We start from the raw sequence: 557,138 nt of genomic DNA, 5'->3' as shown, positions 1-557,138 counted from the left end.
CGGGTCGCTCTTCTTCTCCCCCCCCCCCCCCCCCATCATGCCGGGTCGCTCTTCTTCTCCCCCCCCCCCCCATCATGCCGGGTCGCTCTTCTTCTCCCCCCCCCCCCCCCCCCCCATCATGCCGGGTCGCTCTTCTTCTCCCCCCCCCCCATCATGCCGGGTCGCTCTTCTTCTCCCCCCCCCCCCCCATCATGCCGGGTCGCTCTTCTTCTCCCCCCCCCCCCCCCCCCCCCATCATGCCGGGTCGCTCTTCTTCCCCCCCCCCCCCATCATTCTGGGTCGCTCTTCTTCTCCCCCCCCCCCCCCATGCTGGGTCGCTCTTATTCTCCCCCCCCACCCCCGTGCGGGGTCGCTCTTCTTCTCCCCCCCCCCATGCCGGGTCGCTCTTCTTCCCCCCCCCCCATGCCGGGTCGCTCTTCTTCTCTCCCCCCCCATCATGCCGGGTCGCTCTTCTCCCCCCCCCCCCCCTGCCGGGTCCCCCTTCTCCCCCCCCCCCCCCCATGCCGGGTCGCTCTTCTCCCCCCCCCCCCCCCCCCCCATGCCGGGTCGCTCTTCTTCCCCCACCCCACTGGGTCTCTCTCTCTCCCCACCACACAAACGCCGGGACTCGCCACTTCCGCAGCTGGTGAAACTGACGCCTATCACGTCAGTCCGCTGCTGGCCCTTCCGGGAACGGAGATTGCCAGCTTAAAAGAAGGCCCGGACGCCGGAGTCATGCGCACCGCTTTTTTCCGCCGGAAATTGGCGTCACGTCGGTCCGCGGAGAATTTCGCCCCCCATTTGCTGGTTCATTCCTCATCCCCTTTGCTGGTTCACCTCCCAGGCCCTTCGTCAGTACTTCACCTGAGGCCTCTGCCACTTTTCCCTTACCCTTACCAGTGCCCTCTCCCCTCTGAGTCAGCAGTGCCTTGTGATGAGCTGCGCACTTATCTTCAAACTCCCCTCGGAAGTGACTTGTCATATCCCTGTCTTTTGAAAGCTGTCACAAATCGCGCGGTCGTGAGCTGTTGAGTGTTGGGGTGAAGATTGTTGCGGGGAGGCCTGACAATGATATGTTGCTGGAAAAGGCAACTCATTGAGAGTGCTCCTGAATGCCACATCACATTCACATCTCTCAGCCTAGCTGAGATCATAGTCAATATTCTCTTCACAACCCTCACCCACTCTTAGACAAACTTCGGAGTGAGTTTGAACACTTTATTCCAGAGTTTCCAACAATTGTAGCAGCGGACGATACATCTACAGATGTCGGGCGAACACTCGGTTTACCAGCTTAAGAAATTGTCCTTTTAGCTTATCCATGGCCACGTCGTATTCCTTTACTTCCCCTATCATCGCGTAGGCCACCATGCCCACGCTGGAATGGAGAATATGGAGTTTCTGTGCCATGGTGGGGGGGCTGCTTGCGGTCGCCAGATAGCTATCGAAACACGCCAGCCAATGCTTGAAGATTTCCGATGCGTTCGGAGTTTGCGGGCTGATGCGGAGGCATTCGGGCTTGATCCGGAGCTCCATCTTCAAATTTCTAGTAGATTAAATTGATGTACCATCAATTGAACGCGAGAAGAGTTGCTGAACAAAAGTATGGCTTTAATCTACTAGATGTTAGCCCTGCGGTCGATTACAGTATAAGGACCACCGCCGAGAGTACTGGGTATTTATACCCCGCCTTGGAGGCGGAGTTAACTCAGCCTCTCGACCAATCGGGGAGCCGTCACATGACTCGTCTCAACCAACTGGTCGAGAGGCACATGACCGACCAGGGCCAATGGTAAGCCGGTGTTCTGCACCAATGGCAGGCAGCTATGCTAATCATACCACCACAGTGCGCAGTGCACAGCTGGCAGCAACCTTTCCTACCAGGCCATGGGAGCACCTGGGAATGGATTTATTTGAATTTAAAGGCAAGTTTTCAACATTGTCATTGATCACTGCTCCTCACGATGGACAAAGTCAGTCATTACATCACTGGGAAGGTCTTCACGACACATGGCATCCCAGATGTGGCATCAGACCTCAGTTTGCTTGTGAACTTGTTCTATATCGTTATGCAGAAATATGGTTTCATGCTTGTGACTAGTTCACCTTGATGCCCTCAGTCGAATGGACAAGTAGAAAGAAGTTAAAACAATCAAGAAATCGATGAAAAAGAACAAAGATACTAACTTATCCCTTATAGAACAGTACAGCACAGAACAGGCCCTTCGGCCCTCGATGTTGTGCCGAGCAATGATCACCCTACCCAAGCCAACGTATCCACCCTATACCAGTAACCCCCCACCCTTAACCTTATTTTTTAGGACACTAAGGGCAATTTATCATGGCCAATCCACCTAACCCGCACATCTTTGGACTGTGGGAGGAAACCGGAGCACCCGGAGGAAACCCACGCACACAGGGGGAGGACGTGCAGACTCCGCACAGACAGTGACCCAGCCGGGAATCGAACCTGGGACCCTGGAGCTGTGAAGCATTTATGCTAACCACCATGCTACCGTGCTGCCGTAAACTCCAGATCCTCAAAGGTGCTCACCATCAGAACCCTTGATGGGAAAATGGCTGAAAACACAACTTCCAGCACTACAACACACACTACGATTTCATCTAACCTCCCCTTCAGGGGGGTGGAGCATAATGGGAATGTCAGTGGACTAGTAATCCAGAGGCCCAATCTCAATCTGGGGACATGGGTTTAAAACCCACTATGGCAGCTGGTGGAATTCAAATTCAGATAATAAAGCTGGGATATAAAGCTAGCCTCTAGTAATGGTGACCATTAAACTATCGCCCATTATTGTAAAAACCCATCTGATTCACTAATGTCCTTCAGGGAGGGAAATCTGCCACCCTTTCCTGGTCTGGCCTACATGTGACTCCAGACCCACAGAAATGCGGGTGACTCTTAACTGCCCTCTGAAATAGCCGAGCAAGCCACTCAGTTCAGGGGCAATTAGCAATGGGAACAAATGCTGGTCTTGACATGACGCCCACATTGCATTGAGGAATTTTTAAAAATACCTTGAATGATCTGAGAGTTGGGAAGTGTGAGGAGCAACAAGTGGCTTCAGAATGTCCCAAAGCTCTTCACAGCCAATGAAGTGCTCTCTGAAGTACAGTTACTGTTGTGATGTGGAAAGTCAGCAGTTCAACCTGGATTGAATGTTGTTGTCCTTTTTCTTTCAGCTTCACAGCAGTGAGAGCAGGTGTATTTGTCAACTTCCTACTTACGCCCTTGCTCAAATATTATTGATAATGCACATTGTTAACTCTGAGACTAACACCAGTCTGACTCCATGTTTATACAACATATGAAAACGGGATAAAATGCAGATTCAAGATGATATATATTTTACTGAATTCTATATATAAACGTTGGTGTGTTTTGGCACTGGCTTACAATTTCCTGGCCCCGATGGGCTACACCCTAGAGTTCTGAGAGAGGTGGCTGAAGAAATAGCGGAAGCGTTGGTTGAGATCTTTCAAAAATCACTGGAGTCAGGGAAAGTCCCGGACGATTGGAAGATCGCTGTTGTAACCCCCTTGTTCAAGAAAGGATCAAGACAAAAGATGGAAAATTATAGGCCAATTAGCCTAACCTCGGTTGTTGGTAAAATTCTAGAATCGATCGTTAAGGATGAGGTTTCTAAATTCTTGGAAGAGCAGGGTCGGATTAGAACAAGTCAACATGGATTTAGTAAGGGGAGGTCGTGCCTGACGAACCTGTTAGAATTCTTTGAGGAGGTGACAAGTAGGTTAGACCAGGGAAACCCAGTGGATGTGGTCTATCTGGATTTCCAAAAGGCCTTTGATAAGGTGCCACACAGGAGGCTGCTGAGTAAGGTGAGGGCCCATGGTGTTCGAGGTGAGCTACTGGCATGGGTTGAGGATTGGCTGTCTGACAGAAGGTAGAGAGTTGGGATAAAAGGTTCTTTTTCGGAATGGCAGCCGGTGACCAGCGGTGTCCCACAGGGTTCAGTGTTGGGGCCGCAGCTGTTCACCATATATATTAATGATCTGGATGAAGGGACTGGGGGCATTCTAGCAAAGTTTGCCGATGATACGAAGTTAGGTGGTCAGGCAGGTAGTGCTGAGGAAGTGGGGAGGCTGCAGAAGGATCTAGACAGTTTGGGAGAGTGGTGCAGGAAATGGCTGATGCAATTCAACGTGAGAAAATGTGAGGTCTTGCACTTTGGAAAAAAGAATCCAAGCATAGACTACTTTCTAAACGGTGAGAAAATTCATAATGCGAAAGTACAAAGGGATCTGGGAGTGCTAGTCGAGGATTCCCTAAAGGTAAACATGCAGGTTGAATCCGTGATTAAGAAAGCGAATGCACTTCCTACGAAAGGAGACAAGGACGTACCCACAACCGCCACGACAGACACTACTGGAAGACCTACTGGACGCAAGTATCCTAGAGAAAGGGAACTGTAGTGACATGTATGACCGACTGGTAGATAGGGACGACACCGTACTGGACGCAACAAGAAGGAAATGGGAGGACGACCTGGGGATGGAGATAGGGTGGGGACTCTGGAGCAAAGCACTGCATAGGGTCAACTCCACCTCCACGTGCGCAAGGCTCAGCCTGACGCAACTAAAAGTGGTACATAGAGCCCACTTAACAAGAACCCGTATGAGTAGGTTCTTCCCGGAGGTGGAAGACAGATGTGAACGGTGCCAAAGAGGCCCGGCCAACCACGCCCACATGTTCTGGTCTTGCCCCAGACTCGTGGAGTACTGGACAGCCTTCTTCGAGGTTATGTCCAAAGTGGTGGGAGTGAGGGTGGAGCCATGCCCGATAGTGGCGGTCTTCGGGGTTTCAGAACAGCCAGATCTATTCCTGGGGAGGAGGGCGGACGCCCTTGCCTTTGCCTCCCTGATCGCCCGCCGTAGAATCCTGTTTGGCTGGCGGTCAGCAGCACCGCCCAGAGCTGCGGACTGGCTGTCCGACCTCTCGGAATCTCTCCAAATGGAGAAAATCAAATTTGCCATCCGAGGGTCGGACGATGGCTTCCACAGAACGTGGGAGCCATTCATGCAACTGTTCCGGGACCTATTTGTGGCCAATGTACAAGAGGAAGAATAGTCGGGGGAAGGTAGCGGGAGGGGGGGGGCTACAGGTTCGTTACGGGGGTTCGATGGCTAGCTAAGGCCCAAAACCAAACTAAATAAACATGTTGAAGGGGGGGGGGGGGGGGGGTGCAGTTACTACTACGAAGATGCTTACCTGTAAATATGTATGTTAATTTTTGCGTGTTTGTTTTTTTTCTTTTTTCTTTCTCCTAACAATTTGTAATTTGTTCAATATAAAATATGAAAACTGAATAAAAACATTTATAAAAAAAAAAAAGAAAGCAAATGCAATGTTGTCATTTATCTCAAGAGGGTTGGAATATAAAAGCAGCGATGTGCTACTGAGCCTTTATAAGGCTCTGGTTAGGCCCCATTTGGAGTACTTTGTCCAGTTTTGGGCCCCACATCTCAGGAAGGACATACTGGCACTGGAGCGTGTCCAGCGGAGATTCACACGGATGATCCCTGGAATGGCGGGTCTAACATATGATGAACGGCTGAGGATCCTGGGATTGTATTCATTGGAGTTTAGAAGGTTAAGGGGAGATCTAATAGAAACTTACAAGATAATACATGGCTTAGAAAGGGTGGACGCAAAGAAACTGTTTCCGTTAGTCGAGGAGACGAGGACCCGTGGGCACAGCCTTAGAATTAGAGGGGGTAAATTCAGAACAGAAATGCGGAGACATTTCTTCAGCCAGAGAGTGGTGGACCTGTGGAATTCATTGCCGCGGAGTGCAGTGGAGGCCGGGACGCTAAATGGCTTCAAGGCAGAGATAGATAAATTCTTGATGTCGCGAGGAATTAAGGGCTACGGGGAGAATGCTGGTAGGTGGAGTTGAAATGCCCATCAGCCATGATTGAATGGCGGAGTGGACTCGATGGGCCGAATGGCCTTACTTCCACTCCTATGTCTTATGGTCTTAATTTCCACCATATGGTGAGTGAGGTGTTTATAGGACAGAAACATCAAAATGATTTTTCCTTTGTTTTAACACATACACATTGCAGTCTTTTTCTAGTATCCTTGTAATATTTTAATGATTTGACACTTAAGCGCAAAGTATCTTTGTGGGATATAATTCAGGTCCTCTGTAAATAGATCGTAGAGTTTAGAACATAGAACATAGAACATAGAACACTACAGCGCAGTACGGGCCCTTCGGCCCTCGATGTTGTGCCGACCTGTGAAACCATCTGAAGCCTATCTGACCTACACTATTCCATTTTCATCCATATGTCTATCCAGTGACCACTTAAATGCCCTTAAAGTTGGCGAGTCTACTCTACAGGGCGTTCCACACCCCTACTACTCTCTGAGTAAAGAAACTGCCTCTGACATCTGTCCTATATCTATCACCCCTCAATTTAAAGCTATGTCCCCTCGTGTTGGTCATCACCATCCGAGGAAAATGACTCTCACTGTCCACCCTATCTAACCCTCTGACTATCTTATATGTCTCTATTAAGTCACCTCTCAGCCTTCTCCTCTCTAACGAAAACAACCTCAAGTCCCTGAGCCTTTCCTCGTAAGACCTTCCCTCCATACCAGGCAACATCCTAGTAAATCTCCTCTGAACCCTTTCCAAAGCTTCCACATCCTTCCTATAATGTGGTGACCAGAACTGCACGCAGTACTCCAGGTGCGGCCGCACCAGAGTTATGTACAGCTGCAGCATGACCTTGTGGCTCCAAAACTCAATCCCCCTACTGATAAAGGCTAGCACACCATATGCCTTCTTAACAGCCCTATTAACCTGGGTGGCAACTTTCAGGGATTTATGTACCTGGATGCCGAGATCTCTCTGTTCATCTACACTACCAAGAATCTTGCCATTAGCCAAGTACTCTGCATTCCTGTTACTCCTTCCAAAGTGAACCACCTCACACTTTTCGGATTTAAACTCCATCTGCCACCTCTCAGCCCAGCTCTGCAGCTTATCTATGTCCCTCTGTATCCTATAACATCCTTCAGCACTATCCACAACTCCACCGACCTTCGTGTCATCTGCAAATTTACTAACCCATCCTTCTACACCCTCTTCCAGGTCATTTATAAAAATTACAAACAGCAGTGGCCCCAAAACAGATCCTTGCGGTACACCACTAGTAACTGAACTCCAGGATGAACATTTGCCATCAACCACCACCCTCTGTCTTCTTTCAGCTAGCCAATTACTGATCCAAACCGCTAAATCACCTTCAATCCCATACTTCCTTATTTTCTGCAATAGCCTACCGTGTGGAACCTTATCAAACGCCTTACTGAAATCCATATACACCACATCAACCGCTTTACCCTCATCCACCTGTTTGGTCACCTTCTCAAAAAACTCAATAAGGTTTGTGAGGCATGACCTACCCTTCACAAAACCGTGTTGACTATCGCTAATCAACTTGTTCTTTTCAAGATGATTATAAACCCTATCTCTTATAACCTTTTCCAACATTTTACCCACAATCGAAGTAAGGCTCACAGGTCTATAATTACCAGGGTTGTCTCTACTCCCCTTCTTGAACAAGGAGACAACATTTGCTATCCTCCAGTCTTCCGGCACTATTTCTGTCGACAAAGACGACATAAAGATCAAGGACAAAGGCTCTGCAATCTCCTCCCTGGCTTCCCAGAGAATCCTAGGATAAATCCCATCTGGCCCAGGGGACTTATCTATTTTGACATTTTCCAAAATTGCTAACACCTCCTCCTTTTGAACCTCAATTCCATCTAGCCTGGTCGACTGAACCTGAGTGTTCTCCTCGACAACATTGTCTTTCTCCAGTGTAAACACTGACGAAAAATATCCATTTAACGCTTCCCCTATCTCCTCTGATTCCACACACAACTTTCCACTACTATCCTTGATTGGCCCTAATCTTACTCTAGTCATTCTTTTGTTCCTGATATACCTATAGAAAGCCTTAGGGTTTTCCTTGATCCTATCCGCCAACGACTTTTTGTGTCCTCTCCTCGCTCTTCTTAACTCTCCCTTTAGGTCCTTCCTGGCTAACTTGTAACTCTCAAGTGCCCTAACTGAGCCTTCATGTCTCATCCTAACATAAGCCTTCTTCTTCCTCTTGACAAGTGCTTCAACTTCCTTAGTAAACCACGGTTCCCTTGCTCGACAACTTCCTCCCTGCCTGACAGGTACATACTTATCAAGGACACGCAGTAGCTGTTCCTTGAAAAAGCTCCACATTTCGATTGTACCCATCCCCTGCAGTTTCCTTCCCCATCCTATACATCCTAAATCTTGCCGAATAGCATCATAATTGCCTTTCCCCCAGCTTTAATTCTTGCCTTGCGGTATATACCTATCCCTGCCCATTGCTAAAGTAAACATAACCGAGTTGTGATCACTATCACCAAAGTGCTCACCTACATCTAAATCTAACACCTGGCCGGGTTCATTACCCAGTACCAAATCCAATGTGGCCTCGCCCCTTGTTGGCCTGTCTACATACTGTGTCAGAAAACCCTCCTGCACACACTGCACAAAAACTGACCCATCTATAGTACTCGAACTAGAGTATTTCTAGTCAATATTTGGAAAGTTAAAGTCCCCCATAACAACTACCCTGTTACTCTCGCTCCTGTCGAGAATCATCTTTGCAATCCTTTCCTCTACATCTCTGGAACTATTCGGAGTTCTATAGACAACTCCCAACAGGGTGACCTCTCCTCTACTGTTCCTAACCTCAGCCCATACTACCTCAGTAGACGAGTCCTCAAGCGTCCTTTCTACCGCCGTAATACTTTCCTTGATTAACAATGCCACACCCCCCCCCCCCCCCCCTCTTTTACCATCTTCTCTGTTCTTACAGAAACATCTAAATCCTGGAACCTGCAACAACCATTCCTGTCCCTGCTCTACCCATGTCTCCGAAATCACCACAACATCGAGATCCCAGGTACCAACCCATGCTGCAAGCTCACCCACCTTATTCCGGATGCTCCTGGCGTTGAAGTAGACACACTTCAAACCAGCGTCTTGCTTGCCGGTGCCCTCTTTCGAACTTTTTAACCCTATCCCTGACCTCACTACTCTCAACATCCTGTACACTGGGACTACAATTTAGGTTCCCATCCCCCTGCTGAATTAGTTTACAGTGCAGAAGGAGGCCATTTGGCCCATCGAGTCTGCACCAGCCCTTACAAAGAGCACCCTACTCAAGCCCACATATCTACCCTATCCCCGTAACACCCACTTAACCTTTTTGGACACTAAGAGCAATTCAGCATGGCCAATCCACCTAACCCGCATATCTTTGGATTGTGGGAGGAAACCGGAGCACCCGGAGGAAACCCATGCAGACACGGGGAGAACGTGCAGACTCTGCACAGACAGTGACCCAGCCGGGAATTGAACCTGGGACCCTAGAGCTGTGAAGCAACTGAGCTAACTACTATGCTACCGTGCTGCACACAGTGGTGGTAAATAGTTGCAGTAATTGTTTTACACCGTTTACTGTCAACTTTCTGGAGATTGAATTCTTGATTTTCTTCAGTTCTATAGCGTCTTTCTGCCTTCTGGGATAACCGCATGGCATCACTAGAAGGGAAGTCTGTCATGTGATCCAATCTTAGTTTCACTTTTTCCTTAGAGCAAAGCACACACATACAGCCTTGCTGCTGATATCTTCAAGCTTTCTACCTGTGTAGAAATGTTTCCACATGCCTAGTCTAAGTAAATTAATCCACAATGTGTTTACCCAATCCTTTGTGAGCCATTGCCATTTTTATCAGTATAACAACACAACAGTTTCCTCCAATGATTGTCATGCTTATTAGCTTGAAACAAACCAGTTAAGTTTTTTCACATTTTCCAATGCTATCAGTAATATTTGCTTTTTTTCTCCCTCTCCTTTAGGTTAACAAGTGCCACAGACATATTCTGATCAACAGGCACGCAGTCTTGCTCCAGAATGTTTTTGAGATGATTGCTATTCAGCTCATTCAGTTGCAAGCTGTTTGATGCCTCACCTTGATAGACTGGCATTAGGAAATCACTGGAGGAGATCTTGACTTTGCGTGATGGCAAAGAAGGGTCAGCAAAAGTTCTCCTAATTTTCCTTTCCGTTATCTTCACTATGACACAAAGTTAAGGGACGGGATTCTCCGTGTCTGGTGCGGCACGCCCCCACTGGCAGTGGGATTCTCTGTCCCGCCAGCCGGCCGATGTGGTTTCCCATTGTGGGCAGCCCCACGCGGTTGGGAATTCTCCGTATGTGGCTGCGCTGCCGGCTGAACAGAGAATCCGAACAGCGGAGAATCCAGCCCAAGATTTATTTCACTGTGTGGTAAATGCAACTCTTGCTTTGTTTACTTCATGACAACTCTCACTTTAAAAAAAGGCATTTTATCACTTACCCCTTCTTCGCTTTTAGCTTTCTCAGCTGCTCAAGTGACGGGAGACTAACATCCAGACTTCTAGAATCAAATTCACAAAAATAAATTTGTCCCACTTCCATATTAAGGCATTTAACTGTTACCTAGTGCCTTCCTGAAGTGGCACAACTGAGAAAAGGAACGAACTAAACCATCTCCGACCAGTCCAAAACAGTCTATCTTGTCCAATTTCCTATTCTACTGCTCTTACTTCTCAAGTTTATAGTTGAGGTATATTTATATGAAAATAATCGTTAAGTGTTGAACATATCTAGCTAGAGAAAAACAGAACTGAAATTTAGATTCCTGTCAGCCCAAATTTGCATAAGCAGAGACTTTGGCAAAATGTGGGCCTGATCTCTTGGCAAAATGATGTGTAGTGGTATAAGGTAAATCACCAATAAACTAACTAAGTTACAAAAGGATGGTCTTCTCAGGGGCACTGGACATGAAGCTTTCTCCGAAGATGCAAGCTCGTGTTATCAAAAGTGGTAAAATGTCTCAACACAAGCACCTTTCAGGGATGCCTTCTTGACTATATCCCTCATTCACCAACAACCTACGATACCATCAAGAAATATTGGTCTTCCTGTCGCTCACACCTCTAGTTAACTGTATTTTATAGCAGTGACCATCACTGATTATCTGACTGACATTGTCAATTTAATAGAATTTTGAGACACTTTTATGCAGTAGAGTAGGAGCCCGCTTGAAATTATCCAATTTGTTTCACGTGGAATTTTTTCAAGCCTAAAGACACAGGCCACAAATTTTGGCTCAGTAATTCCTTTTTGTTTGGGTGTTAGAGATGTCCTTTTACAAGTTTCAACTACAGCTACAGGTTTGCTGACGACGCGACCATAGTGGGTCGGATCTCGAACAACGACGAGTCAGAATACAGAAGGGAGATAGAGAAACTAGTGGAGTGGTGTAATGACAACAATCTATCCCTCAATGCCAGCAAAACTAAAGAGCTGGTCATTGACTTCAGGAAGCAAAATACTGTACACACCTCTGTCTGCATCAACGGGGCTGAGGTGGAGATGGTTGACAGCTTCAAATTTCTAGGAGAGCACATCACCAAAAATCTGACCTGGTCCACCCACGTCGACATTACCACCAAGAAAGCACAACAGCACCTATACTTCCTCAGGAAACTAAGGAAATTCAGCATGTCCACACTGACTCTTGCCAATTTTACAGATGCACCATAGAAAGCATCCTATCTGATTGCATCGCAACCTGGTATGGCAACTGCTCGGCCCAAGACCGCAAGAAACCTCAGGGAGTTGTGAATACCGCCTAGTCCATCACACGAACCCGCCTCCCATTCATTGACTCCATCTACACCTCCCGCTGCCTTGGGAAAGCGGGCAGCATAATCAAAGACCCCTCCCACCCGGCTTACTCACTCTTCCAACGGACAGGAGATACAAAAGTCTGGGAACACGCACAAACAGATTCAAAAATAGCTTCTTCCCCTCTGTTACTAGACTCCTAAATGACCCTCTTATGGACTGACCTGATTAATACTACACTTCTGTATGCTTCACCTGATGTTGGTGTCTAGTTATTTATATTGTGTACCTTGTGTTGCCCTATTATATATTTTCTTTTCTTTTCAAGTACTAAATGATCTGTTTGAGCTGCTCGCAGGAAAATATTTTGCACTGCACCTCGGTACACATGACAATTAACGATTCCAAATCCAAATTTTGGTTCCAAAATGACATATGTAAATGCACATATCCAGTGTACTGGATGACATCTTGATGTGATGTTAGCGTGGACACAGGAAGCACACAGATCACGATGTTAATATGTCAATCAGCATGTAACTTTTATTTGATACCAGGATTGGTATTTTGGAGCTCAGGCCCGAGCTAACACCTTCTTCTTCAACAAGCACAACTGAAAATTCAGCCTCCCTAAATAATTTAATAATTTTAATTATTAAATAATTAATAATTTAATTATTAATAAAATAATTAGCTTTATTTAAAGGGATGATCAACTGTGTTCATAGAACATAGAACAGTACAGCACAGAACAGGCCCTTCGGCCCTCAATGTTGTGCCGAGCCATGATCACCCTACTCAAACCCACGTATCCACCCTATACCCGTAACCCAACAACCCCCCCTTAACCTTACTTTTATTAGGACACTACGGGCAATTTAGCATGGCCAATCCACCTAACCCGCACATCTTTGGACTGTGGGAGGAAACCGGAGCACCCGGAGGAAACCCACGCACACAGGGGGAGGACGTGCAGACTCCACACAGACAGTGACCCAGCCGGGAATCGAACCTGGGACCCTGGAGCTGTGAAGCATTTATGCTAACCACCATGCTACCCTGCTGCCCCTGTTCAGGTTAGATTCTGATTGATTTCCACTGGCTGAAGCTGAGTTAGTAAAAGTGTTTGGTTATTTAAAATTGCTGATGTCGCCTGGGAATGGCAAGCTCATTGGGTTCAGAAGCTCATTGTCCTTCTGCACAAAACACTTGTACCTGGGTTTGGGTGCAGTAATCTGCACTCCCCATGGCCTACAGCATGACATGAAGAATCAGCAGAGGTAACACAGATCAGGATAAGCTGCTGGAAGTAAGAGGAGGGGGCGACGGACTCTGAACAGGAGGCTATTTGCACCCAAAGTGTTCAGGCAGCCATTTTCCCCAGTGACAAACAGTGTGCCAGATATCGCAGCTTCACTAATCGGGTCCTCACTGAAATCTGCCACATACTGCAGCCACAGCTACAACCTCAGAGGAGGACAATGATAATAAATTGGCAATGACCGTGACTGTGGTCTTGAACTGGACTTTCCAGGCAAGAGCAGGTGACATTTCCTTATGTCGTGTTTGTTGTTGTGTGAGGGAAGTCACTGTGCTCTTTGTGAAAAGAGAGCTGCTCTTGCCGGAGAGAAGCAGAAGACGGAGCGAGCTTGAGGTTTTGCAAGGATTGCAGACTTCCCCATGGCATTGGGTGACATTGCTGTAAATACATTCTAGTCACTGTCGCCAGCACCCGCGCCTCTAAATCACAAGGTTCCAGTTTCTGTATCTTGAAAATATTTTTATTCTATTTTTATCATTTCAAACATGCAACCTAACAAAACAAACCCAACAACAAAAACCCCCGACCCCCAATAACCCTCAACAAAAGGCCCCCTTCCCCACCTCCTCCTCAAAGTAAACTTCTCCAAATACAGGAACTCCATCAAATCCTCCAGCCACACTGAGGCACAGGGTGGAGAAGCTGACCTCCATGGCAACAGGACCCACCTGTGAGCAATCAGCAAGACACAGGCTAAAACATCTGCCCCCGCTTCCGTCTGCAGCTCCTGCAATTCCGACACCCCATTCATAGCCCAAGGGGACTGGGCTCTATGTCCACATGCAAGATCGCTGACATGATGTTGAAAAACATATGTACCTGATTGGCTGGACCCCTCCCACACCGCTCACAAGTGTCTTCCAAGTGTCAAACAACCGGCTCATCCTCGACTGCGCCAGTTGGCCCTTTGCACCACTATTAGCTGCACCAGCCCGGGCCTCGCACACGAGGTTGAGGCATTCACCCTCTGCAGCACCTCACACCCAACCTCTCCTCCAGCGCCATCCCCACATCACTTCTTTCTGTGCATGAAATGGGATCTCACAATGAGACAGAGGCACAGGAATAACAGATGTGCCGATATGCAGTTTTACCTGCATTCTGTTCAACTTGGAAACTAACTGGAAAAAGCATTGCCTATAGAGATGCTGCTGATGAAGGAAATATAAAGGGTGGGTGTGCTTGAATAAATCGGCAGGCCACGTCAGTGGTTAGACTCACCTTTCACAACAAGCACATCTGCTGACACAGCTAGCTCATTGGTCTCAGTGGAAGTAAATTGTTTCTAAGCACTGTTTGTATGAATTGGGAGCAATTTGATCAGTTTGCGGTGGAACATGACTTGAGATTCCAAACCAGCATCAACAGATTCGTAGATAATACTACTTAGGCTTGACTTGAATCAGTGCGCCTTGAAAATGTACTATTGTCGGGCAGCACGGTGGCGCAGTGGTTAGCACTGCAGCCTCATGGCACTGGGGTCCCAGGTTCGCTCCCGGCTCTGGGTCACCGCCCGTGTGGAGTTTACACATTCTTCCCGTGGTTGCGTGGGTTTCGCCCTCACAACCCAAAGATGTGCAGGGTAGGTGGATTGACCACGCTAAATTGCCCCTTAATTGGAAAAAATGAATTGGTTACTCTAAATTTAAAATAAAGAAGAAAATGCACTATTGTGCTCGGCCCTTTGCTCACTGTGTTGCTTTCATCTGGTAAACGAACATGCTTCATTTTCTCGAGAGCTGTGCACGGCAAGGGCTAATTCACTGGCTTATTGCACACTGTACTGTTCAGATAGATAATCTTCTATGTCTTTGGCCCATTTTGCTTCATTGATTGTTTTTTTGAAAAATGTAACTATTGGGTGACTGACTAGCGTGTTATTCTGTTAGCAGTTGGCATCCCTCCAGTCGACAAAGACTTTAGTTTAGTTTCCATTCACACTGCATCACATTCAGTTGGATCAAGTCACCACCAGTTCGAACAGAGGATTCTCCCAGGCTCAGCAATGCAGAATTTCAGCGGAACATCTTTCTTTAATCCGTGACCTCTGACCGATATTAGTGAAGTTAACACTGAGAATGTAAACGTGTGCAAGAAGTATTTACTGATTTTGTTTTATACTATGTTACGCAATTAAATATAATGGCTTCATGTCATGTATTTTATTAAGGAGTGAAATTATTATGTTTAGATTTCTTATGATGATCTACATAATTTCCAGTATCACACAGAGCTGAATATGCCTTCCAATTTCTCCCCCGTAATGCAAAACTAAAGCTCCCCGTTGTATAATATTAATGAGATCTAAACCACAAAACACATGATAGAGGAAATATGTCATTTGTATATGTCAACAGGGGATATAAAAGGAAATTCTGAGGTCGCATTATTATTAGAATAGTATAACTACTCTGATATGGGCCGGCATGCATTGGCTTCCAGCTAATGTCCACACGGAGCTAATTAATCATGTTCACGCCTTGAACTCTTCCTAATTCTACAGTTATCCAATAAGGCTCTCATTAAAATTCATGAACAGCCTTTTAAATCACTGCTTTTGCCTCAGAGATTCTGCCTCCCTACAAGTAAACTCCCAAAAAGAGTACGGACAGGAGGGGGTGTACATACATAATTTTAGGGGCCAAATGAGAAGTTATATTGGAGTCATCCGTTCCAGTGTGGACTATTCATGCCCCACTAAGCTTTTGCTTTTTCAATCCTGTATCACAAGTATATATTTTATATGCAATGTTAGTAAATATGGCCCAACTTGAGAATTGTGGGAAAAAAGACATTTTGTCAAAGCTTTTCATCTTGCACTCATCAGGACAATTGCAAGGATACTGCAAAGAAGGGGCCCATTTTTTAATATATGTAGCTTCCAGTATAAGCAAATGTGCCACACTGTGAGCCTGACTGACAATTTTAAATTGGTTGTTTGCATAATGTTGTTTCGTACACTAAGGATTATTTAAACAAATGCAAAATTGGACACTTTGTTTTGCAAGCACTGGTTGGTTGGAAGCGGTCTGTAACTTGCCTGTTGCGAATAGCAGAAGGCGATATGCTATTTGACATGACCCACCAGTCTCTGGGTACCTAGCATCACACTGGCACTGTAATTTCTATACCACATTACTGATTCCTGTGAAAGGCAGAATTCTTTTTGACTTGCCGAATTCTGTTAGTGGTGAACACAGCAGAGTAGCAGCGTGAAACTGGTAGCTTCACTTATCGCTTAAGCGTTTGACACACCTTGCACTTCAAAGGTAATCTGAGCTAGACTGGGCACTTCTGAGGGCCGAAAAAGTTTGCGAGATATAGTGTGAAACCAGCATGGTGGCACAGTGATTAGCACTGCTGCCTCACAGCACCAGGGACCCGTGTTCAATTCCAGCCTCCGGTCACTGTCTGTATGGAGTTTGTACATCTGTAAGGCCCCCCCAGTGAAGGATCCCCCCCCCCCCCCACCCCCAGGATGGCTGCGGACTCAGTCCGTGACTGCCACCCGAGGTTACCGACGGCCGATAGGTAGTTAGAACCAAGCCGTCGGGAACTCGGCCAGCCGAACTCGGAGATTCGTGGGGAGAATCTGTCAATGGCCCCCTACCCGTGCGCGTAGACCGCACGTGCGCGATTCGCGGCGATTCTCGCATAAGCGGCGCCGGCCACGATTCCCGCGCGAACGCCCATTCTCTGCCCCCGTGCCGAACGTGGAGGCTCGGAGAATTCTCTCGGGAGCACCTGCAGCTTCTGGATCTGATAAAGTTCCATCTAGTGGTTGAATGACGCAACTCCAGACATGAATACAAGTCATAAACGGTGATGCCCAACCCCCCAAAAATGGTATCTTAGCGTCATCAGCAAATTTGGCAACTACCCCATCCACCTCTTTATTCAAAGTCATTTGCATAATTGGTAAATGGTTGAGGTCCCCATCACTGATACCTGTGGTACATCACCCATTAGATCTTGGCAACCATAAAAGATCCATTTATGCCTACTCTCTGCTTCCTGTTAGCCAGCCAATCTTCTATCCACGCCAATATGTATGTGATGGAGAAATTGAAGGACAAGGCAGGGAAGCCTTGGGACACATTTGCAAAGTAGCTGAAATCATCAGGTAGCTCAAGGACTGCTGGTTATGTGGCATCTTAGAATTAAGGTGCAAGGAATGGAGACTATCTAAATAGGAACTTGATCAATTTCTCGGAGCATCTGCAGGGTGATTGTAAAAACAGAAATGAAATTATTTGAAAAATGCCTTGACGTTCGAAGACCGTGAAGGACAGAACAGCGAAGCTGGCCACAGATATAAGCAGCCAGCATGCTGAGGATATAAATTCAGCTCCAGTGTGAACAAGTATTTTCCAGTAGGAATTTCATTATAAAAAATGCAAGTTGTGAAGCCAGCTAAATGCTGAAAGTTTGCATACCTGCTTTAAGGTGAAAGCAACAGCATACTGACCAGATATCGAACAATTCTCCAAACAAATCCCCTAGCAGAAATCACATTAAAGTAAGAGTTTGTTTAATGTAAGGAAGAAATTGAAATTCATTAAATTGTTTGTTGTGTTGTTATAAATGCATTTAATACAATTTTCCTAAAAGCACTATTTTCAACTTCTAGTTTAAATCTTTGACATGTTGCTAATCAAATGTCTTCTTTCATTGATGTTAATACATGTCTTTTTATCTTTGACGGTTCCTCAGGATTGGGGATGACACGCTTGCACACTGATTGATACATTTAGAACCGTCAATAGCACGGTGCTGGAATCCATAATAGCTTTTCTGTCTTGTTCTTTTTTTATTATTGGCACTCGAGTAACAACTTTGCGGCTCATTTTCAACGGCATTTAATAAAATGGCTCTTCTTGTCAGCAAGGTTGCAGACCCCCCTGCCATAAGCACTGCCATTGGTTCCTGAGTGAGTTGCAGCGGCGAGAAGGACACAAAAAATCTCAAATCCTAACCACAGCGCCCTCTGCTGAACCAAGTGATATTTACAGATCGGGGCACCGTGCACTGGGGAAGACTCAGAAACAGTTTAGAGACATGTCCCATCATTACAACTCCCCCAAAGATGAAGAATGATAGTTTACAGAATGAAATAAAATGCAACTAGGTTAATTTTCACCTTCCTAGTCCTGAAATTCTGTTTCACTTCAAGTCATTTAATGTCTTGCACATGTTGATAGAAAACAGCAACGTTACCCAGTATTGTTGTAAATAATCACAAATTAAATATACAGTTCTACCTTAAGGTATTTAGCAAGCACATTTTCAGAATCCAGTTGGTGCCTGAATATTGGGATTACTCGATCCTATAATAAGGACAAATTAAATTTCCCTTAGACTGTTTGGGAGTTACAGTGCTGAGCATCTGCAGCTTCTGGATCTTATAAAGTTCCATCTAGTGGTTGAATGATGCAACTCCAGGCATGAATACGAGTCATAAACGGTGATGCCCCTACCCTCAAAAAAGGGTCCTGTTAGATCGGAGGTAAGAAGCCACGCATAAACCATAGGTTAGAGCACAAAGAGGTTTATTATTGCTTACAATCAAACCACCATCATCATCATCATCACCACCACCACTCCCCGGAGAGTCTCCTTCCTCGACCTGCACGCGGGTCGTGGTTTTTATACCACAAGGGCTACACCTGTTAAGGGAAAGCCCCGCCCCTTTACCAGGGCAGCATATTCCCCAGAGGGCACTGGAAACCTGATGGTCCCTATCCCGTGACCTCCCCTGGGGCCCCTCCGCCCCTTCCCCCGCAAAGTCTGGAGATGTGTCCATGTCTGTTGGAACCTGTCCCTGGAGCTCTGGTCCATTTAGATTGGGGTTGACACTCTGATGTGGTCTGTGTCGGCCTGGGAGGCATGTACCATGCTTGCAGGGTGACCGTCACGTTGGTGGCGGAGTTGTCGGCGCAGCGGCCGGTGTTGGTGCAGGTGCTTCAGGCGGTGGGCAATGTGTCCATTTTGGTCTCTGAGTCACAGCTGAGTGGATCCTCGTCCAACACTTTGTCATCCTCAGTTGGGGGGCTGTCTGCGGCTACAACCAGGAGCAGGGCCGGTGGTGATGGCTGTAGGGCGTTAGGGCCTGCAGCGAGCCTGTTGGAGCTGGAACCACAGGAGGGTGGGAGGGGGGCTGCTCTGACCTTACAGGACACCGTCCTAGTGGCCGGAAAGATGACACCTGGGATCCAAAAGTCTCCATTGTCGAAGGTTCGGACATGCACGGAGCTGCTGGGGGCGAACGTGCGGCTTGCGGACGATGACCAGCATTGATCTTGGACTGGTCCTGGTTCTGGTGGACCCTCCTGCCTAGATCAGGGATGACAAAACTCAGGAGGGTCTCAAGGGCTCCGCTGGTGCGACGCTCATCATGGCTTGTGGTGTCATGCGATAAAAGAAAAGCAAACATTCCAGGCGAGTGTCCGAGGATCCAGCCGTCATGCCCAGCTTAAATGTTTGATGCCGGGTGGTAGGGAGCAGTCCTCACATGTTGATTCCCATTGGCAGAGGCGAACACAATGCTTGTGATGCCGTGCCATTATCAGACACCAGTACCTCGGGGATTCCATGTGTATTGAAAATCTGCCATAGTTTGTCCACGGTGGCCAGAGTTGTTATCGCCTGCATCCGCACCACTTTCAGCCACTTAGAGTGGGCGTCGAACAAGGGTCTGCAAAGTCGATATGAACCCGGACCCAAGGCTTTCCGGGCCATTCCCAAGGGTAGAGTGCAGCTACCGGGGGTAATCCTTGGTGCGCCTGACAGTGGAGGCATTGCTGGGCGTTGAATGTCTGCGTCGATGCTGGGCGGGCACCTTCATTTTAGACACTCCCAGGTATCCATTATGGAGGTCTGGTCACAGCGCTGCACGTTCACCCTCGGGGACCACCACATGGGTGCCCCATAAGAGCGCACTGTGTTCGATGCTCAGTTCTTGCATCTTCCCCATGTGAGCCTCCAGGTTCTCGGGCAGAGCTCGGTGTTAGGCCCCGTACCGCACCAAGTGCTGACGCGGGAGAGCTGTGGGTTGGTTTGGGTCCAGCCGTGGATGTAAGATGCCGTGACTAGCAGTGAGTCCATGAAATGGAGGGCAGCTATTACCTCATTGGCCGTGGTGGGAATAAGTGGCTTAGTGGGCAGCGGTAGGCGGCTCAAAACATCCGCATGGGGCATGTGGGCTCTGCAGTGATGCTCCAATATGTAATCATACGCTGCCAGTAATAGCGGCCAGCGCTGGAAGAGGGTGGAGGTTTTGGGAGGAATTGCATGGCCCTCCTTGAAGTGTTCCAGAAGGGGCTTGTAGTCCACCAGGATGGTGAAGTGGTGCCCGAAGACATACTGGTGCAATTTTCTTACGATGAATACCACAGCCAGCCCTTCTTTTCCCACTTGTGCATACCATTTCACCACGGCGACCAATGTCCTAGATGCAAATGCGATAGTTGCTCAGGTCCATCTTCCATTACGTGGGCTAGCACGGCCCCGACACTATCAGGGGATGCGGCTTGATGAGTAAGCAGTCTTGAAGGGGAAAGTTGCTGTTTTACTCTGGCAAAAGCTGCCTGTTGCCCGGTGCACCACACCCAGAGTTGTCCTTTCTTTAGTAGTCTATGGAGGGGAGCCAATGTCACGGCTAATGCCGGGAGGATCTTTCCATAATAATTGACCAATTGCAGGAAAGCCCAAAGTTCCGATGGCCCCCCGGCACTGGAGCTTGGCGGATGGCCTGGACCTTCACCCCATGGGGTGCAGACCGTGGCGGTCCACGCGGTACCCGAGGTACACCACCTCGGCTGTGTTGAAGATGCATTTCTCTCGGTCGAGGTGGACTCCAGCCGCCTCAAAGTGTTGCAGCACTTCTGCCAAGTTGTGGAGATCTCCTTGTCGGACAAACAGATTAACAATAAGTCATTTAAATAGACCGGCACACATGGTAATCCGTGCAATATGTTCGCCATTATACTCTTAAATATTGCACACGCTGAGGAGGTAGCCGGGCAGACTCATAAAGACCCCATGTTGATGGTGACGGATCCTCTTGACTCGGAGGGCCAGGTCCAGCTAGAGATACGCATGGCTCATATTTAGCTCGGTGATTGTAAGGCCCACCGTTGAGCCTGATTACAGATCCACGCTCCTAGCGACTGGATAATGGTCTAAGCATGATACCAGGTTTACTGTCATTTTATAATCCCCGCAGAGACGTACAGACCCATCGGGCTTCATGACCGGTATGACCGGTACGACCGGCGCCGCCCAGTCATAAAATTGTACTGGTCTTATGATCCCCGGTTCTCCATGCGGTCCAACTTCTTATCTACCTTTCGACGCAAGCCGTATAGAGCGGGGCGGGCATGGAAATAGCGTGGCTGGGCTATGGGGTCCACGCTTATTTGGGCTTCAACCCCACTGATGGTCCCCAGAACTTCGTGGAATACGGTCGTAAATCTGGCCAATATGCCTTCGGGGCCATGTGGGTGCATTTGGCAAACCCTCTGTCAGTCTAAGCGAAGGTGCCAGAGCAGTCCCACCCCAACAGGCTCAAGCCATTCCCATGCGCAACAACCAGTGTTAAATTTGCTGACTGGCTGCCGTATTCAATGGGGACAGTGGACGTGCTCACAATCGCGAGAGACGCCCCCGTGTAGGTGGCTAACCTTATGTTGGCATCCTGGTGAGTCAGCGGACAAGCCCCGGATCATATGCGGTTGAAGGTGTGTTGACTAATGACAGACACGGCAGCCTGCGCCATGCGGGTCGTGTGGCCGTTCACCGAGAGCGGGATTTGGTCAGGTGCAATTCTTGGTGCTGCCACACAATGTATTTGTTGGTACTGGTTGTTATCATCCTCCACGTAGTGGGTCCTGTCACGGGTGGGGCAGACACACCTGGCGGCGCAGTGGATGAGTAGCTCCGCACGGGGCCTTCTGTGGCCCAGATCCTTGCGTCCCGCTGTAACCGCTGCAATTCTGTAATTATACTTCCTGTGCTCCTGGCCCTGAGTTTGTGCGGAAGACGAGTTGCATCCTCTCTATGTACTGTCCCCAGTCATTTATACCTGCATTGAATGGCTCCAACCTCCCAATATGCAGCACAGTGATGGTTCCCACTGGGGCCTGAACGAGGTAGACTGGGCACATAGCAACCGGTGTCAATGGCAGCTCCATTGAATCCTCGTCGCCAGTGTTAGATCTGAGGTAAGCATTAAATTAGCACCTAAAACCATGAATAAATCAACGAACCAATAAACCAATAATCTATCATATGCATAAGCCGTAGGTTAGAGCACAAATAGTTTATTCTTACTTATAATCAAATCATTGTTCCCCGGAGGGTTTCCTTCATCGGGGCTTTTATATTCGAGGGGCTATATCTAAAGGGAAGTTCATATTTGGAGGACACGGAAAACCTGATGGTTCCTATCCTGTGACCTTCGCTGAGGTTGTAACAGGAACATGAAATACTTAATAAATTTTACACACTAAGTTGCACCCTTGATAGCTGTTCCTGATGGACACTCTGAATGGCAAGTGTCACAACCCCCTGGGCTAGTCCACAGTCAATTCCAGCCCCACTTGACCCAGAGTTGCAACGCAAGTAAAGTTAGATATTATTTTGAGGACCTTAGCTGAGCCAAATAAAGTAATCATCAGGGCCGGGATTCTCCCCTACCCAGCGGGGTGGGGGTTCCCGGCGTACCGGAGTGGCGAGAACCACTCCAGCGTCGGGCCTCCCCAAAGTTGCGGAATTCTCTGCACCTTTAGGGGCTAGGCCCGCACCTGAGTGGTTGGCGCACCGCCGGCCGGCGCGAACGGCTGGCCTAAAGGCCTTCGCCGGCCGGCGTGAGTCCGCGCATGCGCCGGAGCATCAGCGGCCACTGACTTCACCCCGGCGCATGCGCGGTGGAGGGGGTCTCTTCTGCCTCCGCCATGGTGGAGGCCATGGCAGCGGTGGAAGAAAAAGAGTGCCCCAACGGCACAGGTCCGCCTGCCGATTGGTGGGCCCTGATCACAGGCCAGGCCCCCGTGGGGCCAGGCCCCCCCCAGGACCCCGGGGCCCGCTCGTGCCACCTGCTCCCGCCGGCACCAGAGGTGCTCTGATTCCTGCCGGCGGGATTGGCCTGTAAGCGGCGGGACTTTGGCCCATCGCGGGCTGGAGAATCGCTGCGGGGGGCCCGCCGACCGGCGCGGGGGTCGGAGAATTCTGCCCCAGGTTTGTAACTTTAACACAAGAAACCTTTTATTATGTATGATATTAAACGTAAAGTCGCCACAGTCCCAGATGACTATAGGCTGCTTCCCCCTATGAGGGGGAGAGCTGACTGGTGGTGATTTAACCTGACTATCACCACACCTCAAGTGAGAGACAAGGTTTAGAAGGCAGGGCCTTCATGAATAACCTCAGCCGGTACGGGAATTGAACTCGTGCTGCTAACCTTGTTCTGCATCACGATCCAGCCAGATGGGAAGGTGTGCTTGAGAGATAGGAAAATATCAATAAAATAAAAGGATAAAGGATCTTTGATGCACTAGGATGACTTCTAGTTAATGTCTTTCTGAAGGTTAGGCCTTCAGTTGGGTTCGTACTTTTGCTTCAGCTTGAAATGATCTTCGCTGCAGACTCACGGAGACAGCAGACAGGGGGAGAAAGCACAGCTCCCCTTCCTTCGAGAGTCTAGCGGCTTCTGGCCGGATTGTCTACCTTTTCTATAGATTCAGGATCATTTTAAGTTCACAGCAAGGATGTGCCAGTCACTTACTCATTTTAGAATAGTTGAGCAGTTCTTTCTACGAGAGAACGTGAGAGGGAGAGAGAGCCTTCTCCTTCCAAAGTCTAATCACTTCTGCCAAGCCCTCTCAGAAAGCATCAAGCAGGAACCGATCTCTGAGAGTTGTGAGGCAGAACACAGCACCCCCCCCCCCTCCCCCCCCCCCCCCCCCCCCCCCCCCCCCCCCCCCAGGCCCTTCCCCTCCCGGGCCAACCCCCAGGTTGCCAGCCAACCAATCAAACCACCTTCCTCCAAAACCGGTTCCTAAGTGCCACTCAATGCCGAAATATCTGATTTCTCCTCTCCAACATACAAAACCTGGGAACACAATGTCCTGACAAGCAGTTTGCTTCAGCTTGAGTCGTCTGCTTAAAGGCACATTCTGATTATGGGTTCATGGACAAAAATAATAAAATAAAATAAAAGAAAGTATGGACAAAAAGAAATAAACACAAATGACTCTTACACAAGCAGTGTTCCTCTTGCTGGAGGAATCAACTTCAATAAGCAAAGAGAATCTAATGGAATGAGGGAATGTGCATTGCTTGCTATGCCTGAGCCCTGTGAGTGTGCTTTCTTGAACTTAACAGCACGTGAAGTGGCAAAGCACTTGAGATAAACTAGTTCCGCCTTCAGCCCAGTGTGAGAAGCCACTGAAGCACACTCAGGGGTTTGAGGGAATACTGTCCTTAAACTGAACTCTCCTTGGGTCCATACATTCTGGGTCCTCACTCAGTCCATTTTGACTGCACTTTAGTCCAATGAACAGACACCAGTGCCAGAAAAATGTTTGTGATATCCAATCAATTAGAAAAAAAGATCATAAGTATTATTACCCTGCGGACATCAGCACTGGACACATTACAGTACTTTCTGGGTTGGATCATAACAACAGGATTTTTTTAGTAGCCGATTTTTGCTATCCTACATGATTTTGTTTGTAGTTTGTGGGCCACGAGCTGGTTTGGCGACGCAGATTGTATCTTACATTGCATTAGAAAGGAAAGATAGGGGGCAGCACGGTGGCACAGTGGTTAGCATTGCTGCCTACGGCGCTGAGGACCCGGGTTCGAATCCCGGCCCTGGGTCACTGTCTGTGTGGAGTTTGCACATTCTCCCCGTGTCTGCGTGGGTTTCGCCCCCACAACCCAAAAGATGTGCAGGTTAGGTGAATTGGCCACGCTAAATTGCCCCTTAATTGGAAAAAATAATTGGGTACTCTAAATTTATTTTAAAAAAAAGGAAAGATAGTTTTCTTAATGCCTCGACTCCCTCAATTTCTTCTTGAACAGTGGACCACGGAATTGGGTCCCAGTGTAAATACATTGGAGAGCCTATTGCCACTGAGGCAGAAACACATTCTGTGCATGCACAGTTCCATTTACATTGATGGTATTAGATAGCATCCTTCCCTGGCAGACACACCTGCTCCTGTTCAAGTTTGCACAATTTGGCTGGAGATCTGGCCTATGTACAGTTCCAATCATGCGTACATACCTTCACTGACTTGACATCACCATTAGACCCACATTGATGTCCACTGATGGCCCACGTCAGTTTCCATTGCAGCAGAAACAGAAGCTGCACAATGTCTGAGTGCTGGGGTGGAAACCCACGCTGAGCTCAGGATATCTCAGTTTACTGTCATGCAGGCTCAGACTGTCGTCATGGCTCCAGCTTTCAGAGTGTCACAACCCATTACTCTGTCAGATGACTTTTGGCGCTGGAAGTGTGCTGCCATTTTGTTTCTACACAGGCACCCATGGTGCTACGGAGTCAGATTTTGCAGCCAGAGTATTGAGCAATAACCCTGATGGAGTCACAGCTGTTGACTTGATCGTAAGTGTGAGCTCTGAGTATTAATCCATCTCGTGCAAGCGGAGCCTATCATGGAACTTTCCACAATGGCGGTGGAGTTGTGTGGCGCAGATGGGAGGAAGCTCCGAGGGAAGCACCAGAGATGCTACTGCCTTGCTGGTGATAAAAAGTATCCCATCACACAGTGGCTGCCACCCATTAACCAGACCCCTCCACAACACCACTGTTATTGACCAAACGAGGCAACACAAAGGCAGTGAATGGATTGATTATTCCAGCCCACACAACGGTCCCGCCCCAAGGATACAAGGCAGAGGGCACTCTGAACACTCTTCGTTTGGGAGGCAGTGAAAACCTCCCCTAAGCGACAGGCCTGCGTCTCACTTAAATACACACCTCGGCATCGGTTGGGAGGCCATCATCACAGTGACCTTGGATAAAAGCAATTCAATGTGGATGCTGGAATCGGAAACGAAAGATAAAATGCTGGGAAATCTCAGCAAGTCTGGCAGCATCTGTAGGGAGAGAAAAGCGCTACGTTTCGAGTCCGATGACTCTTTGTCTAAGCTAACAGACAGAGAAAGTGGGAAATATTTATACTGTGGAGTGAGAATGAAAGATGAGTCATAGCCGCAGAAACCCAGGGAAACCGGGTGCTAATGGCCACAGAAACCAAGGGGAAGGAGTGCTAATGGCAGTCCCCAGAGAGGACAAAAGATGTGAAAGGTCAAACAGCAGGGAAACTAACATCAGAGGATGAACTGTAGGTGTGGGGGGAGGGGAAGGGGGAAGCAAAGAGGAGAAAGGTGCAGGAAAGGTGGGTAAGGAAAGGGGGAGGAAATTAAATGTATATTAAAATGTATATTAAAAAAGAAAGAAACGGAAGATGATATGTTCCTCCAGTTTGCGTTGAACTTCACTGGAACATTGCAGCAGGCCAAGAACAGACATGTGGGCATGGGAGCAGGGACTTTTGTTAAAATGGCAAGCAACACGAAGGTCAGGGTCCTGAATGAGCACAGGCTGAAGATGCTTAGCAAAACAATCACCCAGTCTCTGTTTGGTCTCTCCGATATAGAGGAGACCACTTTGGGAGCAGCGAATGCAGTAGATCAAATTGGAAGAGATGCAAGTGAAACGCTGCTTAACCTGGCCCACACCTACAGTTCATTCTCTGATGTTAGTTTCCCTGCTGTTTGACCTTTCACATCTTTTGTCCTCTCAGGGGACTGCCATTAGCACTCTTTCCCCTTGGTTTCTGTGGCCATTAGCACCCGGTCTCCTTGGGTTTCTGTGGCTATGACTCATCTTTCATTCTCACTCCACAGTATCAATATTTCCCACTTTCTTTGTCTGTAAGCTTTGACAAAGAGTAATTGGATTCGAAACGTTAGCTCTTTCCTCTCCCTACAGATGCTGCCAGACTTGCTGAGACTTTCCAGCATTTACTCTTTCATCACAGTGACCTTTGTTGTGACCCGAGAACAAGCTGTGCGCTCACACCAGCTGGTACATACCCACCAGCTCCAGAGTAAAGAATATTTACACTTCCATGACTGATGAGGATGTCTCAACCATGACGAGATGCAGTAAGTGAAAAGGTTGGTTTAAGCTTTTCATTCGGAGACACGAAGAAGGAAGAGTTTTTATTTATATTTCAGAACTCAGGACATCTCAAAACACCTCAGAGACAATTGAGTCCCAGCATAGTCACTATTGCAATGCAGAGTATTTGCGTGTATTTTATTACTACTGTATTGTCATGGAAGGAGTGAATCTCTCTGCTGGATGGTTGTAATCAAATGAAAACTTGGCAACACATTCTCAGAATATTTACAGCTACATCGCTGTTCCTGAGCTTATATAAATGCAGGAGAAAGTTTTACATTTATATCTCCACTGTGAAACAAGTCTTATACGAGCTGCTAAGTCAAAATCAAATGAGCATTTTCTCACTAGGGCTTTGGTACCTCAGCAGTTACCTTGTTTGGCTGCACATCTCAGTGTTTGGTGCTACATAATTATGTTTTCAGCTGGTAAAGCGCTGTGGAAGAATAGAGTTTTCTCAGTGAGTCACTGTCTGTGTTGAGCTTTGGAAAATAAAATGTGATGAGCTCCATTTTCTTTCTGCTGTGTTTTAGGATGTTTTGAGCTTTTGGCAATGCTGGAGTGATGGCGGAATATGACGCGCCTTTTCTGAAGGCACAGCTGTGGTCTGCAAATTGCATTTCCAGCTCATTGGCAGGACTTACTCAGAAAATAAAACCTTTGGCATTAGCACCTCTCGTTGCGCATGGATACCAGGTCGAAGTATTCCAATGAATAATATTGCCGGCTCAACTCAAGATTAACTGCAAAATTGTGCTGTCCAACAGTCTGTTAATGTGATAGTTGGCTGTTTGCACGCCAGAGGCTACGCTCTGACAGATAGAGTCACAGTTTGTTGCTAATGAAAAGCTTCTCTCGCATTCTTTTAGACAATTTCTTCCCTATCACCCATAAAATCTATTTTATTTGAAGCATTTGATTCAAAACCTTTCCTCCTTCGAAAGAGTCAATTTGCTTCGGAGCTCTGAATGTATTAAGTGTAAAAGCTATGAATTTCTGTTGACTGTTCGGTTGTTGAGCTATATATTTCTGGGGAAGGAGAAGCGCTCAGATTAAAATTCAAGGGGAGTGTAATATATAACTTTATCGTGGACATGACTTACCTTAATTTCTTTATCTGTAGACTTTGTCCCCTGCCCATATTGGCAGAAGTGGCCCCTTCTCAGACATCATCGGCCAATGCCAAAATCGGGAAAGGCGATTGGGCGATTGGATTGACTATGGACGCCGGGTTCACGCCAAATCACAATACTTTGGTGCCTCGACAACGGCGTCAATGCGTTTCACTCTGCACGTACATTAAATGACGTTTGCATAGCGGGCCTAACCCAATAATCTGCGGGGCCTCCGCGAATCCCCGCCTCCCCTGGGGGGGGATTCCTGATGGCAAGGTTCACTTGCGCTTTTAAAAATTGTGAAACAGGAGCTTTGGCTGCTGACGGAGAGAGAAGGAGTACAGAAAGTGGCCAACATCGCCATAGTGTGCTGACAATTGTGCCGCTGGGCACGGGGCTTTGACCAGGGCTGGGGGGACTAGTGGGTGGGCTGTGGGGCCGGGGTAAACGGGCATGGAACACCATTGCCGCAGCCATGCAGCTACGCATGTGACTTAAACTGCGAACTTAGTGCCACGGGTAGTATGGATGGTCTCACAGGCCACCCCTCCTAGGTATCCTCTGGCCCCAGCCAACCTATCAACAGGGTGGGCATGCTCCAGCACAACCAGTGCCATCTTGTTGGCAGGGATGAGTGTGTGTGGGGAGTGGAGTGCTAATATGCGGCTGCAGCTTGTCAGCCCCTTGAGTGTCAATCCCGACCCCGGCGAATCCAACACCATTTTCCATTGGATTTGGCACCGGTGCTAGCCCCTCCACAGTCGCTGAAACGGTCCAGGTGCTGCGCCAGCTTTGCTGCAGTAAAACTCCACAAATCCTGCCTGGCGTCAACACTTAGTCTCAGGAACGGAGAATCTGGCCATAATGACTTATATCCAGAGTCTAGGATGGCTAACTTGCTTCGTGTCTTCCCCATTCTGCTGTGGCCAATCCCAGAAGACCATGCTGAGAGGCTCTTGTCAATCCCTTGATATGCCAACTCACTGCACCAATTACAACCTAGCCACTGATAAAATTAGACACATAAATATCCTAGGTTGAGACAATGTGAATGAACATACAGACTATGGGATGGGTTATATATATTTTGCCATTTACTAGATGGAAACTTGTAATTGTGAACGTCTTGTCCAGCGACCTTGACCATTAAATGTGCAGAGTCTCGTTTGCTTACATTTCATCCTTGCATAGGTCTTCCCTATAAGATGGGGGATGGAAGTTGATGCAGCCGCTGAAGTGTGTCTCTTGCCAGCACTGAGCGAGAAGGATTCCTGATAGTGGGAGAAAGTGGCTGGATTAAACTGCAGCAAAAAGGCAGCGAGGTGGCACAGCTGCATCAACGTGGCAGGAAGCCAATTGAGACAGATAATTTGCAGGCTGGTAACCTGGATTAATCTTATCTTTGGTGATTAGGTGAGTGGTCAGTGTGAATCATGAAGGGGGGAGCAATAGAATAGAATGAGGGCACAGTTTTTGATGGGGGGACTGATGAACAGTCAACATCCTGGTAAATCTCTTCTGCGCCCTCTCTAAAGCCACCCCACATCCTTCTGGTAGTGTGGCGACCAGAATTGAACACTATACTCGAAGTGTGGCCGAACTAAGGTTCTATACAGCTGCAACATGACTTGCCAATTCTTATACTCAATGCCCCGGCCAATGAAGGCAAGCATGCCGTATGCCTTCTTGACTACCTTCTCCACCTGTGTTGCCCCTTTCAGTGATCTGTGGACCTGTACACCTAGTTCTCTCTGACTTTCAATACTCTTGAGGGTTCTATCATTCACTGTATATTCCCTACCTGCATTAGACCTTCCAAAATGCCTTACCTCACATTCGTCCGGATTAAACTCCATCTGCCATCTCTCCGCCCAAGTCTCCAAATGATCTCAATCCTGCTATATCCTCTGACAGTCCTCATCGCTATCCGCAATTCCACCAACCTTTCTGTCGTCTGCAAACTTACTAATCAGACCAGTTACATTTTCCTCCAAATCATTTATGTATACTACGAACAGGAAAGGCCCCAGCACTGATCCCTGTGGAACACAACAGAAAAGCAGCCTTCTATGACCTAGCTAGTTCTGTATCCATCTTGTCAGCTCACCCCTGATCCCGTGTGACTTTACCTTTTGTACCAGTCTGCCATGAGCGACCTTATCAAAGGCCTTATTGAAGTCCATATAGACAACATCCACTGCCCTACCTGCATCAATCATCTTTGTGACCTCTTCGAAAAACTCGAACAAGTTAGTAAGACACGACCACCCCTTCACAAAACCATGCTGCCTCTCACTAATACGTCCATTCGCTTCCAAATGGGAGTAGATCCTGTCTCGAAGAATTCTCTCCAGTAATTTCCCTACCACTGATGTAACGCTCACCGGCCTGTAGTTCCCTGGATTATCCTTGCTACCCTTCTGAAACAAAGGAACAACATTGGCTATTCTCCAGTCTTCCGGGACATCACCTGAAGACAGTGAGGATCCAAAGATTTCTGTCAAGGCCTCAGCAATTTCCTCTCTAGCCTCCTTCAGTATTCTGGGGTAGATCCCATCAGGCCCTGGGGATTTATCTACCTTAATATCGTTCAAGACGTCCAACTCCTCGTCTTTTTGGATCTCAATGTGACCCAGGCTATCTACACACCCTTCTCCAGACTCAACATCCACCAATTCCTTCTCTTTGGTGAATACTGCTGCAAAGTAATCATTTAGTACCTCGCCCATTTCCTCTGGCTCCACTCATAGATTCCCTTGCCTATCCTTCAGTGGGCCAACCCTTTCCCTGGCTACCTTCTTGCTTTTTATGTATGTGTAAAACGTCTTGGGATTTTCCTTAACCCTATTTGCCAATTACTTTTCGTGACCCCTTCTAGCCCTCCTGACTCCTTGCTTAAGTTCCTTCCTACTTTCCTTATATTCCACACAGGCTTTGTCTGTACCCAGCCTTCTAGCCCTGTCAAATGCCTCATTTTTCTTTTTGACGCGACCTACAATATCTCTCGTTATCAAAGGTTCCCGAAATTTCCCGTATTTATCCTTCTTCTGCGCAGGAACATGCCGGTCCTGAATTCCTTTCAACTGACACTTAAAAGCCTCCCACATGTCAGAGGTTGATTTACCCTCAAACATCCGCCCCCAATCTAGGTTCTTCAATTCCTGCCTAATATTGTTATAATTAGTCTTCCCCCAATTTAGCACATTCACCCTAGGACCACTCTTATCCTTGTCCACCAGCACTTTAAAACTTACTGAATTGTGGTCACTGTTCCACAATTCACTGTTCCCGAAATGCTCCCCCACTGAAACTTCTACTACCAGGCCGGGCTCATTCCCCAAAAAACAGGTCCAGTACAGCCTCTTCCCTAGTTCGACTGTCTACATATTGTTTTAAGAAGCTCTCCTGGATGCTCCTTACAAACTCTGCCCCATCTAAGCCCCTAGCACTAAATGAGTCCCAGTCAATAATGGGGAAGTTGAAGTCTCCCATCACAACAACCCTGTTGTTTTTACTCTTTTCCAAAATCTGTCTACCTATCTGCTCCTCTATCTCCTGCTGGCTGTTGGGAGGCCTGCAGTAGACCCCCAACATTGTGACTGCACCCTTCTTAGTCCTGATCTCTACCCATAATAGCCTCGTTGTCCTCTGAGGTGTCCTCCCATAGTACAGCTGTGATATTCTCCCTAACCAATAGCGCAACTCCACCACCCCTTTTATATCCCCCTCTATCCCGCCTGAAACATCTAAATCCTGGAACGTTTAGCTGCCAATCCTGTTCTTCCCTCAACCAGGTCTCTGAAATGGCAACAACATCATAGTTCCAAGTTACTAATCCAAGCTCTAAGATCATCTGCCTTACCCGTAATACTTCTTACATTAAAACATATGCACTTCAAGCCACCAGTCCCGCTGTTTTCAGCAACATCTCCCTGTCTGCTCTTCCTCAAGAGCCATAGTGGCCCTATTCCCTAGTTCTCCCTCAATGCTTTCACCTTCTGACCTATTGCTCCAGTACCCACCCCCCTGCCATACTAGTTTAAACCCTCCCGTGTGACAGTAGCAAACCTCGCAGCCAGGATATTTATGCCTCTCCAGTTTAGATGCAACCCATCCCTCATACAGGTCATACCTGCCCCGGAAGAGCTCCCAGTGATCCAGATAATTGAAACCCTCCCTCCTACACCAGCTGTTTCGACACGTGTTTAGCTGTTCTATCTTCCTATTTCTAGCCTCACTGGCATGTGGCACAGGGAGTAATCCTGAGATTACAACCCTAGAAGTCCTGTCTTTTAACTTTCTGCCTAGCTCCCTGAACTCCTGCTGCAGGACCTCATGCCCCTTTCTGTCGTTAGTACCAATATGTACAACAACCTCTGCCTGTTTACCCTCCCCCTTCAGGATGCCCGCTACCCATTCGGAGACATCCTGGACCCTGGCACCAGGGAGGCAACATACCTTCCCGGAGTCTCTTTCACGTCCTCAGAAGCGTCTATCTGTGCCCCTGACTATAAAGTCCCATATGACTATTGCTCTTCTGCGCTTTGACCCTCCCTTCTGAACACCAGAGCCAGCCGTGGTGCCACTGCTCTGGCTGCTGCTGTTTTCCCCTGATAGGCTATCCCCCCGACAGTATCCAAAGGGGTATACCTGTTCGAGAGGTGGGACAACCATAAGGGATTCTTGCACTGACTGCCTGCCTGCCCTTTCTGGTGGTCACCCATTTCTCTGCCTGCACCTTGGGTGTGACCACATTTATATAACTGCTATCTATGACGCTTTCCGCCACCTGCAAGCTCCAACCGAACCATGCGGTCGGTGAGGAGCCCCAGTTGGGTGCACTTTCTGCAGATAAACCCATCCGGGACGCAGGAAGCCTCCCGGACCTGCCACATCTCACAGTCAGAGCACTGCACCCCTCTAATTGACATTGCGTCTGCACCATTGCGTCATGTCTGCCTTCACCACCCTCGTGGGCAGTGAGTTCCGGGTCATGACGATCCGTTGCTTAAAGCAGTTCTTCCTCACCTTTGCCATGTATCTCTTGCCCAGAATCTTCTATCTGTGTTGCCTTGACCTTGTGTTATCAGAATGGGAACAACTTTCTTAGTCTACCTTTTCCAACCTGTCATAATCCTGCACAACTCACAATCACCTTGTGTCCACGGAGAACAAGCCCAGGTTCTCCAACGTAACCCTGTGGCTAAAATCCCTGTTCACTTTATTCAATGAGAAATAATTTGCGATATGTTGCCCAGTTATTGTCCGGTTGGCGCACATGCTCACCCTGCTCTTCACTGGAGACAGCAGTGAATTGGAATTTGATCAGCCGATTCTTATTGCGTCGCAGCTGCTCAGACAATAATTTTGTGAGTAGCTGGCACAGTTCCATCCTTCGCAGCAAATTAAATGCAGGATAAAGCTGACATACATTGTCTGATCAAAGGTACAGAGACTCCTGCGAGCTGCACCTCTCTGCATGCTGTCATCCATTCTCCTGTGTAGAAAGGGCAGCAACCATCTCGGGCCCAATGAGAGGTACCACAATGATCCCAACTGCAGGACAGTCCTCCAGGCAGCTAACCTGACTTCTTAGTACAGATACTGTGATCAAACCCTTTTCCCCAAAGCAGGTACGAAAGCAGTGGCGAGCACTGGGTATTCATTGGCATATTTCCCTAAGATTACTTCAACGCTGCAAACCCTCCCCCCTCCCCATCCCTGTTGTATATTCATCTTGCTTTTACTGGTTAGTTTCAGGGAACCCAAGAAGCAGGTGGTCCTGAAATTAAGGCCAATTATCTGTCTCAACATTGCACAAATTGAGGAATGAACAATTGCTTTCTCCCAAGCGGGCCTTGTACTAGCATCCAAAGACATTGGAGTCAAATGTGCAAGTTGACAGGTTGGAACCAGCTTCTCAATGTGCACTGGTTTAAACCCCCCCCCCCCCCCCCCACACACACACACACCACCCGCCCAATTGCACACACCTGCACAGATTAACCTTCAGACCCTTATTCTTCCTTTCATGTGTTCCAGTTTGAACACTCGAAGGCAGGCAGAGTTGGAAGATAGTAAGCAACATGATGAGATAGAGATGGAGCATTCCATTCACCGCTTTCAACATTCACTCCCTCCACCACTGACCCAGAGTGGCAGCAGAATGTACCACCTTCAAGATGCACTGCAGCAACTCACCAAGGCTCCTTCAACAGCACCTTCTAAACCCGCGACCTCGGCCACTTAGGACAAGAGCAGCAGATGCATGGGAACACAACCACCTGAAAGTTCCCCTTCAAGCCACTCACCATCCTGACTTGGAAATATACCGGCCATTCCTTCACTGTCACTGGGTCAAAATTCTAGAACTGTCTCCCTAACAGCACTGAGGGTGTACCTACACCACATGGACTACAGCAATTCAAGAAGGCGGCTCACCTTCTCGAGGGCAGTTAGGGATGGGCAATTAACACAGCCAGTGACGCCCACAACCCATGAATAAAGGGGATCACCACACTGCCCAGATGCAGCCCTGCTCATGCCATTGGTAGACAAAGATGGTACGAGTCACTGTTGCTGATACTGTAGGTGGCGCACTGTGTTTCATGGGGGTGAAAGGCAATTGTAGACAATGGAAGACATGTTCTTGCACACACACTGTGACTCATGATCCACCGTTCTATCCATCAGTGCCGCCTTGTTGCTTCAGGTCCAGTCCCGATTATGTCATTAATATCAGACTTTTTTTGGTAGAGGATATACTTGCCAATTCAGTGACATATTTGTGTTTCTGTGCTGTGTCGATGAAATAACCAATGGAATGGGTTTCCTTAAGATTAACAAAGGAGGTAATTTTATTACACTTAAACCAATCTAAGTAAAAGAATGAAAGACGCGCTGACTTTCACACAAGCCACGCAAAGTCTACACACACACACACACACACACAAACTGCTGTTGGAGAGAGAGTTCCAGGATTTTGACCCAGTGACAGTGAAGGAACAGCAATATACTTCTAAGTCAGTGTGGTGAGTATCAGGGCCGGCTCAAGGCACCGGCAACTCGGGCTGTTGCCCGGGGCGCCATGTGCTAGGGGGCGCCAGACTCGGGTCCCGCGCATGCGCAGTTGGGCCGGCGCCAACCAGCGCATGCGCGGTGGCCGCACTCCCCCAGTGTGGCCGCACTCCCCCAGGGCGGCCCCCCCCCCGGTCCGTCCCCTCGGTCCGCCCCCCCGCTCGGTCCGCTCGCCCGCTCGGTCCGCTCCCCCACCCCGCCTCGGGTCTGCCCGCCCCGCCCCCCCCCCTCGGGTCCGCCCGCCCCGCCCCCCCCTCGGGTCCGCCCGCCCCGCCCCCCCCCTCGGGTCCGCCCGCCCCCCCCCCTCGGGTCCGCCCGCCCCGCCCCCCCCCTCGGGCCCGCCCCCCTCTCGGGCCCCCCCCCCCCAAGGGCGCCGAAGTTCAGCTTGCCCGGGGCGCCAGCAACCCTAGGGCCGGCGCTGGTGAGTATCTTGGAGGGGAACTTCCAAGTGGTGGTATTCCCATATGCCTGCTGCCATTGTTCATTGGCTTGGAAGTTACTGTGTAAGGAGTCTTGCAGTGCATCTTGTAGATGGTACACACTGCTGTCACTGTGCCTTGGTGGTGCAGGGTGTGAATGTTTGTGGATGGGCTGCCAAATAAGTGTTTAGCCTTGTCCTGGATGGTGTCAAGTTTCTTGAGTGTTGTTGGACCAGCACTCATCTAAGCTAGTGGAGAGCATTCCATCATATTCCTGATTTGTGTCTTGGCTTTGACAGGCTTTGTTGAATCAGGAAGTGAGTTACTGACCATAGGTTCCTCACCTCTTGCCTGCTCTTGCAGCCACTATATTTATACAGCAAGTCCAGTTCAGTCGCTGGTCAATGATAACCCCCAGGATGTTGTTAGTGGGGGATTCGGTGATGATAATGCTATTGAATATAATAGTAATAGCTCATTGTCACAAGTAGGCTTCAATGAAGTTACTGTGAAAAGCCCCTAGTTGCCACATTCCGGTGCCTGTTCGCGGAGGCCAGTACGGGAATTGAACCCACGCTGCTGACCTTGTTCTGCATTACAAGCCAGCTGTTTTTCCCACTGTGCTAAACCAGCCCCTTATATCAAGGGGTGAGATAGTTAGATCCTCTCTTATTGGAGATGGTCAATGCCTGGCACTTGTGTGGTGTGAATGTTTCTTGCATTTTGTCAGCCCATGCCTGGATATTGTCCAGATCTTCCTGCATTTGGACATGAACTGCTTCTGTATCTGAGGAGTTGGAAATGGTATTGAAGATGGTGCAGTCATCAGCAAACATCCTCATGTCTAATGTTAGGATGGAAAGAAAGTAATTGAGATGATTGGGCCTAGGATACTACCCTGAGGAACTCCTGCAGTGATGACTTGGAGCTGAGATGATTGACCTCCAACCGTCACAACCATCTTCCTTTGTTCCAGGTATGACTCCAACCAGTGGAGAGAGTTTTCCCCTGATACCCATTGACTCCTTTGCTAGGGCTCCTTGATATCATACTCGGTCAAATTCTACCTTGGTGGCTTGGCTTGCTTCAGACTGAATCCGGTGGTCTTCTGCTTTCAGCATTGACTTTAGATGGATGACCATGTTTCTTCTGGAGATCCAGCTATGAAATTCAGTTCTTGCTTTAAAATCCCTGTGTGCTGCCCATGAAGAAAGTAAAACAACAGCAGATAGGCCCAGAGGTGTGCAAGTTGTGTTGAGTTCTGCGTACAAAGGGTTGGCTTGCCATGTGACCACACTCTCTAACTGACCTGTAGTTCAAACATGATCATGTATTTCAATTGTAACTTGATTACACAGGTCTGCAAATTCACCCTCCTAGCCAGGGTCCCTTTGTTTACGTAATTAGGTTTGACAGTTGAATAAAATGTTATGCTAATGGGATAGGAAATACGGTTAATTCACATGCTTCTAAAGTCATCCTCCTTGATAGATTTTTGTCTCCACCTCAGTGGTGTTGAAATGTGCAATGCAAATTAGTTAGCCATCTTGGCTGTGAATTCAAGTCATTTTTGTCTGCGATTTTAAAAACATCTGTTTTTAAAAGTTCAATTAATGCTTCCAGCTGCTGGATTAAGATCATTATTTGGCATAAAGCACATCTTCCCGACAATCTTTATAGTATAAGTCAACACAATTAAGTATCGAGTCAACCGGAGTTTATTTCATCTGAAAAGTTATGAAAACTGTATTTGAATAGATGTTTTGTAACATTAGTCACTAAGAATAAACTGAAAATAAAATTGATGTGTGTATATATAACAAAACCATTTTCTATCATTACAGACTATTTGCTACTTTGACATTGACTCTGAGGAGCTGTTTATATGATTAATCTGGTTCTGGGCTTATGTCAGTCGAGAAGGTTGCAATGCAGGGTAAATGTAACAGAATGAATATTAACTGCATTTAACTTTATTTATATCTGACTGGAGTCATTGAGGCTGAAATTCTATAGAACAGACTGAACATAAGGAAGAAGTCTTGCTGGCTTCCCATGACCCTCTGCCTATAGATCTATCCAAAGCTCTGTGAGTCGTGATCTGTTCTACATTGTTTGCCCATCCTCCTAGCTTACAACATATCAGATTTAAACTCATCCTTATCCATAAATCTATCTCCAACCTTGTTTCCCCTCCAAAGTCCTCGAACAGGTAGCTTCACAATCCCCCTTTCCTGGAACTCCACATTTCAATCCCTCCAATCAGGTTTCTGCCCTTGCCACAGTACCGAGATGACTCTTATCAAAGTCTACAAACGACATCCTACGTGACTGTGACAAATGTAAACCATGCTTACTCATCCTTCTTTTGGGCAGTTAGGTATCTTCCTTCAGAACCTTTTTCGAAAACCTGTCTCTGCGGCAGCTTTCATGATGTCTCTCAGCAGCTTTTCAAATCCTCTCCCTACCTGTTCAAAACTGGATTCTTTCTCCCTCTATCTCTGAGCTCCACCCAGCCCCTCAAACAAAGGTTCCTTGCTGGGGCACCCAGACTTGAAACCATCAGCTTTATCTGGCAGTTTGATTTTCCACTCCCGTTTATACAAAAGAATAGGGCCACGCTATTGATATGCAACTAACTTCCCATTGACGGACAAAGAGGCCATCGGACTCTGTAATGGGTTAACGGCTGGTCAGACACCTGAAAGACAATGGATCTTGAGTAACTCAGCCTTGCTGAATTCCCACTAAGTCTGAATGGGACAATGTAACAGGCCAGGTGTGGCCGTACCCCTCTGACTCTGTGCTAGCATTTTTTCCCCCTCAGTCTGTTTAACCCCTGAATTGCCTGCTGCAGCTTTGATCCCATTTCTGGACCCACTTTCCCAATATCTCCCTCTCGTAACAGTTCAAGGCTCATGTAATTTTAAGCTTGCTGTGCACCATTGAGCGGATATTATATTTTTGGAGGTGTTGTCTTTTGGATGATTAACTAAACCAAAGGAGCCCTTAGCTTGATGTAAAATATTTCCGGGCACTATTTGAGAAAGAACATGGGAAGTCTCCCACTGGCCAGGCCAATATGTATCCCTCAGCTGTACCGTAAGAATATATTGCTCTGGAAAAATAAATCCTAGAGATAACAGCACATGGTGCTTTGCTGTGATTGAACACAAAAAAATCATATCCTATTGTGTGCAGTGTTATTATTTAATTACCTAAAACTATTTTGAAATTAACCTAGTGTTTCCTTGTTGGATTCAGCAGTATCGACAGAATACAATGATTGAGCCTAGACTGCAACATCTGGAGTTATTTTATCCACACTGTATTTTTGTGAACACTGCTCAGACAATTCCAACGACATGAGACGTGTCATTCTTGTCTGGACTCCGGGGCTTAAGATTTCAATCCTTGCTGTTGCGTTTTTATGTTCCAAAGTGCCATTTCATGGATTGTGGACAATGATTTCATGGGAGGAAGTTCCAATGCCACCACATAAGGACACAAAATATACACATGCTTTTCAACATAAGTACGAAAAACATCTGGCATCATATTTTTAAGATGTAAATAACAAACTATCCTGCGTAAACATTTTTGCAATATGTTAACTTGCTTTGGATGGGTAAATTGGGGAAGGTTCTCCGAGGCGATTAGTTCATGAACCACAATGGGACCTCGGGGTGCAAGGCCACACCGGAGCTAGACTCAACAACATTTTGAAAGCTGACACGAGAACTTGAGACAAGCTATTCTGACGTCAGCGCTGAATGATTAGATACACAGTTGGAACAGAATGCTGCAGTTCACTTCAGTTTGAAGGATTTTAGAAAGGGCACCGGTGAACATCAGTACTGAGCACTGAGATCTTAGCAAACTGCTGGAAAATTTCAGCTTGACTGAGGAATTTAACGGAAAGGCAGTAGACTAGTCACAAAGGCCATTCAGCAGGGAATGAATGCTGCAGGTATGTTACAGGAGGTCATTTTGTTTTAACAAATTGAACTACACAAACAGTTTGTGCACTCCATGTAATGGATGACTCGTGACAGCATTGGCAATTGTTAGCTCCTTTAACACTTACCTCTTTGATTGAACTTTTGGTCATTTTCCCTAATATCATCTTATTTGAAATGAAATGAAAATTGCTTATTGTCACGAGTAGGCTTCAATGAAGTTACTGTGAAAAGCCCCTAGTCGCCACATTCCGGCGCCTGTCCGGGGAGGCTGGTACGGGAATTGAACCGTGCTGCTGGCTTGCTTGGTCTGCTTTAAAAGCCAGCGATTTAGCCTGGTGAGCTAAACCAGCCCCTTTGGCCTTGTTTCTAATTTTACTTTTTAATTCTCATACTTGGCTCAGGAGTAGCATATTGGTTTCCATTACAGACGCCCGGTCGGCTCTCAACAGTGGCTAAGAGATTGGACCATAGCCTTTTTAAGCTTTTAAGGCGGTGCAAAAAGATTAATTTGTTCCAGGAGTGATATGAAAAATCAGGTTTGGTTATTTAATAAACAATTTTTATTAAAAAAGAAAAACATTTTTTAAACTGTAAAATTCCAATCCTAACAACAACAGATTACATGTATTTTTTAACTTCAGCACATGAGTTCCCATTAAACATCACTTCAAATGAACATACAGGTCTCATTCCACTTACAGAGGCATGCAAAGATGATAGTTGCATTTAAGAAGCAATTTTCTGCAGTGAGGCATCTTCCTTTAGAACCCTTTTTGAAAGCCTGTCTCTGGGACAGCTTTCATGATCTCTCTCAGCAGGGTTTCAAATCCTCTCCCTACCTGTTCAAAACTGGATTCTTTCTCCCTCTTTCTCTGAGCTCTACCCAGCCCCTCAAACAAAGGTTCTTTCCTGGGGCACCCAGACTTGAAACCATCAGCTTTATCTGACTTCAAGCCTCATTCAATTTTAAGCTACCTGTGCACCATTGAGAGGATATTATATTGTTGGAGGTGTTGTCTTTTGGATGATTAACTAAACCAAAGAAGCTGATAGCTGGATGTAAAATATTCCAGGGCACTATTGAGAAAGAATGTGAGAAGTCTCCCACTGGGTTCCCAAGACTTTCTTCACGTACTACATTACGTTAAAGGAATCTTTGAAACACTTATCACCTGACTTTTGCTTTTTCTAAAATGCTCCTATTGGCATAAAGTGTAGGAGATTTCCATTGTTGGATGGGAAAGCCAAAGTTCACAGTGTGAATATAATAATAATCTGTATTGTCACAAGTAGGCTTACATTATTAACGCTGCAATGAAGTTACTGTGAAAAGCCCCCAGTCGCCACATTCCAGCGCTTATTCGGGTACGCCAAGGGGAATTCAGAATGTCCAAATGACCTAATAATACGTCTTTTCTGGGAGGAAACCAGAGTGCCCGGAGGAAACCCACGCAGACACAGGGAGAATGTGCAGACTCCGCACAGACAGTGACCCAAGCTGGGAATCGAACCTGGGAACCTGGCACGGTGGAGCAACAGTGCTAACCACTGTGCTATAGTTAACAATGCACAATGCTGATAAGTGCCTAAAACACCAACATGGTTTAAATGGAAGACCCTCAAAATGTACCTTAACAGCAGCAGCTTGTTCCGAGGATACATTCATATCACACAAGACTAAGTGGAATAGGCCAAGTGCCCTCTCCACACCTCAGGACACTCATTGCCAGAGGGGTCTTAAAACAAGCGATAAGCCCATTATTTACATGTTTTTACTTATTATTTCACAGGACATGGGTGCTGCTGGGTAGACCACCATTTATTGTCCATCCCTAATTGCCCTTGAGAAGGTGGCGGTGATTCGCCTTCTCGAACCACTGCAGTCCATCTGACATAGGTATACCCACAGGGCTGTAAGGGAGGGAGTTGCAAGATTTAGAGGTCATGGGTTTAGAAAATACTGTCAAAGAGGCCTTAGTAAATTGCTGCAGTGCATCTTGTAGAAGGTACACACTGTGCATCAGTGGTGGAGGCGGTGAATGTTTAAGGTGGTGGATGATGTGCCAATCAAGTGGGATGCTTTGTCCTGCATGGTGTCAAGTTCCTTGAATGTTGTCGGAGCTGCACTCATCCAGGCAAGTGGAGAGTTTTTCATTACAGTCTTGACTTCTGCCTTGCACATGGTAGACAGGCTTTGGGGATTCAGGAGGTGCAGAATTTCTAGCCGCTGACCTGCTCTGGTAGCCACAGTATTTATATGGCTGGTGCAGTTCTGTGTCTGGTCAACAGTAATCCCCAGGATATTGATAGTGATGGAATTCAGTGATGGTAATGTCATTGAATGTCGAGTGGAGATGGTTAGATTCACTTTTGTTGGAGATGGTCATTGTCTGGTACTTGTGTGGCGTGAATTTAACTTACCATTTATCAGCCCAAATTCAACATCCCCCAGGTCTTGCTGCATTTGGACATGAACTGCTTCAGGATCTGAGGAGTTGTGAATGGTGCTGAAAATTGATGGTGAACATCCCTATTTCTGACGTTAAATAGAGGAGAAATCATTGATACAGCAGCTGAAGATGGTTGGGCTGAGGGAACGACCCTGAGGAACTCTTGCAGTGATATCCTGGGATAGAGATAATTGGCCTGCAACAACCACAACCATCTTCCATTGTTTTGGATTTGACTCCAACCAGTGGAGAGCTGAGTCCCATCAACTCCAGTTTTTCTGGAGATCCTTGATGCCACATTAGATCAAATGCAGCCTTGATGTCATCTCATTTTTTTAGTTCGGGGCTGGATTCTCTGCACCCCGACGCCGAAATCGCCGGGGCGGTGAATCCATTTCCGTGCATGGAATCGGGACCGGCGCCGGTTCCCTGATTCTCTGGGCCCCGATCACGCCGCGTATCCCTTACCTGCGGCCATTGCTTGAGGCCCTCCCCACCATTCTCCGTTCCTGACTGCCAAAAGTCCCGACGGTGTGGATCTAACATAGTCCTGCCAGTCGGGATACTAGGGTGGCGGCTGCGGACTCAGTCTGTGGCCACCATGGTCAGGGGTGGGCCGATCGGAGGGCATGGGGGGGCCTCATACGGCACTGGACTAATTTTGGGCGGGCGGTCAGGGTCGGGTGCGCGGCCAATCGGGGGCACTATTTGGGAGGTAACATTCCACGGTCTGAGTCCACCATGGAGCACAGCGTGGCCGCTGGAGGTGCGGCCTCTGACCCGGAAGTGCGGGGGCCCATATCTGCAGCAAAAGCTGCTAGATTCACGACGGGTCCTTGCTCGCCCCCTGCAGGGCTATGAATATGTGACCTTTTCACGCCAGTTTTTCTGTCGTGAAAGGCCACAGTTTTTACGATGGTGTGGGGACATAGTTCCTGAAACGGAAAATCCAGCCCCAGCTCTTTTGTCCATATGTGAACCAAGGCTGTAATGAGGTCAGGAGCTGAGTGGCCTTAGTGGAACCCAAACTGAGCATCAGTGAGCAGATTATTTTTGAGTTAGTGGATCTTAATAACACTTTGGATAACTCCTTCCATCATATTTCTGATGAATGAAAGTAGACTGATGGGGCCGCAATTGGCTGGGCTAGATTTGTCCTACGTTTCGCAGACAGGACATGCCTGGGCAGTATTCCGACATTGCCAGCTAAATGCCAGTGTTGCAGCTGTACCGACATAGTTTGGCTCTGGGCATAGGTAGTTCTGGAGCACGTGTTTAGTACTATTGCTGGAATCTTCTCAGGATCTAGACCCTTTGCAGTATCCAGTGACTTTGGCTGTTTCTTTTTTTTTTTAAATAATTTTTATTGAAAGAGTTTTTCCATACAAACATTTACCCCTACTAATTTTTAAATTATTTACAACACAATCCCTCTAGGCAAATGTCCCTCCCTCGCCCGCCCTCTCGCGCGCACCAGTCCTCCCCCCCCCCCCCCCCCCCCCAGGCAACCTTAACAAATAAGGCAGCCTACAGTTTCAGACATGAGCAGCGAGCAGACTTGCCCGCGTTACAGTCGTGCATGTCCCCCCCACGACCCTTGCTGCCCCCCCCTCCCCTCCCTCCCTCCCCCCCCTCCCCCCCGGGTTGCTGCTGCCACGACCCCGAACGTCTATCTCTGATCTAAAAAGTCAAGGAAAGGTTGCCACCGCCTGGAGAATCCCTGTACCGACCCTCTCAGGGCAAATTTGATCCTTTCTAGCTGAATATAGCTAGCCATATCGTTAATCCAAGTTTCAACGCTTGGAGGCCTCGCGTCCTTCCATTGAATTAATATCCTTCGTCGAGCCACTAGGGACGCAAAGGCCAGTATTCCGGCCTCCCTAGCCTCCTGTACCCCCGGTTCTACCCCGACCCCAAAGATCGCAAGCCCCCATCCTGGTTTGACCCTGGACCCCACCACCTTCGACACCGTCCTTGCCACCCCCTTCCAGAACCTTTCCAGCACCGGACATGCCCAGAACATATGCACATGGTTCGCTGGGCTTCCCAGACATCTGACACACCTGTCCTCACCCCCAAAGAACCGGCTCATCCTTGTCCCCGTCATGTGAGCTCTATGCAGCACCTTAAATTGAATGAGGCTCAGCCTCGCACACGAGGAGGAAGAATTGACCTTCTCCAGTGCATCCGCCCACGTCCCGTCTTCTATCTGTTCTCCCAGCTCCCCTTCCCACTTGGCTTTCAGCTCCTCCCCTGATGCTTCTTCCGCCTCCTGCATTATCTTGTAGATGTCTGATATCTTCCCCCCTCCGACCCAGACCCCCGAGAGCACCCTATCACTCGCCCCCTTACTGGGGAGCAGGGGGAACCCCTCCACCTGCCGTCTAGCAAATGCCTTCACTTGTAAATATCTGAACATGTTTCCCGGGGGGAGCTCAAACTTCTCCTCCAGCCCTCCCAGGCTCGCAAACCTCCCCTCTATAAACAGGTCCTTCAGCTGCCGTATGCCCACCCTGTACCAGCTCTGAAATCCCCCGTCGATGTTCCCTGGGATGAATCTATGGTTCCCTCTTATTGGCGCCGCCAACAGACCTCCCATTTCCCCCCTGTGTCGCCTCCACTGCCCCCATATCTTGAGGGTGGCCGCCACCACCGGGCACGTGGTGTACCTCGTGGGGGGGAGCGGCCATGGCGCCGTTACTAGGGCCCCCAGGCTTGTGTTGCCACAGGACGCCCTCTCCATTCGTTTCCAAGCTGCCCCCTCCCCTTCCATCATCCACTTGCGCACCATTGACACATTTGCCGCCCAGTAATACCCCGAGAGATTGGGTAGTGCCAGCCCTCCACTGTCCCTACTCCGCTCCAAAAAGACCCTCCTCACCCTTGGGGTGCCGCGCGCCCACACGTAGCTCATGATGCTACTCGTCACCTTTTTGAAGAAGGCCCTAGGGAGGAAGATGGGCAAGCACTGAAATAAAAACAGGAACCTTGGGAGGACCGTCATTTTGATTGACTGCACCCTCCCCGCCAGCGACAGCGGTACCATGTCCCACCTCTTAAATTCCTCCTCCATCTGTTCCACCAGCCTGGAAAAGTTCAACTTGTGGAGGGTCCCCCAGTTCCTTGCCACCTGCACCCCTAAGTACCTAAAGCTCTTTCCTGCTCGCTTGAAGGGGAGTCTCCCAATACCCTCTCCCTGGTCCCCCGGGTGTATCACAAAAACCTCGCTTTTGCCCAAATTTAGTTTGTACCCCGAAAAGTCCCCAAACTCTGCTAATAGTTCCATTATCTCCGGCATTCCCCCTTCTGGGTCTGCCACGTACAGCAGTAGATCATCCGCATACAGCGATACTCGATGTTCCTCCCCTCCCCTAGTCAGTCCTCTCCACCCCCCTGAACCCCTCAGTGCCATCGCCAACGGTTCAATCGCCAGTGCGAAAAGTAGGGGGGATAGGGGACATCCCTGCCTGGTCCCTCGGTGGAGCCCGAAATACTCCGACCTCCTCCCGTTTGTCACTACACTCGCCATCGGGGCCGAGTAGAGCAACTTCACCCACTTAATAAACCCTTCCCCAAACCCAAACCGTTCCAACGTCTCCCACAGGTACTCCCACTCCACCCTATCGAATGCCTTCTCCGCGTCCAGCGCTACCACTATCTCAGCCTCCCCCTCCACTGCCGGCATCATAATTACATTCAGCAATCTCCGCACGTTCGTGTTGAGCTGCCGCCCCTTCACGAACCCCGTCTGGTCCTCATGGATTACCCCTGGCACACAATCCTCTATTCTAGCTGCCAGGATCTTTGCCAGCAACTTGGCATCCACGTTCAGAAGCGAGATAGGCCTGTAGGACCCGCACTGCACGGGGTCTTTATCCCGCTTCAGTATCAGGGAGATCAGAGCCTGCGACATTGTCGGGGGCAGAACCCCCCCCTCTCGCGCCTCATTAAAGGCTCGTACCAGTACCGGCCCCACCAAGTCCACATTTTTCTTGTAGAATTCCACCGGGAACCCATCTGGCCCCGGCGCCTTCCCCGCCTGCATCTGACCTATTCCCTTGACTAACTCCTCTAGCCCTATTGGCGCCCCCAGCCCTTCTACCAACCCCTCCTGGACCCTTGGGAACCTCAATTTGTTTAGGAAGTCCTCCATTCCCCCTCTCCTCGTCGGCGGCTCAGACCGATACAACTCCTTGTAAAAATCCCTGAAGACCCCGTTCACTTCTTGCCCCTTCTGTACTACCTTCCCGCCCCTCTCCTTCACTCCCCCAATCTCCCTAGCCGCATCTCGTTTGCGAAGCTGGTGTGCCAGCATCCTGCTCGCCTTTTCCCCATACTCATAGACCGCGCCCTGTGCCCTTCTCCACTGCGTCTCTGCCTTCCTGGTGGTCAGCAGGTCGAACTTGACCTGCAGGCTGCGCCGTTCTCCCAGCAGCCCCTCCTCTGGTGCCTCCGCATATCTCCTATCCACTTCCAATATCTCCCCCACCAGCCTCTCCCTCTCCTGCCTCTCCTTTCTTTCTCTGTGTGCCCTTATGGAGATCAGCTCTCCCCTGATCACTGCCTTCAGGGCCTCCCAGACCATCCCCACCTGCACCTCCCCCGTGTCATTCAAGTCCAGATAGCTCTCAATGCTCTTCCGGACCCTTTTACACACCTCGTCGTCCGCTAACAGCCCCACATCCAGCCGCCACAGCGGGCGCTGGTCCCGCGCCTCCCCCATTTCCACATCCACCCAATGTGGTGCATGATCAGAGATCGCAATGGCCGAGTACTCAGCTTCCCGTACCCTCGGGATCAGCCCCCTGCTCAACACGAAGAAATCGATTCTGGAGTACACTCTATGGACGTGGGAGAAAAAGGAATACTCCCTCGCCCTCGGCCTACCAAACCTCCATGGGTCCACTCCTCCCATCTGCTCCATGTACCCCCTCAGCACTTCTGCCGCTGCCGGCCTCCTATTGGTCCTTGAGCTCGATCTGTCTAGCCCGGGGTCCAGCACTGTGTTGAAGTCCCCCCCCCCATGATCAAGCCCCCTGCCTCCAGTCCCGGAATGAGGCCCAATAGGCGCCTCATAAAACCCGCGTCATCCCAGTTCGGGGCATATACGTTGACCATCACCACTTTCTCCCCCTGCAGCTTACCCTTCACCATCACATACCTACCCTCCTTATCCGCCACCACCTCCTCCGCCACGAACGACACCCTCTTTCCCACCAGAATCGCCACCCCCCGGTTCTTTGCGTCCAATCCAGAGTGGAACACCTGTCCCACCCACCCCCTTCTCAGGCGAACCTGGTCCACTACCTTCAAATGGGTCTCCTGTAACATTGCTACATCAGCCTTCAGTCCCTTCAGGTGTGAAAATACCCTTGATCTCTTGACCGGCCCATTCAGCCCCCTCACGTTCCAAGTGATCAGCCGGGTCGCGGAACGACCCGCCCCCTTCCCCTGCCAATTAGCCATGTCCCGTTCCCTGCTCGCCCCGAGTCAGCCCTCCCCCTCTGACCCGCTCCCCAAGGCGATGGCCCCCTCCCCCCACCTCCCCAGTCCTCCACTTCCCGTTTCTGGTCTTTTCAGCAGCAACCCGGTGTCCCTCCCTAACCCCCCCCCCCAGGCTAGGACCCCTCCTAGCCGCGATGTACCCTCCATCGTACTCCCGTAAGTCAGCTGGTTCACGCTGACCCGGCTGCTCCTGCCCCACTCCGACTCCCCCCGGCTCGGGGGGAGGGCCTCCCCCCCCCTTGCCACTCCTCCCTGGCCCCGCTCCAGCGCGGGAAAGGTCGCCATTGCTAGCCACGCCCCGCACTCCTCCCCTCCCCCCTCCTCTGCCCCGCGCGCGGGAAAACAGAGGAAAGCCCGCGCTTTCGCCCTGCCACACCCCACCCCGCCATCTTCAGTTCCACCCCCGTCCCCGTCCATGCCTGTAAAGAACCCCCCCTAGGAGCCCATATCCCCGATCTGCTCTCCCCCCCGTCCCGCCTCCCCAACTTAACATTATAAATAACAGATAGATAGCAAATAACAATGTACTTAACAGTCGCCCTCTACCAAACAGCATAAATAACCCTACATAACCATGAATAACCACAATAACTATAACTAAGGGAAGTTGGCAAAGGGGGAAAAAACATCAGAAGAAAAACCACAGCAAGAGTTCAAAATCCAAACAAAGAATTCAGCTGAAAGTACCCGAGCGGCTACGGCTGCCAAGTATCCCCTGGGTCTAATTCGAGTCCAGTTTCTCTTCCTGCACAAAGGCCCACGCCTCCTCTGGGGACTCAAAATAGTGGTGCTGGTTCCTGTAGGTGACCCACAAGCGCGCTGGCTGCAGCATTCCGAACCTGATCCGTTTTGCATGTAGCACCGCCTTCGTCCGGTTGTACCGGGCCCGCCGCTTTGCCATCTCCGCACTCCAGTCCTGGTAGACCCTCACCGTCGAATTCTCCCACTTGCTGCTCCTTTCCCTCTTGGCCCACTCCAGCACCCTCTCACGGTCGCTGAGTCGCTGGAACCGCACCAGCACCGCCCTCGGGGGCTCATTTGCTCTTGGCCTCCTAGCCATGACCCTGTAGGCCTCTTCCAGCTCCAGGGGCGAAGGGACGGCCCCTGCCCCCATCAGGGAGCTCAGCATTTCTGCTACATATCCCGGGAGGTCTGACCCCTCCAGGCCTTCTGCCAGGCCCAAGATCCTCAGGTTCTTCCGCCTCATTCGGGTATCCAGCTCCTCAAAACGGCTCTGCCATTTCAGGTGGAGTGCCTCGTGCACCTCTACCTTTCCCACGAGGACCGTGGCCTCCTCCTCCCTCACAGTCATCTCCTGTTGCAGATCCCGAATCGACGCCTCTTGGGTCGCCTGGGCTCCCATCAGCCTGGTGGTCGTCGCATTCATTGACTCCAAGAGCTCCATTTTCAGCTCCGTAAAGAAGCGCAGGAGAGCGGCCTGCTGCTCCTCCGCCCATTTCCTCCATTCCTCGGGTGCGCCACCGGCCGCCATTTTGGTCTTCTTCCCCCGCTTTTTTTTGGGAGCTGCTGTTGCTTTCTTTACCACCCCACTCCGGGTACCGACCATAAAGTTGGTCTGGTTCTCTTCAGGGAGCCTTCCCCCACCGGGATTTGTCCTTACAGCGCCGTTGGGGCCCTCCAATCGGCCCAAAAACACCTTTGTAGCAGGAGCAGCCAAACGTGCGACTTAGCTGGTCATAGCCGCAACCGGAAGTCACTTTGGCTGTTTCTTGATATCACGTGGAGTGAATCAAATTGGTTGAAGCCTGGCATCTGCGATACTGGGGACCTCTGGAGGCGGCTGAGATGGATCATCCACTTGGTACATCTGGCTGAAGATTGCTGCAAATGTTTCAGCCGTATCTTTTGCACTGATGTTCTGGGCTCCCCCATCATTGAAGATCGGGATTTTTATGAAGCCTGCTTCTCCTGTTAGTAGTTTAATTATCTGCCACTATTCATGACTGCATGTGGCAGCACAGCAGAGCTTAGATCTGACTGGTTTGGTGTTGAGTTGCTTCACTGTTTCTATTGTATGTTGCTTATGTTGTTTGGAATGCAAACTGTCCTGTGTTGTAGTCTCACTAGGTTGACACCTCAATTTTAGGTGTTCCTGGTGTTGTTCCTGGCATGCCCTCCTGCTCTCTTCAGTGACCGAGGTTCATGGAAATGGTGGGGTATATGCCAGCCATGAAGTTACCCATTGTGTTTGATATAATTCTGCTGCTATTTGGCAAACAGCAACTCATGGATGCCCAGTTTTGAGTTGCTTGATCTATTCAAAATCTATCCCATGTAGCACAATGGTAGTGTTAAAGAACACGGTGGAAGGTGTCCACAAGGAGTCTATGGTGGTCCCACCTACGGATACTGTCATGGACAGATGCATTTAAAGCAGGTGATTGGCTAAGACAAGATATTGAAGGTTTTCCCCCTTGTTGGTTCCCTCAAGACCAGTAACAGACCCAGTCTAGTAGCTTTCTTCTTTAAGACTCAGCCATCGAGGCCAGTACTGGTGTGACCAAGCCACTTATGAGAGGCATTATACTCCCTACCCAGAGTATATTCTCTGTCATGGCCATCTCAGTACTTCTCCCAAATCATGTTCAATATGGAGCAGTACTGATTCATCAGCTGAGGTGGGGAGGTGGGGTGGTATATGGTAATAGAACATACAGTGCAGAAGGAGGCCATTCGGCTCATCGAGTCTGCACTGACCCACTTAAGCCCTCACTTCCACCCGATCCCCGTAACCCAATAACCACTCCTAACCTTTTTGGTCACTAAGGGCAATTTATCACGGCCAATCCACCTAACCTGCAGGTATTTGGACTGTGGGAGGAAACTGGAGCACCCGGAGGAAACCGACGCAGACACGGGGAGAACGTGCAGACTTCGCACAGACAGTGTATCACTGGGGAATTGAACCTGGGACCCTGGTGCTGTGAAGCAACAGTGCTATTCACTTGTGCTACCATGCTGCCCGGTATACAATCAGCAGGCTGTTTCTTTGCCCCATTTGACCTGATGGCATGAGAATTTACAGGGTCGAGTTGATGTTGAGAATTCCCAGGGCAACCTCTTCCTGATTGTATATCACTGTGCCGCCATCTGTGCTGATGGTGTGTGGTACATTGAATGGTATGATCCGATGAGTATGACTATGTCACGCTGTTGCTTGACTAGTCTGTGGAACAGCTCTTCTAATTTACTTACATCAAGCCCCAAGATGTCAGCAAGGAGGACTTTGCAGGCTTGACAGGGTTGGGTTTACTGTTGTCATTTCTGGTGCCGAAGATGATCTCAGGTGCCCCCCCCCCCCCCCCCCCCCCCCCCCGTTACAACTGAGTGGCTTGCTCGGCCGTTTCAGAGGGCATTTCAGAGTCAACCACATTGCTGTGGATGGGGAGTCACATGTCAGCCAGACCAGGTAAGGACAGCAGATTTCCTTCCTTAAAGAATATGCGTGAACCAGATGGGTTTTTACAATGGTTTCATTGTCAATATTATTGAGACTAGCCTTTTTGTGATGAATGTAGGATTTTCAGATATATTGTATTATTTATATTTGGTGCCGTAAGGGTTGAAAGCCTGGGTTAGTGCGTATGACTGCTGCAGTAGTGTTTTTAAAAATCCTGGCTTGCAAGACAACTAGGCTTGTCGGGAGCCAGAGAGGCAATTTGAGCATTGTATAAGTTTGGGCTAATGGATTTTTGTTTATATTAAGAGAGTTCCCAGTGGAATAGTTAATTAGAGACCTTGGGTGGAATTCTCCATCCCGCCGTACCAGTTTGTTGGCAAACTGAGAAATTTCTGAAGAAATACAACCAGAGATTCTGCATTACTCTGACAGGGTTCAGGTCGACCTTTTCAAACAGTCTCTAAAGACATCTCTTTACAGCAGGTATTCGTGAGTGCTCACTGTATTTGAAAGTGGATTGGATCAGTGATTGCTTATTTTGTTTGAATGGAAGTAAAGATAGCAGTTAAGGGCTATTGTGTCACTGTATTGTTTCAGGGGTAATTGTAAGATTTTTTTTGTGTGATGTTAAAGATATTTTAATCTGGTGTTAACAATAAATTTTGAATGAGGGCTAATTTCTACCTCAATGTTGTTGCATCATCTTAAGAAGGAAATGGGGGCGGGATTCGACAGCCGTGTCTTGCGCCTTGGTGCACCGTTCGCTGGCGATGGGATTCCCCATTGAAGCCACTCCACGGCAAATCCACGGGCAGGGGTGTGCTGCCAGCGGGAAAAGAGAATCCCGCCGACTGGAGAATTCCTCCTCTGGTCTTGTTACATTAACTGTATTGGGAGGTATTTTGCTCTGGTGAAATGCCATGACAAAACAAATCACTGGAAATATGCTTCTTGGCGGAATGTGATTCAACTGTGCACAATCACATAAAATATGAGATTGAACGTTTTGGTACTTCTCAGCACACCATGAATAGAGTTCAAGTTCTGTCCATTGCCTCACCAAGTGGCATTTTGGAAGGCTGTCTGCAGATTTCATTTGGCAAATTATCAAAAATGTTTTCATGCATAAGGAGTCTCCTTCCATCCTATGTTCAATTACCTAACTTTTGAAAGAAATAAGTAACTGTAACTTAGCAGCCAAGAGAACTTTAGCTCAAACATGAGGAATTACAAGGATCATTTGTTGGTAAATACTACGAAGCTCAGACTGGTTGACTTTACAACAAACAGTTGGAAGATTTCATCCCTCATCAAAAGGGAAACAAAACCTAAACCAATTGGTGATGGAAAACAGTTTTCTTGCCAAAGTACTTGTTCCAGGAATAGCTGAATCATCTTTGGACAGATGTAAGGGATTCCTTCTACACAGCGGATAGCTGAATCATTTTGACTTTTGGAAGCAAAAGCAAGGACAAAGTCCTCAATGACCACTTGTAGGGACTCATGTATAATTAAGGCACAAATGATCCTAGCCAAGGAGCAAATGCTTGTACCGTGGTTCATGGCACATGTTCGACTGGATAAAATAACAGCTGCAGTTTGAATAACTATCCTGTGGTCACTCTTACCATACATGTGGCAGGTAGCTGACAAAGCTCATTAAGAGCCACTTAAGACCAATTAAAGAAGGCCAACTGGGACATTTCATGCTTGTTAGGTGACTTGGACATTCTGAATTCTCCCTCAGTGTACCCAAACAGGCGCTGGAGTGTGGCGACTAGGGGATTTTCACAGTAACTTTATTGCAGTGTTAATGTAAGCCTACTTGTGACAATAATAAACATTATTAATGATTATTAAATTGCTGAGGTACTCCAGAGTGTGGCCCAGTCACTGAGGGCCGTCGCTGAGGGCATTGGCACTATAGTGCAGATAATGGTGGGCCTTCAGGACTGGCAGAACCAGATGACTCAGAGCTCACTCCAGATGCCCCTACATCACATAGAGTCCCTCAGAGCCCTAAGGGCACTCTCAGGAAGGAGGAAGTGCTGGCGTCCAATCCGGAGCCTGCCACCAAGGAGACTACGGCAGTCTTCAGTTCTTCTGATTCACCGGTGCATCTCAACAGTAGCGGGCAAAACAGGGTGGCATGACGACACTAGTGACAACGGTAAGTCAGCCGGGACCCACTGATTCCAGGTCCAGGAGGACATCTGCCAAGGGTGTCAAAGGTCACTGCCTGTAGCTAGGGGGAATAGAAATTGTTCACTGTTAAAACTTGTGACACCTGAAACATGTGAAGTCTCTGTCAGGTTAATCTGCACAGTGGACTTACCTGCCCCCCCCCCCCTCACCCGGCACAGTGGTCCAAGATGTAAAGCCTCCGATGCAGAATCTTTTCAGAGGATGGGTTAAATACGCTGTCAGCAGGAAGGCAGGAGTCAGACTTTAGCAGAAACTGAGGAGCACCTGAGCTTTCCCCAGAGCGATTATCATCACTCTCCTGCCTTTTATAGTGACCCGCTGACAGTGTCAACACAGGCCCATCACCCTGGAGTGATGTTACACAGACTCTTGGAGGGGGAACAGGATGGTCAGGAAGGGGGCAATGCGATGGTGGTCTGGGGGGGGAGGGGAATGTGGGGGAGGGAAATGGAGAGGCGGGGTTGAGCTGATGGACGCAGCCTAGTCCTAGGAGAAGCTGGAGTCTTCGAGGGCCTCCCTGGTTCTCCTCACCTGTTAGACCCTCGCCGTAGCTGGTCCTCCATCCTCCCTCTCTTCCTGCACAGATGAGACCGAATGTCCCTCCACCTCTTCCAGCATGTCCTCTGGCTGCTGTGCCAGATTGTAGAGAGCACAGCAGACCACCACAAAGCGGGAGACCTTCTTGGGTGGGGGTGGGGCGGGGGGCTGCATTGCAGGGCATCGCCAGAGCGGATGAGGTTTCGGAATCGCATCTTGGGCAGCCTAACGCACCGCTTAATGACAGCACGGGTGGCAATATGCACTTCATTATATCGGGTCTTCACCATGGTCTCGGACCCAGTGGCGGACTGGGTCTAAAAATATTGGTTGCCAGGAGACAAAGGGGGCCCACCCACAACTACAATGCTATCATTTAATTTTCATAACGAATAAATAAAATTTTCAAAAAATACATATGGAAAAAGGTACAATTAAAATTTTTGTGGAAAAAATGTGAATTTTTTAGTAATTACAGTGTACATGTACTGTACATATTACTGGCAGTAGATACCAAATGTGAATACAGAATGTTATAATTGAATTTTTTATTTATTTTTAAAAATTTTAAGTAATTGGTTGATATTTTTAAATAGTTTACTGCACAATTTACACATTAACAGATAGTTCAAAAGCACAATAGAGCATTGCATGCAGTCCACTATATTGAGAGCAATTGTTTGTGTTCGCTAGATGATTGTGCGAATCTGCCAATAATTGCTTCTGCATCCAATTCATCTAACAATTCCTTTTCAATGGATAGCAACATGTATGATTCCAAATTCTCCTCAGATAGCGAATTTCTTAACCTTGTCTTTATGATCTTTAGCTTTGAAAATGTCCTCTCACATTGGACTTGAGTAACTGATAGTGTGCAGATGACTTTATAAAGTTCATATTGGTTATCATATGTCTTGTCATGAAGTCTGTTGGATGCCAGAATTTTTAGTACACGCGATGGGCAAGTGCTGCAAATTTTACAATTGTTGCAACAGGAATCCATATTCTCACCATCATTAAGCAATAGCTTTAATACATCAAAGTTTGAAGCAAAAGAAAACAATTCCAATATGACTTGATCTTTGCTGATTTGTGGAAACTGTTTAATAATACCTTCCAATGCTTTTCTTCAAGGCCCTTCTCTGCAATAGTTTTAAACTTTGCTGGGTCCAAGCAGGACAAATCTTTATACAACTGTTTGTGTTGTACAAAGCGTGATTCTAGTGACTGGACAATGCGATCCATTATTAGGTTAAACACATTTACTCAAAAATCAGCTAGAGAATCGGAGGAATTTCTTTCATCATCAATAACCTCATCTGCCATTCTTTTCTTCTTCCTCTGCCTCTTAACTGGCAATGTTGTTTCCAACGCTTCAATTTCCAATGTTTGATTTTCATCCATGTTCATCTGTGAAATCCTGTCATTACATTTATTTACAAATTCCAAGGCCTTGCTGTGAACGTTATCAAATGTTCTTGTCTGTTCCTTCAACTTTGTTGTAGCTGAATCTACCAAACTCCATGCAGTAAACATATCTAAACCACTTGTCTGTAGATAACTTGATAACGGGGTTGTAGTTTCAAATATATAAAAGTAAGTAAATGCTGTCAATATGGTTTCACTTCAGAAGACTTTGAAGTAAAACATTTGGTTCATGTTTTGTTTTTGCATCAAACTTTTCTGAATCTTGTATCATTGATAAGCATGTCAATAGATTTACGAAAGTACTGGCAGCGGCATCGTCAAAACGTCCAAATATAGTTGTTGCTGCATTGTATTTTCCTGAGCATCTGGTCTCACCAATTAGCTTTAATCGTTTCATTTTTTCTTGTGCTAGATGTTTTCCAACAACTTCTATCCATACAGCCATTCTCTTGTATGATGCTTTCACAAAAGTTGCTATATTCTGGAGCAAATTGAAAAAAGAAACTGCAGGCACACAATATTTTGATGTTCCAGTTATCACCAAATTCAAGACATGGGCATAGCACCATAAATGAACATGTTGATCAGCCACATCAGCAATTTTACTTTGTAAACCATTATACTGGCCATGGTAGCTTGCAGCGCCATCTGTGCTATCAGATAAACATTTTGGGGGTCAATTTTAAGATGCTGTAATGTTTCAATCAATAGATCAAAAAGTCGCTGTCCTGTACCATCATTACTTGGCACAACTGAAAGTAGTCGCTCACAGATAATACCTTTAAGCACATACCGAATAATAATGCTAAACTGATCGATGGATGACTTATCATGTGTTGAATCAACCTGAATAGAATAGTATTTTGCTTGATAAACATCATGACTAATTCTTTCTTGTATCATATTCTTCATAATTTTGATTAACATGTTTATAGTTGTTTTACTCAGGTATGTAACAAGTCCACCACGGCCTTTACTTTGAGCCTTTCCTTGTTGCTCTAATCGTTTGATTCTTTGTTTAGACTTGTTTTGCACTGCAGAAACATGAGCTGCCATAATGGGATCATATTTTGCCATCAACTGCACTGTAGCTAAAAAATTGCCATGATTCAGAACCTCATTATCTAGGGTGTAGGACGATTCATTTCTGTGACCTCGAAAAGGAAGTGCTTGCTTGCCTAACATCTTTATGATGGCTATAATCCTCAAGACAATACTTCTCTGCTTCAATACTTCTTCTTTCCTTTTAATTAGTGATGCTGCAAAAAATTTATCTAAGGTGCCATCATTAACCACACTGATATATTGCTGAGCATTTCTGACATGTGTTGTTGTCGATTCATGTAAAGTCAAGCTCTGGCTAATACACCTGTAGTCACTAAAGCCACGTACAAAGGGTGATGGATTAGAAGTGTTGGGAAACTCAAAGGCTAAGCAGTATGAACAATATAAGCATCTATTTTCTTTGTTATATGTTAGCCATTTTCTTGGGACTGAGTCATTCATAATTTTCCTCTTATACAAATGAGCGTAGGTTCATTTACAGGATGTGCTTCAGAAACCAAGTCATTTATGCTTGAAGGAATATCTGATTCCCTGTCACTAGTTGAAGTTATGTGTTCAGATGTTGCAACTACAGGCAGTACAGATACCGGAACAAGGACGCCAGAAGGAATATTGGGCCTGGGTTGATTAGTAATGGATGCACTTGTATTTGTCTCTACATTCAAAGTAGCTCTTCTCTGTTCTTGTAACTCGCATGTCATTGCATCATCACCATGAGCATTGTTTCTTGCTTCTTGATTATTTGTTGCAGAACTGGATATTGATGTGGATTGTGCTTGTGGTATTATAAACTTTGTAATAGGCCTGCATCGCTTGGCTGATTCCTTCCTTTCTGCTTCTTTTTGTTCTTTGCATTTTAGTGACCCAGATTTATGCTTTTTCTTTTCCATGCTGGTAGGGGTAATATTCCTGAAATAAAAACTTAAATAAAAATAGCCCACATTGGGAAAAATGAATATTGATGATTGCAAGAATAACTTGAAGGAACGCCAGATAAACCCCTACTTGATAAAAAATATAAAATAACTTACTTACACTTCAATAGGCTATGTTCATTAGTCAATACTACTGTGGCCTATGCAGCTTCAGAAGAGGAGACAATCCACTGTCCAGTGTTCACACCAGCAAGCAACTGAGACAACTGTTGAAACATAGAAGTTTGGTCCGACTATAGTAAGACATTAAGAATGGTCCCACAACCAAAGTTAACATGTCCAGTTTGATACCAGTGTAGTGTTACAAGTTGCAACCCTTTGAGTTTACCGATCATGGCTTATCACTTCAATATCTTTGACCTCATGATTCACGGTCAAAGGTACCGCTTCTCCTTTTCGGTGACCTCATGACCCTATGTGCTGATTGATATCCTTTCAAGTTGCCGACCATCTCAAATTACAAACTGTAACTTTATCTTTAAATTCACACACTCTTGCTGAAAACGTGGATTTCCAACTATGTCCGACCCGGGTGAACCAGCCCCCCCCCCCCCCCCCCCCCCCACCCCCCCTACTCACTCCTTTTCACATCCGTTTAACACTGCTTCGTTCCTTCATACACTGAGTGATTATTTGTTTGTTTCTTTATTGCATTTTTATTTGGTATGGCTCTTTTTAAAAACAATTATATTTTATTAAGTTAGAATACAAATCTCAGGAAAGAAGTTGGAGATTTATTTATCTAATTAATTATAATTTTTAAGGGCCCTTCAGAGATTCACGGGCCCCTTCTTGGCTCTCCGGGCCCTGGACCGATGTACCGGCTGAACCAAGACTACTGCTTGATATCCTTTGAAGTTGCCGACCATCTCAAATCACGAATTGTAACTTTATCTTTAAATTCACACACTCTGCTGAAAACATGGAATTTCCTTAATTATGCCCAACCCGGCCCCCCATTCCACATCCTTCCACTACCTCCCCGATTCGTTCCTTTTCATGCACTGCTTATTTGTGTCCTGTTCTCTTTTTTTTCTTATTCCTTTTTATTACTAAAACAGTTGTCTGTGTTTGTTTCTTATTGCATTTTTATTTGATATAGGGGGTCCACTTCATCAGGGGCCCACTTGCCATCGGGCAAGCTGACACCCTGGCCAGTCCGCCACTGCTCGGACCTCAGCACCAGCGGCATCAGCCAAGACCTCAGCGGTTATCCCTCGTCCCCCATGAGTCAACCCATCATCCTAGAATGGTCCTCGAAGACACCGGGGATCTGAGCACCCCAAGATGTAGCTGTCATGCCGCTCTAGCGGTCACACACATGTACGATTCTGAGATGGTGTTCGCACATGATCTGAACATTCAGGGAGTGGAACCCCTTCCTGTTAATATAGGGCACTTCCTGATGCCCTGGTGCTTTCTGGGTGGCATGGGTGCCATCGATTGCCCCCTAGACCTGGGGTATCCTGGCAAAGGTGGTGAATCCTGCAGCCCAGGCAGCTTAGTGGGCCTGCTCCAAGGTAAAGGTGATACAGTCTGTTACCTTGGTATACAGACCATTTGTGACCTCCGCATTGCACCTGTGAGTGGAAGATTGGCAAGGCCACACAGGTGCTGACAGGGCACTCGAGCCCTGGAATGACCTGATGGTGTAAAAGTTTAGGACTGCAGTGACCTTCACGGCCACTGGGAAGTGTCCTCCCCCCCCTCCACGGGTGCCATGTCTGCGATGACATGGTGTGGGAGTCACCACTGTTGTATTATATTGTATATATTGGTATTACCTTAAGGCCCCTGTACTACAGGTACGGGGGTAGATCCCTGCCTGCTGGCTCCGCCCAGTAGGTGGAGTATAAATGTGTGTGCTCTCTGAACAGCAGCCATTTCGCCAGCTGCTGTAGGAGGCCACACATCTCTGTGTAATAAAGCCTCGATTACATTCTACTCTCGTCTCGTCGTAATTAATAGTGCATCACATGGCACAGGTGCTGCACTGTCCCTCTGCTGAGACGCAGTCTCCTGCGTCATATACTGCCCGTCAACACATGGAATGACCAATGACGCCTGTACACCTTGGACCGCCACTGGCCCCGCCTTCTGGGTCCCTCCTTAGCCTGATGGGTGGCCGGGTCTTCAGAGTGTGCTGCGGCCCCCTGCAAATGGAGTACCACCTCCGGCCTGTGTTGCCGTTGCTGCCGTCTACGGCAGCTGTCCCCTTTGGCTGCCACAGCGAGGGCAGCCTCAGTGGGATTCACACCAGCAAACATTTTATCTGGAAGGAGTTGGAGCAGAGGGACCGATAATCTGTTAGGGATTGCACCCTGGGACCCTCAAATCCCCCAAGCTTCCCCCATCCTTACCATGACTCTCAGAGTGCCGCCCAATGAGCTAGTAGTGCTGGCAAACCTCGCTCTGCACACTCATCCCGGCCACATCAGGAGCCTCTACACCCCAGATCTCTGCTGGGAACATTAGGGAGACCGTGCTCAGCCCTTCGCTCACCCTTTGGCCTTGAGAGAGTCCACAGTGGTGAAGCCTGCTCTTTAGTGTTTGATTGTTCGCAGCTCCTCAAATACAGGCACACAGCCTCACAGTGCTGAGGTCCCAGGTTCGATCGCGGCTCTGTGTCACTGTCCGTGTGGAGTTTTCACATTCTCCCCGTTTCACTCCCACAGCCCAAAAGATGTGCAGGGTAGGTGAATTGGCCGCACTAAATTGCCTCCTTAATTGGAAAAAATTGAATTGGGTATTCTAAATTTATTTTTTAAAAAGTACAGGCACACTGTTCAGGCATCAAAGTTTGCTGGACAAGCAGTACACTAACCATCCCCGATCGCGGGCCAGGCCACCGTGGGGGCACCGCCCGGGGTCAGATAGCCCTACGCCCCCCCCCCCCCAGGATCCCAGAGCCCGCCCGCGCCGTCAATCCCGCCGGTCAGGTAGGTGTTTTGATTCCCGCCGGTGGGTGAGAGGCCTGTCAGCGGCGGGACTTCGGCCCATCACGGGCCGGAGAATCGCCGCGGGGGGCCCGCCGACCAGCGCGGTACGATTCCCACCCCCGCCGAATCTCAGGGCGCGGAGAATTCGGGACAGGGCGGGAGGGGGGGGGGGGGGGGGGGGAGGATTGACGCCGGCCCCGGGCGATTCTCTGACCCCCCGGGGTTCGGAGAATTTCGCCCAATATGTTTATGTGCCTGCTCACCCCCATCGGCGCCTAAAGGTTCTGGCCCCGACCTCAACTTTCCATGTCCTCATTGAGATTGAAAGCTTGTGGAAAGGTGTTGGTTAATGCACCATTTCATAGTGTTCGAGCTTCCACCTTCTCTGACAGCATTCCAAAGCATTCAGTAACACTGGGAATTGTGCATTCTTGCAGATTGTTTCCATGATATCCAATGACTGAATACTGACTGAATAGGAATCTTTATGAAAGGTCGACGTTATTCGTTCAGCTGTCAGCGGCAGATATTTCACCTGTACATCTTAGGAAACCAGTAATAGTGTAATAATATTTCACTGGCTCCACAGAATGTTACACACTTTTGTAAGGGGGGGGGGGGGGGGGTAGGAATAATTTACGAGCTTTTCAGAACACTCCAATATTCAAATCAAGAATACAAGTGCTTTGTACAGTGCTACCCCCAGCAACCTATTTATGTGACTGCTGTCACTTTTAGTCACAGTTGTTGCTGAAGCATAAATTCAGCGAATTGGGTTTGCATCAATGCACAGCTCAGTTGCGTTTCTAAGTCCACTGGGGTAGATCATTTAGCTCACATTAAAAACATTGAAATTTGGAAATTGGTGTAATTACTGTGCAAAAACTTTGACATCGTGCTGCTATTTCCAGCATGGCTGAAATGAGCGTGCAATTATTAAAGTCCAAATATATTATTGTATCTATTATTTTTCTGTGCAGTAATCCTTTTTAAAGATTAGTTTACTCACCTCCATTCTTCAATAATATCAGCATCCCCACTTCTGTATTGAGGCCACTTAAGGCCCTCATCCCACTGCTGCTATTAACCCAGCGATGGGCAGGGGGCCAGCAGGCGGGGAACCATAAGCAAACCTGTGTGGGGTTTGCTTGCTGGCTTCTGGGAGGAGAGAGGTTCCGCACTCAGGATCGAAGGACCAAGAATCGGAGTGAGAGTGAGGGAACCGCTGAACGCCACGTCCCTGCCTTTGTTACCAACCTGCCTCCCACCATCACCTACATGTGGTGTGGGATTTAACCCGATGATGATGCTAGGCTTTGTGTAGGTATGATACTGGCAATGGCCACTAGCTCCCCATTAGCTATCCTATAGAGCTGTTGATCTCTGATTGGCACATTGAGCTGGATTTAATGTAATAATCTTTACATAATCATCTTCAATGCCACAAGTGGGCTTACGTTAACACTGCAACAAAGTTGCTGTGAAAAGCCCCGAGTCGCCACATTCCGGCACCTGTTCGGGTACACAGAGGGAGAATTCAGAATGTCCAAATAACCTGACAGCACGTTTTTCGAGTCTTGTGATAGGAAACCGGAGCATCCGGAGGAAACCCACGCAGGCACATAAGAACGTGCATACTCCACACAGATAGTGACCCAAGCCGCAAATCAAATCTGGGATTCTGGCGCTGTGAAGCAACAGTGCTAAGCACTGCACTACCCTGATGCCCAAAATGAAGGTGATAGAAGGAGGTGGGGGGTTTGCGGTCTTGCTGGGAACTTGGCAGAAGGCCCTATAGTGTCTTTTAGGGATGGCATGTCAAATGAAGTGCCACTCAAACACTTAACTAGATAGTGGCGGGTCTTCCCCAGGATCAAGGACTCTGAGGGTCACAAGTAGGCTTACATTAACACTGCAATGAAGATACTGTGAAAATCCCCTAGCCACAATACTATGGGTACACTGAGGAGAATTCAGAATGTCCAATTCACCTAACAAGCACATCTTTCGGGACTTGTGGGAGGAAACCAGAGCACCCGGAGGAAACCCACGCAGTCACGGGGAGATCGTGCAGACTCCGCACAGCGTAACCCAAGCTGGGAATCGGACCCGGGTTCCTGTTGTTGTGAATCAACAGTGCTAGCCACTGTGCTGCTGTACCACCGTTACTGTATGACTGCATTACTGTATTAGAGGAAACAGAATAATTAATTAAATTAAACATGCATGCTTCCTGAATCTTAGGAGCAGCATTAAGAGGCCCTTAATCTCACGTTCATCTCTGGTTGGCACCTTTTTACAGCCTTTTTCTAACTGAAAATCCTTTAAAAGCACATCAAGTAAATCACTAGGTACAATATAAACTTAAGTTAATGCCCCGATAAGCAGCCTGTTGTAATGAATGATGGGACATATTGCTATTCACTTGTGTTTGAAGGAGAACCAGTAGCTCTTGAATGATGATGTAGCATCTTAAACTGCACTGCAAATTCAAAGGTCAGTGGGGGGTGGTGGTGGGGAGGGGCGCGGGGGGCTGCGGGTGGACTACTTTAAAACTGAAATACTGATGTCCAATATATACTTTAGAATTTTTCTACAGCCCAGCTTAAACCCTGATCAGCGGTGGCCCCATATCCAATTCACACAGTGAGGTTTTAATTTGAACCAGCCCCGTCCACAATGAGTAGGGCAGGGGTGGACAAACTTTCCCGTGCAAGGGCCACATTCAGAAATTCACAATTTTAAAGGGCCGCATAGTATATTAATTAATAGTCCCGGTTGTAACCAATTAGCGTGCGGCATATACCTCAGCGCTTCCCCTGGCGGCATCCTGCCTTTAGCCCTCTTTTTCTCTACTTTTCAAAAATGGCGCTACACCCGGTTATGATTCTGGGCGCCTCATGCAGAACATAGAACAGTACAGCACAGAACAGGCCCTTCGGCCCTCGATGTTGTGCCGAGCAATGATCACCCTACTCAAGTCAACGTATCCACCCTATACCAGTAACCCAACAGCCCCCCCCATTAACCTTATTAAAAAAAAAGAATTTTTTTTTTTTTATGACTTGATCTTGGTGGGCCGCATAAAGACCTTTGGTGGGCCTTAGTTTGCCCACCCCTGGAGTAGGGGATTACATAACTCCAACCTGCCTGTTTCTTTTCATGGCAGTAGGTTTTCATGTCTTGTGTGTGTCACACTATGAAGAGGCAGATCACCTCACCAACATATTAGCAGCAGGCTTTCACAGTGTAATTGGAAGCCTGATTTAACTTAACAATTGTCGTATGGGTTTCCCAGGGCACCTAAAACTGTATAGTGAACTGGAGGCAGGAACTGCTAAACCAAGACGGTAAGTGCCCTTTATAGTTCTTCTTGAAGAAATGGTGGAGCCGAGGTGCTTGCACGGTCTCTCAAGGTAGACGTTGCCCTTCAGTTTGTTGATCAGGCCTCTCTGTCCACCTTAACACCAACTGGATACCTTTTCTCCTCTCTAATTACTCCCCCCCCCCGATCTCTCACTCCCTCTCGGCCATCACCCCCAAGCTACAATATCTCGCTGCCTTCCTCTGGCATGTGGGAAAAATGAAAAAAATTAATGCGGGGGCTTCCCCTGTGCGACCGTGAACACCCCTCCTGAGATCAATAAATATACCATTTAAGGCTGCATCTCTCCAAAAACTTAAAGTCACTCATACGTTTCTGTCCCCGCTTTTATTTTATCTTCAGGCTCGCATCGCTCTCACTGGAATTCAACCGTATGTATGTAAGTATTCATGGTGTTGTGACTTGCTGCTCTAATGCAATCCTTTGGTTTAAGTGGTCATAATTTGCTGCATTGATCGCCATTCCATTACATCACAGCAAGGAAACTCTAAATGGTGTTACATATATCATGTAGACATAATTGGTAAAGTCGACATCTTATGATCCAAATGAGAATACTTTTCCCCGAACAAAATGGCTTTGAAGAGCAATAAATGTTAGCGTCTTAAATTATTACCTTCCATATGTCAGAGAGCAGATGGCGTAATTGTTCTACTTAAGCTCAGTTTTGTGAGCCATGTGTTTCAAGTGAAACATACCACCCATAGCCATGTAGCAGTTGTATTTTGGCACGGTCACAAGAGCTTGGCAATCTCCCTGTAACAATGCCACCCCCCCCCCCCCCCTCCACACCCACCCACCCTCCCAAACACACACACACAAAATATATGTAGTGCTTTCTTTAATTGTCACTGGGCATTGCCCGTTTGAAAAAAAACTCTTTGCTGTTATGTTTCAGACTCTACATCATGGGTGAGATCTATCAGCCTCACCGTGTCCGTCTCAGTATCTCGCGATCTACCGCCCTGTCACGGCTCGCAAGATCTAACGAGATCTCACCAGGCATTGTGATCTGCATCGCATCCATTGAGGTCGGGAACTGGATTTGCATATTCAGGTGCGGTTATGTCTCTGCTGGATCTACCCAGTGCCCGGGACCTCACAGCCTGACTGAGCGGGTAACCTTTAGCACCGGTTTCCACAAACGTGGAGCAGGCGTACGGGCACTTGTGCAGGTCTCCCAGGCGATCGGGGAGACCTTGGATGGTCGGGCTCTGGCCAGACTGGCACCCTTGATGCCACCCGGGCAGTGCCGCCTGGGTACCACCCTGGCACTGTCAGGGCACCCAGGTGGCACTGCCAGGGTGCCAGGCAGGCATCGTGCCAGGGATCGGGCCTGGGGGTGCCCTGCTCTTATGAGGTGGGGTGCGAAGGGGGGCTCTATGACTCCCCTCCCGATGGGGCATTGTGGGAGGGGCCCGGCAGCCTGTTCTCTTCCTGAACCCATGAGCAGATCTCGTTAGTGCAGGAAACGGGACTAAGTGCGGCGTTTATGGCGGGTTCCTCGTCAAGGCCCAGAAATGAAGTAGAGTCCTGTTTAATCGTGGGGTCGTTGTCGACGCTGCCAGCGCCGGGAGACAACCTACTAAACATGCCCGACACAGGGCTCTGCATCATTTCCCTTAAATCGCATCCCTTGTCGCAATATTAGTTCTTCCATGATATTATGGACCTTTTAAAAGTTAAATGCATTATATAAATACAGTAGGTTGGAACTTGCAATATATTTTCTCATTTATGGAACAGTCCTGCACCCGCCTAACAAGCGGTGATAGCTTGTCCATCATCATTGTGTAGTAAATTTAGAGGGGAATTGGTTTTGGAATGACTCTGACAGAAGAGCCATAATGGGCCACAAATCCCCAATTGCATTGTAAACCTGAGTGGCTGACAAGAGAAAAAATACTAAGCTCATCACAGGTACTGAAAGATATTCTTTATAAATAACATTTGCAGGGCAATTTAATCTATTATTTTGGAATGTTTGCTTCAGATTAAAATAATGTTTTTTCCCCATTCCACTCTCCGAAACCTTTTGCTCTACTTAGATCACAGAGCACATTTTATTTTCCTTCCTCGGGGTGTATTTGCAGCATATTTAAAGTAGCTACTCGTGTCTTACAGCAGAGGTCAGCAAACAGTTTACATCAGTGTTCTTCAAAGTCGGGGGGCGACCTGCGGGTGGGTCGTGTGCAGGTGTTGGGAGGGTCACAGAGCCGTTATGCACGGTGCTCCCGATCGCGCAAATCCCTGCGCAAGCGGTCACGAACATGTCAAAAAAAAAATTTGGCTGTATTGCGCCTGCACGCACGATGAACATGTAAAAAAAACTTGGCCGCAGCGCGTGCGTACGATGATCGGCGCGCATGCGCATTCCACGAACATGTTAAAAAAGATTCGGCCGCATTGCGCACGATGATGGGCGCGCATGCGCAAATCAGGCACGCATGTGCAGTGCGGCCGCTATTTTTGTAAACGGTTGCAGCTTTTTGTTTTACAAGTTCTGTAGTGGTTTTTATTCATTTATCTTATTCATTTAATTTTAATTTTTTCATTTATTTTATTCATTTTATTTTTTTTACAAGTTCGAGGGGGGGTTATATTCATTTTTTTCCATTTATTTTACTCATTTTATTTTTTATTTTTTCTTTACAAGTTCCGGAGGGGGGTTATTTGGTAAAATTTTACCGGAAAACATTTTAGAACTTTGGACAGATGGAGACTCCATACTTTCCGACACTGGAAGACTTCACCTTCATCCAACAGGTTCCATTGGAGGAGCGTGTACGAGGGCCAAAGGGACCCAAAACCATTTCCTCCATTTTTGTCAGCAGCAAACAAGGCAAGAGGGAATGGTGGGTCGCGCAGGTCGGCCAGCATGTGTCGCGAAGGTCGGCCGGTGTGGGTCGCGAAGGCCGGCCGGCATGGGTCGCAAAGGTCCGCTGGCGGTGGGTCGCGAAGGTCGGCCGGCGTGGGTCGCGAAGTTCGGCCGGCGTGGGTCGCGAAGGTCGACCGGGTTGGGTCTCGAAGGTTGACCTGTTGGTAAAAATGGGTCCCCGGAAAAAAAGTTGAAGAACACTGGTTTGCATTGTGCACCTTGACGCTCAGTTCCTTAGATGCTTTAGCCTCCGGTTCCTGTCATCTTTACAAATACTGTTAATGTTAACAGTGGTTAAGTTCTCAGCAAATCACTCTACAATAAATAAAGTGCATGCAGAAATTGAAGAAACGAGCACAAAGCGGTTTTACCCAAACTGAATACTATTAGGAATCATTTACTTATATGTATTCTTTTAAGACGTGGGTGACACTGGCAATGCCAGCATTTTTTGTTATTGTCACAAGTAGGCTTACATTAACACTGCAATGAAGTTACTGTGAAAAGCCCCGAGTCACCACACTCTGGCGCCTGTTCAGTTACACAGAGGGAGAATTCAGAATATCCCATTCACCTAACAGCACGTCTTTCGGGGCTTGTGGGAGGAAACCGGAGCACCCGGAGGAAACCCACGCAGAAACGGGGAGAACGTGCAGACTCCACACATTCAGTGACCCAAGCTGGGAATCGAACCTGGAACCCTCGTGCTGTGAAACAACAGTGCCAACCACTGAGCTACCGTGCCGCCCTATTAAAATGTCCAATTGCCCTAGAATGGCTTGCTGGGCCATTTCAGACATTGCTGTGGATGTGGTGGGGGGGGGGGGGGGGGGGGGGAAGAGGTCCAATTGCCCTCATGGGTGCGTTTCATGTAGGTGTGACCTGTTATTCCGTGGTTGGGGGGGAGCTAGAAGAGAACCCGCCGCCAGATCTCAGTATTGAGCTGCCCAGCCAAAAGGGAGGCCCGATACTGGGATTCTGACGGAGTCTGGAGAGCTCTCCCTCAAATTAGCATGGTAAAGGCGAGGCACTTGCATCCAGACCCTGCTCCCAGCTGCAGCAGAGAACAGTAGCGATTCTCCCCTGGCAAGAGCACCGGGTCCAGAATGGAGAATCCCGCCCATTGTCTTAATTGCATCAGCAGCTTAACTGAAAGTAAGGATGCATTTATTCAGACCAAAGCTACTACACTGGTCAAATGGCTGAAAGGTTATTAAATGCTACATTTTACACCTCCGGCTTTCAAAGCAAAACAATGTTGCACCACTTTTCGCCTAGAACAAAATCTAGAATGTTATCCAAGTTTCACTGTAAAAAGCAATATGAAGAGACACCCAAAATCAGGAGTTCTGAAAATCCAGAAATAATGTGAACAACTGTATTTAGACATATAATCATTTTGAATTTACAGATCAAAGATACAGTACTTTCTTCTTTCAATTCAAATGTACCTGTTTTTATTTGACTAAAAACAACTGATTTTAATCTAGTAACAGCAGCGTGTGTTTTTTTTGGACATAAGTTACTAAGAATGAAGAGCAGTCAGAGAAGACAGAAGCCATGGTCCTCAGAACCATTGTAAACCAGAGGGAAAGGATGAAAGTGTAATTCCCTGAAAAAAAGCTGTAACCTTTGGATACCATAATCGACCAATATTATTAATACAGAACAAATGGCAGTAATCGTTCTATTGGAAAACATATAAACTTGCACTGATACAAAAAGTGACAACTACATCTTTCATTTAAGAATTATTACAAACAGGAAATGCGCTCGTCTAAAACAGACCTTCTGACATTAATAACAAATGACAGTATGGTGGAAAAGTTTACCACAATTTTCATTCTGACAGTTTCAAAACAAAACTTCATGTACCATTTTCCCTCAAGGTTAACTTGGTATTTTGTATTTATTTGTTAAATTGGATGTTTCCTGCCTTTGTTGAGAATTAAGACCTCAGAAAATCAGTATTATTAAATGGCAGATCTCACGGAACATCGGCATTTGGCTTTAACCATTTAATAGTTTAACATAATTTGTTTTTGCACCCAAGGTGCATAAATGCAGATGTAAATTAAATACATAAAGAATATGAGTAAAATGCAGAAAAGGGAGAGTAAGATCAAATCAGGTAGGATGTAATGTGAAATGCACTGTGCCACTCTTATGCATATCATTACTTTAGTAATGATGGATAAATTAAACCTTATCCAATTAAATAAGCTGGATCTCTGCACTGTTGGCAGATAGTGAGCCAAACCATTTAACATGCTAAACTACTGTGAGCCAAACTATTTAACATGATAAACTATAGTGAGCCAAACTATTTAACATGATAAACTATAGCGAGCCAAACTATTTAACATGATTAACTATAGTGAGCCAAACTATTTAACATGATAAACTATTACTTGATAACAATGATAACAAGTGACATCATTTCTAAATTGTTTTCAGCGGCAAAATAATTTATTTGGATCAAATAGCAAACGGGTGCGTTTTTCTGGCTCATCCTGCAATTAAATCAAAAAATAAATAGGGTTTTCAAAGTCCTACACAGAAAAATACAAACTATGCTCCTTCCTTAATTATTTTTGGTCCTAGTGTACAATTTCTTTCTACTGCTACTATTGCTAACTTCAAATCTTACCTTCAAATAGATGACCAATAATCTGCCAATTAGCAAACCAAAAAGAATGCCTACCCTCATAACACTATCAAAATCATTGGGCTTTTACAAAGCAAACCTGGAGGCAAACATGACCAGGATGCAAACAATGGACTTCATTGAAAACCCTTCGGCTAAACAGATCCTCTATTTAAAGAACTTAGAAATGGATTTTGTACCTGGAATTGTTAACTACAGTATGTTTTCAAAAAAACACAACAGAACTTAGCTTCAGCTGATGTTTATTCGAAAGTACTCATTTCAAGTAAAGAAAATATCTGCCAAGTAAACATTTCGATGTGATGTCAATAAAGAGCGGAAATAGAATTTTCTATCTTCTATTTTAATTTTTACTAATGAAAGTTGTAAATTCCTGTTAAGCGAATGTGAACACTTCAATTATTTAACTTTACAACTCAATTACCTGTAGTGAAGTGAAACATTACTCGATAATTCTAAAATTTACAGCAAATTTAAAAGAACAGAGAACCGTTCCAATTTCCGAAAATTTCCCATTGTGATGACATTATGCAGGGGATTTGGTCAAGAGAAAATTCTTACTAAGCTTTAATGTGAGCTTCCGCTAACGGAATACAATTCTGTCACATGATCATTCAATTAACAGGAATTGACTGTACACTAATTATATTTTGTCAGACATGTTTATTGACATTAAATGTTCACATTGGTAGATTTAACCCTTACACCACATCCCACTACACCTTTATAAATGTCAATAAAACATTTTTGCTAATACACTTCATTCTTTGGACTTTGGTAACAATTGAATAATTGTAAAATTACTTGAATTATACTTAAGGGTCAGGGAAAATAAATGTGCCCAGATCAGAAGTGACATAAACTTCTGGGTTATTAGCTCCAACTTTAACACTACCTTGTAATTCCGTACATGCAATTATTCCTCTAAAAGGTAGCACGATTTTTCAACATGTCCTCCTCCTGCTGTGTAGCGCTTTCCATTAGTGCAAATACTCCTCCTTGTTAGAGAAGCTTTAGCTGCAAAACCTCCGAGTGGTGACAAAATGCTTATTACGTAAAACCAAATGGGCATCATAGGATCCCTACAGTGCAGAAAGATGCCATTCAGCTCATCGAGTCTGCTGCGAAAGGGCACCCTACGTAGGCCTATATACCTAGGCCCAATCCCCGCCCTATCCCCATACCCCCACCTAACTAAGGCGCAATTAAGCATGGCCATTCCACCTAACCTGCACATCTTTGGACTGTGGGAGGAAACCCACGCAGACACGGGGAGAACGTGCAGACTCAGCGCAGACAGTCACCCAAGGTCGGAATTGAACCCGGGACCTTGGCGCAGTGAGGCAGCAGTGCTAACCACTGATCCACAGTGCCGCCCATGGGGCATTGTTGAAGCTGCAAGACATTCTTGACGTTCTGTGGAACTTAGTCACTGAACATTATGAGAATACTTTAAATTTCAGGACACTTTGATCCAAATGTTTTTCTAGCCACAACACACCCACCATGGTAGATGGGTGGTGGGGTGGGGAGGGAGGGGGGGGGGGGGGGGGGGATAGTGTGCATTTTGGAGGCTGCGAGGGCCTGCAACTCCTTTGCAAATTAGTTTATTTTCTTTCTAATTCTCATTAACCTTTATAATCATCATCCAACATCAGTCTAAATCTATGCCAATAACAGTCATCAGTCGAACCACTAAGAGCATTCCCCCCCCCCCCCCCCCCCCCCCCCTCAAAGAGACAACCGTTCCTTCTTCTCTATCACTACAATATGTTTAGGATTGGGGAGCCACAACAGCAACATTTCAAATTACCAATACACTTCTACAACATGACTATTATGCTAATGCTCCAGTGCACAAGCTACCAAACCTACCTATTTTTGTTTAATTCTATGAGACTAGTTTCATATAGATCATAGCGCACAACTCGTGCCACATGATGTTTATCCCAACTAAGTTGAATGACATGTTTGAGTGGTGTAAGGGTTCAACCCGGATTTACTTTTAATCATGTCAAAAGTAAGTTATATGAATTTTCCCCTCAAATTTGCATTTTCACATTGAAAACCCTATTGAAGTTGACAAGGGATAACTTGTGCGTGCTATGGAAAGCTCCTTACAAACTGTAAAATACATTCGCTCTGATTAAAATGTCACTCACAAAGAAATCATAGGAAACATGCACTTGTCAAATAAAATTTTAAAAAGCAATACAAATGAAAGAGATATTTAATAAAATTTCAGGGTATGACAATCTACAAAAAATATAAAATGACTGCAGATATGGCAAAAGAATGTGAAAAAAACCGTTCTATTGCAGATTTAAAAAGTTCTCTTTCACTGTTAAATGCGGAGGAAGTCTTAAATCACAATTCATAAAAATACATAAGATGTTCATTGTGGAATTAGCACATGGCTTTACAGCTGCTGGGCAGAAAATATACATCCTGATTCTCACTTACTTTAAATACAAATGTACAAAATGTAAACCGAGACAGTTATAGAGAAATTTACAAAACCTCCTTTTTTTTAATAAAGACAAAATACAGTTCTAGTATAATGCTATATTTAAATACGTGCAAGTAGCCATTTTCATTGATTTGCTATTGCAATATTCTAAGGAAACACCACCTTGCTTCAAATGTCATGATCCCAACCTGCAAGACAGACCTGAGAGGAAGTGAGGCAGCTAGACCAACAGAAATGGAGTGGCTCTGTCGTGTGGAATGGATACCCTACCAGGAACTGGTGCTTTCCCGCTAAATAGTTCCAGAAAATGGGAAAAGCTGAAGAATACAAAGAATCACCACACGAACGATGAGCTGAGGACTAGCTGTTTCCTCCAGAGTTTGAATTAGCTTGATGGCAATTCACATGATGGTTGGAATGGGTCTTCACATTTGTAGTGCTGTTGGAATGACTATGATGATTCTGCAAAAGAGAACACAGCCCGTGACCTATGCAAACGTAGGCGACAAATAGAACCTCATTTTAAGAAAACAACTGAACTGTGACTGAAAGTTCCCATCCTAGACAAGCCTAGCAATGTTTGGGAAATGAAAAGGGAAAACTTAATCTCTCTCATTATGGCAAAGCACATTTACTTCATAGATCCCCATTTTCCTATTTCACTGGTCTTACTTGAAGTTCTTTCCTCTTTTCACATTTCACTCAATGGCATTTTTACAGTTTGGACTTAGGTTTGGGCTTATTTTCATGTGAGGTCCTGTTCTGATTGATATGAAAATATATAGCACCCTGTCAGAAAGCAATAGTTTATGAGTTTTAGTATTTTGTTGTTTGTAACCATTTTTCTTAACTCTAGTTTGGAGCCTCCCTGCTAACCTAAGAGTTAGCTAACGGGAGTGGTGCTGAAGTGTTGGTTGCAGCTCATTATAGTAGTTTTTTTTAGATAATGAGCTTTGAGGTCTTGTTTTGCTTAGATTTGATAGAAGTAGATTTTAGTTGTTCGTATTTGCCTTGCTTCTATTTGTACGCTTATTTGGGTGTCGTAGTATCTGAGGGCAGAGACGGTTTGCTAACAGCAGTTGCAGATTTTTCTTTGCTTAGTCTTGGGATTTAGTTTGGTTGCCACTATGGGTAGGTCTGGTTGCTGTACCTTTCATGTATCTTTTGGGTAATCTCACTTGATGGAAATGGCTGACTCCAGATTGAGGATAGAGGGGAGACCCCCAATTCATTTGTTCACCTGGAGCATCAAGGGGTTGAATGGCCCAGTTTAAATTCTGATGTGGTGTTTTTGCAAGAGACTCATTTGCGGGTTAGGGACCAGACAAAGTTGCAAAAGGGATGGCTGGACAAGTCTTTCATTTGGGCTTTGATGGTAGGATTCCCATCAGGGGACCTAAAATGTGTTCTGAACCCTAGTCCGAAATGGTTTACCCTGTATCCTTAGACTATGAACCCGGTTCTGGACTCCCCCACTATCGGGAACATCCTTCCTGTGTCTACTCTGTCTAGTCGTGTTATAACTTTACAGGGTTCTACGATGATTCCTCCTCATTCTTCTAAACTTCAGTAACATAATCCTAACTGACTCAATCTCTCCTCAGTTCCACAATCCCAGGAATCAGTCTGGTAAACCTTCGATCCACTCCCTCTATACCAAGTACACCTTTCTGCTGATAAAGAGACCAAAATTACATGCAATATTCCAGTTATGGTCTCACCAAGACCCTGAATAATTGCAGCAAGACATCCCTGCCCTTGTACTCGAATTATCTCGCTACTAAGGGTGACGAATGTAGGAAATGTTTATATATATTGTGGTTTTTTTTTGCAATAATGTTATTAAAAACCTAGGTTCAGGTTATATGTCTGCTAAAGCTGTGATTAAGGTGTTAACAGTTGGACAGGGGGTAATGTCACTCATGGCAGGCGCTAGGTGTATTTTCTGTTTAGTTTTTCAGCCCTGTCCTGTGTTACGTTGTTTTTAGTTTCATTTTTGAGTTCTGCTTTGGTTTCTGAGGAAAGGAGGTGTTTTTCGCAGACTGACTTCTGAAAGCTTCTCGTGAAAGGACTTTGTGAATAAATCAGTAAGCCATTGAGTGGTAACTGTATGAACAAGTGGCATTTGACCTGTGTGCGGATTTTGCTGAATTGATCTTTTAGAAGTAGATGGAAAGAAAGCTTAAAGACCTTTCTTTACTTTTTAGTAAGAACTGTTGAACTGTTAATTGAAAGCTGTTGTTTCCTAGGATGTTGATGGGGTTAATCCTGTGTTAATAATAAAGTTTGTTTTAATATAAAAGATCTCTGGTTGTCAGTGGAACCAGTCCTAGAGCAAAGTATCCTTTCCTCACAATTTACAAATTGACAGATTGTTGGGGTCTTGTCTGGTTTCGTAATATAAATTGGGGCCTCGTCCGGGCATCTTAACACAATGCCCATATACCATTTGCCTTCTTTACTGCCTGCTGATTCTCCATGCTTACTTTCAGCGACTGGTGTACAAAGAATCCCAGGACTCGTTGCACATTCCTCTCTCTCAATCTACATCCGTTCAGCTAATAGTCTGCCTACCTGTTTTTGCTACCAAAGTGGTATCTACACATTATCCACATTATACTGCGTTTTCCCACTCACTCAGCTTGTCCAAATCAATTGAAACTATTTCTAGGCCACTCCCTGAAGGACTCTGGGATGTAGATTATCTGGCACTGGAGATTTATTGGCCTTCAATCCCATCAATTTCCCAACACCATTTCTCTACTAATACTGATTTTCTTCAGTTCCTCCCTGTCACTAAAGTTGGTGTTCTCCAACTTGTATTGTTTGTTACTTGTATCATCTTTTGTGAAGATAGAATCAAAGTATGTATTTAGTTGGTCAGCCATTTCTTTGTTCCCATTATAAATTCCCATGCGCTCTTTGAATGTTTGCCATTGCCTAGCTACCATCATCCCTTAAAGTAACGTTCCCCAATCCATCATGGCCAAATCACACCTCAAACCATCGTAGTTTCCTTTATTTAGGTTCAGGACCTAGTTTCAGAATCAAAAACACCACTCTCCACCTTAATGAAGAATTCTATCATATTATGGTTGCTTATGGTCTGGCACAACTAGATTACCAATTATTCCTTTCTCATTACACAATACCCAATGTAGGGTGGCCTGTTCTCTAGTTGGCTGCTCAACGTATTGGCCCAGAAAACCATTCTGTATACACTCCAGGAATTCTTCCTCTATGGGATTGTTGCACTAATTTGATTTCCCAAATCTATATATTTTTTAACCTATTTTATTACAAACCTGTATCAAAGCAGGTTACAGCAAGTAAACACCCCGGGGAACATACTTGCTAAAAATCAACTATACAGTCTGTACTGATGTTTCCCCTTTTTCACGCCTCCCCCATTACTCACCCCGCCCCGCCCCTAACGTCACGTTAACGTTTCTTGCCCTTTGCTGTTTCTCAGCTTGACCCATACAGATTCCACATTGTCGGGAGCTAATATCTTTCCTTACTATTGCGTTAATTTCCTCTTTAATCACAATACAACCCACCACTGTTTCCTTTTTGTCTATCTTTCCTAAATACTGAATACCGCTGGATGTTCAATTCCCATCCCTGGTCACCCTGCAGCCATGACTCCAAAATCCCAAATATACAATAACCGTTTACATCTATTTGCGTGATTAATTCATCCACTTTATTGTGAATTTTAAAATTTATTCATTTACAGAATGTGGTCGTCGCTGGTTAGGCCAGCATTTATTGCCCATCCCTAGTTGCCCTTCAGAAGCTGGTAGTGATGAGTTGCCTTCTTGAACCGCTGCAGTCCTTCAGCTGTAGGTACACCCGCAATGGGGCTGGTTTAGCACAGTGGGCTAAATAGCTGCCGTGTAATGCAGAACAAGGCAGCAGCCCGGATTCAATTCCTGTACCGGCCTCCCCAAACAGGCGCCAGAATGTGGCGACTAGGGGCTTTTCACAGTAACTTAATTGAAGCCTACTTATGGCAATAAGCTATATTATTATTATATTATTATCATTAAAAAAATCATTGTTATTTATTATTATTTTTTATTATTATTCTGTTAGGGAGGGAGTTATAGGATTTTGTCCCAGCGACAGTGAAAGAACGGCGATATATTTCCAAATCGAGGTTGTGAATGACTTGGAGGAGAATCTCCAGGTGGTGGGGTTCCCAGGTATCTGCTGCTTTTGTCCTTCCAGATGGTAGTGGACCTGGATTTGGAAAGTGCTGTCTAAGGAACTTTGGTGAGTTGGTGCATCTTCTGGTTGGTACACAAGGCTGCCACTGTTCAGTTGGTGGTGGAGGGTTTGAATGTTTGTGGAACGAGGAGAAATCAAGCGGGCTGCTTTGTCCTGGATAGTGTCGAGCTTGAGTGTTGTTGGAGCTGCACTCATCCAGGCAAATGAAGAGTATTCAATTACACTCCTGGATTCCTAGCCTTTGACCTGCCCTGGTGGCCACAGTATTAATGTGGCTAGTCTAATTCAGCTTCTGATCAATGGTAACCCCCAGGATGTTGATTGTGGGGCATTCAGCGATCGTAATGCCATTGAATGTCAAGGGGCAATGGTTAGATCTTTTCTTGAAGGAGATTGCCTGGCACCTGTGTGGCACAAATGTAACTTGCCACTTATCAGCCCAAGCTTGGATATTGTCCAGGTCTTGCTGCATTTGGACATGGCGCATTTTTGGACACTAAGGGGCATTTGGACATGGCACAAAACCTTAGGCTTGTCTTTTTTTAAATTAGAGTTGTTTTTTCAATTAAGGGGCAATTTAGCAAGGACAAATTGCAAGGACACCTACCCTGGATTGTGGGGATGAAACCCACGCAGGCACGGGGAGAATGTGCAAACTCCACACAGTGGACAGTGACCCAGGGCCAGGATCAAACCCAGGTCCTCGGCACAGTGAGGCAGCAGAATTAGCCACTGCATCAATCTGCTGCCCGAACATAGAGCATAGAAAAATACAGCACAGAACAGGCCCTTCGGCCCACGATGTTGTGTCGAACCTTCGTCCTAGATTAATCATAGATTATCATAGAATTTACAGTGCAGAAGGAGGCCATTCGGCCCATCGAGTCCGCACCGCCTCTTGGAAAGAGCACCCTACCCAAGGTCAAAGGCATGTCTTTAGAATGTTCCTCGTCCCGTTCCCATTATTTTTCACTGTGACCCTGTTTGAGTCTGGCCCTTGATTTCTCTATCACTTTTCTTATTTCCTTTTTTGTCTTTTGTTCTTGTCTGCGTTTCCTCCTCCAACTTCTTGCATAGGTTCCCATCCCTCTGTCATTTTAGTTTCAATCTTCTCCAACCACTATCTTCAATTCCGAATTGGGAAATATATTATTGGTTCACGATTTAAGGTTCTATTCTGTACAAGAACCAAAGAGCGAACTGTTGAGATTGCATGATCATTTTGAAGGTGGAATCCAACGCTAGGAAGGTAAGTGCTCGATCCCGACGTTGGCCGACCGTCTGTGTGGAGTTTACACATTCTCCCCGTGTCTGCATGGGTTTCCTCCGGGTTCTCCTGTTTCCTCCCACAGACCAAAGATGTGCTGGTTAGGCAGATTGGCCATGCTAAATTGTGCCTTAGTGTCAAAGATGTGCAGGTTAGGTGGGGCTATGGGGATAGGGTGGGTGCGGGGTGCCTAGGTAGGGAGATCATCGTAGGGATGATGCAGGCTCGATGGGCTGAATGCCCTCCTTCTGTACTGTAGGGCATGGATGGATTCTATGAACATTTGCACATTTCATCCTGATCTGTGCACAACATTGCCGATAGCCCAGAGTTTATTGCATAGAAATACGTCATTACATTCGTTTTGGATTAAATTCCTTTGCCTCATGCAAATTTTCATAGGCAAATAAATGTAAAATAATCAGTAATGATGTGTTTAAAGGAACGTTCACAATGTGTGGATCTGAATATGGTCAAACTATAATTGTGAATGTGCATTCTCTGAGCATGTTGGGCAGCAGGAAATATTCCCTACTTACATTCTTGGTGGGCTCCCATTTTAAGAGTGAGAGAGATAAAAAGGTGTTTCAACTAAAAAAAAAAAATCTCCTCTGATTAGAGCACAAAGGAAGGAGTTCCTGCAAGCTCATTCCCACCATTCAATGAGATTATCGGGAAATCAATCCCATTTACCTGCCTTCGCTCCACTTCTCTGATCACCTTACCGAACAAAAACCCATTGATTTTAGTCTTAAAAAGTTTCAACTGACCCATCATTCACATTCTTGTTTCTGGGTGGGCATGCGGGGGAGGTGAGCTCAAAATATTTACTGCCATTTGTGTGAAACATTTAAAGTTTACATCGTTTTTCCCCCCCTTTATTTCATTCTTCAGTACAATGGTGCCATACAAAGATTCAATCTTTCCGTTGTCAGTGGATAATTCATAGAATCATAGAATCCATACCCTGCAGAGTGTGGTGGATGCTGGGACAGTGAGTACATTTAAGGAGGAGTAAGACAGATTTTTAATCAGCAATGGGTTGAAAGGTTACGGAGAACAGGAAGGACGGTGGCGATGAGGCCATGATGAGATCAGTCATGATCGTATTGAACGGTGGAGCAGGCTCGAGAGGCTAAATTGCCTACTCCTGCTCCTAGTTCTGATGTTGTAAGAAAAAACTATTCCGTCTATTTCCATTTACCAGCTCTTGGTCTGTAGCCCTCGAGCACAAATCTGGTGTTCTTGATTAATATGGAGATCGGGGGTTATGGGGAAAAGGCTGGAGAATGGGGATGAGGAACCTATCAGCCATGATCGAGTGGCAGAGCAGACTCAATGGGCTGAATGGCCTAATTCTGCTCCTACATATTATGGTCTTATGGTTGAATAACAAGCCCATTCATATTTGTCTTGTAATACTCAAAAATAACCAGTTGTTTGCAGGCTAATCAGATTGGGACCAGTTTATGCCCGTATAGCCCAATGTGGTGCAGAACTGGTTTCTAACTGGTTGGAGCTGGTTTTTCCCTCTGGGTGATCACAGCTCATCACATGGAGAATGATCTGCGATTACATCAAGCAGTAATTTGAAACTCTGATATCCACTGACAACTTTAATCAGGCATAGATAGGAGCTGATCTACCCAAGACCTGTTAATGGCACACCTTAGCTCTTCATTTCTAACTTCTAGCTTATCGTTTGAAAGTTGATGAAACAAATTGTATTTTTCAGAAATTAATCAGTTATAAAATAAAAGAATCCTTAAAAAAAATATTTTTCTTAAAACACCAGATGTTCCCCTACGTGTCATCCAATTGGAGAACATTGCAGGTTTATTTATAAATACAGAGTAAGCGCCACAAGATGGCACTAACATACATCATGTTAAAAATGTGGGCTTGGATTCTCCAGTCATCCAGTCGCGTGTTTCTCTGCGGCGCGCTGTTTGCTGGTGGCGCGGCCCTCTGCCCCTGCCATTTATCAACGGGATTTTCCATTGAAGCCACACCACGCCGCCGGCAAACCCGGGGGCCGGAGTGCACTGCCGGCAGGAACAGAGAATCCCAACGTGATCTCAGCTCTCTTATTTATGGACAAATGGGACATTGTCATGACATGTAACAAATATCAGCCATTAGCTTACAGTCGATTAGAAGGTTCAGAGTTCATGATCTTAACGGATGCTAATTATTCCGGGCCACGATAAATCACCAACAACAACAACATTCACGGTAGTCGGTATAAGATAGACATCAAGCAGTAGAATATTTAAAGCATCGCGAGCTTATTGACTCTCACCTGCCGCCGGAAAAGTCTTTGAAGCAGACTTTTTTTGGGTGGTTCAGGGGTGTAGCTCCTGTCAAGGTCCTGGGATAAGCTTCCATTCGGACCAAATACATTTAGTTCCTTAAAGCATTCCGTTTCGATCATCTGCAGTGACAGCAATAGAGGAATAGTACTCTGTGCACCACAAATGCCAGCAACTAATCTTACAATTTCCTGTTCATAAAATTACCAAATATTTCTCGAGTAGAGTCGGCAGTTCATGTAAACAATGTGTATTTGTATTTCCCACCCACGGCATTCCTCTCATCGCCTTTTTTGCAACAGATGGATCATGAAGCTGGCTACTACTTGCCAAGGAGGCACATGCTACTGCAGAGCACATGTTCCATCCCAGCTAATGTTAGAACTGGACGGAAAGATTGCAGAATGGAACCCTGGCCGGATTCTCTGATCCTGAGGCTGTGTTGATGCCGTTGTAAACATAGCCTCAGGATCAGTAATTCTGGCCCTCACAGGGGTGCATGCGCACCGGTGCCAATGTGCACATGCGCAGTGGCTCCCTTCTCCGCGCCGGCCCTGACGCAACATGGCTACAGGGGCCGGCGTGGGAGAAAGGAGGCCCCCAGCCCGAGAGGCCAGCCTGCCGATCGGTGGGCCCCAATCGCGGGCCAGGCTGCAGCGGAGGCACCCTCGGGGTCGGACCACCCCCCCTATAGGCCACACCTGGACCCTTCAATGCCGAGGTCCCGCCAGGTAAGACCTGGTTAGAACGGCGCCGGCGGGACTCAGGTTTTTAGTTACGGCCGCTCGGCCCACCCCGGGCTGTGAATCGCCGGGCGGGGCCCCGGTAGAGCGGCCCCCAACTGGCGGCGCGCCAACCATGCCAGTGGCAATGGCACCGATTCTCCGCTCTGCGGAGAATCGCGCCGGGGTGGCATGGCGTGATATGCGTTGGTCGCGGTGATTCTCTGGCCTGGCCCCAGGCTGAGAGAATCCCGTCCCATGTCTCAGAGGCTGCAGCTTTTACTTTATTAAATAAAATGTGGAGGAACTTATTAGAGTGGAATCTTACCATATTTTTTTCAAAGTGTCAGTTCTGGTGAGTAAACCGAGAGAATCCTATTGCCGCCAGGAAATCGCTCAGAGTGTTGAGCCTCTTTTAGAAAATGTTCGACCCACATGAATCATGCGCCGCTCATGACAGTCTGCCGCTGACTCTTCACCCCGGGACAACTTAATCTCTGCAATCAGCGGGGCACTCCATGTAAATGCACTCGTTCCAGATCCAGTTGGGGGAATAGCTGTCAGGAAGCTAGTACCAAGATTCTCAGGAGGCCTCACCCAACTCCTGGATGGTGTGCAGCAGAGGTGGGACCTTCAGTGTCCTTCCACCAAGTTCACCACTGGGAGGCAATGGCAGCCTTATTGAGTGCCAACTCGCTGCAGAGGAATTCGGGGCAACAGTGCTGCAAGAAGATAACCTTCTTTGCACGACCAGTGTAAGTCTGCCTCAATTCGCCCACTGCATCCCTTCACACCTCCAAGGCCATCTCTCATCCAGCCAGCTCAAGGGTTTCCAACAGCAATCATTCGCCTTCTCCCCACCCCGAATCCCCATATTCCCTCCAGTCGCTAATCTGTCCTTCACGTTCCGGCTCCCACTCAACTTCTATGCATGCCAGACTTCATCACCATCTGAACTGGCAAGACGCCCACCTACATTCTCCTCATCTGTCTCATTGAAGGATAAGCCCAAGCAGAACCAGTGTGAGTGGGCAAGCCAGCTCAGATGCCTCACGCCCTTTGAGGAAAGTGTCCTTGAGCTGGGAGGAGAGGAGCAGGACTCCACCTACTCATTTGTACTGGTGCTGTCTGAAGCTGGAGAGTTTTGGGGTTCATTCTTCAGCACTATGTTGCCGATCTTGCACTTGGACCTGAAGCCCTATCCCATGGGTGTCATATCTGTGGTGTCAGACTTGCCAAAGCTGCATACGGGGCGGGGCAGATATTTTAGCCTTTGCCTTGCTGACTGTTCGCAAGCGGGACCTGTTGGGGTGGAGGTCAGCTTCTCCCCCCTGTGCCTCAGTGTGGCTGGGGCACGTGATGGTGTTTCTATGTCTTGAGAAGATTAAGTTCACCTTGATGGGGGTGATTGAGGGGGTTTCCATAACAGCTGGGGTTTGTTTATTCTTCATTTTAAAGATTTGGTCACCATTATTTGCTAAGGAGTGGGGTAGTTATTCTTCGAGTCATGTGTTGGTGGTGGAGTGGGGCGGGATCCTTCTGTTATTCTTTTTCTTTTGTGTTGTTTTGTTTTGTTTTAAGTATAAAATTTAAAAAAACAAATAAATCCCTGTGCCTGTGTGGATATCACCCCAACAACTCAAAGATGTGCAGGGTTGGTGGATTTGTCCTAAATTGGTAAAGTAACTGTGTTTCTTTAAAAACCAAATAAAAATATTCAAAAAAGATACCTTGGGCTTGATTCTCCCATACCTGAAGGAGGAGGGGTGTGGGGGGTGGGGGACAGAGTAGCGTGAGCCACTCCGTCATTGGCCTGCCCCAAAGGTGCGGAACCCTCCACACCTGCAGGGGCTGGGCCGGCGCCGGAGTGGTTTGCGTCCCGCTGGCTGGCGTAGATGCCGCGCCAGCTGAGGCCGAAGGGACTCTGCCGGCCAGCGAGATCCCGCGCATGAGCGGGTGCATCAGCGGCTGCTGACGTTATCCCCGCGCATGCGCAGGGCGGAGGTCACCTACGCGTCGGCCATCACGGAGGCTGACATGGCTGACGCGTAGGAAAAGAGTGCCCCCACGGCACAGGCCCGCCTGCGGATTGGTTGGCCCCGATCACGGGCCAGGCCACCGTGGGGACACCCCCGGGGCCAGATTGCCCTGTGCCCCCCCCCCCCCCCCCCCCCAGGTCCCGGAGCCCTCCCACGCCACCAGGTCCCGCCGGTAAGGGACCTAGTCTGATCCACGCCGGCGGGACCGGCAAAAAACCAGCGGGACTTCGGCCGGAGAATTCGGGCAGCCTCGGGGCCCTTTTCAGTCTCACCGGTTCCAGCCATTCTCCGAGGCGGATGGTGCGACTCACGCCTCGCCGTCTTTTGGAGGGTCGGAGAATTCGGAGGACGGCGGGGGCGGGATTCACGCAGGCCCCCCGGCGATCCTCCGACCCGGCAAATCTGAGCTTCATACCTCCCAATGGAGTACAGAGAAAACAGGAGATCACTCCAGTTCACTAATGTCTGTGCCGCCGATGTGACAGGGAAAGGAGGGGTTGGGCTCCGGAAGGCAGCAGTTGGCCAGCACTGGATTATGCAGCTCTGGAAATGGATGAAAATTCCTGAATTCTCTTTAAATACTTTGCCGTATTGAGGAGTATTTATGCTGAACTCCATATTTCTGCATTTAATTTCTGGCAAGATAATGAACACGCCTCGAGAATATGCTAAATTATGTACTGACTGAAACCCTTTCGGGTGTCATTGTGAAAAAGAATCTGGAGAAGAACTCAGCTAGAAGCTGTTCTGCGATGGTGTTTGGGAACAAGTATAAGAAGTTGGCTTGACACCATTCTGAGCGATGCCACATAAGGGGATACGATGACCTCTGAATAAAACACCTTGCTTATCGCCAATCATAGGCAATATGGTGGTCTGAGTAGAGGCTGAGAAAAATGGCTTGAAATGACCTAAACTCATTTCATTCATGAACCTTATAATCATCAGCTTACAGTAGGTTCATGTCCCGACCATCGAGTAGAAAGGAGAGCGCTCTGCCCTCCAATATGCACTTTTGCATCAAATTAACACTAACACGTTATTGAAGCATGTTTACTGTGTGCTTTTGTGTGGGCACACTAAGCCTGTGTACTAGGGAGGAAATAGCATCACACAGTGCAGGAAGCTTAACGGTACCATTTCCTACAGAAAATAAAATAATCATGGAAAACAGATCTCACGCTGTTGGTAACCCTAGACTGACTTGGGTTGGTGATGTCACGGGGGACGTAGCGAGGAAGTTGGAGTCTGCAAATGTATTTGCAAAACTTTATCAATGAGATTGCAAGTAGCTGCACTCCCTAAAACACTGCTGGCCAACAATACTGATAACTAGTTGAGGGGAGATAGCAAGCATAAAGATACACAAATAACAGAGGTGAAAATTCATAAACCCTGCTTCACTCTTGACACTGAAAATCGACGGCAAATAAAATAGGCCATGTTAAAGGAGTACTATTCATGCTTTGCATTCTTGGACTGCAGCACTAGTACCGGTGTAAATTCAATAAGACCAGGATTGTGAGTTTAGACACAGAAACACTTGTTCTTGATTAATCTGTAATGTCCTGATGAGTTCCAATTTCAACTGGAGAATTCCGCCACCTTCCACCCTTTATAAACTGGCTCTTTAGATATAATATTTAGGCAGTACCGTAGATTGTATGTTTTTTTTACAAGCCGTAATAATATATTACACGTTTAATATACATTTTCATCCCATTGTTCCTCTGGGAACCAAAATGATGAAAGAAAGACAGCCTCAGTCAGTCTAACGAATAAGTTAACATGGGGGATGCAATCTTCCTTTCATGTACCCAAACTCAAAAGGTGATAAGTCTTCTGCTCACCTCATTCTGCCATGGAATAGAAACACAGCCGGTAGAAAACTTTGAATAGAAATCATCATCTGTCTGGTCCAGGTTCACTCCTTTCACAGTGGAGAACTGTTCAATATCCAGCACATCTTTGCAATAGACTGCGCGTGGCTGTGAAGAGGAGCAAGGAGTTAGGATCCGAGCTGCTACCTTCTACTAAATACAGAATTAATTTCAAAGCACTGTATGCATGCAAATAGGGGCGGCACAATGGCATTTTGTTTCTTTGCTCCCCTCCATCACTACCCCATTTTTTCTGAATGATAAATGCTCATCAAGTTGGACCTCTTGTGAACAATTAATATCCAGGGAATATTAGCAATGAACGTGCCAGACTGTCGCAATCAAGCATTTGCACCCTAATAAAATCCACCACGTGGCTTCACAAAGTGAAAATTACTTATTCAATTAGTCGGGGCTGAATATGCATGCCTACTTGGTTCAAATAGTTAAAAAGATATCTGAATGGATGTATTTTCTTCCTCTGCAGGATTCTGCCTGGCTTCTAGTGATGAAGGCAGGATTGCAGAACAATGTTTCATTGTACTGTGCAACCAAGCCAACAAATTATGAATGATGTATGAATATAAATCTTTAATCACTTCCCTTTCAGAATAGCCAGTGTACAATTCCCCGAAGCAGCTGCAAATGGTTTCTAATAGATTTTTTTTTAATATAAAAAAAACTTCCATCATAAATTACATTAGCATTTGAAGCATTACATCAGTGGAAATTACAGCAAGGTCTCTGGTTAGAATAATTTGAGATTTTATGAGACTCTTATTTGCATTACAGATAATGGCACTGCACTGAGTTCATGTAAAGGCTGAGAATTGGAGAGGATGTATATGATACATGATCCATGAGGAAGCTAAACAAACAAGTACATTGTTGAGTTGAAATAGGACTTCTGCATATTATATCTGTTAGAATAGATAATAGCAATATTGTTCACAGTTGTCATCTTAGTCTTTACATTTTTTCCAGTTAGCACAATGACAATATAGACAAATCATTGATATATTAAAATTAATATTTTTCTTCCTTCCTGATCCTTCCCTTGAGATCCATAAATACAATGCAGGCAAAATGAACGATTGGAATTTATTATAACTGAAGAACATGTCACTTTATAATCATTGTGCTCACAGCAGTAAACAATGCTTTCAATGTATTTGCAACTGGCTCCTTCCAATATTGTTTCATTACTCACATCAGGTACAAATGGAGGCTCCATTATGCCCGCTTCTAATCGTTTGAAATTGATATTCCTGAAGAATGGGTTTTTCTTCACATCTGAAGCACCTCCTCCTGTACAGCCCAATCTTTGCTTGGGGTCTTTGGTTAGCAACTGTTGAGAAAAGATTTAGGGATGTTACAATGCTGGGTAGATGTGCAGCTACCAATTTTTCAAACCGTGGTAAAGGATTTACCTATGCAACGATGTGCATCGATCATTTATAATCACACACGCAATGCAGAAATAAGAGCAGTGGGGCTCATTTCCAGACTTAGTATTAATTTGTACTTCTTTTTTATCTACGTAATAATGACTACACAGTGTAGTTGGCTTTGGTAACACAGCGCATGCGATAGCCTGTACTTAGACTGGGATAAGAACAGCATAAAAGACAAAGAAGGAGAAGAGTTCTAAGGTGTGTGCAGGAGAATTTTCTAGATCAGTATGTTTCTTGTCCAACGAAGAAGGAACATGACTTCAGTAGAGAAACGTTTAGGAGACAGTGATCATAGTATCTTAGGTTTAGGTTAGCTGTGGATAAGAACAAGGAGCAATTAAGAGCAAACAACTAGAGCATTTCAGTGGGGTAAGAGCAGATCTGTCCGCTGAAAAGTGGAATAAAAGATTGACAGACAGAAACTGTAACAGAAGAACGGTCTGCCTTTAATGAGGAGATGAGTTGGGTATAGTTGAGGCACAGTCCCACCATGGCGAAATGTAGGGCCCACAAATCAGAGCTCCCTGAATTATGAAAGATCTAGAGAGTAAGGTGAAGCAGGAAGGTAACACATATGAAAGAGTTCAGGTTGGTAATACAAGAAAGAACCATAGAAAAGTCAGAGGGGAGAACGGTGCCGCAGTGGTTAGCACTGCTGCTCACGGCGCTGAGGCCCTAGGTTCGATCCCAGCTCTGGGTCACTGTCTGTGTGGAGTTTGCACATTCTCCCCATGTCTCCGTGGGTCTCACCCCCACAACCGAAAAGATGCAGGGTAGTTGGATTGGCCACACTAAAATGCCCTGTAATTGGAAAAATGAATTGGGTACTCTAAATTTATTTTTAAAAAATGTTAATAAAAAAAGTCAGAGGGGAAGTCAAAAAAGAAATGAGAAAATCAAAGAGAGTATGAGAAGAGTCCGACAGCAAACATAAAAAGGAATCCAAAAGTGTTCTATTAATATGTAAACAGTAAAAGAGTGCTAAGAGGAGGAGGAGAGCCAATTAGCAACTAAAATGAAGATTTATGCATGGATGCAGACGACAAAGTTGATGTACTAAATAAATATTTTGCATCTGTCTTTACCAAGGAAGAAGATATCAAGGCCATAGTGAAAGAAGGGGTAACTGAGTCAATGAATGGGCTCACAATTCAGAGCGGGGGGGGGGGGGGGGGGGGGGGGGGGAGGGGGAGAGAGAGAGAGAGAGAGAGAGAGAGAGAGAAAGAGTTTGAGACACAAAAAACTTGGACAAAATTAACAGCCATTGAATCAATGTGGATTAATTAAGCAAAGTCAGCATGGATTTCCTCAGGGGAAAATCATATTTAACCACCAAGTTTTTTGATTAGGTAACAGAGGCGGTATTTCAATTATCATAGAATTTACAGTGCAGAAGGAGTATTGATTTGGAATGTGGTGGAGGTAGTTTCCACTGTGGCTTTCAAAAGGCAATTGGATAATTAGCTGAAGTGGGAAAATTTTCAGGGTTACAGGAAAAGACTGGGATTTGAACCATCTGAGTTGCTCTTGCAGAGAGCTAGCATGGACAAGACATGTTGAATAGTCTCTTCCTGTGCTGTGACCATTGTATGATTGGTGCTCTACTTATACAAATTATTTCCTTTCAATCTATGGAATTCTAAGTATCAATATTTATAAAATGTCCTTTCTCTTATTTTTGTGTTAACCGTTGTGTTTACCAGATATACCGGTTATGTTCCATGGGGCGGAATCTTAAACCTGCGAGCCATGTAGAAGTGATCGACACCAACTGGTGGGACTGGTTAATTCCACCAAAGGGTTGTAAAATTCCACCAATGGTATTTTATTCTATTTTGTTGTATGTTCTGGGAAAAATAGACACAATTTGGTTTCATCACTTCAGAATCATAGAATCCTATAGTGCAGACGGAAACCATTCGGCCCATCGAGTCAGCATCGACCTAGGCCCACTCCCCCGTAACCCCATCTAATCATTGAACACTAAGGGGCAAGTTAGCATGATCAATTCACTTAACCTGCACATCTTTAGATTGTGGGAGGAAATCGGAGCACCCGGAGGAAACCCACGCAGACACAGGGAGAACGTGCAAACTCCACACAAATCCCCAAGGTTGGAATTGAACCCGGGTCCTGGCGCTGTGAGGCACTGTGTCTTTAATATTTGTATTTCTACTGAAGTATTTATTTTGTTAAATTTGCATTACCCTTCAGTCGGCACTGAGAAAATAGAATGAATTTATGATGCTGCCTTTATCACACTCACTACTTAGGCTAATTGGCGCCTATGCAATTGCATAAAAACTCTGACACTTATTCAAACATTGTTCTTCACCTTGAAAATCAGCTTTCCTGGATAATTTCCTGAATTACAGTCACAAATTGTTTTATATTCATGGTTCAGTCCTGCATGTAAATAAATTCACCTGAGACTGGCAATATCATTGGAATATGATAGAAAAATAAGAACTAGCAGCAGGAATGGGCCATCTGGCCCCTTGAGACTGCTCCACCATTCAATAAGATCATGGCTGATCTTTTTGTGGACTCAGCTCCACTTATCCATCGACTCATCATAGCCCTTAATTCCTTTACTGTTCAAAAATCTATCTATCTTTGCCTTAAAAACATTTAACGAGGCACCCTCAATTGCTTCGCTGGGCAGATTCACAACATTTTGGGTGAAGAAGTTCTGCCTCACCTCAGTCCTAAATCTGTTTCCCCTTATTTTGAGGCTATACCCCCTCGTTCTAGTTTCACCCACCAGTGGAAACAACCTCCTTGCTTCTATCTTAACTATTCCTTCATAATTTTATATGTTTCTATAAGATCCCCCCTCATTCCTCTAAATTCCAACGAGTATAGTCCCAGTCTATTCAGTCTCTCGTCATAAGACAATCCTCTCAACTCTGGAATCAATCTAGTGAATACACCCTTTTGCAAGTAAGGAGACCAAAACTGTACACAGTACTCCAGGTGGGGCCTCAGCAGCACCCTATACAGCTGCAACATAACCTCCCTGTTTTTAAACTCCATCCCTCTAGCAACAAAGACAAAATTCCATTTGCCTTCCTAATTACCTGCTGCACCGGCAAACCAACTTTCTGCGATTCATGCACAAGGACACCCAGGTCTCTCTGCACAGCAGCATGCTGCAACTTTTTACCATTTAAATAATAGTCCATTTTCCTGTTCTTCCTACCAAAACAGATGACCGCACATTTACCAACATTGTACTCCATCTGCCAGACCATTGCTTGCTCACTTAAACTATCCAAATCCCTTTTCAGACTTTCTGCACACTTTGCCACTTATCTTAGTGCCATCTGCGAACTTTGACACATTACACTTGGTCCCCAACTCTGGAAAATCAGCGAGAAGATTAAATTTAAAGAAGAACCATTCCTTTGTGCGGTTGAAATATCCTTTGTTTTGTACCCTCTGCTCCTAGTATCTCGGGCAACATAGTACTGCTCGCTACACCACAGTGTCATTCTGACAAAGAAGAAAAGTAACAATCCAAGGGCTACCAAGAAAATTGCAGAACGAGATCTGTAAATGTTGGAAAAGGAAATAAAAAAACAGAAAACAGCAGGAATAATGAGAAGTTCCTATAATGAGAAAGATTCTGCCAAGCATCAATTCACCTCTTCTCTCTGCAGATAGTAATAGATTTCCTTGTAAGTAAACCGTATACAGGTAAATCTCAAATTTATGTAATACCAATTTACCAGAAATGCCGGCTTTACTGAATGAAAGTGACTGGGTTGTAAATAATTGCAACAGGCTTGTCTGTTTGGGATGTGCGTTATTTTGGTTTATTTTTTCGGTCAATTAGGCTCAAGTGCTCCCTCGCGGAAATTATTTAATTTAATCGTTTACCGATTCCTCTTTGTTCTTGTTGACATAAATCCATCTTGTTGTTTGACCGTATTGCTGTTCTCTGATTATTTTATTATAATTCTAAGGGTGAACTACACAATACCGGAAAATCCTTTGTTTTTTTAAACAAATGTACTCGACCCCTACCCATTTCGCAAGAACAGAATTTACCTCTTCATAACATAGCACAATGGAAGATTTTCTATTTCAAAGCTTTCCAACCTTATCCTGGGATGGGAGTATTGTCCTATGATGAGAGGTTGAGTAGAATTGGTCTAAATACTCTGGAATTTAGAAGGATGAGAGGCGATCTCATCGAAACGTAAAAGATTCCGAGGGAGCTTGACAGAACAGATTCTGAGAGATTTTCCTTGTCTGGGGCATTTAGAAATAAGGACAAAGGTCCAATCATTAAGACTGGGATAAGAAGAAATATCTTCACTCAAGAGCGTGGTAAATTTTTGATAATCTATACCCCAGACAGTTGAGGATCCTTCACCACTGAGTATATTCAAAGCTGAGATAGACAAATTGATATATGAGGGTCAGGCAGAAAGATGGAGCTCAGGTCAAAGATCAACCATCATTGTACTGAATATTGCGGCAGATTCGAAGGGCCGAATGGTCCACTCCTGCTCCTATTTCTTATGTTTATGTTCCTGTGCTTATGTCTGCTGAAAATGACTTCTGGGAAGTTCATTGCTTAGGTCATAATGTTCTCTTTCCCAATTGTCTATTTATTAAGTTTGTTGTTTACCAATCTTACTGCACAAGATATTTCTCACCAGTCTCAATTTTCTCTTCAATAGCATTCCAGCAAGACGTTATTATGCAAGATGCAGTGTCCACAAGAGTTCTCACCAACACAGTCTAAACTCCTAAAAATAACATTTATCACAAATATGCAATAACAAAAAAAGGTTATGCGCTTGCCCAACATACTTAACCCTTCCACAAAAGCACTATGCAGCCTGCCAGGACTTGTATTTCTCTAGTTGTAGATTTCCATCTTTCAGCATGTTTCTCCGTTGGTGTTCCCAGGAGCTACTGAGACTTTCTTTAGCAGTACAGCCCCCTCAGGGACCAGGCTGCGGCTATCCAGCAGGATGGGAGTCCATCTGTCTCCTGCCCTTGACACCAAGGACATCCCCCATGGCTTCTGTGGCTACATCCTCACAATCTCTCCATGCTTTCTCATGCTGCCTCTGTAGCCACCCCTCGGAACAAGAAGGATAGAATGAGAAGAAAAGCATGATAACCAAGCAGAGAGGGGAAATGGGAGAACAGGGAAGAGAAGTGAAGAAGATTGCATGAAAAAGTGATGGCAAGGAGTTCCACTCCAGTAAGGAAATTCTTTACTTTATTTTAGCAGAACAGCAGCCTAGGAAATCGGAAGGATGCAGATAGCCAAGTGGGTGGGTAGGGAAAGAGAAGAAAGTGGCTCTACTTAAAAGAAGAATGGGTGGTGTAGGGCAAAAGACAGAGAGAGGAAAAACACTTTTGACAGCCGTCAGAATTTAGCAATTCCATGATATCGGAACCTTAGTAATAATCAATAACACTAATTAGAAGCCAAACAAGAGTAATTAAATTCACAGTATAAACACATGCATGGGGAGTCCTTAACCAGGAGCCGGTTATATAAAGAAAGGTGCCCATGTTGCATATCATTTTCAAGAACGTACCAACTTGCAGATGGATTTTGCCTCTTCAGAGAACTTGTCTGTGTAAGTTTCTTCTGTTTCCAATACTCGTCTGTCTACTTCTTCCCTTTTCACCTTCTCTTTCCGCCCTCTAAATGGAGACTGTCCAGCAATCATTTCATAGATTAAGCATCCCAGACCCCAGTGGTCAGGGCTTAATGTATATCGCTGATTATTTAGCACTTCTGGAGCTGCAAAAGAGAATTACCAAAATGAAAGGCAGAACTCAGGTCAGCAAATTCAATAAAAAAAAAAAAATTTTTAATTGAAATTTTTGAAAAATGTATAACAGAACAACAACAATAACAACAATAAACACCCCCCGGACCCGTAACAACGCACACAACGAGCCCCCCCACCCCCCAAACCCGATGAACAACAGAATAAATTAAAAATAAATTAAATTAACATAAACAATACCCCCCTGAAACCCCCTTCCCCCTCCTCCTCCCCTTCCCCCTTCCCCTTCCGCCCTCCCTTCCCCCTTCCCTCCTCCCCTTCCGCCCTCTCCCCTTCCCCCTCCCTCCTCTCCCCTTCCCCCTCTCCCCCTCCCCCTGCCCCCTCTCCCCTCTCCTCCCCCCGCTCTCCTCCCCCCTCCCCTCCCTCCCCCTCTCCTCCCCCCTCCCCCTCTCCCCCCTCCCCCTGCCCCCTCTCCCCTCTCCTCCCCCCGCTCTCCTCCCCCTCCCCTCCCTCCCCCTCTCCTCCCCCTGCCCCCTCTCCCCTCTCCTCCCCCCGCTCTCCTCCCCCTCCCCTCCCTCCCCCTCTCCTCCCCCCTCCCCCTCTCCTCCCCCCTCTCCTCCCCCCTCCCTCCCCCTCTCCTCCCCCCCTCCCTCCCCCTCTCCTCCTGCCCCCTCCCCCCTCCCTCCCCCCCTCCTCCCCCCCTTCCCCCCTCCCCCCTCCCCCCCTCCCCCCTCCCCCTCTCCTCCCCCACTCCCCCCCCCTTCTTGAGGGTAGCCGCCACCACCGGGCTCATAGTGTACCTCGTTGGAGGGAACGGCAATTGCGCCGTTACCAGTGCCTTCAGGCTCGTGCCTCCACAGGACGCCATCTCCATCCGTTTCCATGCTGCCCCCCTCCCCATCCATTACCCACTTGCGTACCATCGAGACATTAGCCGCCCAATAGTACCCAGAGAGGTTGGGCAGCGCCAGCCCCCCTCTATCCCGGCCCCACTCCAAAAAGACCCTCCTCACCCTCGGAGTCCCGTGCACCCAAACAAATCCCGTGATGCTGCTGTTCACCCTCCTAAAAAAGCCCCTCGGAATAGGAATGGGGAGGCACTGAAACATAAACAAAAACCTCGGGAGCACCGTCATTTTAACAGACTGTACTCTACCCGCCAACGACAGCGGCAGCATGTCCCACCTTTTAAACTCCTCTTCCATCTGCTCCACCAACCTAGTAAAATTAAGCTTATGCAAAGTCCCCCAACTCCTAACCACCTGAACCCCCAGGTACCTAAAACTCCTCACTGCCCTTTTTAGCGGGAGCCTACCAATCCCCTCCTCCTGATCTCCCGGGTGTACAACAAACAGCTCGCTCTTGCCCAGGTTCAACTTGTAGCCCGAGAAACTCCCAAACTCAGCAAGAATCTCCATCACTTCCGGCATTCCCCCCACTGGGTCTGCTACATACAGCAACAAGTCATCTGCACTGTTCTAAATTCTAAATTCTGCATAAAGTGACACTCGGTGCTCCTCCCCACCCCGCACCAGACCCCTCCACCTCCCCGACTCCCTTAGCGCCATGGCCAGAGGCTCAATTGCCAACGAAAAAAGCAAGGGGGACAGGGGGCACCCCTGCCTCGTCCCACGGTGGAGCCTGAAGTACTCGGACCTCCTCCCATTTGTCGCTACACTCGCCATCGGGGCCTCGCACAGCAACCTCATCCATTTAATAAACCCCTCCCCAAACCCGAACCTCTCTAACACCTCCCACAAGCACCCCCACTCAACCCTATCAAAGGCCTTCTCTGCATCTAATGCCACCACAATCTCCGCCTCTTCTTCTGCTGCCGGCATCATTATCACATTTAGCAGCCTTCGCACGTTAGCGTTCAGCTGCCTCCCCTTCACAAAACCCGTCTGATCTTCATGTATCACCCCCGGCACACAGTCCTCTATTCTAGTGGCCAAGATCTTCGCCAGCAACTTGGCGTCCACGTTCAACAGTGAAATTGGCCTATATGATCCACACGGCAAGGGGTCCTTATCTCGCTTCAGGATAAGGAAAATCAGTGCCCGTGACATCGTCGGGGGCAGAACACCCCCCTCCCATGCCTCGTTAAAGGTCCGAACCAGCAGGGGGCCCAACAGGTCCGCATATTTTTTATAAAATTCAACCGGGAACCCATCCGGTCCCGGCGCCTTTCCCGACTGCATGTGGCCAATCCCTCTAACCAGCTCCTCCAACTCGATCGGTGCCCCCCAGTCCCTCCACCTGCTCCTCCTGCACCCTTGGTAATCGCAGCCTGTTCAAAAAGCTCTCCATTCCACCCGCCCCCCCCCGCCCCCACCACCGGTGGCTCCGACCGGTACAGTTCCCTGTAGAAGTCCCTGAAGACCCCATTGACCTCTACCCCCTTCCGCACCACATTCCCACCCCTATCCTTCACTCCACCAATCTCCCTAGCCGCGTCCGGTTTGCGGAGCTGATGCGCCAGCATCCTGCTCGCCTTCTCTCCATATTCGTAGACCGCTCCCTGCTCCTTCCTCCACTTTGTCTCCGCCTTTCTGGTGGTCAGTAAATCAAACTTAGCCTGCAGGCTATGCCGCTCCCCCAACAATCCCTCCTCTGGGGCCTCCGCATACCTCCTATCTACACTCAGCAGCTCCCCCACCAGTCTCTCCCTCTCCCTCCTCTCCCCCCTCTCCATATGGGCTCGGATGGAAATCAGCTCCCCCCTAATCACTGCCTTCAGAGCCTCCCACACCATCCCCACCCGGACCTCCCCAGTATCATTGGCCTCGAGGTACCTCTCAATACATCCCCGGACCCTCCTACACACCTCCTCATCAGCCAACAACCCCACGTCCAGACGCCAAAGCGGGCGCTGGTCCCGCACCTCCCCCATCTCCAGATCCACCCAATGTGGAGCATGGTCCGAAATCGCTATAGCCGAATATTCGGCATCCTCCACCCTCGGGACCAGCCCCCTACTCAGGACAAAAAAATCAATACGGAATAAACCCTGTGCACGTGGGAGAAAAAAAGAGTACTCCCGAGCCCTCGGCCTCCCAAACCTCCAGGGATCCACCCCTCCCATCTGGTCCATAAACCCCCTCAACACCTTGGCCGCTGCCGGCCTCCTGCCTGTCCCAGAACTAGAACGATCCAGTGGGGGATCCAGCACCGTATTGAAGTCCCCCCCCATGATCAGGCCCCCTGCCTCCAGGTCAGGAATGCGGCCCAACATACGCCTCATGAAACCAGCATCATCCCAATTTGGGGCATATACATTTACCAACACCACCCTCTCTCCCTGCAGCTTACCGCTCACCATCACATATCTGCCGCCACTATCAGCCACCACCTCAGACGCCTCAAACGCCACCCTCTTCCCTACCAGGATCGCCAACCCCAGGTTCTTCGCGTCGAGCCCTGAATGGAAAACTTGCCCCACCCACCCCTTCCTCAGACGAACCTGGTCCGCCACCTTCAGGTGAGTCTCCTGAAGCATGGCCACGTCCGCCTTCAGCCCCTTCAGATCCGAAAACACCCGGGCCCGCTTAACCGGCCCATTCAACCCCCTCACGTTCCACGTGATCAGCCGGATCAGGGGGCACCCCGCCCCCCTCCCCCGCCGACTAGCCATAGCCCATCGACTGCTCGCCCCTGGCCAGCACCCCCCACTCGGCCCGTTTCCCATGGCGATAGAACCTCACCCTGACCCCCCCGACCCGCACCAGCTCCTCCCTGGCCAATCCAGCAGCAACCCGGTATCCGCCCCCCCCCCCCCCCCCCCCCCCAGGCTAGGACCCCTCCTAGCCGCGACACTCCCTCTATAGTACTCCCGTGAGCCAGCTGACTTTGCTGACCCCGGCAGCTCCCGCCCTAACTCCGACCCCTCCCGATATGGGGTCACCCCTCCTGCAGCAGCTCCTTGGCACCGCTCCGGCGTGGGAAAATGGAACTGATATCCACGCCCCTTACCTCCAGCTCCACCCCCCTCGTCCCGCAGCGCGGGAAACCAGAGGAAAGCCCGCGCTTTCACACTGCCCCACCCCACCCCCTCAACGCAGCTCCCAAATAGCAGTCCCAACCCATCCACCAACCCCGTACAAAAAAAACAGACTCCCAACACCCCCCTTAAAAAACAAAACCATAACCAACACCATCCGAAAGCAGAAAAAAAACCCAGAATAGCCAGCAACAGCATAAACAGTGATACAAAAAACCCCCACAGTCCCCAATCCCTAGTTCGAGTCCAACTTTTCAGCTTGCACAAAAGGCCCACGCCTCCTCCGGGGACTCAAAATAGTGATGCCGGTCCTTGTAGGTGACCCACAAGCGCGCAGGCGGCAGTATGCTGAATTTCACCTGCCTGCTGTGGAGCACCGCCTTCGTCCGGTTGAACCCGGCCCTCCGCTTAGCCACCGCACTCCAGTCTTGGTAGATGCGCACTACCGAATTCTCCCACTTGCTGCTCCTCACCTTCTTGGCCCATCGCAGCACACATTTCCGGTCACTGAACCGATGGAACCGCACCAGCACCGCCCGCGGGGGTTCATTCGCCTTAGGCCTCCTGGCCAGTACTCTGTGGGCCCCCTCCAGCTCCAGGGGCAGATGGAAAGATCCTGCCCCCACCAGCGAGTTCAGCATCACGCCCACATAAGCCGGCAGGTCCGATCCCTCCAGCCCCTCCGCGAGGCCCAGGATCCGCAAGTTCTTCCTCCTTGACTGAAACTCCATCTCCTCAAAACGATCTTGCCACTTTTTGTGGACCGCCTCGTGCATCTCCACCTTCCCCACGAGGGCCGAAACCTCATCCTCGCGCTCAGAGGCCTGCTGCTGCAACTCAAGGATCGCTGCACCCTGGGTTGTCTGGGTCTCCAGCAGCTTACTTGTAGTAACCTTCAAAGAGTCCTGCAACTCCACTTTCAGCTCCGTAAAGTAGCGCAGAAAGGCCGCCTGCTGCTCCTGTGCCCACTGCCTCCACTCCTCGGGGGCTCCACCGGCTGCCATTATGTCCACCTTCCCCCGCTTTTCCAGGGGAGCTGCTGCCATTTTTTCCTCGCCCCACTCCGGGTCCGCACCATAAATCCCGGGGGATATTACTCCAGACCCCTTCACACACCGGGAATCGTTGAATCAGCGCCATTTGAGGCCCTTAAAAGAGCCCACAAGTCCTACGAAAGCGGGAGCTGCCGAACGTGCGGCTTAGTTCCGCATTGCCGCCACCGGACGCAAATTCAATTTTTTAATATCAAACTGATCGGACTCTCGAATGGTTTTGATTCTTATGAGTAGCAGTCAAATATCCACATGGAAATTAAGTACCTCATAAGACCATTTAACATAGGAGCAGAATTAGGCCACTGGGCTCATTGAGTCTGCTCCGCCATTCAATCATGGCTGATATTTGCCTCATCCCCACAGAGTGTTTAGGCTTTTAAACAGACATTCATACTGTTCTTTAGCTTTAGTTTTCCCTGATTTGAACCAAGGGCATTAAAACATTTTGGACCATCAAACCACCACATGAGGATATAGTTCATGTAGGAACGCAGGCTTCTGTTGCTGCAGTTGCTGTTTGATGCTGAATGTTTCCAAAATTTTACTGTTTATATTTCAAATGTCCACTACCCATTGTAGTTTATGCTAATTTTATCAATCAAAGTCAAGTGCATAAAGGCAAAGGGCATTAGTTTGGGTGGTTACTTGAGCACATGCAAAAAAGGTGCTTACTGACACAGGAATAGAGTGGATTCAGGAGATGTATACCTGTAATATTTTGTTCCGTGAATAAATCAATTCCAAGTAAAGTCTAGGTCTGGTTTCTTTCTTCACTAACTGGCTATCAGGAGTTTAACATGTTGCATTTTCTACTTGCTCTGTTTTGTTCCTGTGACATTGAGAACTGCGCACAGCCAACTGTGAATCGGATATTTTCAAAGTACTTGTTTCCAAGAGTAATAGCAAATATTTTAGAATTCTAAGTTGCATTGTTAGAACCCCAAGCAGGAACTTGCTAAGTCAGCCTCTCTCTTAAAATTATATTTCAGACTGAATGTATATTTCAAATAATGTGTTATAAAAGCAGGTCAGACGTCCATCAGGATTAGGAGTAATTATTTAAAAAAAATTCAATTCCAAATTGGATCCTATGATAACATAGCAAGATAAAGGTGCATGCTAATTAATAGTCTGCAAATAAACTGCCAGGTAAATGCAAATATGCTGTCCTCATTGATTACTGTCAGAGTCCCATCACATTCACACTAGACTACCACCCTTGCCAATGCTGCCTTGACAAATGTATAGCTTGTTCTGACTTTGTTCAGCCTCCAATTAAAAAAATGAACCGTAAGTCGTTAAACTACCCTGATTATAATCAAGAGGTTAGGGAGGAGGAAATAAAAAGCAGAATAATTCAGTCGTGTTATGTAAACTGTATGGAAGGGTCCTTCCTGTTTGAACCTGTTTATTCCCTAATCATTCACTTATTTCCTCTTTCTTTTATTTACGCCATGTTTGATGTGTGCATGTGTCTTTAACACAGCCTGTCCCTTTAATTCACACAGAAAGAACCAGAAGGCTGTGCTGTTTTAAACTGGCTGACATCAGTGATGACTCAGTTTGATTGATTCGGCTGGTGACCCATAAATTGGCCCAAAAGGCTGTGCTCTGCCTGGTAACAGGCGGTGATTGGATCTGATCCCACTGGTTCAGAGATTCAAGGGTTGGGTTTCGGTTTCAGTTTGACTCCTGCCAGACCCGAGGAAGGTATGCTGTCCTCTCCCATCTCCATCTCCAGAAAGGCAGTGTTTCTGAACTGGTAGGGAGTCCGGATGAATCTATGTACAGGAGAACCATTACAGGCTCTGCAGGCAGGGGTGAACCAACTAACCCTCTCTGCAGAAAAGGCTAATATGTGCCAACCAAGTCTTTCTCAAGAAAAGACAGAGGCTTGGTAATACACTACAAAATGAAAGCAGAATTTGATCTGAAGCAACGGGGCCTCTCCAGGAAAAACTGTGACTAATACATTTCTACACTACAAAGATCATTAGAGGCTGCAAACCATGGACTTTGATCAACCAAAGGGTTGCTGTGAGGAAAGGGGCCTAAAGAACTGCCATTGAACACAAAGATTCTAATCCTTTGAATCTCATTATTTTCACCTCTTTCCCCCTCTGTGTTTGTCTGTCTTGTGTATATGTGGGAGTAGAGGATAGTTCATTTAAAGGGGGTAGCAGATTAGTTTGTTGTTATCACATTGTATTTACTTCAAATTTCATCATTATTCCTGATATAAATAAACAGTAATTGTGTTTCAACTTACAAACCTGGTGACTGTAATTATTGGGCAGCTAAGGGCCAAAGACTTTGGGCACTTTTTGTAAGATGTATTTTTTAATTCACTTGCGTTGTGACTCTGGGGCATGTGGTGCTGGAATTGACCGCACAGTTGCCCAGGGTGACGGAACATGTAAAATGTTGATTTTCTTTAAAAACAGGAGATATTCATCTCATAGTTTAGGGTTAGGCTGAAGGTACACATTACTCAGTTGCCAACGTTCCCAATACTGGCAAGGAATTCCAGTGGGAATGCCAGTGACAGGGTGAACTGCAGCTGTACCTTTCAGAACTTCCCTGAAGAATTATATTTATTTCAATTATAGGAAAATAATTCTCACAAAATACTTTCACCATGAGTTTTGGCAGAAATATTAGCAATGCTATTAAGTTATACAAATACAGATTGATGTCCAAGAGATTTCACAAATCGCAAGAAGAAAACTTTCCTGTGGTACTTGTCATGTGAGAGTACCTTTGATAAATGGGTGTTTACGAAATGGACCTTTAAGAAATGGAGCTGCTCATGTTACTGGAGTGATGTCAGAGTGTGAGTGGAGCTGAGCTCTACTTCTGCTTTTTAGTTTCAGTTTGAGAAAAAGCTTGGATGTGTCTGCTTTTCAGTGAGCTGCATCTGAGGTCTGCCATTCAAAGACTATCTATTAATCATTTGGTGAATTCAGAATTCAGTATTGAATGTAAACCCTGATGTGCTTCTGTTTGGAGGTTTGTTAAGTCTTTTGGATGTTAAAAGAACAGCATACAGATTACTTAGTGTTGTATTCTTTGGGGGGTGTTTTTGAATTAATGGTTGCTAAGATATTCACTGTTTGTTTTAAAAAGGTTAACTTGAGTTCATAGAATAAACATTGTTTTGTTTTAAAAAATGCTCGTCCATTTCTGCTGTACCATACCTGTCGAGTGAGCAGTGTGCTCCCCATACCATAATCTATTAAAAGTTGTGGGTCAGGTGAACTCCACGATACACTTTGGGATTCTCTAAACCCTGACCCATAACATACTGTAGTTGGGTTGTAATGCATGTTTTAAAAGATGATTGTATTATTACTAAGACAGCATACATACAGATCTACTATTACAGACTATAACTAAAGCAATTCAAGGGCAGCATGGTGGCGCAGTGGTTAGCCCTGTTGCCTCACAATGCCGAGGACTCGTTTCGATCCCAGCCCTCAATCACCGTCCTTGTGGAGTTTGCACATTCTCCCCGTGTCTGCGTGGGTCTCACCCCCACAATGCAAAAAGATGTGCAGAGTAGATGGATTGGCCACACTAAATTGCCCCTTAATTGGGGAAAAAAATGAATTGCGTACTCCAAATTTTTTTTTTTTTACAAAGTAAAAGCAATTCAGATGGAAGAAAGCTGAAATGTTTGAGACGGATTAATGATTTGCTTGTTTAGCAGTTCGTATACCTATATCGTGAAGCCAAATTCAATAAAAGGCACAGATAAGACAGCTGTCGAAGTGTTCTGCTGTGGCTACACTTTCTGTTCATGCAAGTGCATCAGATGGCTCACCATTCCAAAATATCATGCTGGGCCTACACAGAGATGCACTTCCTATACTCAGCATGGTCATTCACAGAATCAGGCCATTGGACCAAAAACAGACTGAATAACCCAACTGCACGGCATCCATGTGGGAATATACTCCAACTGTTTATTTATAGGGAAATGGCATTTCAAACAAAAAATACTTTTTCTTGTAACTTTTAGAACCAAACAGAAGGCAGTGGAAAATTTCACATCAGTGCGCTCAAACACGTGGTTTGGGATGTTTACAATGCCTCAACGATTGTGACAGATTCTAATTAGAACCACTGGAATAAAATAGCCAGCAGGAAAATAATTTTTCAGCAATCCACGAAACCACCTGTCAGTAATTTCTGATGTAATACATATACAAGCAGAAGTAAACAGCCACGAGGATAGTTAAATTGGCATATCAGGAGATGAAAAAAATATTCGGTGATAGCTGTTGCTTGCCTTGATACCGAGTCAGGAATCCATCTAGCTGAATCGATGAATTTTGTTTCATGTGTGAACGGAAGAAATACGAAATAGGCCATTTGATCCCTCAAGCCTGCTCTGCCATTCAGTACGATTATGGCTAATCTAATTGTAGCCTTTGACTCCGCTTTTCTGCCTCCCCCCTCCCCCACAATCATTCATTCCCTTATAGATCAAAAGATTATCTAACTCCACCGTGCATATATTTATGACCCAACCCCTTCTGCTCCGTGGGTTAGAGAATTCCAAAGATCAACAAATTTCCCACAGAAATTCATCTTCACCTTTGTGTTAAATGGGTGACCCCTTATTTTGAAAACGCGCCTGCCTGGTTCTAGATTTCCTCCCATAAGAGGAAACATCCTCTTAGTTTCTAACCTATCAAGCCCCTCAGAATGTTCTAGATTTCAATAGGATCACCTGTCATTCCTCAACTCCAATAAGGATAGGCCCAACCTGCTCAATTTTTCCTCATTAAACAACATCTGAAGTATATGAATCAGTTTAAAGAATCTTCACTGAACTGCCTCCAATGCAAGTATATTCTTCTTTAAATCTGGAGACCAAAACTGATGTAGCTCTCTAGGTGTGATCTCACCAGTGCCCTGTACAGTTATAGCAAGGGTCTCCTCATGTTATATTCAATCCCCCGCCCTTAAATCCAACATTCCATATTCCTTTTTTTTTAACAAACAATTTTATTGAGGTATTTTTTGGCGTTGTAAACAGTTACAGATTACATAAATGAGCAAACATCAACAGAAAACCAACACTTCAACCAAACCATAGTGCACATAACCGGTCCTCTCCCATAAACACTACCTGCTTACTTATCCTTCCTACTCTACTCTAATCCACCCCCCCTGCTGCCGTTCAATCTCCCGCGAATAAGTCGATGAATGGTTGCCACTTTCGGGCAAACCCATACAGATCCACTCAAGGCAAACTTGATTTTTTTCCAGACCCAGAAAACCCGACATGTCCGAAAGCCATAGTTGGGTCTTCGGGGGTTTTGAGTCCCTCCATGCAAGCAGTATTCATCGCCAGGCTATCAGGGAAGCAAAGGCCAGAACGTTGGCCTCTTTCTCCTCCTAGACTCCCGGGTCTTCCGAAACCCTGAAAATTGCCACCCCTGGACTCATCACCACCCTTGTTTTCAGTACCCGGGCCATGACACCTGCAAATCCCTCCCAGTACCCCCTAAGCTTAGGTCATGCACAAAACATGTGACCGTGGCTCGCTGGTCCTCCCGCGCATCTAGCGGACTTGTCCTCTACCCCAAAGAATCTGCACATTCGAGCTACCGTCATGTCGGCCCAGTGAACGACCTTAAACTGAATCAGGCTGAGGCTGGCACATGTTGCGGTTGAATTTACCCTACTCAGGGCTTCCGACCATACCCCGTCCTCCATCTCCCCGGCAAGTTCCTCCTCCCATTTGAGTTTCAGTTCCTCCGTCTGGGACTCTTCCCCCTTCATGAGCACCTTGTAAATATCCAAGACTCTACCCTCTCCTCCTTCTCCTCCAGAGACTATTCTGGCCTGGATCCCTATTGGCGGGAGGCGTGGGAAGGATGGGACCTGTCTGCGTATAAAGTCCCGCACCTGTAAGTACCTGAAGTCATTTCCCCCTACCAGCCCAAATTTATCCTCCAAAGCCCTCATGCTCGCAAAGCTCCCCTCCAGGAACATATCGCCCACCCTCCTCACACCCACCCACTGCCATGTTCGAAACCCACCATCCATGTTCCCGGGGACGAATCGATGGTTATCACATATTGGAGCCCAGACCGACGCACCCACCTCCCCTACATGTTTTCTCCACTGGCCCCATAACCACAGGGCCGCCCCCACTACCGGGCTGGTGGAGTACCTGGCTGGCGAAAGCGGTAGGGGAGCCGTGACCAGGGCTGCCAAACTGGTGCCCCTGCACGAAGCCGCCTCCACCCGCTCCCAGATAGACCCCATACCCACCATCCATTTCCTTTTCATGGCTATGTTAGCTGCCCAGTAATAGTTGATCAGACTCGGCAATGCCAGCCCTCCCTCGCTGCGGTTCCTTTCAAGCATCGCCTTCTTCACCCGCGGGGATTTTCTCGCCCAGACAAAGCTCATAATGATTTTGCTGGTCCTTTTGAAGAAGGACCGCGGGATAAAGATTGGGAGGCACTGAAAAATGAACAGGAACCTTGGGAGGATTGTCATCTTTACCGTCTGCACCTTCCCCGCAAGTGATAGCGGGAGTGCATCCCAGCTCCGAAACTCCCTCTTCATTTGTTCCACCATCTAGTCAAATTTAACTTACGTAACCTGCCCCAGGCTCATGCCACCTGTATCCCCAAGTATCGGAAACTTTCCCCAACCAGCCTAAATGGCAGCTCCTTCAGCCTATTCACCTGGTCCCTTGCCTGCACTACAAACATCTCACTCTTGGTCATATTTAATTTGTACCCTGAGAACCGGCCAAACTTTCTCAATGTTTCCAGTATATTGTTCATCCTGGCCAGTGGGTCCGACATGTACAGGAGCAGGTCGTCCGCATAGAGAGACCTTGTGCTCCACAACCCCCAGTCATTCCCTTCCACCCTTTGCAGCTCTCAGGGCAATCGCCACGGCTCTATGGCCAGCGCGAACAGCAACGGGGAGAGTGGGCATCCCTGTCTGGTCCCGCGATGTAGTCTGAAATAGCCTGACGTTGTTCTGCCCGTCCTTAGGCTAGCTTTTGGGGCCTGGTACAGTAGTCTGACCCAATTAACCAGTCCCTCCCGAACCCGAACCATCCGAGTACCTCCCACAAATAGTCCCACTCCATCCGGTCAAAGGCCTTCTCAGCGTCCATTGCCACCACTACCTCCACCTCCTTGCCCGTCGGGGGCATCATAATCACATTAAGCAATCTTCTCAAGTTGGCTGTCAGCTGTCTGCCTTTAACAAACCCTGCTTGGTCGTCCCCAATCACCTCCGGTACACAGTCCTCAATTCTAATCGGCGGCCTGTGACATCGTCGGAGGTAGGGTCCCTCTGTCCCTCGCCTCATTAAAAACCCTGGTCAACACCGGCCCCACTATCTCCGAGAACGTTTTGCAGAACTCTACCGGGTATCCATCCGGTCCCGGGGCTTTACCCGACTGCATGGCTTTTAGGCCCCCCAGTACCTCCTCCACTCTAATGGGGGCCCCCAGTCCATCCACTAGTCCCCTGCCCACTCTTGGGAAGGTTAGTCCATCCAGGAACCGTTTCATCTCCTCCGGGGGTTCTGAAGTGTAGAGCTTACTATAAAAGTCCTGAAATACCTTATTCAGTCCTGGTGGGTCCTCCACTCTGTTCCCCTGCCCGTTCACCACCCTACTTATTTCCCTGGCCGCTTCCCTCCTCCTGAGTTACTGCACTAGCAATCTGCTAGCCTTCTCCCCATGCTCATACACCACTCCCCTCGCCTTCCTAAGTTGTTCCACGGCTCTACTCGTGGATAGCACTCCCAGTTCCGCCTGCAGTCTCCGCATGTTCTTTGTCTATCCAGTGGATCTCCTTAACTAATCTATCCATTTCTGCTCTGTCCGTCCTATCCCTGTGAGCCCGAATTGAGATCAGCTCCCCCCTCACTACCTCCTTCAGCGCCTCCCACAGGGTCGCTGCTGAAACCTCCCCCTTATCGTTCACCTGCAGGTAATTTTGAATACACTTCCGCAATCTCTCACATATCTCCTCCTCCGACAGCAAACCTACGTCTAACCTTCATTGCGGCGTTGATAATTCTCCCCGCAGATCTGCAGGTCCACCCAATGTGGGACATGGTCCGAAATAGTGATCGCCGAGTATTCCGTATTTTCTACCTCCCTTACACAGTCCCTGCTCATGATAAAGAAATCGATCCTGGAGTATACTCCGTGGACATGCGAGTAAAACGAATATCCCTTTCTATCGGCCGTCTGGCTCTCCATGGGTCTACTGGCCCCATTTGCTCCATTATCCCTTTCAGCTCCGTTGCCATTGCTGGGAGCCTACCCATTCTGGGACATGACCAGTCTAGACCTGGGTCGAGGACCGTATTGAAGACCCCCCCCCCATAATCAACTTGCGTGAGTCTAGGTCTGGGATTTTCCCCAGCACTTAATAAAGTCAGCGTCGTCCCAATTTGGAGCATATAGATTCACCAGCACCACTCTCCTCCCCTCCAGCTTGCCCCTTACCATAAGGAATCTGCCCCCACCATCTACGACTACGCACTCCGCCTCAAATTGAACCCGCTTATTGATCATAATTGCTACACCCCTGGACTTAGAGTCCAAGCCCGAGTGGAAGACCTGGCTGATCCAGCCCTTCCTTAGCCTAGTCTGGTCAGACACTTTCAAATGTGTCTCCTGCAGCATAATTACATCCGCCTTTAGAGCCCGCAAGTGCGCGAACACACGGGCCCTTTTGACTGGCCCGTTTAGTCCTCTAACATTCCAGGTGATCAGCCTGGTTGGAGGGCAGCCCCCCCCCCTCCCCCCCGCCCGCGCTGGTCAATCATAACCCTTCTTGGGCCCGCCCCCGGCACATGTGCCGCGCCTCTCTTGGTTCGCCTCTTGGCAGTTTCCACCCCCAACCTCCTCTCCATTACCTACTTCAGACCCCCCCCCATGTCAGCAGAATAAGTTCCCCCCTTCGCCCCCCGAGTAACATCTCCCTATAACCCCACCCCTGCCATCTACTGGCTGTATGCACCCCCCCCACGTGACTCCCTTGACTAGCCAATCTGCTAGCCCGATGACTCATCCCTCCGGCGCCCACTTGTCTCACTCCCATTGTTTCCCCAACCTTATCCCCCCACTCATCAACACACCACCCCCCGATCTGACCGACTGGAGCAGTCTCACTAAAATGGGAAAGATCAAACGAGATGGGGGACATCAAACAGCAAAGTGAGGCTGCTCCAGGTGTAATACAGTTCCAGCTGTGTAAACAGATGAGTGTTAACAAACGTCCCTTTCTGAGCATTAATAAAGTAACAACGCAGTACACAGTACCTGTATAACACCCACCCCAAAACAAACATAAAAACCCACAACCAAAAACTTTAATCCCCATTGCTTCCCGGCCACCTTTATATGTTACAGTAAAGGCTCCAACAAACAAAAAGAACACGATAAAAGGTAAAAGAAAGCGAGAGGGGGATCACAAAGCTGCCAAAAATACAACACAAAGCACCTTTAAAGCAGTAAACAGTCGACCGTCAGTCCAGGCACAGTAGGCATCCCCCTAGACAATAACTCTTGGACTCTAGCTGGAGCCCGTGGGTCCTTTTTGCGAGACCAGCGCCTGATCCCTCGCTAAGTCCATCGCTTCTTCAGGCTCGGAGAAGTAGTGGTGTTGGCCCTACTGCTTGACCCAAAGACGAGCCGGGAAGAGCAGAGCAAACTTCACGTGCCTTTTAAATAAAACCTCCTTAATTTGTTTAAAGGCTGCTCGACGCCTGGCCACCTCCAGGCTTAGGTCCTGATAAATGCGAAGAACACTGTTATTCCAGGTGCTGCTCTTTGCCCGCTGCAGCACCCGCTCCTTATCCGTGAACCTGTGGAACCTGATGACCATTGGACCGGGGTTGGGGGGGGGGCATCTGCTTCGCCTGTACTCTATGTGACCCCTCCAGCTCCGGAGGTCGCGGAAAGGCATCAGCTGCAGCAACAGGTCAGCCACAAAAGCTGTGGCATCTGCTCCCTCAGCCCCCTCCGGGAGGCCGATGATCCTCATATTTCGTCTGCGGGCTCTATTTTCCAGCCCCTCTACTCTGTTCAGCAGTCTCCTCTGTTTCTCCTTCAACCCGTCGACTTTGAGCGCAGCAACCGTCTGCGTGTCCGCCTGCTCCTCCACCCGCTTCCCCCAGCTCCTTAACTTTTTTGTCCTGGGCATCCAATCTCTGGTTCAATTGATCCACTGCCTTCTGATGTGGGTCCAAGTTATCCCGCTTCAACGTTTCAAAACTGCTCTTAATCACCTGCAGCATATTTTCCAGCGTTAACTGGATCGCCAGGTCCGAGGTCCGTAGGTCCACCATCTTTGCTTCCGGGTCAGCTTCCACTGCACCTTGCCTTTGTCCTTTCCTTTCCCGTTTTTGCTGCTTTCTGCTCTCCTGCGGTTCCATGCAGCTCTGCCCCTTACTCAACACCTCCGTGCCCATCTATCCCAACGCTCAACAGTCCCGAAAAAACAGGAAACCAGGCCCACAAATCCTGACGGAGTGAGAACCACCGAATGCGCGGCTTACTCGCTCATCGCCGCCACCGGAAGTCCAACATGCCATATTCCTAATGACTTGCTGCACCTGTATGTTAACTTTCTGTGATTCATGTACAAGGGCACCCAGATCCCTCTGTACCACTGCATTCTGCAACCTCTTTCTCCTTGTATGTCTTCATTTGAAAATCTATACATCACGTAATCTGAAAATATATGTATGATTCAGCAGTCTGCACCATCAAGTGTCACAATTACAGGTTACGAGGTTTATAAATGGGAGATAAACAGCTAATTCCCAAGACAACATTGAAAAAAAATCAATATCAAATTTTAATCAAAGACTCACCCATATATCCTACCGTCCCCACTCTGCCACGAATCGTTTCCCCTTCAGGAATTTTCACAGCTAAACCCAGATCAGATATCCTAATGTGACCTGTATAACGTAACACAATGGAATTGGTTATTTAAATGCATCCTCTCATTTTACAGCAAATACCCTCCAATAGAACAAGAGGGCACTACTTGCACCCACTAAAATAAACTTTGTGTAGAATATAGAAGGTAGAAGGTTCTCTTGCTCATGTATGTGCTTTGTTTGGCCCCTTGTTCCACACTGTAACCAATCACTGTTTTGTCGATGCACCATTGGTCAATGTTCTCTGTTGATTAATCTTGTGTCTACTATGTGCGTACTGTGTACGTTTCTCGGCCACAGAAAAATACTTTTCACTGTACTTCGGTACATGTGACAATAAATTAATCGATCAATTACTATGGCAATAGTGAACAGATTTTGCATTATAAGCTACCTCACCTTTCTTTGGGCTCTTCATTTTGCACTACCAAACATAAGAACTTTCCGTGTGCAATTAGATTTGACCCTGTTGTTATATTCAGAAACATAATAATTTCTGGTGCCCGCCGAGGCTATATTTGACATGAAAGGAATTACACAAAAGGTTGATCTGTTTAAAAAAAAAAGTTATTCTAAGATCAGCAATAGTTTTATGAATGCGATGTCCATTCCATGACATGACTAGTTGCCATCTCCCGATCTCCAGTGGCTGAAAAACTGAGCCAATATTACTCCAACCTCCAAAGTTGATAAGGGGACAAAAAAAAGTTTTTAAAAATTGAGATAGATCAAAGCTGGGATTCTCCGATCCAGGTTTGTCCAGCCACCGGCGGGAACGGATAATTTGGCGCTGACCCAGAACTCCATTCCACGCAGCCTGACCGGAGAATCCTGGCGGCGTATACGGAGAGAGAGTTCCGGTCTGTGTATTTTTGTTATAGTTACTATTACAGTAATCGATAGTCCTGACATTTAATAGCTTTGTTACTGTGATATTAAGATTTGTTTCAGCAACAGCAAGACTGCTAAATAATGAGCACTGGATATTCTACCCACCTACCGATAATCAAATAATATTTTATTATCAAATATATATACAGTTATTCACAAAACAGAAGTTTTGCATATTCCAACATAAAACAACTGAAACAGTAATACATTTGATCTCCCAATGTTTTGATTGCAAAAAGTGAATTTGGTTTTCATAGATTAATCAGTTTGCTTTAGATATTAATCTGCTAATGGGAATGGTTCCAGCAATCATATTTTCACTGGTATGAATTTTAAAATGTGTACTTGAATTCCTTCTTAACGTGTTACTCTTGTGCCTCTCCTTTGGTCAGAATTTCCCTCTTCTTTTTCTTCGCTTGGCAGATAAAATTATACTACACACATCTCCAGCAGATTGCCAGTGAGTAGAAAAACGTATGCCAGGGGGAGTCTCTCACAGCTCTTTTCAATAACACATATCTATTTCGGTTTGCAAAAGTGATTCATGAAACTTCCTAATCTGGCATTCTGCAACAGCACAAATCCTGTAAAGCTAGAGCTTTATATATCTGCAAATTTCTGTGCATAAAATGCATGTAATATGATCATTATTTAATAATAAATACAAGACAACTAACAAGATATATTGTACACATGTTGACATACATGGTGGCACAGTGGGTAGCACTGTTGTCTCAGTGCCAGGGACCTGGGTTCATTTCTGGCCTCGAGTGCCTGACTGTGTGGAGTTTGCACATTCTCTCCTCGTCTCCGTGGGTTTCCTCCGGGTGCTCCGGTTTCCTCCCACAGTCCACAGATGTTCAGGTTATGTGGATTGACTGTGCTAAATTGCCCCTAAAATCCAATATTGTGCAGATTAGGTGGGATTATAGGGATGGGGCAGGGGAGTGGTCTTGGCTAGGGTGCTCTTTCAGAGGGGCGGTGCAGGCTCGATGGGCTGAATGGTCTCCTTCTGCACTGTACGTATTCTATTCCATGGATATATTCATAATTAAGATGTAATAAACTGGTGTCTGGGCCAAATATTTTCCAAATTTTTGGATTATACATTTTCATTACAACACAACTGAAAATTGAGTTAAGGAGTAAAGAAGAAATTCTGTTGCCAGAAAAACAGTAAACTTGACCCTGAATCAAAGTAAACTGAATTACACAATAATTGCCACATTTGCAGAACTGGATTACTTACCATAGTCATCTAACAATATGTTTTCAGGTTTCAAATCTCTGATAAAATATAAAATCAAACAAATATAAAAAGTTTACACATGTAGTTATGTTATACAAAAAATATTAATACCTTACATTTCAGCTAAAAAATGAACTGTTATTCTGAATTGCAAAGTATTTGTATTTATTGCACAGAAAATACAGCACAGGCCATTCGGCCCTACAGATCCATGCCAGAGTATATGTTCCACAGGAGCCTCCTCCCACCCTTCTTCATCTCATGCCATTGGCAAATCCTTTTATTCCTTTCTCCCTCATTTGTTTTTCTCCTGAACGGGACCAAATATTAGCCCTAATTAGTACTGGCTCCAGTCGATCAAAACAGTTTTTCCTTCCTCCTTCAGTCACTAATGGTTAATATTTAGCGCATATTTCTGTCGATGATGGTGTTTTTACTCGGAACAGATGTAAAATCAGATCATCAGCGTCTAATTGCCCTTTTAGGTAACACCATAATACAACCCAATACAGGCCTTAAGGTTTAACTTAGCATTTATGCTTCTGAAAACACATGCAGTAATCATGTAAAGTAGGACAGATTTTAGCCCAGCATCTGTCAGGATGATAAGTGAGTGAATGAGTACCCTTTTGTGTCTAACACCGACGAAATGAAGCACTGAAACACACACATAAAACTGCCTCCATTTCCTGATGGTGTGGGAGTCAGTGAGACTTTAAAAAAATCACTATCTCAGTCATTCAAATTTAGCTTGGTGGAATCCCACTGAAAATTTTAAAAAATCGCTCCGAATATATTGCTTGATAAGGTGCAGTATTTCTCAAATAATTATGATTCCCTCCTAATTGTGAATTTTTTTCAAAATGGATATAGCATTTCTGGTTGTTCTTAAATAATTGTCATAGTGGTTAATCTCCGACAGCATAATAATACAAATTAGGTACCAATCAGGAAGCTTCTTAAAACTTAACAAAGCTATCAAAACTATAAAAGACCTGGGGCTGGATTCTCCGATTTTGAGGCTATGTCCGGAGCGTGTGTCGAGTCTTACCACCAAAACGTCAGCGCTGACCCTGCACCAATGCTCCACCCAGAGGGGGCCTAGCTGGCACGCCACATAAAGACCCGTCTTTACATGCAGATACGGACGGTGAATTACCGGGTCCGTGGCCACGCAAGTGCGCAGCGGAAAACTGCGACGGTCGTGCTGTACATCATGGTGTCGGCCGCGCGTGGACCCGACCTGCCAGATAGTGCCCCACGTAGCTCCCTTGCCAATCCCGGGCCACCCCCTACTAGTCCCCCCAGCCCCCACCGAAGCCCCCCAGACCAGCGGAATGGCATCACCCCTTCCCCCCCCCCCCCAACTGTGGAGGCGCTGGACACAGTCCGCAGCCGCCACGCGATGTTGACAAAACTTCAGAGCACATGCGCCCCGCGGAGCATCGAGAGAGGGCCTTCTGGTGACGTCCTGAGGTCGTCCCAATAGCTTGTGGCATACTCACCGATGATGCCGTTTTGGAGGGGGCGGAGCATCTGAAAAATGGCACCGCCCCCGATTTCGACATCAAAACGGATTCTCCGGCCAATCGCCGAATGCGATTTTGCCATTGGCAATCGGAGAATCCAGCCCCTAGTATCTTTCAGGTAAATACCAAGTTTTAATGCTTTAGATGAAAATTCCTATTTAATTAGTTAAAATGCACAAGTACTTAGACTGACAAGATAACGATTAATTATCTTTGATCATCTAAATGTGTGCCCTTCGCGATTTGGGATTGAGAAGAAATGCAAAGCAACATCAAAGCATATTTTACTTGTTGGTTCATTAGGTATAAACACAATCTTGCAGGCAGATATCAAGACCAGCACTGAATATAAAACCATCCAGAGACTATCAACCAAGTCTTCCTGGACTAATAACATATCAGAGATGCAAACCAATATCGATGCACAAATTGCCAGTACAATTCAAAGATGCAACAGGAGTTGCAATTTCCCAGAATTTGATGGTTGAGTTACCACTGGTCCACCGTTTGCTGTGCAGAATGGCATCACAACCAGTAGCCTCCCTGTTATTTTACAAGAACTTGCACATTAATGCTGTGATGAATGTAGACATTTCAGATGTATTGTATTATAGGTATTTGGTGCAGTAAGGGTTAAAATACCTGGGTTAGAGTCTGTTTAACTGCTGCAGTCATGTTTTAAAAGAAATCCTAGTTTGAAGGCAAGTATATTTTGGCAGCCGGGGTGCAATTAATGTATCGTAAAAAGCCTGGGCTAATGGAATTTTGTTTTGACTAAGGGAGTTAACTCCCTCTGGAGTTAATTAGATTCTAACTTCCTAAGATGATGTCACTGCTGGGTGGAGCTAAGGTATCAGGCATTTTGTTGGAAAAACAGGTCAGTGCAGTTCTGGGTGACGCTGTGACTATAAGTCAGGTTTTTCTCTCCACACTTAAGTTAAAAAGAGATGAACAGTCTTTAAAGCAGTACAGACCTGTCTGAGAACAAGGGGGAGCTGAAACATCTTCTGAAGATATACTGCCAGAGTTTCTGCATGGGTCTGACAGGAGTCAGATCTTGTATTTAAAGCAGTGTCAAAAGGTCTCTCACTCTCATAGAACACCTCTGTAAAGCAGGTATTCCTATATCCCATTGGTAGTTACTGTGGATTGAGAGCTGAGATGTGTTTTTTTCATGTTGTTCAATTGGAACTAAGATAGCAATTAAAGGTATTGTATTCACTGTATTGAGTAGTATTGTTTAAGGGGTAACTAGAAGTTATTTTCTGATGCAATGTCAAAGATTTTAATACCGTGTTAGTAATAAAGTTTGCTTTAATATACCATATCCCTATTTCTTCATATAATCACTGCTGGAGTGAGGTATCATTTCCTCAGATTCTTACAACATTAAAATAAAATATTGGGGTTTCTGTCCAGTATCCTAGCCACAGTTAGGGTTTGGTCTCTGATTGTAATAATGCTCAATAAACTCCCAGCAGAAAGATAGGGCTCGTAATTAATAGCGCATGTTCCCTTTTTAATGAAGTGATAATTGTTAATGCAATGCTAATCACTCGCTCTGGCCCAGAAATGGAACAATTTGAACGGTGAGTCTCAATCATGCAATGTTGTTAGAGAGTTATAAAACTAAAGAGCTGGTCATTGACTTCAGGAAGCAAAGTACTGTACACACCCCTGTCAGCATCAACGGGGCCGAGTTGGAGATGGTTAGCAATTTCAAATTCCTAGGGGTGCACATCTCCAAAAATCTGTCCTGGCCCTCCCACGTCGACGCTACCAGAATGTAGTGTGTATTTGACCACAGTCATCTTGTGTGCTTAAAAGGGACTTTGTGTCAATGAGATCATTGTAGTTTAAGATGTACTTTGTAATCCATGTTAATCCGAAAACCTGTGTTTAATTGTTAAGATAAGGAGGGGGCATAAATGAGTATTGTATCATTATCCAATTTTTCACGTTGAATAAATGTTTTTTTCCTTGTTAAAACTAATTAGTGGTCGTGTTAATCCCTTCCTCCATGTTTTATAAAAATACACAAATAAATGTTATATTCTTTTGGACCAGGGTTCCATTCAATTTAAGTAGAGGTTTTGATTGTGTCAGGATTCAGTTATGATCTATTGGCAGAGCCTGTGTCTGATTACCTAGTGGGACAGGACATTGCCTTCAGAATTCAATAAATGCTCCCCCCTTTTTATGCACTGGTCTTTCTTTTCATGAGATTATTTATTAGTTCCACATCATACCACAACAAATGGTTATCTGTTTGATATGTTATTCTTTCATGTCTGTCAAGACAGTTAGTTTTTCCATGTCCCCACCTGATTTTGTTTTCATGTCAAGCAGCACAGCAGAGTCTGCAATTATTACTCAAAAGGCACAACAGGTCAAGGTTTCATGTTGCATGACACGGAATAAATGAGCACGGAAAGTTTCTATTGGAGATTGTCCATATGTTGCTAACACATACCATTATGATAAAGGAGTTCATTCATGCACAACTGTTGGAAATGACTTCAAAGCTACATATCGCAGGTGACGGTGCTCATGTAGTCAGTATTTCAGTGATCAGTTTAAAATAGCGATGAAATAAATCTTTCCATCCTCGGTAAAGTATTGTTTTCACTTTTGTTATAAGCTTTCTGCCCTCCAAAGCAAAGGTGGACTGGGGAGAGAGGCATTGTGAACTCAAGGAAAGTCAGTGACTACATATCACCCTCACTGCAGATTGTACAAAGTAAATTACCAGTCTTTATTTGCTAGTGTGACTTGATTGCTTGATACATTGTGGATGAGCTTTGATGAAGGAAAGCTCTGAATAAATGATGTGCGATACAAAATTAACAAAAGACCGACAGCAATTTATTCAATGGCCTTATGAAAAAAAGTAACGGAACTAGCCATCGTTCACTATGTCAGATCAAAGGTTCTACCACCTCTCTAATCACAGTAGAAAGATAAGGGCCTGAATGCCACACTCCTCCGTCAGTGGGGGTTCGCAGGAGGGGATGTGTGGGGAGGGAACGTGAAATCCTAGCAACAGGAATTCAAATTGGGGCCAGGCACTTAAAACATACTGCCACGCTGGAACATATTCTCTGCCAATCTCAGACCAGGAACTGCAGTGTAAATTTATCCTCATTTTAATAAAACCAGCTGTAAAACCATGTTGACTTTTAGACTTAGAGGGGAGGTAATGTTTTTGCCCTGTCTGTTAATCTGTAGATAATATGGGCATGGTTTTCTGGTCATGTCCCGTTGGAATTGGGACGGGACGCAGCCTCTCCTGAGATTCCCGACGGCTGTTACGTCTCGCCAGATCTAACGAGATCCAAAATAGGCAGGGCCCAAACTTGCATAGTTAAAAGAGTTTAATAGCTCACTTAGCTATGCTGTCACCGGATCTAACCAGCACCCAACATCTATCAGCTTCACCGAGGAGACCCCAGCTGGCTGCTGTTTAGCACTGGTCCCCACAAACAGGGACCACGTGGAATGGCACTTGGGATGGTCTCCCAGGTGATCGGAGGCTCCCGGGTGGTCGGCCTCTGGCCAGGCTCGCACCCTGAGATTAACGGTGCCACCTGGGTACCCTGGCAGTGCCACCCAGATGCCAATCAGGCTGACAGGGGGGCTCGAGGACCACTCAACAGGTGAGTTGGGACATTGGGGAGGAGGTCCACATGGGAAGATCGAGAGATCTGGGCGCCGATCATTTCCTACACTGAGGAGCTCCAGCGAGTGGGGTTGTTGGGGGCCGGAAATCAAACAGAGTACCTTTCAATAGCTGGGTCATTCCCTGCGCTTGAACAGACAGTTTTTTTAGTTGAATCAGGTCCAATATATCTCAAAAAGTAATGGAAGGATTTCAATGAAACTTTGGATGTAGATGGGAGGTGTCCCAATTAAAACCTTGGGCGCGATCAACTGGCCTCATTGCCCCCGACTTGGTGACGTAGAGGTCTCCCGTGGGATCGGAGGCCCCTAGGTGCCTACCCTCTTGGCAGGGTGGCACCCTGGCACTGCTGGTATCACCCAGGCACTCTGGCACTGCTAGCCTGGCACCGCCACCTGGGTGCCAGCTTAGCACTGCCAAGCAGCCCAGGTGGCGTTGACGGCTGGCAGGGGCACTGTCAGGCTGGTAGTGCCAAGGTGCCAAGCTGGCATTTTACACGCGGTGGTGATCAGGCCAGAGGGGTGCACTGTACGGGTGTTGGGGTGTGTGTGTGTTGGGGGGGACCCCTTATAGTGAGTTGGGCTTAGTGGTATTCAGGGATGCGCCGGGTGCTTGAGATATAGGATGCCATCTCTCGCTGCACTGAGGAGTTCCAGCGAGTGGAGCTACTCAATGCACAAAGTGGGCCCGAGTGTGGCCTCGAGCGCATTCCCAGCTGAGTCCCCGTATGTAACTGGATAGACGTTAGATAGTGGGGTGTTTATCGGGGCAAGAGCGCTCGGAAATACGTGGCTAAATGCACTCGCCGTGGATGCGGATTCCTTCTGGTGTCCACCAGCGTGGCCATGTCATGGTAGGCCTTGCAGTGGGCCTCAGGATAACGCCTTAGGGGAGTTGGCGTCAAAGTCAACCCATCCCCCCACAATGTACTGCCAGCCCACCCCTCCTCCAACAGACCCCCTTCCCCCCCTGGACACCTGCAGTAGGGAGAGCCCTCCCCACAGGGACCCCTGCAATAAGACCCCCCACCCAATGGACCCCTGTAATAGGGAGACGCCCCCAGGGACAACTGCAATAGGGAGACCATCTCCCAGTTCAACTGCAATAGGGAAAGCCCCCCTAAATAAAGGGACCCCCCACAGAAACCCCCAACCTAAAGGGACCCCTCACAGTGACCCTGTAGCCTTCGCTATTGGACCACCTGCTCAAAATGGTGGCCCGATAGCGGAATTCCCCTGGGAATCCCTTGTATTCCACGCCATGCATAAATTTACATTGTAATGGATACGGAATTGCATCCTGATTTGCGCCTAGGGATTGTAAAACAGGTGCAATTCTCATCTGACAGGAGAATCCCCAAACAGAGAATTTCGCCCAGTGTTTTGGCCTCAACTACTTACTGTGGTAGTGAATTCCACAGGCTCACCACTCTCTGGGTGAAAAGGTTCTCTTCATCCCATCCCTAAATGGTCTACCCTGTGTCCTCAGACTATGGCCCTGGTTCTGAACACCCCCACCATCCGGGAAATCCTTTCCTGCATCTATCCTGTCTAGACTTGGTAGAATTTTATAGGTTTCTACAAGATCCCCTCATTCTTCTGAACTCCAGTGAATGTAATCTAACCGACTCAATCTCTCCTCATACAATAGTCCTGCCATCCCAGGAGTCAGTCTGTTAAACCTTTGCTGCACTCCCTCTATAGCAAGGACATCCTTCTCCAAAATAGGAGGCCAAATCGGCCCACAATATTCCAGGTGTGGCCTCAATAAGGCCCCGTATAACTGCAGCGAGACGTCCCAGCTCCTGTGCTCAAATCCTCTCGCAATGAAGGCCAACATACCATTTGCCTTCTTTACCGCCTACTGCACCTGCATGCTTACCTTCAGCGACTGGTGTACAAGGACACCCAGGTCTCATTGCACATTCCCCTCTCTTAATTTACAGTGATTCTGATAATAATCAGCTATATCCTGTTTTTGCTACAAAAGCGGATAACCTCACATTTATCCACATTATACTGTATTTGCCATGCCCACTCACTCAACTTGTCCAAATCACACTTAAGCACCTCTGTGTCCTCCTCACAGCTCACCTCCCATTCAGCTTTGTGTCATCTGCAAATTTGAAGACATTACATTTAGCTCCCTGATCTAAATCATTACCATATATTGTGAATAGCTGGGGTCCTAGTACTGATCCCTGCGGTACCACTGGCTGCCATTTGGAAAAAGACCCGTTTATTCTTACTCTTGGATTCCCATCTTTCAGTTCTCTATCCACCTCAATACACTACTTCCAATCCCATGCGCTTTAATTTTACACACTAATCTCTTACATGGGATTTTGTCAAAAGCCTTCTGAAAGTCCAAATACACCACATCCACTGGCTTCCCTTCATCAACTCTGCTGGTTACATCCTTGAAGAATTCCGGTAGATTTGTCAAGCATAATTTCCCTTTCGTAAATCCGTGTTGACTCTGTCAAATTCTACCACTGTTTTCCAAGTGCTCTGCTGTAAAATCTTTGATAATGGACTCTAGAATTTTCCCCATCACTGACGTCAGGCTCACTGGTCTATAATTCCATTTTCTCTCTACCTCCCTTTTTAAATAGCGGGGTTACATTATCTACCCTCCCATTTGTAGGAACTGTTCCAGAGTTTATAGTATCTTGGAAGATGACCACCAATGGCTGGTGTAGCACAGTGGGCTAAATAGCTGGCTTGTAAAGCAGACCAAGGCCAGCAGCGTGGGTTCAATTCCCGTACCAGCCTCCCCGAACAGGCGCCGGAATGTGGCGACTAGGGGCTTTTCACAGTCACTTCATTTGAAGCCTACTTGTGTCAATAAGCGATTTTCATTTCATTTCATTTCCAATGCATCCACTATTTCCATGACCACTTCCTTATGGACTCTGCCATGTATATTATCAGGTCCCGGGGAATTATCAGCCTTCAACCACATCAACTCCCCCAACACCATGGGCGGGATTCTTCTCTACCTGGCAGGGGGGGGGGGGCCATACCGGCGCCGAGGAATGGTGTGAACCACTCCGGCTTCGGGCCGCCCGGAAGGTGCAGAATCCTTCGCACCTTCAGGGGCTAGGCCAGCGCCGGTGGGGTTGGTGCCATTCCAACCAGCGGCGAAGGGCCTCCGCCAGCCGGCGCGAGTTGGCGTTTGTGCGGGAGCACCAGCGTCTGCTGGCGTCATCCCAGCACATGCGCAGGGGGGTTCTTCTCCGTGCCGGCCATGGCGGACCGTTACACCAGCCGGCGCGGAGGGAAAGTGTGCCCCTACGGCACAGGCACACCCGTGGATCGATGGGCCCTGATCGCGGGCCAGGCCACCGCGGCGCCCAGGGACAGATACCCCCCCCCAGGACTCTGCAGGCCGCCCGCACAGCCAGGGCCCGCCGAAAATGGGCAGCCACTCGGCCCATTGCAGGCCGGAGAATCGGCAGGGGGAGACGACACCCCACTGCCAACAGCCCCCGACCGGCGCGATTCCCGCCCTTGCCGAAAAACCGGCGCCGGAGAATCCGGCAGCTGGCATCAGGGCTGGATTCACACCGCCCCCCCCGGCAATCCTCCAGCCCGGCGGGCAGATGAGAATCCCGCCCCATTTCTCTCCTAAGACTGATTTCCTTTGGTTCCTCCCTCTCATTAAACTCTGTGTTCGCCAACAATTCTGGTATGTTATTTGTGTCCTCCTTTGTGAAGACAGAATGAAAGTATGTATTTAGTTGGTCAGCCATTTCTTTGTTCCCCATTATAAATTCCTGTTTCTGACATTTGTCTTCACCAATCATTTTCTCTTCACATACCTATCGAAACATTTACCGTCAGTTTTTATGTTCCCCGCAAGCTAAACGGCATATTCTATTTCCCCTTTCGTTTTTAAAATAAATTTAAAGTACCCAATTCATTTTTTCCAATTGAGGGACAATTTAGTATGGCCAATCCACCTACCCTGCACACCTTTGGGTTGTGGGGGTGAAACCCATGCAAACACGGGGAGAATGTGCAAACTCCACACGGACAGTGATCCAAAGCCTGGATCCAACCTGGGACCTCAGCGCCGTGAGACAGCAGTGCTAACCACTGCCCCACCGTGCTGCCCACTATTTCCCCTTTCTTGATCAATCCCTTGGTTTTCGTTTGCTGAATTCTAGACTGCTCCCAATCCTCAGGTCTGTTGCTTTTCCTGGTCAATTTGTATGCCTCTTCCTTGGATCTAATACTATCTGTAATTTCCCTTGTAAGCCATGGTATGGACACCACTCCGATTTTAATTTTCCTATTGACAGGGTTAATAGTTGTTTTTTAGTAACAAGTAGTTTCAGTTAAATCTAGTGATCTGCTTATTCCGAGAGTTTGAACGATCTTGGCAAGGTCAATGAACACTCTTCATTTTCAGGTCACTGATGCTCTTGACTAGTGCTTCTGCACAGATTCTGAATGAATCTGAGCAAGAGGAAGGAATTAAATAGTCCAGTCATTTATTGCCTGTGGTGAGATTCTCTAACTGGAAATGGACAGGATCTCTCGTCGCATCTTAAGACAAGAAGAAAGCAGGTCAAGGTTTCATATGCAAACCCTTTCAAAAAGGTTGGCAGTTGGATGGATAAACATTAACCTGACTTCTCGGCAGGGATTTTCAGTTCCCCAGCCCAGGGGTCAGGGCGCTTTGAAAACAGTGCTCGCAAAGGGTATGTCAGTGTCCCAATGCAGCCAGTGAGGGTTTGGGTGGGGAAGGAATCAGGAACATGCGTGCCTCCAATCAATGGTCTGTAAAGTTCCGCCAGGAGCTTGTTAAGGAAAGGTGTTGATTTCAAATTGGAAATTGCCAAAGCTGAGCAGTCTGGCGCACAGCTGTTAAGACTCCATGCAGGCAGAAATTGATGGGTTCTTATAGGCTGAAAATTTGGGACCTGGAGGACCTTGCTCTGCATCAGCGTAGTACATTTCAATTTTCTGTTTATGCCACCAATGTGCATGTTGAGGCTGTTGGCCCTTTACTGTTTTGCCTCGTGGCCGGTGCAAGGCAGCAGCAGGCCCCATCATGGCTGCCATATGCATTTGCTGATCAACTGTGCAGAAAGCCCTTGCTAATGATCCATGCCATTAACTGGGCACTGAACCGGATTCCAGACCAGTTAGGGAGTTTAACGATTGCTTTGCATTCGTGGCTTGGTGCAGCCTGGCATCAGGATTCAGAAAGGATCTGGTCTTCGGGTTTCCAACCCCAAATTGACATAGTCCCATTTTTCAGATACTGAAGGACCTGCTGGGTATTGAAAGCAACTTGGTTTTGGCAACTGTTGGACTCCCAACAATTAGTGGGCAAAGGGGTGTTAATTTAACCAATTATTTTTGCTGTCCAGAATGGCCATTACACCAAACCCCCAAGTGATAACACCCTGCTGAGGCCCTCTGCCTACACCCCCTTTTGGGCCCCCATTTCCAGGACCCCCAACCTTCAGCCTTCACCCCCCCCAAACCTCCGAAGGCCACTCCATACCTGCCCTTCACCCCAACTCTCCCCCTGCCCCCCCCATTTCATACTCGCCTCAACCCTCCTGTCCTCAGTGTGGCCCCCTCAGGCCCTGAGCCTTGGCAGTGCCACCCTGGCCATGCCCCTGCCAGGCTGGCAGTGACACCCGGGCACTTTAGCAGTGATAGTGGCAGTACCAAAGTGCCAGCCTGCAGTGCCAAGATGCCCAGGTGTCAAGAGGGCAAGCCCGGTGCCACTCTGCCCCTGACCAGCCAGGGATCTCCCATGGCCTGGGAGGCCCCACAGGTGCTGTGACGCCTGGCCCACATTTGTGTTGACCAGTCCTAATCGACGCCCGGATGATCACTGACTGGGTGGTTGATAAGATTGCGGGAGGTTGTTTGATATGAGGTCCTTCCCATTAACGAGATGGAGTTTGGCTTTTATTGGTGATTATTGGTTTCTCACCACATCGCGGCAGGTTCCTGATCTCGCCAACGGGAGTGGGCCGGTTAGATTGGATCCCGATTTTGGCCCCTCCTGCGTTCTAACCGGCTTGTGCAGTTTCACGTCCGGAACGACAGCGGCCGTTAGATTGTGCCCAAAGTCTTACGTACATTCCACCCATTGAGCTTGCTCCACCATTTGATAAGATCATGGCTGCCCTGACACTTTCCTCTCTACCCACTTATGTTTTGACTGCCTTGTCAATCAGTAATCTATCTAACTCAGCCTTAAAAACATTCAATGATGCTTACTCCATTGATCTCTAACGAAGGGAATTCACAAATTAACAACTCTGAAAAAATATCTCCTCATCTCCATTTTAAATGGGAAACCCCATTTTTAAACTGTGTCCCCTAGTTCTAGTCACTCTCAAAAGGGGAAACATCCTCTCAGCATCCACCGGGTCAGGTCTCCTCCAGATCTTATGGGTGGGATTCTCCCGCAATTGGCAGGATGGCCCGACGCCGACGCCAAGAACGGCGGGAACCCCTCCAGCGTCGGGCTAACTGGAAGTTGCAGAATCTTCCGCACTTCCGGGGGCGAGGCTAGCGCCGGAGGGGTTGGCGCCGGAGGGGTTGGTGCCGCGCCAACTGCCGGCAAAAGGCCGGCGTGAGTTGGCGCATGCGCAGAACGGCCGGTGTGGTTCCACAAATGTGCAGACCGGCATGCATGTTCTTGCACATGCGCATGGGGGTTCTTCTCTGCGCTGGCCATGGCGGAGCCCTATAGAGGCCGGCAAGGAATGCCCCCACGGTACAGGCCTGCCCGCAGATCGGTGGGCCCTGATCACAGGCCAGGCCACCATGGGATCCCCCCGCACCCCCCCAGAGGGTACTAGACGGCCTAACAGCCAGGTCTCACCGTGTGGGACCATGTCCATTTCACGCCGGCGGGACTGGCCAGGAACTGACCGGGTTGGGGGGGGGGGGGGGGGGGGGGGGCGCTGCCAATGGCCCCCGACCAGTGTGGCGTAAACCCCGCCCCCGCCCGAAAACTGGTGCTGGAAAATGCAGCAGGAGTGGGATTCACGCCCCCCATTCCCCCCCCGGGGATTTTCCGACCCGGCCGGGGGGGGGGGGGGGGGGGTGTCGGAGAATCACGCCCTATGTGTTTCAATCGGAGTGTCTCTCATTCTTCCAAACTCCCATGGATACAGGCCCAACTAGTCCAATCTTTCTTCGTAAAACAGCCCCATCATCCTGGGAATAAATCAGGTGAACCTTCTCTGAATTGCTTCTAATTCTATTATATCATTTGTCAAGGAATGAGGCCAAAACTCTACACACTACTCTAGGTGTGCTTTCACCAATACCTTGTACAAATTTAGCAAAACTCCCTTCCTTTTATATTCACAGAATTCCTGCAATGCAGACGGAGGCCATTTGGCACATCGAGCCTGCACTGACCCTCTGAAAGAGCATCCACCCTGTGCCCTTAATTTCTGAACCACCTAACCTGCACATCTTTGGATACTAATAGGCAATTTAGCACGGCCAACCTACCTAACTTGCACATCCTTGGACTTTAGGAGGAAACCGGAGCACCCGGACGAGACCCGCGCAGACATGGGGAGAACGTGCAAACGCCACACAGGCAATCACACAAGGCCGGGATTGAACCCGGGTCCCTGGTGCTGTGAGGCAGAAGTGCTAACCACTGTGCCACAGTGCCACCCATATTCCATTCCCCTTGCAATAAATGACAATAGTCCATTTGCCTTCCTTAAAACTTGCTATACCTGCAAACTAACCAGGGCAGCCAGGTCCCTCTGTACCTCAGAGCTCTGCGATCTCTCGTCATTTAAATAGCATACAGCTTTTCTATGCTTTCTACCAAAATGGACAAATCCACATTTCCCTACATTTGACTCCATCTGCAAAATTTTTGTCTGCTCATTCTGCCCTTTTTTCATTTCCTTGGGCGGGATTCTCCGACACCCCCGCCGGGCCGGAGAATCGCCGGGGGCGACATGAATCCTGCCCCCGCCGGCTGCTGAATTCTCCGGCGCCGGGGATTTGGCGTAGCGTTGGCAACAGCCCCCCGGCGATTCTCCGGCCCGCGATGGGCCAAGTGGCCGCCAGTTTACGGCCGGTCCTACCGGCGGAAATTACAACAGGTACTTACCGGCGGGACCTCGCTCCACGGACGGCCTCCGGGGTCCTCGAGGGGCGCGGGGGGATTTGGCCCCAGGAGGTGCTCCCGCGGTGGCCTGGCCTGCGATCGGATCCCACCGATCCACGGGTGGGCCTGTGCTGTGGGCACACTCTATTCTTCCGCGTCGGCTCCTGTAACAGTTCGCGATGGCAGACGTGTAGATGAACCCCCCTGCGCATACCCTGGGATGGCGCCAGCACATGCTGGCTCTCCCGCGCATGCGCCAACTCGCACCGGCTGGCAGAGGCCCTACGGCGCCGGTTGCCATGTGCTCCAAGCCCCTTCCGGGCTGGCCGGTGCGGTGCAAACCACTCTGCTGCCAGCCTAGCCCCTGAAGGTGCGGAGGATTCCGCACCTTTGGGGCGGCCCAATGCAGGAGTGGTTCATCCAACTCCTTCGTGCCGGAGTTGCCTACACCGTCGGTTTTTGAAGAATCCCGCCCCTTATGTCCTCTTCACAACTTATTCTTTTCCCTATCTTTGTCATTGACAAATTGAGCAACCATGTGGGGGGTTCTCCGACCCCCGCAGGGTCGGAGGATTGCCGGGGGTCGGCGTGAATCCCGCTCCCGCCGTCCTCCGAATTCTCCAGCCCTCCAAAAGACAGCGAGGCATGATTCGCGCCACCTGCCTCGGAGAATGGCGGGAACAGGTGAGACTCAATGGACCCCGGTGCTGCCCGAATTCTCCGGCCCGTGATGGGCTGGAGTCCAGCTGATTTTTTGCCTGTCCCGCCGGCGTGGATCTGACTAAGTCCCTTACCGGCGGGACCTGGCGGCGTGGGCGGGCTCCGGGGTCTTCGGGGGGCGCGGGGCAATCTGGCCCCGGGGGGTGCCCCCACGGTGGCCTGGCCCATGATCGGGGCCCACCAATCCGCGGGCGGGCCTATGCTGTGGGGGCACTCTTTTCCTACGCGTCGGCCGTGTCAGCCTCCGCGATGGCCGACGGTAGGTGAACGCCCCCCCCCCCGTGCATGCACAGGGATGATGTCAGCAGCTGCTGACGCTCCCGCACATGTGCAGACTCACGCCGGCCGGCTGTGTACCTTCGGCCCCGGCTGGCGTGACGCCAATGGCCTTCTATGCCGGCCGGCAGGGCGCAAACTACTCCGGCGGCGGCTGAGCCCCTGAAGGTGCGGAGGACTCCACCCCATATATTCCATCCCTTCATCCAAGGCATTAATATAGTTTGCAAAGTTTTTTTTTATAAATTTAGATTACCCAATTATTTTTTCCAATTAAGGGGCAATTTAGCGTGGCCAATCCACCTACTCTGCACATTTTTTGGGTTGTGGGGGCGAAACCCACGCAGACACGGGGAGAATGTGCAAACTCCACAAGGACAGTGGCCCAGAGCCGGGATCGAACCTGGGACCTCAGCGCCGTGAGGCGGTTGTGCTAACCACTAGGCCACCGTGCTGCCCCATAGTTTGCAAAGTTAATGCCCCAAGACTGATTCCTGCGGCACTCTGCTAGTTACAGCTTGCCAACCCGAAAATTACCAATTTATCCCTACATACGATTTCTTATTAGCTAACCAATCTTCTATCCTTGTCAAAATGTTACCCCCTACACCACAAACTCTTATTTTGCGCAGTAATCTTTGATGTGACATTTTATCAAACACCTTTTGGAGCACCACATCTGCAGGCTCCCCTTTATCCATGTTCCTTCCTCAAGGAACTCCAATAAATTAGTCAAACGTGATTTCACTTTTGCAAAACCACGTTGGCGCTGCGTGATTGGATTAAGATTTTCTAAGCACCGTCCTTAATAATAGATTCTAGAATGTTCCCTGTGACGGACATTTGGCTAACTGGCCTGTTGTTTCCTGCTTCCCATTTTGCTCCTTTACTGAACAGAGAAATTCCATTCGCTATTTTCCAATCTGGTGGGATCTTCTTAATTCATTCCGATACAGCAGAACATGTTTTATTTGTTAAACAGAAGCACCATTCCATGAAAAGGGATCTCATTGCAATTTAGAAGAAGCAAGTAATGGTTCTAAACAGTGGATGCTCTGGAATTTGGAACTTGTACATCTTCTCTCACCTGTAAACAATGTTCTCCTTATGGAGATCTCCCAGGCCACAGCAGATCTCAGCCGCGTAAAATACTGCCCGATCTTCTTCAAAGCCTGGATTTCCCATGTTATAGATGTGGAACTTCAAGTCACCCCCATTCATTAATGTCAGAACTAAACACAGTGCGTCCTTTGTTTCATAAGCATAAGCTAAATTAACCTATAAGCATGGTAAACAGAAAAAAAGTTGATCAAACAATACCCAGGAGTAATTATAAAGCAACATCTAATTCAGGCAATGCAGATGGCATTGTGAACAGATAGCAGAGCTTGAGCAGTTTATGGCATAATTTGAATTCCAAAGTATTATTACACCTATTAATATTCATAAAAATATGGCCGATTTTAAGTCATTAAGGGACAAGATTTCTCACAGTCTTGGCAAGTAGTCAAGCCGAGTATAAAACAGCAACTTTTAATTCATATGAGAGCTTTGTTTCCCCTGCCTGATAGTTCTAACTTTTGTCTGCTGAAATTGTTTTTTGCTGTGGATGTGTCTTGCGTCAAGAATTGAATGCTGTTCTCATTTCTAATTCATGAATATTAAAATAATAAATCGTCTCCATAGTAAAAGCTCATAAGAGTTAATTCCACTTTCACTATGTGGCGGGGGAAACACTCTTCAATGGTATGGGGCGGGATTCTCCGGCCGCATCAACACGGCGACGGGAAATTCCCGCCCGAGGTCAATGGACCTGTACATCGTCCACGCCGATCTTGCGGCGGGCGGGGTGGAATAATCCAGCGCAATGAAGTACTCGCCAGAAATGTCATCACAGCACAACGCTAACCACTTAACATACCACAATATCATCAGAACAAAATTGCATAATTCAATTTTCACCAAATGGCTTGCAGATACATAAATACTTTTAGGATCTAAGATAAGAAAAACATGGAACATATGGTCAACAGACACAGAATTACAGAGTAATACAGTGCTGAAGAGGCCTTTCGGCCCATCAAGTCTGTACCGATGCATGAAAGACACATGACTTGCCTACCTAATCCCATTACCAGCACTTGCCCCGTGGCCTTCAATGTTATGATGGGCCAAGTGCTCATCCACGTTACTTTGGCGAAGCCACGGCTGGAGTACAGTGTGCAATTCTGGTCACCACATTATAGGAAGGATGTGATTGTACAGGAGGGGGTGCAGAGGTGATTCTCCAGGATGTTGCCTGGGATGGAACATTTAAGTTACGAAGAGAGGTTGCATAGGTTTGTTTGGGTTATTTTCCCTGGAGCAGAGAAGACTGAGGGGTGACCTGATCGAGGTGTACCAGATTATGAGGGGCATGGACAAGGTGGATAGGGAGCACCTGTTCCCCTTAGTTGAAGGGTCAGTTACCAGGGGACACAAGTTCAAGGTGAGAGGCAGAACGTTTATGGGGGAACTGTGGAAAACCCTTTTTTACCCAGAGGGTGATGACAGTCTGGAATGCACTGCCATTAGTAGATTGATTAACCAATGACTTACTCTTTCCTCAATTCACAAGGCAATTCGTCTATTCAGAGAAGAAAGCTTCATGAAAGCCGCCTTTATGGTTTCTGAAGTACACCAGCTAAAATATCACAAAGTATTCCCAAACTTAACACAGACTGAAATCATTTCTATAAGTTATGGAATTTTCTCAAAACACTGTTTCTTCTTTATAATAATTATTTTTGAGGAATGCATTTAAAAAGATGAATGGTGATGGGTTACAGCTACAAAGCTGACCTATTCTTAGCATTTCACTTACTCATCAGGCTCTCGTGCACTTCCTGAATTTTCGGTTTCCATTTTGGATTTTTGAAAACATGTCCCATGGAGCTGTTCAGTTAATGTATAAAGACCCGGAGTGGAATTTTGCTATGTTTAGGCAAAGGGGAGTAACAGGTGAGAAAAAAAAAAGGAGTGGAACCCGAAGGTCGCTTCCTCCGCCATATTGTTCGGCTGACAAGACAAAACAAAGTGAAGGGGTGGTCCCATGATGTAACGCTGGCGAGGCATACTTAATCCCACCAGTAAGTTAGGTTTAAAAAGGTCACGCTGCCTCTCTATGCATAAAATTAAAAATAGAACCTCTCCTGCCCCAGAACACTATCCCCCATCCCATAACAACACACCAGACCCCAAGCCCCCATAACACTGCCTCTTGCTACACCTGCCCTGCCATGGACCATCCTCTGACACTGTCCCCTGGCACTACCACTGCCAGGGGGCAGTGCTGGAGCAGTGCAAGGAGCAGTCGTGGGATAGTGCAAGGGGGCAGTGCCTGGGCAAGACCCTCTCCCCCCCCCCCCCCCCCCCGAGAGATGCACTCACCTGAACTCCTCTGGCAGGTTCTGCTCGCCAGGTGCATGCTGTGCGAGGCCTGTCGCAACTCATGCCAGAATGTCCACCCACTGACGTGAATGGATTATGTAACAGTGAGTGGTGGGGAATTATCAGACGCAGAGGCCTGATAACGAGATGCTAGTTTATTGTAATGGGCTTCTTGACGTTGAACGTCGGGATTCTCCTAACGTCATTACAGGGATAGTTCGGGACAATAAGGGGAAGTAGATTTAGGACTGAGTTTAGGAGGAACTTCTTCACCCAAAGGGTTGTGAATCTATGGAATTCCTTGCCCAGTGAAGCAGTTGAGGCTCCTTCATTACATGTTTTTAAGGTAAAGATAGATAGTTTTTTGAAGAATAAAGGGATTAAGGGTTATGGTGTTCGGGCCGGAAAGTGGAGCTGAGTCCACAAAAGATCAGCCATGGTCTCATTGAATGGCGGAGCAGGCTCGAGGGGCCAGATGGCCTACTCCTGCTCCTAGTTCTTATGTTCTTATGTTCTTAATTGCAAGGAGAAATCGCCGGCATAAATTGAGTTTTGGGCCTCTAGCGATATCTTGCGCTCCCATCGCCAATCACGTCCGCTGCGAAGGGGAGCACAACTTCCTGGTCCTTCTATTTATGAACGCGTGGGTAGAGGCATGGATCATTGACTGAAAATATATCTTCAACAGGAAGCCAGAGGCAAATGAGAAGATTTATCCCGATTAATGGAAATCCAACCCAGTTTAAATTACAGCCATTGACAACTCAATGTATGAACAGAACATGTGACCAATTCCCAAGAAAGAAACCCAAGGTTGATGAGTCAATTAATTTAAAATGCGACAAAATATCAAGATGACCAATCACCGTTTGCACACAGGCTGCCGAGAGATACAGTTGAAGAATAAACATGCTCAGCACAATCGCAGGGCAGAGTGCTGGATAAACCTGTCCAACGCAATTAGAAAACCACGAGTGGACTAAATGAGGACACGATATACAATATAAAATTCAACACCGAAACACGCCACTTGGCTTGGATTCTGAACATCATTTCGGCTGACTGAAGGCAATGGCCAATGGGCAATCAATCTCAAATACTTACTACAAATCTACTGTTGACTTTTTCTAAAATCTGCTTTTCATTCAAAGCCATCGCTTCTCCCTTTCTCTTTTTTATTCGCTTTTTCTCCAACTTCTTGCAAGCATACATTTTTCCCGTGGCTCGCACTTGACAGGCACAGACCTACATTTGAGGAAAACAAAATGAATGCCTCTGCGAATTTTCCATGTATTTAAAAGAGGTGAGGTGCCGCAGGCCTTTAACGGCATTTTAATCTCTAAACCACTCTCTGCCCATTAATAATTGAGAAGGTAGCACATTGTTAGAATTTTATCTGAGGCACTGTAGCAGCTAAAATACTCGTTAAAACATTTCATATGACGTTATAGAGAAACAGAAATGGAATTTCTAATCAGTATATTTTCTTGTAGGTAATTTGACTTTAAACGTCCTGATGAAAAACCTGAGCAGAAATTAGCTGTCAGGACTACCTACCTCACCAAAGCCACCTTTTCCTAGTACTCTATATTGCCGAAATGTGTTTTTTGTTACTGCTTGTCTGAAAGAAAAATACAATATTAGCAATATCTTCCTTTTTATGATGAACGAATGGACAATAGGTTCAGGCATGGATACGTTCTAACATTTCTCATCCCTTTGTTCCAAGGATACTCGATGCAATATATTTGGATAAATGTGAGGTTATCCACTTTGGTAGCAAAAATGAGAAGGCAGATTATTATCTAAATGGCCATTGATTAGGAGAAGGGAATGTGCAACGGGACCTGGGTGTCCTCGTACGGCAATCACTGAAAATAAGCATGCAAGTGCAGCAGGTGCCAAACAAGGCAAATGGTATGCTGGCCTTCATTGCTAGAGGATTCGTGTATAGGGGCAAGGATGTCTTGCTGCAACTGTACAGCGCCTCAGTGAGGCCACACCTGGAATATTGCGTGCAGTATTGGTCTCCCTATCTGAGGAAGGATGTTCTTGCTCTAGAGGGAGTGCAGCGAAGATTCCTGGGATGGTGGGGCTGATGTATGAGGAAAGATTGAGTCTGTTAGGATTATATTGGCTGGAGTTCAGAAAAATAAAGAGGGTATCTCATAGAATTCTAACAGGACTGGACAGGGTAAATGCAAGAAGGATGTTCCCGATGGTGGGGTGTCCAGAACCAGGGGTTACAGTCAGAGGATACGGAGTAGACCATTTTGGACAGGGATTAGGGAGAAATGTCTTCACCCAGAGAGTGGTTGGCCTGTGGAATTTGCTATCACAGTTGAGGCCAAAACATTGTATGTTTTCAAGAAGGAATTAAATCTAGCACATGGGGCCAAGAGGATCAATGGATATGGCGTGGGGGTGCAGAGAAGGGAGGGATCAGGCTATTGAGTTGGATGATCAGCCACGATCAAAATGAATGGTGAAGCCGTCTTGAAGCGCTAAATGGCCTTCTCCTACTCCTATTTTCATTGGTTCTAGATATGCTCCATCTGCCTCTCCTTAAACACTTCAACAAATTCAGGGTTAAAATAACTCCTTTATATTCCTTCCTCTTTTGGACTTCATTTGTTTCCCAAAATGTTATGCAATGTTTCACTTAACACCTTCAGCCATGGACAATATTATTTCAGTCATCCAACCGTTTACAAGAGCTATGCATCACAAATAAGTCATTGGCGGAAGGACAGAAATATCTTCCCATTATGCAGGAAAACAGTTGGGTCAACAGGGCATGCTCACTAGGCATGTGAATCCAGCTTATTAAACAAAGTTATACTGAGTTTATGAATTTGATTAACCATAATTAGTTCATAATGGGAAAGGCAATTGGCTAGGCTGTCCTGATACATTATAGACACACATTATAGACACACATTTCAGTACTCTTAGAATTGCCGGTTAATTTTAAACAATTGTTTCTCTTTTTGAACCACTGGTCATGCTGTGACCATGCGCAGCAAGACCTGGACAACATTCAGGGTTGGGCTGACAGGTGGCACGTAACATTCATGCCAGGCAATGGCCATTTTCTACGGAGAAATTGTAACCCCCTCCCCTTGACATAAAATGATATTAGCATTACTGAACACCCATGATCAACATCCTGGGGGTTACCGTTTACCAGAAACAAAACTGGACCAGCCATATAAATACTGTGGCTACTAGAGCAGGTCAGAGGCTGGCAATTTAGTCACCTCCTAACTCCCCAAAGCCAGTCCCCCATCTATAAGGTAGAAGTCAGGCGTGTGATGGAATACCTTCCACTTGCCTCAATGAGTTCAGCTCCGACAACACTCAGTAAGTTTGACACTATCCAGGAAAAAGCAGCCTTACAGTCCGTGAAATAATTAAATAAAGGGAGGACTTTGGGAAACCGGGCAGCTTAAGAGCAACAAGGAGGTCTGAATCCATGAGATAAAGGCCTGCGCAGCACGACTGGAATGTCTCCTCCAGGCCCAACAAGCTACCCATTGATCTCTTCCTCTCGCACCCACCCGACTACAATCCGGACTCCAAAGGATCACTATGAGACTACCTCCAGAATCATGGGTCCCTCAGCTACCATTAGAATCCCCTCCAACCTCAATTCTATGATCTCCAGTAATCTTGTAGGCTTTGATCCTGCGAAGCAGGTTTCCTGCCTGAAAGGCCTCAAGCCTGCCTATCCTGGTTCGTCATTGGGAGCCCCACTTAAAGGAGGTCTAGAGGCAGTTAAAATCTGCAAGACATTCAAGAAGCCCAACTTTCATATTTTCCTGACCTTGCAGTAGCAATTCCCACACCTCTACCCACCCCCCTAACATAAGAGTTTGTCAGGGCTAAAATCTAGGCAGATGCTACTCATACTTCATTAGTTCCATTCCTAACATTACTGAAGTGGAAAGAAATCTCAGTACATCAAGGCAATTCTAAACAAAATTTTGCTTGCAAGTTGCCTCTAGACAGCAGTTTTAAACAGGAAGCAGAGTTAGAGGATGATTCAGTCACACCTGTAAGTACGCAGTTATTTCTGAGTATTTCCCCTTTAAGTGCTGGGGTATTGCCATTTATTCTACCTGACGTTAAAATATACACTGTCAAAACAAGCATTTTTCAGCTAGTTTGATGTTGTATTATGATTTATTTTTTAAGCACTGGCTCGGATTGTTCTTCCAACGCACTGTTGACAATCTTCAGTTTGTTTGTCTAGCACAAGCAGCATTTCCAAATCATTCATTAAATGTGAATAAGGAGGCACTTTCCAAAATGAAAAGTCTCAAGCTGGTCACAAATAATATGGGTAAGAAGATGTGCAAGTTAGGTGGGGTTATGGGGATGGGGCGGGGGAGTGGACCTAGGTTGGGTGCTCTTTCGGAGGGTCAGTGCAGACTCGCTGGGCTGAATAGCCTCCTTCTGCACTATAGAAATTCTATGGAACTAGAAAAGCTCAACAATGCAGGAGCGTGAACAGAAAACGCTGGAAAAACCCAGCGGGTCTGGTAGCACCTGTAAGGAGAGAAAGTAGAGTTAACGTTTCGAGTCCTTTTGGCTCTTCAAATACAGGAGCATGTTTGGGAGACATCTCAAAGGAATAAAGTTCCTTGGAGTGTTTGCACACACCTCGGAGCAGCACTGGCAGAGACTAAAAGCGTATCTCTTGGGCAAATAATTAGTGAAGCATAAAGAGCACAGCAGCCATGGTTGAATGACAGAGCAGACTCGATGGGCTGAATGGCCTAATTCTGTTCCTATAGCTTATGGCCTATAAATTATTTGGGAAAAGTGGGCAACAAAAGTGAGACACTTTGACAAAAATAGTGTTTAAAAGGATTAAATCGACAACTGGGGTACCACATATTTCATTCTTGATATAAAACTGTCTCTATCATCTCAGTCCCAAGTTCCATTATTGGAAAATAAAATCAAACTTTTTAGGTGTGGCACCTGCCTGTAGTTCCCAACCTTAAATTCTTTTGCATGTTCAGTAGTTTCTCCTTGATTTAAAAAAAATTGAGCAAAAATATAATGTAATGTTCAATGTCTGTTCTTCTACAATCCTTACCTTTCCAACCATTTCCACTGGAGAAAGCGATCAAAGTACATGCTTTCCTGGTATTCATTAAATGGCCGTCCACTGAGATAATCATGCACCGACCTGTCGTAGAACATTATGAAAAATACAAAAGAAAAAAAAATGTGATTTAGTGAACAGCAATCTTGCAGTACCTGTAACAAAGGTGCCAAGTATACATTGTGTCAGCTATTGAAACAACCTTCCACTAGCATCCGCTGAATAGAATATTACAACCCAGCAGGAGGCCATTTGGCCCATAATGCATGTGGCAGTTTTGTTTTACGACAGCTATCCAAGGAATGCCACACTTCCGCTCTTTCCCCACAGCCCCCAGTGCTGTCCTTTGAGGCAGTGCACCACAGCTCACAACAACATGCCACAGAAAAATAAAAATTCCTCATCTCGCCTCTGGTTCTTTCGCCATTCATCTTCAATCTGTGTCCGCTGATTACTGACTCTTTTGCCACTGGAGACAATCTGCCTTATTTCCTCTATCAAAACCAGCCATGATTTTTAAACACCTCTATCATTTCTCTTCAGTTTCTTTTATCTGAGGAGAACAGCCCGACATCTCCAGTCTCTCCCTATAAACCCCACATAGAACCATACTAAAAAATCTATAGTGCAGCTTTAATCTGCCGTTGCCCCATGAGAGATATATCATTTTAAATTTCATATTTAAAGAGCATTTTTAAAGAACTATGATGTCGAGATGCCGGCGTTGGACTGGGGTGAGCACAGTAAGAAGTCTTACAACACGAGGTTAAAGTCCAACATGTTTGTTTCAAACACAAGCTTTCGGAGCGCAGCTCCTTCCTCAGGTGAATTCGCCCGAGCAAGGAGCAGTGCTCCGAAAGCTAGTGTTTGAAACAAACATGTTGTTGTAAGACTTGTTAAAGGACTACGTTAGGTTGATTGTTTGATTTCTTGGCAATTATATTCCGCTGCCTGTCGCTTCCTTTTCTGATCGTACGCTAGTAGCTCTAGCCATTTGCCATATAATGTCTCCAGGCAATGCAAAGTTATGACACAAAAACATTCATTTGGGACGAATGGCACTGAATTCCTGCAAATAACCGGGAATTTCTTTGGTTGGCTATTGAAATATTTAGTGTCAAGCTGGTCCAACAGAATTTCTTTCCTCCCCAATGTCTGGCAATTTGATTTTGTCAGAAGGAAATGGTATAGGAATTCAGATCTAATCATCTCAAGTCACTCCCAGTAATAAATGCCAGAACCATCAGAGTGCTCTCTGCTGTCATGGTCCAACATCATATCTACATGCTATGATTCTCAATTCCGGGAGAATTCGGTTTCAGAATTTTATTACATCACTTGCGAACCACGCATCTCATTTACTGTACACTGATAACCTCATTTAAGCCTCTCAGGTTTTATTACATTTAAGTTCAGAACAGCCACTGCCATTATTCAATTTAATGAGACTTTAGCCATTTTACAAAAACTCACAGGTGGTACAAGAAGTAGGGAGCTGTAACTTATTGACAGAATATTGTTGACATATATATCGTTCAGAATGTTATGTAGTTACTATCGAGGCCAATCAAGAGCTGCGTTGGTAACCAGCAGCCATTAAACGTGAATGGCAATTCTCATGTATCTTCCTCCAATTCCCCCCCCCCCCCCCACCGTGTCTGTGCCACCCTCTATTAGATAGAAAATACTTTAAAGGCTGGTATTTATATTCTTGGCACATCGCGATTCAGAAACTAGCCTTGCTCCCACGTATATGAAACAAGTGTTTTAAAAACTAAGACGCAAGTTCTTCAAAAGAACACAATTTGCAATGAGTTACTACTGTCCCAATGAAGGCAAAAGTTTCTGCACTTTGTGAATATATATTTACGCGTGTGTTACACATGTGGAAGAGACACACTGTGAATGTTACTTGTATTACAGCATTTCCTCGACCACATGCTGACACAACCTTAAAATAACTGTAGATAATAGTTAGCGTAATTAACTGCTACTCTGAAGTAGTTTGTAAAAGAAAAATGTTCACAAACTTTCAAACCTGAGCACATTTCTTGCACTTTGTATTCCAATTGGAGTTATCTTAACTTATAATAATATTTAAAATGTCTCATCAACTTACAATAACATTTAAAATGTCACATCCACAGGATATCATCAGCTTCAGCTGAATTCTCAAACTTGAATCTGACACATAACTTCAGCCCAAAGAATGATTCCCGGTCCCAGGCAGAAAATTGGTTGACTTGCGTCTCTACGGTGTTCCATTTGCTTGTTTACTTTGACATCAGCATTATCCAGCAGTGCTGGAAATGATCAACATTCTACTTCAGTACTACAGAAAAGACTTGAGCTGTCTGTCAATATAATAAAATGGACGTGTTTAGGGTTCTGTCATTAGTTGACATCCATAGAATTTGCAAACATAATGGCCCAAAGTTCCTTGGATCCCACTTACACAGGATCTACCGCAAAATCTACATTTGATTTCAGCACTGATCTTCCTGATAGAAGCTTCTATCTCTGGTTCCTATAGAACTGGACTGGCTATGCCACAATTTAAAAGCCAGCATAAATCACATTGAATGTAACATCTGTGTCGCAGAGGTACTACGTAATGACTGTGCCAACAATTGAGAGGATGCTCAGCTGCCCATGACATTCAATGCCATCACAAGTGCCTCACTATCAACATCCTGGAGGTTTTTGAAGGGGGCAGGGGTGAAGTGAACATCATTTCATTGCTATTAAAGCAAGTCAGAGATTGGCTATAACTTGCCTCGAGACTGGATGAGTGCAGTTTCAACAACGCTCAAGAGGTTCAACACCTTCTAATACAAAACAGTCAGCGCGGTGGTGCCCCATCCACCAGTTAGAAACATTCACTCCCTTCACCACAAGCCTAGCGATGCAGTATTACGTATTAACTGTAGTGAGCACTGTAGCCAGGCCCTGCCTCAGCAAACAATAAACCTGTGATGTCCACCAACTAGAAGGACAAAGATAGCCCTTGGGGACACTACCGCCTGCAAGTTTCACTCAAAGCCACTCATCGGCCTGTGTTGGACATGTATTGCCTTTCTCCATTATTGCTGGTTGAAAATCCTGGAACTCCTTACGTAACAGCATTGTTGGAACAGCTTCACCACACAGACTTCAGCTGTTCAAGACCCACCACCAAATGGGCAGCTAGGGACTGGCAAAAAATGCTGGCTAGGCCTTGCTACTCACATTCAGAGAATACATTTTAAAATACAGTGTCACCTCATGACCATGTCTTCACGCATGGTGCCTCGTTTTCAGAGTTTCTACTCCCTTATTATTATGCAGAACCAGGGTATAGGGAAGGCCATTCCAGCTGTTAGTCTTTCTGAATGTGGGTCGAGGATGGCGTTGCAAAGTGTCAGGTGCATGGACACCACTTTGGTTAAGTATAGCTTAGGTCTCAGCAAGAAATTTTTAAAAAATCACTGAACTGCAAAATTCTCAGTTACATTGACATCTAATGACGACACGGCATGTTGCACCTAAACATTTATGCATATATCTAAGCCTGTTCATTACACAGAGAAACTCACATTAGCTGGTCTTTAACCTGGCGCTCGGGGCTATGTAACCTAGCAACAGAGGATTACAGCTGTTGTACCTTGGATGCGAGGCAAATGATTGGAGAGACTCACATGTAACAATGGGATTCAGTCACATGCAAAATTCCTCAGATAAGGGCCGGCATTCTCTGGTCTCCCTGCTGTGTGGTTCTCAATGGCGCGCCGATCGCGGGTGACAAACCTCTATCCTCCCGCCGCTTGTCGATGAGAATTCCCATTTAAACCAACCCATTCCACCGGAAAACCCGCTGGCAGGGGTGCATCACCAGCGGAAAATGTGAATCCAGAGCAAGAGTTATGCAGAAATGCTATGCATATTATTGATATCGCAGGGCAGATTATAATAATATAGTAATAATCTTTATTGTCGTAGGCTTACATTAACACTGCAATGAAGTTACTGTGCAAAGCCCCTCGTCGCCACATTCCGGCACCTATTCGGGGACATAGAGGGAGAATTCAGAATATCCAATTCACCTAACAGCACATCTTTCGGGACTTGTGGGAGGAAACCGGAGCACCCGGAGGAAACCCATACAGACACAGGGAGAACATGCAGACTCCACACAGACAGTGACCCAAGCCGGGAATCGAACCCGGGACCCAGGCGCTGTGAAGCAACATTGCTAACCACTGTGCTACCTTGCCGCCCACGATATCAATATAACGATATCAATCTATTTGGTTTTAGCATTTCAACACCTCAAATCCTGAAAGTGAGACAAGGCAATTGAAGTTAATGATGTAATCAGTAGCTGGAAGTAAATTAATTAGCATGTCTAAGATGGCGCTTCAATGAGCATTCTACATTGCTTCTGAACAGCATTCCTCTTTGGATCAGGATTCTAATCAGCTGAGCAGTAAAAGTGGCTGGGTATCACCAGCTAACTGAGCCCTCTGCTGGAAACTGGGCTAGATTTTTTGCTCTTTCCTTGCAGCCTTGACTTCTATTGTGCATTACAATACCAATACAAGCTTATTTCCTGTCAAAATGGCAAGTCCAATTTAATTTGATATACTCTCAATATAAACATGTACATCAATTGACTAAACAAACACTGCACATTTTTGCTCCAATTCTTGCTCTTGCTTGGCTATTGTCTTGCTTAAACTCTGTTTTGTGTAGGTAATTTTTTTGCAAGGATCACATGCAAATAGTTTGCAAATCCTCCCTTCAGTGTTCTGTAGTTTCATTACTCTCGATCTCCAGTGCCTGACACTGAACAGTTATACTACTGCCCTCACCAAGGATTCAACCGTAGTCTATTATGGCACTAAAGCAGACATACTGTCAATAGAAATTTTCCGATGACGTAAAATGGTTTCCTCACAACCTCATAAAAATTTACATTAAATCCATTCTGCGGTTTTTAATATATCAAATGAAATTAATCTTCCATACACCAGTTGAAATCATAATACAGAGAAAATTGCCAAATCTAATGACGGTTATGATCCCAGTTGATGTTATAACTGGACAGGAAGATCCCAAAATGGAACCCTGGCTCTAAAGACTGAGGGCTGGATCCCACTCGCATCAGGAAACCAACGGGCGTGGATGCGCTGCCGGCATGCCGGAGGATCCCGCTGACGGAGAATTCCGCTGCATGACGTTTTGATAAGACGTGGAGGAACAGTGTCGCAGGGCTGCTAATTAGTTCCAACAAGAAAAAACATTTAGTTAAACATGACAAAATTGGATTATTATACAATACTCTTTCACATCCCCCTTACCTTAACAAATATACACAGATTTTAAGATTAATACGGATTACAATATACACCTTCAGCTACAATGGTTTCTGTAATACCAAGTCCTTTTGCATTACACATGCACTCTCCGCTCTGGACTCCCAAGTAAAAGTCTGTGGATTTCTCCCGAGAATCCCGGCAGATGATTGTCAGATGATAGTCCCCAAACACCTCTCCCATTTTTCCTTTAAAAATGCCTCTAATTGCTTCCAGCACACTCCTGCTGGCCTATTTACTCTTCACGCCATAGCCTTCTCAAAGTACATTAGCATCACAATTGGAATTGAAACCAACCTCCACACTTAGAAAAACCTTTGTCCAGCATGAATGTAACTATAGGTTTTTAGCCTTCCAGGTTCAGAAATATTAAATTAAACCCACTTAAAACTATACCTCAGGGGGCAAATCTCCAGTGCCGTTAACTCTAGCCGGGATTCCCGCTGGCCCTTTGAATCGGGCATCAAAGCTATCGGAAGTCTCCCAGCCTGCTCCCCCAGCGAGATCAGGTTCTCACCCAGAAATAGTGAGAACCTGATCAGAACTCATTAGCATCCATTTTAATTTCATTGGCGAGATTTCATTATAACCATAGCAAAAGATTTAACATCATACCTGCATCAAACCTTATAAATATAATGCCTTCTTTTTGTAGTGACATTTGTACATATTTATTTTGGCCGGAACTGTCTGGCTGTTCACACCAGTAGTATCTTCCGGTTCCGATAATTGGGCACCCATGCGGTGGATTTCCCAGTATCATGGGGTGCTTTCAACAGGAAACCACGTTGACCACGGCAGGACCAGGAGATCGCACCGCTGGCCAATGGCAAAAAACGCGGTGGCAGGTTGCACGGAAAATATCCCCCCCCCCCCCCCCCCCTTGTCTGTACAATTTACCATGGGAGAGTGATTAGCTATGGATTGGTATTAAGCCTGTAAAAAAGCTGTTCATTTCCCTATGACATGAGTACAGTTGTTATTTAAGGCCCACCATAATTAGAAATGATGGTAAATGGAAATGTGAAGTACCGCTTTTAAATCACTAGAACAAATGGAAATATTTAAAACATAATATATACTTTTGCCTTTTGCCAACTGAGTGTGGGTTTTAATGCTTAACTACTTTTCACATGGGCTTGGGATTTTAACTGATGACCCAGCAGATACAACACCTTTCCTGATATTGGAGATGTGTCATTAAGTGATCCCGGGCCGTCTGACATCCCATAAATCTCTGAAAATGATGTCATTTGTTGGCCAAGCCCAGAGTGTTTGCAGTAATAAACTTGGAACAGGGAGGAGAAGCTATTTTCTTGTCGCGACTAAAAATCACTGACCCTATTGAGAGAAATGACACTCGACTATGGCAGCATGACTTCAGTTACACAGTTTCTGGGAAAGGGTTTCAGGCTCCCTTAGAGGAGACGTTCCACCTGTAACCATGAAGGGGCCTTCTCCCATGAATTATATAAATTCATCAGCTCCTTCCTGCAACCCTTTCTTCTATGACCAGTCCATCACACTCTAACCACAGCTTTCACAGAAACGCAAAGATAGACAGCACACAATGAGGCCATTCAGGCCTCGGCCAGCTGCAAAAAGGCTTTCCTGTCTTATTCTACCTTTCAGCTCTTGGTCCCTAGCCCTGTAGACTATGGTGCCTCAAGTGAACAACCAAGTCTTTTCCCCCAATGTAATTAAACGGCTGGAATTTCATCAAGGAGATAAGTCTTTCAAGTCGGGGAAGTTCTCACCCCTCCAAACCTGTCTCTGCTAAGGAAGCCCCTGCCTACCCTAAAACTGACAACATAAGTAAAGGCTACAGAAAGATACTTTGAAAAATATGCTCAGTTTATAACTTAAGTGTCAATTAACCACAGCCATTCACAGTAACAATCTCAAAAATCTACATTATCCACTTCAGACCTCTTAATATTGTGTAAATAAGCAGGCATTGAGAAACCACATCAAACAAAGTTGTACTCTCCCCTGCAGCTGTGTTACATTGCATGGCCATATAGAAAAACAGGCGTTTGCTTCTGTTGGTACACTAGCCAGGTGGCCTCCTTATGAATGTCTGAGCGAGTTCCAAGAATGATTAACCTGTCAAGTTCAACAAGCATCGAATGGAAATACCTCATAGAGGTACTGGAGCGGTTCGGGCTTGGAACAGGCTTCACCACCTTGGTAAAGCTCCTATACAACGCTCCCATGGCGAGCGTACGGACCAACAATACCAACTCCCAATACTTCCAGCTGCACAGAGGCACCAGACAAGGATGCCCACTGTCCCCGCTGCTGTTCGCCCTAGCGATCGAACCACGAGCAATCGCGCTCAGGGCAGCAAAAAGCTGGAGGGGGATCCGAAGGGGAGGCAGAGAGCACAGTCTCACTCTATGCAGATGACCTGCTCCTCTACATTTCGGACCCACAGAGCAGCATGGATGGGATCATTGCGCTCCTGAAAGAGTTTGGAGCCTTCTCGGGCTACAAACTCAACATGACACAAATTCCGCTACCTGGGGATCCAAATAGCCCATGACTGGAAAGGGATCCACAAATGGAACCTCACCAGTCTGACGGAGGAAGTAAAAAAGGACCTGCAAAGATGGAACACACTCCCATTCTCTCTCGCGGGGAGAGTCCAGACGATCAAAATGAACGTACTGCCCAGGTTCCTCTTCCTATTTAGATCCATCCCAATCTACATCCCCAAGGCCTTTTTCAAAGCGCTGGTCAAACTAATCATGGCGTTCGTATGGGTGGGGGGGGGGGGGGGGGGGTAAAAATGCTAGGATCCCAAAGAAAGTCCGACAAAAATCAAAATCCAGGGGTGGGGCTAGCCCTCCCGAATCTACAATTCTACCACTGGGCGGCAATAGCCGAGCGAATAAGGAGATGGATCAAGGAGCCAGAGGCCGAGTGGGTGCGTGCGGAACCTACAATTCTACCACTGGGCGGCAACAGCCGAGCGAATAAGGAGATGGATCGAGGAGCCAGAGGCCGAGTGGGTGCGCGTGGAGGAGGCCTCCTGCATGGGGACCTCTCTCCGGGCCCTCGCCACGGCAGCACTCCCATCTCCACCCAAAAAACATTCCAGCAGCCCGGTGGTGGTAGCCACCCTCCAATCCTGGAACCAACTGCGGCAGCAATTTGGCCTGACCAAAATGTCAGACAAAGCTCCCATCTGCAACAACCATAGGTTCACACCAGCACTGACTGACGCCACCTTCAAAAGGTGGGGGCAGGACGGAGGGACACTGACAGTCAGGGACCTATACACGGACGGCAGGATCGCAACACTGGACGAACTGACAGAGAAATTACGGCTAGCCAGGGGGAACAAGCTAAGGTATCTGCAGCTTAAAAACTTCCTACGAAAGGAGACAAGGACGTACCTACAACCACCACGACAGACACTACTGGAAGAGTTACTGGACGCAAGCATACTAGACAAGGGAAACTGTAGTGACATGTACGATCGACTGACAGAAAGGGCCGACACCGTACTGGACATAACAAGAAAGAAATGGGAGGAGGACCTGGGGATTGAGATAGGGTAGGGACTCTGGAGCGAAGCACTGCATAGGGTCAACTCCATCGCCACGTGCGCAAGGCTCAGCCTGACGCAGCTAAAAGTGGTACATAGAGCCCACTTTTTTTTTTTTATAAATGTTTTTATTCAGTTTTCATATTTTATATTGAACAAATTACAAATTGTTAGGAGAGAAAAAGAACAAAAAAAAAAAAACAACAAACAAACACGCAAAAATTAACATACATATTTACAGGTAAGCATCTTCGTAGTAGTAACTGCGCCCGCCCCCCCCCCCCCCCCCCCCCCCTCAACATGTTTATTTAGTTTGGTTTTGGGCCTTAGCTAGCCATCGAACCCCCGTACCGAACCTGTAGCCCCCCCCCCCCCCTCCCGCTACCTTCCCCCGACTATTCTTCCTCTTGTACATTGGCCACAAATAGGTCCCGGAACAGTTGCATGAATGGCTCCCACGTTCTGTGGAAGCCGTCGTCCGACCCTCGGATGGCAAATTTGATTTTCTCCATTTGGAGAGATTCCGAGAGGTCGGACAGCCAGTCCGCAGCTCTGGGCGGTGCTGCTGACCGCCAGCCAAACAGGATTCTACGGCGGGCGATCAGGGAGGCAAAGGCAAGGGCGTCCGCCCTCCTCCCCAGGAATAGATCTGGCTGTTCTGAAACCCCGAAGACCGCCACTATCGGGCATGGCTCCACCCTCACTCCCACCACTTTGGACATTACCTCGAAGAAGGCTGTCCAGTACTCCACGAGTCTGGGGCAAGACCAGAACATGTGGGCGTGGTTGGCCGGGCCTCTTTGGCACCGTTCACATCTGTCTTCCACCTCCGGGAAGAACCTACTCATACGGGTTCTTGTTAAGTGGGCTCTATGTACCACTTTTAGTTGCGTCAGGCTGAGCCTTGCGCACGTGGAGGTGGAGTTGACCCTATGCAGTGCTTCGCTCCAGAAGCACTGCATAGGGTCAACTCCACCTCCACGTGCGCAAGGCTCAGCCTGACGCAACTAAAAGTGGTACATAGAGCCCACTTAACAAGAACCCGTATGAGTAGGTTCTTCCCGGAGGTGGCGGACAGATGTGAACGGTGCCAAGGAGGCCCGGCCAACGATGCCCACATGTTCTGGTCTTGCCCCAGACTTGTGGAGCACTGGACAGCCTTCTTCGAGGCTATGTCCAAAGTGGTGGCGGTGAGCCATGCCCGATAGTGGCAGTCTTCGGGGTTTCAGGCCAGCCAGATCTATTCCTGGGGAGGAGGGCGGACGCCCTTGCCTTTGCCTCCCTGATCGCCCGCCGTAGAATCCTGTTTGGCTGGCGGTCAGCAGCACCGCCCAGAGCTGCAGACTGGCTGTCCGACCTCTCGGAATTTCTCCACATGGAGAAAATCAAATTCGCCATCCGAGGGTCAGACGAAGGCTTCCACAGAACGTGGGAGCCATTCAAGCGAATGTTCCGGGACCTGTTTGTGGCCAACGAACAAGAGGAAGAATAGCCAGGTAGCCAAGAATCAGGGGAAATTAGTCAAGAATCAGGGGAAGGTAGCCAAGGCATGAAAGGGAGAGATAGACAGGGGGAGGGGGGGGGGCACACAAACGGCTAAACCTGAGGAAAGAAAGCTAAACCATGGGGGGGGGGGGGGGGGGGGGAAAGAGACAGCTAAACCTGAGGAAAGAAAGGCGAACCGTGGAGGGGGGGGGGGGGGGGGGGGGGGGGGGGGGGGGAACAAGAGAGGAGAACCAGCGGGTTGGGGGTGGGGAGGCAGGGAAATGGGAGCCGGAAGGAAGGCACGGGATACCAAAACGTTCATGACATCTCCAGGAGCGGGGAACGAGGAAAATAAAGGCGGAGGACGGGAGGAGCAGCAGAAGCGGAGGTGAGCACGGGACGGCAGCGAGATCCGTCCGGGACAAGCAGGTGACAACAACACGAAACACAACCAAGTATCGCACACTGTAATTATCTCCCCGCCACCTACCAGTTATTCTATTTCATATTTTATTATATTTTTAAAATTATGTACCATTTCCTTCTCCTTGGTATGTTGGGGTGTGCCTTTCTCTTCTAGATATGTGTGTATATATATATATGTTTCTTATTCCGTGTACATACGGTAATTATACCTTGTTCAAAAACCCAATAAAAAACATTTATAAAAAAAAAAGTTCAGCAAGCAATGTTTACATAGCTTGAAGGAGAGTATGGGTTTTGTTGGATTGACATTTCTCTTGCCTGATCTTTCTTCCATGTGGCTTTCAATGCCTGTATTTATTTTGTTATGGACAGGGGAGAGGTGATAGGATGGTTCCCTCTTTTTTCACCTGTCAACTACGTGAAGAAGGATCTGTTTTTAAAAAAAGGTTTTGACCTTGTGCTGTAACAAAGAGTTGCTGCCATACTTGCTGTATCAAATTGAAGGCTTGAAACATTGTCGGCTTGTGGATTTCCCCTTTTGGTCCACTGAAGGAATAGAGGTTGGAGATTTATGAAGATGGAATTTCAATGTCTTGTCTGCTCGCAGTGGGTTTCTCTGGCTTCACTCCGGTGAAGATGTAATCGGACCCTTGCAGCGAAAATCTGGGGTGCAATTCTCCCATTTTGAGAAAATGTACCGTGGCAGTAACGTTGCGTATCCCACTGCGGAGGATGGCGGGAAAACAGACCAAATCTTCTGGCTCCGAAGCCATTAATTATGCACCCAGGTGTTTTACACCAGATTTAGTGGTGGTGGGGGGCTATCCTGTAAGCCCCCTTTCAATCCTCTACTGCCCCCCGCACGGACAGCCATCCCCAGCAAGCCCGACAGTTTTCAATGGTGTTTCAGTGTTTTTTAAGCCTCCTGCTATCCCTCTGCAGGCATGGCCTTCAAGCACATCTGTAAATACTTGTAGTAATTCACGCCTACGTGACTTCTGCCTGAGAGGAGCGGAGCATCACGGAAGGTCGGAGCATATTGTGTCCAACTCGCTAATCACATTTAAATGTATGCAAATGCCGGTTTTGGGGGTGGATTGGAGGGCTTAAGTGGCATACTCTTTCCAAGAGCCGGTGCAGACTTGATGGGCCAAATGGCCTCTTTCTGCACTGTAAATTCTATATTCTATCACTAACAGAACTGGCAAGGAATGCTGCATGTGGACGGGTTACTAGCATCCTAATTCCATGCTGGCAAAAACTGCTGGAAATTGGAATGGAACTGAGAATCCGAGAATTGGGTTGCACCCATTATTTTTAGAGGTTTCTCGACTCAGCGAATATCTGGGCCAGCGTCTGCCTCTGCTACTCTTTCAGGCAGTGACTTCCAGATCTCCCATCAACCTCTGGGTAAAATGAACCTCCTCCCTAATTCCCAATGAATCCTTTCAACAATTACTTAAAATCTACACCTCCTGCTTATTGAATAGAATAGAAATCTATCCTTCCTAACCACTTTATTTAGACCCCTCATAATTTTATACACCGATATTAAATCGTCCCTCAGCCTCCTTTGTTGCACAGAAAGCCACAGCAGCCTTTACAATCTTTCATCGTAGCTAAAATTCTCCATTCCAGGCAACACGTGGGCAGCACGGTAGCATAGTGGTTAGCACAAATGCTTCACAGCTCCAGGGTCCCAGGTTCGAATCCCGGCTTGGGTCACTGTCTGTGTGGAGTCTGCACATTCTCCCCGTGTGTGCGTGGGTTTCCTCCGGGTGCTCCGGTTTCCTCCCACAGTCCAAAGATGTGCAGGTTAGGTGAATTGGCCAGGCTAAATTGCCCTCAGGGTCCAAATTGCCCTTAGTGTTGGGTGGGGTTGCTGGGTTATGGGGATGGGGTGGAGGTATGGGCTTGGGTAGGGTGCTCTTTCCAAGAGCCGGTGCAGACTTGATGGGCCGAATGGCCTCCTTCTGTACTGTAAAATTCTATCTATGAACATCCTTGTAAATCTCTTCTGTACCTTCTCTAGTATGATCATACAATGAGGCAATATATATATTATACAGTAATATTCGATTGCCTGTAATACAGTGACTAAAGGCCTGATTCAGCGGACTTGAGTTAATGTCCGCTGAACGGCACATTTCACGGGGTGTTTATTGGCTGCTGCAGCACAGTGAAACACCCCATTATCCAGCGGCACTTTGCTGATTTTTGGCTTGGGAGTTTCTCCCCACCGAGGCTGCACAAAGAGGTATTTCCTGTTGGCGCCTCGCAGATCGGGCAGCCATTTTGTCTGACAGCCCTGATCTCCCCCCCTCCCCTCTTTCAGGCCCCTCCCCTCTTTTGACAACCCTCCCTCACCCTCCCAGCCTTGGGGAGGCCCAGGGAACGGCCTCCCCTCACCCCACTCTACCCGGCAAGCACTCTCCTTCCCTCCCGGGCCTGACCACTGGCAGTGCCAACCTGGCACCTGGGCACACTGGCAGTGCCAGGCTGGCAGTGTCAGATTGCCCTGGTTCAAGGTGGAGTGCCAGGGTACCATCCTGCCCTGTCCCCAACCTCTCGGCGTCTCCAATAGCCTTTGAGACCCCACTCAGGCGCCGTCATGATTGGTTCAAGTTTGCGGTGGCCGGTGAGTCCTAGGCACCGGATGAATCCATGCCGGGTGCAAAGGGATCGCTGAATTGAGCCCCAGAACTGTGAAGTTGCGATGTAACTAATGCTTTATACAGTTCCAGAATAACCTCGCTGTTCTTTGGTTAATAAAAGGAAGTATTTGATAAGTCTTCTTGTCCCCATTATTTACTTGTCCTACAGCCTTCTGGGATTTGTAGACATGCACTCCAAGGACCTTCTGTTCCTCCACACCTATCAGAATTCTAATTATTGTGCATTTCTTTCTCGAAATGCACTATCTCCCTCTTCTTCAGGTTCAACTTCATTTGCCAACTGTTCTGCCCACCAGACCAGTCCCATTGCTATCTTCCCAGTCTACAGCTTCTTCCTCATCAGCAATCACACCGCCAGTTTTCGTATTAATTGCAAACTCTCAGCATTTAGCCTTTCAAGTTCATAACATCAGAAATGCATTAAGTTGAACTCCCGGTCCCATTGATCTAAGTTAACTTATTTCATTTAGGCCTGTGGTAGAAATGGCAAAACTGGTCTTTGTATTTGAGTGGAGGCAACCTTAGGGCTGGATTTTACAGTGGAGGGGGCATGTTAAATAAGAGGTGGTCAAGCCTTCTTGCCCACCGCCTGAACTGGTCCCCATAATATGGTAGATGGGTGGAGGCTGAAATCGGTAGCCCACCTGCCAATGTTAAAAATAATGAATGGACAATTGAGCTTGTTAGCAAGCCAACTGCCCATATTTGACTCTGCCTATGCCCTAAAATGGAATGGCCTAGGCAGGGATGGCACATCATTTGATGGGTGCCCTTTGCGCATTGGAGCCCCCCCCCCCCCCCCCCCCCCCCCCCCCCCCCCCCCCCCCCTCCCAAGTCACCTCCCCATTGTTCCTTTGTGCCTGGCCTCTGTAGCCATTTCAGATGGCCACCTGCAAAGGACCATGGGAATTATGGCCAACCCAGGACTCAGACAGACTCAGAGCTTGTGTGTGTATTTGCAACCCAGATAGCTAGACGCGATCGAAACCCCCGCTCGTTTGCATTCTAATGGCCCATTTCCCCAGAACAAAAGGACTGTACTCAGGTAACCGATACAGATGCAGACCAACCGGCGCCATTCCCTTTGCTAAGAAAGCCCAAACAGCCAAGGTCAATGACCGCTCAGGACACGCCCAGCCATCAAGGCACCGGCCGCTTTATTGGCCAAAATCGAAGGCAGTGATCTAAGCCTGTCGAACTATTGGGTCCAAAGCTAAGGACTGCCCCAGAGGGATAAGAAGAGACACAGCCATGTGTTCGGTCTCTCTTGGCCTCGGCCTACGCCTAAAACCAAGTGTAGCATTACGACCAGAAGACAAGTTCAAGACCAACAATTGCTATCAGACGGATGAGCCCAGGAGAAACGAAGCCACTTATTCTACCCAGCCACGTAAGATCCGAATAAAGGCCTTGTTCATCTGCAAAGAGCCGGTTGCCCTGAAGTTAAGTATAGGTTATTGTAGTTGTTAGGTGCAGTTTAACCTTGTAGTGTTTTATGTTGCATGTCGAAGTAATCCTTGTGTGTAAATAAACTATTTTGAACTGGAACTGACTAACTGGTTGTTTGGTCTTTGATCGATATCCGGTAAAGCCTTGTGGTGGTATCATTTGATACCTGGCGACTCTGAAAAGCAATATTATCATCAATAACTGTCATATCTAGTTAATTTCAAATGCGAAGGAAAAGGTAGGACGGAGTTTGGCAATATTCACCCAATGGAATGTCCTGCATTGACTACTTCCATTCATACATGATGAATGGGCATTTGAGTGAGGTACTGGAGAAATGCTGCCAACAATAGAACTGCATTCCAGTCAGAGAATTATGTTACGACTCCCTGGCTAGTGCACGGTCAATTCCAGTAACACTTGGCCCACAGTCGCAACACAGTTGAAATGAATAAATACTTCTTAGAAATACACCTGAGGATCGCGATTCTCCGCTCCCACTCCGGGTGGGGGAATCACGGGAGGGCCGCTCTGGCACCCCCCGCGATTCTCCCAGCCACCCCCGGATGGGCCTAGCGGCCTGCCGTTCCCGATCTGTTCACGGCGGCGGCAACCACACCTGGTCGCTGCTGGCATGAACACAGCGCAAAAGGTGAGTATGGGGCCTGTGGGGGGCGGAGAGGGGAGCGTGCATCACGGCCGTGCTCGGGAGGGGACTGGCCCGCGATCGGTGCCCACCGATCGTCGGGCCGGCGTCTCCAAGAGACGCACTCTTCCCCCTCCGCCGCCCCGCAAGTTCAAGCCGCCATGACTTGCGGGGCAGCGGAGGGGAAGACGGCAACCTGTGCATGCGCGGCTGATGTCATTAGGAGCTGCCAGGCACGTCATTCTTGGCGCGCTGCGCTTTGACGCCAGTGTCAAGGCCCGGCGGCCGAGATTTATGGAATGCCGCTCCTAGCCCCCTGGGGGGGTGAGAATAAGGGGCGAGGAGCGGCCTCCGATGCCGTTGTGAAACACTCCGGGTTTCACGACGGCGTCGGCCTTTGCGGAGAATTCCGCCCGAGACCTTTGGCCCTTAGCTGCGCAATAAATACAGTCACCAGGTTTGTAAATATAAACACAATTATGTTTATTAGTAACAATAACTATAATTAAATATTTAGCAATTGCAACAGGTTAATTATTATTCAATTCCTAACCCCCTACTTAAACTTGCATTCTGCACACACACAAGACCGACAAGAGGAGAGAAGAGGTGGTAAAATAAAAGTAAAAGATAAAGAATCTTTATTTCCGATGGTTGTTTCTAGCACACCTTCCTATACTTTAAGCTTTCAGGTCGAGATGTCTTCTTGAGAGAGAGAGAGAGAAAGAGAGGGAGAGAGAGAAAAAGAGAGAGAAAAAGAGAGTGAAAGAGAGTGAAAGAGAGAGAAAGAGTGAGAAAGAGTGAGAAAGAGTGAGAAAGAGAGAGAAAGAGAGAGAGAGAGAAAGCAGGTCCTTGTGTCTCAGCATTCAGACCTCCAAGTGTCTCTTCCCTGGCTCTCTGACAATCATCCCAATCATCAGCCGTTACCGGCCAATTCATTGGCCATCAGCCAACCAATTGATCCGAGTCCCACCAATCTCCCGGGTGCTGAAACATCCAAGTTCTGCTGTGCGAAAGCAAGCAAAGTGCTGTAACTTTTGAGTTTCGCATTTCCTCTGCTCGACATGAAGATCTATATATCCACTGAGGATCAAAATGATAACAGCAAAAATAAAGAAAGGGAAAATAAAGAAATCACCAGGAAAGACCCTTACAGTTGGGCATAAATGTTTCATTTTCTGGTTAGCAGGATTTGACAGGTGGTGTGCCAAGGGGCCAGTGCTGAGGCCTCAACTCTTTACAATTCTTTTTCAAATTTAAAGTACCCAATTATTTTTTTCCAATTAAGGGGCAATTTAGCGTGGCCAATCTGCCGACCCTGAACACTTTACAATTTATATCGATGATTTGGATGAAGAGACCGATGTATGGCTGCTAAATTTGCTGATAGCACAAAGATTTGGAAAGCAAGTTGCGAAGAGGACTAAGAAGGCTACAAAAGGATACAGATAGGTTAGGTGAGTGGGTAAATATCTGTTAAATGGAGTATAATGTGGATGAATGTGAGATTATCCATTTTGGCAAGAAGAATAAGAAAGCTTATTATCCAAATGGGGAAAGATTGCAAAGCATTGACATGCAGAGGAATCTGGGTGTCCTGCCGCATGAATAGAAAAAGGCTCGTATGCAGGTGCAGCAAGTAATTAGCAAAACTAACAGAATGTTACTGTTTATTGCAAAGGGAATTAAATACAAGAGTAAGGAGGATATGCTCCAGTTTTACAGGACATTGGTGAGACCACATCTCCGTCGAATCGGAGAATCGCCGGGGGGCGGCGTGAATTCCGCCCCCGCCGGCCAGCGAATTCTCCGGCACCGGAGATTCGGCGGGGGCGGGAATAGCGCCACGCCGGTCGGCGGCCGCTCACAGCGCCCCCCCCCCCCCCCCCCCGGCGATTCTCCAGCCCACAATGGGCCGAAGTCCCGCTGGTTCTTTGCCAGTCCCGCCGGTGTAAATTAGACTTGGTCCCTTACCAGCGGGACCTGGCGGCGCGGGCAGGCTCCGGGGTCCTGGGGGGGAGGGGGGCGGCGGGGGGGGACTCTTTCCCTATGCATCGGCTGTGTCAGCCTCCGCGATGGCCGACGCGTAGGTGAACCCCCCCCCTGCGCATGCGCGGGGTTGACATCAGCAGTCGCTGACGCTCCCGCACACGTGCGGACCCGCACCGGCCGGCGGCGTCCCTTCGGCCCTGGCTGGCATGGCCTTCTACGCTGGCCGGCGGGGAGCAAACCACTCCGGTGCCGGCCCAGCCCTGAAGGTGCGGAGGATTCCGCACCTTTGGGGCGGGCCGACGCTGGAGTGGTTCACGCCACTCCGTCCCGCCGGGAACCTCCCGCCCCGCCGGGTATGGGAGAATCCTGCCCAGAGTCTCTGAATATCTTTAAGGCAGGTGTATATAGATTCTTGATAAGTAAGGGGGTGAAAGGTTATCAGGGGTAGGCAGGAATGTGAAATTGAGGCTAAAATTAGATCATTGGTGGTCTTATTAAATGGCAGAACAGGCTCAAGGGCCTACCCCTGCTCCTAATTCATGTGACCGTATGTCACCATCCTCAGAAAATGGAGGTTAAAAATCAGGAAAGGCAGACAAGTGCTGATAACTAAAACAACCAGACTATCAGAAAGACTGGAGTTTTCCACTTTTAAAAGGGCAGGAACATTTCTAAATACTTCACAGAATTACTAGGCACCTGTGATGAGAAAAAGACAAGGAATGGCGATGAGAAAAAGACAAGGAATGAAGATGAAATATCATGTGATGTAACAGTGAAAAATGACTAAGACTGAAAGTATAATGGTGTCTTCTGCGAATTGCATTCCACATTACCATCCAGCAGAACATATATTCACAAAGAAAATAGAAAGGATTTTAGTTTATCTCATCCTTACGAAAGTTGATTAATGTCTGCCTAAAATTGTGTCTTACCATATACACAGTGGGAAATAGTGAATCAGAAAACATTGCACAATAAATGGAGCGCTAACAGATAGTACTGGACAGATGTACTTTAGCTAATATTTGCAGGCATTTTATAACAATATCCAACAATACGTGTCCTTAATACAAAGAACAAAGAAAAGTACAGCACAGGAACAGGCCCTCGGTCCGCCAAGCCTTCGCCGACCATGCTGCCCATCTAAACTAAAATCTTGTACACTTCTGGGGTCCGTATCCCTCTATTCCCATCCTATTCATGTATTTGTCAACATGCCCCTTAAACGTCACTATCGTCCCTGTTTCCACCACCTCCTCCGGCAGCGAGTTCCAGGCACCCACTACCCTCTGTTTAAAAAACTTACCTCGTACATCTCCTCTAAACCTTGCCCCTCGCGCCTTAAACCTATGTTCCCTAATAATTGACCCCACTAACCTGGGAAAAAGTCTCTGACTATCCACTCTGTCTATGCCCCTCATAATTTTGTAGACCTCTATCAGGTCGCCCCTCAACCTCTTTCGTTCCAGTGAGAACAAACCAAGTTTATTCAACCGCTCCTCATAGCTAATACCCTCCATACCAGGCAATATCCTGGTAAATCTCTTCTGTACCCTCTCTAAAGCCTCCACATCCTTCTGGTAGAGTGGCGACCAGAATTGAACACTATACTCCAAGTGTGGCCTAACTAAGGTTCTATGCAAATGCAACATGACTTGCCAATTTTTATACTCAATGCCCCGGCCAATGAAGGCAAGCATGCCGTATGCCTTCTTGACTACGTTCTCCACCTGTGTTGCCCTTTTCAGTGACCTGTGGATCTGTACAACAAGATCTCTTTGACTGTCAATACTCTTGAGGGTTCTACCATTCACTGTATATTCCCTACCTGTATTAGACCTTCCAAAATGCATTACCTCACATTTGTCCGGATTAAACTCCATCTTAATACATGACTTAACTGCCACTTTTCCAAAAAGAGCTCAAAAATACAGTAGAACCTGAAAACGGTAGACAAAGGTTTCAAAATACAAGTTTTGGAGCAAACTTTTCAGAATTGCCTACTATGACACAGTTAGTCTTGATACAATTACACTCTTGGCACGATGTGGAGCCAAATGTGTAATTTTGTGCCAAAGTAAACTTTCAAAAAGGAAATTGGAAATTAAAAATTCTTGTTGAGTTTCAGTTTGATTGAAAACACAAATGAAAAACCTAGATTTCTGAACGTTAAACTTAAAATTTTCCATCATTGTCTTTGGCAGAATGCAGTTGGCAATAAATGACTCCTTAGCCATGTGATTTATCTTCTAATAACACTAGGTATCAGCACGCTGCTTCAAGCTAGAATGTATCTCAAATCCTGTATTCTCACCACCACCTAGACTGCTAGCTACTTCTCTCCTTAAAAGGGTTCCTGAAACTTCAGGTGGAATACTGCAGCCTTTAAAAATAATCACTTGTTGGGACCATTTCCGGGCTTTGGCCCTGCTCCTGCTGGTACACTACTCAGGCCCCCAAAATGACCACCTCCGTGATAGCGCCAGGTTCTAGAGGCTCCAGACCCAATGAGAGGGTCGGCAGCCTTGGAAAGCCATCCGAGAAATAGACATAGAATTTACAGTGCAGGAGGCCATTTGACCCATCGAGTCTGCACCGACCCTTGGAAAGAGCACCCCACACCTCCACCCTATCCCAGTAACCCCACCTAACCTTTTCGATCACGAAAGGAAATTTTGCATGGCCAATCCAGCCCCATTTGCAGAGATGGGCGCTGCCACTGAAGGATGAGAACTACGAGGGTCTCTTTTTAAAATTGAAATGTGGCCAAAGCTGTCAGGCCACCCCTGTGGAGGGGAGAGGGGGCGTCCCAAGAGGAACGTGTGGCCGCAGCTGTGGTCCAATGATCCCTGCACCTCCAGATGAGGTTGAGAAACTGAAAGAAGCCTCAGCGGTTCCCCCATCCGGCCATTGGCAAGCAGCCTTCAAGCACCCGCCGAGCCTTCAATCTGCCTACAATTAGGCACGTGATTATTTAAATCGGCTAGCTGCCGCTGCTCGGTGGCTAGTTGCCACCTTTGATAATCCACCTCCAGCACGGGGCAGGAACACAGTAAACCATCCACCCAGTGTCCTTGTATAAGATTTCCTCCAAGTGTCAACCACAGGAAATGGAAGATTACACCCTTCCGTCTAACCCATGCTTTCGATCATCTCCTGACCATTCTATTACTCAACATCTGTTTCTCCTCTGTGACATATTTTGAGGCCCTTTTGTGTTAAAGATGCTGTATAAATGAACTAGGTACAATAAACCTAATGATTGCGACACTGTCGATGATATTGCAATGAAGATTGGAACAACATGCTTTTACGTGCTGAGTTGGTCATACGATTTGCTCAGTCTGTTTAAAGAAAGACACTGTGTTTGCTCTAACTGTACAACAAAGATAACAAGTAATAACTGGTGAGCATACTTCACATTAGGGCTGCTTTAACTTTGCTTCTTGAAAGAAAAATCAGATTTGGACTTGAGGGATGATTCATTAATCAAAATGAGTAATGCATGAAACCCACTGTAGCATTCCAGAGGATGTCACACAGAAGGAAGGATCTACTTATGGCAATAATAAGTGAAAACTAAATAGCAGGAGAAATGTAAACGTCGTCATCTTTCAAATTATGAGACTGCAGCAACTGATACTTTGGTTAAACCGAGGGCAGAAACGACTCCCTGGCGAATCACATTTGTGTTTTTTCACTTACTTCACACAGCTACAGAAGAGTTCTTTGCACGCATTCATTTCAAGTTTTTCTTTACATTGCTGGACAATATCCTCGCTGACTTCTCGTATATATCCTGGGGACTGAAAACACATAGGGTTTTAACCATGGAAAATTAATTTAAGGTCACAAATGGGCTTTGTTCAATCTGCAGACAAATGCTAGACATTGAAAGTAAACATTGTAAGCTCTTTACCTTTACACATCATAAATTACACACTCGAAACCTCAGGAACATTATTGCACAGAGATCCAGTCAGTCCTTTGTTAATTACATTTTTGAAAAGTTTTCCTATTTGAAGTTATATTATAGTATAAGTGCCAGTGAAATATAAAATCATAATTTCAACCGAGATCAGTGGTACACATTTCCTCATTAATTATTTTCTTTTACGATGAATAATGCGATTGATTTTCCAATGGGTAATGGCTTTATAGCCGATGTCTTCATTTGATTTACCTGCTGGTAATGGGCCCCATTAAGTACGATCATTTTCTCACTAATGTCCATTCTGCCAGTAATGAATCACTGCTGTTATAGAAATAGAAAGGGGAATTTTAACTCCCCCCTCTTCACCCAGCAGAAGGCAGCGGAATGGAGTTAAAATCAGAATGGTGCTCATCACCCTTTTACCAGCCCTCAACTTGTTAATGCTACTTTTTCTGCGGAGTGGAATCACTTGCCTGACTCAGCTGGGAGCCCTTGCAAAAATAAATTGTGGTCCTATGTTGTCAAGTGGACCTGAAATAAAATGTCATGCTCTGCTGAGGGAGTTTCCACGACGGACACTCCTGATCGACAAAAGTTTATTTTTTGGTGGCTGGGGGTAGGAGTTTAGACAGCTCCCACAATGGGGATCCCCACCAACATTCTGACCCATAAAACCAGTGGTGCCTAACCTGAGGCCCGGGGACCACATGCAGCCCATCAGGCGTCTGAGTGCCCACAAGGCATTGTGTTGACCTTTGCCCACAGTCAGGGTTGCCACATTCTGCTGGTGTCCGTCTGTGTAATTTTTTTCTACTGGTATGACTGAAGTGATACGCACTTAAAGTAAGGACGTGAAGTGAGGTGCACGGTGATAGCACACAACACTGACTGTGAGAGCCTTCATCCAAAGTGTAAATATTTCCTTTGAAGTTGGTGATAGTTCTATTAATATATAAATAATTAAGCATTTTATATGTCTTGTTTTGAAATATTTAGCATGTTTTTAACCTTATTTATGGAGTTATGGTTAGTGAACAGACCTGATTTGAATCTTGCAGCCCACTGAGGTGAAGGAAGGTCACTCACGGGACAACTCACCAGCCTAGGCTGCCCATCACTGCATCAAATGCTCGCAATATGCACCAATCTGCAAGATAGCTAACTGCTGTTGGTATATGGGTCACCCAATCTTCATAGGCCTTTGCCTGCAAGTTGCCTTTGGATTCTCGTTTCAGGCAGGCAGCTAGCCAACACGACATTAATTAGGTGCAGCTGGCTGTTAAAATGGACCATGGCCGGAATCCTCTGACCGTTTGGATTTTCTGTTCCCACGGGCAGCTCATCCCTGCTTGCGGGTATCCCGGTGGCACGGGTGGCTTCAATGTGCCAGTGAATGGCGTGCCACCAGTAAAGATGCAGCTGGAAACCAGGGAATCCAGCCGTAAGACTCTGACTATTGCTTGAGGTCGAGCAGCCCACCAACTTTGGGCAGCACGGTAGCATAGTGGTTAGCACAATTGCTTCACAACTCCAGGGTCCCAGGTTCGATTCCGGCTTGGGTCACTGTCTGTGCGGAGTCTGCACATCCTCCACGTGTCTGCGTGGGTTTTGTCCGGGTGCTCCGGTTTCCTCCCTCCGTCCAAAGATGTGCAGGTTAGGTGGATTGGCCATGATAATTTGCCCTTAGTGTCCAAAATTGCCATAAGTGTTGGGTAGGGTTCCTGGATTATGGGGATAGGGTGGAAGTGTTGACCTTGGGTAGGGTGCTCTTTCCAAGAGCCGGTGCAGACTCGATGGGCCGAATGGCCTCCTTCTGCACTGTAAATTCTATGATAACTTTCTGCCTGGGGTTAAAAAGTGGAGGTGGGGAAATAAATGGTCTAGGATTTTGAACCTTTGTAATCCAGTGTTTATCATATAAAATAAACTTCAACCATTATCTTCTGAAATTTTAATACCATACATTTTAATATCATAATTGAAAATGGGAATATCTTGACACCATGACTTCCATGATAGGAATGATGTGGAGATGCCGGCGTTGGACTGGGGTGAGCACAGTAAGAAGTCTTACAACACCAGGTTAAAGTCGAACAGGTTTGTTTCAAACACGAGGGGCCCGATTCTCCGCCCCCCACGACGGGTCGGAGAATAGCGGGAGGGCCTTCCCGACATTTTTCCCGCCCTCCCGCTATTCTCCCCCCCCCCCGCCCAACTCCCGACACGAATCGCTGCCGCCGTTTTTTTACGGCCGGCAGCGATTCACAGCTGTTCGATGGGCCGAAGTCCCAGCCCTTTACGCTGTTTTTACGAACGGCAAACACACCTGGTCTGGCCGTTCGTAAAAACGGCGGGAACAACTCGCTTTTTATAACCATGGCACCGATTGGCACGGCAGTACCACGGCCGTGCCAAGGGTGCCATGGGCCCGCAATCGGTGGGCACCGATCGCGGGCAGCAGGCCCGATGCCCGCGCACTATTTGTCCTTCCGCCGCCCCGCAGTATCCTTTCGCGGGGCGGCTGAGGGGCATCCCGGCCCGCGCATGCGCGGGTTTCGCGCAAATACGCGATGACGTCATCCGCGCATGCGCGGGTTGGAGTCGTCCAATCCGCGCATGCGCGGCTGACGTCATATGACGCGTCAGCCGGCGCTAACTCCAGCAAGCGGGCTTAACGAAATTCGTTAAGCCCGTGATGCCGGAGCTTGCGGCGTCGGGCTTATAGCCCCGACCGGGGACCAGAATCGGTTCCCGGTTGGGAAGGGGCGCGCTGGCGTCAAACCCGCCCGGGTTTGACGCCAGCCTTACGATTTCTCCCGTTTTGGGAGAATCGCGCCCGAGCTTTCGGAGCGCAGCTCCTTCCTCAGGTGAATGGCGAGGTATGTTCCAGAAACATTTATATAGACAGTCAGAGATGCTGGACAATGCTTGGAATGCGAGTATTTGCAGGTAATCAAATCATTACAGATCCAGGGAGAGGGATAATCAGAGGTTAAAGAGGTGTGAATTGTCTCAAGCCAGAACAGTTGGTGGGATTTTGCAAGTCCAGGCCAGATGGTGGGGGGTGGATGTAATGCGACATGAATCCAAGATCCCTGTTGAGGCCACACTCATGCATGCAGAACTTAGCTATAAGTTTTTGCTCGGCAATTGCCAAGGTTGAGAAGGCAGGGCCTTCATGGCAACCTCAGCCAGGATGGGAATTGAACCCATGCTGTTGGCATCGCTCTGCGTCACAAACCAGCCGTCCAGTCAACTGAGCCAACTGACCTGCCCCAAAATGTTAATGAGGTCTTAGCCTCATTAAGTTATTTGGCGCTTTGACGTCTCACCCACATCTTGCCTGCCTCTCAGTAAATAATAGACCATTCCACATGAAATTCTCTCAGTGTTATTTCCCTCTCAGAATACAGTTCTCTGCACGTTGTTACAACTACAGACGACGCCAGCTATACAGTGTCATTTTTTTCCATTTCCCATCAGCCACCTTTCACAGATACACATGTGTGATTGTCAAATGAATAGTATTTCTTTTTTGTCTGAACCTGCAACTAGAATAAGGATATTTCAACCTAATTTTACAGCAATCAGCCGACAGAGGAGATTTAAAATCTATTCATTGGTTGGTAGTAACATATTTACTGATCACCCCACCACGGATATTGCGGCTACCGGTCCTGCCATTCCTGTTGACAGCACCCCTTGTCGCCGGGAAACTAGTGGGCCGGTTTGGGACCAGAATTTTCCGCCGACGTGAAGTTCTGCGCAAAATGACAGAGGTGAAAATTTTCAGTACCAGAGACTCCCGGTCCAAATGTTTGAAACTAAAAATTATGGGCAGGATCTTCCAGCTGTTCATGCTGGCAGTGTCCTCAGGTCCCACCGACGGGACTCCAGGCGGCATGGGGTGGATGATGGGAAATCTCATTGCCAGGACCGGAAGATCCTGTCGCCGGCCATCAATGGTGTGCCTCCTGCCACCGAGAAACGCCGCGGGGAGGTCAGAGAATCCCGCCCATCATAATTTTTCTCTACCCATTCCACACTCACCTGTTGAGTGACATTTTTGGCCTCAGCTTGCCACTGGGAAGTATGTGCCATTTTGATTGAATTACGCAAAGTGAATCAACCGATGTAATTGAGAGCTTACTGGCAGAAATGTTGTTAATGGAGCTACTCCCATTGTGTGGAGAGCTTCCAATCCACACATTTTAACCTGCAGTAGAAAAATCAATCCTTATTTAGCAGATTCCCAAAATGGCCATAAGATTGAAGGCAACCATCCCAATTTGATGTGAATGGATCTGCTGGGTAATGGGTGACATGAGGAAACAATCTTTTGTATGATTTTGTTGCCCAGGGGCAATTTCTGCCCAATGGAAAAAGTGTTATATTCTGCTCTGAATATTGGCATTAAACAGTTTTTTTCTTTCGGCTGGCGGTGGGTCACACAGGGAAGAGTCTCTGCAGTTTGTCGTGAAAGTCACCAACGTAACACAAATGGCAGCACAATGGATAGCACTTTGGCTTCACAGCTCCAGGTCCCAGGTTCGATTTCCCGCTCGGTCACTGTCTGTGCGGAGTCTGCACGTTCTCCCAGTGTCTGCGTGGGTTTCCTCCGGGTTCTCCGGTTTCCTCCCACAGTCCAAAGACGTGCAGGATAGGTGGAATGGCCATGATAAATTGCCCTTAGTGACCAAAATGGTTAGGAGAGGTTATTGGGTTATGGGGATAGGGTGGAAGTGAAGGCTTAAGTGGGTCGGTGCAGACTCGGTGGGCCGAATGGCCTCCTTCTGCACCGTATGTTCAATGTTCTATGTAACATATCTATAAAAAGAATACTAGTGATGGGAGCCAGGAGTAGACATACGGCCTATTGAACCAACTCTGCCATTCGACACAATCATAGCTGATCTTGGGCTTCATTTTCATTTCCGCTCCCTGTTATCCGTGAACTCTCTGCGACACCATGGACTGGTGATCCTGTGGCACACCCACGTGATGCTTATGAACACATCTCTTATGTTCAAATTGCTTCCATGTATTTGTGAAGATGACTTTTGAATGCTGTTCGTGTTTATGCTTCCACAACCTCCCCGGCAATGCGTTCCAGGCACTCACCACACTCTGTGTAAAAAGCCTGCCTCTGACATCTCCTCTAACCTTTGCTCCACAGACCTTAAACCTATGCCCCTATCCAAGTTCATTCCCATTCTTGTCCTTTTAAATTCATTGTTAAATGTGCCTTCAGTTTTTTTTTCAAATTTTGTTGGTCAGTCATTCTCTGCAGCTACTTGTGGTCAGGCATTCTAACTTGATAACTTCTTGTGCAAAGATATACATAGATACATAGAAGATAGGGGCAGGAGGAGGCCTTTTGGCCCTTCGAGCCTGCTCCACCATTCATCACGATCATGGCTGATTATCCAACTCATTAGCCTAATCTTGCTTTCTCCCCATAGCCTCCTCTTGAATATATTCAATGATTTAGCATCAACTACTTCCTGTGGTAATAAATTCCACAGGCTCACCATTCTTTGGGTGAAGAAATGTCTCCTTATCTTTGTCCGAAATGGTTTACCCGGAATCCTCAGACTGTGACCCCTGGTTCTGGACACACCCATCATTGGTAACATCTTCCCTGCATCTACCCTGTCTAGTCCTGTTAGAATTGTATAAGTCTCTGTGAGATCCCCCCTCATTCTACTGAACTCCAGCGAGAACAATCCCAACCTAGTCAATCTCTCCTCATATGGCAGTCCCGCCATCCCTGGAGTCAGTCTGGTAAACCTTCACTGCACTCCCTCGAGAGCAAGAACATCTTTCCTCAGAGAAGGAGACCAAAACTGCACAGAATACTGCAAGTGTGGCCTCACCAAGGCCCTGTGCAATTGCAGCAACAAATCCCTGTTTCTATACTCGAAACCTCTCGCAATGAAGGCCAACATACCATTAGCCTTCTTTACCGCCTGCTGCACCTGCATGCTCACCTTCATCGAATGGTGCATAAGGACACCCAGGTCCCGCTGCACACTCCCCTCTCCCAAGTTACAACCATCCAGGTAGTAATCTGACTTCCTCTTTTTGTTTCCGAAGTGAATAACCTCACACTTATCCAAATGATACTGTATCTGCCATTGATTTGCCCACTTGCTCAACCTGTCCAGAATGTGCTGTAGGATCGCTCCATCCTCGTCACAATTGACCCTCCACCTAACTTGGTATCATCTGCAAACTTTGAGATGTTACACTTTGTTCCCTCATCCAAATCATTAATTAATATTTTCTTAATCCAGTGATAACATGAGCCAATGACCTCTCATGTCTAATTTGCTAGTCTGCAGAAACAATCTTTCATTATTTAACATCTTTGAAACTTTACAGAAAAATTGAACCCCTACACATCTGATGGACTTCAACTGTCTTTGTTCAAGTGGAAAAGCCTGAGCTTATCGAGGCTTTTATCAAACAATGAAGTCCCAATCTCACTATGGTAAACCTGTGCTGTAGCTATTCTATGGTTCTAGTGTCTCCTCTCAACGAGGTGTCCAAAATGATTTGCATGTGCTCCAACTGCGCCATATAACTTCAATATCACTACCTTGTTTCAATGCTCAATGTGCCCTGACACTATAATTCCATCTGTGCTCGTGCTGGTTACACCCATCTCAGTTTTGCAACTCCTACAACTTTAAACATGTATGGTGGAGAAAGTTCTCTGCTCAATGTTAGACAAATAGCTGTTCCTCTGAATTAATGGGCCCCTCGTAGAGCTATATACATAAATAACTTTAATCACGACTGCGTGGCAAAACTTGGTTCCAACTCCATCTACAAGTTTGCTGACGATACGACCATAGTGGGCCGGATCTCGAATAATGTTGAGTCAGAATACAGGAGGGAGACAGAGAACCTAGTGGAGTGGTGTAGCGACAACAATCTCTCCCTCAATGCCAGCAAAACTAAAGAGCTGGTCACTGACTTCAGGAAGCAAAGTACTGTACACACCCCTGTCAGCATCAACGGGGCCGAGGTGGAGATCGTTAGCAGTTTCAAATTCCTAGGGGTGCACATCTCCAAAAATCTGTCCTGGTCCACCCATGTCGATGCTACCACCAAGAAATCACAACAGCGCCTATACTTCCTCAGGAAACTAAGGAAATTCGGCAGGGGCCTCACGGTAGCATGGTGGTTAGCATCAATGCTTCACAGCTCCAGGGTCCCAGGTTCGATTCCCGGCTGGGTCACTGTCTGTGTGGAGTCTGCACGTCCTCCCCGTGTGTGCGTGGGTTTCCTCCGGGTGCTCCGGTTTCCTCCCACAGTCCAAAGATGTGCGGGTTAGGTGGATTGGCCATGCTAAATTGCCCGTAGTGTAAGGTTAATGGGGGGATTGTTGGGTTAGGGGTATACGTGTTACGTGGGTTTAAGTAGGGTGATCATTGCTCGGCACAACATCGAGGGCCGAAGGGCCTGTTCTGTGCTGTACTGTTCTATAATGTCCACATTAACCCTTACCAACTTTTACAGATGCACCATAGAAAGCATCCTATCGGGCTGCATCACAGCCTGGTATGGCAACTGGTCGGCCCAGGACCGCAAGAAACTTCAAAGAGTCGTGAACACCGCCCAGTCCATCACACGAACCTGCCTCCCATCCATTGACTCCATCTACACCTCCCGTTGCCTGGGGAAAGCGGGCAGCGTAATCAAAGATCCCTCCCACCCGGCTTACTCACTCTTCCAACTTCTTTCATCGGGCAGGAGATACAGAAGTCTGAGAACACGCATGAACAGACTCAAAAACAGCTTCTTCCCCACTGTCACCAGACTCCTAAATGACCCTCTTATGGACTGACCTCATTAACACTATACCCTATATGCTTCACCCAATGCCAGTGCTTATGTAGTTACATTGTATATCTTGTGTTGCCCTATTATGTATTTTCTTTTATTCCCTTTTCTTCCCATGTACTTATTGATCTGTTGAGCTGCTCGCAGAAGAATAATTTTCACTGTACCTTGGTACACGTGACAATAAACAAATCCAATCCAATCCAATCTTTGAAACTACCTGGACCTGTCAATCAAAAAGCCTGGCAAGGGCAATCATAAGTGACATTGAATGTAAATGATGCAGTTCAATGCTTTTAGGCTTTTAAACATACAAACAAGTTGAAAAGAGTTAAAGGGCATTGAAATTGACTGTGAAAAATCCACTTTCAAGTGTTTCTACTACATTACCTTCATCTCGCAAACCTTTGAACTTGACATACTGACAGGCAATTTAAAGAGTTGAAAGCGGCAGATGGGGAGAGCAGTCAAACAATCTCCATCCCAGGAAATAGGCCAAATATGAGCCCCTTCAGCCCAGGACAAGCATCCTAATCCCTTGGCAGTGCCAAGAGAGCGACTGCCCTTGACATCAAGGCAGCATTTGACTGAATATGTCATCAAGAAGCCCTAGCTAAACTGGAGTCAATGGGAATCAGGGGATAATCTCCGCTGGTTGGAGTCATGCCTGGCACAAAGGAAGGTGGTTGTGGTGGCTGGACGTCAATCATCTCAGCTCCACGACATCACTGCAGGAGTTTTTTAGGCCCAACCATCTTCAGCTGCTTGATCAATGACGTCCCTTCCATCATAAGGTCAGAAATGGGGATGTTTGCAGATGACTGAACAATGTTCAGCATCGTTCACGACTCCTCAGATAATGAAGCAGTCCATGTCCAAATGCAGCAAGACCTGTACAATATTCAGGCACGGGCTGACAAGTGGCAAGTTACATTTGCATCACACAAGTCCCAGGCAATGACCATCTTCTACAAGAGAGGATCTAACCACTGTCCCTTGACATTCAATGGCATTACCATTGCTGAATCTCCCACAATCAACATCCTGGGGATTACCATTGATCAGAAACTGAACTGGACTAGCCACATTAATAACGTGGCTACCAGGGCAGGTCAAAGGCTAGGATTCCTACGGCAACTAACTCAAATCCTGACCCCCAATAGGCTGACCACCATCAACAAGGCACAAGTCAGGAGTGCAATGGAATACTCTCCACTTGCCTAAATGAGTTCAGCTCTAACAACACTCAAGAAGCTCGAACCATCCAGGACAAAGCAGCCTTCTTGATTGCTCCTCCTGTCACAAACATTCAAACCCTCCATCACCGATGAACAGTGGGATCCGTGTGCACCATCAACAAAATGTACTGCAGTAACTCACCAAGGTTCCTTAGACAACCTGCAAACCCACGACCATTACCATCCAGAAGGACAAGGGCAACAGATACCTGAGAATCCCACCACCAGGAAGTTCCCTTCCAAGTCACTCACCACCCTGACTTGGAATTATATCATCGCTCCTTCACTGTAGTTGGGACAACATTCTGGAACTCCCTCCTGAACAGCAAGTGGGTGTACCTACACCCCAAGAACTGCAGCGGCTCAAGGAGGCAACTTACCCCACCTTCTGAAGGGCAACTAGGGATGGGCAATAAATGCTGACCTAACCAGCAATGCCCACATCCTGTAAATGAGTTTACAATGGTAATGGTCATCCAATGAAGGACCCCCCCTCGGCATCCTGGAGGCAACTGTAAGGACGCTATCACCCTCTTGCCACACCTGTGAGTGTAAGCCACCAGGTTGGTGCTGCCAAGGGTGCGGCAATGACGGAGGGTGAAGGGGGAAAGAGGGATGGGCTGGAGGGGGAGAATGGGGAGGGGGGGGTGGCGAGCCTTGTCAGCGGTTCGGGAGGGTGGGGGGGGAAGAGAGGCTGCAGCAACATTCGTGATCGGGGCGTCCCTTAAAAACGTCACCCCAATCACTGAGGAGTGGGGCCTGTCAGAAAGATTAGGTCCCTCCCCTCTCACCTCCAGCAAGAACCCCAATGTGCCATTGAATAGCACGCGCATCCCAATCCTGGGGAAACCTTGTCTAAGTGCCATTGAACGACACATTGGGTTCACTCTTCGTGTCATCGGGAATCACCCCAGTGCACTTCGTCCCCACTTAGGCGCCCTATGTTCATGGAAGCATCTATATTAATCAAATAATATAATGAGTTTGGAATCAGAAACGCAATTTCTAAATTTGCAAACAACATAAAACTGGGGACGGAAATCAATACTGAGGAGGACTGTGACCAATTACAGACAATGCTAAAGCTGCTGAATAGGCACGTAAATGACTATTTGTGTGAGGTATTACTTTTTAAGGAGGGATGCAGACGAGGTATAGTGGATCTGTAAGAGCAGACAGATGACATGCATGACAGCAGATCTCCCGACAGGAGTAGCTAACAAGCAACAACAAGACAGATCAGGATGTCATATATTTATTGAAATTGAATCCAGAGTTACAAATAAACAAATCACCAAAACTTGCAATGCCGGTTGATAAGGCAGGTATTGGATAGGGTGAAAAAATATTTACAAGAACTTCCAGGAAACAACCATCAGGAAAAGACAAAAACAATTAGTCTATTTTCTCCTGAAAAGATAAAGCTGAGTAATTAAATATTGAGAAGAGTCCACTGTTTTTGATCCCTGCTCCAAATTCCATTCCAAGGCTCCCAAGTCCACCTCGCTCCCTGGCAGCAGTCTGAGATTAAGCTGATCTCTTCACCATCTTGGCGTCACATTTACTTCTGATTTCATGCTGGTGTTGTCACCAAGACTGACTATTTCCACTACCGTAAAATCACTTGACTCCATTCCTGCCTCAGCTTGTCTGACAATGACAGCCTCATTTGTGCCTTTGTTACCTCGTGATCCGACTATTCCAGTGCCTCCTGGCTACCTCCCACATTCTATCCCCTATCAACTTGAGATCATCCAAAACTCTGCTGCCCATGTCTTAACTCGTTACAAGCCCCCCGGTCCCCTATCACCTGTGGTCGCTGACTTACATGGCTTCACCTGGAGCCAATGTCTTGATTTAAAAATTCTTTTCCTGCTTTACAAATCCCTGCATGGACACACCTCTCCATATCTCTGTCATCTCCTCAAGCCAAACAAGACTCCACGTTGTCTGCATTCCTGCAATTCTGACCTTGTACTGTTCGCAATATTACTACTCCACCATTGGTGGCCCTCTCTTCAGTCACCTCGGCCCCAAGTTCACGCATTTGTCTCCACCTCACTACTTCACTTTCCCCCTTTAAGCTGTTGATGTTGAATTCACGCTGCAATAGAATGCATGCTTCAAGTTGGTAATTAAACATAGTTGTCTCCGATTCGGGAAGGATAAGGGAATCATTGCAAGATTATCTAAACCAGTTCACTCTGGGTGTCTGGTTGGAACTGGGAGAGTCTATGGCCAGGATTTTACAGAACTGCCTTTTGTTCCAAATTCTTGGAAATAAACCTGTTTTGAAGGTTCCTTCATCCTTAACATACGATTATTGGAATTAAGATAAGGGACTCGTAAAACATATATCCATAACAAAGCTTTGGCCACCTGACCTCATATCTCCTTATGTGGCGCAGTGCCATACACTGTTTCATTATGCTCATGTGAAGCATCTTAGGATGTTTCATGCTGCTAAACATGATAAACATGTTGTTGTGTCACTTAATAGAGATCTTTAAAATTCTGGAAGGTTTTAATACATTGGGCAGAGAGAGAACGGTTCTACTTGTGGGGAAGAAGCCAATAATGTTACGTTGGGGTGGATTCTCCTCCACCGGGAGCGGAGTTCCCGGTGTGGTGGAGAATTGCGCATGGGCAATAAACAGGATCGCTGCCCGATGCTCCGGTCCTTCGGCAACAGTAACAATACGTAACACAGCCCGTGTCTGCGGGAGGATGCAAATGGGTCATTTAATCTATGTGCTTCTGATTAAACGGGCTGGTCATCCGATTCTCCATGACTCCGTGATGCTCCAGCCTTCTATCCGGGATTCACGCGGGCATGGATTTGTGCAAGTATTTTCAAGCTTGGCCCTGATGAATTGGACCTTGCAGTGGGTCAAGGGGTACGTATTTAACATAAGTGTCCCCAAAGTCCATCGGAGGGCCCCCTCCCGCACACAAAGCACATCCTGCCCACCCCAGCAGAGACCCACCCCACATGAGAGATTCCCCGCCATCAGTCACCCCTACCTGAAAGCTGAAGAGCAGTTCAGGCAGAAACAGTGATGAATCACTGCTTTTTCACTTAACTGTCTCTTACACCAACTGCCTCAGACAGAACTGTAGAAAGCAGCAGCTGTTACTTCATAGAAATCCAAAACACATCACAAGGTTTTAAACCCCCTCAGATTCTTCAATTTGTTAGGCTCTATTCACTTTCAAAGAGAAATAGCTTTTAGTAAGCTGTAATTGACAGGGTAAATACTGACAACCAGGTGCCTGGATTGTTTATTTTAATTTCCCTTCATGCTTGAGCGCACCTCAAGTATCCTACTGTGAAGCTAAATACCATGTTTATAAACATCTAGGAGATCAGTGCTTTCACTTCCTCTTGTCAGTAGAAAGCACTTAACTACTTTTTATGTGGTGACGACCTGTCAATTATAGCTAGATGTTTATAAACATTGTAGTTAGTTTAACAGCAGAGTACTGTAGAAGCATGAATGGAAATGATAAAAACAATCCAGATAGCTGGCTTCCTGGAAGCGGTTACCTTGTCAGGTATAGCCTACGAAAAGCTATTTTTCTTTGAAAGTGAATCGTAGCTTTGCAGATCAAAGGATTTGAGTAGGGTTTAAAGCCTTGTGATGTATTTTGGCTTTCAATGAAGCAATAGCTTCTGAAGTAGCAGGTGTAAGGGACAGGTAAGTGAAAAAGCAGTAATTTTTCACTGTTTCTGCCTAGTTTCTCTTTGGCTTCCAGGCAGGGGTGATTGATAAGGGGTGGGTCTCTAATATGAGGGAAGGTGGTGGTATTGGGTCACCCTCATGTGTGCATGCTGTTGGGGGAGAGGGGGTTGGGAAGGAGCAGTCGCCGACCTTGGTATCGGGTTGCCCTCAGTCCCGATAGCAGGATTCGGAACACAATCCCTAGAGCTTCCCGTCATGCATAAATTTGCATGACAAGGGAGAGTGAATGGCTCTTGGGCGCCACTTCTGGTGCCCGCGCAGCACAGGAATGATTCTACTCTGGAAAGAGAAGATAGTCTCCCAAATGGAGAATCCTGCCCATAGTCATAAAGTCACAAGGAATTCAATTTTACCCAGAGAATGATGAGAATGTGGAACTTGCTACCACAGGCAGCATTTGAGGTGGATAGCATAAGCACATTTTCGTGGAAACTGAACAAACACACGGAAGAAGAGACTAGACAATGGTAATGTTATAAAGCGACAAATGGGAAAACCGAGGAAGCTGAGATCAGCCAACCTAACATTTGCTGTGGTAAAGTGTTAGGAAGACATCTGAGGCAATAATGAATCACATAGGTCGGTATTCTACAACAAGAATTGTTTGCAAATTCTATAACATCTTTAACGTACTAAAATGTCCCAAGGTGCTTCATGTTAGCTTCATCAGACAAAATCTGACACCAAGCCAAGGAGTGGCATCATGAAAAGGAAGTCAGCATGGATTTATGGGGTGGAGTGGAGCCTTTGGCGAATGCATTTACTGAAGTTATTTGTGAAAGTAATGGAACATGTTGGCAACTGGCATTCTTGGATGTGAATTAAAATCGCAGCCAAGTGCCACATGGATAAGTTAGTCCATAAAGCACGAGGGGCATGGAACAGGAGGCCAGTTTCTGAAGTCAATTGAATTTTGGCCAAAATAGAGAAAGCAAAGGTTATTTGTGAATGAAGCTATGTTAATATGACAATACTAGCAGGAAACCACAGGGAGCACGGCTGGGGACTGGAGCTGTCCGCGTTTTATCGGTTATATCAAGTTGGGGAGAGTTCAAACAACACACAACAGTGAAAGAGATTGTGATAGTTTGGGAAGATGGTCAGAGAAGTGAAAAATTGCATTTAATATGGCCAAATGTGCGGCTGTGAGACCAGAGAAGGGAAATAAACAATGGAATTAAATGGATTTAGGCTGGAGTGGAAGTACCTATGGGGCATTTTGGGTAGGTTTGGGTTCGGACAGGGATTTGTGGATTGGGTCCGGTTGTTATATCATGCTCCGCTGTTAAATGTAAGAACCAACCGAGTCCGGTCAGAGTATTTTAGTCTCTGTAGGGGGACAAGACGGGGATGTCCGCTCTCCCCATTACAGTTTGCCCTGGCCATAGAGCCCTTGGCAATGGCCCTTAGATCAGCAAATGCCTGGCGGGGGATAGTGAGAATGGGGGGTGGAGCACAGGGTCTCTCTATGCGGACGATTTTCTGCTCTCTGTCACAGGCCCGGGGATTGGGGGGGGGGGGATGGCCGAAATCATGGAGATACTCAGAGAATTTGGGCGATTTTCAGTTTACGTTAAATATGGGAAAGAGCAAGATGTTCGTGATCCAGGCACGGGGACAGGAAAAGAGACTGAGGGAGTTGCCGTTCAGAGTGGTTGAGAGGAGTTTTAGATATCTGGGGATTCAAGTTGCTAAGGATTGGGGACAGCTTCTTAAGTTAAATTTGGGCAAAGCGATCAATCAAATTAAAAGGGTCTTTCGCAGATGGAACATGCTCCCGCTGACGGGGAGGCTCCAGACGGTAAAGATGACGGTCCTTCTGAGACTGCTCTTATTTTTTCAATGGCTTCCGATTTTTATCCCAAAGGCTTCTTTCAGGAAAATGAACGCAGCGATATCGGGTTTTGTGTGGGCAGGTAAAACTCCAAGAGTAAAGAAGACACTCCTGGAACGGGGTCACGGAGATTGGGGCTTGGCCCTCCTGAGCTTTATTAACTATTACTGGGCGGCCAACATATCGATGGTCAGGAAGTGGGTAGTGGGTGAGGGGTCGGTGTGGGAGCGAGTGGAAGCGGCATCCTGTAAGGGGATGAGTTTGGAGGCCTTACTGACGGCGCCCCTGCCGTTTTTGCTGGCTCGGTACTCTACGCGACCTGTGGTGGTGGCAGCTCTTAGGGTGTGGGGGCAATGGAGGCAACACATGAGATTGGAGGGGGCTTCAGTGTGGTCACCGATTTGTAACAATCACCGGTTTGCCCTGGGGGTGCTGGATGGGGGCTACAGGTGATGGCAGCGGGCAGGGATTGAGAGATTTGGGGACCTATTCATTCAGGAGGGGTTCACTACCTTGGACGCATTAGAGGAGGCGTTCGAATTGCCGGGCGGGAACAGGTTTCGGTACCTACAGGGTACGGGATTTTGTTCGGAGGCAGGTTCCTGGGTTCCCTCGCCTCCCCCTGAGGGGGTTACAAGATAAGGTGATGTCAAAAACAGAGGTTGCAGAGGGGAGGGTCTCGGAGATGTATAAGGAGCTGATGGAATGTGAAGGGGCCCCTATCAGGGAGGTGAAGAGGAAGTGGGAAGAGGAGCTGGGTGGGAAGATAGAATTCGAGCTGTGGGAAAAAGCCCTGAAGAGAGTCAATTCATCCTCGTCATGTGCAAGAATGAGCTTGATCCAGTTCAAGGTGGTCCACAGGGCCCACATGATGGTAACCCAAATGAGCACGTTCTTTGACGAGGTGGAGGACAGATGTGGGCAGTGTAGGGGTAGCCCAGCAAACCATGTGCATATGTTTTGGGATTGTCCGAAATTGAGGGGATTCTGGCAGGGATTTGCGGACGTTATGTCAGAAGTCCAGGAAGGAAGGGTAACCGAGTCCAGAATTGGCAATATTTGGGGCATCAGAGGATCCGGGGGCCAAGCGGGAGAGGGAGGCCGATGTTCTGGCCTTCTCTTCACTGGTGGCCCATCTTGCTGTGATGGAGGGACTCGGAGCCCCCGAAGTCAGGACTGTGGGTCAGCGAAATGGTAGAGTTTCTCAGTCTGGAGAAAATTAAATTTGCTTTGAGAGGATCAATTCAAGTGTTCACACTGAGATGGCAGCTGTTCATAGACTACTTCAAGGAGAACTAAACGTCAGCAGTAAGGGGGAAGAGAGAGAAAAAGTGGGGGGGGGGGGGGGGGGAACAGGAGGCATGGCAATGTTACAACGGGACAGAGAATATAGTTTACCGGTAGCTAGGGAATAGAGTGGGGGGGGGGGGGGAGTACAGTACAGGGCGTTGTTCTGTGGGCTGTTTTTTTTTTATTTCTTTGCGTGTGTCGGCCCGCGCGGGTGTTTAAGAGATGTTGATGTGTTAAACTGTGAAATTACAAATGCCTCAAGAAAATATTTTTAAAAAATGGATTTAGGCCACTGAACACAACACAGGAGAGGAAGTTGACAGCTATTTGAACCAATAGTGCAGCAGCAGTAAGGAAGTCTACTGGATAGTGCAGTGTACACCCAGAGGGAGAGCAAGATTGTACAAACCTGTGCTCAACTCTGTTCATAATACTAACAAGTATATCCAGGTACCAGAGGCAGTACCAAAAAGGGCAACAACAACTATGCTGCACCTTTATTATCATTTCTAATAGCTCATGTTGTTCACAGAACATTATCTTTTGATTTCTGGATCGTCGGAGACTGGACGTTTGATGGAAGATGTACGCGAGGACCCTGCGGACGACTTGATGCACGGACCAGAATGGGAGTTGCGCGGGAAGTTTAAATTTCTGACGGGCAATTCCCCTGCTACTTGGGTCCCTCAGCGAATTCCTCTGACTCGAAACTGGAGTTGGAAACTTAGGACAGTTCCATGGGACTCACCAGGGTAGTTACACAGGAAATGATGGACAGATTAAGACACGCTGGGCAACTCCACACCCAAACCTTCCAATAGTCTCCTCAATGACCCACCTACCCCTGACCTGACTACCCAACTAACCACCTGCCCACCTCACCATTACCCACTCATGCATTCACTCATTCTTTCACTCACCCACACTGCATCATTAAATACTTCAAATACTAAGCTGAATGTGGCAGCTGGTGCTGTAAAGATGGAGAACGTCCTCTTTTCTTCCAATTCTTTTCTAAAAAAAAATTAGAGTACCCAATTCATTTTTTTCCAATTAAGGGGCAATTTAGCGTGGTCAATCCACCTACCTTGCACATCTTTGGGTTTTGGGGGCGAAACCCACGCAAACACGGGGAGAATGTGCAAGCTCCACACGGACAGTGACCCAGAGCTGGGATCGAACCTGGGGCCTCGGCGCCGAGAGGCAGCAGGGCTATCCCACTGTGCCACCGTGCTGCTCCTTTGCTTCCAGTTCTACCCAACTCCAATGGAACTCCCTGAGAGGTGCAGCCCTGCACCTTACTGCAACAGCTGGAATTGGAAGATCCCAGAAGAAATACGCAGTAGTGCCGGGTCAGGGAAATCGTTGCATTGCCGCTGCATGGAAGATTCAACCCACTATATGATACCGAGCTACATAAGGGAACATTAGGGCAGATAACCAAAAGCTTGTTCAAAGGGCTAGATTTTAGTCAGTGTATCGGGAGGAGGAAAGTAACGTAGAGAGGTGCCGTGAGGGCATTTCAAAGCTTAGTGTCTAGACAACTGCTGGGCAGGCCCATCACCAGTGGAGAGGTTAAAATTGCAAACGAACAAGAAACTAAAATTAAAGAACAGCAGATATCTCAAAGTTGTTGAATTGTAGGCGATCACAGAGGTAGGAAGGAATGCGTTTATAACTACAAAACTCATTTAAACATTTAAACAATTTGGAGATGATAAAGATCCTGGAAAGTTTTTACTGTGGAGAAAGGGCGGCTCAGGTGAGATACAGTATACCAATTCAACAGAGGCTCAAAAATAAAACAAGGAAAGTGCAAAACTTCAAATTAATTAAACTGATATCCCTACTTGCCACCCGAATGTAAAACCAGTGTATCTAAATGGCATCCCATTGTCAGAAATTAGTTTTTAATTTCTATTGATATCAACACTTAAAATCAGAAAAGAAAAAATCCAGTATACGTCGCCAGTCATGATATCTGATAACAAACAAGCAGAAAATGACTGGGGAGTTTGAAAACCAGTGTAAATGGTGATGAGATATCGGGATATAGAATTTACAATGCAGAAGGAGGCCATTTGGCCCATCGAGTCAGCACCGGCCCTAGGAAAGATCACCCTATCTAAGCCCACACCTCCACCCTATCCCTGTACCCCAGTAACCCCACCCAACCTTTTCTTTGGATACTAAGGGTAATTTAGCATGGCCAATCCACCTAACCCGCACATCTTTGGACTGTGGGAGGAAACTGGAGCATCCTGACTAAACCCACGCGAACACGGGGAGAACGTGCAGACTCCGCACAGACAGTGACCCAAGCCGGGAATTGAACCTGGGACTCTGGAGCTGTGAAGCAACTGTGCTAACCACTGTGCTGCCCTCAAAGCAAATATTAAAGGATTTTAGTTTTTATCCTGCTTCGATGCATTTACGCAATTCACATAATTCATAAATAACTCAGGAATATGCTGCGAACAAGCAATATACAATGCATCCGTGTAAAAAAAGGCAGGATTTTAAAATGTTTAATGAAATTCCAAGCTAGCAGTTGTTTCTTTTCAACACCACTGAGTGGAACTAACAGTTCCACCCCTGTCACAAAGAGATGCTCTAGCGCCTTTGATGCTGACCTCAGTATTATGGTTCCAGTCATCCAGTCACTTCCAGACCATGATAAACGATCAGCTTGCTCGGGTGCTGGTCACTGGAGGCTTGGCAGCGCACATGAGTAATGAAGTTTTGAGGATGGAGGATGGAAGCAAATAAAACAACTCGCATCTTAAAGTTTATACTGCAGATCTACTGCTTGATGTAGAACGAAGCAAGATAATTTTTACTTAATGCAAGTAATTTAGGAAGAGGGAAGGAGGGAAGTTGCTTGGATCTTTGTTTTTAATTTAGAGTACCCAATTATTTTTTTTTCCCAATTTAAGGGGCAATTTAGCGGGGCCAATCCACCTAACCTGCACATTCTTTGGCTGTGGGGGCGAAACCCACATAGACACGGGGAGAGTGTGCAAACTCCACACGGACAGTGACCCAGGGCTGTGATTCGAACCCGGGTCCTCGGTGCCATAGTCTCAGTGCTAACCACTGTGCCGTGTGCCGCCCTAGTTGTTTGGATCTTGAGTGAATTTTATTATGTTGTAGGTGGAGAGTTTTACAAATATAGCAGCTCAGGGGCCTCTACCGTATTCGTAAACAGTCAATCCTTTACCTCAGGTCAGTGGTGCGACATATTGTGTCAATATATTTGCGGCATTACAGTGATGGGTGAAACGCTGTCATAGTTAAGCAGTACAGACACCATGGTAAATGGTAGAAACAGCATTCCAGGTCTTGGTCGAGCTATCGACCCCGCAAATTGTTTTTAAAATTGGAAATTTAAACCATGTTTGTACAAGTACCCAAAGGCAAACAATGTTGAAAGCTAATCTTTGGGAAATGATTCACAAAAAGAGTCCAAAGGTAATGCAGAAGCACCACCTAATATGCAACTGTCATTGCAAATATTTATTTTTGCAAAGGCATTATACGCTTTATTTAATGCCAGTCTCTCTTTTCCACTCCCAATTGTGTCATTAGCACACAGATGAAACAAGGATATTTTAGATATTTACACTGTATGAAATCCAATTAAGTTCAAAAATAGTTTCAAGTACCAGGAAGCAATATACAGGGTTCTTTTTGCTGCCTGCCATTCAGCAAAGAGAATGTTTTTGATCGTAGCTTTGTCAAATAATAAACGCAGCTTAGAGAGGCAATGTCAGATATTGAATACTTATTGTTGCAGTCAGCCAACAATCTTATTTGTGGAAGACAGCAATTCAATTGTAAATACATTGACGAGACAACCAAGTTCATCTTGCGACTGTATAATCAATTGCATAGCTATTCTGCAAAGTATTTACACAGTCTAAATGAGACAAAGTCAAAATCCAATAATTTCAAGTTTGAGCTGTTGGTGCTCATGTATGCAAAGCACAATTTGCTGAAAATCTCCAGCCATTTAAAAAAAAAGGTTTTGATAATCTTAGGTCTGAGATAGCCACCCCATGGGAGCTACATATCCTTTTTATCATATGCTTTGATTGGGGAAAGAACACAGGATTTGTTTTCCAAACTATGCATATTGGATACTCCCGCCAGTGTATTTTCTGGCTGCAGAGGTGGCCAGACATGGGCCAGCGGTGGGATCTTCGGGTCCCGCGATGCCCACGGGGTTTTGTATGCCCTTCACCCTCTGCCCTCTGCCCGGGGTCACCATTGACGGGGCCGAGATATCCCACCGGTGGTTATAGGTGGAAAATTCCGGACATGTGTGATGTTTGGTCAAAATATTAAGGCCTTATTCTGCTCAGTTTCACAATTAGATAGAAGAATTGGCAGGTGGGCAGCATGGCGAGTTTTTTTATATGCAAACACCATTCTTTTAAAATGGTTGATGTCGAGGTAAAGTAAGAACTTAACATTCGTATTGAACCTTGCATATTATTGGGATGCCTTCAATGCTGCGCAGTCAATTACTTACATCTGAAGTGCAGTTCTGTTGGTTTGTGGGTTAAAACAGCAGCCAACTTGAGCATAGCAAGGTCTCTTAAATACCAATCAAGTGAATGACCAGTTGAAACATTTTGGTGTTGGTTTGGGGGTGAATGTTGGCCAAGACACCAGGAAACCTACTTCTTGAAAAAAGTAACACAAGATCACTTGTGCTCCTACATTTCACATCTGATTCAAAAGACCGCAACTTCCCTTAGAACTGCACAGAAAGTGTCAAGCTCAATCATGTGTCAGGCCCTGCAGTGGGACTTGAACCCATACCTTATTGTGGTGAGTGCACTACCAATTGAGTCAAGCTGAATCTTGGAAACTGAAAGCTAAGAACTCAGGAATAAGTGGTTCAGATTCAAAGCATTAGAACAGCAGAAGTCTTTTGGTGATGTTATTGGAGAAGACCTGGCAGCTGGGCAAAGCAATGAATTCTTCTGGTTGTTAAATTCTATGTGCAACACTCAGAAAAGTGCTGGTCTAGGGGCCCATGAAACTAATTAATTTGACTTAATCTGGCCTTTTAATCAAACATAGTTTAGTCTTTATTTCATCTACTAAACAACATAGTAAATGCATTAATTTTCAACTATTACCTTGTCGTTAAATTAGTGTTTGATCACTTTGTAATGCTACGAGGGACAGTGGCTCTTTGAAGTTTATCAGAGCCTGTTTTTTGAGACTCTGCCAGCTGTCAATGACTAATTTAGAAGCAGAAATACATGGTACTTTTGCAACAGTTGTTAGGTTAAGCTGACATGTTGGCATTCTGTGAAACTGTGAATGCAATCCAGAAACAAGATCATATCAAATATTCCTTGGTTACTCTGACAGAATTTAAATGATTAAGTTACTTGACCAACTTCAACCAGCTTGACTAAACTGTACATCTGAAAATGAATTGCACTTGTAGGTTAATGTAGCAACCGTTTATGCAACTTTGCAGCAAAACCAACCCATGGTGTTTCACAGCTCAGGGCTGAACAGGAGGAGGAAAATCAGGAGGTGGTTGAAATTATTGTTAAAAGTAATATATTTTAAGGGAATCTTTGAAGGTGCAGAGAGATAGACAGAAGGAGCGTTGAGGGTACAAGCAAAGGTGTAAATCTGGAGGAGGTTGCTGGAGGAGGAAGAAGGCAGGCTGTGAAAAAGCGAAAGGGTTCTGTGGAACAGAACAATCAAGCCTCCAGCCTTTTCAATTGCTACTCTATCTCCAATTCCTCTCTAAGATCAATGGATGCATTATTATGACTGGAATACACAGCTACCTGTTGCAGGCGTTTCCTCAAATCATTTCTGACTGGCTTCCATCCTATCCTAATGCAGTGGCTATTCTGGTCAAAGCAACCAATGACATTTTGTGAGACCAGGATATGCTATAACCTCCTTGACCTGCCATTAAGAAATTTTCTTCAGTACCTTTCATATCAGCAGCCTCCGTGGCATTACCATCATACGATGTGAGCAACAAAACTGGCTCATGTAGGGAATTCAAGAAGATGGCAACACTTAACACACCCTAGGTCACAAAGAATGCAGTTAGCAACTCTGACCACAATGGTCCTGCTTCTCCCCAGCTTGGTCTGACAATGTTGATGTCATTTCTTGATTTCACTCATGATTTTGAGAATCAAAATAACTATGCATCCAACTTCCATCCATCCTGTTTCTTTACCTGGGCCATCTCAGACTTCCATGTATTTCTTTCTCCAACTCTGGAAGAAAGATTTCTAAAGAAACTAACGGACTTTCAAAATGACTTGGATTCTTCCTTGACCTATCCGCTTTCCGGTGAAAACTCCAGCGCTTTCTCTCAGCTTCTGTCCTGACCAATTCACTCTCTGAGGCATGACTTCCAAAAGATGCTGCTCCTTTCGAAAATGACTTGTGACTGGACACTCGATGGTGCCCATTGCTTTTCTCCTGCCTCAGCACCCAATTCGCCATCTCTCATGGCAATGATAGCATTTTTCTGCCCTGACCTTCCAACCTACCGCCCTTCTCAGTTGCCAGACAATACCCTGCGCTCTCTAAAAAGGCCGTAAATCAACAGGTACTTCCCATCTCCCTCCTTTCAGATTTCTGAAGGACCCAGTCCTCCAGGGTACCATTGTTTGTTTTTCTACTACCCAAGTTCCCAATTGCCCTTCCAGCACTTTTCTGTTTAGGTGCCATAGCTGCCGCATGTCTGACTAAATATATTTGTAGGCAAATTCATTTTTTGGGAGCAGCTCTTTTTGTATTGTTTAACAATTGAAAATGTCTACGTCCACTGCTCCAGTTTTGTGGTACCATGGTATGATTAGAAGTGAAGATAAAAATGATCACGGATGCCGAAGCGGTTTGCGCCATGGACAACTCAGAATCAACTGTGCCTGAAGAGCTTTGGACTCAAATCCTTAAGGAGAGAAGCTGTGTGCTGCTATACTCCTGCTGAAAATGCTGACAGTAGCCAGTTGGATAGCAGGTAAAAGATAAAGATAAAAATGACCATTTTTCTCCCATAAGAATCGACTAGGGCACAGCAATCTCTGGCAGATATCTCTGGTATCCTGAAGTATGGTTGGACAGCAGATCATCTTCTTCGCAATTAACAAGAGATAATGTAGATGGTACACTTTCTTCCTCCATTTAATGAGGTAGTTGCTGTTACTCTTAAGAGAGATGATCGGATACTAGCAAAAACAAAAGCAAATTACTGCGGATGCTGGAATCTGAAACGAAAGAGGAAATGCTGCCCATTAAAATACCTAAGCTTTTGCCTACAGTTCTGGTTTAATAACTGCTACGATACGTAAATACTTTTTTTTAAATATAAAGATCATCAAGCTATTAAGAAAGTAAGGAAATCCATCTCCAGACAGAGTTCCAGGTTACAAAGTAACTGCTATTATTTTACGAGATGCGCAAGATCAATTTCAAACTGCAATATTATCAAACAGCCTCCCGAGATTGGCTGGAGATGGTTCGTACACAGGACTAACCACACACTCGCTCCCAATGAGAACAATGGAATTGCATTGTGAAAAAGGTGGAGATGCTGAACAGACACTTGCCTGCTCCCAAAAATGTCATCCAGTTAGGTAAATTAAGATCAGGCCCGCTACTCGTGATAGATTTTGAACTCCATGGGCGGAATTTCCCATTTTTTCCTCCAGAAAGAGCCAGGATCTGACTTGACTGAAAACCGGTGTGGAGCTTTACAGCTAAGTTTTTGGACCAGATTTTCAGGCACTCTGAGGAAAAATAAGTGGGCAGCATTTATATGGTAAATGGGGTAGCACGGTAGCACACGTGGCTAGCACTGTGGCTTCACAGCGCCAGGATCCCAGGTTCGATTCCCCGCTGGGTCACTGTCTATGCGGAGTCTGCACCGTGCTCCCAGTTCACCCCACCGGGCTTCCTCCGGGTGCTCTGGTTTCCTCCCACAGTCCGAAGACGTGCAGGTTAGGTGGATTGGCCATGCTAAATTTAACTTAGTGTCCAAAAAGGTTAAAAGGGGTTATTGGGTTATGGGGATAGGGTGGAAGCGAGGGCTTAAGAGGGTCGGTGCAGACTCAATGGGCCGAATGGCCTCCTTCTGCACTGTATGTTCTATGTACACCGTCAGTCCGGTGGGGCGGAGCCTGATAGAGCTGGCAAGGCCGGCTTCACTAAGATTGGGGCATCCCGATCAGCAGAGAAATTAAAGGCCCCCCAGCATCTCCCCTGAGGACATGGAGAACACCCCTCCCAAGCACGGGGGCGCACAGCTGTCCCCTTCCCCAAATGTCAACACCAGGGAACCCCCCCCCCCCCCCCCCCCCCCAACTCCCAGCATGCAGTCTCGGAGCAATCCCCCCCCCCCCTTCTCCTCCCTAGCATTGTAGTCTCAGAGGCACTCTCCCCTATCTCCCCGCTCTCCTAAGCCCCCCCAACACTGCAGTTTGGGGACAATTTCCTCCTCACAAGCATTGGCCCTCCCCCACACACAAAGAGGGAACTGCTTCCATGAGACTGCCCATAGGGCTCCCAGCCCTGGCACTGCCCCTGGCACAGGTCAGGCAGTGCCAAGGGAAGTACCAGTGCACTGCATAGACATGTCCCCCCTCCCATGGGTCATACTTACCTGCCCCTCGACTAATTCACATTTTAAAATACCCTGTTGCAAACCTTGCTGATGTGATGTCATGTCGGCGAGGTATGAATATTCAATGAGGGGGTCATATGGCCCGAGGGGTTGGGGGGTTGGGGGGGGGGGGGGGGGGGTGTGTGTTTAATAATTACATGTAAATGTATTTCAATGAGGTTCTCACCCTTTATGAGTGGGAACCTAGTTACATTATCAGCGAGGGGTGTAGAAAAGCTGGCGAGAGCCGCATTTCCAGACAGCGATCACCCTCACGAGGACCATGAGGGATCACTGAATGATCTCCCCATGGGGCTCATGGAGTATGGGTTCCTACGGTAGTGACGGAGGCCCGTCTAGCTGGGACACGTTCTAAAGCACTTTAAATACCGCCCCAGACCCGGATAGTGAGTTCCGGTTAGTCCCAGGCTGCGACACTAGTGTTGTATGCCCTGGGTGCAGCTTTACTTTTGAGTTAAAATAAATTTGGTTTAACCTTTACCTTTGTGATTGCTGGAATACTACACTGACTCTCGCAATATCTTGCACCAGCATCTCCATTCTCGCTGATGGCTAACCCGGGCGCAAAACCACCCCGCATATCTTCATCATGAAGGCCGCCAACTTTCAACTTCTGTAATATTACCCGTCCGTGCCCCTACCTCATACTGTATGTGCCCAAAACCCTCACTATCTCCACTGCCATCTCCAGACTTACTGCTCTCAATACGTCTCGTGGCTGGCTTCTGACCTTCCACCTTCTATTAACTTTTCATCCGAATTCATACCCAGATCCACTGATTGTGGACTGGCTCCCAGGCTCCTCAATGTCTCAAATTTAAATCTTTCATTCTTGTTTTTAAATCTTTCCAAATTTCTGTAATTATATACCACGCAGAATCACTCTCTCACCAACATTACCTTTATCTCCCTGATACTCAGCTCAGGCAACCTCTCACTTCTCCTCATCTTTAGCTTGGTATTTTTCCCCCAGGTGTCTGTGAACTTTCTTGGGACATTCTTCTCATGAAAGGCACTATATAAATGCAAATTTTTTTTTTTTAAACTTTACCCTCGTACTTCTACTGGCAGGCTGGGTCCATAAATGTGGAATCAATAATTCCTCATGCTTGCTTCAATTTTCATCAATGCTATCTTTCAAGTGGAAAAACAGTAAAATTTAAGCCTATGATGACAAAGGATCAAAATCAAACTTTAACAATGACATACTTGCGACCCTATTATGAACTGCATCAAAAAGTGCAGACTAAGTCACACACTTTCAAATCACAGCTATCCAGTTGCTAATTTGGTAAAAAATGTAAAATTGAGTCAACAAATTACATACATTCATGATCCTCATCAAAACAATGTTCTCAAGCTATTCAGAAGGTTAAAATATCCTAATCCTTATTGTACGGCTGGATTCTTGTAGTTTACTTGGTGAGCTCTTGATAAATATTTATCGAGGAAAGTTATTGCCATGTCAAGTTAAGCCAGGGGCTTGGGGAAACACACTCAACGACATTCCGTTTCTTAATATTAATCAATGGCCTGGCAGGGTGTCATGCTTTACCAGGAGGTTAAGTGCGTAACTGAAAGACAGTGACCAACCCAATGTTAGCGATCAGGAACAATTGGTTATTAGATTTTTTAAAAAATGTCATGCCCAATTTTTAAGATGGCGAAGACAATAACCATTACTACATGACCATACTAATGTCAATCCCCCTCTTCCCTAATACCACAACTTTTTTTAAGACACAAAAGCTCAATTTCTGATAAAGGAATAAAGTACTATTGAATTGCCTCAAATCAAATCCAAGTTACAATGAAGCAGAGGCAGCAAAAATAGATGGAAAAAACTGGAGAAAAGTTTGAATTCCCAAAAAGAAGTACAGCTTCGCATCCATCAAAAATAGTTTATGCGTTGTAAAGCTTAATCTGTCCAATAACAGGATAATTGGAACATCTGTTCTCCCAGTTAGAGAGAAAACAAATCTGACTCTGTATTCTGTACAGTTAAAAGACTGGATGGAGGTGACTTATTCAGTCCAGATCTATGTTTCGTGTCACACTCTCGCAATTTGCACCTATAAAGTATAAACTAAAATTAGACATCTTACCTTAAAACAACATGGAGTTGAGAGGGCAGGTGGCCTTTTATTTCTTGCCAATACTTGTGGAACTACAAGATCTCTGAGCTAAACTTCATGCCCGCACAGGTCTTGAGAAAGTCATTAAAGACCCTTCCTCTGTCTAATGGCTGCCCTTCTCCAAATAATTGAATAAACTTGGTTTCACACTTTGTACTTTGTATCGGTATTCACCAAGGAGAGGGACATGACGGATGTTGAGATCAGGGATAGGCGTGTGAACTCTCTTGAGAACGTCAATATATCAAAGGAGTAAGTGTTGTGTATCCTAAATTGCATTAAGGTAGACAAATCCCCGGGGCAGATGGGATCTATCCCTGGTTACTGCGGGAGGCAAGGGGAGAAATAGCTGGGGCCTCAACAGATATCTTCACATCCTCTTTGGCCACAGGCCAGAGGACTGGAGAATAGCCAATGTTATTCCCTTCTTTAAGAAAGGAAGCAGGGACAATCCAGCAAATTATAGGCCGGTGAACTTGACATCAGTGGTGGGGAAGCTTTTGGCAAAGATACTGGGGATCAGGATATATGCACATTTGGAGGAAAATGGGCTATTTAGTGACAGGCAGCATGGTTTTGTATGGGGAAGGTCATGTCTCACCGACTTGATTGAGTTTATTTGAAGAGGTGACAAAGAAAATTGATGATGGAAGGGCAGTGGATGTAGTTTATATGGACTTTAGTAAGGCGTTTGACAAGATCCCACATAGCAGATGGATACAAAAATTAAAATTACTTGGGATTCGGGGTGGGCTGGCGTGATGGATACAGAACTGGCTTGGTTATAGAAGACAGAGAGTAGTGGTGGAAGAGTACTTTTCTGAATGGGGATCTGTAGCTAGTGGAATTCTGCAGGGATCAATGCTGGAACTTCTGTTGTTTGTCGTACAGATCTGGAGGAAAATGTGGGTTGTCTGATTAGTAAGTTTGCGGATGACACAAAGATTGGCGGAGTTGCTGATAGTGCCAAGAATTGTCAGAGGATACAACAGGATATAGATAGATTGGAGACTTGGGCACAGAAATGGCAGATGGAGCTTAATCCAGACAAATGCGAGGCATTTTAGAGGATCACATCTAGGTAGGAGTTATACTGTAAATGGCAGAACACTTAGGAACATTAACATACAGTGGGATCTGGATGTGCTGCTCCACAGTTCCCTAAAAGTGGCAATACATTTGGCCAAGGTAATTAAGAAGGCGTATGGCATGCTTGCATTCATCAGCCGGGGCACTGAGTACTGAGTTGGGAAATCATGTTGCAGCTATATAACACTTGCTGCATTTGGAGTATTGCGAGCAGTTCTGGTCACCACATTATCAGAAGGACATGGAAGCCTTGGCGAGAGGGCAAAGAAAGTTCACCAGGATGTTGCCTGCTCTCGAGGGTGTTTGCTATGAAGAGAGGTTGAATGAACTAGGATTGGTTTCACTGGAACGATGGAGGCTCAGTGGAGACCTGATAGAGGTCTACAAAGTTCTGAGAGGCATAGACAGTGTAGATAGTCATAGGTTTTTCCAAGGGTGAAAGTGCCAATTACAGGGGAGCAAAGGTTCAAGGTGGGTGGGGGAAAGTTTAAGGGAGATGTGCAGAGGAAATTTTTCCACACAGAGAGTGATGGGTACCTGGAGCGCGCTGTATGAGGATGTGGTGGAAGCAGGCATAATAGCAACATTTAAGAGGCATCTGGATGGGTACATGAATAGGGAGGAAATAGGGGATATGTACCGTGTAAGGGCAAAAGATTTGTTTTTAATTAGGGCATCATGATAGGCACAGGTTTTGGAGGGCTGAAGGGCCTGTGCCTGTGCTGTATTTTTCTTTGTTCACAATACTGTTCTTCCGACTTGTTGACCCCAGAGTTGAAAGCCAGAGAATGGGTGCAAAAAAACCTCTATCACAATGATATCTCTTACAGATAGGTTCTTGATTAATAAGGGGATCAGGGGGTTATGGGGAGAATGGGAATGAGCAAAATATCAGCCATGATTGAATGGCAGAGCAGGCTCGATGGGCCAAGTGGCCTAATTCTGCTCCTATGTCTTATGGTCTTATATCTATTTGGTTGATGCATGAATCCCGTTGTTTGACAATGACCTATTCATCAGAAACCATTTGTGAAGACAATGGGGAAACAATGCCCTCATCACATTATAGAAATAAGGGGTTAGATTCTCCCCCCCCCCCTCACTGCTGGGTCGGAGAATCCCTGGAGGGTGGTGCGAATCACGCCCCACCACTGGCTGCCGTACTCTCCGCCGCCGTTTCTCGGGCGGGGTGGGGTTCCCGCCACACTGGTCGGGGGGGGCGTTGGCAGCGCCCTCACCGGTGATTCCCCGGGCCCCGAAGGGCTGAGTGGCCATCCATTTTTGGCCAGTCCCGATGGCGTGAATTACTCAACTCATGGACCGGTGGGACCTGGCAGGTGAGTATGCGTGGGTGGTCCTCGTGGGGGGGGAGGGGGAATGCGGGGGGATCCGGCCCCGGGAGGGGTCCCCACGGTGGCATGGCCCGCAATCGGGGCCCACCGATCTGCGGGTGGGCTTGTTCCGTGGGGGCACTTATTTATTCCGTGCCAGCCCCTGTCAGGCTCCGCCACAGCCGGTGCGGAGAAGAGAACCCCCCCATGCATGCGGCAAAATATACCGGCCGGTCTGCGCATGTGTAAGAACATGCCGGCCCTTCGGCGCATGCGTGAACCCGTGCTGTCCCTTCAGCGTCGGCTGGAGTGGCGGCAACCCCTCCGCCGTCCACCTAGCCCCCAAAAATGTGGAGAATTCCGCACTTTCGGGGGCTGTTGACGCCGGAGTGGTTGGCACCGTTTTTTCTGCCGGCATGAGCATCCCGACCCCGGTTTCTTGTGAGATTTAATAAGCCACATTTTTGGGAGCAGAGAGGGAGCAATATCCACACCAATGAAGGAATAAGAGCCTGCCAAAGAAACACCAGTAATCAGAGAATTTGGGTTGGCCCTGACCTCTCAACTGGAGGAACCAGATCAGAATTTTGCTGCAGGGCTTCGGCTGCACCTCGCCTGGAATGTAACACGAGCAGTCTACTATTGCTAAAGCAGTGAATCCATCTTTCTAAACCTCCAGACCCTTTCTTTCAGTGGAACAAAAAATGATTAGGTGCCTGCATTGTTTCAGGGCTCCAAAAATTGCCCTTAGTGTCCAAAATTCTATGATCTATGATTAACCTGGGACAAAAGTTCGGCACAACATCGTGGGCCGAATGGCCTGTTCTGTGCTGTATTTCTCTATCTCTTCTCTATCTCATCCTGGGAAAAACAAATGTACTGGAGATGATGAGCAGGGCCTTGGCATCCCAACATCCAACTTTTGGAGTGGGGTTAGATGCCATATACTGCGATGGGGCACTTCGCTTAGCTTAACAATTACACACAGATTTTAGGATTAACACGGATTACAAAACACATTATTTGCCGTTCCTTAAATTCTTCTGAACTACATCTTGGTCACTTAACCCCAGACATCTTGGACACCTCTTCAGTTCTCTTGCTTCCTTAACTAGCTGGACTTTAGATTTCCGGCATCTGTTTTCTTAACTGTTACTCCATAGTATGATGTGGAGATGCCGGAGTTGGACTGGGGTGAGCACAGTAAGAAGTCTTACAACAGCAGGTTAAAGTCCAACAGGTTTGATTCAAACACGAGCTTTCGGAGCGCAGCTCCTTCCTCACCTGAGTGTTGTAAGACTTCTTACTGTACTCCATAGTATGGCATTTCTTCTAGCAAGGCTAAGAGAGATGTTCCCTCTTTAGCCTTCTAAAACCAACCAACTGCTTCCAGCAGAGCTATGCAAGTTGCTTTCTCTCTCACTGTCTTCTGCCTCTCTGTTAGATGTTTAGCTGCTGTTGTATAAAGAGTCAAAGGTTCTGCTCCTTTCACAAACACCTTTATTTCACATTAACAGACTCTGCACAAAATTCTATTATCTCATCACCTAACACAAAGGCCACCTGAAACCTCTTTACGTAATCTGTGTCAATGATTGGATACTTAACATAAATGAGACAACTAATTGGAATGTCTCTTAACTCATTACTTAACAGTTTCCCCTTCCTTGGAGTGTTATGGGAGCGGCGTTTTCATAACCCCAAAATGTATCATGGAGTTCAACGAACCTCTCCTTTTAATGTATTGTTGCTTTTGAAGCACGCGGGTTGGTCACCAGGTGTGGTATTACAATTATGGACACATGGGTTTTTAAACACAAAACAACGTTTATTCCTTGAATTCAACATTTTAAAATAAACATTGGATCATTTACCACCCCGTACTCCAAAGATAACCCCGAAAATAATTCAACACTAAATAATCGCTCAAAATGTTCCTTCAAACCTCCAAAAGACTTAACACCTTTAACAACAGGAACACATCAGATTAAAGACATTACTATTATGAGTTTAAATCACCCAAATGATTCAGATAGTCTTTCATGGCAGAGATCACAGCAACTCCAGCTCCCTTCAAAACACAGACACACCCAAGCTCTTTTCCTCAAAACTGAAACTAAAACTCCCAAAAAGCAGAAGTGAGCTCAGCTCAACTACCCCCACCCTCTGACATCACTTCAGTAATATGAGATGCTCCATTTCTTAAAGGTACATTGCTTAAACATACATTTCTTAAAAGCACTCTCACATGACAGGAAAAAAAAAATAATTAGGTGAAAACAAAATTACAAGAAACTCAAAAAACACACACGGAATTTCCCCCTTCAATTCTTTATTTACTCTTATTATGTCTTCCACTTTGGGTTCATTCATTTTGTACTCAACTCTGGGACATCAAAACTCACGTCCGGTCTAGTCTGTCTACCTAATCAATTCAGTTGCCCAATTAAACTTCGCAATTGTCTTTTTCCATCTTTGAAACCATTGCGTCTTTTTGTGAAACCTGGCCACGACTAATTGCTATTGGGCTGATGCTTTCCAAATACGATTGCTGGCGTGAAGTTGCCCCTAACTTAGTCTGCCCGATTTCCAGTCCAATATAATGAAATGCACTGGACGCCTGACTTCAAATTCTGAATTCTTTCCTCAAACCAGAGATTACAATAGCTTCAAAACCACAATCCCACCCCACAAGGAATCATCGACATGCATCATAAAGATGCCAGAAAGATTTCCTTTGTAGTGCCAGTAAAACATTGCCGGATCTGCTTTCAACTAGCAACAGCCTAACTTTAACAAAACTGACCTTACCGAAAAATACCAGACTCTAGATGTATCATTTAAACATATTTTTCAACTTCCAGAGTACCCCTTCTGTGTTAGCTGCCTCTTTAGGAGGACGGAGAAAAATGTCTCTCTGGAGCTGATGCCCTTGCAGAAAGGCAGCTCTTATATCTATAGATCTGCATTCCCATGCCTTCGTGACTAATAGAGCCAAGAAGATCTTTAAAATAACCTTTCATGCCGCAGGTGAATGTACCTTAACTCCTGATCTTCTAAGTTTTTTTCAAATCCCCTTGACACAAGCTTGGCCTTTGCCTTACAAGTTCCACCCGGAAAAACCTTTTCCATGCAAATCCATCTGTGGGATAGAGCTCTTTGTCCCCTATCTGATACTTCCGTTTATACCCCAAATTCACTCCAACTATGCAGTTCTTGCTGTTTGGCATCTTTGATAACTTTTTTATGTAATTTATTGGAAGCCACCAAAATCTCACGTGCATGTGGGCTTCCACTCTTATTAGTATTCGCAATCTTACTCATGTTCCGAGACCTTGATAAACTACGTCCCCTCTCCCACCTGGTATCTCAGTTCTGCTACTGCTTGATCTTTCTCTTCTGCTGTGGGATGTCCTTTCAATAGCTCTCGACCTTTTCCTGCGGACTCGGTCACTATCCGATATACTATCAGAACTGGTGCTGCATTTCTGTGCCCTCCATTTTTTTAACTTCATGTTCCCAATCCATTGTCTTGACTCCCTCCCCTGAATGCTGTACATTCAACCAATGTTTATACTTTCCAATGGCCTTCCCTGTTCTACTAATAACAGTTGCATCCTTCCATTGACTAGACCCTTCAGGCAAGTATGTACCACTTTTTGGCAGTTGTCCTTTCGGAAAAATGGTCTGTTCTAATTCATCAGAAGTGTTGTGTTCCTCTACAGAAATCCTGTTTATATCATTTAACTGGTCCTCATAGCTCTGTAACACATATGTACCAGATGACCCTGGTTCCTTTTCATGTCTGTCTGCTCTGTCTAAATTTGAAAATTTGTAATCTGTACCCATTATCCTTGATGAATGTACCCTAACAGTTTGATTGCCATGTTGCAAAATAATTGTTTTGCCATCTGTGCCTATGATCTTCTCTGGGCCTTTCCATTCATTAAAATGGTCTCTCTTATAGTATACTATATCTCCTTGCTGAAAAACGGTATTTGATGGCTGGACATTATGCCTTATAATGAATTCTTTAAGAGACTTCTGCTTCCAAAAAAGCTTTTCTACTGCTATGTAATCCATTTAAATGCTCAGCAAAGACAGAGCTAATTGTTGTCCCTTCCCAAGCTGGAGGCTGGTCACCCAAAATGGACAGAATTTTAGGATTTCTACCGAACACTAATTGATAAGGACTATAGCCCCCAACCATCTGCAATGAATTATTTGCATGTACCTCCCATGCTAAAGCTGAATTTAGCGTGCAGTTTGGTCTATCTGCCAATATTTCCCGGAGCCTTTTATCTATTACACCATGGTTCCTTTCACACACACCATTACTAAATGGGCTTTCCACGGTGATATTCACATTTTCACACATATCCCTAAACTCATCATGAGCAAATTCTCCCCCATTGTCCATAAAGAATTTTGCCAGTGGGCCCATTCCTGTCCTATCCATTTTTCCATGATTTGATCCAGAATTACTCTCTTTACTTTACTTTGTACGATTGTTGATTGACTAAATCTGGTTGCTAAATCTACAAAATGCAAAATAAATATAATATTGGCTTTATCCCAGATCTTAAGGTCCATGGCCACAATGCCGTTAAAATCCCTGGCCAAGGGTAGGGTTACTATCGGTTGTGCTGGTGTCCTTCTGTGCTTCCTACAAACTTCACAGCGACCACTAACCTGTTCTATCAGTTTAATATAGTCTTCATCCCTTACTCCTGCATCCTTTAATAAATTTTTCAGCCTCTGAGGAGATGGATGCGCAAATTGCCTATGCAGTTTTAATACAGCAAGCTTTTTATCAGCTAAAGTCCCATTTTCAACTGCCATTAACACATCCTTACCAACTGTACTTGAAATATTATTTGTCAGTAATGGAATACAATGCCTTCTTTCTGGTCACTATCATTTTCCTCTTCTGACTCTTCCGTGCCATGTGTCGCTTCAGAAACTCTATTATAATGTGTTGGACAGCTGAAAGCATAATGGTATTGAGAGTCACATCGAAAACATCGATTTATTATGCCCCGTGCATTTCCAGGGTTCATCTTCCTATTGTAGGTTCGAACTGGGTTTCTGTCGTCATAATTTCTGGGTCCCGATCTCCTTCTATAGTCTTGGAACCTGTTTGTAGCCGTATGATTTCACCATCCTGTTATGATGTATCTTCCATATTCTGCTTTATTGCAGACTGACCTATTTGGGTCATCAGAGCCATCGGAATCAAACGTTTCCCGAAACTTTGTTTAAAGCTTCTGTCATCTGATCGAATAAGGTATCCTTATCCCCAAACTGAACTCCTGTCAAAACCAGGAGGCTATCCATATTGCTCACTCTAGCACAGTCAAGTAATTTAAAGGCTAACACAGACTATGGAAATTCCAGGTTGTGTTTCTGCAGCCTTTTGATATAGTCTGCCAAATTCCATTATATAGTCTTCAATGGAGAAATCCTCTATTTTCCAGAACCTATCAAAATCCGACCATGTTTCACATGCACTTAACAAGTCATCCTTTTTATAAATCTTATCCATGTAACGTAATAGAGTCTCCAGACCTTCTTCCGAGTCTAACTCTTCCAATTCCAGCTTAGTAAACACTTTGCTTCGGATTTTACTGTCATAACGTAGAGAAAGAGCCAATGCCACACCTTGTTTTCTCTTTCCCAAGAGAGTTACCTTAGTCCACATAACTACTGTACTTCTCCATTGGTTGTATGATCCCCTTTCAGAAAATAAGGGGGGGTAGTCAGATCCGGCCATCTTTATCCTAGATTCAGCCATATATCTTTTGTTTTCTTCTCACTGGTTTACCTTCGCTGGTTTGGTCTGGAAAAGTTGTATCTTTCAACCCTTCACATTTGCAGAGCAACCATCCTCTGCTACCATCTCTTAGACGTTTAGTACCTGTTGTATAAAGAATCAAAGGTTCTGCTCCTTTCACAAACAACTTTATTTCATTTTAACAAGTGCACAAAACTCTATCATTACATCACCTGACACATAATCGACCTGAAGCCTCTTTACATATCAGTGTCAATTATTGGATGCTTAACATAAAATGAGACAACTTATTGGAATGTCTCTTAACCCATTACTTAACACTCACCACCAATCTTCAAATGCAATCAAATTAGCTAAACTAAAATTTAAAAATGTCTCTACCCGACAAGGCCCATTGCTAAGCAATCACTGCTGGTTTATTTGTCCTTCATGCTGTAGACCCCTTCAAACACAATAGAAAAATAGTTGGAATTAACCAACACCTTTGTCCAACATAAATCTAACTATAAGTTTGACCCTTGTAGGCATAGAAACATTAAATTAAACCCACTCTAAAAACTATACCTTATTTCTAATGTTTACCAGTACAAATCTAATTCCCTTAAAACTACCTTTGTTTTGCTAACACTTGCTACAACTGTACAGGGTATTGGTGAGACCACACCTAGAGTACTGTGTGCAGTTTGTCTCCTTACATAAGGAGGGATGGAGGGATATTCTTGCATTGGAGGAAGTTCAGAGACAGTTCACTACGTCGATTCCTGGGATGAAAGGATTTTCTACGGGCCTATACACTTGCATTTAAAAGAATGTTAGGTGATCTTATTGACACATGTAAGGCTCAGAGGGGGCTCAACAGGGTAGATGCTGAGAGGATGTTATCCCTCATGGATTGATATAGAACTAGCAGACACAGTTTCAAAATAAGGGGTATCCCATTTAAGGTACGGGAGGAGCTTACTCTTTCAGATGATTATTAACCTTTGGGGTTTTCTAACTCAGAGAGCACTGGAGCCTGGGTCATTGAATATATTCAAGGCCGAGTTTGACAGATTTGTGATCTACAAGGGAGACGAGGGGTCTTGGGGATAGGCAGGAAAGTGAAGTTAAGATCACAGTCGGGTCAGCGATGACTTTATTGCATAGTGGAACAGGCTCAAAGAGGCCAAAATGGCCTACTGTTCTGAGTTCTTATATGTCAACACTTCACAAGATCACGGTCAGAGAAGCAGTTACAATGAGGACTGACAGAAGGCAATTTTAAGTTTGAGGTCTCTGCAGTTAAACTTTCACCCAGGTATCAATCCAATAAAAAAGCTTCCCCACAATAACAATAGTGAGGTTTCACAGGCAATATCTCTTTGCATATAAAAATTCAAAGGCAGAGCTGTGTATCACCTGTTACAGCGTTGCCACAGCATGAAGTTCACTGCGGACTAAGGAAAGGTTGTAAGCTTGTTCGCACATACATGAACATAAGTTTTCTATCAACCAACAAATTTAGTTAATGCGACATTCTTAGGATGCCTCTGCCTGCATCCGATGTTGCAATCTGGCAATATTCTACTCAGAAAACTAGTTTCAGAATTTGACTACTTAATTAGCAGCGAGCTGATGTTCTGATTGTAGTCAAGTCGCATACACCGTTTCTTCCTCAGAACGCTAAATTTTGTAAATCATTGTTTGAGGCAATCAGGGAGTTTCATTAGAGATCAAAGCGGAAAAACATGGAAATGCCATTTACTGGAAAAATAAACTGACTTACGAGGTTAAATGAAAACATTACTTTAGTGACCTGAATAGTTATGGTTTTGCACATTCCAAAATCTAAAGGAAATATTTGCCACTCTACACAATCCAGCTGTTCTCTAAGATAGAGCTGAGAAATGAGCCTGATAAGAAGCATTGCTTTATCCGTCTAAACATTTTTCTGTAAATCCTGCATTTTTATAGATTTGCGGCGCAATATTATCCAGTCCAGTTTTTTGAGATAGCTGGCTGCAATATCAAGATTGAGTTCACCTTAATTTTTTTTTAACAAACAATTTTATTGAGGTATTTTAGGCATATAGAAAAAGTGACATTGTATAGTACAACAAAAAAAGACGTCAAGACACAATTTACAAATTAAACATAGTGCAAACCACGGCTCTGTTCACACACGGACCTGCCTTAATATCCCCCTACTCTACTTTATTCTACCCTTGCCCCCCCCCCCCCCCTTTGCTGGCGCTTACTGAACCTCTCAAGGCGAACTTGACTTTCTGTAAGCCAAGAATATGTCCGATAGCCAGAATGCTCAGGATGTTTGTCCAAATACAGTCCTCCAGCTCCCCTCCCCTCCGCCCCCCCCCCCTCCCCCCCCCCCCGAGCTCCTCCTCCTACTTAAGCTTCAGGTCCTCGGTCTGCGTATCCTCAGCTCCCATTAGTTCCTTGTAGACGTCTGAAACTCTACTCTCTCCCACCTCTCCCCTAGAAACCACCCTGTCCTGCCTCCCCTTCGGTGGGAGACGTGGGAAGGACGGCACCAGGCTGCGTACAAAATCCCTCACCTGCAAGTATCTAAAGTCGATCCCTCTCGCCAGCCCAAACTTCTCCAGCGCCCTCATGCTCGGAAAGCTCCCTTCCAGGAACAGATTCCCCCATCCTCACAATCCCCACCCTCCTCCACAGTCGATACCCCCCCCCGTCCATGTTCCCCGGGGTTAATCGGTGGTTGCCATATATTGGGGTCCACACCGATGCTCTTACCTCCCGTACATTCCTCCTCCACTGGCCCCAGATCCGAAGAGCCGCCACCACTATCGGGCTGGTGGAGTACCGTGCCGGTGGAAGCGGCAGATGCACCGTGACCAGGGCTGCTAAGCTAGTGCCCCTGCACGAAGCAGCCTCCATCCGCTCCCACACCAACCTCACACCCACCATCCATTTCCTTATCATCGCTATGTTGGCCGCCCAGTAATAGCTGCTGAAGTTCGGCAATGCCAGCCCCCCTTCTCCTCTGTTCCTTTCAAGCATCACCTTCTTCACCCGCGGGGACTTCCCTGCCCATACAAATCCCAGAATAATTTTATTAAGCCTCTTAAAGAAGGACCACGGGATAAAGATGGGGAGACACTGAAAAACAAACAAGAACCGCGGGAGAATCGTCATCTTAACAGTCTGCACCCTCCCCGCCAATGACAGCGGGAGCGCATCCCACCTCCGGGCCTTCTCCCTCACTCGTTCCACATTGCGTTTGATAAAGTTTCCCATTGCAGGTTGATGGAAAAAGTGAAGTCGTATAGGGTTCAGGGTGTACTAGCTAGATGGATAAAGAACTGGCTGGGCAACAGGAGACAGAGAGCAGTGGGAGAAGGGAGTGTCTCAAAATCGAGAAAGGTGATTAGTGGTGTTCCACAGGGATCCGTGCTCGGACCACTGTTGTTTGTGATATACATAACTGATCTGGACGAAGGTATAGGCGGTCTGATTAGCAAGTTTGCAGATGATACTAAGATTGGTGGAGTTGCAGATAGCGAGGAGGACTGTCAAGAGAATACAGCAAAATATAGATAGATTGGAGAGTTGGGCAGAGAAATGGCAGATGGAGTTCAATCCAGGCAAATGCGAGGTAATGCATTTTGGAAGATCCAATTCAAGAGCGGACTATATGGTCAATGGAAGTGTCCTGGGGAAAATTGATGTACAGAGAGATCTGGGAGTTCAGCTCCATTGTACCCTGAAGGTGGCAACGCAGGCCGATAGAGTGGTCAAGAAGGCATACAGCATGCTTGCCTTCATCGGACGGGGTATTGAGTACAAGAGTCGGCAGTTACAGTCATGTTACAGTTGTATAGGACTTTGGTTAGGCCACATTTGGAATACTGCGTGCAGTTCTGGTCGCCACATTACCAGAAGGATGTGGATGCTTTAGAGAGGGTGCAGAGGAGGTTCACCAGGATGTTGCCTGGTATGGAGGGTGCTAGCTATGAAGAAAGGTTGAGTAGATTAGGATTGTTTTCATTGGAAAGACGGAGGTTGAGGGGGGACCTGATTGAGGTCTACAAAATTATGAGAGGTATGGACAGGGTGGATAGCAACAAGCTTTATCCAAGAGTGGGGGTGTCAATTACAAGGGGTCATGATTTGAAGGTGAGAGGGGGAAAGTTTAAGGGAGATGTGCGTGGAAAGTTTTTTATGCAGAGGGTGGTGGGTGCCTGGAACGCTTTGCCAGCAGAGGTGGTCGAGGCGGGCACGATAGCATCATTTAAGATGCATCTAGACAGATATATGAACGGACGGGGAACAGAGGGAAGTAGATCCTTGGAAAATAGGCAACAGGTTTAGATAAAGGATCTGGATCGGTGCAGGCTGGGAGGGCCGAAGGGCCTGTTCCTGTGCTGTAATTTTCTTTGTTCTTTGTTCACCAGTCGGGATAGGTTGAGCTGATGCAACCTGCCCCAGTCCCGTGCCACCTGAATCCCCCAAATATCGGAAGCTCTCTCCCACGAGCCTGAATAGCAACCCCTTCAGCCTACTCTCCTGCCCCCTCGCCTGAATTACAAACAACTCGCTCTTAGCCATGTTCAGTTTGTGTCCGGAGACCCGGCCAAATTCCCTCAGGGTTGTCATAATACCGTCCATCCCCACCATTGGGTCCGATACATATAACAGCAGATCATCCGCGTATAACAAGACTCTATGTTCCACTCCCCCCGGATCAGCCCTTTCCATCCCCTAGAAGCTCTCGGTGCAATTGCCAGATGCTCTATGGCCAGCGCAAACTGCAGTGGGGAGAGAGGGCAGCCCTGTCTTGTCTCGCAGTGCAGTCTAAAATAGTCCAATGTCGCCCTGTTCGTCCTTACACTCGCCTCTGGGGCCTGATACAATAGCCTAACACAGTCGATGAACCCCGCCCCGAACCCGAACCGTCCTAATACCTCCCACAGATAATAGCACTCGACCCGGTCAAAAGCCTTTTCAGCATCCATGGCTACCACTATCTCTACCTCCCTACTCTCCAGGGGCATCATAATCATGCTGAGCAGCCTTCTTATGTTTGCCACCAGCTGCCTTTACAAACCCGGTTTGGTCCTCCGCAATTACATCCGCTACACAGTCCTCAATTCTGGTCGCCAAAATCTTGGGCAGTAACTTGGCGTCTGCGTTGATCAACGCGATCGGCCTGTATGACCCACAGGCCTCCGGGTCCTTATCCCGTTTCAGAATGAGTGAGATGGTGGCCTGCGACATCGTCGGGGGTAAACTCTCTCTATCTCTTACCGGCCCCACTATCCCGGCAAATTTTTTGTAAAACTCCACCGGATACCCGTCCGGCCCCGGGGCTTTACCCGACTGCATGACCTTCAGGCCCCCCAATACCTCTTTGATCCTGACCAGGGCCCCCAGTCCGTCCACCAACCCCCTCCCCACTCTTGGGTAGGTCAATCGCCGAGGAATCGCCTCATCCCCCCCCGGTCCCCCGGGTGGTTCCGAAGTGTACAGCTTCCTATAAAAGTCCCTAAAGACCTTGTTCAGCCCTGCTGGATCACCCAATAGATTACCTTCCCCATCCATTACCCTTCCTATTTCCCTAGCCACTTCCCTCGTCCTCAGTTGCTGCGCAAGCATTATACTGGCCTTCGCCCCATGCTCATAAATCGTGCCTTTTGCCTTTCTAAGCTGCTCTACAGCCTTGCCTGTAGTCAGCACCCCAAACTCGGCCTGCAGCCTCTGTCGTTTCCTGAGTAATTCTGGCCTCGGGGATTCTGCGTTACTTCTGTCCGTCCGTAGAATTTCCTTGATCAGTCAGTCCGTCTCTGCCCCATCTGTCCTATCCCTGTACACCCGGATTGAAATCAGCTCCCCTCTCACCACTGCCTTCAGTGCCTCCCAGAGCACCGCTGCCGAGACTTCTCCGGTATCGTTCGCCTGCAGGTAATTCTGCATGCATTTCCTCAGCCTCTCACACACCACCTCATCCGTGAGTAGTCCAACTTCCAGCCTTCATAGTGGGCACTGAAAGCTGTCCAAAACTGCAGATCGACTCAGTGCGGAGCATGGTCCGATATGGCAATTGCCGAATATTCTGCCCCCACCATTCCGGCCAGCAGGCCCCTACTCACCACAAAGTAGTCAATTCGGGAATACACCTTGTGGACGTGGGAGTAATACGAGAACTCCCTCACCGTCGGCCGGCTAAATCTCCACGGATCTGCTCCCCCATTTGCTCCATTAACCCTCTCAGTTCCTTTGCCATCGCTGGCAACCTGCCCGTTCTTGAGCATGACCGATTCAGGCTAAGGTCCAGGACTGTATTAAAGTCCCTGCCCATGATCAACTTATGCGAGCCCAAGTCGGGGATCTTCCCTAGCATCCTCCTAATAATCCCACATCGTCCCAATTGATGATCTTCCTCTTTCCAGTGGAGACACTCAGTGAGTACACAGGGTTGATTTGAAACACATCACACCCACCACGTGGATTGTAGCAGACTGGTTCGTCAGTCTGAGTAGCTGTAGCAGGATTAACAGGAGAGTCGAATCCAAGTAGGAGAATTGTTAACAGTTTAATAAATGTGTTAAAGCTATCTCCAAGTCTGAGCCTTCCTTTGTCAGAGTGCACATCAAGGAAGCAGCTTATGCTACGTCAAGAGCATAACAAAACACCAATTAGGGGCATACACACTGACCAGGACTACTCTCACCCCTTCGAGCTTACCCCTCACCATAACAAACCTACCACCCCTGTAGTAATCCACGGGAGGCAGGAGTTCCGTCACCACACCAATATTTATTTACAATAACGATATTACAGGAGCAGCTACAAACAGTGCTGCTAGCAGTCCAGTCAACTTAAGACTCCTCACAAAGCCTACACAGGTGATTATATGGGCCCCCTCAATGAGCTATCATTGAGGGAGCTCATACTCCAATTGGCCAACCAATAAAGCCAATTGGAGTTCATTACAACCCCCATCCATGACTGTGCCCTCTGCCTCAAATTGTACCCTTTTATTAATCAGGATCGCAACCCCCCTCATCTTAGAATCAAGCCCTGAATGAAAGACCTGACTGACCCAGCCCTTCCTTAACCTAGCCAGGTCTGCCACTTTCAGGTGCGTCTCCTGCAACAAGACGATGTCCGCGTTCAGAACCTGCAGATGCGCAAACACACGCGCCCTCTTCACTGGCCTGTTTAACCCTCTAACATTCCAGGTGATCAGCCTGGTTAGGGGGCACTTCGCCCCCCCCCCCCGCTTTGCCGATCAGCCATCCCCTTTCCTTGGCCAGCCCCCCCAGCCATGTGTCGCGCTTCCTCTGGCCCGCCTCCTGGCCTGCTTCACCCATAACCTCCTCACTGTTACCATGCCCAGTTTCCATCCCCGTCAGCAGAACAACTCCCCCCCTCTCCCCCTGGCAACACCATCCTATCACCTAACCCCTGCTCTAATCTGACTATATGGACACCCCCCACCTCAGCTCCCGTTGACTAGCTGCATTCAGCTAGCCTGGGGATCCCAGCTCGGCACCAGCCCGTCTCCCACCCATTGTTCCCAGTCACCCCTCCCCCGACCCCTCCACACCAGTTCCCCAGATCAGCTCTACCTCAGCAAACACTCTATACAAGTCATAAACAACCCCACAATAGCTCAATTCAAGTTAAACAAGAAAAAAAAGAGATAAGAAATAACAGGCACTCTTCAGTCCTATCCATACAGACAGAGAAAAAGATTGCACAAAGTTCCCCTGAAGCATCCATTTTAACCCAACCCTTTTAACTGTTTTCTTTATTAATATCCCCCAGCCAAACTCCACTAAGCAAAGAGCTCAAACAGGAAACACTCAGGAAAACCACGCAAAAAGCACGCAAAAACAAGAAAAAAAATAAAAAATAAAAAAATAGATACATCCCAAAACGGGAGAGACACCACATATACTTAAAAGCTCTAACATCACCAGCGTCCGCTCTGGCGCTTGGAGGTGGGGCTGCTGGCAGACGAGGAGGTGGCCGAGAGGGTTCGGGGGTGTATTGAGAGGTACCTTGAGGCCAACGATAACGGGGAGGTTCGAGTGGGGGCGGTCTGGGAAGCATTGAATGCGGCGATTAGAGGGGAGTTGATTTCCATCCAAACCCATAGGGAGAGGGGGGAACAGAGGGAGAGGGAGAGACTGATAGGGGAGATGGTGAGGGTGGATAGGAGATATGTGGAGGGTCCGGAGGAGGGATTGCTGGGGGAGAGGCGTAGCCTTCAGGCCAGGTTCGACCTATTGACTACCAGAAAGGCGGAAGCTCAGTGGAGGAAAGCACAGGGGGCCGTGTATGAATATGGGGAGAAGGCGAGCAGGATGCTGGCACACCAGCTCCGAAAGCGAGACGCGGCCAGGGAGATTGGAGGAGTGACGGATAGAGTTGGGAAGGTGGTGCGGAGGGGGGTAGACATTAATGGGGTCTTTAGGGACTTTTATGGGGAACTGTACCGGTTTGAACCCCCAATGGAGGGGGGGGGGGAGGAATGGGGCGCTTCTTGGACAAGCTGCGATTTCCGAGGGTGGAGGAGGGGCAGGTGGAGGGACTGGGGGCGCCGATTGAGCTGGAGGAGCTGGTCACTGGGATTGGCAGCATGCAGTCGGGGAAGGCGCCGGGGCCGGATGGGTTCCCGGCCGAATTTTATAAAAGGTATGCGGACCTGTTGGGCCCCCTGTTGGTCTGGACCTTTAACGAGGCAAGGGAGGGGGGGGGCTTTGCCCCCAACTATGTCACGGGCGCTGATTTCCTTGATCCTGAAGCAGGACAAGGACCCTCTGCAGTGTGGGTCATATAGGCCGATCTCGCTGCTAAATGTAGACGCCAAGCTGCTGGCAAAGATCTTAGCCACAAGAATAGAGGATTGTGTGCCGGGGGTCATTCACGAGGACCAGACAGGGTTTGTGGAGGGAAGGCAGTTGAATACTAATATACGAAGGCTCCTCAACGTTATTATGATGCCGGCTGTGGAAGGGGAGGCGGAGATAGTGGTGGCATTAGATGCGGAGAAGGCCTTTGATAATGTTGAGTGGGGGTATCTGTGGGAGGTGTTGGAAAGGTTTGGGTTTGGGGAGGGGTTTGTCCGTTGGGTGAGGCTGCTCTATGAGGCCCCGATGGCGAGTGTAGCCACGAATAGGAGGAGGTCAGAGGACTTTCGGCTGTACCGGGGATGAGACAGGGTTGTCCCCTGTCCCCCTTGCTCTTTGCATTGGCAATTGAGCCCCTGGCCATGGCGTTGAGGGAGTCGGGGAGCTGGAGGGGAGGGGCCTGGCGCGGGGTGGGGAGGAGCATCGAGTGTCACTTTATGCGGACGACCTGTTGCTGTATGTGGCGGACCCGGTGGGGGGGATGCCGGAGGTGATGAGGATTCTCAGCGAATTTGGGGGTTTCTCTGGGTATAAGCTGAACCTGGGCAAGAGCGAGTTGTTCGTGGTGCACCTGGGGGATCAGGAGGAGGGGATTGGCAGGCTCCCACTGAAGCAGGCAGGGAAGAGCTTCAGGTACCTAGGAGTCCAGGTGGCTGGGAGGCCCTGCAGAAGCTCAACCTAACAGGTTGGTGGAGCAGATGGAGGAGGAGTTCAAAAGGTGGGATAAGTTACCGCTGTCACTGGCGGGGAGGGTGTAGTCCGTTAAGATGACGGTGCTCCCGAGGTTTTTGTTCCTGTTCCAGTGCCTTCCAATCCTTATCCCGAAGGCCTTTTTTAGGAGAGTTAACAGGAGTATTACGGGATTTGTGTGGGCGCATGGGACTCCGAGGGTGAGAAGGGTGTTCTTAGAACGGGGCAGGGATGGGGGGGGCTGGCGCTGCCCAACCTCTGTGGGTACTATTGGGCTGCCAACGCAGCGATGGTGCATAAGTGGGTAATGAACGGGGAAGGGGCAGCATGGAAGAGGTTGGAGATGGCGTCCTGTGTGGGCACGAGCCTGGAGGCGCTGGTAACGGCGCCGTTGCCGCTCCCTCCAACGAGGTATACCACGAGCCCGTTGGTGGCGGCTACCCTCAAAATTTTGGGGCAATGGAGACGGCATAGGGGAGAAGTGGGGGGCTCGATGGAGGCCCCGATACGGGGGAACCATCGGTTTGTTCCAGGGAGCATTGATGGCGGATTTCTGGGCTGGCACAGGGTAGGGGTTAGGAGGTTGAGGGACCTGTTTGTAGATGGGAGGTTCGCGAGCTTGGGGGAGTTAGAGGGGAAGTTTGAGCTCCCCCCGGGGAACATGTTTCGGTACATGCAGGTTAGGGCATTTGCCAGGCGGCAGGTGGAGGGGTTCCCCTTGTTGCCCCCACGTGGGGTACGGGACAGGGTGCTCTCGGGGGTGTGGGTTGGAGGACGGAGGATTTCGGACATATATCGGGTAATGCAGGAGGTAGACGAGGCCTCGGTGGAGGATCTGAAGGGGAAATTAATGGGAAGAGGAGCTGGGTGAGGAGATTGAGGAGGGGACGTGGGCGGATGCCCTGGAGAGAGTGAATTCCTCCTCTTCCTGTTCGAGGCTTCTACCTGTAATCACTTGGTCAAACAAATATGTAGCCGAATACCAACTCCCCGATCCAACTAGATTTGAGGTATGGGAACGTTTGACAGAAAATAAGGTAATTTTGCACTATTTTCAGTACAAAAGAACCATACAATGTTTTGATCTGCATCATAGCTGATTAAAACAACGAGTTCCATATGTGCATGTAGATTAAAGCCCAATTATAGCCACAGGCCCAAGAACAGAGATTGGAAAGGTTTTACAGATAACATTCTTCTTTCCTACATGAGATCGAAAAAATGCTATAAATTCCTTATAATGTCACACGACTTCTAAATGGGCAATACAATCAGAATCTCTAAAAATTGCACAGGCCGTCACAAAGTGATTAGATTATTCTACAGCAACTGCATTTCAAAGTGTTTTGTCTGGAGCATTTCTCTGAGGAACGCTACCTCATGTTGGAAATAAATAGTGTTATTGTCAATTTACTAGCTGGCACACAATGTGACAAAGGCAATTTAGTGCATCGTGAAATGGCATATTCCCGACTATTTTATCTGCCTTTCCAAACATAGGCCAGCAAGTCTCTAGTTTATAGCTCTGAGATAATGATTAACCGAAATTCCCACCTCAGGTGACTGTGCGGAGTTTGCACTTTCTCCCCGTGTCTGCGTGGGTTTCGGCCGGGTGCCCCGGTTTCCTCCCACAGTCCAAAGATGTGCAGGTTAGATGGATTGGCCGTGCTAAATTGCCTCTTAGTGTCCAGAAGGTTAAGTAGGTTATTGGGTTACGGGGATAGGGTTGAAGCGTGGGCTTAAGTGGGGTGTTCTTTCCAAGGGCCAGGCTTGTTGGTGGATGTGTCACTGTTCCTGTTCCTTACAGACATTTCTGGTTATTCGGAGTGGCTAGTCAGTAAAGTTTCAGAGGGATCCACTTGGATATCATGTAAATCTAATGGGGGGCAAATTTCCAATTAGAAGCCCGTAACGCATTTAAATAAATTAACCGCCCCCCACCCCAATTAACTGAAGGTTACCCTCAAAATCCTAAATCCAGGCAACTGGCATCATGGCGGTGATGGCATATCTCCAATCTATTAGACGTACATTTGTTTGACAGCAGGTAAAGAGGACAGGAAGAGGGAAGAAGCAGAATTGGAGCGGGGTGGCCGGGTTGGGGGGGGGGGTCGCATATTTCCACTTCTGAGCTGGCACTGGGAATACAGAAGGGGAGGTTTATCTCTCCTCCAAAATTAAATTAACTAATTTAAGGGGCCAGCTGTGCTTGACTTTACATTGATGAAATCAGCATTTAGAAATTTTACCTACAGCGATGTAAATCAGCACGTGCATATTTATAGCACTGCTACAAAGGAAGATTGCAAATGTAATGGTCGATCAGAGAGGGGGTGCGCTGCCGTGGGACCAAAAACCCCCCCCCCACCAGCGAATGGCTGGAGAATTCCGACTATTAAAGACCATCCTTGTGGGTTGCATAGACCAAATTCAAAGAGAGCTACACAAAGGCTATTTGCATTTTCTAACTCAAAGGGCGCAACAGCCTTCCTTTCAATTCTTAATGGTTGAGACATTTACGAATCTCGGGGACACAGATGAGGGATACACACGACTGTGTGAATTGGATTGGTTTATTGTCACGTGTACTGGGTACAGTGAAAAGTACTGTTCTGTGTACAGTTCAGACAGATCGTTCCATACATGAAAAGAAAATACACAGGGCAAACATAAAATACACAAAGATCAAATCAGTCCATAAGAGGGTCATTTAGGAGTCTAGTAACAGCGGGGAAGAAGCTATTTTTGAATCTGTTAGTGCAGTTGCAAGTCATGTAACAAGTACCTCTGGTTTGTGGAACCTGCAATATTGCCTTGCTGTAATGCAAAGTCAGTCTGCCATTTTACCATCGAACTAGCAACGCCACAGACAAGGAACTCTGGCCCAGGTTGGTCACCAGCCCTATCTACACTGCTTCTGCTGGGAGGTCTGTACCATCACCTGGAATTCAGATTCATCTCTGCGTACTTACATCAACACCATCGGAAAATTAATTGTCCAGCATCAGTTTTCAACCCACCACCCGCTATGAAGCTGATTTAATTTTGATTCTGGAATCCATGTGAAACAATAATTCTTTTCTCTGTGGTCTCTGCACTGTAAATAATTTTTTTCTCTATTCGTCTTTTACTGTATGAATGCAGAAGAAGCAAAGTTGTGACCTTCCTCCAGAGGTTTTGAGTGTGTGCAAATACATTTTTGAGATCATGCTATCTCGAGTTTTTTGTGGGAAAATTGGGTCACACCAAAACAGAGGGATTTGAAAATACTCCATCACTTATTAAGGGGAAAATAAATCAAACACCTTTCTGTTTACGGATCGATAGTGAGGGGAGAATTTTGTGCTGTTGAAATTAAACCCCCTCCTGTCTGTAACACCAATTATGTAATTCCAAATGTTTTCACCAAACAAGTTGATTTTTTTTAAATGAGGAAATATAACATTACATTCCAAACATTCTTGCATTGTATACCTAATTCTCAATAAATAAAGTAGCTGTGCTACTGCTGGAGGGGAGGGGCGGGGCTTCCACAAGGGCAGGGGGTACTGGTGGGGGGTGGCTAGGGGGGCACTAATCTGGCAGGTTGAGTCCGCACACGATCAGCGCGATGTTTTATGGCGCGACTGTTGCAAGATGTCGCCGTGCGTATTCTCCGGCCATTTATATTGTGGAAGCTGGGTATTATACCAGGCGCAGCTGCTAGCCCCTCACCAGTTGCAGGATTGGTGAGGGGGGCACTGCCGATTTTTTTCATGTAAAACGGCACAGATCCTCCGCACTTAGCCTCAGAAATGGAGAATCCAGCGCCTTGCCTTTAATTTAGTAACTTTATCATGACCCTCACACGCAATCAATTTCTTTGAAAGTGGAGTCTATGCTACAAATTATGCAAATCCAGCAGCAATCTTTCACACAGCAGACTGCATTAAGTGGGAAATCAGATAATTAATTTAAACTCATCCATCTTTTGCCCAGCACGAAAGACAGGGTCTGACCTAGCAATATTTGCAGATACAAAAATGAGACGGAGACTTTCCAATCATTCATCCAAGTCCATTACATCTCATCCATTTTGCTGAAAAAATAAAACATGTTAAAAAAGAATGATTGTTAAAAAAGCCCCATTGTAACAGTGAAAGTGAGACTAAGGGTGGCAAACAAATGATTACCACCAATTATGTAAAATCTGATTTCTGTCAATGTTGCACTGTTGTCACAGATAGTTAAAAATCTTTGTATGGCTGCGTAAAATGGGATCTTATTGTTTCCTATTACCCAAATATTTTCTTTGGATGAGAAGGAATATATAAAAATTATATTTAGTTACAAGACAGTTAGTTGCAGCATTTAGCTCTTACCAATCAGCAGTCAATTGGCTGCTGTTTCATGTTCCCTCAATAGTTTATTTGCAATCTATACTTTGAAGATGTATCACTCCCATATGTTGGTATCAGAGCCCAGTACTGTGGTCAGGTAGGAGTATTGTGAACTACACATACAGCTCATGACAGTTTAAAGTTCCATCTTAATTTTCATGGCATTTTAGTTTTCAATGTAAATTTATTATTTTATTGATCATTATTTTATATTCATCTCGTCAGCACTGAAATAAATGATGGCATGTGTTCCATTATGAAATTCTTTCTTCACATTTCAACGTTCGAGCTGAAACTTGATTTCTTTATTCATACTTCCCTTGGGTGCCTGTAGAACTGAATCTCGGTTGTTCGGTAAATGAAAATTGTGTTTGTGCAGAGGGAGCACGGAGGGTGGATGAAAATGATAGGAGTTTTAAAATTCAGAGATGTGATCAGGTTATGTATTTTTCAAGCTTCCTGGAATGCAAATGCTATCTGAAAACTCATTTGCAAGTCTGATTAACCCGATGATCCAGATTGGGAATTTCATTTCCACAGATGCAAAGTGAAGGTGAATTTTCGATGGATGGCGAAGAAGGGCTGTCTCAGTTACTGCAGCTTTTCTGAGCAACTGTTGCTAAACTTGGTGATAATCTAGCATTCGTGTTGCGCGTGACTAACTTGTGTGTGACATTAACATGTACATTTCAAATAGAAATTGGGGTTTGATTTGAGGATGTTTAATTTTTCGGATGGGAAAAACTTAATGGCTCATTTGAAAACTAAGTTAGCTTTCTCAGACTCAAAGAACTGGGGCGGGATTTTCAGACCCCCCCCCCCCCCCCCCCCCCCCCCCCCCCCCCCCGCCGGTGCCGGAGAATTCTGGACACGGCGGGGGCGGGAATCGCTCTGCGCCGGTCGGCGGGCACCCCCCCCCCCCCCCAGCAATTCTCCGGCCCGCGATGGGCCGAAGTACCGCCGCTGTCAATCTTCTCCCGCCGGCGTGGATCAAACCATCTACCTTACCGGCGGGAGCAGGCGGGCTCCGGGGTCCTTGGGGGGGGGGGGGGGGGGACACGGGGCGATCTGGCCCCGGGGGGTGACCCCACGGTGGCCTGGCCCGCGATTGGGGCCCACTGATCAGCGGGCGGGCCTGTGCCGTGGGGGCACTCTTTTCCTTCCACCTTCGCCATAGTCTTCACCATGGTGGAGGCGGAAGTGACCCCCTCCCCTGCGCACGCGCCGGTATGACGTCAGCCGCCGCTGACGCTCCGGCGCATGCGCGCACTTCCGCCTGCCGACGAAGTCCCTTCGGCCCCGGCTGGCATGGCGCCAAAGGCCATCCACGCCAGCCGGCGGAGCGCCAACCGCTCTGGCGCAGGCCTAGCCCCTCAATGTTAGGGCTTGGCCCCTAAAGGTGCGGAAGTAGGCGGCCCAATGCCGGAGTGGTTCACGCCACTCCATCACGCCGGGACCCGCTGCCCCGCCGGGTAGGGGAGAATCCCGACCCTGGTCCCGAAAGGTAAATGCTTGCCATTTTGATGAAAATCTGAGTGTGTTCATGTACACAAATGGACAGGTAGAAATCCTGGCAATAAAATAGCCGTTAGTTTCCGTGTTGTAAAATAAATAGTTTCTTGGAATATCTAAAATAATATCAGACGACAGTTTTCTCACTTGCCTTGAACTATGGAGGTTCAAGGAATTTGCACCCAACCTTCAGCCATCGATCTGGGCCCACGTTTAAGTCTGTGCAAATGTGTGGTTTAAAAATCGGGCTCAAGAGTTTCCAATCCTCAAGATTACAATCAAGTTTCTCAATTTTACAGGCAAGTTCAGCTTTCATTTATCATTAAAATTGGTTGTTACAGTTACATGTTAAATAGTGAAGACAGTATCTAGACTGATACCAACTGGTTCTGGATTATGGAATGGTGTACGCCTTAAAGGATGAGTGTTGGGAATTTATACAGATTTAGGTTTGGTTTACCTTAAAATTGTGTGTTGCTCCTAACATCTGTATAGACCAAACGTAAACACAGCTGCAGAAAATAAGTCAGTTGTAGATTCCCAAGGGAAATTAAATGGGAAAATTGGGGCAACCCCATTGAACTACCATCTAGTTTTTCTGTCATGATGGCTCATGGTTTAAACAGGAGCAAACAAATCAACTCACATAGTCAGAAGAAAACAAAGAATAACGATAAAATTGATCACAATTTTAAAAGCAGTGATTATAATAAAACACCGTTTCTAAGGAATATCAGGATTACTTTCATTTCTGTAGTGCTGTGTAGAATTTCCATCTTGTAACAAATAGGGAAATTCAGTGTTTTAAAATGGAGGCGGTCTTCCTTTATCCAAATTTCCTTTAACCTCTGATGGTGCTGTTCTGTTTTTCCACTCACCCCTCATGCTCCATCCTCAGATTCAATGCTATTCTTTCTTTGGGTTCCTATTTCTATAGATATGGCTCTCCATTTCTCTGGGCCCGTGGCTCATCCTCTGCTGCTTCTGGTCAACCACCAATCCTTTGTTGCTTCAGCATCTACCCTTTCTCTTCCGGTTACCAAACGGAACTGCTTTCCCCTGCGTATCGCCCACTAGTGGTCTTCATTTCACTGCTGATTCTTTGCAGTTCTATTTTGTGCTGATTACTTCCTCACCGTTTTTTTCCCAATCGCGACACTAGCTGTTTTACGTTTCAAACATGTCATAAAGGTTGTCCTTTTCCATGTTAATCCTAACTGCTGCCCTCAGAGACAAGCTCCTCCTTCTCTCACTTATTCCTGTACAGACGTTTCCAGTCCATGCTCTGCTCTCTCCTCATCCTTTTACCTGACCATGCCCTTCCCTAGCAGCATACCTTCTTCCGAGGTGACACTACTGATGCTGCACCGTCACCTTACACAAGTGGTAATTACAGGATTAAAAACCCACTCAGCAAGCCTTACTCAATAGCGATAGGCTAAATGCTCCTTTAGTTAGGATTTCTGAATTGTGTAATAATTCCTCTCTTGAATCTCTTCCCTTTAGCTTTCATCAAAAATAAAACAAGCGAGGAGCTTTTGTTTTCATTTGGTGGGTGGATACGAGATAGTAATCAAGATTCAATGAAGAAAAGAATATGTCACTTACCTGATCCCACCTTCGGCTCAATGACTCATGAAGCACAATGACTCATGAAGACAGTTGTCCAGATTAAACTCCATCTACCAGTTCTTTGCCCAAGACTCTTAACCAGTTTATATCCTGCTGTATCCTCTGACAATCCTCTCCACTATCTGCAGCTCCACCAATTTCTGTGTCACCTGCAAACTTACTAATCACACCAGCTGCATTTTCTTCCAAATCATTTATATACACCATGAACAACGTAGGCCCCAGAACTGATCCCTGTGGAACGCCGCTAGTCTTCCATTCAGAAAAACATTCTTCTACTGCTACCATCTGTCTTCTGTGCCCAAGCCAGTTCTGTATCCAACTTGCCAGCTCTTCTCTGAACCCATATGACTTCACCTTTTGTACCAGTCTACCATGAGGTACCTTGTCGAAGGCTTTACTGAAGTCCATGTATACAACATCTACTACCTTTCCCCTCATCTATCATCTTTGTCACTTCCTCGAAAAACTTGATCAAATTAGTGAGGCACGACCGCCCTTTCACAAAATCATACCGTCGATCACTAATAAGTCCATTTGTTTTCAAATGTGAGTGAATGGTGTTTCTAAGAAACTTTTCCAATAATTTCCCTACCACTGACATAAGGTTCACTGGCCTATAATTTCATGGATTATCCCTGCTGCCCTTCTTAAACAATGGAACAACATTGGCTACTCTCCAGTCCTCTGGAACATCGCCTGTAGCCAATGAGGATACAAAGATTATTGTCAAGGCCCCAGAAATTTCCTCCCTTGCCTCCCTCAGTATTCTGGGAAAGATCCCATCAGGCCCTGGGGACTTTAATGCTTCTTAACATAAGAATGCTTTTCTATGTTTCTCTGGACGCTACTAACTTGGCGCCCAAGTATCAGAATATAAACAATAATAATACTTCCTCACTGAGCTTATTGGTCGAGTATGAAAAAATGTAATTTGTTACATGTGGATTTCAGATCCATTAATAGCAACTACAGTGTTAGTGGTAACAATAGCTCCATTGGAGTATCTAGTCATGGACATTGGAGGACCTTTTTCCCTGATCTAACAAGATAATTATTACTTGCTGATATGTTGACAGCTTCTTCAAATTAATAGAGAGATTCCAACTACGCAAGCAACACTCAAACAACTTATGCCAAGTTGGTACAGGGATTCTATTTGTGTTTCAGAGTTCGATCTTGCCTAGAATCTACCAGGCACACTGTTCAAAGAAAAATGAGGCATTCAAAAGTCGCAACGTAAGTTTGGCTTATCATTGTCAATGTAATATCCCACAGGGAACCTACCGGGTAGGAATGCTTGGCTTCTCCATGCTCCTTGTGGTATACAAACTCCCCCGGTTATCTCAATTGACCAATGTATAAAAGATCAGTCAGTAAAGGAACCCGATAGTGATCTACTGGGTAGTGTACATATCGTTTCTGTAAATAAAACTTTTGTTGCTTATTTTACTCAGTGTGGACTACACGTGTCCTTATTAAAGTCAGCTGAAACAAAGAAAGGTGAACTGAGTTAATCATAACTGCCATAAAGTGGTAAATGGGCCCGAAATATTCATAGGACTAACATATGGCTTCTCTGACTTTTGCAATCCGAGCTATACCTCCTGTAGCATGCTTGGAAGCTATACCTCCTATAACTGCTCTTGATTTTATCGTGAACCTTAGATCATCCACTGGTCAATCAGTCGGTTACATAAAGATATGGGCCAGGATTTACATTCCCCACTGCTGCAATCGGAAAACCCAATTGACCAGACGATGGAGCGTCCCCCGAAACACGGGCTCACACCCTGTGCCAGCAAGATGAGGCAGGATCATACATTTGAGTGTGATTAACGGGCTGGAAGTCCAATTCTCCACTCACTTAATGTGATCTGACCGCCACAGTGGGAACTCCACTGGGCCTGACGCGGTGGACCCCGAGGTGGGTAAAGGGGGTGAGGGCATAACTGAAGTGCCCTCCACCCCTCGATGCAAATCATGTCACCCCTCTTCCCGCTAATAAGTAGGGGCATCCTCCCCCACCGTGGGAATAATAGGTCACTTCACCCCCCAACAGCATGCCGCATGAAGGTGACCTGGCCCCCCAGCTCCTCATTAGATCCCCCCAGGAGAGACTCCCACCAGAGACCCCCCCCCACCAGAGAGCCCCGACCAGAGGCCTCCATCAGAGACCTCCGTCAGAGACCCCTGCCTCAAAGTTGAAGAGCAGTAGTGTGAAAAATCACTGCATTTTTACTTACCCTCACCTAATATCTGCTGCCTCAGGCAAAAGTGTTCAAAGCAGCAGCTGTTACAAGCATCAGAGGCTTCCTAGAAAGCCAAGTACACTTCAAAGTGCTTCAAATCGCTTGACAGCCTTTGAAATCCAAAACTCCCATTCAATTTCACATAGCAACACCATTCACTAGCCAGTGACTGACGTGTTATTGGTCCAGACTCAGCTGCTTAAGGGGTTTATTTATTTATCTTTCCATTCATGCTTGAATGCATCTCTACTACTCTGTTTTGATGCTAACCATAATGTTTATAGACACTCTTTCTATGATTGACAGCTCCTCAACGCATCAAAAAGAGCTAGGTGCTTTCTGCTGACAAAAGAGGGTTCAGTGGGGGCATGGCCCATTATTCCTGTGGTAGGGAAGGGAGCGGAGTGGGGGGGGGGGAAGGGCGGGAGATGCCCTACTTGCCGGTGCAGGTGAGGGGGGCTACAATCGGAAATCCCATTGCTCAGCTGCTGGAAAGCTGAATCCCTCTGCCAGCTATGGCACATCGCCAAGAATCCGGGGAGGCAGAGATCTCAATCCTGAATATAAGCGATTTGTTCCCGATCCTTCGGATACAGATACAACACAGGCAGTCACAAAAGATTTCCCAAAGCACTGGAAAAGGTTGACCAGTTTTGCACCTTCGAGTTACTTTAACCCATCATCCAGATCTGACCAAACAAAGTATATTTAAGGTGAGATTTAAGTTGAAGTGTTGCTGTGGCAAATTGGTAGGATTAGAGAATTACTCACCCTAACCTCAGAATCACGACAGATACAAAGACTAGAATTGCATCTCACCACTTTCTAACCACGAGCTCAGCTCCAACTCATTTAGCAAACTTATTACATTTTATTTTCCAGCCACAGAACGAGCAATGAATGGCTGTTAATCGTAATACTTGTCATGATATGCAAACATGCAACCAATGAACACTCAGAATAGGATACAACCAATGGGCAGTCAGGACACTCAGAGGTGGCATCACCACAAGAGGGCATGACATTAACAGTATAAAAGGGATGAGGCACTCACACCCTGCCTCTTTCCACAGACAGACATCTAGAGAGTTAGACAGGGTTGATCAGCAGCATCACACCCCAGCACATGGCTTTGAGCAAGCTGGTGCACTTAGACTGAGTTACTACAGTTAGATTAGCAGAGAGTCGAACCCACTTGAGAACTGTGTTAATAGTTCAATAAACACGTTGAACTCATTTCAGAGTCTGGAGCATCCTTTAGTTAAGAGTAGACTGCATCAAGTAGCAGCCTGTGTTATCCGAAGCAACATAACACAACAATACTGAGTTCATACCTCTGGGGTGAGGTATTTACTGATCATCTCTTGTCCTTTTTCTTCACGTTTTTCATCTGGCATAACTTCATACTCTGTCTGGAGACAAATAATAAAATAGTTTATGAACCATGCAAACCTATTGTGGACAGAAAGTAATCAATTCAGAAATAAGTACAAAATGGCCTGTTGCGAAGATTACATTTTGAATTGTAGACCATTGATTATTCTCAAAACCTTCATTTTTATACAATTTCAAAAGTGCTATTTACATACAAGTTGACATTTCATTTGGCACAGAAATGATCACAATCTTCATTACTGCGATGCAATTCCAGTCAAAGCCTGATGCAACAGGATTAATGCGCTCTGTTCAGAAGAGCACTAAGGATGACAGGACTTTGGCTCTTTGTCATGAGAAAGGGTCATATAACTGAACTCCTGTTCATTGGGGAAAGGGACAAAATGGAGACACAGTCCAGTTTGTTAATCATGTAAAAACTGGATCATGCAGCAGGTTATTTAACTGAGGTCATTAGCGTAGAACTTTAAAAATAATTATGATTGGGCAGGAATATGCAATCAGAGTAAAAGGAAAATTGCAAAATTCACAGATACAGCCCTGTTACTGTCTACACTTCACTGTTATTAGCATCGAATGCATTCTCCAAACACAATTGGCGCGATTCTCCCAAAAGGGAACAAAGTCCCCCAGTGAGTGCGTTTAGCCGTGTGTTTCCCAGCGCTCACAGCGGCGATAAACGCAATGCTATTCAACGTGACTCGAGTCGGCGGGATTTACACCGCAACGTCTCAGGAGGTTGCATTGGATCTCGTGTAGATCCCTGGAGCGTGGTCTCCCGGCTTTCTTTGGCCACGTGGTGCGGCACCAAGCTGCTTTTTGGAGAATCCCGGCCAATGAATGGAATTACTGGTTTGGTTACCTGACTATCAATCGGGTTGGGTGTGTAACCAACAGCTGACCCACCAGTGCCAATTTATAGGCCTCTGCCAAAGTTGAAATTGACCCCATTGGCCCAACATTCATTTCAGCGGCTGGAGGTGGGTGGCAGAGGCAGAAAGGAAAACCAGATTATATCAGGGGAGTCGTCCAATATTGCCTGCTTCAAGCCAGAATTGATTATTACCATCTGGAGTTTAAAGTGCACTTACTTTCAGTGCAATTTTGAGCTCTGCTGCATTTCAAGTGACACAGACTATAAAGCACGGCAGCCAACATACCTTGTCTGAGTCATTCATGAAGAATCAGAGCTCTATATTCGGCACTTAATTGTAAGAAAAATGAGATGCACATGTAAACTTGGTCGAAGCAAACATTTATTTGGATCAGATTGCTGAACCCGACCGATAATGTGCCAAACAGATTAATTTCTGAAAAACGGATTCTTGATTTGCCCCCTTAATAGGAGCTGATCCAATGTTTCTTTGCCCATTAACATTTCAGACAGCCTGCAGGGCCAATCAGATTCTAAAAAAAGGAGAAAATAATGGTTTAGGTCAAATAGAGTCCAGTGCTGGAAAAACATTTTCCCAAGACACAAAATGATTGTTCCCAGGTTTATGACAGCCAACAAAACTGGAGATTTCATGATAAAAGAGGTTTGCTACTGGTTCCCCCTCCTTATTGTCAACATGTTGAGATGCTCAAATTTCAAATGACTTATTCACCATCCCTCAGAAGAAACCTTATGAGGCGAACAATTACAGTGCGAATTTGGACCGAGGAAATACTTCAAGGCATTGAGAAAATGACTTGCTATGAAAAGGCAACAAGGATCCGCCTGATAAAGCACTTGAAAGAGGAAACCTTTTATCAGCTTCACCACATTAAAATTTTATTTATTTTTCCCTGGTTGCAAGCATTTCTAATCTGTGAAACAATTTCTCCAAAGTTATTTCTGTGAAGTTGATGGCATTGACAAGATGGGAACAAGATAAGCAGGAAGGCAAATGCTAGAATGTTTCCAATGATCTGCTCCAGCGTCCTTGGGATGCACAGTTTTTACTGAAGGATCAAATCAGCATGAAGGAGAAAGCATTCATTTATTAGGCACCTTCAAGTTCTTTACTTCATATGATGGGCGATTCGGAACTGATCATTTCCATGACTAACGGAAGTTGAAACACTAGTTTCACTTGAAGAGTAATAGATAAGTTATACCATAGTGAGTATCTAGTGACTTACAATGTGGTCCACAGGTAATTAGTGAGCCAGCATTCCCAGATAACACTATTCCTTCCACTAGCTCTACCACTCTGTTGTCACTCTTCCTTCCTTCCTCACATTCACATCACCTTTCATCTTCCACGTGGTCTTTCCACAGTTGAAAACTATTCCATAACCTTTCAGGGGTACCAATCTACAGCAACGTGACCTACACAATTTTATCACCCATGATTTGAAGCGCCTTTCTCTGCACAACATTGTAAATAAAGTGCTTAGAGATGTTTCTGGATGGTGTAATAAGAGACTATGTAAATGGGGCGGGGGGGGGGGGTGAAATATCTTTCTTTCCCATACTACACAAAAGTTTGTGGTGACCTTCAGGCTAATACCCAATATTACAGCAAGACAAACGAGGAGGAACAAAGATCTGCATTTACATAGTGCCGCCAACAACCTCAGAATGTCCCAAAGTGCTTTATCGCCCATGAAGTACCATTAAAGTGTTATCACTGTTGTAATTTATGACGTGTAGCAGCCAGCCTGCGCACAATAGCCTCCCACAAACACCAGTGTCATAATGGCCAGATCATTTATTCTTGTGATGTTGATTTGAAGGATGCATGCTGGCCACAGAACCAAGTCTCATCTTCAAAATAGTGCCATGGGATCTTTTATGCCCATCTGAGAAAACTATAGCAGAGCTATAGTTTAACGTCTCGTTCGAAAGATGGCACTGCCGACAGTTCCGCACCCCCTCAGCATTGCCCGGGTGCCAGCCTTAACTTATGTAGTCCTGAAGTGGAAGCCGAGACTGATACCAACCAAACAATAGCTGACACAGTATCGTAGCCTACGTAATTACAAAACTGTAAAAACATTTAACATCTATTTATCTACCTTCACCCAGGTTCAGTTTTGTGTTGATTAAAAATGCATTCCTCTCAAATCCAGTTAGGCAATCTCCCTCCACTGTTTCATGACTTAATCTGCAATAATATTTCTAGAGTACGGGTTTCTAACTCTTCTGTTTTTGGTTTCCTTATTTTCCAACAGTACACCGAGTCGATCATGAAATGCTCATGGAACATATCAATAGGCCATTTAGCCCCCAAGCCCATTCCACCATTCAATGAGGTTATGGCTGATCTGTATCACTGACTTACTCTAAATTAAGATATTTTTGCTGCATCACACACATGGAAACAGCCTCAAGCAGTTAGGATAAGTGTACAAAATGCAAATGTGCATTCCAGGTTTACTTAAAGCACTGCCTTTTTCAGAATGAACGCTATAAGGTCAGATACTGTTTTTCAAGCGAAACCTCCTTAACTACCCATAAATGTAATTTATTTTTGGCGCGGTGGTGGTGGAGGGGGTTGTTTGGCTTCATTTAGTTTTGCTTCAGTCGCACTCAGTACCTCTAGGACCCAGAGAAACAAGTAAACACTAAATTTAAGTCTCCAGCAAGCATGTTGCTATTTATTATACAACAGGAAATGTGTGCTCGAGAGAGATTGACCTTTAAGTACAAACAATTTTTTCCCCCTGCTAAACAGTTCAATATCAATTAGCTTATAACTCGAAAAAAATGCTGTTAAGAATGTAGGATACAAAACGCTACTCGCAAGCTTCAAGTAGGAATTCTTAAAGATTAAAAAAAACTTTCCAGCCACTGTTCCACAGTTTTTGAATTCCAACAATATAATTTTATTGACTGCAATCCATTAGTTTATATTGAATCCCAATTATATAATTTTATTGAGTGCATTCCATTCGTTTATATATATATATATACATAATGTGTGTATGTATAATATATAAATACTTCATCTTGAATAGTAATGCATCAATTAGAAAGGGGCGATAGTGTCAAGGTGAAGTTATTTTCAAAATGCATACCTTACATACCAGTTTTCAATGAGATTGCAGCACAGATTGTTTTCGTCATTTCACACAGAAACAGGCCATTGAGCCCAGCTGGTCTATGTTGGCATATATGCTCCATGCAGACTTCCTACCACCCTTCTTAATTCAACCAATCAGCATTCCCTTCTGTTCCTTTCTCCCTCATGTGCTTATTGAGCTTACCTTAAAGGCATCTATGTGATTTGTCTTAAAGGGAAGGCAGCAGTGCAGAGGTAATGTCACTGGATTAGTAATCCAGAAGCCCAGGGAAATGCTTTGGAGACCTGGGCTTGAATCCTACTAAGAGAGATGGTGAAATGTGAATTCAATAAAAATCTGGAATTAAAGAGATGACCGTGAAATCATTCTAGATCACCAATGTCCTTTCGGGAAGGAAATCTGCCATCCTTACCTGGTGAACGTGACTCAAGATTTACAGCAATGTGGTTTACTTTTAAATGCCCTTTGAAATGGCCTCGCGAACCACTCAGTTTAAGGACGAGTAGGGATAGGCAGTAAATGCTGGCCCAGCCAACGGTGACCACATCCCTTGGAGGGACTTTGAAAAAGCTACATGTGGCAGCAAGTTCCAAATTCTGACCATTCTGGATAAAGAAGTTTCTCCCAAGTTCACTATTGTATTTAATGGTGACCAGCTGAGATAAAAGAGTGCTAAGTTTTGGCCACCCTCACAGGCCTCACTACACCAACAAATTAACTACCTCCAGTGCATTTCCCCCTCGGCCTCCTCTTTTCTAGAGAACAGAGCTCCTACCAGCTTCGTCTTTCCTGATAAGTATATATCCTCTCAGTTCTAGTATCAACCTTGCATATCTTTTGGATGTTTGCTTTCAAATGCAATTAAAATTCCACAAAGGATCAGGTTTTACATCTGTTACTGCCATAAACATGCAGGTCCACACATGTGGCGGAACAGTTTCTGAATAGGCTGTTGGATGAAGAACCACTGTAGCAATTCATGTCTCTGCAAGATTACCTAGTGAGTTAGTATTCCAAATTCTACACTATAATTGGTAGATGATTTTATAATATATATACTGTGATTCATGTCCCCTCACTGAAGCCGGGGTGGGTGGGCAAGGATGATTGTTTTGATTCAGCCGCTGCAATAGTGTCATGTACCTAAATTTGCATTACTTTTACTTTGGGTTGTAGCTTCATATGCAAGGTGATGACCAAATGTTTTGCCAGCGTAACAGAAAGCAGAAGCAATCCACAATTGCTAGGACGAGGGAAGAAACAAGAGGGGAAGCAACGGAATTGAAGGGAGAGAGGAGAAGAATATATTGGCTCAGAAAGCTGCCCACATAAATCTAATGACCTCTGTGGCATAAACTTTCCCTTTCATGGCCTCTGGGTCATACGCCCAGCAACAGTGATGTCATCAAGCAGGTAAGCAGCCACTCACATTGCGATATTCTTTTTTTTTTATAAATGTTTTTATTCAGTTTTCATATTTTATATTGAACAAATTACAAATTGTTAGGAGAAAGAAAAAAAAACAAAAAAAAAAAAAAACAAACACGCAAAAATTAACATACATATTTACAGGTAAGCATCTTCGTAGTAGTAACTGCGCCCCCCCCCCCCCCCCTCAACATGTTTATTTAGTTTGGTTTTGGGCCTTAGCTAGCCATCGAACCCCCGTAACGAACCTGTGGCCCCCCCCCCCCCCTCCCGCTACCTTCCCCCGACTATTCTTCCTCTTGTACATTGTCTACAAATAGGTCCCGGAACAGTTGCATGAATGGCTCCCACGTTCTGTGGAAGCCGTCGTCCGACCCTCGGATGGCAAATTTGATTTTCTCCATTTGGAGAGATTCCGAGAGGTCGGACAGCCAGTCCGCAGCTCTGGGCGGTGCTGCTGACCGCCAGCCAAACAGGATTCTACGGCGGGCGATCAGGGAGGCAAAGGCAAGGGCATCCGCCCTCCTCCCCAGGAATAGATCTGGCTGTTCTGAAACCCCGAAGACCGCCACTATCGGGCATGGCTCCACCCTCACTCCCACCACTTTGGACATTACCTCGAAGAAGGCTGTCCAGTACTCCACGAGTCTGGGGCAAGACCAGAACATGTGGGCGTGGTTGGCCGGGCCTCTTTGGCACCGTTCACATCTGTCTTCCACCTCCGGGAAGAACCTACTCATACGGGTTCTTGTTAAGTGGGCTCTATGTACCACTTTTAGTTGCGTCAGGCTGAGCCTTGCGCACGTGGAGGTGGAGTTGACCCTATGCAGTGCTTCGCTCCAGAGTCCCCACCCGATCTCCATCCGCAGGTCGTCCTCCCATTTCCTCCTTGTTGCGTCCAGTACGGTGTCGTCCCTATCTACCAGTCGGTCATACATGTCACTACAGTTCCCTTTCTCTAGGATACTTGCGTCCAGTAGGTCTTCCAGTAGTGTCTGTCGTGGCGGTTGTGGGTACGTCCTTGTCTCCTTTCGTAGGAAGTTTTTAAGCTGCAGATACCTTAGCTTGTTCCCCCTGGCTAGCTGAAATTTCTCTGTCAGTTCGTCCAGTGTTGCGATCCTGCCGTCCGTGTATAGGTCCCTGACTGTCAGTGTCCCTCCATCCTGCCTCCACCTTTTGAAGGTGGCGTCAGTCAGTGCTGGTGTGAACCTATGGTTGTTGCAGATGGGAGCCTTGTCCGACATTTTGGTCAGGCCAAGTTGCTGCCGCAGTTGGTTCCAGGATTGGAGGGTGGCTGTCACCACTGGGCTGCTGGAGTGTTTTTTGGGTGGGGATGGGAGTGCTGCCGTGGCGAGGGCCCGGAGGGAGGTTCCCATGCAGGAGGCCTCCTCCGCACGCACCCACTCAGCTTCTGGCTCCTGGATCCATCCCCTTACTCGCTCGGCTGTTGCTGCCCAGTGGTAGAATTGTAGATTCGGGAGGGCTAACCCTCCCCTGGTTTTTGTTTTTTGTAAGACCTTTTTTGGGATCCTAGCATTTTTACCCCCCCATACGAACGCCATGATGAGTTTGTCCAGCGCTTTGAAAAAGGCCTTGGGGATGTAGATCGGAATGGATCTAAACAGGAAGAGGAACCTGGGCAGTACGTTCATTTTGATCGTCTGAACTCTCCCCGCGAGGGAGAGCGGGAGTGTGTTCCATCTTTGCAGGTCCTTTTTAACTTCCTCCGTCAGGCTGGTGAGGTTCAATTTGTGGATCCCTTTCCAGTCATGGGCTATTTGGATCCCCAGGTAGCGGAATTTATGTCGGGCTTGTTTGAACGGCAGCCCCTTTAGTGCTGCCCCCCCCCCCCCCCCCCCCCCTTGCGGGTGTACTGGGAAGATCTCACTTTTGCTCATGTTGAGTTTGTAGCCCGAGAAGGCTCCAAACTCTTTCAGGAGCGCGATGATTCCGTCCATGCTGCTTTGTGGGTCCGAGATATAGAGGAGCAGATCATCCGCATAGAGTGAGACTCTGTGCTCTCTACCTCCCCTTCGGATCCCCCTCCAATTTTTTGCTGCCCTGAGCGCGATTGCTAGCGGTTCAATTGCTAGTGCGAACAGCAGCGGGGACAGTGGGCATCCTTGTCTGGTGCCCCTGTGCAGCTGGAAGTATTGGGAGTTGGTATTGTTGGTCTGTACACTCGCCATGGGAGCGTTGTACAGGAGCTTTACCCAAGCGGTGAACCCTGTTCCAAGCCCGAACCGCTCCAGTACCTCTATGAGGTATTTCCACTCGACTCTGTCGAAGGCCTTTTCTGCGTCCAGGGAGACGATCACCTCTTGTGTTCTCTCCCCGGAGGAGGTCATTATCACGTTCAGCAGGCGCCTGATGTTCGCGGTCAGCTGTCTACCTTTGACAAAGCCCGTCTGGTCCTCTGTGACCACCTCAGGTACACAGTCTTCTAGCCTTTTGGCTAGGATTTTGGCCAGTATTTTGGCGTCTGCATTCAGCAGAGATATGGGTCTGTATGACCCACATTCCGTTGGGTCTTTGTCTTTCTTAGGTATCAGCGAGATTGAGGCCTGTGCTAACGTGGGTGGCAACGTGCCCCTAGCTAGCGGGTCTGTGAACATCTCCCGCAGGTGCGGGGCCAGCGCTGTCGCAAATTTTTTGTAGAAGTCCGCCGGGAATCCGTCCGGTCCCGGCGCCTTCCCCGCCTGCATGGAGCTAATGCTCTCCATGATCTCTCCCAGTGCTAGTGGTGCTTCCAGATCCCGTTTTCTGCCCTCTCCCACAACTGGTATGTTCAGTCCGTCAAGAAACCGGTTCATCCCAGCCTTCCCCGTTGGGGGCTCTGAGGTGTACAGCTCTTGGTAGAAGGCCTTGAAGGTTTTGTTAATCCTCTCTGGTTCTGTTTCCAACGTGCCTCTGGTATCTCTGATTTGCGCAATTTCTCTGCTGGCTGCCTGCTTTCTCAGCTGGTGGGCCAACAGGCGGCTGGCTTTGTCTCCGTGTTTGTATAGGGCCCCGCGTGCCTGGCGGAGTTGGTGTACTGCTTTCCTGGTGGAGAGCAGGTCAAAGTTCCTTTGTAATTCTTTTCTCTCCGCCAGGAGTTCTACAGTCGGGGCCTCGGAGTATTTATGGTCTACCTCCAGTATGGAGTCGACCAGCTTCTGCCTAGCCACCCTTTCCTCCCTATCTCTTTGCGCTTTGTAGGCTATGATTTCCCCTCTTAGTACGGCCTTAAGCGCTTCCCAGAACGTGACATTGCGATATTCTCACAAACAGCAAACCAGGAAGTAAGAACTAAATTTTTCACTTCATTAAGAATTTTAAAGAAGGAATCAGTTAAGGGGCAGCGGGGTAGCATGGTGGTTAGCATAAATGCTTCACAGCTCCAGGGTCCCAGGTTCGATTCCCGGCTGGGTCACTGTCTGTGTGGAGTCTGCACGTCCTCCCCCTGTGTGCGTGGGTTTCCTCCAGGTGCTCCGGTTTCCTCCCACAGTCCAAAGATGTGCGGGTTAGGTGAATTGGCCATGCTAAATTGCCCGTAGTGTCCTAATAAAAGTAAGGTTAAGGGGGGGGTTGTTGGGTTACGGGTATAGGGTGGATACGTGGGTTTGAGTAGGGTGATCATGGCTCGGCACAACATTGAGGGCCGAAAGGCCTGTTCTGTGCTGTACTGTTCTATGTTCTATGTTCTATGAATTTGACATTCCACAAGTTTACAATTATTTTTGTCAGGGACAAAGCAGCTCAGGAGTAATTATGAACCGAGTATATTATTGAAAACCCATTCAACCAAATGTAACTTTTCCAAGGATATTTCTGGTTAAAAACGAAAGGGCAAGTTTTCATTAGTTCAGGGATTACTACTTAATTGTAATCAAAGGGGATTGTAATCAAAGGGAACTTCAACCGCACATTATCGGAGAAGCTTGGAATCACTGGCTGAAACCTCTGAATTTCCACATTTTTAACCGTGCACATGCAGACTCCAGAACTTGCTGTCAGTTTTAGAGAAGTAATGATGATGAATGCGGACAGTTTCACCATCATTACTACCGTAATGTTCAGTCCAAAATAATATGGTTACATTTCCATTGCACTGAAGGATGTAATATTGACTAATTTAAAGCAGTGCATTGAAGAACCAGAGTTTCACTCCTTTCTCAAAGTTAGAGACTGATGCAAAGTTCCACGCATAACCATCAAAAAATGCTTACATATCAGACTGCTGCTAATTGGGTTTCCACTGTCATGGTGATTTTTCATATCTGAACTTAGCTGACAAGTCAACTCTTTACAATGATTAAAATGGGAATGATGCTCGAATGGAATGCAAGATTTAGTTTGTCAGATTACATGTCCTGATTGTTGAAATAATATTTGTGATGTGGAGATGCCGGCGTTGGACTGGGGTGAGCACAGTAAGAAGTCTTACAACTCCAGGTTAAAGTCCAGCAGGTTTGTTTCAAACACGAGCTTTCGGAGCGCAGCTCCTTCCTCAGGTGAATGGCGAATACCTCGCCATTCACCTGAGGAAGGAGCAGTGCTCCGAAAGCTCGTGTTTGAAACAAACCTGTTGGACTTTAACCTGGTGTTGTAAGACTTCTTACTGTGAAATAATATTTGACCACTAGAGATTCGGAGCAGTTGGATCAGCAGTATTAAGGTAGTGAATGAAAACTAAAGCAATTGAAATGGACATCAGACAACAACGTATATTAGCTTATTGCCTAATGTCATTTGGAAAAACCTATGGAAGCATTCACAAATATATTGAAAACTGAACTAAAACAAATGTTAGAGCAGGGACTTCAAAATGTGCGAAGCCTTTTCCACAACTTTTGATCACTTCAATAACTTGAACAGCAAGCTTTTTGCACTGATACAGCCCTGAAATGCAGTCTGCTTCTATTTAATTCATCTTTCATAGTTCCAAATTGATTTAACTTTATACCTGGAGGTCTATGATATGCTGATTCATCTTCATTGCAACGCAACGTCATGTATCAGTGCGTTTCCAAATTATATCACAGTGAATCAAGTTGTTCTAACATTAGACAGGGTATTAGCAGAAGATCATCAAGATCTGTAGATGGGACACATTACCACAGATTTCCTCAACGGCGACAGTCACATTTAATCATATTCAAATGTATTCATCAATTAATCCAACGTTCTTACAGTTAATAGATTTAAATCAACTCAAGTAAATTTGTTAGTTGCTTGTGTGATATGGAAGTTTATATTCTGGGGAAAATGTCCTGCAACTCATCAGAAAATCTGTTGGGATGATCCTAAACTGTATAAACAATGTTTTACCTCAATACTGTGAATTCACATTCAACAGAGAGAAGAAAGGCCTTTGGTACAAGGAGAGAGAGAAGCATGTGAGAGAAGGAAGGACACATGAGGTACATGAATAGAGAAGGAGACAGAAACAGCCAGGGGCATGGTCGGGAAAGGGAATATGAGGAGGACGGGGAGACTGGAGTGGGAGGAGAGGGATCAGAGGCAGAGGATGGAGAAAGGATAGAGTGAAAAACAGACAGAAGAGGGAATAGCGATAGAAGGGAAAGAGATAGAAAGGGGACAAGAGATAGTGGGTGGGAAACATAGGGGAGGGGAGAGAGATAGAGGGTGGTGAGAGATAGAGGGTGGTGAGAGATAGAGGGGGAGAGCAATAGAGGGGGAGAGAGATAGAGGGGAGCGAGATGGGGGACAGATATAGGGGGGACAGATATAGGGGGGAAAGAGAGATGGGGGAAAGAGAGATGGGGGAAAGAGAGATGAGGGGAGAGAGATGAGGGGGGAGAGATGAGGGGGGAGATGGGGGAGAGATATATAGGGGGAGAGAGATGGGGGGAGAGAGATGGAGGAGAGGTGAAGTAAAATGCTGAAATAGAGGAGAGGCAGGATTCTAGAGAGAGAGAGGATAGAGGGGGAGAGAGAGAAAGAGTGATGGAGAGAGAGAGAGAGAGAGAGAGAGAGAGAGAGAGCGAAACAAGGAGAGAGAGAGCGAGAGACGGTGGGGGAGAGAGAAATGGACGGGGAGAGAGATGGAGGGGGAGAGAGAGATAGACGGAGGGGGAGAGAGAGATAGACGGAGGGGGAGAGAGGGAAATTGAGAAGGAGGGAGAGAGAGAGATGGAGGGGGAGAGAGAGAGACTGAGGGCAAAGAGAGAGATGGAGGGAGAGAGAGAGATGGAGGGGGAGAGAGAGAGACTGAGGGCAAAGAGAGAGATGGAGGGGAGAGAGAAAATGGAGGGATAGTGAGAAACAGAGGGAGAGAGAGTAACTGAGGGAGAAAGGGGGAGGAAGAGAGAGAAAACCGGGAGCGAAGGAGACAGAAACACAAACAGAGAGAGAGACAATAGATACAGAGAAAGAGAAAACCACAGATGATGTATGAAACACTGGAAAAGGAGAGAAAGAAAGACAATGCAAGAGTGAGAGGGTAACATGTGGCGGAATTTAATGGTCCCCCAGGAGCTGGGAGTGGTACAGGCCTTCACCTTCCTTCTCTCCCCCCCCCCCCCCCCCCCCAACCCCCACCCAATTAATCTGGGGTGGGGGAGTGGAGAAGGCTCAAGAATGGCCTTCCCATCAGAAAACACTTGAGGCTTTCATCCTGTCAGTTTTGATATTCAACCAATGGCAGATGGTAGCTACATCATGTGGAGAAGCCACAAGGTAAACACTGCAGGGCATGTCTATGGCCAAGTGTAAGTTCCCTCCTTCCATGAGCAGCATGTGCTCAAAAGAGGGACCTGCTGGTAGTAAAGGGTGGAAGGTAAACGCTGTCCTTTGCACCAACTACTTTCCCCACTCTTGCTGAGGCCTTCCTGACTGGCCCCAATCATCTGGCCCCATTTACCCTCTGTTTCAGGGCTCCAGTGACAATCCTTCAATTGGGGCTGACTGCAGGAGCAGCAATGGCCATTCCTCCCGGTGGAGCCGCAGATTGAGACACAGGGTTGCGGGGTGGGTGGAGAAGAGTGTAGATGGAAAGAGTCAGATATGCACGAGCAGAGACCGACTCAGAAATGAAAGCCAGTTGCAAACTGAAAAGTCCAGAGAAATTGTACAAGATAGTGAGAGACAACACAAGACAGAGACTATGAGAGCGATTCTCCGAGCCCCGCGCCGGGCTGGAGAATCGGCGCAACCGTGCAACGACGCCCCGACGCCGGCGTGCAATTCTCCGAGATGCGGAGAATCGCCGCCATTTGTGCCGCCGCATTTGTGCCGCCGCATTTGACTTGATGCTGGCCGTGGGCCACTGAAATCGGCGGGGCCGCCGATCCTCCGGAACGGATGGGCCGAGCGGCCGCGTGGATACGACAGAGTCCCGTCGGCGCCGTTCACCTTCGGTCGCTGCCGGCGGGAACTGCGCTTGCGCAGGTTGACGGGGCGCCCATTTGGTGCCGGGAAGGAGGCTGGAGCAGCGGGAACCGCTCCAGCGCCGTGCTGGCCCCTTGTGGGGGACAGAATCGGTCGTCCCCGTGCCCGTTTCATGCCATTGTGAAATGCGACGGCATTCACGACGGCGTGAACACTTGCGCTCTATTTTGGAGAATCGCCCCCTATGTGTGTGAGAGAGAGGGAGACACACATACATAGAGAAACAAACATACATACATGACAAAGACAGAGACAGAAATCTATATTAGAAAACAGTTGCTGTGTATTTCAATTTTCAATTACTGAGCTGATGCATCCTTATGCATTTGTCTAATGCATGCCTTGTATGTCTAATGCTAAACTGCACTGAGTGCATACTCCCAACAGTCTTGAACAAATAATTTGGTCAAAATTAAGGCTCCATATGTGACTCATTAGAACTTGGCACACCATCAAATTGTAAACTGGTTCATTCAAAGAGCATTAACCCTTACATTCCCTTCAGTTTGAGAGAATGAATTGCGCCACATTAAATTACTCTTACAGAGGACTGCCGAAATAAACTTTCAACAATGCTGTCTCAGTAATGATTTTCCACCTGGATTTGCTTTATAAATTCACTGGAAATAATGGAAACTTCAGAAACACCTGAGTGAGAAACTAAGGGCGAAATTCTCCGCACCCGCGGAAAGTCGGCAAACGGTCGTAAAAATCGGGACCGTTTTACGACGGTCGCGAAGGCTTCATTTCCCGAACGATTCACTTCCTGGAAATGGGCTAGCAGCGCGGCCGCGTCAATTACGTGCGTGATGACGACGGAACGCGACGACGACACGAACCCGCCCATGTGACGCCGCCCGACGCCGTAAAAAGGCGCGGGCGACCACAGAATCTGTCGGGCAGGATGTTGGAGCCTAGGCGAGCTGCTCCTCGCTTTATTGATGCAGACGTCGAGGAGCTCCTCGATGCCGTGGAGCAGAGGAGGGGCATCATCCGCCCGCGGAGAGGGCATCGCCAACCTGCCAGCACGGTACGCCAGGCCTGGCGTGACGTGGCTGCTGCCGTCAGTGCTGTGGGGCACACCCCTCGCTCAGCAGAGCAGTGCCGAAAGAAGCTACACGACCTCACCAGGTCTGCCAGGGTAAGTGCCATGAGGGTGCCCCCTAGTCACAACCATCCCTCCCCCTTAACTGCCCGGGGGGGGGGAGAGAGGGATTGGGGCAGAGTTATTTGAGGGTGGTTCACAAAGTTGTCACAGACCCAGCGCTCTGGCCCCGAGGAGAGATGCAATCATCTGATGACAACTTGCCCCCCCCAAACTGTGCCAGTATCAGAACGGACTTCTGATACCTACCGTTTTGTAATGATCTACCTATGTTCCCTCCCCCAACAGGCCAATGCCGGTCATAACCACCGTGAGCGGCACAAGACTGGAGGGGGTTCGCCCAACATGCACCCCCTCAGCACCTTTGAATAGAGGGCACTGGACCTTGTTGGGGGGTCTGCCACCCGCGATATCGCGCAATGCGAGGTTGGCGGAACTGCAGCAAGTGAGACAACCCTCCCTGACAAACACCCCCCCCCCCCATCCTCTGTCCCTTCACACACCCTGCCCACTGGGACACCTCCCCATCCTCTGTCCCATCACACACCCTGCCCACTGGGACACCTCCCCATCCTCTGTCCCTTCACACACCCTGCCCACTGGGACACCTCCCCATCCTCTGTCCCTTCACACACCCTGCCCACTGGGACCGTCCAGCGGCCTGCCAAGCAAATCGAAATAACCCGTCTCATTCTCTTCCCTAGGACGTGATGCCGAACGACTAGGGCCGTCTGGCTGCAGACGGAGACAGGAATCTGCCGCCACCTCACCCGGGGCCTCACAACAGAGGGTGCCCGATCAGCGGGCGGCCCTATCCGCCCCAACCCAATCTGCGGACCAGGACGCACAGAGGGTTCGAAGTCCACCACCACCACCAGAAATGGCCAGGGACAACCCTCCTGTCGCTGAGCAGCCCCACACCATGGACGAGGACCTAACCATTGAGAGCGTCGGGCTTGCGGTACTGCTTTCTCCCACCACATCCATCATCCCAGAGATACACACCCCGGCGGGCCTATTTAGTGATGAGTCTCCTGGGGCACAGTCTGGTTGGCACATCACAGATGAGCAGGTACAGCAGGTGGAGGTCGGAGCAACAGAGGGCCCGGACTCGCGGAGGCCAGACCAGGCCCAGGATGCAGCTGGCTCCCAGACGTTTTCGGAGTTCCTGGAGTTTCTCAACCCACCCGCACAGCCGATGCCTCAGGAAACCCAGGGAAACAATGACGGGATGAGGGCTTCCTTCCAGACTCTGAAGACGCTGTTAGATGAGTCGAACCGCGTCCAAGAGCAGGGAGTGGTGCCGCTCATGGCAGAGACCCAGTCCGACACCGCACGGGTGGCATCCGCGGTGGAGGCAATGGGTCAGGTTATGCAAGACGTTGGGGTTAATGTGCACGCGTCATCCTCGGCCCTGGACAGGGTTGCCCTCTCACAGGCAGCAATGTGCCAGAGCCAAACCGACATTGCCGGCGCCCTGCGGGCCATGGCCGAGTCTCAGCAGGTCATTGGCCAGTCGCAGCAGTCAGTCGCCGAGAGCATCAACCGCCTGACACATGTGCTGGATGGCGTCGTGCACACTCAGGTTGAGATCGCACAGTCCCTGGCGGGAATGTCTAACTCCCTGGACTCCGTCTCTGCAAACCTTCGGATCCTGGTGGATACCGTTGCAGGCCTCCACGACTGGCAGCGCCAGGTGTCGGTGGTGCGGCGGGGAACCTCCCCGCTCGCACCTCTGTCCCAAAGTGAGGCCCGGGGGCCACCGGGCTCCCCGAGGGAGGAGGAGGTTTCGGGGCCCGTCCCATTAACTCCATCACGGGACGTCCCGGAATTCTCGGCCTCCCCCCGTCCCATCCCTGGTGCATCGGGTGGGCAGCAGGCAGAGCAGGGTGGCACAATGTCACCCGAGACGCCCGCAGAGCAGCCTGGCCCATCAAGGCCGGGTCGCCCCAGGAAACGCTTGGCCAAGGAGAAACGAGTTGAGGGGGGCGATTCGCAGCAATCCTCCTCCACTCCTGCTATATCATCTGGGGATTCACTTAGACGTAGTGGTAGGGCCCGTAAGGCAACTAACATAGACACTGAGTAAGTTGGCACGGGTGAAGGGCACAGTTTAGTTGTAGGGGCTAGGGCACCTGTAAATAATTGTTAATATTAAACGCACTGTTCCACCTTACTTGTAATACCGTGTGATTGTTCCACAGCCACAGGAATCGTGATGGTGACCGAGTGTCGCTGGGGGTGACGGGTGGTGAAACCTCGGTGCCGGGTGTGCAGTCCCTGCCCCTACCCCCCACCCAGAGCTAGCCCACGCGGGCACGTGATGGAGTGTCAGTGACGAACTCAGCGGCCACCAAGGTGGATGGTTCAGCTATTGCCATGGGTCAGACTCTCTCTAACGACTCTGAGCTCACAGCTCTTCGCAGAGCGGGCTGTCATCATTCCACATGGCACTGATCACACCCGCTGACACAGCCATCAATGCTGTGCCATTCGGTCTGGACCCAGTGATAAGCGTCATGTCGAAGTGGAGCAGTGTACACTGAGAGGGGGGGGTTGTGGTGGTGGCAGTTGTGTGGTGACCCTCTGCATGACTAGCGATGCAGGTGGTGGTTTGGTGTTCATTGGGGACGTCACATGCGATGCGTGAACCGTGCTGCCACCATGACGTCGCGTGCCCGCCGTCCTTGCGGGGCCGTCGTGCCGCCTCCTGGACATCACCAGCACCTGGGTCGTGTCTGCGTGCTGCGCCCGCCACTCCGCCAGCGTCCTCCTCCTCCTCCTCCTCCTCCTCCTCCTCCTCTGTGCTGGCACCACTGCCACTAGCTTCTCCCTCCGCCTCCTGCAACAGGTCATCTTCCCTCTGCATCGCGATGTTGTGCAGCGCACAGCAGACCACTACAATGCGAGCGACCCTGTCGGCCTGGTACTGCAGGGCCCCTCCGGAGCGGTCCAGGCACCTGAATCTCATCTTCAGGAGGCCAAGGCAGCGCTCCACCACACCCCTGGTTGCTGCATGGGCCTCGTTGTATCGTGTTTCCGCATTGGTCTGAGGCCTCCGTATAGGCGTCATCAGCCAAGACCTCAGCGGATAACCCCTGTCACCTAGCAACCAGCCCCTCAGCCGGGGGGGACGTCCCTCAAACATCGCAGGGATGAACGACTGCGCTAGTATGTAGGAGTCATGCACACTCCCTGGGAACCTTGCACAGACGTTCATGAACCTCATGTGGGGATCGCATACCACCTGGACATTAATGGAGTATGTCCCCCTCCTGTTTGTGAACACGTCCCTGTCCACAGCAGGCGGGCGCATGGGGACGTGAACACAGTCGATTGACCCCTGAACCCTCGGTATCCCGGCCACACTGGCAAATCCACGGACTCGTGAGTCTTGACTTGCTCGGTCCTCGGGAAAGGTGATGTAGCGATCGGCGATGGCGTAGAGGGCGTCGGTCACATCCCGGATGCACCTGTGCACCGATGACTGGGAGATCCCAGAGACGTCCCCGCTCGGAGACTGGAAGGAACCGGTAGCATAGAAGTTCAGAGCGACCGTCACCTTGATGGCTACAGGGATCGCGTGTCCTCCCCCCGTTCCACGTGGGGCGAGGTGCGACAGGAGTTCGCAGATATGTATCACCGTCTGCCTACTCAGCCGGAGTCTTCTCCTGCAGGTGATGTCCGGCATTGTTAGGAAAGAGACCCGGACACGGTACACCCTCGGCTTTGGTCGTCGCCTCTGACGCCGTGGCTGCACCCTCACTCTCTCCTCTTCCTCTTCCTCCTCCTCCTCCTCCTCCTCCTCCTCCCCCCCATGCTGCTCGACGACTGGCAACTCTTCGGCCCTTCCCTCTGCTGCTGCAGCTGGCCCTGCAGCCACTGCGGGTTGTGGGTGTGGATGCTGCTGCATCTCCAAATCCAGTAGAGCTGCCCCAACCACTGCGCAGAACATAGCCGTTCTGTTCCCATGCATCGTGCTAACCTACAGAAGGGTGGTGGGGGGCAGAGAAACGGGACATGTTAGACGGACGTTAGTCGTTACCTCGGCAGCCGCCAGCTATGGGATACCAGTGTGTCCCGGTGGCCTGGTCGCGCTGCTGACACGCGGTCAGCCTAACCCCTGGTCACTTTCTGCATCCAACGGCCAGTAAACTATGGCCTCCTCACGGGTGCGTCAGTGGCCTGTGGCCGGAAGCCACAGGGGAACCAGCGGCCGTGTCCTCGTCACCTGCACACCATGGCATGGTGGCAGACATTTTGTTACGGGGTTGGACGGCTCACCCTCTACCTAACCCCCCCCTCCGTCGCCCCCCACTGCCCCCTCCGTCTCCCCCACTGCCCCCTCCGTCTCCCCCACTGCCTCCCCCGTCTTCCCTCACTGCCCCCTCCGTCTCCCCCACTGCCCCCTCCGTCTCCCCCACTGCCCCCTCCGTCTCCACCACTGCCACCACCGTCTCCCCCACTGCCCCCTCCGTCTCCCCCACTGCCACCTCCGTCTCCCCCACTGCCCCCTCCGTCTCCCCCACTGCCTTCCCCGTCGCCCCCCACTGCCTCCCCCGTCGCCCCCCACTGCCCCCTCCGTCTCCCCCACTGCCCCCTCCGTCTCCCCCACTGCCACCTCCGTCTCCCCCACTGCCCCCTCCGTCTCCCCCACTGCCCCCTCCGTCTCCCCCACTGCCTTCCCCGTCTCCCCCCCACTGCCCCCGCTCTGGACCCCCTCCCGTTCCCAGGGATGCCTTCCCCGTTGTGGCCAGACTCGAGCGGTGCGCTGAATGGTGCGCTGAGCGGTGCGCAGAGTGGTGCCCTGACCTCCTCCAAGCAGTCGTCAGCCAGGCCGACTGGTTGACGAATTTAAAAAGCAGGTGTGTTTCACGACGTCCAAACAGGGCGCCATGACGTCGGGACTTCGGCCCATCCGGGCCGGTGAATAGCGGGGGGGCTCTCAGTGGCGATTCTGGTCGTGTCAGGGGCGGGAAGGAGGCGTTTGTCGGGAAACGCGACTCCGACAATTTGCGGGGTTCGGAGAATAGCGGGAGGGCGTCGGAACAGCGTCGCCGTAAAAATTTCCGACGCCCGCTATTCTCCGACCCGTCGTGAGTCCGGAGAATCTCGCCCTAAGCCTGTCTAAATTAAATCCACAAGTCCCGATAGGTTGCAAGAATAATAAAGCAAAAGTTTTATATCATTTTCTTTTGCATGTGAGGTAGTCACTGCGGGAATGATCTGACGGCCTCGCCGCCCCCGACCCGGTGATGCGACGAGGCCGGTAAATCTCGAGACAGGCCTCGCGCGAGATTTATGATTTATCGCGAGCTTCGAGATCTGGATCTTGCCTTCAGTGGGCGTGACCCAGATTTGCATACTCAAGAGAGTAGTTAGTCTCACTTGTCTGCACCAGAGTTACCCAAGGCAAGGGTGCTAACAGCTTTGCCTCGGAGACCCCAAGTGGATGTTGTTTAGTACTGGTTTCCATAAACATAGACCATGCATACCGGCACGTTGTGGTCGGGTTTCCAGGCGATCGGGGACCCCGAGTGGTCGGGCTCTGGGCAGGGGAGTATCCTGGTACTCCTGATAACACCTGCGCACACCTTGGCATTGTCAGCCTGATACCTTGGTAGTGCAACTGGGCACTCTGCAACTGGACAGTGCCAAGGTCCCCATGTGGCAACTTGCCCGCGCCGGGGTCTAGTTCCGGGGTGCCTGTCCTTATGAAGCAGGTTGCTGGGGGGCTCGCTGAACCCTTAATTGTTAAGTTGGGACATTGGGGGAGGAGGGTGGGGGAGGTCTGGAGGCTACGGTGGATGGATCCAGTGACCCCGATCTCTTCATGAAATGAGCCTAAGTGCGGCCTCGGCGGCTCCTTCCTCGCCAAGGCCCAGAAATTAAGCAGGAAGCAGAGTCCCGTTTAATAGCAGATAATTGAAGTGGGAATGAGGGCTCCAATGGCTGCTATAAAACCACTGTCTAAATGCCAAAATCAGGCTGGGAAATCTCAATATCCAGTTAATTAAAAAAACTGACACAATCTCAACCTGATTCAAAGACGTATTTCTAAACACTGAAAATATATGTGTTATCCAATCATTTGAAATAAGCAACGCAAATACCAGAGGAAAGTGTGAACTTAATGCTAAAAGTTAAATTATCAGGTTAAACAAATTGAGTTGGACAGTCTGCACCTTGGAAAGCACAACACTGTTCAAGAACTTGTGCGTCCTTACTTAACAGGAACTGCGCATTTTGTACTCCAGATAGCTTTGATCCGAAGCTCAAGACACACTGCCACGAAAGCAAATCCCTGACCCAATTTCCCTGACACACTGCCACAAATCCAACACTGCTGCCTCAAAGCAAGTTTGTGACTAACGCAGTATATTTTGAGCAATTACAGCAAAATTCCCAATACCTCAACCCTGCCACTGGATGCTGTTGAAACACCACAGAGTACACAAATGGATGTGTGCAAGGCTCCCAGTGTCGAAGAATCAGGACGGAAATAATTTTACATTAAAATTGAACCAGTTAATTGTAGAAACTTCAGATTAATAGAACAAGTCAATGGCCAAAGTCTTCCAGCCGTTCCCACCGGCGGGGTCCTCCAGTCGCGCTGCCAGCGGGCCCCCGGTACGGGTATCCAAGCCGTGGAGGGAGCGATTGGGAAAACCCATTGACAGCGGCGGACCGGAAGGTTCCGCCGCCGGCCAATGGCAGGCGGCCTCCGCCACCACAAATGGCGCCACAGGGTGGAATCCCACCCAATAAATCACCATCGGATTAAACATTGTTGAGAATGCAATTTATGTAAAAATGGAAGTGCAACAGTAAAGTCGATAAAGATCTGAAAGGGTAAACAGTATTCAGAATCTTCTATAAATCTCCTTTAAATCTGGTTCGATTTGGTTGTATATGAATTCTAATGCTCTCATTAATTATGGCCACATTGTTAACATTTAGCACTTTATATCTGGTTAAAAACAAATGAAGCCTTAAATTGCAGATAACCATTTAGAATTTTCGTTAAAATCTACTGAAGTGCGTCCAAGATAATGATGTGCCAAATTAATGCTCACAGGAAAATGATATAGTATTTTCTTCCCTCCTACTCTTCAGAATCTTGTGGTCTTGGTCATGATTTAGGATGCAGGTCTATCTAGGTTATGTATGACAAGAACACGGTGTAATCACATAATTGAGCAGCAGACACATCTTGGAGTCTTAAAGTTCTGTACGTTAAGATTGGAGGCAGTTTCGGCAGCAGGTTGGGTGCGGGGTCTGGGGGTTTGGCGATCCGGGGAAACGATGGGTTTGAGCCGGGGAGGATGGATGCGAGGTTCCGGTGATGGGAGGAGAATGGGAATAGGGAGATGAAGGATCTGTTTCTGTTTCTGGAGGATGGTTTGAAAACTTGGAGGAGCTGAATGAGAAGTTTGGGTTGGCGGGGGGGGGGGGGGGGGGGGGGGGGGGGGGGAGGGGTGGGGGGGGGGGGGGGGGGGGAGAGTTTCCGGGACATGCAGGTCCAGAGCTTTGCGAAGAAGGTCTTCCCGACCTTCCCAATAGCATCTGTCTCCCTGTTGCTGGAGGCGGTGCTGTCGGGGGGGTTAGAGACGATGGTTGTCTCTGCGATTTATGGGAGGATTTTGGAGGAAATGAGGAGTCCATAGATGGGGTTAGGGTTAAATGGAAGGAAAAGCTGGGGCGGCACTGGAGGAGGGATTGTGGTGGGAGGTGCTGCGGAGGGTGAATGCCTCGACTTTGTGTGCGAGGCTGGGGTTGAAGCTAGTGTCCAGGGTATGTGGCCATCTAAAATGGCCCGCCCGCAAAGGATAAAGGGGAATTGTGGTCAAGTTGGGACACAGACAGTACACAGCCCCTGTGTATTGTGCAAAGGAAAATGAGACCAAACTGAAACTTGCACCTGTTAAAGGTCAATCACTGATTTCCCCAGGACTATAGACTCAAATTAAGGAATAGCAACAGTAGCAGACTCCCCGGTGCCAGCTTCCCTTAGGCATACGTACTTGGGACAATGGTGACTAGGACCCGCCCAACCATCAAGGTACCTGCCCCATATTGGCCAGTATCGATTAGAGTGATCGAGACCCTATTGATCCATTGGATCCTAAGTTAACCCCGCCCAAAAGGGCGAGAAAGAGGAGAAGGATAAGAAGCCCTGCGCACTAGGGATTGGCCTCTTTTGGGACGGGCATGTACCCACACCAATTGCAGCATAACGACCAGCCAAGTTCAAGACCCACAATCGCTACCCGAGAGAGACGAGCCGCAGCCGAGACGAACCTGACGATTGCCGACACACATGGGGAGTCAGATAAAGGCCTTAGCTACCTGCACAGAGCCGGTCATACAGAAGTTAAGTAAAAGTCATCTTAGTTGATAGATGTAGTTTAATGCGTAGCCACGTGTATCATTGCAGAGAGACAAGGCTTGTGTTTAATAATAAACTGTATTTTGAACTAACATACTGGTTGTGTGGTCATTTGATCAATACCAGAAACATACTCGCGGCTTGTGGTTTGTTAAATAAAGTAGCAATAGGTGCACTTGACGGTCAAGGGTGAGCTGGCTGTGTGAGGGGGTGGTGGGTGTCTGTGCGCGATGTCGGAGGGGCCCTGTGAACCATCTGCATATGTTTTGGGCCTGCTCGAAGCTGGAAAGGTTTGGAGGGCGGTTTTCAACACCATTCTAGGGGTTCTGCATGTTGATGTGGAACCCGGTCCCCTGGAAGCCATATTCGGGGTGTCGGACAGGCCGGAGCTATAGACGGGTCTGGGGGCAGATGTCTTAGCCTTCGCCTTGCTGTTTGCTCACAGGCTGGTTCTGTTGGGATGGAGGTTAGCTTCTCCACCCTGTGCCTCGGCATGGCAGGGAGGGACCTGCTGGAGTTTTTGGCCCTGGAGGAGGTGAAATTTGCTCTAAGGGGCCGAGTGATGGGTTCTACAAAAGTTGGGGTTTGTTTATTTTGCATTTTGAAAAGTTGGGTTACCGTTGACTGTTGAGGGAGGGTTGAGGACGGGGGAGGGAGGGGGAGGCTCGGGTGGGTGGGTGGTTTAATGTGTTGTGTGTTTTTGTTACTGTTGAAAATTTGGAGTAAAAATACTTTTTTAAAAAAGTTTTGAACTTTCTTCGGAGTTATTTTATACACTAATCCACGCTCTGCTTACCCTAATCTCAAAGTCAAAGGTATTAACCTTTTCTATATCGTATGCATTCAGTTTGCACCATAATTTTAAATGTAACCAGTGTTGAAACTCATCTCCTGACACCCCAAAGCCGGTCCACCATCTACAAGTCACAAGTCAGGAATGTGATGGAATACTCTCCACCTTCCTGGATGGGCAGAGCTCTAACACTCAAGCTCAACATGCAGCCCACCGGATTTGCACCCCAACCCCCACCTTAGACATTCACTCCCTCCACCATCGATGCACAGTGGCAGCAGTATGTACCATCTGCAAGATGCACTGCAACAACTCAGCAAGGATTCTTTGACAGCACATTCCAAACATGCAACCTTTATTATCTAGAAGAACAAGGGCAGCAGGCACATGCAAACATCATCACCTTGAAGCTACACACTATCCTGACTTGGAACTATATTGCTGTTGCCCGAAACCCTCCCCCCCCCCCCACCGCCCTCTACTCGCGCTGTGGGCGTACCTACATTACATGGACCCAGAAGTGAAAGAAGGTCCATCCCCACCATTGATTTAAGGGCAATAAGGGGTGGGCAACCACTGCTAGCCTTGGCAGTTATGCTCATCTCCCTTGGAAGAATTTTTTTTAAACCTGAAAATGACTTCTTGATCTTGACTGTATCATGGAACATTGCAGTAGCACCAAATCAACAAGTTAGAAAAATGTGGAGTTAACAATAAATGTTAAAGTGAAACAAAAAATTAGCTTACTCAAAATTGATATTAATCTACTTTTTGTTAAATTTTTAGGAATGTTTGTGGCTAGATATGAAAACACAGGCACCCTTCTATTTATGTTTAAATTGATAATCAATTTGCAATACGATTTGGCCTCTGTAAATATGTCACTATTAAGAAACTGATTAAGCCTTGTTTAATATAATTTCAGTATGATTCATAGTATTTATGTTCGGGAAACAAAGGTAGTTTTAAGGGAATTATATTTGTATTGGTGAACATTAAAAATAAGACATAGGTTTAAGTGGGTTTAATTTAATGTTTCTGTGCCTGGAAGGGTAAAGTTTAAGGCTCGATTCTATAGATTCAAAACCAAATACTGCTGCCAGCAGAAATTAAGGTGCATTTGCTGCTGGTTCTGGCAGCATTGCTGAGGTGGGATTCAACGACACTTTGAAATTTATATGGGGACGGGAGAGTTTTGTGCAGGGCTTGAGAGGGGCTGACAGGTCCTACTTCTCAGATATCGGGGTGCTATTTTTAAAGGGGGTTCCGATCTCAGAGGAACATGGCAGCCAGCTGCCTCCAATCACTGGTAGCCCCCCCTCTCCACATTCTTTGGCAAGGCCAACCCCCCCCCCCCCCCCCCCCCTCTGTTATTCAACGACACTCTGTTATGGGCTCACTAAATGTCACTCCTATGCAGGCCCCTCCCTCCTCAGTCCCCTCTTCAGTCCCTGCCGCTTGGCAGTGCCAACCTTGAGCCATGGACTCAGAAGGAGGGCAAGGGGGTGAGTACCCTCCCTACGCTTACCTCCAGGATGCTGATGGAGGACCTGCATGGGGGGGGGGGGTCATGTGGTAGGTCTTCCTTCTGTTGCTTTGAAAATCATTAACCTGTCTTTTAGCATGTCAAATTGTAGTTAAAGTTTCCCCTCTACAGTATAGCCTTCAAACACTTTGATGTCTCCCCCAGTATGTCAATATTAATGATCTATCAGATGGATGGAAAATCTTTCCTTTGATGTGTTGGAAAACCTTGAAGTGTCTTTTTCACAGTCACAGTCAATTTCCTTCTCCTTTAACTTCTGCAAGCCCCAACTGTGGGGGCAGCACTCAGACAGAGCACCCAGTCTTTCTAGGGAGCTCTTCAGAACAAATAAATAGCTTCTTTAAAAAAGCTGCAGTTAGAAACAATACCTGCTCAAAAGAGGAAGCACTTCAGAGTTAATGGGTCGTGAAGAGCTATAAAGACCAAAAAAAGTAAATCCCTCCTTTGAAATAGCCTGGATCTGTCAATCAAGAGGCTTGCGAAAGGTGAAATTGTGAAATTGAATGAAAGCAATGCAGTTCAACGCTTTTAGGCTTCTCAGCATGCCCAGAGGTTTGGAAAAATTAAAGAGGAATGAAACTGACTGTGAAACACCTTCATCTGACAAATCTTTGAATTTTACATGCTGGAAGAGACATCAAAGGCTTCCAACACATCAGAGGGGACTTTTAACTGTAACTTGACATGCTGACAGACTGTTTAATGATTTTCAAGGCTACAGAGGGAAGACCAGCCATATCACCCCAACCCAGGAAAGACCCCCGACGTGAGCCCCTCCAGCCCAGCCCAAGTCCCCTTCACCCCGCGCTCCACTGAAGGACCCTCCTTGACACCTTGGAGGTAAGTGTAGAGATTGCATTCACCCCCTTGCATCCCCCCCCCCCCCCGTCCTTGAAGTCCATGGAACCTGATTGTCAGGGCCAGGAGAGATTGGGGCCCGTAGGACTTCCAGCTGAGGGGGGATGGGGAGCATACCGGAACATCTGGCCTCAACCCCAGTAATTATATTTAAATTTGTGAAGATCAGCTGGTATCAGGTTCTCACCTGCTCTGGCCGAGCACCTGATCGGGTCAGGCACAGTGGGCTGGGAGACTCACAACTGGTTTGGCTCTCGGCGAGAATCCTGTTTGGGCACTCATGCCCGATTCAATGGGCCAGCAGGAATCCAGCCTGGGGCTAGCAGCCCTGAGGAATTGTTGCCCTTTAGTTAAAATCATGCTGGATAAAGATGTTTGATGTATGGGGGTTGGTTTCAATTCCAAAAATTTAAAGAGAGTTAAGTGCATTCCAATTAGCCCCGCTTCATGCTTGAGTGATATTGAAGTGGTTACCTGGAAATTGGCAGCACTTAACTCTCTTTGAAGTGGTTGATGTTTATAAACATTGTGGTTAGAGCACTTCAGAGTTATTCAACCATGAAGGAAGATGAAATGAAAAAAATGAAATGAAAATGAAATGAAAATCGTTTATCGTCACAAGTAGGCTTCGAATGAAGTTAATGTGAAAAGCCCCTAGTCACCACATTCCGGTGCTTGTTGGGGAGGCTGGTACGGGAATGAAGCAAGGCTGACAGCTGTGTGGGTGTGAAGCTGCCAATCACAGCCCAGTGAGGGAAATGAATGAATGCCTCGCAGCTCAAGGATCCGAGGGGTTTAAACACAGCTGTCTGCTTTCTCTTTCCAGGAATTGAGATGAGGTGCTTGCTGTGTCTGAGCCAGCAGGTATATTGCCCAGGTGAATGTTACAACAGTAATCTTTTTCACTGCCTCAATCTGTACTTATTCTCAGCTTCCAGCCAGGTTTCTCTTTGCCGAGGTGGTTTCCTGACATGTTTCTCTTTTTTTTGGGGGGGGGGGGGGAATTCCTGACAGGACTCTCTTCTCTGGGGATCTGTGAGGAGGTCTCCTATTTAGGGGGTCTATGAATGGGGTCTCTTTATCTAGAGATTATCTGGTGGGTCTTTATCCAGGGGGTATCTGGGGGTTTCTCTATCTAGGGAGTCTCTGGGGTCTCCCTATATAGGGGTTTAGTGGGGTGGTGGGGAGAGGGGGATCTGGTGGGGATGGGGGTTATCTGGTGGGGATGGGGTGGGCAGGCCTTGCGTTGTGGGAGGGGGCATGGAGGGTGGCCCTCAGATGGACTTTGGGGGCAACTCTCTTAATGAGCTACCCCTTTGACCCACTGCAAGGTCCACCTCGTCGGGGCCACGCTGGGAAATACCTGTAGTAAATCCCGCCCACGTGATTCCCGGCCCAGAGGACCAGAGAATCAGGTGGACCCGGACAATATGGTGCCCGGCCTGCTAAGTGGGTACGAACCTCGATCCTGCAGCCAGTGGCGGGGGGGGCATCGGTAACGGAGGCGCCGATCCCGTTTCCTTCACGACGCCTAATTCTCTGCCACATCGGGAACTCCAATCGGTGGGTAGACCTCGGAGTTTGTGCAAAAGCCTTTAAGACAAAGGTGGGGGGGGGGGGGGGGGGGGGGGGGGGGGGGGGGGGGGGGTGTGCACAACCTGAAAGTGAAACCTTGATGGAAGCAGATGAGGGAAAAGATTTGAAAGTGTGGCTTCTGAAAGCGGAATTTGAAATCACTTGTGTGAATCCGGAGTTCAGTGAGCAAGGTGACTCATTGTATAACAATCATCTGGGGGATTTTTTACAAATAAATTTAGCGTACCCAATTCTTTTTTTCCAATTAAGGGGCAATTTAACGTGGCCAATTAACCTACCCTGCACATCTTTGGGTTGTGGGGGTGAAACCCACGCAAACACGGGGAGAATGTGCAAACTCCACACGGACAGTGACCCAGAGCTGGGGTTGAACCTGGGACCTCGGCGCCGTGAGGCAGCAATGCTAACCCACTGTGCCACCGTGCTGCCCCTTCTGGGGGATTTTGAGGAGAAACCAACAGACATTCACTTGGCTTCAGGGTGAAGTGGGTCTTACTGCAGTATCCTTGCGTGTTTTTAATGAGACAGTTGTATCTTAAGTTGTATCAAAAGTTACAGTCTTTTGAACCAGGGTTCCAATCTGGGATCTTGCCATCCAGTTACAATACCAACTGGTATCGTAACAATTTATGGCCCATCGAATTTACAAATATCAATATTTGATTAGCTTTACTTTGAATACTTGTAAAATAGAATTAATGGACTTGTATAGTTCACAATACTAGTGTTTACATGGTGTCTTATCACAGCAAAGCCTCTCAAAGCACTTAATTTTACTGTGGGCAAACATAACAGTATAACAATCACTGTCAGAAATCTCAACAGCAACGAGATAAATAAACAGTTAGCTTGTGTTTTGGTGGTATTGACTGAGGGAGGAATGTTAGCAAAGACACCGGCCTTCAATCCCTGTTCTTTAATAGTATCACAGGACTTTAACGCCCACCTGATCCAGCAAAACACTGAGATTTGTTTAACATGTCATTGACAGTGCAGCATCACCAAAAATTTAACATTGTCTTTGAATTGCAGGCTAGAATCCGTATTTGTTTTGGGTCTCAAACTGACGATCTTCTGACTCGGCGGTCAATAAAATATTACCAACTGAGCTGATGTTTCTCTCGTTCTTCTTCTTCCTGTTCTAAATGCCACACGGGGGAGCTCAATCTTTACGAAGGAAAATTAATGCAGACGTGGAAATAGCAGGGCGCAACTGAGAAACATATACTGGAGTCCATCCAATGAAGCTGTAGATGAGCTGTGCCCAAGATACGATTGGATGTGTACATCAGGCAGATGCTCAAACCCAAAAGCAGCCGCAGCCAGATTTGATCAGGCGGTCAAAGTACTGATTGGTTGGACGGGCCAGGCCTTACGTGCTTTGTTACAATAAATCCACTGAAGCTAACAAATTAAACATGCAGAAAAGATTTGAAATATTTCATAGGAAAATTAACATTCAATTAAAACATATTTCAGTTGCCAACCAAGCCAACATTCCCTGACAATATAATCGTGTACAGGGTTGCATACAGATGAGATAGGGGCGTGGAGTATGTCATGTGACCTCTCACGGTCCTATTTTCTTCGGAAGCGATTGCCCAATTACTTGCTCCACCTCTGCATCCAACTACAAGTGGAGGCTGGGTAAACACATTTATCAAGACTATTAAAAGCTCACCGAACCTAGGCACTCAAACATCCACGCACACCACCCAAATAGTATTTAGAAACATATTCCATAACCAACTTACCACTAAATCAAGAAAATTTATGTAGTGTTGAAGTTCAGGCTGGGCTTCACAGAACTGCCGAAAAAGTAATCTTCCAATTGGTTGCTTCTCACAGAGGCTGGAATAGTCTCTCTCTACAGAGGCACAAGGCGGGGAGGGGGAGGGGGAAGAGAAAATAAAAACAATAAAGCACTTCATATAATTTCCTTAATGTCGTTTTAATTTATGCTTAAACCTTATTAATTATGACAGTAACTTAATGAATTTTCAACGGTTATGAATTATGCAATTATTGCTCACCCATTCTGTGTGAAAAGATGGATGGTGCTCCAAGCATATAGACATAATCTGATTTCATAGAATTTACAGTGCAGAAGGAGGCCATTCGGCCCATCGAGTCTGCATCGGCTCTTGGAAAGAGCACCCTACCCAAGGTCAACACCTCCACCTTATCCCCATAACCCAGTAACCCCACCCAACACTAAGGGCAATTTTGGACACTAAGGGCAATTCATCATGGTCAATCCACCTAACCTGCACATCTTTGGACTGCGGGAGGAAACCGGAGCACCCGGAGGAAACCCACGCGCACACGGGGAGGATGTGCAGACTCCACACAGACAGTTACCCAAGCCGGAATCGAACCTGGGACCCTGGAGCTGTAAAGCAATTGTGCTATCCACAAGGCTACCGTGCTGCCCACCGTGCACTAAAACGCATCATCTGAAAAGGTTTCGAAAATTAATTCTACAGTTTGAAAATATTCTGCTTTTTATTTTTGCATACTTTCTTCATGACACTTCAGTATCTTGTGAATAACACTGTGACATACTATATTGCTCAACAGTTTACACGAACACCACATTATGTTCAGCAACGACATACAGGACGCAATTTTCTTTACTCATTCATGCCTCGGTGGTAAGACCAGCATTTGTTGCCCATCCCTAATTGCCCTTGAACAGAGTGCCTTGCTAGGCCATTACAGATGGCAATTAATACTCAACCACATTGCTTTGGTCTGGAACCACGAGTAGGCCTGTCTGGGTATTATGGTTGGCAGATTTCCTTCCGTAAAGGGCATCAGCGGACATGACGGGTTTTTACGACAATCGATGGTAGTCGTCATGGTCACCACCGCTGAGTCCAGTTTTATATTCCAGGTTTATTAATTGAACTCAAATTGCACCAGCTGCCATGATGGGATTTAAACCCATGTCCCCAGAGCATTAGCCTGGGCCTCTGGATTACAAGTCCAGTGACATTACCACAACACCATTGTCTCCCCATAAAAATGAAACGCACCTTTATTAAAAAAGTGAATATTAAATTTCTTAATTTGGGATTCATTGAGATCCAATGGCCAAGCTTGCGTCTGAAAGGCAGCTCGCCGTGGCACAGCGTGACCAATAAAGGCCGGGAGAGCCCACTCCTGGGATCTATCTGGCTTACAAAGCCTCACAGGATCCAACGCGATCTTGAGAGAAGTTGCGATGTAAATCCTGCCCATTGTGGGCGGGATCCCTTTTTGGCATATCGGCATATAAGAGCTAGTCTGCCAAGGTGCCTAGATGGTGCTGCCAGCTGGCCTTGGCACTGCCAGGGTACCAGGCTAGCACTGCCAAGGTGCAAAGCTGACATTTTTGCGTGCATACGATTGGGCCAGGCATTCCCTGCGTGGGTGTTGGGGCTCCCTCCCATCGTGCGTTCATGTTGGGAAAGTTCCGGGGATTACTTTAGGGACCTCTGAGATCAGGGCGACCTCTCGCTACGCTGGGGAGCTATAAAATGGGGTATGTGTGGCCACGTGCTCCCCGCTGAGGCCCCTGATACAACGTGGGTCGCATTGAATAGCAATTACCACGTGTTTCTCAGCAATGTGAGCACCAGGAAACACATGGCTAAACGCAATCGCAATGGGGCTTTGTTCCCCATTAGTTGAATCGAGGCCACAGAATGATAATCAGTTGTCAAAGAAGTTGTTGAAGTGACCAAGTACAAAGGGAGAAAATTATTTGTAACAATGACTTCCTGCACAATAAGCCCACCACTTCAGTTGTACATTCTTGGAATCTAGACACTGATCACTGAAGAGGAAGATTAAATATATAATTGAGACTGTGAACTATCGTAATTGACATTTGAAAGTACTATGGGCCTGGGAGCAGACCACCTTCACATAAAAAAATAATACTTTTGATTGGCAAGACTGGGAAATGTTCACATTCAGAAGGACCTGGGTGTCCTTGTAAATGAATCACAAACGGTTAACATGCAAGTTAAGCAAGCAATTAGAAAGGCAAATCATATGTTAGATTTTGTTACAAAGTGATTGGATATGAATGTAAAGTTTTACTACAATTATTCAGGACATTGATGAGGCCACACTGAGAATAGTTTGTGTAGTTTTGGTCCCCTTACCCAAGGACGTCATACTTGCACCAGAGGCAAGTGCAAAAAAAGGTTCATTAGATTAATTTCTTGACTGAGGAGTGTGCCTTATGAGGTGATCTTATGCAGACTAGGTGCGTTTACCATGGCGATTACAAGAATGAGGGATGATCCAATTGAAATATATTCTTGAGGGGGTTGTTGTTGGCAAAATGTTTCCCTGGCTAGGGAATCTGGAACATGGCCTCACAGTCTCAGAATAAGGGGTTGGCCATTTGGGATTGAGATGATGAATTAATTTGAAATTTCTACCTCGGAGGGGACTCTGCGTTCAGTCATCGAGTATTTTCAAGATTGACGGTGACAGGTGTTTGGGTACTAATGGAATTAAGGGATCTAGGGTTAATGAGGGATGGTGGAGTTGAGGTAAAAAAAAATCAACCATGACCTTGCTGAATAGTGGAGAAGGGTAAAAGTACGAAATGGCCTACTTCTGGTCCTGGCTTCTATGGACGGAATTTTCTCAATTTGTGACTAAATTCTTGTAGCATGGGTGGGAACATGCAGCGTCCGGCAGGAAAACCCGCTAAAAATTCCAGTTAAAGCCTCATTAATCACGCACCCCGGTGTTTCATGCCGCATTCGGTGATGGGACAGGCCTGGATGGTGTGTAATCTGCCATTGTGTCTGGATACCATATTGAAATTGTATCCAACATCACTGACCTACCAGTGAACAAAGTGGATCTTCTGAAAATGAAGTTAGATCTTCGGGAGCATTCTGAAAGCTGAAGATAAAACTCCTGAGAATGTTGGTGGATCTCAAGGAACATTCTGAGTTTGGAAGATGGACTCCCTCCAGGACCCCGAACCTGGAAGGTCGCGTACAAATGCACCCCCGATCCAGTGCTGTGCTGTTCTAACTAGGGTGATCTCCATCTGTACTCCCAGAGTAAACCCCAGGCTTAGAACATAGAACATAGAACAGTACAGCACAGAACAGGCCCTTCGGCCCTCGATGTTGTGCCGAGCAATGATCACCCTACTTAAACCCACGTAACCCGTATACCCGTAACCCAACAATCCCCCCATTAACCTTACACGGGCAATTTAGCATGGCCAATCCACCTAACCCGCACATCTTTGGACTGTGGGAGGAAACCGGAGCACCCGGAGCAAACCCACGCACACACAGGGAGGACGTGCAGACTCCACACAGACAGTGACCCAGCCGGGAATCGAACCTGGAGCTGTGAAGCATTGATGCTAACCACTATGCTACCGTGAGGCCCCTTGTTCAGACGAGTTCCCGGCATCTGCACATCACGTTGTACAAGCATGTTTCATTCCAGTGTGTTTTCCCCGCCGGCATTGTGGAGAATCTGGGATTGAGGGGGGGGGGGGGGGGGGCTGAATTCTATCCTGCCCGTGCCTCCCCAGAATCAAAATATGGTGGGTGGGGCCCTTTGTCTGCGCACTGGGATCTTTTCCGACACAATCTTCATGCCCCCTCGCCAAACGTCCAGTCCTAATTGGATGGTAGAGCTGCTGAGGTTTTGTTCTGTTTTAATTTTCTTTTTTATGCAATGCATATCACTTCAGACTGAGCCAATATTGCAAAGACCAAGAATTACAATTTTGGTGCAACAGCATTGCTTCTATCAATTTCACTAAATGAACATAATTATCACTTGCACCAGAAAGACTGCATTCAAGGCCATGTTCAGACTCACTTTTCTAGGGCAGCAACCCACTTGTTACTGTGGAGTAGCCAGGGCAGATGGTCACGTCATCTATCTTAAAGCAGTCAACTTGCAACTTAGGAAAAGCAGTAGTCAAGTTGCCCACAGCAGTGTCCTACAAACTGCAGTGATAATGGTAAGATGCTGGAAGAGAGATAATATTGTCCAGGACACTGGGATGAACAACTGAACCACAGCATCCCAATTTTCTTTTTTGATCAAATGCTGCCAATATTTGCAGGTTATATTCTGACCTACCCATGTCTCACTGTCACAATTGTCTTCGCATGTCCCAGGGTTGTGTTCACAGCTACAATTGAAATGTCAGCTTTTCTAGAGCTGTGTCAAAATTTGTGAAATTATTCAGCGTCATACACTAGTTTCCTGGTGTGGCACGTGACTCTGCTCTTCAGCTAGGCATAACATTGGGCACGATCCTAAGGCCACGCTGCACCCAAAAGCAGCTTGCCACGGTGCAGCGTGACCGATAGAAACCAGGAGACCCCAGGATCTATCCCGCTCGCAATTCCTCGCAAGATCTAACGCAAACTCGCGAGATGCTGCGATGTAAATCCTGCCCATTGTGGGCAGGATCACTTTTTAGCATAATAAAGCACAACAGTTTCACTCTAATATACAGTTTCTGGCGTTAAGATCTACCCCTGCGCCTCCGGGAACTCGGGCGAGCGCCATTCTGCACTCGTCCCCACAAGCGGCACTCATGAGAGTCTCCCAGGTGATCAGAGGCCCCCAGGTGCATGCCCCTTGGACAGAGTGGTACCCTGGCACTGCTTGTGCCAAGGCAACCTGGGCAGTGCCACCCCCCATAGTGCATTGGGGTCTGGGAGGCATCGGAGTTTGCGTTGGGGGCCTCAGAGATCTCTCGCTACACTGAGGAGTTCTGGCGAGTGGAGCTCCTCAATGTAGAAGCCAGGGCGACAAGCAGCCTCAGCCGTGCGATCCCCGCTGAGGATTCTCATTTAACATAGGAAGTGTTGTATATTTGTTCCCATTTAGTTGAATCGCGTCCTATATATTGATGCACCCTTACACTTCACCGCTATTCTGGAAATGAAGAATAATTTGCTTTACAAGCAGATGATGTAGGTTTTGGACAAATGTAACCAATGGAACATATGGATTTTAGTCGGCCTGCAGTCAGGAAATTTAAAAAAAAACATTTCCATCTGTGTTCCTTGTTTAATTGGATAACTTAATTGCAAGATTAGTCATTGCCTTCTGTTTCAAACATGTGCACATGTTAAGCAGAGATTTAAATAGCTATTTCCATTAATTTACCACCATACCTCGGGTTAATGTTCCAATAATGTGTGTTTTTTGGATTACACGATGAAAATGAATCCAAAGGCAAATCAACGGCGCAATTTAACAGGGACAAAACCGAGTCCTGTTTCGGGCAGGTTTACTCGAGTGTTTCTCTTTGGGTTTCTGCAAGAAAGTCCTGCCAAGGACACATTTACATTCATTTAGTACATTGACAAGCTCAGCTCACCAGTACAGGAAGAGTTCGGGGTGCCATTTTTAAATGCACCCCAATCTCATGACCCCCCCAACACCCTAACTTACCGATTACGGGTCCTCGAGCTCCCTTCACCTCACCTCATAAGGGCAGGGCACCCCCAGGCCCGATCCAAGGCATGGACAACACCCCACTGGGCACCTTGGCACTGTCAGCCTGGCACCACCCCAGCCAGCCTGGCAGTACCATGTGGGAACACTGCCAGTGCCTGGGTGGCAGTGCCAGGGTGCCCAGTGGCACCAGGAGTGCCCGGGTACCACCCTGCCCCAGAGCCTGACTACTGGGGAGCCTTCAATCTTCTGGGGATACCCCTAGCACAAAGAGATGCCTAGCACGTGAATGTTTACATATGTAAGTATTATAGATTACAGTGCCAGGGTATTGCCCGGGCATGACCAACCACCCCCACATCCCCCTAGTTTTTAAAAACCTGTTGTAAACAGCAACGGTGTGATATCATGCCACCGGGGCAGTGGGGGATGAGGCCTGCTAATTATATTAAAGTGTACTATAATGGAGTCCTGTCATTGCATGGCGGAAAACCCATTACGTCACTGGAGGAGGGTGGGGACAATCGAGCGGGGAAACCTCGCCAAAGTAAAAGCCGTTTTGAGACTTCTCCTTGATTCTCCAATCCAAAGACCATAGGGGCTCACAGGGTTAAGTTATACATATAGGATGGATAGACTGGACTCTACTCCCTTGAATATAGAAGATCATTAGGTGATCTTTTGGAGGTGTTTAAGATAATTCAAAGGAGCACACAAGAGTAGAGCAAAAGAAACCAAGTATTGCATGGAGGAAATCTCACACATAACCTTAAAATTACAGCTCAACTGTGATATCAGGGAACATATATTCAGACAATGGGCAGTGGAACTCGGCAACACTCTCTCCCAAACAGCTGGGACAAAACAAATTCAGGGTATTAAGGGTTATGGAATTAAGGAAGGTAGATGGAGCTAAGGTGAAGATGAGTCACAATCAAATTGAGGGGATGAGTGATCTTCTATTCCCATGTTCCATCTCATGAGAGAGAAAACTGACTTCAAAATTATTTGTTAAAATAAAAAGAGGTCATATTACAAATGTAGAGGTTGCAAACTATTTGAAAAATTGCACAGACAGAATTAACGTTGAGGAAAGTTTTAATGTCCTTTTATTTTTCAGCAGTTGGATCAGACACAACTATATTCCCTTTTATCTTAACTCTGGTCTGAGAGATTCACTATTCATTGCTTACAATTGTAATTTACTCTTTTACTTGTCACGCTGTGTACTCATCTATCAGCTCTCCCCAATTCTGTTATTGTAACACTTATTTTACACAGCACCAACCGTTTCGAATTTTACAATCACAATGTAATCTATAATACTTACATATCTAAATAAACACATGCCAAGCAACCCTCGTCGCATTGCTCAGAGCAAGCAAAACATGGAGTTTCATCTTACCTGCCCATTGCTATTTCCCCAAGTTAACCTACCCCTTCGCCGCTTCCTGCCTTTCAGCTAAAATATCTTCCCCTCCCTCAGGGGTGAGGAGAGAGTGAGTGTCCTTGACATTAAGGCAGCATTTGACCAAATGTGGCATCAAGGACCCCTAGCAAGACTGTAGTTAATGGGAATCAGGGAGGGAACCACTGGTTGGAGTCATATCTGGCACAAAGAAAGGTGGTTGTGATGGTTGGATGTCAATCATCTCAACTCCAGGACATCACTGCAGGAGTTCCTCAGGGTAGTGTCCTCGGCCGAAACATCTTCAGCTGCTTCAGCAATGACCTTCCTTCCATCGGACGATCAAAAGTGGGGATGTTCGCTGAATATTGCACAATGTTCAGCACCATTCACGACTCACTGGACAATGAAGCAGTCCATTTCCAACTGCAGTAAAACTTGGACAACATCTAGGCTTGGGTTGACAATTGACAAGTAACATTCACGCCACACAAGTGCCAGGCAATGACCATCACCAACAAGAGAGGATCAAACCATCACCCCTTGATATTCATGGCATTACCATCACTGAAACCCCCACATCTGGGGTTACCATTAACCATAAACTGAACTGGACTAGTCCTAGAAATACTGTGGCTACAAGAGTAGGTCAGAGGCTGGGAATATTGCAGCAAGTAACTGACCACTGACTCCCACAAAGCCTGTCCACCATCTACAAGCCACAAGTCAGGACTGTGATTGAATAATCTCCACTTGCCTGGATGACAGTTCCAACAACATTCAAGAAGCTCAATGCCAACCATTGGTTAGCACCCCTAGTCTGTGGCAGGCAACACCCATAAATGAATTTTAAAAAACCTTCTTCACCACCTTCAATCGATGCATATTTTACACAGTTAATGATTTTCATGTTGAGCATTACTTCTCAATTTGTACTCCGTGCTCCAACTGACAAAATCTACACTCTAACATCCTCATGCCTTCTGTTTTAAATGTTACGGCACATTATCAACCGCTCCTTGCCTTTCTAAGTGCTGGGTTATTGATTTTGCAGTTGCTCTACATCGCCAATCTTTCTGAATTTTTTACATTTAGAATAAATATCCTCATCTGATTTATTCTAAAGTGTATTATCTATTTTTTTCATACATTATATTCCATCTGCCCATCCTACAAACGTTTATCATCCTGAAGTCACTTGCAGTCTCTTTGCAGCTAGCTATGCTCCTTAATATTTTGCCATTTGCTCAAAATTTATGGATGTGTTTGGTAACTGCCCTGGAGAAACGTATCCACTTGATGCCCTGCTTTATACAGCAGGTTGATGCCTTGGGAACAAAAAACTACACTGAAGGTCCAAACTCATAAAATATGCATTTTTGACAAATTGTTTAAAACTTCTTTAGGAAACTAGAAATTTGAATTACTGAGTAAAACAAAAGTTTTTTTGTTTTAAAAAAAAGCAGACTGATTCAATCGGTTCTGTTTTTCTGTCTTTTTTGTTATTAATGGTAGTTTTTTTTTGTTATTCCTGATTTACTGCTGTTCTGCATCAAGCAAGATTGCTGACAGCAAAAGTATGATTGGAAAATTGTAATGACAGGAAACAGTGAATATGTGAAATTGTGTGTTCCATTCACGACTTGTAAACGTTACAGAGATAGATGGATTGATGGCTATATATGCAGACTCTGTGTTGTGGTGCCAGGCAAAGTATAGAACAGGCAAAATTCTCCGTCTCGCGATACCGCAAACGTGAACCGCAATGGGGCGTCCGGCTAAAATCGAGGTTGCCTTAAAATCGAGGTTGCCCTCGTTGGTGGGGCTGCCAAGGTTTGCGGCTCGTGATTGGCAGGTTGGAACACAGCATGCTCTGCACCCCCCCCCCCCCCCCCCCCCCCCCCCCCCCCCCCCCCGGGGTGCTCTGCTCCTCTCTGGTGGAAGTCTCATGGGTGTAATTTACTACAAGTATTATGGGTTGGGCGACAGGGCTGTAGACGAGGAGCGTGAGGCTAAAAAACACTGAAAGACCATTGACATCTGTCAGCTTGCTCGGGGATGGCTGCCCAGGCTGGGTGCAGTAGCCTGTAGTGACTTGGTGCGAGGTCCATTGACTTAGGTTGTTCCCCTTCGGATCAGGGTGGCCTGGCTCAGACTGCCATTGCTGCAGTTTATTTTTAAATGGTTTTACTGACAGGCTCCTGACTGCCCACACTGCTGAGCGCTGCCTATGTCCATTAAATGTTCAGAAGGCCTCTGGCGATCTGGGAGCCCACCCGGACCTCTGGATACCCTCATACCCCAGCTATATCATCAAGGGCCAAGCTCAATCAGGAGCCCATCAGGTGTTGGCATTCGTCAGATGCGCTGCCCCACGGTGGTACGGTGATGCAGTTGTTAGCACTGTTGCCTATGGAGGCGAGGACCCAGATTCAATCCCGACCCTGGGTCACTGTCTGTGTGGAGTTTGCACATCCTCCACACGTTTCACTCCCATAACCCAAACATGTGCAGGTTAGGTGGATTGGCCACGCTAAATTGCTCTTTAATTGGAAAAAATAATTGGGTACTCTAAATTTATATTTAAAAAAAGATGCACTGCCCCATTGCAGAGGAAGCAGGGAATCAGCAGAGCTCACCTCAAACAGAGGTCATCTGCATCACAGTCTTTGAAACCGTCCCTGGTTCTCTACCCTCTCAGGGCAGAGAATTCACCAGTGACACCCACCCCTCCAGATCACCAGCTGTCTCCTCTGGATTAGACTGGCAGCACTGATTGCCTCTGTCACCATCTCCCAGGCAGTGTTCAGGATGGCAGGCTCGAGTCTGCGGCAAGAGGGTGTCCTTCCACCCCTCACTAGCATGGAGCTGTCGGCCCACCTTGGACACCCGACCTGGGGTGGGGGGTGGGGGGGGGGGGGGGGGGGGGGGGGCAGGTCTTCTCTGAGCCATCTTGGTGGCTGCAGTGTGTGGGGGGTAAGTGGAGCGCTTAAAAACAACTCCAGCTCCCAGGTGGTTAGGACGTCTACTGGGCCAGGAATTGCTCGGAATTTGCGGCAACGTAGTGCTGGCTCATTAGCATGTCATGAACTGCGACGCAAACAGCGCCCCCAACAGGACCATGAACCGCACTCAATTCAGTTCCCAGCATCAGCATATCAGAGAATTTTGCTCAATTAGTTGGATCCATACAAATGAAATTGATCATATCATAACCAAAATGATTATTCCCAGACCAAGTTCTTTAGTAATATAGAATAACGGGTGCGATTCTCCCAGCCCGCGCCAGGCCGGAGAATCGCCGCAACCGCGCCACGCCGCCCCGACGCCGGTACGCGATTCTCCGAGGTGAGGAGATTTGGCGCCATTTGTGCTGGCGCGTTTGGTGCAGCGCCGGTCGTGGGCCGCTGTACGACGCCGGGCCGCCGATTCTCTGGCCCGGGCGGGCTGAGCGGCCACGCACAAAAAGCAGAGTCCCACCGCCGCCGTCCACACCTGGCTGCTGCCGGCAGCAACTCTGCGCGAAGGGTCGGTGGGGGGGGGGGGGGGGGGGCCTGTGGGAGGGGGGGGCCGTCCCCGGGGGGGGGGGGCCGTCCCCGGGGGGGGGGGCCTCCGATGGGGCCTGGCCCACGATCGGGGCCCACCAATTGGGGGGCCAGCCTCTCCCCCCCCCCCCCCCGGCTACTTTGTTGCGCGTCCGGCCCCAGAATCCCCGCGCCATGTTGCGTCGGGGCTGGCACGTTCCGTAAAGCCACTGCACATGCCCAGGTTGGCGCGTCGCCAATGCGCATACGCACATTGGCGCCGCCCCCAGTGCGCACCAGGAAGTGAGGCTGGAACAGGGTGAACTGCTCCAGCGCCGTACTGGCCCCCTCGCTAGTGCCTGCGCCCGTTTCACGCCGTCCGCGTTCACGATGGCGCGGACACTCTGTTCCGCCCAATGTGTCAGAATTCCACAACTTCACAAAGACTCAGATTTCGGGTTTGAATCCTGCCATGGCAGATGGTGAAATTTAAAGTTGATAAAAATCTGGGATTAAAAATCTCATGGTGAGCATGAAGCCATTGCTGTTCACTAAGTCCTTTCGGAAAGGAACTCTGCCATCCTAACCTGGTGTGGCCTACATGGAACTTCAGATCCATAGCAATGTGGTCAACTCTTAAATGTCCTCAGTGATGGGCAATAAATGCTGGCACAGGCAGCAACAGCAACATCCAATGAATTTTTAAAAAAGTATTTACTAAATCAATCAGCTCTGTAAAAAGTAAACGATAAAATGAGCTCAGTCTTAAGATAGTATTAATTATTTTGGGCGAACCATCTGTATCCAACAGCAAGTGTAACGGGATCTCCAGTGACTTGGACTTTTGCTCCTGATTGCTTTAATAAAAGGCATCTTTGTTCATTCTGTCTGTATTTAACTTAATTTTAAAATGCAGTTTTAAACCCCATACTCAAAATGAAGTTACACCCTCATTAAAAGTTAATGCTTTGGCTGCAGTTGGGAGGTGGTGCCCAAAAGGCAATTGGAATTATGATACTGAGGTTAAAGTTCAAGCTTGTGCAAAAATTCATTTGCATAATTACAAAGGTGATATCTCCCACAAACCAACACAATCAGGCAGGGCACGAACGTGCCTTTTCTTTTTCCCACCTTTCCATTTTGCAGGAGCAAAACGGTCATAAATGGGTCTATCACTAAGGGGCGGGATTCACCGAGCCTCCATGCTGAAATCGCGGAGAATGGGCGTTCGCGCGGGAATCGTAACGAGCACCGCTGAAGCGATTCTCCAGGCCCCAGAGAATCGGCACGAATCGCGCGCACGTGGTCTACGCCCCCCCCGTGATTCTCCAAGTGTAACTGGCCGAGTTCCCAACGGCGTGGTTCTAACCACATATCGGCCGTCTGGAATCTCTGGCGGCTGCCGACTCAGTCTTTTCTTAAGGAAAGTCCAGAGTGAAATGCCAGCGTTTTGATGCTAGCGTGGAGACATATCCCCATTTTTGGAGAATCCAGCCCCTAGGTTTTTAGTAAGGATGCTCAGTAAGGATGCTCAGTCTGCGAGTAATCTAATTTTAAATCACCAAAAATGGCTGAAAAAAACACTATTACTGAGCTATTTAATAATTATTCTTGGCCTCCAGTAGTTTAATTGTCATAACCCGCACAGGACTTACAAAGTGGCAATGATTAAACTCCCATGCGCCTCCCTGAATATGAGCTCCGCTCTTAAAGGGGGCAGGGGATACTGAGAGCAAGTATAGCTAAACCTCTGTATAAAGTCAGCCAGTTTGGACATAGAGGAGAGGCCCGGCTGGGGGGCGCGATTCTCCGCACCCCACGCCGGGGGGGAGAATCGCGGGAGGGCCGGGCGAATCACGCCACGCCGCCCTGGCACCCCCCGCGATTCTCCCACCCCCCCCCAAATGGTGTGTCCCCTTTTGCGACAGGCCGCTCGGACAATCGCCGCTCGCCGTTTCTCACGGCGACCGGCGATTCTCCAGCCCGGATGGGCCGAGCAGCCTGCTGAACCCGACCAGTTCACGCCGGCGCCAACCACACCTGGTCGCTACTGGCGTAAACAGCGCGCGACCGGTGAGTGTTGGGCCCGTGGGGGGCAGAGGGAGGATCGAGCACCACGGGCGTGCTCAGCAGATGCCTGGCCTGCGATCAGTGCCCACCGATCATCGGGCCGGTATCTCTAAAAGATGCACTCTTTGCCCTCCGCCGCCCTGCAAGATCAAGCCGCCATGTCTTGCGGGGCAGCGGAGGGGAAGACGTTAACCGCGCATGCGCGGGTTGGAGCCGGCCAACCTGCGCATGCGCGGCTGACGTCACTTCGGCGCTTTGACGCAAGTCCCGGGGGGGAGAATAGGGGGTGAGGAGCGGCCTCCGACGCCGGAGTGAAACACTCCGGGTTTCACTCCAGCGTCGGCTGTTTGTCTCCCGATGGGAGAATTCCGCCCGGGGTCTTTCGTGCCGTGTAAATAATAGTGTGAATAAAACCTGGGCGGCATGGTGGCTTGCATTGCTGCCTCACGGTACCAAGGACCCGGGTTCAATCCCGACCCCAGTGTGGAGTTTGCACATTCTCCCCTGTCTGCGTCGGTCCCACCCCCACAACCCAAAAGACGTATGGAGTAGGTGGATTGCCCACATCAAATTGCTCTTAAATTGGAACAAAAAAGAATTATGTACTCTAAATTTTTTTTGAACTAAATAAAACTAAATTTCCTTTTACAACTTGACATGGACTCCCTAAGTTAATAAATCAAATTTATTTTACATGAAACAACTTGGGAAACATGTCTATAAGCAGACTGTGGAGCTTAGATAGTTAAGTCAATTTGAAGGGTCAGTCCTAACCAGTGAAATCTCACAACTTTGTCCCGGGGTATGGCTACCTTTTAGGGCAGCTCCTGATTTGAGCGAATTGAACCGTGAACCAGCATAATATTTTGGCTGAGAATAGAAACTCAAGTCGTTTTGGGGTGAACTTGCGTTTAAAATTGCCCAATCTTTTTGCACTGGGTTCAGCTGATTCCACTCCGATATTACTAGTGTAAACAAGTGTAAACTCTACCCCAAAAGAAATGTTTTCCAAGACAGGATGTCTGATTTGCTGCCACATTATATCTCTGAAAGGAACAAAGACGTAAATGTCAAAACCCTGATGGTTATCCTCATGCCTCATGTTCAGCTTGAAGAAGAATTTTGTCCGACTAGTTTCTTTGATTAACCATGTGTGAACTGTTTCTAGACATATTAATAAGTAATTCAAAATCTTGTAAGAATTAGTAAAAATACACTATGGACTGTTGGGAGGTGTGTTTTTCTATAGCAGACTCTAGACCTGGGAGATGATTCTATTGGTGCTAGAACTAAACAGGTTGCAAAGTAGGCACTTAGCACCGTGACATGATTCCAAACCCTCTGTTGAGGCTCAACGGTGTTACATCATCATAAATAAGCACATCCCATCTATTCACCCTTTATACTACACCTCCGCCCCAGTCTACTATACTACTTTTTTTCAAGTATTTTTATTCAACAAATTTTCAACAGTTTTACAATACAAAACAACCCCACAAAATCTCCCAGTCGACCCCCCCCCCCCACACACCCTTCACCACCTCCACCGCCTCTTCAACAGTCAACGATAACCAACTCTCGAAAATGCATGATCAACAAACCCCAACAATTGTGGAACGCATCACTCGCCCTCTTCGGAGCAAACTTCACCTTTTCCAGGGTCACAAACTCCAGCATGTCCGTCGTCGTCCCCGCCACGCCAAGGCATAAGGTGGAGAAGCTGACCTCCACCCCAACAAGACCCACTTATGAGCCATCAGCGAGACGAAGGCTAAAACATCTGCCTTCGCTCCTGCCTGCAGCTCCGGCCAATTCCACATCCGAAATATGGCTTCTAGGCGACTGGGCCCAACATCCACATGTAAACCCCTCCCCAAAATGGTGCTGAACACCGTCCTCGAAAACCATTCCCGCTTCGGGCATGACCAAAACATATGCACATAGTTCGCAGGCCCCCGTAACATCGTTCACAGATATCCTCCACCCAGCAAACAACCGCCGCATCCTAGACTTTGTGAGGTGCACCCTGTACAGTACCTTCAGCTGTATCAGCCCCAGCCTCGCTCACAAAGTTGAGGCATTTACCCTCGGCAGCACCTTGCACCACAGTCCCTCCTCCAGCACCAACCCATCTCATCCTCCCACTTCACTACTAAACTGCTTTTTAATAATGATATGAGACATTTTAAACTTTTTACATTATATTTCTGCAACTTCCCTTTTTACAATACAGGTTCTAGCTACCAGACTCCTTGTCCCATCCCCAGGTCACAGTGCTGGGGGATTCAATCTCCCTCAGTGTTCTCAGCTTGTCAGGAAAGACAGCTTGGAGACACAAGGGGCTGGATTCTCCGGTTGCCGACGGCCAAATCGCGTTTGGCGATCGGCCGGAGAATCAAAGTTTCTGACCAAATCGGGGGTGCCGCCATTTTAGCGCTGCCCCGCCCCCTCCAAAGCGGCGTACTCCGTATTGACGGCCTCAGGACATTGCCTGAGGCCCGACCCCGATGCTTCGCCCCTGCCCCGCCGAGTTCCCGACGGTGTGGGTCTCATTGCCTCACCCGTCGGGAACTCGGCGTTTCGAATGTGGACTCAGTCCAGCGCCGCCACAGTCATGGGAGGGCCGATCCGCGGGCGGGTGGGGCGGGACTTTATTCGGGGCTGGGGGCACTGTGGTAGGGCGGTCCGGAGCGTGCGAGCCGGCTGAAGGGGGGCTATTTCGTACACCGGGTCCGCAAGCGGTCTCCGCTATGAAGCGCGACACGCCCGCTGAAGGCCGCCGCCGTGCGCATGCGCGGCCACGGACCCGGCAATTCTCCGGGCGTATCGGCAGCTGGAGCCGGGTGCTCTACGCAGCATTACTGCTATCCCCCAAACGGGGAATTGATGGCCATATTGCGCTGGTTTTTCCAGCGTAAAACGCCACCGTTCCCACGCCGGCGTGGGGACATAGCCCCAGAATCGAAGAATCCAGATCAAGAGCTTTTTCTGCTGTCATCTATTGTCATCTATGTCATATTTTCTGTTTAAATAAAAACAGAAAATGCTGGGAAAACTCAGCAGGTTTGGCAGCATCTGTGGTGAGAGAAGCAGAGTTAACATTTTGCGTCTTTATGACGCTAGGAGGGAAAGATGCGATGGATTTTGTACCGTTCAAGAGGGGTGGTGCAGATGGAGCGAAGTAGAAGGTATGAGCTCCCCGTGTCTGCGTGGGTTTCGCCCCCACAACCCAAAAGATGTGCAGGGTCGGTGGATTGGCCACGCTAAATTGCCCCTTTAATTGGAAAAAATGAATTGGGCACTCTAAATTTAAAAAAATACACAAATAATAGAATTAAAGTCCACAATGGACTCCTGCACAAAAACAGAAAATACTGGACAGTCTCAGCAGTTCTGGCAGCCTCTGTGGGGAGAGAAGGGAGCTGACGTTTTGTAAAACACTCAAGATCTTTGGCCCTTAGCTGCCCAATAACTACAGTCACAAGGTTTGTAAAGTTAATCACAATTAAATGTATAAATTACAATAACTATAATTAAATATGCAGCAAATACAACATATTATCCAATTTCTAAACCCCCCCCCCCCCCCCCCCCCCCCCCCCCCCCCCCCCCACACTTAAACTCATCCCACCCGCTACACACACGAGCCAGGCAAAAACAGAGAGAAGTGGGGGTAAAAATAATAACTAAAAGGGATGAAAGCCTTTGTTTCAGATGGTTGTCTTATAGCACACCTTCCTTCATTTTAAGCTTTCAGTTAGATTCATGGAGATTCTGTGTACAGCTTTTCTGGAGAAAACAAGAGAGAGAGAGAACAGCTTCTTTCCTCTGAACATCCAGGACTCCAACTTCTTCCCCCAGCTCTCTGAAAATCATCCTACTTAGGCAGAACCTGCTCACTGCCTGTTACCGGGTAGAATACGGCCTTTTGGACAATTCGTTGGCCACCAGCCAACCAATTGAACCAAGTCCTACCGATCTCTCGGGTGCCGGAATGTCTGGGTTCTGCTGTCTGAAAGCTCGTACAGTGTTCTCTTTTGTAACTTTCCTCATTTCCCCTCAACTCAAAGGTAAATGTCCATTAAGCATTCTTGGATCAAAATGATACCAGCAAAAATAAAGGGAAAAAACAGGAATCAACAAAAAGGGCACTTACAAGTCAGAAAAAAACCTCTAATTCATGAAAACCATTCGAAGCTTTTTAACCCCAAATATTTAACCTCTTATAAAAACAAATTCAGACCCCACATTATCAAAACTGTTGATCGCTAAATAGCCTCTTTAAACTATCAAAACTGTTTCTGCTGGGATAATTGTAGCTTTTGAAACTCAACCAAGCATTTACAACGACTGGCAAAATGTCAACAAAGAACTCCGTTGAAACTGTACAACCATAGATACATGGAAGATAGGAGCAGGAGGAGGCCTTTTGGCCCTTCGAGCCTGCTCCGCCATTCATCACGATCATGGCTGATCATCCAACTCAATGGCCTAATCCTGCTTTCTCCCCATAGCCTTTGATCCCAATCTCCCCAAGTGCTATATCTAGCCGCCTCTTGAATATATTCAATGTTTTAGCATCAACTACCTCCTGTGGTAATACATTCCACAGGCTCACCATTCTTTGTGTGAAGACATGTCTCCTTACCTCTGTCTGAAATGGTTTACCCGGAATCCTCAGGCTGTGACCCCTGGTTCTGGACACACCCATCATTTGTAACATCTTCCCTGCATCTACTCTGTCTATTCCTGTTAGAATTGTATAAGTCTCTACGAGATCCCCCCTCATTCTTCTGAACTCCAGCGAGAACAATCCCAACCTAGTCAATCTCTCCTCATATGCCAGTCCCGCCATCCCTGGAATCAGTCTGGTAAACCTTCGCTGCACTCCCTCAAGAGTAAGAACATCCTTCCTCAGAGAAGGAATCCAAAACTGCACACAATACTCCAAGTGTGGCCTCACCAAGGCCCTGTACAATTGTAGCAACACATCCCTGCTTTTATACTCGAAACCTCTTGCAATGAAGGCCAACATACCATTAGCCTTCTTTACCGCCTGCTGCACCTGCATGCTCACCTTCATCGAATGGTGCACAAGGACACCCAGGTCCCGCTGCACACTCCCCTCTCCCAATTTACACCAATTCAGGTAGTAATCATCTTCCTATTTTTGCTTCCAAAGTGAATAACCTCACACTTATCCAAATTATATTGCATCTGCCATCGATTTGCCCACTCGATGTCCACTTTGTCCAGATCTTGCTGTGGGATCCCTGCATCCTCGTCACAATTCATCCTCTCACCTAATTTGGTATCATCTGTAAACTTTGAGATATTACATTTTGTTCCCTCATCCAAATCATTAATATATATTGTGAATAGCTGGGGTCCCCGCACCAAGCCCTGTGGTACCCCACTGGTTACTGCCTGCCAATTTGAAAAGGACCCATTAATCCCGACTCTTTGTTTCCTCTTTGCCAACCAGTTTTCTATCTACCTCAATACATTTCCCCCAATCCCATGTGCTTTAATTTTGCACAATAATCTCTTATGCGGGACTTTGTTAAACGCCTTCTGAAAGTCCAAATATACCACTTCGACTGGCTCCCCCTCATCGAACCAAATGGTAATGTTTTTGTCTAGCCTACATCAGGTGGCCTATCAATCAAATCAGTCCAGCAGAAGTTTTTTAAAAAATCTCTCACTGAAAGCTGTTTCACTGATGTTTAAAGAGCAAGGGACATTAACAATGTCAGATCATGACACTTAAACAGACCTAATCCGCCTTTCAAGAGTGTTTTACGTCTATTCCATCAATTTGTGATTCCCACACTGTGGGTTCAGACCCATCAACCAGTTAAAATGGGATCCCTCAGCACTCAGTTCAAATGGCCTTACTGAGTTTGGGTTTCCCTCCTATGTGTGTCGTTGTTCACCCATTTCCCACTGCCGGCAAAAAACTGGGTCTGTCAGAAAAGGGGACAGGACTTTTACATGTTTCAATGAGATTACAGTTTATTACTTCTAAACCTTGGAAAACACAGGCCCGTTTTGCCAAATCTTCTTTGATCGATCAACCCTCCATCCCAGGAATCAATCTAGTGAAAATTTGTTGCACACTTTCCTTGGAAATATACCCTTCCTTAGGTGAGGAGGTCAAAGGTGCACAATAGTTGCCCAGATGTCGTCTCATCAAGGCCCTACATAATTGCAACAAGGCTTCATAACTCTTACACAACTCCCTCGAAACAAGGCTAACATACCATTTGTCTTCCTAATTGCTTGCATGTTAATTTTGTGATTTGTACAAAAGGACCTCTAGATCCCTCTGAGTTAGAAACTGGTCTCTCACCTTCTGAAAAATACTTTCCTTTGACATTTTTCTGACCCAAGTGGGTAATTTCACATCTCCCCATGATAAGCTATCTGCCACCTTCATGCCCAAATCACTTAATTGGTCTATATCCCTTTGCAACCTCTTTCCGGCTCTCACCTAAGTCATTGATATAGATTGTTAATAGCCAAGGCACAAGCACTGATCCCTGTTGTTCTCCAAGAGTTTCACCGTGCCACCTCAAATATGTCACATTCATTTCTACTGTGTTTTCTGCCTTTAACCAACCAATCCTCAATCCATACTAATATATGATCCACAATCCCACAGAACCCATATCTTGTGGAAGACGCTCCTGCAAGGCACCATATTGAAAGCTTTCTGAAAACGCCAAACTACTACATCTACAGGTTCCCACTTTTCTACCCTGTTAGTTACTCTCTCAAAAAATTACCAGAATCGTCAAATGCCATTTTCCTTTCACAAAACCATGGACTTCTAATCTTGGTGACATCCAACCAGGGCCTCTGAGCCAAATTTCATAGAATTTACAGTGCAGGCGGCCATTCGGCCCATCGAGTCTGCACTGGCTCTTGGAAAGAGCACCCTACCCAAGCCCCTACCTCCACCCTATCCCCATAACCCAGAAACCCCACCTAACACTAAGGGGCAGTTTGGACCCTGAGGGCAATTTATCATGGCCAATCCACCTAACCTGCACATCTTTGGACTGTGGGAGGAAACCGGAGCACCCTGAGGAAACCCACGCACACACGGGGAGAACGTGCAGACTCCACACAGACAGTGACCCAGCGGGGAATCGAACCTGGGACCCTGGCGCTGTGAAGCATTTGTGCTATCCACAATGCTACCTTGCTGTGATCCACAGGCTTGGGCCATTCACCTCTCTAAACTGTTCCTATTTTAGCTGTTTGTATTTTGCAAACAAGGTAATTTTGAAATAACTAATCTCGACATTGCTCTCTTATTGTTGGAGAAGGAAAATCTAAATCCATCTGTTACAGATTGAAGGAAAGATTTTACGTTATTGGGGATCAGTTGGAAAAACTGGTTAGTTTACAATAATGCAATTGCTTATGTGTGAACTGCAGAGTTCAAAGTTATGCAATAGAGTTTTCCATGAAGAGAAAAATGTTGGGTGTACTTTTCTCTAAATACTTGTAATATGAAACTGAAAGCGCTTGAATGACTACCAGATATAAAAATTAGCCCAATCACCCATTCCTATCTTTTCTATCTTTTTCAGGTTATGTTAACAACTCCAATCAGGTTTCTTCTGCAAGTCACCCATGTGAATAATGAGTTTTTCAGTTATGCACCATCAGCAATGTGCACGTTATGCTGGAAAATGTTAATCTAGTGCCAACTAAACCAAAAAATAAAACTTAAGGATGTTGGCGTGTGAAAATGAACTGTCTGATGGGATTCTTCAGAAAGCAGGTCTGACAACTTTTAATGAGTATATTTATACACATCAGCAATCCACATTTATTTTTAGACGCCACCACTCCCTTTGTACATCATAGCAGTCAAGCCAAATACTTTAGAACTTTGTTTGCCATGTGAAGAATCCCAATAGGTCAATGAATAGAATATAGGGCACGATTCTCCTTAAACAAATGACTAAGTGTCAGTTTGGGTGGGTTTCGTGAGGTGATTCCCATCGGGTGTTTGGGTGCGATCCAGACCTGTATTCTTCACCCACACGGGTTTTTTTTGAGTATTGGGAGGATTCTCATTGAATCGTCCCACACTTCGGACTGGATTCTTCGGCCACGCCTGCCTAAAATCGCCACGGATGAAACGGGGACCATGTGAAAGTCCATTGACCTAGAGCAGGAATTTCTGGTCGCTGGGCAGGCGTGGCTGAAAAATCCCCTTAGAATTTTTTTCTACAGTGAGGAACTAAAGACGGTGGCAAGACCAGCTCCTCAAAGAGCCTATTTTAAAGCGAGCCCAGATCTCAAAGTGAGGTAATAATAATAATAATAATCTTTTTATTGTCCCAAGTAGGCTTACATTAACACTGCAATGAGTCAGTATGACAAGCCCCTAGTTGCCACATTCAAGCGCATGTTGGAGTACACTGAGGGAGAATTCAGAATTCTCAGCCAGTACGGGAATTGAACCCGCGCTGCTGGCCTTGTTCTGCATTACAAACCAGCTGTCTAGCCCAAAGGTCCCGCACACTCCCAACGCACAGACACCCCGCAGATATGGGCAACACCCCCAACCTTTGACCCCTGAGGGGCAACCTCCCCCATCATTAAATGTCGGAGTGACCCCACCTCCCCCAACACCACCCAGGCATGAGGGTGACCCGGCCCCACCCACATCAATCCGCATCGGCACTGGCCATCGCCCCCACCCCTCCCCCCAGTACGTATACCATGCTATGGGGTCGCTGGGTGGCCCCCCCCACCATTAAGGCCACCCCTCTTTCTGTACCCTCCTTTCATACCCCCCCACCCATCATAACTTTCTAACAACACCACCCACCCCCGCCCCCCACCCTTCATACCCATGTATCAACCCCCCACCCTTCCCACACCCCTTCAGGCTCCCCCCTTCATCCCCACTTTCATGGGCTTGGCCCCCCTCAGACCCTGGCCCTTGGCAGCCAGGCACTGCTTGGCACCTGGGCAGTGCCCGGCACATCTGCAGTGCCAACTGGACAGCGACCACATAGGGGCTCCAACAGCTTCCGAGCCCCATGGTGTGACCATCACATCAGATTTCCATTTTTGGAGACTAGGGCCGGGATTCTCCCCTACCCGGCGGGGCAGGGGGTCCCGGTGGGATGGAGTGGCGTGAACCACTCCGGCATCGGGCCGCCCCAAAGGATTTCTCCGCACCTTTAGGGGCCAAGCCCTAACCTTGACGGGCTAGGCCCGCGCCAGAGTGGTTGGCGCCCCACCGGCCGGCGGGAAAGGCCTTTGGCGCCACGCCAGCTGGGGCTGAAGGGACTTCGCCGGCCGGTGGAAGTTCGCGCATGCACCGGAGCGTCAGCGGCTGCTGACGTCATCCCCGCGCATGCGCAGGGGTCACTTCCGTGTCCGCCATTGTGAAGGCTATGGCGAACGCGGAAGGAAAAGAGTGCCCCCACGGCACAGGCCCGCCCACCGATCAGTGGGCCCCGATCACAGACCAGGCCACCGTGGGGGCACCCCCGGGACCAGGTTGCCCCGCGCCCCCCCCCCAGGACCCCGGAGGCTGCTCGTGCTGCCTGGTCCCGCCGGTAAGGTAGGTGGTTTGATTCCCGCCGGCGGGACCGGCATGACAGCAGTGGGACTTTGGCCCATCGTGGGCCGGAGAATCGCCGTGGGGGGCCCGCCGACAGGCGCGGCGCGATTCCCGCCCCCGCCGAATCTCTGGTGCCGGAGACGGCGGGGGTGTGGGGGTGGGGGGGGAGGGGGGGATTCACGGCGCCCCCCGGCGATTCTCCGACCCGGCCTCAGGCTGCGCTGGTGGGGCCGGCGAATCTCGGGAGCTGGGATACTCCGGCCTTGGACGGGCTGTGCATACTTAAATGATTTTAACCAGTGCCACTGTGCCTATCAATCTAGTCAACCTTCCATGAACCACCTCTAATGCATTTACATCCTTCCTTAGAAAAGGAGACATGAACTGCACTCAGTATTCAAGATTTGGTTTCGCCAATACCCTAAATCACAAACAGCATCCTGCTTATTTTAGTGTCACCCTTGACCAATTATTAACATACAAAAAACATCTGTGCAAGACAGTAGCCAAGATCAAAATGAAAAATAAAAACACCACTTCAGAAAAGCTGCTTGATTTTCATGGTGTCCACATGCTCAAAACGGGCAGCACCGTAGCACAGTGGTTAGCGCTGCTGTCTTACAGTTCCAACATTGGGTGACGGCAAATTCTCCTCCTGTCTGCTTGGGTTTCCTCCGGGTGCTCCAGTTTCTTCCCACAGTCCAAAGATGTACAGGTTAGATGGTTTGGCCATGATAAATTACCCCTTAGTCCAAATGTTAGATAGGGTTGCAGGGATCGGGCACGATTGAATGGCGGAGCAGACTCGATGGGCCGAGTGGCCTAATACTGCTCCTTTGTCTTACGGCAAGGGATTGGGCCTAGGTAGGGTGCTCTTTCGGGAGATGGGTGGGGTTGGTGAGACTCGATGGACCGAATGCACTGTAGGGATTCTTCTATTCTAAACCTTCAGGATTTCAACTCTTGCCATCGACTACTCAACCACAAAGTACTGTGCTCCAGTATGGTATAACTCATCCCATACCAGTCTTGTAGATATCCAGCTGAACGATACAAATCATTTTGGGTACGCTCTGATCGACTCACACCCCTGGCTCTGAGTCCGAAGCAACATCCCGCTCCTCACATAATGAGGGGGATTGCAACATATAGAACAGTACAGCACAGAACAGGCCCTTCGGCCCTCGATGTTGTGCCGAGCAATGATCACCCCACTTAAACCCACATACCCCTAACCCAACAATCCCCCCATTAACCTTTACACTACGGGCAATTTAGCATGGCCAATCCACCTAACCCGCACATCTTTGGACTGTGGGAGGAAACCGGAGCACCCGGAGGAAACCCACGCACACATGAGGAGGACGTGCAGACTCCACACAGACAGTGACCCAGCGGGGAATCGAACCTGGGACCCTGGAGCTGTGAAGCATTGATGCTAACCACCATGCTACCGTGAGGCCCTCATGAAAGCTCTTGGAGAAAGTTTATATTAATTCAAGCCATCCGCTGCACAAGGACTTGACCAATCCACCTGCTGCTTGCCACTATTAAAAATCACTTCCTCATCACAGATTCATAGCCCGCCCACCTGGCTTCAACCTGCCATGCCAACATTGGGCACTCCTCAATCATTTCCACACCAGTCAAGGCCTTTGTGCAGCAAACCGGCACCGGTGCAGGGAACCCAGCGGGCAGCTGTGGTGCACCCGAATCAATGATTCACATCACTGAGGACTGCCCCCTGACAAAATTCAGCGGCGGGTTCACACAGCCCCTTTTAGCCACTACTGATTACTCCACATGCTGAACAACAATGCCCTGTGTAAGTGAAGCATTATTCCTCTTGTAGTAAAGGATAGCATTCCATTAACAATCTTAATTACTTGCTGTGCCTTCATACTAACATTTTGTGACTCTTGCATTCGAACCCCTGGATCCCTCTGCACCATGGAATTCAGCAGCCGTTTCTATTTTAACAAAACTCTGCCGTTTTATTCCGCTTGCAAACATTTTCCCACATTATGCTCCCATATCAAATTTTTGCCCACTCACTCAACCTGTCTATCGATATCTGTCTGCAAATTCCTTGGCCGGGATTCTCCGACCCCATGCTCTTTGTGCAGAGCAGAGAATCGGCGCCATTGGCGCCAGCGTGGTTGGCAGCCACGGATGGGCCGAGTGGCAGTAAGAAAAGAGCCGAGTCCCACCGGCACCGTTCTAACCTGCTCTGTGCCGGCAGGACCTCGGCGTGTAAGGGTCGGGTGGCGGCTTTCGGGGGAAGGGGGGAGTCCGACCCCGGGGGGGGGGGGCCTCCGATATGGCCTAGTCCGCGATCTGGGCCCACCGAACGGTGAGCCGGCCTCTGTGGCTGGGGGCCTCCTTTCCTATGCCCTGGCCCCTGTAGTCCTGCGCCATGTTGCGTCGGGGCTGGTGTGTTGAAGGAGGCCACTGCGCATGCGTGCGTTGGCGCCGGTGCCACTGCACATGTCCTCGTTGGCGCCGGCGCAACTGTACTTGCGGGGATCCCGTAGCACACAGTTCATGCCGGGATCTGCAGCTGGAGCGGTGCAAACCTCTGTAGGGGCCAGAATTAGTCGTGGGAGCGGCCCATTCACGGTGTTTACGACAGAGTGGACACTCTGCCACGGGATTGGAGAATCCTGCCCCTCATGTCCTCTTCACAACATACTTTCCTACCTATCTTTGGGTCATCCACAAATTTAGCTACCATGCTTTTACTCCCCTCAACTAAGTCATTGATGTAAATTGGAAAAAGGTGAGGCCCCAACACAGGCTACAGCAGGACCCATTCGGCACATCCTTCCAATCAGAAAAAGACCCATTTATGCATATTCTGTTTCCTGCCAGCCGGACAGTCTCCTATCCATGCTAATATTACTCCTTACACCACAAGCTTTCAGTTTCCACAATAACCGTTGATGTGGCACCTTACAAAATGCCTTCTGGAAATCCAAGTACAGTGGCCGGGATTCTCCCTTCTGGGGACTAAGTCCCCACACTGGCAGGAAAACCAGCGCCAACCACTCCAGCGTCAACGGCCCCTGAAAGTGCGGAATTATCCGAACTTTCGGGGGCTAGGTGGACGGCGGTGGGGTTGGCGGCGCGACAGCCGGCACCAAAGGGCCGGCGTGATCTCTCGCATGTGTGGAACGGCCGGCGTGGTTCCGGGCATTTGCAGACCGGCCGGCGTATTTTGGCGCATGCTCGGGGGTTCTCTTCTCTGTGCCGGCCATGACGGAGCCCTACAGGGGCCAGCGCGGCTGGAAGGAGTGCCCCCACGAAACAAGCCCTCCCGCAGATCGGTGGGCCCCGATCGCGGGCCAGACCACCCTGGGTGCCACACCCGGAGTTGGTCCCCCCCCCCCCCCCCCGAGGACCACCCTCGCACACTCACCTGCCAGGTCCTGCCATGCGTGAGTTGAGTGATTCACGCCGGCGGGACTGGCCAAAAATGGATGGTCGCTCGGCCAATCAGGGCCCGGAGAATCCCGACCCCACCCGAAAAATGGCGCCGGAGAATACGGCAGCCGGAGCGGCTGGGTGGGGTCGGAGAATCCCACCCAGCATGTCTACCAGCTCCCCTTCATCCAAAGCACATGTTACTCCATCAAAGAACTACAGTGGTTAAGGAGATCACCGTTACTTGCCCAGTTCACTCAGATCCCAAATTCCTCATATAAGGTTCTATGTGTTGTTTCCATCCCGCACTACCAGCAAATTCCATGCTAAGTATCATGGAGATTAAACAGGTGATGCTACCCAACACCAGGCACTGGGCCAAAATAATTTGAAGAAAATGGAAGAATTGAACTCCAATGACTTTCACGGATGTTCCATGCATTTTACTGTGTCTGAAATCTAACAGATTTCACTGAGATTCTTGTAGGATGTTTATGACAGATTTCTGAGGATGATAACTGCAGGAATATAATGTAAGTCTAGAAGTTCATAGCTCACAGCTCCAGGGAGCCATGTTCAATTCCGGCCTTGGGTTACTGTCTGTGTGGAGTTTCCACATTCCCCCATGTCTGTGCGGGTTGCCGGTTTCCTCCCACAGTCATAAAGATGTGCAGGTTAGGTGGATTGGCCATGCTAAATTTCCCCTTATTGTCCAAAGGATTAGGTAGGATTACTGGGTTTCGGGGATAGGGTGGGGGAGTGGGCCTGGGTAGGGTGTTCTTTCCAAGTGCCGGTGCAGACTCGATGGGCCAAATGGCCTCCTTCTACACTGTAGGGTTCCATGATTCTATGATGTACCTGAAACAAAAAAGGATGCGAGGAGGATCACTGCAGTTTTTATACACGTCCCCAAAATGTAGGAAGAAAATTGAACTTCATTGCTCACTGAAATTGGGTGCAATGCCCTGCACCCCAAAAGTGTCTGATGTAGGATAGTTCAGGCTGTTATTCAGGCATCTGGGGAGGCAGCCTAAAATAGGCAAAAGGCCCTTTGAATATGTTAATAAAACGCCTAACACCTGTTTTAGGATCCTGCCTCTGAGAAATTGGGCTACTCTAAGATAAGCAGGCATTAAGCCCACTTCTGCTTTTCTGTTTGTAATGTGACGCAGCCAGGGGTTTCTTTATAAACTGCGTGGAGCCACCAGAACACTCCTCAGCTTCATAGCACTCGTGCTGGTCATTGTCTCCTCACTCACACCACACCTGCTATGGGGCTCTTTCAGTGCCACCACCTGCAAGGCAATTGGCTCAAAATGCAATTGTGGAGGTGTGCTAGGCAGCATGGGCAGCATGGTAACACAGTGGTTAGCACTGTTGCTTCACAGCTCCAGGTTCCTAGGTTCGATTCCCGGCTTGGGTCACTGTCTGTGCAGAGTCTGCACATTCTCCCAGTGTCTGTAAGGGTGCTCCGGTTTCCTCCCACAAGTCCCGAAAGACGAGCTGTAAGGTAATTTGGACATTCTGAAATCTCCCTCCGTGTACCCGAACAGGCGCCGGAATGTGACGACTAGGGGCTTTTCACAGTAACTTCATTGCATTGTTAATGCAAGCCTACTTGTGACAATAAAGATTATGATTTTGGGAGTTACAGTTTGTCCTGATTATTTAGACAAACCTCAAGCACCGATTCTTTGCAATTTTCTGAAGCAAGTATCTGAATCATTCCCTGGGCCCACTTGTTTGAAAATTGGCCTAAATGAATTTCTAGGCCATGAATCCACAACTTGACACAGATGATTTCAATGTGTCAAGATAATACATTCTTCAGTGACACAATGACATTTTTCTCAGCAAGTTTCATAACTCCAAACCTCAATCTACAAGCAAATCAAAATCATGTCAAAGATTTTGTTTTATTTTAGAACGTAACTAGAATTTCTGGTTCAGATGAAGTGCTACTGTTCTATTTTAAGACTTCCTTCTCTGTTAATGCAGCAATTCTTTTAAAAGAATTTGAAAACAACGTATGATTTATGATAGCTAAAATAGAACAAGTGGAACCATTCTTAAAGATACAGAGTACTGATAGAAACTTGAAGATCTTTTTGGACTAGAAATGTTTAAATTATTAAGCAATGTACAGAAAACAAAGTGCGCATTTAATGCTAGACGTAATCAATTTTTAAGAATAAAGTAATTGAATTGAATGGTTAAGTTTGTTAATTCAAAAAGCACTTCTTTTAAGAAACCCAGCTCAGAAAAGCAAAATGTCCTGTAATAATTAGATGGATAACCAAATGTGATGGTTACAGCTAGGAGGATACATATTTTAGAGCTAACAGGCACAAATTCACCACAACTTTTCAGCATTTCAACTGAATTCTTGATTTTGACATGGGGTAAAAGTGCTTTTGTTCCACTATAGATATTGTAGATATCGACATATAAGTCAGCCTTTAAACCTTCCAAAAGGTTTAAACTGATGTGACTCAGTTTTTTGCGTCTTATTTTAAATAAACATTTTATTGAGGTATTTTTTTGGTATTATCACAACACAATAAACAATGTACATGAAACATTAAACATAGTGAAAAAGCCGTCTCCCTCCCTTACAGGTCCCACACTTTATTAACCCCCTACGTTAAGCTAAGCTAACCCGCCCCTCTTCTGCTGATGATTAATTTTCCACGAAGAAGTCGACAAACGGTTGCCACCTACAGGTAAACTCTAACAGTGACCCTCTCAAGGCGAACTTGATTTTCTCCAAACACAGAAAGTTAGCCATGTCAGACAGCCAGGTCTCCGACTTCGGGGGCTTTGAGTCCCTCCAAGCTAATAGTATCCGTCTCCGGGCTACCAGGGACGCAAAGGCCAGAATGTCCGCCTCTTTCTCCTCCTGGATTCCCGTGTCTTCCGACACCCCAAAAATCGCCACCTCTGGACTCAATACCACCCTTGTTTTTAACACCATGGACATGACATCTGCAAACCCCTGCCAAAATCCCCTCAGCTTCGGACATGCCCAGAACATGTGGACATGTTTCGCTGGTCCTAGTGCACATTTTGGGCACCTCTCTTCCACCCCAAAGAATCTGCTCATCCGGGTCACTGTCATGTGAGCCTAGTGAACGACCTTAAATTGTATCAGGCTGAGCCTGGCACATGTTGTGAACACGTTGACTCTACTCAACGCGTCTGTCCATAGACCATCCTCTAACTCTCCTCCCAGCTCTTCCTCCCACTTGCGCTTCAGCTCCTCGGACTGTGTCTCCTCTGACACCATAAGTTCCTTGTAAATGTCCGAGAAGCTCTCTTCTACTACCCATCCTCTGGAAACTACCCTGTCCTGAAACCCCCTCAGCGGTAGGAGCGGGAAGGTGGACACCTGTTTACGTAGGAAGTCCTGCACCTGCAGATGCCTGAATTCATTCCCCCTCGCCAACCAACCCAAACTTCTCTTCCAGCGCCCTCATACTCGGAAAGCTCCCCTCTATAAAATATCGTGCATCGGCGGGAACGGCAGAGGCACAGTTACCAAAGCCTCCAAACTGGTGCCCTTGCATGAAGCCGCCTCCATACGACCTCTCCCCCACCACCCACTTCCTGATCATGGCTATATTCGCCGCCCAGTAATAGTTACTAAAATTTGGCAGCGCCAGCCCGCCCTCTCCCTGACTCTGCTCAAGCATTACCTTCCTTACCCGCGAGGTCTTGCCCGCCCAAACAAAGCCAGAGATCACTTTATTGACCCGTTTAAAAAAGGACCGCGGAATAAAGATGGGGAGACATTGAAACACGAACAGGAATCTCGGGAGGACCGCCATCTTCACCGTCTGCACCCTCCCAGCTAATGACAATGGGAACGCATCCCATCTCCGAAAAACGTCTTTAAATTGATCTACTAGCCGGGCCAGATTTAATTTATGCAGCCGGTCCCATTCCCGTGCCACTTGAATGCCTAGGTACCTAAAGCTTCCGCTTACTGATCGAAACGGCAGCTCCTCCAATCGCCTCTCCTGTCCCCTCTCCTGGACCGCAAACATCTCACTTTTCCCCCATATTTAGCTTATACTCCGAAAACCAGCCAAATTCCCTTAGAGTCCTCATGATTTCTTCCATCCCGTCTAATGGGTCCAATCCAAAAAGAGGTCGTCTCCATTGAGCGAGACTGTGCTCCACCCCCCTCCTCCCGGACCAGCCCCTTCCAGCCTCTTGAAACTTTCAGAGCAATTGCCAATGGCTCTATAGCTAGTGCGAACAACAGTGGGGAGAGGGGGCGTCCCTGTCTCGTTCCCCGGTGCAGTCTAAAATAGTCCAATGTTGTCCTATTCATCCGTGCACTTGCCCCAGGAGCCCGATACAGCAACCTGACCCAGTCAATAAAGCTCCGCCCAAATCTGAACCGTCCCAGTACCTCCCACAGATGGTTCCATTCTACCCTATCAAAAGCCTTTTCTGCATCCATTGCGATCACTACCCGCACCTCCCTACCTTCCGGGAGCATCATGATCACATTTAACAATCTTCTTACATTGGCCACCAACTGCCTACCCTTAACAAACCCCGCCTGGTCCTCCCCAATGACATCCAGAACACAATCCTCAATCCTGGAGGACAACATTTTTGCCAGCAGTTTGGCGTCCACATTCAACAGGGATATCGGCTGTAAGACCCACACAAGTCCGGGTTCTTGTCCTGCTTCAGAATCAGCGAAATCGTGGCCTGTGACATGGTCGGGGGCAGCACCCCTCTCTCCCTTGCCTCATTGAATATCCTCATCAACACCGGCCTCAATATCCCAGAGAACATTTTATAAAACTCCACTGGGTACCCGTCCGGCCCCGGGGTATTGCCTGCCTGCATGGCCTTCCGACCCTCCACTATCTCTTCCAACCTGATCGGGGCCCCCAGCCCTTCTACCAGCTCCCCGTCGACCTTTGGGAGATTCAGCTCCCCCAAGAAGTGCCTCATCCCCTCCGGCCCCATAGGGGATTCCAACCTATACAGCCTACTGTAGAAATCCCTAAATGCCTTATCACCCCTGCTGAATCTCCAACCAGGTTCCCATCTCCGTTCCTTACTTTCCCTATCTCCCTGGGTGCCTCCCTCTTTCCAAGCTGCTATGCAAGCATTCTGCTGGCCTTTTCTCCATATTCATTGATCACCACTCTCGCCTTTCTCAGCTGCTCCATCGCCCTCCCTGTGGCTAACAAGCCGAACTCTGCCTGTAGCCTCCGCCGTTCCCTTAAACGCCCTGCCTCTGGGGTCTCCTATCGATCTGTAGTGTCTCCTAACCAGTCAGACCGTCTCTGCCCTGTCCACCTTCTCCCTATGGGCCCGTATCGAGATCAGCTCCCCTCTGACCACCGCCTTCAGTGCTTCCCAGACTATCGCTGCTGAAATTACCCCCGTGCCGTTGACCTGCTGGTAGTTCTGAATACATTTCATCAGCCGCTCGTACACCCCTTGCCAAAAGTCCCACATCTAACCTCCAGTGCGGGCGCTGGTTACTGTCTTTACTAACCTGCAGGTCAACCCAGTGCGGAGCATGGTCCGAGATTCTGATCGCTGAGTACCCCGTGTCCACCATCCCTGCCAGTGAGGCCCTGCTCAAAATGAAGAAATCGATCTGGGAGTACACTTTATGCACGTGTGAGTAGAAGGAGAACTCCTTCACCCTCGGCTGCTCAAATCTCCATAGATCCAGCACCCCCCCAAATCTGCTCCATGAACCCTTTTAGTTCCTGTGCCATTGCTGGCCCCCTGCCAGTTTTTGAGCTTGGCAGGTCCAAGCCAGGGTCAATAACTGTTGAAGTCCCCTCCCATGAAGAACCTGTGCGAGTCTAGGTCCGGTATCTTCCCCAGCATCCTCTTTATAAACTCCACATCATCCCGATTTGGCGCATACACATTTACTAATACCACTGACCATAATGTACAGACCTACCACATCCGAAACTATTCTACCCACCTCAAACACCACCCACTTATTGATCAGGATTGCGACCCCTCGTCTTTGAATCCAGTCCCGAGTGAAAAACCTGACTGACCCAGCCTTTCCTCAATCTAAGCTGGTCAGTTACTCTAAGGTGCGTCTCCTGCAACATTACCCCTAAGATGCTCGAACACACATGCCCTCTTGACCAGCCCATTTAACCCTCGAAAATTCCAGGTGATCAGCCTAGTTGGCTTTGCTGATCAGCCATCCCCTTTTTTGGGCTCGCCTCCAGCCCATGCTCCGCGCCTCCACTGGCCCGCCCCCAGGCAGCCTCCGCCCTCAACCTCCTCACTGTTCCTTGGCCCAAGTCCCTCCCTCATCAGCAGAACATTTTCCCCCCTCCCCTGCTAGTAACACTCTGTAACCAACCCCTTTGATAAACCAAACATAAGCACCCCCCCCCCACTGCGCTTCCATGAGCTAGCCCATCCAGCTAGCTTGGTGGCCGCCATCCCTGGCGCCGGATAGTCTCCCACCTATTGTTCCCTCCCCCCCCACAAATACAAACATACTCCAACATCAAACAATCCCAACACAATTGCCCGACAGAAAGACATTAAAATCCAAACCAGCACACCTCCACCCCCCCAACAGTGCAGAACAAAACCTTAACTCACTCAGCTCTGCCACTGGTCCCAAATCAATACAGAAGGCATTACAAACAGCTTCCACAAATCGAAAAACGAGAAGCTTTTTTTTTAAACGAACAGATAATCAAAAAGAAAAAACAAAAAACATGAACCCTGCAGCAAAGTTCAAAAGTTCTCAGTCCACCACCAGTCCTTTCCTTTTCACGAAGTCCAGCATGTCCTCAGGCGACTCGAGATAAAAGTGCTGTTCCTCGTATGTGACCCAGAGACGGGCCGGATACAACAATCCGAACTTCACCTTTTTCTTAAAAAGAATCAACCTAACCTGGTTGAAACCTGCTCAGTCCTGGGCACCACCACACTCAGGTCTTGGTAGACCCGCAGGATACTATTGTCCCACTTACAGCTCCGTGTCTGCTTGGCCCACTGTAGAATGCACTCCTTATCCAAGTACCTGTGGAATCTCACCACCATTGCCCTTGGGGGCGGGGGGGGGGGGGGGGGGTTGGTCTCCCGTTCGCGGCTTCCTCGCGAGTGCTCTGTGAGCACTGTCCACCTCCAAGGGTCGGGAGAATGCCCCATCCCCTCGCAGCTTCTCAAACACATCTATGCCCCAGCGTCCGCTCCTTCGGACCCCACCGGCAGCCCAACGGGACCTATTCTCTAGGTCCTCCATCTTCTCCAGGAGCTTCTTCTGCTGGTCTCTCAGCATCCCCACCACCAACTTCACCGTAGTTTGATGTTCCTCCTGCTCAGCCAGCGCCTTCTCCACCTTCTGGATCGCCTGATCTTGGGCATCCAATCTAAGCTCCAGCCGCTCAATTGACTCTTTTATCGAGTCCAAGCAGTCCCGTTTCTGCTTAGCAAAGCCTTCCTGAATAACTTGCATCAGCTGCTCCGTTGACTGCTGGATCGACAAACCAGAGGTCCGGTCCTCTGCCATGCTATCTCCCGCTGCAGCTTCAGAGAAAGACCTTCTCTGTCTTTCTGTTTCTGCCTTTACAAGCACTTCCAGTCTTCCTCTCCATGCACCAATGTGGGAATTCAGTACACAATTGCCTCTGTCTTCAGTTTTACAGTTCAAGTCCGATAGAAAATCGGGGGAATAGGTCTAAAAGTCCGACCCGAGCGGGTGCCACCAAATGTGCGACTTACTCCTTCATAGCCACCACCGGAAGTCATCAGTTTATTGCGTCTTTAACCACAATGAAAATGTGTTCCAAAATCACCAAATTTATCGTCTCCGGCACTTGACGGAAGGAGTTCATCAAATTCATTCCGAGTCACTTTTAACTGTGGCATCATCATAAGGTTACACTCTGGATCAGATACGGTGCTTTCAGTTTCACGATAATTCCTCCACAACCATTGTCCTCTCTCCAACCATTGAACTGAATATTCTGCATTTTTAGATTGGTCTGACAACAGTTCATGCACTAATGGCATCCCATGATTTGATGATGACACCGCACAAAAAATCAAGCCGAGCAGCACACATATTTCCACTCTGCAAGTGTTTATTTTTTTGCAGGTTAGGTTGGGGGGGGGGGGGGGGGGGGGGGGGGGGGGGGGTCACAAGGCTGCGAGGATAGGGTGGAGGGTGCGGATCTCGGCTGAATGCTCTTTCTGAGGGTCGGTGCAGACTCAATGGGCCGAATGGCCACTTTCTGCACTGCAGGGATTCTATGGACTCTATGGAAACTGCGTTCCTTACGTAAGCCACCAGGACACCTATTTCACACACCATCAACCCACAACGTCACTCCATTCTCATCCATCTGACCGCCATCATATAGCTACAAAAAAACTCCTGCTGGGAACTTGATTTTCAGCATTGTTCTACATTCGAAAAATACCACTGGCTGCAATTTGTTCCATCGGCCAGGCAAGCTAATATCGCATGAATCTTGCCTACTCATGTCATGTCATTTTCACTAAAACGGTTTTCGAACCTTTCGAACTAAACCACAGTTTAGTTGTTGGACATATTCAAGTTCATGGGTGTTTCATCCGCGTTGCTGATGTGGTATAATTTGGTATATTGTTTTTGCTACTGTCCGACAAAGAATCAACGGAAATTGTTTGTTTTGGCATCAAGGTCTCTTGGTAATCTTAAACATAGAACATAGAACAGTACAGCACAGAACAGGCCCTTCGGCCCTCGATGTGGTGCCGAGCCATGATCACTCTACTCAAACCCATGTATCCACCCTATACCGGTAACCCAACAACCCCCCCCTTAACCTTACTTTTTAAGACACTACGGGCAATTTAGCATGGCCAATCCACCTAACCCGCACATCTTTGGACTGTGGGAGGAAACCGGAGCACCCGGAGGAAGCCCACGCACACACGGGGAGGACGTGCAGACTCCGCACAGGCAGTGACCCAGCCGGGAATGGAACCTGGGACCCTGGAGCTGTGAAGCATTTATGTTAACCACCATGCTACCGTGCTGCTCCTAAAGTTACTGTGAAAAGCCCCTAGTTGCCACATTCCGGCACCTGTTTAGAGAGGTCAGTACGGGAATTGAACCAGCTCTGCTGGCCTTGTTCTGCATTACAAACCAGCTGTTTAGCCCACGATGCTAAACCAACCCCTTATCTTCTGATGATTCTAGCCTTCTTCCATAACATGAGATATTCTCATTCCGTAAAGCAGCTACATATTGCATTTCTGATTATGGAGAAACCATTCTGACATTTTTTTCGGGGGGCCCATCTCGATACCATGCTTCTCAAGGCCAAAGGCTGGTCCTTGTTCTTATGGTGCATTTGGGCTTGAGCATCCTCTTCAGGGAGGATTCTTCCTTCTTCCAATCGCCTACCAGATTTTTGCTGAATAGCGAAGTTGCTGCAGCAGAGTTATTTGAAGAGTGGGCCTTTTAGCTTGAAATCAGCTTCAAACTTCATCCGTTTTGTTGGGAGATTCATTTCTCTTTGTCACTCGCAATGCGGGGTCTGCTCTGTGTGGGCTTGTCTTAAACTCCCGCCCATCTTCACAACGCACCCATGTCACCTGCTCGATCGCTTGAGCCCAGTTAGAAGGCTCCTAAAACATGCCTTTGTGGGGTGAAAGGTTGAGGCTGACTACGAATGTGACTAAAATATATTGTGGCTGAAAAGGGGAGTGGGGCGGGGTTGGTACATACACCAAGAAAATGCTCAAACTATGATTTTCGAAGCCAGAAATAGGGGATTGTGTTCTCCGCCGGGCCCAGATATGTGCTGTGATCTACAGTATGTTTTTTTGCTCAGTCACTGAATGGCAACAGTGATAGTGGTAATTATGGAGACTAATTGCCAACTCACCCAGCGGAAGGTGCGATGAATGTAGGAAATTGTTATATATATTGTATTATAAATCTGTTGCAGCAATATTTGTATAAATCCTGTTTTATTAAAACATATTTATGAAGAAAGGTTTTCAGATATCACACCTTCACAATCATATTCAAACAACACTAGCAATATTTCAAACCCCATACCTCCCAGAACCAACCAAAATGAAACCAATCCTGCCCGATCCCCCTGCCCCCCTCGCCCCCGACCCAACATCGGACGGTGACCAGCTCCCTGAAGCCCCCTGAAGGGGGCTGGTTTAGCTCACTGGGCTAAATCACTGGCTTTTAAAGCAGACCAAGTAGGCCAGCAGCACGGTTCGATTCCCGTACCAGCCTTCCCGGGCAGGCGCCGGAATGTGGCGACTAGGGGCTTTTCACAGTAACTTCATTGAAGCCTACTTGTGACAATAAGCGATTTTCATTTCATTTTCAAGTAGGGAATGAATGGCTGCCATCTCAAATAGAACCCATCTGTCGACCCTCTCAAGATATACTTGATTTTTTCTAAATGCAAGAATTTCATCAGGTCACTTAACCACGCCACAGCACTGGGCAGGATCAAAGACTGTCACCCAAACAGCAGTCGCCTTCAAGCTATTAGTGAGGAGAAGACCAGAGCATCTGCCTTCGCCCCGGTCTGCAGCCCCGGTGAATCTGAAACCCCCAAGGTAGCCATCAAAGGGAATGACTCCAACTCAACCCCAAAAATTCCTGACATGGTGCTGAAGAAGGAGGCCCAAGAGCTCATGGTCGGGCTTCTACGTGGTCCAACGCCGAAATCGAGAACGGCGATTGGGCGGAGAGTGGCCCCCAACACCGAAGTCTACTCGAGGGGCTGGTTTAGCAAACTGGGCTAAATAGCCAGCTTTTAAAGCAGATCAAGGCAGGCCAGCAGCATGGTTCAATTCCCGTACCAGCCTCCGCGAACAGGCGCCGGAATGTGGCGACTAGGGGCTTTTCACAGTAACTTCATTGAAGCCTACTTGTGACAATAAGTGATTTTCATTTCATTTTCAAGTCGGGGCAGGTGTCGATTTGACGCGGGTTCGCGATGCTCCACCCCTTTCAAATCGGCATCATTGGGATGCACAGTCGCAACCCTGTTGAAGCGTCATCAGCCGGCCCACCCATGATGCTCCATCTCCGATGGGCTGAGTTCCCGACGGCACGGGCCACGTGTGTCTGGGGTGCCGGCTGCGGACAGTGCCCAGCACCTCCACACTCAGCTGGGGGGGCTTCTGTTATGGCTGGTCAGCTTGTCAGCCCTGTACATATGTGGCCCGGGACCCGGTGATTCTCCGACCGTTACCGCGCGTTCCACGGGTGTTTCACACGGCGCTGGTGCTAGCCCCTCATGGTACTGGAATCGTTGAGGGTTTCACACTGATTTTCCTGTCATGAAACACCACGGCACTTAACTTCAGGAATGGAGAATCCAGCCCCCTATGTTTAGAACAAGACCAGAACATGTGCATTTGGTACGACGGATCCCGAAAACACCACATCATCTACTTCCGAGAGGAACCTACTTATCCGTTCCCTAGTCAGATGTGCCCTATGAACCACTTTAAACTGAATCAGGCTGAGCCTAACGGGTATTGAGGTGGAGTTGACTTTGTGTAGAGCCTTGCACCACACCTCCTCTTCAAACACTTGGTTCAGCTCCCTCTCTCACTTCAACTATAAAAGTCCGATATCATCACTTCCCCTACATCCAGCTCCGAAAGAACCTTATCCATCAATAGAGCAGAGATGCTAAGAGGAAGGAAGAAATCTCCTTGCGTACAAAGGCTGATAATACCAAAACAGATTAGCTCACCGAAGCTGGTGTGTGCCCACCCACTCCTCAAAATCAGCAAACTTCCCATCTATAAACAAATCTCCAAACTGCTCCAGCCTCTCTTCCTTCCATGTCCCAAACAACGAGTCTAAGGCTGCCGGTACAGGACAATGATTCTGAAAGATTGGGGCCAACAATGACCTAGCACCCAGCTTAAAATGCTGCCTAAACTGTCTACAAGTTCTCAAGGTGGCCACCACCACTGGACTGCAAGTCCATTGAGCCAGTGAGAACGGAAGAGGAGCCGTAACCAAAGCTCTCAAGCTGGAGCCGTTACAGACACCCCTCTCCATTTGCCCCCATGTAGACTCCGTCCCCCTGTACCACCCCCACACCCTCTCAATATTTTCCGCTCTATTATAGAGTAACAGATTAGGCAAAGCCACACCTCCCAACTTTCCATCCCTTTGCAAAAATACCCTGCAAATCCGTGGGGTCTGGCCCACCCAAATAAAAGAAGATAAAATTTGACTGACTTTAACAAAGAAAGATTTAGGGAGGAAAATTGGAAGGGACTGAAATAGAAACCTTGGGAGGATGTTCATTTTTACCGACTAAACCCTACCCGCCAAGGTCAGCGGGCGGTTTTCCCACCTCTTCGGGTCAGCCTTCACTGCATTGACCAGATGATGCAAAAGTCTGAGAACACGCACTAACAGATTCAAAAACAGCTTCTTCCCTACTGTTATTAGACTCCTTAATAACCCTCTTATGGACGGGACTGATTGCATCATACATCTCTTACTGTGTGCTTCACCCAATGCCTGTGTCTATGTATTTCCATTGTGTATTTATGTATGTTCTATGTTTTTTCATGTCTGGAACGATCTGTCTGGACTATGCAGAACAATACTTTTCACTGTACCTCAGTACACATGATAATAAATCAAATCAGATTAACCCCTTGAGCCCATGTTGCCGTTAATTTTAAAAACTTTTTTTTGGAGTACCCAATTCATTTTTTCCAGTTAAGGGGCAATTTAGCGTGGCCAATTTACCTGTCCTACACATCTTTGGATTATGGGGGCGAAACCCACGCAGACACGGGGAGGATGTGCAAACTCCACACGGGCCCAGAGCCGGGATCGAACCTGGGACCTCGGTGCCGTGAGGCTGCAGGGCTAACCCACTGCGCCACCGTGCTGCCCACCCGGAAAGCATTCTCTTTTACCCAAGTTCAATTTATACCCCGAGAAGGAGCCAAACCTCCCAAGCAGCTTCATTTTCTCCTCTGCACAGGCAATGCATCTCCAGAAAAAGGTGGACCTTCTCTCTGGCAATGAATATGGAAGATCCAGCTGTAGATGCTCCCCCACCCCAACTGCTGTGGTGTTCCAGGGTCCGGGATTGCTGACGGCCTCCATCCCGAACTCCAGAGACAGCCCAGGTATTATCCCGACATCCGCATACCACGTTGTTCCAGATGTGTTCTGGAAGACGCATTTATTGCTGGCGATTGGGTGTGGGTGGAAGGGTGAAATTCACACCGGTGTACTATCGATTTTTGGACTCCCAACAAACTCCAGCCCCACTCCCATCCGCCATTGAATCTACCGGAAGACTGAAGTCAAAGGAACACAGAAGGGGGATTTAGATTGGTTGGTCAGTCCCAGAGTCTGCTGGGTGGAGGGCCCCGGGATGCGCTCCAGCGGATCCTCCTCCCTCCGGCTGCTCATGGCCCCTGGGTCACTCCATAAGATGGAGGGGCAGCTGGAGTGAGCTCCAGAAGCCTCAACATCATCTGGTGCTACCAGCCCTGGAGGCCCGCCACTGTCTCAACCATACAATTGAACCCCTCAGCTATGGTCCTCAGGGACTGAGCCTGAAATCGAGCCCCAGGCTTTCCATTGCAGTGTTGGCCTGGGTGCCACACATTACCGGCACAATTTCCTGCAACAGAAGACTTTGGGACTGCATCATTCGATCTTGCATCTCTGCAATAGTGGTGATAGTCATGCCGCTTCTACACTTTCTGCCTCAGACGTCTTGTCGAGGGTGGGCAGTGGGACACTGCTGGACAGGCCCGGCTCTTCGGGTGATGGTCCTGCAAGCCAAGGAAGATGGTATCATTACGTGTCCTGGCCAAGAGGTTGGACTAGACAGAACTCATTTGAGTTTGGCCATATGTATGAGGGCGCAGTGGCTCCTCACTTTTCTCCCGCAGGCCAACCTCAATCTCAGCAGAGATCTGCTCCAGTTCCACCACTGCGGGCTCCATGGCTCTCTCCTTGTAAGGAATCAGGATGCTCAACTTGGACATCCCACCGCCTTTTTTCTCTCACTCGTGGTGGTTGTGGGCAAGCTTCTCCTGCAGGAACACAAATGACGGAGTGAGCTGGCCGCCTGGCAGGTCAGGTGTTGGTCATACCTGGCACGTGTGGGCTCTGTACAAAATCAGGGAAGGGTTCTGATGAGGAGTGCCAGGAACGTGTGAGGAAGCATGTTGAGAGGTGGGGTTCTGGGGCCCTGCGAGGTGGCAACATGTGGGATCGAGGTGACATCCCGAGGGGTGACGATAAGGTGGAGTGCGGAGAGGAGACTAGAAGCACTTATCCTGGCAGAATGGAGTAAGTCATTCATCTTTTTTCAGCATTATAACCCTGTCCTCTTGTGCAGACTGCTGGCACTGACCAGTGCTGCCATTGTCTCCAGGATCGTCACCTTGCTGGAGGGTTTCCTACCAGCTGGAGGGTATATAGCTGCCCGCCTTTCTTCCATGGCATCCAGCATATGGGTGAGGACCCCCTCTCTGAATCGAGGAGCAGATTTCCTCCCTGCCATTGTCCTAGCTTGAAAGAGAGCAAGTACTGTGGAGCTGTTTAAATGCAGCACACCCTTCATTGAAGTGCTCAGGCGCCACCTGGGACAGGCAACTCAGATGCTTCACATCTCAGGTGCACTGATTTCATGAGGGGAAACAAAAATAAAAATTCTAAGTGCCTCAAACGTGTATTCCGGATTGCGCCGCTGGGGCCAGCAGGAATTGCACTGATTTTCACACCGAAAATTACACTTTGTCATTTTTTTTTGTTCAACTCTCTGCAGTGGGACTTGAACACACAGCCTTCAACTCAGAGGCTGTGATTGGTAGGGAGCAGTTACGTTGCAAGAGAACAGGAATCCATAATTCAACTAAAAAGTGAAAGCTGCCAGTGAATCATAACAGTGCATTTGTTTTATATATGCAGTTTAATTCTACACTAATGATCCAATTATCTACCTTTTCATCTTGTTAGTGTTCTACTGGAGAGTATAGCTACTTTAAGAATGCCAAACTGATTAAAGCACGATTATGTAGAATGAGATCACCAAATTGCAGTAAATCATTAAATATTAACATGACCTTTTACAGGTGTCTAATCTGTGCCCAAGTCTACTGAATTTAAAAATAATACAAAATTAGTATGATTCTAATAAAGACATATGTCTATCAGTTGAATTGCACTGCAACTTGTGGACATCTTTGGGGGGGGGGATTCTCCGAGCCCAGCGCCGGGCCAGAGAATCGGCGCAACCGCGCCACGACATCCTGACACTGGCACGCGATTCTCCGAGGTGAGGAGAATCGGCGCCATTTGCGCCGGCGCGGCACTGGTCGCTGGAATCAGCGGGGCCGCCGATTCTCCGGCCCGAATGGGCTGAGCAGCCACGCGGATACAACACTCCCGCCGACGCCGTTCACCCCTGGTCGCTGCTGGCAGGAACTCTGCGTGAGGGGGGGGTGGAGCAGCCTGTGGAGGGGGGGCTCCATCCCCGGGAGGAGCCTCCGATGGGGACTGGCCCACGATCGGGGCCTACCGATCGGCGGACTGGACTCTCTCTCCCCCGCCCCCACCGGGCCTACTTTCCTGCACGGCTGGCTTCTGAACACCGACGCCATGTTGAGTTGGGGCCGGCGCGCGTAAGAAGACCCCACGCATGCGCAGGTTGGTGCGGCCCAACTGCGCATGCGTGGGTTGGCGTGGTGCCCATTTGGTGCCGGGAAGGGAGGCTTGAGCGGCGTGAACTGCTCCAGCGCTTTGCTGGCCCCCTGTGGGAGCCAGAATCGGTCGTCCCCAGGCCCGCTTTGCGCCGTCATGAAATGTGACGCCGTTCACAACGGCGCGAACACTTGGGCTCCATTTGGGAGAATCGCCCCCTTTAAATATATATTGTGCTGAGTCTTTAGTGATTCAGGCACAAAATGGCCTACAGATTGATGATGGCAGGTTCTTTGCAGGTGAAGATCATGGGATGACTGGTCTCTGTGGTCTAAAGAAAACTTAAAATACACCATTATTTGCTCAAAAATAATAATATTGTACGTAAAACACCGTTTATCAGACTGAAATACTTAAAACAAAGTGAATGCACCTTCTGTTGTTTCAGACTTGTACCCCAAATAAACAATGCTCCAGGATGCTTGTTCATTCTGTCTATGGGGAGCTATTAAATATCAGTCAGAAGGAAAATTTTCAATCATTGAAACCTATCCCCCCCCAAATGATTACTGTGCACATTAACCCTATTTAATGTGCCCTCCTTTTATTGTGGAACATCCAGGTGGCAATGCAGCACTTTGGCAAAAAGTTTACAAACACTTATAGTCAAAAGACCAAATGGGATCACACCAGCCATATCAATTATTAATCTTTGCTGATGAACACTAAGCCACTGCTGGAAGAAAAGCGGTCTGCCCCTTTATGATTAAAATTTCTAATGTCAAACTAAACTTTTAAAATTCAAAAATACGTTTTTCATAAGATCATATTTAAGCATATCTATGGAATTGCATCTTTCCTTTTATTGCCTTCATTTATGTTTCAATTTGAAAGTCTCTGCCCAGGACTCCATCGCGAACAAAATCTATTTGGTAAATTTCACAAAATTATTGGTCTGAAGCTGGGAAATTGGCCTTCTTGTGAGACAGCCCATACGCCAGCCTCAGTAGGAAGCGATGGGGTGAACTGGTCACTCACCATGGATTTGCTCTGCAAATTGGAAGAGCATAGTATTGTTGTGGAAATGCACATATCCTGATGACCACATTTGTGTGCAGCTGCATTAAGACTCTCAATACGCAAAGACCAAGTGTCACCTCATGCTTAGGCTCAATCTATCCCAATTATTGAAGAATAATTCTGATCACCCTGTGCCACTCAGAAACTACACTGTCCATAGAAAGCTTTTATGCAGGAAAACACTATTAACTGCAAGTTGATTGGCAGATATGTCTTTGAGGTCCTGCATAAAAATGATTGGATGGTTCCTGTTGGGCAGTTCCCCAAACAGACCACCAATGACATTTGGTGGAACGCCTCGTCACCAGGGCTTTCAAACAAGCACCATGGCATGGCTGGTGGCCAGATCAGCTCTCCCTGTCAGATCCTTCTCTGATGCCTGGGGTCACAACGCCGCTGCAGTTGCCCTCGAGGAACCAGGGGTGGGGAGGGGACCGTCATCCATCTCCTTCTGGAATGTGCGTTTAATAAGACCACATGAAAAGATCTGCAGTGGGTTTTGTCGAGGTTCGTCCTGGGCAACACGGAGGCAAGCATCAACTGCTGCAGTAAGGCAATCAACTTGGCGAAAGATGCTTTCTGGTGTGCCTGAAACCTATTGTTTGACCTTGCAATGCCTGGGTGTTGCAGACTAACACTTTTCTAACATCCAGGAAAAAGTGTTGAAGGGCAGGCACTCTAAAGCTTGGCCCAGCCAATGCAAAGGCTCAAGTGGAGAACGGCCACCATTCAGGGCACCTCTAGTACACTATGAATTTAGAATATCCAATTATCTTTTTTCCAATGAAGGGGCAATTGAGTGTGACCAATCCACCTACCCTGCACATCTTTTGGGCTGTGGGGGTGAGACCCATGCAGACACGTCGGAGAATGTGCAAACTCCACACGGACAGTGACCGAGGGCCAGGATCGAACCTGGGTCCTCGGTGTCGCAGGCAGCAGTGCTAACCACTGTGCCACCATGCTGCCCCCCTGTCCACATTTAAATTGTCCTGTAATACACATTACCACATTTTATAAATAAAATGTTTTTCTGGATAAAAACAATGGGATACACACACACTTGGGATTGAAAATTGTTCAGATTACTCACTGGCATACAAAAACAGCTGCTTTGTCATATCTTGATTCAATGCCAGTGCCTTTCTGAACAACTACATAGTCACAACCACGTGTGCACTCTCTGCTCTTCACCTCCCAGTATATTCCTCACCCATGCTCCACAATCAGTGGCAGCTTTTTCTTGCCATCATACCCTGCTCTTTGGCTTTAATTTACCCAAACTCAAGTCCCTCCACTTCGGCATCTCTCTCTCTTTTCAAGACATCTTATCCATCCCTTTCTTCAGCCATGCTTTCAGTCTCACTCCCTCATTCATTTGCCGACTCTCCTTCCTACTCAAAATTCAATATCGTGCTTCCGCTCTGCAAATGAATTATTTTACCTACCCAGACCCAAAGGAACCTTTATTTCACTTCAATGCATTTAATGTGGAAAAATATTTGATGCACATGTAAAAAGAACACGAAAGAACTGTATGGGATTTGACTATCTTTGTGATCAATGTTGTTGAATGAAAATTTGCATAAATCGCACTGCAGATTCATGAGCAAGTGGAAAACAGGTTTTCCAAAACACACTCATCACACCCTGCCATTTAAATTTGTCATTGTCAGGATATTAACATTCAAAGGTATAGCTTGTACATTATTTGAGAACGTTCCCTACCACTTTTCTTTTACACCTAATTGGCAGCTCATTTAGAACAATCTGGGATTCGGTGTCTCTATGAGGAAGACTCAATACTAATTCAGTTGAACTTTCCAGCACACATTGTGAATATTTTTCCAGTTCTTAATGGAGCAGCTGGACACAGGCCCTCACAGCAGCGTAATGTTCTATTTCAATGTAGGAGTGGAAAGGAGGTCAAGTGCTGGCCGGAAGAGTTACGTCTGACGGGCAAACTCCTATTAGAAATTAGCATGGACTACATTTATCTGGCACACTTCCATTGCTCTTTATGCACTGATCTTTTTTTTCTAAATGTAGAGTACCCAATTATTTTTTTCAAATTAAGGGGCAATTTAGTGTGACCCATCCACTTACCCTGCACATCTTTGGGTTGTGGGGGCGAAACCCACGCAAACATGGGGAGAATGTGCAAACACCACACGGACAGTGACCCAGAGCCGGGTTCGAACCTGGGACCTCGGCGCCATGAGGCAGCAATGCTAACCACTGTGCCACAGTGCTGCCCCTTTATGCACTGATCTAAGTGTCTATATTGAGCTCCTCCACTATGAAGGTGGAAGCTTCCCCAATGATCATTGTTGTGTTCAAATGACTCCACTACAATTTATACACAGTCATGTTGATTGAGAAACAAAATCTTTGTTAAAGCCAGCGAACTAGAGATGTTTAACCATTCTCTGCTCCCTGCCTTCACACCCTGCAGATCATTTAACTGTGATCTGTTGCAGAACAGTTCCGCAAACATGAACAGCACAGGTCAATCTTGTACGAGTTTAAACACTGAGGACGACTTTGAGCCCGCATTAGCGGTCCACGGGATTGCCGATGCGGGTGCAAAATCCAGAAAGGATCAGGAAGCGCGATTCTCTCCGGACTGATCGCATTTCCCAATTTTCCAAACCCCCTACCGGTGTCATCACGAAGTTCACACCCAGAAAGACAAGAACCTCATATTCATGTTTAGAAATACATTTTAATGAGATCAGCCACCGCCCCCCTCCCCCCCGCCACATGATCCCCCACCTTACTGACTATTCAAACCTCGACACCGTGACATCATTTTGATGAGGTTTATAACAGCTATTTGAAGACTTGAATCAGTCGAGTGGATACCCCTGGGGTCGCCACGATAAGTATAGACCCGGGGGGGGGGGGGGGAGAGACAGGGTGCCAACCTATGCCGGGGCAGGCCCTCTAGCGCCGGGGGAGGGGGGGGGGGGGGGGGGGGGGGCTGAATTGTTCTTCACTTCTGATCGGGGCACTCTTTAAAGATGGCCCCGACCTCTGTCGAACTGACCTTGCCGGCTCTATCAGGCCTCACCTTGCCAATATGATGGTATAAATCACGAGCACTCAATTTTGTACTCGCAGGCTCAAGATCTGGTGTGAAAACTGGTCTGTGCAGCTGGAGAACCTGACACATTGGAAGAAATATGGTTAAGATTCCACCCATTGACTATCAGTGTTTATTCAACTGTGAATACCAGCGAACTCAATATGTGAAAAAGAAGACAGACTTGCATTTATTTAGCACCTAACCTGTGTTCAGGATGTCCCAAAGGGCTTTACAGCTAATGATCCACTTTGAAGTATAGTCACCATTGTAGAGTAGGAAACTCGCACAGTTTCCAGAAGTAAAAATGAGATAACGACCAGATAATCCACCGTAATGATACTGATTGAGGGATAAATATTAGCCAGGGCACCAGGGTTAACTAATCTTCTTCAAAATAATGCCATCGAGTCCACTCGTGAGATCAGATACAAGTTTTCAGTTTGATATTGGTGGATGAGGCGCTATTTAGTTTAACGCTCTGCGATTCGCCACTTGTACAATATTAAATTCAAATTGCACCTGAAACCAGTGATGGACCTGCAGACAGTATTTCGGCCTGATCATATTTGCTCAAAATACTCCAGATAGTAATCATGGGCGGATTCTCCAATCCCGCGGCATAGTGTCTACGCCATTGTTTCGGGCCGCTGCCAGGACTTATGCTTTTCTTACGGCCGCTCGGCCCATTCGGGTCGGAGAATTGGCGGGCCGGCCGTGTAGAGCGGCCTGCGACCAGCGGCGCGCCAACGACGCCGGTGCCAATGAATTATGTGCCGGCGTCGGGGCGGCGTGGTCCGTTCGCGGGGATTCTCCAGCCCGGGGCTGGGAGAATCCCGCCCCATATTTTGAAGGGCAAAATCTACAGATGTAATTACTGCAATCATTGTGCGTTTGGGGTTCTTTGCAGTTTGGAAATAAAATATTTCACTTGCCACAATTTAAAAATACAGTTCTGTCATAAGCAACTTCTCAGCTTTCATCGAATCAGTTGTTGCCATGAGCAACCTAAACATCTTACTATTGTGGGAGTTGATACAGCCTATCATATTAATGCTTCCGCAATAGTGTGACCAGAGGATCTATATTACTTTCATTCTGCATCCTACAGAATACAGGTTGAAGAGACAATAGTAAAGATTTTTCACTAGTATAATATATTAATAATATATTAATAATATATTTTGCAATTATTCAGGCTGAGGATTAAATGCTGTGGTATTCTATTCCCTTGATTATATAGTATTTTCAATATAATTACAATTAATGGAAAGCAGTGCAATTTCAAAGCACAATTATAATTAAGCAGCTCAATAACTAATGAAATGGAAAGAGGCCAATATATGAACTCTCTCATTTAATATTAACATGCTACCTCCCGGTGACATCATCCAAAAATACAACATTAGTTTTCTCGTGAATACTAATGACGCCCAGTCCTATCTCACCACCTCCCTTGACTCCTCCAATGTCCAGGTCTTGCTTATCCGGCATTCATTAATGGATGAGCCGAAATTTCCTCCAATTAAATAATGGGAAGACCAAAACCAGTGGGCGCAATTTAACGGGAATGAAACAGAGTCCTGTGTCGAGAGCATTCAGCCGGGTGTTTTCCGGAGCTTGCTGCGCCAAGAAAGACCTTGCCCACTACGGGACTCTGTTTCACTTCAGGGCCTCAGCGGGGAGCACCCCACCGAGGTTGCACTCAGTCCCATTTCTTGCACTGAGGAGCTCCATTTGCCAGTGCAAGAAGAGATCGGGGTGCCATTTTTAAAAGCCGTACCAATCCCTAGACCCTCCAATGCAGGCCTCCCAACTCCTCCCCCTCTCCCTTACTGACCTATAAGAGGGTCATCAGGTCCCCCCACACCCCACCTAATAAGGGCAGCGCAGGGCACCCCCCTGTGCCTGATCCCTGGCATAGGCAAAATGCCACCTTGGTACTGGCACCCTGGCAGTGAACCCGCCAGCCACCTGGGTATCCAGGCAGTGCCAAGGCAGCACCCAGGTGGCAGTGCCAGGGTACCATCCTGCCAGAGCCCAGCCACCCAGGGGCCCCCGATCCTCTGGGAGACCCCCTCCCCGTGTCTGGCCCCCGTTTGTGTTCAGTACTAACTTGCTTGGGGTTTCCGAGGAGCATGGGCTAGATCCTGTGCCTTGGGTAACTCCGAGACGTGCATATCAAAGTGCTGATTCCTGCAGTACTTTAATATGCAGAATAGCCAGATCGCAATGTCTCGCGAGATTCCATTAGCTCTCACAAGGCGTGGCCAGATGGGTAAATCCCGTGAGAGGCGCACGCGGCCGTTTGATCGGGCCCAATGTGTTCCGTCTCCACCACAAATTCCACTCAGTCACCACCAACTCCATCCCTCCCCCCAGAACTGTGAGGTTGAACCAGACAATTTGCAAACTCGTCGTCAAACAAGATGAAGCTTTCAACCGCAGAGCCCTGTCGTCACTAAGACCTCCCATTTCCACCTCCATCGCCTCTTCTGCTGAACGGAATGCCCCATTCTTGCCTCTGTTACCTTCAGACTTTGTTATTCTCATGCTCTCCTGCTTGGTGTCTACATTCTACCCTCCTTAAACCAGTGGTCAAATATCATTCACCCATCACCCATGTGATGGCTAACCTACGTTGGCTCCCAGTTAAACAATTCCTTGGTTATTAAACTTTCATCCTTGTTTTCAAAGTGCGCCACGGTTTAGCCTATGCAACCTTCCAATATAACTGCGCTTCTCTAAAGCTAACCTCTGAAGCATCCCCAACTTTAACTGCTTCTTCTTGGTTGCCATGCCTTCAGCTGCTCACCAGCTCTGGAATTCTCTCCATTAAAATTTCTGCCTCCCTACCTTGCCTTTCTCCTTTCAGATGATCACTTAAAATCTAACTTGTTTGCCAACCTTTTGAGTCATTTTCCCTCATATCTCCTCATATACTTCAGTATTATATTCTTATTTTGCTAAAGGCCTTCTATCATTGAATCTTAAAATAGTTATATCACAGGAACAGGCCATTCGTTCCGTCATGTCCATGCTAGCTCCCTGTGTGAGCAACTTACTAAGTCCATTCCCTTAACCTTTCCCCATAGATGTGAAAATGTCTCTCCATATAATCATCCAATGCCAGTAGGTTTTGTGTCATCTGCAAATTTTGAAATATTGCATTGCGCACCCAAGTCTAGATAATTTTTCGGGCCGAATATTTTTATTGAAATTTTAACAATTTTTAAATATATACATTTAGAGCAGGGGTGGGCAAACTACGGCCCGCATGCGGCCCGACAAAGGTCTTTATGAGGCCCACCAAGTCATAAAAAAAAACAAAACAAAAACAAATTTTAAATTTTTTTTTAAGGTTAATGGGGGGGGGGGGGGGGGGGGGGGGGCTGTTGGGTTACTTACTGGTATAGGGTGGATACGTTGACTTGAGTAGGGTGATCATTGCTCGGCACAACATCGAGGGCCGAAGGGCCTGTTCTGTACTGTACTGTTCTATGTTCTATGTTCTATATGAGGCGCCCAGAATCATAACCGGGTGAAGTAATTATTTTACTTAATATACTATGCGGCCCTTTAAAATTGTGAATTTCTGAATGTGGCCCTTGAACAGAAAAGTTTGCCCACCCCTGATTTAGAGTAACCAATTTCCTCTAATTCAGGGCAATTTAGCGTGGCCAGTTCACCTATCCTGTACATCTTTTTGGTTTCAGGAGGTGAGATCCCGCAGACACGGGGAGAATGTGCAAACTCCACATGGACTGTGACCCGGGGCCGGAATCAAACCGGGTCCATGGTGCCATGAGGCAGCAGTGCTAACCACTGTGCCACCATGCCATCTGACATTTTATTTTTAAATTTAGAATGCCCAATTAATTTTATCCAATTAAGGGGCAATTTAGCGTGGCCAATCCACCTTCCCTGAACCTTTTTGGGTTGTGGGGGCGAAAGCCATGCAAACACAGGGAGAATGTGCAAACTCCACATGGACGGTGACCCAGAATCGACCCTGGGGCCTCGGCGCCGTGAGGCATCAGTGTTAATCCACTGTGCCACCGTGCTACCGTCACCCACCCTGACATTTTAACTATTTTCATACAAAGTTTGCAAAAAACAAATAACACATAATAACAGTAATAATGCCCCAACCCCTCCCCTTACAGCAATAAAACTAACCCACCCCCAACAGCTAACAGTGACCAGCCCATTAAAGTACATTATAAATGGCTGCCATCTATGGTAAAACCCTTCCACTGACCCTCTTACAATGAACTTGGCCTTCTCGAGCTGTAAAGATTCCATCAGGTTACCCAGCCACGGCGAGGTGCTTGGCAGTGTAGTCAACCTCCAGCCTAAAAGGATCTGCCTCCTTGCCAAAAGCGAGACAAAGGCCAGAACGTCAGCCTCAACCCCCACCCCCAAACATCGCTACCAGTGGGCAAGGCTCCTACCCCAAGTCTAGATAATTAATATAGATCCAGAAAAGTAGTGGCTCTCGTACAGACTGTGGGAAATTCCACCGTAAACCTTCCTCCAGTCTGCAAAACAACCAATTGCCACTACTCTCAATTTCCTCTCACCTCCTTCCACCGCCACATTTCCTCCCTGTTGGCTTTAACCTAACCAATCGCCTCCCTTCACGTTTGAAGTGGTCAGCTGGAAATTGACAGCACTTAATTCTGTCAATCAAAGACTGATGTTTAGAAACATTGCATAGAGCACTGCGGGGTTACTCAACTATGAAAGACGATGAATGAAGCAAGGCTGCCAGTTGTATGTGTTTTTGGGGGGGGGGGGTTGAAGCTGTCAATCACAGCCTAGTAAGATAAATGAATGAATGGCTAGCAGCTCAAGCATCTGAGGGATTTAAACATAGCTGACCGCTTTCTCTTTCCAGGAATTGATACGTGCCTGCGTCCTGTGTCTGGGCCAACAGGTATATTGTCCAGGTGAGTGTGCCAACAGTAATTTATTTTGCTGCCTCTGTCTGGGCTTCTCCTTCGCTTCCAGACAAGGGTCTCTTTTCTGGAGGTCTGTGGGGGGGTCTCTATTTAGGGAGTCGGTTGGGGGGGGGCGGGGGAGGGGGAGTCTCGTGGGGATCACTCCTGTACTTGGGGGAAAGTTGGAGGGACACATAAAATCCAGGGGTGGGGGGCTGAATTGTAATGCGGGGGAGGGCTGAATTGTGATGCAGGGGTGGGGTGGGGGCTGAATTACGATACAGGGGGTGGGGGGTGGGGATCTGAATTGTATGCAGGGGGTGGGGTGGGGGGCTGAATTGTAATGCGGGGAGGGCTGAATTGTGATGCAGGGGTGGGGTGGGGGCTCAATTACGATACAGGGGGTGGGGGGTGGGGTGGGGGTCTGAATTGTGATGCAGGGGGTGGGGTGGGGGGCTGAATTGTAATGCGGGAGGGGCTGAATTGTGATGCAGGGAGGTAGGGTGAATTACAATGTAGGGGGGTGGGGTGGGGGCTGAATTACGATACAGGGGGTGGGGGTCTGAATTACGATAACGGGGGGTGGGGGTGTGAATTGTGATGCGGGGGGTGGGGTGGGGTGGGGGCTGAATTACAATGCAGGGGGGTGGGGTGGGCGGGGGTCTGAATTACGATACAGGGTGTGGGGGGCTGAATTGTAATGCGGGGGGGCTGAATTGTGATGCAGGGAGGTAGGGTGAATTACAATGTAGGGGGGTGGGGTGGGGGCTGAATTACGATACAGGGGGTGGGGGTCTGAATTGTGATGCGGGGGGTGGGGGTCTGAATTACGATACAGGGTGTGGGGGGCTGAATTGTAATGCGGGGGGGGCTGAATTGTGATGCATGGAGGTAGGGTGGGGGGCTGAATTGTTATGCAGTACTGAAAAGTGAAGCTCATACTGAGGGTAGAGGCTACCTCCAGCTATTCCAACATATCCATCTTCTGACGAATTGCTTCCTGAACTCTCGGCTGGTAAACCCAACAAATAATCGGAGTAGAATTTGTACTTCGATTCGGAGGTTGAAATACAAAATGAATTCAATTAAATCTGAAAGTGAACTCACCTGTGGCAGGTGAATCTCATACAAGCAGAAGTGTGAAATATCACACTTCAAACAAAAAGGATGACATATGCACTGAGTTAATGAATGTCAAAATAACAAAGGACAAAATTCAAAAGGTACAAGGGAGAAGTCACTGTTAAACAGTGCCCAGAGGGGCCGCAAAGGAGGCAATTAAAAGGACTCCTTCGAGGTACACGAGAGCAATTCTAACACAACTCTAAACTGTGTCGGTGGCCATAGGGATACTTATTCAAACTATTGTAAAGCAAATTTTAGGACCTATGTCAACAAATTCTTCACACAAACAATAATCACCATTTGGAATGGACATCTTCATTGAGTATTGGAAATGAAGGGCACGATTTAACGGAAAAGGTACGGGGTCATTTCGGATGCGATTTCTTTGGCATTTCTGATGGCCACACTGGCGAGATAGCACTTAGTGCCGAAAATGAGCCCCCACAAGTTTCACGCTGGCACTGGCTGTGTCGCCAGCAGATTCGCCAGACTCGCGCCCAGCAGCTTCCCCGCTAACACGGGGGAGCTGCTTTTCAAAGTGTCCTCACAACTCATTGCCAATCAGCACACGAGCACGGCACCATGCAGACCTGCACCATCCTTCAGGGGCCAGGCTTCTGGACACTGCAGAGGCGAGATGGGACGGGACATCCTGTTCCCCCGAAGGGGTCTGAGTACTGGAAGCAGGGCCGCCTGGGAGGCAGTGGCTGCAGTCGTCAGTTCAGGCAGCGTAGCCATGAGGACCGTCATACCGTGCAGGAAGAAGGCTACCGATTTCCACCGAGCCGCAAGTGAACACCGGCTCCATGACATCAGTCCCATCTGCCACCCCCCTGACCTACGATCTCCCCGTCCCCAACAAGGCAGCGGTTGGCACCTTGCAACCTCCCACATCAGATCACTGAGTCAGTGCCCCAGCACACTCTGGCATCCACCAGCACATCCCCCTCCATGTCCAGCTGCAGACAAATGCTACCTGCCATAGACCCCCTGGATACATCAATCACACGGCTCACTATGCCCCCTCTCTGTCCCGCAGGAGAAGTTAGCTCATAATAGGCATGGAGGACCCAGAAATGCGGCGGAGTTCCAAATATTAAAGTCCTCACCCCTTATGGGGAATGGGCCCTGGTGATCGCAGGGTTGACCAAGGATAGAGCAGTAACCGACAGTGAAGTTGGCCTGCGCCACAGAGGTGAGGATCTCTTGCCCCTTCACCCAGATGACCTGCCTCAAATGAGTTCATGTCAGACAAAATGATCCTTCCCTCTCACTGACCACATCCATTCTCTCGCAGGATTTCCACCCTCTTTGGGCAGCACGGTAGCACAAGTAGATAGCACTGTGGCTTCACAGTGCCAGGGTCCCAGGTTCAATTCCCCACTGGGTCACTGTCTGTGTGGAGTCTGCACATTCTCCCCGTGTCTGCGTGGGTTTCCTCCGGGTGCTCCGGTTTCCTCCCACAGTCCAAAGAAAGGTTAGTGTCCAAAAAAAGGTTAGGAAGGGTTATTGGGTTACGGGGATAGGGTGAAGTGAGGGCTTAAGTGGGTTAAGTGGGTCAGTGCAGACTCGATCGGCCGAATGGCCTCCTTCTGCACTGTATGTTCTATGTTTTATTCTACCCAAGAGACCGCCTCGGAGGGGAGCTCTGAGGATGCCACCATTGAGGCATCACAGCTATCATCCCCACCTTCCACCAGCGCAGAGACACGCACCTTGGTGGACGACATTAGTGGACAGGCTTCTGCGGCACAATCTGATCACCACACAGATGCTGATGTGCATCAGTTGGAGGCAGGAACATTCAAGGAAGTCACCAGTCGGAGGTAATCTGGATCCCAGGACTCAGCTGAGTCCCAGTCAGATGCCGAGGCTCCAGGCAAGGTTATCCCGGAGCTGATGCAGACACTAGGGCACAGCCATGACTTTTAGGAGGGGATGTCAGTGACACTCTGGCAGTGCACAGCTGGTTAGAGAAGTCTCAATGGCTACGGGTGCAGGAGATGGCACAGGCAATGCGTGGAACCGAGGCCAACACTGCTAGGGTGGCACCACAGTGGAAAGCAAGGTGTTGCTCAGTCTGTGACCACCATCGCTAAGGGCCTTGGCATCATGTTCCAGTTGATGAGGGACATGTCGCAGACACAGGTGGACATTGTTGAAACTCTCCATAATGTAACCCAATCACTGTGGAGCATTGCCGAGGGCATCAACACCATGGTGCAGACAATGGGGAGCTGCCAGGACCGGCAAAGCCAGATGATTCAGAGGCCTCTGGAGCTCACTACAGCTGCCTCACCATCCCATGGACAGCCCCCCCCCCCCCCCCCCCCCGACTCTACGAGCACTGCCCAGGAGGAAGGAGCGCTGGAGGCCTCCCACCAGGAAGATGACGGCTGTCTCCACCTCACCTGAATCCCCCCTCCTGACACCGGTGCACCTCATGGTCAGTGGGCAGAACAGGGTGGTACGGCGATGCCAGTGGCACCAGTAACTCTGCCAGAACCCTCCGGCTCCAGGCCCTCCAGAGGATGTCCGCGAAGGGCATCAAATGTCAGAGGTCACAAAAAACAGTGGGCTGCCTCCACCCCTGACATGCATCATAGTAACACACATAGACGTAGTGGTACAGTGCGAAAGATCAAGAAGATTGAGGATCACTGAGTGGGCACGAAGGGGGCATTATCTGTAGCTAGGGCAATGGACGTTTTAAATGTTCACCAATAAACGTACAACACCTGTTACACGAGCAGGCCGGTTAGATGGCAAACTGATTCGCCCCCGGGAATATCCTGATTTTGGCCTCTCCCGCTATGAAACCTACGTGTCTGGATCCACTCCAGGCGCAACGCGGCCATTAAATCGTGCCCGAAAATTCCGAAATCACCTGGGCACTAAAATGGGAGGACTGTTGTTTCTTTCTGACTGGATGTAAAAGGATGCAGCAAATGGTCTTCCTCATCCATACGTGTCATTATTATGAGGTGCACAAATTGTATATAGCTGCTTAACTAAGGATAATTATTTTCCAGAGTTACTGTCCATGTAGTGACGTGTGTATATTTGTTGAAGGACTAACAGCTGTAAACTTCAAACATATATATTCTATTCCCATTGAATTGTGAAGGGTGTACATATAGATATACATAATGTAAATCTGAAAGAGCTTTTGGGTAATATAGGCCTCAGTCCTATATTCATCATGATATGGGGAATATTGACTGAGCTTCTGTACTATATCCGATCATACATATCGCAAAACATCAACTATATTAAGTTACTCTGCTACTTTCATCTTTTGGTGCTACATAAGAGGTTTTTACTATAATGGTTGATAATTACTGTTTTACCAGAAATATTAATCTTTATAATGTGTGGTTAGCACTTCCCAAACGTTGCTTCTGTGATTGTTTATTTGAGGTAAATCTGCTGAATGCATGTTATATGCTTCACAAGTTTGTTAAATTTACTCACTAATTACCATGCTAACCAAGACCATCAAATTATCCTGAACCACAACACAATTTATGATAATTAATGGTCTGTAATCTACAAAAATGTTGGTATCCCTTCAGCATACAACAAAATAAAATCCGTATCACTGCACCTCAAATGCGTCAATTCCAATGCTTCGCGGCATTCTGCGGCCTAAAGAACAAGTGGAACTGAAAAGACTTTCTGAGTAGTTGCATGAAGCGACCACAGTTCAATAGAATGAGGCTTCATTTGTGTTCCGGGCCTGTTGGTAAAAGATGTAGGCCGAGGCTTTCTGGCCCCGTTCACCATCGGTATCTTCCAGTCCTGCTGAAAGTCAACAGACCTTTGGCTGGCCCACCATGTTCCTCCACGGCGGGTACTGCCAAGCAGGGCTGGAAAATGCAAGCCATACACTTCGCAAACCTCACCTAACGTATAGTATTATGCATGTAAAGCAATGCAGCTGTAAAGGTGCTATAAGGTGAAGTAAATGCTGGAGTCAATTACGAGTCAGCTTGCAGATCAGAACCTTTGCTTCATTTGATTTGCAGGTGAATAAGAGATTCGTGGAACCAGCATTTTCTCAATGAGATGGGAGCTGTGGCATACTTTTTGCTTTGCCTCTGAATCAGAGAGACAGAGCACCAGTGGAAGGATTGAATGACCCTGAAAATCAATATTTAAAACATTTAAATTGCCTCCATTCGAGACTTAGGCTGGATCTCTTCCATTGTTTTTATATTATTTTAAGTTCATTTGAGTCTGCTGCAGTTCCACAGAAAATAACAATCAGTGTTGTGAGACAATTACATGGAATCAGCCCATCAAATACAAATTTAACACACTCGATAGATTGGAATATTTTGAGTATACTCTATACTATGGAGTAATGGTGAAGAAAACAGATGCCGGAAACCAAAGGTCCAGCTGGTTAGGGAAACTAGAGAAATGAAGAGAAGTTTCCAAGAAGTCTGGAGTTGACGGAACAGGGGTAACTGGGAACAGGGGAGCACGGCAGCACAGTGGTTCCACAGTTGCTTCACAGCTCCAGGGTCCCAGGTTCAATTCCCGGCTTGGGTCACTGCCTGTGCGGAGTCTGCACGTTCTCCCCGTGTCTGCGTGGGTTTCCTCCGGGTGCTCCGGTTTCCTCCCACAGTCCAAAGATGTGCAGGTTAGGTGGATTGGATCACTAAATTGCCCTTAGTGTCCAAAAATAGGTTAGGTGGGGTTATGGGTTATGGGTATAGGGTGGAGGTGTGGGGCACTTTTTCCAAGGGTCGGTGCAGACTCGATGGGCTGAATGGCCTCCTTCTGCACTGTAAATTCTATGTCTATGTCCAACTGGAACAGATTAGTTCAGTAAAGTCACAGAGAGTTGAAAAGTGTATGAGAGGCCAGAAAGATATTTGCAGCAGTACTAAGATTTGTGAGAAATTACCATATTATTTTAAATTGTGGAAATCGGGAGCGGAACCTGAGAGTTTGTTTAAAGCCTTTAAGACAAAAGACATCCTAAAAGGGGTGATATAAGTCCTGGATTGGATTCACTGTTAAAAGTGGAGCGGATGCCTTGTTTAAAAGTATCACTTGGAAAACCTGGTCTGGGTTTTGGAATGCAAACTGCCAAGAGAAAGCATTATAATGAGAAAAGATTTTAAAGCGTGTTTTTGAGAGTGGAGTTTGGAACAATCATCTGTGACAATCATCTGGTGGGGGTTCGGAGGAGAAATCTACAGACACTAACTTGGGTTCAGAGCAGAGTGCGTGTATTTGACCACAGCCAATTTGTGTGCTCAAAAGGGAATTTGTGTTAATGAGACCATGTAGTTTAAGATGTACTTTTAATCCGTGCTAATCTTAAAATCTGTGCGTGTCTGTTAAGATTGGGGGGGTGGAGGAGATAGAGTAATGAACTAGTTTATAATAATCCAACTTTTCATGTTTAATGGAAGCTTTTTTGTTGTTGTTAAAACAATCAGTGGTTTTGTGACTCTGTTCCTCCACATTTTATTTAAAAACAAAAGTAAAAGTCACGTTCTTTTGAGCCAGGGTTCCATTCTGGGGTCTTCCCATCCAATTATAACATCAACTTGCATCGCAACACTTAGAATGACGCAAGTTCCTGTTCATAGTATCATAGAATTTACAATGCAGAAGGAGGCCATTCGGCACATCGACTCTGCACCGGCCCTTGGAAAGAGCACCCCACTTAAGTTCACGCCTTCAACCTATCCCCGTAAACCCACCTAACCTTTTTGGACACTAAGCGCAATTTAGCATTGCCAATCCACCTAACCCGCATATCTTTGTCTTGTCATTTTTAAGCCATACTTTTGCATCAACTCGTACCATTGGGCGGCAAGTTAACACAGTGGTTAGCACTGCTGCTTCACAGTGCCACTGACCCGGGTTCAATTCCCGGCTTGGATCACTGTCTGGCGGACTCTGCACGCTCTCCCCATGTTTGCGTGGGTTTCCTCCGGGCGCTCCGGTTTCCTCCCACAAGTCCCAAAAGACGTGCTTGTTCGGTGGACTGGACATTCTGAATTCTCCCTCAGTGTACCCGAACAGGTGCCATAGTGTGGCGACTAGGGGCTTTACACAGTAACTTCATGCAGTGTTAATGTAAGCCTACGTGTGAGACTAATAATGATTATTATTGTACATGTTTATACACATTTTCCATTCAATTTCCGTACAATGGTGTTACAGTACAATTCCATATGTGGCCACTGGATGGCTTTGCAGGAAATTTTTCAGCTCCACTGTCATTAGCTTTTTCACCCTTTCAGGTTTTCACTGCAATTACACTCAACTGATTCTTGTTTTCCCCCATGCCCAATCACTTTTTCTCACTTACAGATGCCAATCCGTTGATCTCCTGCATATGGGCATCCAGACACCTTTCCAAACTGCTAGCTCCAACATCAGCTTATTATTCATCACTCTAGTCTTGCAAGTTCCTTCCACCGGTTCTGCACCACTACCTTCCCTGCTAATATGTCTCTCTGCAGCTCATTCACCCCCACTGCCGATACAAGTCCCACCATTTTATGCTCCATTAATGGCCACCAGTGATCCTCATCAAGGCACCCCATCCCTCTGTCGGTGGATCTTCACAATCACAACTCCCTGCCTCTATTGGAATTCTTTTGTGGCCAATTTGAGCTTCAGCTCCTCTTCATGAATCAGTCTTACTAGACATTAGCTACTGCTACTCATTCCCCTCACCATCCATGTGCCATGGTTGGGACGTTTGGGGGCAGGTGGATGATTTGTCAGGTGAGTGGGGGTAGGCGGTAGAACCGGCAATGGCAATATCTTCAAAGCAGACATCTTAGTGATTCTTCCCATGGGAGGAAAGGGGTTAGTGGCAAATTTATTCAGGACTGGGGGCTCTATGGTGGCTCCAGAAACAAGACAGTGGGTGTGCTGCTGCAGTGGCAGAGCAGCCAGCTGAAATGTGGGTCAATGCGGGTCTACATTGATCTGAAAAAATATATATTTTTAACCCAAGTAGGCCTAGAAGCCTAATGGACAGAGGATGAGCAGCAGTGGGTGAGAATGAGTCATGGGTTGGGAGAGACGAGGTTGGGCGAAGAGACCACAAAATGCAATGATCAGGCCTGCACACTGCAAAATAATTACCTACAGATTATTAAAATTGAAGCGTAATTTAGACGAAGATTAAATTAACATGGAACTTCACTCATAAGGTCAGTTAGGGAATTTCTCAAGCTGACAGGGTGTCCTATAAAAACGGGAAGAAAATTAATTTGAGGTAATATTTTACCTGGGAGAGTCCATGGGACTAGCTGGATGAAAAGAGCAGAGGTCCAGTTAGTTAGAATTCCGTCATCTCCCAGTTGGATGGCACAATGATAATAGAGTTAGTTGTCGACTTACAATAACAATCAATCTCTTTAAATTTGCCTACAACAGACCATGACATGATGCAAAGGAAAACCCCAAGTGGGTTGAAGATTTTGGGTAGCACAGACCCCAGTTATCTCTTACTCCCAGGCACAACTACACATGACATGCGGGGCAGCACGGTAGCATGGTGGTTAGCATAAATGCTTCACAGCTTTCACACAAATGATCCCAGGTTCGATTCCCGGCTGGGTTACTGTCTGTGTGGAGTCTGCACGTCCTCCCCGTGTGTGCGTGGGTTTCCTCCGGGTGCTCCGGTTTCCTCCCACAGTCCAAAGATGTGCGGGTTAGGTGGATTGGCCATGCTAAATTGCCCGTAGTGTCCTAAAAAGTAAGGTTAAGGGAGGGGGGTTGTTGGGTTCCGGGTATAGGGTGGATACGTGGGTTTGAGTAGGGTGATAATTGCTCGGCACAACATCGAGGGCCGAAGGGCCTGTTCTGTGCTGTACTGTTCTATATATGACATGTTTCAAATTATACCTAGGCTGTATCCAAACAGGTTATCTATATGAGAGAAATTTAAAATGTATAAGTGTTACCTTGTTATTCACTCTGCACAATTGTCATGCAATTGTTTTATCAGCAGCCTCCACCCCTCATTTGAGGCTATTACATATATCATAATAGGCCTTTTCCACTATAGGAGTTTTAACATACTTTGCACAGCTTTACCATTAATATATGGCCATTCAATAATTTTCCATGAGGTATTGACATTAAAAAAATACTCAAAGATCGTGTCAACAGGAAGTGTAAGGTGCGCGGACAGGAAAGTGTATGTGATGTGCAAGACCTTGCATAATACATGTGTAGAAAATAAATTATTCGTTACAAATGGCATTTGTCACTGAATTGAACGCACATGGATTTGTTGGTGTTGACCCAGCATTCTCCAATTATGTACCTAAATATGGGAAAGAGTTAGCATCTGCGTAAAACAAATCAATTGAAAGAGTTATTCCAAAATATCTTATCTTGAACTGCTGAAATTTACCTTACAAACATTTCTTCTTTAGTAATCTCTGCTAAATATTTTGGGATTTATGGTCCAATTCGAAGGCTAAAATCAAAAGTCAAAATTTGCTTTATGCCAGGGCTTCTTACAAACCCTACCAGGCAGCCCGGCATGCTTGCAACTAAATCAACAGATAAACAAATTGCCAGGGCAATTGGCAAAAATAACTTAGAAAGAAAAAAAAGAATAATTTAACTTGGAGAGTATGCATGCTGAGAGCCGCAACTCAACTGTAGGCCTAAACCTATGACAGGGCTGCAATATTCATGGAAAAACTAAGCTGTTCTCTGCTATAATTTCATCATCTTACATTTGTGCCCTCTCACTGACCAAAGGAAACAACACATCATCATAATCCCTTCATTATCGTAAAGACATTCTAGTTGTCAATCTTAGCTGAATTGTCACACTTGTGCGTTGCGGACCCGAATCTTGCTCCAGACATAATCTAGGCTGAGTACTACACTATCAGAAGGGGCTATCTTTTGATTGAGTTGTTAAACCAGAAAGCTCAACTGGCCTTCTACATGGATGTAAAATGTTCCATGGAGCTACTGGAAAGCATAACATTGATTGGATAATCAATTCTACATTCCAGCTCACTTGTTGATGCCAGGGACCGAATTTTTGGAGCACGCCAAGGTCACAAGCTTAGACTGCAGAATGATGTCAAAAAGACAAAGTTAAGGCATCTCCCTGATTGCAAGAAGCAGTTACGACAAGGTAGAAAATGGAGAACTACAGACCCATTAACCTTACATCTCTAGTAGGAAAAATGCTTGAATCTATTACAACGGATGTGATAAATTGACATTCAGATAATCATGATCTGATTATGCAGAGTCAGCATTGATTTATGAATGGAAAATCACATTGGATGAACCTGTTGAAGTTTTGTTTTGTGAAATACTTGGATTATCAGAAGACTTTTCATAAAATCCCTCACCTTGGTTAGGAAAATTAAAGCACGTAAGTAACATACTGGCATGGATTAATGGTTAACAGTCAAAAAAGAGAGAGTAAGAATAAACGGATCATTTGCGCATTGATAGACTCTGACTAGTGGGATACTGCAAGGATCAATACTTGGACCCAGCTGTTCACAATAGACTTCAAACCTAAAATCTCCATATAGTTGTTAAGCTAAGGTGAGAAGTAGCGACATGTTGTATCAGAATCCAATTTTTTCATGATTGTGGTGAATGTATTGCTGTGACAATTCACCATGTGCTTATCTGTATTCCGCTGTTGCCCATGTGGGCTCCACCTATGGACCATTGTATGGTATTACCTATAATGTAGCATGTTGGGGCCTGTGTCGGCTCCGCCCCTGGCTCCACCTCTTGAGGGGAGGTATAAAGAGCAGTCGCCCTGTAGGCGGCTCCCACTAACAGATCAGTCACAGGCAGGCACTGTTCTAGTTGATTAAAGCCACAGTTTACTTCTACTCCTGGTTTTGTGTGAATTGATGGTCGCATCAATGCTTAAATAAATGTTTTTTTCTTATTGTTAAAACTATGGGCCAAGTGCTGGTAAATGGCATTAGGTAGGCAGGTCAAGTGTTTTTCATGCGTCGGTGCAGACTTGATGGGCCGAATGGCCTCTTCTGTAATTAATTACCTGTCGTGTGATTCTGTTTTATGAAACAAATGTGCGGTCTTTTGAGCCAGGGTTACATTCTGGGATCTTCCCGTCAGTTCTAACATATCATAACAGTGTGTGATAGAGGCGATTGTGAGTTTGTGTGTGCAGGAGAGGGGCGAGTGTGGGCATTCAAGAGGGGTGAGTATGGGCGTGCGAGAGAGGTGAGTATGTGTGTGCATGTGCGAAAGTGAGAGAGAGATGGGTTGTGCGTGTGCTTGATTCTTATGGGTGCAAATGTGTGTGTGTTTGTCTGCGCAAGAGAGGCGGGTTGGGTGTTCCAGAGGGGCGAGTGTGGGCGTTTGAGAAGGGCAAGTGTGGCATTCCAGAGGGGGGAGTGTGGGCACGAGAGGGGCAAGTGTGGGCATGCGAGAGGGGTGAGTGTGAGCGTGCGAGAGAGGCGAGTGTGGGCATGCGAGAGAGGTAAGTATGTGTGTGCATGTGCGCAAGTGGCAGAGAGATGGGTTGTGTGTGTGTGTGTGATTCTTATGGGTGCAAATGTGTGTGTGTGTGTGAGAGGGAGTGTGTGTGTGAGTAAGCAAATGATCAGCGTCACTCCTCCCGTTAAAAATGACGAAAAGGTAAGACTTGGTAATATTTGTTGAATAAGACCACTTTGTAATTATAATAAATGTATACATGTAAGAAATAGAAAAATCTTTTAGAAATGTGTTTTTGTATTTTGTACCTATTGCACATGACTGGAAACCTTTGGGAAATTCTGCTCTAGAATTTCGAAGAATGAAAGGCGATCTCACTGAAACCTACAAAATACTTAAACAGATAGACAGGGCAGATACAGATAAGTGTTTTGCCCTGGTTGTGGAGTCTTGAAACAGGGGACTGATACGGGGGAAGCCACTTAGGACTGAGATGGGAAGAAAGTTCTTTACTCAGAGGATTAGGAATGTTTGGAATTCTCTACCCCAGAGCCCAGTGGCAGCTCAGTCATTTTTTTATATGCCAATGACTTTGGATTGGATTGGATTGGTTTACGGTCACATGTACCGAGGTACAGTGAAAAGTATTGTTCTGCATCCAGCTCAAACAGATCATTCCATACATGTAAAGAAAATACGTAATAGGGACAACATAAAGTATACAATGTAAATACATAAATTACCTGCATCTGCTGAAGCATACAGGAGTGTAGTACTACTCAGTATAGAAGATGTGCGAAGAGATCAGATCAGTTAATATAAAGGGTTTGGGGATATTGTGGGAAAAAGGCATTGAAGTGCATGATCAACCATGATTGCTTTGAATGGGAGTGGCTCATTGGGCTGAATGGCCTACTTAAACTGAGGTGCATGGGGTCCCGCAAAAAATCTGATGGAATGGTTGTGCCAACTTCCTGGTCGCATTCCTGGTGTCAGCTATTTTGTCGTGGAAGGGTTCAGGGCTTGACTGGGCTAACCATCCTCACAAGGTTGGCTGTCAAGTAGGCTCAGTGACATCCTTATTATAAGGGCACCTTATAGGAGAGGAAACCAGTAAGGGATTTTCTAGTCAACCTTCAATTTCCCAAGACCACCCGTGCCTGTCTGATTGTGGGTGTAGGCAAAAGGCTATCATGTAAAGGGACATCCTCCTTCACCAAGGGTACTCGGGTGGCACTATCAGGGTGCCAGGCTGGCAGTGCCACAGTGCCCTGGTGGCATTGGGGGGTTCGGGAATACCACCCAGCCCAGAGCCCGGCCACCCAGGAGCCTCCAATCACCCCAACCCCCAAAATGCCACTATGCCTTGTCCACCTTTGTGGAAACCAGTGCTAAATGGCGCCAACTCGGGGTCTCTGAGGCAAGACCGTTATGTCCCGGGCGCTGGGTAGCTCCAGCATAGACATAGACATATTCAAGCGAGCTCACTGCTCACGTGAATCTGTAAATCTGGCGGGATCCAGATTGAGACACGTCACAAGATCTCATTAGAGGCCTCTTGTGATATTTACTGGCCTTGTCGTGTCCCGAGTCTGGTGTGGTGCGGCTGATAGATCGTGCACATTTTATAAAATTAGAGGAAGGCCCTCTCCTCACCTCTCACTGCACCTTGCTTCTTCTCTTAAACTGAGACACCTCTGATTGATCCTCCAGCTGCGAAAGCCCTACTGCCCTTAATTGAACAGGGAACCTGTCAGTTGGGGACTTTGTCCCAGCATTGAAGCTGCACAATGCTGCTTCCAATATACCCAATATTGAAGTGATGTACAGAAAATAACTTTCTTCCCACATAAACGTGTATAGTTAAACTTGCACAGATGTCCATCTTTTATTCCCAGGAAAACACTTCTTTGATTCACAAAATATATTTATAAAGTGTAAATGCAGAGATCAGGCCTAAGGTCTGCAGACAGTTCAAACAATAAGGGACATTACCAAGTAATGTAGCAAAACAGTACGTGGCAGTTACCTCTGCTAAATACGTTTTGTGCTATGCTCCAACAGGCTACAATTAACTTTAACCTTGCAGACTAGTGAGAATGACTGAAGCGCAGTTGAATGAGCAACCTGCCAACTGGTCTAGTCAACACAAAAGAAATGATGATTCTCGACAAGTACAAGTTTTTTTTTCAGATGTGTTGAACTATAATTAGCAATAATAAATACTGCATGTTCTGAGAATAATGGCACATTTCTGCTCATGTTGAATTGGCAGTGCATCACCAAGTAAGATGCACTAGAAAACAAGCATGCTTTAATGTACTTAGAGCAGCAAATGCAATACTTAAGAATCTGGCTATTTTTTAAATGACATTTTAAATCAATCCTGATATTTCTTAAAATGGAAATTTTCCTTTTAGGCAGAAAATTTGCACTGAAAAGTACTAAAAATGAATTTGCATTATTTCCATTCACAATCACACTTCAAAAAATGTCCAAAGATTTCACTAAGAATGGTTGATGAATTTGCCGAGGGATAGATACAAAGTTTGGAGAGTGAGAAAGAGACTTTTAAATGTGGGAGATGGAAGTCCAGTCCCAGAGCTGGTTTGCTCACAGAAAGTGCCACGGGGATATATTTCAAAACATAATTTCAGTTCAATGGCTGACTGTTTCACTACTCCATGCAGTCAATTTAACTTAAGGGGCGGCACGGTGACACACTGATAAGCAGCTCCAGGGACCTGGGTTCAATACCAACCTTGGCCGACTGTCTGTGTGGAATTTGCACGTTCTCCCCTTGCCTGCGTGGGTTTCCTCCCGGTTCTCCGGTTTCCTCCCACAGTCCAAAGATGTGAAGGTTAGATGGATTGACCACGTTACATTGCCCCTTAGTGTCCAACGGTTAGGTGGGATTATGGGATAGTGTGCGGGAGCGGGCCGAGTTAGGGTGCTCTTTCAGAGAGTCGGTGAAGACTCGACTGGCCAAATGGCCTCCTTCTGCACCGTAGGGATTCATTGATTCTATGAATGTTATCTTTTATTCCAGGGAAATTGCATAGTAGAAATGAAAAAATGAAAATCGCTTATTGTCACGAGTAGGCTTCAATGAAGTTACTGTGAAAAGCCCCTAGTCGCCACATTCCGGCGCCTGTCCGGGGAGGCTGGTACGGGAATCGAACCGTGCTGCTGGCCTGCTTGGTCTGCTTTAAAAGCCAGTGATTTAGCCCAGTGAGCTAAACCAGTAGAGATAGGGGTTATGCTTCAGTTATACAGGGCATTGGTGAGACCACATCTGGAGTACTGTATTGGTCACCTAATTTAAGGATGTAAATGCATTGGAAGCAGATCAGAGAAGGTTTTTTTTTCATAAATGTAGAGTACCCAATCATTTTTTTCTAATTAAGGGGCAATTTTAGCGTGTTCAATCCACCTACCTTGCACATCTTTGGGTTGTGGGGGCAAAATCCACGCAAACACAGGGAGAATGTGCAAACTCCACACGGACAGTGACCCAGAGCCGGGATTGAACCTGGGACCTCGGCGCCGTGAGGCAACAGGGCTAACCCACTGCTCCACCGTGCTGCCCTAGATCAGAGAAGGTTGACTAAACTAATACTAGGAATGGGCAGAAAGTCTTAGAAGGAAAGATTGAATAGGCTGGGCTTGTATCCACTGGAATTCAAAAAAGAAAGAGGTGACTTTATTGAAACATTCACGATCCTGAGAAGTCTTTTGACAATGTGGATGTGGGAAGGATATTTCCTCTTGTGGGAAAATCTAGAACTAGGGACCACTGTTTAAAAATAAGGGGTTTCTCATTTAAGACAGAAGTAGGGGAAATATTTTCTCTCAGAGGAGCCTTTGGAATTCTCTTCCTCAAAAGGCAGTGGAAGCAGAGTCTTTGAATATTTTTAACGCAGAGATGAATAAATTCTTGATATGCAAGGGGGTGAAAGGTTATTGGGGACAGATGGGAATGTGAGGTTGAGGTTAAAATCAGATCAGCCGTGGTCTTGCTGAATGGCAAAGCAGGTTCGAGAGGCCAAGTGGTCTATCATGCTCCTAATTCTATGTTCGTAATATTATTTCACTGTGTATTCTCAGGTATATAAAAGACATGAGATAAAAAGGTAGCGAAAGATCTGTATAAATAATATCTAAAATAATGAAAAGTCCCTTATTTGCGATTTTTAGAGTTGTCAAATTCAATCCCAAAGAAAATCCACAAATACAATGTAACAAAAATGGACTTTGACTTATTCTGCCACTGTAATCAATGACTTTGATACCCTCCATGATAGGATTAGCAGCCCTGTTTTTATATGATAGCCAATCTTCTTGTAACATGAGCACTGCCATAGGAGATTGACTGGTACAAATGATAGCTGTCGGGACCAAAACAAAATATCAGTTTGTAAAATCAAATGGAAGTTATGACTTGGTCACCTATTACATCAAATTCACCATTTGTCTGTTAAATTCCAATCTAGCTTTATCAGGTCATGTGATTTCCATTTATTCCAAGTCAATTTTCCCCAATTTGTACTTAAAAATTTTTTTTTTTTTTAGAGTACCCAGTTATTTTTTCCAATTAAGGGGCAATTTAGAGTGGCCAATCTACCTATCCTGCACATCATTGGGTTGCGGGAGTGAAACCCACGCAGACACGGGGAGAATGTGTAAACTCCACACGGACAGTGACCCAGGGCCAGGATTCGAACCCAGGTCCTCAGTGCCGTAGGCAGCAATGCTAACCACTGCGCCACCGTGCTGCCCCAGCCAATTTGTACTCTTGAAGCTTTTTCACGCAATGTGGGGACTGGCACTGCTTCTCATATGCAAATGAGTCTGAGCCGTTTTGCATAAATTCACAGTACATAAACATGGCCCCTTTTTGTTCCTGTTTACCACGAGGGTAAACACATCTATTTAGCTGCATTTTCAAGCTGTGAATCTGCCAATGGCAGCCTAAGAATGCAAAAAACTTGTTTCTGGTGAGGAAAAACCCAAGGTGAAAACATTCAAATTGCCTAAGACTGAGTTAGACTGGAAAACATAAATATCTTGATGTGAAACTTGTTCTATTCTTTGCTTGTTTAGAGAGGAAAGGTTTCTTGCTGGTTGGAGTTTTCACCCAAAGTGTTTGTGCATGATAAATGATCTTAACTGCAGCTTTTGCACAAATAAGGTAAATGTTGCATAAGTTACTCACCTATTGCTTTCTTCTGTTCTTCACATTGGATCACATGAGGAAACCTCAGTATTTCCTTCCACTTTTTACTTTTACCCTTGCGCTTTCCTCCACCACCTACACAAACAGAAAGAGTTTGAGGTGCAAACATCAAAACAAGTCATTTAAAAAAAAAAGAGTTACTTGCAGAAATGTTGACCTTCCTTCCATTTCACATTACCGTGTGGAACCCCCTGTGCATCAACACCCATTTTGAACACCTCCTTGTGCGAAGTGGCTCCCAAAAATTGCCATATTTCAAAATATTAACTGTTGATATCATGCTGAACTTCAAGCAGTTACTTCAGGGCTTGAGCACAAATATCAAGCTGACACCCCAGTGCAGTACTGAAGGAGCGCTGGACCCGAGGTGACGTCTTTCAGATGCGATGTTAAACTAAGACCGTGTCTGCCTGGTTGTAAATGATCCCATCGTACTATTTTGAAGAGCAGAGATGTTCCCCCAGGTGTCCTGGCCAATATTAAGCCCTCACTGAACACCACAAAAGAAAATATCTGTTCATGGGGACGTTGCGGGAGTTTGCTGTGTGCGGATTGGCTGCCACACTTCCGAGAGAATACAGAACACAGAACAGTACAGCACAGAACAGGCCCTTCGGCCCTCGATGTTGTGCCGAGCAATGATCACCTTACTCAAACCCACGTATCCACCCCATACCCGTAACCCAACAACCCCCCCTTAACCTTACATTTTAGGACACTACGGGCAATTTAGCATGGCCAATCCACCTAACCCGCACATCTTTGGACTGTGGGAGGAAACCGGAGCACCCGGAGGAAACCCACGCACACACGGGGAGGACGTGCAGACAGTGATCCAGCCGGGAATCGAACCTGGGACCCTGGATGTGAAGCATTTATGCTAACCACCATGCTACCGTGCTGCCGAACAGCGACTGCACTTCAAGTGTATTTCATTGGCGGTAAATCCAGACTTCTAGTGGTCATGATAAGCATGAAATGGATTTTAAAACCACAGTTGCTTCCTGGTGTGAAAGCTTAATATCGAGGCGCCATTCATTGGAAAAGTCTTGGGAAGCCATAACTTTTCTTTAATTTATTACTTCATGGGATGTGAGTGCCCTTGGTAAGGCCAGCAGTTGTTGCCCATCCCAATTGCCCTTGAATTGACTGCTTTGCTGGGCCATTTCAGAGGGCAGCTGAAAGTCAACCAGATTGCTGTTGGCTTGGAGTCGCATGTAGGCCAGACCAGGTAAGGATGGCAGATTTCCTTCCCTGAAGAGCCCGACCACATGGGCTTTTAACGGCAATCAATGGTAGTTTCATGGTTACTTTAATGAGACTAGTTTCCAACTCCAGACTTTTCAATAATTGAATTTAAATTCCACCAATTGCTGAGGCGAGATTTGATCCCGTGTCCTGAGCAGGATTTGCCTGGGCATCTGGATTACTTGTCCAGTGACGATACCATGATGCCACACTGATAATAAGATAATAAATATCTTGAACAAAATGGTCCATTGCGTTGTAAATTAAACTTTTTTCCCACAATCAGCACCAAGTTAGTGCTTTCATCAAATAGAATAATCAAGTTAGCTTTCACAACTGACAGATACACGAAAGAATAAAATGACATTTATTACAGTGCAAGAGTGGAAAGGGAAATATTGTCATTGATTATATGTGGTATAAATACTGACGGTGGGATTTTACAGTCTCCCGCCAGCAGGTTTGAAAGCCAGGGGAGGGTTCATACAATTCAGCACATAGCCTTCCTGAGCTTCCATAAGTGGCCACTTACAGGCCTCATCCATCCCTGCCACTATTTTGCTTACAGGCAAACCTACACCAGCTTTAGCTGCGTGGCTAGCGTTGTATAAGCAAGGGAGACGTCCGTTAAGGGTTCCTTTTGCCCATCACAGGCATTTGCCCCAAAATTACAATTTCCCCTTGACCCTCACCAAACCCCCCACCCCCCATCCACCCTCTCAAACCCGGTGCCACAGCCCCCTCACTGGAACTTGCCAGCTTGACCCCGAAGAAATCCCCCTCACTTATCTCGATGTCTGGCTCCAGCAATGTTCTCCATTGGGAACTGCCTGTAGTCCCAGCAGTGGCCACCACTCCTGCCTGGCGCTGCTGGGACTATAGGGCTGCCGGCTATCCAAATGGCTAGCATCTCACCATGGACCTGTGATGTGAGCCTGGAACACCCGAGTCAGCCATGAATACCTCAGGATGAAAGCTTCATGGCAGCTTCCTTGACAACATACACATATGTGCGGGGAAACCTTCCTGTGGTCATACGCCACCTGGGCTTGTGAGTGGAAGCATTCCCTGCCCACAAAGGTTTCAGGCTACTGAACTGGGAGCCATTGCAGCCCCAAGTGTGTGCAGATGAACATTCGCCAAATTTGTGTAACACCAGCTGTTCCAATGGAGTTCTGGTCCTTTGTACCTGTGATGCCACATCTGCTGGAAGGTTGATCTGATCCCCTAGCCGAGTAGAGCTGCACCACTGGGTGGCTATGCAGAAGAGATATGCAGAAAGCTGGAAGGAGCCAACCGCATGGAAATGGAGGGCTGTAGTAACCTTTAATAGGACTGGTAGGGCATGAGGGTTAGTTGAGTGAGGCGCTAGACCATACTCCCTCATGGTACATATCTCTCTAACCATTTCGTATAGCCTCCATGTCGAGATAGAACCTTCTGAATTGTTAGACCCTTACTACAGTATACTATCTCATGCTCCTCCTACGTCTTGCTGCATTAGGTTTTGCCACTGCCAACTCTTGCCTGTGACCCCAGGTTCAGGCCGCACAATTGCTGCCACTGCCCTACCTCTGTAGCCTGTATGAGGGACAGAGCCATGCCCATTTCTTCCACTTCTGTCATTCACTGTTGACTCTCTCCCCCAGAAAACCTGCTTCCCACCTGGTTGCCCAAGGCAATTACCCTGGCGGCCCACACAGTTATGCCCCACCAATGCCACCTGCTTTTGACCCTTAGGGGTCAGCCACAGATCTCTGAGATGGAATCCCATTTGGTAGTCTGACATTAAATTCTCTGTTCCCTGCACAAGGAAAAGACACCGTCTCAGAGGCCTTCAGAAGTGTCCATGGCTGGTCAGCAAAATCGTACGGCACACAACAGAGTTCGGTCACTTCCAGTGACGAAAGCCACATCCGTTTGAAATATGCAACACTTTTCAATGTCCTGGCGGATTTAGGAGCTTAAAGTGCATCGCACCTCCTTTCCCCAAGCAGCGAAAATTCTTTCCACCAAAAATGGAGCTGGAACTTATGAATCAGTGGCCATTTTGAATGCGCTGCAGAGTCTCAGAGTCTCAGGACTCTCCAAAAACCTGGCCTTATATCTCAGTACACAGACCTACCAAATTTCAATAGGTTCTTAGCAGCCTGCCTGCAAAGAAATATCTAATTTTAGCAGTTATCTCTGCTTTCTGGACAGTTTAGCTCAGAGCCACTTTCGAATCTTTTTGCACAACCATTCAGAAAATAGGTGATTAATAAGTAATGCATAGCTGCATAAAAATCTATCTGATCTAAGGCAGCCTGGCAAAAAGTCTTGCCACAAACCACATCCACTTAATTGACATGAGAAATTAAATCTTGTTTGAACTCGTTTCCTGTCAGTTTAAATACCTTGCAATTCAGGATTTATTTTTTTTGCAGATAAGGGGGTCATCAAGGCTTCTTTGATGAGATAACAGCCCATTTTCAGAGTACACCACTTGAATTCAAAAGGAAATAAATTGTTCAACAGAAAAAAATGTCCCCAGTTGTCTTCAGAAAAATACTGTTGCTGAAGCAGAAGAGAAAAACAAGGATATTTTGTTAAATCTGAGATGTTGGGCGGGATTCTCCGAGCCCCTGAGAATGGCGGGGACCGACACGACGCAATGGGCTCTGGGGCCACCCGAATTCTCCAGGCCGCGATGGGCCAAAGTCCCGCCCGTTTAACGAGGGTCCAGCCGGTGTAAATCAAGGTTGGTCCCTACCAGCGGGACCCAGCTCTGTGGGCGGCCTCCGGGGCCCTCAGGGGGGAGGGGGGGCGGGCGATCTGGCCCCGGGGGGTGTCCCCACAGTTGCCTGGCCCACGATCAGGGCCCACCAATCCGGGGGCGGGCCTGTGCCGTGGGGGCACTCTATTCCTCTGCGGCAGCCTTGTACCAATCGCGATGGCCAACGCGGAGATGAACCACCCTGCGCATGCACGGGGAAAGCGCCAGCAGATGCTGGCGCTCCCGCGCATGCGCCAACTCCCGCCGGCCGGCAGAGGCCCTTCGCCGCCAGTTGGATTCCGCACCTTTGGGGCGGCTCGACGCCGGAGTGGTTCCCGCCATGGTTTGTGCCGTTTTTTTCCCACCCAGACTATTTGCGCAGATTCCCGCCCATTGTTTCAAGACTGAAATTGGGGAAATATGCGGAATTAGCACAAGTTGCAATTTGTAGCCAATCCAACTCTTTGATATTGTTTCTGATGATGGTTGAGATTCTCTGGTGGGAGGTGGTCCGCCAATGGTTGGCGACGGGATCTTCTGGTCCCGCTGATGTCAATGGGATTTCCCACTGAATCCACTGGGAAACCCGCAGCGGGGATGAGCCGTGGGCAGGACCGAAAGATCCCGCCCGTATGAACAGCCGGACGATCTTGCCCAGTCTATACACTTGCGAAATATAAGATAACATACAATTTATAATTCTAAAGGAAGAAAGAGTACTGGGCTAATGGTAAGATTCTTGGTAGTGTGGATGAGCAGAGAGATCTTGGTGTCCATGTACATAGATCCCTGAAAGTTGCCACCCAGGTTGAGAGGTTTGTTAAGAAGGCGTACGGTGTATTAGCTTTTATTGGTAGAGGGATTGAGTTTCGGAGCCATGAGGTCATGTTGCAGCTGTACGAAACTCTGGTGCGGCCGCATTTGGAGTATTGCGTGCAATTCTGGTCGCCGCATTATCGGAAGGATGTGGAAGCATTGGAAAGGGTGCAGAGGAGATTTACCAGGATGTTGCCTGGTATGGAGGGAAGATCTTATGAGGGAAGGCTGAGGGACTTGAGGCTGTTTTCGTTAGAAAGAAGGTTAAGAGGTGACTTAATTGAGTCATACAAGATGATCAGAGGATTAGATAGGGTGGACAGTGAGAGCCTTTTTCCTCGGATGGTAATGTCTAGCATGAGGGGACATAGCTTTAAATTGAGGGGAGATAGATATAGGACAGATGTCAGAGGTAGGTTCTTTACTCAGAGTGTAATAACGGTGTGGAATGCCCTGCCTGCAACAGTAGTGGACTCGCCAACATAAGGGCATTCAAATGGTCATCGGATAAACATATGGATGATAAGGGAATAGTGTAGATGGGCTTTAGAGTGGTTTCACATGTCGGCGCAACATCGAGGGCCGAAGGGCCTGTACTGCGCTGTAATGTACTATGCTCTATGTTCTATGTTCTGAATATACACCGTTGTGAGGCATCTTTGTATCGGCCTCATCAAGCCTTGTTAACTTTCAAACCTGAGACCACACTGCTTGGTAGGTTGAAGATCAACGTGCAGAATGACAGCAGGAAAAAAAACTCTCTGATCAATATGAATCAGATATTCTGACTTAAATTGACCTCTACAGGTTAGTAAGCGGGCAACACAACAGGACAGCAATGGATATAGTCCAAACCACCCTTCTAACAGAGCAGATGCATCCGAATTTGCAGTAGATTAAACTGGACTAATTTTGAAATGATCTTAAAATAGCCAATTAAGACTTCTTTTTTGTTTCGTCTTGCCACTCATTTCTGCTGGCTTTGCCTCCAGCACTGGATGCCCTTCAATAAAATGAGGTTGTTCTTAGAATGCTGAGAAGCTACATTTTTCAAACAATAATCCATATACTGTCCTGAAATAACTGAAATAATAGCTTTATCTAAGTGTAATCTTTTGAATGAGGTGAAATGGGCAAGTCTTTAAAAAAAGATAATTTAAAAAACAAGTATAAAACCTTCAGTGCTTGAAACGAAATACTGGTGATAGGAACAACATGGCTGATACTGTGAAGATTGATTTGGGTTACGGGTGTGCGACCCACGCAGACATGGAGAGAATTAATTTCCCAAAATCGATTCAGAAGCATAAAGGTTAAAAAAAACACAAAAGTAACCAATTTTTCTCATTGCATCTCCACTTGATGAATCCACTATTTTCTTCTGCTTCAAACATTTATCTAGTTTCTCTTAAAAGATGCAACTGTTTTTGTCTCAAATGCTCTCTGTGGTAGAGCCTTCCATGGTTCAACTATCTTCCGTATAAGTAATCAATTCATCTTTCTCCACACCCTTTTGTTTTTGAATAGTACAACACAGAGGGTGGCCAATACAGCCCAGCAAATCCATGTTGGCTTTCTATGGAGCAAACCAGACAGTTCCATCCCTCTGTTCCATCAGCAAAACCCTGCAAGTTGATTTCCCCCTGTGCCCATCCAATTTCTTTTTGAAATCATTGGCCCATAACTTCCAGGTTTCCTCATTGTTATGCTGGGAATACCTCTAGGAAGTTCCCACATAAGGGTTTACCCGGCAAATGGCCAGAAACACCAACTTCCTCTGAAACATTGCGCTGGGCTGGGAACCATCCAACAGAAGCGATTTAAATTGTTAACTTCTGATGGTTCTGCCAGTGTTACCCTGATTGTTACTTACTAGAGTAAGTGTTTAAAAAGCTCAGACCTAGCCTTGCTTGGGACACCAAACAGAAACACTTCCCCCACCCCCTCCTCCCCACTTCCCTCCCTCCCTGACTGACCCCCCCCCCCTCGCCTCCTTCCCTGACCGACTGACCCCCCCACCAACTCCCTCCCTCCTGGCCACCCACCGCCAGCCTCCCTCCCAGACTGACCAACCTTCTGGAGTGACACCCTCCCTCTCTCCCTCCCGGACTGACACCCTCCCTCCTCGTGGACTGATCCCCCTTCTCCCTCCCAAACTGATCCCCCCCCCCCCCCCTCTTGGAATGACCTACCGATCGACCCCAACCCCCACCCCCAGGGTCTGACTGATTTGCTCCCAGTCACACACACACACACAAACACCCCCCCCCCCCCCCCAACCCTATCTCTCCATATAACTTAGCTGTTCTCTGGAAATTGCTTCTTTAAACCTCACCAAAAGAGGGAGTGACTTCCCTCTCTGCTGGTGGGTGTGCTTCGCTGCTCTAGTCTCAGTCTGAGTGAGGAACGTTGGGTGAGACAGGGTCTCAGGAATTACAGCGCAGGTACATCTGGCGAGAGTCGCAATCCAATGAGATTGCCACTCTGAGGACGTTCCGGGCAGTAGTGTCTCTGCTTCCACCACTCTCGTAGGCACTAAGCTCCAGGTCATTATCATTCGCTGTGCAAAAAAGTTTTTCCTCAATTCCCCTCTTTATGGCGACACGGTGGCATAATGGTTAGCACTGCTGGCTCACAGCACTGAGGACCCAGGTTCGATCCCGGCCCTGGGTCACTGTCTGTGTGGAATTTGCACATTCTCCCCATGTCTGCGTGGGTCTCATCCCCACAATCCAAAGATGTGCAGGGTAGGTGGATTCGCCATGCTGAATTGCCCCTTAATTGAAAAAAAAGAATTGGGTGCTCTCAATTCTTAAAAAAAATGATTCCCCTCTGTATCTCTTGCCCAAATCTGTATCTCCTTGTCCTTACACCATCGAGAATAATTTTCAGTGTCCACCTATCTAAATCTGTCATAATCTCATGCACCTCTAGCTAATCTCCCTCAATCTCCCTTGCTACAAATAGAAAAAGGTAGGTCTCCAAATTAACCTTGTAGCTAAACTCACGGGAACTATACTGGTGAATCTCTTCTGCACCTTTTCTCAAGTATGGTGATCAGAACTGGATGCAATATTCTTGTTGTGGCCTAACCAGAGGCTTTATAAAGGATCAGCATAACCTCCCTGCTTTTGTCCTCAATACCTCTGTGTATGAAACCCAAGATTCCATTTGTTTTGCGAACAATTCTCTCAATGTGCCCCGTCACCTTCAAGGGTCTGTGTACATGAAACTGCAGGTCCCACTGCCCCTGCACACTTTAGAACTGTCAAGTATATACCACTTCTCATTTCTTCTGCCCAAATTCATCACTTCACATTTCACTGTATTAAATTCTCTTCACTCTTACACCTTCTTGTGTCTGAACTTCCTGCTCTTTCACTATGGCCTGGGTAACATCTTCTTCCTTAGTAAAGACTGATGTCAAGTATTTATTTATTACGTCAGCCATCTGCCTCCATGTGTAAATCCCTTTTTTGGTCCCTAATCGGCCCAATCCTGCCTTTACCACCCTGTTATTATTTACATACTTACAGGATACTTGGAATTCTCTTTTACATTCATTGTCAGTCTCTTTTCATATTCCCTCGTTGCCTGTCTTATTTGCTTTTTCAATTCCTCTCAGATTCTTCAATATTCAACCTAGTTTCCATCTAACATCTGACGTAAGCAGACTTTTTCTTCTTTGTCTAAATTTCAATTTCCTTAGCCATCCAGGGAACTCTGGATTTGTTTGCCCTGCCTTTTCCTTTCAGAGGAATACAGCTTGACTATGGCTGAGCTCTCTTGTCTAGGAAGATAAGGGGCAGCACGGCAGCATTGTGGATAGCACAAATGCTTCACAGTTCCAGGGTCCCAGGTTCGATTCCGGCTTGGGTCACTGTCTGTGCGGAGTCTGCACATCCTCCCTGTGTGTGTGTGGGTTTCCTCCGGGTGCTCCGGTTTCCTCCCACAGTCCAAAGATGTGCAGGTTAGGTGGATTGGCCATGATAAATTGCCCTTAGTGTCCAAAATTTCCCTTAGTGTTGGGTGGGGTTACTGGGTTATGGGGATAGGGTGGAGGAGTTGACCTTGGGTAAGGGTGCTCTTTCCAAGAGCCGGAGCAGACTCGATGGGCCGAATGGCCTCCTTCTGCACTGTAAATTCTATGATCTATAACCCACTGCTTGGCTACCATTTTTCCTGCCAATCTTTGACGCCATTTTATCAACCCAGATCCATTCAAGGTTGGTAGGTTGGTAACTACCCTCCAACCAACACCACCCCCCCCCACCTCTCCATCCCCACCCCAAGTTAATTACTCTTAGTCTGGATTTTCATTTGTCCTTTCTATTATGCTTAGAGAGATCTGTGGTGTGGAGAATAAATAAGCCACCTTAGGAACTTGGGCCTTGTAAGGTAGAGCAGCTTTTAAGATTTAGATTAGCTGATTTGATTACAGGTGGACATAGGCAGTGAGAGAGCAGGGAGCTCTCACAGCTCTGCTAGAAGCAGTTGGTTTAGAAGGCTAGAAAGGGCACATGTCACAGCTTTGCTTTAAGAAAAGCCATACCATGGAGTAATAGTTACAAAAACAAATGCAGAGGTCTAAAGAGCAGCTACTTAAGGAAACTAGAGAAATGAAGAGAAGTTTCTGAGAAGTCTGAGGTTAAAGGTACTGGAACAGATCACTGTTCAGTAAAGACAGGAAGAGCTGCAAAGAAGGATGAGATGCCAGTAAGATAGCTGAAGTGATTTTCATGTTTGTGAGATTCACGTTTGTAGAACACGAGTTGAAATAACTATGGAAATTGATGGCTGGATCTCAGAGATTGTGTAAAGGCAGTTAAGACAGAGGAAACCTAAAATGGGGTGGTGTAAAATCCTGGACTGAATTCACTGTTAAAAGCAGAAGCTCTGTTTAAAAATGTTATTTGCAAAACTTGGATTTCAGAATGCAATGCACTAAGGGAAAGCATACCAATGAGAGAACATTTTAAAGTGCGTTTTTGGGAGTGCAGTTTTGATACTCTTACGTGACAATCATCTGGAGGGATTCTGAGGAGACTTCCACGAACAATCACTTGGGGTTCAGAGTGGAAAGTATATTAAACCACAATCATCTTGTATGCTTAAAAGGGACCTTCTGTACTAATGAGACCATTATAGCTTACGACGTACTTTGCAATCGGTGATAATCCTAAAATCTGTGTGCGATTGTTAAGATAAATGGGGTGTAAATGAGTATTGTATCACAATCCAAATTTTTCACGTTTAATAAATTGTTTTTGTTGTCAAAATTAATTAGCAGTCCTGTGAATCTGTTCCTCCATGTTTTATAACAAAAAGATAATAAAAGGTACGGACTTTTGAGCCAGGATCCCATTCTGGGAACTTTCCGTCCAGTTATAACAGCAACTGGGATGGTAACACTTATCAAAGTGATAAACATCCAAGGAGAAAAAAATTGCAGGGCTACGGGGAAAAGGGCAAGGGAATGGGATTAGCCAAACTATACTTACTGACAGCTGGCATGGATTTGAGAAGCCAAATGGCACCTTCTGTGTGGTTACATCTTTTCACTCTTGCTATCGATTCAAACTAATGAAACGTAGGCTTGTTGACACCACAAGCCGTCCCAAGGGAAAGATCAATGATACACAGTAAATGACAGGAGTGCTATTTCTATGAAGCTGTTTATCTAGCATAGATTGTTTTATATTCTACAACTTCTCCGACCCTTTGTATCTTTGTTTGGCCATTTTGGGTACGGCCTGGCTGTACTCGGCAGCCATGTTGAGTGAGGGGCGGGTGGAGCTGGCAAGTGGAGGAGCGAGTATCGGAAATACTTCCCCTCCAGTACCCGACCCCTTGTAAAATCACACCAACAAAATGCACAAGTACATCCATTTATGCCATGTGACTGACTACTGAGGTCATATGCCACGTGGTATCTATTTCTCATTTATTATTCAGAAATGCAAACAGCCCCATCGAAATTTCCAAAAAGGCTCATTTGACTCGTGACTAACAGACTGTTGAACACTGCCTTACAAGTAGTTGATGTAACTTTTTCTTTCATCACCTGCAGCAGTCCAGCTGTCAGCCATGACTCAGTGTTAGCACTCTTGCCCCTGCATCAGAAGGTTCTGGATTGAAATCCTGACACACCAGTGCAGTGCTGCATTGGCAGAGGTGCTGCCCTTTGTATAAGATGTTAAACCAAGTCCCCCTACGCCCACTCAGGTCGATGCAAAAATTCCCATGGCTCAGTTTTGCATCTATCCCTCAGTTAACATTAGAAACAGAGATTATCTGGTTAGTATCATGCTGCCATTTGTGGGGTCTGGCTTGTTGTACGATGAAGCACTTATTGGCCATAAGGCACTTTCAAATGACTTGAGGGAGCGAAAGACGTTATTCTTTCATAATAACGGAGCTGCTACTGATTTAGTGCCTCATTTCTGGAACAACCTTTTGCACAGGAATCGCTGCTCAAGGACGTGCTGAATGCAAGTCTCCACTTTGCAATTTCAACGTGGTGTCAGGTGCTTTAACTAAAATGTTATACACTGCTCTCCCTGTAGACAGACCCTGTTGCATTTATCAGGAGAGTGTGAGAGCGCAATAAAATTGAGCTGCTGGGGATCGAAAAAGAAATGAATTTCAACTCCAATTTGTCACCCAGCAAATGTACTTTTGGTGAAGTCAGGCTCACTAGAGCAATTTTTGTGCCTCTTCCTTGGCACGTTCCTTTAATAGCATCGAGGCGTCGAGCTATTTTCAGAATTGTGAGAAAAAAAGTAACCATTCACATGTGCTTTGATGGCCCTACTTTTCTATCCAACTTAGTTTAATTCATCAAAGGTAGTTTGTGCAGTGTAAACTAGAAAATCCAGTCCATTGGTATATTAGTAGCATTGTATCATTAACTCCTTAAAAACATAAGAACATAAAAAATAGGATCAGGAAGAGAGCACTAAGCCCCTCGAGCCTTCTCCGCCATTCATTAGGACCATGGCTGATGAAATCCACTGTCCTTCCTGCACCCCCCCCCCCCCCACCCCCTTTCCATAACCCAAGATTCACTTGTAGATGAAAATTCTGCCAACTCAGCCTCAAATATATTTCAGATTCCACTATTCTACGAGGCACAGAATCACAAAGGCTGAGGGGGGCTTTTTGGCTCTGGCTTTTAGGGTTGTGGGGGTGGAGAAGGGGGGGGGGGCAAGAATGGCAGAGAATCGCATGGGTGCCCCAAAACAACTTTCAAATCGGCAGGATCCCCCGTTGCACTTGCCCCTGCCCCACCCCCACCCCCAGCCAATAATGCAAATGGGAATCCCTACTTTAAAAAGTCTGAATCTCCATTTGGATCAACTTAAAGGTCATTATCAGTGACAGTCCCCTCCATGTTAGATTGTCCATTCACGTCGGCAAGAGGGATGCCAATGTGAATTGTGGAAGTTGACCCATGACATGCATAACCCACCAGAGGCTCACGGGTGAGTACAACCCCCATAGGGACAGTATGCCCAGGGGCGATGTCCTTTGGAGGTGGGGGTGGGGTGGGGAAGGCGCAGTGTTGCAGGGGAGGTGGTGGTGGGGTACAGAGCTCCGTGAGGGAGGTGCCGGGCGAGGGAGAGACAGTGTTTAACTTTTTATTCATTTAAAAATGGTGCCGGAATTGTTTAAAAGTCGAAATTGTTGGCGGGACAGGCTCGTCTGTGAGATTGACCCTTTCATTTTGTTTTGCCAAAGCCGCTTCTGCTTTTCCCACCCAAGATGAGATTTTGTCTCAGACACTCAGAGAAGAAATTCCTTCTTAGCTCCATCTTAAATCTGAGATGCCTTATTCTGAAACTGTACCCCCTGGTTCAAGATGCCTCCAGGAGGGGAATAATCTTCTCGGGATCTAACCTGTCAAGTCTCTACAGTTGTAGACTTCCCTACTTCTGCAAAATATCCAATTTGCAAAATGTGACTCAACAGTAGTCCAGGAATTAAGACCTCCAGGCTGACAAATTAAAAAAAAAAATCATTTGTGGTAAAGTTTATGCCCTCATTTCAGTTAGCTATCTATTTTGTCAGTACTATATGTAAGATGCACTGAAAGAAGTCACCAAAGCTCCTTTGATAGCAGCTTTTATCACCTCGAAGAACAAAGGCAGCAGATACATGAGAACTCCATTGCCTGCAATTTTACTTCCAAGCTACACACCATTCCTGACTTGGAATTATATCACCGTTCCTTCACTGTTGCTGGTCAAAATCTTGGAATTCCCCCCCAACAGCACTTTGGGTGCAACTGTACTTCACTGACTGCAGCGGTTCAAGAAGGCAGCTCACCTTCAAGAAGGCAGCTCACCACCACCTTCTGCAGGGTAACTCGGGATGGGTAATAAATGCTGGTCTAGCCAGCGATGCCCACATTCCATTAATGAATACATTTCTTAAATGCCTCTGCAGCCTCCAAGGACCCTCCAGGAACTCTTGTGTTGCTCAGATTCTGGCTCCTTGTGCACCCCCAATTTTCTTCACCCAACCTTGGACGGTCATTTGTCCAGGCCCCGGGGTAGTGGGGTTTCCTCCCTAAATGTCTCTGCCTCACCATCTCTTTCTCCTCCTTTGTCATTCCATAAAATGTACTTCTTTGGTCAAGCGCTTCGTCACCTCTCCCAATGTATCCTTACCCGGCCGGTTCATTTTCAGATGTTGTCTGTGTCTTGGGGTGCTTTACTATGCTAGTGGTCCTCTAATAAATGTGATTTGTCATTGATATTTGCTGTAATCACTGCAGTTTACTCTAGCTATGAGGCTCTGAATTTGTGACTCTGTAACAAGGCTAGCTTGTTAAAAGAAATTAACTCAGCTTCAAGTCTTTAGAATCTCTAAGACACATGACAAATAAAAGGCTGGAAATTGTGACTGTGCTGTGACAGTTCAGTAACTGCTTTTCACAAATGTTTTTTTTCAACTGAAAGTACTACAGTGACTCAAATTAAAATAACGGATTGAAGAAAATAATTTTTAGAGATCTGTTTAGCACAGGGCTAAATCGCTGGCTTTGAAAGCAGACCAAGCAGGCCAGCAGCACGGTTCAGTTCCCGTAACAGCCTCCCCGGACAGGCGCCGGAATGTGGCGACTAGGGGCTTTTCACAGTAACTTCATTTGAAGCCTACTCGTGACAATAAGCGATTTTCATTTTTCATTTCTTTAGGCATTATTGATTTTGATTGGCTGTTTTCTTTTAAACACATTAATAACTTAACTTCACTATTGAATTTTATAATTTAATGATTGCAAGAGTTGGTAGACTGAACTCCATGACTACATTCAATATGTTGTGGAAATCTCAGTGTTAGATACTTTTTTTTAAATCAACTTTATTTTTTATGTATATTAAAGTTTTTTTAAAAAGAAAGATATAAACACACCAGTGTACACTATAATATTTGTAATGTTAGGGATTATTTTATTTGTTTAACCTTTGTTCTTCTGTAGCCCCGGTGGTTCAACAAGGTAAACCATCACCATGGGAAGTCCCTGGATGAGATTTTCCATTGTGCGCTGGAAGATAGCACAGGCTGAAGCAATGCCGAATGGCAGATACTGGAAAAGGCCTTTGTGGGTATTGATTGGAGCAAACCTCGGAGACACCTCATCCAATTCTAGTTGCAGGTAGGTGTGACTGAGATCCAATTTTGAATAGGTGAAGCCCCCGACCAGCTCTTCAATTTGGCGAATCGGATACCAATTGACCTGGACAGCTTGATTTATGGTCAGCTTATAGTCCTCACAAATCCTTCTTGACCAATCAGGTTTAAGGACAGGGATTATTTGATTTGATTTGATTTATTATTGTCACATGTATTAGTATACAGTGAAAAGTATTGTTTCTTGCATGCTGTACAAACAATGCATACCGTACATAGGGAAGGAAGGAGAGAATGTAGAGTATAGTGTTACAGTCATAGCTAGGGTGCAGAGAAAAGATTAACTTAATACGAGGTATGTCCCTTCAAAAGTCTGATGGCAGTAGGGAAGAAGCTGTTCTTGAATCAGTTGGTACGTGACCTCAAACTTTGGTATCTTTTTCCTGGCGGAAGAAGGTGGAAGAGAGTATGTCCGGGGTGCGTGGGGTCCTGAATTTTGCTGGCTGCCTTTCTGAGGCAGTGGGAATTATAGATAGAGTCAAGCGCCATCCAAACAGAAAACTGAACTGGCTTGATTATACCCAACTCTTCCAAACTCTTTCACTCTGCCTCATCCTTCTGATGCAATGCATATGGCACTGGCCTGGCTCTGGAGAACTTGGGTGTCAAATCTTGACATATATGTTTTTTTTTTTTTTTTTATAAATTTAGATTACCCAATTATTATTTTTTTTCTATTAAGGGGCAATTTAGCGTGGCCAATCCACCTACTCTGCACATTTTTGGGTTGTGGGGGCGAAACCCACGCAGACACGGGGAGAATGTGCAAACTCCACACGGACAGTGACCCAGAGCCGGGATCGAACCTGGGACCTCAGCGCCGTGAGGCGGTTGTGCTAACCACTAGGCCACCGTGCTGCCCTTCTTGACATATATGTTGACGTGGAAGACGTCTTCATACCTCCTTAAGCCATATTGGTTGACGCCGGCGGATATTTTGACGATTTCTAGCCAGTTGAGCCTAATCTGTAAATAGTCTCAACAGACTGGGTCTATGTCCTTCCTTGACAATCAAAAGCAGATTGGCCTCTTGTCCTCTGTAGACCACTGGGGTCTTGGTTGTTCCGAGGATCTTCAAAATCTCCCCTGTGTATATCGAAAACTTGGACTGTTGTACTCTTCAAACTTAAGAATGTTTTCCTGCACGTAGATATTGGAAACTCTGCTTACCCCATGCAGTCACCAAAGCCCTGGTGTCAACTTCCATTTTAACGAGTGTACCCTTTACCCTTAAGACAATTTAAATTGGAGCCATCTTATTCATTTGGACTGCATTCAACCGATGCATTGCAAACTCTTCTCGATATCACTTCTCCACTATGTTCAGTGGTACTGTGGACTGCAGCTGCTGTTGTTTTATTCTTTGCTTTGGCGTGCTTTGCCTCACGCAGTAACGTGCTTGAATGTCCCCCCTTTGATTGCAATGGAAGCACACAAACTCCCAAACGTGACAGGTCTCCAGGATATGGTCCCATCTGTAATGTTATGTATATAGGTATACCTGTGAAGTCAGTGAAGGGTTGATTATTACATCTCAGTGTAATTCAAACACTAGAGGGCATCACCAGTTCCCAGTATAAATATCAGACCTCAGGGAATCTCAGGTAGTTAAGTGTTAGCAGAGGAAAGGGATTGATCACAGTCAGGGAGTAATATAGATTAGAGAGAAGCATCGCGAGTACATCATTAGTTAATACTGGATTATAGATTACTATATTAATAGTTATAGCTCTATAGAGTGTGCAAACTCTATTTAACAGATTCGTTTTGCTTCAATCTAAAGATTACTGCTTTCTTTATCATCTACTCATCAAACCATTCTGGATCTCAAGGCACAGAATAACGACATATTACAACAAAGTATAATATAACACCATATTCAACGATAGTAGTCCACCTCAGATGAGCAGCACTAGCAAAGTCTTGGATGCGCTCAAGTTTACAGAAGGTGGAAATGGGAGTACCCGGCCAGTAAAGCATTGGAATGATAGTAAGTAGAGACTGGAGTTAAAAAAGGCATGGGGAAGGGTTTCAGCAGCTACTAGCAGGAACAGAGACTGGCAATATTTCTGGAAGTGGCGGGGTTGCAATTATCGCAGGAGGTTTGCAAGGGGTGCAATGGAAACATCCCACTTTAAAGCGATTACTGTGATTATATTTTGCCCATCTTCCACGGTCCTGTTTTAATCAGTGGAAATATGTCATACGGGATGTCACAATCAGATTTATGTTCTTTGCTACATTGCTAATATTTACAGAAAGGATGTGCAACAGCTAAATGCTACATTAAGACAGCTTCCAGCATGTCCCTTTACTATCGCTTACAAATACCACACACAAATACTCCATGCCGATGACCTGAAAAAGAGGGATCACTGGCCATTATGTTGCATTTTAACTTAATGCCGTCTTTTCCACTGAGTGTTAAGAAAGATATTTTACCAGCAAAGGATTTTTTCTTTTGAATGATCTGCTATTTTGTGTTTGATATTTTATTTAAAAGTTAACATAGTGGGTGCGATCTAGATCGCACTGCGCCCTCGCTCAAGTGCAACGCGGCCAGTAGCTACCGGGAGAGGCCTCTCACAGGCCCCCCGACAGCCTTCATGCCTCGTCGAATATACCCAAGTCCCACGAGGCGTCGGAATCGGAATCCCGTCCAAAAGGGGCATAACCAAGTGGCACGCATAGGTGGGGTTTAAACCTACCGAGGCATTCTTACCCGGAGTCTACCGGCATCCTGGGATCTACCAGCCTCCCTCGGGAGTCTGCAGCCAGGTGCCATTCAGTACTCACCACACAAATGTGCAACAGGTGGAACGGAATCGGTGCAGGTTCCCGGGCCATCGGAGGCTCCTGGGTGGCCATACATCGTGCAAGATGGCCCCCTTCACAGCACCAGGGTTCCAGGTTCGATTCCTGGCTTGGGTCACTTTCTGTGCAGAGCCTGCATGTTCTCCCTGTGTCTGCGTGGGTTTCTTCCGGGTGCTCCAGTTTCTTCCCACAAATGCCGAAAGACGTGCATGTTAGGTGAATTGGACATTCTGAATTCTCCCTCAGTATACCCGAGCCAGCGCCCGAGTGCGGCGACTAAGGATTTTCACAGTAACTTCATTGCAGTGTTAATGTAAGCCTACTTGTGACACTAATAAAGATTATTATTATTTTTTAAAAACATGCCAAAAGATCACTCTCAAACATTTGTCTCTCCTGCACTCGAGCTTCTCCATTTTCCAACAAATTGATGAAGGGATGGCGGGAGTTAAATAACTTAACTCATAAAGGACTGTCTGGCAAAATGTCATATCATAATTCTGTGTACCCCCTGCCGGGTTGGAGAATCCCGGGGGGGGGGGGGGGGGGGGGGGGGGGGGGGGGTGTAAATCCCACCCCACCACCGGCTGCTGTATTCTCCGGCGCCGATTTTCGGGCGGAGGTGGGGTTTACACTACGCCAGTCGGGGGCCGTTGGGAGCGGTCCTCAAGCCAATTCTCCGGGCCTCAATGGACCAAGCAGCTGTCAGTTCTTGGCCAGTCCCGCCGGCATGAAACGGACATGGACCCACACGGCGGGACCTGGCTGGTAGGCAGTCCAGTGGAATCCTCGGGAGGGGGGACACGGGGAGATCCAGCCCCGGGGGGGGGGCGGGCCCACGGTGGCCTGGCCCACGATCGGGGCCCACCGATCTGCGGGCAGGCCTGTGCCATGAGGGCACTCCTTCCTTCCGCACCAGCCTCTGTAGGGCTCCGCCATGGCCGGCGCGGAGAAGAACACCCCCTGCGTATGCGCAGGAACACACCGGCCGGTCTGTGCATGCGCGGAACCACACCAGCGGTTCTGCGCATGTGCCAACTCGCGCTGGCCCTTCGGCGCCGATTGGCATGGCGCCAACTACTCCGGCGCCGGCCTGGCCCCCGAAAGTGCGGAGGATTCCATAACTTCCGGTTAGCCCGATGCCGGAGTGGTTTGCGCCGTTCTTGGCGCCGGCGTCGGGCAATCCCGCCAATTGCGTGAGAATCCCGCCCCTGATGTTTCATGGATACATAGAATCCATAGAATCCCTGCAGAAGGAGCCCATCGAGTCTGCACCAACCCTCCGAAAGAGCACTCTAACTAGGCCCACTCCCCCGCCCTAGCTCTATAACCCCGTGCATTGATCACGGCCAATCCACCTAACCTGTATACCTTCGGGCTGCCCAAACATCCAAGTTCCCTTGCAGTGAAATGAGGTCGAGTGAAAAGAGCAAAGAGAAGCAATCCAAATTCATTACTGATGTTGATGGGATGGTGAAGATAGGGGTGGGTGGGGTGCACAGACTGTTAGTTCTTTCATGGCAATTTATCCTCACTTGTCGTGTTGCTTTTGGGTTTCAACCTTCCAGTCAAACCGTTCCAACGTCAATTGTAGAATGCAATTTCTTGTATTAGTTGAAGGGAGCCAACTGTTGCACAATTAAGATCATTTTTCAGTATTGTGAGTTAGCATGTAATACAAGGGTCAAATGGTTTGCTTGGAACCATTACTTAAACATAGTTTGCTGCAGTATGTTGACACATCCAATAGCAATTCCAAGGGTGAAGCTTCCACCGAGGTCAAAAATCAAGCCAAGGAAAATAAAGATTGTCAGTGAGAGTTTGAAAAACACAGCTTTATATGAAATCTCCAATGGTACCGCAGAGAGAATAAAGACTACAGAAATATTCTTAAGACTTCCCTCTGTGTTTGCACCCATGTTAAGCTATAGACGAATGAAGCATGCAATGTGAAAAGACTAGTTCAAGTTTGACAGGAATTCTAATTAATTTAAAAAGGTTTGATCTCTTGCACCTTGGGTAGAAACCAACTCAGTGTTTGGCTGCTTTTCCTTTGTTCGTTTGCGCAGTTACATTTTGTAGAAAAACATATTTTGCAACTCCTATTGTGCCAAAAGAGCTACAGTGAGCACAAGAATGCAGCCGACGACTCCAGACCCAAGAACATAGTGATTTTGGTAAATGTTTTCCTCCTGGTTCCTTGAAACAATTTTAAAAGAAATAATGTACAGCCATCAAGTGAGCTAGATTTCAAGTATGAATTCAAGTGAGTTAAAGAGATGCCTTTTACTGATTTCTTTTTGAGTATTTCGTAAAGCGGTATTTTTCCCATGTCTCTCATGGATGTTCCAGCAATACAGGGAGTGACTCCGTCTCCAGAAGTGTCACTTGTGACTCAAGACAAATCTCCCCTCAGAGATTTTCCTTCTTCGGAGCAACAAGTACCTCTGTCATTGGGAGTTCACCAACTGGGGAGTCACTAAGATGAAAAACACTCTGCATTTGAAAAGGGAATAGAAAATGCAACAGTCAGATATGCTGTATTCATCCAAATCTGTACAGCACTGTCTGGAATTAGTGCACAATGCTTCCGACAATCAGCTAAACTTTGTAGAAAATAAGAGTTTAACCGATTTCACTTTTTTTTCACCCCCATCCCACTTACTGTTCAACTCACTGTGGAGACCAAACACACTTGTGACTAGTGCCAAGCCAAATAATCTTTGATCGCTATAGCAAACATTCTGTGGGCCACCTGACAAGTTCAATCACTCTGCAGAGTAACATGAAACTGCATAGATAGCAGGGAGAGCAGGATTCTGGCTTAAACTGAATATGGGAGTGTTATGTCATGTAGTGATAGGAGTTGGGGCAATAACTCAATAGTCCCTTAGGTGGAAACATATGAAAGTTATTTCAAGTGAACATTTTTTTGAAACATGCAAGAGAAGGAGCAGAAAACAAGAGGCTATACACCAATACAATTGTAAATATTTAAATGGGCATACAATGATAGAAGGTTCACACTGAATAACACTGTAGGTTATAGCGTTCTCATACAGTGAAAAGGTAAAGTTGCCATAGTCCCAGATGATCAAAGGCTGCTTTCCCCTTTGAGGGGGAGAGCTGACCGATTTAACCTGAGGATGGCCACACCTCAGGCAAGAGGCAAGGTTAAGAAGGCAGGACCTTCAAGGATAATCTATAGCTCCCCCCGCCTTGAGCCCTACACCCTGAGCACCAAGACAGGAGCTCCAGAGCCCCCCTGGGCTGCATGCTCGATTTTGAAGATGGTTACTTACCTCCTCTGATCACTTCAGCAACCACTATGCTAGCTTCACATTTTAAAATAGGTGTGCTAAAGGATGCCCACGTGACCGCATGCCAGGGAGCCAGTTGGATCACGGGAAAGCGTTTAATAGTGGGTCCTTCCAGTTAATAATATGGAGATTGGCCTTAATTGGTGATTATTGGTTTACGCCACTTCTAGACGTGATCTGGAACCCGCCAACGGGAACGGGCCAGTTAGATCGGAAATTAATTGCCGCCTGGAGTGGATCTTGATTTCAGCCTATCCCACGATTTAACCAGCTTTCATGGATCTGCGCTGGGAGCAATGCAGCCATTGAACGGCGCCCTATAGACTCTCATCAGACTCTTCCGTTTTTGGTCTCAAATAATTTATTAACAATAAACTTTAAAAACCTACCGTCGGATTCTTCAGCCGCACCTGCTCAAGACTGCCACAGGCAGGACATGGAACATGTAAAGGTCCATTGACCTTTGGGAATGTCCGGACGGAGGCGGCTGGAGAATCCCGCCTCTAGTGAAACTGAGACTAATTTAGAAAAGCAAGTTCGGGCAGGACAAATCTTGATTTTCTTTTTCCGAAGAAAACAATGACCCGTGTTGGCTTTCAAAAGTCTTGTGATGAAACTATTGAGAGTGCCATCAAAGGATTTGATGGAACCTCGAAAATAGGAGGGATCAAGTGAAAACCTGGCTATAGATAAGAAATTGGTTGAAGTGTAGGTAGTAGCAGATACGTGTTGGGGAATTGCTATCAGGCTGGCCAGTATTGAAGTGTTGTATGGAGCAGTTGCGGGATCTTTGTCTGGATGTAACATATGACTTGATAATATTTATTGGCCGGGATTCTCCGATCCCACGCTGGGTCACAGAATCGCCGGGTTACGTATGGTCCTACCCGGCGGGACCTCAGAGTTCTGGCTGCGGGGGCCATCCTGATTGCGGGGGGGGGGATCCCAATCCGGGGGGGGGCCTCCAAGGTGGCCAGACCCGCGATCGGGGCCTACCGATCTGCGGGTGAGCTAATTCCGGGGGGGGGGGGGGGGGGGGGGCTATGGTCCTCCGCGCAGGGCCCCTGTAGGGGCTCCGCCATATTGCCCGGGGACCGGGGCAGAGACGGCAACCCACGCACATGCGTGGATCCACGCCGACCCACACCCACAAAAGCGCTGGCTTTTGAGTGCTGGAGTAATGGACAGCACTCTGGCACCGTACTAGCCCCTAGGAAGTGGCGAATGCCTGGGCCTGGAGGCCGTTTGACGCCGGAGTCGCTCGCGCCAGTTTTGAAGCTGGCGTCAACACTTGGCCGGGATTTTGGAGAATCCCGGCCATTGTCTTTTACATATAGCGAAGCGACTTCCAAACCCACAACTGCTACCATCCAGAAGGACAAGGACAGCAGATAATTGGGATCACCATCACCTGGATGTTCCCCTCCAAGCCACACTCCATGGGAATACTTTGTCATTTCCTCATGTTTCAAAATCCCTCCCTAACAGCACAGTGGCTGTACCTGCACTACATGGACTACAGCAGTTCAAGATGGAGGCTCACCACAACCTCAAGGGCAATCAGATATGAGAAGACCATAAGATATATGAACATAATTAGGCCAAGGAGTCTGCTCTGTCATTCAATCATGACTGATATGTTTCTCGTCCCCATTCTCCTGGCTTCCCCCATAATCCCTGATCTGCTTATTAATCAAGAACCTATCTATCTAGGAGTAGAAAATGTGTGTGAGCATTTTGGGGGGGGGGGGGGCTAATCACGTTCATATATTTTGGTCCTGTCCAAAGCTAGAGGAGTACTGGAAGGAGGTTTTTTGGGTAATTTCGAAGGTGGTGCACGTGAAACTGACCCGGCCCCCCGGGAGGCCACATTCGGGGTGTCAGACCAGCCAGGGTTGGAAACGGGTGCGGAGGCAGATATTGTAGCCTTCGCCTCGTTGATCACCCGAAGGCGGATTCTGCTGGGATGGAGAGCAGCCTCTCCACCCTGTGCCCTGACGTGGCGAGAGGACCTGTTGGAATACTTGACCCCTGAGAAATTTAAGTTTGAACTGAGGGGAAGGACGGAGGGGTTCTACAAGTCATGGGCATTATTCATTATGCACTTTCAAGAACTGGATAACATCGAACATTAGTAGGGGGGGATGGGTGGGAGGGTTGGGGGGAGGGTTGATTAAGGGTGACTATGGGTAATCCCGATTCCTTTTTGTCATTTGTTTGTGTAAACATGCAGGCTGATGTTTAGGGGTTGGTGGGAGGATGGGATCGTTGTTATTGTTATGAGGATTGACAAATCTGTTGCTGATTATTGTTTATTGTTGGTGGGTGTAAATTCGGGAGAAAATGTGAAAAAGGAGAATAAAATTTTTTTTTTTTAAAAGAACCTATCTATCTCTGTCTTAAAGACACTCAGTGATTTGGTCACCACAGCCTTCTGCGGCAAAGTGTTTCACAGATTCACCACCCTCTGGCTGAAGAAATTGCTCCTCATCTCGGTTTTAAAGGGTTGTCCTTCAGTTTGAGGCTGCGCCCTTGGGTTCTAGTTCTTCCAACTAGTAGAAACATCTCCCCACATCCACTCCCTCTAGGCCTATCATTATTCTGGTGGTTTCAATGAGATACACCCCATATCCTTCTAAACTCCATCAAATACAATCTTAGAGTCCTCAACTGCTCCTCATATGACAAGCCCTTCGTTACGAGGATCATTCTTGTGATCCTCCTCTGGGTCCCGTCGAAGGCCAGCACATCCTTCCTTGTATACCGGGCCCAAAACTGCTCCAAATGGGGTCTCTTGGGCATCAGATGGGCAACAAATGCTGGCTTAGCAGCATGCCTACATCCCATGAATGAATCAAAAAAAGAGAGTAGGTAAGCGAAAATGCTGCTTAAAGTAAATCTTGACATGCCGAGAGACATAGGAGTAAATTAGGGAAGGAAAAATTTAGAACTGAGGTCATAAATTTCCGCATGTTAAAAGGCGAATTCTTCAACATAGTCCAAGGCAGGCTAGGGAAGACCAAAGCCCTGAAATCATTAAAGGAACAATTGTATAACATGATTGGAGCTACTGTAGGTTCTTCCAGATGAACGAGGTCAAAAAAACCTTTCTCAATGTGAAATATTTTCTCACCATCATGCGACGAACTCATCCAGAATGAAGAAAACGGAGTGCGTGACAAACAGAAAAAAAACATACACTTCTGTTGTCAACAATGTTTATAGAAGAATATTTGTCAGAAGTGATATAAAACATGATGGATATCTGTGTAGCATTTTCTGCAGACACGGGAATGTTGATACAAGGCACAGAGGGACAAATAGATGGTTTGAAGGCAAAGTCATATTTTGAGATGATCTATGCTAGCCAGAAACCAAATATCCATACACATTTAATTCTCTTATTCCATTCAATCTCAACAAGCTACTCATGAAATGTTATCAGGTGCACGTTGGGGCGAGGTGACTGCACCGATGAGGCAGCCGGTGTTATAAGGAACAATGAGTTTGTGATTTAGCCAGCTTTCAAGAACAATGGTCACTTGATGCCAAGGATGTAGAGTTGCAGAAAATGTCAAGCATTCTGATAGACAAACACCCAGTATACAAGGACAATATACAAAAAGGTACTTCATAATTTCTCTATATATGCTCTGAAAATTAGAATCGTAATCTTCTAAGAAATTATAAAACGAATTTAGATGTTTCTGTTCTACTCTAGCTATTCTGAATTAAGTTCAACAAAACATCAAAAAAGGATATCATGGGGCAGCACAGTGGCACAGTGGTTAGCATTGCTGCCTACGGCGCTGAGGACCCGGGTTCAAATCCCGGCCCTGGGTCACTGTCCGTGTGGAGTTTGCACATTCTCACCGTGTCTGCGTGGGTTTCACCCCCACAACCCAAGGATGTGCAGGTTTGGTGAATTGGCCACGCTAAATTGCCCCTTAATTGGAAAAAATAATTGGGTACGCTAAATTTATTTAAAAAAAGGATATCATTAATTTGGAAGTGACCTTTACAAAAGCTGACTTCCAGATGTTGGTTATCTATGGATACACACACAATAATGAACTAATGATACAAGTTTTAAAAACATCTTTCGCAAAGTCAAAAATTAAAGCTCAGAACTATCAGTGGAGTGTTACGACAATAGGGGAAATTCCGTCACTTATTTAACGCTGCTAAAACTGCAAAGAGAGGACAGCAACCCTAAGCTGTACTGAAAACCGACATTTCTGAAACAGAATAATAGATCTGGATCTCTCAATTCTTTCACTGATCTCACCACAATAAACAAACTCCAGCTGAGCAATGTAAGTAGACTTGTGAGAGAATGGAAGCCATCTACTCCCACAGTCCCTCTTCTGCATACAACAGTAAAGATAACACTATCCAAACTCTTCTGGCGCTACAGGCATCCCCCAGATGGCACAACTGTTTGGATTAGCTACTGCAGCACCTTAAAGCTGCATAAATATTCACATTTCAATATCTGAAAGGTGACACCTCGCCAAAAGATTCTGGCTTTGTGAATACAGTAATGGGGTAACAGCGAGATCCATGTATTTCTGTACTTCTGGAGCTACGCAACGCTTTTACTTTGCAGAAAATTCATGGGGTTGAGATCATCTACAATTTAACTACTGGTTCCTGATATGAACCTGTGTAATCCGGACCAACCAATCTGGTGTGGCTGTACTATCTCCTTCAGTTATAGCTGAAGTCAGACTATAGTTAAAGGCAATAATAACAGCACATGCTGTAATTTCAAATAAGCCACTAATACATTTTCTGTCACCCACAGCATGGTTTGTCAAAAATCCTTCTTTAAGACCCTGCCTCACCAGTCATGATTGTTTTTGATTACTGGGATGGACCCGTCATGGTTGGCTTCTGGTGGAATAGTCAATCTAGAATTCAGATTCCTCTTGTTCAGTCTCTTCCCACCTCCATCCTTGACCATTGTGACACCGTATATCATCTCAACCGAACTGCCTCCTCTTCACTATGGACGTCTAACCTCTCTACACTTCAATCCCCCACCAGGATAGTCTGAGGGCTCCCCTCCTTCTTCCTTGTACAGAGGCCCAACCAGTCCCCATCCACCACCTACTACATCTGGATGAACTTCTTCTTGCATTGTACAGTTCTCCTTTAACTTTTCTCACTTCCTCCAAATAAAAGGTGTTGCTATGGGGGTATGTGGAATATTCCATATTCCAGACATACTCAAGCTCCTTCCCACAACTCTTCTTCCAGTACATTGATGACTGTATCGGTGCTGTTTCCTGCTCCCCTGGTGCTGGATGCCAGTTTTGTCATTTAATCTCTACCTTATTCCAGACCTTCCGCCCCCTCCCTGCTTTCAAAGGCATACATCAAATTACATTTCTACCCTCCTTCAGTTCCAAAGTAGAGTCATATCCAACTCACAGCTCCAAGGTCCCAGGTTCGGTTCCGGCTTGGGTCACTGTCTGTGCGGAGTCTGCACATCCTCCCCGTGTGTGCGTGGGTTTCCTCCGACAGTCAAAAGATGTGCAAGTTAGATGGATTGGAGATGATAAATTGCCCTTAGTGTCCAAAATTGCCCTTAGTGTTGGGTGGGGTTACTGGGTTATGGGGATAGGGTGGAGGTGTTAACCTTGGGTAGGGTGCTCTTTCCAGGAGCCGGTGCAGACTCGATGGGCCGAATAGCCTCCTTCTGCACTGTAAATTCTATGTAAACTCAGGAAGGTTACCTCTGTTTCTCTCACCAGAGGCGTTACCAGACCCGATGCGTATTTCCAGAACTGTTTTATTTCAAATTCCCAGCAGCTTCAGTGTTTTGCTTTTACATTAAGTTTCACCTTCTCTGGTCAACATTATCATTCTGACATGATTTGATGGTTTAAGTATATGAATGAATTTGTTGTTAGTGCATGCAGCGGTGTGTGCTGCTCCCATGCATTAACTTGGCTCAGCAAGCACGGTAGCATAGTGGTTAGCGTAGTTTCTTCACAGCTTCAGGGTCCCAGGTTCAATTCCCGGCTTGGGTCACTGTCTGAGCGGAGTCTGCACGTTCTCCCAGTGTCTGGATTGGTTTCCTCCGGGTGTTCCGGTTTCCTCCCACAATCCAAATGTGCAGGTTAGGTGGATTGGCCATGAAAAATTGCACTTAGTGTCCAAAAAAAGTAAGGTTGGGTTACGGCCGGTGCAGACTCAATGGGCCAAATGGCCTCTTTCTTTCTGCACTGTAAATTCTATGATTCGATGACCACCAGCTAACAACTTCATTGAAATTTGACTATCCAACTCTAACCAGTGAGATAAACTTGCCCCAGCGTTACCTTCTACCCGTGAGATGGATTCTTGTTTGAAATAATATTAATCTAAAATTGTTAGCTTGTTTGGAAGGAAGGGTAGATCTTGCCATACTCAAAGAGTTTCCCGGGTAAGTCGAATTGCATTTTTTCACGTGGATACATCTCATGCCAATGTTTGTTTCAATGTTATATTCACCTTTCCTTATATTTGCTGACAAATGTTCTGCGGGATTCTCGGTCGGCGGGATCCTCCGCTTCACCGGCAGCGCACCCGGCGCCCGCACGTTTCCCGACGGCGTGGGGTGGCCACCATTGTCCGGCTGCGGGAACGGAGAATCCCGCTGCTGGCAGGGGTGCGCCGTCGCCGGTAAACAAGGCTGGCGGGACGGAGAATCCTGCACGTTATTTCCAAGGAGGGAGAAGGAGTTTGGTTTTGCTGCTTCTTTCAGAAGCACAGCCAATGATCGCAATTTATTCTTCAGCTTTTGCGCAGTATCAAGTTATTGTTAAATATCAAACATTTCATATCCACGTGAGTGTACTGTTTTTTGTGTTTATTTGGATGTATATATCTTTTCATTTCCAGTCACAATAGTTTTTAAGACAATTTAAGACAATTGTTACCCTGTAGAAATATGACAATACTACAGTACTGTTCTGAACCTGCTACCCCAGCCACAAATTATATTCCTACTGAAAATCATTTTGTGTCACCAGTTTCCTAAGAGAGGGTAAGTAGAAATGTTTTCCGGATACCTTGAATATTTTGCTCGGATTGCTGTTAAAAACCCCATCTGAGTTCCTCTTCAGGGAAGGAAATCTGCCACCCTTACTTGGTCTGGCCTACACGAGACTCCAGGCCCACATCAATGACTTTTAACTACTCTCTGAACTGGCCGAACAAGCCACTTAGTCCTATCAAACCACAACAGAAAAGTCAAAATTACCTACACCACATGGACTGCAGTGGTTAAAAAAAACAGCTCACCACGAGCACCTTCCCAAAAAGGCAATAAGTGTTAGCCATCACAAGGATAAATTTTTTTAAATATAAGTTAATACTGGGAACTTGCTATTAAATTCTTTATATTTTTAAATGACAGCGCATTATGAAACCGCTTTACTTATGTGCAACTGTATCGATTTATGATCAAACAAGGATTGCAGGTTGTGCAGTTAGACTTTGCCACTTAATCAATACACTCTCACGGTCATGCGTTCTCAGTTGTTACACTGTGGTTTCCCCAGATTTTCAGTTGGTTCAGCAAATGGCCTGCCCTTTCCAAATCCCTGCTGACTTGTCCCTGATTAAATCCTGCATTTCTAATTATTTTGTTTCCTAACTTGAACTAAGGCAAGAAGACCTCGGCTGTGATTTGATAGCATGTGCCTTTCCCCTTGAACAGAAATCTCTGTCCAATATTTTGACATAATACGTTGTTTCTGGATTCCAATGTGCACAATTACTTATGATAGCTGCAGCAAACAGAAGTGATTGTTTTGACAGTTCTGATTGGTTAAGAGTTACCTCAGACAATTCAACGGGTAAACTAGTTTTCAGAAATTTTTGGCTGATTGGTTAAATACAGGTTTTCCATTCTCTAATTGGTAATTCCACAAAACAAAAATCATATTTCACCAAATTGAGTTTCTCTGTCCAGGTTTTACCCAACCCACAAAATAAAACTGTAAACTGACCAGGCCTTTCTGCAAAAATGACGTAGAGCTGCCAACAGTCTCCTCCTGATTAAATCTTGGATCTGGTCTACTCCAAAAGACACGGCCAGCCTGAAAGCTTCTCATGAAACTAAAGCTAGACCCCATGCAGTCTCCTGCTTCCGACTGAAGCACAGCCACTATGACACTGCCTTGGCTCGGCATTGCACTCTCTCCGCACCGGCTATCAGCAGTATTTTGCCAGAGGCATGTTTATGAATACCACACGATATTGTATAAATGTACGTGCATACACCTCAATAGTTCAAGCAAAAGATCTTTGGATTCAGGAATACAGCCATAAATATCCCTTGAGACTTAGAATTCCAGTCTCAGATAACATACAAACCACAAAGGATTAGACCAAAATGTTACTCGTTCCTCTGTACCAAGTGTATCACGTTTGATGCAGGTACAAATAAACGTTCAGCTCAGTAATCACACTGAGCCAGGCAAGTGCCCGAGATGTCAGGAAGGAGAAGAATACTCAAACTTTTAAGGAGAGGACAGACCTTCTCATCAATCAGCATTTTCAGTGTTCCAGGGTTTGGGAAATATTCAACTTGCTCCTGAATACACCAAACCAAATGTTTTCCTTTTAACAATCGTAACGAGGGCACTTTTGAGAGTCTCTGGTAATCATTTGTTTTCATTGGGTTCATCTCGTCATGCTCCCCCTCTAATGGAACAAAACTTCATAGGAGGCGGAGAAAAAAGGGGAGGTGGTGAGGCAGGGAAGAGGCAAACAACTTGGAGTGATGGCTTGGGAGGAGAGAATGATGACTGCTTAGGTTGCAAAAATAACCATTTTGAATGGGTGCAATAGGGAGAAAAGTACTGCCAGCTCCTTGAACCGGGGATGGATGAATAATACAAGCTTAAAAAGATTGGAGAGGGTCAGGAGTAGCAGTCTGAACTATGAGAAAACTTATTTTAGTGTTGTGAGTGATTTAGATCTGGAATGCATCGCCTGACAGATCGGTGGAGACAGATTCAATTGTGGCTTAGACAGCTGGATAGGATAAGCACCAGGATGAGTGGGACTAGCTGAATCGCTCCTGCAGTGAACCAGCATGGACACAACAGGCCAAATGGCCTCCTGCTGTACTGTAAACATTCAATGGTTCTGCGACGTTTGAGCAGGGTTAACTGCCAACTTGAATTGGGAGGATCTTTCTAAAAAGAGTATAGAGTTGAATATGCATGAGTAGGACATGAGGTGGTAACCAAAGTAGTTTTTGAGGGTGTGTCGGTCTGGTTAGCCGGAAGAATCAAATTAAAAACTTGCCAATGGTGAAGTAGGAAAGTGTTTAATATGAACTACATAGAACATAGAACGATACAGCGCAGTACAGGGCCTTCGGCCCTCGATGTTGCACCGACATGGAAAAAAAAAACAACTAAAGGCCATCTAACCTACACTATGCCCTTATCATCCATATGCTTATCCAATAAATTTTTAAATGCCCTCAATGTTGGCGAGTTCACTACTGTTGCAGGTAGGGCATTCCACGGCCTCACCACTCTTTGCGTAAAAAACCCACCTCTGACCTCTGTCCTATATCTATTACCCCTCAATTTAAGGCTATGTCCCCTCGTGCTAGCCACCTCCATCCGCGGGAGAAGGCTCTCGCTGTCCACCCTATCTAACCCTCTGATCATTTTGTATGCCTCTATTAAGTCACCTCTTAACCTTCTTCTCTCTAACGAAAACAACCTCAAGTCCATCAGCCTTTCCTCATAAGATTTTCCCTCCATACCAGGCAACATCCTGGTAAATCTCCTCTGCACCCTTTCCAAAGCTTCCACGTCCTTCCTATAATGAGGCGACCAGAACTGTACGCAATACTCCAAATGCGGCCGTACTAGAGTTTTTTACAACTGCAACATGACCTCATGACTCCGGAACTCAATCCCTCTACCAATAAAGGCCAACACACCATAGGCCTTCTTCACAACCCTATTAACCTGGGTGGCAACTTTCAGGGATCTATGTACATGGACACCGAGATCCCTCTGCTCATCCACACTACCAAGAATTTTACCATTAGCCAAATATTCCGCATTCCTGTTATTCTTTCCAAAGTGAATCACCTCACACTTCTCCACATTAAACTCCATTTGCCACCTCTCAGCCCAGCTCTGCAGCTTATCTATGTCCCTCTGTAACCTGCAACATCCTTCCGCACTGTCTACAACTCCACCGACTTTAGTGTCGTCTGCAAATTTACTCACCCATCCTTCTGCGCCCTCCTCCAGGTCATTTATAAAAATGACAAACAGCAACGGCCCCAGAACAGATCCTTGTGGTACGCCACTCGTAACTGAACTCCATTCTGAACATTTCCCATCAACTACCACTCTCTGTCTTCTTTCAACTAGCCAATTTCTGATCCACATCTCTAAATCACCCTCAATCCCCAGCATCCGAATTTTCTGCAATAGCCGACCGTGGGGAACCTTATCAAACGCTTTACTGAAATCCATATACACCACATCAACTGCTCTACCCTCGTCTACCTGTTCAGTCACCTTCTCAAAGAACTCGATAAGGTTTGTGAGGCATGACCTACCCTTCACAAAACCATGCTGACTATCCCTAATCATATTATTCCTATCTAGATGATTATAAATCGTATCTTTTATAATCCTCTCCAAGACCTTACCCACCACAGACGTTAGGCTCACCGGCCTATAGTTACCGGGGTTATCTCTACTCCCCTTCTTGAATAAAGGGACCACATTTGCTATCCTCCAGTCCTCTGGCACTATTCCTGTAGCCAATGATGACCTAAAAATCAAAGCCAAAGGCTCAGCAATCTCTTCCCTGGCTTCCCAGAGAATCCTAGGATAAATCCTATCCGGCCCCGGGGACTTATCTATTTTCACCTTGTCCAGAATTGCCAACACTTCTTCCCTACGCACCTCAATGCCATCTATTCTAATAGCCTGGGTCTCAGCATTCTCCTCCACAATATTATCTTTTTCTTGAGTGAATACTGACGAAAAGTATTCATTTAGTATCTCGCTTATCTCCTCAGCCTCCACACACAACTTCCCACCACTGTCCTTGACTGGCCCTACTCTTACCCTAGTCATTCTTTTATTCCTGACATACCTATAGAAAGCTTTTGGATTTTCCTTGATCCTACCTGCCAAAGACTTCTCATGTCCCCTCCTTGCTCGTCTCAGCTCTCTCTTTAGATCCTTCCTCGCTTCCTTGTAACTATCAAGCGCCCCAACTGAAACTTCATGCCTCATCTTCACATAGGCCTCCTTCTTCCTCTTAACAAGAGATTCCACTTCTTTGGTAAACCACGGTTCCCTCGCTCGACCCCTTCCTCCCTGCCTGACTGGTACGTACTTATCAAGAACATGCAATAGCTGTTCCTTGAACAAGCTCCACATATCCAGTGTGCCCAACCCTTGCAGCCTACCTCTCCAACCAACACATCCTAAGTCATGTCTAATGGCATCATAATTGCCCTTCCCCCAGCTATAACTCTTGCCCTGCGGGGTATACTTATCCCTTTCCATCACTAACGTAAAGGTCACCGAATTGTGGTCACTGTTTCCAAAGTGCTCACCTACCTCCAGATCTAACACCTGGCCTGGTTCATTACCCAAAACCAAATCCAATGTGGCCTCTCCTCTTGTTGGCCTGTCAACATATTGTGTCAGGAAACCCTCCTGCACACATTGTACAAAGAACGACCCATCTAATGTACTCGAACTATATCTTTTCCAGTCAATATTTGGAAAGTTAAAGTCTCTCATAACAACTACCCTGTTACTTTCGCTCTTTTCCAGAATCATCTTCGCCATCCTTTCCTCTACATCCCTAGAACTATTAGGTGGCCTATAGAAAACTCCCAACAGGGTGACCTCTCCTTTCCTGTTTCTAACCTCAGCCCATACTACCTCAGAAGAAGAGTCCCCATCTAGCATCCTTTCCGCCACCGTAATACTGTCCTTGACTAGCAGCGCCACACCTCCCCCTCTTTTGCCCCCTTCTCTGAGCTTACTAAAACACCTAAACCCCGGAACCTGCAACAACCATTCCTGTCCCTGCTCTATCCATGTCTCTGAAATGGCCACAACGTCGAAGTCCCAGGTACCAACCCATGCTGCCAGTTCCCCTACCTTATTTCGTATACTCCTGGCATTGAAGTAGACACACTTCAAACCACCTACCTGAACACTGGCACCCTCCTGCGAAGTCAAATCTGTGCTCCTGACCTCCATACTCTCAATCTCCCGTACCCCAAAACTACAATCCAGGTTCCCATGCCCCTGCTGAATTAGTTTAAACCCCCCCAAAGAGCACTAACAAATCTCCCCCCCAGGATATTGGTGCCCCTCAGGTTCAGATGTAGACCATCCTGTCTATAGAGGTCCCACCTTCCCCAGAAAGAGTCCCAGTTATCCAGAAATCTGAATCCCTCCCGCCTGCACCATCCCTGTAGCCACGTGTTTAATTGCTCTCTCTCCCTATTCCTCATCTCACTATCACGTGGCACGGGCAACAACCCAGAGATAACAACTCTGTTTGTTCTCGCTCTGAGCTTCCATCCTAGCTCCCTAAAGGCCTGCCTGACATCCTTGTCCCCTTTCCTACCTATGTCGTTAGTGCCAATGTGGACTACGACTTGGGGCTGCTCCCCCTCCCCCTTAAGGACCCGGAAAACACGATCCGAGACATCACTTACCCTTGCACCTGGGAGGCAACATACCAAACGTGAGTCTCTCTCGCTCCCACAAAATCTCCTATCTGTGCCCCTGACTATTGAGTCCCCAATTACTAATGTTCTACTCCTTTCCCCCCTTCCCTTCTGAGCAACAGGGACAGACTCCGTGCCAGAGGCCCGTACCCCATGGCTTACCCCTGGTAAATCGTCCCCCCCACAAGTATCCAAAACGGTATACTTGTTACTCAGGGGAACGACCGCAGGGGGTCCCTGCACTGACTGCTTCTTCCTAGTCCCTCTTACAGTTACCCATCTATCTCCAGTCTTTGGTGTAACTACTTCCCTGAAGCTCCTATCTATGACCCCCTCTGCCTCCCGAATGATCCGAAGTTCATCCAGCTCAAGCTCCAGGTCCCTAACACGGTTTTTGAGGAGCTGGAGTTGGGTGCACTTCCCACAGATGAAATCAGCAGGGACACTGACGGCGTCCCTCACCTCAAACATTCTGCAGGAGGAGCATTGTACTGCCTTCCCTGACATCACCTCTAGATTAAAAAGAAAAACAAGAAAAAGAAAGGAAGAGCTTACCTGATATTACCTCAAACCCTGCTCCTGCTGAAAGTTAAGCAAATTTAAAGGCACTCACTCACCTTCATGACCTTCACGACAGGCCCCTGCTCCCGCTTCCCAGCCACCGTGGGGTGGGGGGGGGGTTGGTTAGAGGAGGAGGTAGGGTGGGAAAAACTACAACATGCCATTTTAAATTAAGAGCATTTCTCCAGACTAAAAGAAAAAAGCTCAGTTTCTGCAGTGTTTAGGATTGGGTTTATATGGAAGGAATGTGCACAATTCTAAATATCTACATCTATAGCTATCTATGATTAGTAATGCAAAGATTAAGCCTCATATGAGCTCCCAGTAATAGATTATCTGCTGATTTTGTGAGAATGTTTTAAGATACAAATAAAAATAATGGATTTCCAAATTCCCAATGGAGCAGTTTTTGATAAAACCCAAATATCCTTTTGTGAGGAAAACAATGTTATGTTCATGGAAGATTGTAAAATAAAGTCCTCCATCACTCCTGTAGTAAGTTATATTTTGTGCCTTAATAATTTGCATTTCTCCTTCAGACTTTCTAGTCTTTACGTTGGTGGGTAATGTTGGGTTACACTTACAATTTAAGCTACAAGCCTGAGCAACGAGTAGCTTTTCCCATTCATAAATATGATAACCCTCACGAGGATCACGGGGAATCACTGATGGATCTCCCCATGGGCTTCGTAGAATAAGAGGCCCGCCCAATTGGGGCTAATTAATGGGGCCTTAAAATGTAGCTCTCAGACCCGGACCAGCAGTTCCCGATGGTCATGGGCGGGGATGTTTGTTTTAGGGGTTTTATTTTCAGTTTGAAATAAACCAGTTTGGCCTTTCTGCACCTCTTGGAATTATCACAATAAACTTAATATCAGGACTGTACTTGAGTAATCAGCTGTTCTGGGGGCCTGGGAGGGGCTGCATAGGTTTTGTTGAAGCTTAGGGTCAATTCTTTGGTAGTTTTCATGATTAGTAAAATCAGTGGCGCAGTGGGTTAGCACTGCAGCCTCATGGCGCCAAGGTCCCAGGTTCGATACCGGCTCTGGGTCACTGTCCATGTGGAGTTTGCACATTCTCCCCGTGTCTGCGTGGGTTTCACCCCCACAACCCAAAGATGTGCAGAGTAGGTGGATTGGCTGCACCAAATTGCCCCTTAATTGGAAAAAACTAATTGGGTACTCTAAATTTAAAAAAAAAATGATTAGTAAAATCACCAATTCTTTGCTCATCCTCCTAATCATTGACGTTTTACAAGGGTTCATTTTATGGGGACGTGCATCTGAATACATCAACAAGCAGAAAGAAACAAAGATAGCAAGTCTCATCAAACAATGGATGGAAATTTCATTTTAGGAATAACATTGTTGTAGCACAGCCAGTATAAATGGTGAGATGGATATCGTCACAAAGAATTTTGTTTGTTAAAGCAGGTAGCACAATAGACAGCCACCCAACGTGACAGCACAGTATCGAATTAGAGTTTGAATTAGGCGATGGTAGGCAAAGCATTTTTAAAAAACGTACGAGCCGTTTGCGTAACTTACTGAAACATCATTTACTCCCAAAGAGGCCATTTTAAAACTTCCTGCTGATTAAAATTAAACTTCAGTGGCATAATGCTCCAGTTGTAATACAACCACATGTTTCCTCTGATTTAGCATGGGCAAGGCTATGAGAAATTTATCTGTATGTGCTCAAACGCGGTTAATTATATGTCAATCGTGTTCAATTCTTTGCAGGTGGAAAGCAATAATTGGGGTTTCAATTGAGCAGATATAAAGAGGCACTCACTGAATCTGGGTGGGTTTAGGTTAGGAGGCGAACGTTTCGCTCTAACATTTATTTACAGACTGAGCAATAATTGGCTTCAATTTCTGGAATACAACACTGGTACAGCTAGTATGCATTTTGTCTGCCATTCTTCATGCATCCCACTTGGCTGTCACATTTATTTATGGGCAAATTTTGCATCATGTTGGCTCAAAAACAATGAAACACAGCGGGTAGGAAACATACAAATCAAGCATGAAAAAAGCTGGTATGCTTCCAAGAAGGAAGTGTTGTGGACATAGGAAAACAATGAATGAAATATGGGCAGTAATAAAATCTAATAGGCGAAAATAGAAAGGGCAATGAATCACTCCAAACAGATTTTGAAACGCCTTCAGACCACCAACTTGGTCTCTCTCATTAGTTGAGTATGCACTGTGAAAATAAGATGTGCAACGTGAGACATGTAAAGATTACATTTACCTAAACAATGACTTTTCCATTGGAGACCTCTGCATCAAGATACAGCTCCTCAGAAGTAACATGGTCAGCAGAAGAGTCACAACATAGCTGGCATTAATATCCACTGTGCCTGTCACGTCTCTGATGGGCAACAGGTCTTGCTGGGGTTTGAAAGGTCATGTCATGCTGCTTGTAAGTCCCACCTCCTCAGATGGAAAATTACTGAGAAGGAAAATTCCACAAGAGGTGCCAATGGGTATACTATAACAGTTGGTGAGGACAAGAACTGAATTAAAATGCAAAGACGATTATCAGAGATTGGCGAAGACTCAAAGAGGAACGACAAAGCAGGCCCTTTATATTTTGTAAAGTATTCTAAATGATCACACTAGTGTGATTACTTTCATTTTATATGCTTATACACCAAACTCAAAAGCAGAGGTTTTGGCAGACTGAACCACTATTCAAGGGTGGAAGGAGGTTGTGAATGAATGGCCCGAAATTAAAGATTTATTTCAGCAGATTCTCTTAGCAACGTGTATGCATAGCTGCAGACAGAAAGAGATAAAGATGCAAATTCTTTTAGTTTTCTTAAATTTCTGCGCTTTCTCAGCTTCATATTAAAAATGTTACCGGAACATTAAAGACTTATTTTTGATGTGTTATGCAACATGAATCTAACTGCAACGAATAAGTAAAATACCATGTATTATTTGTCAAGAACCGACTACAAACTTATTTATAAATCCTTATTCTGTGGAATACATCCCGGTAACAATGTACCATTTGACCTCACTCTGAGGAACACCACACTACATCTGCTTTATTTAAATAACTCCTGCTTGCTTTTAGTTTTCATTGGGCCATGCTTAAAAACCAGACTAATATGGATGCTCAGAATGAAAGTAATGCTAAACTATTCCATCATTTCAATCGGTTGCAGCGTTAATCTTAAACAAAAACTGAGATCGCTCACCCCTCCTGTGTCCAATTTGTCCCACTAACTGTATTGATTGATGAGAATGCTAGCTTCATCAACACGTGCACTAACATGCAGGGATATAGCAGTGGAAGAAGAAAATTAAAAAGAAAACTAATAAATCACATACTGCTTCCTCACTTGTCCTGATGTAATTCTGTAATATGTTTCTCTAATGCAATCAAACTTTGCCCACATTCCAAGTGATGCAGGAGTGGGGTTCTGTTAGGAGCTAGACAATTTAGCCCCTGCTGGTCTGTTCCTCAACTTCATTGACCCAGCGTTTGCGAACATCCCTCGACAGCCTTCCCTAATGAAACTCAAATCTCAGCTCTGAAAATTTCATTTGACTCCTCTGTAATTCAGTCATTACCAAGAAGAGCAGCACAGCTGCCTACCGATTCAGAATTCCACAGGCACTTCAAGGATTGAATCCTTTCATCTTCTTCTTCCAATGAACAATACTGATCCACCTTGGGAATGAGCGACCATAACATGACAACATGTTTCATCAAGATGGAGAGTGAAGTAGTTGATTCTGAGACTCGGATCCTGAATCATAATAAAGGTGTGAGTTGGCTATGATCGATTGGGGAAAGTTACTTGAAGGAATGACAGTGGATAGTCAATGGCAAATATTCAGAGAAAGCATGGGGAACTGTAACAGACTAGTTTATTCCTGCCTGGCACAAAAATAAAATGGAAGAGGTGGCCAATCATGGCTGACAAGGAAAATTGGACATAGTATTCAATTCAAGGAAAGAACATAATAATTGATCAAGAAAAACAACAGGTCTGAGGATTGGGAATGGTTTAGAATTCAAAGCAGAAGAAAGGGATTGATTAAGAAAATAGAGTATGATAGTAAGCTTGCAGGGAATATAAAAACTGACTGTAAAAGTTTATATAGGTGCGAGAAGAGAAAAAGATTGGTGAAGACAAATATAAATCCTTACAGTCAGAAACAGGGAACTGTATAATAGGGGACAAAGAAATGGCTGAGCAACAAAATACATACTTTGGTTTGGTCTTCGCAAATGAGGACGCAAATAAGATACCAGAAATGTTGTGGGATGCAGGGTTAGTGAGAGGGAGGAACTGGAGGAGATCAATATTAGTAGAGAAATAGTGTTGGCCACTTTGATGGGATTGAAGGCTGATAAATCCCCAGGGTTAGATAATCTGTATCCCAAAGTATTGAAAGAGGTGGCTCTAGAAATAGTGGATGCATTGGTGGTCATCTTCTAGGATTCTATAGACTCTGAAACAGTTCCTGCAGATTGAAGGGCAGATAATATAACTCCACTATTTAAAAAGGGAGATAGTGAAAACAGGGAATTATAGACAAATAAACCATACAATGGTAGTCGGGAAAATTCTAGAATCCATTATCAAAGATTTTACAGCTGAGCACTTCGAAAACAGTGGCAGGATCGGATAGAATCGGCATGGATTTATGAAGGGAAATCATGCTTGACAAATCTACTGGAATTCTTTGAGGACGAAACTGGTGCAGTTGATAAGGGGGAGCCAGTGGATGTAGTTTATTTGGATTTTCAGAAGACTTTCGACGAAGTCCCGCATAAAAGATTAGCGTGTAAAACTAAAGCACATGGGGTTAGCGGTAGTGTACTGAGAATGATAGAAAACTGATTGGCAGACAGCAAACAAAGAGTAGGAACTAACTAGTCTTTTTCAAATTGGCGGCCATTGACTAGTGGGGTACCCCAGTGATCGGTGCTCGGACCTCAGCTATTCACGATATGTATTAATGATTTAGATGAAGGAATTAAATGTAATATCTCCAAATTTACAGATGACACCAAGTTGGATGGGAGAGTGAGCTGTGAGGAGGATGCAGAGATCCTTCAGTGTGATTTGGACAAGTTGCGTGACTGGATAAATGAATGGCAGATGCAGTATAATGTGGATAAATGAGAAGTTATCCACTTTGGTGGCAAAAATGAGAAGGCAGACTATTATCTGAATGGCTATAATTTAGGAGAGGGGAATGTGCTTCGAGACCTGGGTGTCCTCGTACGCCAGTCACTGAAGGGAAGCATGTAGGTACAACAGGCGGTAAAGAAGGCAAATGGTATGTTGGCCTCATTGTGAGAGGATTTGAATACAGGAGCAGGGATGTCTTGCTGCAATTATACAGGGCCTTGATGAGGCCACACATGGTTAGCACTGCTGCCTCCGGCACCGAAGACCTGGGTTCGATCCCGGCCCCGGGCCACTATCTGTGTGGAGTTTGCACATTCTCCCCATGTCCGCGTGGGTTTCACCCCCACAACCCAAAGATGTACAGGTTAAGTGGATTGGCCATGCTAAATTGACCATTAATAGGAAAACAATAATTGGGTACTCTAAATTTAAAAAAAAAAGATTGTGCACACTGTAGTTCAGAAGAATGAGGGGGGAATCTTCTAGAAACCAATAAAATTTGAACAGGACTAGACATGGTAGATGCAAGAAGGATATTCCCGATGGTGGGGTTGTCCAGAACCAGGGGTCCCAGCCTGAGGATACTGGGTTAACCATTCAGGAGAGAGATGAGGAGAAATTTATTCCCAGAGAGTGGTGAGTCTGTGCAATTTGTAACCACAGGAAGTAGTTGCGGCCAAAGCGCTGTGTTTCCAAGCAGCTATTAGTTATATCACACTTAGGGCGAAGGGAATATGCCGGGAAAGCAGGATTTGGCTATTGATTTGGATGATCAGCCAAGATCATAATGAATGATGATGCAGGCTCAAATGGCTGAATGGCCTCCTCATGCTCTTATTTTCAATGTTTCTATATTACAGATTGATAGCTGTAAGGACTATATCCAGATAGTAATATAAATAATTTGTGAGGTAGGAGAGACGGCTAAAAAGTAAAAAGTAACTTTTTAAAAATCAATTGTGTTTTTGATGAGGTGTCAGAGGATATTGCAGGTGTATATTATCCAAAAGATAAAGTGCCTTAATGGCCCTCCCTGTCGATTCCCTTATTTCCCATTTACTTTACTTTGTCAACATCATTTTAATCCATGGCTATTTAATGGAGGCGTATACCATTAAGTCAAGGAGTGAATCTACAGTGAAAACCATTACAAATTGAAATCAGAAATCTTGAACTGAAGGCCTAAACTGAAGAAAGGTGTGTGGAAAACCTCGTGCTTCTTCACACCCCTCATTGTTTGTCTATCTTGTGTGTGCATATGGAAGGTGAGCTAGTTTAGCTCCGTTGGCTGGGCAGCTAGTTTGTGATGGTGTAATACCTACAGTGCTGGTTCAATTCCTGTACGGGTTGAGATTATTCATGGAGGCTGTGCTTTTTCAACCTTGCCGCCGCCCACCCCCCCCCCACACCCCCCGATCCTCAGGTTAAATCACAACCAGTCAGCTCTCCCCCTCAAAGTGGAAAGCAGCCTATGGTCATCTGGGACTATGGCGACTTTTATTTTACTGGAGGCGAGTTAAAGAAGGGGGGTTAGAAAAGGGTGTTGTGACCTGCGACATAAGCGGCTTGTCATTAAAATTAAAGCGCATGGAATAATAGGAATAATGGCAGCACAGATATCAAGTTGGCTGAAAGACAAGAGAGATGAATGGTATTTTTGTCCGAATTGGAGAAAATTATAACTGAGCTTGCCCAGGTGGATGAATATTAGGTCCATTGCTTTTCTCTATTTCTCTGAATCACCAATTGTGCAGGGCACAATTTCAAAATCTGCAGATGACACAAAACCTGGAAGTATTGTGAACTCTGATTTAGCACGACCAATCCAGCTAACCTGCAACATCTTTGGACTGTGGTAGGAAACCGGAGCGACCGGAGGAAACCCACGCAGACACGGGGAGAACGTACATACTCCACACAGACAGTCACACAGGATCGAAATTGAATCCGCATCTCTGACTTTGTAATGCAGCAGTGCTAACCACTGTGCCACCCTGCTGCCCCAGTAGTGGAATATGAAGACACGTGGCAGATGGAATTTGATGCAGAGATGTGTGAACTGATACACGTCGGCAAGGAGAATGAGCCGAGGTAATATAAAACACGCAGGCACAGGGGAGACATTGTGGGAGAAGTATATAAAAGTATATAATTGAAGGTGGCGGGAGACATTAAGAAAGTGACTAAAAGGAAATCTAGGATCATGAGCTTCAGAAATTGAGCCATAGAGTACAAACGCAAGAGGTCATAATAAACCAAGACACCTGGTTTGGCCTCAACTGGTACTGTCATTTAGGGGCTGGTTTAGCACAGTGGGCTAAAATAGCTGACTTGTAATGCAGAACAAGGCCAGCAGCGCAGTTTCAATTCCTGTACCGGCCTCCCCGAACAGGCGCTGGAATGTGGCGATGAGGGGCTTTTCACAATAACTTAATTGAAGCCTACTTGTGACAATAAGCTATTATTATTATTTCTAGGCATCACAATTCAGAGGAATGTGAAGGCATTGGAGTAGATGTGGAGAAGGGTTTTGGTTCTGGGATAAAGAACCTCAGTCGTGTGGATAGACCAGAGATACTGGGATTGTTCTTCTTAGAAAAGAGAAGGTTGAGAGATGTGATAGAGGTGTTCAAAATCATGTGCGATCTAGATACAATGGAGAAACTGTCCCTTTGGTAGGAGGTTCAAGAACCAAGGCGCAGAGAAAAAAAGATGTATGGTAACATGAGGATTTTCCTTTCACACAGCCAGAGGTCAGGATTTGAATGCACTGCCTGGGGTATATGGTGGAGGAATATTCAACCACGGCATTCAAAAAGGAATGAATAAGCAACTGAAACAAGAACATCTGCGGGGAAGAACACGGAGTAGGTCTAGGAACTGCTATTGCAAAAAGCCAATATGGCTAAAATTCTGATTGGACTCCTGTTCTGTAACCATTCTGCAATTCCACATTCAACTTTACATCAACTTACTGGGGAGGAAATTTAAATTATACAATTGATATTTTCTTGTCACAGGGGCCAAGACATGACAACGTGTTCAGCATGCCAACATCATCAACAAAATAAAATAATGCAGTCGCCATAGTCCCACATGACCATAGACTTGAGGGGGAGAGCTGACTGGTGATGGTTTAATCTGAGGACCACCACACCTCAGCTGAGGGGCGGAGTTGAGAAGGCAGGGCCTTCATGAATAATCTCAGCCGGTAGGAGAATTGAACGCACGCTGCTGGCCTTGTTCTGCATCATGAACCAGCCAGATGAGCCCGCAAAGCGGCCCTCAAAAAAAAATACTGTTTCCAACATGATCTTTTTCAATGTTGATCTCAAGTAGTCATTAGATATGCTGCATTTACGTTTATCAATGCTAATTCTCCCGCCCATGCAGGATACACTTCTACCCAGGGATTTTGGTTGCAGAGATTTACAGAGTCTCCGGGAGGTTCAAGGGACACCCTCAGCACTTTCCCAGTGCCAATCACAACGCAGTACGAGGATACAGCTTTCAAAAAGTTTCACAACATTTCTCTCTGGATTTGGGCCATGGTTAGTTTTATAACTTTAGCAGCAATGTTTCAGATGGAAGCTGCAAATAAACCACCCTCACCCCCCACAGTGAAGTCACTTCTTTCTCTACTTTGCACTATTCCTTCGTTATTTCTTCACATAGACAAGTGCGATTTTTAAAAATTGTGCTCACTTATCCCCGAGCTTGAAAGGAGCAAAGATCTCATTGTTGTTCAGGTAGCTGAAGTATCTGATCAGAGAAAGCCATGTTCAAAAGAGCAACTGAAAGATGCTTTCACTAATTAATTTCAGAAACACAAATGAAAATCGGAACTAAGGTGACGTACATGTATAATCACTGTATGCTTTAACTAGGGGAATAAGAAACATTCAAAATAGTTGAACTGAAAAAGATCAGTTTAGCTCCTAAATATCTAATTCCCGCGAAACAAAGACAAACAAGGTTACTGCTGAGTTTTAAATGAATTTCTAGGCTGGTTTACATTAAAATACAGCTCAAGAGGCAAGGCTATTTCTTTACAAAAGGTATTACAGAATCATATTTTGAAATAATATTTTGTATTTAGTTTGAAGTTTTGGCCTGTCTGGTATTCTAAGACTTCCTGAATTAATACTGTTACTGAGTCAACAGGCATGCATGCACTTATTGCGGGTCCAGATCAGGCAAAATACAAAGTTCGCACATTTGTAAGGATCAGACGGGGCATCAATAAAAGTGGTTGAGAATTGCAGTGCAGAAGGTGTTTAATAACAAGGTTGAGTCAAATCAGTTTGCCTGGTCTAAAATAACAGCACAATGAACCTCAGCGGTTCAAGAAAGCAGCTCACCACCACCTTCTCAAAGGCAATTAGGGATGGGAAATGAATGCTGGTTTAGGCAGCAAAGGCCACACCCCTTGAATGAATAAAAAAATAAAAATTTCATTTGTAATACTTTGTATACAGATGCAGATTGTCACACATTTGCAAGTATATGATTGGAGAATTGGAGAGAAAAGTAAGGACTGTTAATCTGCAAAGACGTCTTTGTGCATTTTGTGTAATTATGGTATATTTACAGTTTCTGATTTAGAACAGACGGTAAAATAAAATCATAACATGCTAAAAGCACTCAGCGGGTCATTTCTGTTGTGGGTTATGCCTCAGAGATACAGAGGTGATACACCATAGATGTCTGAACAGGAGTTTTATTAAATGCTTCAAAATGTCTACCCCCATACTTCCAGCTTTGAGGCTAGAGTTTGGATACTCTATCTCAGTCACCACACCGAGGCTTGACTAATAAAAGCAAAGTGAGCAGTCAGCAGACACAATCAAACACTGAACAACTGAACACATAAGCTCCACAACCGAGCTCCTTGCCCGACCATCTAATTGCTTCCAGCACTTGTTTTTAATTTTAGGATCCCAGCATCCGGTTTTGTGCCTTTTGATTTAGAATAACTTTAGCTTGGTTAAAAAAAACAACTTCCTGGCATGAAATATCAATGTCAATCATAACTACCGAAATAGTAAAGATGTTTTATATTGCTTAATGATGGAACAGACCTGGATTCCTGAAAAGCCAAATTGTTGGAGGATCTGAATCGCTACGGCCATATCAAGTGTGTTGATGAGATTATTAGAATCGCAGGAATATAAAAGACTTCCTTCTGTGTGCAAGTACAAGAATGCTGTTTTCCCCACTTTTTTTCATCGGATTATATAGGATGTATGGGACAGAAATGGGTCTTTCGGTCCAACCAGTACATGCTGGCATTTACGATCTAGTCAAGCTTCTTCCCATATTCCCTCACCTCAAACTATTCCATGCTCCTTTACGTGCTTGTCCAGCTTCCCCTTAAATGCAATTATTATATACTATTTCAACAGCTACTCATCAATTGTGAGGGGTGACAAGCTGGCAACAGATTTCCAGAACTTCATCACTATTCTGGATGGACAAATAAGAAAATATTCAAGAGTAGGCCAAACTTTCGGCTTTGTTTCTCTGTATGCAGACTCCCTTGGCTACTGATCAAGAGCTCCCGAAAATGGATCAACACAGATCAGAAATTCAAGATCCGGCCGGCATCGCAGGCACAGTCCATGTCACTCCACTCAATAGTGTGCATCATTTCTTTAGTCCTTCAGGATCACTATTACAAAGGATAATTGTTAAATAGTCCGGCATTTTCTTTTTGAAAATAAGAGAACTTAGCACCAGAGTAGTCAGAGCAAGATTCAGGACCACTGCTGCCAGCATGTTGTGATTCTTCAGTCACAGCTAGTTAACAGCTATAACTGAGACTTGGCTCAAAGAAGAGCAAGACTGGGCATTAAATATTGCTGAATACAAGGTGTTCAGGAAATACAGGAATGGAGGCGGGGGGGGGGGGGGGGGGGGGGGGGGGGGGAGGGGGTGTTGGTGACAAAATTGATTACAGATGGCATTATGTTTCTGGAGTGAGAAGATGTTCCAGAGGGCTCAAGGATGTAACCTCTCTGGCTGGAGGCAAGGAACTAAAAAGATGCCAGTGTAGTATACAACACAAACAGCTAGTGGAAGGGATGTAGGGAAACAAATCTGCAAAAAATTAGAGAGGGGCAAGAATTGTAATTCTAATGGGTAACTTCAATCACCCAAATATAGACTGGAATAGGAACAGAGCAAAGGGACAAGAGCATTCCTTGACTGTGTTCAATGTCATTTTCTGCAGCAGTATATTTCCAGTCCAACAAGAGGACAGTTACTGTTGGACCCTGCTATGGGAATGAGTTGGCTCAAGTGGACCAAAATCTCGGTGGGGGAGCATTTAGTGGACAGTGATCATTGTAACATAAGGTTCAGGTTGTTCATGGAAAAAGACAAGGAACAATCCAGAGCAGGGATCATTAAATGGGGAAAACCAACTTCGAAGGGATGCAAATGCGTCCAAGTCGAATGAGTTGGAATCAAATGTTGTCAGAAAGAATAGTGGCTGAACAATGGGCCCCCTTCCAAAAGAAATGTACTGCATGCAATGTCAAGTTATAGTCCCTTGGAAGGGGATAGGTAAAACTAATAAATCCAGGGTGCCCTGGATGATGAAGGAGATAGAGGTGAAGATGAAAGGAAGATGTGCGTGGGTGACAGATATCAACTAGAAAATACTATGGAGAATCAGGTGGAATTGTCAGGTGGATGTACCTTTAAGAAATGGGTGTTTATCAAATAGCTGCAGTGATGTCAGTGTGTGGTTGGAGCTGGGCTGTCTGTCTTTGACCTTCGTTTTGAACTGGCAACTGCATTGTGTTTTTGGTTGTTTTCAGAGGTGGATAGCTGCATTAAAAGCAAGCAGCTGTATAATGATCTCTCTCTACAAGCTAAGGAATGACTCTAGATCATTGATAATTTCAAAGTAATACCTGTTTCTGTAGAGCATTTAAACCTGTTGTCTTTATTTAAAAAAGGTTTTAACTTATGGATGTTGTTTGGAAAGTTATTACGGGTTATATATAGTGGACTGTACCTTTTGGGGAGGGGGGGTTGGTCAGGATTGGTAGTTGATAAACTGTTTACTGTGTGTTTATAAAATGTTAACTGGATTCATAGAATAAACATTGTTTTGTTTGAAAAATACTTCAGCTCTCTGTTGCATCACACCTGTAAAGTGGGCCCTTGTGCTCCCCATAACCAAAATCTATTTAAAGTCGTGGGTCAGGTGAACTCCATGATATATTTTGGGGTTCTCTAAACTCTGGCCCATAATAGAATATAGGAGGACCAGAGGGGAAGTGAAAAAACTAATCAGAAAAGCAAGGAGAGAGCATGAAAAGAGAGTGGCAGCTATCATAAAAGGGAATCCAAAGTCTTCCACAAGCTTATAGATAAAAAGGTTGTCAAAGAAAAAGTAGGGTCAACTAGGGATAAAAGGGGGGACTTGCATGTGGAGGCAGGAGACATAGCAAAGGTATTAAACAAGTACTTTACATCTGTCATTACAAAGGAAGAAGATACTCCCCAGGCCGAGGTGAGAGAAGAGATAACTGGCACAGCAGAAGAATTTACAATTGACTGAGAGAGGTATTAGAAAGACTATCTTTACTTAAAATAATATATTCAAGGATACTGAAGGAGGAGCGAGTGGAAATTTCAGAGGCATCTTCCAGTCTTCCTTACACACAGGGCTGGTGCCAGAGGACAGGAGAATTGTGAATGTTATACCCTTGTTCAAAAAGGGGTGAAAGGATAAAGCCAGCAACTACAGGCCAGTCAGCTTGGCTTCAGTGGTAGGGAAACTTCTGGAAACTAGGGTTCGGGACTAAATTAACAGTCACTTGACAAGTGCAGGATAACTAAGGAAAGCCAGTGTTAAGGGAAAATCTTGTTTAACTAACTGGGTGGAGTTTATTTGAGGAGTTAAGAGGAAAGGTTGATAAGAGCAATGTTGTTGGTGTGGTATATACAGATTTTCAAAAGGCATTTTACATTGCCACAAAACAGACTTGTGAGAATTCAAAAAATGGAAAAGTAGGCACTTGATAAGATATTGGCTGGATGACAGGAAACAGAAAGTATTGATTAATGGCTGTTTTTCAGATTGGAGGAAAGTGTGTGGTGGAGCTCCCCAGAGGTCAGTGTTCCTGCTCCTGATATATATTAACAACCTTGACTATGGTGCTTAAGGCATGATTTCAGAAGTTGCAGATATGAAGACTGGAAACATTGTCAACTGTGATGCGGATGTACTGAATTTCAAAAAGACTTTGGCATGTTGGCGGAATTGGCAGACAAGTGATAGATGAAGTTCAATGCAACGAAATGTGAGGCGATTTATTTTGGCAGGCAATAAATAAAGGGAAAAACTCTAAAGGATGTGCAGAAGATGGCCGAGCATGTTGAGAGAGCAGTTAATGAAATGAAATGAAAATCGCTTATTGTCACGAGTAGGCTTCAACGAAGTTACTGTGAAAAGCCCCTAGTCGCCACATTCCGGCACCTGTTCGGGAAGGCTGTTACGGGAATTGAAACGTGCTGCTGGCCTGCCTTGGTCTGCTTTCAAAGCCAGTGATTTAGCCCAGTGTGCTAAACAGTTAATAAAGCATTTAAGCCCATAATCGCTAGCTTTGGATGGTTCTGTCAGTTTTACCTTGATAATTAGCATGAGACACCGCGCCCCCCCCCCCCCACCCCTGACCTCCCCCAGGAGATACCCCTTCCCCATCCGACACCTTTCAGAGGGTCGGTGCAGACCTGATGGGCCAAACGGCCTCCTTCTGCACTGTATGAACTCTATGTTATCATGCAAATTGCAGAAAGTGTTTCCCCATTCAAAAACTGTTCAAATGCAATTGTTCTTAGGAATCCACAACCATTTTTTTCTACAAAATATTCTACTTTGAAATGATAAAGAATTGACCACCTTTGTTTGATTCCTCAAAGTTGGATGCATTTGTCAATGATTTTTTGCAGCAGATTTGTGTGACTGACTTTCATTTCCCAACAAGATGCGAAGCTTTGAATTATCCATATCTTTGAAATTCCATCCCTTGCATATTGTTGCCACAAAGTTCCTAACTTATCTAGCAACATTGTGAAAGAAATATTCAGCTTGTAAAGAATTGCACAATGTATCTTTTGAAGGATGCAGATAATAACTAACTTCTGGTTCCTTGGGTAGTGTGCTAGGCCCAGCCATCTTCAGCTGTTTCATCAATGACCTTCCTTCCTTCTTAAATTCAGAATTGGGGTTATTCACACATGACTGCACAATGTTCAGCACCAGGGGCGGAATTGTCAACCCCCGGGGCGGTCGGAGAATCGCCCGGGGCAGGCATCAATCCCGTCCTCGCCGTCCTGAATTCTCCGCCCCCCGAGATTCGGCGGGCCCCCCGCGGCGATTCTCCGGCCCGCGATGGGCTAAAGTCCCACCGCTGACAGGCCTTTCCCGCCGGTGTGGTTTAAACCACCTCTGGTATCGGCGGGATTAGCAGCGCGGGCAGGCTCCGGGGTCCTGGGGGTGGGGGGCGGGGGGGGGGGGGGGGAGGTGGGGCGCAGGACGATCTGACCCTGGGGGGTGCCTGCATGGTGGCCTGTCCCGCGATCGGGGCCCACCGATCGGCAGGCAGGCCTGTGCCGTGGGGGCACTCTTTTTCTTCCGCCCCGCCAGACCCTTCACCATGGCGGGGGCGGAAGAGACCCGCTCCACTGCGCATGCGCCGGTATGACTTCAGCAGCCACTGACGCACCGGCGCATGCGCGGACTTCTGCCAGCCGGTGAAAGCCTTTCGGCCCCGACTGGCAGGGCGCCAAAGGCTGTTCGCGCCGGCCGGCAGTGCGGGAACCACTCTGGCATGGGCCTAACCCCTAAAGGTGCGGAGAATTCACACCACTCCGTCCAGCCGGGACCCCTTGCCCCGCCGGGAGAAGAACCCCAGGCATCTCTTCAGGGCCTTGGGGCAGAAGGGGAGGAGAGTTCCAGGAGGGGGCGCATGCGGTCGGGGTCGGGCCCTAGGACTCCTTTTTCCACAACGTAACCAAGGATGGCGAAGCGGGATGTGTGGAAAATGCATTTTTCCCTATTGTAAGTGAGTTCTAGGAGTTTGGCGGTGTGGAGGAAGTGCCGGAGGTTTTCGGCATGGTCCTGCTGGTCATGGCTGCAGATGGTGACATTATCTAAGTACGGGAACGTGACCCGGAGCCAGTACTGATCAACCAGTCGGTCCTTTTCCCGTTGGAAGACCGAGACCCCATTGGTGACGCCGAAGGGAACCCCGAGGAAGTAGTAGAGGTGGCCATCTGCCTCGAAGGCAGTGTATTGGCTGTCCTCCGGGCGGATAGGGCGCTGGTGGTACATAGACTTCAAGTCAACTGTGGAGAAGACTCGATACTGCACAATCTGATTGACCATGTCAGATATGCGGGGGAGGGAGTACGCATCGAGCTGCGTGTACCGGTTGATGGTCTGACTGTAGTCGATGACCATCCGGTGCTTCTCTCCAGTCTTGACAACCACCACTTGAGCTCTTCAAGTGCTGTTACTATCCTCAATGAGCATTTCTCGTAGGAGTCGCTGGACCTCCGACCTGATAAAGGTGCTATCCCGGGAACTGTACCGCCTGCTCCTAGTAGCGACAGTCCAGGGTGAGGTTAGCGCAGAGCGAGGGTGGGGCGACCTTAAAGGTCGCAAGGCTACAGACGGTGAGGGGGGGCAGTGGTCCACCGAACTTTAAAGTCAGGTGTTGGAGGAGGCACTGGAAGTCGAGCACCAGTAATAGGGCAGCGCAGAGATGGGGAAGGACGTAGAGTTTGAAGTTAGTGTACTCTACGCCTTGTACAGTAAGGGTCGCAGAACAGTACCCCAGGATTTCTACTGCATGGGGTCCAGAAGCCAGGGAGATTTTCTGGGTCGCGGGTAAGATTGGGAGGGAGCAGCGCCTTACCGTATCTGGGTGTACGAAGCTGTCTGTGCTCCCGGTGTCGAAAAGGTAGCCCGTCTCGTTGATCCGGACGGTCATCGTGGATGTTGTGAGGTGATGAGGCCGGGACTGGTCGAGTGTAATGGAGGCGAGCTTCGGAAGGTGATGGGTAGGCCGGTCGGAGGTAACGGCGGTCAGCCTACAATCGGGTGAGCAGGGCTCCCGGGAGGCTGCAGAGTGGTCCCAAGATGGTGGCCCCCATGGGTCGCGCATGGGGGTGGCATCGGAGATGGCGTCAAAGATGGCGGGCCCCGTGGGTCGTGCGTGGCGGCTGAAGTATGAAATGGGCCGCCGAAATCGAAGATGGCGGCGAAAATGACGGCGGCCACGGGTCGCACATGGCGGGTGGCGTGGCAGCTGCGGGCGGCCTCGACAGGCAGCAGACAGCGCTGCTAGGCCTAGAAGCTTTAGGGACAGATCGGGCCTGGCAGGCTTTCGCAGAGTTGCCCTTCCTCCCACACCCATTGCAAGTCGCGGTCCGTGCAGGGCAGCCTTGTCAGGGATGATTACCCTGGCCGCAAAAGTAGCACTTGGGGCTTCCGGCGTTGGCAGGCTGGTGTGCGGCACAGGCTTACGCCATACCCGGGTCGGATGATGGCAGCGCCCACGAGGTCACCGCGTGGTAGGCCACCTCTAGTGAGTTTGAAAGCTGCACTGTCTCTGGGAGGCCGAGTCTACCCCCTGGTGGATGCAGCTCGATTTCATGCCCATGACATAAGCGTCCCTGATCAACAGCTCCGCATGTTGGGTAGCCGATACCACCTGGCAGTCACAGCTCTGGCAGAGTACCCACAAGGCACGCAGTAATTCTGCTAGTGACTCCCCAGAGCATTGTCGTCTCGTGGCAAGAAGGTGCCTGGCATACACCTCGTTCACAGACTTAACATAGTGTCCCTTCAGCAGCATTATCGCCTCCATATACAAGGGCGCGTCCCCGATGAGAAGAAAGACTTGCGGGGTCACCCCTGAGTGGAGGATCTGCTTCTTTTGGATGTCGGTAAAGTCTTCGGTGAAGGATCCGAGGTACGCTTCAAAGCAGCTTAGCCAGTGCTCGAATGTTGCAGTGGCGTCAGCTGCCTGTGGGTCCAGCTCCAGGCAATCAGGCTTCAATGATGAATTCATATTAGATGTTTAGTGTATTAAATTGATATGCCATCAATGAACACACGACGAGTGGTGAACGTAACTGAGGCTTTAATACACTAAACAGCAAGCCTCCTGGCCTCTGATCCCGAACTGGATCAGAGGCAGAGACCAGCCACCTTTATACATGAGCCCGAGGGGAGGAGCCACAGGTGGAGCCAGCAGGGACAAGCCCAGGCATGTAACAATACAATACAATGGTTTACCACACCCACCCCCTCACCCACCTGTGCCATTTGTTCCCTGTTCCTAGTTGCCTTTTGACACCAAAAGAGAAAATGCTGGAAAAACTCAGCAGGTCTGGCAGCATCTGTAGGGAGAGAAAAGAGCTAACGTTTCGAGTCCAGATGCCCTTTGTCAAAGCTAAAAGACATAAAAAGTGGGAGATATTTATACTGTGGGGTGCGGGAATGAAAGATGAGTCATATCACAGAAACCAAGGGGAAAGAGTGCTAATGGTAGTTCCCAGACAGAATAAAGGGTGTGAAAGGCTAAACAGCAGAGAAACTAAAATCCGAAGGTAAATTGCGACAGATATATGGGGGGGAGGAGGGGGAACAAAGGGGGAAAAAAGGATAAGGAGAGGGGGTAAGATGGGGGGAAATATTAGGGGGGGAATGTGTATATATATTTATATATTTAAAGGCAAGAAAGAAATAAAATGTAAAAGACAGTTAAAATGAAATGGAATGAAAACCAAGGGGTTGAGGTCCATTGACACACTGCTTACCTGTGTTCTGCCATTAACACATTCTTCTCTCTTAATGTGCCATTATCAGCACTCTGAGCCTTGATCACCCCCATTTGCATTCCTTTGTCTTTCTGTCCGCGGCATCTATGTCAATCTCCTCCTATTGCTGACCCGCTCTCCAACCCCATTGCTCCACAACCCCCCCCCCCCCCCCCCGACCCCCAGAACAATATAGATCTGACCCTATTTCCAGTTCTCTGTAGTTCTGACAGTTATCCAGACTCAAAATGTCAGCTCCCTCCGCTCTCCACAGATGCTGTGACCTGCTGAGATTGTCCAGTATTCTCTGTTTCTGTTGCTGAACCAAGTTGGGCATCAATCATTCCCAGACCTACGCTGGGAAGTAAAACTCCAGACTGTTCCTTTGAGAAGTTAAAGAAATAAATTAGGGGTGTCTCTTTCCTTGGCATATATATATATGTCAGGTTACCCCAAATTTCTTCCACCAGCTGAAATCAGGTAACAACAAAACTATAGCATTCCCATTTCCCTGCATTTTAGTTTAAAACTGTCAGAAGTTTAAAAATGTTACAACCTCATAAATAAAGTATTATGCAATCAAATCTGGTTTAAAGCAGTTAGAAAACACAACTACCTGGATTTTTCTGTAAAAAATAACAGTGGAGCTGTCATTGTCACCATTATTAAAATGAGTAAATCAGACAACGTCTGGCACCTACACAAACACAGTTAAGTGTGGAAATCGGAAAGTTGCCGCTTGATTAGCACTGCCTTTCTGGAAACTCCCCTTGTGTTGAAACACAAGGAAGGGTGTGAGTTTGGGGTACTTATCCACTCATTTGTCACTGTGCTTGCCAGAAAAGGGTGGAGCTTGTCTATTTGAGTGTAAGTGAATTTTCAGCAACATTGTAAGTCTTAATTACTGTCAAACAAGTTCTCTGGCGCTGAAATTGTGCCTTAACAAATGTTGAGTTTCACTCTTCAAGCTTAAACTTTGTTTGTGATTTTGGAAATTTTCTATTTTTTTTTCCCCCCATCTCTTTTCTTTCTCATAATCAGAACTTTCTTTCCAACTCTTCGCTTTGCATTCTTTACATCATTTGGCATTGAGCTCACTATTCAAACTTGCAATTCAAACTTGCCGCTGCGTGGCTCAGTAGGGATTCTTCAGTATGGTTAAGGAGATATACAATTCTTTGTCTTATCCTGGTGCCCAATTCCCTGTCGAGGGTGCTGTGCTGTTTTGAATTTCAAATAACTGCAAGTTCCAGTGCACAGACACTCTGTGGACAGGTATAAGTGTAATGAATGGTTGCTCTTGTACTTTTGCCACGGACTGTAAAAACATGTCAATTTCTCAATCCAAACTGGGATAAATCCCGCCAATGAAACAAAGATCGGTAGTTTCCAGGAAAGATAAATACATGTTCAATATGCTTAAATATTGAGCCAGAAAAAATGTGTGGGCCAGTCTTCCTAGCTTTTATTCTACCTATTTTATAGCATTCAGTTTAATTCCATTTTTCACTTCCAGCTGGACTTTGTATCATCTCACTGATGTCACCAAATAAGGTTTTGTGTTATCTGTGGTGAACGCATGTTCTCCAGGAAACATTCTAGCATTTTGCCCATAAAATCCTCGCGTTCAAACCTGTTCCACTGTCACAATATATGCACAACCAGAAATGGCGGAATGTCAGTGTCATATCCCCCATGAGGACCATGGGGAAATCATCATTCATCTCCCTGTGGGAATGTGAGCTGAGCGCTATGGTGATGGCGACGCTGCCACTGGTGCTAAGGAGATATACAGAGAGCCCAGTGGTGCCCCCAGGTAGGGGGCGGAGGCCAACCATCTGGGGCTCATTAAAAGCAGGCCCGAAGCAGAGCCTGGTGTGGTTAGTCCTCCCTGCTAGGATTGTACTGGGAGTGATATGCTGCATCATGCAGACCTTTGTAAATAATGTAAATAAATCTATGTCCTTTTACCGCCAGCCTCTTTTGAGTCATTAAAGTCAGTATGTAGCCTTTGAAATCTAAAAAAAAAAATACACCCAGGAGAATTGATTATTACTGCTTCACATAATTCCAATTCTGCTCTCCACCTAGCTTCCTTCCACACTCTACACCCTCCCACCACTAATTTCTACAAAATAGTACCATGTCCTGTTCTCGGTGAGATAAAAGATAAATACTTCAGCTAGTTATTTCACCAAAGAATACCCCAGCTTCTTTCGCAATCGGCTTAAATACACGGTCCTTTCTAATGGCAGCCTGAAGTCTGAGATAAGTTGCGATATTCCTGTCAAATTCTCCTGAAACTCTCACATTTGGTATAAAACTAGACAATACAACATTATTTTACAAATAATCAAAGAAGAAGCACAATTACTTCACAGCTCCAGGGTCCCAGGGTCGATTCCTGGCTTGGGTCACTGTCTGTGCGGAGTCTGCACGTTGTCCCCGTTTGTGCGTGGGTTTCCTTCGGGTGCTCCGGTTTCCTCCCACAGTCCAAAGATGTGCAGGTTAGGTGGACTGGCCATGCTAAATTGTCCTTAGTGTCCAAAGTTTCCCTTAGTGTTGGGTGGGGTACCTGGGTTATGGGGATAGGGTAGAAGTGTGGGCTTGGGTAGGGTGCTCTTTCCAACAGCCGGTGCAGACTCGATGGGCTGAATGGCCTCCTTCTGCACTGTAAATTCTCTGATTCTATAATTTATTGGACAAGCTCAATGGAGTGGTCAATGGCCGACAGAAAACACATAATATCCTCGATGCACCGCCCAGGTTTATGGGAGATCCTAGTCACTGTACTCTAGGAGCTCATTTTATTATTAGGGTTATATAGGGGCTGTTTAGCACACTGTGCTAAATCGCTGGCTTTGAAAGTAGACCAAGGCAGGCCAGCAGCACGGTTCGATTCCCCTACCAGCCTCCCCGAACAGGCGCCGGAACGTGGCGACTAGGGGCTTTTCACAGTAACTTCATTGAAGCCTACTCGTGACAATAAGTGATTTTCATTTCATTTCATATGCCATACAAGGGAGAGGAAGATTACAATAGTCTGTGCCAGCTGGCAAGTCAGCAACATTTATTATATCCAACCATAAAATGGCTCAGTCGACAGGGATGAGCAACAAATGTTGGCCTTCTCAATGACACCCACATCCCATGAAAGGACAAAACAAAACCCTGCAATTAAACACTTCAAAAAGCTTAAAAGGCATGGTTCGATTGAGGCATTGGTTTTACGTTGGTGTTTGCATATTTTTGTCTTTTTTTCTGTTTGTTATCTGTAACTGTTTACAATGCCGAAAAATACCTCAATAAAATTGTTTGTTAAAAAAAAAAGCTTAAAAGGCAAACAGCCTGTCTGCAGCTCAGGCGTAATTTAGTAAAAAGATGAACTTTAAACAAACTTTTAGCCAAGTGTTAAAAATATTTTTCATACTTATTTTTGGGGTTCAGTATCTAAGAACAACTACTTGGAAATACTCAGTACACCTGACAGCATCTGTGGAGAGAGAAACAGAGTTCACAAGCACGATCCTCACGAAAGGGAACAAAGTCCCCTCGTGAGCACGTTTAGCCGCGTGTTACCCGGCATGCGCAATGCCGAGAAACACATGGCTATTCAACGTGACTCACGTTGAATAAGAGGCCTGAACAGGGAATATGCAGCCAAGGCCACACAGAGCCCCGTTTTGTACAGCGTGGAGCTCCACACACTGGAACTCACCATTGTAGCGAGAGATTGCCGAGGCCCCCCCCCAAACTATCCTCGACCACCCCCCACCAGAATGCAATGTGGGAAGATCCATACACAACGCCCCCCCCCCCCAAACACCCACACTGTGGGCAAGCCTGGCCTGATCCCATATGCAGAAAATGCAAGTTTGGCACCTTGGCAGTGCCCCTGCCAGTGCTAACTGGGCACTTTGCCAGTGCCAGGCTGGTACCCAGGCGGCACTGTCAAGGTGACAGGAGGGCACTGCCAGGGTGCCAAGCTGCCACTACCAGGGTGCCCAGGTGGCACCAGCAGTGCCAGGGTACCACCCTGCCCAAAGGGCATGCAGCTGGAGGCCTCAAATCTCCTGGGAGACCCCATGAGTTACGTTCCGTCTGGTCCCCATTTGTGGAGACCAGTGCTGAACGGCACTCACCCGAGGCCTCTGAGGCAAAGGGGTTGAATTCCAAAGCCTCAGGTACCTCGGGAATCTGCCCATTAGAACGAGGCTAGCTGCCCTGCTCTAATATGCAGATTTGCCAAAAAGTGATCCTGCCAATTGTGGGCGAGACTTACCTCCCAACGTCTCACGTGATTGTGTTGAATCCCGCGAGACATTGCAAGTTGGGTAGATCCGGGAGTGGGGCCTCCTGGCTTTCAACAACCACGCTGCACCACGGCAAACTATTTTTCGGGTGCAACATGGCCGTTGGATTGCACCCAACATTTCAAGTCGATATGGCTCTGAAGGAAATGAACTGGATGCTGTTCAAACAGCATGGAACAGCAACAAGAGGGAAGGTCTGAGGTAGAGTAGAGGACAGAAGAGATTAAATGATAAAATTTTCATGTAAAAGGCAAAGGGAGTGGTAATGATTGCGGTGAAGAATAATGAATTGTTCTGTTAAAATAAACTTGAAAAACAAGATTCAAACCGGCCAATAAAGTTCATGGTCCTAAATTGTTGAACTCAACGTTGAGTCCAGAAGGCTGTAAAGTGCTTAACTGGAAGATAAAGTGCTGGTCCTTGAGCTCGTATTGAGCTTCACTGGAACACCACAGGAGCCCAAGGACTGAAATGTGAGCGTGAGAGTAAGGTGTTCAATTAAAATGGCAAACTACCGGAAGCTCAGGATTATGCTTGCAGACTGAAAAAATGAAAATGAAAATCGCTTATTGTCACAAGTAGGCTTCAAATGAAGTTACTGTGAAAAGCCCCTAGTCGCCACATTCCGGCACCTGTTCGGGGAGGCTGTTACGGGAATCGAACCATGCTGTTGGCCTGCTTGGTCTGCTTTCCAAACCAGCGATTTAGCCCAGTGTGCTAAACAGGTGTTCAGCAAAAAAGGGTCACGCGATCCGTGTTTGGTGTCATCAATGTCGATGGAATTGCATTGTAGGCCGCAAATACAGTTTGCTAAAGGAAGTACAGAAAAATTCTGCTTCATCTGGGGGGAATGTTTGGGGCCTTGGGCAGTGAGGAGGTAAAAGGTAAAATGACAAGTGTTACACCTGCTGGAATTGCATGGAAAGGTACATTGGAAAGGGGACGGGGTGCTGGGAGTGATTGAGGAGTGGACCAGGGTGTCGGAGAGAGGACGGTCCATTTGGAATGTGACAGGAGAGGTGTGTATAATGCTGACATGGTGGCAGAGATGGTGGAGAATGATCTTTTGAATGTGCAGGATGGTGGGGTGGAAAGCGTGAAACCCATGGCTGTTCTGGGAGGAAGAGAACGGGGTAAGAGCAGGAGTGTGGGAAATGTGGCGGACAAGGTTGAGAGCCTGGTCAACCATAGCGGAAATCCTCGGTAGAGGAAAAAGGAAGACACGTCAGATGTACTGTTGTGAATGGTTGCATTATCAGAATAGATGTGATGGAGTTAGGGAATTTCTGTTTACACAAGTCCCCAATGTCCTCAGACAGGGGACTGTCCTGTTTGGTTCACAGCAGCTTGCGACGTAAAACCCTATAGAAAGTCTATGAACAAGTGTATGTCTTTCAACTGCTCACAGCACAATCTGGTTCATGGAAAAATGTTAAAACTTCTTAAACTGTGAAAGATGATCCAGATTGACAGACAATTTTGGCACGAAACTGTATTCACATGATGTAATTATGCATTTAAGAATTATATAATTGCTTATTTAGGAAAGCTCTCTTTCATTTGTTCACAAGCAGCATTTATGCATATGGTAGCTCTAAATGTGTTCAGATAACTGAGTGATGAAACAGATAAAGTACAAGTTTATTATACAAAGAAATCTGCACAGTTTACCGCTGCTTTCTACAGCAAACCAGAATTTTTAATAAATTGAGATAAAAAAAAGACGACACGTTGGCTCTCCTGATAATGAGGTGCCAGTACTGCCTGTTTTATTTAATCTCACAGTTTGCACTGGCTGGTGCTTTTTGTGAGCTGCAGCATGAAGTGTTCTTGTAGAATTAATTAGTGTAGCATAAGGGTTTGGCAAATAAAGGGTTAACACGGGACTGAGTACAGCCCACACAGCGATATAAGAGAACGGATGACCCACACCTAGGGGCCAGTGCAGTGTTGGACAGAGCTGTGTGTAGAAGCAAGCATGGAGGCAGCTCTTGGCTTGGATCTTTGCTGCCCCTATGCATACAGTTTCTAGTAGTTAATAATTCTTTACTGTTGCATTACTCAAAATTAAGAACACCTTAATAAGACCTACCGAGTTATGCCCATTGCAACAATTGGTATATATTCAAAGTTATGGTGCCACATTTTCAGAATCTTCAGATTCAAGCGCACCCAGCTATCGGAAAGCGGCACAGTATGCCCAACAGGTTGTGTCTTTTTCCGTGCAGGGTGTGGAGTCATTCGCTTTGTTTCACAAATGCCAAGCATCAGCATTACAAGGGAGTACCGCCAGATTGGAAATTTTGGATTCTCCCATTTTCAAGGTCTCCAGTTGTCGAGGGAGGCAGGAATTGTGCTGTGTACCCGAACAAATTCCAACATATTCAATTTACAGAAGGAAAACAAGGCCAGACTGCCAATGCTGATCTCATTGGTAGTATAGCCTCACTGTAGCAGGAACCTTTTTAGATCATTCCACCTACAAGATTTAAAACATTTTTTAGAGTACTCAATTCATTTATTCCAAGTAAGGGGCAATTTAGCGTGGCCAATCCACCTATGCTGCGCATTTTTGGGTTGTCGGGGCGAAACCCACGCAAACATGGGGAGAATGTGCAAACTCGACACAGTGACCCAGGGCTGGGATTGAACCTGCGAACTCGGCGCTGTGAGGCAGCAGTGCTAACCACTGCGCCACAGTGCCGCCCGCACTTACAAGATACTAGTCAGCTTAATATCCAAACAAAATCTAGTACTGAGTTGAATGCTTATCCACTAAAACATACATCATTTACCACAAGTCACATGGGTATCTGGGAGTGCAACATGCAGAATTCACAACAGTCTTTTTTAAAAATGGGATATGGCCTTTGCTGGCAAAGTAAGCATTTATTGCCTATCCTCATTTCCCCATGGGAAGGTGGTGATGAGCTTCCTTCCTGAACCACTGCAGTCTATGTGGAGAAGGTGCTCCCGCAGTGCAGTTAGAGTTTGTACTAGCAGAAACCGAGATGTATTTCCAAGTTAGGATGATGATTCACTTTGAGGGGAACTTGGTGGTGGCTCTGATGTTGCCATGCCTACTGCCCTTCATATAGGTGATCGAGGTGACTGGTTTACGAAGTACTGTTGATAAAGCATAGAACATAGAACATTCGGCCCATTGAGTCCGCATCGACCCACTTAAGCCCACACTTTCACCCTATCCCTGTAACCCAATAACCTCCTAACCTTTTTGGACACTAAGGGCAATTTAGCATGGCCAATCCACCTAACCTGCACATCTTTGGACCATGGAAGGAAACCGGAGGACCCGGAGGAAACCCACACAGAAAAGGGGAGAATGTGCAGACTCCGCACAGACCGTGACCCAGCGGGGAATCGAACATGGGACCCTGGCGCTGTGAAGGCACAGTGCTATCCACTTGTGCTACCATGCTGCCCAAAAGCCTTGGCAAATTGCTGCACATCATCTGGTAGATAAAGATAGATAGTTTTCTGAAGAATAAAGGAATAAAAGGTTATGGTGTTCAGCTGAGAAAGTGGAGCTGAGTCCAGAAAAGATCAGCAATGATCTCATTGAATGGTGGAGCAGGCTCGAAGGGCCAGATGGCCTGCTCCTCCTCCTATTTCTTATGTTCTTATACAGCGGCCACTGAGCTTCAGTGGCAGCAGTGAGCTTCTTGATTGGTGGTGGATGTCGTAATATCCACTCATGTATATCATGAGATGCAAACAGGCAGTGATTGACACACAGGATAACCAATGAACACACACGACACAGTACAACCAATCACCAGACAGGACACCACCACTATAAAGCCCACAGGGCATTAAGACTCTCTCTCTCGCTCACAGGACACAGCTACTGAGATAGTCACAGTGCACAAGCCAGTGAACATCATCACCATGTGGTAGAGGGCTAGTCTGGTCAAGCCAGTAAGAGGTTATCAGTTAGGTTAATAGAGTGTAAACCCACAGTAGATTGTGTACAGCAATCAGCAAATTCAATAGAACAGTGTTGGACCATCTCTTGTGTCGGAAGTCTGTTTCTCGTTTCACTGCATCCAGTTGCAGTCGATGTTAGACCAACTCAGATAACACATCATGGTACCAGGAAGCTATTAATTCTAGCGCACCTACTTCGAGTGAACCTCCAACGACCAGCATGCAGCCATCCAGCAGCATGGAAAAGATCCAGCCTCCTCCGCAACTCCGGATCTCCGGCAACCTCGGCGCCAAGTGGAAAGTTTTCAAACAGAAGTTCCTCCTATATATCGAGGCCTCTGACCTCGAGGCAGCATCGGATGCCCGAAAGATAGCGCTGTTCCAGTCGACTGCGGGGGATCACGCCATCCACATCTATACCTCACTCACATTTGCCTATGGCAAAGACAGTCAAAACAGAAGTTCAAAACGGTTCTGCTGAAATTCTGCTGAAAACCACTGCGACATTGAGGTGAACGAGAACTTTGAACGGTACATCTTCCAACAGAGGCTTCAGGGTAAGGATGAACCTTTTCAGTCCTTCTTGACCCATCTCCACATCCTAGCGCAGTCATGCAATTATGACCCGATGGCTGATTCCATGATCTGGGATCAGACCCCAATGCGCATGTGCGAACGTCGGCCGGCCGCGCTGCGCATGCGCGATGACGCACAGAACGCGCTGATGTCAGCGTCATGACCTGTCCAAATTGTGGCTCCGCCCATTTAAAGCGGCAATGTCCAGCCAAAGGAAGGCGATATCTAAAGTGTGGAAAGCCTGGGCATTACGCGACATTCTGCAGGTCCGCTCCACCGACAACCAGCCAGCGATCCCAGCTGCAACGCAGACGTGTCCGCTGCGTACAACAAGGCATGCAGGATTCGAATCCCGACAGCCCAACGGACCCCGATGCTGGCTGACTCGAGTCTCCATATCGGGTGGGCATAATCACCACGCACGAACTGGCTTCCACCGCGCCTGCAAACCGCCTTTCAATCCTCAGTGTGGATCCTGACGACGAGTGGTGTGCTGTCATCATTTTCAACCAGTCTCACATCCGATTTAAATTGGACACTGGCGCATCTGCAAACCTCATATCACAGTCGGAATTCGACAGCATCCGAGACCAACCTAGCATTCTTCCACCAGCCTGCCAGCTCCTTGACTACAATGGCAATGCCATAGCTGCCAGTGGATCGTGTCAACTAGTTGTATCTCACAAGGCAATCAAGGCGACCTTACGATTCGAGATTGTCTGGCCTGACAAGGCATCCCTGCTCGGTGCTCGTGCATGCAAACTCCTAAATCTGGTCCAGCGTGTCCATGCCATGTCCTCGACACCGGTGACTGCCTCGCCTAATGCGAATCCCCAGGCTGAGATAGACGACATTCTCACGCAATATCACAACATGTTTGATGGGATGGGCACGCTCCCATATCGTTACAAGATATTGCTCAAACCGAATGCCACCCCAGTCATCCATGCACCACGCTGGGTGCCGGCTCCTCTCAAGGATCGTCTGAAAACACAGCTACGAGAGCTCCAAGACCAGGGTATCATCTCAAAGGTCACGGAACCAACAGACTGGGTCAGCTCCATGGTCTGCATCAAGAAGCCCTCTGGTGAACTCCGCATTTGCATTGATCCCAAAGATCTGAATCGCAACATCATGCGAGAGCACTACCCGATCCCGAAGCGTGAAGTGTTAACCTGTGAGATGGCTCATGCCAAATTCTTTACCAAGCTAGACGCCTCCCGTGGGTTCTGGCAGATGCAGCTGGACGAGTCCAGTCGGAAGCTGTGCTCGTTTAACACTCCGTTTGGCAGGTATTGCTACAACCACATGCCTTTTGGTATCATCTCAGCCTCCGAAGTATTTCATCACATAATGGAGCAAATTATGGAGGGCATCAAGGGGGTGCGAGTCTATGTGGACGCGTGATCATCTGGTCCATGACGCCCGAGGATCACATCGCTCGCCTCAAACAGGTTTTCCAGAGGATTCATGAAAACGACCTCCAGCTCAACAGGGCCAAATGCTCATTTGGTCGGTCCGCTATCAAGTTTCTGGGTGACCACATTTCACAGCAGGGTGTGCAACCTGATGCTGACAAGCTGCTGGCAATCAATGCCATGAAGACCCCAGTGGACAAAAAGGCGGTCCTCTGTTTCCTCGGGATGGTAAATTTTCTCGGGAAATTCATTCCCAACATAGCATCCGACTCCACGGTCCTACGGCATCTCGTAAAAAAGTTGTCAGTGTTCCAGTTGCTTCACGCACATCAAGCGGAGTGGCTTGAGCTGAAGCTGAAGCTCACCACAGCCCCAGTACTGTGGTTCTTTGACCCAACCAAGTATACCAAGATATGCACAGACACAAGCCAGACGGCATTGGGGGGGTGCTCCTCCAGCGAGACGACTCCTCGTCCTGGGCTCCAGTGGCATATGCCTCCAGGGCCATGACTCCGACCGAACAACGGTATGCCCAGATGGAAAAGGAGTGCTTGGGTCTCTTGACAGGAATAGTCAAGTTTCATGACTACGTATACGGCCTGCCAAAGTTCATGGTGGAAACAGACCACAGAATCCAGAAGGATTTAAATGACATGACACCTCGGCTGCAGCGAATTGTTCTTTATCTCCGCCGATATGACTTTGAACTCGTCTACACGCCGGGTAAGGAGTTGATCGTCGCGGATGCCCTACCCCGATCTGTCACCACGCCGTGAGAACAGGGAGACTTCATTCGCCACATTGAAGCACAGGTTCAGTTGTGTGCCAGCAAACTCCCAGCCACTGATGAACGAGTTGTCCAAATAGGCAAAGAAACTGCCAAAGATCCCCTCCTGCAGCGTGTGATGCAGCACCTTGCCCATGGCTGGCAAAAGGGGCAGTGCCCCCAGTTCTTCAACGTTAAGGACAAGCTGATGGTTGTTGAGGAGATCATTCTTAAACTAGATAGAATCGTCATTCCCCAAAGCATGCACACCATGGTGCTCAGACAGATCCATGAGGGCCACCTTAGGGTTGAGAAATGTCGACGCAGAGCTCGGCAGGCAGTTTACTGGCCTGGCATCAGCCAGGACATTGCCAACACGGTCCTCAACTGCGCAACATGCCAGAAGTTTCAACCAGCTCAGCCCAAGGAAACACTGCACCAGCACGAGATTGTGATAGATTGTGACCTCTCCGTGGTCCAAGGTGGGGATAGACCTCTTTCGCGCAAATGGGCGTGATTACGTGCTCTTGGTCGACTACTTCTCCAGCTACCCGGAAGTGGTGAAACTGTCGGACCTCATGTCCAAGTCCATCATCAAAGCCTGCAAAGAGACGTTTGCCAGGCATGGGATACCACTCACGGTAATGAGTGACAACGGTCCATGTTCCTACAGCCAAGAGTGGTCCGACTTTGCACGATCCTGCCACTTTAGTCATATCACATCCAGACCCCATTACCCGCAATCAAACGGGAAGGCCGAGAAAGGGGTCCATATTGTCAACCTGGTGCTATTGGCATACAGGGCAACCCGTCTGTTGACTAGTTGTCTCCGGCGCAGTTACTCATGAACCGCAACCTGAGGACGACTGTTCCAGCATTTCATGTTCCAGACCTTGACCACCTCACGGTGCTGCAGAAAGTGCAGCGATCCAGGGACCAGCAAAAGATCACGTATGATGCTCATGCCACGGATCTGCCTGCGCTGGTTCCAGACGATGTTCGCGTTCAGCTGCCTGAGGGAGGTTGGTCAGCCCCAGCTGTTGTCATCAGACAGGCTGCCTCCAGGTCTTTCACTGTTCAAATGGCTGATGGCTCCATTCTACGGCGCAACAGGAGGGCGCTGCGTAAAGTTCCCTGCCCACCACCTGACCGCACTTCTCCGCATGTCATCATGCCTCCTCCAGACATCTTGCACCACGAGGCCGCCGATATGGTAGCGATCCCGCCTGTCCACGAGGCCACCGAAATGGCAGCCATCCCGCATCTCCAGGTGCCGGCGTCCCCTCCTCCACTTCTGAGGCGATCGACAATAATTCGTCGCCCGCCACAAAAACTGAATTTATAGACTAAAATCTTGTAAATTTTGTTCAGTTTGCTCTGTATCTGCACGATAGACACCTTCCCATGTACATATGTTCATTCATTCTCCACTTGTACATAGTCATGCATGCATATATAGCCATGTTCCAAAATTTATTTTAAAAGGGGAGATGTCATAATATCCACTCATGTATATCATGAGATGCAGACTGGCAGTGATTGACAGACAGGATAACCAATGAACACACACGACACAGAACAACCAATCACCAGACAGGACACCACCACTATAAAGCCCACAGGGCATTAAGACTCTCTCTCTCACAGGACACAGCTACTGAGATAGTCACAGTGCACAAGCCAGTGAACATCATCACCATGTGGTAGAGATCTAGTCTGGTGAAGCCAGGAGGTTATCAGTTCGGTTAATAGAGTGTCAACCCACAACAGATTATGTACAGCAATCAGCAAGTTCAATAAAACAGGGTTGGACCATCTCCTGCGCCGGAAGCCTGTTTCTCGTTTCACTGCATCCAGTTGCAGTCGAGGTTAGACCAACTCAGATAACACATCAGTGGAGCTGAGCTGCACTGGAGCCGAGTGTAGTCCCACACTACACTCCTGACTTGTGCCCTGTCAATAGGGGTCAGGGTTTGGAAGGTCAGTGCGCTGCCAAATTCCCAGCCTCTGATCTGCTCCTCCAGGCACTATATTGATATAGCTGCTTCAGTTAAGTTTCTGGTAAATGGTGCCCTCAGGATGCTGATGGTAGGGGATTCAGTGATTGGCATACAGATGTCATTTCTAATGGCAGAGTCAACAGAGAAACCCAGAGCAAGTAAATGCACACCATACATTAACAGGCCCTGGCTGCACAAGGATCTGTCTGGGTGCCAAGAATTCCATTTGCATGAGAAACCAAACTAATCCAAAAGGACAAAACTAGTATTGACATTTTGTTTATTTTCTTCAAACTCCACAGGGTAAGACAATGCAAATATGCTGATCATCTTGGAGCACTGGCTGGCAAAGTGAACAGTTATATCACGCTCATCAAAGGCCTCGCATCTGAATCAGAAAATTGTACGTTCAAGTCCCACTCCGAAGAACAAAACTCTCGGCTGAACATTTGGAGCGGTACTGAGGGAGTGTTGGGCTGTCAGAGGTGTTATCTTTCAGATGAGTCATTAGCATGAGGCCCCATCTGCTCTCTCGAAGGCGGCCACATACGGTCCCTTGGCACTACTACTAGAAGAGGAGCAAGGCAGTTTTTTTTCTCTGATGTCCTGGCCAATATGTATCCCTCATATGACACCACAATAACAGATTATCAGGTCGTTCTCACATTGCTGTGTATGGGAGCCTGCTGTGCACAAACCAGCTGCCATGTTTCCTGCATTACAAGAGCGCCTCCCCCTTCAGAAAATACTAATTAGCTGTAAGGTCCTTTGGGACATCCTGTGGATGTGAAAATGCAAACCTGTCTTTTTTTTAATAGCGTTTATTGAATTAAGTTGCTGTAAGTCAATCCGTCAGCAGCAAAACCCCACTGATGAATTCCAGGTTTGCTACTGCAAGAGTAGGATGGGCCCAGCCTCTGTATATCTGCTGGTTCTCCCCATGTCTGCGTGAGTTTCCTCCGGCAGCTCCGGTTTCCTCCCACAGTCCAAAGATGTGCGGATTAGGTGACTTTCAACCAGCCAGCAAATAAGGTAAAGGACAAAGTTTACAATCCAATTCACTGAATTATATGCAAATTTGTACTAAGTAAAGGCAAGCGCTTCCACAATTTGTGTTTTTTAAATAGGTAGGAATAGCAAGGAATATAACAAGATGTAAAGTCATTTTAAAAGAAAATTAATGAGGTGGCAAATTACCTTGGCACTGTGGGTTTTAAAAAATCACCCTTGGCTGAAGCCAAATACAGTCTTATGAATGCCTTGGATATAAAAAGAAAGAGATTCAACATTTTCTTACACCAATGCAAGATATTTTGGGGGTGGCACAGTGGTTAGCACTGCTGCCTCACAATGCCAGGGACACATGTTCAACTGCAACCTCGGGTGACTGTCCGAAGTTTGTACGTTCTCCCCGTGTCTGCGTGGGTGTCCTCGGGGTGCTCTGGTTTCCTCCCACAGTCCAAAGACGTGCAGGTTAGGTGAATTGGCCAGGCTAAATCGCCCCTTAGTGTCCGTGGATTTGCAGGTTAGATTATGGGGTTACGGAGACAGGTGGAAATGGGTAGGGTGTTTGTTCGGAGGGTCGTCAGACTTGATGGGCTGAATGGCCTCTTCTGCACTGTAGGGTTTCTATAACAATTACTTATTAATCTCAGCACAGCTTTAATGGCACCAGACTGGTTAAACTTTTCTGAATACATTAGCAACATTCTTTATCCAATGTCTTTGATATGAAACCACCCACACTTCCAGAGAGCTCCGCAACTAAAAGCATTTGTTCAAATTATGAAAGATTTCAGTTTACTTTTATGTTGGATAACAGATTGTTTTTTTTTCTCCTGTTTTGATGATTTACCAAACTGAAATATGTTTTAAAATCCACAATGGAAACTAATCATGAGCTAAATAAATGGGATATTTATTTCTCATTTTAACTACCGGTATATATAGTAGACAGCTGGACTTTTCTTGGGCACGTAATGCAGAATTACTCTTTAGAAAGTCTGATGCTGATGGGAAAGATTGATGGTAAACAAGATCGAGGCAGACGAAGAACTACCTTTTTAAAGAGCCTAGCAAACTGCGTGAATGTATGGAACCAATGAAGTTGATCCATGCCTCGAGAGCAAGATTAACAAGGAGCCCTGTGGTTGTCAACTCCCACTTGCGGCATGGTACCTAAAGAGGGATAGTTGATTTTGTCTGAAATGGATGCGAACTGAGCCAACTGCCTGGGTATATAGGTACATAGGAACAGGAGTAGGCCGTTCAGCCCCTTGAGCCTGTCCCACCCTTCAACGAAAGCATGGCTGATCTGTGACCAAACTCCATAGGCCCATGGAGCCTTTGGCCCATATCCCTTTTTTGCTCAACAAAAATCTATCTCTCTCAAATCTAAAATTAACAACTGTTCCAGCTTCAACTGCTGTTTGTGGGAGAGAGTTCCAAACCTCTACCACCCTTTGAGTGAAGAAGTTCTTCCTAGCATCTCTCCTGAACGGTCTGGTCTTAATTTATAGACTATGCCCCCTAATGTTAGGATTTCCAACCAGCGGAAATAATTTATCTTTATTTACCCTGTCTTTCCCTGTTATTATCTTGAATACTTCCATCAGATCACCTCTTCGCCTTCTAAATTCTAGCAAAAGCAGGTCTAATGTGAGTAATCTCTCCTCTTAACTCAACTCCCATTATCCAGGTTTCGTTTTTGTGAACCTACGTTGCTCTCCCTCCAAGGTCAAAATATCCTTCCTCAGGTGTGGAGTCCAGAACTGCTCACAATACTCCAAGTGGGGTCTAATCAGGGTTTTGTACAGCTGAGAAGAACCCCGGTGTCTTTATGTTCCATTCATCTAAATATAAAGGCTAGCATTCCATTAGTCTTTTTGATTATTTCTGCACTTATTCCTGGCATTTTAAGGACCTATGCACCTGAACCCCGAAGTATTTTTGGACATCCGCTGTACCCAACCTCTTCCTGTTTAGAAAGTACTCTGCTCTATTCTTTTTTGGTCCAAAATGGATAACCTCACACTTGCTTACATTACATTCCATCTGCCACAATTTTGCCCATTGACCTAGTCTGTCAATATCTCCTTGCAATGTTATGCATCTAGACTGTCTACAATGCCACCTAACTTTGCATCTTCAGCAAATTTGGATATATGACTTTCTATGCCATCATCCAAGTCATTAATGAATAGTGTGAATAATTGAGGCCCCAACACAGATCCCTGTGGTACACCACCTAGTCACATTCTGCCAATTAGAGTAATCATTCATTATCCCCACTCTCTATCGGCTAGCGCTCAACCAATTTCCTAACCATGTTAATAATTTGCCCTCACCTTGTGTGGGGCTTTATGAAATGCCTTCTGGAAGTCCATATAAATGACATCCATAGAAATTCCCCTGTCCCGTACCTTAGTCGCCTCTTCAAAAAATTCAATAAGGTTTGTCAGGCATGACCTTCACTTCAAGAAGCCACGCTGGCTCTCCCTGATCGACTGAAAATTTTCAAGGTGTTCAGTTACCCATCCCTGATTATAGACTCCAGCAATTTCCCCATCACAGATGTTAGGCTAATGGTCTGTAATTCCCTGGTTTCCTCCTTTCACCTTTCTTAAAAATGTGCAACTTTCCAATCCAGAGGGGCTACTCCTGAATTTAGGGAGCTCTCGAAGATTATAGTTAGGGCATATACAGTGTGCTCCCCTGTTTTCTTTAACACCCTCGGGTGGAAACCATCAGGTCCTGGGGATTTATCACTCTTTATTTCCATTCAGTTCCATTAATTTCCGAGTTAATGATGCTATATTTATGTTAATTAAGTCCCTGTCCTCTTATCGACCATTAACTTTTTCGGGACTTCCGGCAAGTTATCCTCCTTTTCTAATGTAAATACTGAGGCAAACTAATTGTTCAACATGTCTGCCACTTCCCCATTATCACTGGCCAGTACTGGGCAGCACGGTAGCATGGTGGTTAGCACAACTGCTTCACAGCTCCAGGATCCCAGGTTCGATTCCTGGCTTGGGTCACAGTCTGTGTGGAGTCTGCGCGTTCTCCCCATGTGTGCATGGGTTTCTTCCGGGTGTTCCGGTTTCCTCCCACAGTCTAAAGATGTGCAGGTTAGGTGGGTTGGCCATGCTAAATTGCCCTTAGTGTCCAAAACTGCCCTTAGTGTTGGGTGGGGTTACTGGGTTATTGGGATAGGGTGGAGGTGTGGGCTTGGATAAGGTGCTCTTCGGCACTGTAAATTCTATGATCTATGACAGTATCCAAGCGTAGCACGGTGGCTCAGTGTATTGCACTGCAGTCTCACAGCGCCGAGGTCCCAGGTTCAATCCTGACTCTGGGTCACTGTCGGTGTGGAATTTGCATATTCGCCCTCACAACACAAAGATGTGCAAGGTAGGTGGATTGAACAAGCTAAATTTCCCCTTAATTAGAAAAAATCAGTTAGGTACTCAAAATTGTTTTTTTTAAATCACGGACAGTATCTCCATTTTCAGCTTTTAGTGGGCCTACATTCCTCTTCATCACCCACTTTCCCTTTATATAACTATCACATTTATTTTTACATGGAGGGATTGGCATGAGAGTATAGAGGGAGGCTGGTTTAGCTCTGTTGGATGAACAGCTGGTTTGTGATACAGAGCGCAGGTTCAATTCCCAAACCGGCTGAGATTATTCCTGAAGTCCCTCCTTCTAAACCTTGCCTTTTGCCTGAGGTATGGTGATCCTCAGGTTAAATCACCACCACCTCAAAAGGAGGCCTATGGTCATCTGGGACTGTGGCGACTTTACTTACTTAGTAGATGGAGAAGAGTTCACTAGCACTTAATTATAATACCCCGAAAGAGAATAACTTTTCAACATCCTTCATAACATTTTTCATTGCTAAAATGTTTCAATGGCTTGAGGAAGATGCTCATTGCCTGTGATGACATTGATGGTACCCAAGAATGCCTGAAGTCAGAGGCCAAGATCACAATTTCTTCCTCATTTTAGAATCTATCAGATTTCAGAGCATTATCTATTAGAAACGCATCTGTTTGAATGTATATAACCTATTTCAAAGTGGTAGAAGTTTCTTCTGTTATCTGCGGCACTGATATTAGTCTGACTACTGAGAGTAACTTATTCACAATCTGAGGCTGGGGCATGAAAGGTTGGCAGCATTTTGGAACAAATCACTGCAACGTGAACGCAGAGGTATTTCTGGAATGCATACACAGTAGATCTATTACTATTTCAGCAGGTTGAAACAGTTAGAGTTTACACTTCCAAAGTCAGATTTTGACAAATTGCAAAGATAAGCATGGGCTGTGAATAACCAGTTAATATAAGCCATACAGCTAGTGAATATTTTAATAAATAACCTGAGATACTGCACAGCTTAATTTTATTTTTAAATTTCTTCACGATTTTAAGTGCCACGAATATTGCTTTCCTAGCTAACACAGACAGAATTGAAGAAATGTCAATGTAAATAAAGATTTATCACATCTATACCAAAGGTGATTTGTATCCGAGTGTGGTTTTGGGCCAGCGGCATTATCCATCAGGTGCAGGTCCTCTCAGTGAGCATCCAACTGCTATTCTATTGTAGGACAACCATAATTGAGACAAAAACTGTTCTTCCTTGGAGTATACATCCGTGCACTTCCAGCACGGGCCACTGGCTAACAATTCAGGACAGGATCTGTGGCCAACCTTTCTGCCCTGGAGACAGTAAGGCCAATTATATCAGTTCCACTGTAATCAGCTAATTGCATAGACAGGCAATTAAGTTTGAGAATTTTCTTCATCTGTGCACCTCACGAACACACTAGGTTATTTGTAAAGGCCCCATATTCCCAACCCACATTGCTCCTTGCCTGAGGTATGGTGATCCTCAGGTTAAATCCTCAAAAAGGGGAAAGCAGCCTATGGCCACCTGGGACTGTGGCAACTTTACCTTTATGCTGTGAAGGTATTCGTGGTATTCTACTGGAATAGGGCATATCCTGCATATTTGTTTGCTTCAAAATAACATTCATCTTGCTGTAAGTCCAAAGTAAACTACCGCTAGTCCTCTAGTAAACTTGATGCCAATTTGGCTCATTTGGTAGTGCTTCCACCTCAATGTCAAATGTCACAGGTTCATATCCCAGTGCAGGCTTTGACAATGTAATCCCGACTGACAACTCTGTGCAACACTGAGGCCTTTTTGCATTGTTGGAGCCCCCCGCCACCTCCACTCCTTTCAGCTAAGACTCAAACTAGAGGCACTAGCTACCTGTTTGGTTGTATTGTAAAGAACCCAAGGCTGCCATACTCCCTATAAAACAGTGATTTCACTTCACAAGTGATCATTGGTTGTGAAGCACTCTTGAATTTCCCAAGGATATGAAAGGTACATACAAATGCAAACTTTGGTGTTTCTTTTTAAATCGGCATGAGTTGCACTGTAAAATCTGAAATTAAAGTTGAATTTTACATTCAAATCTGTCTGTTGAAAAGTATGTGTATCTCACTTAATAAACCAAGTCTATGCAACACTTAGAAACCTTTAAATTCTGAAATCAATCTGGTGAATTTCTGTGACACCACAACGCCAATATATCTTTCCTGAGATTTGGTGGCAAAAATCATTCCGTTTCTTCAGAGGGGTCTGACCAAGGCTCCGTACAACAGAAGCATTATTTCCTCACTTGTATTTCAACTCCTTTGGGATAAAAGCCAAAGTTTCAAACTCAAAATAAAAACAGAAGGCGCTGGATAAGCCCAGCAGGTCTGGCACCATCTGTGGAGACAGAACCAAGTGTTAACGTTTCGGATCTAAATGATCCTTCTACAGATCATCAAAGATGGATCATTTAGGTCAAAACCATTACCTCCGTTTCTCTCTCCACAGATGCGGCCAGAAATGCTGAGCTTCTCCAGCTTTCTTTCAGATTTCCAGCATCCGCAGTATTTTCTTTTGATCCCAGACTTGGTATCGAGTCAAACAATTGCCGATCAGAGCCACTGCTTACCTTGTGTTTTTGTCTCCGCTGTTCCCATTTGCAGCTCGGGGATTTCTCACCTCTTTCCTTGTCCCAATACCACCCTTTTTTGCTTGCACCATCGCCCTTTCGTCACTTAGTTGCTCCTGCCTCCCACCTTGTCTCAGACCTTCCCTTTTTGTTCCTTCCTCCCCCGTGCACTTGCTTCAAACCTATTAATATTTTCTAGTTCGACCGAAAGGTCATTGACCCACATCATTTACTTTGCTCCTTGCTCCAGAGGCACTGCCTGACCTGCTCACTGAATCCAGGATTTTCCGTTGACATTTTAGATTTCTAACGTCTGTATTATTTTGTCTCTGCCGCCATTCTTCATTTGAAGCCTACTCGTGACAATAAGCGATTTTCATTTCATTTCATTCTATTAGTCTTTTAGATTTTCTTTTTCACAGGTGCACTAACGTTTTAGGATGAAGGATGAGAATTTTTAAGATTGAGGCATTGTGTAGCCAAAAGCCAGTGGAGGACTTGGTGCAAGGACAGGAAGAGGCAGCAGAGTTTGCGTCACCTCAAATCCGCAGAGGGTAGAGTGTGGAAAACCAGCCAGGAATGCACTGAAATAATCAAGTCCAGAGGTAGAGGTAGCAAAGACAGATAAGGGTTTCAGCAGCCGATGAGCCGAGGTCAGAAGAGAGTCGGGCAATGTTACGAAGGTAGAAATCAGCGGTCTTAGTCCTTGCACAAATAAGAGGTTGGAACCTCACTGTGGCTATCCACCATGCAAATAGCCACTTCAAAAATTAAATTAGATTAGTCAGACAAAATCTACCCTTCACAAATCCATGCCTAATCTCACTTGTCTAAGTACTCAATCACTCTGTCTCTGTAAGAGAGTTCAGTAACTTCCAGCCCACTGGCAGTAGATTGGCAGCAGGGTTGTAGCTCCTGATATATCCATAGCCCATCCTCCAAAAGTAAAAGTACACCACACATCTTTATTATTCTTAATCTTTTATTAATTATGATGACTGGGAGAGGAGGTATTAGCATGTGGAAACAGACAGTTTTACAAATACCTTGGGAGGATTTTTTTAAGGAAATCAATGCAATTTCTTGAATTGATCATTTGAGACTATAACGTTTTTAAACACTCCGAGTGAAAATAAAGATTATGGCGCCCCGGGTGAGAACAAAGAAAGGACAATAAATACAACATTTTAAAAAGTGGGGGAAAACCTATAAAAAATTTATTTTGAATTACGCAGAGGTCAAATTGTAAAGTTTGCTACCTCACGGTAGCATGGGGGGCCTCACGGTAGCATGGTGGTTAGCATCAATGCTTCACAGCTCCAGGGTCCCAGGTTCGATTCCCGGCTGGGTCACTGTCTGTGTGGAGTCTGCACGTCCTCCCCGTGTGTGCGTGGGTTTCCTCCGGGTGCTCCGGTTTCCTCCCACAGTCCAAAGATGTGCGGGTTAGGTGGATTGGCCATGCTAAATTGCCCGTAGTGTAAGGTTAATGGGGGGATTGTTGGGTTACGGGTATACGGGTTACGTGGGTTTAAGTAGGGTGATCATTGTTCGGCACAACATCGAGGGCCGAAGGGCCTGTTCTGTGCTGTACTGTTCTATGTTCTATGTTCTATGTTGTACATTAACAAATTAAAAATCAGACTTCCCAATTATACTCATATTGTGAAACTTGAGGTTATGCACATCAAAGACATGCTAATCAAACCTAACCTGTTCATTTATATTTGGTAGCCTGTCTCTTTAAATCAAATACTGTAAATTACAATATAATTTTAAGGTAAACTTCACCCCAATATTTAGATTCTTGCACAACATTCATGCCAGTTCATATTCCTAAGAACATGATCATCTAACAGATGTAACAAGATTGATCAACACACCATTGCAACTCCAGCCTTTCCACGCTTATAGCTGAATAATGAAATGAAATGAAATGAAATGAGCTTATTGTCACAAGTAGGCTTCAAATTAAGTTACTGTGAAAAGCCCCTAGTTGTCACATTCCGGTGCCTGTTCAGGGAGGCTGGTACAGGAATTGAACCTGTGCTGCTGGCCTGCCTTTGTCTTCAAAGCCAGCGATTTAGCCTTGTGCTAATACCAGTAATATCAAATACTGTTTGTCACCCACATCCCTTAGACCTTTCTCACTGAAAAAAACACTCCTCGACAACAAGTGCAATCTAGTTTTGTCTTTATAAACATGCCTTGGATTATTTCAATCACATTGGTAATCCACATTAATTACAGCTCCAAGATGCACTAACATGCATTTTTAGGCGATCCATTGAAGAAACAGTAGAATGGCATTGTAGCATTACAAAGTCTCAGTGCAGGAAATATAAGTGTGTAAGTCAAAGCAACAAACTCAAAAGCAACTATCAAGAGTCTAAGATGTTGCATAAACGTTACTTTTGGTGGATTTTTCCTTTACGTCATGCAAAAAGCTAAAATTTTTGAATTTGGGCAGTGGGTTTAATAGAAAGTTACACATTTCTCTGATGCTTGCTTTGAAATGAAAAATGAAAATCGCTTATTGTCACGAGTAGGCTCCAATGAAGTTACTGTGAAAAGCCCCTAGTCGCCACATTCCGGCGCCTGTCCGGGGAGGCTGGTACGGGAATCGAACCGTGCTGCTGGCCTGCTTGGTCTGCTTTAAAAGCCAGCGATTTAGCCTTGTGAGCTAATGTTCAGATGGAAGGGTGGAGTCCCCATTAAAAAAAAAATAGGCCTTTCCACCCCCCCCACCTTCCCCCCCCCACCTCCCCCCCCCCCACCTCCCCCCCCCCCCCACCTCCCCCCCCCCCCACCTCCCCCCCCCACACCTCCCCCCTCCCCACACCTCCCCCCCACCTCCTCCCCCCCCACCTTCCCCCCCCAACCTTCCCCCCCCCAACCTCCCCCCCCCAACCTCCTCCCCCCCCCACCTCCTCCCCCCCCCCCACCTCCTCCCCCCCCCACCTTCCCCCCCCCACCTTTCCCCCCCCCCCACCTCCCCCCCCCCACCTCCCCCCCCCACACCTCCCCCCCCACCTCTCCCCCCCCACCTCTCCCCCCCCTCACCTCCCCCCCCCCACCTCTGCCCCCCCCCCCCCCCCCACCCCCAAGTGAGTTTAGAATGACTGCGAGAAAATTGCTGCAGCTAACGGTAATTTTAAGATCAGATGTCGGGCAAAGAAACGTTTTCAGTTTCTGCTGTGTGAATATAGTCTGGTGGACGAACCACTTGACAACTCTGAGCAAGGAGGCTAGCTCAGCACATCTGCTTGGTGTTGTAAAGTTCACTAGACTTGACCTTTCATTCTCTGAACCGTTCAAAATTGCTAAAAGGTGTCTGAAGAATAAAATTAAGCTTTTATTCCCCACAAAAGATTTTGTAATCTTTAAACAAATTACTTTGATTAAATGTAACTTAGAAAGGTACGCTGTAATCAAGCTAACTGAATTAAAATTCACACTGTGAAATGTGACATTGTCATAGCCCCAGATAATAATAATCCTTTTATTGTCACAAGTAGGCTTACATTAACATTGCAATGAAGTTACTGTGAAAAGCCCCTAGTCGCCACATTCCGGCACCTGTTCGTGTACACGGAGGGAGAATTCAGAATTCTCAGCTGGCACGGGAATTGAACCCACGCTGCTGGCCTCATACTGCATCACAAACCAGCGGTCTACCCACCACCATCTCAGCACAATCACAGCCCTCCACGAGTTTGAAAAGCCACCCACGGCCACGGCTGAAACACAACAAGGCCTCTGGCGCAGGTGGAATGCCCGCTGAAGTACTAAAATATGGCAGAGGGGCATGCTTTACGCGAGTGGTTGGCCTCACTTCCCTTGTCCAGAAGGACAAGAACATGTCCGGAGATCTTAGTGACGCCATAATTATGATCATCTTCAAGAAAGGAGAGAGGTTCAACTGCAGAAATTAGAGGGATTTCCCTACTGCCCACCACAGGAAAGATTATCACGGGACTCCTCCACAACCACCTCCTCCCAGTGGCTGATGCATTCTTCCAGATCTCAATGAGGCTTCTGCTCATCAAAAAGCACATTGGATATGATCTTCAACACTCGACGAATCCAGGAAAAGTGCAGAGATCAGCACCAAACCCTGTACTGGGCCTTCTTCGATCGCACAATGGCTCTCGACTCTGCAAACTGCGAGAGATTGTGTAACATCCTACTCATATCTGGTCATCCACAGAAATTCGTCACCATTCTCCACATGCTCCACGATGACCTGCAAGCACTGATCCTCACCACAGACCCAATATGAGTGGAAGCAGGGCTGTGTCATCACACCACAACACTCCCTCTGAACCACACTGCAGCATCTCTGACAGTGTTCCACTCCCTCTGTACCACACTGCAGCATCTCTGACAGTGCAGCACTCCCTCAGCACTGCAGCATCTCTGACAGTGCAGCACTCCCTCAGCACCACACTGCAGCATTGACAGTGCAGCACTCCCTCTGTATCACACTGCAGCATCTCTGACAGTGCAGCACTCCCTCAGCACTGCAGCATCTCTGACAGTGCAGCATTCCCTCAGTACCACACTGCAGCATTGACAGTGCAGCACTCCCTCTGTATCACACTGCAGCATCTCTGACAGTGCAGCACTCCCTCAGCACTGCAGCATCTCTGACAGTGCAGCACTCGCTCTGTACCACACTGCAGCATCTCTGACAGTACAGCACAGCCTCAGCACTACGGCATCTCCGACAGTGCAGCACTCCCTCTGTACCACACTGCAGCATTGACAGTGTTCCACTCCCTCTGTAACACACTGCAGTGTCTCTGACAGTGCAGCACTCCCTCAGCACTGCAGCATCTCTGACAGTGCAGCACTCCCTCTGTACCACACTGCAGCATTGACAGTGCAGCACTCCCTCTGTACCACACTGCAGCATCTCTGACAGTGCTGCACTCCCTCAGCACTGCAGCATCTCTGACAGTGCAGCACTCCCTCTGTACCACACTGCAGCATCTCTGACAGTGCAGCACTCACTCTGTACCGCACTGCAGAATCTCTTGTTTTTTTAATTTAGAGTACCCAATTATTTTTTCCAATAAGTGGCAATTTAGATTGGCCAATCTACCTATCCTGCACATCTTTGGGTTGTGGGGATGAAACCCACGCAGACATGGGGAGAATGTGCACTGCAGCATCTCTGACAGTGCAGCACTCCCTCAGCACTGCGGCATCTGACAGTGCAGCACTCCCTCTGTACCGCACTGCAGCATCTCTGACAGTGCAGTACTCCCACTGAACCACACTGCAGCATCTCTGACAGTGCAGCACTCGCTCAGCACTGCAGCATCTCTGACAGTGCAGTACTCCCACTGAACCACACTGCAGCATCTCTGACAGTGCAGCACTCGCTCAGCACTGCAGCATCTCTGACAGTGCAGCACTCCCTCAGCACCACACTGCAGCATCTCTGACAGTGCAGCACTCCCTCAGTACCACACTGCAGCATCTCTGACAGTGCAGCAATCCCTCAGTACCGCACTGCAGCATCTCTGACAGTGCAGCACTCAGTCAACACTGCAGCATCTGACAGTGCAGCCCTCCCTCAGTACCGCACTGCAGCATCTCTGACAGTGCAACACTCCCTCAGTACCGCACTGCAGCATCTCTGACAGTGCAGCACTCCCTCAGTGCCAAAGTGCAGCATCCGACAGTACTGCATTCCCTCAGTAACACACTGCAGCATCTCTGACAGTGCAGCATTCCCTCAGTACCACACTGCAGCATCTCTGACAGTACAGCACTCCCTCAGTACCACACTGCAGCATCTCTGACAGTGCAGCATTCCCTCAGTACCACACTGCAGCATCTCTGACAGTGCAGCACTCGCTCAGCACTGCAGCATCTGTGACAGTGCAGCACTCGCTCAGCACTGCAGCATCTCTGACAGTGCAACGCTCCCTCAGTACCGCACTGCAGCAACTCTGACAGTGCAACAGCCCCTCAGTACCGCACTGCAGCATCTCTGACAGTGCAGCAATCCCTCAGTACCACACTGCAGCATCTCTGACAGTGCAGCACTCACTCAATACTGCAGCATCTGACAGTGCAGCACTCCCTCTGTACCACATTGCAGCATTTCTAACAGTGCAGCACTTCCCTCAGCACTGCAGCATCTCTGACAGTGCAGCACTCGCTCAGCACTGCAGCATCTCTGACAGTGCAACGCTCCCTCAGTACCGCACTGCAGCAACTCTGACAGTGCAACAGCCCCTCAGTACCGCACTGCAGCATCTCTGACAGTGCAGCACTCCCTCTGTACAGCACTGCAGCATCTCTGACAATGCAGCACTCCCTATCACACTGCAGCATCTCTGACAGTGCAGCCCTCCCTCAGTACCACACTGCAGCATCTCTGACAGTGCAGCACTCCCTCTGTACAGCACTGCAGCATCTCTGACAGTGCAGCACTCCCTATCACACTGCAGCATCTCTGACAGTGCAGCATTCCCTCAGTACCACACTGCAGCATCTCTGACAGTGCAGCACTCACTCAATACTGCAGCATCTGACAGTGCAGCCCTCCCTCAGTACCGCACTGCAGAATCTCTGACAGTGCAACACTCCCTCGGTGCCACAGTGCAGCATCCGATTGTACTGCATTCCCTCAGTACCACACTGCAGCATCTCTGACAGTGTTCCACTCCCTCTGTACCACACTGCAGTGTCTCTGACAGTGCAGCACTCCCTCAGCACTGCAGCATCTCTGACAGTGCAGCACTCGCTCAGCACTGCAGCATCTCTGACAGTGCAACGCTCCCTCAGTACCGCACTGCAGCAACTCTGACAGTGCAACAGCCCCTCAGTACCGCACTGCAGCATCTCTGACAGTGCAGCAATCCCTCAGTACCACACTGCAGCATCTCTGACAGTGCAGCAATCCCTCAGTACCACACTGCAGCATCTCTGACAGTGCAGCACTCACTCAATACTGCAGCATCTGACAGTGCAGCACTCCCTCTGTACCACATTGCAGCATTTCTAACAGTGCAGCACTTCCCTCAGCACTGCAGCATCTCTGACAGTGCAGCACTCGCTCAGCACTGCAGCATCTCTGACAGTGCAACGCTTCCTCAGTACCGCACTGCAGCAACTCTGACAGTGCAACAGCCCCTCAGTACCGCACTGCAGCATCTCTGACAGTGCAGCACTCCCTCTGTACAGCACTGCAGCATCTCTGACAGTGCAGCACTCCCTATCACACTGCAGCATCTCTGATAGTGCAGCAATCCCTCAGTACCACACTGCAGCATCTCTGACAGTGCAGCACTCACTCAATACTGCAGCATCTGACAGTGCAGCCCTCCCTCAGTACCGCACTGCAGAATCTCTGACAGTGCAACATTCCCTCGGTGCCACAGTGCAGCATCCGATTGTACTGCATTCCCTCAGTACCACACTGCAGCATCTCTGACGGTGTTCCACTCCCTCTGTACCACACTGCAGTGTCTCTGACAGTGCAGCACTCCCTCAGCACTGTGGCATCTCTGACAGTGCAGCACTCCCTCTGTACCACACTGCAGTGTCTCTGACAGTGCAGCACTCCCTCAGCACTGTGGCATCTCTGACAGTGCAGCACTCCCTCTGTGCAGCACTGCAGCATCTCTGACAGTGCAGCACTCCCTCTGTACCACACTGCAGTGTCTCTGACAGTGCAGCACTCCCTCAGCACTGTGGCATCTCTGACAGTGCAGCACTCCCTCTGTGCAGCACTGCAGCATCTCTGACAGTGCAGCACTCCCTCAGCACTGTGGCATCTCTGACAGTGCAGCACTCCCTCTGTACAGCACTGAAGCAGCTCTGACAGTGCAACACTCCCTCAGTACCGCACTGCAGCATCTCTGACAGTGCAGCACTCGCTCAGTACCGCACTGCAGCATCACTGACAGTGCAGCACTCCCTCAGCACTGTGGCATCTCTGACAGTGCAGCACTCCCTCTGTACAGCACTGCAGCATCTCTGACAGTGCAGTGCTCCCTTAGTACCGCACTGAAGCATCTCTTTTTTTTTTAAACAAACAATTTTATTGAGGTATTTGAGGCATATAGAAAAAGTGACATTGTACAGAACAAAAAAAAAGTCAAGATACAAATTACAAATGAAACATAGTGCAAACCACGGCTCTGTTCACGCACGGTCCTCACACTAAAGCATCTCTGGCAGTGCAGTACTCCCTCTGCACTGCAGCACTGACTTGCAGCGCTCCCTTAGTACCGCACTACAGCATCTGACAGTGCAGCACTCGCTCAGCACTGCAGCATTTTTGTCAGCACAGCAATCCCTCTGTACCACACTGCAGCATCTCTGACAGTGCAGCACTCCCTCAGTTTCACACTGCAGCATCTCTGATAGTGCATATCAACAAGGATTATGTGCTCATCACTCTGGGCTGAGGCTGGAGCCCACAACCTTGATTGACTCAATGGCTATCGTGCTACGACTGATAGCTGCAAGTGATTTGAAGTAGTTTTAACATAAACATTTATGTAAAGCTGATATTTAATCAACAAAATTAATGCAGTATCATTGTACACAGCATAATCAAACGCAGTTTGAATTATTTGAAAATGTAATCTTCTATGCAATTAGCTCATAGTCATTCCTCAGTAGTACTGAAATAACAATGAAACAAAATCTTTTAAAATTATTTCAAGACCCTAGAAACATGCAGCGTGAAGCGCTGATACATTCCTCCTGAAGGCACATTGCAATCAAGAAGCACAGTGACTTTATAAACTATGCATGAGACCATGCATTCCCATAAAATGTTTGAGAATGAATATTTAGGCGCACAAAGGCCTCTTAAAATATCTGAATGCACAGCTGGATGTAAAGTGGATTCATAAAATACATTACTGCAAACCCAGTAAGTAAAAAGTTTAAAGATCATTTTTTTAAAAGCAACAGAAGGCCAACACTCAAAGTTTCATAAAGGATGGCAAAAGTCTACATTTTCAGATAATACTTTGGCATTCTTTCACAGGTGTAAAAGTGTAACTCTTTTGCACGATAGAACATATGGCAGTACAGCACCTCCAGATTGAACATTATTTAGTCCACAGGAGATTAATACTAAATCCAAAGGTATTTTCCAACCAATTTCACAGATAATAAAATCATGGAAAGGTTACAGCACAGAAGGAGGCCACTCCGCAAGAACAGTTGCTCCCATTCCTCCACGTCATTACTCTCCTCATCCCTCTTGAAAACCACGATTGACTAGGCCTCCACCATGCATTGCAACCTGGGTCATGACCACTTGCTGCGTGAAAAGATTTTTCCTCATGTCGCCTTTGGTTCTTTTGCCAATCACTTGAAATCTGTGTCCTCTAGTTCTTGACCCTTTCCTAACCGGGATAAATTCTCTCCACCTACTCCGTCTAGACTTATGATTTCAAGGTTTTGAGCCTCTCTCTCAAACTTCTCTGTTCCAAGAAAAACAATATCTAGATCTCCTATTTCTCCATGTAACTGAAATTCCTCATCCCTGGAATCATTCTCATAAATCTTTTCTGCACTCTCTCTAAAGCGTCCGCATCTTTTCTAAAATGTGGAGCCAGAATTGGTCAGAATACTCCTGTTGAGGTTTTGTGCAGATTTATCCCAATTTTCTTTTTTTTTGTACTCTATGCCTCTATTTATATAGAGTGGTGGATGATAACTCACATAATGACTTATTGATTTTAATTTTACTGCAGTGAATTATCACATTGGTAGGCAGGGAAGTAACAGTCTCCAAAGGAAAACTGCATGTTTGCCACACGATTATGTGTTTTTGTTGTTACGGCTGGTATGGGAGGAGTGTACAGTTTAGTCTCGCCAGTCCACAGGTCATACTATGTTTAAAAGTTTAATGCACTCACCAAAATCACCAATTATTTACCTTCGCTGCTGTTAGATGCAGATTGAAAAAAACTTTAACCAGGCTTCTTTCAATAAACTCAGAATGATTGATTTATTATAAAACAGAACCATCTTTTTTATAATAGGTTGCAAGAACTGGCATAGACACATAATTGTACTCTGGAAGTGTAAGTATCCATCCCTTTTTAAAAACACCCCAGCATACACACACTCTTGTGCATGTGCACACAAACATACAAAGCACAAACAGGTACGGTCTCTGCGCAGATGGGCTTTGGAGGATCAGCTTTGAAAATTAAAGATCTGTCAATCTGGAGCCCCCTCCTCTGAACACAGGTCGCTGGTCCCAGCAGATATCTGGAGGTTCCCACCAACGGAGCTTCGGCATGAAGGAGAGTATCTTCGTCCCGTCTCAACTTTGCAGGCTTCCAAACGCAGACAAGTCATATTCAGATGGGTATTCTCTGGCAGCACGTTGATAACCACGCATGGAATTTCAGGCCAGGCACGGAGAGAGAGAGAATTAGGGCAGCTTATTCTCCAAAACACAATTACTCCAAAAAGAACAGGTCCAAAACTCAAAGCTGGTCTCTGTCATGCAGTTTCCAGTAAATCATAGAATCATAGAATTTACAGTGCAGAGGGAAGCCATTCGGCCCTTCGAGTCTGCACCGGCCCTTGGAAAGAGCACCTACCTAAGTCCCACACCTCCACCCTATCCCCATAACCCAATAACCCCACCCAAACTTTATTTACCCTCCTATACCATGATGGTCTAGTGATGTTTTTTTAGAAAAAGGCCGGCTTGCTCCCAGTTCGAAGGTGAACGTGTGACCCTTCCTTAAACAAAACTCCAGGTCTGCATCCAAGTGTCAAGATAAGACAATATCTTTCCATATTTTGAAAGTTTAAAAAACTATGATTCAAGCACGGTGCAATTTCATGTCTCAGCAACATTCTATGAATGAGTTTATTTTAATGCCCATGTCAAAACTCCCTGCCATGACATAATTTGATTAAAAAGGGGTACGATTAAAACAAACAGTATTTACATGATAAAGAGAGATGAAGTTGAAGATAGTGGTGTGTACGTGAGCATATGTTACAGTCCAAACTAAGGAGTTGGATGATCAGAAACAAAATGAAAAGCCAGGAACAAGGCAGCAAGCCTGTCTTCAAGCTACTTGAAGCTGGTTCTGGAGATATGTTTCATATTCCATCACAGAGCTGGCCTCAAATCAGTTGGGAAGGTCAAGTTAGGTCACAAGCATAGAATTGTTTCCATATCCCACCGGTGGCTCTAAATATTCTTTCACGCTGCTGTTCTTTTTGAAAAAGAAATACAAATAGATTTATTTTACTTAGGAATGAGTTACCATGGTGGCACAACAGTGGTGCAGCAAGTTACCCAATTTACACAAAGAGAATACAGTACAATGGAGTGCAAGAAATCATCCAAAAAGTCCTTCGCTGACATCAACAGACCCATTTGCTGACATATTGAATGGATGCCGTTAAATATCTTCCGACCTTGACTTACCTGACCATTTATTTTTTTAAGTACATAGATTTTCTGGACAAGAGGGATATGATATACAAGAGGCCAAACACCCTGAAGTGTTGGGGCGGCACGGTAGCACAGTGGGTAGCACTGTTGATTCACAGCGCCAGGAACCCAGGTTCGATTCCCGGCCTGGGTCACTGTCTGTGCGGAGTTTGCACGTTTTCCTCGTGGCTGTGTGGTGGGATTCCTCTGGTTTCCTCCCACAAGTCCCGAAAGACGTGCTGTTAGGTAATTTGGACATTCGGAATTCTCCCTCTGTGCACCTGAACAGGCGACGGAATGTGGCGACTTGGGGCTTTTCACAGTAACTGTATCGCAGTGTTAATTCCTGTAAGCTTACTAGTGACAATAAAGATTATCAAAAAAAAAATTCAAATTAATGAATGCTCACTGCAGTCTGAAAGATTACAAGGCAAAGGAGGGTTCAAAAATCTCCCCGCTCCTCACGTACAAGCCCATCGCCTCCTTTCGGTGTACCCTGCCATCTCAAAAGCAATGTCAAATTCATCCCCCCCCCCCCCCGCCCCCAAGCCAGCACCGCCAAAAGGCTGGAACGTGTGCTTTAAACACCACAATCCCTCAGCTGCCCACCCCCCACCTCCCCCCCCCCCCCCGCACCGCCCTACTGGAGTTTCTGGAGACCTGTGTGCCCTCTAACGTCAGACACAGAAAATGTAATGTGCTCAAAGCGCTCTGCGAATTCAATCCTAGCAGACCGAGGGGGTTGGGGGGGGGGGGGGGGGGGTCTTCTTCGGCAATCCAGGCTTTGCTCCTGCCAATCTGGCTGCACAAAAAAAAAAGCCACTGCGCATTTTACACATGGCCAAAAAAGCAAAACACACACAATGAAGAGAGAGGAGACAACAAAAAGGAAAGAAATATCAGTTGATGGATCCACGCACAGGAATGGCATTGAAACTCCGCGCATGTTAAAAATGCTGCACTTTCAGGCAGGATTGAACATCAATCGGGCAAAATCCTACTGTAATTGGGGAGGGGGAGGGGGGCAGCCACAGGTCCACCACAGGTAACAGAATTGTTACCTCTTGGGAGAGGAGAGGGGGGAGATAGCACATCAAAGCTGCCTGTGTGTATCTTCGCATTGCAACCAGATACAATGACTCCTCTACGGTGAATCAGATTTCACTGCAGGAATTAATTCCAGATGATTCATATTGTTTTTAAATCTATTTCTTTTTTTTGTATCTCTCTTGGAGCGCATCCAGGCGGAACACAAAGCCCTGGTTTTAATACAGAAAACACTGAAACAAGAAGTAGTTAAGACGTGTGACGTTCATCGCCAGGAGAAACGTGATGTACAGAATCAATGTAAGGAAAAAGCCTCTCCCCCCCCCCCCCTCCCCCCTCCACACACACACACACACACACATACATAGCCACCCACCACCTCTCTGGCTGTCTCAGACGTATTGCGGCTCATTAAAGGGGTGGATTTGCATTTTTTTTTAAAGAATAAAATGCAAATAGAGAATCACGTTAGAAATCAATCCCACGAAGGCTATGGCAATGGCACACCTCCTCCACAATGCACACCAACCTTTTTAATAAGATGGTTAACCCGCGCTTGTATGCGGCTTGAGATGCCAAGTGTGAAGCAAATCGCCCATCTACTGTCACCCCCCTGGTCCTCACAGGCAGAATACAAGCAATTTGCACCCTTCAAGCTCGCTCCCCCCCCCCCCCCCCCCCCCCCCCCCCCCCCCAAGCAAATCAATTATTTGCACACGTTTAGGTATTTGATATGTAATTTGTTGGGCAGGTCAGATATATAAATACATATTCACACACACACACGTTATATATGAACATATAGACGCAGGGAAATCATGTCATTTCAGACAGATCCAGTGTCACAGGCTGGATGAAACATGTCAGGGTCCTGCACTCCTCGTCATTAAATCCCTGTGTTGCTGCACAGGGAAATCGGTACGTGATGTCAATGCACACCATTTCAATTTAAATAACAGCACATCTCCACCCTCCCCAAGCCACCACCACCCCCATTTTTTTTTTAAAAAAGGTCAAAATGGAGTGAGTGAGTGAAAACGTACAGCAACGGATGTGTGTTTTCACTTAAAAAAAAAAGCCTGCCATTGCTGTGAACACCAGCCCCCTTCTACTGTCCGCACTCAATCCATTAACTCAGGACCCGCGCAGTAAAACATTCACATCTCACCAGGAAATCTCTCAGCCTTTCTCAACAAGTCATGAAAAAAAGTGCTTCTGGTTTCAATATCCCCCCTCTCTCTCTTTTGATGGCAAAATTAATGCATCTGCTTGTATTCCCCCCTCTACTTCACCCTCCCCCCCCAATGCATTTTCATCTTCCACCAAATGTAAAAGAGAGACCCCCCATGTAAAAGAGAGAGACCCCCCCCCCTTTCCTTTTGTGTGTGTGTGTTACCTTCTCTGGCTTTTAACAAGACCGTGTTGGCGACTATATTCTCCAGCTCCATTGACTTGCAGAGATATGCGGCTCAGGAAATGCTCTCCTCTCCTCCCCTTCTATTCTGCTTGCTGTCAGCCCGCTGCTGTCTCTGAGGCTGAGCCGCCTGTGTGTGTGCCCCGCTGTGTTCGGATACAAGCAGGGCACCGGGACATCACACTCACTCATACATAGAGCCTCCCCGCCCCCCCCCCCGATGTTCTGGGTTCCTCCTGTACGAGGGGGGGGGGGGGGGGGGGAGGGTGTGTGTGTTGTACCGTCGCCTCCAGGCCTGCAGGGGGCGCATGCACCACCCCGCACGTCCCACTGCGCCGCCGCCGCCGCCTCCACCAGCATTGTGGGAGTTGGAGTCCTGTCTCTGAACCACTGCAGCCCTCACCAATACCACTGCTCCCACCCAGCCCTGGGGCGGAGGGTGATGATCCTGAGCATCCAAGCTGGTGCCAATGTATATCACCAAAAATAGTAAATGATCTTTATTGTCACAATTAGGCTTGCATTAACACTGCAATGGAGTTACTGTGAAAAGCTCCTAGTCGACACATTCCGGAGTCTGTTCGGATACACTGAGGGAGAATTCTGAATGTCCAAATTACCTAACAGCACGTCTTTCGGGACTTGTGGGAGGAAACCGGAGCACCCGGAGGAAACCCACGCAGACATGGGGAGACGTGCAGACTCCGCAGACAGTGACCCAAGTCGGGAATTGAACCTGGGACCCTGGCGATGTGAAGCAACAGTGTTAACCACTGTGATACTATGCCGCCACATATTATATGATGTGGAGATGCCGGCGTTGGACTGGGGTGAGCACAGTAAGAAGTCTTACAACACCAGGTTAAAGTCCAACAGGTTTGTTTCAAACACGAGCTTTCGGAGCACGGCTCACCTGAAGAAGGAGCCGTGCTCCGAAAGCTCGTGTTTGAAACAAACCTGTTGGACTTTAACCTGGTGTTGTAAGACTTCTTACTGTGCCACATATTATAGGCCACTTACACTCCCCAATTGTGGTTGATTTGCCGCTAGCTGGATTCCTAACACCCACTATTATTCTGTGATTCTACCACATACTCGATCCCTAGAGGCAAGATCAGCTCTGTTCATTCATCATTATTTCAACATGTGCCCAAACTGTACAAGGCAATTTGAAGCAGTGCAAAGTCATCCAAAAATTATTTAGGGACCGGCAAAAGTAGTATCTCCCACTTCCAACTTCATTCGCATGGCTCGAATCGTAACAGTAACATGTGCATGTAAGGTCAAAGTTCCTCATAACATGAGCAACTTCTCAGAAATTTCCCCATGTCACTGCATAGGGGAATTTCCTGAATGGGCTTCCGTACACTTTCCACTTACTTGCCCTTTTCCTCCTTTTGGGTCCAGCATACAATCTTGCCATCTAATGGAGATAGGGGCCCCTATGGAGGATTCTGTTGTGTGTCAATCTTGCCCTGCACCACTTAGATCGGGGATAGATCATATTGCAAGAGAGAACTGTTAAATATGTGTCAAAGTTACAAACTTCCAGGCTGACTATAATTTTGATGCCAGGATGAGACTGTGGTCCATTTCTCAGTGGCTGCGAGGGGATGGACTACATCTTCTACTATTCGAAGTGGTTACTCATCAACTTCTATCTCCACTTGTCCATATTCCTGATCTTTGGCTACGTGGCATGAAGAAGGGCAGACAAATTGGGGAATCTTGTCATGTGATCTACTCAGCCTGGGCTGAGCCAAGGTAGCCATCTACATAGATTGTGGCCCTGAAACCTGCCCACTAATTGTGCCCACCAAGGTGTGCACCTCTGCGTTGGTGGAAAGTGGGGACGATAGCTGTGATGTGTCGATGCTGGTCTCCTCTGAGCTCTCCTCCAAGGTGGTTTCTTGGGTGGCAGGGGTGGGGATGGCTCTGGAAGGCCTGGCTGCCTCAGATCCTGTAAGAGAATGGGCATGCGGTAAGTGAGAGGGAAGGATCATTTTGTCTGACATGAAAAGCTCACTTAAGGCAGATCATCTGGATGAAGGGGCAGTGGATCCTTACCTCCATTGGTTAGCCCAATCTCGCTGTCGGTGACTGCTCTCTCATTAGACAATCCCGCAAGCTCCTAGGCCCATTCCTTATAATGGGTGTGGACTCTGATCTCTGGTGCTCTGTCATCCGTATTGGCCTTTCCACGCCTATTATGGGCTATCTTCTCTTGTGGGGACAAAGAGGGAGCATTGTGAGCCATACGCTTGATGGATAGGGGGGGGGCGGGGTGGATCAGATTGTGGGCATTGCAACTGGACATGAAGGGGTTGTGTTGGTTGGTGTCAAGGGCTGCTGAGGAACAAGCACGAAGACCGAATGTGGAGAGTGTGCAAGGTGTCAGCCAGTGATTTGTGAGGGAGAAGGGTGGAATCTGAGTGGTGGCAGCCGGAACTCATAACAAGAGAGAAGGGGTAACCTTCTCTTGCAGATTGGTGAAGGTCGCTGGTCTTCTTCCGACATTGTACGGCGGTCCTCCTGGTCATGCTGCCCGCACTGACAGCCGCTGCCACTGTCTCCCAAGTGGCATTGGTGGCCCTGCTATGGCTCTCTGACACCCTCGGGAGAACAGGATGGCCCATCTCACGTTCACTGCGTCCAGAAGCCTGACCAGGCTAGTATCTCCAAAGCGAGGAGCAGGTCTGCGCGCCTTCGTGCATGTGTGTTGACTGGGGGTGAGTGGTGAGGGGGCATTTAAAAGCAGCTTCCCCTTGTTAGCAGTGAGATGCTGAGGCGCAGGTCCGGCGAATCAGACGGCGAGACAGCCAGTAATGGCGAGAAGCCCGTGGGGGCTCATTTCCGTCACTAAGTGTTGTTAAATATGGGTCATGATGTCACCAGCGCGGCCATTGCGAAATACCTAGATAATCGTGCCTGAAATGACTTTTCAAACCTTCTCCATTAAATTGTGCCCAAAATCTCAGCAATGGTGACCATGTTGTAAAAACCCATCTGGTTCACGAATGCCCTTTAGGGAAGGAAATCTGCCAAATGCACCTGATCTGGTCACAGCAATAAAATTGAATCTTAACTGCCCTCTGAAATGGTGTGGCATGTCATTCAGGTCAAGGGCAATTAAGGATGGGCAACAAATGCTGGCCCTGCCAGTGATGTTCACATCCCATGAAATAATGAAAATACGTTTCCCCCTGATTCCCATTGACCTCAGTTTTGCTAGGGCTCCTTTATGCCACGCTCAGTCAAATGCTGCCTTGATGTCAAGGGCAGTCACTCTCAGGCCACCTATGGAATTCAGCTCTTTTGTCCATGTTTGGACCAAGACTGGTATGAGGTCAGGAGCTGAGTTAATGGCCCTGGCATAACCCAAACTGAACAGCAGTGAACAGGGTTTTGCTGACCAAGTGCTGAATTGAGAATAGCCTGATGGTATTTGGGTAAGTTGGATTTGTCTTGCTTTTTCTGACTAGCTTTTTACTTCTGTATTACGAATTGAATTTAAATTCTACCAGCTGCATGGCGGGATTTGAAGCGTTGTCGCCAGAACTTCATCAGCCTAGACCATTGGATTGCCAGTCCAGTGACATAACCAGAAACCATAATGGCAAACCCAGCCGTGTAAACTCTGCAAAGTTTTCCTTACCAACATCTGTGGGTTTGTGCCCAAGTTGGGAGAGCTGCCTCACAGACTAGCCAAGCAACCGCCCAACATAGTCATATTTACAGAATCATACATTGCAGATAATGTCCCAGGCATCACCATCACCATTCCTGGGTATGTCCAGTCCCACCGGCAGGACAAACCCAGCAGACGTGGTGGGACAGTCGTGTGCAGTCAGAATGGAGGAAGCCCTGGGAGTCATCAACATCAACTCTGAATCTCATGAAGTCTCATGGGCAAGGAAACGCCTGCTGATTACCACGTACCACCTCCCCTCAGCTGATGAATCAGTACTCTGTAATATCCCGCACGTGACCTGGGGGAGGGAATGATAGTCTTCCTGGTACTCCTTACAGAGTACAAGCTCCCCACTAGGGGTGGGGTATCTCTATTACTCAGTGTATACAAAGTCCACCAGTAAGACACCAGGGGTATACCGGGAAGTGCATATATATAATTTGGAAATAAACCTTGGGTCTTATTTCTATTCGGTGTGGACCCCATACCCTGTGTCCTTATTAAATTGGCGACGAGGAGTAAACTGATTTGCTGTTGATGCTGTGACCTACTCAGCTGAGCTATGGGGTGGCACGGTGGCTGAACTCTGCTGCCTCACAGCACCAGGGACTCGGTTCAACTCCCGCCTCAGGTGACTGCCTGTTTGGGGTTTGCACTTTCTCCCCATGTCTGTGTGGGTTTCCGTTTCCTCTGGGTTCTCCGGTTTCATCCCACAGTCAAAAGATGTGAAGGTTAGGTGGATTGGCCATGCCAAATTGTCCCTTAGTGTCCAATAGGTTGGGTGGGGTTACTGGGTTATGGTTGGTGGTGTGGGCTCAAGTGCAGTGCTCTTTCCAAGGGCCGGTGCAGACTTGATGGACCGAATAGCCTCCTTCTGCACTGTAAATTCTATGATTCTATGGTAAACATCCCAATATTCTGGACCCAGGTTTGGATTTCTTTGATTCACCATGCCTCTGTTTGGGCGGCATGTAGTACAGCAGTTAGCACTGTTGCTTCACAGCGCCAGGGACCCAGGTTTGATTCCCGGGTCACTGTCTGTGCAGATTTTTCACATTCTCCCTGTGTCTGCGTGGGTTTCCTCCCACAAATCCTGAAAGCGTGCTTGTTAGGTGAATTGGACATTCTGAGTTCTCCCTCAGTTTACCCGAACAGGCGTACACTGTAGTGTGGCAACTAAGGCTTCCCTGCGCTACAGTGAAGAAGGTTGAGACCAAACTTTGGTGCTTGGAGAATTTGAGCATTATTCGGCCTGCAAACTTTGCTGATTGGGCGGGGGCAGTGGCCCCTGTCATGAAACCGGACAAGTCAGTCCGTCTCTGCGGAGACTCTACATTTTTAAAATTTAGTGTACCCAATTCAATTTTTCCAATTAAGGGGCAATTTAGTGTGGCCAATCCACCTAGCTTTCACATTTTTGGGTTGTGGGGGTGAAACCCACGCAAACACGGGGATAATGTACAAACTCCACACGGACAGTGATCCAGAGCCGGGATCCAACCTGGGGCCTCGGCGCCGTGAGGCCACAGTGCTAATCCACTATGCCACCGTGCTGCCCGGAGACTATAAATTGACAGTGAACACGGCTTTGAGGTTAGACCGTTAGCCTTTACTTTGCATCGAGTATTTGTATGCTGGTAGCTGTACATTCACGAAACTGGACATGAGTAATGCTTATCTACAGCTGGAGCTCGATGAAGCCTCACAGAAGAATGTCATGATTAATTCGCACAATGGACACTATGAGTACACTCGGCTTCCGTTCGGAGTCTCCTCGGTGTGCGGAGTTTTCCTGTACGTCATGGAGAACATTCTGCGTGGATCGCCGTGGGGTGCTGTTTACTTGGATGATGGGGCCACGGAACAAAACATTTGCAGAATCTCGGAATGGTATTGAAGCGATTTTCCAGAGATGGAGTCCACCTGCGTTGTGGGAAGTACGTGTTTCAGGCGAAAGAAGTGGTGTATTTGGGATATTGGGAGCACCAAGAGTGGCTCGGTAGTACCACCACAGACTGAGCTGGCCAGGTCCTGAAGGATCTTGACCTCATCCTCACCAACCTGCCTTACGTAGATGCAAATGTCCTTGATAGTATCGTAGGAGTGACCACCACACAGTCCTTGAGGAGACAAAGTTCCGTCTTCACATTGGGGATATCCTCCATCATGTGGACCGAAAGGCCTGTTCTGTGCTGTATTTTTCTATGTTGTATGGCACTACCACAATGCTAAATGGGATAGATTTCCAACAGATCTAGCAACTCAAGACTGATGCACTGTGGGCCACTAGTAGATTTTTACTCAACCACAATCTGTAGTCTCATGGCCCGGCATAACCCCCACTCTACCATTACCATCAAGCCAAGGGATCAACCCTGGTTCACTGACGAGTGCAATAGAGCATGCCAGGAGCAACACCAGGCATACCTAAAAATGAGGTGTCAGCCTGGTGAAGCTACAGCACAGGACTACTTGTGGACCAAACAGCATAAACATAAACTAATACACAGAATTAGGCAATCTCACAGCCAGTGGATCAGATCTAAGCTCTGCAGTCCTGCCACATCCAGCCATGTATGGTGGGTAGACAATTACACACAACTCACCTGAAGAGTCTCCACAAATATCCCCATCCACAATGATAGAGGAGCCCAGCACAATAGTGCCAAAGTTAAGACTGATGAATTCTCAAAGATCTTCAGCCAGAAGTGTCGGAGTGAATGATCAATTTTGGCCTCCTCCAGAGGTCCCAGCATCACAGATGTCAGTCATCAGTCAATTCGATTCACTCCATGTGAGATCAAGAAGTGGCTGAAAGAAGGGCAGCACAGTGGCACCGTGGTTAGCATTGCTACCTACGGCGCTGAGGACCTGGGTTTGATCCCGGCTCTGGAGTCCATGTGGAGTTGGCACATTCTCCCCGTGTCTGCGTGGGTTTCACCCCCACAACCCAAAAGATGTGCAGGATAGGTGGAATGGCCACGCTAAATTGCCCCTAAACTGGACAAAAAATAAGAATAAATAAAATAATTGGCTACTCTAAATTTATTTTAAAAAAGAAGTGGCTGAAAGCATTGGGTACTGCAAAAGCTATGGGCGCTGACAATATTCCGGTATTAATACATACTACTTGTGCTCCAGAACTTGCCGTGCCCCTTGCCAAGCTGGTCGAGTACAGCTACAACACTGGCATCTACCCGGCAATGTGGAAAATTGCCAAGCTATGCCCTTTACACAAGAAGCAGGACAAATCCAACCCAGCCAATTACTGCTCCATCAATCTACTCTTGATCATCAGTAAAGTGAAGGAAGGGGACACCAACAGTGCTATTAAGCAGCATTTACTCAGCAATAACCTGCTCACGGACACTCTGTTGGGTTCCACCAGGGTCACTCAGCTGCGGATCTCATTACAGCCTTGGTTCAAGCATTAATGCCAGAGGTGATGTGAGAATGACATTGATGCAGCATTTGACCAATATGGCATCAAGGAGCCCGAGCAAAACTGGAGTCAATGGGAATCAGGGGGAAAACTCTCCATTGATTGGAGTCATACCTGGCACAAAGGAAGTTGGTTGTGGTAGTTGGAGGTCAATCATCTCAGCTCCAGGGCATCACTGCAAAAGTTCCTCAGGGTAGTGTCCTCAGCCCAACCATCTTCAGCTCCTTCATCAATTAATTTCCTTCCATCATAAGGTCAGAAGTAGGGATGTTTGCTGATGAATGCACAATGTTCAGCACCATTCATGACTCTTTGGATAATGAAGCAGTCCATGTCCAAATGCAGCAAGACCTGGACAGGCCTGGGCTGACCATTAGCAAGTAACATTTGCATCACACAAGTGACAAGTAATGATCATCTCCACCAAGAGAGGATCTAACTATCGCCCCTTGACTTTCAATGGCATTACCATCATTGACACCCCCACTATCAACATCTTGGGGGTTACAATTGGCCAGAAACTGAACTGGATTAGCCATATATTGTGGCTACCGGAGCAGGTCAAAGTAAGAATCCTGCTGCAAGTAACTCACCTTCTGACTCCCCAAAGCCTGCCAACTATCTACAAGGCACAAGTCAGGAGTGTAATGGAATACTCTCCACTTGCCTAGATAAGTGCAGTTCCAACAACACTCAAGAATCTCGACAAGATCCAGGGAAAAATAACTTGTTTGATTGCTCCCCCTTCCACATCATTCCTTCCACCACTGACGAACAGTGGCAGCCGTGTGTACCATTTGCAAGATGCACTGTAAGATCACACCAAGATTCTTTAGTCAGCACCTTCCAACCCACGATGACTACAATCTAGAAAGACAAGTGCAGCAGATACCTAGGAACTCCACCAACTGGAGGTTCCCATCAAGTCACTCAACACCCTGACTTGGAAATATATCGCCAGTGGATCAAAATCATGGAATTCTCTCTCTAACAGAACTGTGTATACACATACCTCAGGAACTGCAGCAGTTCAAGAAGGCAGCTCACCACCACGTTCTGAAGGACATTTTCCCCATGTCTGTGTGGGTCTCACCCCCACAACCCAAAGATATGCAGGTAGATGGATTGGCCGCATGAAATTGTCCCTTAATTGGAAAAAATGAAAGAAAGCTCTTGTCTATGACATGCCTGTTTGGCATGAATGTAGTTTTGTGTTGCATCTTTACCAGGTTGACATGTTCTTTTTGGGTATGCCTGGTGTGTTCCTGGTAAGCCCAGGTTTGATATCCTGGCTTGACGGTAATGGGAGAATGGGGTATGTACCAGACCAAGAAGTTATATGTGGTTGATTGTGATTGTGTACAGATCAGCTGCTACTGATGGTCCACAGCACTTCCTTGATGCCCAGTTTTGATTTGGTAGATTTGTTCAAAATCTATCCCATTAAGCACATGCCTCGCAACACGACATAAGCTGTGCTCAGTGTGAAGACAAGATTTTGTCTTCACAAGGACTGTGAGATGGTCAGGCCTACCTATATTGTCATGGGAACATGTACCTAGAACAGGTCGACTGCTGCGGGAAAGGTCTAGTATGCTTTCCCTCTTGTTGTACCCTCAGCACCTTCAGCAGACTCAGTCTCGCCAATATGTTCTTCAGGATTTGGCCAACTGCGTTAGTGTACTCCAACCAAACCACTCCTGATGTCCCCCACTCAGAATACATTCTGTGCCCTTGACACCCTCAGTGCTTCGTTCAACTGATATTCAAATGGAGAACTAGTGATTCATCACCTCAAGGGCAGTATTGGGCAGTAGGGCAACCATCAGGAGGTTTCCTTGTCCACGTTTGACCTGATACAGTGAGATTTCATGAAGTTCAGGGTAATGTTGAAGACTCCCATGGCAATTCTCTCCCAAATGTATACCACAGTGCCGCTCGCCCCTTCCAGTTTCTGGTTGGTGTGTTCCACATACCCAGGAATGGTGGTGGTGGAACTTGTAACATATGATTTGATGAGTGAGACTCAGTTTCTGGGGAGCAAATGCACACAACAGTTACCCCCTCCTATTGACACAAAGTCATAAAGAATGATAGATGATCCTGGTGCATTGGGGAAAGAAAGCCGTATAATGTTAAATAAGCATCTATTACACTACAAGGTTTTATTAGAAACAGTTGAAGCATCATGTTAACAGTTCTACTGATTAAAAGTGGTGCTAGGAAAAGTTGCTAATTGCAACTAAAATTAGGATAAAATCTGTACACGCATGTAAAATCATTCATTGTCGGGGCGGCAGGATGGTTCAGTGGTTAGCACTGCTGCCTCACGACGCCAAGGATGCAGGTACGATCCCGGCCCCAGGTCACTGTCTGTGTGGAGTTTGCACATTTTCGCCATGCCTGCATGGGTCTCACCCCCACAACTCAAAAGGATGTGCAGGGGATAGGTGAATTGGACACGCTAAATTGCCCCTTAATTGGGAAAAAGGAATTGGGTATTCTAAATTTTAAAAAAGCTAAACCATTCATCAGGAAAGCATGGAATTCAGTGGCTATTGAAAGAAATCTCGTCATCAGTGTTTTAGCAAATGAAAATTCCATTTCAGCATTTAAAGTAATGTTTAGTTAAACATAGGAGGCGGGAAGCTCTGAGCCTCCGCGCCGAAATCGGCACGACGCCGGTCCCACGATCCTCTGGCCCCTGGAGAATCCCCACAAATCGCGCACGCGTGGTCTACACGCCGTGGGTCGGGGGGCCATTGACAGAGGCCCCTGCGACGATTCTCCAATGAAAACTGGCCGAGTTCCCGATGGCGTGGTTCTAACCATGTTTGGCCTGTCGGGAAGGGTCGGTGATGGCTGCGGAGTCAGTCTGCAGCTGCCCAGGTAGGATGCGGGGGGGGGATCCTTTGGGGGGGGGGGGGGGCCTCACGGATGGCCAGGTTAGCGATCGGGGACCACCGATCCGCAGGCGCGCACGATCTCGGGGTGCCTAAATATTCAGGGCCGGTCTGTGGTGTGAATCCGCCATGTCGCATGGGACGGCCGCCAAAGGCCGCTGCTGTGTGCATGCGCGGACTCCCGACCGGAAGTGCAGGGCCCCGTGTCCACAGCCAGAGCTGCGAGGAGCACTCCGCAACCCTGCTCGCCACCTTCAGGTCGAAGAATTACTCTGGACTTTCTTCAGGATTATTGGAGAATCCCGCCCACGGTGAGAGTCAGTTAGTCCAGATGGCTAAAGTGTGATACAGAATGATGCCACCGGCACAGGTTCAATCCCTTGCCCGCTGTGGCAGTTCACGGGGACCTGCATCCAAGCCTTGTCCCACATTTGTGGAGTTGTGCCCCTCAAACTATACATAACCAAATGTCGCTCTCTAATGGAGATTGTGCTTATGGTCCTTTGCGAATTATAGCTAAGTTACAAAACAGTAAGTTTGAAAAAAATGCGCTGGAAAAACTTAACAAGCATATAGTCCACACATTCACAGAAGTACATACTGAATCAAACATGGGCAGCTAACTTGAGCAATAATACAGATCAAAGCAACCAACACAGCAGATTCGGGAAGTACTTGCAAGATATTGTTTCTTTCTTTCTTTCACTTCTGGAAAATCTGAACCCAGATCAGGCGGATGGATTTTATTTGGCTGTGAGAGTCCTTTGCAAACTAAAATTGAGTTGTGAACCCACATGGTTCTAAAATGGTGCTAATGTGGCAATTTAGAGAGGTCACAAAATTGGCCAATAAGAGAAATTGGTGGGGGTGGAGGGGGGGGGGGGGGGGGGGGGGGGGATGGGGAAATGTCACACGTCACACTGCATGAAAGGAGTGCCTTTCTGAGGGTGGGACAAAGGCACATTATTGGGCAGAGTGGAGAAGCTTTCATACAGTAAATGGTTGCAACATTCTTGAGTTGGGAATGCTTCAAGCTGAGACGGGACTGACTGAAATACGAAACAGATCTGTTTCCAAATCCAACATCATTCATCTAATTATCAAAAGTCCATGAATTAATTATTTAAAGGAATAAAATTTGCTAAGTTGTTTGTTGGTGTGGGCAGCATGATGGCGCAGTGGTTAGCATTGCTGCCTCACAGCGCCGAGGTCCCAGGTTCGATCCCGGCTCTGGGTCACCGCCCGTGTGGAGTTTGCACATTCTCCCTGTGTTTGCGTGGGTTTCGTCCCCACAACCCAAAGATGTGCAGGGTAGGTTGATTGGCCATGCTAAATTAGGGGCAGCAGGGTAGCATGGTGGTTAGCATAAATGCTTCACAGCTCCAGGGTCCCAGGTTCGATTCCCGGCTGGGTCACTGTCTGTGTGGAGTCTGCACGTTCTCCCCCTGTGTGCGTGGGTTTCCTCCGGGTGCTCCGGTTTCCTCCCACAGTCCAAAGATGCGCGGGTTAGGTGGATTGGCCATGTTAAATTGCCCGTAGTGTCCTAATAAAAGTAAGGTTAAGGGGGGGGGGGTTGTTGGGTTATGGGTATAGGGTGGATACGTGGGTTTGAGTAGGGTGATCATGGCTCGGCACAACATTGAGGGCCGAAGGGCCTGTTCTGTGCTATGTTCTAATTGCCCCTTAATTGGAAAAAAATAATTGGGTACTCTAAATTTATTTTTTTAAAAGTTGTTTCTTGGTTATTCGTGACAAAAATAAAAAAAATAATGCTCCAAATATGCATTATACAATATACAAAGTTCATCAGCTGAGTTCTGAAAAAGAGTCTCCAAACTGAAGCATTAATTAAACTTTTCTCTTACAGTTACCAATCAACCTGCTGCTCAGTTTGATAATTTTTCATTTTTAACTTTGGTTGTTAGAGAAAATGAGTTCACAAATAAGAAATGACCACAAGTGTGACAAGTGTGGTATTACTGGAATCTTGTGGGATTACTGAGCTCTTAGCAAAGTATCCGTCCAGCTCTGTTCCGTGGAGGAAGTGGTGATGTTAACTTAGTTCCATGAAGAACGAAAGAAAGATTGACATTGAAGTTGTGATTTGTACGACCACAAAAATTTTCAAACCATTCTACGTCCAATGAAATAATTTTGCAGTGCAGGAAGGTGGCCACCTACTCAAGACTGTTAATTAAGAAACAAAATAGTGAGGAAAAAAAAAGATGAATTTCACAGCCAAGAAAGGACAACAGTTTTCAGCAATTAACTACCGATACTGGGCACATATAATTTACATTAGTTGCTCACTGGGTCTCTATGTGGTTGTTGCTGGAGCTATATTATTATCCTATGATGCATGTTTCAGGCTCCTCACATTGGTTCCAAAATTGACAATGATCCACTTCCATCCATGTGCCGAGCATTGCTGAGTGGGTACAATTCTTATCCCGGCATCAGGAGGTTGTGGGCTTAAATCCCACTGCACTGACCTGATTGCAGAATCTTAGGTGACACTCCAGTGCAATTCTAAGGAAGGACTGTACCATAGGTGATACTATCTTTTGGAGGAGACATTAAATTGAGGCTCTGCCTGCTCTATAAGGAGGGTGTAAAGCAGTGGTGGGGGATCTACAGCCTGGAGGGGCAACTGCTGCCCATCTGGGTTCTGAGTGCAGCCCATGAGACATTTTGTTGATGGTTGTCTACACACATTCCGCTGATTTCCGTCCATGTCGTTTTTCGTACCGGCATGACTAAAGTGATACGCATGTAAAGCAAGGGAAGTGAAGTGAGGTACATGCTGATTGCACCACAACATTGACTGTGAGAGCCGTGCGCTCTCTCTGGGTCCAAAATGTAAATAGACACACAGAACATACAGTGCAGAAGGAGGCCATTCGGCCCATCGAGACTGAACCAATCCACTTAAGCTCTTACTTCCACCCTATCCCCCGTAACCCAATAACCCCTCCTAACCTTTTTGGTCACTAAGGACAATTTAATATTGGCCAATCCACTTAACCTGCACGTCTTTGGGCTGTGGGAAGAAACCGGAGCACCCGGAGGAAACCCACGCAGACACAGGGAGAACGTGCAGACTCCGCACAGACAGTGACCCAGCAGGGAATCGAACCTGGGACCCTAGCGCTGTGAAGCTACAGTGCTATCCACTTATGCTACCGTGCTGCCCACGTGCTGCCCCCATATTTCTTTTGTTTTTAACATTTGAAGTTGATGCCAGTTCTATTACAGTATGAATGATTAAGCATTTTCTATAACTCGTTCTGAAATATTCGGCATATATTAAATGTATTTAATCTTATTCATGGGGTCACGGTTAGTGAACAAGCCCCATTTGAATCTTGTGGCCCACTGAGTTGAAGGAGGGCCACTCATGCTGCCCACTCACTAGCCTAGGCTGCCCATCACTGGTGTAAAGAATTCCATGACACCCTTTTGAAGAACAGTGGAGTTATTAATCCCTCAAACAATATCACTAGAACAAATGTATCTGGTCATTATCATATTGCTACTTGTGAGAGCTTGCTGTGCACAAGTTGACTGCTGTGCTGGGGACTTTATTCTGTACTACAATGGTGACTATACCTCTTAAGGTATTTCAGTATCTGTAAACTGCTTTGGGACATCCTGCGAACTTTAAAGGTGCTAGATAAATGCAAGTATTTCTCTGCTCGTTAAATAATATTTTTATTCACTTATGCTCCTTGCCAGCTTCCTTGTTCTCACTGTTACTCATCTGCTTCCACTTTCTGACTGATTAATTTCCATTTCAATCTTACTTTGGTGGAATCACTAATATAAACAGAGGAACCTGCCATCAAAGCATAAATTGTCCTTCCAGGCCAACTAACCCACACTGACACAAAACAGGGCCACAGAGAACAACAGCTATTCATTGTTGGTTCCCATCAAGATGAAAGAAGTTAATGATGGGGAACACATCTTTTATCATTCTGAGCATTCAGTGTCAATATCAAGCTAGGTGTTGTGTCACACATTTAGATGTGCTTCAAGTAATGTGTTTTAGATCCAGGACCATGCAGCCTACTTGATTAGCACCCCATCTGCCAGCTTCAACATTCAGTCCCTCCACCACCAATGCACAGTGGCAGCAGTGCGTGCCATCACCTTCCAAACCCATGATCTCTACCATCTCGGACAAGGGCAGCAGATACATGGAAATACCACCACCTGCAATTTGCCCGCCAAGTCACACTGGGAACTATATCGGCGATCCTTCACTGCCGCTGGGTCAAAATCCTGTAACTTCCTTCCTAACAGCACTGTGGGTGTATCTACATCACATGGACTGCAGCAGTTCAAGGCAGCTCACCACCACCTTTTCAATGGCATCTCGCGATGGGCAATAAATGCTGGATTAGCCAGCGAAGGCCACGTTCTGTGAAAGAATAAAAAAAGCCTCTTTATTTCCTCTTAACAACCTTCTTTCCTCCCAAATTTGCTGTCCATGTGGAGTTTACATATTCTCCCCCTGTGCACCTGGGTCTCAACCCACAACACAAAGATATGCAGGATAGGCGGATTGGACATGCTAAATTATTCCTTAATAGGGAAAAAAAGAATTGGGCCTTTTAAATTTATTTTTAACAAATAAACTACGTGGTTTATCGTTGAATGCTTTCCATCTTCTTCATTTCTTGAATAAAGGTGGTACATTTGCTATTTTCCAGTCCGTTGCGTCTCTTCCGGAATCTAAGGTATTTTGGAAGATTATAAGCAATGCCTCTACTGTCTCTTCAGTCAGTTCTTCTGTGATGCAGATAATCAGGTTCTGGGGACTTGTCAACCTTTATTTCTAATGGTTTTCCCAGCACCTGTTCCCTGGTAATTGCTTCAAGTTCCTCCCTCCGTTTCACCGAGTATCCTTGGGAAGTTTTATAATTCCTCTACAGTGAAGAAGGACTCAAAAGGTGGGATGGTCCATGCAACCTGCTGCATGTTTCGTGGTGGCTCGCCATTGGCTGGCGGCGGGACCTTGTCAACGGAGTTTCCCGTTGAATGCACTCCGTGCCACCAGGAAATATGTGGCGTGCGCCGTTGGCGGGTCTGAAACATCATGCTGCCGCTAACGAGCGGGAAATTCCAGCCCTAATACCTGTTCAGGTTGTTTCAGTTGCTTTCCATTACTAATTTCCCAAACACACTCTCTAGAGGAGCAACACTCACTTTAGTTACTCTTTTTAAATACTTGTCAAAACTCTTATTTTTTTTTCTATTTCTCACCAGCTTTCTCACATTCTCAAATTTCTCGCTCTCTTTTAGTATTTCTTTGCTGGTTCTTAAGATCTGTCTAATATTTTGACCTACGACTATTGGACAACATTTCTTTTCATTTGACATACCCTCAACTTCCTTCTTGATTCACAGATGATCCATCCTTGTCAAAGAGTCTTTCTTTCTCACCACCCGAAGTGGAGAAAAAGCATCCCGGGAAGGAGCTGAACACCTCGCGTTTTATCGCTAAGAGCAAGCTGGGAGACAACCGTTGACAGTGAAAGGATCGCGTGGCAACCTGGGCACTTCGGCCACCCACTCCTCCAACCACTGTCTCCCCCACCTGCAGCAGATGCTGCAGTTTGCGCATTGGACTCCTCAGCCACAGAACTCACTTCTAGTGTGGAAGCAAGTCACTCTCAACTCGGAGGGACTGCTGGCCAACTGAAATGCAAGAAGAGGAAGAAGACTTTAGCCACGGATGATCCATGCTTCAAAAAGAGCCTTTCTTTCTCACCAGGATAAATCTTTGCTGAGAGTTATTAAATACCTTCTTAAAAGTCTGCCACTGCCTAAATTGAAAAATGAAATCTACAGATGTCGCGCTAAGTACTCTGTGTGGACGTCTTGAGAATGCCAAATTGCTTGCACTCCTGAATGCATAACCTATGTTCACAGTCATGCATATTTCTGGAATATTTGGTAAGTAAATGCTCTAATAACATCTAATGGCCACACATTAAATTTTCCTTTCTGAAATACTAAAGATGTTCGACAGTCTGACCTGTTTTGGAAGAGTCTTCATGAGTAACCCTCTAACTCGCCTCCCTTCAGGTTTTTTTTAACTCCTCCTTTCCCAATGGTCATCTGGTACTGTCCAACTTTCAATTTTGAAAAAGCAAGCTTATTGGCTTCCTTCCCAGCCTTTCCCGATGGTGGTCTCAGGATAATCACATCAGGATTACAAAAATAACCTGAGGAGGTTTGCTTGCTCTTGTGGGGAGCATCTGGCTCCTATTTGTGCGACCCCACCTCCAACAACCCAGCTTATTCAGGCCGATCAAATTTCCGGCCAATGGACAAACTATTTCAAAGGCATTAAGTACTCTGGCAATAGCAAAATAAATTCTTGTTCATGTTGGTTTTGTGAGGTTTATCACAAATATTTCATGCATGAGTTTTCATTTTGGCAGCAGGGTGGCACAGTGGTTAGCACTGCTGCCTCACAGAACCAGGGATCCGGTTTAAATTCCGGACTTGGGTGACTGTCTAAGTGGAGTTTGTACTTTCTCCCCGTGCCTGGTGCTCCGCATCCCTCCCACAGTCCAAAAGTCCAAAGATCTGCAGGTTAGGTGGATTGGCCATGCTAAATTGGCCCTTAGTCTCCGAGGATGTTCAGGTTAGGCGGGGTTATGGGGTTGCGGGGGGAGTAAGGTGCTCTTTCAGAGGGTCGGTGCAGACCTGAGGGAGAGAATGGCCTCCTTCTGCACTGTAGGGATTCCAAGTTCCAAAACTGGCTAAACTGACCAATTGCTGCATTTCAAAAGGCTCTGGTACATCTTGCATTTCAGTTAGCCAGCGAGGGGCATGAAAACCGCTCTCTGGCAGTGACTGACTCACTAGCTGCATAAACAATAGAGGTAGGAGAACCAACCAACAAAAGAATGATTACAAGAATAGAACATAAAGGGTAGATGTGAAATGCTTTCATAGATTCTGAGAAACTGATGAGCATAAAAACTGAAGAACCAAGTTTTCATAAGTTGGAGATGCGGGTTAATAGAATTGGAAACAAAGAGCCAGTTCCTTAGAAAAGGAAATGCAGAATATGAAGATGCTGTAAACCCCCAATTAAAACAGAAAAATGCTGGAATTACTCAGCAGACTGGACAGAATCTTTGGAGCGTTAACGGGCCAGATTTTAACTCTGTGTAAAGTGATAGGTTAAAATCGGGCCCAATCTCTCCACTTTGTGACCTTTTGTCAGAACTGCAAAGGATTAGAGATGTAACAGATTTAAAGCAAGTAACCTCCCTTCCCCCTTTCCCTGCTTCTGTACTTGCTCCAAACCTGTTACATTTCTAACGTTTCTGAGTTCTGACGAAAGGCTATCAACCTGAAATGTTAACTCTGTTTCTCTCGCTGCATTTCCAGCATTTTCTGTCCGTGAAATAGGGATATAGGCTAGAATTCTATACCTGCTCCACCATCCCCGGGAGCCAGCTGGCAGTCGGGAAGTTGGGGCGGTCAGGGGATAAAATTGAGTGGTGTAGCAGGGAAGGCTGAGCACACTGCCTATTTTACCAATGGTGGGATAGGTCTCAGGAGGCCACATTGCCTTTGGCCAATAAAGGCCATTAAGAGGCCAATTAAGGACCTCCTCCGACCACTATTGGTAACTTACCAGCATCAGAGAGGGTGCCCACGCCAAGAGGTGCTGGCTGCGGTCTTAGGTGGCAGTGGGGGTTCTCTTGTTCACGCACTCTGTGCCAAGTGGAGGCCCCCCCCCAAATGGAAATGGGTAATCCCCTGCTGGCTAAGCCCCAACTGGCCTTCTGATTGGAGGCCCCCTCCACCCCGTGTTAGGGCCTGCCCGACTGGCCCCAGCAAAGCCGTGGCCTCCGCCACAGAACTGGGTGCAGCCCAGCTCTCGGTGACACTGCTGTGACTGGAGACCTACTGGCCATCTGATTAGCCAGCAGTTCGTCTTGGAAGTGGGTCATCCTTCCACGTGAGGACGAAAGGCACGACCATGAAATCTGGCCGCGGCTTTCTAGGGCAGGATTGGGCTCACCTCCCCCACCCCCCCCCCCCCCCCCCCCACCCCCCTCCCCCACCCCCAGCCCACAACCACCACTCAACCTCCCCTTCCCCCTGACCTTTCTGCTGGTGGACAAGGCCACTGTTTCCTTGGAAATTTTCATCCTTCCTGGCAACCAGAGCCAGTTGGCAAAGAGAATGGAAAAGTGTGAGAAGATAATGGAAAAATAATCCGAAAGAGTAGGACAGAAAGGATGAAAAGAAAACGGGCGAATAACAGAGTCAGAAAGCCAAGTTTCTTTAAACGCTTCCCCTTCAAAAAACACAAATATCATATTGTCATGTGAGAGTACCTTTAAGAAATGGATGTTGATAAATGGGGGTGTATATAAATATCTGTAGTGAGAGTACCTTTAAGAAAAGGGTGTTTATTACTGCAGTGATGTCAGAGAGTGGGTTGAGCTGGGCTGTCTGTCAGCTGTTTACTTTTGTTTTTGAGCAGGCTGCAGGGTGTGTTTTAGTTTTGTTTTCAGAGCTGGATAGCTGCAGTCGCAGCCAGAAGGTATATTAGAGTCTCTCTCTGTAACCTCTAGACAGTAAACCGACCCTGGTGATTTAAAACTAATAACAGTAGTGACTTTAACCTGATGTGCTTCTGGTAAAAGGTGTTTTAAGTCGTATGGATGTTAAAAGAAAGGTTAAAGGATTAATTAGTGTTGTAGTCTTTGGGGGTTGTATTTGAATTGACGGTTGCTAAGATGTTCACTGTATGTTTTCAAAAGGTTAGCTTAAGTTCACAGAACAAACATTGTTTTGTTTTTAAAAATACTTTTCCATTTCTGCTGTACCACACCTGAAAAGCAACCACAATATGCTCACCCCTCACTGTCTTTAAGTTCACTAAGCCAATCCAATAGATAGACTTTTATCCCACTTGTGCCCCCAATTTGTTATCGGCCAGGGATTAGAGAACCCCAAAGTGTATCATGGAGTTCACCTGACCCACAATGTTTAATAGATGGTGGTATGGGGAGCACACGGCCCACTATATAGGTGTGGTACAGCAGAAATGGAAAAGTATTTTTAAAAACAAAACAATGTTTATTCTGTGAACTCAAGTTAACCTTTTTAAAACATACAGTGAATATCTTGGCAACCATCAATTCAAATACAACCCCCAAAGACTACAACACTAAGTAATCCTTTAACCTTTCTTTTAACATCCATATGACTTAAAACACCTTTTACCAGAAGCACATCAGGTTAAAGTCACCACTGTTATTAGTTTTAAATCACCAGGATTGATTTACAGTCTTTAGATTACAGAGAGAGACTCTAATACACCTTCTGGTTGCGACTGCAGCTATCCAGCTCTGAAAACAAAACTAAAACACACCCTGCAGCCTGCTCAAAAACAAAAGTAAAAAGCTGACAGATAACCCAGCTCCACCTACTCTCTGACATCACTGCAGTAATAAACACCCATTTCTTAAAGGTACTCTCACTACACATATTTATATACACCCCCATTTATAAACATCCATTTCTTAAAGGTACTCTCACATGACAATATTATTTTTAATAAATAATTTTTATTGAAGTTTTTACAAAATACAAAATATAAACATCATAACTCTATTAACGTAACACCCCGTAAACAGTGCCCCCCAGCTGCAAGAGCAACTTCAAACAAAAGGAAAAAAAAACAGAAACCAAAAGACAGAGAAAAGAGAAAAAGAAAAAAAAAGGGAGAGAGATAGCACCCTCCACAAACCCATGTGTACAGTTCTCCCTCCCCCCCACATCCTTACCCCCCCCCCCCCCCAGGTTTCTGCTGCTGTCGGCCTATTTCCCTACCGTTCCGCCAGGAAGTCCAGAAAGAGCTGCCACCGCCTGAAAAACCCTTGTACTGATCCCCTCAGGGCAAATTTCACCCTCTCCAATTTAATGAACCCTGCCATATCTGAGATCCAGGCCTCCACGCTTGGGGGCCTCGCATCCTTCCACTGAAGAAAGATCCTCCGCCGGGCTACTAGGGACGCAAAGGCCAGGACCCCGGCCTCTATCGCCTCCTGCACTCCCGGCTCCACTGCCACCCCAAAAATTGCGAGTCCCCAGCCTGGCTCAACCCTGGATCCCACCACCCTCGACACCGTCTTTGCTACCCCCTTCCAAAACTCCCCTAACGCTGGGCACGCCCAAAACATATGGGCGTGGTTCGCTGGGCTCCCCGAGCACCTAGCACACCTGTCTTCGCCCCCAAAAACCCCAACCTACTCATCATCGTCCCGGTCATGTGAGCCTAATGTAGCACCTTGAACTGTATGAAGCTAAGCCTCGCACAGGAAGAGGAGGAATTCACTCTCTCCAGGGCATCCACCCATGTCCCCTCCTCAATCTCCTCACCCAGCTCCTCTTCCCATTTACCCTTCAGTTCCTCCACCGAGGCCTCATCTACCTCCTGCATCACCCGGTATATGTCCGAGATCCTCCCTCCTCCGACCCACACCCCCGAGAGCACCCTATCCCGCACCCCCCATGGAGGCAGCAATGGGAACCCCTCCACCTGCTGCCTGGCAAACGCCCTCACCTGGATGTACCTAAACATGTTCCCCGGGGGAGCCCAAACTTCCCCTCTAACTCCCCCAAGCTCGCGAACCTCCCCTCCACAAACAGGTCCCTCAACCTCCTAACCCCTGCCCTGTGCCAGCCCCGGAATCCGCCATCAATGCTCCCTGGGACGAACCGATGGTTCCCCCGTATCGGGGCTTCCATCGAGCCCCCCCCATTTCTCCTCTGTGCCGTCTCCATTGCCCCCAAATTTTGAGGGTAGCCGCCACCACCCACATGACAATATTATTAACTCTGGTCGCTGTGGCACATCAAAAACCTGGATTTTATTTTAGCAATAGGGCTTTACATCAACTGGTTTGAAGATTAGAATACATATTTTTACTTGACCAAATATCATCAGAATCTGATTCCCTTAAAATGGAACAATGCGGGGGACTTCCGGTGGCGCCCTCGAGGAGGCAGGTCGCAGGTCGGATCGCTCCCGCCCGAGATGGGCAAACGGACCTTTGTTTACGGACTTTTTAGGTACCTGGCAGCCTGAAGCGGTGGAGGAGACGACAGGGAAGAGGCTTTCTTCCCGGGGTATGGGCGGCTGGACCAGAAGCGGTCGAGTGGAGCGGCAAGGATCGAAGCGGGAGCAGCGGGGAACCCAGGCCGGGCGGCCAAGCATGGCGGACGGCGGGGACCGAGGAGCGGAGGCTCACTGGCCAAGGGAGGAGCAGATGGAGTTTTTCAAGAACTGCTTCGCCGAGCTGAGGAGGGACACGCTGGACCCGATGAGAGCGGTGATGGACCGAATGGTCGAGACACAGGCGGCCCAAGGGAAGGCGCTCAGGGAGGTCGAGGCGAAGCTCTCCAGTCAGGAGGGCACGGTAACGGAGCTGGAGCACGAGGTGGAGGAGATGAACGCCCGTCAGAGAAGGATGCAGGAGCAGCTTGAAGAGCTGGGGAACAGAGCCAGGAGGCAGAATTTAAGAATCGTTGGCCTCCCCGAGGGCTGCGAGGGGTCGGATGTGGGCGCATACGTGACGGGTATGCTTGAGGCGCTGATGGGACCGGAGGCCTTCCCTCGACCCCTGGAGTTGGATGGGGCACATAGAGCCCCCGCAAGGAAAGCCAGGATGGGCGACCGACCGAGGGCCTTGGTGGTCCGCTTTCACCGGCTTGCTGACAGGGAACGTGTGCTGCGATGGGCCAAGGCGGAGGGGAGCAGCAGATGGGAGAACTGCGAGGTGCGCATTTACCAGGACTTGGGACCGGAGCTGGCCAGGAGGCGTGCAGGATTCATCAAGGTAAAGGCAGCCCTCTACAAAAAGGAGGTGAGGTTTGGAATGCTATATCCTGCAAAGCTTTGGGTTACGTTTGAGGAACTCCACTACTACTTTGAGACACCAGAACAGGTTTGGACCTTTATTAAAGACAAGAAGCTGGACTTGAACTAATGGGCACTGAGTTCTTTCAGTGCTGTACAGTGGCGGCGGCCTGTTAACTTAAAGTTGCTCTGACTAGGACTTTTACTAAGAAAAAGAAGCTGGACTGGAACTAAAGGACTCGGGGCTTTCAGACATTTTGTGTGGCGGCGGTTTGTTAAACTATCCTGTACTGTAATGTTTTATCTAAGATTGTTTTCAGCCTGGACAGAGAGTGGGGGTTGGAGGGCGCACTGTTTAGGGTCCTTTGGGAGGATCGCAATGGGGGGGGGGGGGGGGCCTGTGCTTGGTACCTTCTGGTGCGAGATCGGGGCCTCTGATGGGGGGATGGGCTAGGGGCTAGTCACGGGACTTGAAAGGGCTCGGTGGGATACAATTAGGTTAATGGGTCCCTGGTGGGTGGGGGGAGGGCCTGAGCGCTGGGACGGGAGACAGGTAGGCGCCAAGGGCAGGGGTCAGTGTGACTAGCGTAGGTCAGGGGGCACCAGGGAGATCGGAGGGGGGGCGGGGCGGGCTAGGGCCAAGCGCAGGGCTGACCTGGCAGGCCAGGCCTGGGGGAGTAGGGGAGACCAGGCCGGGGGGGGGGGGGGGGGGGGGGCGGGGAGGGAGAAGAGGGTTAGGGCCACGTTAGCTTAGTGTAGTGGAACACGTGTGGCATGGGTAAACAGAGCTGGCAGGGAAAGTGCCGTATGGAAGGATTTTTGGTTTCAACATTTATTAACATGTTTATTCTTTCCCACTGTTCGTTTTCACTATGTTAAGGCTCTTTGCACAGGGCCATTTTTCGCTTTGTAACTGTTACAAATTTGTGTTAAATAAAAAACTTCAAAAAAAAAAAAAAAAAATGGAACAATGCGATCCTGATTTTGTTGAATACCTTTGCAATTCAGAGATTACAGTTGTTATGATTTTGAGAGACCAGTAACGTTTAAAAAGGAAATTCAAGCTCCCAGTTATGAACTGAAAGGATTACCCCACAAGGTTTCACATTTTAAACAAGAGCAAGTACCTACTAACTTACATTGTAAACACTTATCCTTTAAGCCTAAAAATCTCCAACTGCATATTTCTTGTTCTATTTTTATTTTCACCCAGCAATATTTATATACTATGGGATCTTGAGGGCTTCTTCACTTTCCGGGGACCAAGCCAAGGAATTCACTCTGATTCTCCTCAGCGTACCCAGTATTCTCCGAGGGAATGAGATTTCTTGGCGTCCTTCCACTGGCATTCAGCTGGGTGACACTCCAGCTCTCTTTAAAGATCTAACAATTGAGGACGCCCCAGTTCAAGTATGGGTCTCACTGTTTTCTTATTTAGTAATTCCAAAATCAGAAAGCACCCTTGCTTCTGATAGCCCTTTGCTACTGGTCTCAGCTGCTGCCCAGCACCAACTAGTGTTCTGTCTCTGCCCGTTTCTGAGCTCTTCCAGCTCTAGACGTAAACTGCCTCTTAACCATGAAACTTCACACAGATAAACACAAAACAAAAAAAAAATCTAAACGTGCCTCCCTGGAATATATCTCCACAGCAATGTGACATACGTAGGAAGCCCCAGACAGAGATTTCACTAATTAATCTCACCTCCCAAAGCATCCCTTTAAACCCCCTATGAAGGCAACTGTAGCCAACTCGTCTCTGCCAAGAAACTCAGAAAGGGCCATCCATTGTTCAATGTTTTCACATCTCTAACTCTTAACCCCCCCTTTAAGTAAACACAGGCAACCCTTTGAATGCCAATTATTTCAGTCTGTTTATCAGCTTCTCACCAGGGATTTCCATTCATCTTACATTTCACTATTCAATCCCGAAACCATAAGATATACTCCTGAAATGAAGCATGAAAGTAGATATTTTTGCAAAGCAGTTTTAGCAGCAAGGGTGGATTTTTAAAAGAAATATTTGTCAGTGTTGTAACAGTATTGCACTCAAGGTAGCTTAAAATCAAATGCAAGTCATGTGCCATCAAATGCTGCAGTAAAAACATGAAAAGTTGGTATTTAGGAATGGTTGATTTTTATTAATTCATGAAATATGGGCTTTACTCGTTAGGGCAGCATTTATTGCCCATTTCTAATTGCCCTTGAGAAGGTGGTGGTGAGCTGCCTTCTTGAACTGCTGCAGTCCATGTGGTGCAGATACACCCACAGTGCTGTTAGAGACAGAGTTCCAGGATTTTGACCCAGTGATAGTGAAGGAACGGCGATATAGTTTAAAGTCATGATGGTGAGTTGCTTGGAGGGGAACTTCCAGATGGGAGTGTTCCCATGTCTCTACAGCCCTTGTCCTTCTAGATTGGTGGTGGACATAGGTTTGAAAGGTGTTGGTTTCAGGAGCATTGGTGAGTTCCTGCAGTGCATTACAAGTTGTTAATCTTGTAATTGTTGATATATGCTACACACAAAATTCAGATCATCATTCTTGATGAGTTATTCTGTGGCATAAGTGACAGGCTATCACCATATTTCCCTCGTGACCAAACATTACACAAACATAACTCTCAATAAAGGAAGTGGTTAAATTCAAAGGTTGATTAAGAAAAATTCTGTAAAAATTAATCTAGATGACTTAATAATTGCAGAAATTGGAGCAAAATTTCGATCCCAGACCAGACCCCAATAGTGGCTATGATACTGGACAGAAACCCGAATATCTTGTTTTAATTTTTGTTTTGAAATGTGTTTATTGACGTTTTTATGTATTATAACCATACATTCGCTAAGGATAACTGTGCTGGTTACAATGTACACACCACTTTCGTCTGTGCCAATCCCCACTCCCTCCCTCCCCCGCCTTGGATTCCCCCCCCCCCCCCTTCATTTGTTGTTTCAAGGTCCTTTTCTGGGCACTTCACTATACAATGGGTGGTTATCTGCTACTTACATGTGCGTGGCGTCCTCTCCTTCCCTCCCCGCCTTTTGTCATTTGGCCTCCCCCATTTACTCTCCCCTCTCCCTGTCCTATTTTCAGCATTCCCTTGGGGGTTCCTTCCCTTGTGGTCTTGTTCCAGGTTATTTTGATTTTATAAGACTGTGAGGAATGAATACCTCCCTCCAGGAGTGATATTTTGAAGAAATAGGGATATGGTATATTAAAACAAGCTTTATTACTAACACAGTATTAAAATAATTTTCACATCACACCCATAAAAAGCTTACAATTACCCCTTGAATAATGCTTCTCAATACAGTAAATACACTACCCTGAACTGCTATCTTTATTCCCACTCAAACAATACGCAATACCATCTCAGCTCTCAATCCACATTAGCTACTTTGGGCAGCACAGTGCCAGGGACCCGGGTTCGATTCACGGCTTGGATAACTGTCGGTGCGGAGTCTGCATGTTTTTCCCGTGTCTGCGGGGGTTTCCGCCGCGTGCTCCGGTTTCCTCCCACAAGTCCCGACTGATGTACTTGTTAGGTGAGTTGGACATTTTGAATTCTCCCTCAGTGTACCCGAACAGGTGGCATAGTGTGGCGACTAGGATACTTTCACAGTAACTTAATTGCAGTGTTAATGTAAACTTTACTTGTGACACTAATAAAGATTATTATTATAACACATAGGAATAACTGTTGTACAGAGATGTTCTTTGAGCAAGAGTGATCTTGTGCCACTGTTTTAACAAAAGCTCTGACTCCTGTCAGAACCATGCAGAAACTCTGGCTGTATTTCTTCAAAAGCTGATTCTGCTCACCTTCTAATCAGTCAAGTCTGAACTGCTTTGAAAGACTGCTAACGTGACTACAAACATATTTTAACTGAACGGCAGAGAGAAAATTGTTTGTCTTCTGTTCACAGCTTCATCTAGACCTCCACTTTTCCTTGCAAAATGCTTGATACTTTAGCTGCATCTAGTAACAACATAATCTTACCAAGCTGAAATCTCATTTATGACACAAGGAATCCCCTTAGTCCAAACAAAATCGCATTAACCCAAGTTTTGTACGATGGGTTTATTGCACACCTGGCTCGCAAAACATGACTGCAGCAGTCAAATACTAACTCGGGCTTTTAACCCTTACGGCACCAGATACCTAGGGCTGGTTTAGCACAGGGCTAAATTGCTGGCTTTGAAAGCAGACCAAGGCAGGCCAGTAGCGCGGGTTCAATTCCCTTACTAGCCTCCCTGAACAGGCGTTGGAATGTGGCGACTAGGGGCTTTTCACAGTAACTTCATTTGAAGCCTACTTGTGACAATAAGCGATTTTCATTTTCATTTCATACCTATAATAATAATAAAAAACATAATCTATATTAGTGTCACAAGTAGGTTTACATTAACACTGCAATGAAGTTACTGTGAAAATCCCTAGTCGCCACACTCTGGCGTTTGTTCAGGTACACAGAGGGACAATTCAGAATGTCCAATTCACCTAACAAGCATGTCTTACAATACTGTACAGCTGAAATGTCTACATTCATCACAATCTGAAATGTGTTAATAGCCCAGTGAAATCGCCACTTCAAAGCTTTGAGGTAACATTGTCCAATTTGTAAAGAGGTATTTTCTCAGTTTGACTCGCATCCATTCATTGAATGTCAAAAAACAATCTGTTCATGTGGCAAAGGTATTCCTGCAAAGCTGTTAGGTATGCATTCCGGGATTTTGACCCAGAGACAATGAAAAATTATATGTCCACGTTGGGATGGTGTGTGACTTGAAGGGGAATCTAGAGGCAAAAGTATTGCCATGCACCCACTGTCCTTCTCCTCCCAGGTGGCAGAGGTCACTGGTTTGAGAGGTTTAACAAAGCCAGTTCCATTGAAGATGAGTTACAAAAATCATCAAGGCTCAGGGATATCAGTATTGAGAATGAGAATGTTTTTCACACTTTGCATCTAATGTCGTAATCAAGCATTCTCAAGTGTGCTATGGCATAGTTTAGACACAGAGTGAAGCTCTTTGTACACAGCTCATATAGAATCTCACAAAAGGATCTAAATGACACAACGTGACTATGCCATTTTGTAAACTAACCTTGTGGCCTTAATGAGTAAGGTTGACAGTTTCGGACCAAGCAAATTACGGTTCTTTTTTGTGGGTTGTGACCTCTAGGAATGTGGAGGTCTTCTGGCTCAGTAGGTAGCATCCCTGCCTCTGAGCCAGACATTCTGGGTTCAAGTTCCTCTTCAGGACCTGTTGGCCATGGAAGGAGTTTTCATGATGTGGCCAAATAGTTTGATAATCAACTTGCTAATCCTTCCAACATGCCCATAACAGGTGGAAGGAGGGGGAGAGGGTTCTGGTTAACCATGCTTGATGTAGAATGATGTCTTTCAAACTACAACCACTTGTCTCTTTCTGAAACAGAGAGAGAAAGCTATGGTGCTTTGAAGACTATGACAGATGGACAGCTGCTAGGAATAGAGTAGAAACCACCTAACACAGCCAGTAGAGTGCAAAGATATTATGGGATGGATGTCTGCACAAATCCATCCATAAAGTCTTCACATTCCAGAGTTTGACCTGGAGATTCTTAGGCCTCCTGTTTGGTTTGCAAATGTCAGACAGGAAATTGACTTTATAAAAAAAGTTATCTGTGAAAATAACAACAAAAACTCACCTTAAATCCATGATGAATTTTAGCTAACAGTTTCAATTAATGTCAGGATCCTGCATAAGTAATAATACATCAGAGAATGGTTTCTTGTTTCTTAGTTTGTCAACATCAAAATAAATAAACCACAGGAAAGTTTAGGATTTAAAGCTAAATTCTGGAAGTAGTCCAAACTTAGTTTTTATTGGGTTTTGTCCATACTCAAAACCTGAAGTGTTTTATCCTAACCAGCTGAAGCCAAAGTCTAGGCAGTTAAACTCTGTCCAGTGCATTAATCTAGATATGAGAAATAAGACACCTTTATTATACATCTCATTGATGCTGCGAATAACTCCCAACATTACAATGTACTGCGCTGTATTCTTCTGTGCGAGGGTCAATGGACGGTGTTGCTCCATTAATAATGTTGGTGAACTACATGCCTTCCCTTATATTGATCAAATGACCACACAACCAGTTAGTTAGTTCAAAAGATGGTTTATTTACATACACAAGGGTTATTTTGACATGCAAACACAATATCTACTACGAGTTAAACTACACCTATCAGCTACAATAACCTATACTTCAGGGCGACCGGCACTGTGCAAATGGGTAAGGCCTTTATCTGGATTTCACTTGGCTGGTTGAAGAAAGTGGCTCTATCTCTGCTGGGCTCATCCGTCAGGTAGCGATCGTTGGTCTTGAACTTAGCTGGCTGTTCCTGCTGCAATTGGGTTCGCACAGGCCAGATCCAAAAGAGACAGAACACATGGCTGTGCTCTCTTTTATCCCTCTGGGATTTCGCGCTCTTTATGGGTGGTCCTTAACCTTGGACCCAATAGTCCGACAGGGCTCTGATCACTGTCTTCGATTTCGGCCAATAAAGGGGCGGGTGCCTTGGTAGCTGGGCAGGTCCTTAGCGGTCATTGACCTTGGTAGTTGGGCTTTCTGAGTAAAGAGAGTGGCGCCAATCAGTCTGTGGCTCTACCGGTTGCTTGATTGGAGTTCTATTGTCCTGGGAAAATGGGCCATTAAAATGCAAACGAGCGGTGGTTTTGATCAGGCCTGGTTACCTGTGTTTCAGATACACATAGACTCTGTATCTGTCTGAGTCCTGGGTTGGCCATAATTCCCATGGTCCTTTGCAGGTGGCCACCTTAGATGGCTACAACGGAATTTAATGCCATCTCCTGTGGCAAGTTTTATGGTGGTGAAACATTTAATCAGGCGTGTGGGTAGCAGGTGAGAACTCCGCTGCCTTCTTGCCTCCAGCCCAAATAGGCCTGTGGTGGCCCATCTCACCCTGCTGCCAACTGAGGCATTTAAAAAAAAATATTTTGTTCATTCTCCTCCTGTTCCACATTTTTTCCCAAATTTACACCCAACAATAAACAATAATCAGTGACGAATATAATGTCAATCCCCATATCAATAACAACGATCCCATCCTCCCACCAAACCCCCAAACGTTAGCCCGCATGTTACCATAAACCAATAATAAAAATGAATCAGGAATCACCCATAGTCACCATTAACACATACAGTCCTTCTCCCCCCCCAACCCTCCCAGCCCCCAATGCCCCTAATGTTTGATGTGATCCAATTCTCAAAAGTGCATAATGAATAACGCCCATGAATTGTTGAACCCCTCCATCCTTCCCCTCAGTTCAAATTTGACCTTCTCAAGAGTTAAGAATTCCAGCAGGTCTCCCCGCCACACCAGGGCACAGGGTGGAGAGGTTGATGTCCACCCTAACAGGATCCGCCTTCAGGCAATCAACAAGGCGAAGGCTACAACATCTGCCTCTGCACCCATTTCCAACCCTGGCTGGTCCGACACCCCGAATATGGCCTCCCAAGGGCCCGGGTCCAGTTTCATGTGCACCACTTTAGAGATTATCCAGTAATCCTCCAGTTTTGGACAGGACCAAAACATATGAATGTGGCTGCGGGGCCCCTGGCCCGCAACGTTCACACACACCTTCTACCTCCTCAAAGTGCCGGCTCATCCTCACCCTTGTAAGGTGCGCTCTATACACCACCTTCAACTGTATCAGCCCCAACCTCACACACATGATGGAGGCGTTCACCCTCCGGAGCACCTCACACCAGAACCCCTCCCCCATACCCTCTCCCAACTCTTCAACTGAAAACTGAAGCCTTTAGTGGGGTGGCTTGCGGGCTCCAGGAGTGAAGGGGGGGGGGGGGGGGTGGTAGCCACCTCCCTCCCTTTGCTGCTGACTCCCCTCATCCCCTCTCCCACCATCATTGAACTGTTGCCTGGGATCCAGCAATGATACCATGTCTTGGACTAGTGTTGGGTTGGTAGCCACTGCCTCTTCGGTCATGCTGCCATTCAGTAGAGCTGCCAGCCCCTGACAGGCAAGCAGCTTTTGGTGGTGGGACTTACACCCCCGCCATCTTCAATCCTTGCCTGAATGACACTTAATGAGACGGGCCTCCTCTAAGAGAGGGGATAAAGAACAAAGAACAAAGAAAATTACAGCACAGGAACAGGCCCTTCGGCCCTCCCAGCCTGCGCCGATCCAGATCCTTTATCTAAACCTGTCTCCTATTTTCCAAGGTCTACTTCCCTCTGTTCCCGCCCATTCATATACTGTCTAGATGCCTCTTAAACGATGCTATCGTGCCCGCCTCTACCACCTCCGCTGGTAAAGCATTCCAGGCACCCACCACCCTCTGCGTAAAAAACTTTCCACGCACATCTCCCTTAACCTTTCCCCCTCTCACCTTGAAATTGTGACCTCTTGTAACTGACACCACCACTCTTGGGAAAAGCTTGTTGCTATCCACCCTGTCCATACCTCTCATAAATTTGTAGACCTCAATCAGGTCCCCCCTCAACCTTCGTCTTTCCAACGAAAACAATCCTAATCTACTCAACCTTTCTTCATAGCTAGCACCCTCCATACCAGGCAACATCCTGGTGAACCTCCTCTGCACCCTCTCCAAAGCATCCACATCCTTCTGGTAATGTGGCGACCAGAACTGCACGCAGTATTCCAAAAAAGAATGCGGGACTCCTGCCACAAGACCCCTGTCACTTGCATTAATTACCACCCAATTTGTGCTGTGCCACTAAGTACTGACAAGCACTAGTAGTCCATGAGAGTGATACTGACCTCTGATGTCAGTTTGGCTGTAATTCTTTGACAACAGGGATAAAAATAACTAAATTTAAAAGTACTGCTTTTAATCTTAGAAGTACAGTATGAGTCTGTCATTTAATATAGTTTAAGCTGACTACAATAAACCCAACAGTTATATTGGGCGGGATTTTCCGATTCCCCCAGCTGTGTGTTTCTCGGCCGTGCACCATTCGCTGGCAGTGGGATTCTATCTTCCTGCCGTTCATCAACGGGATTTCCCATTGTAACCATCTTGCACCACGAGCAGGGATGCCTGCCGATGGGAAATGTGAACCGCAACGACCGGAGAATTCCGGCCATTGCTAGACTTTGTTTCAACCCCATTTGTCTGTCACCAGCCCTCATTCATCATAACCAGAAATAGGAATGCAATACATCAACCAATAAACATAGGTCATACTAGATTGCAGCTTCACCAGAGAGCAACACCATCGAACAATTTTCTTTCATCATTGCCATCAGCAGAAAGTCTTAACACTTGTTAAGATGACGTTAAACTTTTAAATTTACATTATCAACGTTTGAGTGCTGCTCCAGGAATATTTGGAGGAACAGTAACAATGAGGAATAAGGGATTCAAATTGACGTTAAAGTCCCCAGACTTTCCAGGTGTGTGGCCCGCTTTAGGGACTTGCATGGACCATGCTTGCCCCACCTGCATTAATGCAGACATTATCACCATTCTTTGTTTCTATATTGGCTGCTCTGAACTATTCTCACCTGATTTTGTACAGAGATTTCTGGTAAGGCAGGAAAACAGAGACTGAGGACCAACATCCCATAGAGTGCAAGATTCCTCAACTATGGATTATTGCACATTTCCTCTTCCAGCCACCGCTGGAAAAAGTTCAAGGATTCAATTGTAAATTTATAATTCTGCATGAAAAATTTCATAAAATATATACTATATTTAGATAATATTTATTGTATATATCAACATATACATACACGCACACCAATTGGAAAATGGTAAATTATGTAGTAATTGTGCAGTGAGCTGAAAAAAACTCTTTCCTGTGAACTCAGTATGGTCCAAACCAATGCAGACTCGCTATCAACTCTGCTTATTCTCTGAGTTATTCCTGGAAATTTCATCACAAGGCCCAGCTCCCAGCTCCAATGACCTTGTGCAATTAAACAGCCTCCCCCCCCCCCCCCTCCAATATTTCTAGAACTAATAAACAAAAGTGCTCAAAGAAAAGGATTTGAAAAACAATACATCAATGATTTTTTTCCCTGTTTAGCAGCAGCCCTGTTAATCCCTGGACATCCCAGCGCAGCATTACTGCAGACCTGTGGTCTAGATCAGTTTTCTTCAAACTTTTTTTCCAGGGACCTGTTTTTACCAACTGCCCAACCTTCAGGGCCCAAATCGGCCGACCTTCGTGACCCACGCCGGCCGACCTTCGCGACCCACCATTTTCTCTTACCTTGTTTGTTGCTGACAAAAATGGAGGAAATGGTTGTGGGTCCCTCTGGCCCCCAGAACATGGAAAAAAAAGGCTGTGACTATATATTTAAAAAATGCAGCCGCACTGCGCATGCGTGCCCGATCATCAATGCACATACACATAGTTTTGCGCATGTTCACTGATAATCGGGCACACATACGCAGTTCTGCCAATTTAAAAAAATCTGTTCCTGGCCATTTTGGAGGCCGTTTGCTGCTGGCATTATTAAATGCCTGCTGCTGTGGCTGTTGCGCGCGGATTTGCGCGATCGGGAGCGCTGCGACGGACGACTCCGCTACCCTCCAGACACCCGCCCACGACCCTCCCACGGGTTGCGCCCCCGAGTTTGACAATGCCTGGTCTAGATGAGGAAGGCCTACTCCCTGCTGAAGTATCCTATCCTAACTTTGAAGCGATGCGGGTAAGTTTTATAATGCAGTGCCACAGGGATGTTTGTACTTTTGCCATACTACTGTGTTTACACCATGAATGCAAGATTTTCCAGTTCCACCTTAACTACAACATTCTGCATTCATCCTGAGAATTGTGGTGTGGCCACTGGCCTGACCTATTGACTGCTCTCCCAAACAGAAGTCTAATTGGAGTTCACCATCAGTTGCTGAACCAGGATAACTGGAATTTGTGGTGATTATGGAAAATCTGTAAATTGCCTAGAATCATCTCAGCATAATTTCCCTAGTTAATGTTACCAGTGATCATGTGACCTTGTTCCTCCAGGCTCTAACTTGATGTTATGCTACCAATTAAAGTAAACATTTTTTTTGCAACATGTGTACAATTTATTTGTAGTTGTAAGCTCCATGGGTATTTTATTTGTGGAACAATACAGTGCTCTCCCTGATGCACGATATCCCATTTTATATTGTTGTAAAATTGGTTTAATAGTCAAATATTCCATGACTTTGCCTGTGACAGCTCACCTAACCACACCTAATACGTCAAGTTTTGAAATGCTTGATATATTACAAATAGTTCTATTTTAGTCACACCTGAAATCCATTACTTCCTTTCAGTATTTCCGTGACACCTTGATTTTTGCTTACGTAATTATGCCACTATTTCCATTTTGTCAGGCTTGAGGGATCAGGAGGTGTGGTCTCTACTATTCCTTATGTTCATATGTCAAGAATTTAACTTTGCCTGTGTAATGGGCCATGGTACAGGAGCAGAATGGGGTTAGGTTTTTTTTGCTCTTTTGTTAATACCTGAAAAACTTAAAATTCCTATAGGTTTTCAACATCAGAACAGCATAACATGTTATGCTAATAAAGCAGTTCAACATACAAGCAAAATCAATTTGCTTTGCAAATATTAGAAATGCACGTTACCATGGTGAAAGTTGTTTCAATCCTGCCTTTTGTTTACATAAGTCTGGTTAATGTCACAGCATACTGAATATATATATATAAATATCTGATTAACTAGATACTGCAAGAGTGCATTCCTATACAAAGCAAACGGAAAGGCTAGGGTATTTGCTGACATATTCTGTTATGTTCAGTTCAATAAATCTTTCAACAAAATTAATTTTGTTCAACCTCCCCTCCCTCTTTATGTTGTTATCTGATTAAGAGAAAATTACTTTTTCCCTTACCTCCAGTAGATTTAAGGTCTACTGTTACTCTTTTAACAGGCGTTGACCTTGCATATCAAGGAATTGAGTTCAAGTGCAAACCAAACTGATAGGATGAAAGTCTTTGACTGTTGGCGGGAATGGTCCTATGTAAAATTAATTTGAATAACCTCAATCTACTCCCTAGAGTGGATGGACCTGAAGCACAAAATTTAGCATTAATTAGCAATGCCACTCAAATTTTGTTGTCGGGATAAACCTGCACTGGTCCAAGAAGAGGTCGCCTCTTGAGTCTGGGCCAAGGCTGGTCATTGGCTCAGAGCTGAGGAAAATCCAGCTTGCATGTAGCTGTGGTATACCTGACCAGGGGTGCTCAACCTGATATTGAAAATGTTTCATTCCTTAAGTTAGCACTAATCTCTCTCTAATGTTACAAATTCGGATCTTGCCTTAAATACCTTCAAAGTTTCAGTGACATCAGTTGCTGCAGTCAACAATCTGCTTGTGGGAGTTGACTCACACTACCCTGCATCTGCTGATATGATAGCGTGGCCCAGCAGCATAGCAACATGATCTGAACTAGATATTCAAATGCATGCTTCTCCCATCTGTCCGAGTGCAAACATTTGATGAGATACGGTTGGATTGTTCTCAGCTGCTTTATTGATCAATACACAGAAAGCAGTTAGGATCAGGTCATCAGTGCAATTTATCCTTGCCTAAGAATACAAACTGAAGAGGTGCCCTGTTTCTCTTAACAAATATTAACACTTGACAAAGAAAACCATAGAATGATCAGTCAAAGTCAACATGGTTTGAGAAAGGGAAAAAGACAACCAATAGACGAGTATACTCGTATTTTCAAGACACTGAATAAGGTGCCACACAAAAAGTTGACACAAGATAAAGGCTTGTGAGGGTGGGAGTAATATATTAGCATGGATAGAGGACAAATTAATGGACAGAGGCAAAGAGAAGAAATTAACAGGTTACGTTTATTTTGATTGCTTGATTTGCATCAATTTGATGCATTTAATGTACTTAGTGAGGTTAAATCTTCAGACATTGAATCTTCCCACCCAACAGGAGTGATTTCACACGGGCGCGACTTACTCCTGCTTTTAAAAGGGGGAACCTGGTTTTACGACCTCTGAAGGGAGGAAGGAGATGAACACCCCTCTCCACCTAGCATCAGGGAGTTCAAGGGGCCAGAGCCCACTGCCCAGCTCCGGGGGTTGGGGGCCCGAGTTGGGGGGTGGTGGGGGGGCTCTGGGGTAAGTGTTAGGGCTGGAGTGTGCTGCTCTGAAGCCTGCTACCTGTGCCATTTAAACATCTTTCAGATCACTATGTCAGTCTGCTGTGTGTATTGTTAGTAAAAGTTTAATGCGTGCTGAGCTAATCAGCTGTTAGTGGTATGGGGATATGGGGCAACCAGCACCTCGCCCAGCAGGACAAGAGGGTTGCAGGGTTTGTTACCATAGCTGGTCTGCCATAGGTGCTGAGACCGTGAGACCGATCGATTGCACTCATATTGTTCTCCGTGCTCTGTGATATCAGGGAGTCCCATTCATTAACAGGAAAGGGTTCTACTCCCTGAATGTCTAGCTAGTGTGTGACCACCCGATGAGGTTCATGCACGTGTGTGCACATTTTCCAGGGAGTGTGCCTGATAGCTACATCCTGGAACATTCGAGGGTCAACCAAGGCTGCAAGGGATGGCTTGTTGAGGACAAAAGATACCCACTGCGATCTTGGCTGATGATGCCAGAGTGGAGGCCTGAGACCGACAACGAGGCTCACAGTGCTAACTGGTCTGTGATTGCCCATTGCATCATGCTCCTTAAGGTGCGCCTCCACTGCCTTGACAGGATCAGTGGGGCCCTACAGTACAGTACTATGAAGGTCTCTTGCACTGTGGTGCTCTGCTGTGCCCTACATAACTCGGCACAGCAGTGGGATGACCACCTTACTGATGAAGACCTGGAGAAGCAGAACTCATCCTCAGATGAGGAGGAAGAGCAGGAGGGAGTGGAGGAGCTGGAGGATGATGCTGGTAGGTCAGGTGCTGGGAACCTGTGAGGTGTCTTTTGGATTCCAGGAGTGATGGAAGGGGGGAGTGCCAAGAGGAGATAGGGAGTACTTACTCTTGCAAATCATAGTAGGTCATTCATCTTCTTCCGACACTGCACTCCTGTCCTCCTGGTCAGGCAGCTGGCAGTGACCAGTGCTGCCCCAGTCTCCGGGGCGGGAATCGTGACCTTGCTAGAGGGTTCTTGCCAGTTTGAGGGTAGATAGGTGCCCTCCTCTCCTTCACTGCATTCATCATTATTCCTCCTTGGTGAATCGTGGAGCTGGCTTCTTGGCTGCCATTCTTCTGTTAATTGAGCAGCTACTGTGGAGCTGTTTAAATGCAGTGCCCTTTCATTGTAAAGTACAGATGGTCCCTGTGGTGGGCAAATCTGACGCTTTGTGCCTCAGGAGCGGCATTTTTCATGTAGGGAAAATTATATTTTTTTGCTATAAATTTAGAGGACCCAATTATTTTTTTTAAATTGAGGAGCAATTTAGTGTGGCCAATCCACTTATCTGCTCATTTTTGGACACGCAGACATGGGGAGAATATGCAAACTTCACACAGTGAACCGGGCCGGGATAGAACCCGGGTCCTCAGCACCGTAAGCAGCAGTGCTAACCGCTGCACCGCCCAGAAAAAATTATTTTCAATGGCCGCAATTCTTCCAAAAGGGAACAAAGGTGATCGCAATGCCGACAAACAAATGGCTATTCAACGCCCCTCGCGTTGAATAAGGGGGCTGAATGGGGAACGTGCGGTTGAGGCTGCACATAACCCTGTTTGTACAGTGGGGAGTTCCGGCGAGTGGATCTCAGTACAGAGCGACTGGGATGCCAATGGTGTCCAGATATCCGAGACCCCTGGAATGATCCCTGATCGCCTCCCCAGGCCAAACGTACTATGGGAGGATCCCCGGCCACTCCCCCCCCCCCCCCCCCACCCCTCCCAACACCAACGCCGGGTAACCCCAGCCTGATCACGCATGTGCAAAAAATGCCAGCATTGCAGTGCCCACCTGGCAGTGTCCATGCCCAGGCTGGTACACAGGTGGCAATGCCAAGGTAGCAGGCTGGCACTGCCTGAGTGGTGCCCAGGTGGCACCAGCAAGACCAAGGCACCACCTTGTAATAGGCCATCCAGCTCGGGGCCTCTGATCCCCTGAGGGACCCCCACGAGTGCCGATCTGTCTGGTCCCCATTTGCGCTGAACACCACTTGCCCAAGGTCTCTGAGGCAAAGAGGGTGAGGCAAAGCGTCAGGTTCCTCGGGAATCTGCACCTTAGAGGCTAGTTGACTTGCTCTAATATGCAAATTTACCAAAATGTGATACCTCCCATTCTGGACAGGGTTTACATCACAACGTCTCGCCAGATCACGAGGCAGCAGGGTGGCACAGTGGTTAGCACTGCTGCCTCACAGCACTTGCTGCATGGGTTCAATTCCGGCCTCAGGTGACTGTGTGGAGTTTGCACTTCCTGTGCCTGCGTGGATTCCTCCGGGTGCTCTGGTCTCCTCCCACAGTCCAAAGATGTGCAGGTTAGGTGGATTCACTGTGATAAATTGCTCCTTAGGGTGGGGTTGCAGGAATATGATTAGGATTGGGCCTAAGTAGGGTGGTATTTCAAAGGGTTGGTGCATACTCGATGGGCCAAATGGCCTATTTTTGCACTGTGGGGTTCTATGATTCCGTGGGCTGCATTCTCCGAGCCTCCACGCCAAAATCGTGTTTCGCGTGGAGAGGGGCGAAGAGTGGAGTTCGCTCGGGAATCGTGGCCTGCGATCGCTCACGAATCGCTTGTGTTCGCGGTCTATTCGGCGCGGGTAGGGGCCATTGACAGAGGGTGATTCACCGAGGGTAACTGAGTTCCCGACGGTGTGGTTATAACCATGTATCAGCCGTCAGAAACCTCGGGTGGTGGCTGCGGACTCAGTCTGCGGCTGCTGTGGTGGGGGGCTTGGGAATCCTTCACGGGGGGGGGGGCCTCATAGATGGCCAGGCAAGCGATCGCGCGGCACTGATGCGGGGTCGATCTCGGTGGGGGGGGGGGGCGCGACACAGTTTTGGTGCCGCTCCGCGGTGCGAGTCCACCATGTCGCATGGGGCGGCTCCCTGTTCATGCGCGGACTTCCGACCGTAAGTGTAGGGCCACGTATCCGCAGCCAGAGATGTGAGAAGAACTCCGGGGCCCTGCTAGCCTCCTGCAGGTAGGAGACTCACTCTGGACTTCCTTAATGGGACATAGCCCCATTTTTGGAGAATTGGCCCCATGATTCTATGATTGCATTGGATCTCATGAGGCGTGGCGAACCGGGTGGATCGGCCACACTACGACGCGGCGAGTTGCTTTTCGGGCACAAGGTGGCAGTTGGAGTGCACCCAATGTGTCTAAACATTGCAATCTGGATAATGCCATCAGAGCCGGCTTGAGTTTCCAATAATTTAACAATGGCGTCCAGATTTCTCGCTAGAATCGGGAGTTCTACCGAGTGGAGCTCTCCATTGTAAAAAACAGGGCTATGTGCGCCTCGAACGCACGTTCTCCACTTAGGCCCCTTATTTAAAGTGAGTCGCTTTGAATAGCCTTGTGCTTCTCGGCATTGCGAGTGACGGGAAACGGATGGTTAAACCCGCTCACTCAGGAACTTTGTTCCTTTTGGGAAGATTGTGCACTCAGTCTAATATACTCCATTCTAGATTGTGACTAGTGAAGGCCTGCATGGACCAGTGCTGGGCCCTCAGCTATTTACAACCTAAATCAATGACTTAAGACAATACAAAGTTAGCTGACAGTTGTGAGGACACAAAGAGGCTGCAAAGGGGTATCGACAGGCTAAATGAATGGGCAACAAGGTAGCAGATGGAGTACAATGTGGGCAAGTGTCAGATTATTCACTTTGGTATAAAGACTAGATAATATTTATTTTAAAGGTTGGAGAGACTTGTGTGTCCTTTGTACAAGGCACACAGAAAGTTAGCATGCAGGTACAGCCAGCAATTAGAATGGCAAAGGATTTCAAATGGAAAGCTGACCTTTATTACAAGGAGATTGGAGTCAAGATTCAGGAAGTCTTGCTACACTTGTACAGGGTTTTGGTGAGACCACATCTGGAATATTGTCTGCAACTTTGGTCTCCATATTTAAGGAATGACACACTTGAATTGGATGTGGTAGAGAGAGAAAGATCACTAAATTCAGGTTGAGAGGGTTGCCCTATGATGAGAGGCTGAATAGGGCCAATGCTTGATGGAGCTTAAAAGTATAAGAGCTAATTTCATTGTAACATACAAGGTTCTAAACGGACTTGACATTGTAGATACTGAGAGCTTGTCTCAGAATAAGGGATTGGTTATTTAGGACAATTGGTTATTGAGGAGAAATTTCTTCACGCAAAGGATTGTAAATAGTTGGAATTCTCTTTCCCAGAAGGCCGTGGATCTTCCAATTGTTGAATATATTTAAGGCTGGAATAGAGAGATTTTTGATCTCTCAAGGAATCAGGGTGGGACAGAAAGTGGAGTTGAGCTGAAGATCAGCCGTGATTGTACTGAATCATGCAGCAGCCTTAAGGGCGTTTGGTCTACTCCTGCCCCTATTTAGTTTGTTCTTCTGTTCTAACAGTCATGCATGATCTTACTTAACACTGTGATCCAGCTTTTCTAAGCTTAACTTCAATGAAAGCTTTCACTGCATTCACTTTAAACACAGGCAGGAATTCAGGTTTCCAACTTCCTCTGTTCATTGACAGTTTCTGTCAGGTAAGCAGGGTCAAAATCACTTCTTCACTTTCTTAAATGTCTGCCTGCATCCTCACATACTAAGTTATATGATCTGTGATGCTCCTGTTCCACAATCAGGACATGCTACACGGACTGCTTCATTACATTATGAGTTGGATGGCCATTTCTATTTTGTGGTGAGGGTAGCAATTTAAGTGTCAGATTAAGACTATAAATAACATTGCAACTTTGAAATTTGGAATAAAAAAGTAAAAAATCTTTGTCACAAGTGAGCTTACATTAACACTGCAATGAAGTTACTGTAAAAAGCCCCGAGTCGCTACATTTTGGCATCTGTTCGGATACACAGAGGGAGTATTCAGAATGTCCAATTCACCTAACAAGCACGCCTTTTGGGGCTTGTGGGAGGAAACTGGAGCACCTGGAGGAAACCCACTCAGACGCGGAGAAAATGTGCAGACTCCGCACGGACAGTGACCCAAGCCAGGAATCCAACCTGAGTGGTTGGTGCTGTGAAGCAACAGTGCTAGCCACTGTGCTACTGTGCCACCCTAAGACTTATAAAGTGGTAGCCCAAGAGTTTTGCTGCCCAAGACTTGTTGCTGATGTATATTTCTCTGCCATTTACATTATTCTTTTTCTTCCTTGACACATTCATCTGGACTAGCTTCTTTTCTTTCGCCCCATACTGTCACTGTATCTCATTCTAGCTCAAATTGTATCATTCCCACTCTCCTTTGTGTTGGCAGTGCTGTGCTTCCTGTCTTTCTTACTCAAGCTCTAATCGGCTTGATGGATTCTCCTAGCACTTTAACGCATGAGTGTTCAGCAAGAAGACAAGTTGTTCATAGTCTAGGTTGGTGTCGTCTCATATGATGTTAAACCAAATCTCAATCTGCAGATCCAATTGAAAGTACTACATGTGAAGTCACTGTTGGAGGGATGGATGAAGGTATTGATTTTCCATTGTGCTTGCTTATCCTGTAGGGACCTGACTTTGTTCTCTTCAAATGTTGAAATTCTTTGGTGACAGCAACTTCTCCATTTGGATCTTACTGACTGACTTGGCTTTTAGAATGTCATTGTATCCAATTTGGGGATGTCCTCTAGGGTGGGTTCCCATGATCAGCTGGCTGTGAAATACTGCATTTGGTGTGTGAGAATCCTCCATGCGAACCACATGGCCAACCCGGTGAAGCTGAGCTCTGACGAGCATTCTCTCGATAGCAGGAACCCAGCACCTCGCAAGAACTTCAGTCTTAGGGATTTTGTCCTGTCACTTGATGTTGCAAATAAGCCTTAAGCAGTGAAGGTGCAATGCATCTGCTTTACGTGATACTGATAGATTGTCCATGTCTCACATCCATAGAATGGTGCCGGGGCAGCACTGTGGCAGAGTGGTTAGCACTGCTGCCTCACAATTACAGGGACCTGGGTTCAATTCAGGCCTCGGGTAACTGTCTGAGTGGAGTGTGCACTTTCTCCCCGTGAGTTACCTCCGGATGCTCCGGTTTCCTCCCACAGTCCATAGATGTGCAGGTTAGATGGGGTTTCTGGGTTACAGGGATAGGGTGGAGGCGTGAGCTTTAGTAGGGTGCTCTTTCTGAGGGCCGGTGCAGACTTTATGGGCTGCATGGCCTCCTTCTGCACTGTACATTCTATGGTCTATGAACCACTGTCTGTTAGGTTTTGATCTTTGTTTTGAGACAAACTCCATGCTCTCCCCAAAGGCTGGGGATGCGCCCTGGGGGTGAGCCTGCCGAATGTTGAGATTGCGTTTGCCAAGTGATGGGCGATTCCATCACCAACATAGTGTTGTTGGAAAGGATACTCTCAAGGCAGCAACATTTCTGAAATGCATTGAGGGGCATACTGTTGGTTATGATTATGGGGGTCTTGTGGCCAGGGGAAGGTTAGTACATGGTCTCTGTCTTTTGCAGACTTAAAATAAAGCCTAGGCATTCTGAGCCTTGGGAAAAGAAGTCAACAAGGAGTTTGAAGTCCTCTTGAGTGTCTGCTTTGAAAGCACAGTCGTTGACATACTTAGTAGAGGTTCTGTGATCTTTGTACAAGTTTTGAATCTTTGTTGCTGTCTTGAATTGAATGTGTAGCTATGTTGAGATCTTTGAGCTCTGATCTGCTTACACTGCCTGTATCTATCTTTATTCATAGAATTGCAGTGCAGAAGGAGGCCGTTCGGCATATCTGCACCAGCCCTTGGAAAGAGTACCCTAGTCAAGCTCACGTCTCCACCCTATCCCAGTAACCCAGTAACTCCACTTAACCTTTTTGGATACTAAGGGAAATTTAGCATGGCCAATCAACCTAACCCGCACATCTTTGTCTGTGGGAGGAAACCGGAGCACCTGGAGGAAACACACGCAGACACGGGAAGAAGGTGCAGACTCCACACAGACAGTGACCCAAGCCGGAAATCAAACCTGGGACCCTGGAGCGGTAAAGCAACTGTGCTAACCACTGCGCTACCGTGCTGCCCTTATGATAGTGTAACTCGAGCGTATAGGTACCTTGACATATGAACTGGATGGTCCTATCTTTTACACACCTGTTTCTACGCTTCGTCCAAAGATAGACCAAACAAATACTTCTTAAGTAAGTTCAATGTTGGCATCTAATTTTAAGGTTTATGTTGAGGTATGTCTGGTGCTGCTCCTGGAGCAGTTAAAAAAAAATCATTTATGGGATGTGGCACTAGACTGGCTAGACTAGCCCATCCCTAGTACACAATATATTTTGCTCCATGAATGATGTACGGAATGCCAACTGTACGGAAGGTGTTTCTTCACCAATAGGTCACTACTAAAACTTTGTAAAGCAATGTAAATGCTCAACTAAGATATAACAAAGTAATATTGGATCGGTTCCATAAAATTAATTTAATGATTATTGTTTGCAACTAATGCAGTAAATGAAAAATAGGACAAATAATAAACTACCCATCCTCAGAAAATTACCCACAAGAAAGACTAGTGGAAGTAATACAACCTTTGTATGTCAAGGAATATATGAATACAGTATTTCTCTTATGCAAGTAGCCAGGAACAGTTAAAATAGGTCTTGATGAGTGTACATCAGCAGATGTTATAATGAGATTACTATACATTAGTTTATCAAGAATTTTTTTTTCCGTCACTTTTCATAACTTTCTAAATATTGTAAAGCACTTCACAATCAAGGGACGCAATTCAACTAGAAAAAAAATCTATGCCTGAATTTAGGCACTTTTAGCTGGCTGTTTCTCGGCGGCTGCAGCACCGACAAACACCCCACTACTCTACAGCACTGTGACGTTTATTTTGGCCACGGGGAGTTTCTCAGGTCCCAGGCTGCACTTGAGTCATTTCCTGCTGGAAAGATCCTCCCAGATCAGGGTGCCATTTTGTCTGGCTGCCCTGATCCCCTCCCCATTTTCAACCTCCGCTCACCCCCCACACCACCCCAAACCTCGGGGAGCCTAATTCACCTCATAAGGACCTCCGGGTCCAATCCCTGGCAGTGCCAACCTGGCACCATCACCAAGGCAGTGCCACTGAGCTCTGCCAGGGTGCCCAGTTGGCAGTGCCAAAGTATACGGGTGCCAGGGGGAGTTCCAGGGTGCCAGCCTAGCCTGTTCCCGGCCATAGGGGGTGGTCTCTGATGGTCTGGAGACCCCACAGGTGACACAATGACTGGAGAAACCAGGATTAAACAGCACCCTGGCGAGGTTTCCCAGGTGCGGGCATTAGGTCCCGGGTGCTGGGAGAATCCCACAAACGTATATTTAATTTAGTCTAATAGATCATCCAGTGAGGTTGAGATCCAGATCGTGATGTCTTGCGCAATTTTGTTAAATCACGCGAGGCGTTTCAGGCGTCGCAAATCTCGTGCGAGGCCTCTTGCCAGATTCAACTGCCACCTCCCAACATCAAGTCGGGCACATCGAGGCCACTAAATCTTTATTTTTGAAGTGTTGTCATCATTATTTTTGATTCCAAGAAGATAGCTAATTGATGCACAAGGTCCCACAATTAGCAAAGGGATGAGTTGAAACTGTATAATTTATTAAAAAATGATATTTTTATTTTTGGCAAATACGCAGAAAGTTAATCTATGTAAGAAAAACCTACCTACAAACAATGCATTGATTGGAAGGGCGCATCCTTTTGCTGAATGGAAAACCCATCATGTGCGACTAAAGCTTCATTGTGGCAAAGGTCTTTTATTGTTACATTTTCAGGCCAATAGGGTGAACTCCAAGAACCCGTAAATTAACTCAATGCATTCTTTCTAATGCTTTGTGCACTGCCTTGTAAAAAAGCACAGCTAGTCCATCATCACCATTGTAAAATGGTTTTAAAAACTTTTTTTTTACGTTGGCGGTTCATTCATCTTATCGATACAATTTCTCCCATTTCAGTCAGGAAACTTAGTAATTCCAGTCACTTAAAGAAAAAGGTGTGCCAAAGTCTGGTATTGTACTCTTTAAGTGACCTCTTGTTTTAGTATTCATCAAGAGTATCTGTACGGGGGATAGATAATCCTCGCTCTTTCAAAGCTTCACTTTTTGCCTTTTCGGCTTCTTGTTTTTCATGCTGTTGAACTCGTTGAGCTTCCAGGATCTCCTCAATAGACACTTTCTGTAAGGGAGTATCAGTCTCCCTTTCCAGATCCTGTGAAAACATCAGCCATTTAAGGAAAGCAAATACAGTAAGGGATTTAAACACAGTGAGGCAATTACATTGCTCAGTAAACTAGAGGGAAAATATGTCAGATCTCAATCTCATAACAACCCCAACAATGTAATTTTATCCAGCATCTTTAACATAATGAAACATCCCAAGATATTCCACAGGAGCATTGTAAAACAGTGAATGACTCTGAGCCACATAAGGAGACATTAGGTCGGTTGATGAAAAGCTTGGTCAAAGGTTTTAAGGAGTGTCCTAAAGAAGAGAAGCGAGGTGGAGAAGCAGAAGTATTCTCAAACTTGGAGCTTGGGCAATTGAAGACACAACCACTAGTGGTGGAACATTTAACATTGGGGATGCACGAGAGGCCACAATTAGAGAAGTGAAGGCATCTTGGAGTATTGTGTGGGTGGAGGAGATTGCAGATAGAGAGGATTGAGGCCATGGAGGTGTTTGAAAACAAGGATGAGAATTTTAAAATCAAGACGTTGCTTGGCCTGGATCAATTGTAGGTCAGTGAACACAGGGGTGATACGGGGCCGAGGCATAGCTGTGAGCTAAGATATGGGCAGTAGAGTTTTGGATGACCTCAAGTTTGTGGAAGATCAAATGTGAGAAGACCAGCCAGAAGTGTGTTTGAATTGTTGAGACCAGAGGTAATAAAGCATGAATGGGGGAACCAGCAGAAGATTAACTTATGGGGAAGTTTGGCACTGTTACAGAGTTGGAAATAAGTGGTCTAATTGACAATTAATTAAATTGTGCAATGCTGAATTTTCATCTAAAGTTATTCTCCAACTTTCTGGTGATGCAGTTATTGATAACAGTTCAAAAAGAATGAAGTTGAAAATCAGTTATTAAAGACGTACTATTTCTCCCAGAAGCACCACGTTTTCTCCTCGGACAACAAAAATTCCTCTAGGAATGTCACCGTATTTCCTTCCTACATGGATTCGCTCCACTGTCCGGTGAAGAACCAAATTAGCTGCAACACAGTAAGGTAGCAATAAGCATAATTACAGCGAGTTTAGCAAAGGCTCTTTTCTCAAGAGTTACATCACTGCCTGAAGAAAATCACTGGAGGGTTATCAATAAAATCAAAACCTTTTTTTAAGTTACAATTAACTGCACTGCAATTCAAGAGCTGGACCACTCTTGTCTTAACCCAATCTGACTCTCTCAAAACGATATATTTAAAAATCACAGTGAAATGCATAATAAGAAACTTGGCCAGAAGACTAGAGGAACACACAAGAAATAGAAGCAGGAGTATGCCACCAGGCCCTTCAAATCTGTCGAGCCATTTAATATGATTCTGGCTAATTTATGCCGGCACCAACTCCTTTTCCTCATAGCCCTCTATTCCTCGATCTATCAAATATTTATCCACCTCCACTGTAAGTACTTCTAACGATCCAGCCTTCACCAAACTCTGGGAAGAGAGGTCCAGAGATTCACCACCCTCTGTGAGAAGAAATTTCTGCGCATCTCAGTTTTAAATGATCAGCCCTTTACCTTGTAGTTATGTTTCCCTGTTCGAGACTCCCTCACTAATGAAAACATCTCACCATCTAACCTGTCAAGCCCCCTCAGGAGGTCACCACTCACTCTTCTAAACTCCATGGAATACAGATCCAGATTATTTAGTCTCTCTTGATAGGATAATGCTCTCACCCTAGGAATTAGCCTGGTGAGTCTCCTTTGGACTGCCTCCAATGTTACTATATCCTTTTTTAGATAAGGCGACCAAATCAGCATGCAGTTTTCCAGGTGAGACCTAGCCAACACCCTGTACAATTGCAACAATGCCATTTTAAAACTCTAATCCCATTACAATAAAGGCCTAAATGTTGTTTGCTTTCTTAACTCCTCCTTGCATCTGCCTGCTAGCTTTTTGTGATTCATACACTGGAACACCGAGATCCCTCTGATCTTCATTCACCTGCAGTCTCTCACCCTTTAGATAATAAGCTGTCTTTTGATTCCTCCTACTGAAGTGCATGACCTCACACTTCCCGACATTAAACTCCATTTGCCACGTTTTCGCCCTGTCATTCAATCTATCTATGTCTCGTTGCAGAATCACAATATCCTCGTGACAACATGCTCTTCCACCTATTTTTGTATCATCTGCAAATTTGGAAACTTTACATTCTGTTCCTTCCTCCAGGTCATTCAACTAATGAACAATTGCGGGCCAAGTACTGATCCCTACGGTACTCGTCTAGTTACATCTTTCCACTCTGAAAACGACCCATTTACTCCGGCTCTCTGTTTTCTATGTGACAGCCAGTTTTCAATCCATGCTAACACACTTCCTCCAATTCCATGGGCTTTTACTTTAAATACCAGCCTCTTATGCGTCACCTTGTCAAATGCCTTTTGGAAATCTAAATACAGTACATCTACAGGCTCCCTTATATCTACTTTCCCGGTCACATCCTCAAAGTATTTGAGCAAATTCGTCAAACATGATTTACCTTTCATGAAGCCATGTGGACTAGGTTTGCTTATACTCAGATTTCCTAATTGATTAGCTATTTCCTCTTTGATTATTGACTCCAGTATCTTGCCAAAAATAGATGTTAAGCTAACTGGCCTACAGTTCCCTGCCATCAGCCTTCCTCCCTTTTTCAACAAGGGAGTCATATTGGCTGTTTTCCAATCTTCTGTACCTTCCGGAATTTAGCGAGTTACAAAAAATTTCAACCAATTGGTCTACTATCTCTGTAGCCACTTCTATTAAAACCCTAGAGTGCAGTTTATCGGGTCCTGCCGACTTGTCCACCTTTAGCTGCTTGAGCTTCTCTAATACTCTATCCCTTGGGTTTAGGATTTTTGTAAATTCTACAATGTTATTTGAAATTAGCCCATCTGATAGCTTAGAGATATTTGCAATGTTTTCCATGGTGAAGATTAATGCAAAAAATGTATTTAACATATACGCCAATTCTTTGTTTATTATTATTAATTCAGCACACTTGTTCACATGTACCTGAGCCACCCGCTTCTGATTTATATACCCACAAAAACACTTACTGTTTGTTTTTATACTGCATGCAAGTTTCCTCTCAAAGTCCATTTTCTACAGCTTTTTAGTCTTTTGCTGCTGGATCCTAAAAATTTCCCATTCCTGGGGTGGTGCGGTGGCACAGTGGTTAGCACTACTGGTTCAATCCCGGCCTTGGGGTACTGTGTGGACTTTGTATGTTCTCCCTGTGTCTGTGTGGGTTTCCCTCAGGTGCTCTGATTTCCTTCCACAGTCCAAAGATGTACAGGTTAGGTGGATTAGCCATGCTAAATTGTCCCTTAAGTGCCCCCAAAAAGGTTAGGTGGGGTTACTGGGTTAAAGGGGCAGAATGGGGATTGGCCTAGATAGGGAGTCCTTTCAGAGGGTCAGTGCAAATTCGATGAGGGCTGAATGGCGTCCTTCTGCACTGTAGGGATTCTATGATTCCACGTCTCTGGTCGATCACTATCCCTTGCTACTTTGTATATCCTACTTTTCAATTTAATGTTATCCTTGACCTCCTTTGTTAAACATAGATTTTGCCACTTTCTCATGAAATCCCTAATTTTGATTGGAAAAAACTCCTGCTGAGCATTACGGACCAGCTGTTTGAATATCTGCCACTGCTCATCTACTGACCTGTTCACCCTAGACAACTCCTCCCTCACATCATTATAATTGCCCTTATTTACATTGAAGATGCTGATTCTGGACCTATGGCATTCGTCCTCAAACTGTATCTGCAATTCTATCATACTGTGGTCACTATCCCCAAGAGATCTTTAACTACAAGGTCCCTTATTATTCCTTTGTCAGTACACAAAACCAAATCTAAGATAGCCCGCTCCCGGATAGGTTCCACAACATACTGCTCTAAAAACCAATCCCTGATGCACTCCTCAAATTCTTCTTCTACGCTATCCTTGTTGGTTTGGTTTTTCCCAATCAATATGGAGATTAAAATCTCCCATGATAATTGCAATTCCCTTCAAACATTCCCTGATTTTTCCCCATTTATGCTCTGACCTCTTGAGAGGACACATTTTGGGGGGTCTCCAGATGACTTCCAACCTTGTCTTCATTCCCCTGCTATTCATGAAACCAACCCAAACGATCACTATCTACTGCCTTTATATCCCGACTCAGCATTGCTCTGAAACCTTCCTTGATTAACAACGCTACCCCACCTCCTTTCCCCTTTGTCCCTTTCTTTTGGAACATTGTATACCCTGGAATGTTGAGCACCCAATCCTGGTCACCCTGTAACCACGTTTCAGTAATAGCTAATACATCATACTCATATGTTGCCATCTGTGCTATCAACTCTTCTACCTTGTTGCAAATGCTTAATGCTTTCAGATAAAGAACATTTAGTTTTGATTTTTTACAGTTGTTTACAACTCTGAATCCTGACGTTACCGCAGGGGCTTTGCCTCTGGGATCAGCGAAGGTTCGCTGACTGCACTATTTAAAGTTTTCCCGCGCTCCAATCAGCTGCTCCCCACCAGGCTCACTCTCTCCAGTGCTCTGGGCCTCTGGCCCTTGCTGCGCTGATCTATTTAAAGTTTAAAGGACATTACTAACCTAGATCTGTTAGGATGGAAATGTCACTAGGATTAGCCTCATTAATTTGCATCATAGGGGATATTTGATAAACGACACAGCAATTTGGACAGATGTTTTGAACTTTCATAGCATACATACATAAAATTAATTAAGTATTTACTTTTCCGTCTGCTTGCATAATCAAAGTTGTATGAACTAATAACATATTCAACTCCTAAAATGTTACCCATTGAAATACATAGGCAAACAATTGTGAAAGCTGTTGCAATGTTTCTACTAGATCTAAAGTTGTAGAAATCCACTAAATGGAGCTTCATCAACCGTTTATTGAGTGTATCTTCTCCACAATTGCATGTATTAATAGTATGTAGGTGAATTACACAGTGGCATTTAAGTACTGTGAGTGAAATTTCCTCCAAATTAGGCGAAGCGCCACTTTCAGCGGAAAGCTGGTGTGAATTCCGCTGGCCCCGTCACACGACCCGGACTGCAATTTTTAGGCACTTTGAAAGTAAAAATGTCCCTCATTGGAAAAACGCCACGCCTATGGTGTGAACCATCTGATTTGTCCAACTCGGGGGTTATCTGAGCAGTTTTATCAAAGGGGCGCTGCATTTAAACAGCTCCAAATCACTCGTTGACAGTCAAGCCAGGAAGATGGCAATGAAAAGGCCTGCTCCCTGCTTCATGGACGGACCCCTGACCCACCAGCTTGATGCCGCTGAGGAGAGAAGGCCGACAATCTACCTGCAGGCTGGCAGGGGACCCTCCAGCAAGTCGCACCGTTGACTGGCAGCACCCTTTACAAGAGGACAGGGGCGCAATGTCGCAGAAAAATTAATGGCCTCCCGTTCTGCCTGGGGAAGTGTGTCTCGCTTTCCTTCACCACTCCCGCCTTCAGTCACTCCTCCCCATGCACTTTGACCCCAAATGAAATAATAATCATTATTGTCACAAGTAGGCTTACATTAACACTGCAATGAGGTTACTGTGCAAAGTCCCTAGCCGCCACATTCTGGCACCTGTTTGGGTACACGGAGAGAGAATTCAGAATGTCCAAATTACCTAACAGCACATCTTTCAGGACTTGTGGGAGGAAACCGTAGAACAAGGAGGAAACCCACGCAGACACGGGAGGAACGTGCAGACTCCGCATAGACAGTGACCCAAGCTGGGAATCGAACCTGGCACCCTGGCGCTGTGAAGCAACAGTTCTCAGCACTGTGCTACCATGCCGCTTTAAATGCTGACACCAAGCAGGGTTCCACCATCCGACCCCCCCCAAATTTCCTCATCTTCCCTCGTACTATCTTCTTCACAACTCATCCCTGCTTAACACAATGCCCACACATGCCAGGTATCATTGCCATCTTGCCCGGCAGGCGGCCAGCTCTCATCATCACCTTTTGTTACCCTGCAGGATAAACTCGCTCACAACCGCCATGAGTGAGTGGGCGGTGACATGGCGGAGCTTTACTTCTTTTGAGGGGAAGGCTCTGGAGCTCAGAGGGGTGAAGCAGGAGTGGGCCTTGTGGAGAGTGAGGTGGGCCTAAGAGAGAAAAGTGAGGAACCACTGCACTTTCATCCAGCTGCCCAACTCAGACCGTTGCCCTTACCATGTACTAAGACTATGTCCCTTTCTTTGCAGGAAAATCACCCAAGCAGCCTGGCCCGTCCACCAGCAGGGATCCCGTACCAAGCCATGACACAAGTTCAGAGGAGATGTTGGAGGAGGACACAGATGATGCGTCTCAGTTGTCACCCACATCCTCCACAAGCGCAGAGACACACACATCGGTGGGGGCAGGCTTCTGGATCAACATTTGAGGGCACCACGTTGCTGCTGATAAACATCAGGCGGAGGCAGGAAGGTCCCACCAGGGATCGGACGTCGGAGGTCTTCCGGATCCCAGAACTCAGCTATTTCCCAGCTAGGTGCCATTCGTCCCTCAGCTGCTTGAGGTGCAAAGGTAGAGCCGGGAATACCAGGAATTGGTGTCAGTGACACTCCCGCTACTGCAAGGCTGAATGGAGGAGTCCCAAAGCCTATTGCAGCCTTCTCAGTCCATGAGCTCCATGGTTGAGGGCATCAACTACATCGTGCAGACATTGGTGGGCATCCACAAGTGCCAGCATCAAAGGATGAAGGGGCTTCAGGATCTCACTCCAACTGCCCCTCTCTCCTATGGAGTGACCCAAGGGTCTACAAGCACCCAAAGGCAGGAGGATCCGCTGGTGTACAGCCTTGGGCCTTCCACTGAAGAGACCCTAGGAATACCCTGTCCATCTAACTACCCCCCCCCCCAATCCAGAGACCCGAACACCCCCCCCCCCACCTTCCCTTCCCAATCCAGAGACCCGCATATCTCAAGCTCAGCGGACACAACAGGGTCGACCTCCGGGTCCCAACCCTCCAGAGGACGCCCACCAAGGACATGTCATGCATCAGGGCATGGTAAATAGCAGGCTGCTTCCACATCCTGGGGACACACCTTGACATAGTGGAAGGGCACGCAAGGTTAAAAAGGTGTAGTTGCACAGCGTGGGTATGGATAAAGTTAGGCACTTGGGTTATGACGATAAGGCAGAAAAGTGGAGTTGAGCATTATATCAGATCAGCCATTATCTCACTGAATTGCAGAGCAGATTCGATGGGCTAAGTGGCCTACTCTTTCCACCTCTTATCGTCTTATGGGATGTGTGGCTCTGGAACACTGTCATCTGTCTAATTCTAGTGTCTAACTGTATTATAGAACATTGATGCTCACCACTATTCAGCTTCATAAGCTTAAGATCCGTCTGAATGGAATTGCGTTTCTCATCATCGGGACACATTTGGCCTCACGGTGCCTCCATGCTCTCCAAACAATGAGGATGTCTCAGTGCAACTGTTTCATTTGCAGTGACAGCACTCAGTCATGATGCAGGGAGTTCTAGACCCTTGCCCCAAATCCCCCATTAAAGCATAAGGACAGAAGAATGTATGCGCTCATCCTCACTCTGAAATGAGCCAGGGAGGCTGGATGCTGGCATTAGAGAGACAGGAGTCAGACATTAGCAGTGTCTCTGAGGAGACTCACAGATCTTTCCTCACTGCAAGTTATCCTCACCCTGCTGCACTGAATGGTCAACAGGGACTTGTGGACTCCCCACCCCCAACTCCCTGAATAATGAGTGGTGTCCCTCCTCCCGCCCCACCCCCCAAACCCAGGGCGTCAAGGTGTCCGTCCAACTGGTCCTCCTCCATGAAGCATGAGGTGATTAGGCAATTTCTAGTTCTCCTGCCCATGCTCACCCTGACTTCCTCTGCAGGCTCCTCCTCAGCACCCTGCTGCATTTCCTCCTTGTCTGAGGACATGTGCTGCTCCAAGTTCTCCTCTGGCAGCTCCTGCAGAGCAAGGTTGTGGAGGATGCAGCAAACATCCACAATGCAGGAGACCCTCTGAGGCTATAATGTCAGGCTGCACTGGACCTGTTCAGACAGTAGAAACATATCGTCAGGAGTCCAATGCTCCACTCAATCACTGCGCGAATCGCAGTGTGTGCCTCGTTGTATCAGGTTTTCGAGTCCCCGAGGAACCATCCCTGTTGCCTGGGTGTCCCTCGAACAGTCCAGGGATCTGGGACTGGCCAAGGATGAAGCTGCACTGGGAAACGGGCACACACATGCATTATGCGCATGTCATAGTCACAGACCAGCTGCGAATTTAGGGAGTGTTGATAAAGGGGGCTCCCTAGTGCGATGAGCCACATGCAGCCAATTGCCCCCCTACATCTGTGGCAAACCTGCTATCTGGCCAAACCCCATGGACCTGGCCTTTATTTCTTACTTTATTTTTTAACTGTGGGGCGCTGATGGTAATAAGGGATAAGGGCTAATTAGTATAACGAGCATGAATCTCCGGATACAAACTGGGCACAATCACTGCTAATAAGCACTCTGCTTACTCAGGCTGGAGATTTCAGAGAGCTCATTAACGTCATCCCTCCATACTTTAGTTTACTGGATTGCTAATCCTTAGGTAGTCCCAGACCACCCCCCTACCGTCCCACCCCAGAGTGGGCTTCAAGTTGCACTGACTTATAGGGTCCCATCCACCCTGCTCATTTGGCTAGGCTGCATGGCAATGATCACATGCGTCCCGCACCTACTCCAGTGAGACACCCCTGCCCCGCACTCCTATACCCAGAAAGCAGACTCTCTTACCACCGCTAACGGACTTGTGTTGCACTGGCAGCGATTTTAGTGACCCACCCATGAGTAAAGCCAGTGACCATCGATCACTGCCCCCCTCTTTCTCCTACCCCCTCAAACACCACCAGGGCTGTCCAGTTGCCTCTGTCCCCTTGCTCTCCCTGGTGCTCAGTGGAGATAGTGGAGCCACCTCCTACTGCCCTCTCAGAGGAGATGATGCCCGGTTCTCATTTTAAAAAAGCAATAGTGATTCATGCCAGCTGGTGCATGGGAAGATTTGTTGAGCGCAAGGGAGGCAACGTTAAGCCCGTTAAGTATATTATAATGGGCTCAAATTCATGCAAATCAGGTTCATACTCTATACGTCATCAGAGGGAAGCCGGGATGATCACGATCGGAAATATTAACCAGCATAAATTCCGTTTTTGGCCTCTCCTGAGATTTAGCGGTCATTACGGGATTTGTACCCGCAGCTAATACGGCTGCTAGATCGCGCCCTGTATGTTAAAATTATTTCAACTCATTCTCCCCGTGTCTGCGTGGGTTTCGCCCCCACAACCCAAAAATGTGCAGAGTAGGTGGATTGGCCACACTAAATTGCCCCTTAATTGGAAAAAATAATTGGGTAATCTAAATTTATTAAAAAAAAATTTTTTTTTTAATTATTTCAACTGTTTTTTGGGAAGATCAAGTGAACAAGAGGTCAAAATAAGCTAATTTGTGGGAAGTTCCAATTCAAGACGAGCTCTTATCTTTAAATTCAGGGTCAATTCCAAATTGCATGATTTTCAGAGAAACTACAGTGTTACATGGTCAACGTCAGGTCTAAATCACATATCCTCTTCATAAGGCTAACTTAACCTGCACATCGTTTGGACACTGGGAGGAAACCAGAGCACCCGGAGGACACCCACGCAGACACGGGGAGAACGTGCAGACTCCACACAGTCACTCAAGGTCAGAATTGAACATGGGTCCCTGGCACTGTGAGGCAGCAGTGCTAACCACTGTGCCACCATGCCGGTGAGAAAAGCAGCTGAGAAAATTGACCCAAAATGTTTCACACCCATCTGAACTGTGCTGTTAGCTCTCATCAGCTGCTTGGCAGTCGCATTTCACCAACTGTTAAAGAGCCAAGAAATGAAGGTGGTTTAAGTGAGGCTATTGAAAAAAGCTCAGCTTTATTTTCTGGATGTGAACTTTGGTGCAATACAGGCCTACTTGTGCGAAATGCCACACTGGGGCACTCTTGAGTGACAATTAATCTTGCTTTTATTATGAGTTCAAAACTCAACCTTCCAAATGCCGAGAAATACTAGCAAGTAAAGCTTTGCATATTAATTATCCTACTTTATGGAAGTCTTCCCACTATACATACATACAAGCTCAACAGTTGACCTTGTTTAAGCACATTACAAACTACTGGCTTGGCAAATGAAAATCCGGGTCTCTTGGTGTTCCCTGTAACCATAAGTGTCAATTTCTTAAGTTGCCTGCTGTTTTTTTCAATTGTACTAAGCTGCATTCTGCCCGTGATTCATCTAAAAATGCTTTAAAAAAATAAAATGGACGTTCTTGTTGATCAGATTTCTTTGCAGATTTTTAATTTTGAAAGGGGTGCTGATATTTGTATTACATATTTTGTTGCTGCCGCATTCAATGTCAAAACATACTCAACCTGAACTCTACACTTATTGTGATCGGTGTTTTCATAGTTTCAGTGCTAAACTTTCCTCCTGGCTCGAAGAATTCTGCAATAACAGTACCGATTCTAAACCATTACCACAGGAACATTGTTCTTTCTTTCAATTGTCCATGGAGATATTTAACAGTTCTAGCCACATGGCCGTTGCAAATTTCCATGGTCAAACGTGACTGATGCACAAACACCGTTAATGCTCCTGTTACAATACTCACCAAATTGATCTACGCTCCTCAAATATCCGATTAATGTTCTTCCATCCCGAAGTACCACTAAATGTTTTTCTGTCAGGGAAAAAAAATATTTTAGGTAATATAATTAATAAACAACATTCTTGAAAACGAATAGGCATTCACTATTCGTAATCGTGCACAGTACTTCACCACAAGTGCACAACTGCACTTTGGAATCCTAAGTTCCACCCCCAAGCAACAATAAATAGAAATGGACATCTCACCACTGGACAGTACAACAGAAACAGGATGTGGTAGATAAAGGCACCGTGTGCTCAAACTTGAGACAATTATTCTGTTTCTGTGCCGTACAATTCTAAACTCGGAATAAACCATCATTAATGCCTTGAACTTACACTGTGCAAAGGTTAGCACATGATGCCTGAAATTCCTTTGTCTGCAAAGGAATTAACCAGTGAGCTTCCAGTCTCATATTTTCTCCATCACAAAAACTGCCTGTAGGGTGGCACAGCGGTTAGCACTGCTGCCTCACAGCGCTGAGGACCCGGGTTCAATCCCGGCCCTGGGTCACTGTCCATGTGGAGTCTGCACATTCTCCCCATGACTGCGTGGGTCTCATCCCCACAACCCAAAGATGAGCAGGTTAGTTGGATTGGCGACACTAAAGTGCCCCTTAATTGGAAAAAATAATTGGATACTCCAAATTAAGAACAAAAGTGCCGGCTGCTTTCTCTGTAACTTAACCCACCTCATTCACTGCCAATCCTCTGATGAAACCCTCATCTATCCCTTTGTCATGTTCAAACTCAACCGTTGCCATGCTTTCCTGGTTGGCCTCCCACCCTTCCCCTTCTTGAACCTTCAGCTCGTCCAAAGCTATTCTGCATGTATCATATCCAGAACCCAGTCCCATTCACTACCCTGTCCTTGCTGACTAACATTGGCTAATGCAGCTCCAACATATAAATTTTATTTGTGGGAGGAAACCGGAGAGCACGTTGGAAACCCACGCAGACACAGGGAGAACGTGCAGACTCCGCACAGATAGTGACCCAGCCGGGAATCGAACACGGTCCCTGGTGCTGTGAAGCAACAGTACTAACCAATGTGCTATCGTGCCACCTCTTAATAAAGGTTCTTCAATAAAGATATAATAATCGCCAAACAATTTAGAATCCAAAGCATTCCAATAAAGTTCAATGTGGAGAAGTGTGAGGTGATACATTTGGTAGGAAGAACAGGGAGAGACAACATAAAACAAGGGATAAAATTCTCTTTTTTTTTAAATTTAAAGTACCCATTTCATTTTTTTTCCAATTAAGACCTATCCTACGCATCTTTGGGTTGTGGGGGTGAGACCCACGCAGACACGGGGAGAATGTGCAAAGTCCGCATGGACAGTGACTCGGGGCTGTGATCGAACCCGGGTCCTCGGTGCTGTGAGGCAACAGTGCTAACCACTGAGCCGCCGTACGGTCCTAGTTGTAAAATTCTTAAAGGGGTGCAGAAGTAGAGGGATCTGGGTGTATAGGTATGGGTATCGAAGGTGGCAGGTCGGGTGGAAAGAGCAGTTAATAAAGCATATGGTATCCTGGGCTTTATTAATGGGAGCATAGAGCTCAAGAGCAAGGAGGCTACCCTGAATTTATATAAGACACTGATTAGTGAGACTTCAACTGGAATAATGTGTACAGTTCGCCCGAGGGGAAGATGTGAACACACTGGAGAGAGTGCAGAAGAACTTTACAAGAATGGTTCCAGGGATGAGAAACTTCAGTTGTGAGGATAGATGACTTGACTTCCGGTCGGCGAGCGGAGCGGTCACATAGAAGGGGGCTCCCGCGGGTCAACGAGGTCGGGGCCTTTTTTCGGGAGGTCTCCGCAGCGGGAAGAGGAGGGAAGGGGAAGAGTCAAACCCCCGCGAAATTGGTGACAGGGGAACCCTCAGCGGCGGAGCAATCCGGCGGCGGCAGGTCCACCTCCCCCTCCCCCCCCCCACCACGGCACCAGAGCGCAGGCCAGGAGCGGAGCGGCAGCGGCCCGGACCGAAGCGGGGCCGAGCCTGCGGAGAGGAGGGAACGGAGGAGCGACCAGCGACCCAACCACCCCCACCGGAAGAGCGCGGGGTGCGACGAGCGGCGGCCCGGACAGAGCAGCGGGGACCGACCCAACCAACCCCCCCCAACCGGCAGTGACCGCCACGAGGCAGGAACAAAGGGACTCTGGACCAGAAGCCTCTCTCTCGACTCTGGGTGAGTGAGGGAAAAGGAAGGAAAAAGAACTCTTGCAAAAACAAAACTCTGAAAAGAAAACCGTTAAAGAGAGCGGGGGATAAATATATTATTTTCTCTCTTTTTGCACTCTTTTTTTCTCACCCAAAACAAGCCCACCTGAGAAGAGTTTTATAAAAGAGAAAAAATAAAGTGGTAAAGGAAAGAAGGGAGCAGAGAAGAAAAGGGGAAGAAACAAAAAAAAGGGTGCGGAAAAGGGGAGAAAAGAAAAACAAGGGGCAGCACGGTAGCATGGTGGTTAGCATAAATGCTTCACAGATCCAGGGTCCCAGGTTCGACTCCCAGCTGGGTCACTGTCTGTGTGGAGTCTGCACGTCCTCCCTGTGTGTGCGTGGGTTTCCTCCGGGTGCTCCGGTTTCCTCCCACAGTCCAAAGATGTGCGGGTTAGGTGGATTGGCCATGCTAAATTGCCCATAGGTCCTAAAAAGTAAGGTTAAGGGGGGGGGTTGTTGGGTTACGGGTATAGGGTGGATACGTGGGTTTGAGTGGGGTGATCATTGCTCGGCACAACATCGAGGGCCAAAGGGCCTGTTCTGTGCTGTACTGTTCTATGTTCTATGTTCTAAAAGAAGGGAAGGGGGAGGAAAAAAATGCCTGAAGGGGGCCAAAGCAGAGGGAGAAGGGGCAATGGGCAAGCCAGCTCTGGCAAGCGAACCAGCGCACGAAGCGACAGAACGGAAGTATCGCCGCATCAAAAAGAGCTGGACAGACAGGTACCCTCTCTCCCGGGGCCAGGGGAGAGCGGGAATTGGAAGGCAGCCTTTACCAAGGTGCTGAGGGAGCATCCGCAGGTAAACAAGGCAGAGGCGAAGGCAGACATAGAGGCCGCAGTTCAGGCAGCAGTTGCCAGGGCCATTACAGGGGTGCAGCAGGCCCTGGCCAAACTAGAGGAGAAATTGGATGCCCAAGGGGGGAAACTGGAAGCCCAGGAGGCGACCATTAAGCTGGAGAAAGCAGCGACTGACATGAGCGACCGGGTCACGACCCCGGAGAGGGAGGTGGCAAGACTGGCCGCAACACAAGGGAGCCTGAAGGGCAGAGTAAACGACCAGGAAAATCGCTCGAGAAGGCAAAATGTCAGGATAGTGGGCCTGCTAGAGGGGATCGAGGGTAGAAACCCCACAGCATACGTGGCCGAGATGCCGGCAACTTAGTGGGGAGGAAAACCTTTCCCAACCCAGCAGAAAATGGACAGAGCACACCGGTCACTGCGCCCGAGAGCCCAGGCAGGAGACCACCCGAGAGCAGTCATAGCTAAACTGCACCAGTACCAGGATATGGAAAAAACCTGTGCTGGGCCAGGAAAAATAGAGCCTGCAAATGGGAAGGACACGCCATTCGAATTTATGAGGATATTGGGGCAGACATAGCCAGGAGACGGGCAGAGTTCAATAGAGCGAAAGCAGCCCTTCACAGGGGCAGAGTGCGTTTTGGTCTGCTGTACCCAGCGAAAACTCTGGGTCACATACCAAAACAGGGAATACTTCTTTACAGCAACCGCTGAGGCAAACAAGTTTGTCGAGGAGCACGGGCTGGAAAACCACCAGCGAGGGTAGGGACGAGTGACCCCTGGCAAGGGGCAACGACACGCCGAGGGGGGGGGGTGGGGAGGGGTGAGGCAATGTCAGGCCCCCCCCCCGCCCGCCACGGCAAGAGCAACCCTGAACACTGCCCGAGGGACCGCTCCAGGTGGGAGGCCAGGCCCCAGCACGAGGGAACAGAGATAATGGAGAAGGGAGAGCAAGCGAGAGGGGTGCAGGGTAGGATGGGGGAAGAGCGGGCAGACAACCGCAGAGGCCAGGCAGGGGAGAAGCGAGACAGTAACCCCCGAGAGGGGGGCCACCATAATAGCAGGAAAGCTAGCGCCGGGGGCACGCAACGAAGCAGGGCCGCAGCGCACCCCCAACAGGGGGGAAGGCGCCAGGCAGGGGATGGGGGGGAACACCCATCAGAGTCGGGAGAGCAAACGGGGACAGGAACAGGGAAAAGAGGGCAAAGGAGAGGTATACGGGGGAGGAGGGAAAAGGGAGACACCGGGGGTGGGGGGTACACAGGGTGCGAGAGACCGGGGAAGGGGGATGCAGGGAAGGAGGGACAAAAGAGGCTAGAAAAGGAACAGGGCTACAAAGTGCCACAACCAAGGGCTCGAAACAAGGAACCGCTGCAAGCACCCACCCAGTATGGTCTCTGGGTGAAGACAGACCCCAGAGTGCAGGGGATTACCCGTGTGGCGGACACACAGTGGACGGCCATGGCGGGTGCCCCCGGGACAAGGGGAAACCCCGGAGTGCAGGGACCCGACCGCATGGAGAGAGCAGCGACAGCGGCCATCCTGGACGGCCCCCTAACAAGGGAAACTCCCGGAGGGCAGGGGCGCGTCCCCAGATAAGTATGGTTAATCCCACAGGAACAGGGGGCAGAAGCCCCCACCAGGATAGTCACCTGGAACGTAAGAGGCTCAACACCCCAGTGAAGAGATCCGAGTCCCCCACCCACCTCAGAAATGAGGGCCGACTTGTCTTCCTCCAAGAGACCACCTAGATGAGCAGGAACACTGCGGGGTAAGAAAGGGCTGGGGTGGACAAACCTACCATTCCTGCTATGGGACAAGGGCCAGGGAGGTGGTGATATTGATTGGCAAGAGGACGATGTTTAAGGTGACAATGACGTTACGGACCCGGGGGTACGGTAAGTCATGGTCAGCGGGGCCCTGGATGGGGCACCGTGGTACTATCAACATGTATGCCCAACTGGGACGACACTAGCTTCATCAAAAAGACCATGGCAGAAATCCCGGACATAGCGATGCATCGACTAATGATGGGGGGGGGACTTCAACTGTGTACAGGATCCAATGACGGACAGATCAAACCCAAAACGGGGAAATCCTCAAGCATGGCAAGGGAGCTCAGTCACTTTATGGAGCAGATGGGAATGGTGGACCCCTGGAGGTTCACCCACCCGGGGGAGAAGGAATTCTCCTTCTTCTCCCCAGTACACAACGTATACACCAGAATTGACTTCTTTGTGGTGGGGAAAACGGTGCTTCCAGGGATAGACAAAGTGGAGTACTCCGCAATTGTGATATCAGACCACGCTCCACATTACATGGACGTGCGGCTAGAGACGGGCAGGGCGCAGCGCCCCACATGGAGGTTGGACGGTCCCTTACTAGCTGACAAGGCCTTCAGCGAAAGGATAGCGCGGGCCATAGCAGAGTACACGGATAACAACCAGAACGGGGTGTTCTCACCCGCCACGTTCTGGGAAGCGCTAAAGGCCATACTAAGAGGGGAAATCATCGCTTTCAAAGCGCAAAGAGATAGGAGGAAAGGGTGGCTAGGCAGCAGCTGGTCGACTCCATACTGGAGGTAGACCGTAAATACTACTCCGAGGCCCCAACCGTAGAGATCCTGGCGGAGAGGAAAGAACTACAAAGGAACTTTGACCTGCTCTCCACCAGGAAATCAGTGCACCAACTCCGCCAGGCGCGTGGGACCCTGTACGAACACGGAGACAAAGCCAGCCGCCTGTTGGCACACCAGCTGAGAAAGCAGGCGGCCACCAGAGAAATTCCACAAATCAGGGGTACCGGAGGCACGTTGGAAACAGAACCAGAAAAGATTAACAAAACCTTCAAGGCCTTCTACCAAGAGCTGTGCACCTCAGAGCCCCCAAGGGGGGAGTCTGGGATGAAACGGTTCCTTAATGGACTGGATATTCCAGTCGTGGGGGAGGGCAGAAAACGGGGCCTTGAAGCACCACTAGCACTGGGGAGAGATCAGGACAGCATTAGCTCCATGCAGACGGTGAGAGGCGCCGGGACCGGACGGATTCCGCAGACTTCTACAAACAAATTGCGACAGCGTTGGCCCCGCACCTGCGGGAAATGTTGCAGACTCGCTAGCTAGGGGCAACACTGCCACCCACACTAGCACAGGCCCTGAATCTCGCTGATATCTAAGAAAGACAAAGACCCACCGGAATGTGGGTCATACAGACCCATCTCACTGCTGAACGCAGACAGCCAAAATCCTAGCCAAAAGGCTAGAAGACTGTGTACCTGAGGTGGTCACAGAGGACCAGACGGGCTTCATCAAAGGTAGACAGCTTACCTCGAACATCAGCGCCTGCTGAACATGATAATGACCCCCTCCGAGGAGAGAGCACAAGAGGTGATCGTCTCCCTGGATGCAGAAAAGGCCTTCTACAGAGTCGAATGGAAATACCTCACAAGCGGTTCGGGCTTGGAACAGGGTTCACCTCCTGGTAAGCTCCTATATAACGCTCCATGGCGAGCGTACGGACCAACAATACCAACTCCCAATACTTCCAACTGCACAGGGGGCACCAGACAAGGATGCACCACTGTCCCCGCTGCTATTCGCACCGAGCGACTCGAACCACTAGCAATCGCGCTCAGGGCAGCAAAAAGCTGGAGGGGGATACAAAGGGGAGGCAGAGAGCACAGTCTCACTCTATAAAGATGACCTGCTCCTCTACATTTCGGACCCACAGAGCAGCATGGACGGAATCATTGTGCTCCTGAAAGAGTTTGGAGCCTTCTCGGGCTACAAACTCAACATGAGCAAAAGCGAGGGTCCTACAAAAAAAACGAAATCCAGGGGGTGGCTAGCCCTCCCAAACCTGCAATTCTACCACTGGGCGGTGACAGCCGAGCGAGTAAGGGGATGGATCCAGGAACCAGAGGCCGAGTGGGTGCACGCGGAGGAGGCCTCCTGCGTGGGGCCCTCACCACGGCAGCACTCCCATCCCCACCCAAAAAACACTCCAGCAGCCCGGTGGTGACAGCCACCCTCCAATCTGGAACCACTGCGGCAGCAATTTGGCCTGACCAAAATGTCGGACAAGAGCTCCCATCTGCAACAACCATAGGTTTACACCAGCCTGACTGGACACCACTTCAAAAGGTTGGGGGCAGGACGGAGGGACACTGACAGTTCGGGACCTATACAGGATGGCAGATCACAACACTGGACAAACTGACAGAGAAATTTCGGCTAGCCAGGGGGAACGGCTAAGGTATCTACAGCTTAAAAAACTTCCTACGAAAGGAGACAAGGACGTTCCCACAACCTCCACGACAGACACGACTGGAAGAACTACTGGACGCAAGCATACTAGACAAGGGAAACTGTAGTGACATGTATGCCCGACTGACAGAAATGTCCTGACACTAGTACTGGACGCAACAAGAAAGAAATGGGAAGTAGGACCTGGGGATTGAGATAGGATGGGGACTCTGGAGCGAAGCGCTGCATAGGGTCACTCCACCGCGCCACGTGCGCAAGGCTCAGCCTGACGCAGCTAAAAGTGGTACATAGAGCCCACTTAACAAGAACATGAGTAGGGTTCTTCCCGGAGGTGGAGGATAGATGTGAACGGTGCCAAGTACGCCCGGCCAACCACGCCCACATGTTGTCTTGCCCCCAGACCTGTGGAGTACTGGACAGCCTTCTTTGAGGCAATGTCCAAGTGGTGGGAGTGAGGGTAGGAGCCATGCCCGAAAGTGGCGTCTTCGGGGTCTCGGACCAGCCAGATCTATTCCTGGGAGGAGGGCGGACGCCCTTGCCTTTGCCTCCCTGATCGCCCTCCGTAGAATCCTGTTTGGCTGGCGGTCAGCAGCACCACCCAGAGCTGCAGACTGGCTGTCCTGACCTCCTCGGAATTTCTCCACATGGAGAAAATCAAATTCACCATCCGAGGGTCAGATGACGGCTTCCACAGAACGTGGGAGCCATTCAAGCGAATGTTCCGGGACCTGTTTGTGGCCAACGAACAAGGAAGAATAGCCAGGTAGCCAAGAATCAGGGGAAATTAGTCAAGAATCAGGGGAAGGTAGCCAAGGCATGAAAGGGAGAGATAGACTGGGAGGGGGGGGGGGGGGGGGGGGGGGGGGGAAACAGCTAAACCGGAAAGAAAGGCGAACCGTGGAGGGGGGGGGTGGGGGCAAGAGAGGAGAACCAACCGGGGGGGGGGGCCGGGAAACGGGAGCCGGAAGGAATGCACGGGATACGAAAACGTGCATGACATCTCCAGGAGCAGGGAACGAGGAGAATAAAGATGGAGGACGGGAGGAGCAGCAGAAGCGGAGGCGAGCGAGGGAGGGCAACAAGATCCGTCCGGGAGAAGCAGGCGACAACAACACGAAACACAGTCAAGTATAGCACACTGTAATTATCTCCCCGGCACCCAAATGTATATTGCCCCCCCCCCCCCCCCCCCCCCCCCCCCCCCCCCCCCCCCCCCACCCCATAAACAGTCGCCTACTTACGTGGTGTAAATAATTTTGCCAGGTGTACAGAGCTGCCGCTGTCGAGCTGGTGCACAATACCAGTTATTCTATTTCATATTTTATTGTATTTTATGTTGGGGTGTGCCCTTCTCTTCTAGATATGTGTATATATATGTTTCTTTTTCTGTGTACATAACGGTAATTATACCTTGTTCAAAAACATTTATAAAAAAGTTATGAGGATAGATTAGAGAGGTTGGGACTGCTTGGTGAAAAGAAGGCTAAGAGCAGATTTGACAGAGATGTTCAAAATCATGAGGGGGCAGGCCAGAGTCGATAGGGAGAAAACGTTCCCGCTTGTAAAGGGTCTAGAATGAGGAGGAACAGATAAAAAGTGATTTACAGGGACTGAGGTGAAGCCGGACCCTATGGTGGCCAATCTCTGCGGTGTCGGAGGGGAAGGGGGCAGATGTCATGGCCTTCGCCTCTCTGGTTGCCCACTAACGGATTCTTTTGAATTGGTGGTCGGTTACTCCATCGGGGGTTGCAGCTTGGCTATGGGATTTATATGAGTTTCTCCAGTTTGGGGGGGGGGGCACACTCTCTTACAGGTACCCCCCCCCCCCCCCTTTCAGGACCCCCACCTGCTACCTGCACTTCAACTGCACTCCCATCCCCACCCTTCATTACTCCCCATTCCACCCTCCTTTCATAGGCATGACCCATCTCAGGCCCTGACCCATGGCAGTGTCACCCTCGTACCTGGGCCACCTGGCACTGCCACCCTGGGAGTGCTCCTGCTGGCTTTGCGGTGCCACCCATGCACCTTGGCAGTGCATTCTAAGGAGAGAGCCAGGAGGCCACCCAGCCGTATCCCTGACACCCAAGGGCCTCCAATGGCCTGGGAGATCTCCGCTGGGGGCTGTTCTGTCTGGTCCACGTTTGTATAGTCCAGTACTGAACAGCACCCACCTGAGGCCGCACTGGGGCGTGGGGGATCCCGGGTGGCTGGTAGATCGCGGGTAAGTAAGCTCAAGTAGGTTTAACACCTACTTAAGTGCGCGCAGCCTGAAGGGATGGGCACCGCCTCGTGGGACTTGGGTAGATCCTGCAAGGTGCCGTGGCTGCCAGGAAGCCCATGGGAAGCTTCACCCAGCATCGACTGGCCATGTCATGCTCCCAGTCGGCGCGATGTGACTGGTAGATTGTGCTCCTGATGTGAGAAAAAACTTTTTCACACAAGTGGTTCGGGTCTGGAAGGCATTCAAGAGGATTTGATGATTTTTTGAATAGAAATAACTTGCTTCAAACAACATAAAGCAAAAGTTTTCAAGTCCAAAGCCACTGTCTTTCGGCTCTGCTACAAACTCTGTCTGCTTGCACTGATTCCATCACTTTTCCTCGGTAGGAAGTCTTACAACACAGGTTAAAGTCCAACAGGTTTGATTCAAAACACGAGCTTTCGGAGCGCGGCTCCTTCCACCTCGCCATTCACCTGTGCTCACCTCAGTCCAACGCCGGTATCTCCACATCATCACTTTTCCTGGCAACTCTCAGATGCTGAACCAGTCTTTGCAACTTAGGTGTTTTTTTTTAACCCTAAAATGAAGATCTAACCACTGGTCTCACCATCACTAAGACTACCACTTATAACATCTTTCCGCTCCTTTCCTGCCTCAACATGCCTGTTGTTGAATAGCTTATCATGCCGTTGTTACCTATAGTCTTGGTTGGCCTCACATTCAACCCTCTACAAGGCATTCCAAAAGTCTGCTCCCCTGTCCTGACTTGCACCAGTGCCATTCCTCTATTGCCTCTCTGCTCACTGCACTGGTTTCTGGTTAAGCAATACTTTGATTTTAAAATTCTTATCCTGGTTTTCAAATCCCACCATGGTCTCGCCTCTCCCTCACTTTGTAATCTCCTCCATCCCTCAGATATCTGCACTCCTCTAGTGCTGATATCTTGAACATTCCTGATTTAATAACAATAATACTAATAATAATAATTATTATTATTATCACCACTAGCCATGTCTTCAGCTGCTTCGACCTTAAGCTCTGGAACTCCATCCATACACTTATCCACTTTTCCTGTTTTACAACTCTCCCCTGTTTTACGACCCTCCTGAAGTCCAGCTTCATATTGCCTTCTGTGGTCCAGTGTCAAAAATCGCTATGTAACACTGTTTTGAATGATAGAGGTCTTGTGGCACAGCAGTCGTGTTCCTGAGCTAGAAACCTCAAGGCCCGCTCCAGGTCTTGATGACCACGGAAGGTCCATACATAGCATGGTCAAACAGATTGATTATCAACTTGCAAATCCTTCCAAATACACCTATGGCGGGCGGTAAGAGTGGGAGAGTATTCTGGTTAGCCAGAACCTGCAGAAGGTAATGGCTTCTTGCCAAGCATAACCGTGGACCAGAGTTTGGAGGTCCTTGATCGCCAATGGTACCTGAAGAGAGAGAGAGAGAGAGAGAAGCACCGTGGGACATTTTATTACTTCAAAGGCACCATAGAAGCACAGGTTGTTGTTGCAAGATACAGGCTGCTGTCAATATTGAATTAATGAACTGGTTTTCAAATATATTGCTTATTTTATATATTAAGCACTCCAGGGTCAAATATAAGAAAGGACAAGGCACTCATTTTAGCAATAAGATACAAGATAACCCTTTGAAATTTTGAACACAGGATGAATGCAGAACCCATTCCAGTAGGTATTGTCATTTTTGCTGCTACATCGAGTGAAAACATTTCTAGTTCTGTACATTAAAAAGCATTCCCTCGATGAAAATTGGCATCTTTCAATTTAAAACACAACAAATTAACTGATCTGAAATTAAGCAATCTTTCACTTACACAACGGCCATTATTATGAAATGGTTCACAACAGTTTGGATTTGCTCTATCCTGAACAAAAAAGTTTACCAAACATTTATGTAATCCTTTAACTCACATTGAGTAAACAAGCAGAAGAATTATTTTGTTTGCAAACAATGTCATGGGGGATTAAGGTACCAGCAGCATGCTGCATGCCAACATTTTGTGAGGAGTTTCCTTCATGTGGCGAGAAAATCTGAAAGCAGATACATTTGCAAAAAAAACCAGTATTTCATAGTCCAGGGAGAGCACTCCATCTTCGTGCATTGCAGATGCGGCAGTAACTTTGTCCGTGTGGAATGCAACTTAACAAGGCTGTCGATTTAGAAATAGATTATGATCTGTAGAATGACCTTGTGCGTCACGCAACTAAAGAACTTCCTTCTGATTAAATATTCCCACAACTGTTTTTGACTCCTAATACGCAGCATTTTTCAAAAACTCCTTTCAAATTCCCCAGCCTTTGTTAATATCTCCTCCTTTGGTTCAAAATTCATTTATTCATCATTACACCTCTGTGAAATGCTTTGGTTTAATTTCCTATGTTAAAAATAAATGCCTTTCTATGCACTATATCAATGAAAATTGTTTCAATTCGAGAAGAAACAGCGTTAACGTGAGGTTGAGTAAAAAGAGCATTTGGTGCTAAACTCTTGAACTGGCATTAGCAAGTCCCATCAGTGTGGCTGCAGAACCTGGGCCCACCATTTTATTAAAGCAAATCATATTTTAAAGGCAGAAATAATATTTACTTTTATATGGGCATCTGAATTGTTACTAGTCAGCTCTCATGCATGGAAAGAAAGAACTGACCAGCATTCCTGTGTTCTCATTAAGCAACAAAGGGCTGGTGGCGTTTTCTCAAATCAAAAGTTGGATTTAAGGGTTTTGACTTACTACAGAGTATATTCACCCAAGTTTTTTTTAATTCACCCAAGTTTAAAAAGAAAAGGATTGAAGTGAAAGGCAGCTAATGAGGTAAACTTTAATATTGACAGGGTTTGTCTGGTCTAGGCCTAGGCCTTCCTGTTGTGTTGTGAACATGGCGACAGAGTCACAGTCAGATTTTTAAATCAGAAAGCTGCAAGGGCAAACTTTTGCCAGGCTCAGAATGCCAGGGAATATTCAGAAGCTATTTTATTTAGGCTTAGTAAAATGACCCACTGACGGACGAGCTTGTGGTATTCGCTTGTCCGTTGTTTATTCATATTTTGTGAAGAACAAGTGAAACTGAGCCAGGCTTCCTTTGGTGAAGGGTGCCATTGTTGATATCTGGCTTCCTGATGTAAATGTTGTCCGGCTCTGTCTGCAGTATAGTAAAAGCTGCTGGAATTTTCCCCATTTTTTCTACAAACAGGGCAGGTACCTTTAATTCCATTACTCAGACGGACTCAGAAGGTATTGTTCCCTGTACTTGTAGACTTGGAACGACTGCCAAACAACATTTTCCACTGAAAGAAAAGATTAGTAACTGCTCCACCTTCCCCGGTACTGATACCATGAATCAAAACCCATTTCTCCCACACTAATCTCAGAGCCATGCATCTTACTTACCCACGCCAATTTTCTCTTGGTCAGGTAATGATCCAGAGACCTTTGGGAGTTTGCCTCCCAAAGAGAAGGAATTGGTGGATGTTGAATCTGGAGAAGGGTGTGTAGATAGCCTGGGCCACATTGAGATCCAAAACGACGAGGTGTTGGGCGTCTTGAAAATATTACGGTAGATAAGTTCCCAGGGCCTGATGGGATCTACCCCAGAATACTGAAGGAGGCTCGAGAGGAAATTGCTGAGGCCTTGTCAGAAATCTTTGGATCCTCACTGTCTTCAGGTGATGTCCCAGGGACTGGAGAATAGCCAATGTCGTTCCTTGTTTAAGAAGGGTAGCAAGGATAATCCAGGGGATTACAGGTCGGTGAGCCTTACGTCAATGGTAGGGAAATTACTGGAGAGTATTCTTCGAGACAGGATCTACTTCCATTTGGGAGCAAATGGATGTATTAGCGAGAGGAGGCATGGTTTTGTGAAGGGGAGGTTGTGTCTCACTAACGTGATAGAGTTTTTGGAAGAGGTCACAGAGATGATTGATGCAGGTAGGGCAGTGGATGTTGTCTACATGGCCTTCAGTAAGGCTTTTGATAAGGTTGCTCATGGCAGACTGGTACAAAAGGTAAAGTCACACGGGATCAGGGGTGAGCTGGCAAGATGGATACAGAACTAGCTAGGTCATAGAAGGCAGAGAGTAGCAATGGAAGGCTGCTTTTCTGATTGGAGGGCTGTGACTAGTGGTGTTCCACAGGGATCAGTGGGGCCTTTGCTGTTCGTAGTATATATAAATGATTTGGAGGAAAATGTAACTGGTCTGATTAGTAAGTTTGCAGACGACACAAAGGTTGGTGGAATTGCGGATAGCGATGAGGACTGTCAGAGGATACAGCAGGATTTAGATCATTTGGAGACTTGAGCAGAGAGATGGCAGATGGAGTTTAATCCGGACAAATGTGAGGTAATGCATTTTGGAAAGTCTAATACAGGTAGAGAATATACAGTGAATGGTAGAACCCTCAAGAGTATTGACAGTCAAGAGAGATCTAGTTGTACAGGTCCATAGGTCACTGAAAGTGGAGAAGGTAGTCAAGAATGCATACGGCATGCTTGCCTTCATTGGCCGGGGCAATGAGTATAAGAATTGGCAAGTCATGTTGCAGCTGCACAGAACTTTAGTTAGGCCACACTTGGAGTAGTGTTCAATTCTGGTCGCCACACTAGCAGAAGGATGTAGAGGCTTTAGAGAGAGTGCAGAAGAGATTTACCAGGATGTTGCCTGGTATGGAGGGCATTAGCTATGAGGAGTGGTTGAATAAACTCGGTTTGTTCTCACTGGAACGACGAAGGTTGAGGGGCAACCTGATAGAGGTCTACAAATTATGAGGGGCACAGACAGAATGGATAGTCAGAGGCTTTTTTCCCAGGGCAGAGGGTCAATTACTAGGGGCATAGGTTTAAAATGCGAGGAGATGTACGAGGCAAGTTTTTTACACAGAGGGTAGTGGGTGCCTGGAACTCGCTGCCGGAGGTGGTGGTGGAAGCAGGGACAATAGTGACATTTAAGGGGCATCTTGACAAATACATCAATAGAATGGGAATAGAGGGAATAGAGGGATACGGACCCCGGAAGTGGTAGACGATTTAGCTTAGACGGGCAGAATGGTCGACACAGGCTTGGAGGGCCGAAGGGCCTGTTCCTGTGCTGTACTTTCTTGTTCATTTGAATTTCTCCCCTAGCAGAACCCTTTTTTAGTCCTATTTACTATCATTGGTACCTATGTGGACCACGACAAACTGGATTCTTCCCTCCCACTGGATGTTACTCTCCAGTCCAGGGCATATATCTTGAACTTGGCACTGGGCAGACAACACATCATGCTGGACGTTCATTCTTGGCTGCAGAGAACTGTATCTACCCCCAGTTACACTGTCCACTACTACCCTTACATCCCTATTAATTCCCCCTGCCTGAATGGCTTCTTGTATCTCACTCCATGGTCAGTCGCTCATACCACCATGCAGCTCCCACTTCCATCTATAAAAAGCTACAATAGCCTCAAACTGGCGAAACAAAAGCTCCTCCATTTTTGATCCCCATCCCTCCCTCACTCGCACCATCCTTTTCCTGACCATGGTAAAATCAGAAGGCCACAGCCTGCTGCTTTGTCTGCCGAACCCTCGCTGCTTTGTCTGCCGAACCCTCGCTGCTTCACGGGGCAGCGAGGGGCCTCACGGTAGCATGGTGGTTAGCATCAATGCTTCACAGCTCCAGGGTCCCAGGTTCGATTCCCGGCTGGGTCACTGTCTGTGTGGAGTCTGCACGTCCTCCCCGTGTGTGCGTGGGTTTCCTCCGGGTGCTCCGGTTTCCTCCCACAGTCCAAGATGTGCGGGTTAGGTGGATTGGCCATGCTAAATTGCCCGTAGTGTAAGGTTAATGGGGGGATTGTTGGGTTACGGGTATACGGGTTACGTGGGTTTAAGTAGGGTGATCATTGCTCGGCACAACATCGAGGGCCGAAGGGCCTGTTCTGTGCTGTACTGGTCTATGTTCTATGCTTTGTCTGCCGAACCCTCGCTACTTTGTCTGCTGACTTCCCGCTGCTTTGTCTGCTGAACCCTTTCTGGTTTGTCTTCCGAATTCTCGTTGCTTTGCCGAACTCTCACTGTGTCTGCCAAACTCTCGCTGATTTGTCTGCTGACCCTCACTGCTTTGTCTGCCGGACTCTCATTGCTTTGTCTGCTGAAACCGCTTTCTGCTTTATCTTTGATTTCTCGCTGCTTTGCCGAACTCTCGCTCCTTGCCTGCCGGGCTCTCGCTCCTTTGACTGTCGAACTCTCGCTGCTTCGTCTGCCGAACTCTCGCTGCTTGGTCTGCCGAACTCTCGCTGCTTTGACTGCCGAACTCTCGCTGCTTTGCCTGCCGAACACTCGCTCCGTTGCCTGCCGGACTGTCGCTGCTTTGTCTGCCGAACTGTCGCTGCTTTGTCTGCCGAACTCTGGCTGCTTTGTCTGCCGAACTCTCACTGCTTTGCCTGCTGGACTCTCGCTCCTTTGACTGTCGAACTCTTGCTGCTTTGTCTGCCGAACTCTCCGCTGCCTTCTCTGCCGAACTCTCGCTGCCTTCTCTGCCGAACTCTCCGCTGCCTTCTCTGCCGAACTCTCGTTGCCTTCTCTGCCGAACTCTCGCTGCCTTCTCTGCCAAACTCTAATTCATTTGTCCGCCGAAACCTCGTTGATTTGACTCCTGAACCCTCGCTGTCTTGTCTGCTGAACCCTCGCTGCTTTGACTCCCGAACACTCGCTGCTTTGTCTGCTGAACCTTCGTTGCTTGACTCCCGAACTCTCCGCTTCTTTGCCTGTCGAACTCTCGCTGCTTGGTCTGCCGAACTCTCGCTGCTTTGTCTGCCGAACTCTGGCTGCTTGGTCTGCCGAACTCTCGCTGCTTTGTCTGCTTTGTCTGCCAAACTCTCGCTCCTTTGACTGTCGAACTCTCGCTGCTTGGTCTGCCGAACTCTCGCTGCTTTGTCTGCCGAACTCTGGCTGCTTTGTCTGCTTTGTCTGCCGAACTCTCGCTGCTTTGTCTGCCGAACTCTCGCTGCTTTGTCTGCCGAACACTCGCTGCTTTGTCTGCCGAACACTCGCTGATTTGTCTACCGAACTCTCACTGCTTTGACTCCCAAATCCTCGCTGCTTTGCTGAAGGGTCATTTAGCTGAAATGCCAAGTCTGTTTCTTTCCACAAGTGCTGCCTGACCTGCTGAGCGCTTCCAACCTTTTTGTGTTTATTTTGGATTTCCAGCATCCACAGTATTTTGCTTTTGTGTTGAAATTAAAAATGTGTCTCCTTGAATTATGTATTAAATAATGGAAATCCACAGCACTGACACCAGCTTGATTTTGTTTAGACGCAATTTATATTTTATTTCTCTTCAGAGGTATGGCTCGCTCATTAAGTGATTCATTCAAGTATTCAAGAATGGACTGTAGCTGTAATGCTGGATGTCAGGATATTGCATAAATGCATAAACCACAATAATCTCCTCCATTCTTCATGGCATCTAAGCAACAGTTATGATCCTTTCTCTCTGGAATTGAGGAGAAGGATCTATATGTTGTAAAATGTGCTTAAGAGTAGCAATGGAAATAAAAAATGTGAGAGATGTAAAACAAGCTGTAGATTTGCTGGCACCCACTGTACACAATTACGTGGAGTCAAAACTATACCTAATGTGAAAGACCAGTTTTTGTCTTGCCTTTCTGTACAGTCCTTGGAGGGTCAATTGCAGCATTATAATGATTGCAAGGGTTGGAAATCCTCAATTATTTTTGTGAACTCTTTAGAGAAGATACAACACTGGTCTGTACATGCAGAGAAGGTCCTTGTTATTACCTCCCATTTGGGCAAAAGGATAATTTTGTCAGCCTATCTATTTGTGCTGGAGAATGTTTTGCAGGTCACATTGTCCTGAACTTTGAAGAAAGGGAGACATAAGACCTATAAAGGAGACCCCACCCATCAACGCCCAGATCCAGTACAGATAACAGCAGAAGGGGAAATGGGAACAGCTGATAAAGGTTCGATTTCCGGCTTGGGTCACTGTCTGTGTGAAGTCTCCACATTCTCCTTGTATAGAACATAGAACATAGAACAGTACAGCACAGAACAGGCCCTTCGGCCCTCAATGTTGTGCCGAGCCATGATCACCCTACTCAAACCCACGTATCCACCCTATACCCGTAACCCAACAACTCCACCCCCCTTAACCTTACTTTTATTAGGACACTACGGGCAATTTAGCATGGCCAATCCACCTAACCCGCACATCTTTGGACTGTGGGAGGAAACCGGAGCACCCGGAGGAAACCCACGCACACAGGGGGAGGACGTGCAGACTCCACACAGACAGTGACCCAGCCGGGAATCGAACCTGGGACCCTGGAGCTGTGAAGCATTTATGCTAACCACCATGCTACCCTGCATGCCCCTGCTGCGTGGGTTTCCTCCGGGTGCTGCGGTTTCCTCCCACAAGTCCCGAAAGACGTGGGGCGCGATTCTCCCAAACCGGGAGAAATCGTAAGGCTGGCGTCAAACCCGGGCGGGTTTGACGCCAGCCCCCCCCTTCCCGACCGGGAACCGATTCTGGTCCCCGGTCGGGGCTAGCAGCCCGACGGCGTAAGCTCCGGCATCACGGGCTTAACGAATTTTGTTAAGCCCGCTTGCCCGAGTTAGCGCCGGCTGACGCGTCATATGACATCAGCCGCGCATGCGCGGATTGGAAGACTCCAACCCGCGCATGCGCGGATGACGTCATCGTGTATTTGCGCGAAACCCGCGCATGCGCGGGCCGGGATGCCCCTCAGCCGCCCCGCGAATGGATACTGCGGGGCGGCGGAAGGACAAATAGTGCGCGGGCATCGGGCCCGCAATCGGTGCCCACCGATCGCGGGCCCATGGCACCCTTGGCACGGCCGTGGTACTGCCGTGCCAATCGGTGCCATGGTTATAAAATGCGAGTGTTTACGGCCGTTTTTACGAACGGCCAGACCAGGTGTGTTTGCCGTTCGTAAAAACAGCCGTAAAGGGCTGGGAACTCGGCCCATCTATCAGCTGAGAATCGCTGCCGGCCGTAAAAAAAACGGCGGCAGCGATTCGTGTCGGGAGTTGGGCGTGGGGGGGGGAGAATAGCGGGAGGGCGTCGGAACAGCGTGGCCGTAAAATTTTACGAGCCACGCTATTCTCCGCACCGTCGGGAGTGCGGAGAATCTCTCCCGTGCTGTTAGGTAATTTGGACATTCTGATTCTCCCTCTGTCTACCCGAACAGGCGCCGGAATGTGGCGACTAGGGGATTTTCCAGTAACTTCTTTGCAGTGTTAATGTAAGCCAACCTGTGACGATAAGATTATCATTAAGTTGCCATGGGGACAGCGGTCTACACCAATACTGAACATACTTGAACTAGGTGTAAAAGCATTGGATTTATAGAAGGCAGAAGTAATCAAAAGAGATTAGATTAATACCAGAAACAGCAAGTGAGGATGTAGAGTTTGAGAATGTAAGAGTTAGAGGGCATGATCTACTGGCTGCGTTGCCGGAACAGGAGACGGGAGAAACCTCCTGGTTTCCCGACAGCCAGTGTGCCTCATGAGATCTACACGGATCTTGCAAGCTTCGCGATCAGGATTCCACCCACAATGCGTGGCCAAGCCTCGTGCACCTAAGTTGGTTTTAAACCCACCTCGGTGTGCTCACCTGGGATGTACCAGCCTCTCGACATCTAACGGCCTCCCCACCTGGGCGCTTTCAGCACTGGCCCACACATCGTGGACTAATGGAACTTCATCCGGAGGGGTCACTGAGGGTGATCGGAGGGTCCCTGGGTGGTCAGGGACAGGGCAGGATGGCCCCCTGACCCTCCCCTGGAATGGGGGAACTTTGGCACTGTCAGGCTTGCACCTTGGCACAGCCACCCTGGCACTGCCAAGGAGCCCGGATAGCACTGCAAAGCCAGCAGGAGCACTTCCGGGGTGCCAGAATGACAGTGCCAAGGTGCCCAGGTGGCACTGTCAAGGGTTAGGGCCTGGGGGAGCCATGCCCATGAAAGGATGGTGGGGGGGGGGTATGAAGGGTAAGGGGGTGCAGGGCGGGTATGAAGGGGCCCTGGAAGGCTGGGGTGTGAAGGCTGGGGGGTCCTGGAAAGAGGGGGGCCCAAAAGGTTGCAATGGAAAGGTCTGAAAGGGGGGCCCATAGTGAGATGTCATCATTTGGCAAGGGGGGGGGGGAGGTAATGCCCATGTGTGTGGGGGTGACATTGCCCATGGGTGGGGGATGTGCAGGACACACAAACCCTCTTTGAGATCAGGGTACCATTTCAAAATGATGACCCGATCTCTGAGGAGCCAGACTGGTCAGCGAGTTCAGCTGCCGAGTGATGGAAATAATTCTTAGTGTGGGCTTGACCAGGAGAAACTCCCCAGGGCCAAAAAAGGTGACTAAAGGCAGTTATATAGCGATGAGGAACTCACCGACAGAGCCGGCGAGCAAATCCCAGCAAAACCCGCCACAAATTTCACTTAAAAACGTTCTGCTAGATCACGCCCAGAATAGTAAGTATTAGCAATTTTCTTTTACACTGAACTTCTTACATTGGTTAAGAGAATCTGCAGCACTATTTTGCCTTTTCTTGATATTCTTTTTTAACTGTGCAGTTGCCAGCAAAGTCAATGATTGGGCAGTGCCAGGACTGTGTTCAGTAACTGAACAAAGTTAGATTAAGCAGGAATTGTTTACAACTGCTAATGGATGATAAATTAGAGATGCTGTAGCCAAGCCCTCTGCATATGCAGGAAAAAATAATAGCCAACCGAGGCATTTAGCCATTTTCTAAGCAGCAGTCCGACAAAACAAGTAATAATCGTGCCAATCAGCCTCAGGAAAAGCTCCAGAAAAAATGACCACTATATTTACAGTGCAAATCTAATACAATGACCACAATAAACTAAATCTGACCAATTCTTCCAATGCAGAACGTTTTTTGATCTGAGGATATTCTAATAAATTAAACAGAGAGTCAAACAAGAAAGTATAATTCAAAGTAAATAAATTAAATCACAGAGGAGTACGTGTCAAAATATGAACTGAAGGGAAAAAAACCGAGGCGTGCCTCGGCCGGCTGTGGGATCCTCTGTTCTGGCAGCCGGCCAAGGGGCATTATGGGCACCCCCATGCCGTCGGGAAATCCGCAGGTGTCAGTGCACTGCCGACAAAATGGATGATGCGACCAATGGAGAATCCAGCCCCTGCTTTCTCAGTGACAAGATCATGGCTGGCGATAAAGACCTCATGTGGTGGGAAGGAGTGCTCTCCCTATTGAACAATTAACACACAATTCAAGCCTTAAAAAGGAAAGTCTTTTCTCACATTAAATTTTCTCCAAGGAAAGTGGAACTCGGTAATGGCTCACTGCAAGTGGTGTGTGGAGAACATAAATGAGAAGGTTTCTTCCCAATGTTGGATGGGAACGATCAGCCACATTATGCCCGAAAATTGGCACGTCGCAATGTGACCGGTAGATGCCAGCAGATCCCACTTCTGGGATCTCACGGTATCATGGTGGTTAGCATCATGCTTCACAGCTCCAGGGTCCCAGGTTCGATTCCCGGCTGGGTCACTGTCTGTGTGGAGTCTGCACGTCCTCCCCGTGTGTGCGTGGGTTTCCTCCGGGTGCTCCGGTTTCCTCCCACAGTCCAAAGATGTGCGGGTTAGGTGGATTGGCCATGCTAAATTGCCCGTAGTGTAAGGTTAATGGGGGGATTGTTGGGTTACGGGTATACGGGTTACGTGGGTTTAAGTAGGGTGATCATGCTCGGCACAACATCGAGGGCCGAAGGGCCTGTTCTGTGCTGTACTGTTCTATGTTCTATGTTCTATCTACCCAGCTCGCCTCGCCTTGCGAGATCTAACGTGATCTCACGTGATGCAGCAATATGAACTTTCTGCCAAATATGCATATTAGAGTGAGACAGCTAGTCTCGCTCTAATATGCGTTTCCAAGTTCTAACCAAGGCATGGGATCTAACTTCCTCACCTTGGAGACCTCAGGCAAGCGCCATTCAGTGTTGGTCTCCATAAATGGGGACCAGACGGAACGGCACACGTAAGGGTCTCCCAGGGTATTGGAGGCCCCCTGGTGTATACCCTCTGGGCAGGAAGGAACTCTGGCACTGATGGTGCCACATGGGCACCCTGGAAGTGACAGCTCAGCACTGCCAAGGTGCTCAGATGGCACTGCCAGCTGGCAGGGGTATTTCCAGGGTGCTGGGCTGGCACTGCCAAGGTGTCAAGCTGGCATTTTGTGCATGGCAGTGTGATCGGGCTGGGGGATGCCCGGGGGGCCTTTATAGCGAGTCGGGGCTTGGGGTGGAATTCGGTGGTTGCGACAGGGGCTCGAGATCAGAATCGCTGCACTAATGAGGTTTGGCGAGCGGAGCTCTTCAGAAAACGGGGCTATGTGTGGCCTCATCAGGGAGTTCCCCGCCGAGGCCCCTGATCTACTTGGATGGGCGTTAGTTAGCGGGGTGTTTCTTGGTGCTCCAAGCACCTGGAAACACCTGGCTAATATCATACACTATGGGACTCTGTCCCCATTCCCGTAGATCATGGCCTGAGACTGGACAATTGAGTTTTGAATTAGCCAAATTATTTCCTTGCATTTTTGTAGTTTTACACGCCCAAATCTTCCAGTCTCTGGATCAGTGGAAATCAGATGTATGACCAGAAATGCGAGTCAGGATCCTGTAGAAGTCGTGACACATGTAACGCTGCAGGAATTGCCCAGGAAGTTTCAACTTCCAGTGGTTAATTCTCCTGTTCTCCAGGACCCTCCATGAATGTTTCCGACTCTGGACAGGAGACAGTCTTCGGACAATTCCATTTACTTATCTGAATGGTTACCTAGAAAATTTAGACAGAAAAACCTAGTCTAACTCCTAGGAAACTACTGACCCCCCCCCCTCCCTCCCCCAAATCACTCCCACTGAACTTCCCCAATTTCCCTCTGACCACACCCTCCTGACTAACCCGCAAACAACTTGATGACCCCCAGATCATAATATCACCTCATCCACTGCAATCCATCCCACCTGCCGCCCTATTTACCTACAACCTCACCACTCTACCCACCTACTCATTTATCCACTTACCTCATCCACCTTACCCTTTCACTCATTCATCCACATACCCATTCACTAACACTCATTCACCAGTATTCAAACTGGCCCTTTAAACTTATCATATGGCAGCTGCTACTGTAAAAAGGCAGTGTCCTGTGTTAGGATACCAAACCAGACGAGACCCTAACTTTTGTTTGGATACCGGACGAGAACCCCAAGCAATTTTTCAATTTGTCAACTATGTCGAAGGGATATTTCACTCCAGGAATGATGACTCTGACCAATAGGTAACTTTTATGTCAAACTTTAATTTAAACACAGAACCAACCACATTAACATCAAAGAAATAGCTTTACAATTAACAGTTAAATAGTTCTTAAATAAAAGGAAAAAACTTTAATTTACGCCCTACACCGTCACTATAAATATTCCAAATAAGCAACCCCAATACACTAAGGCAGCACGGTAGCACAGTGAGTAGCACTGTTGCTTCACAGCTCCAGGGTCCCAGGTTCAATTCTCGGCTTGGGTCACTGTCTGTGTGAAGTCAGCACATTCTCCCTGCGTCTGCGTGGGTTTCCTCTGGGTGCTCCGATTTCCTCCCACAAGTCCCGAAAGATGAGCTGTTAAGTAATTTGGACGTTCTGAATTCTCCCTCTGTGTACCCGAACAGGCGCCGGAATGTGGCGACTAGGGGCTTTTCACAGTAACTTCATTGCAGTGTTAATGTAAGCCTACTTATAAATTCAGTTAACAGAACAGGTTTACTTGCTGAACTGTGCAGACCTTCGGAGAGAGATCCTTTCAAGATCCAGTACACCTCTGTCTTATCAGACCTTTCTGCTCAACCTAACAGCATTTGGCAAAACCCAAAGCTACAAACCTGGCTCCTCCCATTGATTCCATTATCTGTATCCCACTAAGATGTCCCATAACCTGCTTAGCTGGGACTGAGCGCACAAAATTATTTACACCCCATGGAATCACCAGCAATTGAAATAATGCTCCAATAGCCATCTATATGTAAACAAGTAAATGGTTACCACACCTTTTATGACACCTTAATTACAGCTTTGGTAGACACACCGCCTGTATGTATTGAAATCAGGGTTTTTAAATACCATTACTGCCACAAATATGAAATATAATATATAACAATTTCCACTTTCATCACTTTCCACTCTCCACTCACACACCCCCCCCCCCCCCCCCCCAACTCTACTATGCTGTGAAACTGGGTTTGGAAGACCCGATTAAATATACTGACAGCATCGAATCGGGGGGGGGGGGGGTTGACTTTAAGCAGAGCAGTAATCTGACTGTCACGGAATATAGTTATGATTTTATAGATTTCAAGGGCAATTATTATATAGGAAAGTTTCTGTTTGCAAACCTTTACATTGAGTTTAAAAGCCTTTTACAAAATGGAAGTATGGACAGCCAACACGGAACCTTTCTGTGTTAATTCAAAACTTGTCAGACTCAGAGCTGGCTATGAAGAGTCATTAAAATGCAAAAGACCCCTCCTCGGATGTCCAATAAATCTTCCAAACGATGTGAAAAACCCATCTACTTCTGAGCGAACAGGAGACAGAAAGGAACCTCAAAGAACTACAATGCAATTGACCTATTTGCCCGGTGAAACAATGACTCCTTGAATATTAACACAGCAGCCATTTATTTGCACTGTATAAGGGAGGCTTACAGAAGCCATCTTGGAAGGCAGGGGGCAGAACCCCCTGGAAGAACTCTGAGAGACATCATCAGCGGACTTTTCTTTCTGCTACCTGTATTCAAAGAAGAAAGTTATCCGGAAAACAACTGTTCTTCTGCTGAGAATAATCTGAGCAATCTTCAAATGTCAACTGCAGAACTAGTGAAGAACAAGAAATCTTCTCTCCCTCCCAAAACCTGCTTGCCCTGCTGAAACCATTTGAAAAAGGCAAACACCAACTAGGCGACTGCAGAAGCCATCACAGCCGCTAAACCAAAGCTCAAGTTTCAACCCCTTCCCTTTGGAAAGAAGGAATTAATGTAATAGGCGAGCAACGATATCTGACAGAGACTAATTTTTAATGAATTTTTTTTCCTTCATCTTTATTTTAATCCTTGCACCTGTATTTTAGTTAATAACTTAATGACTTTTACTTAATTAACTTTCAGCAGTAGTTTCATAATAAATTAACCGTTATCTTGTTTATGAATAAAGCTTCGCTGCTCAGTTATTTTTAAATTGAATCACTCGCAAATTAGAAAAGGGTTTCAGAGAAACAAATTCTTTGCTCATGGGCCAGTTACGCAAATGCCTTTTACATGATTGTGACACTGACAATGATTCGCACATGATACGGGCCGATTCGAAGGAGGAGAACTAGTATTGCTTTCCAAAATGTTCTTTGTTCAAAGTAGTAAATTGCATTGGGTGGCAAAACCCTCTGTAAGCTGCTAAGATAAATATTTTTCAGCTATCAACTTACAACAGTGAGTGCTAGCATGCACTTTGATGGCATTGATGGTAGAAGAGTAGAATATAATTACATTCTATGATATGTTGTGCTCATCCAACACATCCGCACATACATATCTAGATTATATGGACTGACATCTTAATCTTGAAGGCTTTACAGCATAAAGACACAAAGTTTGTTCATTCTTGTTGTAGAAGAAATCAATATAAGCAAGCTCTTACTACATGGAAGCAAAGACATAATACAAGTATTTTTTTTAAATGACTGCTAAGGATGATCCAGCCAAGGTTTAATATATTCTGATATTTAATTTAAAATTGCAATATAACATTAACATCAACATCAGAACTGCAAAGTAAGATAATCCTCGCTCACTCAAGAAAGGGTTTATTGCATTCCATTCTGTAGGCCAAAGTCATCCCACCTTGGGGAGGGTATACAGCTAGGTACCTCAAAAAGAAGGTTCAACCAGTTGTATCACTGTGAAGGTAGGACGATGGGAACAAGAGTAGGTCACTTAGTCTCTCAAGTCTGTTGTGATTCAGTGGTTTAATGAGTCCATGGCTCAACTGCGACCTAACTCCCATCTTTACCCCACATCCTTTAGGACTTCATAGAATCACATAATCCCTACTGTGCAGAAGGAGGTCATTTGGCCCATTGAGTCTGCAGCGACCTAGCCCACTCCCCCAACCTATCCCCATAACCCAGTAACCCCACCTGCCCTTTTGGACACTGGGAGGCAATTTAGCATGTCCAATCCACCTAACCTGCGTATCTTTCGACAGTGGGAGGAAACGCGAGCACGCGGAGGAGACCCACGCAGACACAGAGAGTATGTGCAAACTCCACACAGACTGTCACCCAATGCCGGAATTGATCCCAGGTCCTTGGCACTGTGAGGCACCGATGCTAACCACTGTGCCACCGTGCCATCTTTTAGATAAAAAACATCTTTCAATTTCAGTTCTAATGTTAACAATTGAGCTAGCATTAATTGCTGTTTGTAGAAGAAAGATTCAAACTTCTACTACCTTTGGTGTTATTTAATGCAGGCGACGGGTCACTTTCCCACCATTTACATGCATACATTGAAACTAGAAGCAGAAGGAGGCCATTCGGCCCTTCGAGCCTTCTCCGCCATTCATTATGATCATGGCTGATCACCAAGTTCAATATTCTGATCCCGCCTTCCTCCCTTGATCCCTTTAGACCCAAGAGCTATCACTAATTCCTTCTTGAAATTATACATTTTTGCCTCAACAACTTTCTGTAGTAGTGAATTCCAGATTCACCACTCTCTGGGTGAAGAAATTTCATAAAAGGTTTACCTCTTATCCTCAAACTATGATCCTTAGTTCTGTACTCCCCCACCATTGGGAACATTCTTTCTGAATCTACCCTATCTAACCCTGTTAGAATTTTGTAAGTTTCTATGAGATTCCCTTTCACTCTTCTCAACTCCAATTAATATAATCCTAACCAACTTAGTCTCATTCATATGACAGTCCCGCCATCCCAGGATTTAGCCTGGTAAACCTTTACTGCATTCCCTCCATAGCAAGAACATATCCTTCCTCAGATAAGGAAACCAAAACTGCACACAATACTCCAGATGCGGCCTCACTAATGCCCTATACAACTGCAGTAAAACATCTCTATTCCTAAACTCAAATCCTCTCACTATGAAGGCCAATATACCATTTCCCTTCTTTACTGCCTGCTGTACCTGCATGCTTACTTTCAGTGACTGATGCACAAAGACACCAAGGTCTCACTGAATATCCACCTCTCTTAATTTACACCCACTCATATAACAATCTGCCTTCCTATATTTGTTATTGAAGCAGATAACCTCACATTTATCCACATTATACTGCATCTGCCATGTGTGTGCCCACTCACTCAGCCTGTCCAAATCCCACTGAAGCATCTCTGCATCTTCCTCACAGCTCACTCTCCCACTCAACTTTGTATCATCTGCAAATTTGGAGATAATACATTTAGTTTCCTCATCCAAATCACTAATATATAATGTGAACATTTGGGGTACTAGCACAGATCCTTGTGGTACCCCACGAGTCACTGCCTGCCAATCAGAAAAAGACCCATTCTTTCCAACATTTGGTTCCCTGTTTGCTAACCAGCTTTCTATCCATGGCGAGCTGGCGATATCCCCGTTACCTCCTTTTGTCAAAGGCCTGCTGTATTCAGTGCCAGCCAGGCACTTAAGTGGCCAGCAGTAGGCCTTCCCCAAGATCAAAGACTGCTAAGGGAGAGGTCCGTCCCTCCACCCCCTACCAGCCAATTAATGGTTGACAGCTGTCCATGGCAGGCAGTGCCAACGAGAGCAGTGTCTACTGTCAGCAATGCATCTGCCAGAGATCCAAGATCAATGAAGAACACAGGGCACAGATGAGTAATGATGGGATGGAGATAACAGAAGGGTGGGGCAGGAGACCAGTAGCAAGAGATTGGGGGGTGGCTTTCATCCCCTCCCACATGCCTGGTTTTTCAATCAGGTACTGACAGGTTTGCTTTTCAGGCACCCCACGTGAAGACACACCTGTTCCCCACTGGGTACATAATCGGTGGGAGGATGAGGCGCTTAAGTGAGTGTCAATTGTCCACAAGGGGTTCAATATGCAGTAGAGCGGGTTGGCCACCCACAGGTCTTACGACCTCGAGCTAATGGGGCAGCAGTGGAAAACATGCGGGATCCCCACACGGCATTCAATGCCCGATTAAGAAAAGAAAATCTCCACCTCTAAACTCATCTCAGTGAAGGCAATGCATTCTGCTCTCTGTGTGTAAAAATGTTTTCTAATTGCACCCCTGAAGGTATGACTTTAACTTTTACACCAAGTCACCTAGACCTAGCCACCCCAAACAGTAATAGTTTCAATATTTTATATACTTCTTTAATATTCCCATTAATAGCCTGAAAATTGAGATCAAAACACCAAGGAACCGACCAAATTCCAAGGAATAGAACTCTAGTTGAGTAATCTCGCTTTGTAGGGAGTGATTACTAAGATCTGTTCGTCCAGATGCATCATGAGGGAAAATGAAAATACAGCACATAAAGAGACTATTAATGCAACCCCTTACTGTCAATGTCCTCCATTAGTCTGGCTACAGTTAGAGATGATAGTTGAGTAGACACAGTGAGAACACAATCCCTTACTGTCAATGTCCCCTATCAGGTTGGCTAGTTAGAGATGAGAGTTGAGTATACACAGTGAGAAGACAATCCCTTACTGTCAATGTCCCCTATCAGGCTGGCTACAGTTAGAGATGATAGTTGAGTATACACAGTGAGAACACAATCCCTTACTGTCAATGTCCCCTATTAGGCCGGCTACAGTTAGAAATGATAGTTGAGTATACACAGTGAGAACACAACCCCTTACTGTCAATGTCCCCTATCAGGCTGACTATAGTTAGGGATGATAGTTGAATATACACAGTGAGAAGACAATCCCTTACTGTCAATGTCCCTTATCAGGCTGGCTACATTAGAGATGATAGTTGAGTATACACAAAGAAGACAATTCCTTACTGTCAATGTCCCCGATCAGGCTGGCTACAGTTAGAGATGATAGTTGAGTATACACAGTGAGAAGACAATTCCTTACTGTCAATGTCCCTTATCAGGCTGGCTACATTAGAGATGATAGTTGAGTATACACAGCGAGAAGACAATTCCTTACTGTCAATGTCCCTTATCAGGCTGGCTACATTAGAGATGATAGTTGAGTATACACAGTGAGAAGACAATCCCTTACTGTCAATGTCCCCGATCAGGCTGGCTACAGTTAGAGATGATAGTTGAGTATACACATTGAGAAGACAATCCCTTACTGTCAATGTCTCTTATCAGGCTGGCTACATTAGAGATGATAGTTGAGTATACACAGTGAGAAGACAATTCCTTACTGTCAATGTCCCTTATCAGGCTGGCTACAGTTAGAGATGATAGTTGAGTATACACAGTGAGAAGACAATCCCTTATTGTCAATGTCCCTTATCAGGCTGGCTACATTAGAGATGATAGTTGAGTATACACAGTGAGAAGACAATCCCTTACTGTCAATGTCCCTTATCAGGCTGGCTACAGTTAGAGATGATAGTTGAGTATACACAGTGAGAAGACAATCCCTTATTGTCAATGTCCCTTATCAGGCTGGCTACATTAGAGATGATAGTTGAGTATACACAGTGAGAAGACAATCCCTTACTGTCAATGTCCCCGATCAGGCTGGCTACATTAGAGATGATAGTTGAGTATACACAGTGAGAAGACAATCCCTTACTGTCAATGTCCCCGATCAGGCTGGCTACATTAAAGATGATAGTTGAGTATACACAGTGAGAAGACAATTCCTTACTGTCAATGTCCCCTATCAGGCTGGCTGTCCCAGGCATGTAGTTCATCTTTGCTCCTCCGGAAGTGACCCCGGCGCAAGATGGGTGACTTCCGGGAATGGCGGGTGGGCGGAGTCTGGTTCAAACCATCCCCGGACGGGTTGATAATTAGTTTTGGGGCTGCGGCATTGTCTGTGAGCGGACTGAATGGGTGGCTGTCGGTGGGGTTTTGATTATTGAAGCGGGCCCGGGGAAGCGGGCACGAGCGGGAGGCGGCGCCGCCGGGGGCGCGCGGGCAGCAAGATGGCGGCGGCTGGGGTGAGCGGAGCAGGTGGCTCGGTGCCCAGCGCTGTTTCTCGGCGGCCCTGGATTCCCGGTCCGACGTCAGGAAAGCGGCTGCCCGCGAACGGCTCCTTTAAACCCGAGCGGGTGTTGAGATGGAACAACCGCGGCCGGCTGAGGCCCCCCCCCCCCCCCCCCAACCCCAAGACGGGCCCAGCGGCTCCCGCACGGCGGCGGCCTCTCCTGATGTCTCCGCGGGTTATAGTGTGGTGGATAAGGGCGCTGGGGTTGGGTGATCAGCTGGACAGATCTCCTCCAGCGGCTGCCCATGTAACTTAGTCTGTCAGCGGAGGCCCCGGTACCGGCTTTAGCTGTAAATGGGCCAAACGCTCCCCTCTGCCCAAGGTCAAGGCAGGGGGTTGGTTAAAAAATATTTTGGTCAAGTTAAATCATTTAAATCGGTTGGGAATTCCGATCATTGGAATTTGCTTTAGGCGCCGCGGTTATCCATCTTCCCGTCCGCAATGCGACTCGGGTGTCCTCTGGGTCGGAGTGATTGATCGCCACCATCTCTGCTTGTGTTGCTTTTTGCAGCTTTACCGAGCGTGCTTGCTCCGCACCAGGGGAGTTTCGGCGGCTCTTCACCGACTGCACTGCGTACAGAGAAACGCAGCAAATTGGAGGATCTCGACCTCTTTCATGAATCAAAAACGCAGCTTCAGCGCAAGTGAGTGAGTGCCTTGGGGAAAGTCGGCATGTCCCGAAGGTTCTTGTAACAGTTTTGACCGAAAACAGTATCCTCTTCCGAGAGACCCCGGGCGGGATTCTCGACATGGCGCCGGGTCGGAGTATCGCCGGCGGGCTGTGCGAATTGTGGCGCTGGTCGCAGCCGGCCCACCGATTTTCTGGCCCGTATGGGCCGAGCAGATGTAAGAAAAGAGCCGAGTCCCGACGGCGCCGTTCTAACCTGCTCTGGGCCAGCGGGGCCTCAGCGTGTAAGAGTCGGGTGGCGGGGGGTCCGACCCTGCGGGGCCTCCGATGTGGCCTGGCCAGCGATTGGGGCCCACTGATTGGCAGACCGGCCTCTGTGGCCTGGGGCCTTCTTTCCTATGCGCCAGCCCCCATAGTCCTGTGCCATGTTGCGTTGGGGTCGGCGTGTTGAAGGAAGCCACTGAGCATGTGCGCGTTGGTGCCGGTGCCACTGTGCATGTGTGGATCCTGGGCTGCACAGTTCGTGCCGTGCTGGCCCCCTGGAGGGGCCAGAATTAGTCGTGGGAGAGGCGCGTTCACGCCATCGTAAAACGTGATGCCGTTTACGACAGCGTGGACACTGCTGTGGGATTGGAGAATCCCGCCCTCTAGGTTGGAGGTTAGACCCCGATGTTTACAGCCTACCCTGTCACCACTAATAATTTTTCCATCTAATTTAAACATAGTCTAAAATGTGTTTCAGGTGGAGCATCTTCTTTGGACAGTTTTCTAAAATTTGCATTTGGGAAACAAATGTCTCGGATAATGTAGTTAAGAATTTTCAAACAGATTGATGCAGCAACAAACGCAATACAGATCTATACTACAGGGTGATAGAGGCCTAGTGGGAATATCAGTGGCCTCATCCAGAGACCCAGGCTAATCTGGGGGACAGGATTCAAATTCCACAATGACAGATGGTGGAATTTAAATTAATTTAAATTCAATTAATAAAAATAGGGAATTAGAAGCTTGTCTCTGTGATGGCGATGATGAAACTTCCAGTTGAAAAACTCATCGGGGAAGGAAATCTGACATCTTTACCTGGCTAATATGTGACTCTGGACCCACAGCAGCATGGCAGACACACAGCAGCATGGTTGTGCTTAACTTTCCTCTGAAATGGCTTAGCAAGCCACTCCGTTCTACCAGCTGGCTAGCACTGTGGGTATACCTGTACTAAGTGGACTGCAATGGTTCACGAAGGCACCTTCTTGAGGGCAATTGGGGTTCATAGAATTTACAGTGCAGAAGGAGGCCATTTGGCCCATCGAGTCTGCACCGGCTCCTGGAAAGAGCACCCTACCCAAGGTTAACACCTCCACCCTATCCCCATAACCCAGTAACCCCACCCAACACTAAGGGACACTAAGGGCAATTTATCATGGCCAATCCACCTAACCTGCATATCTTTGGACTGTGGGAGGAAACCGGAGCACCCGGAGGAAACCCACGCACACACGGGGAGGATATGCAGACTCCGCACAGACAGTGACCCAAGCCGGAATCAAACCTGGGACCCTGGAGCTGTGAAGCGATTGTGCTATCCACAATGCTACCGTGCTGCACAACAAATATTGGCCTTGCCCCCAATGTCCTCATCTCAGGAAAAAAAATGTTAAATCCTGTAGAGGAAACAAAATCAGACAAAAATTGGCCAATTTAGGAAGAAACTCTGGATGATTCCTCTCTGACTGTAAGGTAACCAGATAGATTGCAGGGGAGCATGGTAACTCTTTCTGTTGTCAGCTGCTCCATAGTTTTCTTTTTATGACTTGAAATGTTGTCATCCTCTTAACATGTAATCTAACTTTTTGTCCAGTGTTTCGTATTGATGCCCTAATTTCACTCATCCCTATCCAATTTTAAACAATCTATTCAACTACACAGAACCCATTTCCTTTTAAACCTCAATCTATCTCCTCTAAGCCTTCTCTTCTCTAATAAACATAGTAAGAAGTCTTACAACACCAGGTTAAAGTCCAACAGGTTTGTTTCAAACATTAGCTTTCGGATCACTGCTCCTTCCTCGGGTGAATGAGGGCTGAGGAATGAGGGCTAATTCACCTGAGTAAGGAGCAGTGCTCCGAAAGCTAGTGTTTGAAACAAACCTGTTGGACTTTAACCTGGTGTTGTAAGACTTCTTACTGTGCTCACCCCAGTCCAATGCCGGCATCTCCACATCATGGCTAATAAACATAGTCACAGTTCAGTGAGTTAAAGTGTGGCTGTCATTATGGCTGTCCTCCTGAATGTTGCTGCAACATCACATTGGTCAGCACTGGTGCTTCACAGTGCCAGGGTCCCAGGTTGGATTCCCAGCTTGGGTCATTGCCTGTGTGGGTGTCGGCACATCCTCCCTGTGTCTGTATGGGTGTCGGCACATTCTCCCTGTGTCTGTGTAGGTATCCTCCAAGTGCTTCGGTTTGTTCCCATCGTCCAAATATGTGCAGGTTAGGTGGATTGGTCATTCTAAATTGCCCTGTAGTATCCAAACGTTAGGTTGCTGGGTCACTGGAATAGAGTGGAGGTGTGGGCTCTTTCAGGGGTTGGTGTAGACTCGCTGGGCCAAATGGCCTCTTTCTGTGCTGTAAATTCTATTAACTAAATCTGCAGTGAGCTCTTGATGAATCTTTTTGAAGTTTTATTTTAATTTGCCAAACTTCCATAAGGGGGGTTTTGGTATGGAAATATTGTTTCTGATTTGACCGGCAAAACCGTTATTGATTAATGAAATGATAATTTAAATGCATTCCTGTCTAATTTATTGCAACATGGTCGCTTCCTGAATGAACAAAGACTAAATGAGGGTATAGCCAAATATTCTGTTTCAATTGTTCTGTATTTTATTAGCATTCCATTACAAAAAAAGTTCCAGTCTATTTGTAAAATATTAATTTAAGATGCTTAATCTCTCTCTGATCTTTTGGTTAGATTTTATCTCTCAGAGGATCTTACTTTTTTGACTATCTAGAATGCATATTGGGAGTTTCTATATAACGTAAAAAATATTAATTTAATCTTTATTAGTATCACAAGAAGGCTTACATTAACACTGTAGTGAAGTTACTGTGAAAGTCCCCTAGTCGCTACACTATAGCGCCTGTTCAGGTACACTGAGGGAGAATTCATAATGTCCAATTCACCTAACAGCACGTCTTTTGGACTTGTTGGAGGAAACCGGAGCACTTTGGATAAACCCACACAGACACGGGAGAACGTACAGACTCCGCACAGACAGTGACCCAAGCTAGGAATCGAACCGAGGTCCCTGGTGCTGTGAAGCAACAGTGATAACCACTAAAGAAGACAAGGAAAATGAATATTCAGAAAATGTTTGATCCATTACATTATTTTGCGTGTGGTTGTGGGATTAGTAGAAGGAGTGTAGACACTAAAATTGGTGCTTGTGTGTTTCAGCTTGTTCAAATTTCGCTCCTGCTGTTACCCAACAAGCTCCATTTTTCAAGGGCACTGCTGTGGTCAATGGTGGGTTCAAAGAGATCAATTTGGATGACTTCAAGGGAAAATATCTGGTCATTTTCTTCTATCCTCTGGATTTGTAAGTAATCTTGGCATGTGCAATTTGTATAAGCTTGAACGTAAGAGGAATAAATTGTAATGTAGATATCTTTGTCAAATTTCACAATGCAGTTTTCAGAAGTCCTCTTTTAATAACTCTTACAAAAGCAATTCTAAAGCATCCAACAGTATATTGTTGCAAGTCAGTCTTTTTAAAGAATTTTTTAAAAAGCAGACTAGAAATGATCCTGTGTTGCTCAAGGAGGAGGCCTTGCACATCTTGAGTTGTGTTATCAGCTAAGAAAACATTAGCCAAGTGATGGGTGGGGTATATCTTTTAGGGAACAAATACTGTTGTGCTCCCATATCTTGATTACTCATTTTATTCTGTGGTGTGGGTCAGGTTTCATTAATTATTTTTTAAAAGTATTTTTATTCTCATTTTCAATATTTTACATTTTACAAAAAACAACACGTTAAGCCCCCACCCTCTGCAGGGCCTTCACCTTCTCCAGGGCCAAGAACTCCAGTGGTCCCCGTGCCATGCCAGGGCACAGGGTGGAGAAGCTAACCTCCACCCCAACAGTATCGGCATGCGAGCAAACAATGAGGCGAAGGCTAAAACATCTGCCTCCGAACACGCCTGCAACTCCGGGCAGTCTGACACCCCGAATATGGCTTCCAGGGGACCAGGCTCCACATCTACATACAAAATTGACGAGATGGTGCTGAAAACGGACCTCCAGAACCGTTCCAACTTCAGGCAGGACCAGAATGTATGCACGTTATTTGCAGGGCTCCTCCCACACATCTCAGATGTCCTCCACCCCCTCAAACAGCCGGCTCATCCTTGCCTTCGTCAGGTGCGACCTGTGCACCACATTTAGTTGTAACAGCCCCAGCCTCGCACACTAGGTTGAGGCCTTCAGCATCTGTAGCACCTCGCGCAACAATCCCTTCTCCAATTCCGCCCCACCAACTCCTCTTCCCACTTACCCTTAATCCCCTCCGTGGATGCCTTATTCTCCTCAATTCCTCGCATAAATCGCTGACACGATCCCGCTCTCCTCCCGCTAACAGCACCACCTCCAACAATGAAGAGGCGGGTGTTATCGGGAAGGTCGCCTGATTTTTTTTCCCTCCCTTCCCCGGAATGTCTCGTCAATGCTTCCCGACTCAGAACCGTGATTCCTCCTAACTGGCATTCCCCCTTGTCCCTGATTCCAACCTAAAATGCTGCCAGAACTGCCTCCAAATCTCATTAATTATTTTAACTTGGATTTTTGTTGTTTTATTTCTGTGCACCTACTTCTCTCTTATTGTTTACTCTGATCTCTCAAGTTTGTTTTCTCTCCTTTTGTTTTCTCTCCTACCTTATCAACGATAATCTTAGCTATTTCTCAAATTGCCTGGTTTATATCTGTAGTTGAAGGATTGAAGGGCAGGTGTTCCAGTTTCCGGTGTGCACCACTACCATGCTTTTTACAAGGCAACAACTGAGAAATAAAGGATTTTAGTTTTTTAATGCAAAGTTAAATACACTTCTATTTTTAAAATATGATGAGTTTACTGGCTTATTACATACTCTAGCTTGTTCCTCAGCATCTTATTTTGCAATATTTGAGAAGTGGGAGACCATAAATGCAACGTGAAAAATAATCGGATTGCTCCAGGCAGATTTTAGAATGTTGGTAATGTTGCAGTGCTTTCCATTCCTTTTTGTTTTTTTCTCAATTATTATTCACACTTGAACCACCATAAAGGTTTTCTCACATCAGATACTTATACTTTTGAAAATGAACCCGCTGAGAACTGTGCTTCCAAAACAGCTTTTGGATTATTTAACCCAGTTTATTAAATAACTATTCAACAGTCACTGCATTTAAAATTTGAACAGGTAAAATGTTCCATTTGAATGCCGTTGTAACTACACTAAATGCTAAGGATAATGATTTTAAATTCTTAAAGTGGAACATGAAATTGCTGGAAGGTACCCTTGTGTGTAGTTCCTAAAGATTGTTTAGGGAGTTGTTCAGATATCTGGGCAGTTTACATTCCCTCATTCTCAGTCCCTATTTCCCCACAAGATAACTTTTATAGGTGGAGGTTTTTCAGACCTTTTGTGTCTGTCCTATCATTCAGTAAGATCATGGCATCTCTGACCCAGTTCCGTATATCAGTCTTGGTCCATATTTCTCAATGTCTTTAACCTCCACCCCAACAGTATCGGCATGCGAGCAAACAATGAGGCGAAGGCTAAAACATCTGCCTCCGAACACGCCTGCAACTCCGGGCAGTCTGACACCCCGAATATGGCTTCCAGGGGACCAGGCTCCACATCTACATACAAAATTGACGAGATGGTGCTGAAAACGGACCTCCAGAACCGTTCCAACTTCAGGCAGGACCAGAATGTATGCACGTTATTTGCAGGGCTCCTCCCACACATCTCAGATGTCCTCCACCCCCTCAAACAGCCGGCTCATCCTTGCCTTCGTCAGGTGCGACCTGTGCACCACATTTAGTTGTAACAGCCCCAGCCTCGCACACTAGGTTGAGGCCTTCAGCATCTGTAGCACCTCGCGCAACAATCCCTTCTCCAATTCCGCCCCACCAACTCCTCTTCCCACTTACCCTTAATCCCCTCCGTGGATGCCTTATTCTCCTCAATTCCTCGCATAAATCGCTGACACGATCCCGCTCTCCTCCCGCTAACAGCACCACCTCCAACAATGAAGAGGCGGGTGTTATCGGGAAGGTCGCCTGATTTTTTTTCCCTCCCTTCCCCGGAATGTCTCGTCAATGCTTCCCGACTCAGAACCGTGATTCCTCCTAACTGGCATTCCCCCTTGTCCCTGATTCCAACCTAAAATGCTGCCAGAACTGCCTCCAAATCTCATTAATTATTTTAACTTGGATTTTTGTTGTTTTATTTCTGTGCACCTACTTCTCTCTTATTGTTTACTCTGATCTCTCAAGTTTGTTTTCTCTCCTTTTGTTTTCTCTCCTACCTTATCAACGATAATCTTAGCTATTTCTCAAATTGCCTGGTTTATATCTGTAGTTGAAGGATTGAAGGGCAGGTGTTCCAGTTTCCGGTGTGCACCACTACCATGCTTTTTACAAGGCAACAACTGAGAAATAAAGGATTTTAGTTTTTTAATGCAAAGTTAAATACACTTCTATTTTTAAAATATGATGAGTTTACTGGCTTATTACATACTCTAGCTTGTTCCTCAGCATCTTATTTTGCAATATTTGAGAAGTGGGAGACCATAAATGCAACGTGAAAAATAATCGGATTGCTCCAGGCAGATTTTAGAATGTTGGTAATGTTGCAGTGCTTTCCATTCCTTTTTGTTTTTTTCTCAATTATTATTCACACTTGAACCACCATAAAGGTTTTCTCACATCAGATACTTATACTTTTGAAAATGAACCCGCTGAGAACTGTGCTTCCAAAACAGCTTTTGGATTATTTAACCCAGTTTATTAAATAACTATTCAACAGTCACTGCATTTAAAATTTGAACAGGTAAAATGTTCCATTTGAATGCCGTTGTAACTACACTAAATGCTAAGGATAATGATTTTAAATTCTTAAAGTGGAACATGAAATTGCTGGAAGGTACCCTTGTGTGTAGTTCCTAAAGATTGTTTAGGGAGTTGTTCAGATATCTGGGCAGTTTACATTCCCTCATTCTCAGTCCCTATTTCCCCACAAGATAACTTTTATAGGTGGAGGTTTTTCAGACCTTTTGTGTCTGTCCTATCATTCAGTAAGATCATGGCATCTCTGACCCAGTTCCGTATATCAGTCTTGGTCCATATTTCTCAATGTCTTTGGTTAACAAAAATTCAATTAACATCAATTTCCATTTGCAGAAGAAATTTCTAATATGCTCCCATTCTTTGCATTATGTAATTTTTAGCCTATGCCCTGTAACCAACACCATCCATTCCCTTAATATCTTGCAAATCTAAGTTCTAGAGAAACAACCCTTGTTGCCTCTTGTAGTTTAACATGATGTCCAGGTATCATTCTGGTGACTCTATGCTGCACTCCCTCTTAAGGTCAATACACTTTTTTCCCCAAGATGTGATGCCCAGACTTGCGATAGTACTCTGGGTATCTTCTAGCTGCTTCATATAACTGCAACATAACTTTTATATTATAGTCCGTTGGCAGAAAAGGGATTATTTTCTGTGCCTATCCATGATATTTAATCTGAGGCTGAATGGACTGTCAAATCTCTTTGGACCTCTACTGTTATGGATTTTCACCCTTAGGAAGTCCTCCTTACCTTTTTAAGGTCCAAATGGACGACTTCATGTTATCCTACCTTGAAAACTGTTTACTGTAGCTTTGACTATTGCTCATTTTCTTCGCTCCTGAACAATATTTTGTTATGCAGACAAAGATTCCAGGTTTTAAGTTCCATTTGAAAAAACATATTTGTGTGTATGAAATAAAGTGTATTGCTGTTCATCCTTTTAAAGTGTTTGCTAGATTGCAAACCAGTGATGGATTTTCCTTGTCATTATTCTAGGCTGTCATTGTTCTAGGCTATGTGATCGAACAAATAAATAAATATTTATTTTCACAGCACCTTTGTCTGTCCAACTGAGATTGTTGCATTTAGTAACAAAGCAAATGAGTTCCACGATGTAAACTGTGAAGTAATTGGTGTTTCGGTAGATTCTCATTTCTCTCACCTTGCCTGGATCAACATTCCAAGAAAGGTATGAGAGTAAACATGAAGATTTTAAAAACCTGTGGTTTGTTGTTTATTTGCCTTTAGAAAAGTTGGGATTTCAATTAGTGCAGTAGTGTGGCACAGTAGCATAGTGGTTAGCACTGTTGCTTCACAGTGCCAGGGACCCGGTTTCGATTCCCAGCTTGGGTCACTGTCTGTGCGGAGTCTGAGTGGGTTTCCTCCAGGTGCTCTGGTTACTTCCCACAAGTCCCGAAAGATGTGTTTGTTAGATGAATTGGACATTCTGAATTCTCCTTCAGTGTACCTGAACAGACACCTTAGTGTGGCAACTGGGGGATTTTCATAGTAACTTCATTGCAGTGTTAATATAAGCCTACTTGTGACACTAAAAGATTATTATTCTTATTCAAATATAAATTTTATAGAGAAGGTAAATATTGCTGCTTCAATCCTTCAGAATTTCACATTTGTTGAAAATAAAAGAGTGTCTCATCAAACAAAACAAAAGTAATATTTTGAGGAGTTATAAAGAAGTTGGAGAAATATAAGAAGTTAAAATCCATAAAACATTGTTCATGAGTATTCAATTTTTGGAGTGGGATCAATTTTAGATATTTTTATTGCTGTACATGCTTTTACAACATAAATCTGAAGTTTGCAAATGATTATTTCTGCTTGGTATAAAGTTTGAAAAAAACACATTTCAACATCTGGCAGTCATGTTTTCTTTTACATGAAAGATTTTCTAATTACATTTTGTTAAATGTTCTTTCGTTCCAGAATGGGGGTCTAGGGCACATGAATATACCATTGTTGTCTGATTTAACAAAACAAATCTCTCGGGATTATGGAGTGTTATTGGAAAACGCTGGTATTGCTCTGAGGTAAGCGGTTCTGTGCTTTAAAAAAAGTGTGAATAGTGTATTGTTGCAGGTTAGGGAGAGCTGAAATAGTGGTCTAGCATCAGTGGTAGATGCAGAATTATGTTACTCTAATTAGATCCAGATTGAGGATTGGACTTCAGTTTGTCATGTTGAAATGAATGGGAATGTGGAAAACGTTTCCCAAAGCATTAGTAAAAAAAATCCTGCAGTTCTTCAAAATAGCATTAGAACTTTGTCAACAGTGGCTGCAATGATAAATGTAAGGAATGGCAGAATACAGCACTCCCTCCTCCCCCACCAATGCCATGTGGTAACAATTCAATTCATTTTATTTAGACACCTTACTTAAATTAAATGTCTGTAAATGGATCAAAAGGTAAAGGCATCCTTCAAATCTATATTCTCAAGATATCTTCAAGATGTGCTTGAATATTATAAAAAATATTAATTTTGGCCAGGATCTTGCAGTCAGCAGGGAAGTGGCAAAAGCAGAAAATACTGGACAATCTCAGCAGGTCTGACAACATAGAACAGTACAGCACAGAACAGGCCCTTCAGCCCTCTTATGTTGTGCCGAGCAATGATCACCCTACTCAAACCCACGTATCCACCCTATACGTAGGCATACGAAAAGGCAAAATCCATGGCACTGTGCTCACTAGATCTTTGTCAGCAACTTAAGGTGAAAGGCAAGTATTGCCATTTCCCCAAGATAAACGCAAGTTACTGTGAACCCTGGATTCTGAGGCAAAAACAGAAAATACTGGACAATCTCAGCAGGTCTGACAGCATCTGTAGAAAGAGAAGGAAACTAACGTTTCGATTCTGGATGACTCTTTGTCAAAGCTTTTACAAAATGTCATCCAGAATTGAAACGTTAGTTCCCTTCTTTCCCCACAGATGCTGTCAGACCTGCTGAGATTGTCCAGTATTTTCTGTTTTTGCCTCAGAATCCAGGGTTCACAGTAACTTGCATTTATCTTGGGGAAATGGCAATACTTGCCTTTCACCTTAAGCTGCTGACAAAGATATAGTGAGCACAGTGCCATGGATTTTGCCTTTTCAAGGTGCTAATTTTATTCTGGTGACCGTTACATGGAATATCTGGTGTCCAGCAACATGTCATCAAGGAAGCTAAGCAGTCAATCACATTGTAGAATTCTCACAGCAAATTATATAAATTTTACAGAAAACAAAATAAATATTGGAGCATGGGATTAAGGTAGAAAGTGGCATATCATGAATTAATATTTTCTGCAGACTATTTACCATGACTGGTGAAATTGAGCATCCAATAAATACAAATTCATTTTTCAGAGCCAGAGGTTGATCAGTAATTGTGGCTGTATGCTGTTTAAAGATCAAGTTACACTTCATTCCACACGGTAGCATGGTGGTTAGCGTCAATGCTTCACAGCTCCAGGGTCCCAGGTTCAGTTCCCGGCTGGGTCACTGTCTGTGCGGAGTCTGCACGTCCTCCCCGTGTGTGCGTGGGTTTCCTCCGGGTGCTCCGGTTTCCTCCCACAGTCCAAAGATGTGCGGGTTAGGTGGATTGGCCATGCTAAATTGCCCGTAGTGTCCTAAAAAGTAAGGTTAAGGGGGGGGGGGGTTGTTGGGTTACGGGTATAGGGTGGATACGTGGATTTGAGTAGGGTGATCATTGCTCGGCACAACATCGAGGGCCGAAGGGCCTGTTCTGTGCTGTACTGCTCTATGTTCTATGTTAATGCTGTCATGTGAGAGTACCTTTAAGAAATGGGTGTTTATAAATAGGTGTGTACTTAAATATCTAGTGAGAGAGTACCTTTAAGAAATAGATGTTTATTACTGCAGTGATGTCAGTGGGTGGAGCTGGGCTGTCTGTCAACATTTTACTTTTGCTTTAGGCTTTTTGCTGCAGGGTGGGTTTGGTTTCATTTTAGTTTTGGAAAAGCTGAAATCACAGCAGGATGTTCATTTGCTGATTTCAACATGGTAACTGCTCTCAGTAGTGAATTTAAACCTGATCTTTGTGTTAAAAGGGTCTTTTATCTTCTGAATTGTTTGGGAATTTATTAAGGATTACTTAGTGTTGTATTCTTTGGGGGTTGTATTTGAATTGATGGTTGCTAAGATGTTCACTATGTTTTAAATGGTTAACTTGAGTTCATAGAATAAACATTGTTTTGCTTTAAAAAATACTTTTCCATTTCTGCTGTACCACACCTGTAGAGTGGGTGGTGTGATCCCCATACCAAAATGTATTAAATGTTGTGGGTCAGGTGAACTCCATGATACGCTGTGGGGTTCTTTAAACCCTGGCCCATAACAATGCACCATCTTTTCAAGGGGTTTTATGGCATAAATAATAGCATAAAATCTGGAAGTCTACACCAATTCAATGATTTTCATCTGTGAAGGTATCAATAGTACAAACTATGGAAGAGAAAAGAATCAGAACAGCAACTTCAGGAATTTCACATTGAACTGTGCATGTCATTGTTAGTTTCGTAGAGTAATGACCGTGAACGCTGTTGCTAACATTCAATTACTGGCCAGGCCAGTATATTGCTGTATCAATTTAAGTAGCATTTTAGAATTGCTAATATCGAAATGTTTTCTAATAATCCAGTTTGCACTCTGTGAATTTGGCAACAATCTTTGTTCCAAAGATCAGCAAAATCTTTTTGCTTTTGCTTTCTTCATTGCAACACGAGAAGAGTGTGCTGCATTGTTGAAGGTGCTGTCTTTTGGATGAAAGATTAATTCTGTGATTTCAGGTAGACATGAGAACTTTTCCCTCGACCATCATCTTGATACATACTCTTATGCTATTTATAGAGCTTTGCTGTATGCAGTTGTTAATTTGTCTACATAATTGCATTTCAAAAGTAACCTGTTAGTTGGAAAGTGAATTAGCATTTTCTGATCTAGTGAAAGGTGCAAATTATTTTTTGTTTGTTTCCCCACCTCGTATGAATTAAAATTCTTGCACACTGAAGTTTCTGACTCAAGCTTATCTGCAGTCTTCCACGTCTTGACAAATTGTTAGAACATCTGCATTCTTACTAGTTACATATTGCATTCGAAATTTGTGTGGGGAAATTGGTTAAAAAAATTATCGATAGTGGTGCTTATTTCTGGACTCCCACAATTGTCCATCGTTATATATTCATTACCTTTTCCTACCTAAAATGAAACGGTGCAATTCTCACTTCTGCGCATCATAGTTTTACTTTATTCAAGTAGGTATGTTGCAGGTTCCAGGATTTAGATTTAGATGTTTCTGTAAGAACAGAGAAGATGGTAAAAGAGGGGGGGGGGTGTGGCATTGTTAATCAAGGAAAGTATTACGGCTGTAGAAAGGACGCTTGAGGACTCGTCTACTGAGGCAGTATGGGCCGAGGTTAGGAACAGTAGAGGAGAGGTCACCCTGTTGGCAGTTGTCTATAGACCTCCGAATAGTTCCAGAGATGTAGAGGAAAGGATTGCAAAGATGATTCTCGACAGGAGCTAGAGTAACAGGGTAGTTGTTATGGGGGACTTTAACTTTTCAAATATTGACTGGAAATACTATAGTTCGAGTACTATAGATGGGTCAGTTTTTGTGCAGTGTGTGCAGGAGGGTTTTCTGACACAGTATGTAGACAGGCCAACAAGGGGCGAGGCCACATTGGATTTGGTACTGGGTAATGAACCCGGCCAGGTGTTAGATTTAGATGTAGGTGAGCACTTTGGTGATAGTGATCACAACTCGGTTATGTTTACTTTAGCAATGGGCAGGGATAGGTATATACCGCAAGGCAAGAATTATAGCTGGGGGAAAGGCAATTATGATGCTATTCGGCAAGATTTAGGATGTATAGGATGGGGAAGGAAACTGCAGGGGATGGGTACAATCGAAATGTGGAGCTTTTTCAAGGAACAGCTACTGCGTGTCCTTGATAAGTATGTACCTGTCAGGCAGGGAGGAAGTTGTCGAGCAAGGGAACCGTGGTTTACTAAGGAAGTTGAAGCACTTGTCAAGAGGAAGAAGAAGGCTTATGTTAGGATGAGACATGAAGGCTCAGTTAGGGCACTTGAGAGTTACAAGTTAGCCAGGAAGGACCTAAAGGGAGAGTTAAGAAGAGCGAGGAGAGGACACGAAAAGTCGTTCGCAGATAGGATCAAGGAAAACCCTAAGGCTTTCTATAGGTATATCAGGAACAAAAGAATGACTAGAGTAAGATTAGGGCCAATCAAGGATAGTAGTGGAAAGTTGTGTGTGGAATCAGAGGAGATAGGGAAACATTAAATGGATATTTTTCGTCAGTGTTTACACTGGAGAAAGACAATGTTGTCGAGGAGAACACTCGGGTTCAGTCGACCAGGCTAGATGGAATTGAGGTTCAAAAGGAGGAGGTGTTAGCAATTTTAGAAAATGTCAAAATAGGTAAGTCCCCTGGGCCAGATGGGATTTATCCTAGGATTCTCTGGGAAGCCAGGGAGGAGATTGCAGAGCCTTTGTCCTTGATCTTTATGTCGTCTTTGTCGACAGGAATAGTGTCGGAAGACTGGAGGATAGCAAATGTTGTCCCCTTGTTCAAGAAGGGGAGTAGAGACAACCCTGGTAATTATAGACCTGTGAGCCTTACTTCGGTTGTGGGTAAAATGTTGGAAAAGGTTATAAGAGATAGGGTTTATAATCATCTTGAAAAGAGCAAGTTGATTAGCGATACTCAACACGGTTTTGTGAAGGGTAGGTCATGTCTCACAAACCTTTATTGAGTTTTTTGAGAAGGTGACCAAACAGGTGGATCAGGGTAAAGCTGTTGATGTGGTGTATATGGATTTCAGTAAGGCGTTTGATAAGGTTCCCCACGGTAGGCTATTGCAGAAAATAAGGAAGTATGGAATTGAAGGTGATTTAGCGGTTTGAATCAGTAATTGGCTAGCTGAAAGAAGACAGAGGGTGGTGGTTGATGGCAAATGTTCATCCTGGAGTTCAGTTACTAGTGGTGTACCGCAAGGATCTGTTTTGGGGCCACTGCTGTTTGTCATTTTTATAAATGACCTGGAAGAGGGTGTAGAAGGATGGGTTAGTAAATTTGCAGATGACACGAAGGTCGGTGGAGTTGTGGATAGTGCTGAAGGATGTTATAGGATACAGAGGGACATAGATAAGCTGCAGAGCTGGGCTGAGAGGTGGCAGATGGAGTTTAATGCGGAAAAGTGTGAGGTGGTTCACTTTGGAAGGAGTAACAGGAATGCAGTGTACTGGGCTAATGGCAAGATTCTTGGTAGTGTAGATGAACAGAGAGATCTCGGCATCCAGGTACATAAATCCCTGAAAGTTGCCACCCAGGTTAATAGGGCTGTTAAGAAGGCATATGGTGTGCTAGCCTTAATAAGCAGGGGGATTGAGTTTCGGAACCACAAGGTCATGCTGCAGCTGTACATAACTCTGGTGCGGCCACACCTGGAGTACTGCGTGCCGTTCTGGTCACCACATTATAGGAAGGATGTGGAAGCTTTGGAAAGGGTTCAGAGGAGATTTACTAGGATGTTGCCTGGTATGGAGGGACGGTCTTATGAGGAAAGGCTCAGGGAATTGAGGTTGTTTTCGTTAGAGAGGAGAAGGCTGAGAGGTGACTTAATAGAGACATATAAGATAGTCAGAGGGTTAGATAGGGTGGACAGTGAGAGTCTTTTTCCTCGGATGGTGATGACCAACACGAGGAAACATAGCTTTAAATTGAGGGGTGATAGATATAGGACAGATGTCAGAGGCAGTTTCTTTACTCAGAGAGTAGTAGGGGTGTGGAACGCCCTGCCTGCAACAGTAGTAGACTCGCCAACTTTAAGGGCATTTAAGTGGTCACTGGATAGACATATGGATGAAAATGGAATAGTGTAGGTCAAATAGGCTTCAGATGGTTTCGCAGGTCGGCGCAACATCGAGGGACGAAGGGCCCGTACTGCGCTGTAGTGTTCTATGTCCTATGTTCTAGGTGAAAACTCCAGCCTGTTTTTTTTACGCTAACTTTTGAAAATAGCCACTAGGCATTAATTCTATGGAGTAGTGACAAAGAAAGAGCAACCTTGCATTTATATATGCATTTACATTCATCAGCTGTGCAGCACTCCAGTCACCACAGCTTGGTGCACTACGCCCAGGCAAGAATGCTACCATTGCGATAAGGTTAACATCTGAGAGTAAATACAAATGACTTGTGCTCATGATTGTGAGCCACATGGGCAAAATTTTTCTTTCTCTTTCCACTGCCTCAATTAACTCTTGAACCATTCAAACCATCCAGGACAGTGTTTCACTGAGATTGGTGGAACAGACTCACTTTGTGCAACAGTACAGCAAAGGTGGGAAAAGGAGGGCCTCTGTTCAACCAAGGAAAAAGGCTGTGGAGGACAGGTTTTATTAACAAGAGTGGCCCTTGGGTGTAGATGTGGTTATGCAAAATTTTGGGACTGAGAGGAAAGTGCACCTGAGTTCCAGAAATCAGGAGGAATGCAGTCAAGTCCTGGGTGAACTACACCAGGAGCTACTCAGACTCTTGAGAGCTTCTGCAGGCTGTTTCCACTGACGGGAGGGTCAGTAATTGAGCATAGAGACAAGATAATTGGCAGAATAAGCTGATGGGAGATGAAAATCTTTGTGCACAGTAAGTTATAATCCATTCTATAGCTCTTCCTACATGCTGTGACAGACTTATTGGATCGAATAGCCTCTTCTATTAAGGTAATCTTTATTCACAGTTGTTCCTGAAATAAATGCTGCAAAGGCAGAAAATAACACCACCTCCTTCTGTTGTTCCTCTCAGAAAGGGGACATCGGGGCGGCATGTGGCGCAGTGGATAGCACTGGGACTGCGGCGCTGAGGACCCGGGTTTGAATCCCGGCCCTGGGTCACTGTCCCACAACCCAATGATGTGCAGGTTAGGTGGATTGGCCATACTAAATTGCCCCTTAATTTGAAAAAAAAAAAATTGGGTACTTTAAAAAAGAAAGGGGATATCAAAAGAGTAGGATTGTACTCACAGGCCCGTTTTGGCCCAGGGTCACCCCTTGATTACGAAATCTAGAGCCTGTTTCAAAATATGAGTGTGCCTTTAAAGTCAACTTGTCTGTTTGTCTGTATTTATAATCTATAGTGATTTCTGCTGCATTTCTCAAAAGTAAATGGATAAACATTGCTCATGGAAGCAACCAGTAGTTCTTCTCATCAATTCCTTTTGCCACGTCGTGTGTGTATGTATATGACACACACACATCATTAAGACTCGATATCAAGCTCTATCCTTCCTGCAAAGGGGGAATGTGTTCATGTATCATCATTTAGACTTACCAGTTAGAGCATAGAACAGTACAGCCCAGAACAGGCCCTTCGGCCCTCAATGTTGTGCCGAGCTATGATCACCCTACTCAAACCCACGTATCCACCCTTACACTATGGGCAAGTATTAACCTTACACTACGGGCAATTTAGCATGGCCAATGCACCTAGCCCGCACATCTTTGGACTGTGGGAGGAAACCGGAGCACCCGGAGGAAGCCCACGCACACAGGGGGAGGACGTGCAGACGCCACACAGACAGTAACCCAGCCGGGAATCGAACCTGGGACCCTGGAGCTGTGAAGCATTTATGCTAACCACCATGCTACCCTGCTGCCCCACAGTTGCAGAGTTAAACAACAGTACACCTCAACCAATGACATTGAATATTTTTAACTTTCTATATCAGTCATTATGTGATTTGATGTTGCCAGCTTTTGGACTAGATTAGAGGTGTTTTTTTCTCTCCAAAAAGACGACTCATTCACTTCAGTTGTGATACCGCATCCACGTGTAGAAGGTTTAGTTTATTGGTTTGAACTCTAGATTCAGAAGTAAAACAACCATGTCCTAACATTGTTACTTCCATAATAATAATCGCTGATTATCACAAGTAAGCTTCAATTAAGTTACTGTGAAAAGCCCCTAGTCACCACACTCGGCCGCCTGTTCGGGGAGGCCGGTGTGGGAATTGAACTGTGCTGCTGGTCTTGTTCTCCATTACAAACTGTTTAACCCACTGTGCAGTGCCCTGCTTTGTCCTCGATTTTGAACATTTAAGCCTTTCCCCCACCACTGACACGCTTGAGGCATTTCTCCACTACTGACACGTTTGAGGCATTTCCCCACCGCTGACATGCTTGAGGCATTTCTTCAATATAACTATTTCAATTTTTAGACCATAAATTTGAAATATAATTCATAAATCACTTGCTGTGTACTTTACAAAATTATTTTTTTTCTGATTTCCTCACTTTTAAAATGTTCTAATTTTACCAGAGGTCTTTTCATCATTGATCCAAACGGCATTATCAGGCACATCGGCATCAATGATCTGCCTGTCGGTCGCAGTGTTGAAGAGACTCTACGTTTAGTTAAGGCCTTCCAGTTTGTGGAGACCCATGGAGAGGTTTGCCCAGCTGATTGGAAACCTCATGCTCCAACGGTTTGTAAAGTTTGCTTCATAGCAATTTAATGAAATTGTGTTGCTTGTTTTTATTTTTTAACTTTGCAGCAGAATAGGCATATTTAGTTTTCACAAAGTAATTCAAACATAATAGGTTTTGCATGAATTATAAGATCTATATTTTCTTAGCATTTCAAATGTGAACATGTATTTCAAGCCTTTTAAATTCATACTAGCAGATTTCCCATCAATACTGAATTTGAAGATGTTTATTTTGATACATTCCCACTAAGCACTGACATCTGTTTATCCTGCTCCAGAATTAAAGATCCACTTCCCAATAAATATAACTGATCTATCTCTTTCCATTTACCTTCAGTATTTCCTGCCTGTCACCCACTATAAATGTTTTCTCTAGCTGACCACTCAAAATTAAGAGAATCTTTTTCTCTAACTTCAACCTGTTTTAATTTTTTACATTGATATCCAATCAACTTAGACTGCAAGTGTGTCTCTCATTTTCCCCCCTCATTTCCCATGAAATACTTTATTACCCAATAACAATAATTACATCATTGACTGCTGTCTATATTACTCCTCCATGCCCTCTCTTGCTTCACATCCTTTTTCTTTTCTACTATTTTTCTCTCTTCCCACCCCCACTTTCTTTTTTACCTCCTATTTGTTTCTGCAACATGCCCCCTCCTCAATCTATAGAACTCTGTGTTATATTGGGAGACTCGCCAATCTGTAGAACTTGGTGTTATATTGGGAGACTGGAGGAAAAAAGAACATTAGATCAGGGAAGCAACACCAATAAGTTATGGATGTGAGGGTCATAGCAAAAGCAGATCAAATAGCCTCTTCTGGGCATGTTCGTTTGAGTCTGAATGAAGATCTGTATTTTATACATGGAGCGATTGAGGAATGAACACACAATTTTTGGAATCTCTTTTTACAGACAAAATGCCTACTGGGTATTGAGCAGTCAGCAGTGGGCAAATTGAATACAATTTTTGTCTTTGTTGAGGCATGTGTATCAACGAACAAAGAAAAGTACAGAACAGGCCCTTCGGCCCTCCAAGCCTCTGCAGACCATGCTGCCCATCTAAACTAAAATCTTCTACACTGCCAAAGTCTAAAATGAAGAGTTGGGTGTTGCTATGGTCTGTGTATTGTTCATGGAAGGAAACAGAATTGTTGGAATCACATTTCTACATAAAATTAGAATTCTCTTATTAAATTTAATCTGTGTGACTACAATGGAAGCCCTCAAACTGTCATCTTGGGATTTTTTTAGCATAATGATTGAGAAAAGATTGAAATTGGGTCAAATATTTTATATGGCTTGAATAGCCAATTCGAAACAAAAACAATCTCCAAACTGCTTCAATGAGAAATAACTGACGTACTTTCTGGTTATGACCTCCTAGATGATGATCATGACGAACAAGCAACATTTTATTACAATGTAAATTCTGTTTCGGTTAGCCTTAGTATTTGTATGTGGGTGTCCGTAAAATTAAATGTTTCCTATTCTTTTAGAAGACTGTATGCTGTTTCTTCTTAAACAGAATAGAGTTATGGGAAGAGGCTTATGTGCAGCATAAACATTGGCATTGGCCATTTGGGCAGCATAGCCTGTTTCTCTGCTGGCAACACTAATCTGTAGTTCATGACAACTTATAACTTATAAGTTCAGTCAACAAGGTTAGACATACAATTATAGGTAAAAGTTAACAATCAACTAGTCAGACCCATGTGTCATTGTTTATACTCTCACCCTTGGCTGATGATCGGGTGTTCTAATATAATTAAGTATGAACAATTAAGCCTAGGCTGCTCCCTCAACTTCCCAAATGATTAAAAATTATTTGTCACCTCAACATGACATTTTAATTAACATAAGCAATTCTGTATGGATTGTGGGATATGCATGCCAATGTGTTGGGACTGCATTTTGCTGAATCACTGTTGCAGTTAGCTTCATTGATTTACTTGTGCATTTCAATGTGCAGTTGGGTGGTACAGTGGTTAGCACTGTTGTCTCAGCATGCCAGGGACCCAGCTTCCATTCTGATCTTTGGTGACTGTGGAGTTTGTACGTTCTCCCCGTGTCTGTGTGGGTTTCCTCCGGGTGCTCTGGTTCCTTCCTACCGTCCAAAGATGTGCAGGTCAGGTGGATTGGTTATGGTGACTTGAACAGCTTTCTGCTGTTATAAGTGACATTAATTTATAAAACATTTCCAGACCACTTGAAATTTCTGCACTTGAACTTCTCAAGCGTGGACTATACCCTGTAACATTCCTAGAATTAGTCAATCTTTAACACTATTATTGCAGAAACATGTTTCACCTACAGGTGTAATAATTCTGTTCATGATTTATTTTGCAGATCAAGCCTTCTCCAGAAGCTTCAAAAGAGTACTTTGCAAAGGTCGCAGAGTAGCATCTAATTTACATACATTACTTTTGTTCGGTTTGGACTATTCGGATTATTGACTCAATGAATGTTTTTTATTGTTTGATGTCAGATTAAAGTTTACCAGGCCTAAAATACTAAATTTGACATGTTTATCCAGTGAATTTTACTGATCAAAAGAAGATCACAGTGTACTACTGAATTTTCACTCATTGTTTAAAAAGAATATGTATCCTGAAGTAAACCAGAAGAATTAAAATCGGGCAAAATATCATGACCATTTAAAGTGAGGTGGTAGTGAACCATGTACAACGAATTGATTTTGTGCTTAAGTATTTCCTTATTATAAAATAAATTCTGTTTATTCTTTAAATGATGAGTTCAACTATGTTTTATGTTTTAAATATATAGTTATCACGTATTAGCATATAGATGTCTAAATAAAGATATCAATGCTTGTGTATTGATCTTTTGATTTCTTTCAAACTGCTAAGGTGCTCAGGAGTGCTTTACATTTCTGAAATTGAGACTAAATCTAGTGCTAGTTAATCCTAGAGAAACTACAAGAATTGTTCTTACACTTTGAGTTGTACTTGAAGGTTACAATTTTGGCCTTTTTGGGATATTTTTGGCATTGGTTTCTCACAAGATGGCTGCTATAGAATGGTTATAGCATGGAAAGCGGCCATTCTGTTCGTTCTAAAACCATAGAATTCCTACAGTGCAGAAGGAGGCTATTCGGCCATAATGGGTCTGCACCTAACCCTGGGGCATCACGGTAGCACAGTGGTTAGCACTTTTGCTTCACAGCGGCAGGGTCCCAGCTTGGGTCACTGACTCTGTGGAGTCTGCACGTTCTCCTGTGTCTGTGGGTTTCCTCCTGCAAGTCCCAACAGACGTGCTGTGAGGTGAGTTGTGCATTCTGAATTCTCCCTCTGTGTACCTGAACAAGTGACGGAGTATGGCGACTAGGAGCTTTTCACAGTAACCTCATTTGCAGTGTTAATGTAAGCCTACTTGTGACAAAGATTATTATTATTAAAACTCCATAACCCCACTGCTGCACATCTTTGGGCACCTTAAGTATTAATTTTAGCATGGTCACTCCACCGAACCTGCATACCTTTGGACTGTGGGTTGAAACCACTGTGAGAAAGTACAAACTCCGCGCAGTCCCCCAAGGCCAGAATGGAACCTGAATCCCTGGTGCTGTAAGGCAGCAGTGCTAACCACTGTACTGCCCCCCCCCCCCCCGCTCCTATCCATGCAGCCTTCTGCAAAAGTAATTCAGCTCGTCTCATCCCTTACCCCCATAACCCTAAAAAATTTATTTTTTCAGGTGATTATCTTGTTCTCTTTTAAAACCGTTAGTGCATTTACCTCCAACGCTCTCATTGCATTCCATTCCCTATCTTAACTACGCACCTTCCGAGCAGCCAGATGTCAGAGTGGTTCACGCCACTTCTTAGCGTTGGTACAGCCTGCCCTGCTGGGTGGGGGAATCCCGCCCCTGATTCTCTCATCTAATGGATTCATTCTAAATATCCAAAGTAAGGACCTTTCTGCACTGCCAGACTGAACGGCAAAGAAATTCAATCCAGTCATTGGCTGAAGGGTGGGCCAGTTTTAAATATGACAACAGATCAACGTCTATGCTGGAGACCTCCAGGAAAATGGATCCAGCCAGCTTTTCCTCTATACAGCCTGTGAGTGTTTGATTCCTGAAGGCAAAATTGAAGGGCACTCTTTGGGTTTCTCTCCCTGAAATGTTAACAGGCTTATCTAAAGCCCCATGGAGGTTGCTCCTCTGATCCTCTGTTTTTCCTCTGTAAAAGCTAGAGGACATTCTGGTGAATCTGGAAAACCCGTTAGGTTTGAACCACAGACTGAAGCTGGAGAGAAAGTGAGATTGAGAGTCTTAAGAATCAAACCAGCCGGACTTCCGGATGCGGCATGTAGGCGGAGGTCTTGTGTTTGGTGGCTCCTGCCAGAGTTGTCGTTTCTAGGCTCTTTGCACCCAGTTTTTTGGAAAAAGTTTTTTGTGGGAAGATCTGGGGCGTTTCTAGGATGTCAAAAACCAGAAGAACAAACTCAAGGAAAAAGGGAGTGTGCTATAGTCCATCGTCAATCCTAGTGAGGAGTTCAGTGAGAGAAAAGATGGTGGGAAGGAGAGTGCCAGCTGGCGCCATGCCCATCACTGGGAAAGATGGCCTAAGTGATGGCCAGGGAGTTTGAGCGGCTGTTTTCAAAACATCTCCATCAGACAGAGATGATGACCACGCTCAAGGTGTGGGTGGATGAGACATGCTTCGGTGAAAGAGGCATTGGCGAAGACTTCAATGGCAGTGCGGGAGCAAGAACATAGAACAGTACTGGCCCTTCGGCCCCCGATGTTGTGCCAACCATTTATCTTGATCTAAGATTAACCTAACCTACACCCCTCCAATTTGCTGCTGTCCATGTGCCTGTCCAAGAGTCGCTTGAATGTCCAGAATGATTCTGACTCCACCACTCTGCTGGCAGCATTCCACGCACCCACCACTCTCTGTGTAAAGAACCAACCACTGACATCTCTCCTATACCTTCCTCCAATCACCTTAAAATTATGTCCACTCATGACAGCCATTTCTGCCCTGGGGAAAAGTCTCTGGCTATCCACACTATCCATGCCTCTCATCACCTTGTACACCTCTATCAAGTCACCTCTCTTACTTCTTCACTCCAGTGAGAAAAGCCCTAGCGCTCTCAATCTTTTTTTCATAAGTCATGCCGTCCAGTCCAGGCAGCATCCTGGTAAATCTCCTCTGCACCCTCTTCAAAGCATCAACATCCTTTCTATAATGAGGCGACCAGAACTGTCCAAGTGTGGTCGAACCAAGGTTTTATAAAGCTGCAGCAAAACCTCGTGGCTCTTAAACTCAATCCCCCTGTTAATGAAAGCCAACACACAATATGCCTTCTTAACAGCCCTATCAACCTGGGTGCTATTTGAGGGAATCTATTTATGTGGACCCCAAGATCCCTCTGTTCCTCCACACTTCCAAGAATCCTGCCTTTTACTCTATTCGGCATTCAAATTCGACCTTCCAAAATTAATCACCTCACATTTATCTAGGTTGAACTCTATCAGCCCAGCTCTGCAGCCTGTCACTGTCCTGTTGTAACCTACAATAGCCCTCGACACTATAACTCCACCAACATTTGTGTCACGGCAAACTTACTAACCCACTCTTCCACTTCCTCATCCAAGTCATTTATAAAAACAACAAAGAGCAGAGATCCCAGAACAGGTACCTGCGGGTCATCACTGGTCACCGACCTCCAGGCGGAATAATTTCCATCCACTACCACTCGCTGTCTTCTTTCGGCCAGCTAATTCTGTATCCAGACAGCCAAATTTCCCTGTATCCCATGCCCCCTAATTTTCTGAATGACCTACCATGGGAAACCTTATCAAATGCCTTACTGAAATCCATATACACCACATTCACTGCCCGACTTTCATCAATGTGTCTCATCACATCCTCAAAGAATTAAATGAGGCTTGTGAGGCATAACCTGCTCCTCACAAAGCCATGAAGACTATCTTTAATCAAACTATGTTTTTCTAAATAATCATAAATCCTCTCAGAATCTTTCCAATATTTTGCTCACCACAGACTGATGGGCTTGTAATTCCCAGGGATTTCCCTATTCCCTTTCTTGAACTGAGGAACAACATTCGCCTCCCTCCAATCATCCGGTACTACTCCAGTGAGAAAGTGAGACGCAAAGATCATCGCCAACGGCGCAACAATCTCTTCCCTCACTTCCCGTAGTAACGTTGGGTATATCCCATCAGGCCCACATGACTTATCCTGATGCTTTTCAAAATTTCCAGCACATACTCCTTAATATCAACCTGTTCGAGTCTATTAACCTGTTCACACTGTTCTTATGAGCAACAAGGTCCCTCTCACTAGTGAATACTGAAGCGAAATATTCATTTAGGGCCTCCCCTATCTCCTCGACTCTCGGCATAAGTTCCCTCCACTATCCCTGATCGGCCCTATTCTCACTCTAATCATCCTCTTATTTCTCTACACTTATATGAGAAATGAGAAATACGAAGAGAAGATGAAGGTGGTGGGGGAGGCATTGTTGCAGCACAGAAACCAGTTCACCTTGATGGGTGAGGAGCTGTGGAGGGCAGAGAGAGTCTGCGGTGTGGAGAGCAACAGAGGGCTGAGAGGCAGAGTGGAGGACTTAGAGAACAGGTCACAAAGGCAGAACTTGAGGTTTGTGGGTGTGCCTGAGGGGCTAGAGGGCCAGAGGTGTGCAGATACTTTGCTAGTGTTCGTGAAGTTGATGGGGGAGGCGGAAGACCCCTCCCATTGTGAATTGGACAGGGCCCAGTCCGGCTGATACTAAAAACGAATGAACCGCCGAGAGCTGTGATCGTCTGCTTTCCCAATTATCAGGTATAGGAGAAGGTGCTGAGGTTCGTACGGCTGAAGCAGGAGGTGATGTGGGATGGTAACAGTGTACGTATACACCAGAATTTTACGACGGAGTTGGCGAGAAGACGGGCGGCCTTTGGTCGGGCTAAGGCGGCGCTGTATCAAGGCAACGTATGGTTTAGTGTGGTCTACCCGGCAAAGCTGAAGATCACACATAACAGCAGGGACTTGATGTACCATCAATTGAACGCGAGACGAGTTGCTGCACAAAAGTATGGCTTTAATCTACTAGATGTTAGCCCTGCGGTCGATTACAGTAGAAGGACGACCGCCGGGAGTATTGGGTATTTATACCCCACCCTGGAGGCGGGGTTAACTCAGCCTCTTGACCAATCGGGGAGCCGTCACATGACTGGTCTCAACCAACCGGTCGAGAGGCACAGGACCGACCAGGGCCAATGGTAAGCCGGTGTTCTGCACCAATGGCAGGCAGCTATGCTAATCATACCACCACAGGCATTTGAGGTGGCGGTGGAGGCGTTTGTGAAGGTAGAAGGGCTGGGACTGGACTGAGTTTGGACTTTGACGATTTTTGTTCTGATTTTTCCTTTATGTTGTTCTTTCCCCTTATGGCTGTTTATCTTTAATTGTTTTGTGTAAGAGGGGTTTGGGCTGTGGGGATTGTGGAGATGATGCATGGGATTTGTGGTTTGTTGGGTTGGGGCCTGGTTGTGTTGCAGGGTGTTGGGAGTGTGGAGGGGTTGGGTGTGGGGGAATTTGGTGTTGGTGTGTTTTTTCGGTGTGGGGGAGGGGGCAAGCACAATGTTGGCTAGTGAACGGGAGTGAGGTGGGGGAGGGGCCGTGGTCGTTGAACCTGTATGGGCAGGTTTTGAAGGATTTGGGAGGTGTGAATGGTGGGGGGGGGGGGGGGGGGGATGGGATCAATACTGGGTGAGGTGTTTTCAAAAGGAAGTGGTTGGGGGATTCTGGGGTGGGGGAGATGAAGAGGGGTGACAGTAACTAGGGCTAGTGCAGGGTCTCGCCAGCTAGGTGGGGAAGGTGGTGGAGAACCAGGCGGGCAGGTACGGGTAATAGTAACGGGTGCATTGGAAGGGAGGCTGATGGTCTTGGTTAGCGTATATGCTCCAAAATGGGACAATGCAGGGTTTGGAAGGAAATGTTGGCTGGCATTCCAGACTTGGATACTCACCAGTTGATATTGGGAAGGGGGCGGAACTGGAATACAGTGTTGGACCCAAAGTTGGATAAGCCCCAGCCACGCTCGCTGGCCCGTTTGAGGGGGGGAGGGGAGAAGATGCTGGCTGGGTATATGAAGGCGATGGGAGGGGTGGACCCATGGAGGTTTTTACATCCACAAGTTAGGGAGTACTCATTTTTTTCACGTGTGCATAAGGTGTACTCGAGGATCGATTTGTTTGTGGTGGGGAATGCGCTGCTAGTGTTGGTGAGGAAGGCAGAGTATACGGTGATCGTGATATCTGCACTGGGTGGAGAAGGGACCACCCCAGAGGCTGGATGTGGGTTTGGCGGCAGACCCAAAATTATGTACCAAAATGGGGAAGGTGATTGAGGAGTATGTGGAGTTCAACTGGAATGGAGAGGTTTCACCATCGGTGGTCTGGGATACATTGAAGGCAGTAGTGAGGGGTGAGGTCATTTCATTGAAGGGAAAGGGAGGCACAAGAGGAGTGGCAGCGGTTTTGAGGAGATTTTGGAGGTAGATGAGAGATATGCGGAGAATCCAGAACTGGGATTTTTGGTGAGGAGGAAGAAGTTTCAGGTGAAGTTTGATCTTCTATCCACAGAGCAGACGGTTCGGCAGCTGAGTTCAGTGAGGGCAGTCGTTTATCAGTATGGAGAGAAGGCCAGTTGATTGATGGCGAGCCAGTTCCATTGGCAGATGGCAGCGAGGGAGATTGTGTGGATTAGAGATGGGATGGGAGGGCTGGTATTGGCACCAGAACAGGTGAATAATGCGTTTGAAGACTTTTATAGGTACTTGTATAAGTCGGAGCCGTCGGAGAATGTGTAGAATATGAGGGAGTTCCTGGAGCAACTGGAGGAGTGTCCGGAGGTGGGGGAGGAGAAGATGGCGGGACTGGAGGAACCAGGCAGCCAGAGAAGATGCAGTTGGGTAAGGCACCAGGGCTGGATGGGTTCCCTGTGGAATTTTATAAAAATTTGTAGGATAAGTTGGCACTTGGGGCCAACTAAGGTGGGGCAGCACGGTAGCATTGTGGATAGCACAATCGCTTCACAGCTCCAGGGTCCCAGGTTCGATTCCGGCTTGGGTCACTGTCAGTGCGGAGTCTGCACATCCTCCCCGTGTGTGCGTGGGTTTCCTCCGGGTACTCCGGTTTCCTCCCACAGTCCAAAGATGTGCAGGTTAGGTGGATTGGCCATGCTAAATTGCCCTTAGTGTCCAAAATTGCCCTTAGTGTTGGGTGGGGTTACTGGGTTATGGGGATAGGGTGGAGGTGTTGACCTTCGGTAGGGTGCTCTTTCCAAGAGCCGGTGCAGACTCGAAGGGCTGAATGGCCTCCTTCTGCACCGTAAATTCTATGAAATATCCACTCAATGAAGGAGAGTATGAGCCAGCTGTTTGGGGGGGTGGAAGATAGTTGTGAATGGTGCAGGAGGGGCCCAGCTAATCATGTTCATGTGTTCTGGTCCTGCCTGTAGTTGGAGATGTTTTGGGAGGCCTTTTTTAGCACCATGTCAGAGGCCCTACACATAGATTTGGAGCCTGGTCCCCTGGAGGCCATATTCGGGGTATCGGACCTGCCGGAGTTGCAGACAGGTGTGGGGGCAGATGTTTTACTCTGTGCCTCATTGATCGCTCGCAGATGGATCCTGTTGGGGTGGAGGTCAGCTTCTCCCCCCATGTCTCGTTGTGGCTGGGAGATCTAATGGAGTTCCTCAACTTGGAGAAGGTGAAATGTTCTCTGAGAGGGGCAGATAAGGGGTTCCACAAGATTTGGTGTTTGTTTATCTTACACTTTGAGGATCTGATTGCCATCAAGAGGTGGAGGGGGGTGTGTTGTGGAGGATTTTGTGTTGGGTTTGTGTTTAATTTTGGTAAAAATATTAAAATATTGAAAATCTGAATTAAAATATTTTCAGAAAAAGCCTGTCGGCCTGAGGCTGTTCTTTTGAATGAAGGCCAAGGGTAATTAAAGTTAAAGTGACTCCCCCTGAGGAAACTCTACAACCTGGGGGTTCTGACTGAATGCTCCTACCAGAAGATCCTCATTAGCAATCCAACGGTTGGTCACAATCACTACACGTCCTGGGAGGACAGTGCTGCAACAGCCTCAACATTGGAAGCAAGGGCACTTATCTTTCATTTCATATTTTAATTCCCGTAATTTTTAACCCTCCCCTCCCTCTGAGTGTGTTCGGATGGAGGGTGAGATGGTAAAAAGGGGGGAGTAATAGATTTGCTGGCCGATATGATATTTTAATTATTGCATGTCTTATCTCTATTTTTGTTATAAATAAGCAGTTGTTGTGTTTCACTTACCAATCTGTAGGTCATTGGAGCGGTCAAGGGCCAAAGATCTCAGAAACTTTATATGAATTCTTGGTTACTTCACTTGTGTTGGGACTCCGGGGCCTGTGGGACTGGAATTGACCGCACACTCGCCCAGGTTATTGTAACAACCCGAACTAACTCTTTAAAGGCAGCACATTTATCTCTTATAGTTTTTGCCTGACAGACTTTGGTTCTAGCTCAGCTAGGCATGACCTGTTCTCTCTCTACTGAAATTGGCCTTCCTCCAGTTAAGTATTTTTACTCTGGGTCATTCTTGTACTCTGTTTCCAATTGTAGTTCACTGGAGATGCTCGTCTGAGTTTGTGGTTTAAGTGACTTATTGGGATAGCAATGAGCTTTCATCGCCGTTTTAATTTCGACAGTGCCTGAACTGGGCATACTTAATGTTAACAGCAAGCATCAGATGATACTTCAATTTCCTGCACTTCATAGAGATGCTCTAGAGGTCACTATCTTGGTCTGGATCTGTTTTTTAAATCATGGTTCCTCCCCTACCAAGGCATTGCAAGTTTTTAAAGACGTGTATAATTGAATATTTTTGCTGGAGATACAGTAGGACAGTAGGCACATTGGCTTCGTAGTAATTCCTAAAAAAAAACAGGTGTGAGAAGTGATCTTCTAATTTACTATGTTTCAAATGTGAGACTTTATAAAACAGATTGTTTTCCCTTTAAATTAAAAGGTAGTTTAAAAATATGTCTTGGAAGGGGGGGAATGGTGTCAAAGTGTATTGAAGTCTGTCCAGAGAGTCATCTACATTCACCATTTTGTAAGTTTCATTGAGTTCACTCCTTAATCTTTGATACTACAGCGAATACAGACCAAGTCTACCCAATCTCTCCTCATAAAACAATCCCACAGGGCAGCACGGTGCTGCAGTGGTTAGCACTGCTGCCTCATGGCGCCGAGGTCTCAGGGTCGATCCCGGCTCTGGGCCCCTGTCTGTGTGGAGTTTTCACATTCTCCCCGTGTTTGCATGGGTTTCGCCCCCACAACCCAAAGATATGCAGGCTTGGTGAATTGGCCACTCTATATTGCTGCTTAATTTATCTCTGAGAGAAGAAGTTCTTCCTCATCTGAATCCTGAATGGCTTACTCCTTATTCTTAGGCTGTGACCCCTAGTTCTAGACATCCCCAACATTGGGAAAATTCTTCCCGCATCTAACCTGACCAGACCCACCTGCTTTTAGATATTTCTATGAGATCCCCTCTCATTCTTCTAAACTCCATTAACTACAAGCTCTGTTGATCCAGTCTTTTCTCATATGTCAGTCCAGCCATCCCAGGAATTAGCCTGGTGAACCATCGCTGGACACACTCAATAGCAAGAATGTCCTTCCCCAAACTAGGAGACCACAAATGCACACAATCCTCAAGGTGTGGCCTGACCAAGGCTATGTACAACTGCAGCAAGACATCGCTACTCCTATCCTCAAATCCTCTTGCTACGAAGGCCAGCATGCCATTAGCTTTCCTCACCACCTGCTGGACCTGCATGCCAACCTTCAGTGACTGTTCAACCATGGCACCCAGGTCTTGTTGCACTTCCCCTTTTCCTAAACTGCCACAATTCAGATAATAATCTTCCTTCTTGTTTTTGCCACCAAAGTGGATAACCTAACATTTACCCACGGTATTTGCCAAGTATTTGTATACTCAGCCAGACTGTCCAAGTCACCCTGCAGCCTCTTTGAATACTCCTCACAGCACACACTGCCACTCAGCTTAGTGTCATCTGCTAACTTGGAGTTATTGCATGCTATTCCTTTGGCCAGATCATTAATGTATATTGTGAACAGCTGGGGCCCCAGCACTGAACCCTGCGGAACCTCACTAGTCACTGCCTGCCACTCTGAAAATGACCCACTTATTCCCACTCTGCTTCCTGTCTGCCAACCAGTTCTCTATCCACATTAATACATTGCCCCCAAAACCATGAGCTTTAATTTTGCTCACTTATCTCTTGTGCGGAACCTTGTCAAAAGCTGTTTAAAAATCTAGATACACAACATCCACTGGTTCACCTTGTCCACTCTACGAGACACATGCTCAAAAAATGTTATAATATTGTCGAGGGTGGTGGGATCCAGGGTCAAGCCAGGATGGGGACTCGCGATTTTTGGGGTTGGGGTGGAGCCGGGAGTGCAGGAGGCGAAAGAGGCCGGTGTGCTGGCCTTTGCGTTCCTAGTAGCCCGGCGAATGATCTTGCTACAATGGAAGGATGCGAGGCCCCCAAGCGTGGAGACCTGGATCAATGACATGGCGGGTTTCATTAAGCTAGAGAAGATCAAATTCGCCCTGAGAGGGTCGGTTCAAGGGTTCTTTAGGCGGTGGCAACCTTTCCTCGACTTTCTGGCTCAACGATAGGGTACAGGGACAGTAGCAGCAGCAACCCGGGGGGGTGAGGGGGAAGGGGGAGGGAAAAGGTGGGGGGGGGGGCGGACGATGACTATGTTTGTTTATTTAATTTAAATTTATTTTTAAGTTCTTCTGTTGTTCATTGGGGTTGGGGCGGGTGGAGGATGGGATGCATGCGTTGATACGGTCTGGGGGTGTTACAGTTATTATGGGTTATTTTGTTGCATTTCATTGTTTGTCGTTACGTATTATATTTTCTGTAAAAAATTCCAATAAAAATTATATTAAAAAAAAAGTTATAATATTTGTCAAGCATAATTTCCCTTTAGAGAATCCATGCTGACTTAGAGCATCCTGTCTCCGCTTTCCAAATGCTCAGTTATTAAATTGTCAATAATTGACTCCAGCATTTTTCCCACCACCGACATTAGGCTAACCGGTCTATACTTCCCCGTTTTCTCTCTCCCTCCTTTTTAAAAAAATGGGGTTACATTAGCTACCCTCCAATTCATTGGAACTCTTCCAGAATATAGAATACTGGAAAATGATCACCAATGCGTCCACTATTTCTAGGGTCACTTCCTTAAGTAGTCTGGGGAGCAGAGCATCTGCGCCTGGGGACTTATCAGGTTTTAATCCCATCAATTTCCTCAATAAAATTTTCTGACTAATAAGGATTTCCTTCAGTTCCTCCTTCATGATTGACCCTCTGTCCCCGAGTATTTACAGAAGGTTATTTGTGTCCTCGTTAGTGAAGACAGATCCAAAGTATTTGTTCAACTGGTCTGCCATCTTTTTGTTACCCGTTATGAATTCACCTGATTCTAACTGTAAGGGACCTACATTTATCTTCACCAGTCTTTTTCTGTTCACATATCTATAGAAGATTTTGCAGTCAGTTTTTATGCCTTCTGCATGCTTACTCTCGTATTCTATTTTCCCGTTCTGAATTAAACCCTTTATCCTCCTCTGCTGAATTTACAATATCTCCCAGTCCTCAGGCTTGCTGTTTTTTCTGGCTAATTTATATGCCTCTTCTTTGGCTTTAACACTATTCCTGATTTCCCTTGTTAGCCATGATTGAGCCACTTTCCCCGTCTTATTCTTGTGCCAGTCAGGGATGTACAATTGTTGAAGCTCACCAATGTGTTCTTTAAATGTCTGCCATTACCTATCCACCATCAACCCCTTAAGTATCCTTTTCTAGCATAACCTAGTCAATGCACATCTCATACCATCAAAGTTAACTTTCTTTAAGATCAGGACCCTCGTCTCAGACATAACTGTATTACTCTCCATCTTAATGAAGAATTCTACCATATTATGGTCACTCTTCCCTAAAGGATCGCACACCATAACATAGTTATTGCTCTCTTATTGCACAGTACCCAGTCTAGGATGTCCTGCTCTCTAGTTGGTTCCTTGACATGTTGGTCAAGAAAACCATTCCTTATACGTTCCGGAAAATTCTCCTCCATTGTATTGCTACCACTCTGATTAGCCCAATCAATATGTAAATATGTAGATTGAAGTCACCCATAATAACTGCTGTATCCTTACTGCACGCATCGCTTATTTCCTATTTGATACCATCCCCAACCTCACAACTACTGTTTGGTGGTCTGTACACAACTCCCACTAACGTTTGTTGCCCTTTGGTTCCACCCATACAGGTTCCATATCGTCCAGGCTGATGTCCTTCCTTACTTTTGCGTTAATCTCCTCTTTAATCAGCAATGCTACCCTAACACCCTTTCCTTTCCTTCTATCTTTCCTGAATATTGAATACCGCTGGATGTTGAGTTCCCATCCTTAGTCACCCTGGAGCCAGGCCCCATGATCCCAATTACATCATATCCATTAATGATTGTCAGTGCAGTTAATTCATCAACCATTTTACAAATGCTATTCGCGTTGAGACACAGTCTTCAGGCTTGTTTTTTGACATTTATTGTCCTTTTAGAATTATGATGTAATGTGGCCCTTTTTGATTTTTGTCTTTGGTTTCTCTGCCTTCCACTTTTCCCTTCACTGCCTTTTGTTTCTGTCCCCACCTTACTTCCCTCTGACTTCCTTCATAAGTTCCCATTCATCTGCCATATTAGTTTAAACCCTCCCCAACAGCACTAGCAAACACTCCCCCTCGAACATTGGTTTCGGTCCTGCCCAGGTGTAGACTCTACGGTCCCACCTTCCCCCAGAACTGGTACCAATGTCCCAGGAATTTGAATCCCTCCCTTTGTATCATCCCTCAAGCCACTTATTCATCTTAGCTATCCTGCCATTCTTACTCTGACTAACATGTGGCACTGGTAGCAATCCTGAGATTACTACCTTTGGAGTCCTTCTTTTGAGTTTAATTCCTAGCTGCCTAAATTCAGCCTGTCGGACCTCATCCCATTTTTACCTATATCATGGATGCCTATATCCCACGACAGCTGGTGTTCACCCTCCTCCTCCAGAATGCCCTGCAGCCACTCTGAGATGTCCTTGACCCTTGGACCAGGGAGGCAAAACATTATTCTGGAGTCTCGCTTGCGGTCACAGAAACGCCTATCTATTCACCTTACAATCAAATCCTCTATCACTATAGCTCTGCCATTCTTTTTCCTGACCGCCTGTGCAGCAGAGCCAGCCACGGTGTCATGAAGCTGGCTGCCACCTTTCCCTGGTGATCCATCTCCCCAGAATTATCCAAAATGGTAAATCTGTTTTGGAGGGAGATGACCGCGGGGGACCCCTGAACTGCCTTCCTCTGTCTGGTGATCACCCATTCCCTATCTTCCTCAGTAATTTTTATTTGCGGTGTGAGCCAACCTGAATGTGCTATCCATGATTTCCTCAGCATCGTGGATGCTCCAAAGTGAATCCACCTGCATCTCTAGAGCCATCAAGCGGTCTGACAGGATCTTCCGTTGGACACACTTCCTGCATGTGAAGGAGTCAGGGCCACTGGAAGGGTCCCTGAATTCCCACATCGCACAGGAGGAGCATCACATGAGTCTGTGATCTCCTCCCATGACTTAACCTTTTAGTTAACTTTACAACAATGCGGACTTCCAGTGACGGTGATATACTGAGCAGATGCACATCAGGTGGCTCTACGAACTAGGACAAAAAAAAAGCACTTTTAGTTGCATTTTGCCCACATTTCAAAGAACGGAATCCCTCAACAGCAAAAGGAGGGCAACCAAGAAAAGATGCCAGCAAAAGGGAGCTCGAGGGGCCGAAGAGACAGCAGAAGAGGCGGAAAGAGCCACGACCAGCAGGCGGACGAAACGGCAGACCCATGAGGCACAGGGCCCCCGCCACCCAGGAGAGAGGGTGGCCAACAACCTAAGCATCAGCTTCACCCCCCCCCCCCACCCTCCCCCACCCCACCACCCGGAGACGGATGGAAGAACTTCCTGATGAAGGAACTTACCGCCATGAAGGAGGAAATCAGGAGAGAGATCCAGGTGTCGGTCAAAGTAGCGGTAGCAGAGGCGAAGGCCACAATGCAGAAGGCAACCTGGGGAAAAAGTGGCAACTCAGGAGAGGATGATCCTCGACCTGGAAAAGGCCTCGATGGACCGGAGTGACTGAATTGTTGCCTTGGTGGTGGCCCAGGGGAACGTAAGAGGGAAAGTCGAGGATCAGGAGCACAGGTCCCGACGCCAAAAATTCAGGATCGTGTGTCTGCCGGAAGGCATTGAGGGCAAAGACCCAACGGATTATGTCGCCCAAATACTGGGCACTTAATCGGGAGACAGTTTCCCCAAACGTCCAGAGCTCGACAGAGTGCAAAAGTCGCTCAGACCAAACCCAAGGCCGGGGAGCAGCCAAGGGCGATTATTGCAAAGCTCCATGGGTATCAGCACCTTGAGAGGATTCTGTGGTTGGCACGGCAAACAAAAGCATGCACATGGGATGGAAACAAAATCAGAATATACCAGGACATTGGGGCAGTGCTGGCAAAACGCAGGGCCGAGTTTAATCAGGCGAAATCGGCCCTGTACAAGTACGGGATACGTTTTGATATGATGTTCCCGGCCAGACTCTGGGTCACATACCAAAAAAAGGAGCATTACTTCAACTCCTTGGAGGAAGCAAATGAATTTGTCAGAACCAACGGCCTGGACAAGGGACAGGCACGACAACAGAGGGTTGTACAGGGAAAGACTCTGAAAGAGCAACAGACTCATTGGACTATGAGCATGTTTGTGCGGTACTGTGCTGCCTTGTTCCAATCACAAAGCAAAGACTGGGTCTTAGAAAGGAGCGGGGACTGGGGAAGGCAGATGAAGGTTTAAAAATGGGCAGTCAGCGGACATAAGAAAGGGGCTCAACCAGCCCAGGGAGGAGTGCCACTACACTAGCAGAAATAGCTAGCACGGGAAGACAGAAAGCAAGGGGGACCGTGTAGCACCTCCTGGGGGGTGGGGGAAACCCCGAGTGCAGGGGCGTGTCCACCAGGTAACTATGGTTGATCCTGCTTGAGCAGGGGGGACAAACCCCACCCACCAGGATTATCATCTGGAATGTCAGGGGACTTGATGGCCCAGTAAAAAGATCCAGAGTCTTCGCCCATCTGAGAAGCCTGAAAACCCACATAGTCTTCCTGATGGAAACGCACCTGAGGAAGCAGGACCGACTGCGGGTAAAAAAGGGCTTGGAGGGACTGACGTATCATTCAGGCTATGGGATGAGGGTTAGGGGAGTAGCCATATCGATTAGTAAGGGGACGAGGTTCACGGCGACAAGGGTGGTCACAGAACCAGGGGACGGTACATTTGGTCAGCGGTGTCCTGGACAGGGCACCGGTAGTCCTGTGTGTACCTGCCCAACTGGGACGACACAGGCTTCATAAAAAAGATTATGGCGGAAATCCATGGCGGGGGGGGTGGACTTTAACTGTGCACAGAACCATTGACGGACCGATCAAACCTCAGATCGGGGAGCTAGCAACATTCATGGAGCAGTTGGGGGCGGTGGACCCATGGCGGTTTCTACACCCCGGTGGGAAGAAATTCTTCTTCTTTTCGCCAGTCCACAAACCATCCTCAAGAATAAACTTCTTTGCAGTGGGGAAAGCGGTGCTTCCAGGTAAGAGCGAAATATTCCTTGACAGTTATCTCTGACCACGCTCCACATGACATGGATGTGAGGTTGGAGATGGACCATGCCCAACATCCCACATGGAAGTTGGAAACGGACCTACTGGCTGATAAGGTCTTCTGCCAGAAAATATCACAAGCCATAGGCGAGTATGTTACAAATAACCAGGAGACGGAAGTCTCACCTTCCATGGTCTGGGAGGCAGTGTTTAGGGGAGTAATTATAGCCTACAAGGCACAAAGAGATAGCAAAGAGAGGGTAGCAAGGCAACAGCTGATCGACTCATCCTGGAGGTCCACAGAAGATACTCCGAGGCCCTGACCGTAGATCTTCTGGTGGAGAGGAAAAAGCTACAAATGGACTTTAACCTGCTATCCACCAGGAAAGCAGTGCACCAACTTCACCATCCATGGGGGAAAGGCTGGCCACCTACTGGCTCACCAGCTGAGGAAGCAGGCAACCACAAAGGAGATAACACAGGTAAAGGATAGCAGAGGCAGATGGTAATTGAGCAAAAAGTGTTCAACCGAATATTTGAGACCTTCTACTGGGGGATGTACGCCTCCGACCCCCAATGGAAATGCGGAGATGAAACGGTTCCTCGATGGACTGGACATGTTAGGCAGGGGGGGGTTGGAAGCACCAATAGGACTGGGAGAGATGATGGAGAGTATCAGCTCCATGCAGGCGTGGAAGGTGCCGGGACCCTGCAGGTTCCCAGCAGACTTCTAAAAGAAATTTGCACCAACACTGGCCCTGCACCTACAGGACATGTTTGCAGACTCGCTAGCGAGGGACACCCTGCCTCCTACGCTAACACAGGTCACAATATTGCTAGTTCGTAAAAAAGACAAGGACCCGATGGAATGTGGATCATATAGACCCATTTCACTGCTGAATGTAGATGCAGAGATACCTGCGAAAGTCCTGGTCAAGAGATTTGAGAACTGTGTACAAGAGGTGGTCACAGAGGACCAGACAGGCTTTGTCAAGGGTAGGCAGCAAACTGCGAATATCAGGGGGCTGCTGAATGTAATAATTATCCTTTCTGGGAGAGAACACCAGAGCTGATTGTCTCCCTGGATGCACAAAAGGCCTTCGACCGAGTTGAATGGAAGTATCTCATTGAGGATCTGGAGCGATTTAGGCTAGGGACAGGATTAACCTCATGGGTGAATGTTTTGGACAACGCCCCCAAGGTGAGCATTCGGATGAACACCACCAGCTCTGAATACTTCCAGCTGTACAGAGGCACAAGGCAAGATGCTACTGTTCCCATTCTTGTTCGTCCTGGCAATTGAACCACTGGTGATTCCTCTGCAAGACACGACAAGCTGGAAGGGGATGCAAAGAGGGGGCAGAGAGCATAGAGTATCGATCTATGTGGATGACCTGCTCCTCCACCTCTCGGACCCACAGAACAGCCCAAAAGCAATCATGCAACTTCTGAGGGAATTCAGAGACTCTTTGGGCTACAAATTCAACCTGGGCAAGAGCGAGGCATTCCCGGTAAACCTGAATGGGTGAGGGACAGAGCTGGAGGGACTATCATTCAAATTAGCCCAAAACAATTCTGCTACCGGGCGATCCAGATAGTTATTATGAAAAGCCCCTAGTCACCACATTCCTGCGCCTGTTCAGGTACACAGAGAGAGAATTCAGAATATCCAATTCACCTGACAGCACCTCTTTCGGGACTTGTGGAAGGAAACCAGAGCACCCGGAGGAAACCCACGCAGACACGGGGAGAACGTGCAGACTCCACACAGACAGTTGACCCATGCCGGGAATCGAACCTGGCACCCTGGAGCAACAGTGTTACCCACTGTGCTACCGTGCCGCCCTACTATTCCCTCTTATAATGTGCAACTTTCAACCAATACAGAGTAGCTGATGTGTAAAGTAAAATTGTCAGAGATTTACACAAGCATGGCTGTGAAAACATATAACTTCATTATTTTCAGTCTCTTTATCTTTTTTTTAGAAAATATTTTATTGAAGCATTTGTAATTTTCATAGTTTAACACATTAACATTTCGCAACATTTCTTAAACAACCGCGCGGGCCGACACATGCAGAACACCTAAACAACAAAAAACAGAAAACAATGTCCCCTACTACCCTACCCCTATTCCTTAATTAACCGTATACAAAGTCCCCTGTCCTTATCTAACATTGCCATGCCTCCTGTTTTCCTCCCCCCACCTTTTTCCCCTCACCCCCTTGTTGCTGACGTTCAATTTTCCCTGAAGAAATCGATGAATGGCTGCCATCTCCGGGCGAACCCCTGAATTGATCCTCTCAAGGCGAACTTGATTTTTTCCAGACTGAGAAACCCTGCAATATCGCTGACCCACACTCCTGCCTTTGGGGGCTCAGAGTGCCTCCATCTCAGCAAAATCCGTCTCCGGGCCACCAGGAAGGAGAAGGCCAGGAGATCGGCCTCCCCCCCCCCCCCCCCCCCCCCCCCCCCACCCCCGAATCTTCCAATACCCCAAATATTGCCAGTTCTGGACTCGGAGTTACCCTCCCTTCCAGGACTTATGACTTAACATCCGCAAATCCCTGCCAGAATCCCCTCAACTTCGGACACGCCCAGAACATATGTACATGGTTCGTTGGGCTAACCCCACACCGCCCACAGCTGTCCTCCACCTCCTCAAAGAACCTGCTCATCCGAGCTACTGTCATGTGGGCCCTGTGGACCACCTTGAACTCGATCAAGCTAAGTCTGGCACATGACGAGGATGAATTGACTCTCTGATCCTCTTCCCACTTCCTCCACCTCTCTGATAGGGGCCCCTTCCCACTCCATCAACTCCTTTTATATCTCCGAAACCCTCCCCTCTCCAACCCCTGTTTTTGACATCACCTGGTCCTGAAGTCTCCTCAGGGGGAGGCAAGGAAAGCTTGGAAGCTGCCTCCGTACAAAATCCCATATACATGTAGGTACCGAAGCCCGTTCCCACCTGCCAACAAACTCCTCCTCTAATGCCTCCAGCCTCGGGAAACCCTCCTGAATGAAGAGATCACCAAATATCTCAATCCCTGCCCGCTACCATCTCTTAAAGCCCCCATCCAGCCGCCCCCCTTGGGGCAAACTGGTGGTTGTCACAAATTGGTGACCACACTGACGCCCCTCCAATCTCATGTGCTGCCTCCATTGCCCCCACGCCCTCAGGGCTGCCACCACCACAGGGCTTGGAGATTACCAAGCCAGCGAGAACGGCACAGGCACCGTTAGTAAAGACTCTAAACCCGTACCCTTGCAGGATGCCGCTTCCACTCGCTCCCAAGCCGACCCCTCCCCCACTACCCACTTCCTGACCATCGATATGTTAGCCGCCCAGTGATAGTTAATAAAGCTCAGGAAGGCCAAGCCCCACTCTCCGCGACCCCGTTCCAGGAGCGCCTTCTTTATTCTCAGGGTTTTACCCACCCACACAAACCCCGATATCGCCGCATTCGTTTTCCTGAAAAAAGCCTTTGGGACAATAATCAGAAGACATTGAAAAAAGAAGAGCAGTCTCGGAAGGACCGTCACCTTCACCGTCAGAACCCTCCCCGCCAGCATCAGCGGGAGCATGTCCCATCTGTGAAAATCCCTTTTCATTTGATCGACCGCTTTGCCCAAATTTTACTTATGAAGCTGCCCCCAATCCTTAGCCACTTGAATCCCCAGATATCTAAGACTCCTCTCAGCTACTTTAAAAGGTAACTCCTTCAGTCTCCTTTCCTGTCCCCGTGCCTGGATCACGAATATCTCGCTCTTTCCCATATTTAACTTGTAGCCTGAAAATCACCCAACTTCTCCTAGTATCGCCATGATTTCCAAACCTGCCTAAAATATCCCATAGGTACTTCCACTCCACCCGGTCGAAAGCCTTCTCCGTGTCCATCCATGGCTACTGCCACCTCATCATCGCGCGCCTCCGCTGGCATCATTATGACATTAAGAAGCCGTCTATATTGGACATCAGGTGCCCGCCCTTCACAAATCCCGTCTGATCCACCCCGATTACCTCCGGGGCACAATTCTCTATTCGGGTGGCCAAGATCTTTGCCAGCAATTTAGCATCCACATTCAAAAGATAAATTGGCCTATATGATCCACAGCTCTCCGGGTCCTTGTCTCGCTTAAGGATGGGAGAAATTGATGCCTGTGATAGCATTGCGGGAAGCACTCCCAGCTCCTTGGACCCGTTAAAAGCCTTGACCAGAAGCGACCCCAGTAGCCCAGAAAACTTTTTATAAAATCCCACTAGGAATCCATCAGGTCCCGGGGCCTTGCCCGATTGCATCGTCCCCCAATCTGTCTGTCACCTGCCCGAGTCCAATTTGGCCCCCATGACTTCCACCAGCTCCTCATCTACCTTCGGGAATTCTAGCCTCTCCAGGAATTGATTCATACCCTCCTCCCCGACCGGGGATTCCGACTCATATAGTCGACTATAGAATTCACGGAACACGTCGTTAACCGCCTCCGGGTCCATCACTACCTCCACCCTCATATCCTTTATTTTCCCTCTTTCTCTCGCCACCTCCTGCTTCTTCAGCTGATGCGCCAACATCCTGCAAGCCTTCTCCCCATATTCACGTATTACCCCTTTTACCCTCCTCAGCTGTCCCTCCGCCTTACGTGTGGAAAGGAGCCCAAATTCCATTTGGAGTCTCTAACGCTCCTTTTGGAGCTCCTCATTCGCAGACTCCGTATATCTCCTGTCCCCCTGTAAGATTTCTCCTACAAACCTGGACAGCTCCGCCCGTTCAGTCTTCTCCTTATGTGCCCGAATCAAATTAAATTCACCTCTAATAACCGCCTCCCACACCACCCCAGCCGTGGTCTTCCCCATGTCGTTGATCTTTACATATGGCCGTCCTCACTTGCTCACTGATCTCGTTGTCCGCTAACAGCCCTGCATTTAATCTCCACTGCGGGCGCTAGGACTTTCCTGTGCTTACCTGCAGTTCTATCCAATGTGGCACGTGGTCTGACACCACAATTGCGGAGTGCTGTGTCCTCCACCCCCGCCAACAGTGTTTTGTCCAGTACAAAGAAATCTATCCTGAAGTATACCGTATCTACATGAGAGTAGAATGTATACTCCTTGCTCTGTGGCCTCTTGAATTTCCACGGATGAACCCCTCCCATGCGCTCCATGAACCCCCGCAGTTCTTTCGCCATTGCTGATACCTTCCCTGGCCTAGAACTCGACCGGTCCATTCTCGGATCTAAGACTGTGTTGAAGTCACCCTCCATAACCAACCGGCGCGAGTCAAGGTCCGGGATCTTTCCTGACAAACACGACATCATCCCAGTTTGGGACATATACATTTACCAACACCACTGCCATTCCCTCCACTTTCCCACTAACAATAATAAATCTGCCTCCTGATCTGCCTCTATCTTCAAATACCACCCTTTTGTTAATCAGTATGACCCCCCCCCCCCTTGTTTTAAAGTCCAATCCCGAATGGAATACCTGTCTGACCCATCCCTTCTTCAGTCTAACTTGGTCTCCCAGCTTCAAGTGCATCTCCTGTAGCATGGCCAAGTCCACTTTTAGCTGTCTCAAGTGTGTGAACACACGGGCCCTTTTGACCGGCCCATTCAGTCCACGAACATTCCACGTAACCAGTCTGGTAGCCGGGGGGGGGGGGGGGGGGGGGGGGGGGGGGGCTCCCCAGTCGATCATCCATGACCTTGCCTAGGCCAGCCCTTAGCCCATGCCCCGCACCTTCCCTGGCCCGCCCCATGGCAGCCACCGCCATCTCCAACGTCCTAAAAGCCCCCTAATCGTCAGCAGTCCCCTTACACCCTCCCTCCTACACCGACTCTCTTCAGCTCTCCCCCCACTTTCCTCCCATAAACCAGCTCTCCCAGCTAGCCGAGCAGCTCCCGCCCCCGGCACCTAGCATCCTATCATCTGCTGGATCCTCACCCCCCCCCCCCCCACTCTTCACATAAGTTCTCAAAACAATAGCAACAAACACAGAAAACAAACAAACAATCCCCCCAATGTCCAGGAGCAGAGGCCCATCCCACCTCCCTTTGCAACATCTTATCAGTCCCATCACATTCAAACAGAGCCGAAAACAATAGAAGAAACATCAAACAGGTTAAGAAAAAAAAAATTACATGCAAAAACTCAAACATCTTTTCTTTTTTCTTCCCCCCCCCTAGAACATCGCAACTTAAAAACTCTTTTACCGTACTTTGGTACATACAGGAACGGATCAAAGTCAAACCAATCCGAGATATCCTTCTTTTCCCGATCCCCGCAACTTAAGTTACAGTGAAAGGCTGAGATTTTTTAAATATAAAGCAACACAAAACTTCTAACTCAGTCCACTACCATCCAGATTTTAAAGTCATTATGCCCCTACGTTCATGAAAACTGCCACTTCCGGCGAGCCAAAATATAGTTCCCGGTTCTCATAGGTCACCCAAAGTCAGGCCAGGTAGAGCAGTCCAAATTTTATTCCCTTCGCATACAGGGCCGCCTTAACCTTATTAAAACTCGCCCTCCTCTTTGCGAGTTCTGCTCCCAAATCTTGCTACACGCGATCTCAGAATCTTCCCACGTGAACCGTTTTGTCTGCCTGGCCCATCTCATAATGCGTTCCTTGTCCAGGAACCGGTGCAGCCTCACCAGCATCGCCCTCGGGGGCTCACGCCCCTGGGGCTTACCCATGAGCACCCTGTGAGCCCGGGCCACCTCTAACGACCTGTCGAACGTATCTGCCCCGAGCATCTTCTCCAGCAACTTTCCCTCTTACGCACCAGCATCCGATCCCTCCTTTGGCAAACTGATGATCCGGACATTCTGCCCGCGAGAGCGATTCTCCAGGTCCTCCACCTTCTCCAACAGCCGTTTCCGCCGATCCTTTCTGATGTCAATTTCCTCTGCCATTGCAGTGAACTGCTCCTCTTGTTCCGCCAGCTCCTGCAACTTTTGGATCGCTTGTCCCTGAGTCATCATTTTCTCCTCCACCTGGTCGACCACCTCCTTAATCGCCCGGGTTAGGTCCTCCGTACACTCCTTACGATGCTGGACGAACTTCTCATCCAATCATTTAACCCACTGATCCATCATCCATTGAGCTGGCATGGTTGAACTTTGCTTCTCTGCCATTGCATCCAAACTCTGAGCTTCACTCCCAACCAACTTTTGACTTCTTCTTTTACGATTGTTTCATGCGCGCAGCTCCATAAACAAGGGGTCTCCTCTCACTTTTATCCACTTATGTTGAAAAATTAGTACGGAAATCCAGATTAAAAGCCGTTAAAAGGCCACTAAGAGCAGGAGCTGCTAAATGTGCGACCGTTCACTCCATGGTTGCCACCGGAAGTCCTCTTTATCCTTTTAAGAGTAAAGTTGAAACTTGAAATCAATCGTGGATAGGGCAACGTTCAACCATTCAGCCAATTGCAATACATGTTGCCCTCAGCTCCCAGGACCGCCTATCGCCCAAAATTGGTGTACATGAGTCTATGGGCTCCCATTAAAGATTGCTAGCTCACTGCCTTCATCATTGTAACTTCCCATAACAGCCTCCCTGAACAGGTGCCGGAATGTGGCGACTAGGGGCTTTTCACAGTAATTTCATTGAAGTCTACTCGTGACAATAAGCGATTTTCATTTCATTTTTCATTTCATTGTCTCTCTACATCATTTACATCAATGTACAGCATTCCCTTCTGAACTCACCTCTCGTCAGGAAATATTTACCTTTTCATACCTACCCTTGTAACACAATTACGTTACTTGGATTTATCACACCTTTCCTCTGGCCAAGATATTCCCTAAACTCATCAGCAAATTTAGAAATTAATTTTTGATGTTGGAAATGGCTGAATTCTCTTTATCTGATATTTGCCTCCATTTTAATGGAGTTACCCTGATGTCATAACCAGCACGGGTCTTATGAGGTAGGGACGATCCATTACCCCATGGGGTTTGCAGAATGCGAGCACCCTGATAATGGGGTGGGGGGAGGGGGGGGGGGGGGGGCCTTAACAAAGTTCATGTGCCTTCGTATAAATAGAGACCAGCAGTCAGGCACCGACTAGAGAGATGACCCATTAAGGAACTATTGGAGCTATACATAATAGTTAAGGTATTAAATAAAATAAGTTTTGTTTTTCTCTGCAACTCAGTGTGGACTCCTTTTGTTGCCCCCTTACAAAACTTAGCTTTTGAAATTCACTGGAAGAACATGGTAATACTCCCGCAGTATCTCGACCAACCTGTAGCCAGCGGCATTGTGGTAAAGATTATTGGCAGCTACTGGAGTCTGGTTTGGGACTGAACCCTCAATCTTTGCGTGACTAGCAAATATTTAATTAGATTTCTCATCTAGACCTGGCTACTCTTTAAAATTAATTTACTTTTGTGTCCAATTTTATTCCTAAATCTCCTCCACACTGACACACACAAAAGTACATCTCTAAACTTGTGAAACTTCCCATTATAGACCTTTGGATTCTTTTTTAAAAAAATACAATTGCCTTCTCGGGGGAAATATTTTGAACTGTGGGGAATTTTGCAATCAGGCATTATTAGGACCTGCCTGGTGATTGGTTTGCGAGCCTCACCTTGTTTTCTGCAGATGAGGCAAGCTCCCAGCATGTTATGGGCTTGGTGTTGGCAAAATGGGCTTCTTCCAAAGGGTGATGGGTAAATTTAAAATGAGACAGCCACTTAAAGAAAAGTGACAGAATATGGAAATAAAAATGTCGCCTTCGGAATGTATTGATCATGTATATTTCAGCCATTTCAAAGGATATCTGTGTGACCACAAGATTGGCAAGTCTCAGTGGCTGACACAGCAAATGTTGAAGCAAGAGACCGAATAAATAGCCTTGAGTATAAACTCTGGTTTCCTCTTAATGGGCATGCTGGGAAGTTCTTTTGTGTCAGGGAATGATATGCAGCCAATTAAATATTTTCTGCAAAACATTATGTTGATAGATTTATGCAGTAAGGCGAATTGAGGCATTTGAAAAAAGATTGATTGCCCAGATAATTTATGGTAATCAATATCCTCATGGCCATTCTGTAGCATATTTCCAATAAATAATTTCCAATAAAGTAATATCTCTTTCTGAGGTTGTTTGAAGCTGCAGTTTCTCCCAACTAGCTCATATAACATTGGCATCGATCTCACTGCTTTCTATGGCGTACCTCACTATCTGCCTTTTGTAAAGGAGCCACAAAATGAAGCTTTTAAATTACATTTTACAAGGTAGAGCTTGGTGCAGTGCAGTTCGTTGTCAAACAAATCAGTTTGCTCGTGGTTATTGGGAAATGTCTCTCCATGAACTCAGAAGCAAAATGACCTCTTTTAGCAATTTCTTAATATTGTCGACGGCCTTGCTTTTAATTGGGATTTAAAAATAAACTAGCCACCAAGCAGCAGCACTTTAAATTCCACAACCTAGTAGCTTATGACAAGCAAGATTGCTATCGCAATGCAGTAACTGGTGTGTTAACACGACTTGTGAAGCTGACATATACCAGAGCCACTGTTTAGATTTCATTTGGTGTACATATTGCAACTTTGAGCACCCCCTGCTGGTTAGTCTCAGTTAAGGTAGCATTACATTCACGTTTCTAGCATATTTGGACTGCATCTTGTACCTTGCATCCTTGTGAGCATTGTGAACTTAGTCTTTTTGTCGGTTTCGTATATTCAAAATAGCTGAAGTGTAAGTCTCTCATCCATATTGGCTTTCACTGTCTCTTTAGAACATATAATCTGTGAAAATTGTTTCTTGTTTTTGGCTGTGGCTGCCCCTTTAAGGGAGCTGCCTACAGAGGAAGACAATTGAGGCAGAGACTTGGGTGTTATTAAAAGTACGACTGTTTATGATTGTAATGGGTAATGAAAATTTCCAGAACATTGAGAGTCCCTCAATCTTGGGGCCTGTTTCTGTGTTCCAACATGGGAAGAAGGCATACAAAGCAAAAATATAAATTGAATTTAACCTACCTGAGGTTGATCTCTGTCAGATAGAAGGAAGTACAGGTTCGGAGGGCCGAATGGCCTGTTCCTGTACTGTATTGTTCTTTGTTATTTAAGGGTAGGTACTTGGCGAAAACTAGCATGGAGGCAGAGAAAATGAATTATTTTCCTGCGTGTGGTTTGGATGTTGGAGGCGAGTCTCAGGCTGTTTCTTGCTTTATTTTTATTTTGGAACATCTCTTTATTCAATGTGCCTTCTCTGTCGCCACATTTGCCATTTCACAGGGGGGAATGGACATCCCAGGGTCATCTGAAAAAGGCAGTTAGGAAGAGGATCATTTGTTTCTTCAAAGAAGGGCTACAAAGATTGATGGAGCCAAAATAAAAGCAAATTACTGCGGATGCTGGAATCTGAAATGAAAGAGAAAATGCTGGAAAATCTCAGCAAGTCTCAGCTAGACCTAGCTTTGACAAAGAGTCATTGGATTCAAAACATTAACAGACAGAGAAAGTAGGAAATATTTATACTGTGGAGTGAGAATGAAAGATGAGTCATAACCACAGAAACCCAGGGAGACCGGGTGCTAATGGCTACAGAAAGCAAGGGGAAAGAGTGCTAATGGCAGTCCCCAGAGAGGATAAAAGAGGTCAAACAGCAGAGAAACTGACATCAGAGGGTGAACTGTAGATGTGGGGGGAAGAGAAGGGGGAAGCAAAGAGGAGAACGGTGAAGGAAAGGCGGATAATATTGGGGGGGGGGGATTTAAATGTATATTAAGAAAGAAAAAAATGGTAAAAGACAGTAAAAATGAAATAAAAACAAATGGGTCGAGTTGGGGTAGAGCTCATCATCTGAAGTTGTTGAATTCGATGATCAGGCCGGAAGGCTGTCGCATGCCTAACCGGAAGATCAGATGTTGTTCCTCCAGTTTGCGTTGAGCTTCACTGGAACATTGCAACAGGCCAAGAACAGACATGTGGGCATGGGAGCAGGGTCTTTTGTAAAATGGCAAGCAACAGGAAGGTCAGGGTCCTGAATGCGCACAGACCGAAGATGCTCAGCAAATCACCCAGTCTTCATTTGGTTTCTCCAATATAGAGGAGACCACATTGGGAGCAGCGAATGCAGTAGACCAAATTGGAAGAGATGCAAATGAAACACTGCTTAACCTGGAATGAGTGTTTTGGGCCTGGGATGTTAAGCATGGAAGAGGTAAAGGGGCAGGTGTTACACCTTCTGCGATTGCATGGGAAGGTGCCATGGGTGATAGGAGAGGTACTGGGTATGGTGGAGGAGTGGACTAGATTGTCTCGGAGGGAACGGTCTCTGCAGAATGCTGACAGATGGAGTGAAGGGAAGATGTGTTTGGTGGTGGCATCACGCTGGAGTTGGTGAAAATGGCGGAGGATCATAATTTGTATACGGAGGCTGGTGGGATGAAATGTGAGAACGAGGGGGAGTCTATCCTTGTTCTGGCAGGGAGAGGAGGGGGCGAGGGTAGTGGCGTGGGGGATGGACCACACACAGCTGTAGGTGGGATATCACGGTTGAGGAAGAAGGAACACATTTTTGAAGCACCTTTTTGGAAAGTGGCATCGTCGGAACAAACGCGACGGAGGCGAAGGAGTTGAGAGAAAGGGATGGAGTCCTTACAGGGTGTAGGGTGTGATGAGCTGTAGTCCAGATAGCTGTGGGAATCAATGGGCTTGTAGTGGATATTAGTGGATAGTCTATTGCTGGAAATGGAGACAGAACGATCAAGGAAGGGAATGGAAGTGTATGAGATGGATCAGGTGAAAGTGATGGAGGGGTGGAAACTGGAAGCGAAGTTGATGAATTTTTCCAGGTCCGGGCGAGAGCATGACATGGCACCAAAATAGTCATCAATGTACTGGTAAAGGAGTTGTGGGAGGGGCCCCGGATAGGCCTGGAACAAGGAATGTTCCACATACCCCATAAAAAGGCAAGCGTAGCTAGGACCCATGCGGGTACCCATTGCTACACCTTTGATTTGGAGAAAGTGAGATGAGTTAAAGAAGTTGTTGAGAGATAGAACGAGTTCAGCCAGGCGGAGGAGTGTGTTGGTGGATGGGAATTGTCCGGGCCTCTTTTGGAGAAAGAAGCGAAGAGCTCTCAGGCCATCCTGGTGTGGGATGGAGGATTAGAGGGATTGCACATCCATGGTGAATAGAATGTGGTTAGGGCCCGCGAACTAGAAGCTGTCAATATGATGCAGTGCATTCCTGTTCCAGGCCTATCCGGGCCCCCTCCCACAACTCCTTTACCGATATATTGATGACTATTTTGGTCATCAGGGCGTGGTAATGCCATGGTCAAAATCCTGGAACATCCTCCTAACATCACAGTGGGTGCACCAACATCACATGGACTGCAGCGGTTCAAGAAGGCAGCTCACCACCAGCTTGCCAAAGGTAATTAGGGATGGGCAATGAATGCTGCCCTAGCCTGCGACACCTACATCCTTTAAATGAATTTTAAAAATCTACTGCCCTTGCCCTTCTAGATGGTAATGGTTGTGGGTTTGGGAGGTGCTGTTGAAAGAACGTTGGTGAGTACGTCTTGTGGATGGTACACACTGCAGCCCCTATGTGTCGCGTGTGGAGGGGGTGCCGGATGGTGTCGAGCTTCTTGAGTGTTGTTGAATCTACAGTCATCCAGGCAAGTGGAGAGTATTCCAGCAAACTCCTGAATTGTGCACTGTAGATGGTGGAGAAAGTTTGGAGAGCCAGACAGTGAGACACCTTCCACAGAATTCCCAGTCTCTGACCTGCCACAGTATTTATATGTTAAAGATTCCATGGCACTATTTAAACAGCAAGAAGTTCAATCTTCTTTCCCCACATTCCTCTCTCCAACAACAGCATCATGTATGGCTAGTTGGTCATTCACCCAGCTGCTGTTGTTTCTCTTGCATTGTCCCTCACACTTATGCACTTAAAGTTAATAATATGTATCGGCACCATTTAGGATATCACTTTAGCATCAAACAAAATCAACTCTTTTCAATTTATTTTTTAAATGGATATAATTTTTATAATAAATCAATTTCAGTAAAAAAAAAGGTATTGTATTCAATTCCTAACTGATTGCAGAATAAAGCTTATTTATATTCCACAGTTGTACAACATGTCCTGAAAATAATTAAATGCAGGAAATAACTTGGGACATTTGTGCAATCAAATTAGGGCAAGGTTGGCAGCTTTATTTCGAATGGTGAAATTTATATGCTACGTTATCGTATGCCTTTGTGCCTATAATTGCTCTGTAAACACAGGACATAATTATTGCTCGATGAATGGAATGTACCCTAGCTACCATATTTAAAGATCAAGTAACATGTTTCCTCAACAATGGTTAGTGAGGTTGCCTCAGTCACAGCCAGAAACAGTCTTAGTTTTATAATATTACTTTTAACTGTGAAGAACCTTCTTGTAGCATTTGTAAAGCAGGTGAATAGTGTATAACATTTATATTGATAGATGTAGTAAGTTATTTAGGTAACAAAACCCAGAGTGTGAAAGGAAGGGACAGGGTATACACAAAAAAGCAGCAAAAATGGATCAAAAAGGGAGAAAATGGTAACATGGCAAAGTTAATGGTTCTTTATTTAAATGAATGTAGCATTCTGTACAAAATAAATGAATTAATGGCACACATTGAGGTTACTCGATATGATCTTACAGCATTTACAGAAACTTACAGGGTGATCAAAATCGGGATATAAATGTAATAATCATAATCTTTATTGTCACAAGTAGGCTTACATTAACACTGCAATTAAGTTACTGTGAAAAGCCCTTAGTCGCCATATTCCAGCGCCTGTTCGGGTACACAGAGGTAGAATTCAGAATGTCCAATTCACCTGACAACACGTCTTTCGGGACTTGTGGGAGGAAACCGGAGCACCCGGAGGAAACCCACGCAGACACAGGAAGAACATGTAGACTCCGTAAGACAGTGACCCAAGCCGGGAATCGTACCTGGGACCCTGGTGCTGTGAAGCAACATTGCTAATGACTGTGCTACCATGCTGCCCATATATTCGGGGTTATGTGGCTTTTCGTAAGGACAGGAAGGGTGGTGGGGTAGCGTTGTTAGTACGAGATGGAATAAGTAAAATAGCAAAAAATGATCTTGGCTTGGAAGATGTAGAATCTATATGGGTGGAGGTAAAAAATAACAAGGGGAAGCATACACTGGTGGGAGTATCAATAGGCCCCTAAATAATGGCTATACTGTAGGACTGAGAATAAATAAGGAAACAATGAAAGCATGTGAAAAAAGGTAGTAATTTAATCATGGGTGGCTTTAATCTTGTAGATTGGGAAAATCAAATTGGCAGATGTAGCCATGAGGTAGAATCCATAATGTATTCGGGACAGTTTCCTAGAACACTATTGTGGGTCCAACCAAGGATTTGGTAATGTGTAATGAAGCATGTTTAATAAATGACCTCAGAGTAAAACATCTCCTAGGAAGCAGTGACCATAACATGGTAGAATTTAGCATTCAATTTGAGAGTGAGAAACTTGGGTCAGAAACAACTGTGCTATACATAAATAAGGGTAATTACAAAGAAATAAGGGCAGAGATGGCCGGAGTGGATTGGGAAAGGAGTTTAGCAGGAAAGATGGTCGTTCAGAAATGGCACACATTCTTGAAAATTGTTCATGACTCACAACAAAAATATATCCCAGTGAGAAAGGAAGATTCTCGGGATAAGTTGCCCATGGTTAACCAAAGAAGTGAAGGATAGTATTAAACTGAAAGAAAAAACAGATAATGTGACAAAGATAATTGTAAATTAGATGATTGGGAAAGTTATAATAATCTACAAAAGATGAGCAAGAAAAGAAAGAGAGAGAAGATAAACCATGAGGGTAAACTAGCAAGTAATATAAAAACGGATAAGGTACCCCACAAAAGGCTACTAAATAAGATGGGAGCCCATGGTGTTGGGGGAAGTATATTAGCATTTATAGAGTATTGACTAACTGATAACAGAGAATTGGGATGAGGGTCATTTTCAGGATGGCAACCTGCACTAGTGGAGCGTCACCAGAATCTGTTCTGTGGCCACAATTATTTACAATATATGTTAATGACTTGGACAAAGCAAGTGAATGTCCTGTTGCCCAGTTCGTGGATGACACAAAAATAGGTGGGAAGGCAAGTGATGAAGATGACACAAAGAATCTACAGAGGGATATAGACAGGTTAGGTGAGTGGGCAGAAACATGGCAGGTGGAATATAATGTAGGAAAATGTGGGGCGGGATTCTCCAACCTCCCGCCGGGTCGGAGAATCGGCGGGGGGGGGGGGGGCGGCGTGAATCCCGCCCCCGCCGGCCGCTGAATTCTCTGGCACCGGAGATTCGGTGGGGGCGGGAATTGCGCCGCGCCGGTCGGTGGGCACCCCCCCCCCCCCGGCAATTCTCCGGCCCACGATGGGCTGAAGTCCCGCTGGTTCTATGCCAGTCCCGCTAGCGTAAATTGGACTAGGTCCCTTGCCGGCTGGACCTGGCGGCGCAGGCAGGCTCCGGGGTCCTCGGGGGGGGGGGGGGGGGCGATCTGACCCCTGGGGATGTCCCCGCGGCGGCCTGGCCCGTGATCGGGGCCAACTGATCCGCGAGCGGGCCTGTGCCGTGGGAGCACTGTTTTCCTATGCGCCAGCCATGTCAGCCTCCGCCATGGCTGACGCGTAGGTAACCCCCCCTCCCCCGTGCATGCACGGGGATGACATCAGCAGCCGCTGATGCTCCCGTGCATCCACGGACCCTCGCCGGCCGGCGGAGTCCCTTTCGCCCCGGATCGCGTGGCGCCAAAGGCCTTCCACGCCAGCCGGCGGGGCGCCAACCGCTCCAGGGTGGGCCTAGCCCCTAAAGGAGCGGAGGATTATTCCGCACCTTTGGGGCGGCCCGATGCCGGAGTGGTTCACGCCACTCCGTCCCGCCGGGACCCCCACGCCTCGCCGGGTACGGGAGAATTCCGCCCGTGAAGTTAAACACTTTGGCAGGAAGAATAAAGGAGCTGAATATTGTTCAAACGAAGAAAGACGCAGAAAACTGCAGCACAGAGGGATTTGGGGGTCCTTGCGCAAAAATAACAAAAAACTGGCATGCAAGTTCAGCAGGTAACTGGGAAAGTAAATTGCCTTTATTTCAAAGGGAATCGAATAAGGAAGTGATGCTGAAACTGTACAAGGCACGAGTTAGACTATACCTGGAATACTTTGAACAGTTTGATCCCTTTTTCAAAAGAAAGATATACTGGCATTTGAGGCAGGCCAGAGAAGGTTCACTAGGTTTATCCTGCATATGGAGGGATTTTCTTATGAGGAGAGGTTGAGCAGGTTGGATCTGTACTCAATGGAGTTCAGACGAATGAGAGAGGACCTTATTAAGACAGATAGGATTCTCTGGGGGCTTGGCAGGGTAGATGCTGAGAGGATGTTTTGTCTTTTAGAAGAAACTACGACCAGAGAGCATAATTTAAGAGTAAGGGGTTGCCTATTGAAGACAGAGATAAGGGGGGATTTATTCTCGAAGGATAATGAGTGTGTGGAACTTTTTACCGCAGAGAGCTGTAGAGGCTGGGTCATTAAATATGTTCAAGGCTGAGACAGACATATATTTAGTCAGTAAGGGAACCAAGGGTTATGGGGATAAGATGGGAAAGTGGAGCTGAGGATTATATCAGATCAACCATGATCTCATTCACCCCCCTCACCCGGCACATCCACTACACCCAGTCCCAGCCCATTCCTAACGCCCTTAAGACAGGATAGAGTCAGTTCGGAATGTCGGTGATAAAGTGTTTGCTGGTGACGATATACATTGTTGTGCCCTGACCCCTAACTACTACCTCTGTGCTACACCCATGCCAACTTCAGTGTTGTCTAACTTCCTAATTTACCATGCTCTAACGCTCCTTCTAGGTGTGACTCCAGACAGCACATCAGATGTGGAGGCAGACTGCTGTGTCTTTCACCCTTTGACTTGTGATGCCTTTGGCGGCTGTCCACTTGGGGCCTGGACTTGGCTTGGCCGGAATGACCCTCTGGTGTCACAGGTGATGGTGTGCCACCCTGTTCTGCCTGATGTCCATCAGATGTACCAGTGCCAGGTGATGGTGATTCAGAAATGCTGAGGTGTTCCAGTACCTCCCCTGTGGGAGGCACCGGTATGGGCCCCTTAACGTCCTCCCCCCCTCGGGGTGCTCGATGGCCTCCAGGCTATTCCATGTGATGGAGGTTAGGCAGAGTGAGCTCCGGAGGCTCCAGCATCACCTGGTGCTGCCAGTCCTGGAGGCCTGTTCTCGTCAGAGCCGTCTCAGCCATGGAGCACTCAGATACTTCGCTCAGTGAGTGAGACATGTCCCTCACTGTCTCAGACATGACCCTCACTGCCTTGGTCATGTCCCTCTGGAATTGTGCAATATCTCTCAGAGACTGTGCCATGTCCCTCTGCGCCTCTGACTGGCCAAAGACAGTCAGTGCCCAGTCAATGTTCTCACCACTGGCCCTTTATGGCTGGGCCCAGCTCTGGAGTGCTGGCCAATGTCCATGTGGGCCCAGGACGTATCTGACGGTGACTGGATACCCCTGTCCTGCGCCTCAGCCATCGACCACACAAATTGCGCATAGCCTCGGACATATTGAGCCATGGCTCTGACTTCTTGCCTCAAGGCTTCTAGTGCGGATGCCACTCACTCAGCATTGGCCTGGGTTCCAGGCATTGTCAGCACCATCTCCCTCGCGTGAAGGGGCTGGACTCCTCCAGTTATACCTGCAGGCACTGGAAAGTCGCTGACATCCCCACTTGTAAATCCTGGCTCTGTGTCTGCATCTCTACTTTCCAGAAGCGCAACACCTGTCCGGACTACAGCTCTTTCCTGGGATCGGGCAGCCCTCCCACTCCTTCGGGAGTCCCTGTCTCCATCTGATGCCGCAGCAGAGTGACGCACCGGAAACATGAGGTGCCCATAACCCAGAGGTCGAGGATCGAAACCACCCTCTGCTATGTAATCATGCACTATGTTTTATGGGCGACAAGGTAACACAGTGTTTGCACTGTTGCTTCATCGCACCAGTGTCCCGGGTTCGATTCCCGCTTGGGTCACTGACTGTGTGGAGTCTGCATGTTCTCCCTGTGTCTGCGTGGGTTTCCTCCGGGTGCTCCGGTTTCTTCCCACAAATCTCGAATGACATGCTTGTTAGTTGTATTGGACATTCTGAATTCTCCCTCTGTGTGCCCGAACAGGCGCCGGAGTGTGGCGACTAGGGGATTTTCACAGCAACTTCATTGCAGTGTAAATGTAAACCTACTTGTGACAATAATAAATATTATTATGTGCACAGCATGTGTGAATTGAGCACCAGAATATGACTGTTGTAACCCGCACGGGTCTTATGGGGTGAGATGTTCAACTACCCCGAGGATCTTGCTGAGCATGAACTCCTCCGATAAGGGGGCAGGGGACCCTTACCAATACTTGGCTTTGTATATATATAGTCATCCAGTAAGGTACCGACTGGAGAAGATCCAGTTGGGAACTACTGGAGTTACACATAATAGTTATTGTAAATTAAAATAAGTTTTTCTTTCAACCAAACTCAGTTTGGACTCTTTGTTGCCCTTAGAAAACTGGCGACGAGGGTAAAAACTGGATAGTGACCGCTGCTGCTGAGCCACCTCGCCAAACCTCTTGGATTCAGGTTGGAAATTTGTTTTCATTATTCCTCGTTTCGAATGTTTCGACGTGTTTGAGGCCGGACTGGAAGATTGGAATCAGCACACATAGAGGATGTGGTACTTATTCCGGGCCAATAATATTGCAGAGAATGATCACTAGGTAGCTATCTTACTAACTGCCTGTGGCGTACATACGTTTGGAGTGATACGGAGCCTTACCCAGAGGCCCCAGACACTAAAACTTTCAATGAACTTGTGGTTTTAGTGGGACAACATTTTAACTCAACACCATCGGTACTGGTTTAATATTGCTGAACGTACCCCGGGTTAATCCATCACTGAGTTTCTGTCGAGATTGTGTAAAATCGCATTATTCTGTGAATATGGCATTGTTCTATATGAAATGCTCCATGACCATTTGTTTTGTGGGATTAACAATGCGATCCCTCAGAAGAAACTGCTAGCCGAGCCTTCCCTGACATGGCAACAGGCCATCCACATTACGCTGTCCAGGGAAAGTGCAGAGCGAGGGGTGCAGGAGATACAGGGGATGGACGTGAACACCCTAGGGCACCTCCTCCCATAAAGGGGCCCCTCCCTAAACCACCGCCTTGCCCTGGACTGAACGCCATAAAAGCTCGACCCGGTGGCTGAAGGAGGAGCCTTCCAGGCAGGAGACTGCCCAGGAGTCTGCAGACGGGGAGCCAGGTTGATGTAGGACCTGTGGTCACCTACCCAGGTGTGAATGCAGGTCGCGAGTACGCCAGTGGTCCAGACACCCCGGTAGAGGCAGGCGCCAGTCCAGGGCATGTACTTTCCATCCAGATGAGCCTGACGAGGAGGATGAGTGCATGCATTTGAATTGTGCGACAGCCCCTCCGAGTTGACTCCATTAAAATTACAGTACAGGTGAATGGGCACCAGCCAAATGACGTTTGACTGCATTAAACTTGGGGTTCAGACCTTGGATTTGATGGACACCCAGGCTAGGTTGGACACATAACGGGAGAACCATTAGATAGTGTAGGTACCATTATCACCCTAGTGGTTTATGGGTGCCAGTTGATGTGCCTCCTGCTCATTGGAAGCCCTGCCATGGTATTTCCGGGCATGCCCCGTTCCCTATGCCTTGCTGGAAAAGGTGGAGATACATCTCAGTCGTTTGGAGTCCTTGGTATGTCATGTGAGTGTCCCTTTAAGTAAGGTTTGGTCTTACCACATGACTTGTAATATGGCTTTATTGATGTCATTTATGGGTGGAGCTGGGCTGTGGCTGTCAGGTGAGAGGGGGGTTTAGTGTTTGGGTTTCAGTTTCGGTTTGTTGCTTTAGACTGCAGAAGAAAATGCTTTCATTTCGTAATGGGCCAGGATTTAGAGAACCCCAAAGTGTACCATGGAGTTCACCTGACCCACAACTTTTACTAGATTGTGGTATGGGGAGCACACGGCCCACTCTATAGGTGTGGTACAGCAGAAATGGAAAAGTATTTTTTTAAAGCAAAACAATGTTTATTCTGTGAACTCAAGTTAACCTTTTTAAAACATACAGTGAACATCTTAGCAACCATTAATTCAAATACAACCCCCAAAGAATACAACACTAAGTAATCCTTACTTTCCTTTTAACATCTACGCCTTTTAACAGAAAGACATCAGGATTAACTTCACTACTGAGAACAGTTATCCCATTGAAATCAGCAAATGGACACTCATTAGCTTGCAGAGATTCACACACATCCTGTTGTGATTGCAACTTCTCCAAAACTAAAATGAAACCAAACCCATCCTGCAGCAAAAAAGCCTAAAGCGAAAGTAAAAAGCTGACAGACAGCCCAGCTCCTCCCACTATCTGACATCACTGCAGTAATAAACACACATTTCTTAAAGGTACTCTCACATGACAATTTTAAAGCTGTTCCAGGGAACTGAAAGCTTATTGGCTGTGGCAAACTGCCTTGGTAACTTTAAAGATAGTTGTTTTCCTGTATCTCCTGCACCCCTCCCTCTGTGCTTTCCCGAGACAGCATAATGTGGATGGCCTGTTGCCATGTCAGGGAAGGCTCTGCTAGGGGCAGCACAGTAGCACAGTGGTCAGCACAGTTGCTTCACAGCTCCAGGGTCCCAGGTTCGATTCCCGGCTTGGGTCACTGTCTGTGCAGTCTGCAATTTCTCCCCCTGTCTGCGTGGGTCCCCCCCGGGTGCTCCGATTTCCTCCCGCAGTCAAACGATGTGCAAGTTAGGTGGATTGGGCATGATAAATTACCCTTAGTGTCCCAAAAAAAAGGGTAAGTAGGGTTACTGGGATAGGGTGGAGGCATGGGCCTGGGTGGGGTGCTCTTTCCAAGGGCCGTGCAGACTCGATGGGCCGAATGGCCTCCTACTGCACTATAAACTCTGATTCTATGATTTCCAGAAAGAGTTTTGAATCTACAGTTGGAACTGGATCAGAAACGCAGGGAAAGGACCAGTCCATTCAAGTAAGATTACAGTGTGCTTGACAACGTCCTTGAAAGGGGTTTTGGTTTATTAGATTTTGTATTTAATTGGAACAGCTATTAAGGGGGATTCATTAAAAGTTATATACATAGATTACTTCAGCTGTTGTGTTTTCTTTATGTTTGTAATTGATAACAAATTCTTGCTGTGTCTTATATACGTTAACTACATTCTTTTTTTTAAATTTAGAGTACCCAATTATTTTTTTCCAATTAAGGGGCAATTTAAAGTGGCCAATCCACCTAACCTGCACATCTTTGGGTTGTGGGGATGAAACCCACACAAACATGTGGAGAATGTGCAAACCCCACATGGACAGTGACCCAGAGCCGGGATCGAACCTGGGACCTCAGCGCCGTGAGGCTGCAATGCTAACCACTGCGCCATCGTACTGCCCGTGTTAACTACATTCTTTATCATAAACCTTGTGTTGATAAAGGCGCCTGGGAAGTCTGATGAATCAGACCTGATGAAGGCTCTTGTGCTCATCCTAGCCAAATTCAACATAAAAGTTATAGGCCAGGTGAACTTCATAATACACTTTGGAGTTTCTAAACCCTGGCCCATAACAGATATCATCAGGCCTGTCTGGTTCGCTGATTGGGCAGCGGGGGTGAGACTAGTAATGAAGTCAGACAAAACGGTTTGTTTGTGCGGGGACTACAAATTGACGGTAAACACGGCTTCCCGGTTGGACCGCTACCCCATACCCTGCATAGAGGATCTCTATGCGAAGCTTGCAGATGGGCCTTCATTCAGGAAGCTCAATATGAGCCATGCCTACTTGCAGCTTGTGTTGGATCCTGCCTCCCACAAATATGCCACCATCAATATGCACAGGGGTCTGTACGAGTCTACGTGGCTGCCTTTCGGATTCCCCTCCGCCTGTGCTGTTTTCCAATGCGTAATGGAGACCATTCTGAATGGGCTGCCACGTGTGGTTGTTTATTTTGATGATGCGCTGGTCACGGAAGACTCTGAGCAAGAACACTTGGACAACCTGGAGGCTGTGTTGAAACGTTTCTCTGAGGCTGGTGTCCACTTACGATGAGCGAAGTGCGTATTTGAGGCGAGAGAGGTGGTTTACCTCGGCTAACGGGTGGACTGCGAAGGTTTGCAACTCGTCGCGAAGAAGGTGCGCGCCATCCAGCAGACCCCACCCCTACGCACGCCTCGGAACTTTGCTCTTTTCCTGGGCTCGTTAACTATTATGGAAAGTTTCTCTTGAATCTTGCAACCATGTTGGGCTCTTACACCTTCTCCTGAAGAAAAATCATGTATGGGCCTGGGGCCAGCCGCAGGAAACAGCTTTTCAGCGGGTGAAGGAGCAGTTGTCATTTTCCGGGTTACTGACCCATTACGATCCTGCCAAACCCTTGTGATGCTTCACTCTATGCTATTGAGACCATCCTAGTCCACCGGAGGGAGTATGTCTGGGAACGGCAGATCACCTTTGTTCATTGGCTGCAGCGGAAAGGAAGAACATGCAGATCGAGAAGAAAGGTTAGACGGTGGTCTTTGCGGTGAAGCATTTTTACTAATACGTCTTCAGCCGCCACTTCACACACATTACGGATCATAATTCTTTACTCAGGCTAGTCAAGGAGGATAAGGCGATTCTGCCCATTGCCTCCACAAGAATCCAACACTGGGCCTTGTTACTCACTGCTACAAGTATTGTTTTGAACATAGGCCATGGACGCAAATTGCGAATGCCGATGCACTGAGCCAGTTACTTTTGTCGACTGACCACTTATCGACCCCCAGGACGGTTGAGGTAGCCGTGAATCTGAATTTCATGAACGCTTTACCTGTCACGGCATCACAGATCTGTAAGTGGACCCAGACAGACCCGAACCTATCCAAAGATCGGCACATGGTCTTATTCTGTCGACAGCATCAAAGCTCTGAGGCGAGTCGAGGGCATTTTCCTCCAAGCTGTCTGAGTTCAGTGTAGATCAGTGTTTTTCAAACTTTTTTGCCCCGGACCCATTTTTACCAACCAGCCGTCCTTCGCGACCCACCCTGACCGAACTTTACCAGCATGCCGGCCAAACTTTGCAGCCCATGCCGGTTGACCTTTGCGGCCCATGCCAGCCAGCCTTTGTGGCCCACGCTGGCTGAACCTTGCTGGCACGCCAACTGAACTTCGTGGGCCACGCTGGCCGATCTTCGCGACCCACCATTTTCACTTACCTGGGGCTGGTTTAGCTCACTGGGATAAATCGCTGGCTTTTAAAGCAGACCAAGCAGGCCAGCAGCACGGTTCGATTCCCGTACCAGTCTCCCCGGACAGGCGCCGGAATGTGGAGACTAGGGGCTTTTCACAGTAACTTAATTGAAGCCTACTCGTGACAATAAGCAATTTTCATTTTCATTTCATTTCATGTGACAGGTGAGCCTGCTTGGTCCTCACGATCTCACTCAGTTCGTAATTCAATGTTACATTTCTGATGATGACTTCAGCTGATGAATTAAGATCTCACTGCATCTGTGGAAACAAAATCAAGAGGTTTGTCCTCGAACTCGCCACGCTTAGTCTTCAAATGTCTTTAAAGTTTTGAGGGTTTTAAATTGATATTTCAGTACTTCCCTGCATATAACACACAAACTTAGAATCCTGATTTGCAGTGGCACAATGAATAAACCCACACCTCAAGCAATCATCTTTATGCTGCTTTGTTCCTGTTATCAGCTCATTCGTCATGGGTTATTCACCAGAGGCCCTGGGGTTCACACCAACACTTCTGGCAGCTGCAAAATGGAGGAATCTCTCTTGCGCCCAAAACACGTATCGTCAGCGTATGACCCGTGACCTGCTCTCTGCCACTGCTCCAGGCATGAAGACTCCAGTGATTTTTTAAAAATCTGCTCTTGGGCCAGCGCACTGACGTCGGGAGGCGGTGTTCTGCCCCGCTGGGTTCCTGGTCCAGCGCACTGACGTCAGGAGGCGGTGTTCTGCCCCGCTGTGTTCCTGGTCCAGCGCACTGACGTCAGGCAGAGGTGTTCTGCCCCGCTAGGCTCCAGGCCTGCGCACTGCTGAGGGGGCACTAATTCGCGAACCGGCCGGCATTCTGGAAGCCAGTCGCAGCTGGGATTTTAAAAAATGGGCCTCGTCGTTGGCCACAACTTGGGCGATCGGGATCGCCGCGACGGATGGCCCCGCGACCCCCTCGATATCCACCTGCAAGTTGCGACCCGGATTTGAAAATGACTGGTGTAGAAGGTGGTATCCTGCTGTGGGGTACGCACATAGTCGCCGCAGACAAAGGACAGGAGTTGATCTCAAAGGACTTCCACAATGGTCATCCAGGCGTGTCCAAGATGAAAATTCTGGCATGCAATTAGTATGGTGGCCAGCCTCGACACAGATGAGATGGCCCAACAATGGCCGCAATCCTTTCCAAAATCTATTGCAAAACAGGTTTCAGTTTCCTGAACATATCGATAGAAACTAAACAAGCTCAAATGTTAGAGCATTTTCTCCTGCTATTAATTATTATGTTAATAAACAATGCTTTCAGGTATCAATCCTGGAAGTCACAATTTGTATATCTGCTTACTTCTGGGATGTGGGTGTCGCTGGCTGGGTCAGCATTGTGCTTTCCTGAAATTGATCTCTGTGAACTCGTGAATATCCTCAATTAGAGCAGCGCTGTGCCATTGAACTGACATTTAATGAAAAGGTCACAAGAGCTGAGCAACAAGAAAAGCATTTGTATTTGTTTAGCATCATTAGTGTCATGATATGCAGACATGCACAGTGGCGGACTGAGTCTAAAAATATTGGTTGCCAGGAGACAAAGGGGGCCCACCCACAACTACAATGCTATCATTTAATTTTCATAACGAATAAATAAAATTGTTTGTGTTCGGTAGGTGTTTGTGCGAATCTGCCAATAATTGCTTCTGCATCCAATTCATCTAACAATTCCTTTTCAATGGATAGCAACATGTATGATTCCAAATTCTCCTCAGACAGCGAATTTCTTAACCTTGTCTTTATGATCTTTAGCTTTGAAAATGTCCTCTCACATTGGACTTGAGTAACTGATAGTGTGCAGATGACTTTATAAAGTTCATAAAGGTTATCATATGCCTTGTCATGAAGTCTGTTGGATGCCAGAATTTTTAGTACACACGATGGGCAAGTGCTGCAAATTTTACAATTGTTGCAACAGGAATCCATATTCTCACCATCATTAAGCAATAGCTTTAATACATCAAAGTTTGAAGCAAAAGAAAACAATTCCAATATGACTTGATCTTTGCTGATTTGTGGAAACAGCTTAATAATACCTTCCAATGCTTCATCTTCAAGGCCCTTCTCTGCAATAGTTTTAAACTTTGCTGGGTCCAAGCAGGACAAATCTTTATACAACTGTTTGTGTTGTACAAAGCGTGATTCTAGTGACTGGACAATGCGATCCATTATTAGGTTAAACACATTTACTTGAAAATCAGCTAGAGAATCTGAGGAATTTCTTTCATCATCAATAAGCTCATCTGCCATTCTTTTCTTCTTCCTCTGCCTCTTAACTGGCAATGCTGTTTCCAACGCATCAATTTCCAATGTTTGATTTTCATCCATATTCATCTGTGAAATCCTGTCATTACATTTATTTACAAATTCCAAAGCCTTGCTGTGAACGTTATCAAATGTTCTTTTTAAAAAAAAATAATTTTTATTGAAAAATTTTGAATTTATACAACGAACCAGAATAAAATACCAAAAATAACAATAATATTAGCAATCATAAACATTCGCCCCACCTCCATGAACAACACAGCATTTTAACAACAACGCAAATTAACACAATATTAAGTTACATAATAGAAACTACAATAAGGAACACCCCCCCCCTTACCCCCCCTCCCCGGGTTGCTGCTGCTATTGACCAAGATACCTACCTTTGAGCCAGGAAGTCCAGAAAAGGCTGCCATCGTTTATAGAACCCTTGTAATGATCCTATCAGGGCAAATTTGACCCTTTCCAATTTTATAAATCCCGCCATGTCACTGATTCAGGTCTCCACACTTGGGGGCCTTGCATCCTTCCACTGCAGCAAGATCCTTCGTCGGGCTACTAGGGACGCAAAGGCCAGGACACCGGCCTCTTTCGCCTCCTGCACTCCCGGCTCTACCGCAACTCCAAAAATCGCGAGTCCCCACCCTGGTTTGACCCTGGATCCAACCACCCTCGACACAGTCCCCGCCACCCCCTTCCAGAATTCTTCCAGTGCTGGGCATGCCCAGAACATATGGGCGTGGTTCGCTGGACTCCCCAAACATCTGGTGCACCTGTCCTCACCCCCAAAGAACCTACTCATCCTAGTCCCGGACATGTGGACCCGGTGCAGCACCTTAAATTGGATGAGACTAAGCCTCGCACATGAGGAGGAAGAGTTGACTCTCTCCAAGGCATCCGCCCAAGTCCCGTTCCCGTTCCTCCTCCCATTTAGCCTTCAGCTCTTCCACTGACGACTCCTCCACCTCCTGCATTACCTTATCAGGTAAATTGAGGGACCTGAAGGATGAGGGGGGATCTTATAGAAACATTTAAAATTATGATGGGAATAGATAGGATAGATGCGGGCAAGTTGTTTCCACTGGCGGGTGACAGCAGAACTAGGGGCATAGCCTCAAAATAAGGGGAAGTAGATTTAGGACTGAGTTTAGGAGGAACTTCTTCACCCAAAGGGTTGTGAATCTATGGCATTCCTTGCCCAGTGAAGCAGTTGAGGCTCCTTCATTACATGTTTTTAAGGTAAAGATAGATAGTTTTTTGAAGAATAAAGGGATTAAGGGTTATGGTGTTCAGGCCGGAAAGTGGTGCTGAGTCCACAAAAGATCAGCCATGATCTAATTGAATGGCGGAGCAGGCTCGAGGGGCCAGACGGCCTACTCCTGCTCCTAGTTCTTATGTTCTTATGTTCTTATAGATGTCAGACACCTTCCCCTCTCTGACCCGCACCCCCAAAAGCACTCTGTCCATCGTCCCCCGCGAGGGCAGCAAAGGGAATCCCTCTACCTGTCGCCTAGCAAACGCCTTTACCTGCAAGTATCTGAACATGTTCCCTTGGGGAAGGCCAAATTTATCTTCCAGTTCCCCCAGGGCCGCAAACCTCTCGAAAATAAACAGGTCCCTCAATTTACTGATGCCCACCCTTTGCCACCCCCTAAATCCCCCATCCCTGTTCCCTGGGATGAACCGATGATTGCCACCCAATGGAGCCTCCATCGAGCCCCCTGTTTCCCCCCATGCCGTCTCCACTGTCCCCAGATTCTTAGGGTCGCCGCCACCACCGGGCTCGTGGTAAACCTCTTAGGGGAGAGCGGCAACGGCGCCGTTGCCATGGCACCCAGGCTCATACCTCTACATGACGCCATCTCCATTCTTTTCCACGCCGCCCCTCCCCCCTCCATCACCCATTTACGCACCATTGACACATTGGCCGCCCAATAGTACCCCAAAAGGTTGGGCAGCGCCAGCCCGCCTCTATCCTTCCCTCGCTCCTGGAACACCCTCTTCACTCTCGGAGTCCCATGTACCCACACAAAGCTCAAAAATACTGCTAGTCACTCTCCTAAAGAAGGCCCTGGGGATAAAGATGGGCAGGCACTGAAAGAGGAACAAGAACCTCGGAAGCACCGTCATTTTGACGGACTGTACCCATCCCCGCCAACGACAATGGCAGCATGTCCCACCTCTTGAATTCCTCCTCCATCTGATCTATAAGTCTGGTGAAATTATGTTTGTGGCGAGTTCCCTGGTCCCTCGGCAAAGCCGGAAGTACTCCAACCTCCTCCCATTCGTAACCACGCATGCCATCGGGGCCTCATATAGCAGCCTCACCCATCTAATAAACCCTTCACCAAATCCAAACCTCCCCAACACCTCCCATAAGTACCCCCACTCCACTCTATCGAAGGCCTTCTCCGCATCCAGCGCCACCACTATCTCTGCCTCCCCCTCAATCGCCGGCATCATGATGACATTCAACAATCTCCGCACATTCGTGTTCAGCTGCTTTCCCTTCACAAAACCTGTCTGGTCCTCGTGTACAACCCCTGACACACAGTCCTCTATCCTGGTGGCCAGGATTTTTGCCAGCACCTTGGCATCTACGTTGAGGAGAGATATGGGCCTGTATGAACCACACTGCTGGGGGTCCTTGTCCCTCTTTAAAATTAACGAGATCAGCGCCCGCGACATCGTCGGGGGCAAAGTCCCCCTTTCCCACGCTTCATTAAGTGTCCACACCAGCAAGTGGCCCACTAGGTCCACAAACGATTTATAAAATTCCATCGGGAACCCATCCGGCCCCGGTGCCTTCCCTGACTGCATCTGCCCGATCTCCTTAACTAGCTCCTCCAGCTCAATCGGCGCACCCAACCCCTCCACCTGCTCCTCCTGCACCTTCGGGAAAGAAAGCCCGTCGAGGAACCTCTCCATTCCCCTCCTCTCCCCCGTTGGCTCCGACCGGTACAGTTCCCCGTAAAAGTCCTTGAAGACCTCATTCACCTCTACCTCCTTCCGCACCACATTCCCACTCTTATCTCTCACTCCAGCAATCTCCTTAGCCGCATCCCGCTTGCGGAGCTGATGAGCCAGCAGCCTACTCGCCTTTTCACCATGTTCGTACACTGCCCCTTGTGCCTTCCTCCACTGTGCCTCCGCCTTTCTAGTGGTCAGCGAATCAAATTTAGCCTGCAGGCTGCGCCTCTCCCCCAACAGTCCCTCCTCTGGTGCCTCTGCGTACCTCCTGTCTGCCTCCAGCATCTTTCCCACCAGTCTATCCCTCTCACTCCTCTCGTTCCTCTCCCTGTGTGCCCAGATGGATATCAGCTCCTCACGAATCACTGCCTTCAGGGCTTCCCAGACCACCCCCACCTGAACCACCCCCGTATCATTCACCTCGAGGTACCCCTCAATGGTGCTATGTCTTTTCGTCCGACGTCACTTCGTCCAACGTCACTTCGTCCACGTCTTTTGGTCCTACGTCTTTTTGTCCGCACGTCTTTTGGTCCTATGTCTTTTTGTCCGCACGTCTTTTGGTCCTACGTCTTTTTGTCCAATGTTTTTTTTGTCCAACGACTTTTTGTCCAATTGTAAATAAACTCCGTAGAAAACAAGGTATAATATCTTCAATGATAGATTCACAGAACTAATGATTTATTATGAGAATTTTATTGATAAAATACAAGTAAAATACAGTGGAAAGATGTATTTATAAAAAAAGGTATTTAAGAAAAGTAATAACATTTAACTATCTAAAAGTTAACTTATTACTAAAAATTACTAAAAGTGATAAGATATCACTTAAAATTGATGCAAATTATATGCCACATTCCTCAAAAAATCATTTTTTCTTGTTGAACCATATTCAGTGACCAATCTTTTGAGGCGTTCAGTTAATTTTTTATATCGCGTACATGAATTTGACGGATCTCCCCGAAGAATTTGAGTCTTTTTGCCTTTAATCAACCCTTCCTCTTCCTTCAGAGTTTTGATTAATCTCCAAATATTCAAATGTGCTCCACCCGCCGAACGCTTTATCGCAGAATGAAACCCCTCTGCAGCACTATTTGTTCTTGGTAGATCTTGAAGAATACGCTGATTAACATTCCATACAGCTATCGGGAATGTAGGTGGTTCTCTCCTTCGTCTAGCACCACGTCCTCTCACAATGCGAGAGCAATGCCTATGTAAGTCAAGTCGAAGTAAACGATGAATTCAGCAGGTATTTCTTCATCGTCTATTAAATCTTCATAAGCCTCTTCGACATCTTCGACGGGGAGGAAGGCTAATGCTGAGAAACATTGAAATTTAAGACAGAATTCAGAGTCTGTATTGTATTTTTCTTTGAGGCCTAAATCTGTAATTTTTCAAAACACTGATTGGCTGAAATTGACACAAAGATATTGTGCAAGATATTATACCTTGTTTTCTAAGGAGATAATTTACAATTGGACAAAAAGTCTTTGGACAAAAAAATTATCGGACAAAAAGACCTAGGACCAAACGACATGGACGAAGTGACGTTGGACGAAGTGACACCGGACGAAAAGTCGCGTCACGTCCCTCAATACTTGCCCGGACCCTTCTACACACCTCCTCCTCCGCCAATAACCCCACATCCAACCGCCACAACGGGCGCTGGCCCCGCACCTCCCCTATCTCCAACTCTATCCAATGCGGAGCATGGTCGGAGATTGCAATGGCCGAATACTCGGCCTCCTCCACTCTCGGAATCAGTCCCCTACTCACCACAAAGAAGTCTATCCGAGAGTAGACCCTATGTATGTGGGAGAAGAAAGAGTACTCCCGTGCCCTCGGCCTCACAAACCTCCATGGATCCACCCCACCCATCTGGTTCATAAACCCTCTCAGTACCTTGGCCGCCGCCGGCCTCCTACCCGTCCTAGAGCTGGACCGATCCAGTGAAGGATCCAACACCGTATTAAAGTCCCCCCCCCATGATCAGACCTCCCGCCTCCAAATCCGGGACCCGTCCCAACATACGACTCATAAAGCCCGTATCATCCCAATTTGGGGCATACACACTAGCAAGTACCACCTTCTCTCCTTGTAGCCTGCCCCTAACCATAACATACCTACCCCCCTTATCCGCCACCACCTCCGATGCCTCAAACGACACATTTTTTCCCACCAGAATCGCCACTCCCCAGTTCTTCACATCCAACCCAGTGGAAAACCTGCCCCGCCCATCCCTTCCTCAGACGGACCTGGTCCGCCACCTTCAGGTGGGTCTCCTGAAGCATTGCCACATCTGCCTTTAGCCCCTTCAGATGAGCAAGTACCCTCGACTGCTTCAGCGGCCCATTCAATCCTCTCGCATTCCAGGTAACCAACCAGAACAGAGGGCGTCCTGCCCCCCTCACCCCGTCGACTAGCCATAGCCCGTCGACTGCCCGCCCCAGGCCAGCACCCCCTGCCCGACCCAGTCCCCACAGCGACAACACCTCACCTCTGTCCCCCCAGCCCCCACCAGCTCCTTCCTGACCCTACCAGCAGCAACCCGGTATTCCCCTTTCCCCCCCTCCCTTCTCCCCCAGGCTAGGAACCTCCTAGCTGCGAACCGTCCTCCATTGTACTTCCGTGGGTCAGCTCACTTCTGCTGACCCCGGAAACTGCCGACAATAACCTGACCCCTCCCAAAGTGGGATCATCCCCCAATCTATCCCTCCTCCAGGCACCGCTCCAGCGCGGGGAAGAACCAGTTAAGGCCACGCCTCCCCCGTCATCGTCTCCACCCCCCAGCCCCGCAGCGCGGGAAACCAGAGGAAAGCCCGCGCTTTTGCACTGCCCCACCACACCCTTCTGACGCAGCTCCCAAATACCAGCCTCACTCCATACCCCCAACCCGACATAGAATACAACAAACCCCCCCAACCCTCCCCGCAAGATACAAAACTCAAACAATGCCCCACAGCAAAAAAAAAATAACAGAACAACACCCCATAAATAACCATATCAAAATTGCAAAATTACAAAAAAAGAGAACACAGCAACAGCAGAATCCAGCAATAAACTATTACAACCGACCCCGCAACCCCCAACCCCTAGTTCAAGTCCAGTTTCTCCGTCCGCACGAAGGCCCACGCCTCCTCCGGGGAATCGAAATAATAATGCCGGTCCGAATAAGTTACCCACAGGCGCGCAGGCTGCAACATTCCGAACTTTATCTTTTTCTTGTAAAGCACCTCTTTCGTCCAATTAAACCCGGACCGCCGCTTAGCCACTTAGCCGCTTAGCCGCTTAGCCACCTCCGCACTCCAATCCTGGTAGATCCGTACATTGATAAGCATGTCAATAGATTTATGAAAGTACTGGCAGCGGCATCATCAAAACGTCCAAATATAGTTGTTGCTGCATTGGATTTTCCTGACCATCTGGTCTCACCAATTAGCTTTAATCGTTTCATTTTTTCTTGTCCTAGATGTTTTCCAACAACTTCTATCCATACAGCCATTCTCTTGTATGATGGTTTCACAAAAGTTGCTATATTCTGGAGCAAATTGAAAAAAGAAACTGCAGGCACACAACATTTTGTTGTTTCAGTTATCACCAAATTCAAGACATGGGCATAGCACCATATATGAACATGTTGATCAGCCACATCAGCAATTTTACTTTGTAAACCATTATACTGGCCATGGTAGCTTGCAGCGCCATCTGTGCTATCAGATAAACATTTTTGGGGGTCAATTTTAAGATGATGTAATGTTTCAATCAATAGATCAAAAAGTCCCTGTCCTGTGCCATCATTACTTGGCACAACTGAAAGTAGTCGCTCACAGATAACACCTTTAAGCACATACTGAAAAATAATGCTAAACTGATCGATGGATGAATTATCTTGTGTTGAATCAACCTGAATAGAATAATATTTTGCTTGAGAAACTCATGACGAATTCTTTCTTGTATCATATTCTTCATAATTTTGATTAACATGTTTATAGTTGTTTTACTCAAGTATGTAACAAGTCCACCACGGCCCTTTCTTTGAGCCTTTCCTTGTTGTTCTAATCATTTGATTCTTCATTTAGACTTGTTTTGCACTGCAGAAATGTGAGCTGCCATAATGGGGTCATATTTTGCCATCAACTGCAGTGTAGCTAAAAAATTGCCATGATTCAGAACCTCATTATCTAGAGTGTAGACCGATTCATTTCTGTGACCTCGAAAAGGAAGTGCTTGCTTGCCTAACATCTTTATGATGTCTATAATCCTCATGACAACACTTCTCTGCTTCAATACTTCTTTCCTTTTAATTAGTGATGCTGCAAGAAATTTATCTAAGGTGCCATCATTAACCACACTGATATATTGCTGAGCATTTCTGACATGTGTTGTTGTCGATGCATGTAAAGTCAAGCTCTGGCTAATACGCCTGTAGTCACTAAAGCCACGTACACAGGGTGATGGATTACAAGTGTTGGGAAACTCAAAGGCTAAGCAGTATGAACAATATAAGCATCTATTTTCTTTGTTATATGTTAGCCATTTTCTTGGGACTGAGTCATTCATAATTTTCCTCTCATACAAACGAGCATCAAATGGCAGATCATCAAGTGGCTGAAGTGGATGTTCAGCAAAAAACTGTTTTAGCTTTGCTCGTGATGGATATTGGAAGATTCCAGTAATTGATCTTTCATTTTCTTGTGTAGGTTCATTTACAGGATGTGCTTCAGAAACCAAGTCATTTATGCTTGAAGGAATATCTGATTCCCTGTCACTAGTTGAAGCTATGTGTTCAGATGTTGCAACTACAGGCAGTACAGATACCGGAACAAGGAAGCCAGAAGAAATATTGGGCCTGGGTTGATTAGTAATGGATGCACTTGTATTTGTCTCTACATTCAAAGTAGCTCTTCTCTGTTCTTGTAACTCGCATGTCATTGCATCATTACCATCAGCATTGTTTCTTGCTTCTTGATTATTTGTTGCACAACTGGATATTGATGTGGATTGTGCTTGTGGTATTATAAACTCTGTAATAGGCCTGCATCGCTTGGCTGATTCCTTCCTTTCTGCTTCTTTTTGTTCTTTGCGTTTTAGTGACCCAGATTTATGCTTTTTCTTTTCCATGCTGGTAGGGGTAATATTCCTGAAATAAAAACTGAATTAAAAATAGCCCACATTGGGAAAAATAAATATTGATGATTGCAAGAATAACTTGAAGGAACGCCAGATATAAAATAACTTACTTACACTTCAATAGGCTATGTTCATTAGTCAATACTACCGTGGCCTATGCAGCTTCAGAAGAGGAGACAATCCACTGTCCAGTGTTCACACCAGCAAGCAACTGAGACAACTGTTGAAACTTAGAAGTTTGGTCCGACTATAGTAAGACATTAAGAATGGTCCCACGACCAAAGTTAACATGTCCAGTTTGATACCAGTGTAGTGTTACAAGTCACAACCCTTTGAGTTTACCGATCATGGCTTATCACTTCAATATCTTTGACCTCATGATTCACGGTCAAAGGTACCGCTTCTCCTTTTCGGTGACCTCACGACCCTATGTACTGCTTGATATCCTTTCAAGTTGCCGACCATCTCAAATCACAAACTGTAACTTTATCATTAATTTCACACACTCTTGCTGAAAACGTGGATTTCCAGCTATGTCCGACCCAGGTGAACCAGCCTGCCCCCCCACCCCTCCACTCCTTTTCACATCCGTTTAACACTGCTTCGTTCCTTCATACACTGAGTGATTATTTGTTTGTTTCTTTATTGCATTTTTATTTGGTATTGCTCTTTTTAAAAACAATTATATTTTATTAAGTTAGAATGCAAATCTCAGGAAAGAAGTTGGAGATTTATTGATCTAATTAATTATAATTTTTAAGGGCCCTTCAGAGATTCACGGGCCCCTTCTTGGCTCTCCGGGCCCTGGACCGATGTACCGGCTGAACCAAGACTACTGCTTGATATCATAAGAACATAAGAACATAAGAACTAGGAGCAGGAGTAGGCCATCTAGCCCCTCGAGCCTGCTCCGCCATTCAATTAGATCATGGCTGATCTTTTGTGGACTCAGCTCCACTTTCCGGCCCGAACACCATAACCCTTAATCCCTTTATTCTTCAAAAAACTATCTATCTTTACCTTAAAAACATGTAATGAAGGAGCCTCAACTGCTTCACTGGGCAAGGAATTCCATAGATTCACAACCCTTTGGGTGAAGAAGTTCCTCCTAAACTCAGTTCTAAATCTACTTCCCCTTATTTTGAGGCTATGCCCCCTAGTTCTGCTGTCACCCGCCAGTGGAAACAATCTGCCCGCATCTATCCTATCTATTCCCTTCATAATTTTAAATGTTTCTATAAGATCCCCCCTCATCCTTCTAAATTCCAATGAGTACAGTCCCAGTCTACTAAACCTCTCCTCATAATCCAACCCCTTCAGCTCTGGGATTAGCCTAGTGAATCTCCTCTGCACACCCTCCAGCGCCAGTACGTCCTTTCTCAAGTAAGGAGACCAAAACTGAACACAATACTCCAGGTGTGGCCGCACTAACACCTTATACAATTGCAACATAACCTCCCTAGTCTTAAACTCCATCCCTCTAGCAATGAAGGACAAAATTCCATTTGCCTTCTTAATCACCTGTTGCACTTGTAAACCAACCTTCTGTGACTCATGCACTAGCACACCCAAGTCTCTCTGAACAGCGGCATGCTTTAATATTTTATCGTTTAAATAATAATCCCGTTTGCTGTTATTCCTACCAAAATGGATAACCTCACATTTGTCAACATTGTATTCCATCTGCCAGACCCGAGCCCATTCACTGAACCTATCCAAATCCCTCTGCAGACTTCCAGTATCCTCTGCACTTTTCGCTTTACCACTCATCTTAGTGTCATCTGCAAACTTGGACACATTGCCCTTGGTCCCCCAACTCCAAATCATCAATGTAAATTGTGAACAATTGTGGGCCCAACACGGATCCCTGAGGGACACCACTAGCTACTGATTGCCAACCAGAGAAACACCCATTTATCCCAACTCTTTGCTTTCTATTAATTAACCAATCCTCTATCCATGCTACTACTTTACCCTTAATGCCATGCATCTTTATCTTATGCAGCAACCTTTTGTGTGGCACCTTGTCAAAGGCTTTCTGGAAATCCAGATATACCACATCCATCGGCTCCCCGTTATCTACTGCACTGGTAATGTCCTCAAAAAATTCCACTAAATTAGTTAGGCACGACCTGCCTTTTACGAACCCATGCTGCGTCTGCCCAATGGGACAATTTCTATCCAGATGCCTCGCAATTTCTTCCTTGATGATAGATTCCAGCATCTTCCCTATTACCGAAGTTAAACTCACTGGCCTATAATTTCCTGCTTTCTGCCTACCTCCTTTTTTAAACAGTGGCGTCACGTTTGCTAATTTCCAATCCACCGGGACCACCCCAGAGTCTAGTGAATTTCGGTAAATTATCACTAGTGCATCTGCAATTTCCCTAGCCATCTCTTTTAGCACTCTGGGATGCATTCCATCAGGGCCAGGAGACTTGTCTACCTTTAGCCCCATTAGCTTGCCCATCACTCCCTCCTTAGTGATAACAATCCTCTCAAGGTCCTCACCTGTCATAGCCTCATTTCTATCAGTCGCTGGCATGTTATTTGTGTCTTCCACTGTGAAGACCGACCCAAAAAACCTGTTCAGTTCCTCAGCCATTTCCTCATTTCCCATTATTAAAACTCCCTTCTCATCCTCTAAAGGACCAATATTTACCTTAGCCACTCTTTTTTGTCTTATATATTTGTAAAAACTTTTACTGTCTGTTTTTATATTCTGAGCAAGTTTACTCTCATACTCTATCTTACTCTTCTTTATAGCTTTTTTAGTAGCTTTCTGTTGCCCCCTAAAGATTTCCCAGTCCTCTAATCTCCCAGCAATCTTTGCCACTTTATATGCTTTTTCCTTCAATTTGATACTCTCCCTTATTTCCTTAGATATCCACGGTCGATTTTCCCTCTTTCTTCCGTCCTTCCTTTTTGTTGGTATAAACCTTTGCTGAGCACTGTGAAAAATCGCTTGGAAGGTTCTCCACTGTTCCTCAACTGTTCCACCATAAAGTCTTAGCTCCCAGTCTACCTTAGCTAGTTCTTCTCTCATCCCCTTGTAATCTCCTTTGTTTAAACACAAAACACTAGTATTTGATTTTACTTTCTCACCCTCCATCTGTATTTTAAATTCCACCATATTGTGATCGCTCCTTCCGAGAGGATCCCTAACTATGAGATCATGAATCAATCCTGTCTCATTACACAGGACAAGATCTAGGACCGCTTGTTCCCTCGTAGGTTCCATTACATACTGTTCTAGGAAACTATCGCGGATACATTCTATAAACTCCTCCTCACGGTTGCCTTGACCGACCTGGTTAAATCAATCGACATGTAGATTAAAATCCCCCATGATAACTGCTGTACCATTTCTACATGCATCAGTTATTTCTTTGTTTATTGCCTGCCCCACCATCTCGTTATCCTTTGAAGTTGCCAACCATCTCAAATCACGAATTGTAACTTTATCTTTAAATTCACACACTCTTGCTGAAAACATGGAATTTCCTTAATTATGCCCGACCCGGGCCCCCCTATTCCACATCCTTCCACTACCTCCCCTGCTTCGTTCCTTTTCATGCACTGCTTATTTGTGTCCTGTTCTTTTTTTTCTTATTCCTTTTTATTACTAAAACAGTTGTCTGTGTTTGTTTCTTTATTGCATTTTTATTTGATATAGGGGGCCACTTCATCAGGGGCCCAATTGCCATCGGGCAAGCTGATACCCTGGCCAGTCCGCCACTGGACATGCAGATAATGATATACAGACAGGCACAGACAGGCATCTAATGAACACAGAGAACAGGACATGACCAATGAGCAGGCAGGACACTCAGGGGTCGTATCTCACTATAAAAGGCACGAGGGATTCACACTCCACCTCTTTCCACTGATGAACATCTACAAATTGAGTCAGGATGTATGTACAGTATCACACCTCCAGCACGTGGCTAAGAGCTAGTCTGGTTCAGTCAGACAGAGTAACCACACTTAGGTTAGCAGAGAGTCGAACTCATAGAGAACTGTGCTAACTGTGCTATTGGTTCAATAAATCAGATTGAACTAACTTCAAGGTCTGGAGTACCTTTTGGTTAAAGCTGCACCCAGTTGCAACCTGTGTTATCCCATAGTACAGAACACGACAATTAGCACAGAAAAAATCACAGAAAGAAAATCCCAAGGTGGCTTTACAGAAGTGTAATCAGAGTAAAAGGGACAACAAGCTGAAGAAGGAAATATTAGGAGGGTCAAAATGCAACATTAACCTTGAGGTTGTGTTTGCGTTTGTGTTTGATCCACAATAAAATGCATAAGAATATTGAACTACTGATCAAATGGAAAGGACTCTCTGGTGACACCTAGTGCCTCTGAACCTTGGCCTGGTTAAAGAGGTATGTTCTAAGCATGGACTTTAAGGAAGAGGTGGACAAGAGGGTGCAGAGAGATTTAGGGTGGGTTTTCTAGAGATTAAGCCTTCGAAGCTCAAGACATGACGCCCAGTGATTTTGGAAACGGGAGTGGGCATCCGCATGAAGTGAGAGTTGGAAGGCAGAGTTCCTGGAGAGTCAAAGAACTGAAGGAAGTTACAGAGATAGGGAAGGGCATGGATGGAATTTAATTTGAGGCATTGGGAGGCAGGGAGCCAGTACAAGATGGCAAACACAGGTTTGTGTGGGATAGGATACACACAGAAATGTTTTGTCTCGTGAGATACTGAGGTTGTCTTTCAAGAGTGTGTAAATACAGGCGAAGGGCCAATTAAAAATGGGCTTAAAATCATTAGGACTATGTCGACTTATAAAAATAGCAGAAACCATAGTACTCAAATACAAAAGAGATGAGTAATTAATAAGCAAATGCTTTTGTTCGAAGAATGTCAAAGGTGTGACACAGCCCCTAACTACCGAGTTCACTGTTAATGACAGGCTATTGATTGAATAATAGCAGAACTATGTTTAATTCAGTGGAAATCTTTAAGAGGCAGCCATTCAATCAGAGCTCCCCTGCAGCTATGTCCTTTCAGAGGTATAGAATTGAGGTTGCCCATAGCAACACAAAGCTGTTGCTGTGACTCGGGTTCCCAGTTGCCGCAAGGAGAGCGATGCTGTTCTAATCACGGTTATTTAGTATTTGTCCAGCTGAAGATCATCAAAATGGCTCAGGTAAGCATTGCTAGACCAGCTTCTCACTCGGGGTTACCATCCAGGTTTCCTGAAGTGCAACATCCTTTGTCCAGGCTGGGCAATCCTGAAACTCTTTCAGTCCAGGGAGAATCCAGACTGTCAAGCGAAGGACTGTGTAGTGAAATCTCTGCTTCTCAGGACCTCACACATAATGGGATAACATCAAAATATCGGACCAGGAGGCACGAATCAACTTCTGCTTTAGAAAATGCACTTGAAGAGCACAGAAAGGGACAAATGGATAACTGGAAGAAGCTGGACCATTGGATTAATCTCAGTAGGTGCCACTATTAAATGCATATTTGATGATAACTGGGGTTAAGCATCAATAAAATGAATAATCTTCATTAGTGTCACAAGTAGTACATTAACACTGCAATTAAGTTGCTGTGAAAAGCCCCTAGTCGCTACGTTCCGGCATCTGTTCGGGTACACGAAGGAAGAATTCAGAATGTCCAACTTACCTCTCAGCACGTCTTTCGGGACTTGTGGGAGGAAACCGGAGCACCCGGAGGAAACCCACACAGACATAGGGAGAACGTGCAGACTCTGCACAGATAGTGGCCCAAGCCGGGAATCGCACCTGTTACCTGGTGCTATGAAGCAACAATGCTATCCACTGTGCTATCATGCCGTCCATAATATGCTCAGCTATGTCTTTGAACTATATATACACCGTATAGTAATTCAAAGAATACATGAGACATAGAGGATATCCTCTCAACTAAATATGAGTCAGGATTTTCATCGGAATTCCACACGTGATGCCCAGTTTTCAGATTCTCCAGGGAAACATTACCTCCTGCCCAGGGTGATTGATTACAAGAATGGCAGCTGGCAGTGAGGTATTGATTAGTTGCCTATGCACTCTATGAGTCAAGAATGAATGATTTATGGGAGGTGGGGGGGGGTCCTGAAAAAAAAGTTATTTTTGCAAATGCCTGATGAAAATGACAACTAATTAAAGGGGGGGGGGGGGGGAACTTCATTAGAGTGCAGCCATAATTGTAGAACTTTCAATTTTCAATTTTGTTATGATTTTTTAAATGCTATTGAAAAGGAAGGAATTGAGATCATATTTCGATAATTTTCTGACAAGAATGATTTATTTTTTTCAATTAGAAAAACGGTGGCCACGCGACCCCAGAATGACTGATCAGGGCTTTGAGACAATTATCTCATCAAGACCTGGGACACAGATGAGACTGCAAATTGATGAGGTGAAGAATTTAGAAGCTGCAGTTTTTAGTATATGTATTTAGCGCGCTGCTGTTGCATTCTCAATCGAATGTAAAAGAAAATTTACAGTTAATAACAAATAAAAATTTTGAATGGTTGGATAAAACTAAGGCATATAATCACTGCTGGGTTCTAATTTTACTTACAAACCTAATGATTACACCAAATTTAGAATTTTGATCTAGGTGTATTTAAAGGCACAGTAGGGAAGATGTTGGGGCAACATAGCACTGGTAGGCGGGGAACCAGGAACCCAAACAAAGATTCACTTAATGTGATTCACACTCAAATAACACAACGAATCTTCTATACAAGCTTTGGAATGGTCAACAATACCCGTGCATATTCATGATTTGATTTTTACTTTAACACCGCCCTTTGAAGAATGCTTGGTCCAGAGAATTTACAGAGTGTTTTGATGGGGAACCATCGGTCTTGGTGTCATTATTATCCCTCTGTATCTGGATTTAGCACAGACCATATTAACAGGCAAATCCTAAAATCTCTGGGCAGGATCTACATGCCGCGTTGCGCCTGAAAAACGATGCGGCGCAGCGCAACATGACCGGCAGATGCCAGGAGGTCCCACTTCCGGGATCCACCCAGCTCGCCACGCCTTGCGAGACCTATCGTGATCTCGCGAGAGGTCGCGATTTGAATCCCGCCCATTGTGAGCGGGATCACTTTTTGGCAAATCTGCTTATTAGAGTGAGACTGCTAGTCCAATAGGTGCTCCCGTGGTCTACCCAAGGTGTGGAATCTAAACCCCCCTTGCCTTAGAGACCTCGGACGTGCACCGTTCAGTGCTGGTCTCCACAAATGGGGACCAGTTGGAAAGGCACTCTTGGGTGTCTTCCAGGGGATTGAAGGCCCCCAGATGCATGCCCTCTGGGCAGAGTGGTACATTGGCACTGCTGGTGCCATCTTGGCACTGGCACCATGGCAGTGCCAGATTGGCACCCAGGCAGTGCCATGTGGGTGCCAGCCTGGTACTTCCAAGGTATCCAGGTGACACTGGCAGCTGGCAGGATTGCATGGCGAAGGTGCCAGGCTTGCCTTTTTTGCATGGTGGTGATCGGGTTGGGGGGGTGCCCTGCACGGGTGTGGAGGGGGGGAGGGGTGCCCTGCACGGGTGTGGAGGAGTGCAGGGTGGGGTCCTGGGGACCCCCTTATAGTCAATTAGATCTGGAGGGGTTCGGGGTCACTCACTTAAAATAACCGAACTGCAAAAAGATTCTCAAACTTGGGGTATCAGAAAGCACATAACTTTATTCATGGTACTTTGGTAAAGAATCTTCCTTGAAAATGAACAGAAATCAACAGAAAAAAAGAATTAATTATATGTTTCCTGCTGATTTTTATGCTTCATCGTGTTCGAATTGATTATTAGTAAATTTCTTATTGAGCTAAATCGGTTACATATTCATAACAGATAGATGAGTTTCTAATGCTTTTGATACATGTTGCAGTATCTGTGACAATGTCATGGCGAGCTGTGGATTAATAGGGTCTCTGTAAATATTCATTCCACTTTTGTTTCAGAATCTCAGGGCAGATTTCATTTTCAATAGTGTACCGAATTTACTGTCATTGCTCCTGCTCCATTCACTCATCTTTTCTTCCACATATAATGTGATTCAGCCTCCACCTTGATCGTCTATTGAGAGAAAAGGGAACTATGGCTTTGACAATGATAGACCAACATCTTCTATTTTTATGTCAGAGTGTCAGCTTTGTCACATTTAGTTCCAGGAGGAATCAATGGGTACCAATCAAGAGCAGGGGCTGTTTAGCACAGGGCTAAATCGCTGGCTTTGAAAGCAGACCAAGCAGGCCAGCAGCACGGTTCGATTCCCGTAACAGCCTCCCCGAACAGGCGCTGGAATGTGGCGACTAGGGGCTTTTCACAGTAACTTCATTTGAAGCCTACTTGTGACAATAAGCGATTTTCTTTTTTTTTTCAAGAGCTTGGCTGATTTTCTTTCCCCCCCTGCTTTTTCGGATCACTGAAGCCAAAAGCATCATTTACATGGCTGTCCCACTGGGCATTATGAAAAATCACGGATTGAATCCGCCTGGTTAATGCCTACCACAATACCACACTTTCAGCATTTGCACACTTAAACCACCAGGGGTGCTAATGTTTCTTCTGTGAAATAGTGGGGCATAATTGTATGCTCCCCCTAAGGTGGGTTCTGAGGCGGGGGAAGCGTAAGAATGGGTTGTTCCCAACCCAGATGCAATTTCACACTTGGGCAGGCAAGGCCTCAGGCAGGATTTCTCCAACTCAGAGAGCATCAATAATGGCTCACCTCACCAGGGATCAATCTCGTCTCCCAAGATTACATTTCTCTGGATTCCTGAATATGCACCCAAGCACCAAATCCCAAGGACAACCACCGAGCACTTTGCCTGTTTGGAGCCGGTTTCTTTGCTCCTCTCTCTTTAACTGCAACCTTTCCCTGTCCCCGCACACTCTCTGGGACTTTTTTTGGGGGGGATCTCTCCCTGTCCCCCGCCTGGGACACTCAGCTTGCATGGCACTCTGGCTCCCGGTCACCTGATCCAGGTTTTGTGTTTTCTTCCGGCACATGTGAATTGCAGAACTGCAAATGTGCTGTCAGTCTGCTGATGTACAAAAGCTCCAAAGTGATTGGGAGTTGAAGTTCCCAACCTCTGCTCTCAATGAGGTAAGTATACTTTTCAGAACAATATTCTGCATGTGAATGTGGACTCAAATGATGTAATCTGAAAACAATTAAATGAATCTGGTACATTTTGTTTTTAACCTAATTCGATAGCTTTAGTAAATGTATAATATTCAGGCAGAGCTACAGCTCAGAAAACGTAAAAACGTTTTAACAGTTATTGATAAATCAGTGATTTGCAAAATCCATGAACCTCACAGCTGGCGGCCAATCTGATAGCAGATTGGCGGGACACCCATCAGCCCCCTTGGAAGGAAGTCCTGCCTGTGACAGTTGTTGGATAATCGACACATGAACAATATTGTATAAGGGACTGGCCATGCCCTGAAGAACACAGCTGCATGAAGTAGTGAGGGAACCAACAGGAGTGAAAAACCTACTTGACCTCGTCCTCACCAATTCATCTGCCACAGATTCATCCGTGTATTGGTAGGAGCAACCACCGCACAGTTCTTGTGGAGATGAAGTCCCGTCTTCACATTGAGGATACCCTCCATCATGTTGTGTGGCACTAGCACTGTACTAGATACATTTCAAACAGGCTTAGTGACTCAAAATTGGGAATTCATGAAGTGATCTGGCCCATCAGTAGCACCACAATTATATTCAACCATAATCTGTGACCTCATTACCTGGAATATTCCCTACTTTGCCATTACCATCAAGCCAGGAGATCACCTCTGGTTCAATGAAGATTGCAGGAGGGCATGCCAGGAGCAACACCAGACATACATGAAAATGAGGCGTCAACCTGGTGAAGCTACAACACAGGGGGCGGGATTCTCTGACCTCGAGGATGTGTCAGAGAATTGCCGGGCCGGGCGCGATTCATGGTGACTGGAGAATCGGCGCCATTGCCGCTCTACACGGTCCCCCCCCCCCCCCTCCCCGGCGATTCTCCACGTGGGATGGGCTGAGTGGCCGATGAGATAGCCCGAGTCCCACCGGCGCCATTCACATGTGGTCCTACCCGATGGGACCTCAGCGTCCATCTTGTGGGGGGGGCGGCCTGTTGTGGGGGAGGGGGGATCCGACCCTGGGGGGGGGGGGCCTCCACCGTGGCCTGGCCCGCGATCGAGGCCTACTGATCGGTGGGCCGGCTTCTAATGGTGCGGGCCTCTTTTACTCTGTGCCGGCCCCTGTAACTCTCCACCATGTCGCGTCGGGGCCGGCGCGAAGAAGGAAGCTAGTGCGCATGCGCGAGTTTGCGCCGGTCGCTGCGCGCGTGCACGAATTCACGCCGCCCGCAGCGCTGATGCCGGTATCGGCAGCTGGAGCTGCCTGAGTCGCTCCAGTGCCATGTTGGCCCCCTGTAGGGATCAGGATCGCTGCTCCTGGGGGCCTGTTGATGCCATCGTAAAATGCGGCATCAACACTTAGCCTCAGGATCAGAGAATCCCGCCCAGGATTCTTGCATTCCAAACAGCGGAAGCAGCAACACTTAGACAGAG

The 557,138-nt window shown here is 46.8% G+C and overlaps 3 protein-coding genes across 6 annotated transcripts; 1 reads left to right on the top strand and 2 right to left on the bottom strand.

Moving 5' to 3' along the window:
• Positions 1-71,500: 71,500 nt before the first annotated feature.
• Positions 71,501-392,007, bottom strand: grk5l (G protein-coupled receptor kinase 5 like). The gene is made up of 16 exons (XM_038821419.1): positions 391,784-392,007; positions 305,872-305,967; positions 238,560-238,672; positions 209,627-209,704; positions 153,735-153,835; positions 132,438-132,530; positions 128,888-128,951; positions 128,435-128,575; positions 124,989-125,179; positions 109,577-109,614; positions 107,365-107,454; positions 91,233-91,441; positions 85,422-85,559; positions 84,182-84,319; positions 79,561-79,692; positions 71,501-72,220 (listed from the first exon to the last, which is right to left on the bottom strand). The coding sequence occupies exons 1-16, from the start codon at positions 391,833-391,835 to the stop codon at positions 72,119-72,121; spliced, it is 1,776 nt and encodes a 591-aa protein (XP_038677347.1). The 5' UTR covers positions 391,836-392,007; the 3' UTR covers positions 71,501-72,118.
• A 42,305-nt stretch (positions 392,008-434,312) lies between these two features.
• On the bottom strand, positions 434,313-476,458 carry lsm1 (LSM1, U6 small nuclear RNA associated). 3 transcript variants are annotated; one of them, XM_038821215.1, is made up of 5 exons: positions 476,294-476,358; positions 476,219-476,242; positions 446,809-446,877; positions 436,990-437,105; positions 434,313-436,102 (listed from the first exon to the last, which is right to left on the bottom strand). In XM_038821215.1, the coding sequence occupies exons 1-5, from the start codon at positions 476,337-476,339 to the stop codon at positions 435,932-435,934; spliced, it is 426 nt and encodes a 141-aa protein (XP_038677143.1). In that variant the 5' UTR covers positions 476,340-476,358; the 3' UTR covers positions 434,313-435,931. The 3 variants fall into 3 exon arrangements, with proteins under 3 accessions (XP_038677143.1, XP_038677144.1, XP_038677142.1); XM_038821216.1 differs by lacking the exon at positions 476,219-476,242 and having other exon boundaries at positions 476,294-476,458; XM_038821214.1 differs by lacking the exons at positions 476,219-476,242; positions 476,294-476,358 and adding an exon at positions 447,051-447,308.
• prdx3 (peroxiredoxin 3) lies at positions 476,392-497,745 on the top strand. 2 transcript variants are annotated; one of them, XM_038821213.1, is made up of 7 exons: positions 476,392-476,464; positions 477,147-477,279; positions 480,723-480,864; positions 485,432-485,567; positions 486,323-486,426; positions 494,736-494,901; positions 497,258-497,745. In XM_038821213.1, exons 2-7 carry the CDS (start codon positions 477,252-477,254, stop codon positions 497,309-497,311), a joined length of 630 nt encoding a protein of 209 aa, XP_038677141.1. In that variant the 5' UTR covers positions 476,392-476,464; positions 477,147-477,251; the 3' UTR covers positions 497,312-497,745. The 2 variants fall into 2 exon arrangements, with proteins under 2 accessions (XP_038677141.1, XP_038677140.1); XM_038821212.1 differs by having other exon boundaries at positions 476,453-476,588.
• The last annotated feature ends 59,393 nt before the right edge of the window (positions 497,746-557,138 follow it).

The sequence above is a fragment of the Scyliorhinus canicula genome, chromosome 16, assembly GCF_902713615.1.
Source record: "Scyliorhinus canicula chromosome 16, sScyCan1.1, whole genome shotgun sequence".
Taxonomy (NCBI): domain Eukaryota; kingdom Metazoa; phylum Chordata; class Chondrichthyes; order Carcharhiniformes; family Scyliorhinidae; genus Scyliorhinus; species Scyliorhinus canicula.
The sequence above is the reverse complement of the archived record's forward strand: the minus strand, read 5'-3'. Positions and strand labels throughout refer to the sequence as shown.

What these genes read in the sequence shown, in the direction of transcription:
- grk5l (XM_038821419.1), bottom strand. Translation starts at nt 391,835, where the DNA reads ATGGAGCTGGAGAATATAGTCGCCAACACGGTCTTGTTAAAAGCCAGA. An exon ending in CAGTGGAAATGGTTGGAAAG is followed by an intron (nt 128,952 to 132,437) that starts GTAAGGATTGTA and finishes TTTTTCTTTCAG; the next exon opens with ACAAGCAGTAACAAAAAACA. An exon ending in CAAAATCCATCTGCAAGTTG is followed by an intron (nt 85,560 to 91,232) that starts GTACGTTCTTGA and finishes TTTTCTCAACAG; the next exon opens with TTGCTAACCAAAGACCCCAA.
- lsm1 (XM_038821214.1), bottom strand. Translation starts at nt 447,165, where the DNA reads ATGATGGTTTATTCCGAGTTTAGAATTGTACGGCACAGAAACAGAATA. An exon ending in TTCTGTTGTACTGTCCAGTG is followed by an intron (nt 446,878 to 447,050) that starts GTGAGATGTCCA and finishes TTTCCCTGACAG; the next exon opens with AAAAACATTTAGTGGTACTT. An exon ending in GAGGAGCGTAGATCAATTTG is followed by an intron (nt 437,106 to 446,808) that starts GTGAGTATTGTA and finishes ACTGTGTTGCAG; the next exon opens with CTAATTTGGTTCTTCACCGG.
- prdx3 (XM_038821212.1), top strand. An exon ending in AAAACGCAGCTTCAGCGCAA is followed by an intron (nt 477,280 to 480,722) that starts GTGAGTGAGTGC and finishes TGTGTGTTTCAG; the next exon opens with CTTGTTCAAATTTCGCTCCT. An exon ending in TTCTTCTATCCTCTGGATTT is followed by an intron (nt 480,865 to 485,431) that starts GTAAGTAATCTT and finishes TTATTTTCACAG; the next exon opens with CACCTTTGTCTGTCCAACTG.